Here is a 419,761-nt window from a genome sequence, read left to right as displayed (position 1 = left end):
GTTGTCCTGCTGCAGAACCCAAGTACAACTGAGCTTTAGGTCACGAACAGATGGCTGGATATTCTCCTTCAGGATTGTCTGGTAAAAACAGCAACGCAGATCCAGACCATCAAACTACTACCATGTTTTACGTTCAGTATGAGGTTCTTTTCCTGAAATTATGTGTTGGGAATGGTGAACACGCCTTATATTTAGCCAATATTTATAAAAAGTCCTGCAGAACATCAGTGTTTTTTGCCAATTATTTGAATTCCATTAAACTGCCACTTACGCCTGAAAAGAAAAAGAAATATAACCATGTAAACAGACACTATTTTAATGAGGCACTCACTAATTAATCAACAAATACTTGAAATGAATCATAGTATAAAATTTTATCCCAGATTAGTTTTGGTTGTAGAATGAATGTTATGTATTAATTACAATTTCAGAAACCTTTATCATTGAGAGTATTAACAGTAATATGAGTAATATCTGATCCTGAGGTCCTCAGAGCTGGATTGCTGGTCAGCTACATGCCAAAATGCTTCAGTAACCCAAACTACGACAACAAGGGCATGACAATCTGCGACAGACAAAATTGCTTCTGATTTATTCATGGTGTTTTGTGTTTGTTTCCAGTGATGCTTCATTTGCTCATCAGTGTTTTCCTCATGATCACTTCCTGTGAGGAGCCAGAGGAGCAGACAGACACAGCTGCTGATCTTCTCCCAGACCTTTGCTGTAACCAAACACACAATTAGACAGTGCTTATTAAAACAAAAATAACTGAAACTGGATCATATAGAGTTCATATATGGTTCCTGATGAAGAACTGTTATTACAAGTTAAGTACATTTAAAGTATAACATAAAATACAGTATTTGTGACAGTAATAAACACCGTTAAGCTGTTGGTTGAGTTATGTATGAACTAATTATTAATTGACACTAGTCTAGACATTATTAAATTTGAATGCTTAAGAATGTTTAAAAATTATAAAAAGATGTTAGTTAGTTAAAAAAAATAGTGTCAATACATATTTATTTAAGACGTTGGGCCCTATTCAACAGCACACTGTGCAGCTTGATTTAGGGCGTGACAGCATGTCTTTGCTATCGTAACAATGGGAAAAGTACACCTTGCCCAGCTTAAAACGCGCAAAAGGCTTGTACCAATTCTCTTAAAGAGCCATTAAACCCTAAACCATATATTTTCTCCCATTAATATCTGAAATGTGTTCCTATAAAGTAATGTAACATACTAGGCCTGCTTAAACATTTTATAATTATTTCCTAACCATATTAAAAAACCTTTTATTGCGGTCATTTCTGCCTCTGCAGCGCCCTCTTAGATTCAACTGTGCTATAGTCGAGGATGATGTGTCCATGTACTTTGGTACGCAGAAACATCACAATATGCAAATCAGACATACAATAATACCACCCCCCTGCTGACGTCCAACCACCGCCATCAGAGGCACACTGCTGCTGCTGTAGCTCAGCCAATCAGCTCTCCCTCCAGCCCTGCCTCTAAACCCATACATCATCCAATGCCGCGCCCAAACCACCCCTCCCATTTTTTAGCCTCTATCAAATTTGAGCTCTCATAAGCGTGTCACTTGCCATTCCCTTTAAGAGTCAGGTGCACGCTGACTTTGGCAGATTGCTATTTTTACGGACCAGCAACCTGGACATGTGCAACACTTCTTCAGGGAGTAAGATAGGACCCACTCTGTGATAATTATTGTTAAGTAATTTACCCTCATTGTAAAGTACTACCAAATGCTACTAAAATGTTCAATCTTCAAGCTATTCACACACTCAGCTAACGAAAAAGAAGATACACACACAGCTGATATCATCACATCACACACTCAGAGTGTTTCAGGCTGGATCTGTTACATGATTGATTCAGATTGATTCTGCTCTCTCTCTGATACTCGATGCAGCAGTTTCTGCTGATCTCATCCCAATAGTCGTCAATACCCCACTGCAGCTCATCGGTACCAGACTGCAGATCTCTCTGATTCTGAAATCTTTAATAGAGTGTTGTTTCTTCTGTGATGTAGAAAAATAACTTACTATGATAACTTATTCAGAGTTAAGACCATACGGTGCGAATTGCAATATTACACCCCACCAACAGTCTATTTTCATGTCTTTAAATAGCAAGACCGCCTGTGAATATATCTACAACGATGGGTGCATTAATTAATCCTAAGTGTGTTTTGGGCGTGACGTAAAATAAAGTTGTGCCAGTTGTCATTCCCTTTAAGAGGCCGATTTCACTTCCAGACCACCACGCCTATCAGTGTACATTTATTCCTAAATTTTGATGGTACTTTAAAAGAGAGCTTTGCAACAATAGAGCCGTTGGCCTCATTTTGCCACTCTAGAGGGCACTTTAGTGAGGCTTTTTCAACCATGGGGACACCAAGTGGGGCTGTCGCCCCCCTGAACACCATAAAGGTGAATAAATTCCCTAAGCCTCACCCCCGATCTGACTTACTAAAGTTACTGCTTTATTGCTCTACTCCACATGGTGGCACTAATCTAAAGAATAGGGTAAACCAGCAGTAAAGAATATTGATTGTTAAATTCTGTGCAATTGAAACCAATATACAGGGGTTGAACAATGAAACTGAAACACCTGGTTTTAGACAACAATAATTTATTGTCCCGACAGACAGTTCTTGTGGAAACAGGAGAGTTCAGCTGCACATTGAATTCTGCCGTGATTTGATCAGCCGTGGTTTTATGTTTTTTGGATACAATCCGGGTTAGCACCCGAACATCCCTTTCAGACAGCTTCCTCTTACAGCGTCCACAGTTAATCCTGTTGGATGTGGTTGGTCCTACTTGGTGGTATGCTGATATTACCCTGTATACAATGGCTCTTGATGCATCACAAAGACTTGCTGTCTTGGTCACAGATGCGCCAGCAAGACGTGCACCAACAATTTGTCCTCTTTTGAACTCTGGTATGTCACCCATAATGTTGTGTGCATTGCAATATGTTGAGTATTTAAACTGTGCTCTTACCCTGCTGATTGAACCTTCACACTCTGCTCCAATTTAGCCATGAAACCTCCCACAGTAAAATTACATGTGTTTCAGTTTCATTGTCCAACCCCTGTATGGATAATTTGTGGTATTTAAAAAATTAGCAGTACTTTATCTTTTTCAGCAAGTAGAGAATTGTCTTATATATATCGAGTTTTGCAGAATCACAGTATTGTGATACCATCGTTATAGTGAGACGCCCTGTGACTCCCATTCCAGCTCTGCAGTGTGATAATAAGAGATGGTGCCTTCCCACAGCCAGAACACGTAATGCGTAAGATTCCATCTGCTTCCCCCGCGGCTCCGGCGTCCTGAGAATCAGCAGGAGAGGATAATAAACGCGGAGAGAGCGTGAGAGACAGAGCTCTTACGCAGCGCTTTCTCGCTTTCTGACACCGTGTCAGAAGTTCTCCTGACCTCCCTCTGTTCAAGGTCCGTCCCCCGGCCTCCGAGTGTCAGAATAGGCCTGATGTGGGCAGGATTTGTGGTCAATCACCGCAACAAAAAAAGAAAGAGGTCTCAAGCCGGACGCGTCCTGAGGGGAGAGAGGGAGAGCGCAGCGCTGCACGCACAAGAGAGAGAGAAAGAGAGAGACGAACGACTGCAAAAACTCCCATCAAAGAGCCTAAAAAACAGCCTGAGCAGCAGAACTGCAGAACCGAGGTACTGACACATCAGTCAGCACACGCGCTCTGAAACGCATCAACAGCACGACAAATACACAAACAACTACAGAAAGACTTCAATTGTTTAAAATGAAACAAGCATAAGCCACTCAAGTGTTCCACATCCCATAATATTAATTACAGAAAACAAGCACCAATTAGAAACCAATTACTGCTCTTACTGTAACTCACGCTGTAGAATTACTATTTTATTGCTCGCCGTCGGGCTGTAAAATTTCTCACACCACGGAAGATTAATAATTCATTACAATCAGCAACCCGTTCACGAGGGCCGCAAATAAAGTGATTATCAACAGTGCAGATAAGAGCACTTGTGCACTTGTGCACTTTCCACCTGTGCACTACTCTTACCTATTTAATGTCCTCACCAAGAAAAAAAAGCTATGATTTTTTTTTTTCTTTTTAAGTTCAACCCCAATTCCAAAAAGCCTTAGATGCAAACAAGTTGGATTAAAAAATATATAGTAATGAAGAACAATTGTACTTACGTACTAAAATGCTGTATCTTTATCTACTGGAGTGTTATTTTTAACTACTTCACTACTGTACTTAAGTAATAAAATGCTGTATTTGTATCTACTGGAGTATTATTTTTAACTACTTCACTACTGTACTTAAGTAATAAAATGCTGTATCTGTATCTACTGGAGAATTATATTTACTTCACTACTGTACTTAACCACTAAAATACTGTATCTGTATCTACTGGAGTATTATTTTTACTTCACTACTGTACTAAAGTACTAAAATATTGTATCTGTATCTATTGGAGTATTATTTTTAACTACTTCACTACTGTACTTAAGTACTAAAATGTTGTATCTGTATCTATTGGAGTATTTTTTTTTACTTCACTACTGCACTTAAGTACTAAAATACTGTATCTGTATCTACTGGAGTATTATTTTTAATTCACTACTGTACTTAACTACTAAAATGCTGTATCTGTACTTTTCTGGAGTATTATTTTTAACTACACTACTGTACTTAAGTACTCAAACGGTGTATCTGTATTTACTGGAGTATTATTTTTGACTACTTCACTACTGTACTTAAGTACTAAAATGCTGTATCTGTATCTACTGGAGTATTTTTTTAACTACTTTACCGCTGTACTTAAGTAGTAAAATACTGTATCTGTATCTACTGGAGTATTTTATTTTCTCCTACTTCCACTTTTACTTCATTACATATTTTGGATGAATTTAATACCTCTACTCTGATATATTGTTTGTGTGTTTCATCGTTACTCCTTACAATTATACAAATGTTAGGAATAATTCTGAACCCACATTATCACCAAAGCCAGAGCGGTAGATGCTCTGCACTGATCAACATCACCCCAGCTGTGATGAGGGGCCAGAGAGAGTAAGGCCAATTGTGCTCTCTCAGTGCTCTGGCAGCTAATGACAAACAGGATTCGAACCAGCAATCTCCCAATCAAAGTGGCAGTGCTTTAGACCGTTGGAGCACTCTGTGCCCCTCAAAACTTTTCTTAACATTCTTATAACACTCTCTGTTGGGATGACACTGTGGTTCAAGGAATATTAATGGGGCCTAGCACTTGGTACCCACAGGAATCGCTTATCATTTCTTGAGGTAACACTTTATGATCAATTTCCTACATATTACATTACATTACATTACATTTGGCAGACGCTTTTGTCCAAAGCGACTTACAATAGTCAAGTACAATGTAAAATAAGTTTAAAGGAAAAACATCTTTGGATAGGGATAAAAGGAGGTCAAAGGGGAATAATAGGATAGAGGAGTGAAGGAGAGGAAGAAGGAAATGAGGTTAGAAGTAGTTAGTGTGTTAGAGGTGTTAAGAGAGTAAGTGCTCTTTGAAGAGCCTCTGTCTTCAGGAGTTTCTTAAAGATAGCGAGAGATTCTCCTGATCTGGTAGTAGAAGGTAGTTAGTTAGAGGTGTTAGGAGAGTAGGTGCTCTTTGAAGAGCTCTGTCTTCAGGAGTTTCTTAAAGATAGCGAGAGATTCTCCTGATCTGGTAGTGGAAGGTAGTTTGTTCCACCATTGGGGAACTCTGTATGAGAACAGTCTGGATTGCTTTGTGTGAATGTTTGGCAAAGCGAGGCGATGTTCATTGGAGGAGCGCAGCGGCCGGGAGGTAGCGTAAGCCTTCAGGAGCGAGTGCAGGTAGGAAGGAGCCTGTTCTGACAACACCTTGTAGGCGATTGTAAGAGTTTTGAATTTGATGCGAGCATCAACTGGTAGCCAATGGACAGGGCCGCTGCTAAGGTTTTGGAGGCCCTAAGCATAACTGGTCAGGGAGGCCCCCCCCCCCCAAAAAAAAAAAAAAAAAAAAAAAAAAAACACACACACACAAACACAAAAGGTTTACGCAAAATTTTACTATTTATTAAAATTACACATGTAACTGTGAATATTTACAACGTTATAAGTAAGGCCAATAACAGTGAAGAACAGCACAAGAGTACTATTTATAATGTATAAATAATAAATGAAACGATGCATGTCTATTTTAAGCAGTGGACACGTCATTTACACAAGCCAGCCTTAAAGGTTATGAAATTATCGTTTATATTCGTGGTGTATTTATATCAGCCTGTCAAAATCTATAGAGCTGTCTGATCCTGCTGTCATACAGACCATTTGGATAGTGCACTGACGGCATTAGTCAATAGGTAGGCTACTCTGTTTATTAATTTTTTATTAAAGTCACTAAAAATCTTCAAACTACACTACTACTATTTGCAAACGTGCCACGTGCCTTGCAATACCCAGATTAGTTTCTAGTTAAGCGTTTAAAGCTACCAAATCAGCAAAGCCAACGTAACTAGCTCAGGCAACACCACTGAACATGAAGTAATCAAAACTATTTAAACCTTTATCATCGAAGTTACTCACCAGAGAGGGATGCATGGGCCTCATCTTTCTGCTTCTTTTTCTTCTTCTCAGCTCCAGACTCAAACCGTCGCTTCATAGTTGAATTACCATTTAGTAGCAACTTCGCGCGGTGAACTTGTCTCCTGCCAAACTCAAGTAGCGTTGCTACTTTAGTTAGGACTAAGGTTGCCAGATAAGTTACGATTTTTCATCCTATTTGTTTATTTTATTTTAAGTTTTTAACTTACACAAATATTGCACTGGACGGGTTTTTGTATAGAATGGCCACATACACTTTAAAAATGGTTAAACATGCGCAAGATTTAGCGCCTCCATGCATTTTTTGATTATTTATTTGACTGGAAAATGTCACATCTGGCAACAACCAACAGAGCAAACCGAGCCGTGCCATTTCAGGCAATAGGGGTGGGGGCATTATATTATGCACAAAAATAATAACGTGCCGCTTTTAAGTAGTAGAGTAGGTGCCCCATGCAATGTTTAAAGACAAAAAAGATGAGCGTATCATAAATAATTCACATTGGGTTTTAAATTTAATAATGTCATAATTTCAACACATTTCATTCTCAGTCAATTTGGCTCCCTGCAACTGCAAAATGGTTGAGGCCTAACGCTGGCTGCATTGTCTGCGTATGCAGAGCGGCGGCCCTGCCAATGGAGCTCAATGAGCAGCGGGGTGACATGTGCCCGTTTTGGCTGGTTGAAGACCAGACGTGCTGCTGCGTTCTGGATCATCTGGAGTGGTTTTACTATGCAGGCCGGGAGGCCAGTTAGCAGGGCATTGCAGTAGTCGAGGCGTGAGATGACGACCGCTTGCACCAGGAGTTGGGTGGCCTGTTGCGTCAGGAACGGTCTAATTTTTCGGATGTTATAGAGCGCAAAGCGGCAGGACCGAGCAACCGAGGCCACATGGTGCGTGAAGGAGAGTTGGTCATCAACCATAACACCCAGGTTCCTAGCAACCTTTGTCGGTGAGAGAGAGAGAGAGTCGATACTTATAGAGAATTTGTGTTGAAAAGATGGTTTTGCTGGTATAACCAGAAGTTCAGTCTTTGAGAGATTTAATTGAAGGTGATGCTCCTTCATCCATGAGGATATGTCAGAGAGACACTGCGATATCCGTGCAGAGATTGAGTGATCTTCAGGTGAGAACCATGACTTTTTCTATGTCAGTATATTATGTACAGCATCTCATTTAACAAAAAATGGTCTTCACTTAAAGAAGTATTTGAGGTACTTTTATATGTAAGAGTGTAATTTGTGAGTGTACTGGTTTGCTTGGTTTGATTCTCTTTGCAGTAAAACCCAACAGAGGCGAGAAACGCTCCCTGATAACATCTGCCCTGCATTCCACAGATCTGCTATCAGCCGCTCGCTAATACTCGCTAATCTGGTGATAGCCCATCTTTGCCTTTCAGATACTCAGCCTTTGTGAGTTAGTTGCTGTTTTTATTAGTATCACTTACTTTTCAGATACTAATTTTTGCTGTAATTAAGTTTTAAATGAGTCAATGTTTTAAATAAATAGTGAAAGGTCTTTTTTAACATTGTCTTAACATCTGGCCAGGCTTGTATAAAGTACTAAAGACACAGATTTTAGTAAAAGTATGAGTAGAAAGTAGAAGTAAAGTAGTAAAGTAAAAATAATACTCCAGTAGATACAGATACAGCATTTTAGTACTTAAGTACAGTAGTGAAGTAAAAATAATACTCCAGTAAATACAGATACAGTATTTTAGTACTTAAGTACAGTAGTGAAGTAGATAAAAATGATACTCCAGTAGATACAGATACAGTATTTTAGTAATTAAGTACAGTAGTAAAGTAGTTAAAAATAATACTCCAGTAGATACAGATGCAGTATTTTAGTACTTATGTACAGTAGTGAAGTAAAAATAATACTCCAGTAAATACAGATACAGCATTTTAGTACTTCAGTACAGTAGTGAAGTAGTTCAAAAAAAGAATCCAGTAAATACAGATTAAGCATTTTAGTACTTAAGTACAGTAGTGAAGTAGTTAAAAATAATACTCCAGTAGATACAGATACAACATTTTACAGGTTAAGTACAGTAGTGAAGTAGATAAAAATAATACTCCAGTAGATACAGATACAGTATTTTAGAGCTTAAGTATAGTAGTGAAGTAATTAAAAATAATACTCCAGTAGATACAGATACAGTATTTCAGTACATAAGTACAGTAGTGAAGTAAAAATAATACTCCATTAGATACAGATACAGTATTTTAGTACTTAAATACAGTAGTGAAGTAAAAATAATACTCCAGTAGATACAGATACAGCATTTTAGTACTTATGTGTAAGTACAGTAGTACTTTTGAAATATGTTTTGTTTACTGCAGTATAAGGTAGGCATTTACGAGGCATTATACAGGTTTGTCAAAACCTAACAAAAATTAAAAAAAAAAAAAAAAAAAAAAACACATCTGAGTCCAACTTTTAGCCGTTTCTTTGTTTGGCTCAGTACAACTTGTGCTGTTGTGCGAGGGCCCTACGTCCCCCTGTGACAGGTACTGGTATAGTTTTTTGTGAGTGTACTGGTTTGCCTGGTGGCCTTGTTTGATTCTCTTTGCAGTAAATCCCAACAGAGTTGAGAAACTCTCCCCAATAGCATCTGCCCTGCATTCCACAGATCTGCTATCAGCCGCTCGCTAATACAGATTGCTTGAATCTGCAATAAGCTCCAGGCTGCAGGTCCAACCAATAGCATCGCTCTTGTGGAGCGCTCACTCGGCGCAGGGCAGCTTCCTCTCCCCACAATTACTCATACTCCCCTCACAACCCTCAGAGGCGGCCTGCCGACAGCAACCATTCATTCTGGCAGCAGAAAACAAGAAGTGTGCAGTTTTGCCATGTGCAGATGCTAAGCAGCGAAGCTCCTCTCGGGCTGCGGCAGGAACGGGTCCTGATCTCCAGCACAGACGAGCGCTGTGTTCACCGCCACTGTGCTCTAAAGACGCAGATGCTTCTAAAAGAAGCTGGTTAATGTTTACACTGGGCGATATTATCTGCAGTCTAAGAGAAAGAGAGAGAGAGAGAGAGAGAGAGAGAGAGAGAGAGAAAGAGCACAGCAGCAGCAGATGAACAGAACTCCTCATTACAGAAGATTAGAACCGCTCGGAGAGCAGAGATCCGTATAATCTCAGAGCCAACAAACCAAAAAAAACAACACAAAAGGAGCCAAACAGAAAATGTCAGTGGTGTGGGATGTCTGAAGAGCTCCATTGTCTGTTTAAGTGGGCCGTGCTCTCCTGTGCCATAACCTTGAATTTAAATTTGAAGTCCTCCAAACGGCCGACGCCTCTGCCCTTTTCACCGCTAACGCTAACGCTAACGTTCCTCAGGAACACAACACGACAGAGCAGCCAGAAATAACCTCGCCTTCATGCTCTTTGTGTGACGCCGGGCTCAGCGTGCCCGACATGATTAAAGCACCCGAGTCATTAGTGCAATAACAATGAGCATCGCATTAAAAAACATGCAGATTAATTATGGATTTAATGTCGTCTAAAGGGGCTCTGTGGAGTGCGGGGTGGAGCAGGGCTTGATGTTTCTACTCGCTTTAACATTGAGACGCCCATCAAGGATTCACTACACTACAGGATGTGCGCATGTACAGAAACATGTACAGTCACATGACATGGGCTTATCCCAGATAGCAAAAATCACATACGCTGCTAACCCATATCCCATAAGTTGTTTAAACTCAAATGAGTTAAGTCTGTTTTACATTATACTGTTTTATATAAAATATAAGTAATATTTCAAAACTAAATTATTAGCCAACTAGTTTGAGTGAGCTGAACATTTGTGGGCACTTATACAGCTCTGGAAAAAAAATAAAATAAGAGATTTGGATTTAAGCAAATTGAAAACCTCAAGAGGAAGATGGATGATCACAAGCCATCAACCCAAACTGAACTGCTTGATTTCATGCACCAGGAGTAAAGGCATAAAGTTATCCAAAAGCAGTGTGTAAGACTGGTGGAGGAGAACATGATGCCAAGATGCATGAAAACGGTGATTAAAATGCAAGAGGAAATAATTCAGAAACTGAAGTGGTCTCTAAATTTTTTCCAGAGCTATACATTGAAACTGAGATTTTTGAGTTGAACCAACTTATTATAACTGAGTTTAGTGTGTTGCCATCAGCAGCTTCTTTTCCATTGGCTTTTGTCACAATCTATTTCTTTATTTCCATGCTGGTTGTATCCCCCATTTACTGAAACTCATCATCAGTATGTAGTGATTTCCCCCCCAGGCTTCCTTAGGTAAACTTGTAGCTCATATACTATGAGTAACTGCCTGGTCTCTGTGTTGTAGGCTGTAAGAACAAGCATCATTTTCTGAGCTGCAGTTGCTTTTTATATAGGTGTCACATTTCAATTGCTGTGCGGTTGGTTTGGATTTCACAGTTTGACATCAGTACAACACGTAAAACAAAAATCATAACACTGACCCAGGTTTCTTTTTATTTATTTTGAACAGACAGTTGAGCGAGTTGGTTGAGAACAGTAGAGAGATAAAGAATAGAGAGAAATAAAAGTGATGGGCCACTTTCACTACAAACAGGAACTGTGAAGTCCAGACTGCATTGCAAATGGAATGTGACATCCATCAAAGAAGAAATGTGTGCAATTCATTCAGTGCCGTTTTTACACTTACCGTACTGCATAGGGGTGTGACAAGATTCTCATCTCACGAGATGAGACGAAACATGATATGGAGTTCACAAGAAGGAGACATGATAAGATTTTAACAATATATATATTTTTTTACTTCACAGGTGAAATATATACTTGAGAGGGAGTGCTATACTGTATTATGGCTCTTTATTGAACGATTTTGAGTTAGAGAGGACGAGAAAATATATTCTGTTTGGTTATAAAAACTCAGTGAGTTAAAATAGTTCCATTGTAAGCGCTGCATTGTTGCTAGGTTACCTGTATGTGGCGGAGAAATACATGGAGAGCTTCGGTTAAAGTGCATTACCGGCTGATAACGTCACTCACAGAACGCGTCTCAGCCAATCACATTGCAGGGTTGGAACTAACTGTGGTATAATTGAAAACATTTAATTGTGCTGAAATTCACAAAATGCAATTTATTTATAATTTGTAAGTAATTATCTTGTAATGGATGTCAATCAAGTTTTACTCTGATTATACTGTATATTAGGTGTGATTTATCATATGCAGTAAAACGCAGAACAGCATGAAAGTACTGGAGCCAGATTTACCTTAAACTCAACAAGTTCTCTCCTGTATGATCTCTCATGAATCTCTTTCAAACTTAGAACTATCCTCACAATATTTAACTGGCAACTTCCCTTGATCTCTATTTAGACCTGGCAACCTATGACCGAATCTCGGTTGCAGTAACTCCTCATTTAAAGCTTTAAAAACTTTAAAGAAGCACTAGCAGACAAACCAAGTCTCCCTGAAGCTTGGGGAGTCTCCCGCATTTCAGTAGTAGCTCCCTGATGCCCGTGAGTCACATATAATCTCCCGGAATTCAGAACGAGTGCCCCAAACGCCACACAGGCCACAGACTTTTTTTCTCTAATCGCATGAGGGAAGGAGAGAGAAAACAGAGAGGGTTCTGATTGGCCTGTTCTCTGCAAAGAGTCTGTGAGACAGCCAATCAGTTTTTAGTGTGGCAGTGTTTTTCCCCCCTCCCGGACGGGATTTGTTCAGTGAGTGAGAGAAAGCAGATCATGGCGGAGGCAATATTAATAATTATTGTAATATGATATGAAATGTTTTCGATGTTGTGCAATTTTTTGTGATATTGTAACTGTCAATTTTTGTCAAATAAAGACTTTAAAAAAAAAAAAAAAAAAAAAAAGGAAAGCAGAGGCAGGGCCTTCCTCATTTCACCTCTAAATTTAATTTTAAAAAAAGTTAAATTAATTAATATAAAAGTAAAGTTTCGTTATCCTTTGGTGTGTGTGCATTTTTTTGTTTTGTTTTGTTTTTTTGGCGGGGGGGGGGGGGGGTAACCTCACTGAAATCAACTTTTGCAACTTGGGATTTCTGCACTAGTGACTCAAATGCAGGGTTCATCCCACTGTATTCTTCTGTCCTAGTTCTAAATGAGATTACTTATACATTGCACTGTATTTGTGTGCATTTAGTCTAACCTTACACTATAGTATTATTATGTGTTTTATGTGAAAACACTTTAATTCCCTACCGATTTAAAGTGCCAGCATGATATGAAACTATGCCGGGCTTTAAAAGAGAAGCTGTGTTATTTAATATATGGTTGTTTGACCTGTAAAAACACAGCTCTAAACTCAAAGAGAAGCACAGAGTGAGTCACCGTGAGACAGTGTGAGAAATGCAACAGAATGGACGACACACTGGGAGATGCTGCTTCTGCTGAGGATGCTTCCAGTATGAATTTCCCCTGTGAGTGCTTCTCTTGTTCTGCCTCTCCAGTGCTTTTTACACTAAATGCTTTTTTGCAACATTTGCAAAAAAAAAAAAGCCTTTTTTCTCTTTTTTTTTTTCACCTACCCTTTGTATGCGCTGTAGGTCATCCAGTCCTCTAAGAACTGAACATTTCCCATTTTAAGATGATTTGCGATTAAAGCTCATTAGGATTAGCCTACACGGGTGCAGAACCAGCACCAGGGAGAGGGCAGGGATTGGCTTATTCTGCCCTGAGAAGAAGACCCTCCCCCCTTACACACATCAAAGGGCTGCCGGAGAGAGGTGTGGAAAAAACATCGTTTAATTGATTAAAACATACAGAAAGCTGGTAGGCTACATTAAAATATTTTAATTATAAAGTATGTTTTTTTCTACTAGATCAGTGAAATTGGGTCTGAACATGCATGACGTGAATTGACTGTAAGCACCATCTTATTTCTAGCCTTCCTATCACTGTTTAGCATGGATGCTTTTCACCACCATTACCACCATTACCACCATTACCTCAGTCTAGATTTTTCATTTTTCTGAAATGTCCTGTGAATATTCGAATTTAAAAGCTCAAGGTGCAAAAATACATCAGTAAACTATATGATGCTCAGAAATGACAGGAAATGACACACAGTTGTTCATTTAATTTGCCATTTATTTTCACCATTTAATAAATGAAATATCGAGAATGTATTTTGTTGTGTTTTTTAAAGAAAAATGCAATTATAAAATGACAATTTATATAAATGTTTATTGAACAATGTATTGATCCCAGCAGACAAATTAACAATGCACAAAATGTTTACCTCAGTAGTGCTATTCTAGACACACATTTAGCTAGCTAACTACAGTATGTCACGTCCTTGCCCCGTTTCCCTGTGTTTCCTGTCTGTGCTCACGTTTCTGTGTTTATTTACCTCTTCTGTGCCTGTCTTTCTTCTGCATGTGCCTGTGAGTGTATTTCCCACGTGACCCGTGTACCTTAGTGTTTCATTGCCCTCACCTGTGTTTGTTTGTAGCTCCGCCCCCTTTCCCCAGGTGTTTCCTCTTCCCGTGTGTAATTATAGCCTGTGTATTTCCTGTTCCTGTGTCGGTCCTGTTTCTTTTGTTTTTTTTCCATGTTTATTTTGTGTTTATTTTTGTTAATAATTTTTTCTGTAGTTTGCGTTTGCGTCCGCCTCCTCGTCCTTCCTGCACCCCATCTGACAGATCTGACAAAGCGAAAACACGGCGCACTGACAGACGTGGAACGTACAAGGATTGACACAGAAACAGGAAATGCACAGGCTATAATTACACACGGGAAGAGGAAACACCTGGGGTTAGGGGGCGGAGCTGCAAATGAACACAGGTGAGGGCAATGACACACTAAGGAACACGGGTCACGTGGGAGACACACTCACAGGCACACGCAGAAGAAAGACAGGCACAGAAGAGGTAAATAAACACAGAAACATGAGCACAGATGGGAAACACCGGGAAACAGAGCAAGGATGTGACATTAGTCTGCGTTTTTCAGTTTCTACAGGACGCACAGTATCTGACTGACAGGGGTACTAACCAATCAAAACTGCTTTTTAAAATGACTTCTGGTTCTGCACCTGTGTGTCTCTTCTTCTGATTTTTTGAAGAGTGTATTAATGAGTCTATTAAGTCTATTAGCACAACTCTAGGAAAATCTAACCAATCAGGTTGAAATATTTCTTCTCACATTCTGGTGTCCAGAGTTGTTCTGGTAGAGATGTATAAAATATGGATTGTATTCTATTCCTGAGTAAGACTGCTGCGCTGCTTGAACCACCTCCATGACCTTTCACAGAGGAGCTCTGAGGTAAACATCACGTTCCTCCCGGTGGCCTCTCGCTCTGCCGCCGTCCCCGAGTCTCTGAGCGCTGACCTTTCGCGAGCTTTCCAAAAATGTGAGAGTTCAGCCTGGGCTGGGGAGTTTACCTGAAGAGTGGTCAGTCAGAGCCGAGTCCCTCACTGAATTCACCATCTGCCACTTGGGAAGGAGGTCCTCAACAAGGTCCTGGAACAAGGTCACTCAGGCAGGGTCCAGAGCGAGACTCATCACTGTTACTGTCCCTCGCTGAGAGGAGCGCCGCTGTGCTTCCGTCTCTTTCTGTTTTCTGTCCTTCGATAGAAAGAACCTTGTCGTGGAGCTGCTGCGAGATGGATGGTGATGTTTATGCTGCTTCGTTTCCACTTCAAGTAAATGGCTTTATCAGGAGGATGAATGCACATACTTTTGAGCGCTAAAGTGCTGCCTTGTTGTATCTTTCTTATTTGTGCAGTCTGCAGTCACTGACGGATACGGCAGCGTGCGACGGATTCCGTCCCAACACATACATCAACACCACCGCACGGCTCGACCCAGACACCCGCAGAAATGAAAACAATCCATTCCCTACAAACGGCTCGGGCTCGGGCTGCAGTCGGAGCGAGGTGTCAGCCCTGCTGCTGGGTGGGATTTGAGTCGCCGTGCTCGTCGGCCCTCTTTCATGTCACAGAGACAACAGTACGACAATGGCAAGCCATCGCTGCGTCGAGACTATAAAAAAGAAGAGCCAAATTACAGGTAATTGTCGGAGGCAAACGTGTGCTCACCACAGCGGGGTGGGATTGTGGGGGTGAGGGGAGGAGAGGGGTGGGATATTATGTGCCGCAAATCCTCTGTCTGTCTGATCGGCACAGGTAGCATATGTTTCCCCCCTGCAGAGGAACGCTCTTTTATAGTCAGGGAGAAAGCTGGATCTACTCAATCCATTAATGACACAAAGAGGCTGCTTTTCCACTGCAGGGCTGAACACGCATGGAGTTTCTGATTCAGTTTCTCTGATTTTGCTATTTATAGGTTCATGTTTGAGTAAAATGAACATTTCAGCAAGTGAATGCATATGGGCCATTCCACCAAATGGGTGCCATTTGCTTGTTGTAATGTTGTAACTCTTCTTTCAAATGAAACTTTATTTATTTATTTTTTTTACTCTGAATCACGTAATAACATACATTTAACTATTCATAATATGTAATGGTCAAACTCAGGCAGCTTGACTTAATTTTGTAAGAAGTTTTTAAGAAAAAAGATGGTTACAAAACTTGTGACATTTAAAATGCAATGTTTGTTTTATTCTATAAACTACGGACAACATTTCTCCCAAATTCCAAATAAAATTACTGTCATTCTAAATGCAATTATTTGCAGAAAATGAGAAATGAGAAACCTTCAGACATCAACTAATGCAAAGAAAACAAGTTCAAATTCAATATTTGGTGGAATAACCCTGGTGCACGGTGCAATCACATTGGTTATAAAAGTGACTGATGTGCCATAGAAGTATTAATATGTATATGTAACAAATATATACCCAATCATGAGTAACTGTACTTAAATGTGAGTGAGGTTGGGGAAGTGTTAGTGTAAAGAATTAAGTGGTTGGATATTGTCCATGTGGTGTGACTGGGTTAAACTCAGTCAGCAGCAGCATCCCGTTCCCAATTAGCTGGCATGCTAAGGCTATGGTAGGGATCTTGGATGAGGCCAATAGCCACCGTGCCAATGCCATGCTAGTTCTGTCAGCAACGGTCTGTAGCCGGCATGTTAACACTGCTGTAGCGATGTGGGATGAGGCACATAGCCTTTCATTTAAACACTACTGTAGATCCAGCATCCTAGTGCTTCAGTAGCGATGTGGGATGATGCCAAAATCTGGAGTGATATCTTACACTTGTCTCTTTTGTATTTAGTTAGTATTCTCTGTTTCTTTGGGGTCTCCGTTAGTAAGCATGTGGAAATGAAACACTGTGCACTATGGTACCATTGACCCTGCACTGGAAACAAGGTCAGAGAGAGAGAGAGAGAGAGAGAGAGCTGCAAACCCACAGCAGAAGACATTTAGCTATAGCGTGAATGGGAGCTATTAAAACATGTTCTCTGACAGGTTTGTTTCATATCAGTTCATTTCATTACAGCAGAAATAGATTAGCCGCATGAAAGAGGAGAAGAATGTTTGATCAATTTCTTTTCATGTGGAATGAAATTCGGCTGTAATGAAACGGAAGAATATTCATATCTATGTCTGCTGCTCCGTCGTCGCCCTGACTGGCACGCAGCTAATGTCAGTAAACGGCCCGGGTTCTATTGGGCTGCTTAGCGGGACGGTGAATAAAGGTTGGTGTTTATGAACGCCGCTGTATTAAACCAGGCCTACTTTATGGAGCTCACACTGAAAAGAGGACAAAGTGGATTGAATGTTATATTTAAAGCCAGCTCTGATGCACCAGGCCACATTTTTCATTTCTCATCTGAGGGAAAGATGAGATCCCCTGACATTAATACGGCCCCAAAAGTGATGAGGGCTATAATCTGTGGTGACAGATTGGTTTACTGTAAATCTGGGCACAGATCTAAAATTACTTAGAAGCTGTTATTTTAGCATCGGGGTCGCAAAAGGCTGAAAAATGTACAGCCTTCTGGGCGAGGCTGAGGTCTCGCTGGTCTAACTCAACATCTTAATGCAGTGCCGAGACGCCGGAGTCATTTTCCCTCTTTAAGTGCTCTGTCATAATCCATAAGTAACACCAGTGGTGGAACTCCATTACCCCAGTCCTCCAGCATCCAAGCCAACCCAGCCAACCCAGCCAAGAGACTCATGTGGGGCTCACAGGGGTGGATCATGGAGTTAGAAGGATCCAAGAGGGCTTTAGATGGGCTCCATGGGCTCTGAGTAACCGTACTCTGCTGTTACTGGGCTTCCTTGGTAAAATTAAGCTTCTCAAATGGGCTCCACCATTACAGCCCACCTTAATACCACATGGGTCCTATCTAGGCCCCATGTACAGTGTAGAACCCAGATAGGAACATCAATGATAAGGGTATATAATCTCATAGATACTGTATGTCATTGTGAACCATTTTCAACACAGCAGTGGTAGTTATAAGATAGTATAAGCTATCAAGCACAGCAATGTTGCAGATATACAGCTCTGGAAAAAAATGAGACCACTTAAAAATGATGTGTTTCTTTTATTTCACCAAATAAAACGTAATCCAAAAGCAGTGTGTAAGACTGGTAGAGGAGAGCATGCCGAGATGAATGAAAAGTGTGATTAAAAACAAGGAGTTATTCCATCAAATATTGATTTTTTTAACTCTAAAAACTTTATGATCACAAGCTTGTTTTCTTTGTATTGTTTGAGGTTTGAAAGTTCGGCATCTTTTCCTGAAAAAAAAAAACACCAACAAACTACAAAAATAGTTTTATGCTAGTACTGCAGGAAAAAAGGTTGGAAAAAAAGGCAAAATGTGAAAACATGTGATGTAATAATGTTGTCATACATGTAGCCAGGTGGTGAATTGAGAATACACCTTTAAAATGTGTGTCTGTCTCTATGAACATACTCATAACTCGTTTTAATGGGTTCATAAGGCAAAACAAACATGGCTTTACATATTTATAGCAATTTATAACACATTATATACATGAAATTTAAATTATAATGTATCATCAGCTGTGGGTGTAATATGTTGGTTAACATATCACATACATGCTGCTAATAGTATGTTGCCAAGATGGACATTTGTCACTTTACTTAGAGTGTACTACGACACATTATAATACATTATAAATGCAAATAATACATTTAACATAAGTATAATTAATGGGTGATTAAAAGTAATTAAAGCATGCTCAGTTAAGACAGCTTTTAAATGTTCTTAGTATTGACATATAACATCTTATAAACACAGCTGATGATGCATTATAATTACAGTTCATGATGCATAATAAACATGCCAATACATTGTTTTACAAAGTTTATAAGGCTTTATGAATGTGTTATAATGGAGGATGTTTATAGATTCTAACAAATAAGCCATTCATAGCAAGTTTTAACGATAATTCTGCTAAATGCAGTCCAAGTCCAAGCAGTCCAAGTGTTTTTCTGCCAAATATGTATCATTTTGTATTTTGTAAAACCTTTGTGTAAGGTTGGAATAAAATCCAGCTAATAGAATTGTTGGGTTGAGACACATTGGTCATTAGAGGTCAAAATGGTTTAAGATACATACGTACAGCTCTGGAAATAAAATAAGAGACCACTTAAAAATGATGATTTTCTTTGATTTTACCAAATAGAAAACCTCTGGAATATAATCAAGAGGAAGATGGATGATCACAAGCCATCAAACCAAACTGAACTGCTTGATTTCTTACAGCAGGAGTAAAGGCATAAAGTTATCCAAAAGCAGTGTGTAAGCCTGGTGGAGGAAAACATCCCAAGACGCATGAAAATGGTGATTAAAAACTAGGGTTATTCTACCAAATATTGATTTCTGAACTCTTTGCATTATTTGAGGTCTGAAAACTCTAGCTGCATCTTTTTTCAGCTATTTATTATAATTTCCTACAGATAAATGCTCTAAATTACAATATTTATTTGGAATTTAGGAGAAATGTCTGTATTTTATAGAATAAAACGGCAATGTTAATTTTACTCAAACATAAACCTATAAATATCAAAATCAGAGAATCTGATACAGAAACTGAAGTGATCTTTTATTTTTTTCCAGAGCTGTATATTTTGGGGCTCTGTGCAGCATATGGGCTTCCTCCCATACATTAATAAATCACCCAAAGACTGATACAGCTACAAGACACAAGCCGAGTGCACCTAATAATAATTGTCACTTAATGTTGTTGTTGTGCTTCAGGTCTGTTAAAGCAGGCCTCCCCCGAGAACCACATGCTGCATCAAGCTGGCGTACGAGCATCAGCAAGCCTCTGATGTCCCCAACCTTTCATTTGCACAATGATGACTAATGAATCATTAAGCTAATCTGTCACCTTGCCGTATAGACATATTTCTTCTTTTGTCCCCCTCCACCCTCCACCTCCGCCCCCAGCCCAAACAGCAAGCTCGTGTCATTGGCTGTCTCTGCAGGGAGAGTTGAGGCAGCAGAATGCTAAGCACTGAGTCGGGGCAGCTGAGCGAGGAAGATGAGGATGTCCCTGAGAGATAGAGAGAGAGAGAGAGAGGTGAAAGAGGAGCGAGGAGGAGAACCCACAAACAGCTCCAGCTACTCACTGAATCACACGGCGTGAGGAGATGTTTCACAATGAAGACGATGCCAGAAATGTCAGCTTGAGTCAACTGAAAACAACAAGACACACCAGACAAATCCAGGTTTCCTGGGCCACCGTCGCCTGCAGAGCTCCTGTCTCACACATGAAAGCATCCACAGTGGAGGACATTAAGATCCTACATAGCTACTGTGGATAAGATTAGATAAATCACTAATGATGAGGATTACAATCGTGAACTAGGGCATTTTTACACCTGTATTTGGTTTCTATTAGGGATGCAACGGTACAGTTTGGCCATGGTTCGGTTCATATCACAGTTCTTGGGCCACGATATCGGTTCAGTTTTGATATATCAATATAAGAGCTTAAATACTCTGCCCAGTCGGGCTCCAGAAAATAGACTGTGACATAGGCATCTGTTTTTAATGCCATTTTTATTTTATATAAAGCTCTGGCGTCATAATCACAATATAACCAAGTAACCAAGTATTATTATTAACGAAAACGAACGAAATAACGAAAACTGAAAGTTAAAAAAAAAAACATTTTCGTTAACTGAAACTAATTAAAAACGGTAATTAAAAGAAAAAATGTAACTGACAAACTGTATTGAGAGTTTATAAAACTAACTAAAACGAATTGAAATTACTGATAGAATACCCTTCGTTTTTGTGTTTGTTAATTTATTTATAAGCGCTGTTTCCACTCCAGCAGTTTTACAACGGGCAGTGTGGTGCCAAATCTGCTCGCGAAGCAGAGCCGAATTCTGCGGGGAGTTGGAAAATTAAACTGTAATGAAACATTGAAAACTATTATAACCTTAAGTAACAAATCATCTGTTTAAAAAAATGACCAGTTAGAATGTTATAATCAGCAGCTCTGGGCATGGGCGAGCTTCTCCACTTGTCTGCGTTTGATGTGCAGGGCTGTGTTTAGATGTTCTTACACATTTTTTTATTAAATAATAGGTCTGTGCTCCGTCAGTGTTTCAGTGTTCATTAACATTACTCTGAACAGATTTCGCTCATTCAAACGGCCCGAAAACAGTTTATGGTGGTATGGAGAAGGAGAAGCACTCCATTCAACCACCAACTGCTGCCCCTCCCCCATCAGCACACACTCAGCAGCCCCTCCCCCTGGTCATTCAGTACTAGAGCATTCGTTCGCTCTGTTAGTGCTCTCACCGAAATACCGCGGTCCATCCGGGTGTATCGAACTGAAAAGGCAGAACCGAGCGGTTCAATAAAATACAGAGAACCGTTGCATCCCTAGTTTCTATGGTCTGAGAAGTTGATTAGTTAGTTTACTTGGAGCGTTTCTCCCTCTGTTTGGTTTGGTTTCACACAGGCATAAACCTAAACGCACCAAAATGCTCACCAATAAACCACAAAAGCACATTGTCTCCTCTGATTGGCCAGAGCTATCTGACGCAAGAGCAAGAAAATATATAGAGCGTGAAGAATCTGTGTTCCAGCTCGTACAGTATATCTGCTCTTTTAAACACAGTGTTTAAAAGTATATCTGCTGTGCTTTTAAACACAGTATTTTCAATGGGGCACGCAGAGCAGATGTATACGAAGTAAACGGGGTTGTGCGACTGTGAGCAGTGAACGCTGCACATGTGTAAACAGTATGAAGCAGCAGAGACAGTGTTTGTTCATAGCTGTGGTAATTAGCGTTTTCTGTCTGTTTTTTTTTTTTTGTTGCGTCGAATTGAGGCCAGATCACGTTTTCACCACAAGGAAACTGCTCCAGAGCTTATTTAGGACCGGACCAAGGCCACCTCCTCTAGCTGTCTACTAGTCTGGTTGTTTTGATCCACATCCGAGTGTGATTACTGTTTTCACACCTGCTCAATCGAACTGCACTAAGGGTACAAATGAACCAGAGTCTGTTTTAACTGAATCAAACAGTGCTGGTGTGAAAACGCCCTTAGTTCAAATTTAGTCTTTTAGTCATTCCCCCAACATGGGCAGTGCAGGCAAGCAGGGGTAGTGCTTTTTACATTTTTTTGTTAGCTAGGAAGCTGCAGTATAACGATGCACTACGAAAGAAAGAGGTTGAGTGCTACAGAGCACTCTGATAGGTCTACTGAACACCTAGACAGATCAATCAAGACGTAAACCCAGCCACAAAGAACAGTTCTAGGTCTACTGAGCATAGAGTCAGACCAATCATAATACTGTGCTGATTTGTGGAAGATACAGTACATATAGTCCATACAATTTGTGGTCGTAATGGAGCCAATATCAATATCTATGAAAATCCCGGGAGCTGCAGAAGAAGTGAGATGTCTGCTGTACCAGACTCTCTAGGCCACCGTACATTGTAATTACATCTACAGTATTTTTCGCACTAAAAGTCTGCACACTTAAAATCCTTTAATTTTCCCAAAAATCTACAGTGTGCCTTATGTATGAATTCTTCCAGTCAGGTATTAAGAATCAGTAAAGCCACTCCTCTGAAGTACAGCATTTTTGAAAGGAGTTTTGGTCAAGTTTCTCCAGCACTAAGGCTGGAGCAGTATTAGCATTAGCTGCTAACTGCAGCGCTAGCTCTTTCATCGTCCAGAGGTGAGTATATCGGACTGTAGTCTGCGTGTTTACCGTGTTAAAACAAGCTACATGCGATGAACCGCTAGCTTGTAGCACCCTGGCTTACCAGAGCACTCAGGGTTCCTCAGTGTAGCGCTGCCGGGCAGCATTTACTACTACTACTTTTGTTTACTTGCTGAATTAGATAGGAAATATGGACATATGTTCCTTACTATTGTTGCTTAAAATGTTCGGTAACACTTTCTATGAATGTCATCTTTATTAGACGCTATAATCACATTCATAACATATTATAATGCATTCATAAGGCATTATAAACATGGCTATAAATGTTTATAAAAATGCATAACCCATTATAGCCATGTTTGTTAAGCATCATGACCTGTGATCATAATACATTATAAGCTGTGCTTATAATATATATGTTAAAATAGTATATATCTATCAATAATAATCTAGTCCTACAATGAAAGTCTGGCACTTTACAGTGCACAAAGACCTGTTATAATACATTATAATTGACTATAATTCATATTATATTTAAGACAAGAATAATTTATGAGTGGTTGAAAATATATTTATAGGACTATTAAAGGTGTGTTTATAAGTCGGAAGCTTTTTTAGTCATGATAAAGTCTGCAAGCTGGGACTGAGTTTCTTGGTATTGATGTATAACATGTTATAAACACAGCTATTAATGCATTATAATCACAGTTCATGATGCATAATAAACATGGCTATAATGAACTATACATTTTTATAAATATGTATAGCCATGTTTATAATGCCTTATGAATGCATTATAATGTGTTATGAGTATGTTTATAGAGTCTTATAGAGATGACATTCAAAGAAAGTGTTACCAAATGTTCCTTATGATACAAGGCACCTTATAGTTTGTAGAATATGGTAATAGAATAAATAATATTAACTTCATTACAGAATCATGATGATGATGTTCGTTCATTGGCTCAGACAGTGAAGCAGTGGATTTGCTCCTGTCAGCTTTATAACAAGCTCAGTTTTTATCGATCACGTTTGTGAATCAGATGCCAAAAATGACTCAGACTCTAATCAGCATGTTCTGATTGTAAGTGTGCACATGCACAGTAACAACAAAAAAACACCGCTTATTAATTTACTGAACAATAAACAGTTATTCTTGGGCTTTTAGTCATGCTGACTCTTCAGCCTTAGTCATATATGCATAATTACTGTAGTCAGTTATTTACACACACAGAAAGCCTGTTTTATCTATTCTTATCTCCAATATTTTGTACCATCTTATTGTAATAATTCCACCTAATCTAAATAAATACCACATCAGAGCATCACCATAGAAACCAAAGCAGCTCATATAGGCATTTTCTGAATTATGAATAATCTTGCAGGAGGAATGAAATTCAACGCGTGCACACACACACACACACACACACACACATAGAAAACAACTAAATAAAGCACATATATGTTTTCTTTTAGATATGATCCCTCAACCAGAAGAACAAATAGCAGCACTCAGAAAATATATACTATATATATTGTTATTATGCAGAATAAACACGTTAATAAACAGAATAAATGCACAATATATAGGCAGTGTATAAACAGTTTATGGAAAGTATATAAACAGTATATGGGCAGTGTATGAACAGTACGTAGGCAGTATATGAACAACATATGAGCAGTATATAAACCATATATGGGCAGTGTATAAACAGTACATAGGCAGTATATGAATAGAATATGGGCAGTATATAAACCATATATGGGCAGTATATGAACAGTATATGGGAAGTATATAAACAGTATATGGGCGGTATATACACAGTATGGGCGGTATATGGGCACTATATGAGCAGTTTATAAACAGTATATGGGCAGTATGTAAACAGCATATGGGCAGTATATGAACAGAATATGGGCAGTAAATGTACAATATATAGGCAGTGTATGAACAGTTTATGGGCAGTATATAAACAGTATATTGGCAGTAAATGAACAGTATATGGGCAGTGTATAAACCATTTATGGGCAGTGTAAAAACAGTGCATAGGCAGTATACGAACAGAATATGGGCAGTATATAAACCATATATGGGCAGTATATGAACAGTATATGGGAAGTATATAAACAGTCTATGGGCAGTATATACACAGTATGTGAGCAGTATATTGAACAGTCTATTTGCAGTATATGGGCAGTACATGGACAGTATATGGCCAGTATGTGAGCAGTATATTGAATGGTCCATCTGCAGTTTATAGGCAGTGTATGGTCAGTATATTGAACAGTCTATGTTCAGTATGTGGGCAGTATAGTTGCAGTACATAAACAGTAAAAGTGCAGTATATAAACAATATTTGACCAGTATATAGGCAGTGCTTGGGCATTATATAGGTAGTATATGGGCAGTATATTGGGGTATATAGGCAGCATATTGGGCTGTATCGTTTACACCACTGTAAAGAATTCTGATTTCGTTATTATGTTCAGACTGTTCAATTAACTTAACTTTTTAATTATGCGGAAAATTCCAAAACCAAACATTTCGACACCATCCAAAATATGACGAACAAAACTGAAAGTAAATTTGAGACTCGCTGCTGTTCCTCAGTGTAATCTGGAGATGTGCTGTTATAATTATATCATAATTACTCGTCATTAATCGTCACAATTAATGCATTAGCCCAGTTTGCTCTGAAGCAATCCTACTGTGTCCAAATCAAGCGTTTCAGTGTTCAGGAAATACACTCTACAGGAATTCAGCAGACGCTTTATTTCTGATAGAGCTGTTTGCGCTGAGCATTCTGCGGCTGATTGTACACGTCCCACACGACGTTCACGCAGCCTAGCAAATCACAGCTACTCCCTAGGAGTGCAGCATGAATATGCATCGAAATCTACGATCTGCACTGCTCTTAATTAATGATCATCTGCAAAATAATCAAAAGCATCATTGACATAATCAGAGTTACAAGAGTGGGTCACCGAGCTGAAGTGCTTTCTTGAAGAGAGCATACTGTACATCTTTACCCTCTCAAGGGTGTTAGGGTGTTTATAAGGGATGGGCATTCTTTTAAAAATGAATCCCCAGGTTTACAAAGACATTTTACAGGAAAACTTAAGACCATCCGTCTGCCAACTGAAGCTCAACAGAGGATGGATGATGCAACAGGACGACGACCCAAAACATAGAAGTAAATCAACAACCGAATAAATGGCTTCAACAGAAGAGTCCTGACCTCCACCCAATTGAGATGCTGTGGCATCATGACCTCAAGAGAGCGATTCTCACCAGATATCCCAAGAATATTATAGCTGAACTGAAACAGTTTAGTGAAGAGCAGGTCTTTGGTTGAGGTTTTTGCTGCCAAAGGAGGATCAACCAGTTATTAAATCCAAAGGTTCATATACTTTTTCCTCCCTCATTGTGAATGTTATCATGTTTTGTCCAATAAAACCATGCGAACATATATATATATATATATATATATATATATATATATATATATATATATATATATATATATATATATATATATATTTGTGTGGTATTAATCTAAGCAGACTGTGTTTGTCTATTGTTGTGACCTAGATGAAGATCAGAACAATTTAATGACCAATTTATGCAGAAATCCAAGTAATCCCAAAGGGTTCACATATATTTTCTTGCAACTGTATGTGGAGCTGGGTCATGAAGGCAGTAAGTATTTGAGATAGGTAAAGTGATCCAGACTAGTGCTGGATAATCCTGTCATTCTACAGCAGCATACTTATGTAAACTGCTTTCAGTTAGGTACGCATCATGCCACCAGTAGTGACAAGAACTAGTAAAAGCCAAAATTAGAGATGAATCAGTGAGAAAGGATGAGGAGAGGGTATTTTTCTGTGGCCACCACATGCAGAACCACCTGAATTTGAAATAAACTGTGATGTGTGTGTTGCCTTAATTTTTATTTGGGAAGTGTATAATAATATAGCAATTCTATACATTATTTTAAGTTTTTACTCGTGGGCACACATTCAGCACTGACTACACCCTGCACAGGGCACAGAGTTGCAATTCTCATTGCTATCTTATACCTCGCCAACAGTTTATCTATTTTCCTGACTTGTGCCTGTCTTGTTTAAATATCAACAGTGCTTGTGAAATGGGCATGGTGGTTTTGAAGTGAGGTGTGTTTAGATAAATTTCTGGCATATTGCTGGCATATCTTGGCAACAGAAAACACAGGTGCTTCACTGATTGAAAACAATCTAGACAGACATTAACAGTCATATGTTCATTGCTATTTTGGCAGTGAATTGTTGCATCAGAGGCACATCACTTAGGCACATACACCCCGACAAGGACAGGCAGCAGTGCACAAACCCAACGGTAACACTTTCTATGAATGTCATCTCTATTAGACTCTTTAATCACATTCATAACATATTATAATGCATTCATAAGGAATTAAACATGGCTATACATATTTATAAAAATGCATAACCCATTATAGCCAAGTTTATTAAGCATTATGACCTGTGATCATAATACCTTATAAGATGTGTGTTACAACCCAAGTTGGCTCGTTTTTAAAAATGGTTGCAACAAAGGGAACAGAAGGGAAGTGAGGAGACCAGACCAGTATTAGATGTTTCACAATCAGTGATTTATTTTAAAACTGCCAAACATCAACTTTAAACAATACCAAGGCCTAAGAGGAGCCAACGGTGACGGTGCCAAAGGAAAGAAAGAAACAAAACATAAACTTAATCTAAACTATTTATCCTAAACAAAAGAACAAAAATGAAAACTACTACTTAAACTAACAACATAAGTACAAAAGAAGCACCCGCCTGCTAACCTAATGTATCTATACACAAAGACAGCTACATGATGGAAATGTATAAGGCGCCTTAACCTTACCTGTTGGACTCCTCAAATTGGTATAAGTTTGTATGGCACAAACAGGACTGAGAGATATTCCCTAAGGAATGACTACAAGAGCAAACACTCAGAATAAAGCACATGGCAGTGATGGTGGTAGTGAAGGTAGCAGGGGAACTAGAAGCACACACAGTAGGCCCCACTTCCTGTGTGAGCTCTAGCCGCCATCTTGGTGGTGACTGCAGGTTTTATAGCCCATGGCTCCTCCCATGAAGGTCAGGTGGACTGCAACCTGCAGAGAAACATGCAAAAACACACACACACAGAGGGAGAGCACACAGAACATATCCAGCACCTTAGGGCTAGACTTGCACGTAACAATGTGCTAATAATATACATGCTAAAATAGTATATATCTATCGTTAATAATCCACAATAAAAGTCTGGAACTTTACTTGGAGCACACAAAGACCTGTTATAATACATTATAATTGACTATAACTATTATTATATTCAAGACAAGTATAATTCATGAGTGGTTCAAAGTATATTTATGGGATTATTTAGGGTGTGTTTATTAGTTTATAAATTGGAAGCTGTTTTAGTCATAATACAGTCTGCAAGCTGGGACTTAGTTTCTTGGTATTGATGTATAACATTTTATAAACACGGGTATTATTGTATTATAATCACAGTTCATGATGCATAATAACCATGGCTATGATGAATTATACATTTTTATAAATATGTATAGCCATGTTTATAATGCCTTACGAATGAAATATAATGTGTTATGAGTATGTTTATAGAGTCTTATAGAGATGACATTCATAGAAAGTGTTACCAACCCAACTTTTACATCAACAGTAAACAGAGTATATAGAATACTAAATATAATAACATGGCTGTTCCCGGAAATTATCTGTTCGCGTACCTTCACTGCGTGAACGAGCAGGTCAGTTTCCTCTGATGAGAAGTGAAGAAATGCTGCACCATTAAAATAGCAATCCCCCAATGTCAGAGTGCACCTGGTTATTAACCCCTTAACATGCCAGCTATTTTGTCAAATTTCTGCTGATATTACACAGCTATATCTTGAGGATTTCTCTTTAAGCATTACATATAAAGGTTTCATGTTTGATAAAAAAAAAAAACATTACTGAAAATCTTAGCTGTAATTGTAATAGAAAATATTGGTAACACTTTCTATGAACCCTGCATTCATAATGCCTTATGAATGCATTCATAGTGCATTATTTTACATGCATAATACCTTATAATGACTGTAATGAGCCTGTATAATAACTCATTAGTACTTACAGCGACATTCATAACACATTATAAACTACAAGTATAAGGGTTTATAAAGAAATTGATTATAATGCCTTATAATATCTGTTCATAAGAACATTGTACAATCTAGTGTTGTAATGCATTATAACACAGATTTGGTATATTTTGGTATAATGCATTATAATATGCAGCAATGATTTCTCAAATTAAGCTTTTAAGTAAGTGTGTAAAACATTATAAAGCCTTAAATACAGTCATTACTGACTTTAAGTGAAGTGAATTTTTATATGCTTTCTAAACATTAAGTAAATTTTATAATGCCTCACTATAATGTATTATTATAGTAATGTAATGACTGTACATAGGGCTTTAAAATGTGTTGTGCACTTATATAAAAGCTTAATATGAGAAATCATTGCTGCACATTATAATGCATTATACCAAAATATACCAAATCTGTGTCATAGTGCATTACAACACTACATTGTACAATGTTCTTATGAACAGATATTATAAGGCATTACAAGCCCTTTCTTTATAAACCCTTATACTTGTAGTTTATAATGTGTTTATAATGAACGTCACTGTAAGTATTTATGAGTTATTACACAGGCTTATTACAGTCATTATAAGGTATTATGCATGTCACATTATGCATTATAAATGCATTTATAATACATTATGAATACAGGGCTCATAGGAAGTGTTACCAAAATATTAATAGTAGATCTCCAACTGTCAAAACATAGTGAATAAAGATCATAAAATTGGCATTTTCAATTAATCATTTCATGTCCTCCAAACTTTTCATTTTGTTACGATTGTCTAGTTTCTATGTCTATTTTCAATCATGCAGAATTTGGGGTTGAATCCTCTTATCTAAAACTGATCTAAAATTATTATGAGTATAGAGTGAACATGTTGCTTCTCCAACTGTTCTGCAGGAGAATCTCTCCAAAGCTTTAAAAGTTTCAGAATATAAATAACTTATTTTACTGCAGAGATAAAGGGTGTTGTACGTATATACACCTGTGGCCAAGGTCCGTTAAGGGGTTAAAGGGAATACTTATCTTGCGCATACATTCTTTTACGCTGCACAAGGTGTACTTTTCCCGTCGTTACGATAGCAAAGACGCACTGACAAGCTCTAAATCAATGTTACCTCCATTTTTTTGTAGCAGTTTCTTTAAGTTATAAGTTATTTGGAGTTTACTGGAGTTCACATTTTAAAGAAGGAGCCTTGTGTAAACTCATTCAGCACTGACTAAGACATCACTCTGGGACGAGAGTGGGAGTTAACACTAATGTTAGTGTTGTAACACTTACTGCCCACTTTATTCTGTGGCTCGGACAGCAGCCGGTCACCTGCAGGGTAATAAACAATAAGCTGGAGTGTAGGAGGATGAAAAAGTGGTCAGTGCTTCGGAGAGCAGAAGAAGAGGAGGAGGAGATGGAGGAGAAGGAGGAGGAAGAAGATGAAGAAGAGGAGGAAGAGGAGGGCCTGGTCAGACCAAGACTAATGTCTGGTGGTGGAGAGAGGAGGCGTGTCAGTGATTTAATGAAGTCCTCTCTTTACCGCCTCTGGAGAGCAGCTTTAATCTGAAGTCTCGGCTGCAGCGCTCCTCTCTGACAAACGCAGGAAATGCAATCAGCGCTGCACGCCACCCCCGAGAGCTTTCAGCAGAGTAAACACGCGAATTAAAGCAGCTTCCAGTCTTCCCAGCTACAGCCTCCCTCCGTCTCTCTGACCGAGCGCGCGCTGTCATGTTCTCGCGCACGACATGGAGAACATGGCGCCTCATAAATTCCATTACAGCCTGTTGTTCTCAGTGTTCGGAAAAAAAAAAATGTGTTCTCGATTCATATCTTGACGTTCCTCACAGACACTTTCAACCACAATCCACTGTGTGAGTCCAGAGAATGCGTCAATGCGTCAGTTAAAATAAGGAACCCGATTTTAGCGATATTTTCAAGTTAGCCATCAACCGTGCACCGTGCATCTCGATTTAGGGCATATCATTGTGTCTTCACTATCATAACATCGGGACAAGTACACACTGCCCAGTTCCTTTTAGGAGTCAGGTCCACTCTGACTTTGGCACTTTGCTATTTTAAGGGTGCAGCTGCCTGGCCGTGTCCAACGCTTTTTAATAGAGGTAATAGAAGGCGCCGAATTCCTAGTTCGAACCCCAGCTAGTAACCTTCGCTCGCAACTTTGCCATCAGCTGCCAGCGCTCAGAGGGATTGGCCTTGCACCCTCCGGGAGGGTAGATGGAGCTCTCTCTCCACACAGGGCACAAGGCATCTGTGAGCTGATGTATCAGAACCGAGTCGCTGCGCTTTCCTCCGAGTGCACTGTGATGCTACTTGGCAATGCTGCATCAGCAGCAGTTGAAAAAAGAGGCGGAGTCTGACTTCACATGTATCGGAGAAGACCTGTGTTAGTCTTCACCCTCCCGGTGTGCTTTATGTATCTGCCTGTTGACATCTGTATAGGTTTATTTCCGTTAGTGGCGCACCTGTGTTTTCCATTGCCAAGATAGTAATACACTATTGCTATTTAAGCATTGCAGGCAGAAGTTGTGAAAATAGATTGTGTTGTTGATTCAAATTTTGACGTTCCTCACAGACAATTCTGGATCCAACCACAAGCGGCCCTATTTTAGGGATATTTAGGGAGTGCGTATCTTTGCTGTTGCAACGTCGGGAAAAGTACACATTGCGTGCTGGCTTGAACCACATTGAGTCATTGGCCATTCCCTTTTAAGATTGAGGTGCACTCTGACTTTGGCGCTTTGCTACTTTAGGGGTGCAGCTACCTGGATGTGCCCAACGCCTTTCAATAGAGGAAACTGACCTGCTTGTTGAAAAGTACCTATATTACACATTTTGCAAGGTGCGTCACAACGCTCATTGCTGTCTTACACCCAAAACTGTGTATCAGATCCAGCTGTAAATACCTAGAAATAATCCTCGAAATAAAAGCTGACATGTTAACCTAGGTTAACTTTCCAGGAACCTTTTCAAAACTTATTGTACCTATTGTAGTGCTTGACAGGGATTTGCCAAATTAGTCTCTTTCCCATGGGCTATTAGCTTCTGTTTCCAGTTTTCTGAATAAGAAGAGAACCGAAGGGTGTGGGTATATGTTGAGAGTAGGATTCAGATGTTGGTAAATGTTCCCTACAGGCTGTTTGGAATTCCATCCTGTATGAGGAAGTGTTCGCCATCAGATTCTGTTGTTTTTATCTTTATTTGCTTTAGAAAAACAGAACAAGCAGACTTTCCTCCTCAGCTTAAACAAACAACACAAATGCTAAAAATCTGCTAAAAAATACATACTGTGTACATAATCTGCTGAAAGCAAAGCAGTGTAACTCTCACACCTCTGTGTTTTCTGTTTGCTAGAATATTCAAGAGTCGGTGAGATTTCAGTCAGTGAGCCCATCCGCGACATTGTTTCTCTATTACACTATATTACATTACATTACATTATATTACATTACACTACATTAGCATCTCCAGCCTCTCTTCATTCAGAGCTGTTACTGTGCCTTTAGAAAGACTTACTATATTTAAAAGGCTTCTGCTCTCAGCTTAAATGAGCCACTAAAAACTGCTATAGATTAATTATGTGGTAAATACAACTCGTAGCCACATTTACTTGGTAATACTTGTTAATATGGGTTTCCATCTTTTGGTGAAGCCACTGTACTTTTGTTTCTGAAGACTTTCTTTACAGCACTCACAATGTTTCTGTCATCAATTGTAGTTTTTTTTTCCCTTTATCTACCTATTCAGTTGTTACTTAATACACCAGTGATGACTTTCTTCTTCAGGACATTTCAAACAATTGTACTGGAGATGGCCAATATTTTGTGCAATTTTTCTGATAGATTTTCCATCTCCTCTCTGCTTCACAGTTTTTCCTGGTTGGTTTCTCCTATTTTATATTTATTTATCAGGACACACATGTGCAACAAAGCACACCTGACATGTACTTTCCAGTACTTTTGCTTATAATAAAAAATGGATGGGTTCAGACAGAAGGTGCTGAATCTTCTGAACTGTGTATCAGATCCAAATGTAAATACACGGAAATAAAAGCTGAAATGTTGATCTCTTGTCTCATATTCGTATTTTAATGTCAAACTCAAATGCCTACATTTCTGTCTACAGCAGAATTTATAGAATTTGCCCATACCGTTCCAATACTTTTAGAGGGAACTGTAGAACAACATTGGTGGAGTTACAGAAAACCACAAATACGTAACCAAAAACTTTTTTGGTTAAATACATTTAATTTGACAAACTATACATGTTACTTCATATTGCATGGTACAGATTTCTGGGTCAGAAATGTTTGAAAAGAAATTATCAGTGCAATATCTTGTTTATTCTCATATATAACATAAAAACAGTATAAAGTGTATAAAAGTATATATAAAGTATGAAATTATATAAAAGCAAGTTTTTGCTTTTAGTTTTCTGTCTAGGTAAGATCCATGATCTACTCTAGAAAATCTACACTATGCAAAAAAATGAGCTCAAATGAGTGAATCGGTGATTAAACACAGTGTTCAAAAACTCCAGCAGCACTGCTGCAGTGTCTAATATACTCATAACACAAAAATGACCCACCAGACAAAAATACTGAAAGAACTTTTATCCTGTATGTATAAAAGAAATGTGTATGACAGCTGATCCAGCATTTACCTCAACAATAAACAGAATAAAGAATGAAATCACAGCGTGAACGTGCAGATCAGTTTCCTCTGCTGAGACGCACAAAAGCGCTGCACTGTTAAGATACGAACGCGCCAAAGTCAGAGCTCACTTATAGTTATACTAATAAGTGAGCATAAAAGGGAGCACAATATTCTAGGTAAGTTTAGTATCTGAAGAATCAGCAGTTGTTGGCTTGCTTACAGGCTCAAAATGGCCAGAAAGAAAATCAGAAAAAGGAGTGGGAGGCCCCGATTCACAACTGTGCAAGAAGATAAATATCTTAGAGTGTGCAGTTTGAGAGAAACAGCTGACACCTTACATGTGGTCAACTGACACCAGTGTTTGGACAGCGTTTGTTGTGGGAGATGCTACAGGAAGGGTAAAATCACAATAGATCACCTCGGAAAGTTGAGAGCTAAAATGCCTAGAGTCTGCCAGGCTGTAATTGCTGCAAAATTTGGCTTCTTCTTGATAAGGGCAAAATTAAACAGTCGTAATTTTCATTAAAATCAATATTTCTTACTCTGACGATGTCTGCATGTCCAGTTTATTTGCTTTATTTCAGAATCTTAAGTGTGTTTCCATTGAAAACAAGAAAATTTCATTCTGATCCCAAACTTTTGAGCAGTAGTGTTTAATTAATGCCCAATTCTGTCCATATTTATATAAAGGAAACAGAAATCTTTCCTCTCTAAGCAGTGCTCTTGAACTCAGCAGCTGCATGACTGTAGAGTGCCTGAGAAGAATTCAGAGCGGTGTTTGGTGCTGGAGCTGCAGAGCCAGTGGCCCACATCCTAACCTGATCGCTGAGCTTAGACCAGATTCCACACGAGTTCTCCGCCGCTTTAACTGCTCTGATATGCGTGAAATCAGGTCTGCGTGAACTCGCTTTCACTTTCACATGAACTGTATCTATCAAGGCCACCTGAAAGCCAGGCCCACTCGATTGAGCCGTGCTGAGGAGATGAAGAGGAGGATAAAAGATTGTGGAGCTTCTGCACAATCGCTTATAAAGGAAGAGCACTTCCGCCAAAAAAATCACTAAACCTGTAATTTATCCGGGCAAGGTGCTTCAGCCACACTTAATAAACCTTTTACTCCTTTAATGCCTGAGCTTCAAGCTAGCTTGGGTTTAAAGAGAAGAGGAGAGGAGAGGGAGAGATACGCCACCTCAGATCAGCCAGTCCGCCTCCTGATCAGAACATCAGTGCAGCACAGTTCAGAGAGAAGCTTTCATCCCCTAGAATTATATCAATATACACAGCTATCACACACAGCTGATACTGATGTATCTGCTACTAAACAAACCATCTGCTAAAGTACAATACACACAGAGAAGCCAAAACATTAAATCCAGCTGGTACCACTTAACCAGCTAAATAATGCTCCTTTACAAAGGGTTAAAGTGATAAACAGTCTATGAGGGAGTTTATAAATGGTTAATAAGTAGTTATAACATTTTAAACATTTTATAAACCAATAATAAGTACTTACAACACATTAAACATATCGCTTTCAACACTTTCTATGAATGTCATCTTTATTAGACGCTATAACCACATTCATAACATTTTATAATGCATTCATAAGGCATTATAAATATACATGGCTATACATATTTATAAAAATTCAGAACCCATTATAGCCATGTTTGTTAAGCATTGTGACCTGTAATCATAATACATTATAAGCTGTGCTCATATTATATATGTTAAAATAGTATATCTCTATCTTTAATAATCTAGTCCTACAATGAAAGTCTGGCACTTTACTTAGAGCGCACAAAGACCTGTTATAATACATTATGATTGACTGTAATTATATTATTTTCAAGACAAGAATAATTTATGAGTGGTTAAAAATATATATTTATAGGATTATTGAGGGTGTGTTTATAAATTGGAAGCTTTTTTAGTCATGATACAAGTCTACAAGCTGGGACTGAGTTTTTTGGTATTGATGTATAACATGTTATAAACACAGCTATTAATGCATTATAATCACAGTTCATGATGCATAATAAACATGGCTATGATAATGTATACATTTTTATAAATAGGTATAGCCATGTTTATAATGCCTTATGAATGCATTATAATGTGTTATGAGTATGTTTATAGAGTCTTATAGAGATGACATTCAAAGAAAGTGTTACCAACATATCCTACATTGTTTTTGGTAACACTTTCTATGAATCAGGTATCTGTAAACCATTGCAAATGCATTCATAAAGCTTCATAAACCAATTTATAATGCATTTATAACCTTTCTAACTATACATAAATATTATAGTCTTAAACCTAAAAATGTTATGACACCACAGTATAAAGCTTTATAAGGGATATAATGCACTATAATATATGAGTAGTTGCTGTTCTTAACATTTCATTGGTGAGACCTGTTTCATAAAGCTTAATAGATGTTGAGTTCACTTACATAAGACTTTAACAAGATCCATGCAGGAGTGTACACCCCTACTTGTTCCAAACACAAATAAACACACTGCAGTATTTATTAATTAAATTAAATTATTAATTAATAAATTATTGTGGTTTCAGTTTCATTGTCAAACCCCTGTTTTGCTCGTTTCAAGCCTTAGAAGGCGCATTTTTTGTGCCCTCACGATACCAAAGAAACATTGACACGCCCTAAATCCAGCTGTGCAATCCACAATTACTTAGAATAACTTCATGTAACCCAGAGTTATCTCGAGTTATCTTTACTGTAAAATAATTGTAACACGGAAGAGGAGGCTGGATGCAAATGCAAGTCGGTTTTATTTGACATAATAAGACAAACCAAAAACTAGTACAAGAAAATAAACACTAAGACTGTAAAACAAAGACTATAAAACAAATGACTGAACCAGTTCAAAACAAACAAAGAAGTGAAATAAACTAACAAAGAATCAAACAATATAAAGAAAACAAACCAGAACTCCGTAGACAAGACGTAGATTAACATACAGACATGGTTGAACAGGACAGCATCAAACAAAAGGCACGACAGAGAACAAAGGAGCACATGGGGTATTTATACATAGGCACACACTAAGGACACCTGGGGAGGTAATGAGGGGGCGGAGTTACAAATGAGACAGGAGGAGATACAGATGACAGGGTGGGGCTAAGGCAGAGACAAGACCAAAACAAAAAGCCATGTGAAGCACATGACAAGAGAACAGAGGACAGGAGCAGGAAGGAAACAAAAAAAAAAGGAAAGACACTAGACAGACACAGGCTAAGGTGTGACAATAATATGCTTCAGGATCTAATAAATCTGAGAAGGCTTTAAAGGTTTAAAAAACTTTTTCTTAAGCTTTAATACACTATTCAATAAAACTGTACATTCTTTAATTTAATCCATGTATTAAACATGAGGTGCATTAGCATGAAAAATCACATTCAGTCCTCGGGATGTTTGCTTTTTGTTAGGGTAAAGTTTCAGACGAGTGTTTTGAGGAGGAGGAACTCTGTAAGTGAGGAATCGGTGAGGGTCAGAGTTGGAACGGTCATTTCAGTGTCGAGGGTTGAGCCGCAGCCCGGCGCAGCGCTGCACTGTTTGTGCCGTGTCAGCTTTGAGGTGGAGGTTTAATTACGCCCCTGAGGAATACGGTGGCACCTGCAACACTGCGGGGAACGGCGCCGTGCTTTGAAGGTTCCACTCTACGTGTTCTGCCACAGCAGGAATAAAGGATTTCTATTAGCCACCTCTCGGCTAACCTAACGGAATCTGTTTATTTCTACACTGTAAAAAGTGTAGCCCTGCTCAAATTAAAAAAATTGATGTCCATTTGTTGCATCTAAACTATTTGACTTCACTCAATCTAAATAAAGTCAATTGTTACAACCTGATTATTTTATTTTGACATAAACCCTATTACTTCACTCGACCCAATATTAATTATTCACCTTGATCCAAGTTAAATTCTTTACATTTCAGTTTCGGAACCAAACTAATACATTTAAATTGAACCGAACTTAAAAAAAAAAAACATGGCAGCATATTCAGAAGTTCCAGAAGTTACTGTGGCGTGGAAGAGGACGGATTACCAGCGAGATTCGTTTCAGTGCTCTCTTGCTCTTTTTATTTTGCTCTGAGGAGGACACTAAGAGCTGGATTTACATGGGATTCCACTTTTGAAAGTAAAACTAATTACAGCTCCAACGCAGCTAACCCCACTCCCACACACAGAAAACACACAAAGGGTGAGGCACAAAACAACCACATAACTGATAACTACATGAATAATACTAGAACAGTGATAATAAAACATGACATGAAACTCTGGGATAAACAGTAACATAAACACGCAGAAAAACACCCACTTCCCCCAACAGGGTGAGCTCCCATAATTCCTTGCGCCCCCCCTCCAGTCCCGACGCCACAATACCATAAGCATGCGTTGCTATCTCGCGAGCGCGTTCAGGCACTTTCTCCCTCTCTCATTCTCTCTCTCGCGAGCGCGTTCAGGCACTTTCTCCCTCTCTCCCTCAGTGCTCTGAAGCACTTCTCTACAACTTCTCCCGTGCTCCACAGTGCGCATGCGCAATTCATGTTTGATTCAAATTAAAAATATTACATCCTTATCTCTTTTCTTCGAGTGTGATTTCAGTGGAACCAAAACATTTGGTTTATTTCCTTCAGAATTGTAATTAATTTAGTCTGAATCAAAATTGACACATCAAAATTCAAAAAGGTTGAGTTTCACAATAAAGTCAATAATTGTACTATGTGTTCAATCATATTTATTAGCTTGAATGAACAGCTCCATGCTTCACTTTTTACAGTGTACAGTAATGTTATATAGGAGGCAGCGGGCAGAGTGGGCAGTTGTTTGTTGACTGGACTGAACTGACTGTGATCTACTAAACTACTCAAACGTTCAGTACTTTTATTTAAACCTCAGGGCAAATCCAAGGAATCCAAGGAAAACATTTGTTTATTTATTTATGCCAACAAATGCTTTATTAAAGGGCGCTAAGCTGTAAAATAGTCCGACTGACCCTGATCTCCACCACTCACCAGGACCTCAGCGTCCCCGGTTTAAAATATACATTATATAATATTTCTGTGGCGTTCTCACAGGTGAGTTTAGAAGCATGAATGTACCAACCCACAGAAACGGGTTGTATAATCTGTAAACTCTGGATCTCCCGGACCTCGAATAACATCTAAACTTTATCCTGTTTCTAAGAACAGCAGAAAAACATATAGGCAGTGATACCAGCCATTGAGCAATGAAGAAGCTGAAAGAAAATAAATATACTGTATACATAACTGTATAATTATGCTAAACGTATGCTGTTGTATACTTATTTTAGTTTACTTTAGTATTCATTTATTTAATTGTTTTAATGCTTTTACCATCACTAATATTTCAAATTTAACCTACTTTACCTCAACCTAAACTTTTTTTAGAAGCTTACAGAGAAACAGAGAAAAGCAGGATGATTGTAGCTGCAGTGACACTGTTTTCTCAATTCTTTTTCGTGTCATTTTACAACTGGCTACTAATATTTTATGTTATTTCAAACTTAACATGCACCTCAAACTCAAGCTAAACTTAACCCACTACACCTCAACCAAAACCTAAACTTAACCCACTACATCTCAACCTAAACCTAAATGTAACCTACTACACCTTAGTCTAAAGTAAAACTTAACCCACATCTTAACTTAAACCTAAGCGTAACCTACTACACTTCAACTTAACCCTAAACTTAACACACTACACCTCAACCTAAACCTAAACTTAACTTCTTACACCTCAAACCTAAACTTAACCCACACCTCAACCTAAATTTAACCTAATACACCTCAACCTAAAACAAAACTTAACCCATAACTCAACCTAAACCTAACCTACTACACTTCAACCTAAACCTAAACTTAACTTCTTACACCTCAAACCTAAACTTAACCTACACCTCAACCTAAACTTAACCTACTACACCTTAACCTAAACCCAAGCTTAACTGCTTAACCTACTACACCTCAACCTAAAGCTAAACTTAACCTACTAAACCTTAACCTAAAACAAAAATTTACCTACACCTCAACCTAAAGCTAAACTTAACCTACTAAACCTTAACCTAAAACAAAAATTTACCTACACCTCAACCTAAACCTAACCTACTACACCTTAACCTAAACCCAAGCTTAACTGATTAAACTACCACACCTCAACCTAAAGCTAAACTTAACCTACTAAACCTTAACCTAAACTTTACCTACACCTTAACCTAAACTTAAACTTATCCTACTACCTAACCTACTAAAACTCAACCTAAACCTAAACTTAATCTACTAAACCTCAACCTAAAACATACACTTCAACCTAAACCTAAACTTAATCTACACCTCAGCCTAAACCTAAACTTAACATACTACACATAAACCTTAACTAAACCTGCTATATCTAAACCTAACTTATTATACCTCAATTTAAACCTGAACCTAATCCATTATATCACAATCTTAATTTGAGATTAACCCCAAACCCCTATCCTAACTATAAAAGAATATAAAAAAATCTTACTGTTTTCATTCATTATATTTTTTAGAAGTTGTGTAACAGAGAAAATCAGGATGACTGTAGCTACAGTGAAACTGTTTTCTCTATTCTTTTTCAAGTACATGAAAAACACGTTGTGTGTATTTGGCACCCCCAGTGGATGGGAGATTTAGTGTCAATTGTAAAATATGTATGTATGAAGCATAATACTGTAATAATCAGATCTGTGCTCTTCTAATACTGCACGCTATCACACTATAATAAAGCATGCACTACTAGAAGGTCATTTCAGTGTCCAGATCTGATTCTATCAGTTCAATCTCTATTTTCTATCCGTACTCTGAGAAGATACATGGTCGGCCAGCTCCCACGCATTAGTTAGAGAAGTGTTGCTTATCTGAAGTCACGGATCTGAGGGAATATCTAGCCTGAGGTAATCAAACAGCCTGAGAGGCAGAGACTCTGTGACACGCAGACACAGACCTGTCATCCATCAAAGCCCGAGTCCCCCTCGCTCTGTTCTTCAAAAGGATTCCTGACTACTGCTCATCATCTGCTCAGGAACACTGCAGAGGAGAACGCATCCACAGAACCAAGATCACGGAAGAGACTGAGGCTCATTTCACTGAGTTTAATTAGCAGCATCAGCACCAGCCAGTCAGCACTTATACAACTAATACAACTATAGAACAACCAAACCAATCAAACAACATCTACATCCGATTCAAACCCAGCATGAATTACTCAACATGAATTCAAATAAATAAATAACTTATTAACCTGGACAACCTATATCTAACAGCATTAAATCATCTACAGATACTTGAATAATAAAGATCTTCAGAGTACATTAATTGATAGACAAAAATACTATATAATAAGCACACCAAGGGGTTTTAAATGTTGGAATGGAATAAAACTAATTATTAATATATTAATTGCACATTGCACCAGTAAGAGCAGAGTGTGAAGGTTCAATTAGCAGGGTAAGAGCACAGTTTTGCTCAAAATATTGCAATGCACACAACATTATGGGTGACATACCAGAGTTCAAAAGAGGACAAATTGTTGGTGCACGTCTTGCTGGAGCATCTGTGACCAAGACAGCAAGTCTTTGTGATGTATCAAGAGCCACGGTATCCAGGGTAATGTCAGCATACCAGCAAGAAGGACCAACCACATCCAACAGGATTAACTGTGGACGCTGTAAGAGGAAGCTGTCTGAAAGGGATGTTCAGGTGCTAACCCGGATTGTATCCAAAAAACATAAAACCACGGCTGATCAAATTACGACAGAATTCAATGTGCACCTCAACTTTCCACCAGAACTGTCCGTCACCACAATAAATTATTGTGGTCTAAAACCAGGTGTTTTGGTTTCAATGTCCAGCCCCTGTATATATATATATATATATATATATATATATATATATATATATATATATATATATATGTGTGTGTGTGTGTGTGTGTGTGTGTGTGTGTGTGCGTGCGTGTGTGTGTGAATTTAATGGCAATATATGTAGTGATTATACATACAATTGTACAATTATTGGCTTAATTGTCAATTAATCTGGAGACTGACAGGCCAAGGAAGTGTTGAAATCTGCAGTCTGGTGGAGACATACTACCTTGTATCTTAAATAATCTTTGGCTTTTTCCTTTTTTGGTCATTTGATTTCATTACTGCTGTGCCATTTTCATCTACCTTCAGTATACCAAGATTTAACAGCAGTGAATTCTGGAAAAGGGGACATGTGACCTCACAATAAGGAAATGTGCGTGCACCCTAAACCACCCAGACACCACCCCTCACTTGTCAACACCACCCGACCCCCACCTAGTACACACCAGGATTAGGCAGCAGACTTTGTCTGAGGGAGGGATCTGTACCTACTGTCTGTGGCAGAGACTGTAAAAAAGACGGAGGCTTTTTCATTGTCGCCGTTCTCATTCATTCAATGAAAATGAAGCCAAGATCTTCCTCCATGTTGGCGATCTTAAGCCTGCTCATTTAAATAACTCCGCCCCTGAGGGCTGCCTCCACAGAGCTCACACAGTCTATGGTCCCACCCATACAGTCATTGGTCCCACCCCGGCTAGGTGTAACCCAGCCCTTTTACAATAACCACACCTTTTTGAATAGAGCTCAATAACGTTTTAAAAAACTAATTCTGTGGGGATATGAAAAATTGACAATATAAGCAGAGGCTACACTAGCTGTTACATTTAAATAGTAAAGGTAGAATTACAGTATATTAGAAAAAAATGATCTGTTTTGCTATTAAAACCTATGGGGATGGGTGGGGTTACACAGCTTTCTGCAACCAAACAGCAGGGTGCACCCGACCTGTGGTGGCTTCACTTTTGAGAGACGATGCCCTGTCCAGCTATAGACAGTCTATGGTCTGTGGCAAATCAGCAGATGAGAGAAATGTAAGTATTTTAAAACAAGGAGTTTTGTGCTTCATCATAGTTAAGCATGAACTAACTTGTTTGTGCCAGCAACGGTTTATTTGCATAAAAGTGACAGGGCCTTTAAACATCTAATTCTGAAAGGGACTGGCAAGAATAAAATAGAATTTTTGTATGTTTTGGATATTCCATAGACCTATTCTAACTTGTGTAAAAAGAGGTATACAATGTCTCCTTTAATGTTTGGGTCTATCAAAGTGTACGAAACACTGAATTAATCAGAATAACTTGAATAACTGACCCTGACACCAATAAATAACCCGCCCACCACTGCTCTGCTTTGTGAAAACACTATTCTATACCTCCATATTGTAGAGTATATGTCAGAATGTCTTTTACAAGTAAATTAAGAGGCACTGCAGCCCAGAAGAACCAGGTGGAAGGATGTGAAGAATGCGGATCTGAAGGTCCTTTGAGAACATCAGCACAAACTTGTTGTTTTTTAATGTTTCAAAGTCCAAAATCCCAGAGCAAACCTCTGACAAAATAAAGCAAACTGCATTATTTGGCTTTGGGCTGTGGTCTCGGCTCAGCTCGTCTCGGCTCTGGGCTCAGGTCTCGGCTCGGCTCCGGGTTTGGCTCTGGCTCTGGCTCTCTCTCTCGCTCCCAGAGCTGCCTCTCGCTCAGGAGATCCCGCTATTCCCCACGCTTCCCCAAACAGATGGTGAGAACCAGAGATGGATACTTTCATGCAGATTGACTCATCATGGATGAAATTCATCTTAATTGTCCAATTAGTAGGCTAAGTGGAGGCTCAGTGAAAAGTTAACTAATATTAATTTCCCTGAGAATTCCAGGGAATTTGCGCCGGGTTGAGCCTCTGATTCCACGAACACAGGACTCAGCACAGGCTCGGCGAGGGAGATGGGGTTATTGATTAAGCGCTCTCTGCCGCCGTGCCACGAGCAGATATTTATATCCCCCTTTGGCGAACCCTTCACTGTGTGAGTGCTCTTGTATTTTCAGGTCGCCTCTACTGCCAGTTTTGGTCCCATCTCGTCCTGCCTGACTGCCCGCGGGGGGTAAACTCCTGCTGCCATCCACACGCCTGCCACTTCTGCTGTTTCTCACATCCAGAAATGGCAATCACTCAGAGGCCGAGCTTCTGCCAGAATTGAGATGCATTTTAGCACAACGGTGCCAAAGCGTTATTGTAGACAACAATGTCTTATTACATATATCACTGTATTAAATTAACATTACATAATATTGTATTAGTATAGACATAACTGCACACAGATTCCATTATACGTATTGTTCTTTTCATACAATGATAAGATCAAAATCAGCATTCATTAGAAAACTAATGAAGGCATGATTAATCAATGTAATCTCATTGTGACAGTTGTTGAGTTGATTATTCTGTAAAGATCAAAGTAGATAAGTAGATGTTACCATATGTCTAAATGTTAAAAGTTTGGGCACACCTTCGTATAATTTTTTTCCTACATTGTAAACGGATAATGAAGTGATCCAGACTATGAAGGAACACATAAGGAATCATGTTGTAACTTAAAACTGTTAAAGAAATCTAAATTTAAGTGGTTCTTATCTGGGGAGATGTTAACTTGCCGTTTCTGAGGCTGGTAATTCTAATGAACTTATCCTGTACAACTTTCCTGTGGCGGCACTGAAGGGCCAGTTCCATCATAACATTTTAAATGGTCTTTGTGACTGCACTCGAGGATACTTTCAAAGTTCTTGCAATGTTTCAGATTGACTGACCTTCATTTCTCAAAGTATTCATTTCTTTACTTCAGTAGTTGAGTAATTCTTACCATAATATGTATTAGAACATTACTCAGATAGAGCTATTCACTGTATACCAACTCTACCTCTTCACAAATTTACAACTGATGCTCTCAAACACAGAGGCAAGAATTTCAAGTAATTAATTCTTGACAAGTTCAGCACAGCAAGAAGAACAAGAAACACTGTAAATTATACATTTTTATTTTCTTTTATCTAACTTTATAATAAGTGTATTTAATAACTGTCACTGTAATAACTGTTGTGTAATAAGTTACACATTAACAATCCATGTAATAATGCACTAAACTACTGGTGAAGTACAATTTATTACAAATTGAGCACATAAATCAGTGTCAGTTTAACATAGTACAATAGTTTGTCCCTTTTTCCATGATGAAATCTGTAAATTATGATTCTTAGAATTCAAAAAACAATCACAGCCCTTAATACATATCAGCTATTAGAGAATAAATACTTTTATACATTTATATTCCACACACACTATCACACGTGATCTCACACAAGTCAAAATTGATGGTGCCAAATATCAATTACAATTACACAACCTGTACAACTCTACAACAAATAAATCTGTAACAATATATACACCATGTATGTACTTCACCAGTAGTTACACTGTTATTACATAATAATTGTTAATGTGTAACTACACACAGTTATTAGAGACTTGCATTATATAAATTAGGACCTTTTCTTTTCTAATTTATTAATTTAGTCAAGAATTTATCTTATCTTTTTATCTTATTTTTAATTTAAAAATTAAATTTAATTTAATTTAACAGGCTTGCAGGTCGAATTTCCTTTGAGATGACTTCACTCCTGACTCACGTCTGCACTCTGTATTCTGTACTCTATACTTGTACAGTTAAAATTATAATAGTACCATAAAAACAATCAAACAAGAATTAATAAATAAATAAATAAATAAATAAATAAATAAAGTGAACTGATGGACTGATTACGCCGCCCGCCAAGCTACATCTCCCAGATGCTCTGATTGCGTGTCTCCACTCAAAGCCTGTGTGAATGGTCAGTAGGAGAGCCAGAACCTCACAGCTGAGCTTTGCTTGGCCCTGCTGGCCATGTGTGTGTGTGTGTGTGTGTGTATGGTGGAGGGGAATCCAGAACATGGCCCTCCATTTATGAAGCCTGACCCTGTTTTGTAAGCTATCTGCCCGGCTGGGTTTCAGGGACTGATAGGAGGTCAGCGGCGTTTTTCCGTGTGGAATAATAATGGGAAGCGTGATCGGCACCGCTGCCCCGGAATCTGTTTTGCAGCACCGGGCGAAGGGTTCAAAGGGACAGCGCATAATTCCCTATTTCTGAGGCAGAACCCAATATTTCAATCACGCTGACCCGCCCGGCACACAGCCTCCGCCCCGGCACACACCGCAGGTCAGCGCCTCCAGTGTGTGGAATAATCGCAACTCAGACTGTGACAGACCGCGGCCGGCAGGTACCGCTGCTCCAGATGGACAAAACATCTAAACACATAAATATAAAAACCCTGCAGCCGGCCTATACCACCTCCATCTCCTCTACCCACCCTACCTCCACCGGCAGCAGCAGCGGCAGCACCAGCGTGAGGCACTTTACCGAGCAACGGATTGTTTCCCACCAGTTACCGCAATTACACTTCACTTCCCTGCAAAACAGCCTCTCAGGAACCCAAATTTATCTCAAATTGGATTACAGACTTAAAGTCAGTCGCTCAGTCGTGTGCAGCTTTAATTATTCTCAAAGAAATTGCCTTCATTTCTCTCCTCCTGACTCCCGCCAGTGACCTGCGTGATCAAAATCACACCAGCTTTCAGATCTCAGAGATTTCAGAACGTGCTCCAGCAGGGGTTTCATTGGTTGCAATAATGATAATTCAGTTATTCATATATCATAATATCTGATCCTTAATCTGATGCAGAAAACTGTATTTTTCTTTTCTGTATTAAACTTGAAGTCAAAAAGCTGTACAGAGCCAGGATACACCAACAGAAGTGTTTTTTTTTTTTAAATATTGGGATCTTGCAGTTCCTGTAAATTTCAGAAAATTCAGGGATGGGTTTCCCAAAAAAAAGCTTTGTAACTTTGTTAACTCATACTTAAGATTGTTCATTGATAATAGTGTTCCCCAAACTCTTAAAAAAAAGTACTACGTGAACTCGCTCACAAATTGACAAGTGACCTGACTGAGTCATTATTCTGAAAGTATTTCTTTAAGTGGATTAACACCTTGAACACCAGAGGGAGAAAAATTGTATGTATTTCCTTGGTTGATTCTGTATCATATTATGTTATGTTATAATGCCAGTATATACAGCTCTTAAAAGAAATAAGAGACCACTTAAAAATAATGAGTTTCTGGAATATAATCAAGAGGAAGATGGAAGATCACAAGCCATCAAACTGAACTGCTTGCAATGTTTGCACCAGGAGTAGAGGCATAAAGTTATCCAAAAGCAGTGTGTAAGACTGGTGCAGGAGAACATGCCAAGATACATGAAAACTGTAATTAAAAAACAGGGTTATTCCTCCAAATATTGATTCTGAACTCTTAAATCGTTATGAATATGAAATTGATTTTTTTTATTATTTAAGGTCTGAAAGCTCTGCATCTTTTTTGTTATTTCAATTTTTTTGTAATTTCTCATTTTCAGAAACTGAAGTGGTCTCTTATTTTATATATGTATATATGTATTTCCAGAGCTGTATATATGTATTTCCAGAGCTGTATATATGTATTTCCAGAGCTGTATATATGTATTTCCAGAGCTGTATATAAGTATACACCTCTCTATATATAATGTTTAATGTTTAAATGTTTTAAAATAGATTCCTTTTTTATTCATTTGTTATTTTTGCCTTGTAAAGCTCTTTGGGAAACAATTGCAGAATTGTCTCATTCTTTTCTTACACCAGGAGTTCCTTAGTTCAAGATTGATCGTTTTCGGGAAACCCACCCCAGATTAGTACTGCTTTGGACAACTCGATTGGTAGCTTGCTAGCTAGCCAGCATGCTATCTGTCCACAACAATAAACATCTATATGCAACAACCGTGGACACACAAACAATAAAAAAAATTGGGGCTTTTCTTCAAACTTTTCGTCTACTACTGTACTACTTGGTTCAATTTCTATGGGACCCCCCTGCCCCCCCCCCCCCACCCACTTTCTCCTCTCTCTCTCTCTCTCTCTCTCTCTCTCTCTCTCTCTCTCTGTCTCTCGTCCTGCTTTCTGCCCGGTGCTGACAGTGCTGTGTCTAATGTAGCATGAGTCAAACTTTACAGGGCTCCAGGGCAGAGCAGAACCAGCCCACTGAGTCACCAGAGACACACACACACACACACACAAATCAGTGTGAGGGGGGTACAGGAGTAATAGGCAGCGGACGTTCTGTCAGAGGCTTCGTAATAAACAATAAATAAGCAGCAACAACACTCCGGGGGTTTACCTTCAAATCAGCAGCACAGCTTTACTGGGAGGATTTGGGGAGCTCAAACGCCCACACTGTAACGCAGTGGTAAAAAACAGCTTTATCATGCCAGAGAGATATACCACACACACACACACACACACACACAGTAATTATCCACAGACGGGTTCTCAGTGTTCCCTGCTCTGGTGCTCTGGAGTTTAATAGTAAAGAAGGTCTCGGCTCAGATGGAGCTCCTGCAGTGGCCTGATTCCACTCATTTACTCTAATTAGACAGTCTGGACAGCAATTAGCTCCAGTGGGCTAAAACAATGGCTGTGAACTTACCCAAAGTTAATGTGTTTACAAGCCATCAAATAAACAATACCAATTTCACATCACACCCATTTTCTTTTCAGCCTGACTCTGAAGAACACTGAGCCCAGACTCGTTAAACACACTGATATCTGTACTGATAACATTAGAAGCCTAAAGCCTTTTTATTGTATATTACATAACATTTATTTATAATGTTAGCACGTTTACGCCGCATTTACACTGCACTGTTGCGACAACACATAGCGATGTGATACACAGTGCATCCAACAATACGGCAGTGAAGATCATTTATTATAGAAAACATAGAAAATTCATTTAAACACTGACACATGAGTGGTTGGGTGGATGGATGGATGGATGGATGGATGGATGGATGGATGGATGGATGGATGGATGGATGGATGGATGAATTGATTAGGGGATGCATGGATGGGAGATGGAATGGATGGATGAGAGATGGAATAGATGGATAGATGGACAGAACATAGATAGGTGGATAGATGAGTGGATTAAGGGGTGAAGGGGTTAAAAAAGGATAAACCTGTAAATGGTTGCGATGTGATACACAGTGCATCCAACAGTACGGCAGTGAAGATCATTTATTATAGAAAACATAGAAAATGTATTTAAACACTGACACATGAGTGGTTGGGTGGGTGGATGGATGGATGGATGGATGGATTGTTTGATGGAAGGAGGAATAGATGGATGTATGGATAGAACTGTGAATTGATGTATAAATGGACGGACACATGGATGGTAGATGGGTGGGTGATTGGATGGATAGACTGTTGGATGGATTAGTAAATGCATGAATGAGAGAATGAAAAGATGGATGGATGGACAGCTGATGAATAGGTGGATGGGTGATGGGTGATAGATGGATTGATGAACTGAAGGAAATGAATAGAGTAGTGAATGATTGGATGGGGAGAGAGTGGGTAGATGAGTAGATTTATGGATGGATGTTTAGACTCCGCCCTCTGCCAGCGACTCTGGCTTGGGGCGTGGCTTCCTGAGGCTGGGAAGGAGTGTGAGTGTGTGTGTGTGTGTGTGTCTAGTCCAGAGAGCTGATGCTGTAATTAATAGTTCAATGAAGAAAACAAGGATACCAGGAAAAACAACTACACACACACACACACACACACACACACACACAGAAACTTAGACACATAAACAACCTCCCACTGTCAGCCTCCCACACAGCACTGCACACCCACACACACACACACACACACACACAGGCACACGCACACACACACCCACACACACTCATGGCCGTTCTTTTCATCTCAGTGGGGAACATTCAGACAAGAAAATGCTCAAGTTCGTGGAAATCAAGTCTGAATCCATAAATCTCCCTCACTTACACACAGACACATCACTTACACACACACACACACACACACATACCACTTATACACACACACACACACACACACACACACACACACACACACATACACACACACACACGCCAAAGGTGCTTCTGCACAGACCCATAAATAAAGCATAAGCGCTTCTGATTGGAATGAATATCTACATGTGCGGTGTGTTTGTGTGTGTGTATGTGTGTGTGTGTGTGTGTGTGTGTGTGTGTGTGTGTGTGTGTGTGTGTGTGTGTGTGTTTGTGTGTGTTTGTGTGTGTGTGTTTTCTGAGTAGTATGGGTGGGGGGTGAGAAATGCTGACAGGGCGAGGAGGCCGAGAGCCTTTGCACTATGATGTATAGATGCTGAAAGGAGACTGCATGTATATATATGTGTGTGTGTGTGTGTGTGTGTGTGTGTGTGTGTGTGTCTGTTGGTGGTAAATTGCTACAGCTCTGACATGCCGGGCCGCCAGTTTATGGAAATGAGGTGTGATGCCCTCACCTCTGAGCGTGTGCAGTAGTGCAGTATCCGCCCCCTATATAGCATAATGTATTTAATGTGCCATTACTGTTCCACACACTGTGATTAACTGTAAAATCATTAAATTAACAGTAATTGTGTATTAAAATGTGCAGAATGGTGTCTCGTGACTTATTTACACTCCCAAAATCAACTTTACAACTAGAACTAAAGTGATCTGACCAGAGTGCACAAACGTTATTGTTGATGTGAATGACATCTGTATTAATTACATGAGATGTATCTAATATCCAAATTAATCCCATGCACCTCACACTGATATCATTCACTTGCTACATCACAATCACCAGAATACTGATCCCACCTGTTAAACTCACTATATAATACCCCTTCACTGCACACACTTCTTGCCAAGTATTAGATCATGTTCTGTCTGTCATTTACAAAACCTTTGCCTTCCCCCTGTATGGTTTTCCCTGTCTATGACCTTCTTTGATGTCTCTTTTACGGTTTGTTGCCTTGCCCTCTGATACAGCCTTGCAGTGTTTTTTTTTTTTACCCTGCCTGTTGTTCACCATATTTTTGGACCGTTCCTTTCCAAAAAAAAAAAGACTCTTAATTTAATCCACGCTTGTCTTATCCATGCCTGGCCCTGACACAGACCTACAGTTCTGGTTTCTATAATATGTTATGGAGGTGAACAAGTTTGACAGTCCTATAAAAAATACAATATCTACACAGATTACAGATAACACTAGATTTCAGATTTTCACATACAAATAACTGTAATTACTGTTTTACTAAAATCTATAATCTTTTGTTTATCACGCTCTCACAGCTTCCTCTAGACAAACATGCAGAACATATAGATCTTAACAGAACACAGAACACACCATTACCCAGTCTGAGGTTCCCTGAGAAGGTTCTGGCTCTCTGTTCCCCACTGTGCTGAATGCTGGATTCAAACTTTTACTGGACAGTTAACCACTAATAAAATACTGGATTAGTGGATGGATGGATTAAAATTTGAATGGATAAATGTATAGGTTGATTGATTATTGGATGTGTGGAAGGATGGATTGGTGGATGGATTATTAGACAGGTTTGTGAATGGTTGGATGGGAAGATAAATAGATTGGTGGATAGATGTGTGAATAGATGAATGGGTGAATGAAATAGTGCATGGTAAGATGTATAGACAGGTGAATGGATAGATGGACGGATGGACGGATAGGCAGATTAGTCGATGGTTGGATTACTGGATGGATAAATGGATTAATGATAAGATGGATGGATGGATGATAGTTAAATGTATAAATTGATGGATGGATGGATGCATGGATGGATGGATGGATTAATGAATGGTTGGATGAACAGATATATAGATTGGTGGATAGATGTGCAAATGAATGGCTGGATGGATTAGTGGATGGTTAGCTGTAGAGACGGATGGATAGATTAGTGGATGGATGAATGAATAAGTGATTGGATAAATGGGCGGATGGAGGAGTGGATGGTTAGATGTATAGACAGATGGATGGATGGATGAATAGACAGATTAGTCAATGGATGGATTACTGGATGGATGAATGTATTAGTGATTAGATGAATGGGCGGCTGGAGGAGTGAATGGTTAGATGTATAGACAGATTGATGGATGGATGGATGAATATACAGGTTAGTCAATGAATGAATTAGTGGATGGATGAATGGATTAATGATTAGATGAATAGGTGTATAGAGGAATGAATGGTTAGATGTATAGACAGATAGATGGATGAATAGTCAGATTAGTGAATGGTTGAATTAGTGGATAGATAAATGGATTAAAGATTTAATAGATGAATAGATGATGGATGGATGAATGGATTAGTTATTAAATGAATGGGTGGATCGAGGAGTTGACGATTAGATGTATAGACGTACGGATGGCTGGAGGGACGGACGGATGGATTAGTGGATGGATGAATGGTTTAGTGAATAAATGGATGGATGATGGATGGATGGATGGATGAATAGATGGATGAATAGACAGATTAGTAAATGTTGGATGGGTAGATAGATTGGTAAATGGATGGATGTAGATGGATTAATGAATGGATGGATGGATGGGCAGTTAGTGAATGTTGGATGGGTAGATTGGTGGATGGATGTGTATATAGATGAATAGATGGATGAATAGATGAATAGTTGGATGAATGGATGAGATGGGGTTCAGTACAGATGATGCTGGGTGCAGTCTGACACTCTTCCCGCAGTGTCTCTCGCCCTCAGCAGCCTCTCTCTCTCAGGACGTGTAACTGTGACCCTGAGTGACCCGGTTCTGCTGATTCGAGCAGGAGATCTGGAGTGTTTAGACTGGATTTAATTGTTTTTGATCAGAGCTGAGCTCAGTCCTGACCTCGCTGAGAGCAGAGACACCTGAACGCTGTGTGTGAAGCACGTCAATAACACTTCAGTGTGTATCGATGTGTTGTTCCTCAGTAATGTGGCACCAAAGGCCTCGTCCAGACCTTCACACACCACTGCTGATCCTCCTCTCTGACTCCAACCAACGTCACCTAATAAATTAATCATTAACTCCAAAATAAAGTAAATAAAGTCCTGTATAACAGTGGAATACAGTAAATACACACAGTACCAGTCGAATGTTTGCACACATCTCTTCTCATTCAATGTGTTTTCTTCCTTTTTATGACTTTTTTTACCTTGTACATTTAATATTGAAGACTATATTAAAGCTATACAGGAACACATGCATTATTCTGTAAACAAAAAAGTGTTAAACAGACCAGAATATGTTTTATACTTTATATGTGTTCCTTAATTGTTTTCGTGTCTTTAATATTAATCTACAGTGTAGAAAATAAATAAAATAAAGAAATAAAAGAAAACATTGAATAAGAAGAGTATTGTACAAACTTTTGACTGATACTCAATGTGAGACCAAATACATCTCTTTTCCATATATATATATATATATTCTATATATCTATTCTTTATATATGTATATATGTATATATATATATATATATATATATATATATATATATATATATATATATATATATATATATATATATATATATATATATATATATATAAATGTTAAATGCCCTTGCACTGTGTTTATAATGTAAGTAATACACAAACCTTACATTACAGACAACATTTGATTTTTTTTTTATTATTATTATTATTTGTAAAAAATATATTTTTGTTATTTATTAATTGAACTAGCAAATACTAGTACTGTGTATTGGTAAGATATGGAAGAAAACTTTATTTTTAATATGTTTTTACAGTAATAACAGACATCTTGAACTGTAATTATGGATGTTTTTAATGTAAGGTGTATATCTATATTTTACAGTAATTTGTTGTGTGTATGGTTGCCATAAAAGCATGCTATACTGTCTTATACACTGTGACTATATATTTTATATATAGGAGGAATGTTAATGTAGATCAGATCAAATGTACTGTACTATCTGTACTATAAATAGATGATTCAGTTTAACAGCTGGGTTGAAAATGTATTTTGTTTGCTGCCCTGGTGAATAACCTGTACAGCTGAGCTGCTTTGGGTGTGTGTGTGTGTGTGTGTGTGTACAGAGAGCTGCAGAAGATTCTTCACTGGGTAGAAAAACACAGGTGGAAGTCCAGCTCCATCCTGTGGCTCAGTGTGTAAAGTACAGCAGTCTGTTATGATTCAGATGAACTGTGGTGATTGATGTGGTATAGAGGGTATACTGGATGATACATTACTACTCTCTCCTTTCATCCAGGGTTCTATGTGATTCAGTATCAACTATTTATATATAAAATATATAATTTATTATTCTGGTTATTGGTATCTCTATAAATTACCTAATACATTTATTCACTAACAGTAGGCTTTTTTAGCTATATTTATATTTAATGTAAATCTAGTTTAGGTCAGTCCCCTTTATAGGTTTTTGGAAAGCTGCCTAAAAATGGGCTCAAGCTTTAGTTATAGGATTATTAATAAGCTTGTGATCAAACATTTTAATCTATATTTTATGCCACTTGCATATAATACTATAATACATTATTTCTTTTTATAGAACAACAAGTTTTATAGACAACAAGATAGATAGATAGACAGACAGACCATCAGAGAAACAGGCAGACAGATAGACAGGCAGACAGTGTGTCCATTTTTTTTTTTCAATTTTGTGTCCAGTTTTGGTGTCTTTAATATTGATCTACAATGTAGAAAATAAATTACATTAAGAAACAAAGAAAAACATTAAATGAGAAGGTGTGTACACATTTTTAATAGTTACTGTACATAAATGAATAAATGTTAGAAAAGAGAGAAACATGCTTAGTTAAAATAAGTACAGCTCTGGAAAAAAAGAGACCACTTAAAAATGATGAATTTCTTTGATTTTACCTAATTGAAAACCTCTGGAATATGAAAAAGAGGACGATGGCTGATCACAAGCCATCAAACCAAACTGAACTACTTGAATTTTTGCACCAGGAGTGACATAAAGTTATCCAAAAGCAGTGTGGAGGAGAACATGATGCCAAGATGCATGAAAACTGATGATTAAAAAGCCAGGGTTATTCCACCAAATATTGATTTCTGAACTTAAAACTTTATGAATATTAACTTGTTTTCTTTGCATTATTTGAAGTTTGAAAGCTCGGCATCTTTTTTTGTTATTTGAGACATTTCAAATTTTCTGCAAATAAATGCTCTAAATGACAATATTTTTATCTCTATATTTCTCTGGTATTGCTATTTTTCCAGATTTGGGGGTACCTCAATAAAATTCATTTTTGCAACTTGGGATGTCTGAAGTAAACAAACTCATTAACTAATCCGGACCATAGAAACCAAATACAGATGCGAATTTGCCCTCAGTTGATCCGGTTTGGACCAGGGGATTGTGGAGAACAACCTCTTTTATGTTTTATTGTTTACTGCGTATGTCCAACAATTAATGTGTCCCTAAATTGTTTTGGTGTCTTTAATATTAATCTACAATGTAGAAAATAAATTAAATAAAGAAATAAAGAATAACACTGAATGGGGAGGTGTGTACAAGCTTTTGACAGATACTGTTTATTTTAAATCAATCAATCAATCAACCTTTATTTTAACTTTGGAGTACATTGAGGGTGACTCTCATTTACACTGCAGCTGAGTATTTACGAATTTAAACGGGATTGAGGACATCAGATAAGAAATCAAAATATTTTTGAAAAAAAAACAATAGGAAAAATTATAAATACAAGAAAAACACATTTAAATAAATACATGTATTATATTAAATAGGAAAATCTAAATAAAATATATATTACTGAATAAATGTTAATAAAGAGAGAAAAATACTATATTAAAATAAGTATATTTCTACTAATTTTCTGTAATAATAAACTACATGAACAGTCTGTAATAAAGGCATAAATCCTCCCGGACTGCAGGCGGCGCCGCGCTGCTGATCTGCTGCTGCTGTTGTTTTCTATCTGCTGGGTCCTGCGTGCACCCATGGTCCTGCACAGCGGATAGACTGAATCAGATTATTATTCATATCTGGATTATTATTTCTGATTGGGGTTCTCGCGCTGAATCTGAACGCCATGTCCTACAACTACGTGGTGACGGCGCAGAAGCCCACGGCGGTGAACGCCTGCATCACCGGTGAGAGAGCGCGGGGACTGGGCTGCGTGTGGCTGCGCTTCCCGCCGCCGTCAGGCTGCAGACCCGGGCCTGCTGCTGTGGTTCTATCCGCAGCGATGATTTAGTGATTTAATGATTTAATGATTTTGACGCCTGTTTACTGTGTTTTCCAGCGTTTAGAGAGAATATGTGTCTAATGCGCTGCAGAATGTGGGATATTAGGACATGTGTACGCGCTTATATAAGCTGAGTGTAGCTATTTTAGTTAGCTTAGCTTAGCATTCGTTAATAACAAACGGTAACGTTAAGCTAGTTAACTAGTGCTAGGTTGTAGCAGCTTTTTCGGCAATTTAGAGGATTATTAAGCAGTTATTTTATTTTAAAAAAAAGCTGTGTGTTCACTTAGACTTAAAGGATTGTGTAACTTCAACCTTGAAGACGTTGAAGTTAGCGCTGATTCTAATAGTCCGTTCCACCTTAAATGGTGCACATATACATTAGGGCCCGTCAAACTTTACTGTTGTTACTGCAGCACTTTTAAGGTGGAACGGACAGTTCGTTGGAGTAGCTAACTAGTTATTTAGATTTAAATATTTAACTATTTAATTCAGTATTCTATGTATTTATACCCCGATAAATGATATAATCAGTTAAATCTTCCTCATTATAGTTACATGTTGTTAATGACAATTATATTATTGATTTACATTAGGCTTTTTTAAATCTATAATTTTTTAAAATGAAATATAATCTGGGCCAGTCCACTTTATAACTAGGTTTTTGTAAAGCTGCCAAAAAATAGACTCGGGCCTTAATTATAGGTTTATTAATGAGCTGGTGATCAAATATTGTAATCTATTTTTTATACCACTTGCATATGATACAATAATACATTTATCTAGAATATTACACAACACCAATTGGTACTTTTTGTTGGAAAATGAAGCAGCTTGGACTTTGTGTGATTTCCAAAGGAAATGTAAAATTTACTGATGATCAGTGATGGTTTGGAGAGACATGTCATCTGCTGGTGTTGATCCACTGTGTTTTATTATCAAGTCTAAAGTCAGTGCAGTTTTGTTTTTCCAGAAAATCTTACAGCACTTCATGCTTCCCTCTGCTGACAACTTTTATGGAGATGCAGATTTCATTTTCCAGCAGGACTTGGCACACTGCCCACACTGCCAAAAGTACCAGTTGGTCTTATATAATATTTTTTTTATATAATACTGATTTTTGGGGTTTCATTAGCTGCAATCTATAATAATCAACAATAAAATAAATAAATGTTTAAAATAGATCACTCTGTGTAATACATCTATATAATATGAGTTTCATATTTTGAACTGAATTACTGAAATAAAGTAACTTTTCAATGACATTACATTTTTTAAGATCCAATAGTATCCTTGGCGATTTGAAAAAAAAAAAACACTAAAAATAGGTGTACACTGTATGTTCGGTTTAAAAATTCTGTAGAAACAAGAAAACGTAAAATATCTGTTTTGTAAACAATAGTATCTTACCAATACTCACATTTTATAATAATAATAAAACAAATAAAGTAATAATAATAATAAAGTAAAAAAAAAAAACTACCAAAATACTAAAGTGCAGAATATTTAGCACATTCATAGAGTTTTACTGCAGGAAAAAAAAGCCTCACAGTAAATAATAGGTTTCAAGACAGAATACTGCTATTATCAAAATATGGATATGGCACACTCATAACACAATACCAGTATATAATTAGTATACTACGTACTATGTATACTAGAATACTTAACTGCATGAAGTGTGAAAGTGAGAGTTCATCTCCTGTACTACACAGTGCAGTTACAATGTACAATCCTGTACCATCCAATCCACACTGCTTCTGATACACTATTTAGGGCAGACTCCTGAGAGCACTATCACTTTTATTTTCTCGTCGTAATGCACTATATGTAGCTAATATTCCACTCCTGTTCATACAGGCCACTTTACCTCTGCTGACGATCTGAACCTGCTGATAGCGAAGAACACGCGACTGGAGATCTATGTGGTCACTGCTGAGGGTTTACGGCCTGTCAAGGAGGTCGGGATGTACGGCAAGATTGCTGTTATGGAACTCTTCAGACCCAAAGTAAGTAGAGGCTAGATCGGGCCCAAAAAATCTGACCCGACCGAGCCCGAGCCCGTGCACGTTCTGCCTGAGCCCAACCCAACCCAAACCATAAACTGGCTGTTTTCAGGCTGTTTGAATGAGCGAAAAATGATCAGAACTATGTTAATTAACACTGTAACATAGAAGCATTGAACTATTATTTCGTTAAAATGATTTTTAAGAACAGCTACACACAGTGTTGCAAGATTTGCGTGTTCTGGTGTATGAGCTACTCACAGGTAAAGGTTCTCACATAATGTATCTCCTGTTTCTCTTTTATCTCCTCGTGCTCATATTCTAGTCCCGTACATAATTCTGCAGCTCCCTCAGTGTTTTCTGTCGTATTTTGCGGCTAGCGCGAGCGCTTACAACTAACACCGCCGCGCTGCCGCTGTTGTGCCGAATCTGACTCCTTGCTGAATCCGACTCCCTCTTCGCGGACAGAATCGGCACAACACCCCCCGCTGTACAACTGCGGGAGTGAAAACAGCGCTTATAAATACATTTTCACTTTCAGTTTTCGTTATTTGGTTCGTTTTCTTTAACAATAATAATTGGTTACTTAGCAACATTGTGATTATCACACCAGAGCTTTGTTTAAAAATAAAAATATAATTAAAAAAACGGATGCCTACATCTCAGACTATTTCGGGTCGGGCCTCGGGTCGGGTTCGGGCAGGCAATCTAAGCTCTAAAAGTAAGTTAACTCAAGTATGTTTGTGTAGCAAACAAGCTGTAGCATGACTTATTTGATATAATTTGACGTTACAAGTCGCATTGTTTAGCAATTGTGAAAAGGATTATTATATTGTGCAGTCCTGGTTTGGAATGATCATTTAAAAGAAGATTTGTTTATTTATTTGAACTGTAACTCGTTATAAACTTATGCAGGATTATTATGCAATGTTGTGAAATTAACAATTTGTGAATGTATTTTTAGGGAGAGAGTAAGGACCTTCTGTTCATTTTGACTGCAAAGTACAACGCCTGCATTCTGGAGTATAAGCAGAATGGAGACAGCATTGACATCATCACTCGCGCCCATGGGAATGTACAGGTATGCTCACCAGGCTCAGTGTTGAAGGATGTTCTATCTGCAAATACTGATAGTATCGTAATTGTAATTCTATACTTCTGTTTTATACACAGGACCGGATTGGGCGTCCCTCAGAAACCGGCATTATTGGCATTGTGGACCCTGAGTGTCGTATGATTGGTTTGCGGCTTTATGACGGTCTCTTTAAAGTGATCCCTCTGGATCGTGATAATCGTGAACTGAAGGCCTTTAATATTCGTCTGGAGGAGCTGCAGGTTATAGATGTGCACTTCCTGTACGGCTGTCAGGCGCCTACTGTGTGTTTCATATATCAGGTACATTTTTCATTCATTTTCATTTATTCTTTCATTTTTAATGTGTTCTTTACGAACATACTCTTATACAAGATCTGTAATCTAAATTCAGATAGTATACAATAGGATTATTTCATTTTATAATTTAGAGCTGCAGCAGATAAGCCAATGGCTGCTGTTCTGAAGCAGGTAGTAAGAAAGTCCAATAGTCAAACTTGAGTGACATATCGGACAATTGGGAAACCATTATTTAGGAAAAGGTGGAATTAGTTTAATTAGACATATGGAGAGCAGAAGATATGAACATCAGAGTGCAGCTAAAGACTGATCAAAACAGCCTTACTGAAAGTAGGCTGCCAGAAGTTAACATAGACATGAGCAGACCATAATACACTGTCAACTCTGGGTCACTGTCACGCTCCACCATCCACAATTTGCACTTCACATGCAAGCAGCAAGACAACAGCACCAGCAGTGCAGTTCACCACATTTCCCTTTGTCCATGAACCAGCCTTTATCTTATTTTTTGTAAAACGGGTCAAAGGTTATTATAATTGTAATATAGATAGGCGCATAAGGCACATTTTAAGCAACAATAGTAAGGAGCAAGGGTGTCTCCATGTTTTCCTTTTAATATCTTTAATTCCTTTTAGTCTTGCCGTTGGGGAGGGGTTACGAAACTGTAATTCTTAAAAAAAAAAAAAAAAAAAAAAGAGAAGCGTTAATAAAACTCCTGTAAAATTATGTACTTTAGCAGAGTGGCTTTACTGCTCCTTACAAGTTGGGAAGATTTAAGGATTTCAGCTTCAAATCCCCTAGTTTTATTGAAAAATGGCACTGTTCTCATGTCTTCAGCTCACTGTCTGTGTATCTCCTGAACAGGACCCTCAGGGCCGCCACGTGAAAACGTATGAAGTCTCTCTGAAGGAGAAGGAGTTTAATAAAGGCCCCTGGAAACAAGAAAACGTGGAGGCTGAGGCCTCAATGGTCATCCCAGGTAAATACAAGAACAAAAGAAAGGAACCTGTAGAATCAACAGTGTTAAGATGAGTGTTTTTGATAATTATACAGATTGTGATCATATCTCTGTGTCTGTGTTTTAGTTCCTGAGCCATTTGGTGGAGCCATAATCATCGGCCAGGAATCCATTACTTACCACAATGGAGACAAATACCTGGCCATCGCACCTCCAACTATCAAAGTAATGTTTCTGTAATATTTGTGACCTTATTGTCGTGTTTGTCTCACATATTTTGAGACTGGTGGGTTAAATAATTTAAATATATTGTATATGCTTTCCTCAAATTAATATTTGTAGCAAAGCACTATTGTGTGTCATAACCGCGTGGATCCGAATGGTTCTCGGTATCTGCTGGGTGACATGGATGGAAGACTGTTCATGCTGCTGCTGGAGAAAGAGGAGCTGATGGACGGATCCATGGTGCTGAAAGACCTGAGAGTGGAGTTACTGGGAGAGGTGGGTGTTATTTTAATTATGGTGATAGTCAATAGATCAAAACCCTTATAACTTAAGTATCAAGACCTGAATTTTTATTTTTTATGTTTAACCTTCATTAACTAGGACAAAACTCAAGAAAGCAAAACAAAACATTAATTTTGTCTTTCTTTTTCTTTATTAAATTAAATAAATACCCTAAGTGTATTTTTGTCTTGCTTTAAAATAGACAAAAAGCAGCAGATAAACCAACAAAGCTCAACATATTTACCCCAGCACTGCTATTCTAATCATACATTTACTTCAGCTACTAAAACTCACTTTTTACCTTAAAGTAGTGCTGGTCGGTACACTCCAGTATACTAGAGGGGAAATTAAAGCCAGTTTGTGTCAGCACCGCCAAAGAAACAGATACAGCTCGCTAACTAATGCTAGCTAGCTAACTAATGTTAGCAAGCATAACAAATTAATACACTAAAGTGACGGTAGCTCAGCTCAATGGAGTCAAATGCTTTGTCCAGTCTGGAGAGAAATGGAGAGATTAACAATTTATCTGAGAAGCTCTTGCTGCTGTTCCTCACTGTATGAGTGTTTATTTCAAGTAAAATAGAAAAACAACAGCAAACAGCAGTTTTTCTCTCAGAAAAGAGAGGAATGGAATTGTGCAATAAATCCAAAGCTCTGAGAAAAGTTCCTCTCAGACAAACCCAGAATTGGTGCTGGATACAGAATTATTTATTCAGCACAAGTGATAAAACTCCATAAAACACTGGATATGAAGAGCAGGAACTACAGCCATTTGAAATATATAAATACTGTAGGCAAAAGGATAATTTTAATGCACACTTAATTGAATGTATTTGTTAACTGGAGAAAGAAAGGAAGTGTGGCTGATTTTAGTACTTTAATGCCTCTAATGGCTTCAATAATAAGAGTGTAAATTAATATTAAACTTGTATCTTAACTTGTGCAATAGAACTTGTGAGAAATGTTATTATTACCATTTATAGTGTTTATGGAACTATTTAAAATATTTAGTTTTGTAAAGAAAGCCATGTTAATATTTTGGTGTGTCTCTTATTAAGGTCTATTATTTGCATTTTTCAGCTATTTTTTGTATATATTGTGTGATAGGCCTTAATTTAAAGCATTAATGCTTTATATATTATGTCCTCCTAACAGTAGAGTAAGTCACAAACTTGTATTAAAGCCCAGTCATGCAAAAAATATATAAATTAATAATAATAAAATAAAAATATTGTGATATACCATGAAACCACCATAATCTTAATAAAATACTGTGTTATACATTTTTGATCATACCGCCCAGCACTACCTTAAAGTTAAGAACTTCCTTTTGGTTTTTCAGTTAAGTTATGGGTTAAGGACTATAAGATTTTGTTGTGGTAGTGAAGACAGATTCATTTATCATACTGAAATATGAGTATTTTAATTTGAATCTCTGCCTCTGCATTTCTCTGCTCATTACAGACTTCCATTGCTGAGTGTCTCACATACCTGGATAACGGAGTTGTGTTTGTTGGGTCTCGGCTCGGAGATTCCCAGCTAGTCAAGGTCAGTCATTTGCTATATTCCCACAGCCTCTTCTGCCATGTTGTGTAAAGCTGATCGTTAGACTAATAGTCTCTCTCTCTCTCTCTCTCTCTATCTATCTCTCTCTATCTATCTCTCTCTCTCTCTCTCTCTCTTTCTCTCTCTCTCTCTCTCTCTCTCTCTCTCTCTGTAGCTGAATGTGGACAGTAATGATCAGGGCTCTTATGTAGCAGTTATGGAAACATTCACCAACCTGGGCCCCATAGTGGACATGTGTGTAGTGGACCTGGAGAGACAAGGTCAAGGCCAGGTGAGAGACACATGAAGACCGCATGACAATTAAAATGACTGAATCCAGTTAAACTAGGGCTGAACAGTGCTGACAATATATATACAGGTGCTGGTCAACGAATTAGAATAATTTGAAATAGTGCAATCATGAAATTCTTTGAATGCATTTTTTGTGCAGAAAGCAACTCAGGTGTTCACCGCACCTGTCCTACTCGTTAGACTAATCACAGAACTCGTTACCTGGAAAACATTTTTGCTCAGCTGAGCTTTCCAAAAGGCCCATTTAGGCCATTTAACTGTGACACTGTTGTTTTATTGAATTAGAATAATGGAGAAACCGTTTCATTGAATTAGAATAAATGCTCGAATTTTTGTTTTCTGTGAAGAGTGTTCACTGTGCAGTATAAAGTCAGGGTTGAGTAGAATTTCTAAGTTGTAAAATCAATCATGGGTAAGCAGCGCAACCTCTCAACCGGAATAGTGGCTCAAATTCAAGCCCTTCGCCAACAAGGCTTGACCCAAACTAAAATTGCTGAGCAGCTCGGCATCAGCCAGTCTTCCGTCTGCAAAGCTCTCAAGAAAAACTTCAGCAAGCGTACCAACTGTTCCGGCGTCCGAAAAACTTCTGCTCGCGACAACAAGCAGCTGAGAAAGATCGCAGTCAGCAACCGGTTCAAGTCCACTTCCGAGCTCACCGACTTGTGGAACAAGCAGACCGGCGCTGACGTCTCCAGATCAACCACTTACCGTCGTCTGCGCGAACTCAGCTTCAAATCTCGCGTTCCAGCAGTAAAACCGATGCTGAACAAGAAACAAATGGAGAAACGGCTGAAGTGGGCCAAAGAACACGGCGAGTGGACTGCTGAAGACTGGCAGAAAGTGGTCTTCAGTGACGAATCACGCTTCTGCATCTCCTTCGGTGACCAAAGTCCTCGTGTCTGGCGTCGTGGTGGCGAAACCTACAACCACGAGTGCGTGAAAAGATCCGTCAAGTTTCCCCAGAGCGTTATGGTCTGGGGATGCATGTCCGCTCGAGGTGTAGGGAAACTCTGCTTCCTCAAGAAGACTGTCAATGCTGCCGTATATCAAGATGTTCTGGAAACGTTCCTGATTCCGACTGTTGAGGAACAGTTCGGCGAAGAAGACTTCATATTTCAACAGGATCTTGCACCGGCTCATGCGGCAAAGTCGACCAAAGATTGGTTCACTAAAAAACAGCTTGAAGTTTTGGCATGGCCGGCCAACTCGCCTGACCTCAATGTCATTGAAAACCTTTGGGCCATCGTCAAGCGGAAAATTCGCGACAGAAAGCCTACTACGCTGGACCAACTGAAGCAGAACATCGCCACTGCCTGGGAAGCTGTGAGTGCGGAAACTTGCGACAAGCTGGTCAAATCGATGCCGCGGAGACTTCAGGCAGTCATACAAGCCAAGGGGGCAGCCACAAAATACTGAGAAAGTGATGATTGTAATTATAATAAAAATTATTCTAATTCAATGAAACGGTTTCTCCATTATTCTAATTCAATAAAACAACAGTGTCACAGTTAAATGGCCTAAATGGGCCTTTTGGAAAGCTCAGCTGAGCAAATTTTTTTCCAGGTAACGAGTTCTGTGATTAGTCTAACGAGTAGGACAGGTGCGGTGAACACCTGATTTGCTTTCTGCACAAAAAATGCATTCAAATAATTTCATGATTGCACTATTTCAAATTATTCTAATTCGTTGACCAGCACCTGTATATATATATATATATATATATATATATATATATATATATATATATATATATATATATATATATATATATATATATATATATATAGGGTTGTCACGATACCAAAATTTTGACTTCGATACCGATACCAACTGTAGTATCACGATTCTCGATACCAAAACGATACTTGGAAGAAAAAAAAAACAATAAAAATATCTGAACATAAAATGTTTATTTTTGACTGAACTGGATTGAACACTGAACAATCGGTGCAAACGTTTTTATTCTAAAATGAAACATTTGTACAAAAAACAAGTTTCGTTATTATAACCTTAACTATAACATAATTATCTAAACACTTCCTAAAAACTAAAACTAAAACCAGAGGTAATGGTAGCCTGACTATGTGAACCTGACGGGCGGGCAGAAGTTAAGTTCTGAACAAGGAAAATAAAGAGACAGAAGAACATTACAATGTTATGTTCATTTTAACACTCACTGCTCCGTTTTATTAATCAACCGTTTACCGTTTTTAATAAGCCCATGTTCAGTGTAACGAGCAAGCAGGCTACGTGCCTGACCACAGATTTGCGATGGAAACGCGAAAACGTGAACATCTTGAGTTCATGTTTCACAGCCAATGGGATAATGGAGAAATAGAGAAAACCACGGGTCCAAAACAAAACTCCTGCACACTCCTCTCCATGTTAACGTGATTTACTAGCAGTCGCTAGTAAATCTTAGTAAAGCTACAGACAGAGTGTATCTTGACTAACTCCACTAACCTGTCGACTTCTCAGCTCTTGGTAGAGATCAGGGTGCTTGTCTGCTAAATGAGCGAAATATGATCAGAATTATGTTAAATAACACTGTAACATAGAAGCATAGAACTATTATTTAATTAAAATGATTTTTAAGAACAGCTAAACACAGTGCTGCAGGTCAAACGCGGAGGCGTTCACGTGCGAGAGAGAGAGACACAGAGAAAGAGTGAGAGAGTGAGAGAGCGAGAGTGAGAGAGAGAGAGATTTGCGTGTTCTGATGTGAGCTACTCACAGGTAAAGGTTCTCTTTGATCTCCTCGTGCTCATATTCTAGTCCCATACATAATTCTGCAGCTCCCTCAGTGTTTTCTGTCGTATTTTGCGGCTAGCGCGAGCGCTTACAACTAACACCGCGGAGCGCGAGGTGCCGCCGCCCTTGTGCCGAATCCGCTACTGAATCCGACAGAATCGGCACAACATCCCCCGCTGTACAACTGCGGGAGTGAAAACAGCGCTAATAAAGTAGTTTAGTTTCACTTTCAGTTTTCGTTATTTTATTTAAAAATAAAAATATCAATAAAAAACAGATGCCTACATCTCAGACTATTTTCCCACACTTCACTCCTCGCGCCCGTTTTGTCCACAAGTCGCGGACGAGAGACATCTGTTATTTTAGCCGTCGCCATTCTACACTCGCTGCTGCTCTGCTGGCTTGCGCGTGAATCGATTCATTTGTTCAGAACACTAAGTTTATCTGAATCCTGCCACACCGACTGCTGCGGTGTGAATCAGTTTTCTTATGAACTGAATCAAATCGCGCCTACTAATTTGACTCATTTGAAGCTAGTGACTGGGCTATACACAGTATCGAAAGCATCGAACGCTAAAGAACCGAATCGTTTGTGATGACGTAGTATCGAAAAAGAATCGAACCTTCGGTACACCGTGCAACTCTATATATATATATATATATATATATATATATATATATATATATATATATATATATATATATATATATATAATTTTTTTTTTTTTTTTTTTTTTTTTTTTTAATTTGTTGTTCTGCTATGTATTTTGAAATAAATAGTACAGGAATTTCCACCAGATTTTTCCACATGTCAGAAAGCCAACATGCCATGACTCAGTGACATGCAATTATTCCCAATGTGTGTTCAATATTGTAATAAAGTAAACTATGTGGGGGGCAGATAAGCTCTGCATTTTGCATAAAAAGTATTTCATTAAAAAACAACTCGTAGGGATGCACTGAAAAGATATGTAAAAACTGCACAAAATGAAACATTTTACCTAACGATAAAAAATATATATTGTATAATTTTATCTTTATTTTTACATATAAAAATGCATATATTAAAGTATAAACAATATATACTTTTGTATAGTTTTTTATTATCTTTATTTTTACATATAAAAAATGCACATATTGACGTATAAATAATATATATTTTTGTATAATTTTTTATTATCTATATTTTTGAATAAATGGTCTAAATATATTTTTTATAAAACTAAATAACTGCTAATTAAAATGTTAACATAATTAACATTAGATGCATTCTAAAAATATTGCATTTGTAAGGCAAGCTGCAGCATGACCTGTAGGACATAATTTGTGTAATGTTACATTGCACATCTAGCAAGGTGTCTGTGTTTTAGACAGGGATTGTGGACTGGTTGTGCACTTATGAGTAAAAAAATACAACTAGGATACTTTATATTTAGGCGTAATTAACTAGTAAAAGATCAGTAAAAGCATTAACCATAAATCTAAATTGACCTTACATTAGGCGTTTGCAATATGATTGTTTTATCTTAAATTGATTTCAATTTGTTATTGCAATACACAGTTCAGTTTTCGGATCATATTCTAGATATATCCAGTAATTAAAGGACACTAATTGACATGATCACACGGTTTATTATATAAATAGTGTAATTAAACATATTTAACTGGAAGGAATGCAGCAGGTTGTTAATTCAAAACACTAAGTATGGAGAAGTTTTCAAATACCAGACGTTGCATTAAATATCGTCATAATGTCTTTAATGTTATGATCGTTATTTTTTCTATATTGCCCACCTCTACCGTTAATGTGCTATATTTTAAACACTCTTGACTGTTTCTTTGTTGTTTCTAGCTGGTGACGTGTTCAGGTGCGTTTAAGGAGGGTTCTCTGAGAATTATTCGTAATGGAATAGGAATCCACGAGCACGCCAGTATTGACCTGCCTGGCATTAAAGGTTAGTTTCATCCACGTTTTCTATACATTGTTTAGCACTACATTTGTCTGCGTTATGTTATTGGGGGACCTATTTCAGAGATCATTTTGCTATCGTAACAATAGGAAAAGTACGCTTTGTGCAGCTTGAAACTTGCATAAGATATAAATTAATTCTCAAATTAATTGATCATGGGTGTGTGTTAGGCATAACAAATTAAATAAATAAATCAGTATGTCATTTGTCATTCCCTTTAAGAGCCAGGTGCTCTCTGACTTGGACGTGGATTGCTATTTCAGGGGCACAGTTACCTGGACGTTTCCAACACTTTTATTGATGTAAAAGTTTGCATAGCTGCCAACAGGCACACGCTATGGGTTTTTGCACTGCTGCACATCCATGTGTGCATAATAAGTGGGCATGTACACATTTTTGCCACTGCCAAGATAGCAATGAACATCTGGCTGTTTACATCCGTCTACGATGTATTCAGTCAATGACTCACCACGACCATCGGTGTAGATATATTTACAAGCACCATTCGAAAAAAAATAATGTTGGCGAGGTGTGAGATAGCAATGAGTATTGCAACATGCCTTGTGTGTAAAATAGAGCCTTTGTCTTAATCATACAGTCTACAAGTCTACATTCATGGAAATAAACCATAATTTCCATACTTTTTCATTATTCTCTTACACTACAGTGGTTTTATAAAATGTGTTCTATATTATAAGAGCTTATTTTGTTCTTTCACAGATTGAATCCTTCCTCACTAACAGGCTGTAGTAGTTTTTTTTTTTTTTTTTTATCTATTTTAAAGGAGTCATAATCCTAACACTCCCACACGTTTGGTCAGTCTAGTGTATTTGAAACTCCTATTCAGAGCTTATGAGCATTAAAGCTTCAGAACTGACAGGGGATAACAGTACTGGCTTGATTTATTTCTCTATTTAACTTCCATTTTCCTCTCTTCTCTTTTCTGTGTGTGTATTTTAGGACTATGGCCTCTTCGCTCTGAGGCCGGCAGAGAGACTGACGACATGCTTGTGCTCTCCTTCGTTGGCCAGACCAGGTTAGACCTGCCTTTTAAAGTAATTCTAAGTAGACTACACTATATGAACAAAAGTATTGGGACTCCTGATAATTTATTGTTTCTCCTGAAATAAAGAGTATTAAAATAATGGACACTTATCCAGCTTTGGCTGGAGTAACAGTTTCTACTGTTCAGTAAAGGCTCTACTAGTTTTGAAGCATTGCTGTGAGGATCTGATTGCATTCACACACAATAACCACTCCACCATATCCTCAACTCTCCCATATGTATTAAGTAGAGCACCATCATTTCAAATAACACAGTTCTTTCACTGCTCCACAGCTCAATGCTGGGGTGCTTTATACCCCTCTAAACCATGCCGGGCATCAGCTGATGCCATGTTTCCTCCTTTTAGCTGTTGAATGTGGAATACGGAGCTACACTAGTGTTTGTTTTCTCAATTAAATCTTTCCGTCAAACTCAGTAACTCATGATATTACAATATCCTAATTTAAAAAGCATCAGATGTATCCTGAGATCAGGGTTTATTTATTCAGGGTTCGTATGGGTGCTTGAAATCCCTGAAAATGCTGGAATTTCGGAGAAAGTGCTTAAAAATGCTTGAAATTGTTACTGCATTTACTTTACAACAAATAACTATCTGACTAAATAAGTTCTCTTATAGAGAAAATTGCATGACGTAAAATAAAAAATTCCGGTTGTTTCTCGTAATCTAAGAGAAGTTGGGTCATGAGAAGCCGGCTTTTTTTGCCCCCAGATGCAACATAGTTTTACCACTTTTGTGATTTTTTTTAAACATGGACAGCAGTAGAGTTAGCTAGCTATGGTAAAAGCAAAGCTTTGGATTTGTCTAAATAATAATAGTAATAATCCGGGGTTACACGTACAATATGCTATTAGGCTAAGCTGAGCCCGGCACTGTGAACTCGTTGTCCTCGTCCTCAACGAGACGCTGTTGTCCCGGCTTCAGCGCCGTGGAACGAGCCAATCTCCGGCTAGAGATAGCTATGAGCCGAGTTAACAGTTTTGGCGAGCAGGTTGCTCTAGGCACTAAAGCCACAGAGCCCTAGAGCCCCAGAGATCGGCTCATTCCATGCACTGAATCCTGGCAAACAGCCCCGGAGATTGGAGGATGCTGACTGTGCCGGGCTCGGCTTAGCCTAATAATATATATTATACGTGTAACCCCATATTATTACTATTATTATTTAGATAAATCCAAAGCTTGGCTTTTAGCAAACTCTCCTGCTGTCTTTCTTTCTGAAGGCTGCTGGAAGTAGGCGATCAGTCACAAAGCCTGGAGATAACAGCCAATATAATTCGCTGAGAGAGGTGATCCTGACTCCGCCCCCAAACTGTCAAAACCACTGATAATTTTATTTACATTTAAATGCCCATTGTCAAAAGCTTAGTCTTAAGGACGAAAAAGTGTGATTGATTGTGATTAATCACAAAATTCTATTGTGATTAATGTTTTTTAATCAATTGACACCACTAGTTTATATTCTATTAGCAGTTTCTTTTTACAGGGACCTAGATAACAGTGCACACATTTCTGCATCTGTCAGCAATGGGTGCAGCTTAAAGTAGCTGAGTACATTCATTAGGAGGGATGTCAACAAAAAAATAAATTGGACACACAGTGCATTGTTTGTGATGTATAATGTATATTGTGTGTATAATGAGCATTCTGTGTCTGGTGCTGTTCAGGGTGCTGATGCTGAGTGGGGAGGAAGTGGAAGAGACTGAGCTTCCAGGGTTTGTGGATAATCAGCAGACGTTCTTCTGTGGAAATGTGGCTCACCAGCAGCTCATTCAGGTACTCTGTTACTTAGTGTGCACTTGTACATGGACTGTGATTTTCAAGCATAGTTAGATACTGTCTAATTCTAAATGTGAGTTTTCAGTGTGAGAACTCAAATCTTAGTATTTGAACATGAAGTGCTGTTAATTAGTAGGAATGTGTGCTTTCTAATTTGAAAAGTCATATTAATCCTTGTGTTAAAACGTGTGCACAGATCACGTCAGGTTCAGTGCGGCTGGTCACGCAGGACAGTAAGGCTCTGGTCAGTGAGTGGAAGGAGCCTCAGGGTAGGAACATCAGCGTGGCTGCCTGCAACTCTACTCAGGTGGTGCTGGCTGTGGGCAGAGTGCTGTACTACCTGCAGATCCTCGGTGGAGAGCTCAAACAGATCAGGTATGCTCCGATACACACGGGTGATTACTTAGCTGCTTAAATACGTTATTTTTTAACTAGTATTTTGGAATTAGAAAGGCATGTGCATTGTTTGTGTATTGTTTTAATTAACTGAATCATTCTCAGAATCATTGGTTGTTTGTATATTAAATATCTTGTATAGGGAAATGCATTCCCTGAAGGGAACACAGAATAGTTATGCAACTAAAAGTGTGTAACGAGGGATAAAAAAATACAGATAAGTGTGTGTTAGAATGGCTGTGGATTAGCGATAATTAGGATAATGTGTTTATTACAATGATTTCTGGAACCCTGCTAGTGCATCTCAAAAAATTAGAATGTCATTATTTCTTTATTTCAGATCAAAATGTGAAACTCATATAGATGTATTACACATCCATTTTAGACATTTATTTATTTTATTGTTGATGATTATGGCCAGAAACCCAGAAAATTTGTCTCAGAATATTAAAATATTATTAAAGACCAATTGGTACTTTTGGCAGTGTGCCAAGTCCTGCTGGAAAATGAAATCCAAGTCTCAATAAAAGTTGCGGATTTCATTTTCCAGCAGGACTTGGCAAACTGCCCACACTGCCAAAAGTGTCAATTGATCTTATATAATATTCAAATTTTCTGAGACACCGATTTTTGGGTTTTCATTGTCTGTAAACCATAATCATCCACAAAATAGCTTATTGTGATGGGCCTAAGTCTAATTATTAAGGACAGTCCTGTTTGATTACAGTGAAAACAATAATAATAGTTAAAATAAATTGTATTTTTTTGACACCCTTTACATTTAAAACAAATCATAAAGTGCCAGCAATGAAACAAGTAGAATGAACTGGTTAACTTGGTTTTGTGTACAGAATGATGATTAATCAGTAGTAGGGGGCAATATGTCTCATATCACTAATTTTATTGAAACAAAGGAGCTCTAAACTCCCGGAGACTACTCAGGTGTCTCAATTAAACTTACTAAAGTTACTTTTTCATTGCTTCACATGGTGACGCTATAATCAAATTCATAGGGTAAATCCACGCTAAAGAATGTAGGTTGTTAAATTCTGTGAAACTGCCACCAATAAATCCATAATTTCTACTATTTTCTTATTTAGGAGTATTTTATCCTCTTCAGTAACACAGATCATTCGCAGCTGTGAATTTTTGTAGAGAATTGTCCCTCCACTAATCAGATTACACAAGTCTTATTACTTTATGATATTTTCCACTAATGCAGTTTTATCCCTGTGTGCTAATCCCTCTCTCTCTCTCTCTCTCTCTCTCTCTCTCTCTCTCTCTCTCTCTCTCTCTCTCTCTCTGTGTTTGTCCAGCTCCACAGAGATGGAGCACGAGGTGGCGTGTCTGGACATCACTCCGCTGGGGGAGAGTAACGGAGAGTCCAGCCTGTGTGCTGTAGGCCTGTGGACGGACATCTCCGCCCGAGTCCTGCGACTGCCCTGCTTCAGTCCTCTGCATAAGGAGATGCTGGGAGGAGGTGAGAGTAGCAGAGCTCAATATCTCAGAACTTGGTTCCTGAGTTTTTATATCACGATAACTTAATATATCACGATATACCACATTTGAGTATGCTTTCAGTTATTCTTCGAAAAGTATGACAAAATAATATCATTGCTTTTTTTTTCCCAACTTTATTTCAAAGTGACATTAGACCAAACATTCACAAATAGGAATTACTACCTTGTAGTGCAGCTATATAAATATATATATATATATATATATATATATATATATATATATATATATATATATATATATATATATATATATACATATATATATATATATATATATATATATATATATATATGTATATATACATATATATATATATATGTATATGTGTGTATCAGATGAAAACAGATGAGGTAGATGCAGTAGCTATTTTTTTTTTTTTTTTTTCCAAAATTATACAGGTATTTAAATTGAGTTATCAAAATAAAGTGTCCGTCAAATAACGAAAAGCAGCGTCATGTCGCAAAACCACATTATGAGACTTTTTTTTGCGGCGATTACTTTATCACTTATGTAAACCGAGTTTATGCAAAGTGACCACGCCAATACATTTCATCATAGCCTACTTTATATATTTGCATGAACAATTGATGAAATTACTGTAGAAAAGATAGGGATACTTTTCTATCGTCCCCACAATATTTATCATCATATCGCACAGCACTAGTGTTGCCACAGTAATTGGCATCTCTGTGGTGCTGCTCATAAGATGCGTGGACCTGTTTTTTTTTTTTTCTGTAAAGCTGCTTTGTGACAACTCTTTTTGTAAAAAGCGCTATATAAATAAAATTGAATGGAATTGAATTGAATCTGAGGAGGACAAAATGAAAATAAGGGTGGAAAAGGATGGACGATTACAGGGATAATTAATACAGTGTGTAATTATACACACTTCTATTGTTCAGAAGCAGAGAAATTCATCATACTGTTGTTGTGTTTCTCCCTTGTTTCCTGTTTTTGCTCTCGGTGGTAAATCTGCTGTTGGTTTAGCGTGTAATTAATGAGTTTTATTTACGTGGGAAACAGATGATGTGTCAGTATGAAGTTGTTTTTGTAAGAACTTTGCTGAGATACAATTTTTTTTAAATTAACATCAGTTATGGAGAATGTGCCGTCTAAAACTTTGAGTAAAGACCAGAAAAAAAGTGTATTTAGTGATTTCTCTGTTAAAAAACGGTTTTATTTTCGTGTCTGTGAGTCAAATAATTTAATAGGCTCAACACAGATGCTTTGATAAGCAATATTCTGGGTATCATTCAATGAGCAACTGAAACCTTCTTTGCAAAGGAGCTAAAACAAAAAATCAGTGCTTCAGAAAATTACTAACTGGTACTTTTGGCAGTGTGCCAGATCCTGCTGGAAAATGAGATCTGGTGTTGGTCCACTGTCTTATATCTAGTCTAAAGTCAGGGCAGTGTTTTCCCACAAAATCTTACAGCACCTCATGCTTTCCTTGCTGACAACTTTTATGGAGATGTGGATTTCATTTTCCAGCAGGATTTGGTACACTGCCAAAAGTACCAGTTGGTCTTATGTAATATTTTAATTTTCAGAGACCCTTATTTTTAGGCTTTTGTTGGCTGTAAGCCATAATCAAAAATTAAATAAATGTAAAAAATGCATCACTGAGAAATACATCCTGCATCTCTATAATGAGTTTCACGTTTTAAACTGAATTAATGAAATAAAGTATAGTAGTATATGACATTATTTGAGAATAACCAAGTAGACCTGTTTTAATAATTACGATATTGACTTATTAGAACATTGCCCCCTCAGTTTACTTGGTCGCAGTTGTGTACAGTTTTACTGCTGCTGTAGTCTTCAACACCATTAATCAACATCCGCAACTTCTACTCAAAGGTTAGATAAATCAAAACCACTTTTGTTTTCCCATGTAAAGCCTAGAAAGCATGTTCTGATTGATATATGTGGTAAGTTAGGCAGCGATTATTTTTATTTATTTATTTATTTATTTATTTTATCTGACTCAAACTCAACCAGAACTTCCACAGACTTAACAACTTTTTTTGATTTCTGAGGAGATCCTGTTAATGAAATTGAGTTGGTCGACTTTATTCAAAAACACTATTCATTTTATTTATTGAATATTGAATGTTGAATATTTAAGGGTGTAATTGCGTTATTTTGCTGTTCTATTAAAATATATATTAAAAAAAAAAAGAGTAAATGAGAATATAATATGCAGTCATACTTCCACAACCTATATTGCTGGCTCAATTTTTTTTTTGTCTAATTGAAAGCCTTCATGAAAATATGAAAAACATTTAAAAAAAAAATACTTTTATCAAATATTACAAAAAAAAAATTGCCAGCAGTTCAGCATTACAAAACAGTGGCGTAATAAGTCACACATGAAGGTTATCTCCACTTATCTCCCTCTTGTTCTCTTCCTCCCTCAGAGATCATTCCTCGCTCAATCCTGATGACGACTTTTGAAGGCAGCCATTATTTGCTGTGTGCTCTGGGAGACGGTGCTCTCTTCTACTTTGGCCTCGACTTACAGACAGGTGGGAGAAAGATGCACACAGTTCACACTACAACTACAGAGTGTATCATTTCAGTTTCAGTACTATACCTTCATGTGTAGTGTCACATCACAGGATATGCAGCATATATATTTTTTCCTGCAAAAAATGTTTTGCACCAGAGGTGAATACTACATCTGCCCTATATAATTAATTCTACTCCTGGCTTTGATTTCTTAATCATTGACTGCTGGCGAGGTCTAGGGAAAAGTCCTGTATTTTCCTTTATAATACTGGTATATACAGTATGCATATGGTTGTTATTTATACATCGCTACAGACCTATACTGTCTGTCTGTCTGTCTGTCTGACTAGTTTCTACTTATTTGAATAATGACAGAGACAATGATTTTTTTTTTTATTCTTTTTATTTTGCAATGATTAAAAATACAAATGGTTGAGATGTATTCGGTGTTCAGGTGTTTAGATGTTCTCTGTTCCAAAGAAGCTGACAGAGTCAGAACTAGTCACAGTGATGGAGACAGGACCCATATGTCTGAAGGGTGGACTGCCTCTAAAATAGTGGCTGGGGGCAGGAGTACTGTAGAGAAAGATAGCAACAGTTAGTGGATTTAGTTATGGTTCCCTTCGTCAGATTGGTTGATTTAAAGCAGGCAGTTGCTTACCTCACTTCCTGGGCTGCGTCGAACTCCAGTGTGCTGATGGCAGGAAGGATTTTGCTGGTAAATGTCCTGCCCTTCAGCACACGGGATGCCCGCATCACATGCACTAGCCTATTTAGGCATACTGCAGTGGCTGCCCTGGTGGCAGGGTTTCTGTGTCTGGACAGAAGAGAGTGTACGAGCTCAGTTATCAGATACACATGATCACATGAGTATTAGCGTTATTTCACCCTCCTAACGTTACCATCTTCACTTATTCCATATTTTACTTTCAAGCTAACGTTTGTGGTGTTAGTCTATGTACCATACACCGTTTTGTAGTAAAGTTTCAGTTCTGTTACAGTTGTTGTGGAACTACTTTTTGGCGGAAGGCACAGTCCATATTAAAGCATATTCATTCTTAATTTCTTAAAGCAATAGAACACTCGAGGTCGTGTGTTATCACGACGAATCACAGCCGTGATGTTATATCCCTCTCGTGTTCTATTGCTTAAATAGCGCCACCACATGAATTTAAAAAAGCATTAACATCAAGTCAAATTGGGTGGAGCAAGTCTAAAGGAGTTTAGAGCCCCCATGTTTAAATAAAATATTTTTTCACTCCCCGTATCGATAATGTATCATCAACGGGAACTATGCAATATATTGCAATATAGATGTTTCGTCCCACCCCTACTTCAGAGCAGGCTTGCTGTTTTAGAAGCAGGTTGTTTGGCAGAGTCCAGACTCTAAATAGAGACCAGCAGTGTTGGGTTGGGGTAAGGGTTGCGGTGATGATGGGCTTTAAAATGGAATTGGAAGGAAAATAAAGTCCAGTACGGCCGAATGAATCTGTAATTAAACTGGTGATTAAAGCAGGTGGGCAGAGGCTGAAGACGTTGGTAAATATTTATTAATATAAGTGTGAGTGATGCAAACAGACGTGCTATTTACACAGTGCTGCTGAAGCTGGCAGATGTGTGAAGCCTTGCTCAAGCAAGAAAAAAATACCTTATTGTGTGTGTGTGTGTGTGTGTGTGTGTGTGTGTGTGTGTGTGTGTGTGTGTGTGTGTGTGTGTGTGTGTGTGTGTGTGTGTGTGTGTGTGTGTGTGTGTGTGTGTGTGTGTGTGTGTGTGTGTGTGTGTGTGTGTGTGTGTGTGTGTGTGTGTGTGTGTGTGTGTGTGTGTGTGTGGTGCAGGTGTTCTGAATGAGAGGAAGAAGGTAACGCTGGGCACTCAGCCCACAGTGCTGCGGACGTTCCGCTCCCTCTCCACCTCCAACGTGTTCGCCTGCTCAGACAGACCCACAGTCATCTACTCCAGCAACCACAAGCTCGTTTTCTCCAACGTCAACCTCAAAGAGGTCAACTACATGTGTCCTCTCAACTCTGAGGGATATCCTGACAGGTGTGTGAATTTATGTCAGAGAAAAGATGTGGTGATGCTACAGATAGGGATGTTATATCACAATATAATAGATATTTGTTGCAAATAACAATACAGTTGAGTTAAATGTACTAGTGCATCTCAAACAATTATCAGCACCAGCAGATGACCTGTCTCTCCAAACCATCACTGATTGGTGGAAACTTCACACTAGACCTCAAGCAGTTTGGACTGTGTGTCTCTCCACTCTTCCTCCAGACTCTGCTCCCTCGATTTACAAATGAAATGTTAAATTTACTGATGATCAGTGATGGTTTGGAGAGTCATGTCATCTGCTGGTGTTGATCCACTGTGTTTTATTATCAAGTTTAAAGTCAGTGCAGTTTTGTTTTCCCACAAAATCTTACAGCACTTCATGCTTCTTCCCTCTTCTGATAACTTTTATGGAGATGCAGATTTCATTTTCCAGCAGGACTTGGCGCACTGCCCACACTGCCAAAAGTACCAATTGGTCTTAAATAATATTCAAATTTTCTGAGACACTGATTTTTGGGTTTTTATTGGCTGTGAGTCATAGTCATCAACTGTAAAAGAAATAAACACTTAAAGTAGATCACTCTATTTGTAATACAGCTATATAATGAGTTTTTGAACATTTGAACTGAATTAATAAAAAATAGGTAACTTCACTAATTCTTATTTTTTGAGATTTTTTAGACTTTTATTTGTAGTGAAACTAGTGTGGAATTGACCATTTTTATTTACAGTTAAAAATAATAACTTCAATATCTTGATATGCATGAATTATCTACACTGTAGCTTCCTGTCTTCCTTTTTGTCTTCCTACATCTGGTCTTATTATATAGTCAGTTATTGATGTCACTTCTAAAGAAATCACACCCTTGCACATAATAAAAATAAAATAAGTTGTGGATGATGTATCTTCCCAAAAATTGTGATTAAACTAATTGTTGTAATTTTAGGACCATTTTAAGACCATTGGAGTTGAAATTGTGATGATAGAATTGCATACCAAAGCAATCATGCAACAGCAATTTTAGTTAATCATAATTTGGGAAATATATACTTTTTTCTTCACATACTGCAGTTCACACTGTGAATATAGTCAGTTATTGAAGCATTGATCATGACTGTGACTGATTTTGTTCTAACAGTGATTTTTAGACATGCTGGTGGTTTGGTTTCTACCATAGTTCTGTGCATAATTGTGTATTCAGAAGTAAAGGTCTTGGTACGTTAATAGCAGATACTCCTAAATAAGCAAATACAAGAAATCATGGATTCATTGGTCAGTTCTTCCAGGGCTTCATGTTTTGTCTCTTTCTCACAGCTTGGCTTTAGCCAATAACAGCACTCTGACCATCGGCACTATCGACGAGATCCAGAAACTCCATATTCGCACTGTACCTCTTTATGAATCACCCAAGTAAGTCTACTTTACCAGTTTAAAAATATATATTTTAATTTATTTGACTTTAAACCCAATATTTCGATTATTCCCAAGGGTCACACTTTACTCACTTAGCATCAGTACATTCAGTGTTCTTCATATATAGAAGTTTCTGTGGCAGCGCTTAAAACTTCTGCAGCGATTCCTGATTGACGCTTCAATCATCAAATATTAAAAAGAAACTAAGGGCTGAAAGTAAACAGCTTTCCACAGCTTGATTTAAAGTAAACTTTTCTCTCTCTGATCACTCTGAGAGCTGCACTTGATTGATTACAGCCTGAAGTTGAAACACTCTCATGCTCTCACTGTCTCCCCCAAGGAGGATCTGCTATCAGGAGGTGTCTCAGTGCTTTGGGGTTCTGTCCAGCAGAGTGGAGATGCAAGATGCCAGCGGCACCACGGCTCCCGTACGCCCCAGTGCCAGCACTCAGGTATTACTGCACTGTACACTGCTTTCTTATTGGTTAAAATCTGGTGGGGAGTGTCTAAACACTTGAAGTAAGGGATAAGATTGACAGACTGAGTTTAATCAAAGATTAAATAAATACAGGTGCTTCTCAACATGTTAGAGGACCATTGAAAAGTTATTTTATTTCAGTAATTCAGTTCAAAATCTGAAACTCATACATAGATAAACAGCTCTGGAAAAAAAAGAAATCACGTAAAATAATGAGTTTCTTTGATTTTACTAAATTGAAAACCTCTGGATTATAATCAAGAGGAAGATGGATGATCAAAAGCCATCAAACCACCAAACTGAACTGCTTGAATTTTTACACCAGGAGTGACACAAAGTTATCCAAAAGCAGTGTGTAAGACTGGTGGAGGAGAACATGCCAACATGCATAAAAACTGCGATAAAAAAAACAGGGTTATTCCACCAAATATTGATTTCTGAACTCTTAAAACTTTATGAATATGAAATTGTTTTTGTTGCCTTCTTTGAGGCCTGAAAGCTCTGCATCTTTTGTCATTTCAGACATTTCTCATTTTCTGCAAATAAATGTTGTAATTGACAATATTTTTATTTGGAATTTAGGAGAAATGTTGTCTGTAGTTTATAAAATAAAACAACAATGTTCATTTTACTCAAACATATACCTATAAATAGCAAAATCAGGGAAACTAATTCAGAAAATTGAGTGGTCTCTTAATTTTTTCCAGAGCTGTATTACACACAGAGTGATCTATTTAAGCGTTTATTTTTTTTTTATTGTCTCTCCAAACCATCACTGATTGGTGGAAACTTCACACTAGACCTCAAGCAGTTTGGACTGTGTGTCTCTCCACTCTTCCTCCAGACTCTGCTCCCTTGATTTACAAATGAAATGCAAAATTTACTGATGGTCAGTGGGCTGTTCAAGTTACTGTAATGAAGATCAAAGATGATCTGCCATTTTATGACTTTCCACCAAATTTTATTTATTTATGTTGGTTTAGTTCTTTCTGGGTGCACCTATTTTTTGACACATACTTTATAAAACATTGCTGTAATCCGTGATCAATTCCTGCGTTCTGAAACGAATGCAGTTGAGTTTCCTCCTCCAGGGCCGTGCATCACGATGTGTCAGCTCTCACACCCACAGCAGTAGGTGTGAAAAGCTCTCGTTGCAGTCGTGAATTGAAATGAAACCGTCCTGTTGAGGCTTCTTTTCTTTTCTCTCTCCTCTCTCCAGGCTCTGTCCAGCAGCGTGAGCTCCAGTAAGCTCTTCCCCAGCAGCACCTCTCCTCATGAGACCTCCTTCGGGGAGGAGGTGGAGGTGCACAGCCTGCTCGTGGTCGATCAGCACACTTTCGAAGGTGTTATTCTCGCACACTCCCTCATCTTCACACTCAGACAGCAGGCTTAAAAGAACTGGCTAATAAATAATCTTCCCCTGCGTTCCCCCCTCCAGTGCTTCACGCCCATCAGTTCTTGCCCAGTGAGTATGCTCTGAGCCTGGTGTCCTGCAAGCTGGGCAAAGATCCTGCCATCTATTTCATCGTTGGCACCGCCATGGTCTACCCTGAGGAGGCTGAACCTAAGCAGGGCCGTATTATTGTCTTCCACTACACAGATGGTAAGTGTTCTCAGGCGTGTTCGTGTCTTTTACTCAGTCAGGTCAGCATATTATGACCAACTCCTTGTTTCTACACTCTCATTCCATCTTATCAGCTTTACTGATCATATAGGAGCACTTTATATTTCTATAATAATTATAATCTGTAGTCCTGTATCTGTTTCTCTGTATACTTTATTATTATCATCCTCCTTTCACCTGTTCTTCAGTGGTCAGGACCCCACAGAACAGACACAACAGAGCAGCTATTATTTGGGTCATTCTCAGTACTGCAGTGACACTGATTGACATGGTGGTGGTTTGTGGAACGTTTTGATACAGGGTTTGTACGATCATAAAAAACTCAGTCATGGAATTTGAAAAATAGCAATTTCCAGACCTTTATAAGTTTTGAAAAAATAAAAATATCTAGTAAGTTTTTATGGAAAGTAATGAAAATTAAGTCTACAAGTCTTTGTTTCAATTTATTGATGGAGAAAATCTATTTTGAGCAACAAAAAAAAAATACGTCAGCTTACCACGGCTCCTGTACGACCCAGTGCCAGCACTCAGGTATAACAGCACTGTACTCTGCATTCTTATTGGTTAAAACCTTGTGGGTAGTGTCTAAGCACTTGAAGCAAGGGAGACGATTGACTGAGACGATTGAATCAAAGTGATTAAATATATACAGGTGTATCTCAAAAGATTTAATATCACTGATAAGTTACTTTATTTCAGTTCAATTTTTTATCAAAATGTAAAACTCATATATAGATGTACAGCTCTAGAAAATAAGAGGCCGCTTAAAAATTATGAATTATGTAGTAGGAAATCATTCTCAGTACTGCAGTAACACTGATTGACATGGTGGTGGTTGGTGAAGCATTTTGGTAGTGTTTGTACGATCAAGAAAAACCTGGAAAAGTCATGGAATTTGAAAAATAGCATTTTCCAGACCTGTATAAGTTTTGCAAAAATAAAAATACCCAGAAAGGTTTTGGAAAAGTCATGAAAATTAGGTCTACAAATCTTTGTTACAATTTATTGATGGAGAAAATCTATTTTGAGCTCAAAAAAATACGTCAGCTCAGAGTTAATTCAGTAATTTAAGATAAGATAAGATAATCCTTTATTAAGGATGGAATTATTAATGGGGAAAATTAACCATGTTACAGCAGTGCAGAGTAAAGGACAGAGAAACAGGTCAGGAAAAGGTAAATACAAATAATGATAAATCTATATATACAGAAAACCTATTGTAGGAAAATATATAAAGAGTTTAAAAAATTATATATAGTAAAAGGAAAAAATATATATACATCTAGTGCATAGAGATATGATTATGGTAGGGTGGACCAGTATTATTGCACAAGAGTAACAGTGAATAAATATCAAATAAATAATAGATGAAAACAAAAGTGAGAAAAAAAATATTGCACATTTAGCTCTACACAGCGGAGCGCTCAGGATCAGACGCAAATTTTATTATTAAAGTTTGTGTGTCAGCGTTCTTATCAGATTCGTTTTAGGCCTGCTGTAATCAATTTCGATGATGGTTTTAGTTGATTTTTGGTTTTATTGTCCATATCTGCACTGATGTTTTAAAAATCGTATGGTCATGAAAATTTGCCTTAAAGGCATTGAAATCAAAAATCATGGAAATGTATTGGTTAAAAAGTGTAAAAATGAACCCTGTTGGTAGTGACGGATGCTCCTGTGCTGGCTCTTTAAAGACCAACCTCTTCAAAGAGCACTTACTCTCCTAACACCTCTAACAAACTAACTACCATATTTTTCGCACTATAATGCACACTTAAAATCTTTTAATTTTGCCAGTGCGCCTTATGTATGAATTCTACCTGTAAAAGAGCAGTAAAGCCACTTACTCTGCTGAAGAATAGCTTTATTACAGGAGTTTCAGTTTAGTTCTCCAGCACCAGGGCTGTATTAGCATTAGCCGCTAACGCTATTTCTATTTTTTTTGTTTAGAGGTGAGTATTATCGGCCTGTAGCCAGCCACTAACCCTGGTAGCTAGCACTGCTGGAGCGGTTAGCAGCCAATGCTAATGCTCCAGCCTTAGTGCTGGAGAAATGTGGGAATCTAAGCTTACTGTAAATAAACGAAAGTGCTTTATTCAACCAAATAAACAGTTTTCAGGAGAGGAATCTGTGTAGATTAACATCCAGTGCTTGTTTGACTTTAAAAGAAAGCTTTTTTTTTTTTTTTTTTAACCCAGTCAAAATACAAGCAATTAAACTCTCACATAAAAGATCTTGGTGAAAACATGGAGTAGATCAAGATAAAACGGGCAACCAACAGCAAAATCAACTCAAGACTCAAATACTTAAGAGAATACATAGGTTTGTAAGTAGTTTTTTAATCTTATACTGTGACTGAAATTAGGGGTGGACAATATTATATCGTATCCATTATATCGTGACACAGAAATATCATGACATTAAAAATCCATATCGTGATAAGAGATGTTTTGTCTTAAAGCTTCACAGTAAATAATGGACTACTTTTAAGTGTATTTATTGTATAATTGTTTTAGTTTGCAGTTTATATGCATGAACATATTCTGCAATATTTTTGCTGCATTATATTATTTTATGCTATATTATTTATTTTGCCACATAATGATTATACTGTTATACTATTATACCATATTTTTCTGTTATCCTATATCGCCAAGTATATCGTTATCGCAAAAATACCCTGAAATATTGTGATATTATTTTAGAGCCATATCGCCCACCCCTAACTGAAATACAGAAAAGGTTAGATCACATTTGAATTTCACCCGAGAGCGAGGGATATATAATATTAAACTTGTTAGAGGAGCTTAGAACATGAAAGGTCGAGCAAACACTGAGGTGTTTAAAAACTTCAGCAGCACTGCTGCAATGTATGATTCTCTTACTCACATCAGCAACACACACACACACTATTAAAACACTCACAATGCAGTACGTCCTACATATAACCATATAAGAAAATCTTATTACCAAGAAAAGAACATAAAAGACCTTTTTGGAAAAAACCCACCAGGGAAGATCTTCAAGTTCTTATCGCATTTTAAGCTCAAACACCTAATTTAATACGTATGCAGCGAAATACATTTCCCTTATCGAGCTAGAACCTTTGAAAAACTTTGTTTATCTCTGGATATATGGATATATAAAACCAAGTGTATGCCACAAATAGCCAAATATGTGCTGAAGTTGCAATAAAACCTGAACTACCAGCCAACCTACAGCCTGTAATTATTATAGAATGACAAATTGTATGATATGATCATTGGAGCTGATGAGAGAGACAGCGATTGGTCATAATAATAAGTGTGAATTTAGTTGTGCATATTTTGTGTATAAATGGTATGTATAACTGTTTTAAATGATTTTTGTCTCTCTAAAGGGAAACTGCAGACAGTAGCTGAGAAGGAGGTGAAAGGGGCTGTTTACTCCATGGTGGAGTTCAACGGCAAGTTATTGGCCAGCATCAACAGCACTGTGAGTGACCTGTTTTCCTGTGTGTTTCTATATCTAAGTGTTAATAATTGGAGAATTCAGACTGTTTAAAAACACAGTTTGTCCTCCTGACAGTGCGCTCAGTTCTAAACACCCGTCCTTGTCCTCGTGTCCTCGTGTGCAGGTGCGTCTTTATGAGTGGACCGCAGAGAAAGAGCTGAGGACGGAGTGTAATCACTATAACAACATTATGGCCTTGTATCTGAAAACCAAAGGAGATTTTATACTGGTGGGAGACCTGATGAGGTCAGTGCTGCTGCTGGCGTACAAACCCATGGAGGGCAATTTTGAAGAGGTGAGGAATTCTTTATATAAAGCTGCACTGTAAAAAACAAAAGCATAAAAACAGCTGTGGTTGCCAGAATTTTACCGTAAAATAAACGGTTGCCATGTAGAAGATATTACAGGATAATTCTTGGCAACTGTTTATTTACGGTGAAATTCTGGCAACCACAGCTGCCAGTATTTTACCGTAAATTTTACGTTTTTTTTTTTTTTTTTTTTATACAGTGTATGTACATTGTATTACAATGTAGTACAAATATTACAATCTATTACCATTGCCATGTCAGTTTTTCACTCTGCCATGACAGTATTTTACATCTTAAAATGGTAAAGAATATCATTGACAGCATGTATTTTTATTTAAGGTATTTACACTGTGAATAATACAGTAATGTGCTATTTATAATATGACTGTTCAATGCTGTCACAATTTCAGCTTTTCACCATATATTTCACATGTTAAAACAATTAAAAATAACATTTTTGACAGTGTTTTAATTTATGGTAATTCAATGTTTATTCTACAACAATAAGCTTCCTCTTGCTTTACAGTTTATTTCTGTTGCCATTTCACAGTTTTTCACTGTAATTTACACAGAAATTTTTTACAGTGTGGGCTCTGGGATGAGGTCCCTTATATCATCAGATGGACACAGCACAGTTCACTGTTCTTCTCTCCAACACCTTCATTTGCATATTTTTTTAGCATGTTCATTCAGAGGGGTTTCTTTAAGAGAAGACTTTTTAGATTTTTCAGTTAGTGGTATATTAAAAGATTTGGGATTAGGGATATCCACGATTTTATCACGTGATTGGAAGGCGTGGCTGATCATGTAATTTATAAAGAATGTGATTTGGGTAGAAAGATCCGAATCACTGATTTAGCAAAGAATATGTAACGTTACGATTTTATTTCCTCGAGTTCTCTGTAGACTCTGCTGCATGCATGCATTCAGAATGCTCATGTTATTGCAATGATTAAGGCTCTAAGTCTCTCTCTCTCTCTCACTCATTCATTCACATGTTTCCTTTTCCCAAAAAAAAAAGAAAAGCAATATATGCAATTACACTAGTGCTTCTTCTCTATTAAAGCTCAGCAACTGAGTAACTCATTAAAAAAAAATGTAAAAAATCATTAAAATATTTTCATTTTAAAAGCATCAAGACTACCGTACTCTTTTATAAATATAGTTAAAAAAAAAGCTCTAGTCTATATCTAGTGTGCCTGGCCTAAACCACTCTACACAATTATTACTCTCCCTTCCAAAAAAATACAGAACTATCAGCATTTAAAGAAATTAATAATGATCCTAATTATGATCATTTACAGAATTGTTGCTGTGACATTTTTAGTTACCGTATTTTTCGGACTATAAGGCGCACTTAAAAACTTTTAATTTTCACAAAAATTGACAGTGCGTCTTATAATACGGTGCGCCTTTTGTATGGATTTTACTCGTCAGGTTGTAAGGAGCAGTAAACACACACTCCGTGCAGCGTTATAGAGAGTTTCAGTGCTATACAGAGTCCAGAGCCGTGCAGCTCCGAGGCTGAGCAGCAATAGCATTAGCTAGATGCTAACCGCTAAGCTAGCTAGCTTATTCACTGAGATCAGTATTATCTAAATTTTACTCGTCAGGTTGTATGTAGCAGTAAACACACACTCCGTGCAGCGTTATACAGAGTTTCAGTGCTATACAGAGTCCAGAGCCGTGCAGCTCCGAGGCTGGAGCAGCAAATAGCATTAGCTAGCTTACTCACTGTTCAGAGGTCAGTATTATCTAAATTTTACCCGTCAGGTGTAAGGAGCAGTAAACACACACTCCGTGCAGAGCCGTGCCGCTCCGAGGCTGGAGCAGCAATAAATAGCATTAGCTAGATGCTAACCGCTTAGCTAGCTAGCTTTTTCACTGTTCAGAGATCAGTATTTTCTAAATTTAGCACTTTTAATACTGCTGGAGCAGTATTATTAGAGTTAGATGCTAATCGCTAAGCGTTCACCGTTCAGAGGTGAGTTATCGGCCTGTACGTCTGTGCTGCTTTGCCTGGCTAGCATTAGCTAGATGCTAAGCGCTAACTCTCTCAGAGGTGAGTTTTATCAGCCTGTAATCTGCTTGTTTACCGTGTTAAAACAAGCTACGGGGGACGAATCGCTAGCTAATATCTCACTGTCTTACCAGAACACGCAGGATTACTCAGTGTAACGCTGTCGTTTAAGTTTGGGTTAACTTTACTAGTTTAGGTGACTAGCTAGCGTGCTAGCGGATAGCTATGCTAACGCTGGTGCAGCAAGCCTTAGTGGACATCTGGAAATCTAAGCTTACTGTAAATAAACTGAAGCACGTTACTCACCCAAATAAACAGTTTTCAGGAGAGGAATCTGTGTAGATTAATATCCAGCACTCGTTTGACTTTGAAAGAGCTAACGTTAGATTTGTATACTGAGACGCTCCACCGGCAAGCGACCACCCCCGGTGGGGGAAGGGAAACATGGCGCCACCCCTGTTCACTTTGATATAGGCACCCTTTCTAGTGTCACTTAACGCGCCTTATAATGCGATGCGCCCTATGTATGGAAAAATAGCAGAAAATAGGCGTTCTTTGATAGTGCGTCTTATAATACGGTGCGCCTTATAGTCCGAAAAATACGGTAGTTTATTTAAGAAAAAATGCATAACTATATAGTTAACCATTTTATGGTCATTTAGTGCTTGTTTATTTTGTGCTAAAAATTATATATATAAAAAAAATAATAATAATAAAAAAAAAACGATAACTTGGATGTGTAGTATCAGGACTCGCTATTGGCAGATACTCAAAGGCAAGGCAGGTTTATTCATATATCACCTTTCATACACAACGATCATTCAAAGTGCTTTAGAAATTAGAAAATACAAAGAGAAGTCAAATTACAAAAACATGTAAAAGAATAACAGTAAAATTGGAAATAAAAACTAAAATAAGAATAAAAGCAATTTAATCGGGTTCAGGAGCAAAAAAATGGATTAGGACATCTCTATTTTTAGGAACAAATGGGGTGCACACATTAGTGTACTTTACCTTAATGCTGATCATACAAATTAACTAGAAACACTAGAAAGCAATTACTTAAAAACACCTAAGCAACCAAGTTGAAGCACCTAAGTTGCAGAATTGTTCTATTTTCCTTCAGGAAATAAAACAAAACTTTTTTTCTAGCCTATTAGTGTATTTAAATGTGTCAGCAGTCCAGCTTTTTTGTCAATTTGTCAGTTTTCTGCTTGATATTACATGTTCAATTCTTCTTCTTCATGCTCAGTTTACACACTGCTGTGCCCTACATTTTTCATGTTATTTATTCTTATGGATATTTAAATGGCTGTAATAGGCAGATCATTTATGACTGAGTGCTAACACTAGAAAACTGGTGAGCGATGACTGAGCTAGGGCTGGGGCGACGCGTCGACATAATCGACGTCATCGATTACGAAAATACATCGATTTGCATAACGTGCGTCGGCGCGTCGTAAACATGGCGGCGCCTGTGGAGAGCATTAGAGGTTAGATCGGGCCCAAAAATTCCGAACCGACCCAGCCCGAGCACGTTCTGCTCTAGCCCGACCCGACCTGAACCATAAACTGGCTGTTTTCGGGCTGTTTGAATGAGCGAAATATGATCAGAATTATGTTAATTAACACGGTAACATAGAAGCATAGAACTATTATTTAATTAAAATGATTTTTAAGAACAGCTAAACACAGTTCTGCAAGTCAAACGCGGAGGAGTTCACGTGCAAGAGAGAGAGAGAGAGAGAGACACACACACACAAACAGAGAGAGAGAGATTTGCGTGTTCTGGTGAGAGCTACTCACAGGTGAAGGTTTTCTTTTATCTCCTCGTGTTCATATTCTAGTCCCATTCATAATTCTGCAGCTCCCTCAGTGTTTTCTGTCGTATTTTGCGGCTAGCGCGAGCGCTTACAACTGACACCGCGGACCGCGGTGTGCCTCCGCGCTTGTGCCGAATCCGACTCCCTGCTGAATCCGACTCCCGCTTCGCGGACAGAATCGGCACAACACCCCCGCTGTAGAACTGCGGTAGTGAAAACAGCGCTTATAAATAAATTAGTTTAGTTTCACTTTCAGTTTTCATTATTTTCGGTTTTTTTTTAAATAAAAATATAATTAAAAAACAGACGCCTACATCTCTGACTATTTTCGGGAGCCCGGGTCATGTCTGGTTCGGGCAGAGAATCTAAGCTCTAGAGAGCTTGGACTCCGGAGAGCAATCTCCAGCTACAAAAAAACGCCAGCGGGCATCTAAAGTTTGGGAGCATTTCACGCAAAAGGGCAACAATGTGGTCCTCTGCCATACGTGCAAAAGGAGCACTTGAAGCGCAAACATCCAGGAGCACTATGTCAACAGGGTCACACAGTAAGTTACCGTTTACATCAGGGTCTCCGCGGGTGTCCTTAAAAAGACTTAAGGCTGTCTACCAAAGGTTTTAAACCTGCCACAGGCAGAAATTATACAGTTTTGGTTTATATTTGTGCATGGCATTTCGCAGTTTCCAGAAACAGTAGCATCATTCATAAGTTCAGGTGTTTAGCTAAGCTAGCTGCCTTAAGTTATTTTAGCTAGCGCCGTCGGCGCTGCGGTGTTACACCGTTTTCTGTCACCGTCGGAATTTTGTGACCAGTGCTCACGGTTATGAGCGTTCATTGGCAAAACAGAAGCTTTCTATACCTACACCTTACCCTCAGCCCTAAACTGAACCGTTTTGGCCAGTCGGGGTAAACATTAGAAACGAACACGTTTCGAATCGGCCAGTGCACCGGTCTGCTGAGAACTACTTGCCCGTGGTCACAAAATCTAGCGGTCACAGAAAACAGTGCAACACACGGTTGTGGTGTATGGGAGCTTATCCATTTTTAGCGTTATAGATCTAAACGTGTTGTACATGTAAGTGATTATAAGTGTGGGGTTTGGTTTAGTAGGCTTGTGTTGTTGTTGTTGTTATTATATATAAATATAGTAATTTATCGTTTGCTTTAAAACGTAAAATAATAATTATTTAAATATGTTTCTCAATAAATAGATTAGTCGACTAATCGAAAAAAATAATCGTTAGAATAATCGTTTAAAAAATAATCGTTAGGGACAGCCCTAGACTGAGCACATGATTCTGTATTCCTCCTGAATCTTCAGATTGCTCGTGACTTCAATCCGAACTGGATGAGTGCCGTGGAGATTTTGGACGATGATAACTTCCTTGGAGCAGAAAACGCTTTTAATCTGTTTGTCTGCCAGAAAGACAGGTGAGGAAAGACGTCCTGCAGACATCTTAATTATCAGCTGTCATTCACATCACTGCACACTTTATTGCTCCACTCTGTTTCTGGATCGCTCCCAGATTAGCTGAGGGTTTGTCCTGATCACGATAAATTGGTGATTTTAGTTGTTTTTTTTCCCCTATATGCTTTATTTCTAATCTTCTGCACACAAAACCATCACTATATAACAAAAACAATCGTTACATAATATTATACAACATACCATATATCATAAATGATAGTTTGTGGTGGTGTTTACTTTGATTTTTTTAAGGGTATTTTTTTTATAATTATTTAAATTTGCAGTTTATATACATAAAAAAAAATTTTCTGCACTTTATTTTGGTAGATTTACGTTATTAATCATATTGTTAGTTACTGTTTTAACAAAACAGACAGAAGTATAAAGATTTCTATTAAAAACTATAAAACTATGTGAAAATAACTTTTGTTACAGTAGTATAGTCTTGAAATGAATTAAATGGTTTTCAAAGTTTTTTATCATATTGCTAAAAAATATCATCACAAACAGCCTGCAGTATTCTAATGATATTTTAGGGCTATATTACCTACAGTAAATTTGCCAGTGTTAAATGAATGCTCTTGGTGTTTGATTAAAATTTTAATACTAATACTGTTCATTTAACATGTTTGGCATTTATTTAACTCTGGCAAATGACTGTATACTCAACTATTCTATAATACTTTCATTATATTATCGAGTTATCGTACAATATATGGACATACCCCATTGATTTTACTTACCAAAGAGAGCATGATAACATGACAACATAAAGGAGTTGTATATAGATTTTAGTATTACACACAGTGAGATCTATTTTAAGCAATTATTTATTTTATTGTTGATGATTATGGTTTACAGCCAATGAAAGCCCAGAAATGAGTGTCTCAGAAAAATATAATATTATATAACACCAACTGGTGCTTTTGGCAGTGTGGGCAGTGTGCCAAGTCCTGCTGGAAAATGAAATTCTCCAAAAAAGTTGTCAGCAGAGGGAAGCATCAAGTGCTGTAAGATTTTTCGGGAAAACAAAACTGCACTGACTTTAGACTTGATATTTGAACATGCTTTGGACATGCTTCCCTCTACTGACCACTTCTATGGAGATGTGGATTTCATTTTCCAGCAGGACTTTGCACACTGCCCACACTGCCAAAAGTACCAATAGGGCTTATATAATATTCTACTTTATCTGAGAAACTGATTTCTGGGCTTACATTGGCTGTAAGCCATAATCACCAACAATAAAATAAATAAACGCTTAAACTCTGTGTGTAATACATCTATATAATATGATATAATATGAACTGTATTCCTGAAACAAAATAACTTAAATGATATTTAAATTTTTTGAGATTCACCTGTACAGTCATCATCAAAGATACATTTCCAGAAAGAAAAGTTGCACCCAGAATGAATTGTCTGATTGCAATGCTGTTTTAAACGGAGATAATGGTTACCAGAAACAACAAATCGTTCTAAATATCGACTGATATTGTCTATTTTTAGGCTACCTTCACACAGCAGGTAAAAGTACACACATTTCTTTTAATGTGACCCATATCAGACATTGGTTGATCTGAATAGTTCACGCTTTGTACGTGGCACGCATGCCCGATAGAGCAAAGCTTCACGTTAAGTTTCACTTTAATCCTTATTTTAATCAGAGCTATGATTTGCTGTAAGCTATAATCATCAACAATAAAAGAAATAAGCGCATAAAATAGATCACTCTGTGTGCAATACATTTATAAAATGAGTTTCACATTTTGAACTGAATTACTGAAAGTAACTTTTTTTCAATGATATTCTCAATTTTTGAGATGCACTGTTATGTTTGTTATATAGTAAATTAAAAATAAACACTCTTATACTTCAGTTCCAATGACTTCCCATGGCATAAAATGATGTAGGACCATTTATTTCCACAAAAAGGCCTGCTCTCATATTCTGAACACTGTCTTACACCACTAGAAAAGGGCTGTTTGTACAGAACTCTCTTCTCTGTTCTGATGGATAACTCGTTGCAGCACTGGGCCAGACGACCTTGTAGGAGAATATGCTAATAAGCAGCTCTTTGAGCGGTGAAGCCTCGGTGGTAGGGAGAACAAATGGAGCAGATCAGAAGTAAAGGTTAGAGCAGGGCTGTGGAGAAGTTGGGGCAGTGTGAGGAACACTGTGAAGTATTGCAGGAGATTACTGCAGAGTTTCCTCCTGCTGTAAGGTCAGACAGTCCAGTCTGAGTAAACAGATCATCGTTTGACTGAAGGCCAGATAAAGTGTGTCTGACAGCAGGGGGATATATGAGACAAGATGCGTGGAGAGGTCTTCATACATAAATATAACAGATGGTCTGATTCTCTTCTCGCTCTCTTAAGTATATACTAGTACATGGCATCAGCTGTGGGTTTAGAATTTACTCTTTTTACAGAATTTCTCCACTTATTCTCAGGACATATGAAAGGAAATGACATCTAAGCTAGTTTTTTTGTGCAACATAAAGTTCACATATAGATGGAGCCATCTGTCCTAGTGTAGACTAGGGGTGGGACAAAATATCAATATCATAATACATTATTTCTATGTGGCATTAAATATAGATACAGGTGCGTCTCAAACAATTGATTATCATTAAAAAGCTACTTCACTTCAGTAATGTCATCTGCTGGTGTTGATCCACTGTGTTTTATTATCAAGTCTAAAGTCAGTGCAGTGTTTTAACACAAAATCTTACAGCAGTTTATGCTTCCCTCTGCTACTGACAACTTTTATAGAGATGTGGATTTCATTTTCCAGCAGGACTTGGCTCACTTCCAGAAGTACCCATTATTCTTATATAATATTATATAAATATATAAATTATATAAATTTCCTGCAACACTAACGTTTGAGTTTTTATTGGATGCCATAATCAACAATAGAAGAAATAATACATCTAATATGAGTTTCACAGTTTCAACTGAATTACTGAAATAAAGTAACTTTTCGAGTTCTGTGAAACTGTCAGCAATATATTCATAATTCCAACCTGAACTTGGGCCATGTCGGGATTTTACACAACTTTACGGGGACCTGGCAGGTCAGGCTTAAGAAAATGGTCTGTAATGTAGGCCAATGGTCTTTGATATATTGTGACATTGTGATTATTAAAGTAACAAAGAACACTGTGACCATAAATGTTATAATCAAGCAACACTGGTCTGTGCAGTGCGCACCTACAGCTCCTCCAGTTGTCCACAGCATAAAATTAAATTCTCGTCACGTTGCTTAACCTCAGCACACCTCAACATTGTTCTTACTTTGTGGGGTGCATATTTGGCAACCTTCGCAAGACAATAGTAACTTTTGGGAAGAAAAATCAGTAAGTACAGGAACCTACAACTCGGAAATGGCGTTAACATAGTTTGTAATTATATCATCAGTATATGTGCACATTATTGGAAAGTTTACCAGCACAGATGGAAAAAAGCAGGACCACTGAAAATCCATTTAGTTCAAGAAAAACATGAGAACTGTTTATATAAAACACAAACGAACGGAAGCATAAAAACGCATTTCTGATATTAAGGCACATGGAAGATGCATGGACAGATATGTCAGTGTATGTGTATTTACCCTACCTCCTCGTTCTGATTGGGTGAGGAAGCTCTGGTCTGATGATCTTAAGGCAGAGGAACATGATCCACTTTCTTGCTCTGTGTTTTTCAGCGCTGCCACCACAGATGAGGAGAGGCAGCATTTGCAGGAGGTGGGCGTGTTCCACTTGGGCGAGTTTGTGAACGTGTTCTGTCACGGTTCTCTAGTCCTGCAGAACCTCGGGGAGAGTTCCACACCTACCCAGGGTTCTGTGCTCTTCGGCACAGTTAACGGCATGATCGGTAAGGAGACTCTACCCCGCAGCACAGCAACTTATCTCACTGTTAACATGTTTTAATAAAGTCTTACATTCAGATTTAATTTCATTCAGTATCGGCAGCAGGTTCAGATCTGCATTTGTGGATTTTTTTCATTTTGTTAAACTTTGTTAAAGTTCTCTAAAAGCTTACAGATACAGGCAGATTGCGGCAGTATGATTAATTCATTGTGGGGGCAGTGTAGCTAATAATTCATGCAAAACATGACCATTACCATATGTAGTGCCTGATTTCTGAGATACAGAGAATGGAATAACAGTCACAGAATTGATTCATAAAAACGTGTTTCAAATATAAAGACAAACATGAGACAATGGAGTGTTAAGATTACCATATTTTTGCATTATAAGGAGCACTTAAAATGCTTTAATTTCCCTAAAAATCATCAGTGTTATCCTTATATATGAATTTCATCAGTCAGATATTAAGGAGCAGTAAAGCCACTCTGCTTACAGATTTATACAGGGGTTTCAGTGAAGTTTCTCCGGTACCGAGGCTGCAGCTGTATTAGCATTAGCATTAGCTAAGCCTTAGCTTTTTCGCCTTTCAGAGTTGAGTGTTATCAGCCTGTAGTCTGCTGCTAACCCCGGCTAGCACTGCTGGAGCAGCATTAGCATTAGCCACTAAGCTCTACCTCTTTCATCGTTCAGAGGTGAATATATATTTTTATTGTGTTAAAACAAGCTTCATAGGATGTACCGATAGCTAATATCGCCCTGGCTTACTGGAACACTCAGGGTTCCTCAGTGTAGCACATTTACTGGGGGCATTTACTAGTGCTAACCGCAGCTAGAGATTAGCCACTAATGCTAATGCTGCTGCACCCAGCCTTATTGGAAATTTGGAAATCTAAGCTTACTGTAAATAAATGGAAGCGCTTTACTGAGAAATCTGTGTAGATTATCATCCAGCGCTCATTTGACTTTAAAGTTCAGTTTTTATTTAATGCATAAAGAAGATCCAAACACAAACGGCACAAACACAAAAAGGGGGAAGGTAATCAAAGGAGGTTCACAGTCAGCATGGTCTCGCTCCTCGTCTTCTTCTGAGACCTTTAATTATCTCTCACCAGTAGTAACAGGCTCACACCCCATTAGTGAATGAGGTGTGTGATTGGCAAAGTACTGTGAGTTCATCTAAATCCCTAACAGGGATTTAAAAAAATGAACATGTAGCTCTATTTGTGACAAAATAACGTGCCCTATATATGGACACCTGAAAAGAGAAACTTGCAAAAAGTCATGGCAGGATTTTATTACATCATTTACAACTGTAATATTATATAGTTTGAAAGACTAAATAATCAAAATAATTAAAATAAAAACTCAAGGGAGTATATATAAGCTGTAAAGGTTTTAAGGTGTTCTTTGTTTTGGGATTAATCTCCATTCTAATAAAGATGCTTAATTCAATATTAAACTCAGACTGATGACCATGAGAATCATATTCAGGCTTTTTATAAATGTTGACTGATTTTATGTTTGTATGTTTTCAGGATTAGTGACGTCTCTGTCAGAAGGCTGGTACAGTTTACTCATGGATTTACAGAACAGGCTCAACAAGGTCATTAAGAGCGTGGGCAAGATCGAGCACAACTTATATCCTTCTGTTAAAGTGTGTGTTTGCTGATATTGCATTGAAACACATCAGACCGTGTTGGTTTTTATGTTAATCTGTTTCGAGTTTCTGTTCTGGACTTGTTAATTCTTTGACTCTGAGCACCTGGAGGTCGTTCAATACGGAGCGGAAGACTGAACAGGCTACAGGCTTCATCGACGGCGATCTGATCGAGAGCTTTTTAGATCTGGGCCGAGCCAAGATGCAGGAGGTTGTCAGCACGCTACAGGTATCACTGTAATATCACCGTAATCTGTAATAGATTTTTTTTTTTTTTTCTTTCAAAATTTAGATCATGATCAGGTTACAAATGAAGATTTGAACAATTTATTTAGCCATAGGCCTTACTAATGAGAAGACAGGCCACTGACCGAGGTATAAATAGGATTTGTTGTAATGCTAATTATCATGGCACCTGTTTATGGATAAAGTCCCACCCTTCATTAAAATCAGCCGAGGAGAGTCAGCATGCTGGAGGGGACCCCTCCCCCAACCCCCTTCCCCTTCTGTTAAAAAGCCCCCCAAAAAATCAAGTTTTTCTGCATTTATGAGCCAAACGTATAAAGGATGATATAAAAACCCTTATGAACAATGATTTTAAATACGTTGTTTAGATGTCTTTAGTCTTGCATGAGATTATATAAGCACCCAGCCACATTGTCAAGATGGCTGCACAGTGCCTTACCTATGAAGACTTTGATTAAGCTCAGAAAACAGTTAGCATCGAGGCTAACACACTCCAAGCGTTCTGAAATACAGTGATTTTAGCTAATGCTCCCAATAAGCTTACAATGCTAGTGATGGGGCATAGTGTTGCTTATTTAAAGAAATTACTATTTTTACACCATTAACAAACTCAAATACCTTCACACTTTACCAGAAGATTTCTGAGGGCCCTGACATTTAAAACGAGGCACTGAACCTGAAAACGTGAAAGCGAACAGGTAGTTTATTTAAAAATACTGTTTATACACACAGTACCTTCAACTAGTTCTCCAGTGCCACGGTCTTGAAATGAAGTCACAGTAATTTGGCTGACCAACACAAACAAATAGGTAGGATAGGGGAACAGATTACAGAACTAATTCTGTGGACATGCTAAAATATTATAGATATTCTCAGCAACACCTGGAATTTATGCAATAAATATGCATATTTATGCTGAAATTACAGTTTGGAACAGTTTGTGTGTTTATTTGTTTTTTTCTTTCTTCTTGGGTTCAACAACCCTATGGGCTGGAGAGCTACTAGTCTGTAGCACTCCCATTACTCCATTACACTTCATTTTTCAGAACAGATTTTTTTTTTTTTTTGGGCCGCGGCCAACCCCTGCTTTACAGTGAAGAGTTTTTTTTTTTTTTTTTTTTTTATTGATCCATTTATTCATTCATAATACATTTGCTCCTCTGCTAACATCAATTTGAATTGTAGAGAAATTGTAGAGAAATTATTTGCTTATTTTTTGGATGTGTGTGTTACAGATTGATGATGGCAGTGGAATGAAGCGGGAGGCCACGGTGGATGAAGTGATTAAAATCGTGGAGGAGCTCACCAGGATCCACTAACCCTGTTGGTCTGAACAACTGCTGTACATAGATATAAATAATCCAACAGGTGTGGGCGAGCAGGAGCGCGAGTGTGTGTGTGTGAGAGAGAGAGAGAGCGCGAGACGGAGAGTGTGTGTGTGTGTGTGTGTTTTGTCTTCATGTTTTGTATGTTTCACTCCTTAAGTCTGAGCTCCTTCTTCTTCCCCTCTACAGAGCCTCCTGCCCTAAAATCCATACACACACACACACAGATACACACCTTCACAGAACAGAATCTGTGAGAACCTATCAGTAATGTATTCTGTACAGTAGGGCCTGAGGGTCAGCTGTGTGGTTTGAATTTTGAGGTGTTAAACTGAGCCGTAGTTCTGCTGTGGTCTTCACTGCACTGCTAGGACGTGTGGTTAGGATGCTCTGACAGCACTGAGGGACAGGTGGAAAGAGCTTCAGTAGACTTTTATCAGTGACGTTTTTGTCTGCGTGATGTTTCTTCAAGTTTTTATTTTAATAAAGCTTGCTTCAGAACCTTCTCCTGCCTCCGGTCTGAGCTTTATTTGACTCTTTAGAGGAATCGGATTTACAGACCACATGTTTAAGGCCCAATCCCATTTCACCTCTTGGCCCTACCACTTACAGGAGTTGGACAATGAAACTGAAACACCTGTCATTTTAGTGTGGGAGGTTTCATGGCTAAATTGGAGCAGCCTGGTGGCCAGTCTTCATTAATTACACATTGCACCAGTAAAAGCAGAGTGTGAAGGTTCAATTAGCAGGGTAAGAGCACAGTTTTACTCAAAATATTGCAATGCGCACAACAATATGGGTGACATACCAGAGTTCAAAAGAGGACAAATTGTTAGTGCATCTGTGACCAAGACAGCAAGTCTTTGTGATGTATCAAGAGCCACAGTATCCAGGGTAATGTCAGCATACCACCAAGAAGAACCAACCACATCCAACAGGATTAACTGTGGACGCTGTAAGAGGAAGCTGTCTGAAAGGGATGTTCGGGTGCTAACCCGGATTGTATCCAAAAAACATAAAACCACGGCTGATCAAATCACGGCAGAATTCAATGTGCACCTCAACTCTCCTGTTTCCACCAGAACTGCTCGTCCAGACAATAAATTATTGTGGTCTAAAACCAGGTGTTTCAGTTTCATTGTCCAACCCCTGTACTTCTACCCCTCTGTTTTCGAGTGTACGTCTTCCTCTTGGAACAGAGTTAAGAGGGGAAGGAGTGAAATCCTCCACCTAAGAAATCGGACAACCCTTCAAGCACCTGATACGTCATCAGGAGCGCTAACGTTCAGTAACCGAGCTGCTGCTGGTTAACTAGTTAACTTTAGGGCATCGTATGTCTTCAGAAAGGAGGGAGATGGTGCAGAAATGAATTATTATTGTCCGTTCCTTAATTCTTCTGTGAAGGGGAGCTGAAATTAGCTTTAATTTTATTTCATTTTCTGTCCGTTCATCCTTAAATGCTGCAGCCCCTGCTGTCTGTTGCACCATTTAAGGTGGAACGGGAAAGCTAGCTAGCTAGCTAGCTTACCTTCTGAGACAAACTACTAGTGATCTTTTTATAAAGGCTTGTTATAGAGAATTTGGCCATAAAACATTGCAACTACACATTAAACCATGGTAATATGGTGCTAATTGTTACTTTTAACAAGGAACATGTTTACAATTTTGTGTTTCTTACCAGTGATTCTCATACCCCTCGGTTTGAAGTGTGAATCAGAAAAATCTCAGTTTAAAGGGCAAACAAGCCGTATCCCTTGCCCTAATCTACCCCTCCAGCCCGACAAGAATCAGGACAGCCCTACCCCTTGGTGTGCACATGAAAAACAGAGGGGTAGGGCCAAGGGGTGAAATGGGACTGGGCCTAATAGTGACAACACAAGACTTGCAATCTCACTAAAGACCTATTCATTTATACACGTCATGCTACAACTTTCTTGTTACAAAAGGAAAATTTCCATTTTTCTAATTTAGGGCTGTACGATATTGGAAAAAATTACATTGCAAATGCTCTTTTAAACAATGCAGGGCCCATGATGTCACCAGCCCCGCCCTCACCCGAGCGCTGTCTCGTAAGAGTTAAGTCAGATTAAGTTAAGTTAAGTTAGCACCGAGCACTCAAAACCCGAGGAAAACAGCAAAACAACAGTAATCGGCCCTTTAATCAGGCATTAAATTGCTTTTTAAAAGGTAAATAAGAGCTTTTTTCTGGAATTAAAAGCGTCAATTCAGCTGTAACTGTAAATATCTGCACTGCAAAAGTGTGCTGGACTGAGCTGCACAGCTTTCCACACGTGTGTTTACAAGCACGTGCCCAACCATGTGGATGGAGGCCATGCGGTTACCTCGTGTTTACTCCTGCCCCCCTCTCCCTCACGCTTCTCAGGCAGCAGCGACAGTCACAGAGACACAGAGACAGCGCTGTGTATCTACTTTGTGTCAAGAATCAAGATGTTGCAACATGATGTGTTTGATATAACTGCCTTAAGTGACAACACACGACTATTGTGCATGCGCACATCGCAATGACTATGCTTAAAATATATATATATATCTATATATTATGCAGCCCTATTTTAAATACATAACAACTGCATTAGATACACATAATTTAAAGTGTCAAAACACTGACTTCTGAGGAAATATACTCAGTATAAATACAGGAACAGTCAAAAGTTTGGAGATACCTCTTCTCATTTAAGATTTTTTTTCGTTTTTATGACTTTCCACATTGTGAATTTAAAATTGAAGACTATATAGAAACTATACAGGAACACATACAGAATTATTTTATGAATAAAAAGTGTAAGAAACCAGAATATGTTTTATACTGTAGATTCTTCTAAGTCTCACATTTATCTTTGAGGACAGATCTGCACACTCTTGGTATTTTAATCTCAATGTCTTTATGAGGAAGATTCACCTGGAATAGTTTTCCCAGCATCTTGAAGGAGTGTCAAGATGGCTGATTGGCTGAATCTGGAGTGATGAATCTTTATATATATATATATATATATATATATATATATATATATATATATATATATATATATATATATATATAAATTCATTTTATTTGTTTTATTTATTTTTTTTTTTACCAAAGAAATTCTTTGAGACACTGTGATAGGGTTAGCGGGTCTACCCATCACCAGGACTGTGTAAAGACACTGGGACTTGTAAAGTTGTGTAAAAGCCTAGGAACAGAGGTATTGGTAATTGGTGTATATGTGTACTTACCTGTGGGTGTGATCTTTGTGCTGATTCTATGGGGAGTGCGGGCGCCTTCCAGGGCTTCTTCTTATACTGGCCGGTAGAGCCCACGGCTTTGTGTAGAAGGGGGGGAGGTAAAGTCCCGGAACCTGTGGAGGGGAGACAAAGAAAAGGGTTAGAGGTGGAAAAACAAATTGTATATACTTACCGGTAAATGAACTAGTGTATTGTATGTGTTATGTGTTTATTGTCTATCGAGTTAATGTTTTGTTTGTTTGTTTGGTTCTTATGTAGCCCTACCCGCCAGAAGATTAGTCTGGTCTGACTGATTGGGGCGGGGCTTGGTGTATAAATCTGCAGGGGGGATTCATTGAGGGGTCTCTCATTGAATGTGGGTGGTGTCTATGCGGCCCTGCGGCCTCAGACACTCGCTGGCAGATGCAATGCCAGAATAGGGACTGAGTAATCTGGGCAGAGAATGTATGTTAGTCCCTAAATATTTTCATTGCGTTTATTTTTTTCTTTTTACAGTTTTTCTTTTCTCTTTTTCTATTCACTTGTATAATACGAAATAAACAATCACTTAAAGTGTGCAACTTACATCTGGAGTCAGACCTGATCCATGCGGGGAAAAATCTACCGCTCTTTCCGTTTTCCAAACCTGAGCACTTTGTCACATCTTCACAGACACTTTTAACTTTTACTTCACTGGGTCACGTTTCTTTCGTTGCCAGCAGAGGGTGGCACTGCTTCTGTAATGAATGTGTGATGTACGTGCTGAAAGATGTGATTTTTTTGTGATGATTTATTTTTTATTTTTTCATATATATTTTTTCCGCAATCAGTATGATAGTATAGCTTTTAAATTGGTGGTTTAATTTAAAGGAAACCGATGCTCAAATTAGGATTTTAAGGCTGAGTTTTAATTATGTTTCTTGTGTAATTGTGAAATACTTAAAATTATTACTTTCATTTTATCATTCTTCACTCTGAAGCACCTGAGTGTTACTAAAATAAACTTGACCCCTCTTTATTTCTCTAACACCTTTGGACACAACACTCAGTCTGACCTGTCCACAGTATATCACAGTAGAGAATATAAAAAAATCCTGTATTTTATGAGGAGTGATGCTGCAGGGTGTGATGCTGTGAGGAGTGATGTTTTGGAGTGATGCTGCAGGGAGTGATACAGTGAGGAGTGATGTTTTGGAGTGATGCTGCAGGGAGTGATGCTGCAGGGAGTGAAGTTTTAGAGTGATGCTGCAGGGTGTGATGCTGTGAGGAGTGAAGTTTTAGAGTGATGCTGCAGGGTGTGATGTTTTAGAGTGATGCAGCAGGGTCTGATGCTGCAGGGAGTGATGTTTTGGAGTGATGCTGCAGGGAGTGATGTTTTGGAGTGATGCAGCAGGGTCTGATGCTGTGAGGAGTGATGTTTTGGAGTGATGCTGCAGGGAGTGAAGTTTTAGAGTGATGCAGCAGGGTCTGATGCTGTGAGGAGTGATGTTTTGGAGTGATGCTGTGAGGAGTGAAGTTTTAGAGTGATGCTGCAGGGTGTGATGCTGTGAGGAGTGAAGTTTTAGAGTGATGCTGCAGGGTGTGATGCTGTGAGGAGTGAAGTTTTAGAGTGATGCTGCAGGGTGTGATGTTTTAGAGTGATGCTGCAGGGTCTGATGCTGCAGGGAGTGATGTTTTAGAGTGATGCTGTGAGGAGTGAAGTTTTAGAGTGATGCTGCAGGGTGTGATGTTTTAGAGTGATGCTGCAGGGTCTGATGCTGCAGGGAGTGATGTTTTGGAGTGATGCAGCAGGGTCTGATGCTGTGAGGAGTGATGTTTTGGAGTGATGCTGCAGGGAGTGATGTTTTGGAGTGATGCAGCAGGGTCTGATGCTGTGAGGAGTGATGTTTTGGAGTGATGCTGCAGGGAGTGAAGTTTTAGAGTGATGCTGCAGGGTGTGAAGTTTTAGAGTGATGCTGCAGGGTGTGATGCTGTGAGGACTGAAGTTTTAGAGTGATGCTGCAGGGTGTGATGTTTTAGAGTGATGCTGCAGGGTGTGATGTTTTAGAGTGATGCTGCAGGGTCTGATGCTGCAGGGAGTGATGTTTTGGAGTGATGCTGCAGGGAGTGATGTTTTGGAGTGATGCAGCAGGGTCTGATGCTGTGAGGAGTGATGTTTTGGAGTGATGCTGCAGGGAGTGAAGTTTTAGAGTGATGCAGCAGGGTCTGATGCTGTGAGGAGTGATGTTTTGGAGTGATGCTGTGAGGAGTGAAGTTTTAGAGTGATGCTGCAGGGTGTGATGCTGTGAGGAGTGAAGTTTTAGAGTGATGCTGCAGGGTGTGATGCTGTGAGGAGTGAAGTTTTAGAGTGATGCTGCAGGGTGTGATGTTTTAGAGTGATGCTGCAGGTTCTGATGCTGCAGGGAGTGATGTTTTAGAGTGATGCTGTGAGGAGTGAAGTTTTAGAGTGATGCTGCAGGGTGTGATGCTGCAGGGAGTGATGTTTTGGAGTGATGCAGCAGGGTCTGATGCTGTGAGGAGTGATGTTTTGGAGTGATGCTGCAGGGAGTGATGTTTTAGAGTGATGCTGCAGGGTGTGATGCTGTGAGGAGTGATGTTTTGGAGTGATGCTGCAGGGTGTGATGCTGTGAGGAGTGATGTTTTGGAGTGATGCTGCAGGGAGTGATGTTTTGGAGTGATGCAGCAGGGTCTGATGCTGTGAGGAGTGATGTTTTGGAGTGATGCTGCAGGGAGTGATGTTTTAGAGTGATGCTGCAGGGTGTGATGCTGTGAGGAGTGATGTTTTGGAGTGATGCTGCAGGGAGTGATGTTTTGGAGTGATGCTGCAGGGTGTGATGCTGTGAGGAGTGATGTTTTGGAGTGATGCTGTGAGGAGTGATGTTTTGGAGTGATGCTGCAGGGAGTGATGTTTTGGAGTGATGCAGCAGGGTTTGATGCTGTGAGGAGTGATGCTGCAGGGAGTGATGTTTTAGAGTGATGCTGCAGGGTCTGATGCTGCAGGGAGTGATGTTTTGGAGTGATGCTGTGAGGAGTGATGTTTTGGAGTTATGCTGCAGGGTGTGATGTTTTAGAGTGATGCTGCAGGGTCTGATAATGTGAGGAGTGATGTTTTAGAGTGATGCTGCAGGGAGTGATGTTTTAGAGTGATGCTGCAGGGTCTGATGCTGCAGGGAGTGATGTTTTGGAGTGATGCTGTGAGGAGTGATGTTTTGGAGTGATGCTGCAGGGTGTGATGCTGTGAGGAGTGAAGTTTTAGAGTGATGCTGCAGGGTGTGATGTTTTAGAGTGATGCTGCAGGGTCTGATGCTGCAGGGAGTGATGTTTTAGAGTGATGCTGTGAGGAGTGAAGTTTTAGAGTGATGCTGCAGGGTGTGATGTTTTAGAGTGATGCTGCAGGGTCTGATGCTGCAGGGAGTGATGTTTTGGAGTGATGCTGCAGGGAGTGATGTTTTGGAGTGATGCAGCAGGGTCTGATGCTGTGAGGAGTGATGTTTTGGAGTGATGCTGCAGGGAGTGATGTTTTGGAGTGATGCTGCAGGGTGTGATGCTGTGAGGAGTGATGTTTTGGAGTGATGCTGTGAGGAGTGATGTTTTGGAGTGATGCTGCAGGGAGTGATGTTTTGGAGTGATGCAGCAGGGTTTGATGCTGTGAGGAGTGATGCTGCAGGGAGTGATGTTTTAGAGTGATGCTGCAGGGTCTGATGCTGCAGGGAGTGATGTTTTGGAGTGATGCTGTGAGGAGTGATGTTTTGGAGTTATGCTGCAGGGTGTGATGTTTTAGAGTGATGCTGCAGGGTCTGATAATGTGAGGAGTGATGTTTTAGAGTGATGCTGCAGGGAGTGATGTTTTAGAGTGATGCTGCAGGGTCTGATGCTGCAGGGAGTGATGTTTTGGAGTGATGCTGTGAGGAGTGATGTTTTGGAGTGATGCTGCAGGGTGTGATGCTGTGAGGAGTGAAGTTTTAGAGTGATGCTGCAGGGTGTGATGTTTTAGAGTGATGCTGCAGGGTCTGATGCTGCAGGGAGTGATGTTTTAGAGTGATGCTGTGAGGAGTGAAGTTTTAGAGTGATGCTGCAGGGTGTGATGTTTTAGAGTGATGCTGCAGGGTCTGATGCTGCAGGGAGTGATGTTTTGGAGTGATGCTGCAGGGAGTGATGTTTTGGAGTGATGCAGCAGGGTCTGATGCTGTGAGGAGTGATGTTTTGGAGTGATGCTGCAGGGAGTGATGTTTTAGAGTGATGCTGCAGGGTGTGATGCTGTGAGGAGTGATGTTTTGGAGTGATCCTGCAGGGTGTGATGCTGTGAGGAGTGATGTTTTGGAGTGATGCTGTGAGGAGTGATGTTTTGGAGTGATGCTGCAGGGAGTGATGTTTTGGAGTGATGCAGCAGGGTTTGATGCTGTGAGGAGTGATGCTGCAGGGAGTGATGTTTTAGAGTGATGCTGCAGGGTCTGATGCTGCAGGGAGTGATGTTTTGGAGTGATGCTGTGAGGAGTGATGTTTTGGAGTTATGCTGCAGGGTGTGATGTTTTAGAGTGATGCTGCAGGGTCTGATAATGTGAGGAGTGATGTTTTAGAGTGATGCTGCAGGGAGTGATGTTTTAGAGTGATGCTGCAGGGTCTGATGCTGCAGGGAGTGATGTTTTGGAGTGATGCTGTGAGGAGTGATGTTTTGGAGTGATGCTGCAGTGTGTGATGCTGTGAGGAGTGATGTTTTAGAGTGATGCTGCAGGGAGTGATGTTTTAGAGTGATGCTGCAGGGTCTGATGCTGCAGGGAGTGATGTTTTGGAGTGATGCTGTGAGGAGTGATGTTTTGGAGTGATGCTGCAGGGAGTGATGTTTTAGAGTGATGCTGCAGGGTCTGATGCTGCAGGGAGTGATGTTTTAGAGTGATGCTGCAGGGTCTGATGCTGTGAGTAGTGATGTTTTGGAGTGATGCTGTGAGGAGTGATGTTTTGGAGTGATGCTGCAGGGTCTGATGCTGCAGGGAGTGATGTTTTGGAGTGATGCTGTGAGGAGTGATGTTTTGGAGTGATGCTGTGAGGAGTGATGTTTTGGAGTGATGCTGCAGGGTGTGATACTGCAGGGAGAGAGATTTTGAGGAGTGGTGCTGCTGGGTGTGATACTGTGTGGTGTGATGTTTTGGAGTGATGTTTTGGAGTGATACTTTCGGGAGTGATGCTGTGAGGAGTGATGTTTTGGAGTGATGCTGCAGGGAGTGAAGTTTTAGAGTGATGCTGCAGGGTGTGAAGTTTTAGAGTGATGCTGCAGGGTGTGATGCTGTGAGGACTGAAGTTTTAGAGTGATGCTGCCGGGTGTGATGTTTTAGAGTGATGCTGCAGGGTGTGATGTTTTAGAGTGATGCTGCAGGGTCTGATGCTGCAGGGAGTGATGTTTTGGAGTGATGCTGTGAGGAGTGATGTTTTGGAGTGATGCTGCAGGGAGTGATGTTTTGGAGTGATGCTGTGAGGAGTGATGTTTTGGAGTGATGCTGCAGGGTGTGATGTTTTAGAGTGATGCTGCAGGGTGTGATGCTGTGAGGAGTGATGTTTTAGAGTGATGCTGCAGGGAGTGATGTTTTAGAGTGATGCTGCAGGGTCTGATGCTGCAGGGAGTGATGTTTTGGAGTGATGCTGTGAGGAGTGATGTTTTGGAGTGATGCTGCAGGGAGTGATGTTTTAGATTGATGCTGCAGGGTCTGATAATGTGAGGAGTGATGGTTTGGAGTGATGCTGTGAGTAGTGATGTTTTGGAGTGATGCTGCAGGGTGTGATGTTTTAGATTGATGCTGCAGGGTCTGATGCTGCAGGGAGTGATGTTTTGGAGTGATGCTGCAGGGTCTGATGCTGTGAGGAGTGATGCTGTGAGGAGTGATGTTTTGGAGTGATGCTGCAGGGTCTGATGCTGTGAGGAGTGATGTTTTGGAGTGATGCTGTGAGGAGTGATGTTTTGGAGTGATGCTGCAGGGAGTGATGTTTTGGAGTGATGCTGTGAGGAGTGATGTTTTGGAGTGATGCTGTGAGGAGTGATGTTTTGGAGTGATGCTGCAGGGAGTGATGTTTTAGAGTGATGCAGCAGGGTCTGATGCTGTGAGGAGTGATGTTTTGGAGTGATGCTGTGAGGAGTGAAGTTTTAGAGTGATGCTGCAGGGTGTGATGCTGTGAGGAGTGAAGTTTTAGAGTGATGCTGCAGGGTGTGATGCTGTGAGGAGTGAAGTTTTAGAGTGATGCTGCAGGGTGTGATGTTTTAGAGTGATGCTGCAGGGTCTGATGCTGCAGGGAGTGATGTTTTAGAGTGATGCTGTGAGGAGTGAAGTTTTAGAGTGATGCTGCAGGGTGTGATGTTTTAGAGTGATGCTGCAGGGTCTGATGCTGCAGGGAGTGATGTTTTGGAGTGATGCAGCAGGGTCTGATGCTGTGAGGAGTGATGTTTTGGAGTGATGCTGCAGGGAGTGATGTTTTAGAGTGATGCTGCAGGGTGTGATGCTGTGAGGAGTGATGTTTTGGAGTGATGCTGCAGGGTGTGATGCTGTGAGGAGTGATGTTTTGGAGTGATGCTGCAGGGAGTGATGTTTTGGAGTGATGCAGCAGGGTCTGATGCTGTGAGGAGTGATGTTTTGGAGTGATGCTGCAGGGAGTGAAGTTTTAGAGTGATGCTGCAGGGTGTGAAGTTTTAGAGTGATGCTGCAGGGTGTGATGCTGTGAGGACTGAAGTTTTAGAGTGATGCTGCAGGGTGTGATGTTTTAGAGTGATGCTGCAGGGTGTGATGTTTTAGAGTGATGCTGCAGGGTGTGATGCTGTGAGGAGTGAAGTTTTAGAGTGATGCTACAGGGTGTGATGGTTTAGAGTGATGCTGCAGGGTCTGATGCTGCAGGGAGTGATGTTTTGGAGTGATGCTGCAGGGAGTGATGTTTTGGAGTGATGCAGCAGGGTCTGATGCTGTGAGGAGTGATGTTTTGGAGTGATGCTGCAGGGAGTGAAGTTTTAGAGTGATGCAGCAGGGTCTGATGCTGTGAGGAGTGATGTTTTGGAGTGATGCTGTGAGGAGTGAAGTTTTAGAGTGATGCTGCAGGGTGTGATGCTGTGAGGAGTGAAGTTTTAGAGTGATGCTGCAGGGTGTGATGCTGTGAGGAGTGAAGTTTTAGAGTGATGCTGCAGGGTGTGATGTTTTAGAGTGATGCTGCAGGGTCTGATGCTGCAGGGAGTGATGTTTTAGAGTGATGCTGTGAGGAGTGAAGTTTTAGAGTGATGCTGCAGGGTGTGATGCTGCAGGGAGTGATGTTTTGGAGTGATGCAGCAGGGTCTGATGCTGTGAGGAGTGATGTTTTGGAGTGATGCTGCAGGGAGTGATGTTTTAGAGTGATGCTGCAGGGTGTGATGCTGTGAGGAGTGATGTTTTGGAGTGATGCTGCAGGGTGTGATGCTGTGAGGAGTGATGTTTTGGAGTGATGCTGCAGGGAGTGATGTTTTGGAGTGATGCAGCAGGGTCTGATGCTGTGACGAGTGATGTTTTGGAGTGATGCTGCAGGGAGTGATGTTTTAGAGTGATGCTGCAGGGTGTGATGCTGTGAGGAGTGATGTTTTGGAGTGATGCTGCAGGGAGTGATGTTTTGGAGTGATGCTGCAGGGTGTGATGCTGTGAGGAGTGATGTTTTGGAGTGATGCTGTGAGGAGTGATGTTTTGGAGTGATGCTGCAGGGAGTGATGTTTTGGAGTGATGCTGCAGGGAGTGATGTTTTAGAGTGATGCTGCAGGGTGTGATGCTGTGAGGAGTGATGTTTTGGAGTGATGCTGCAGGGTGTGATGCTGTGAGGAGTGATGTTTTGGAGTGATGCTGCAGGGAGTGATGTTTTGGAGTGATGCAGCAGGGTCTGATGCTGTGAGGAGTGATGTTTTGGAGTGATGCTGCAGGGAGTGATGTTTTAGAGTGATGCTGCAGGGTGTGATGCTGTGAGGAGTGATGTTTTGGAGTGATGCTGCAGGGAGTGATGTTTTGGAGTGATGCTGCAGGGTGTGATGCTGTGAGGAGTGATGTTTTGGAGTGATGCTGTGAGGAGTGATGTTTTGGAGTGATGCTGCAGGGAGTGATGTTTTGGAGTGATGCAGCAGGGTTTGATGCTGTGAGGAGTGATGCTGCAGGGAGTGATGTTTTAGAGTGATGCTGCAGGGTCTGATGCTGCAGGGAGTGATGCTGTGAGGAGTGATGTTTTGGAGTTATGCTGCAGGGTGTGATGTTTTAGAGTGATGCTGCAGGGTCTGATAATGTGAGGAGTGATGTTTTAGAGTGATGCTGTGAGGAGTGATGTTTTGGAGTGATGCTGCAGGGTGTGATGCTGTGAGGAGTGAAGTTTTAGAGTGATGCTGCAGGGTGTGATGTTTTAGAGTGATGCTGCAGGGTCTGATGCTGCAGGGAGTGATGTTTTAGAGTGATGCTGTGAGGAGTGAAGTTTTAGAGTGATGCTGCAGGGTGTGATGTTTTAGAGTGATGCTGCAGGGTCTGATGCTGCAGGGAGTGATGTTTTGGAGTGATGCTGCAGGGAGTGATGTTTTGGAGTGATGCAGCAGGGTCTGATGCTGTGAGGAGTGATGTTTTGGAGTGATGCTGCAGGGAGTGATGTTTTAGAGTGATGCTGCAGGGTGTGATGCTGTGAGGAGTGATGTTTTGGAGTGATGCTGCAGGGTGTGATAATGTGAGGAGTGATGTTTTAGAGTGATGCTGCAGGGAGTGATGTTTTAGAGTGATGCTGCAGGGTCTGATGCTGCAGGGAGTGATGTTTTGGAGTGATGCTGTGAGGAGTGATGTTTTGGAGTGATGCTGTGAGGAGTGATGTTTTGGAGTGATGCTGCAGGGAGTGATGTTTTGGAGTGATGCAGCAGGGTTTGATGCTGTGAGGAGTGATGCTGCAGGGAGTGATGTTTTAGAGTGATGCTGCAGGGTCTGATGCTGCAGGGAGTGATGTTTTGGAGTGATGCTGTGAGGAGTGATGTTTTGGAGTTATGCTGCAGGGTGTGATGTTTTAGAGTGATGCTGCAGGGTCTGATAATGTGAGGAGTGATGTTTTAGAGTGATGCTGCAGGGAGTGATGTTTTAGAGTGATGCTGCAGGGTCTGATGCTGCAGGGAGTGATGTTTTGGAGTGATGCTGTGAGGAGTGATGTTTTGGAGTGATGCTGCAGGGAGTGATGTTTTAGAGTGATGCTGCAGGGTCTGATGCTGCAGGGAGTGATGTTTTAGAGTGATGCTGCAGGGTCTGATGCTGTGAGTAGTGATGTTTTGGAGTGATGCTGTGAGGAGTGATGTTTTGGAGTGATGCTGCAGGGAGTGATGTTTTAGAGTGATGCTGCAGGGTCTGATGCTGCAGGGAGTGATGTTTTGGAGTGATGCTGTGAGGAGTGATGTTTTGGAGTGATGCTGTGAGGAGTGATGTTTTGGAGTGATGCTGCAGGGTGTGATACTGCAGGGAGAGAGATTTTGAGGAGTGGTGCTGCTGGGTGTGATACTGTGTGGTGTGATGTTTTGGAGTGATGTTTTGGAGTGATACTTTCGGGAGTGATGCTGTGAGGAGTGATGTTTTGGAGTGATGCTGCAGGGAGTGAAGTTTTAGAGTGATGCTGCAGGGTGTGAAGTTTTAGAGTGATGCTGCAGGGTGTGATGTTTTAGAGTGATGCTGCAGGGTGTGATGTTTTAGAGTGATGCTGCAGGGTCTGATGCTGCAGGGAGTGATGTTTTGGAGTGATGCTGTGAGGAGTGATGTTTTGGAGTGATGCTGCAGGGAGTGATGTTTTGGAGTGATGCTGTGAGGAGTGATGTTTTGGAGTGATGCTGCAGGGTGTGATGTTTTAGAGTGATGCTGCAGGGTGTGATGCTGTGAGGAGTGATGTTTTAGAGTGATGCTGCAGGGAGTGATGTTTTAGAGTGATGCTGCAGGGTCTGATGCTGCAGGGAGTGATGTTTTGGAGTGATGCTGTGAGGAGTGATGTTTTGGAGTGATGCTGCAGGGAGTGATGTTTTAGATTGATGCTGCAGGGTCTGATAATGTGAGGAGTGATGGTTTGGAGTGATGCTGTGAGTAGTGATGTTTTGGAGTGATGCTGCAGGGTGTGATGTTTTAGATTGATGCTGCAGGGTCTGATGCTGCAGGGAGTGATGTTTTGGAGTGATGCTGCAGGGTCTGATGCTGTGAGGAGTGATGCTGTGAGGAGTGATGTTTTGGAGTGATGCTGCAGGGAGTGATGTTTTAGAGTGATGCTGCAGGGTCTGATGCTGTGAGGAGTGATGTTTTGGAGTGATGCTGCAGGGTCTGATGCTGTGAGGAGTGATGTTTTGGAGTGATGCTGTGAGGAGTGATGTTTTGGAGTGATGCTGCAGGGAGTGATGTTTTGGAGTGATGCTGTGAGGAGTGATGTTTTGGAGTGATGCTGTGAGGAGTGATGTTTTGGAGTGATGCTGCAGGGAGTGATGTTTTGGAGTGATGCTGCAGGGTGTGATACTGCAGGGAGAGAGATTTTGAGGAGTGGTGCTGCTGGGTGGTGTGATGTGTGGTGTGATGTTTTGGAGTGATGTTTTGGAGTGATACTTTTGGGAGTGATGCTGTGAGGAGTGATGTTTTGGAGTGATGCTGCAGGGAGTGATGTTTTGGAGTGATGCTTTCGGGAGTGATGTTTTGGAGTGATACTTTCGGGAGTGATGCTGCGAGGAGTGATGTTTTGGAGTGATGCTGCAGGGAGTGATACTGTGGGCTGCATTCAGCCCTTTGAGTAAGAGCACGGCTCACTGGAGGGCGATGCAATTAGTTTTCATCTTCAGCTCCACGGTGGAGGCGAGAGCCTAATTCCATCTCCAATATCTACATATTCCTGTAAAGCCTCCAATTAGTGTCTGAGAGAGTGTAGAGCTGAGGTTGGGAACGAGGCAGTTTTCACTGCAGAACTGAAAGTATTGACCTTAAAAAAAAAAAATGGCGTTCTGTGTCTGTAGACTAGTCCACACCAACCAGCACGACCTGGGAAACGAAAGGGTTAAACAGACGTCCCACTTCTCCTGTGATTACCGTGATTCTTACACACATTGGTAACGGCTCCCTGGCACTGCAGTACCTGTTTTTTACCTCCTATATTATTAATAGACATTGAACCGTATTTTAGCAATCTGTAGCACACCAGTCAATCATAAAGCTTGATTCCTGGTGAGTCTTTGGTATCGTGAGGGCACCAAAAATACTTATTGCACAGCTTGAAACACACAAACTGGTGTGTGTAAACTGAAATAAACCAGTCAGTTTGCCAGTTGTCAGTTTAAGGGTGCTTTCACACCTGCCTCGTTTGGTCTGGACTTTCTGACTTTTCAGTTTGGTCCGAACCAAAGTAGCAGGTGTGAAAGGGGCCGCGAACCACGGTCCGGACCAAAGGACCAGATTTTGGTTCGACCAAGAGAGGTGGTCTCGGCAGTGTGAAAGTGCTTTTCTGGATGGTTCGAACTTTTGGACCAATTACAGGAAGCTGAGCATGCGTTCCTCAGCAACGGCAGCAGAAGAAGAAAAATAACCAGAAAAGCAGGAAAAATGAGCTGTGGATACAGTTGCTTCAGGACAAGCATGTTCATTTGGTGAATTTGAACTAACCTGTGTCTGAAGTTGCTGCTGCTGCTGGTATAAAAACCACTACTATGGAGACGAAATGAATCTGTTCATTCATTTTATCCTGATCCTGGAAAGGCTTCCTGCCGAAACAACAACCCACTGAATTGTCAACACGCCAAAGTCAGACGCATGTCCTTCTAAAACCAATCAGCATCAAGTTAGGGAAAACGCATCGATACGTAAGTGATGATGAAAGGATGTAGGAGTATCACACAAAGGTCTTTGGTGTGCTCCCTACACTGCAGTGTGAAAACAAAAATAAGCGGACCAAATATATACAATGTAGCAACACATGAACCTTGGTTCGGATCACGGTCTGGACTTTCAGGTGTGAAAGCACCCTACGAGACAGGTGAGCTCTGACTTTGGTGCGTTTGTATCTTAACAGCGCAACACTTTTGCACGTTTCAGCAGGGGATACTGGCCTGCACATTCGCACTGTGAAGGTACACCAACAACTAATTTAAGGGAACAGCAATGTTATTTTTTTCTGTTTATTGTTGAGTTAAAAGTCAGGTTTGCGTGGTGCAATGTCTCCTGCATGGCTAAGATAGGATTGGGTGGCTGACTGTTGACTGTTGTTAGGATTTTAATCAGTCAGTGGCGCATCTGTATTTTCTGCTGGCAACATAGAAACATGCCACAAATTTATGTCCCAACTTTTTTAGAATCACGAATAGTGCTGTTGGGTAAAGCTAATCCAAAAACAACTGCAGATTAAAGCATGTGTAATCTGTAATCAAAAGTCTCCACCTGGATTTAACTAAGTAAATGAGTCCAGACCTTAACCCCATTGAGAATCTTTGGGGTGTGCTGGATGGAGAAGAGCTGCTTTTGTGCAGTGGTCAGACTCTACCATCATCAATGCTGCTGAAAGATCTCGGTGAAAAATTAATGCAGCAACACTGGATTGAAATAAATCTTGTGACATTGCAGAAGCTTATTAAAACAATGCCTCAGAGAATGGTTTGGTTTTGAGTGCAGTGTGAGTCAGTGGAGATTCTCTGTGGTGGTGGTGGTTTTGGTGGTGATTGGAGTCTGGTGGTCTGCAGTGGTGGGTTGTAGCTGAGTGGCTTCAGTGCTGGATTAAAAATCCCGGCTGGTCTTCTCTCCTGATGATGGGGATTATATTGGGGCTGCTCTCTGGCTGCTGGACTGTGACGGCTGTGACTTTCAGAGCGGTCTGTCCCTGGTGATAAGACTTTCCATTTCTAAACTCGACGGCTTTCTGAGCTTTGAGAGCCAACAATCATTATTGAGCCATAAATACAGTATCTGCTGTTTTTAGAGGCCCAAATACTGCCATTAAAGTCTGTTTATCAACAGAATACCTCACTGTGGGGATCAGTGTGGGGGTTCTGAAAGCACACCTGGAGTATCTGCTCACATTAGTGATCAGAATTCACAATCATTTCTCACAACAAACTTTCTTTGACAGATCTCGGATATGAATGCTGAATTTTTTTCTGCTTAGCATTTATTCGATCGATAATGAGGCGTCATTCATTGCAGAAGCAGTTTTGGAACATATTGATTTTTCTTTTTGACGGAAAGTTGGCAACACCTGAGCAATTACTTTGCATGGCATTGCCTTAAATTATTGCCTGCTCTACATTAATAAGAGGAAAAGCTGAGTAAAATTGTCTGTGGAAAGGATTGGCAGTCATTGATCACTCCAGAGTTAAGAGTTTTTTGATTAATTTATGTTTTTACGTTTTTTTACGAAACATTATAATGTAGAAAAAAACGTTTTGATTTAATTGAAATGCATACTATTTGGAGAAATGAAAACCTTATCCCATCTGTGAAACATGGTGGTGTTAGTATCATGGTTTGAGCCAGTTTTGCTGCACCTGGGCCAGGAATCCTTTCCCTTCAATGATGGATTCTGAACTATATTTGGTATATTTGAACATTTGGTAACACTTTACATTAAGCGTTGACTAACTAACATGAATTAATGCATTAGTTACCATGAATAAGACATGAGGTAATACATTAACAATGCTTAAGTAATGTGAATTAAACACGGAATGACGGCATTAATTAATGTTAAAGTGAATTAATTAATTAATTAACTAATTAAAGTGAATCATTTGTTAAGAAGAACAATAAACCATACAATTTATTATTAATGCACCTTATAATTCGGTACGCAGTATGTATGAAAATAGACAATAACAGATGTTCATGGAAAGTGTGCCTTACAATCCTGTGCTCCGAAAAATAATGCATCGCTTTTCTTATTCTGAAAACAGACACAAAATTTGAGTATTTATAATACAGGCCAAACTAAACCCTCCTGTTTCCTGCACACGTTTTAGAACACTTCCATAGGCATGCCCAGCTAACAGCACCTCCACTGATCATCCACACATGGTGTGCCATTTTGTACAAATGTTTTGTCTTGACTTGAAAATCCGTTTGGCATTACAGGATCCACGTCCTCCTGATTTTAAAGATATCTCACAGTCAGCTGCAGTTAATCTCTATTGGTGGATTTACTGTAGGTCTGACTCCTCTTGTCTGGTCTGTGGTGTCCCCCAAAGATCAGTTGTTGGTCCTCTGCTGTTTGTTATGTAAAGCTTCCTCTTTGGTGGGATTATTAGACATCATGGTATGCAGTTATAATTGCTACTTTAAAGAGACTTTTATCTATACAGATGTACACAGATTGCTCCACTATTTTATTTAACATTCTCTAATGTTAAATAAGGAAGACTGATGCTCTACTTTTTAACCCAAACTCTACTATTAACACTTTGAACTCTAGGCTGTTTTGGTGTGATGTAAACTATTTAGTCTAAATAAATAAAAATGTTTAGTGCAAAATAACTACTTAGTAAAAATGTGCAAGTAAAATAAAAACTATATAAAGTAGTGCGCACACCATACCTAGCTTTAGTTTGAGTAAAGCAGGTAGTTTCACACTTTTTCTGTGGACACTTTTGAGTCTTTATTTACTGATATTATTTGGTTTGAAACATCATATAAATATGTTTGAAGCACTAGAGGTAAATAATATTGGCTGGGGAAGAAGATAGCACTTTTTAGGTGTTTTTCTCAATGGGTTTCTTGTAGATGCTTTACCACACTGGGATGTCATCACTATTTTTAAAAAGAGTAAGTTCTGCCCTTTATAACCATATATGGATTATGATTATGTGTGAAGGGATTCCTGAGTAATTAAGCTGAGAACACAAGGTGCGATTTTGGACTGAAAATCCGTCTGTAGGGTTCTAAGAGTTAAGAAAATCAGTATTCTCCTTTTTTCTGTCTGGGTGTTACATCCTTTTCAGGTCAGGTTCAAAATCTGAGAGTCATTTTCAACTCTGTCATTTGATCCACCCATTAAAAGCAGAACCAAGACAGCCCTTTTTCACCTCGAGAAGATTACAAAGACCTACTCTTTCATCTCTCACGCTCTCCAGAGTTGTATTCCTGCTCCTCTGACCTGTAGAACTGATTACTGTCCTGCAGTTCAATGTTCTGGTGTTCTTACTCAAGGTTTTTTAGAAAGTTATAGGGTATAGGGCATAGGTCGGCAATAGGCGGCCCGCGGGCCAGATGCGGCCCGCAAGCAAGAAACATCTGGCCCGTGAGGTTGAACTATAATGAAAAAAAAAATCGGACTGTCCGTCTCAAAAATGCTCTTTATTTAGAAACTTAATTTTCCAAAACAGAAAAATTTATTAAAGATTTTTTGATAGAGCCACGGGCTGTTAGATAACTGCTAGCTTCTTTATTCTGTTTTTTTTTTTTATTCGTTTGTTTTTTTTTATTTAACAAACAGGTATATCATTAATAGCGCCCCCAATGGTCAGTCCACAGATTTCACCCACATCAGCCCACTTGAATGTCTGCTTGTCATTTTAAGAGCGCCCTCCCGCCACCGCGCCCAAGTGCTTGTGGCCCGCCATGTAATGGCTTGGAAAAAATCTGGCCCGCGGCCAAACTTAATTGCCGACCCCTGGTATAGGGTGTGCAGAACTCAGAAACTCAGAAGGGCTTTACCTGTGCTATAAAAATGAAATTTTATATAATCTTTTTGTTGCTGTCCAATAATCAATATGTAGCTCCTCTACTCCTTACTGCAACTTTACAGGAGAGAGATAAAACTTTAACGTTCAGTAACGTAGATGACATTCATAAAGTGTTACCAAAGTGACAGACTTTCATTGTGGAACTAGATTATTAACGGTAGATATATACTATTTTAACATATATATTATAAACAGCTTATAATGTATTATGATCACAAGTCATAATGCTTAATAAACATGGCTATAATGGGTTATGCATTTTTATAAATATTTATAGCCATGTTTATAATGCCTTATGAATGCATTGTAATATCTTATAAATGTGGTTATAGAGTCTTATAGAGATGACATTCATAGAAAGTGTTACTGGAAATGTTTATTAAAATTTTAAGCAGGACTGGTATGTTTTAGTTTAGGCCTAATTGACTCTTTAAACCTGAAAGTCTGCATTGTTTCACCACATTTGATTCATTTTAAATACATTGTGGTGGTGTGCAGAGCCCAAATCTGTCTTTTATATATGTTGGGCCTAATGTCTGGAAAAGTTATGGCTTGCTGTAGAAGTGTGAAAGGAACCCGGATTGGTTGACCTTCTCTAGAGTCTCCCAACAGTTATGCAACATATAGCACACACGCCAGCCAACATTTACGTTCTTTATACACGTTGGAGAACATTCGATGGATTTAGTCCAGGGATGGGCAACTTCCATGATGGAGAGGGCCACATTTTTTTCAGCATGACCATTGGAGGGCCACATGACCTCGCACTTCAAATAATTGAATATGAAAAACGCTACAAATGATTTTCAATAAGAACAAATTTTATATGAATTTATATCTGTATGTTTACAGCACCAACATTTATCAACAACTATTTTCTGCATATTAATGCATTTTAATACGGCAAAAGACAAACCGTTTGCTTAAAAAAAGTGCAAAAAGGAAGTCCTTCATATCAAAGAACAAAAAGTTTGCTTAAAAAACTGATTGCAAATACAGTAGTTCCTCTGTGTAAAATAAGTTCATTATAACAAGTCCTTCATAAGCAACAAGGACAAAACATTTGCTTATAAAAGTGCAAAAGGCATTTGAACTCATTTATAACAAAGAACAAAAAAGATTTAAAAACTGATTGCAAATAGCTCATTCAATAATAGCAGAAAACTAGACCACAGAGGCCCAACATTTATTGAAGCTAATGAGAGAGCTGTGGTTTGGCCTGCTGGCTCACAATGGACTGGATGTCAATGTCAATTTTCGTGGTTGTTTGGCAGCGCCCTCTAGCGGTCAAAAGTAGAATTACGTTTTTTTTAGTTTTTTTTTTTGTTTAGTTTTTTTTTTGTTTAGTTTTTTTTTTTATTATGAAATTATGAAATTATTTTTGATCTATTCGCGCTGAGTGATGACGAGGGCCGTGTGCGGCCCCCGGGCCGCCAGTTGCCCATCCCTGATTTAGTCGATGGAGTCCAGCCTGTACACTAGCTACTGTACTCTACTTTCACTGCTTTAGCTCTGCAGAGTCTTCTGTTCCACTGGGTAAACAGACTCCAAGCTGAGGGTTAATGAGAACATGTGGATTTTCAAGCCTGACCAGAGTCTGCCCTCATGTTTCTTCTCTCACTGGTTCGCCCGGCGGATTGATCCCAGACCTGCTCAGGTGGGAAGTGGGTTCATTAGCGTAGTGTTCAGGGGAGGAAGTGACCTGTGCTTGCTTTCTTTCTTCACGCCCTCACGGACAACCTCTCGCTCTCACACTCTCGCGCATTCACACTTTTTCACTTTCCCGCAGATGGGAAGCACAGGTAGTGTATGTTTTATTGATTGAGTGAGGAAAGAAGGAGGGAACAGGGGAGCAGTTGGGATGCATTACTGATTGAACGAGCGGAGGAAGCGAGCAGCGGTCGAGACAGCAGGGGAGGAGAAACACAGGAGCGGAAAGAGGGAGCGAGAACGATGGAAAAAGTGAATGACGAATAGATGTTTGAGAAATGGAGTCCATCCATCCATCTATCCGTCCTTCCTCTCCATCAAATCAGTATTCGCTCGATACGGCTGCTCCATGCCGGTCGCCGCCACCATCATGAATTTTTCAGATTGAAATGTCAGTCCTAGCTTTGACAGTACGGACCTGAACGATTCCCCATCGTGCTCTCTCTCTCTCTCTCTCTCTCTTTCCCTCCCTCCCTCTCTCTCTCTCTTTCTCTCTTTTTCTTTTTCCTAACAAGAATGAGAAGGGATCAATCAGGTTCATTTGTCTTTATGTAAATCCACGTGCCGTAAAGCATGTGTGTGTGTTCAGTATCCCGCAGCACATAATTGCTGTAACTGCTGAACGTCACTCTCTGCCCACGTTCAGATTCAGCAGCTCAGAACAAAAAGCTGAAATCCTGAAATGAATCACAGTCCAGTACTGAGTTCCTACAGTGAAGCCCTGCTGAGCTTCCTTCATTAAACTAGCCCCGATGGCAGCTGCCCTCCAGATCACTGACCTCCTCATTGACTGGTTCACCGACTACCTCATTTACTGACTTACTGACCCACTAATTAACTGACTCACTGACCAACAGACTTACTGACTCCTTTAGCATAACCACTCCTCCTTCCTCCTCAGCAATCCCCCTCCAGTATTCCCAGTTCCCATCCAGCACCTCGTTTAGCAAGTCAATCCTTCAATACTGTAAAGCACCCAAATCTATATTCTTCCAGTTCTGCTCTTTTAACATGTGCTATTGTAACCTGTGTTTCTCCAACCGGCATCTTTCTGTTCTTTAACTGTGTTCTCATAACCTGTGCTTGTGCTCTTACAAACTGTGTTCTTTCAACTAGTAGTCTTTTTTTTAAATCTGGGCTCATCTTCCGGGTGCGCCTCAAACCTGCACTCTTTTGCCTGTGCTCTTCAAACCTTTACTTTTCAAAACTCTGCTCTTCAAACCTTTGCTCTTTAAAACTGTGCACTTCAAACCTTCATTCTTCAAACATGTGCTCTTCAAACCTTTAGTGTTCTAACCTGTGCTCTTCCAACCTTTGATTGTCATATCTGTGTTCTTCAAACCTGTGTTTTTATCCCTGCACTCTTCAAACCTGTGCTCTTCTAACTTGTGCTCTTAAATCCTGTACTCTTCAATCCTGTGTCATTTTAACCTGTGCACCTCAAACATGTGGTCTTATTACCGGTGCTCTACAGACTTGTACTCTTCTTACATGTGTTCTTCAAACCTGTGCTCTTTTTACCTGTGATTTTCAAACCTGTGCTCTTCTAACCTGTGCTCTTCAAACATTTACCCTTATTTACCCCTAGCTCTTTTCACTTATGATTTTTGTGCCTGTGTTTTTCAAACCTGCACTCTTCAAAACTGTGCTCAAACCTGTGCTCTCCTGTCTTGAATTTACAAACCTACACTAATTTAACCTGTGTTCTTCCAACCTGTGCTTTTTTAACGTGTGCTCTTCAAACATTTACACTTGTAACTGTAGCTCTTTTCACTTATGATTTTGTGCCTGTGTTCTTCAAACCTGAACTCTGCAAACCTATGCTCTCCTGTCTTGAATTTCCAAACCTACACATGTGTTCTTCAACCTGTGCTCTTCTAACCATGCTCTTCAAACCTGTGTGTTTTGAACCCTGTGCTCTTCTAACTTGTGCTCTTATATGCTGTGCTCCTCAAACCTGTTCTTCTAACCTGTGCACCTCAAACATGTGGTCTTATTACGTGTTCTCTTTAAACCTGTGCTCTTCTAACGCGTTCTTCCTACATGTAATTATAACCTGTGCTCTTCAATCCTGTGCTTTTCACATCTGTACTCTTCAACCCTGTGCTCCTTTATCCTGCACTCTTCTCACCTGTTCTCTTCAATCCTGTGCTCTTCATATCTGTACTCTTCAATATTGTGCTTCTTTAACCTGTGCTCTTCTCACCTGTTCTGTTCAAATCTGTACACTTGTAACCTGTATTCTTCAATCCTATGCGTCTTTAACCTGTGCTCTTCTCACTTGTTCTGTTCAATCCTGTGCTCCTTTACCCTGTGCTCTTCTCACCAGTTCTCTTCAAACCTGTGTTCCTTTAACCTGTGCTCTTCACATCTGTACTTTTCAATCCCTGTGCTCCTCTAAACTGTGCTTTCCAAAATTGAGCTATTCCATCCTGTGCTCCTTTAACATGTGCTCTTTAAACATGTACACTTACAACTTTTGCTCTATTCACTTATAATTTTCGTGCCTGTGTTCTACAAACCTGCACTCTTCAAACCTGTGCTCTCCTGTATTGATTTTTTAAACCTACACTATTTAAACCTGTGTTCTTCCAACCTGTGCTCTTCTAAAAAAAAAAATATTTTCAAACCTATGTTTTTCATGCCTGTGTTTTTTTTTTTTTTTATTGTGCGTGTGTGTATGAGTTGTTTATAAACGTGATTGAAGACCGCCCACAAACACTTACTGTAAAATCTTTATTCATGGTTTATGTTTAGGTGTGTTGTCTGGCACATGTACAGAGATATATACACAAGTTAATTAGCATAAAACAGAGATGAAGGGAGATCTCTTCCTCTCTCTCTCTCTCTCTCTCTCTCTTTCTCTCTCTCTCTTTCTCTCTATACCAGTTCTGTCATCAGTCCAGTTTTTTTTGTCTCTTTGTCTGACCTTTAAAAACTTTTTATTACTTCAACTTCAACATTTCATGCTTTATTTCTCTCTTTCTCTTCACCAGTTAAACCATGCAATCCATCACTTCCAGCCTAGAATAGAAACAGTTCTCAGCTTTTTTTCGTCTGGGATGTTGTGCTTTTATCTAACTGTGCTTTTCTTCTTCTTCTCCTTCTTTCTCTCGCTGGAGCAGGTTGGTATAAATGTTGGACACAGGACACAGTTGTGTGTTTTCTTTTTACAATGTCTACAATATGAGCATGTGCTAAACATGTAAATGTCAATGTAAATATAAATGTAAAGGTAAATTCTGTGCTGTAAGTCTGTTCTTCTGGCAGCAGTGGTCAGTGTTGAGCAGATTGCGGTCTCTCCTCACAATGCTGCTCTATGTGCTGTAAGAGTAATATCCATTATGAAAGAATAGTATATATATATATTTATATATATATTTATAGGTTGCTGTAATAAATATCTTAGTTTTAAACAAAATAATAGGCATTTAAAACCACAGGAAACTGGTTACTGGTGTCTCGTCGCTGGAACAAAGGAGGCGGGGCTCCTCTGCAGCTTTTTGGCTCGTTGATTGGCTCAGTGGAGTGGCAGGTCTGAAGGAGGACGTCTCGTAGAATCGTAGAGTCACGACAGATTGTTTTTTCTTCTTTTTTTTGTTCTTCGTATGAATAAAAAGTCCGGTCTAGCTAGTAGTTATAAAAAGATCAGTTCCTGTGTTATGCAAGCTTTCATTTCTCGTCAGTTTCTCGTCAAACTTTCAATTACTTCAGAAAACACTGAAAAGATCCGTCTGAAGGAACGTCTGAAGGAACGTCTGGAGGAACGTCCAGCACAGTGAGAGATATTATATAAAAAAAAAGAAGTAGAAGAAGAAGAAGAGGAGGGAAGTGGTGAAGGAGGAAAAGTGGACGAGGATGAGCAGAAACAAGAAGGAAGAGAGAGAGAAAACAAGGAGCACTCCAGTTTTCCCTTGTTCCATTGTCTGTGATGTTAAGATCATTCAGTTCATTGTCCTTCAGGTTCTCTAAGGAGAACCGTTCTCTAGGCGTAGAACGTGTCCACTTTCACCGTCTGACAGAACATAGTCATGGAGAACACCAGCCCTAAAATCTGAGCACACACACACACACACACACACAATAGAGGCCATTTAGTCTGGTGTTAACAGTAGAGTATTGATCAGTGTATTGATCTGCATTATTAGGTAATCAGTGTGGGCTTCTCTGGCTTCTGATGGAGACAGATGGATTACCTGCGTCAGAGCTGCACACAGAGCGAAGATCCACAGAGCCACCAGATTCTCCTGCAGCCAACCCTTCACTCTCTCGTAGCACGGCTGTAGAAACACACAAAAAAACAACAACTAATTATTCATATTATTCTTATTATTAAGATCTGTTTTTGTGAGTGCATTTACAGGGGTCGAACAATGAAACTGAAACACCTGTCATTTTAGTGTGGGAGGTTTCATTGCTAAATTGCCGCAGCCTGGTGGCCAATCTTCATTAATCGCACATTGCACCAATTAGCAGGGTAAGAGCACAGTTTTGCTCAAAATATTGCAATGCACACAACATTATGGGTGACATACCAGAGTTCAAAAGAGGACAAATTGTTAGTGCACGTCTTGCTGGCACATCTGTGACCAAGACAGCAAGTCTTTGTGATGTATCAAGAGCCACGGTATCCAGGGTAATGTCAGCAAACCACCAAGAAGGACCGACCACATCCAACAGGATTAACTGTGGACGCTGTAAGAGGAAGCTGTCTGAAAGGGATGTTCGGGTGCTAACCCGGATTGTATCCAAAAAACATAAAACCACGGCTGATCAAATCACGGCAGAATTTAATGTGCACGATAAATTATTGTGGTCTAAAACCAGGTGTTTCAGTTTCATTGTTCAAGATGTGGGCAATATGTGATTTTAGATTTTAACTTTAAGTTCAACAGCCAAATAAACTGTCAAACTATCAAAAATGTCAAAAATCAAAATTAAATAATTTCTTCCACCACAGGATTTGGAGAAGGTTGTTCATGCCCTGATTTCATCTCGCCTAGACCACTGTAATTCACTTTATAAGGGCATTAGCAAAATATCTCTGGTACAACTACAGCTTGTACAAAATGCAGCTGTTAGACTGCTCAAGAGCACTAAGAACTAAGACCATATCACACCAGTTTTGGCCTCCCTCTACTTAAAAAAGTACTTTAATTTAATTTAATTTATTTGTTTTTAAGTCACTGCATGGGTGAGCACCATTATACATTAACGAATTACTAGAACTTCTCTCCCAATTCAGATTTTCGAGGTTTTCAGACCAGTTGCTCCTGGCTGTTTCTCGGTCTCGGCTAAAGCTCAGGGGTGTTTCAGTTTTTAAAACAAGGCTGAAAAGGTTTTTTTTTTGTTTTTTTTTTCATAATGTAATTTTTGATTTTTTCCCATTTTCTCCCAATTTGGTTATCCAAGTGATTCATCAGTTGTCCCACCCCTTTGTGCATCCCCAGTGGTGCCTGCGACCCTAGGAGGGTGAGGACGAGCACACGCCTTCTTCGACACGTGTGAAGTCAGTCATCTATTTTTTAGAGCTGCTGCTGGTGAATCATTGCCTGAGCAGCTAGCACAGTCGGAGGAAAGCGCAGCGACTCGGTTCTGATACATCAGCTCACAGACGCCTCGTGCCGCCCGGCCCCACCTTTTTTTTTTAAGCGTGATGTGGAGAGAGCGCCATCAACCCAATGCAAATGCAAATTGTGCTCCCTCTGGGTGCCGGAGGCCGCATGAGCGGGGGTTCGAACCTGTGACCACTTATTATTCATACTTGTTTTTTTTTTTGTGAGTTTTTTAAGTGAGTGCATTTGTATTAGGGGTATTTCAGGGTATCTAATCTGAAAATGAAATGCTAAACATCTTTTACATCTCAACAGAGTCAAGAGTTCAGTATAAGATAGAAAAAAGCAGCACAGCTTGCAATAAAAGGTCAACTAAAGCCTGAGGTGTAACAGTCAGCACTCAGAGCTGTAACTAATGATTATTTCAATAATCGATCAATCTGTTGACTCGTAATTTGTAACATTTCCAAACAAACTAAATCTACAGAAATGTCAGACTGCAGCAGTATCAACAGTATCTCCTAATCCAGCTTCACATGCTTCAAAAATCAAATGCTTTTCTATCGTTATAGAAGCAGGGTGGCTGTCTCTGGAAACTGTGAAGTGTTTATATTTCTATCATTTAATAAAAACGCCGTCTCCGCTGCTCCATGCTAAACTGTTTTCACACTGAACGTGTTGTGTTTACTGACGCCTATTGAAAGCTTTGGGTTTGAAAGAGCAGGGGCAAATTCTCTGTGTTCAGTGTGAAAGCAGCCTCACACTGCACAACTATACGTGCAGGTCTGGAACACAGGACCATCTCACTGTATTTACTTTCTAGCTCTGCCCCAGACAGACTATTGTGATGCATTTTCTTGTACTTGTAGTTTTTTTTGTGTGTAAGTCCAAACCAAGGGGGAAATGCTTAAAAAGAAAAAAAAAACAACTACTGGTGTAATTGAGACTGGTGTAATTGTGACTGGCGTAATTGAGACTGGTGTAATTGAGACTGGCGTAATTGAGACTGGCGTAATTGACACTAGTGTAATTGTGACTTGTGTAATCAAGACTGGTGTAATTGGGACTGGTGTAATTGTGACTTGTAGGAGTGAGACCCATGTGATTTAGACCCATGTGATAGTGTAATTTGGACTGTGTGATTGAGACTTGTGTGATTATGACCAGTGTGATTGGGACCAGTGTAACTGGGACTGGCATAATTGGGACTAGTGTGATTGGGACTGGTTTAGACCAGAGTGAGTGGGACTAGTGTGATTGGAACTAGTCTGATTGAGACCAGTGTCACTGTGACTGCTGTATTTGTGGGACTAATGTGATTGTGACTGGTGAAAATGGGCCTGGTGTGATTGGGACCGGTGTAATTAGGACTGGTGTGATTGAAACCAGTGTAATTGGGATTAGTTTGACTGGGACTGGTGTAATTAGGACTGGTATAATTGAGACTGGTGTAATTAGGACTGGTATAATTGAGACTGGTGTTATCGTGGCTGGCGTAATTAGGACTGGTGTGATTGAGACTGGCATAATTGGGACTAGTGCGATTTGCACCAGTGTGAATGGGACTTTCTATTCTCTGCCTAATGGAACTGGTGTTAATGGGAATAATTATTTAAAGTCTACAGCAGAACTGTTGGAAAGAGTCAGCTGCTTGTGTGTAGGGGTCAAGAGTTTAGTATAATACAGCAACAACTGAAAATCAAAGACCTTGGTGTGCTGGTCAGCACTATTGATTATTTCATTATTCTATTAAATTCAACAACTCCATCAAAATATGTACAGCGGGTTTTGTAGGTGTGTCTGAAGAGTTTGTGTTTGGGAGGGATTTGTTTTTCCTGCAGGCTCTGTATGAGACATACTCAGACAGATCACATTACTGATGATTACAGATCATTACAGTCGTTATGGGATGAGCTTGTTTAAGTGAGGTAGTTTGCTGGTCTGCAGCAGCTCAGTTGTGATGAGTAGAGTAATGCACATCAATAAGAAATGAAGTGAATAGAGAAACGCTGGTCAGATTGCTGTAAATAAAACCCTGTGCTTCTCTCTGGTCAAGGCTGCTGCTGAGGCTTTACTGAAGGCAGAATGAGAATCAGGACATCCTGTATTCTCAAAGGCACAGCTGAGGATTACAGAGCCACCATCAGTGCAGTGATTTGGGACAAAGCTACAGAGCCTGGTCACATTGCTGCAACAATGAGAGGGATTCGTAGCAATCCTTGAGGTCTGTAGGTCTGAGAGAAAGAGCAAGGATTGTGTGGGGAAACAGAAAATATCTAATTTATTGTTAACTTGTGTAAAGACTGTCTATACTATGTAGTATTGTATTTATTTACTGTATAAGAAGTGCATTATTACAGTGCATTACAGTACAAGCCTATAAACTACATTTCCATAATTCTCTGAATTTTCATTGCCTGATGGATCAGATATCAAATGATAGAAATATAAGCACATCACAGCTTTGTTTAGTACCCTTGTCTGTTTGCTTTTTCTAGTTTTGTGTTAATAAATCACTTGCAATTACATTCACTTCCTTGTCCCTTGCTGCAACCACAAACAAATCAAACAGAAGGTGCAAATTAATGCAATGAGTACAATATACAGCTCTGGAAAAATTTAAGAGAACACTTCAGTTTCTGAATCAGTTTCTCTGATTTTGCTATTTATAGGTTTATGTTTGATTAAAATAAACATTGTTGTTTTATTCTATAAACTACAGACAATTTTCAATCACAGTTTTAAACATGCATCTTGGCATGTTCTCCTCCACCAGTCTTACACACTACTTTTGTATAACTTTATTCTTTACACTCCTGGTGCAAAAATTCAAGCAGTTCAGTTTGGTTTGATGGCTTGTGATCGTCAATCTTCCTCTTGATTCCAGAGGTTTTCAGATTGGTAAAATCAATGCTGATGTGAAAACGCCGCAACCTGACGCACATTTCCGTGACATAGACAACCTTTAATATCCTTTAATAATTGATATAATCCCAGTTCTATTCACACTGATCCTAATCGCACCAGTCCCATCGTGCATCATTCCCAATTACACCAGTCTTGATCACACCACCAGTGGGAATATCTATCTATTTCTCTAAACATTAGCGACTGTTCTTCCCCCAGTTTGCTGGGCTGTGTGATGAGCTGATTTCAGATCAGCACAGTTTTGTTACTGGTTTGTTCTGCTGGCTGTCGGGTAGGGCTGTACAGATGCTGCTGCTGCTGTCGCCGCGGGAACACCGGAGGGGTGAGGGGATGATGCAAGGCAACACTCACTTAACTGAACAGCAACTTTAACACTTTCCTTCACACTGACCTGAACACAGGCAGTGATATCGCCCCCTGTGCTCCATGAGCTGAACTGCAGTCTGTCAGGATCTTAATATCATCGTGTTCTAAACCAAATTCTACAGCCTCATTGTTAAAGATACGCACAAATGACCGTTCTCATGTCCTCTGAGTTCAGTATCATTGCAGCCGCCTATTAAACTCTCTGTGCTGTTCACTGAATCATCTTTGACCACTATGTTGCCAGGCAACAACAGCTGAGTTACACCACACAAACCACTACAGGATGGCTTTCAGGGATTAATAATAAATTAGCTGTTGAACAAAATCATATTTTGGGATGTTTGTTTCTGAGCGGCCGGGGCTGTTGTGTTTTATTAACAGTTATACTGTACACTTTAACATTTAACTGTTTTACAGCATCCCTTACAGCTGGATCACAACTAATATACAGCCTCATTCACTCCAGTCTAATTTACACCATTCTTCTGTACACTAGTGCCAGCCACACTTGTTCCAATTACACCAGGTTCATTCATTCAGTCCCAATTATACCACCAGTCCCTGTCACGCCTGTCGAGTTCATGCCAGTTCCATTATGCAGATAACAGAGATCATAGTCCTGTTCATATGTGATGAGTGCAGCATATACCACATTCAATGTGAAAGCATCAGTAAAGATGGCATATGTTCTTAGCTGTAGTATTTATATGGGCAATAAATCAAGTTAAACTGCACCTGAACAGCCATTTAGCTTGGATTAGGTTTTTACAATGGTTCCAATTACACCAGTCCCAATCACATCAGGCCCTAATTACACCAATACTATTATGCAGAGAACAGAGATAAGTATCCCATTCACATCAGTGGAGATCACTCCAGTGCCAATCACACCAGTCTCCAATACACCAGTCTCAATTACACCACTGCCAAATATGCTAAGTCCTAAGTCCTATTCACACTAGTCTTGATTACACTTGCCACAGGCAAACTGATCCCATTCACACCCTTCTCAATCAAATCAGACAGATTCATAACAGTCCCAATCACACTGTTTCCATTTACATCTGTTCCAAACCACACTGGTTCCATTTACACCAATCCCAATTACCTACCACCAGTCCCAATCATACCAGTAACATTAATACATAAAATACATAACATTAAACACGCAAAAGTCACATTTATAACACTCCTATTAAACCAGTCTAAATTACACTGGTCCCAATTACCATTAGTCCTAGTTACACCATTGTCATTCGCAATGGCACTTTAAAACCTGTGTATCAGTGAATTTAGCAGTAATATATACTAGGTATACTATTGTTTGTGATACAAAATTATATATATATATATATATATATATATATATATATATATATATATATGTGTGTGGTATGTGGCTTTAAATATGGTTATATATCACCCCTGCCCTCAATTTGACTTACTAAAGTTACTACTGCATTACTTTACATAGTGACGCTAATCAAATGAATTGGGTAAACCTGTGGTGAAGAATATTGGTTGTGAAATTGTGTGAAACTGACACCAATAAATTCTATATTTATTCTATACAGGGGTTGGACAATGAAACTAAAACACCTGGTTTTAGAGCACAATAATGTATTGACTCGACGGACAGTTCTGGTGGAAACAGGAGAGTTCAGCTGCACATTGAATTCTGCCGTGATTTGATCAGCCGTGGTTTTATGTTTTTTGGATACAATCTGGGTTAGCACCCGAACATCCCTTTCAGACAGCTTCCTCTTACAGCGTCCACAGTTAATCCTGTTGGATGTGGTCGTTCCTTCTTGGTGGTATGCTGACATTACCCTGGATACCGTGGCTCTTGATGCATCACAAAGACTTGCTGTCTTGGTCACAGATGTGCCAGCAAGACGTGCTCCAACAATTTGTCCTCTTTTGAACTCTGGTATGTCACCCATAATGTTATGTGCATTGCAATATTTTGAGTAAAACTGTGCTCTTACCCTGCCAATGGAATCTTCACACTCTGCTCTTACTGGTGCAATAATGTGCAATTAATGAAGATTGGCCACCAGGCTGCTCCAATTTAGCCATGAAACCTCCCACACTAAAATGACAGGTGTTTCAGTTTCATTGTCCAACCCCTGTAATTCCTGCTATTTGCTTATTTAGAAGTGTTTAATCCTCTTCAGTAACGCAGATGCTGTGAAGTATTGTTGGGTGATATATCGAGTATCGCAGGATCACAGTATCGTGATCTGATCGTTATCGCAATATAGTATCATCAGATTTTTTCAGCCTTGTGAGTTTCTCCCCTAATGTATACAGTCCAAAATGTCCCCTAGAGTTGTATTACAGAATATAGCCTAGCGTCCTGAGTGTTTAAATGTATGGCAAGTTTACTTATTTGTTAAATATTAATAACTAATTTATTTATGTTGACTAAACCAGACACTGCAGTCTCATCTGTGAGAACACACTGCTTTGCATAAGCAAACACACACACACACACACACATAAACACACACACTCCATACCATGACGAGAGGAAAGTGTATTTCCAGCTCAGAGCAGCACTGGGACACACTGCGGGACACCAGGCACTAACACGCTCCAGCTTTTATGGCACCATTTACACGGCCAATCTGAATTATTGAAGACGCTCTGATTTAATGTCCTGAAATGGTGAACATGCCACCATCACATGCATGTGTTTTGTGGGAGCAGTGTCTCTGAGGAATTGTGAGGAATTGTGAGGAACCGTGAGGAACGTGCTTCAGGCCTCCTCTCTACAGCGCTGTCATCCAGTGCCATCAATGCAGCACTGCTAAAAACAGAAAAAACCCACAAAGATCATCCATCTCTCTCCCTCTATCTCTCCCTCGGGTCGCTCTCTCTCCATCCCTTGGAAGTGGCTGGATGCATCTGCAGCCAAAGCCAGAAGTGTGAGGCTCCTGCAGAAGAGGCCTGAGGCAGAGCCAGAGCCAGAGCTGGAGTGCGAGAGCTCAGTTTCAGCACCAGGTTAAAGCCTGACAGAGATTTTAAACACATTAGACCATTGAGTAGCAGTGGTCTGTATAGAAGTCAGCAGTAATTAGTTATATTAAATAAGTTACATTTACTCAGGGCTGGGAAATCCAGGACCAGAAAGTAAAAGTCCAGCCCAGGATGTTGATCAAACTGCTTGAATGGCTCATCTGAGTGAATGTAGAGGAAGAACAGGCAGCTAACTCAATAACCATGTATTGTAAGTAGGAGGGTCTACACTTAGGAATTAAATGATTGACAGGCAGCCTTGGCTGGAAAGGACAGTCTGTATAACACAGAGTAGCTGAGTTGTAGTCAATTTGTCAGGTATCAACTGTAGCCAGTTAATCATACTCTTTTTGATCGCTTGGTGTGATTGTGTGCTGTTGGTCGCATTAACAGACACTCTGTACCTTTGTATCTTTGGTAAGTCTGATGTTTTGACGATCTAACAAGTAGTCTAATAATCTAACATTAGTGTAGCTAGATGTGCTGGACAGCACCCTCATCAAACTAATTGTCTGGTCCAAATTACACTGAAAATATGCAGCTTGGAAGGTTGAACTGGACCGCAGTAACTTTGGTTCATATTAGCCGCAAACAGAGTTGAGCTAATTTGGTGGAAAAGCAGCATGAGCGGGGGTTCGAACCTGCGACCTCCCGCTCATAGTGGCAGCGCATTAGACCGCTGGACCACTCGGCGCCCCCCTTCCACATTTCTTTTGTTCTTTTTGTCATATTAATATTTATCTAATGATCAAACAAACTTTAATATTAGACAAAGATAACCTGAGTAAATATAAAAAAACTTTTTTAATGATAATTTTACTTATTAAACAAAAAAAAAAACTATTCAAACCAATCTAGCTCTGTGTGAAAAAGTGTTTGCCCCCTAAACCTAATAACTTGTTTTTTTCCACTCTTGGCGGCAAAAACTGCATTTGATCTTACTGATACATGGCAATGAGTCTTTCACATCTCTGAGGAGGAATTTTGTTCCACTCTTCTTTACAGAATTGTTTTAATTCAGACACATTGGAGAGTTTTTTATCATAATCTGCCTGTTTATGATCATTATGCCACAGCATCTCAATCAGACTTTGGCTAGGTCACTCCAAAACCTTCATTTTTATTATTATTATTTTTTAAGCCATTCAGAGGTGGACATTTTTGTTTGTGTGTTTCGGATCATTGTCCTGCTGCAGAACCCAAGTACACCTGAGCTTGAGCTAATGAACAGATGGCCGGGCATTCTCCTTCAGGATTGTCTGGTCTATTACAGCAAGTTGTCCAGCAGCCCCAGACCATCACACTACCACCACCATGTTTTAGGTTCAGTATGATGTTCTTTTTATGAAACAATGTGTTAGTTTTATGTCAGATATAACAGGACACACATCTTCCACTTTTTTATCACGTCAGTCCAAAGAATATTTCTCTAAAGTCCTGAGGATCATCAAGATGTTTTTTTTTTTGGTGAATTGTGAGACAGGTCATTGTGTTCTTTTTTTGGTCAGCAGTGTTTTTTGCCTTGGAACTCTCCTATTGAGACCATTTTTGACCAGTCTCTATCTAATTATTAAATCATTACCACTGACCTTAACTGAGGCAAGTGACCTTCTGAAATATGTAGGGGGCAAACATTTTTTCACGCCACTGTTTGTACCATATTTTTGCTGTGGAAACATTACAATGGGTACAAAACTGGATATCCAGTGGAAAACTCTGTTTTTCTTCTGGATATTTAAGCTGGTGGTCTGTAAGACACTTGGTTTTACCAAATGAGCAGGTGAGTCTGTTTCTGGTCTCTACTGCAGAGACACTGTGTACATTCTTATATACAGTCATTGGTTGAGAGTTATTGAGTCATAACTCTACATTGTGGATTAAAGTGATGGAGAAATGCTGTCAATCTTAATGTAAAGTAAGCAGAAATAATCCATCAATGAGAATAAGTAGATTTTCTATATACACTGTAGTTGTATATAGTTTTACATCGGTAACACTTTACATCTAGTTACCATGAATAAACAATTCTTAGGTAATGTTAATTAAATACGGAACTGCTGCATTAATTAATGTTACTTTCACATTACAAGTAAAACATTTGTTAAGATGAACAATAAATCATTTACTTTATCATCAAATACTTTACTAATGTTACTAACTGCATTAGTTCATCTTCTTGTCATTTGCTTGTGTACTGCAGTTATGCATATGGTAATTGTTGTATATTTATTAAGCAAATATTAGTTTGGATGGTGCTTATGCTTCATTTTTATCATATATATATATATATATATATGTGTGTGTGTGTGTGTGTGTGTGTGTGTGTGTGTGTGTGTGAGTGTTCATTGGAACTCAACTTACATGTACAAATTGTAAATATAAACCATGATTAACCAGTAATGCCTTTTTAAAGCATTATTAACATCTGTTAAACATTACTAAACACTTATAAAGCTCTGTTCAGTGAAATAAATATACCTGATGTAAAGTGAAATTAAACAATTCTAATCCATGTAGAGATGTATTTCCAATACTCAAAAAGTCAAAATGTAAATAAAATAAGTAACTAGCTACCACTGCATAAGTCACAAATATAGACAAATATATTTATAACTAATATTTAATGAATAAATATATAACAATGACTGTATGCATAGCATTAGTTATCATTATTAATGAAGTGTATGATTTATTGTTTATTAGATTTACTTCTAACGTTAGTTAATGTGAACATAACATTAATTAATGCTGTAGTTCCGTGTTTAATTAACATTACCTAAGCATTGTTAATGTATTACCTCATGTCTTATTCATGGTAACTAATGCAATAATGTTAGTAATGTCATGTTAGTTAGTCAACACTTAATGTAAAGTGTCTTCTTTACATCAAAATGATTCAATGCCAAAAAACAGCATCCAGCTATCTTCTCCTGAATACTGAGATATTGGTTCCACTGCAGTTCTAGAAGTTCCTCAGTTATGAGAAGTTTTTTGGGGGACGAGGAGGGAGTTTTTGTTTACTTGTTTATTGGAGTTCCTTCACTTTACCTGAGGTGTTCTTTCATTGACGGAACAGCTCACGCTCTTCTGACTGTGGGTTTGAAATACTCTACTGGTAGCTCTCAGCATTTCTCAGCATCTCTCAGCATCTCAGCTTTCTCAAACCTGGCAGAAGCTGGTTTGAGGTGGGTGAGAGGAAGGCACAGAGAGAGCTGTCAGAATGTCCTCAGGTATCTGTGTGGGTTAATAGCTGCTTGTGTTTCAGTGATCATACTGTTCCTCTAAACACAGCAGATCCTCTATTTACTGACCCACTGCTGTTCCACACCTTCACCAATAACAAAACAGCTCCTAACTCTCACTCGCTCACTGTGTGTGTGTGTGTGTGTGTGTGTTTATTGAAGCAGGTGGAGTGACGGGCTGATGCTGTGAGTGTGAAGTCAATAAGAGCTGGAGCAGCAGGACCCTAAAGCTGCTCTGGTTACTGTGTTAAATAGATTGAAACCAGTCCAATCAATATGAGATCTTTGACCTGTGTGTGTCTTTGTGTGCAAATACACCAATCAAGAAGAACAGTTGCAAGAAAAAGTATGTGAACCCTTTGGATTCACTTGGATTTCTGCATAAATTGGTCATTAAATGTGTTCCGATCTTCACAACAAGTCACAACAATAGACAAACACAGTCTGTTTAAACTAATAAACTAATACCAAATAAAAAACCTATGTTAACGCTTTATAATACAGGGTAAATACTGTGTATTTACAGAGTAAGAACGGTAAAACACTGTACACTACATCAGGGTTTCTCAACCAGTTGGCCACGAAGCACCCTCTAGGGGTCCGCAGGCTCATCCTCAGAGGAAAACAGTAGTCTGTAGTGAGCACTTTAAATCAGGGGTCTCAAACTTGCGGGCCGCAAACAATATTTTGTGTCCCCCGACTTGAAATAAAATTTTAGTGTTAGTGCGGCGTGCCTACATGAAAGACGCATCCTCTCCCCGTCCACCAGCACAGCGCATCCTATTCATTTAAATAGAGAGAGCGGCCGCATGAGCGCAGCCCCGCCTTCCGACAAAAAAAGTTCCGCTGTGTGTGAGAGAGGCACATACGAGCCTCACACACACAGAACAGCTGCCTTTCAACCACGGACGAGAAGCTGAAAACGGATTTATAGAACTATAGATCACAGCCCGACGCTCCCTGTTGTTTCTGAGTAATTACTGAGAACAGTAAAAATCATTATTTCTTTTTTTCAGTGCAGCCATTATCCTTTATTCAGCCCCACTGATCATATAGAAGCACTTTGAAGTTCTATAATGATTACAGACTGTAGTCCTGTATCTGTTTCTCTAAATACTTTATTATTATTACTATTATCCTTCTTTCACCCTGTTCTTCAATACTCAGGACCCCACAGGAGAGAAACCCACCACAGAGCAGCTATTTTATTTGGGTTTTATTCTTAGCACTCAGTGACACTGAATAGTCCAACACAAACTGTGCAGCTTCATTCAGATTTTTTCCTTTTCTACACATTAAGCAAGGGATAAACACTCTAAGAAGCGTAGTGATCACCCTATCACATTCAGAAGTCAGCAGATATTATTCATAAATCTTTACTTACCGCTGTCCACCATGTTCCAGGGTTCTCCAGGCCGCAGTTATCACTGTACTCCAAACAGCAGGAGTCCGGAACACGAGAGGCGTTATACACCTCAAACCAGTCCGTGTGATTAGTCACTCCACAGCAGCGGAACTGAAAGAGAGAAAAAGAGGAGTACAGAATTATTATGATGATGCCACTGAATTAGACTCAGAATCATCTCAGCTCAGATTATTTCATCTCCTCTCATCTTATCTCTTATCATCTCATTTTATATCAGGTCCTCACTTCAGGTCCTGCATCCCAACATTTATTATCTCATTTAGTATCACCTCATCCTATCTCACTTCATCTCACTTTGTTTCATCTCATCTCCTCTCATCCCTTCCAACCTCATCTCATCTCATCCTCTCCTATCTCATCTCATCTCCTGTCATCTCTTCCAACCTCATCTCATCTCATCCTCTTCTATCTCATCTCATCTCCTGTAATCTCGTCCAACCTCATCTCATCTCATCCTCTCCTATCTCATCTCATCTCCTGTCATCTGTTCCAACCTCATCTCATCTCATCCTTTTCTATCTCATCTCATCTCATCTCCTGTAATCTCGTCCAACCTCATCTCATCTCATCCTCTCCTATCTCATCTCATCTCCTGTCATCTGTTCCAACCTCATCTCATCTCATCCTTTTCTATCTCATCTCATCTCATCTCCTGTAATCTCGTCCAACCTCATCTCATCCTCTCCTATCTCATCTCTTCTCCTGTTATCTCTTCCAACTTCATCTCATCTCATCCTCTTCTATCTCATCTCATCTCCTGTTATCTCTTCCAATCTCAACTCATCTCATCCTCTCCTATCTCATCCCATATCTTTTTATATCACCTAATCTCATCTCCTCTCATCACACCTCATCTTACTTTATCTCATCTAACTTCATCTCTTCTCCTCTTCTCCTCTCCTGTCATCTCTTCTAAATTAATCTTCATCTCATCTAACTTCATCTCAACCTTGTCTCATCTCACCTCATCTCCTTTCCTCTCTTCATCTCCTTGTCTCATATCATCTTATTTCACCCCATCTCATCTCATCTCATCACTTCTCATCCAACTATGTATCATCTTACCTCATCTTCTTTACTCTCATCGTCTCCTGTCATCTTTTCTAAGTTTATCTCATCTCATCTCTTATCATCTTATATCACCCCATCTCATCTCCTCTCATCACATCTCATCCCACTTTTTTCATCTCACCTCATCTTCTTTCCTCTCATCATCTCCTGTCATCTTTTCTAACTTTATCTCATAGCATCTCTTATCATCTTATATCACCCCTTCTCATCACATCTCATCACATCTCATCTCACTGTATTTCATCTCACCTCATCTCCTCTATCATCTTATATCACCCCATCTCATCTCACCTCATCTCCTCTCATCACTTCATATCCACATTTCTCATCTCACTTCATCTCCTTTCCTCTTATCATGTCCTGTCATCTTTTCTAACTTTACCCCATCTCATCTCCTCTCATCACATCTCATCTCACTTTTTTCATCTCAACTCATCTCATCTATTATCTTATATCACCCCATCTCATCTCATCACATCTCATCTCACTTTTTTCATTTTACCTCATCTCATCTATCATCTTATATCACCCCATCTAATCTCATCTCATCACATCTCATCCCACTTTATTCCATCTCACCTCATCTCATCTATCATCTTATATCACCATATCTCATCTCCTCTCATCACATCTCATCCCACTGTATTTCATCTCATCTCATCTATCATCTTATATCACCCCATCTCCTCTCATCTCATCTCCTCTCATCACATCTCATCCCACTTTATTTCATCTCATCTCATCTATCATCTTATATCACCCCATCTCATCTCATCTCATCTCATCTCATCTCATCTGTTTCCAGTTGAACTGTAGAGCACTCTGTTTTCTAAAGAACTCCTTAAAAGCCATAATCCATCATTTATAAACACCAATCACCCACACACTCACACGCTCACACTCCTCTCCAACACATCTTTAATTCAGCAGCCTGTTCTTCAAACATCTCCCTGCACCTGTCTGCCTCTTCCTCTCCTTATCTGCTCCTCCTCCTCTGTTCCTCTCCTCTTCCTCGCTCAGTCTGACTCCTGGAGGAGCGTTCACACTCTTTAACGCTGCTGTTGTTCTGCTCCTTGTTTCTGGGGTCTTCAGAAGAGTCAGGCTAAAAGGCCAGTTAGAGAACCTTCCTCAAACCCCAGAGAGACGTGTCATCATCTTCTCTCCCTCCCTTTCTCTCTCTCTCTCTCTCTCTCTCTCTTTCTCTCATCCCCACTGGCAAAGATTTAAAAGTTGTCAGTTGAGACGCTCGTACACACACATCACCAAACAACAGACCGTCAAACACACACACACACACACACACAAACACAAACACACACACACACGCACACACACACATTCATCCATAAACACAGCAGCCCTTCAGCTAACCATTAGCCATGTTTTATTCTGCTGTACATCACACAAGCATGAATAGAACAGCCCCACATTCACTCACAGCCACACACACACACACACACACACACGCAGGCAGGCTGGTGCGTTTGCTGATCCCTTCCATTTTTCTCACCTCTTTTCTTCGGGAAAAACTGAGGAATTAACAGAACAATACGATGAAAGGCAGATCAAAGAGCCCCCGAACAAACAGCCCGTCCGCCAGGGACTCTATCTCTCTCTCTCTCTTACATACACACACACACACTCTCTCTCTCCCTATCTCTCTCTCTCTCTTACATACACACACACTCTCTCTCTCCCTATCTCTCTCTCTTTCTCCAACACACACTCTATCTCTCTCTTTCTCTCCCACAGACACCCTCTCATTTTCTATCTCTCTCTCTTTCTCTAACACAATCTCTCTCTCTCTCTCTCTCTCTCTCTCTCTTTCTCTCTCATTCTCTATATCTCTCTCTTTCTCAAACACTCTCTCTATCTCTAGCTTTCTCTTGCTTTAACACACATTATCTCTCCCATTCTGTATCTCTCTCGTCTCTATCATATCATTTCTCTTTCTCTCACATACACACTTCAATACTCACATCTCTCCATCTCTATCTCTTTATCTATGGCTCTCTCTTTCTTTAACGCACACACTCTCTTATTCTTCATCTCTCTCTCACACACTCTCACTATCTTTCTCTCTTTCTTCAACACACATTTTCTATTACATTTTGTCTGTCTGTCTGTCTCTCACTCTCTCCACATTTTCTATCACATTCTCTCTCTCTCTCCCTCTCTCTCTTCTTCATATTTTCTATCACAATCTGTCCGTCCCTCTTTCTTTGTCTCTCTCCATATTACTCCACAAGTGGATTGAGGTTCAGATAAAGGTAAAGAGTAGCACAACTAAAACAGTGTGAGGAATAAGAATCCCAGTGTTTCTGCTGTTTCAGTTTAGTGTATGAGGTGTTTTGGTGTTTTTAGTGTATCAGGTGTTTTTTAGGTGTTTTTCAGGTGTTTTAAAGTATGAGGTGATGTTAGAGGTGTGTTAAAAGCTGTGTGATCAGGTAGAGGGGCGGGGGAGGGAGGGAGGTGTGGTGTTAAGTGGAGCAGTCAGTGTTCGTCTGTCGACGTCGCGGTGAGGAAGCTTTTCTCTGAAATGTGCAGCCCTGTCATCGCCTGCTCCTCCTTTCAGCACGATCAAAGATCAGGAAGCTGCAGCAGGAGCTTCTGCTTCAGCCGTATTAGTGCTGTAGTTTAGTCATATTTACTGTGGTGTGTTGTGACAGCGGCGGTTCCGCTGGTTACTCTCCAGAGTAAAGAACAGCACAGACACTCGTTTAACCACCAGAGACATCATTCTGTTTTCATACTGTACCATACGTTATACACTATACACTATACCCTATAAAATATACACTATACACAATAACCTACACTTTATACACTATACACGATACCCTATACAATATACACGTTACACTATAACCTTTACACTAAACCTTTATACACTAAATCGTACACACTCTACAACATACCATATACACTATACCGTATACAGTATATAATATATACTATACCCTATACAACATACGCTATACACGATAACCTATACAACATACGCTATACACGATAACCTATACAACATACACTATACACGATAACCTATACAACATACACTATACACGATAACCTATACAACATACGCTATACACGAAAACCTATACAACATACGCTATACACGAAAACCTATACAACATACGCTATACACGAAAACCTATACAACATACGCTATACACGATAACCTATACAACATAAGCTATACACGATAACCTATACAACATAAGCTATACACGATAACCTATACAACATACGCTATACACGATAACCTATACAACATACACTATACACGATAACCTATACAACATACACTATACAGGATAACCTATACAACATACACTATACACGATAACCTATACAACATACACTATACAGGATAACCTATACAACATACGCTATACACGATAACCTATACAACATACGCTATACACGATAACCTATACAACATACACTATACACGATAACCTATACAACATACGCTATACACAATAACCTATACAACATACACTATACACAATAACCTACACTTTATACACTATACACGATACCCTATACAATATACACGTTACACTATAACCTTTACACTAAACCTTTATACACTAAATCGTACACACTCTACAACATACCATATACACTATACCGTATACAGTATATAATATATACTATACCCTATACAACATACGCTATACACGATAACCTATACAACATACGCTATACACGATAACCTATACAACATACGCTATACACGATAACCTATACAACATACACTATACATGATAACCTATACAACATACACTATACATGATAACCTATACAACATACACTATACATGATAACCTATACAACATACACTATACACGATAACCTATACAACATACACTATACACGATAACCTATACAACATACACTATACACGATAACCTATACAACATACACTATACATGATAACCTATACAACATACACTATACACGATAACCTATACAAACATACACTATACACGATAACCTATACAACATACACTATACACGATAACCTATACAACATACACTATAAACAATAACCTATACAACATACACTATACACGATAACCTATACAACATACACTATACACGATAACCTATACAACATACACTATACACGATAACCTATACAACATACACTATACACGATAACCTATACAACATACACTATACACGATAACCTATACAACATACGCTATACACGATAACCTATACAACATACACTATACACGATAACCTATACAACATACACTATACACGATAACCTATACAACATACACTATACACGATAACCTATACAACATACACTATACACGATAACCTATACAAACATACACTATACACGATAACCTATACAACATACACTATACACGATAACCTATACAACATACACTATAAACAATAACCTATACAACATACACTATACACGATAACCTATACAACATACACTATACACGATAACCTATACAACATACACTATACACGATAACCTATACAACATACACTATACACGATAACCTATACAACATACACTATACACGATAACCTATACAACATACGCTATACACGATAACCTATACAACATACACTATACACGATAACCTATACAACATACGCTATACACGATAACCTATACAACATACACTATACACGAAAACCTATAGACTATACACAATAACCTATACACTATACATTAGGCCCTATACAGTATACATGTTACACTATAACTACTACTAAATACACTAAATCCTATACACTATACAACATACCATATACACTATACCATATACAGGTTATAATATACAGTATACCCTATACAACATACACTATACACAATAACCTATACAATATACACCATACACTATAACCTTTACACTAAATCCTATACACCCTACACTATACCCTATACACTTTAACCTATACAATATACACAATACAAGATACCCTATACAATATACACTATACAAAATACCCTATACACTATACCCTATGCACCATACACTATACACTATAACCTATACAATATACACTATACACAATAAACTATACAATATACCCTATACACTATACTCTATACACCATACACTATACCCTATACACTATACACTCTAACCTATAACCTATACAATATACACTATAAACTATACCCTATACACTAAATCCTATACACTGTATCTTATACACTATACCCTATACAATATACACTATACCCTATACAATCTAACCTCTACACTATACCCGATACACTATACACAATAACCTATACAATATACACTATACCCCATATACTATACCCTATACACTAATTCCTGTTCAATATACACTATATACTAAAACTTATACTATACATAACCTTATCAACTATACATTAATCCCTGTACTATATACACACTGTTTGGCCAAAAAAGAAATTCACCACCTGAATAGAAAGCAAAAATAGAGACTCCCATTGGAAAATTACTGCATGGGTTTTTATGTTAATTTAACCCTAACTGATGCAGTGAGTAGCTTCTCATTTGTTGAACAACCATGTGAAACGACAAATCCTGTGGTTGGAAAATATGTTAATCTGTTTCAGAAGGGCCACATTATTGGCATGAGAAAACATCTAAGGAGATTGCCTATGCTAAAAATTCTAAAATCTAGTTAAAAACTGTTATTATTACATTATTACATTATTAAAAAGTGTAAGTAGAGTGGTGAAACAGCATCTTCGAGGAAGGAATGTAATCGTGAATGTCAATCACTTAAACGTTTGGTGAAATCAAATGGTAGAAAAACAACACTAGAACTCTAGGGAGATATGTTTAATAGTGAAAGTAAGAGCATTTCCACATGCATAGTGCAGTGCAAAGGAAATTTAAGATATGGGGACTAAGCAGCTGTGCAGCCTGAATGAGGTCAGCTGACTACCTGAATATACTGAATATAGAGCAGATTATTCCATCAACGTATTTTTTCTACCCTGATGACACGGCTTTATTCCAAGATGACAATGTCAGGATTCATGGAGCTGGAATTGTGAAAGAGTTCAGGGTTCAGGGAGCATGAGATCATCATTTTCACACATGGATTGAGAGAGAGTTCACCACAGAGTCCAGACCTTAACCCCATTGAAAATCTTTGGGATGTGCTGGAGAAGACTTTGTGCAGCGGTCAGACTCTACCATCATCAATGCTAGAGATTGGGGAAATGATATATAGCTATTTTACCACATAATGCCTCTAATTTCCACTCTGTCTGTAATGTGTACTCTATGTACTCTATGTACTCTAATTTCCACGCCAAGTATTTACTTAGAAATCCTAGTTTTTAGACCTGTTATTTTGTACTCACACACCCTTTATAAATGAGGCCCCAGGTCTGAAAAGTGCACTGCAATGTTGATTTATTTACAGAGTTCCTACCATATTGTACTACCTGTCTGCTTCTGCTGTCAGAACAGAACCTCATTAGAGCTCATTCAGGAGTCCTTGGGGGTTCTGAGATGCTGAGATGAGCTCATATGTTCTGGGGTGTTCTGGGGTGTAGGTATAGAGTAAAGCAGCTGGGGTGCTTACATCAGTCTGCACGATGCTCCAGGCGTTGGTCAGGCCGATGTTTCCCTCTGTGCCGAAGAGCTGCAGACCTTTCTTCAGGTCATTTTGAGCATACTGGTCAATCTGCACAGACAGAAAGAGAGAGAGAGAGACAGAGAGAGAGAGAGACAGAGAGAGATAGAGAGAAAGAGAGAGAGACAGAGGGGTTTAGTGGAGGACTGCAGAGTCTTCTCTGCTCAGTCGGGAGCACTCTGACCTTCTATCATGAAGAACAGACAGCACTGATCTGCTCTAGGCCTCTCAGCTCTGCTCTACAACACTGAACAGAGGTGTCTGATCCTTAGATAAATCCAGGTCATAACATGCAATTATGTGTGTGTGGGGGGGGGGGTGTGGGGGTTGGGGGGGATGTATGTGTGTGTGTGTGTGCACGCACATTTTCCTGCCCTGGTGAGGACCAGATTCCTAGTGAAAAAAAAAAATACATTATTACACTACAGTGCACTAAAGTGTACATGTAGCCACATTATTAATCCGTATATTTAAAGAGTGCTAAGTGCTAAGTGTACTTAACTGTACTAAAATGGAACTATTTTAAATATACTTGAGGAACATTTAAACATACTGCTTCATGTATGTATCCCCATATTTTTAATATTTATCCTTACAGTAACTTTATAATACATTTAAAGAGTATGACAACTGTATCACTATTATACAGCAGGTACAGTATATTAGGAATGTAATAAAATTGTAAGTAGCACACTTCTAGTATACTTTTTTCAGTATATTTTTTTAATACAATGTCCTACAATTTAGTTGCTACAAATTTACTTAAATTTGTAATTGATGTAGTAATTTAATGTACTTTCTAAAAAGTTACTTGATACACTGTGCTTTAAATGAACTACTGTAACAGTTGCTTTTAACCCTTGTGTGGTGTTCATATTTTTGTTACTCGTTTACTTTGTTACTTGTATTTAATTCAGCAAAATTAAGCAATTTTACACTAAAATGCTTTACACATGCTTGCTTCACCTAAATTGCAAGCAATATAAACAGCTTACATGGTTAATATTTGCCCTTTACCTTTCTTATGTTACATTTCTTTTAAAAAGTGCTACTCTTTTTTTATTCTTTTTTAATAAAATGTAAAAGAAAATGAATTAAACTCAAGATATGAGTGGAAAATTTGTTTAGTTTCAAATTTACAAATGAAGCAATGTTTATTAGCCCTTGGCCAAACATACTGTATGTAATATAAATGTGTGTGTGAGTGGGGGGGGGGGGGGTGGGGGGGGGGTGTACAGTGTGTGTTTATCGAAAATGTGTTTTGATATATGTTTCTCACAATAAATGAGCCAATGCCAATGAGTTTGAGTTAGAAAAAATATTTTTTTAGTATCATTTGATGAAAAATGAAAACGGGTCCCACAGACCCGAACACCACACAAGGGTTAATACACTTTGCTAAAAATGTACGCAATCATTTCGCCAACATCTTTGAATATCATGAACGGTATTATACCCTGAAATATCGTGTCATATAACCCACCACTAATTATAAGATGTTTAGCAAAAAAAAAAAAAACACACTGTTTTCATTTCCAATTATATATCTACTAGAGACAGATTATATCTGTACAGTATCATTTATTGTTTATTTAATCCTGGATGTAAAGAGATATTTGGAGTGCATTATTATTAGTATCATCATATTCTGGATAATTGACTTCTGTTACAAATCTGATAAAATTCTTGTATTTTTTTATATCTCAGTTAGGGGTGTAGCATATTATATCATATGTAATAAAAAATTTAATTTTCATTTTGTTGCAGTAGTATATTCTTGATTTTTTTTTTTGGTTAGTTTTTTTATATTGCCAACAGTATCGTTTTCACCAAAATACCACTAAAATAATATTGTGATATTATATTAGTGCCATATCGCCCATACCTACTAACCGCACAAAACAGGGAATTAACTGCTACTAATTATTTCTTACTACCAATGGCCACAACATCATAAATGCTAGGTGCCGACAGCTGATGGCAAGCTACATGAACGGGATTCGAACCTGCGACCTCCCATTCAAAGTGGCAGAGCATTAGACTGCTGGACAACTCAGCGTCCATATTAATCTATTTTAATTGCTCTTGGGTGTAAACTGGACCGTGAGATAACAATTTCATTCCACCTCATGTACCACATGTGATTTGAATGACAATAAAATCTCTTTGAATCATTAAATTCTTGAATCCCTGAATCCCACCTATCTGGCGCCCAATTTTAACCTTATTTACAAGATAACACCTCACAACTCATACAGTGCAGGTTGACTTTTTGACTTTTGCCATGTCAGTGTACTTTTCAGTTCCTATTTGTTTGTTATGTTGATTTTCCACACAGGAGGATCGTATTAAACACATCTTTGATATTTAATTTCTGCTCTGGCTGTTAGAAATGAATTCCTGAACATCCTTCTTCCTGGCTTTGGTGCTGAACTTCAGAGTGTCGCAGAGTGGGTGTGTGTAATTGATTGGTACAGCTTTCCGAATAAGCCATCTGAGGTAAGTCTCTTCATCTGCACACCCTTCACACGCAAACTGTCTCCCGAGTCTCTCAAGTCTACAAGCTTCAGTAATGGTTCTGTAGGTTGTGTTAAGCTGAGCAGCGGGAGGCTGGTGACTAGAAATAAAAAAGTACGTTATTGGCTGACATTTCTCTATTTGCCGATCTCAAGAGCTGATCAGATCATATTTAGAAGTTAAGTATTATAACAACTCCTCGACCACAGGAAAATGCAGTTCCTTGTTCTGCCATTGGATACCGTAGATCTACAGAGTGACTAGATAGTGGCTGGACAGTGCATCCAAGTAAGTGAGCATCAGAAATCTATTTTCATACATCTTTTAAAAGTAGATCACTCAGCCCAGTACAATAAGTAACATGAATACTAACCAGATACCCCCTTTAAGAGTGCATCCAGGTGAGCATCAGAACTCTAATTTCATACCTCTCTCAAGAGTACATTGCTTGACCCAGTACAATAAGTAACATGAATACTAACCAGATACCCCCTTTAGGAATGCATCCAAGTGAGCATCAGAATTCTAATTTCATACCTCTCTCAAGAGTACATCACACAACCCAGTACAATAAGTAACACGAACACTAACCAGATTCCCCCTTTAAGAGTGCATACAAGTATCTGAGAATCAGAACTCTACCTTCATATCTCTCTCAAGATTCTACTGCTCAGCCACGTACAGTGAGTTTTAGAATGTTTTTTGCATACCACTCTTGATACTGCGTCCCTCGGGCTAATACGCTGAGTATCACAACACTAACAGGATAACCCTCTCGAGAGTCTATAACCCAGCTTAGGACAGAGTATTAGAACAGTAACAGGATATCCCTCTCAAAAATATAGAACTCAGCTTAGAACACAGTATTAGAACAGTAACATGATACCCCTCTAAAGAGTCTACAACTCAACTTAGTAGAGTAAGTATCAGAACTCAGTCCATTGCAGTGAACATCACAACACTAACTGAATACCCCTCTCCAGAGTACATCACTCAGCCTATTTCCCTCTCAATACCCCTCTCAAGTGTCTACTACTCAGCCCAGTGCAGTGGTATCAGAATACTAACAAGATACCCCTCTCAGGAGTTTATTAGTTGGCCCAGTGCAGTGATTATCAAAACTATCATAGCAGAGCTAACAAAAAAAAACACCACTAACCACACAAAACAGCAAACAATGCTTTTTTTCTGGGCTGTATACAGTATAGAAATGCATGGCTCTCTCAGCTGGTGCTCAGAGTTCCATAGAATTTTCAACATGGTAGATTCCAAAAAATAAAGTAAATTTTAACTTGTGAAACAAGGCAACACATTAGAGAAGCCATACTGAGTCTGTGTGGAAAGATCAATATCGTTAATTTGGCTCCACCCTTGATATTCAGACCTACAGGTGCATTTTAAAAAATAGAATATTATTGAAAGGTTACTTTTTTCAGTAATTCAATTCAAAATGTGAAACACTGATATTTTATATAGATGTATCACACGTGGAGAGCCATGTCATCTGCTGGTGTTGATCCACCGTGTTTTATCCAAAGTCCTAAGTCAGTGCAGTTTTGTTTTCCCACAAAATCTTACAGCACTTTATGCTTCCCTCTGCTGATAACTTTTATGGAAATGCAGATTTCATTTTCAAGCTGGCCTTGGCACACTGCCCACGCTGCCAAAAAAGTACCAATTGGTTTTATATGATATTTAAAATTTCTGAGACACTGACGTTTGAGGTTTTCGTTGGATGTAAGCCATAATCATCATAAATTACTGACATAAATGCATCTGTATTATCTGTAATCCAAAGTCTAGCCCCACCCACAATCTGTATTTGTAGTCGACCAATTGTTGTAAATGAAATTTGCCTCAAAACACTGAATGATCCATCTATACTCATTACCGATACTAATTGGTACATCTTTACCAATGGCCGCAACACCACAAATGGCTTTTCTAAATAAGAGCTCCACCCTTGATCAGAATTAATAATCAAATAATCAATCACAAGCAGTCAAGCAGTGGTCATCTCACGACTCGATTACTGCAATGCCCTGCTAACTGGCCTCCAGGCCTGTGTAGTAAAACCTCTCCAAATGATCCAGAATGCAGCAGCACGTCTGGTCTTCAACCAGCCAAAACGGCCACATGTCACCCCGCTGCTCATTGAGCTCCATTGGCTACCAGTTGATGCTCGCATCAAATTCAAAGCTCTTACAATCGCCTACAAGGTGATGACAGAACAGCTCCTTCCTACCTGCACTCGCTCCTGAAGGCTTACACTACCTCCCGGCCGCTGCGCTCCTCCAATGAACGTTGCCTCGCTTTACCAAACAAACATTCACACAAAGCAATCCAGACTGTTCTCATACAGAGTTCCCCAATGGTGGAACAAACTACCTTCCACTACCAGATCAGGAGAATCTCTCGCTATCTTTAAGAGACTCCTGAAGACAGAGCTCTTCAAAGAGCACTTACTCTCCTAACACCTCTAACTAACTACCTTCTACTACCAGATCAGGAGAATCTCTCGCTATCTTTAATAAACTCCTGAAGACAGAGCTCTTCAAAGAGCACTTACTCTCCTAACACCTCTAACTAACTACCTTCTACTACCAGATCAGGAGAATCTCTCGCTATCTTTAAGAAACTCCTGAAGACAGAGCTCTTCAAAGAGCACTTACTCTCCTAACACCTCTAACTAACTACCTTCTACTACCAGATCAGGAGAATCTCTCGCTATCTTTAATAAACTCCTGAAGACAGAGCTCTTCAAAGAGCACTTACTCTCCTAACACCTCTAACTAACTAACTAACTAACTACTTCTAACCTCATTTCCTTCTTCCCCTCCTTTTACTCCTCTATCCTATTATTTCCCTTTGACCTCCTTTAAGCCCTATCTAAAGATGTTTTTACCTTTAACTTCTATTACTTATGTACTTCACTATTGTAAGTCGATTTGGACAAAAGCGTCTGCCAAATGTAATGTAATGTAATGTAATGTAATGTAATCGTGCGTAAATATACATTTGGTGATTGGTATCCATCTATACCAATGACCTCAGACCTCAGCTTTTGGTTTAACTGGTAAAAGAGCAACACCACTGTCTTTACCTTGTGTAATTAATAATCTGATCGGATTTGCACTTAAACATCTCCGTTATTGAACGCTCCATCATGAATCGTGTCCTCGTGATCATCACCTGCAATTTTCCCATTACCTAAAATCCCACTGATTCATGCAACACATTTATTCCCATTGATTGGAATCCCGCAGTGAGTGACGAGCCCATCAGCCTGTTACAATAGTGGAGACGTGGCTCGTATTACTCACAGCACTCAACCTGAATGTCAAACGGTGGGAGGACGTGTGGGAGAGTGTGTGGAAGAAGAAGAAGAGTGTGTGGGAGTGAGAGAAAGAGAGGGAGGGGGAGGGGACATTTCCATAAACAGATGAGTAAGTCATCAATCAGAGTGATTAGAAGAGAGCAGAGGCTGCTGGACGTGAAAGCAGTGCGTCGACTGAGAACACGGACCACGGAACCACACAATCCGACACACCGGCCACCTGACATCTGCACCGCCTGCCAGGACAGATTGCTGTTCTACCTCAATGACTCTCTTTCCCTCGCTCTCTTTCTCTTTCTCTCTCTCTTTGTCTTTGTCATGCTCTCTCATACATTTCATTTCATATCTCTCTCTCTATCTCTCTCTCTCTCTCTCTCTCTCTCTCTCTCTCTCTCTTTCTCTCTGTTGTGACCTGAATTATAGAGCAGCTCACAGTGACTCACATCATTCCCAGTCCTCCCTCTATCTAGAGCTCCCCCTGTCTCACACAGTGCTCCCAGTTCTGAGAGGATGTGGCATCAGCAGGAATTGAACCAGGGGTTAATGTACTGAGTGTGTGCAGGTCTACAGGGCAGTCATCACTGTGCTTTAGTTACTGAAAGCACTGGAATACACTTACATTTTTCAGATTATCAAACAAACTTAAATATCAGTCAAATATAACCAGAGTAAATATAAAAAGCAGTTTTTAAATTATGATTTCATTTATTAAGTGAAAAAAGCAACCCAAACCAACCTGGCTCTACAGTATGTGAAAAATAAATTTACACCCATTAATAAACTTTGATTAACCCAACAACCACAATCAGGCCTGATTACTGCCAGACCAGTAGAATCAAGAATTCACATATACTTATTAGAACCTCCCTGACAACATGAAGCAGCATAAATATCTCAAAAATCATTACATTATGGCGCAGTCTGAAGAAATTCAAGAACAGATGAGAAGACAAAGTCGCTGATATCTCCCAGTCTGAAAAGGTTTACAAATCCTCCAATAAAAAAAAAATAAACAGTGGAGAACCTTCCCAGGAGGGACCGGTCTACCAAAATTACTCCAAAAGGGCATGGACTACTCATCCAGGAGGTCACAAAAGAACCCCGAAAAACACCAGCAGATGACATGTCTCTCCAAACCATCACTGATTGTAGAAACTTCACACTAGACCTCAAGCAGTTTGGACTGTGTGTCTCTCCACTCTTCCTCCAGACTCTGGTCTCTTGATTTACAAATGAAATGTAAAATTTACTGATGATCAGTGATGGTTGAGAGTGTTGATCCACTGTGTGATATCAAGTCTAAAGTCAGCACTTCTCTGCTGACAACTTTTTGGATTTCATGCGGATTTCATTTTCCAGCAGGACTTGGCACACTGCCCACACTGCCAAAAGCACCAATAAGTCTTATATAATATTCTAATTTTCTAAAACACAGATTTTTGGGTTTTCATTGGCTGTAAGCCATGATCATCAACACCCTGTGTTTCCCATTTTTAACTGAATTACTGAAATAAAATAACTTTTCAATGATATTCTAATTTTTTGAGATGCTCTAGAATATATTATTAAATAATTCCTCTTGAGAACAGGCTGGAGTGTTGCCCAGCACACAGATGATCTGTCTGGTGTTGTGGGTCTTGTTTTAGAGCGTATTACACCGTGAATAACGTTCTGATTAAACTGAGTCACTGGGCTTGTTTAGGAAAGGGTATTGATTACTCCACTGCAGTGATCCGTCAACCTGAATGCAAATGCGAGGCTGCAGTGGTCACCAGAGTCCATTGTTTTCCTGTGAGCTTATTTAGCTAACTTTCCACAAGGGATTCCACCCATCGGATCCGACTGGGCTCCGCTGTTGTGCCGACAGACTGAGTGATGCAAACAGCTCAATGAGGAAAAAAACACAGAGCGCTGCGAAATTCACTAAGTGACATTTGTAAGCAACGCTCCTGCACCGCTGAATGCAGCCCATTTACATTATAAAGCTCAGTGCTCTTCTATTGTTGTTTTGCTATTGTAAGCACGCAATTCTGGACCGTTCCTGTTGGATGATTTCCATTTTTTAGTACAATGGGTTGGTTCTGAACTCCCTTAATTGCTCTTATGGAAAGGTTTAGCATTGTTAGCATGCCAGCTAAAGTTTTAAATGCTGTGGGAATCAAATCCCCTCTGAAATCTCTATCTCGCTGAGGGCGATCATAACGTGAAAACCCTCTTCATCTCTTTACATTAAACACCCAGCTAACATAGAACATTGTAATGATGTTTAGCAATGTTTTGAGAAGATTACAGGAAGACTAGCCTGTAACATTACCAGTGTTGGGCACATTACTTTGAAAAAGTAATTAGTTATAGTTACTAGTTACTTCTCCAAAAAAGTAACTGAGTTACTAACGGAGTTACTCCACTATAAAAGTAACTAATTACCAGTAAAAGTAACTATTGCGTTACTTTAGTGTTACTCGTCCCCGTAAACCCCACCCCCCCACCCCCGGCCTCCACCTTCTCAGAGCTTGTTTCATAAGCCAGATGGATAGAGTGCACGACAGCAAAGACAGGTACCTGCATAGAGGTTTGTCCAGGACAAATTTTTCGTTCCGGGACATAATGTGACTCAACGTGCACATTTTTACCTTTGACCTCAGTGAGTTTGAAATAGTGTCGGTATTTCCATCTGGAAAAGGCTGTTTTACCACTGGAGTCCTTCTCACTCGCCATCTCTCGCTATGCGCTGTAAACACCCACCACTATGCATGCACTCTAAACACCCACCCACCTAATTTCTCCGATTGGCTGAAGACGTAATCTTAATATACCTTAGCCAATCATTGCTTAGGCGGTTATCTCATCCTCACCTCCCTTGTGACTCACACACACAATGCACACACACACACACTTGCGCCTTTGTCTGTATGTGTGAAGTTAATTCATCTGCTAAAGTAACGCGCAGTAACGGGGTGTCGGAAATGGTAACGCCGTTATAGTTACAGTCAGTAACTATATTATGAAAAAAGTAATCGCGTTAGTAACGCCGTTTATTTTAACGCCGTTATTCCCATCACTGTATATTACAAAAAAATAGTGTTCTGAAAACGTAATAACGGTTCCCAACACAAAGTTATTAGAACATTTCTCACATAACATTCCCATCTGCCAGAATACTAACATTATGGAAATGTTAAAAGTAACATTCACAAAATCAAAAATTAAACTTTTTTGCAGCAGCATTACCAGAACGTTTAAATATGTTAAATAAAAGTGTTTTAAGAGCATTCAGAAAACCTGGCCAATTAAATGTTCTAAGAACATTAAGTGTCACATTCAGAAAAAAAATATATATATATATAAAAAAAAAAAAACATGGCACAAAACTTTACCATTACTGGTTTTAGCCTCCTTGCTTAGCCTCCACCTAGTAACACCTTTGCAACCACTTTAGAGACAATATAGCAGCCATCACAGATACCATAGCAACAACTTAGCAACACCTTAGAAACAATATAGCGATCACCACAGATACCATAGCAAAACCTTAGCAACCACCGAGCAACAACATAGCAGCCACTACATATACCATAGCATCACCTTAGCAACCACATAGCAACAGATTATTAACAGCTTTGCAATCAACACAGACACCATAGCAACCACCTACCAACCACTTAGCAACCACTATAGTGAAAGGTGGAAGCCCTTTTGGCTGCGCAAGCATCCTGCTTTTCCTTCAGTAAATGCACTTTTCTAGTTATTATTATTAAACACAGTCTAGTTAGAATATTCAGAACACCTCTTTGTAACTACCCTCATTGTCCATCTTATCAGATCCACTCATCATATAGATACTTATATAAATATAGATATAGCACTTTTTAGGTTTTTTAACATTTTTAGACTTTAGATATGTATCTGTTTCTCTGCATACTTTATTCTTCTTCTTTCAACCTTTATTATTCAATGGTCAGGACCCCACAGAATAGACCACCACCACAGATCAGCTATTATTTGGGTGGTGGGTCATTATTGTCAGCTCTGCTGTAACAATGATTAACATGGTGATAATGTGTTAGTAGCGTGTGTTGAGTGTATGAGTGATTAGATCAGATACTGCAGTGCTGCTGGAGTTTTTAAACACCTCAGTGTCACTGCTGGATTGAGAATTGTCCACCAACCAGGAATATCCTGCTAACAGCATCCTTTGTGCTCTTTTTGGTAAGCATTTTTCCTTTTTTCGCCTTGGAGCGCTCTTATGGATACCAATTTTGCCCCATCTCTTTCTTATTATTGAATCATTCACACTGACCTTAACTGAGACAAGTGAGACCTGCAGTTCTTTAGATGTTGTTCTGGGTTCGTTTGTGACCTCCTGGATGAGTTGTTCATGCCCTTTTGGAGTAATGTAGGTAGGCCGGTCATTCCTGGGAAGGTTTACCAGTGTTCCGTGTTTCTCCATTTGTCATCTATTACTGTTTTCTCATTTCTTCAGACTGGAGAAGATTTTATTCTGCTTCATGTTGTCGGATTGGTTTTTGTTTAAGTGTTATTTTAAGTTATTTAAGTGATTCTACAGGTCTGGAAATAATCAGGTCTGAATGTGGATAGTTTTGTATTTACTCAGGTTTTCTTTGTCTGATATTAAAGTAGGTTTGATAATCTGAAAAAACGTATGATAAAAAAGCATAGGTAAATATAGTTAATATAGTAAATATAGTTAGCAACCCTAATGCCCAGAGCTGTACAGGTTTAATTAATCAAACAGAACAAAGTTCTTACTCTTTCTCCAACACATTCACTACATTTCCCTACACAGTACATATTTACCACCCCCCCCCCCCCCTTATGTTCCTGTTGTTGGTACAAATGAGGGTTGAGAGAGCACATAAACCCCTACAGCACACTAGAGGAAGAGGAACGCTAAGCACTGAAGTGCGCTTCACTGGCAGGTTGTTTCAGATCTCCCTACAGCTATTTCCCCACTGAACGACTTCAGCACAGCCAAGTTCACCTGGAGGCTTCAGAAAACAATTAGCTCAGGTTTTCTTCCGCTGCACACTCCTGGCCACTCGCCTATGAGATGATAAAGCATACAGAGTGTTTCATAACTCATCCAGAAGGCTATCTGCTTTCAAAGTCATTCTCGCTTGTGTAACTCAAGCGTTTTATCTAATCATCATCCAGGGCGGCCTATTTACAGCTGCAGACCACGCTTTATTGGGCGTGGGGAGGACAGTGCTGAGCAGAAACAGCTGCAGCCGCACATCCAACACTACTTTAGTATATTATTGAGGTCATAAAAATCTCGTAGGGTCTGTTCAAACCTGCCATTAATTGGTGAAATGTTAAATCGGATTGTACTTGGACTTCGCTAGCCAGATGTAAACATCCTCGAGACATAATGTGATTGGATTATGATCAGAAAACCAAATTCAGAGGTGGTCAGAAATTTTTTTTATTTTTTTTTTGTGGTAGAGCTGTTGCAAAAATGCAAGAACGATTTACCGCTTCCAGCTTTAGCTTTAGCTTTTCAGGTTTAGCTTTAGATCTCCAAGTTTAGCTTTAGATCTCCAGGTTTAGCTTTAGATTACCAGGTTTAGCTTTAGGTCTCCAGGTTTACCTTTAGCTCTCCAAGTTTAGCTTTAGGTCTCCAAGTTTAGCTTTAGATCTCCAGGTTTAGCTTTAGATTACCAGGTTTGGCTTTAGTTCTCCAGGTTTAGCTTTAGATCATTAAGTTCAGCTTTAGGTCACCAAGTTTAGCTTTAGTTCTCCACGTTTAGCTTTAGCTCTACAGGTTTAGCTTAAGATCACCAAGTTCAGCATTAGGTCCCCAGGTTTAGCGTTATAATGTCAGGTTTATCTTCAGTTTCTTTAGGTTTAGCTTTAGATAACCCGGTTTAGATTTAAAACAACAAGTTTAGCTTTAGCTCTACAGGTTTAGCTTAAGATCAACAAGTTCAGCTTTAGTTCCCCAGGTTTAGCTTTATAATGTAAGGTTTATCTTTAGTTTCTTTAGGTTAAGCTTTATATAAGCAGATTTAGATTTAAAACAACAAGTTTAGCTTTAGATCTCCAGGTTTAGCTTTAGATTACCAGGTTTAGCTTTAGGTCTCCAGGTTTACCTTTAGCTCTCCAAGTTTAGCTTTAGGTCTCCAAGTTTAGCTTTAGATCTCCAGGTTAAGCTTTAGATTACCAGGTTTGGCTTTAGTTCTCCAGGTTTAGCTTTAGATAATTAAGTTCAGCTTTAGGTCACCAAGTTTAGCTTTAGTTCTCCACGTTTAGCTTTAGCTCTACAGGTTTAGCTTAAGATCACTAAGTTCAGCATTAGGTCCCCAGGTTTAGCGTTATAATGTCAGGTTTATCTTCAGTTTCTTTAGGTTTAGCTTTAGATAACCCGGTTTAGATTTAAAACAACAAGTTTAGCTTTAGCTCTACAGGTTTAGCTTAAGATCAACAAGTTCAGCTTTAGTTCCCCAGGTTTAGCTTTATAATGTAAGGTTTATCTTTAGTTTCTTTAGGTTAAGCTTTATATAACCAGATTTAGATTTAAAACAACAGGTTTAGCTTTAGATCACCAGGTTTAGCTTTAGGTCTCCAGGATTAGCTGTAGATCACTAAGTTAGCTTTAGATCTCTAGGTTTAGCTTTACTTCTCCAGGTTTAGCTTTAATTTTCCAGGTTTAGTTTTAGATCACCATGTTTAGCTTGAGCTCTACAGGTTTAGCTTTAGATCACCAAGTTTAGCATTAGAAATTCATGCTTTACTCTCCTAGTTTACCTTTAGATCTTTTGGTCTAGTTTTAGATCTCCAGGTTTAGCTTTAACTTTAGCTCTCCAGTTGGCTCAGATTTGTAGAGAGTGCAGAATAATGTTAGCACTATGATTGGTCAGGGGTATGCTGGTGCTGATTAACACTCACAAAACATATTTGGATCAGATCATGTCAGGAAAACCACATTTGGAGGTGGTCAGTGGTCAGTTTGGACTGTTCTTCAAACTGTGCTCAGTCTTCAGGATCAGGACAAATTTAACGTAAATGTCATTCTTGTGCAGGAAAGTAAAATTGGATCTTATCTGGTCTTGCAGTGTAAACCGAATGCAATCAAAGTAGATCCAGCTATTATCCAGATACAAAATGAATGGTAAATCCAAGTCTAAACAGGCCCCTATATGTACTATTTTCTGAGATTTACCACTGATTTAGTCAATGCTAGTTCCACCCACTAACTAGCTAGTCTCCACTAGCTAGCTCGCCGGGTTGCTCAGACTCGAAGTGAGGGCTAATCCATGTTAGCACCATGTTGTGCTGTCAGAAACCTGACCCCCTTGAGGCAGACCCATTCTACATCAAGAGAAAACTATTTAAGAGTCCCGAATTATAGTAGACATTTATTACAGCAGACTTTAGGAAGCTCTCTTTGAAAAGGTTTCAGAAAGGTTAGACTCTAACGTTACAGAAATAATCTTTCAGGAACATTCACAAAAGGTGTGACAAAATGATGGGTTGTATTACAACATTTTTAGAATGTTTCTCATATAATATTCACAGCTAGAGGAATAATACCATTATGGAAACTTTAAAAGTAACATTCCCAACCCTAAAAAATGTCAAAAACTTTGACACAGGTGACGCTTGAGCGATAAAATGTTAAACAAAAAATATACCACTCTAAGAACATCCAGACAGTGTAACAAATTGAGCTTTCTAAAAACATTAACTGTAATGTTAAGAAAACTGTTCTACTAAACAAAAAATCATTAGCTGGGTTATTCATATTCAACATTTTCTTATTTTTTGTGCATTTGCATGAGGTGTGGGTGCTGAGAGCCAGAAAATCTCCAAGTTTAGGTTTAGCTCTCCAGGTTTAGCCTGAGCTCTACACGATTACCTTGGGATCTCAAGGGTTAGCTTCAGTTCTCCATGTTTAACATTGGTTCTCCTGGTTTAGCTTTAGCTCTTTTTAGGTTTAGCTCTGCTCTCCATTTTTAGCTTTATATCTTCAGTTTTAGCTTTAGGTTTCCAGGTTTAGCTTTAGATCATTAAGCTTAGCTAAACCATGTTTAGCTTTAGTTCTCCACATTTACCTTTAGCTCTACAGGTTTAGCTTAAGATCAACAAGTTCAGCTTTAGTTCCCCAGGTTTAGCTTTATAATGTCAGGTTTATCTATAGTTTCTTTAGGTTTAGCTTTAGATAACCAGATTTAGATTTAAAACAACAGGTTTAGCTTTAGATCACCAGGTTTAGCTTTAGGTCTCCAGGATTAGCTGTAAATCACTAAGTTAGCTTTAGATCTCTAGGTTTAGCTTTACTTCTCCAGGTTTAGCTTTACTTTTGTAAAGCTTAAATGTAACAGATTGAGTTTTCTAAGAACGTAATGTTAAGAAAACTGTTCTACTAACCAAAAATAAATTAGCTGGGTTATTCATATTCAACATTTTCTTATTTTATGTGCATTTACATGAGGTGTGGGCGCTGGGAGCCAGAAAAGCATAATTATGAAGTAAACTCAGATTTAAATTTCCAGGGATTTTGAACAGTGGAGTGAGCATCAGTCTGAACACTCTCTCTGTACCAGTTAAAATGATCTGAACACTAAGATGCTTTTGGGAAACTGGGCCTGGTTTTATCTGATATTGACAATCTGGTAAAAGCTGCACATATTCACTGTCTGACACACCATCGCCTCAACTCCACCCAGTCAGCGGGCTACACAGTCCCGAAACATTATTTCAGTAAATAACACATCGAATATGAGCCAGCGTTCACTGCATTATCTCAGAGCGGAGCTGCCGGATCCTCCAAACAGACCTCCATCATTAATAATTCAACAGGAGAGAAGGAACGGGGCAGCGCAGGAGAGAAGCAGAGAAACAGAGAGATCTATATCTGTTAAACCTACAAATAACAGCTTTTCCCCAAAGGATCTTCTCCGAGTTTTCTACCAAGAACACCAGGAACGCGGATCACAGTACGACTGTGCTGTATACAGTTTAAATAGGTAAATTAACATCTTGGTACAATGTGAAGCTCCGCACCATCTCACATTATTTCACACTGGAGTCTGGAACAGAGCCAAGCCCAACTTTTCCTACCTAGCTCTGATGCTTCACGTCGCATCTAATCATCTAGCTACCATCCAGCACCACTGCAGTTCCCTGCAGACTGAAGCACAGTGACTACACTGCAACCCACTGAGGCTGAGAGGGAACTTCAACCAAACCCCTAGTCATCTAGACTGCTAGACTGCTCAGGAACTCAGTGAACTCCACAGTCCAGCACTGTGGTACTGTGATAAGATGCAGCACCTGTGCAACAAGTCCAGTTGCTACTAAATATTCCATAGCCAACTGTCAGTGATATTATAACACAATGGAAGAGACTAAAAAACGATGACACGTCTCTCCAAACCATCACTGATCATCAGTAAATTTTACATTTCATTCGTAAATCAAGGGAGCAGAGTCTGGAGGAAGAGTGGAGAGACACACAGTCCAAACTGATTGAGGTCTAGTGTGAAGTTTCCACCAATCAGTGATGGTTTGGAGAGACATGTCATCTGCTGGTGATCATCCACTGTGTTATATAAGTTCTAATATAAGTCCAAAGTCAGTGCAGTGTTTTCCCACAAAATCTTACAGCACCTCATGTTTCACTCTGCTGATAACTTTTATGGAGATGTGGATTTCATTTTCCAGCAGGATTGTGTACACTGCCCACACTGATAAAAGTACCAATTGGTCTTATATAATATTCTAATTTTCTGAGACACTAACTTTTGGGTTTTTATTGGTTGTAAGCCATAATCATCAACAATAAAATAAAGAAAGAGTTTTAATAGATAATATATAATATATATATATATATATATATGAGTATAATATAATATATGAGTTTCACATTTTAACTGAATTACTGAAATAAAGCAATGATATTTTCAATGATATTCTATTTTGTTTTTTAATGCAGCAGTAAATTCCAGCTACGCTCTTTATTTATACTTAATAATGATTCTTTACTCCAGCTCTCTTGTCCAGAGTGCAGATTCCTTCTTGCTGCTCTTATAACTAAAAAATATTTTCCAGTTTTGGTAAAACCCCACTCTTCCACTATTCTGTATTTGGATTTCCAATAATCTGTCAAATGCAATTTATGAACGATCATGCTCTAAACTCGAGGGAGATATTTTCATCCATATCAGAACATTTGGTGTAACAGGCTTCTTCTTTTTTTATCATCATAATTATTTATTTTATTTTATTTTATTTACCCCTATAATCAGTTTTGGTTTAACATAATTACGTCTATTATTTTCCTGTTGCTAGAACAATGTGCATATTGAGTATATTTGTGTTTTACGTGTCCCGCTGCTCATCCTCTCAATAAACAAAACTCTGTTAACAAAAAATTATGCAATCCAGATACTATTAACATAAAGTGATCAGGTGTAAACAGAGACCCAGTGTGGAGCAACATAACCTCCCTTCATATCCATAAACTCCCACACTGGAGTCAGAGAGAGAAAGAGAGAGAGACAGAGGGGAAAAGAAAGAGAGAGAGAAAGAGAACATTCAAGAGGCTTTCTAAACATTCTTCAGCTCGACTCTCGGCTCCCTCTGGATCTGACCCTGAGCTCGTCCTCACTGACACCAGTTTGTGTTTCATGTGGAGAGACAGAGTAAGAGAACGAGTCAGAGATAGGAAGAGAGAGAGAGAGAGTGAGAGAGAGGGAGAGAGAGAGAGAGGGCATGAGAGAGTGAGAGAAAGAAAGAATCAGAGAGAGAGAGAGAGAGAGTGAGTGAGAGAGACAGAGAGATGGAGAGTGAAAGAGAGTGAGAGACAAAGAGTAAGGGAGAGAGAGGGAGAGATGGAGAGTGAGAGAGTGGGAGAGAGAGAGTAAGAGAGAGGGAGAGAAGGCCTGTCACGATAACAATTTTTTGCGAACGATATGTTGTCCCTGTATTTATTGCGATAAACGATACTGCTGACATTTTAAGACCATTAAATGGCATTAATATAATGATATCATAATATCTTAAGAAAGGAATTACACCCTTTTAAAGACAATGAACTTTCCATTGCTGTTCACACACCTAATTTTGGAAACGATAAAGTTTCCAGCTTGAACCAAAGTAGGTATATATAAATATGATGTGCAGCCCCGGTCTGTCCCAGCTGGCCCACATTGGACCGGCATAAAGTCCCTGCATCAGCCTTCACTAAAGAGATACACTGATGGTGAGAGGAAGGCTGAGGCAACACGAAGCTAAGAGACACTAAAGTAAAGTGAATAGAGCTGCACTGGGCCGTTGCTATGTTTCTTTAAATTTGTTTTGGGTGTTAATGTTGGGGATTTTTCCTAATAAAGGTAGGTTTTGAATTCATTCACTCCCTGTGTCTGTGATACTCTGTGCTTTTGTACTACAGGGTCACGGTGGCTACGCCCACAGTCACAATGTATGTAAGTGCATTTTTTAAGTGCAAACACAATGAATGATATCACAATTATTAAAATGAGAGTGAGAGAGAGAGGGAGGTAGGGAGTGAGAGAGAGAGTGTAAGAGAGAGAGAAAGAGAGGGAGAAAGAGAAAGAGAGATTAAGCAAGAGAAAGAGAGTAAGACTTTGACTTTTGACATGCTTTATTTTACTATTAAAAACCTACATTACACAGCAAAAAATGATTACATAAACTTTTAAAAAGGCTCAAATTAAATAAGGTAGGTTTTCTATTTTTCTGTGTGCGTATTTTTAAAACAAGAAAAAACAAATCATCTTTATAAATCGAAAATAAAACATCTCCTTGCGCCCACACATGACAAAATTCCTCAATTCTATGAGTTATCTTAAAAAAAAATAAACCAAATTAATTTTAAATCTAATCTTTATAAAGAGTTTTATGCATGACTCCATCATCCTGAGAGCCACACCCCCTCCAGCTTGTTCTTCCTAGACAAAAACACAGCTAGCTAAGCCTGGCTCAATATAACATTTAATAAAACAAGTATTTTCCTCTGTAAAGCTTTATACCTCATTGGTCTTAGGAAAAACTATTTATAACATTTAACACACACACGCATTCACATACACGGGTAACAATACTTAACATAGCAGGAAAGAATAAACAGTATCTGATTATAGATGAGCACACAGAGAGTGAAATATCTCTATATTTGCTGCTACTCCCAAAAAACTATAAACTCTCTACCTCAGTAACTGCTGTGATTATATATGTTCTATATGTTACAGTATGTTACACATCTCTGCACCTTATCCTCACTTTACACATTATTATACTGTATCTGTACTGCACTGTCCTGTCCTGTCTTTTAAATTGTCTCGTCTTTTGTATTTATTGCATTTATTGTTATTTAGTGTTATATTTTTATGTTGCACTGTCGTCACTCCTGCACTTTATGTTGTCTATTGCTTGTTGTCCCATGTTTCACCATGGTTCACTACACTGTGTACCTGTACTCAGATGTAATAATCATAAAAGCCTCTTGACTTGACTTGAAGTTAAAAACGAATAATTAAATGCTTTTCAGTTTTTCTGTTCTCACAGGGAGAATCTGTGCCAACAGTAAACCTTTTATATTTATATTCTTTAATAAATGGCGTTTAGGAAAATATCTGTCTTTTAGGAAAAGCTGGAGATAAATCTTGGCTATTGAGCACACTAAAATTCTACCGGCTCTACAGGTGAGTAACAGGTGAGCACTAAATCAGTTAATTATAGGGTTTATGATATTCTTCTCTACAAATATTATTCAGAGCATAATCACACTGCCAGCATCTGATCTGATTACAGAGTTCAGATTTCTGAATATTCATGCGGAACAATAAACATCATATGTATCATTTTCTCATTTAAGCTCCAGTATACAGACCACCCACATCAGCCCCTCAGTGCTGAACTCAGGTCAGTGTGTTTAAACTGCAGTGAGATTACATCAGCTGAGAGGCAGTTACAGCTTATTTTATCTCTCTAAAGAACAAATAATACACCGGCACATATTTACTGAATCATACCAGAACCTCACACTGAGTGTGTGTGTGTGTGTGTGTGTGTGTGTGTGTACATGCACTCAATAATCTGATTACTGCAGAAAAATCAGATTTTGTCAGTAATCCAATCAGTGAATGAGATTTGTATTCTTCGCTATGTGGATTTACAGCATAATCACACTGCCAGCATCCAATCTGATCCAGTTACCTCTGCAACATCTTGAATATTCATGTGATACAACATACATAATATATTTAGTGATGTCCCATTCTTAATCCATAAGGGTTTAACTTCTTAACAGGCCAGCATTTTGTCAATTTTCTGCCTGATATTAAACACCTAAATCTTGAAGATATCTAGTCAAGCATTACATAAAAAAATTCATATTTAAAAATAACTTTACTGTTACTACAAATTCTTCTTGTAATTGTAATAGAAATTATTTTAAAAATGTAGTTATACCACATTAGTTCTGACCCTGCAATGTGATTGGCTGAGAAGAGTTTTATGAGTGACATTATTAGCTGATAATGCATCATAACCAAAGCTCTCCATGTATGACTCTGCCTCATACAGGTAACCTAGCAGTGATGCAGCACTTACAAACCAAATACAAGCCAAATGCGATGTCATTATACACCACGGGGGGCGCTGGATCCCATAGGCACAGTGCAGAAATGCCATGTCTCCAATAGGCGGCGCAGGCGAGGACGCGGTCCCACAAATAAATAAATTAGCCCAGCGATTCAAAAATATGCATTATTACACACATTATCAGCCACCAATATCATGTTAAGAGTTGTTTTTTTTAAAAAGCTTAATTGTATATATTTTTCTGTTAATATAGGGTATTTTAAGCTGAATGTATAAGGTGGACTCTTGTAATTCCACAGGTCTTGCCCCTGGGGGCCTCGAAATAAACTAAACCTCAATTCTTAACAACCCTGCACCATAATCCCCCCTCCACCAAACTTTACACTTGGCACAGTGCAGTCAGAAAACTTCCGTTCTCCTGGTAACCAGCAAACCTAGACTCGTTCATCAGATTTCCAGACAGAAAAGTGAGATTCATCAATCCAGAGAGAACGTCTCCACTGTTATAACATACGGTATCTGACATTTTTTTTTGTTTGGCATTCATAGTTTATAATCTCTGCTGCTTTGTTTATAGTATTTAATATTCATACAAGTGGTTCGGGCGACAAAGGCGCTGCCAATATGATCTGAAGATCGCTGATTCAAATCCTGGTCATGCAGCTCGCCATCATCTGTCAGAGCCCTGAGAGAGCACAATTGGCCTTGCTCTCTCTGGGTGGGTAGATGGCACTCTCTCCCCTCATCACTCCAAAGGGTGATGTCGATCAGCACAAGGCATCTGTGAGCTGATGTATCGGAAGAGAGTTGCTGCGTTTTTCCCAAACACTATGTGTGACGCTTCTCGGCAATGCTGCATCAGCAGCAGTTTCAAAAAAGAGTAAGTAAGTAAGTATTTATTTATTTATTTATATAGCACTTTTCTAAGCGAAGTGCTTTACATACAATATAATACCCCATAAAATCATTAAAGTAACCCCATCCATGAACAGAAGAAGAACATAAAACATCAGTAATGTCCAAACTCAAATGCTAATGTGTACAGGTGTGTTTTAAGTCTCTTTTTAAAGATCTCCTTTGACCCAGCAGGTCTTATAGAAGAGGCGGAGAGTTCCACAGTTTTGGAGCAAACACATCCTCTTTTTTAAAAAAGAGGCGGTGGCTGAATTCACATGTATCGGAGGAGGCATGTGCTAGTCTCCAGCTTCACTCTCCTGGTGTTGGGGCATCACTAGTGATAGAGGAAGTCCTAATGAGTGGGTTGGGTAATTGGCCCTAAAATTGGGTAAAAAAAAAGCATTAAAACCGGCACTAACGATGTAGAGATGTGAGATGAGGCTGGTAGATAGCAATACCTTATAGTACTATTTGGCTCTGTAGTGAAAAAGAGGCATCATGTTCTCGCAATTGAGGAATTGTACTGTATATTGCCTACAAATTGCTGCAGCAGGGTTATTATGTTGCTTATTCCTGGCAGCATCAGAGCTCAAACTTTTTTTTCACACCAGCTTTAGAAGAGTACTCTTTCTGAATGACTAAGCACTTTTTATAAGTCACTCTGGATAAGAACATCTGCTTGATGCCATAAATGTAAATGCATAAATATAAAATGCGTAATATCAGCAGATTTGAGTTAATAGTAATCAGCAGCAGGAGCTTCTTCGGTCTCATGGGTTGCTTTGATACAAGGTGGGCAGGAAGAAAAGTTAGACTGACGTCTCTGTGAGGTAAACATGAGACGACATTATGAGTCACGTCAGGGGAGTCCTCGCTCCTCTCGGCTGCTGTCGGAATGCGAATGTTCTCTCCTCTCCTCTCCTCCGGCCTCGGAGGATGCTCCTCGTGTTCAGGCGACGGTTCCAGTGTTTACCGGATGGAGGGCACGCCCCTGAGGTATTCCCTCGCAGTACTCACCGCAGCCAGACGCCGCTAATTAGCTTCTGGTTTAAGCCCGCAGCTACAGCAGATGGCACGGTTTAGAGCCAGAGCTGAGAGGATGGAGAAGAGGAACACTTTAAAAGCGGACAGAGCTCTGGCAGGTGTCGAGAGACAGAAAGAAAGAGGGAGGAAGAGAAGCAGACTGTGATGGACCAGGCAGTTTCGGTCCGGGTCGCTCGGGTCGCGTCGGCCACGCTGACTAACCGCACCACCTCCCGGCTGCTCAGGTTTGCTGAGCAAGGCTGACTTTTACAGATGCCACAGCTGAATCTGGCAACTCAAGCTTGGCAAAAAATGGCTTCAGCTGACATTTCCTGTTGGCCCGAGAACGATGGACTTGCTCTGTTTTCTAAATGACGCCTGACATTTGGAACCAGCCCCGAAAACTTCCCACACTCTGGAACCCGTTTAAAGTCTTTATCAGGACGTAATTATGCTGCATTACATTCACCTTGGATGTCAGATGTTGGAGCTGGGACCAAATTGCATTGGTTACCCTGTTTTATATTTCTGAATTTTTGACTTTCTGCCTAGCTCCCAGATCACCGTGCCCATTGGTGTAGATATATGTTTGTAAACTCCCTCAGTATTCAATTGACACAGGTGCAAGGTGTGAACATAGACTGTTGGCAGTATACTACGAATATATTAGTACTATAGTGCAATGACAGAGTTCTTTTTCCATTATATGATATTTTGTGCATCCAAACACCATGAAACCCAAGTGTTACACCAATAACTGTATAATACTACTGCCTCTACTTCTACTACTGCAGATGCTCCATGCCGCCATCTTGGATTCTGAACTGAACATTATGATTATGTTATGAAACAAGACAAACTGTATTAAATAGTACTACATTTACTACTTCTCATGTCATCACTGTCCAATGAAAATCTCCAATTTTCTATATCTCCATTGTCGATTTTTAGTTTACTACATGACTTGAACACACAAAATTTTCTATACACCGTGTCAGAATTTCTTGATGAATGGACCAATAGAAATTCTCCATAATTACCTGAAATAAACTCTTTTTACGTTGACTTCCATTGAAAGTTACAAAGTTTCTATCATTCTCCTGTAAAGTTTCTGTTTTGGAGATACATGTTTTTTATTGGACAGTGACGATGTGCAATACAGCCATCTTGGATTCTGAACTCAGGGTTGGTTAAGGGTTGGTAAAACTTTCCCAACTTTCCAAGTACAAAATCTGACCATTTGGAAGTAGGAAATACCAACTTCCGAATTCAAATATTGTGGCACAGATGTTTCAGGTTTAACTCTCAGCTCAGTGCTGCACAGTCTCAGTCTCACTGCTCCCTTTATTAAGTTCATATACAGCTGGTCCACACTTTACTGCTGATCAGAATCCTCTCGACCATAAAAGTGGAAATAACACTTCAATAAAAGCACACTTATCTGCTGGGCTCGGCCCGAGCCTGCTTGGGTACAGTTTAGAAGAGTAATATCTCCATAATACCAATTGTGACAGCGCCAAAATCACAGATTTCAGCTCCACCCGCGGTCTCTGAAGAGTGGCTCTTGGTGCGTGGTTCGCGTGAAGGTCTTTATGGCTTGATAAACAATAAAAAGATCTAGTTTGTGAAGTTTGCAGAGAAGTTATTTAGCAAAAAAAAGGGATAAGCGCCTCTGATTTCTCGTAAAACCGTCACTCGTCGACTTTTATCACCAAACGCGTCAAAGCGAAGCGATGTGCTGCTCAGCTCGGCGATGTCGGAGATAAATAAATACGGCTCCCTCAGCCTCAAACATAAAGATGATAAGAGAGCGCGGGCAGCCTTCTGACCTTGGGCTTGTTAACAGTGGCTATAGAGGAACTCATGCATTAAAGATGACTCCAGCAGATCAGAGGAGTCCAGCCCGGCGAGGAGAACCAAAGCCCAGCTGGATTCTGTTCCACTGCAGCTGAACTGATCAGACAGTCGCTCAGATTGGCATATCTTTAATAAAACTGATGCGTTTGAATGTTGTCATATGTTTCTTAGGAGGTGGAGACTTTATAAGTAAATACAGTAGATAGATACCTTTAGACTGAACTGCTTTTTTATTCATTTATTAAAATTCTTCCTACCTAGCCAGGCTAATTGTCTCACCCATTCAGCTGCTACTAGTGATGCCACAACACAAGATAGGGTAAAGACCAGCACATGCCTCCTCTGATACATGTGAAGTCAGCCACCGCCTCTTTCCGAACTGCTGTTGATGCAGCATTGCTGAGTAGCATCAAAGTATGCTCGGAGGAAAGCACAGCGACTCGGTCCCAATTCATCAGCTCACAGACGCAGCCTTGTGCTGATCAACATCATCCTAGGAGTGACGAGGGCAAAGAGAGCCATCTACCCACCCAGAGAGAGAGCAAGGGGTCAATTGTGCTCTTTAAGGGCTCCGGCAGCTGCATGACCGGGATTTGAACCAACAAATCAGGAGCCCCTGACCTATTTTTAACCCCTTTGGGGTCCATGAATTTATCTGTGTATCACTTTTGTTGTTTCTGTACGTTTCTATACATTTTAATAGTAATAACAGTACTGGTAGTGTAAAACAACAACAATAACAGTAGTGATAATACAGCTCAGTTGAGAAATTTGCTTCTGCCTCTTGCTGTGTCTAAACAGTGAATTCCGGTGTTTGTCATTAGCCCTATCCAGATGGGATTAGTTTCTCAGGGGGATGTCTGAGAAAAATATTTCACACTTCTACTCAGTGACAAAACTCTTGCATCCGGACTGCAACTGAAAAAACAAGAGGACCAGTGAGGTTTTTAGGCTTTCTCGGTCACATGACATCGTTCAGCGTTCAGTAGCTCCTCCATTTCCACTCACTGTTGTGTTTACGTGGATCTCCGTGGAAACACGCACCCAAAGTGTAATTACGGTGCGTGGCAGTGGACAAAAAGCTATTTTATTAAACGTGAGGAGACGAAACTCAGAGATGTCCGTCTGGACGGGACTAAAATTACCAGAAGACAATGGAGCTCAGCAAAAAACTGTAGATAATTGAGCCTGTAATTTTTTCGTTGTTCCGAAAAGGAATAAAATCACAGAGGACCCCCATAAAAGAGAAAATTACCCCAGAACCCCCTGAGAAACGAATCTTGTCTGGATAGGGCTTCTGTATGTTCTGATTTCTGTTTGAATGGTTTTGATCAAAATCAACACTCTGAAAAAATGCCCTTCCCTATTCATGTTTTTTGGTTTCTAACAGAGAGAAAACATGACCAGAAGAGTGAATTTGCACAGCTAAAATGGAATGAGGGATTAAAAAAAGGACAAACAGATGAGTTAAAGTTTTTTTTTTTGGTGGCTGTCGGAATGGCTTGTGTGTGTGCAAGTAAATGGACTTGAATTGGAGGAACTAAGGATGAAAGAAAAAAACAAATAGATAAGCGCTTGTCAAAATTAATGTGCATTAGAGATTGAGTGCCTTTAAGGTAGTAAGTAAACTGGGATTTGGTATGAAAATCAATGGAAATCTCAACTTTTATTCATCGCCTGATAACTTTGAAAATGAGCCTTAATCTATCTGGAAATAAAATGCATTAAAATTAAATGAAACTGCTGGCGAGTTTGTGGACCGCAGAGGGTAAAAACTAATCAAGCCATTTTGCCATTTTTGATTGGGGGGGCATGGTTAGGATTTCCACTGAAGTAGCTGTACATCTGATGTTAGCTTTTGCATCGGCAGATTAACAGATTAATCTATTTACACTGACAGGCTTTGCATAAACACAGCCTGTTTAATTCTGAGCAAATGCACCATGTGTCAGATCAGCCTGCTCTCAAGAAGAATTCCTACATATGTGACTGAAAAAAGGCCATTACAGGATTAGTATAATAGGTCTTGTTCCTAAACAGGGATTAAGGCCTAGTCTTAGAATGTATTTTCAAGGGAAAGGCTGAATTTAAAATGCTGTTTAGGCTTAAACACAGGTTGGGGGACTGCCACAATGTGTAGTAAATATAGGTTGTTCCAAACTAGCAATTGATGATTGATTGAGAGGCGTTATAAGAGTGTAAATATTCCATGATAATGACTGTCTGAAACTGAGTAAAGGTAGCTGACTTGATGCATTGCTGTCTATGTTGCCTCATGTGTGAGTGGTTTAAAAGATATAGATATAGGTTAAGTTAGAGGTCAGTAATTTGTGTATACGAGGGTCTAACTTGCGTGTCTTAATAACAACAAATTAATCACACAAAGCAAAATATAATCAATGAGTGTGTACATACTGTACACATTAAAATCAGATTGCTGTACAAAAAAAATAAAACATGTTAGTAGTGTAAACTCTTCCCTAACTCCAGTCTGAACTAACTCTATCAGCAGCCAATGAAAACAGACCTTTGCTGAAGTGATCGTTTATCTGTTACAAAAGAAAAAAAAACACACAGTAGGTCACAGGTTCTGCCACTGCTGCACAATTTTTAGCTATTGAATGTTTTGCTTTCCTACAGCTCTTTATGTAACACAGACAAACCAAGTCTCCCTGAAGCTTGGGGAGTCTCCCGCATTTCAGTAGTGGCTTCTTGATGCCCGCGAGTCACATATAATCTCCCAGAATTCAGAACGAGCGCCCCAAACGCGCTCACAGGCCACAGACTTTTATTCTCTAATCGCGTGTGGGAAGGAGAGAGAGAAAACAGAGAGGGTTCTGATTGGCCTGTTCTCTGCAAAGAGTCTGTGAGACAGCCAATCAGTTTTTAGTGTGGGCGGGCAGTGTTTTTCCCCCCTCCCGGACGGGATTTGTTCAGTGAGTGAGAGAAAGCAGATCATGGCGGAGGCATTATTAATAATTATTGTAATATGATATTGTCAGGGCGGGGTGCAGGGTAGACGAGGAGGCGGACGCAATTGCAAACCAAAAACGGGATTTATTGAAAACAAACACAAAATACACAGGGATAAACTCAAAACAAGACTGAGGAAACTCGGGACAACAATGGAACACTGACAGACGAAAAACGTACAAGGATCGACACCGGGGAAATGGAACACGGACCTTAAAAAGAGGTGCACACACACAGGGAACAGGAAACACCTGGGACGAAGGGGCGGAGCTAGAAAAGGAACACAGGTGAGTGGAAAAACACTGGAGAGAAACACAGACCTAAGAATAACACAGACATACGAAGCAGACAGACCAAGGACCTGACCCCCCCTTTAACGCGCAACTCCCGGGGCGCGCAAAAACAGACCTCCGGGAGCCGGGCAAGAGGGGGTGGAAAACACAACAGGACACCAAACAAGACTAAGAACAGAAGAGAGAGGACGGGACAGGAAACTGAAACGTAGACTGGACAGGGAAGAAAAGCTGGGACTGGAGACTAGACACAAACGGAGAAATTGACGGAACTGAAGACAGAGACTGGACGGGGGACTGGACAGGGAACGGAGACTGGACATGTGGCACAAAAGGAGACTGGGACCGGACTGGGGACAGGACACATGGCTGAACAGGGGACTTGAAAGGAGATTGGACATTGGACTGGGCTGGGGACGTAAACGGAGACAAGACAGGGAACGGAGACTGGGACTGGACAGGGGACCGAACAGGAGACGGAGACTGGACAGGGAACGGAGACTGGGACTGGACAGGGGACAGGACACAGGGCTGGACAGGAGGCTGGACACGGGGCTGAGACTGGACAGGGGGCTGGACAAAACTGGACAGGGGAACTGGAACAAATACATTAACAGGAACTGACACGAACACAGTAACAGGGACAGGAACAGAAAAACCACTGGGGACAGGAACCGGAACATGGACAGACACGGGAACCATGACAGGGAGAGACAGGGGCACAAAAAACACAAGAGGGTGCCCAGGACCAGCATTACTGGGGGCAAATTCAGGAGGTCTAGCTGGCCTAGGGACACGGGGCCTAGGGCCAAACATTGTTCTTGGAGTTGGCTTGGGGGTGTACAAAGTTCTAGGAGTGGGCACAGGATCAGAGGCGGCCGGAGCCGCGGGCACAGAGTCAGAGGCGGCCGTAGCCGTGGGAACAAGGTCAGAGGCGGCCGGAGCCGCGGGCACAGAGTCAGAGGCGGCCGGAGCCGCGGGCAAAGGGTCAGAGGCGGCCGGAGCCGCGGGCACAGAGTCAGAGGCGGCCGGAGCCGCGGGCACAGAGTCAGAGGCGGCCGGAGCCGCAGGCAGCGCTGATACAGAGGCGGCGGGAGCCGCGGGCAGCGCTGGTACAGAGGCGGCGGGGGCCGCGGGCAGCGCTGATCCAGAGGCGGCGGGAGCAGAGGCGGCGGGAGCCGCGGGCAGCGCTGATCCAGAGGCGGCGGGAGCCGCGGGCAGCGCTGATCCAGAGGCGGCGGGAGCCGCGGGCAGCGCTGTTACAGAGGCGGCGGGTCCTGCAGATCTGGAAGCGGCTGGCACCGCTGGCGAAGAAGCCGCTGTAGCAGGAGCTGAGAGTGCGGCTGCCGCCAAGACCCGGACTGGAGCCGCAGATTCAGCAGTGGGCGTGGTTGTAAACACCGGACCGGAGCTTGCTTCCGGAGCCGGAGTCGAGGATCTGGAAGCCGGCCGGGCTGGTGAGCTGGAAGCCTGCCGAGCTGGAGATTTGGAAGTCGGCCAGGCTGGAGAGCTGGAAGCCGGCCGCGCTGGAGTGCTGGAAGTCGGCCGGGCTGGAGAGCTGGAAGCCGGTCGAGCTGGAGTGCTGGAAGTCGGCCGGGCTGGAGAGCTGGAAGCCGGCCGAGCTGGAGAGCTGGAAGCCGGCCAAGCTGGAGAGTGCGGTGGAGCTAGCAGGCTAGCTAGCTTAGCTGGAGCTTCAGAGAGCGGCGCTGCCGCCGCCGCTGTCTCGGGGAGCGGCGCGGCCGCCGCTGAAGTCTCGGGGAGCGGCTGAGCCAGCAGGCTAGCTAGCTTAGCTGGAGCTTCAGAGAGCGGCGCTGCCGCTGCCGCTGTAGTCTCGGGGAGCGACGCGGCCGCCGCTGAAGTCTCGGGGAGCGGCTGAGCCACGGGAGTCACGGGGCGTGGAGCCTCAGCCGCGTGCTTCTTGGAGTGCGGATGAGTTGCGGGGGTCTCATGGCGTGGAAACGCAGCCGCGGGCAACACAGGAGTCTGGGCGGCCTCTCGAGCTGTGCGTCCGAGAGCCGTGTAGAGCACCGCCCCTGTGGGGTACGGTAAGGGGGTTCTGGCCGGTGCGGTGTAGAACTCCTCTTCGTCCTCGCTGGACGCAGGTGTGAGGAGATCGGAGTAGTCCCAGAGAAAGGACTCCTCACAGCCTGCATCCACGTCACCCCCGTCCTCCTCGGAGCTGCTGGGAGCGCAACCGAGGAAGTCCCACGGCTTCCGCTCCACGAGCCTCGGGTACTCGTAGGTTTCACCCAACCTGAGACGAGTCCCGAGGCTCCCCGCACACACCTGCAGCGCCCCCCCAAGCAAATCCTCCCCGGAAAAGGGATCCTCCTTCGGCTGGTGGGACCCCTTAGAACGTCTACCCCGAGGCCTGTGGCGTCCTTTAGGCCTCGGGGATTCCAACGCCGGGGTCCCGCATGGAGCGTGGCGAATCGCCAACCTAGAGCCGGTCCACGGGTTCGCTGCGTCCATTTTTCGGTCGATCCTTCTGTCAGGGCGGGGTGCAGGGTAGACGAGGAGGCGGACGCAATTGCAAACCAAAAACGGGATTTATTGAAAACAAACACAAAATACACAGGGATAAACTCAAAACAAGACTGAGGAAACTCGGGACAACAATGGAACACTGACAGACGGAAAACGTACAAGGATCGACACCGGGGAAATGGAACACGGACCTTAAATAGAGGTGCACACACACAGGGAACAGGAAACACCTGGGACGAAGGGGCGGAGCTACAAAGGAACACAGGTGAGTGGAAAAACACTGGAGAGAAACACAGACCTAAGAATAACACAGACATACGAAGCAGACAGACCAAGGACCTGACAGATATGAAATGTTTTTGATGTTGTGCAATTTTTTGTGATATTGTAACTGTCAATTTTTGTCAAATAAGGGCTTTCCCCCCCCCAAAAAAAAAAGGAAAGCAAAAGGAAGACCATACAGACCACGTCTCCCAACCCACCACTTTACCCAACAACATTTTTACCTTTTTATTTTGTTTGCTTCTGCAAAAATAGCAGCAAAATCAACAACTGCAGCAAGCTAACGCACTTCCATGCATGCATCTGTATCTCCTAGGTAACGTGAGCTAGTCACAAGCATTTTTGCGTGTGTGATCAGGAATCTGGTGGTGGTGTAGTGTATCATGCTCAGTCATGTAATGTACATGTATATTGGTTCAGATTCTATAAAAATCTACACAAAGCAGTGGTGTAGTGTAATATGTTCGGTCTGCTTATATAATGCTCCGACTTTAAAAGCTGTGAACTATATTTTTCGAACTATTAGGTGCTCTTAAAATCCTTTCATTTTTACAAAAATCGACAGTGTGCCTTATATTCTGGTGCACCGCATGTATGAATTTTACCAGTCAGATATAAAGGAGCAGTAAAGCCATTTCGCTGAAGTACAGCGTTATAAGGGTGAGTTTTCAGTGTCAAGTTTCTCCAGCACTAAGGCTGGGTGCAGCAGCATTAGCATTAGCGACTAACCGCAATGCTATCTCTTTTGCCGTTCAGAAGCGAGTATATCAGACTGTAGTCTGCATGTTTACCATTCTAAAACAAGCTATGTGGGATGAACTGCTAGCGCTGCTAATGCTGCTGCACCTAGCCTTAGTGCTTGAGCAACATCACTGAAAACTCACCCTAATACAAAATATTGGAAGTCTAAGCTTACTGTAAATAAATAGAAGTGCTTTACTCACCCAAATAAACAGTTTTCAGGAGAGAAATCTGTGTAGATTAACATCCAGCGCTCGTTTGACTTTGAAATAAAATGTTTTTTTTTAAGAATTACCGTTTTTTTTACTTAGGCGCTTCCCTCAGTTTTACCATTAGAAAGGAAACATGACGACACCCTTGCTCACATTAATGTAGGCATCCTTACTAGTGTTGCTTAACCCTCCTGTTATGTTACAGGTCAAATTGATCCATCTTAAATGAAAAATACTTAAAAGTACTTCATGCTTAAAATACAAATCAACATACAATATGAAAATGGTTCATCTCACATATTTTCAACCACCCCCTGCAAAAACTAAAACTAAATTGCAATGTTATGTTTCAATGTCATGTAAAACTATTGTTTTATATGTTGGTCTTTCAAAAGTAATAAAGTAGTGAAACATTAAAAAAGGCTTAAACATGTATTTTTTCATGAAAAACAAAAATTTACTATATTGATAATAATTAGCAATGAAGCAATAAAATATTCACATTGTTTGTTAGGATTTTTTCAGACATCTTTGAATAATTAAACATGCACCAGGTCAAACTGACCGTGGAACACCACTGCTGTTCCTGACAAATGAACATAATAGGAGGGTTAATGCATTATGTTTATGTGCGCCTTATGTATGAAAATAGACCAGAAAATAGACATTTATTAATATTGCACTTTAAAATCCATAAAATACGGTAATGTATCCAAGACTTCATCTTGAATTACTGAACTGGAAAACAAGAAGATTCAAGATATTGATTATATTCAGCTCTGTGCAGATCTCATTTATACTTATAAGCAAAAAAACTAACACTGCCATCATACCACAGTTATTTCAATGCTTCAATGTGATTGGCTGAAAGAGCTTACTGGAGTGCTAATATTGCACAATAATAGCTGTGTCTGAACCTGAAGGTTGCACGCCAAGAATTTCGTTCAGCCAATCACAGCTGCAGAGCAATGATAGTTTTCGCTTTTCTTAATAATGAAGAGCTTAAAGCTGCACAGAGCAGAACATCGGGTCCCACTTTATAATAAGTGTCCCTAAGTACTATGTAGTTACAGAGTAACAATCTATGTAACTACAGTGTAACTACTGATGAAGTACACATTGTTACAGATTAACTACAGAGGTACAGGTTATGTAATTACACATGTGTATTAAGGTTAATTTTGACTTGTGTAAGTACACATGTGTACCAGGATGAGTGTACTTACACATGTGTAACAACGTTTCCTAATTACATACTAGACAATAGCTGTTGGATAAGTTTATACTCAACTTATCACACACACACACACACACACACACACTATTACACATGTGTAAGTACACACATATTGTTACACACGTGTAAGTACACTTGCTCTATCACATGTGTAAGTACACTCACCCTGGTACACATGTGTACTCACACAAGTCAAAATGAACCTTAATACACATGTGTAATTACATAACCTGTAGCTATGTAGTTAATCTGTAACAATGTGTACTTCATCAGTAGTTACACTGTAGTTACATAGATTGTTACTGTGTAACTACATAGTACTTAGGGACACTTATTATAAAGTGGGACCGAATATCGTCAGTGCTGCTTTCTTTTACAAGTATTTCATACAGTATTTCAGTGAACTGCGAGTGATACAAAACATACATGTGCAGATCAGATCTATACACACTGAACCATTCCAACCCCCGTCTCTTTTAAAAATCTTCAAGGTCTGGAGCTGAATGATCGCTATCTGTGTAAGATTAGTCAAATAAAGAAAAAAAGAAAGGAGACACTGAGTATATAAAGCATCAAAGGGGGAAAAAAAGGATATAGATAAACATTTATCTCCACAATCTTGACCTTCGATTCACAGCAGACCGTAGACCATGCTGAGAGCGGGCAGATGAGCGGCTCTGATTGGCAGGTTTGCTCTAAGGGCGGCATGTGAAGGATTATAAGTGTTTATAGCCTTCGACTCGCTCGCAGTGCTGAGTGGTGGAATTCTAGAGTCGGTGGGCCTGTCAGTGATGGACTTAGTGTTACTTAAGTGATCTTACTAAAGTGATGCAGACCTGCGAGGTCTACAGCTTCATGACTCTGACTGTGAGGTGCTTTTAGTACCACTGCTTTCAGTCTTCTACAATGTTCTGCTCTACACTATATGAACAAAATTATTGGGACACTCCTGATTCATTCACTGGGCCCAGTTCTCACCCTACACTCTGCACAAGGCGTGTTACGATGCTCATTGCTATCTTAAACCACACCAAAACAGTCTATTCTCATGCTTTGTGAACATATATACACTGATAGGAGTGGCGGTCTGGAAGTGAGTCTGGGCATGTTGCTATCTTGACAGGAGAAAACACAGGTGCACCATATGTGCAGCATATGTACACCACCGATCGTTTTACACACACACACACAAGGACATGCAGTAGTGCACAAACCCAACATTTACATTAACAATAAACAGAATACAAAATAAAATAGCATTACTGTTCCTGTAAATGACCTGCTCGCAATCCTTCACAGTGTGAAGTTTCCTCTGCTGAGAAGCGCAGAAGCGCTGCACCATTACAATAGCAATATGCCAAAATCACCAAATCAGAGGGAATGGTACATGATATGCTGATTGGTTTATTTCACATTATTTTATCCAATATGTTTTTTTTTTTAAATGTGTTTTAGATGTGACCAAATGTAATTGTAACATGTAGGACAATACTATTATGATATTACACTGAAAACAATTATCCTTTTAATATTATAAAAAAAATTTGGGAGAGTTAAAAAGCAGTTACGAAGAAAATAAAAGCTCAACAGGTAATAGTGGAATACCTCCGCGAAGCACCACGCGCTCAGCCAACCCAGGATGCAGGAAGCTGTAACACCTTAGCCCATGTCCGTCTTCTGTTTCTCCCTCATTTGGTCTCTTGTGTTCCTGCCCCTCTGTTTACCTGTCATGTTTCCCAGCCATGTGCTATTGTTGTATTTAGTATCTGTCTCCACCCTAGCTCCGCCCCAGCCCAGATGCTCACGCCAGCAGGACCCACCGCCTCTGTATCAGCGCTGCCCGCGGCTCCGGCCGCCTCTGGATCAGCGCTGCCCGCGGCTCCGGCCGCCTCTGACTCTGTGCCCGCGGCTCCGGCCGCCTCTGACTCTGTGCCCGCGGCTCCGGCCGCCTCTGACTCTGTGCCTGCTGCCACCCCAGTTCATGTGCCTGGGCCACCCACCTCTGCTCCTGTGCCTACTCCCAGGTCACGAGCTCCTAGACCCACCGCGCCTGCTCAAGCTGCACCCGCCGCGCCTGCTCAAGCTGCACCCGCCGCGCCTGCTCAAGCTGCACCCGCCGCGCCTGCTCAAGCTGCAACCGCCGCGCCTGCTCAAGCTGCACCCGCCGCGCCTGATGCACCAGCAGCTCCCGCTGCTACAGCCTCAGCTCCAGCAGCTCCCGCTGCTACAGCCTCAGCTCCAGCACCAGCAGCTCCCGCTGCTACAGCCTCAGCTACAGCACCAGCAGCTCCCGCTGCTACAGCCTCAGCTCCAGCACCAGCAGCTCCCGCTGCTACAGCCTCAGCTCCAGCACCAGCAGCTCCCGCTGCTACAGCCTCAGCTCCAGCAGCTCCCGCTGCTACAGCCTCAGCTCCAGCACCAGCAGCTCCCGCTGCTACAGCCTCAGCTCCAGCACCAGCAGCTCCCGCTGCTACAGCCTCAGCTCCAGCACCAGCAGCTCCCGCTGCTACAGCTCCAGCACCAGCAGCTCCCGCTGCTACAGCCTCAGCTCCAGCACCAGCAGTGCCTGCCACCCATGTGGTACCCACTGCTCCTGACCCTGTGCCTGCTCCTAGAACTTTGTGTGCCCCCAGGCCTGCTCCCAAGTCACGGGCTCCTAGGCCCCCGGACTGTACCCCTAGCACTGTGCCCAGGCTGGCTCCCCTGACTTTGCCACAGACATTTCCTTGGACATTTGCCAGTCCTGGGCACCCTCCTGTGTATCTGGTCCCCGTGTCTTTCCCTGTTTTGGTCCCTGTCTCAGTTTGTGTCCCTGTACCCATCTCAGTCTCTGTTTCTGTTCCTGTCCCCGTTACCATGTTCGTGTCTGTCCCTGTCAATGTATTTGTCCCAGTTCCCCTGTCCAGTTTCGTCCAGTCCCCATCTTCATGTTCGGTCTGCTGCCCAGTCTCCGTCCCTGTCTAGTGTCCAGCCCCCTGTCCAGTCTCAGCCCCGTGTCCAGTCTCTTGTCCAGTCTAAGCCCACTGTCCAGTCTGTGTTTCAACCCCCTGTCCAGTCTCAGCCCCCTGTCCAGTCTTTTGTCCAGTCCGTGCCCCATGTCCAGTCTAGGTCCCCTGTCCAGTCCCAGTCTCCATTCCCTGTCCAGTCTCTGTCTCCTGTCAAGTCTCCGGTCAGTCCCTGTGTCCAGTCCCCTGTTCAGTCATGTGTCCTGTCCCCATCCCAGTCTGCATTCCAGTCTCCGTCCCATGTCAAGTTCCCTGCCCGGTCTCCGTCTCCTGTCCAGTTTCCATTCCCTGTCCAGTCCTCTGTCCAGTCTCCGTTCGTGTCCCCTGTCCAGTCCCTGTTCCCTCTCTCTCTGCGCCTCTGGTAGTGGCGCCGTTGAGGGGGGGTAATGTAACACCTTAGCCCATGTCTGTCTTGTGTTTCTCCCTCATTTGGTCTCTTGTGCTCCTGCCCCTCTGTTTACCTGTCATGTTTCCCAGCCATGTGCTATTGTTGTATTTAGTATCTGTCTCCACCCTAGCTCCGCCCCAGCCCTTCCCTATAGCATTAATGTTCTCACCTGTGTCCTGTCTGTAACCCCGCCCCCTCGTCATCCAAGCCCAGGTGTTTCTCACTCTCCTCTTGTATTTAAGCCCCTCTGTTTGAATGTTCAGTGTCGAGTCTTTTGTATCCTTGTATCCTTGCTGTCCGTTCGTATCCTTGCTGTCCGTATGTATCCTAGTCTTAGTTTAGTAGTCTGTGTTTCTTAGTCTTTGTTCTAGTTTTATATTCTCCTTGCCTTGTTTTTTTGTAAGTTTTTTGCGTTACCCGTGTTTTGTTTACTGTTTTATTTTATCTTGTTTGTTTAAATAAAATATATTTGCACTTACGTCCATCCCTCCCTCCTCCATAACAGAAGCTCAGAGCACCAGTTTAAATGCATGATTCACACTGATGTCAAATATCTGCAGATACTTCATTGTCCTGGCGAGCCCTGGATTAATCTACACATATATCCCCTCTGAAAACAGTTTATTTAGGTGAGTAAAGCACTTTTAGCCTTTACGCTTGTTAGCTCTTAAACATATATTATGTTTAGGTAAAAACATATATTAGTCGCACCGTTACATAAGCCGCAGTGTTCAAAGCATGCAAGAAAAGGTAGTGGCTTATAGCCGATAAAATTAAAATATGCTGTTCGGTAGTAGACAAAAAGAACGTTTGGTCTTCACAAACACCAGTTAACGTAAATCAAGCAATTAACAAGAGCTTAGCACCTCTAGAACCCTCCTTAAAGCCAGTTGGAGAACCATTCCAGGTTCTCCCTCATAAAGCCACCTACTGAGATAATCAGCCAAGAGTGGCAAAAGATGGTACTTGGAAGAATCTTAATTATAAAACATATTTTGTCTTGTTTAAAACTTTTTTTTTCACATATTTGAACATGTGTTCCTTCAAAGTTTTGATGTCTTCAAAATAATAATCAATAATAATAATAATAATAATAATAATAATAATAATAAAAAGTATAATAAAAAAATAAGTATAATTAAAAATTAAGAAAAATGAGAAGGGGTGTGTCCAAAATTTTGACCGCTATTGTATGTACTGTATATTGCAGAACAAGATACACAATCCCAATGTCTGTTTTTTTTCCAATACACTGCTAAAATGAAGCTGAATTAAATGGTTATTTAATCAAAGCCATAGAAGAGCCATGATTGGTTGCATAAAAAGAAAAAAACATTTAGAGGTAATAGATGCAGGAGTGTAAAAGATTCACTTTAAAAAAGTTATTTTAACTTATATACCTTTATTACAAAAATAGGGCTTTGTTCACAAAATGTTCTTAAGAAGACTTTTTAATTAAATAAATAAATAAAATTCTGACATTCTCTATTGTGTTATTATGTAGTGTACAAGAACTGCCGGATGCCTCATTATAAGAGGAGAGCTGTGTTTACACCATGCCATAAATATCACATAGATATTTACTAGGACTTGTCTCAGAAACAAATTTAAGAAAATGATTTCAAAGAAACTGATGAATAAGGTCCATTATTCTTTTATGCAATTATTTGTGGCATCCCTCAAAGAACCATTTTAAGCCCACTGCAGTGAAGCTAAGCCAGCATCTACGCACCCGTTTAAAGCATGCTTGAACTAATACAGAAGTAGAAATGGAGCACTACTGAAGGACTACTTCAGGACTGCACTGAAGCTGCTCAGGACCTTCAGCTTCTTCAGCAGAGGAGCTGAAGTACGCTAGAAGATGCTCATGCCTTTTTGATGAACTCTTCATCTAAAATGAAAAAAGTAGTAATAACTCAAAGGTCAGAAGGGTGACCAATCACAAAGCAGGCTCTGTCACTGATGTCACAGAATAAGACTGGATAAGACAGGACAAGACTGAATAATGAGTACAAATGAATTATCTCGTGTATAAACTTGAGTTTATAGTGAGTAGGAATAAGGGCCACAGATTAAATGGTTAATATAGTCTTCCAATCTATGGTTTATTAGCGTGTAACAGTAAACACCTTCTTTACTTGTTACTTTCAGTTCTCCGCCATTGCACACTGCTGATTTCACTCACTACAATTCCCATACGGCTCCTCTTCTAGAAGGACATCATGAACATCATGAACAGTTCTAATGCTCATCATCTCCTGAGTACTGGATCAATCTCACCTCTTTGTATTTACTGCTTGTGTACAGTATATACCCTGTCTGCTCCTTTGTGACTTTGCAAAGTATTGCCAACTTTCACTGATAAGCAAAGCAGGCATTATTCCTGTCTGCATATCTCTCCATTTATTTATCTTTTTGTACCTTTTGGATTGTTTGATCTTCTGGTTTTGGCTCTGATTTGGTTTCTGGTTTATGATTCTGCTTCATTTATGTCTGTTTTGGCCACTGGTTACACCATTAAACTTGATTTTAACTTTATGTTTTGTAATCATCAGACCAGTCATTCTAGCTTTGCAACTGTACAGTAAAATAAGAGGATTAAAAGTTAAATTGGTTATTTATCAAAAAACTGAACACAGAAGGTTTCTTACCTGATCCTGATAAGCAAAGAAGAGGATGATGAACAGGATCTCCAGAAAGAAAATCAAGAGGAGCAGAACAAAGAACTGTGGAACAGAAGAGAAGGACTGATTAGACAATGATGACTGATGGCGCATCAATCAATCAATCAATTAATCAATCAACTAATTAGTAGAAAAAGGCAGAGATCAGGTCACTTTCAAAACACATAGGAGAGTAGTATATTTTTTTTACTTTTTAAAGAAAGAGAAGAAAGACTAGCAGTGACAGAACAAGAGTAAGAAAAATAGAGAGAGTAGAGAATAGGAAAAAAGGTAGAGAAAGGCAGAAAATATAGTAGAGATAGAAAGAGACAGAGGAGGATAGAGAGAAAGTAGAGATAGCATAGAGTATAATAGAGAGAGAGCATAGTAGAGATGGAAAGAGAGACAGAGAGAAGGTTAGAGAGAGAGTAGAGATAAAATATTAGAAAGAAAGAAAGAAATATAGAGAGAATGTTAGAGAGAGAGTATAATAGATAGAAAGAAAGAGTATAGAAGAGAAAAGACAGAAAGAGAGAGAGAAGGTTAGAGAGACAGTATAGATAAAATAAGAGAACTAGAGAGAGTATAAGAGATTGATAGAAAAAAAGAGTATAGCAAAGATAGAGAGAGAGAGAGAGTATAGTAGAGACAGAAAGAGAGACAGAGAGACAGTATAGATAAAATAAGTGAAATAGAGAGAGTATAATAGAGATTGACACAAAAACAGAGAGTATAGTATAGATAGAAAGAGAGAGAAAGAAGGTTAAAGAAAGAGTAGAGATGAACAAGGAGAGAGAAAGAGAGAAAAATATTAGCGAAAAAGAGAGAGAAAGAAAGAGAGAAATGGGTGAGTAAAGATAAAGACAGCAGTTGGGAGCCGCTGATTTAAACCCTGTCTTTTTGTCATGGATGTGTGTGTGTGTGTGTGTGAGTTCTGAGCCAATAACCTTTAAAACAGCCTGTTCCAATAGCAGGGTTGCCAGAGTCAAACAGAAATCCACACAAAGCAGATTTCTGGCAGTGAATCAGGTGGAGGAGGAGGGATTTGTGGTGTGTAACCTGTCTCTGAATGAGGAGCGTCTGAATGCAGCTCACACTCTGCTCCAGGGTCTGATCTGAGGGCCACATTTATCTATATATGTGTGTGTGTGTGTGTGTGTGTGTGTGTGTGTGTGTGTGTGTGTGTGTGTGTGTGTGTGTGTGTGTGGATTAGTCTTTTTTTTTCATTAAAATAATTCTGAGGAGACTGAACAACATATTGCCACAATTCTTCTAACATTAGGATTTTTTTTTTCAGCAGTGGTGCACGCCCACACTCCTCCTCCTCCTCCTCCTCCAGTGCATTAATATACAGTCTAAGCTTTCTGTTATTATTTGATAGGCTGTTGCAAAAGTCTTCAATTCCCTCAAACCTCAGTGACCTCTGCTGGGAGCAGAAAAAACATTCTGATATGATGTTTTTAACCTGTTAAAAGGTCACACAAAGCCTATTTTTAAAAGTAGCATCAACAGGTCACCACTAGACCACTAAATATAGCTAGTTTTGTGACAGAAACACTGTATTGTGCTTTGTTGGTGTGTTTACTGGGACTTAAAAAAATTTCTGTATTTGTAAACTGTAGTTTTGCAATTGTTTTTTAGTGGTGAAATGGCAAAACGGCAAAAAAAAATGCCCTGTAAAAAATCCAGTATTTTTTTTTTTTTTAAACACTGGCAGCATGTTTTACAGCGTTTACTGTCACTTTTACAGCATTTACTGTCTCCACGGTAACATTAGGTTGGCAAGCTCAACGCTAACATTAGCTAGCTCTCTGCTAACCTTAGTTCTCATTCCGGTAACGTTAGATAGCTTGCTGCTAATGTTAGCTAGTGCACTGTCGTTTACTGCTGTCTCTTTGCTGTGAAGATGCTTGAAGATGAGGAAGAAGACACCGCAGACATTGCCTTAGGTGTAATACAATGATTTATTACCAAAAGACTAAGACAATATCTTATCAAGGATCCCTAGGCCAGACTCTTGGGGACCTGTTTATATATGGTGTTAAGGTATACATCTGAAAGCACTTAAGCCATACATAGCCATAGACAGTCATAGGTGGAGTCTACCTAAAGTACATACATTAGTGAAAGAGTGTGAAGAGAAATATAAAGACAATATATGACAATACATATGCTGAAAATATACTTCAGCTCTCCGCTAACCTTAGTTCTCTCCCGGGTAATGTTAGCTAGCTTGCTGCTAATGTTAGCTAGCCCACCGCTAATGTTAGCTAGCTCTCTGCTAACCTTAGTTCTCTCTCTGGTAATGTTAGCTAGCTTGCTGCTAATGTTAATATATGCTTTCTCACCGGCATTAAACAGTCCGCCTGAAAATGTAATAGCTTCAGCATATTCATAGTAAATGTAAGACTGTCTCAGCGTGCTTCCTTTTTCGGCAATGCTGTTCTACACAGTGCTCCGCAGCGCCTCTAGTGGTATGGTGGTATGATAAAAATGCATAACGGTTTTAAATTCCCCTCTGGTAAACTATATGAACCGGTATACCGGCCAGCACTATTTCTGTGCATCACTAATTTTCACGTGTGTGTTCATAGTGAGGTATTGGTGTACAGTAATAGAGCAGCGTGGTGCTGTTGGTTATGTAATGATGATGAGCATCTGAGCCCAAACCAGAGGAGCTTTGAGAGTCTGGAGGGTTTTTACTGCTGCTCTGTTTACATTCATTTTCATCTCCCTCCCTCTTCTCCTAATCTTCATCTCTCTCTCTCTCTCTCTCTCTCTCTCTCTCTCATCAGTCTTGATCAGAGATGGTAAATTTTAATGGGACGGGGGTCTCAGTGTAATCACTGCCCGCCTGCAGAGGATAATGACACACAGGAAAGGCGAGTCGGCCGTTAAAGCGAGTCGGTGACGTAAGGAGCTGCTTTAGGAGTAAACATCTCGCTGTCCCTCGTGAACAGGAGAATATTTTAACATAAATCTCTGCTGCACCTCGGCTCCGCTGCAGGCCATAAAACCACCTCGGAGGCGTTCCTGCTGCCCTGTTCCTCCGGCTGCAGAGAGGAGCCATTACTACACTACACTAACCAGAGATCAATACACCATCCAGTCCTACTCTCACACTGCACCACTCAGCCAACAGGAGAACGCTCAGACCCGGGAAATAAAAACCAGTGCAATGTTTCATATAATCTCATATAATCTCGTTCTAATCTCATAGAGATCTCATATAATCTCAATTTGACTTTACTGTGATATACAGCATAAAAAATTTATGATGATGTTTTTCCTTGATTTTACCAAATTGAAAACCTCTAATGGATGATCACAAGCCATCAAACCAAGCTGAACTGCTTGAATGTTTGCACCAGGAGTGACATAAAGTTATCCAAAAGCAGTGTGTAAGACTGGTGAAGGAGAACATGATGCCAAGATGCATGAAAACTGTGATTGAAAACCAGGATCATTCCACCAAATATTGATTTCTTGAACTCTTTAAACTTTATGAAAATAAACTTGTTTTCTTTGCATAATTTCAGGTCTGAAAGCTCTGCATCTTTTTTGTTATTTCAGCCATTTCTTAATTTCTGCAAATAAGACATGCTCTAAATAACATTTTTTTTATTTGGAATTTGGGAAAAATGTTGTCCATAGTTTATAGAATAAAACAACAATGTTCATTTTACTCAAACATATACATATAAATAGCAAAACCAGAGAAACTGATTCAGAAACTAAAGGGGTCTCTTAATTTTTTTCCAGTACCTGTTGGTACTTTTGGCAGTGTGGGCAGTGTACCAGGTCCTGCTGGAAAATGAAATCTGTATCTTCATAAAAGTTTTCAGCAGAGGGAAGCATGAAGTGCTGTAAGATTTTGTGGGAAAATAAAACTGCACTGACTTTAGACTTGATAATAAAACACAGTGGATCAACACCAGCAGATGACATGTCTCTCCAAACCATCACTGATCATCAGTAAATTTTACATTTCATTTGTAAATCAAGGGAGCAGAGTCTGGAGGAAGAGTGGAGAGACACACAGTCCAAACTGCTTGAGGTCTAGTGCGAAGTTTCTACAATCAGTGATGGTTTGGAGAGACATGTCTGTCATCTGCTGGTGTTGATCCACTGTGTTCTATCAAGTCCAGGTGACTCCAGTACTACAACACTACAATATGTGTTTGTGTTTTACTGCTATATATTTAATTCTAATCTCTCTGCTCTTAAAGTAGAGGGAGAAAACAAAACACTAAGACAAAATTAACACAAAATCATGAGCTATAGGAAGCATTAGCATGAGTGTGAACCAAACTGCTACATTTCACAATTAGCCACTGAGCAACTGAGAGTGAACTGGAGAAGCAAAGGAAGCTAAATTGAGATTTGAGACTTCTTCAGGAACTGCAGTGTAATTGTTCTTTATCAAACAGAGCATTAAACCCCGGCTGGTGTCAGAGCTGGTAGAACAGCACTATGAAGATGTATGAGTTCCTCAACTCCTTCATCATGCTCCTGCTTCTTTCAGCAGAGAGAGCTACAGCTTCAAGAAGAAGACCCAACAGATACAAGACGAGGAAGACCTGCAGAAAGACCTGCAGGATGTCCAGGTTCTGTATGTAGATAATAGAGAGGTGTGGAGAGAAGTGGAATGACAGTGACTGGTGTCCAAGATGACACGTGTGCTGCTGGATTCAGTCTTTTGGTGAGATCAAAGAACATGCCCATCAAAAAAATAGACATAAATAGACAAAGAAGAAAAAAACTGGTGTATCTTCACCAGAGGTGGAAAGTAATGAATTACATTCACTCACGTTACTTTAATTAAGTAGATTTTATGAGTAATTTGTAATTTTTTAAGTAGTTTTTAAAATAGGTAATTTTACTTTTACTCAAGTTCATTTTGACACAAGTAATTTACTTCACTACATTGGAAAACTCCCCGTTACTGAGTAAAAAATACAATTGCGCTGGCGTACAGATGCTCATGTGTGAAATAACGAGGCAATAGCGTCCTCATACAATACAAAATGTGCCCCGCCGGACAGAGCTGCTTTCAAAACTTCCACATCAAACCTGTGAAAGCATGTGGTGCTAAATATTTTTATCATTAAACAAGCTGCTTAAATGTTAATAAAACATGTAAATAGCAGTTAAAGCACAACAATGGCAAGTTTAAAAATAACAATGACCTATAAACTGTAAAAATACGGTTTGTAGTCACATATATGACCATAACTTTTTAACATTAAAGAAAAAAAAAGGATCATCACTTGTTCTTGAAAATGTTTTATGGGGTGGTTTGAACAAATACTGCCTTAAAGGTCTAAATTATTATGTGGAATAATATTTTATTAAAAATGATTTATGATTTTTTTTTACATCAAATTAATAAAAGTAACTATGTAACTTTTACTCAAAGTACATTTTAAATTGAGTACTTTTTTACTTTTACTCAAGTAGATTTTTAGATGGGTACTTTTACTTTTACTTGAGTAAAGTAAAGGTACTTTTACTTAATTACAATTTTTCAGCACTTTTTCCACCTCTGTTCTTCAGGTATGAATGCGCAGGTCAGTATTCTCTGCTGAGGTGCACAAATCGCTGCACTGTAAAGATACGAACATGCAAATACTTTTTCATGCAGCTGTATGTAAATACAGTTAATTCTTTAAAGAGGCAGCAAAAAACATCTACAATATGATAACTAAATTCTAAATTTCTTTAGAAACTTTAAAATACATTAATGTACATCCTGAAATCAGAAAAGTTTGGGATGCTAAATGATTTTTACAAAAAATACTGTGCTTCGTACATTTACTTTGTCAAAGTGATTTGTATTTAATTGTGGACAGTATGAACCCAGATGTTTTATGTTTCATTTCAGCAAGTAGGGATGAGGCAATTTAGGGCTGGTAATGATGGAAAATGCGGCTAAATAAGGATATAATTTAGAATAGGTGATGTGTGAAATGTTTTAAAACAATTCAAGATAGAACTAAATGAAACTGAAGCCGGAAACTAAAATCACAGCAACTCCAGAGTGAAAACACCCAGCTCCTGCATTAGACCCACTATATGCATGTTTTATTACTACAAGTAACTAGATATAAGATGTTATAGATGTTAGATATTTTTTCTTACCATTTACAACCTTCCACTGAAGTTAATCAGAATAATCACACAATATACTACAAATTATATTAGATCTTCACTTCTTTTCTGCAAACCAATAGATAGATAATCCAAAGTTCTATCTATCACATTTAAAATATATATCATTACTGGATTTTCCTATATTGTTAATTTAAGTTCCCATCTTCTATACGCTGCAAGAAATAAAGCCTAAACTTTCATATTTGTCATATCCTGGGGCGAGGTGGCATGTGCATGATTGGCTAATGGCTGTGCACGTTGGACCAATGCACAACTCAATATTAGAATATTAGTGTACTGCCTGTGATTGCGTGATAACGTCCATGCACTGTAAAACCCTCAAACGCAGGAATGGATGTATAGCTCTGGAAAAAAATAAGAGACCACTTAAAAATAATGAGTTTGTTTGATTTTACCAAATTGAAAACCTCTGAAATATAATCAAGAGGAAGATGGATGATCACAAGCCATCAAACTGCTTACATTTTTGCACCAGGAGTGGCATAAAGTTATCAAAAGCAGTGTGTAAGACTGGTGGAGGACAACATGCCAAGATGCATGAAGTTTTTTAGTTGGTTTTTTTTTTTTTGCATTATTGGAGGACAATATTTTTATTTGGAATTTGGGAGAAATGTTGTCTGTAGTTTATAGAATAAAACAACAATGTTCATTTTACTCAAACATAAACTTATAAATAGCAAAATCAGAGAAGCTGATTCAGAAAGTGAAGTGGTCTTTTATTTAGTTATTTACTTTAGACTTTAGTTATTCAGTTTAACATTTAATTTATCCTTTTCCATACTGTCTTAACTTTTTCTGATTTGGGGTTGAGCATACAACAGATACTCATTGAGCTCTTTAGAGTAAAAACATATTTAAAATGTAAAAGTATTCTAAAAATCTCTTACAGGTTTAAATTAAAGCTGTCAATGTTCAAGCATTAATGCATATGATTCATTCAGAATCAGTAATGAGCTATTTTTTTTAATGCACGTTAATCCTGCCACCAACTTTGGAGTGATTCGCTTGTGGTGAGAACGTGATCTAGTCTCGATTCAACCCATCTATCCAATATACTTCTTTTTATTGAGCTAGACTGATGATAAGATGCAGTTTAATCTGATATATTAGCCAGATAATTTACAGCCAGGAACAAACTGTGTCTCTGCTGGTGCTCCATGCTGTTTACACACACTAAGAGTGCAGCATGATATAAAAGCTGGAACACTGACTCTTTTCACTATTCTGGAGGGTGAAAGTTTAATTTTTGCAGAGTGGGACGGCTGGAGTGAAGAATGTGAGAAGAATAGTATCTGTGGGATCCAGACCAGGCAGGAGGGAAACCAGGGGCTGGGCGATGATACGGCTCTCAATGATGTGATTTTTTTTGTTTCTGCTCTAGGGATTCAGCTGAAGCCAAATAAAAATCTAACCCACACTCTGAGAATCAAATCATCATCAAATCTAAATTGTGTTCTGCTTATCGTATCGATTAGCTGCTAGCTTTAAATTGATCAGAAGCAGAAGTGATGATAAACCAGGATAAACCCAGTTTCGTCTCTTTAGTCGCTTTGTAAAACTGCTCCTGCTGTTGAGCTTGATGTTGTTTAGGAGTCTCCTGGGGCAGTGCCAAACACAAGCCCTTCACATGCAATGATTTCCAATAGTAGCAGTGCTTTATGCCTGTTTGGTCAGGCTATATTGGATCTAACAAACATCTGGAGGCGGCGAGCAGCACCTTCTGTACTGTATGTGCAACAATTTTTTTCCATTTATAACACAGGCCCTGTGCCTATAGCCGCTGTTCTCTGCACAGGGTTTTACAGCGAGAGAGGTCACTCTGCTTAGAAACGAATTCACATCCACTTCAAATCCAGCTCAGAAATAAAATAAGCATTTTAAAGCATGGCTACTGTGTGTCATACATCTGATGAAGGGTTTGCTGTGAGAGCTATTGTCCTAAACCACTTTTATATGTGGGCAATTGAAGGCTCCTGGAAATAAAAAGCACTAAATCTAATGTAATCACTGAAAAAACTGGAAATATGATGCTGCGTGTGACAAATTCAGGGTAAGTGGTTAGATAGAGTATCTGAGAACTGCAATAAATTACAGCTTAATGCAATCTGGCTCACTTACATTATAACACCACCAAATACTGAGTAGAGGTGTTTTCATTATGGTTAAATAGCTATATTGTTATTAGGGCTGTGTATTGGCAAGAACTTGGCGATACAATACATATCATGAAGTATTATTAAGTATTATTATTTTTTAACGCAAGTTAATTATGCCACCTAGTTTGACCCCAACTTCTGCTGTAATTTGCCCCATTTCTGGAGTGGTTTGCTTGTGGTGAGAGCATGATCTGGTCTTGATCTGACCAGCTATCAAATATACTTCTTTATAATCAGTGTTGGGAGTAACGGCGTTAAAACTAACGGCGTTACTAACGCCGTTACTTTTTTTCAGTAACGAGTAATCTAACTAATTACTATGACTGTAACTATAACGCCGTTACCATTTCCGACACCCCGTTACTGCACGTTACTTTAGCAGCTCTATGAACTTTTTTTTTTACTTTGCTTTGCCCTGGTTAACCCTTCCTCTGTCCGGTGAACTTGAGCTTCTGGCCGCTGTGCCTGTGGTTTGGCGGGGTGAAGTGAGGCACAATTGTGACGATTTGCGTGCTCTAATCAATTCAGTGATTGCCGTGGACAACCCAAGTTCCGAATTAAGGACGTTAAGCTCTTTTTAGCTGCTCCGGTTTTTGTGGTGCTGCTGCTTTCTATTTTAGAGCTTAGATTCTCTGCCCGAATCCCACCTGACCTGAGGACCGACCCGAAATCAGGCTCCTATTTTTATTTTATATAAAGCTCTGGTGTGATAATCACAATGTTGCTAAGTAACCAATTATTATTGTTCACTAAAGCGAACGAAATAGCGAAAATTGAAAGTGAAAAACATTTGTGTTAACTGAATCTAATAAAAACGGTAATTAAAAGGAAAAACATAACTATCTCGAACTGTATTTTGTGTTTATAAAACTAACTAAAACGAACTGAAATTACTGATAGAATACCCTCATTTTTGTGTTTAATTTATTTATAAGCGCTGTTGTACAGCGGAGTTGTACAGCGGGAGTTGTTGTGCCGAGCGCGCGGCACTCGTGGTCCGTTAGTTCTTGTGTAAAGCGCTCGCGCTAGGAAGCCCACCCTAAAATGAACAGAAAAAATAAAAACAAAATAAAATTAAACTATAATAAAAATGAAAACTGTAATCACGTAGCTCTGGGCGCACGTGAACGCCTCCGCGTTTGACTTGCAGCATTGTGTGTAGCTGTTCTTAAAAATCATTTAAATTAAATAATAGTTCTATGCTTCTATGTTACAGTGTTAATTAACATAATTCTGATTATATTTCGCTCATTCAATCAGCCCGAAAACAGACAGTTTATGGGGCGGATCGGGTCAGGCTCATAATGACAGTTTATGGTTCGGGCTTGGGCAGAATGTGCACGGGCTCCGGCTGGGTCGGATTTTTTGGGCACGATCTAAGCTCTATTCTCTTTTGGTGAAGCTGTTATATTAATACCATTTTAACGGGCATTAAATTGTTGTTTTTGTCCATTATTTTGTTTTATATATACATATTTCTTTTGAGTGTGGCTTGGTTTGTTAAATTTCATCCCCAGACGCGTTTTTCCGCTTTTTTCAGTATTACAAGTTTTAGTAATTTTCTTTGGTTGTGTGGAGAATTTCGTTTTATTTTTTTGAAATTCGTTAGATTATATTTTTGTCAACATTTTGGGTTTATTTTCGTTTGTTATTTTTTGTTATTTTTCTAATAATAATAGTAAATGCATAATTGATTTCCTTTTTTTGACGGGCGAATAATAAAAAGTAACGCGATAGTTACTTTTACTGGTAACTAATTACTTTTATAGTGGAGTAACTCCGTTAGTAACTCAGTTACTTTTTTGGAGAAGTAACGAGTAACTATAACTAATTACTTTTTCAAAGTAACGTGCCCAACACTGTTTATAATTGAGCTAAACTGCTGATAAGGCTCAGTTTAAGCTGATATATTAGCCAGATAATACTTTACTGCTATGAACAAACACTGTCTTTACTGCTGCTCCACGCTGTTTACACAAACTATGTTCAGCGCTCACTGTTCCTAGCTGCGCAGATATCCAGATATTTTTAACAACTGAGGTTTTTGTCTCCGTTTTGGTCTTCTGTCCACAGAAAAACAGCATTTTCGATCACTACCAGCAGAGCCGTGTGGACGAAAAAAAAAACGAAGCTTGCGCATGCCTGCTTTTTGTTTACTTTAGCTTAGCATTACTGCAAACGCAGTTTCTGGACAAGGCCTGGACGAACAACGATATTTTTTAAAACGCTGCTTGTGTGGACAAAGATATTTTTATAAATAGAGACAAAAACCTCAGTTTTTAAAAATATCTGGATTCGTGTGGACGGGACCCATGATTCAATATATTGCAATACTGTATGCAAGAATCATAGATTACTGTAGTAAAGAATCAAATAGAATAAATACACATATTCGTAGTATAAAGTCTTAGTATAGTCATAGTATAAAAACTAACTTTTATAAAATCTGAATATATATTTTTTTACTTGTTATCCAATCAGAACAGAGAAATACTTCTAACACTGTGTGCCACCAATCTTTACTTAATCTAAACTAATTATAAAAAAAATCGTTACAGTATTGCTAAACAAAATATCACAATGTGGTTTAATAAAAATATTTCCTTACACCTCTAATTGATGCCTGATTTATGTGTTTCTTATTTTTTCTGTTTGAATTTTACTGAATATCTCGTCCCAGTTTTTGCAATATCAACACTCTCAACACCATTAGAATGATTTTTTGTTTTTCATACAAATGAATGGGGTCTCACTGTAATGATTGGCACCCTTCAAAATATAGTAATGTAACAATATAGAAATACCCTTGAAAAAAATCAAGCATCAACAAATAATATGACAGAAATCACGCGACAACACCTGAGGAACCACCTGCAACACCATAGCAACTGCTTGCAACCACCGAGCAACACCCATGTAAGCACTAAGCAACATATTGACAACACAATAGCTTTGCCACACCATACATGGCACCTATTTAGCTTCCACTTGGCAACATCATAGTCATCACCCAGGATACCATAGCAACCACCTAGAAATCACCGAGCAGCCGTTTAGCAATCACCTAGGATATCGTAGCAACCTCTTAGCAATACAATTTAGCAATGCCACAGCAACCATATTAGAAACCATAGCAACAACTTAGAAACAATGAAACAATACCAGATCAACCATCTAGGATACCACAGGATTTGTTATTAAAAAAACATGTTTCAAGAGGGGGAAGATGCCTGAAACACTTCCCCCTTCCAATCAAACCCTGACTACAGGAAAGGGGGGATTCACTTCAGAAGCTTCCCGTATTTCATCCTGGAGTTATCTTAGTTCTCGCCCTCTCATCTTAACTTCTCAAATAATTATAAGCTGATGTCGTGTTTAAAACAACCAAACATCCATTTAGCATCTTCATAGCAGCACCATCGTAACACCAGAGCCACCACTTTTCTGTAATTGGCATTTCTCCTTCAGGGAATGCCCGTTTAACTGCAGTGTAATCTCAGTCTTTGTCTGTGGAGCCCATAGAGAGCTCTGATATAAACAGATGAGTGACAAATTAACGGAAACATAACAGATGCAGATGTTTTCACACAGGTGTGTGGTGTGATAGAATTATCCGTCCTCTGTGGCTTTGTGCAAAAAAAAAAACACATTTCAAAGGGAATGTTTTTTTTTAAAGAATGGTGCTCCACCCATCCTGTACAGTTCTACAGATTTAGTAGTAGAATCTGTGTACACTGAAAAGGTCTAGAAAATAAAACTTGTTTTTTTTTATTATGTTTACTTAAGTTCACTATTTAAACGTACTTAATACACAGTTTTATTCACTCCATTTAGTTAAATAGCATGGCAAGTGTTGACAAATAATATTACCAAAGTTAAAGAGCCATTAAACCCTAAACCATATTTTTTCTATTAATAGCTCTCCTTCTTGCCCCGCCTCTAAACCTATACTTCATCCAGTGCCCCTCCCAAACTACTCCTCCCACTTTTTTAGCCTTTTACAAATTTGAGCTGAGGGTGGAGTCAACTAAAATCAAAGGGTTTAGTGTCCCTTTGATATAACGTTTGGTTCCCCCACAACTGGTTCACCTTCCCTTGGGTATTTAGGTTATAAACAACAAACATAATAAGATGATTGCCAGTGTAATTTTTATTAGTCCCTAAATATGACTTACTATTGCTTATTCGGGCAGAGTTCGCTCATGTTTTTGTTTTTTTTTCCAGACTATTTTCTCATTATATTGCAGTTTTCTCAGTTGTATTGCATAGCCAGCATGAAAACACACTTTACAGTAAAAGACAAATTGCTTTCATGTCTTAAAAAACTGTGGCCAGGCAACACTAGATAACATATAACTTATTACCCAAGTGAAGGTACACCTAGTGGGCAAGACTACACACTGATGGCAAATTATGGGTAAGGGACATGAGCCAATAGATGGCAGATGCATAGGCTAATATACAGCGCTGGGAAAAAAAATCAGTTTCTGAATCAGGTTCTCTGATTTTGCTATTTATAGGTTTATGTTTGAGTAAAATGAACATTGTTGTTTTATTCTATAAACTACAGACAACATTTCTCCCAAATTCCAAATAAAAATATTGTCATTTAGAGCATTTATTTGCAGAAAATGAAAAATGGCTGAAATAATAAAAAAGATGCAGAGCTTTCAGACCTCAAATAATACAAAGAAAACAAGTTCATATTCATAAAGTTTTAAGAGTTTAGAAATAAATATTTGGTGGAATAACCCTGTTTTTTAATCACAGTTTTCATGCATCTTGGCATCATGTTCTCCTCCACCAGTCTTACACACTGCTTTTGGAAAACTTTATTTCACTTCTCGTGCAAAAAATCAAGCAGTTCAGTTTGGTTTGATGGCTTGTGATAATCCATCTTCCTCTTGATTATATTCCAGAGGTTTTTAATTTGGTAAAATCAAAGAAACTCAATATTTAAGTGGTCCCTTATTTTTTTCCAGAGCTGTGTACTTTTAAAGTTAAAGTTCAATGTCTTTCATACAAAATTACAACTTTACTAGAATTGCATGAGTAAAATCATTGGGTTATTATGAAATAAGTCAACGTAACTTGTGTTATTTAAGAAAGTCATATGTAGCCTAGTAGTCTGTTGTCTGTATCACATTAAATTACATTAGCTGTAATTAAATACAGGCCTGGAAGTGATCTGAACTCTGAATTCTACACAAGCCTAATGGACAGCAGCTGATTCTAGCTTAGGCAACACTGCCAACAGGGCAACTGATACACTTACCCTCTCCATTAATCTTACTGTAACAGCCTCCACCTCCTAATATGATTAAAAGACTTACCTGGATTAATTAAAGCTAGCATGCTTCCTGGGAATCCTTTCAAATAGCTGCACAAAAACAGTGAAGTTATCTTAATAAACGGAGGGAATTCCACTGATATATCACACCAAAAAAACTCATCTCAACAATCTCCAACTGCATTAAATATGCATGGAATTCTCCCCAGAAAGCACAACTTGAGAAATGTGCAGCTGCGTCCTTAAAGAGATCTATACTGGTACTATATGAAACTAGCAGATTACGACACTGATATGCCATAAGTCATGGTATAGCAGTAGGTAAATGGATTGGGAATGCCCACACGCTGTGCAAGTTGTGAGGTGTTATTTTGTGAGTGAGGCTGAACACGGGTTAGTATGATCATGGCAAGGCGATGTGAATTATTGAGTGAAGTTATTAAAGGTCTCCTTCTGCTAATAAAATCCACTTTTTCTTGTTCTTTGTGAAATACTATGGGTCTCTCTGAAGTTTATATACATGCTGCATATGAAACTGTTCCTCAGCCTCCACTGTCTGCAGTAGCTAGTAAAATAAGATCCTCAGAAATACGAGTTGATCAGAGAGAGGTTAGGGTGTCGACATCAACCAGTGAGTTCATGGCCTTATCCTACTTGGCTCAGGACCGCCCACAGGTGGAGCTGAACCCGGGCTACAGCATTAGGAGTTACAGCTAAGAAGGAGCTATTAGCTTTGTTTACACAGCTAGTTAGCGTTAGCTATGTTGTGTAAGTAACTATAGGTTTAAATTGGATCTCCGGTTGATTCTGCGTTTTACCGGTACCTTAAATAAACACTAGGGAAGCACAACTTGACAAAATAGTGGTCAAATCGAGTGCCGTTCGTGACGGATTTTATGATGTAGTGCGGACTCCGAGGCTTTGAAGTGGTGAAACTTTAGGTTCAATTCAATTTTAGGTTTAGGTTTCTTATTATGGCCTTGTAGATGGTGGACAGTTCTTTGAAACGATCATCCTGCTTCACTTAGTCCACTGATGTACCCTCTCTCAGAGTCTGTCAACTAGATAAGATGTCTTTAACCCTTGTGTGGTGTTCATATTTTTGTTAGTCGTTTACTTTGTTTACTTGTATTTAATTCAGCAAAATTGAGCAATTTTACATTAAAATGCTTTACACATGCTTGCTTCACCTAAATTGCAAGCAATATAAACAGCTTACATGGTTAATATTTGCCCTTTACCTTTCTTATGTTACATTTCTTTTAAAAAGTGCTACTCTTTTTTTATTAGTTTTTTAAATAAAATGTAAAAGAAAATGAATTAAACTCAAGATATGAGTGGAAAATTTGTTTAGTTTCAAATTTACAAATGAAGCAATGTTTATTAGCCCTTGGCCAAACATACTGTATGTAATATAAATGTGTGTGTGTGGGGGGGGGGGGGGTGTACAGTGTGTGTTTATCGAAAATGTGTTTTGATATATGTTTTTCACAAAAAATGAGCCAACGCCAATGAGTTTGAGTTAGTAATTTTTATTTTTTTTGTATCATTTGATGAAAAATGAAAACGGGTCCCACAGACCCGAACACCACACAAGGGTTACGTACATCGTAGAGGCATGTCTAGCAGTCAATGATCTCTCACCAAGAGGGTACACTACCCACTTTGTCCCTTTCAGTTTCTTTCCCCATTGTCCTCATCCAGGTTCTTCCTCTTTATCTCCATCTTCTCCATGTCCCCCTGTAGCTACTTATAAATCTTTTCCCTATGTTTTTACCCAATTAGAAAATTCTAAAACCGTTCTCTAGTCTCTTCTGCAAATCCACCACCTTTGCTATGTTTTTCATCTTTAACCTGTCCTCCTCCATTCCCTTCTTCATTGTCTTTTCTCTGTCCACCTCCAGCTCCGTATTAATTTGTTCCACCTTGTCTCTCTCCTTCTGCAGGTCCTTCTTCACCCTTTTCAACCCTTTTCATCCCTTTATCTCCTCTTCTGTTGGACTCCTCTGGCGATACTCCGCTGTCTGCTCAGACACTGAAACGTGGTGAAGGTTGTCCTGGTTCTTTGCTTCCAGGATGGAAGTACCTCTCACCCCTTCTTTACCACTCTCACTAGCCTGACTTTCCTGAGGTAAAGGTGCAACATCTCCTTGTAAAGATCTGATATTCTCAGACAAGCGCAGATGCAGTACAAAGGAAATATTATTTATTAAACAGAATAGAAATAAATACAATGACGGGATAGTCAGACTGAAAAATAAGATCAGCGGGAGCAAACAACCACCAGAGAGGAATAGCACAAACCAGAGTGAGGGACAGTCCAGAGTTCATACACAGGGAGGCATGAAACAGAGGTAATCCAAAAATCAGAAACAGTCCAAGTAATACACAGAGATCCAAACAGCGGAGAGAAGGCAAAAATCAGAGACGAGGAATAACAGTCCAGAGAGTCAAAAGACAGAAGATCAAAGACAGGAAATATAGGAATACACTTTGTAATGAGGGCTAACCAATTACCAATTACCAATTACTCGGCACAGAGTGTAGGTCAGGGGTGTCAAACTCATTTTGGCCGAGGGCCACATTGGCATATTGGCTGTCCTCTGAGGGCCAGATGTAACTTATAAATGTAATAAAATGTAACCAGATGTAATATAAAATTAATGTAATTACTATGTTAAATAACTCTCAATATATTATTTATTCAATCAAATATTACAGTTGCATGGAAAAAAATGTTTGCTTGTTGCTCTATTAACATAAATCCTTTTAATTTGTCATGTTATGAAATCCAAAAACTCCACCAATCAAGAACCAAACTATTCAAGTGAATAGAAATGACATAAAATACAAGTTATATTAACTTTGATCAAAACGTTTAATACTGAAATAAGGCTTAATAAATATAAAATTAAAAATTGTGAGCTGTTAAGAACATGACAGATTTAGCATTTCCTCAGATTTAGCAGTTCCTCATCCAACCACTAGTGGGAGCTGCAGCAGCACAAGCCTGCAGTCTTTACTGAGTCAGAGCTACAGCCCAGCCACGGGCTACAGGGCTCAGCTGAGCCAGTCTGGAGCGTTTTTACAGTTTTTAAAGTTCTTCTGTATAGGAAATAAAGGTTTTAACCGCACTAACCGGATAATACAGCTCTCTACAGTTCATCTTTCAGCCCAAGCAGCTAACAGCAGCAGGTTAGAACAGCCATCCCGGACATACCTGTCAAGTTTTAGATTTAAGAATAAGGGATATTTTCCTCTGTACTCCTAAAGCCGTCCCACCAGCCCAACGAAGGTTCAGTATCCCTTACATTTTAAGACGGGTTTACAAAAAATCTAAAATAACCACAAGTGAACCACTTACACACTACAATTAGATTATCAGAATCTGAAATGTTGTGGACATTCCTACATATGTCATTCTTTTAATACAGCCAAATTAAATACCCTTTTCTATATATTAAAAAAAAAAATAAGATTTCATGTCTTTTTGTAATAAATGCACTCTTTTATATGATATATTTTTTATTTATTTAATGGATATAAAATTGAACAAAGGGTGCACAAATTCTGCAAAATGACTGTAGGTGAACTAAAAATAGTATCATGAGCTTTTACTAAAAGGACATGGACCAGATATGTTCCATCAGTAAAAATTAGTCCTAAGGGGCCTACACAATTAATAATTTTTAATTAATACTTCTTTCTTTTGATCACTCCACCCCTGATCAGTTCAGTTCATTTCGGTCCTCTCCACATTTCTAGTTCTAGAGTCACAAGCTGTATTTTTTTCTAAAGTCACAAGCTGTATTTTTAAGCAGCTATCAGAAAAATCTCATCACAGTTTACATGATTAGCCTACCGTTACCTTTCTTTTAGAAAAATTGCTGTATATCCATGTATGTTTTAACATCAGCTGCTCTAACTAGCTGCCTGAACTCACAGCGACGGGGGGCTTTCCCACACTGACCCTCCTTTGCAAGCTGATTGGCTGTTTCTCCTGAAAGGCGGGACTTTCTCCTTGAATCAGCTCCACGATTGGTTAAGAGATCGGTCAGTGCCCTGTCTCCTCAATAATATATATATTTTTTATTGTAGTATAATACGGGAAATTTACGGGAAAATACTAATACGGGAGGACGGCGGGAAAGAGGAGTAAAATACGGTAGTTTCCCGGCCAAAACGGGAGACTTGACAGGTATGATCCCGGAGTCACTGCTCGGATTACATTATAAACAGGTCAGTTAGCGCGCTGCTAACCTCATGATGTTTATAACTACGGAGTTTAGAACACACCACGGCTGCAAGGTTAGACTATAGAAGGCTCCTGAAGACTATTAAAGGCTATTGGAGGTTATTGAAAGGGTATTGGGGGCAGAAATCAGTAAAGGCTGGTTAGATAAGTGATTCACGTCCTCGTACTTTGCTGGGTCACAGTGATGTTTATTAACATCATTAAAACAGATTGTCAGGTATTGTCTTATAAATATTTACACATAACTTATCTCTCTCCTAAAAAGCGTTTATTTTGGTCAGTAACACTCTTCGTAACACAAAAGGCATACCGGTCTTTCACCTTGAAGCACAGCCGTCCGTCTGCATCAACTTTTCTTTTTCTGGACATTATGGGATAAACATTTATATGTCTCAATTCCACCCGCGAAGTTACACCTTCCCTCCGGCAGGGTTTCCACATCAATGACTACACTGCCGTGTAGTGGCAGTAAGCCGTAACTTTGCGGGTAATACAATCGACAAGCATTGTGGGAAATGTAGTTTTTGGTCAAAGAACGCTTCTGACCTATTTATTATAGACACTAAGATTTTACAAGCTCTCGCGGGCCACATAAAAGGACGTGGCGGGCCACTTTTGGCCCGCGGGCCTTGTGTTTGACACATGTGGTGTAGGTGAAGGGGGTTTTTATAGTGTGTGTAATCAATATTCAGGGCAGGTGATCAGGGGGGTGCGTGATGTCAGAGTGTGGTGTGTTCTGGGAAGTGTAGTTGGGAGACTGGCGATCGTCTGCAGCGCTGAATGTGGGAGAGACAGGAGTGCTTTCAGCACCAGACCTGACACGCATCTAAAATATAACATAATGTTTCCCTAATTTAAAGTGATGCGTTTTTGATCTTGAATTAATGTAGGTCTGACAAAGGAATCTTTAAGCAAAACCATAGAAAAACTCGTTTAGTTCTATAAAAAAATCCGTTTTATAAAAGAGACTTTTATTACCTATTTTTCATAAACCTAACTTAAACTTATCCAACTATTTTCAACCTAATTTTAACAATAACCGACCTGATTGACAATTTTACCTTCCCAAAAATTGACAGTGCGCCTACCAGTCAGGTATTAAGAAGCAGTAAACCATTCTGCTGAAGGGCAGTGTTGTAAAAGAGTTTCAGTGTAGTTTCTCCAGCACTAAGGCTGAAGCATTGTTAGCATTAGCCACTCAGAGGGGTTGAAGTATATTGAACTGTATTCTAACTGTATTTTCCGTGTTAAAACAAGTTATGTGGGACTAACTGCTAGCGCTATCGGTTGGCATTTACTAGCTGCTAAGTGCTGCTAACCATGGCTAGTGCTGCTGCTAACCACGCTAAAATATTGGAAATCTAAGATAACTGCAAATAAATGGAAGCACTTTACAGTTTTCAGAAGAGAAATCTGTGTAGATTAACATCCAGTGCTCATTTGACTTTGAAAGAAAATGTGAAATAGGCGTTTCCCCCACACACCCAAACAGTGAAACCTGCTGCTACACACCAGTTCCTTACTATTGTTGCTTAAAATGCACCTTATAATGCGCCATATGTATGAAAATAGACCAGAAAATGGAAGCTTATTGATAGTGGGTCTTATAACTTGTAAAATACTCTATTTGTAAATAGGACAATTCCAAAAAAAAAAAAGAAATCATATGTTTAATCACAACCTGGTTTGACGCATTATAATGCACCGTCAGTCTCTCTAATGGCCTTTAGTTAACAGTATTGAATCTGTGATGCCCTTTGTGAGATGAAGTGACCTTTAGGGGATGTGTGTGTGGTTCATAACACAAGCTACAGCCCAAAGGAAGCGAGGTAATAAATGCAATAACGGCTCGTCCAAACGAACTGAATGTCACAGCTCGCGCCGTAAATATGTCAGACAGTGCCACAGGTTAGTTATGTTTCCAACATTTTAATCTTTCTCTGATTAGACTGTGGGGAGAATCCAGTTGACATTTCAATGCAGTTCAGAAGAAAAGGCTGTTTTTTCCACTAATGTAATCCCGTCAAAACAAATCGCTGTGACACTAAAAACAGATTTCTTTCCCCATCGATTGGTTAGGGATATAGACTATTACGAGAGAGTGTGCTCTCAATAGGAAAATATTGATTGTGGCAATAAGATTTTCAACACCGTAATTCAGGTGTCGCAGAGTGAGGGCTCATGACTGTGTATTCACAGCGTGGATAAACAATTCAGGCCAATCACAGAGGACTCTTTCTTATCTCTCTATAGCCACGGCGCAGCACAAAAACCAACAAATGAAATTATTCTCAGTGAGAGAAATGCACATTATTGTTCTTTTCCGGCTCAGCAGTGCAGTGGTGCACTGTGCTGGTACTGAAGTAGCTCTGATAAAGAATACGGCAGAGAATGAAGGTTTGCATAGTGTATATATATATATATATATATATATATATATATATATATATATATATATATATATATATATATATATATACAGCTCTGGTAACAAAAAATAAATAAATAAGAGATCAATTAAAAATTTGTGTTGAGTTTCTTTGATTTTACCAAATTAAAAACCTCTGGAATATAATCAAGAGGAAGATGGATGATCACAAGCCATCAAACCAAACTGAACTGCTTGAATTTTTGCACCAGGAGTGACATAAAGTTATCCAAAAGCAGTGTGTAAGACTGGTGGAGGAGAACATGATGCCAAGATGCATGAAAACTGTGATTAAAAACCAGGGTTATTCCACCAAATATTGGTTTCTGAACTCTTAAAACTTTATGAATATTAACTTGTTTTCTTTGCATTATTTAAGGTCTAAAAGCTCTGCATCTTTTTGTTATTTCAGCCATTTCTCATTTTGTGCAAATAAATGCTCTAAATGACAATATTTTTATAGTTTATAGTTTATAGAATAAAACACCAATATTCATTTTACTTAAACATATACCTATAAATAGCAAAATTAGAGAAACTGATTCAGAAACTGAAGCAGTCTCTTAATTTTTTCCAGGGCTGTATATATGGTACTTAAGGCAAAAAAAAAAACATGAAACAAGAATAATTTGTTGGAATCAAATGAGAATGTATTTGTGTAAATGTCATGATGATAGATTATAATGTTAAAGCAATATCCCCCAATATTTTCTACAAATGAAAGGAGGTTCTAGTATCCTGTTGGAACCATTAGCCTCGATACAAGAAGAGATACAGTTGGGCATGGAGGCATTAAGGTCCTATATGGCATCCTGCAGCACCTTTATACATAGATGTTGCTACAGCTGGACCTGTAGATCCTGCTCTACACTTGTAGAATCCTAAAGCTGGCATCCCAGCTGCTCCCATTAATGCTTGACTGGTCATAACTGAGGCACAGACATCCCTGGAAACCCCTTGCTGTATTTGGGTGAGCATAATCCTGCTGAAAAATGAAAGTTGGAAGTCCTTCCACAATGTTTGCTGTGTTGTATGTTGTTTGCAATGGGGCAGTTTATCCATCCACAGCAAAGGCAGGACTTAAGTGCTCACCATTAGGTCTCCTTACTCAAAACCATCCATCTGTCATTGGTTACCAAACAGAACCTGGATTTGTTTCTAAGCATGATACACTTCCAGTCTGTACAGTCAAGATTTCTCTTGATATCACATGACCACTGCGAACAAAAGAGACAGTGGCTGACTGAGAGATGGCCTAGATTACTCAAAATCTGGCAACACAAACCCTCCTGTTTCTCTCAGTTCAGTGATGTGAATCCTCTTGAAGTCTTTCAACTGGGCCACATGTCTTTGAGTGCACCAAAGAGACAAGTCTACTGTAGCAGACAACAATCTCTCACCAAGATGTAGACTGAAAAAAAAGCCTCTGAGGAAAAGTATATTTTTTATACGGAAGCAGGAAAAGTATGTTTTATGTCCTCCATTGGCAAGACCCAGGGCCCTACCTTTCACTACCTACCTTACTAATCCAGGAGATCACAATAGCTCTCTACCCGAAAATCCTAAAGTAGCATGCCAGACCATCAGTTTGTGACCTTAAGCTCAGGCATACTTGGGTTCTGCAGCAGGACAATGACCCGAAGCACACCTTAGAATGGCTTAAACAGTCCGATCATGCTGGAAATCGCATCTTCAAAGAGTGGAGAGTGGAGCAAAATTACATTACAGAGATGTGAACAACTCATTGCCAGTAATTGCAAAATGCTTGATTGCAGATGTTTACACAACTAAGTTTTAAGGTTTAGGGATAAATAATTTCTTTTCCTTTAATAAATGAAATTATTGTATAAAAAATACTTTTTATATTTACTCATGTTATCTTTGTCACAAAAAAAGGAAGTATGATTTAAAAAATCAAAAACAAAAGAAATACTTTTTCACAACACTGCAGATATACAGGGGTTGGACAACGAAACTGAAACACCTGTCATTTTAGTGTGGGAGGTTTCATGGCTAAATTGGAGCAGCCTGGTGGCCAATCTTCATTAATTGCACATTATTGCACCAGTAAGAGCAGAGTGTGAAGGTTCAATTAGCAGGGTAAGAGCACAGTTCTGCTCTAAATATTGCAATGCACACAACATTGTGTGTGACATACCAGAGTTCAAAAAAGGAAATATGGTTGGTGCACAACTTGCTGGTGCATCTGTGACCAAGACAGCAAGTCTTTGTGATGCATCAAGAGCCACGGTATCCAGGGTAATGTCAGCATACCACCAAGAAGGACCAACCACATCCAACAGGATTAACTGTGGACGCTGTAAGAGGAAGCTGTCTGAAAGGGATGTTCGTGTGCTAACCCGGACTGTATCCAAAAAACATAAAACCACGGCTGATCAAATCACGACAGAATTCAATGTGCACCTCAACTCTCCTGTTTCCAGCAGAACAATAAATTAATGTGGTCTAAAACCAGGGGCCTCATGTACTAAAGGTGCGTACGCACAAAAACATTGCGTACGCCATATTTCACGCTCACGGTCTGATGTACTAAATTTGACTTGAACGTGTGAAAGTGCGTTCCCCCACGGAAGTTTTGTTTTGGGCGTACGCCTTTTTTTTGTGCGTATGTATTGTGTTTTTGTCATTCGGCGACACTTAGAGGCGATGCATTGAAATTACAACTATTAAGATATCCTTTATGCACACATTGAAGTAAGCATTATTGGGTAAAATAAAGTAAATTAATCAGACAGTTTCATTGTCTTACAGAAATAATCGTTTAACGTGTTTCCACTTAGCCTAGATCAGGTTTGCGCTGGAGTTGTTGGAGATGCAGCGTTGGCATTACTGGAAAATACTGCTAATGGCCGAATTCATTGAGCGCGCATTTTCCGTGACCATTATGTTTTTTTGGCCCATGATGATGACTGGCTTATAAGCAGTTTTAGATTTCCAAGAGCATAAGAAAACAAGCTAAGTGTGTGACGTGTGTCTTTTTGGTAGGCAACTCATTTAAAGCATTAAAATGAAAGCATTTATCTTAGAATAATAAAACTTAAAACATTGGTAATTATATGCTATGCGTATATAATATTATTATTATTATTATTATTATTATTAATAATAATAATAATAATAATAATAATAATATAACATTATACTCTGCGTAATTGAGGGAGGAGTCGTGGCAAGTGTGATGCTTTCGTGCATTTGCGCTTGATTTCAAGTTGATTGTGATGTACTAAGAGAAAGTACGTGGAATTCTGCCTACGCACGGTTTGATAAATCCGGATTTTTTTGTGCGTACGAAACTTCAGATCTGAGCGTACGGAACATTTTAGTAGGAAGTCCACGCAAGTCTTAGTACATGAGGCCCCAGGTGTTTCAGTTTCATTGTCCAACCCCTGTATATAAATATACAGACCAAATATTCACAGTCTGTATTTCAATTCGCTTCTCCTGCATATTCAATATTCAAGGCAGCCCATGAAAAAAGAACTACAGTTTTGTGAGAAAGTCAGACGAGGGCAAATGGTTTTTTTTTTACAGCACTGTTGCTCTTGAAGATAAGACTGTGCAGTACGATGTTGGCCTTTCGGGTCACGCCGCTGTCACTCAGCTCATTGCTTTTTACTCAGCCTATAAGCCCACGATCACCCGGCCCTGAAATAACACCACCTGCAGTGACCCTTCATCATCGGTTGGGTCCAGGCAGCGGAGGGAGAGAAGTGCGAGTCCCTGGTTAGAATAAACCTCGATGTGCTCCAGCAGAACCGCCCCATCACCCCTCTCTCACAGTGGGCTGCAGCGCTGGAGCCGAGGAATCGTGAGCAGCATTGATTTAGTGAGTCTGTAGCAGCGTGGAATGTCCTTGTACACAATAGTCTGGCGTGTTGGTTTACAGTCGGAATGGAAATCAAAGGAGATAAATAGCCTCCCAAATCGATGTGCAGGACTTTGATTATACTCCAGCTCATCACTTCTACTGCTGGGAGGGCCATTGACTCCTACTACAGTCGAGGGTCAGAGAAAAACTGGTGGATTGTTAGAAATATATAAACCCAAACTAAACTCCAAAGCTTAGATTTTACCATATTAATCATATTGTTTTATACATGGGTTCGGACAATGAAACTGAAACACCTGGTTTCAGACCACAATAATTAATTGTCTCAACGGACAGTTCTGGTGGAAACAGGAGAGTTGAGGTGAACATTGAATTCTGCCGTGATTTGAGCAGCCGTGGTTTTATGTTTTTTGGATACAATCAGGGTTAGCACCTGAACATCCCTTTCAGACAGCTTCCTCTTACAACGTCCACAGTTAATCCTGTTGGATGTGGTTGGTCCTTCTTGGTGGTATGCAGACATTACCCTGGATACCGTGGCTCTTGATGCATCACAAAGACTTGCTGTCTTGGTCACAGATGCACCAGCAAGACGTGCACCAACAATTTGTCCTCTTTTGAACTCTGATATGTCACCCATAATGTTGTGTGCTTTGCAATAATTTGAGCAAAACTGAGCAAAGCTCTTACCCTGCTAATTGAACCTTGACACTCTGCTCTTACTGGTGCAATGTGCAATTAATGAAGATTGAACAGCAGGCTGCTCCAATTTAGCCATGAAACCTCCCACACTAAAATGACAGGTGTTTTAGTTTCATTGTCCAACCCCTGTAAAAAATTATATATCATTGAAAAGTTACTTTATTTCAGTAATTCAGTTTGAAACACAGAGTGATCTTTGTATTGTTGATTATTATGGCTCACAGCCAATGAAAACCCAAAAATCAGTGTCTCAGAAAATTTGAATATTATATAAGACCAATCGATACTTTTGGCAGTGTGCCAGTTTCACATTTTGAGCTGAATTACTGAAGTAAAGTAACTTTTTAATGATATTCTATTTTTTTAGATGTACCTGTATTACTGAGCTGTCAGTGTCCGATGATGAAGGGTCACTGCAACTGTCTGAGTAAAAAGTATTGAGTTGAGTGACAGTGATGTGGCCCGAAAGGCCATCTCCGTCCTGCACATCCTTATCTTCAAAAAACACTTGCCCCTGTCTGACTTTCTCATTTCTTACACTGAACATGCCGAGTTCTTTTTATGTGCAGCCTTAAATATATTGAATATTCAGGACATGTGTTGCAGTGGGATGAATTTCAGTAACAGAGTATGTGCTTTCCATTTCCCACTTTTCATTTCCGTTTCAGGTGGATAAAGGTGTATCCTCGCGTGTGAGGGATATCCAGTTGGCCTTAATGGTCTGTCCCGGTTCCATCCTCTCCCTGGAGTTTTATTTGAGTCATTATCTGCACCTGCTTGTGATTATTAGCTCATCCGTCCTCGCGTGTAGGGCGTCTTGCTATATAGTAGTTCTGTCTCTTGTGGTCCTGAACCATATTTCCAGTTTCCCGCATTTCTGTTTAGAACATTTCCCCACAGAAAATCTCTTTTTGACCCTGGACTGTAATCACTGTGACTTTCAGAGCCCCACTCATCTACACTTCCACCCCTCCAATTCATCTCTACTGTTACAGGAAGTCATTATCCGTTTATTAAGATGCGGTACTGTGTAAAAGTCACACGTCATTTACTTAATTTCTAATCAAATCCTCCATTAAGTACGAGTCTTTCATTTTTCAGCAGAAAATATATATATTTAACAGGAGATTACACACAGTCTTAATCAACTACATCTAATACCAGATGTTTGAGTGTTTAAAGATCCACATTCATCTTCATTACAGCTTAATTTTTTACAGATAACTCACTTTTAGTGTTTGTGCAGGAGATTTCTGCCCCAAAATATATATTTTACATACATATATATATATATATATATATATATATATATATATATATATATATATATATATATATATATATATATATATTAGAGATTATATATATATATATATATATAACGGCTTTCATTATATATATATATATATATATATACATATATATATATATATATATATCGCTTTCATTATATATATATCAGCTTTTATTATATATTTCCTGTTTGGCTTGCCATAACTAACATATATATATATATATATATATATATATATATATATATATATATATATATATATATATATATATATATATATATATATATACACGTATATATATATATATATATATATATACGTGTATATATATATATACATATATATATATACACGTATATATATATATATATATATATATACACGTATATATATATATATATATATATATATATATATATATATATATATATGAATAAAGGTGTGAAACAAAAAGCATTGAAAAGCAAAAAGCAAGGTGTGATACAAAGATTCTGTATATATTATATGATTCACAAAGGGACCTGTTTTGCAGATATTGCAGATATTTATGCATATTGTATTATACATACTATACGTACTCCCATTCACTGGTGGTGCTGTTCTGCCAAATACACAAGTTGTCTGCCACATACTTAAAGAAGAACTGAGAAAACAGTATCACCACTAATGTTGGTGCAACCTAACCAATGTTCATTTCTTTGCACATACTGTGTTTAGTTAACCTTTATGTGTAATAGTGACTGTTAGCATAAGGCATTGTCAATTGGCACTGACAGTAACTCTAAGAATTTCACATTCTGCCACGGTTTGCGTACAGATTAGGTTGAGTTTAGGTTAGATTTTGGTTAGACTGAGGTTTAGAGACAGTAGATTAGGTTGAGGTGTATGTTGAGGTTAGGTGTAGGTTTAGGGTGAGGTGTAGGTTAAGTTTACTTCAGTTATAACCAATTTGTAGACAAGAGTAAAACGTTAATTAAGTGATACAACTGGTCATCTATTTTTTACACAGTGTGTAGTCTACAGTGTAAAATTAAAGTTCTGCATTGTTGTAAGAAGCCCGATTGTTCACTGTCTCTGAATCTCAAATCTTATCTTTGGTGGAATAACCCTGGTTTTTAATCACAGTTTTCATGCATCTTGGCATGTTCTCCTCCACCAGTCTTACACACTGCTTTTGGATAACTTTATGCCTTTACTCCTGGTGCAGAAATTTGAGCAGTTCAGTTTGGTTTGATGGCTTGTGATCATCCATCTTCCTCATGATTATATTCCAGAGGTTTTCAATATTGTAAACTCATAATTGTTACTGTAAGTGGTCTCTTATTTTATCCAGAGCTGTATGTATGTATATATATATATATTAATAATATTAAATATAAAAAAATAAAGTAGTTACCCGATATTTTTTAACTTAAATTAACAAGATTAAAATATAAAATATTTAAGTTATTTAAGCACTGAACAAACTAAAAAAACATGACTTGAGTCTGCTACTGTATTTACAAAGATGCAACAAAGAACTGCTTCTTTCTTCTTGATGAAACACACCTAGAGCTCGATGAGATTTTGTAGTAACGCCACAGATTCTCACACAGAATGACCAATAAATTGTAAACTCCAAGGAAAAAACACAGAACACAGAAACTGAGCTAAACACGATCAGATACTCTGGTCTCCTGAGTCCGGCTGATAACGTACACATATATCGCCAGAACCTTAAAACGTCGAAAATGCAGAAAAGTGGAAAATTAGACTGGGGACCTCATTCACAGCACTGTGTGTTTATCAGTCACCGTGCTAACAGTTAGCACAGCTCAGGAACCTCAACACGGGAAACTTTAATCAGACAGTGTGAGCGTCGCATAAATCGATATTTCATTTAAAAAGTTCCAAAACTGGTTGAAACATCGGTGGAAGAGGACGGAGTTACGTCACGATCATGACACCTAATTCCTGACAGCAATTACAAATCTGCCTTCACTGCAGGAGCTCCGACTCACGGCCGAGGCAGCTTTGAAATCTACGTGACAGCCCAGTCCCTCATTAAGCCCGTCTTCAGGGAAAGTCGGCGCAAATTGACCCGCTGACCTGTTGCTTCCCGGACTGAAGGCGGGGTGTAAATGTCAGCGCTAATGCTAATGACCCTCCCTCGCTCTCACCCTCGTCTGAACGCCGCCACCTGGGGGCAGTAATTGGAAGCCCTGCTGCTGCACACCCTTTAGCTACCTAATCAGAGTCGCCGGCGGGGAAGGGCGTGCAGTTTGTTAGAAACTCCGGCGCTCAGGCTGGAACGAGGAGGACGAGGCCGGGCTTGTTTGCTCTAATTGGGGACGCTTGCCGAAAGGTGTCATTGATCTCGTTGGCCTTAATGAAAATGTGAGGAAACAATTTATCCTTAAAGCCCATAATGGTGTTCTGCTTCTACAACTCCCACCCAATTCCAAAAACACACTAATCCAAACTCACCCTTTAATAAATCTGAGCATTAAAACTTTTCTTTCCCAGCCAGCAAATAATTCAAAGCTTAATTAGTCTTTCATACAGTATAAATATATATATATAATTCAGCAAGTTCTGCTACTTTTTTCTCACTTCATATACAGTATTATAAAATGTAGCACTTTCAAATGTAATATAATGTATTCAGAAGCTACAGTTGGATAACAAACGCCTATTCTAATTTTATTAGTAAAGGGTTCATACATTTTTAACCAATAAATGATCATTATTTTTGCATACGATTTTTAAAACATCAGTGCAGACATGCACCATAAAACTGTGTGTGAGTGCCATAGATCAGCACAGCAGTGCCAATATTACATGTTATAGCACGACCCTCGAGTGTATTATTGTGATTATACCACAGTTCCATTACTGCTGTTTATTGAGAGATTTTGAGTGAAATAGGATGAGAAAATGTGATCCGTTTGGTTATAAAACTCTGTGAATTAAAATAGTTTCATAGCTGCTCTGCTTGTAGCTGCGCTGTAAGCTCTGCATAATCGTCCATTTCAGTCAAAATTGTGGAAATCTAAGCTTAGTGTAAATAAACAGATTTTTAAGAATTTTTAAGAATAATTTTTTTTTTTACTTCTGCGCCCCCCCAGAGGCAAGACCTGCTGAATTACAAGAGTCCACCTCAAAATATACTATATTAACTGAAAAATATATACACTTAAGCTTTTATTTTAATAATAACAATCAGCAATTCAGGAAGTATTTAATGAGATTTGAGCATTTAGTTGCACTAACATAAACCTAGCTTCTTTTTTTTTTCCATTTTCTTCCCAATTTAGCACAGCCAATTACCCAACCCACTCATTAGGACTCCCCCTGTCACTAGTAATGCCCCAACACACCAGGAGGGTGAAGACTAGCACATGCTTCCTCCAATACATGTGAAGTCAGTCACTGCTTCTTTTCGAGCTGCTGCTGATGAAGCATTACCGAGCAGCATGACAGCGCGCTTGGAGGAAAGCGCAGCGACTCGGTTCTGATACATCAGCTCACAGACGCCCTGTGCTGCAGACATCACCCTATTAGTGATGTGGGGAGAGAGCGCCATCTACCCACCTGGAGAGAGCAGGGCCAATTTTGCTCCCTCTGAGCGCCGGCAGCTTGATGGCAAAGCTGCACGAGCGGGGGTTCGAACCTGTGACCTCCCGCTCATAGAATCTAGCTTTTTAAGATTTTTACTAATGCTGGTAAATGAATAGATTGTGTTTTAATTGGCTTTTCTCATTCCGTATATTCATTTCATTAATACTTGGAATCTGCAGTAAGATACTCACTTTTTTTTTGTTGCACTGACTGCAACACCCTCACAGTTTCATTTTCTGACTCTGATGAATGAATAGCTGATACTGATGTCTGTTTTGTAAATGAAATTAATGAAGGGTGTGAGGGGTTCTGACTTTTATATTTAGGAATGAAAACAGATCTAATAGCTCCTGACTCTGACAGTATGAGAGGAGATTGCTTTCAATTGATTTCTCTTTCTCTCTCTCTCTCATCTTTATATCTCTCTCTCTTACTAATTACCCATCTCTCTATCTCTCTTTCTCTCTGTACCCTCTACTACTACTATCTCTCTTTATCTCTCTCTCTTCTTTTATATCTCTCTACCCTCTGCAACTCTCTTTCTCTTCTTTCCATATCTTTCTCTCTTTCTCTCTCCGTATATCCCTTTATCTCTCTGTCTCTCCCTCTCTTCCTTCCCTATCTTTCTCCCTTTCTCTCCCTCATTCTATCTCTCTAATGTTCTCTCTATATCTATTCCTTTATCTCTCTTTTTCATAATCGCACCTCCTCTCCCTCTCTATTTCTCTCTTTCCCTCTCCCTTTCTGTCCCTACCCTCTACTACTACTTTCTCTTCATATCTCTCTTCCTTTATCTTTCTTTCTGTATCTCCTCTACTTTTACTCTATCTATCCCTCTCCCTTTCACTTATTACCTCTCTCTCTCCATCTCCTTTCTCTCATTCTACCCTGTACTATTCTCTCTTTCTCTCCCCTCCCTATCTTTCTCTCTTTCTCTCTATGTATATCCCTTTAAATCTCTCTTTCTCTCCCCTCCCTATCTTTCTCTCTTTCTCTTTCTGTATATCCCTTTATCGCTCTCTTTCTCTCCCTCATTACCTCACTCTCTCCTTTTCTATCTCTCTACCCTCTACAACACTCTCTGGCCATACCTTTATCCCTCTCTCTCTCTTTCTCTCTCTCTCTTTCTTTTTCTAATTTTCTCTCTATATCTATTTATTTATCTCTCTCACCTCCTTCTATCTCTCTCTCAGTATCTCTCTTATTTCTTTCTCTATCTCTCTCTTTTTTTCTGTCTCTCTCTTTCTTTTTCTAAATTTCTCTCTCTATATCTATCCCTTTATCTCTCTCTTTCATTATCTCACCTCTCTCCCTCTCTCTCTTCCTCTCTCTCATTATCTTTCTTATTTTCTTTCTCTATCTCTCTCTTTATTTCACTCTTTCTCTCTCTCTACCCTCTACTATGACTCTCTTTACTATTTTTCTCTTCATTTATCTCTCTCTCTTGTTGTATCTCCTCTACTCTTACTTTTTGTGTCTCCCTTTCACTAGTTAGCCCTTTCTCTCTATCTCCTTTTCTCTCATTCTTCTACTACTCTTTCTTTCCCTCCCTCTCTATCTCTTTTGCACTGTCTATCCCTTTATTTCTCTTTTTCCCACCTCTCTCTCTTATTTTCTCTCTATATATATATATATATATATTATTTTCTCTTTCTCTCTCATTATCTCTCTCTCTCTCTTTTTCTGTCTCTCTCTTTCTTTTTTAAAGTTCTCTCTCTATATCTATCCCTTTAACTCTCTCTTTCATTATCTCACCTCTCTCCCTCTCTCTCTCATTACCTCTCTTATTTTCTTTCTCTATCTCTCTCTTTATTTCTCCCTTTCTCTCTCTACCCTCTACTATGACTCTCTTTACTATTTTTCTCTTCATTTATCTCTCTCTCTTGTTGTATCTCCTCTACTCTTACTTTTTGTGTCTCCCTTTCACTAGTTACCCCTTTCTCTCTATCTCCTTTCCTCTCATTCTACTACTACTCCCTCTCTATCTATTTCGCACTGTCTATTCCTTTATTTCTCTTTTTCCCACCTCTCTCTCTCTTATTTTCTCTCTATATATCCTTTTCTGTTTCTCTCTCATTATCTCTCTCTCTCTCTCTTTCTCTCTCTTTTTGTCTGCAGGGCTCAGAAATGACATGTAGCCCCGGACGCTCCCCGCCGGCTCCTCTCCTGCATCACAGGCTGACAGATGGGAGAGAGCCCCTCCGCGGCTGCGTCCGGATGGAGGGCTGCAGCAGGGATGGGTTCAGGAGACCCACGGTGATTCTGAAGTCTGGCGTTATGGATGTTACTGATTATTACAGTTTCTCGATGCGCTGCGCCGTATGTTCACCAAATAGCTGCTGGTTATGAATTTTTCATCGTCTGTGTTGAAAGATCATGTTTTTTTCATCGGTTCAGTTTCACTGCAGAGCGGAGCTGGAATCCACTACGCCCGGGCCGTACGCTCACTGATGGAGGAGGAGGATGGAGTAATGTAGTCTCCCCTTTAGAACCGTATTTAAGCAGAATTTTAAAACAGTATTTATCATAGAAATGGATCGGCCAGCGCTCCCTCACTGATGTTCTGTATCTGACTTCCATCAGCTTTAGAGAACCGACTGTATCTGAGGCCTGATCGCTGATCTATCTATCTATCTATCTATCTATCTATCTATCTATCTATCTATCTATCTATCTATGCAAAGTTTTAATAACTGGTCTTTCTCATTTTGCTTCACATTTTAAGGCAGAATGGCACTAGCCTTTTTAAGTTGAAACTATTTTTTTTTTACAGTGCGCATTAGTAGCTTGTAACACATGTTGTAGAGGTTCCTAATGGTGTCCTGCAAAAATCCACCCCATACAGTTTGAATATTCTCACACAGTTCCTAACAATTTTGTTGTAGAGGTCTTGAGGGGGGTTAATACCATGTCCAACAGCATCCCAGACCGATTGGTCTGGTGATGTGGTTCCCATGGCATAGCAAAGCAAACAGCTCTGGAAAAAAATTAGAGACCACTTAAAAATGATGAGTTTCTTTGATTTTACAAAATTAAAAACCTCTGGAATATAATCAAGAGGAAGATGGATGATTATAAGCCATCAAACCAAGCTGAACTGCTTGAATTTTTGCACCAGGAGTAAAGGCATAAAGTTATCCAAAAGCAGTGTGTAAGACTGGTGGAGGAGAACATGCCAAGATGCATGAAAACTGTGATTAAAAACAGGGTTATTCCACCAAATATTGATTTCTGAACTCTTAAAACCTTTTGAACATAAAATTGTTTTCTTTGCATTATTTGAGGTCTTAAAGCTCTGCATCTTTTTTTGTTTGTTATTTCAGCCATTTCTCATTTTGTGCAAATGAATGCTCTAAATGACAATATTTTATTTGGAATTTGGGATAAATGTTGTTCGTAGTTTATAGAATAAAACAACAATGTTCATTTTACTCAAACATGAACCTATAAATAGCAAAATCAGAGAAACTGATTCAGAAACTGAAGTGGTCTCTTAATTTTTTTCCAGAGCTGTATGTCAGACAAGCTCTTGAGGCAGCAGCAGTATGTGGATGAACATTGTCCTGTTGGAACTGGAGTGTGTGTTCAGAAAAGGTAGGACCACTGGTTGAAGGACCTCATCTATATAACTTTGGGCTGTAAAAATGGGTCATCTCCGCCAAGACAAAAAAAAAGAATTAATTACTGAAGATGAGCCACTGCCATTCTGAGTGAATCCATGACAGTCTGGCCCAACTACCCACCAAGTTTCATTCTTGTATCTTGATCCCTTTAGGTTACAATACTAAAGTTTTGTTAACGGAAGATAAGCAATCATCGCTAAACACAGTATTTTTCATTCAGCGCCACATTTCTCATTTTTCACACTTCATCTGCTTTCAGGTAGACAGCTTTCTTGAGGCTTCAGACCTGCTCACACTGGGTTTGTTTGCATGCAGCTGTTCACTGGTGCCAGCGGATGTAATCACGTATGCACCATGCGTGCATTCTTTATGATTCTGTTCATTTTTAATCATTCTTTCATAATCATTCATAAAAAAAGGAAAAAGAAACAGCAGATCATTTGGATTTGATTGGTGTTAATGTCACTAGCTATAGGTCAATGAGTTCATTACTTCTGGCCCTTATTTGTGACTGTTGGCAATGATAGATTTAGCAGGCAAATTAAAGAGGGAAATGCAGAATGAATTTTAAATATGTAAAAATGCTGTTTATAGTTTTTAATCTACACAGTTTAATGGTTGTTTAATCTTCACATTTGGACAGTTTAGATGATCAGAACTTAAAAATGGTGCAGTAATATTTCTTCAAAAGGTGGCTCAGAGTGGTCCAGCATGTCTAAAGTGCCGCCACTATGATCGGGAGCTCGATGGAACAAATCCTGGTCATGCAGCTTGCCATCATCTGCCAGAGCCCTGAGAGAGCACAATTGGCACTTGCTCTCTCTGAGTGGGTACAGTAGATGGCGCTCTTTCCCCTCATCAGTCCTAGGGTGATGTGGATCAGTACAAGGCGTCTGTGAGCTGTTGTATCTGAACCTATTCGCTGTGCTTTCCTCCTAACATTTTTATTAAACGTATTGAAACGTTCTGTTAACGATGCTGTAACGTCACTTATGTGTTTTATTTCTAGTTTTGGGAATGCTGCTTTTAACGTGAAGCTGGGAACGTTATAATAAATGTCAGATGTTTTCAGAATGTTCCCGGAGCATTATTTCTGTAACATTACAGCCTACATACTGTGTGTTTCCTGTGTCTACTGTTATTAATTCTAGCAGCACCACCACAGCAATTTATTTCCTCTACTCCCTTTTTGACCATTCAGTGGGTCCAGCTCGGGGCTGCTTGGTCAGCAGATGGACGGTTCAGTAGTTTGATGATGTTACTCGGGGAGAGATTCTCCTGACGGCTCAGGGAGGATTTTTTAAGACACCGTTAGACTCTTGTGCGCCATGAAGAGGAACATGAAGCTTTGTCAAACTCAGCTCCAGAACTCATCGTGCCTGTCGTGCCGTGGTGTCAGGAGACTGTCTTTGCTGATGTTTTCACTCGACTACTGCGTGATGTAGTGCAGCTCACACTTCTAATAAATGCAGTTTCTCTGTGTTCCAGCCTCGCCATATACACGCATCTTTGAATATGATGCTCTTTGCCTTGTTCATGCTCCATTTTGGACTGTCTCTGCGAGCCAAATCTTCATGAGATTTTAAGAGTATGATATGAGAATAGACTAGCCAGAGCTACATGTGCAATACCCCGGTTGCAGAGAATAATATGGTATTCAGTCTGAGCAGCAGTTGCAAACACCCCGGTTGCAGAGTATAATATGGGAATCAGCCAGAGCCACATGTGCCAACACCACAGTTGCAGAGTATAATATAGCAATTGAATAGAGCTACATGTGCCAACACCCCAGTTGCAGCGTATAATATGGGAATAAGCCAGAGCTACAGTACAAGTGCCAACACCCCGGTTGCAGAGTATAATATGGAAATCAGCCAGAGCCACATGTGCCAACACCACAGTTGAAGAGTATAATATAGGAATTGAATAGAGCTACATGTGCCAATACCCCGGTTGCAGAGTATAATATGGGAATCAACAAGAGTCACATGTGCCAACACCCCGGTTGCAAACTATTATATGTGAATTGTCCAGAGTCACATGTGCCAGCACCCCGGTTGCAGAGTATAATATAGGAATTGAATAGAGCTACATGTGCCAACACCCCGGTTGTAGAGTATAATATGGAAATCTACAAGAGTCACATGTGCCAACACTTTGGGTGCAGAGTATAACATGGGAATCCGCCAAAGCCACATGTGCCAACACTCTGGTTTCAGAGTATAATATGGAAATCAGCCAGAGTCACATGTGCCAACACCCTGGTTGCATAGTATAATATGGGAATCAACAAGAGCTACGTGTTCCAACACCTCGGTTGCAGAGTATAATATGGGAATCAGCTAGAGCCGAATGTGCCAGCACCCCGGTTGCAGAGTATAATATAGAAATTTGCCAGAGCTGTGTGTTCCAACACCTCGGTTGCAGAGTATTATATGGGAATCAGCCAGAGCCACATCTGCCAACACTCCAGTTGCACAGTATAAAAAGGGAATCAGCTAAAGCCGAATGTGCCAGCACCCCGGTTGCAGAGTATAATATGGGAATCACCCATTAACCTACTCAAAGGCCACAAATGGTCACCACCTGGATTTAACTAAGCAAATAGGTAAGAGCCTCCCATTGGATAATCACTGCATGGGTGATTATGCTTCAGCTGGCAACCAAAAACTGGCAACCCAAACTGATGCTGTGAGTAGCTTCACTATATCCACATCCTGTGGTTTCAGAAAATATATTAATCCCCTTACACAGATCCAAAGCTTATGCTCATTTTTAAATCTACTTGACACATAAATGTTTCACCACAGTGTCATCCCATTGGACATTAGTGCATGACATCACCATAAAGTCTTCACAGTCTAGACAGTTTCAAATGTGTGACTAATAGGCTACAATGAAGGAAACTTTATAAAACAGTCCTACCACTGTCCTACCTTCACTGCAGCCTTGGGTTTGGAACACAGCTATTGTCTCCCATTGCTGTTTTATCAATTCTTCTTCATTACAGTACATAACAGACTTGTTGAGTGTGTGTTTATGTGTATTCCAATGCAACCAGTAGACGGAAGAAAAAAATGGGCCAAGTGGATGCAACCTATTTAAATAGGTCATATTTTTGGACTAAAACAGTGAGATTACAGCAAACAGTAGAAGCAGTTCCAACTGAACTGAATCTCTATAAGTTGGACTCAAAATGATGGCTCTGAAATTACAGGCCGCAGGTTTGTACTCACACTCAGCAGCAGGGGGCGACTCTCTTTGACCGCTCCCACGCAGCCCAGACAACCGATCACCATGATGATGGTTCCCATAGCGATGAGGAGATTGGCGGCGGATAGGGACGGTAAGGAGGACGAGAGTGTGGCGAAGTTACCCTGGGTGACTGACAGCCACACCCCCACTCCCAGTATCCCACATCCCCCCAGCTGAGAGAGAGAGAGAGAGAGAGGTAGAGAGAGAGAGAGAGAGAAAGAGAGAGAGAGAGAGAGAGAGAGAGAGAGAGAGAGAGAGAGAGAGAGAGAGAGGAAAAATAAACCATGAAATATTTATGAAATAAGATGCAACCTTTGCAGTCAATAAGAAAAACATTCACACACACATACACACACACACACACACACACATACACACACACACACACATGCCCACACTTTCACCCAGGGCAAGGAACACTATATGAAAAGATACAAAAGATACATTCAATTCGTTGCTACTACAAGAATTACAAAGATTTAGCAGCTCAGCACTGAACCCCTCTTAACATCAGTGAATAGAAGAAATCCCTAAAATAACCCTTTAGAAACTTAGAAAAGTTAGAAAACACAAAATTCTTATAAAAAAAACTCTTGTAAAAGTTTGTTTAGCTGAAAGTTCAACCTCCTCAAATCCAATCTCCTCAAACTCCATGTCTGAGCAGACCATGTGACTCAGAGAGGAATAAAAAATGCTCTCTATCTCTCTATGTGTGTGTGTGTGTGTGTGTGTGTGTGTGTAGGAAAGCTAGTTTGAGTCTTTATGTGACTCTACAGAAGAATTCAATCTGAGCCGTGTTCTTACACACAGCCTGAGTCTCGTATAATACCAGAAAGCTATGAAATAAAAGAGGTTATTATCTAGATCAGTTCACACTGGAACATAAAAGAACCGGTTCTGTCTGTACGCTTTACTGATACCACAGGTATGAAAGCTGTCCACACTCTAGGCATCATCAATCTGGATACAATCTAGATATACCACCAATCTTATTTCAATTCTGTCTGTCAAGTCTTATAAAAATTATTTCTGGTTACAATCTAGATGTGGCACAATTTCAAATTTCCTGCAGATTTTCGCTGTCCAGGCTATCAAAAATCAATCCGTATATAAATCAAATCAGATTTTTTGTGGTTTCTGGCCTTTCAGACCATACCAAAATCTATAAAAAATCAATCTGTATACAATTTAAATATATAAAAATAGCCTTTCACACTACACGGAAATCAATGTGGATACAATCTAGAAATGGCGGAAATCTGATTTCATGTGGTTTCTGACTGTCAACTAGGGGTGGGCGATATGGCCCTAAAATAATATCACAATATTCATGGTATTTTCGGGATAACTATACTTTAGGTTATATGACAAAACACTAAATAAAAAAAATAAAAAATACATTACTGCAACAAAATGAAAATTTAATTTCATTATTTTATTTGATATGGCATACCCCTAACTAAGATATTAAAAAAATACAAGAATTTGATCAGATTTGTAACAGAAGTCAATGATCCAGAATGTCATGATACTAATAATGCACTCCAAATATCTCCATATATCCAGGATTGAAGTAAAATAAATGATACTGGACAAATATAATCTGTCTCTAGTAGATATATAATGGGAAATAAGAACAGTGTGAATTTTTCTTTTTCAAAAAAATAGAGGTGGGTTATTATGGCACGTTATTTCAGGGTATAAAATCGTTTACAATATTCAAAAATGTTGGCGATGTTATTGCATACGATACTATATGCCCCTCTCTCCCCCTACTGTCAAGTTTACTATTGTAACAATTCTTGATACAACTTAGATATGGTGGAAATCTGATTTAATGTGGTTTCTGGCTGTGCAGACTTTTAAAAATTAATCTGTAAACAATCTAGGCATAATAACAATCAGATTCTATGTAATATCTGAATGTACACACTGACAAAAATGTATCAGGACAAAATAAAATCGTATTTTATGTCCACACTATAACACAATTAATCTAGATAAAGGTTAGATTCAGAATGTGATTTATGACTGTTTAGACTATCAGAAATCTTCATAGAATTTACAAATGGACAAATCTGATTGCATTTGTTTTCTGGCTGTCCAGACTATCAAAAATCAATATGTGTACAATCTAGATATGGACAAATCTGATTTCATGTGTAAAAACAAACAATATGGATACAATCTAGACAAAATAACAAAACAGATTTCATGTGGTTTCTAGCTGTCCGGTCTATCAAAAATCAATCTAGATATGGAACAAACTGATTCCAGGTTTTTTTTTTTTTAGACTAACCCAATAAATCTGAATATAATGTGAATATGGCTAAATGTTCATGTGGTTTCTGGCTGTCTAGATTAACACAATCAATCTGTACACAATCTATATATGGAAAAAAATGACTGATTTCATGTGGTTTCTGTACAGCTGATACAGTCTACACAGTGTAAAAACTGGATTTGGGCTGGTAATGTGAACACAGCCAAACACACCGCTATTTTTTGCTGACAGATGATTAGATAAGCAGCAGTGTTAATGCTGGTCCCTCAGCGGCTCCTCCTGTAGCTCCTCTCAGAGTCAGAACAGGGCAGGAGCTGAGGAGCACTGCTGAAGCCCTCTGCAGTGTGTGTGTGTGTGTGTGTGTAGAGATACTGCTGCAGCTTTGAAACACTTCTGACAGGTCTTGCAGCGTTGTGTGAGCTGTTCCTCTGTCAGGGGGAAAGACGAGAACGTCACAGATCCAATCTCCTCAAACTCTGCAGATCATGTGACTCAGAGAGGAATAAAGAATTCTCTCTCTCTCTCTCTATGTGTGTGTGTGTGTGTGTGTGTGTGTGTGTGTAGGAAAGCTAGCTTGGGTCTCGTATAATACCCAGAGTGTGTGTGTGTGTGTGTGTGTGTGTGTGTGTGTGTGTGTGTGTGAGAGAGAGAGAGAGAGAGAGAGAGAGTCCTGTCATTTTTTAAGCTATGAAATAAAAGAGGTTATTATCTAGATCAGTTCACACTGGAACATAAAAGAACCGGTTCACTCTGTACGCTTTACTGATACCACAGGGTAAGAAAGCTCCTTCAGCACTGCACTACACACACACACACACACCCACACACACACACACACACACACACACACAGCCCTCCAGTGGTGTGTGTTTGAAGGCAGGGTGTGGGAGCACACACTGTGAAGAAGATCAAAAGGTGTGTGTGAGTTCAGAGCGAGCAGCTTTGATGTTTAACACGTGTTAATTTATGATAATCACCACGAAGAAGACCAGCGACATCTTCATCTTCTTCAACTGCTCCCTTCATCTTTATCTCTTCCCCTTCTTAGTCACTTCACTCATCTTCTAGATCTGTTCTTTTTCTTCATCATTTGTTCTTCTTCGTCTTGTACATCATCTTCATTTTCTTCACCATCAACCTCCTCAGTGCTTTTAGGTTACCATCATTATCTTCTTGTTTTTCTGCATCATCTTCATTATCATTATCAGTATCATGAAATTTTCATGATTCATCTTCTTCACCAATATTATCTCCTTCTTCTTGTGCTTCATTATTCTCTTCACTTTATGCTCCATTATCTTCATCTTCTTGTGCTCTACCATCATCTTGATCATTATCATCATCATTGTAGTCTTCTTCATCATCTTCACCATCATCATCATCATCATCTTTTTGTCGTCTATCATTATTATCATCATCATCATCATCATCTTTTTGAACTTCATTACTGTCTTCTGCTTGCTTCATCACTATCATCATCAATATCTTCTTCTTCTTCTTCTTCATTGTAGTTTTCTCCTTCACCTTCAATAATCTTCTTTGTCTTGTCCTCTATCATCATCTTCATCATCATCATCTTCATCATCATCATCATCATATTTTTGTGGTCCATCATTTTCATCATCATCATCATCATCATCATCATCATCTTTTTGCACTTCATTATTGTCTTCTGTTTGCTTGATCACTATCATCATAATCGTCATCATCACATTTTTGTGCTCCATCTTCTTCATCATTATCTTCTTCTTCTTCTACTTCTTTTTCTTTTTCACCTTCTTCATTGTCATCATCTACTTGTTCATTTTCTTATTCATTATCTTCTTCGTCTTGTCCTCTATCATCATCCCTATCATCATCATCATCATCACTTTTTTGTGCTTCATCTTCATTATCATCTTCTTCACTTTCTTCTTCTTCTTCGTCTTTATCATTGTAATTGTCTTTTTCATCTTCATCTTGTCCATCATCATCATCATCATCACATTTTTGTTCTCCATCTTCATCATTATCATCTTCGTTGTTCTCTTCTTTTTTCTTCAGTCATCATCATCTTATTTAATTTCTTCTTCATCATCATTATCATTGTCATCTTCTTTACCATTGTCATTTTCTGTTTCCTTTTCAATCATCTTCATCTTCTTCATCTTCTTTGTTTTGTCCTCTATCATCATCATCATCATCATCATCACCACACGTTTGTGCTCCATCTTCTTCTTCCTCATTATCATCATCATCATCTTTTTTTTACTTAATTATTCTCTTCTGCTTGCTTTACGATCATTTTTAACCCCATCATCATCATCATCATCATCATCATCATCTTCTTCTTTTTCTCCTTCTTGTGCTCCATGAGCATCTTCTTCTTCATGACTGTCATCTTCTTCTTCTTCTTGTGCTCCACCATCTTCTGCTTCTTCCTCTGTATAAATCAGAGTGTGTGTGTGTGCTCCTCTGTTTGGTTGGGAAGTTGATGTTGTGCTTCAGGAGGAGGTTGAGTTGCTGTTCTGTACAGAGCTGAACTGAAGCAGCATCACTGAATATGAAATAATAATAATCACACGTTCTCTCTTCTGCTGCTTCTCATAGATAATAGAAGAGCTTTCTGAGTCAAAGCTTCTCTAAATCCATTAGAAGAAACACCGGCTTATCTGTTCAGAGTCAGGCAGAGCTTACACTCATTAAAACTGTGAAACGTGCTACTGTATCATCTGTCCATCACTCCTGAATCCTGCTCTGGCAGATGTTCTGACGCGAAGTGAAAACTGTGTGTTTGAAGGGTGTAAAGGCTTTTAGAGGTTCATGGATACAGTAAATTTCAGAGCATTCCTGATCTCTGAAGTTCAGCAGCTAATAAAATCTATTGAAGTCAGGCTCGTCTGCAAACCAGGGAAGTGGTACATCCAATCTGAGATTCCAATCTGAGAATCTGTAGCCCTTTTAATCCTGACCCACAATCAGAGCTGGGTAGATTTGGTTGATGTGATTATCATTAATGTGAAACTCAAAGCGTCTCAATGTGTCCCAGACAGCTAAGCTCCACCCACATGATCTGCTTCACTCATAGACTGTGTATACAGTAGCTGGACAGAGCATCGTCTCTCAAAAGTGAAGCCACCACAGATCGGGCGGAAAGCTGTGTAACCCCACCCATCCCCATAGGTTTCAATGGCAAAACAGACAACTTTCAATCACGTTTTTTTTTCTAATAGACTGTAATTCTACCTCCATTATTTAAATGCAACAGCAAATGTAACCTCTGCTTATATTGTTAATTTTTATATCCCCACAGAATTCGTTTTTTAAAACGTTATTCAGCTCTATTCAAAAAGGTGTGGTTATTGTAAAAGGGCTGGGTTACACCTAGCCAGGGTGGGACCAATGACTGTATGGGTGGGAGCAAAGACTGTGTGAGCTCTGTGGAGGCGGACCTCAGGGGCGGGGTTATTTAAATGAGTAGGCTGTCTCTCCACAATCTTTCTCCCTCCTCTGGTCTCTACTGCGCAGACTCGGGTTTCAGGATCGCCAACATGACGCAAGATTTTGGCTTCATTTTCATTAAATGAATGGGAACGGCGACACGGCGTCCATCTTTTTACAGTCTCTTGCTTCACTGATAGAGCAGCTAAACCACCAAACTCAAAAGAATGAAACCATATGTGTCACTGGTGCAAAATACAGAGAGAAACGTGCGGATACAAAACTTGATATACTCAATTTATTAAATAAAGATTCAGGTTTAGAAGAACATTCAGGGACAGGCAGGGTCAAAAACCAAATGGCAGCATAAACAAACAACATACAAGAGTGAGCAGGCAAAAGCCCCTAGCGAAAAAAAAGTAGATTAAAGTATATTAAGCATTATTATGCTACAGTGCACTAAAGTGTTCTTATAACCACATTATTAATCAGTATATTTAAAGAGTGATACAATAGAACAACTTTTTTTTATACTTATTATACTTTAATTGTATAAAAATAGTACAACTTTAGTAGTACTATATAATAGTCTTACTTTTTTTAATTGTGCTAAGTGTACTAAACTAAACACAAAGTTCAGCGAAAAAAGCAGATAAATCTTAACTGGCTCCTCCTTCAGCAGATAAATCCAATCACAGGTGCTCACATGTGAAACGACAGGTGTGAACATCTACTGCATGTATTTAACAATCATTTGGGATTAGATCATCCAGGACACATGTTAATAATGCCAGATGTGAGCAGGTTCAGCGTTCAGTGTCTCCAGGGGGCCGTCGTCAACTTCCGGGGGCAGATGTGTGAATTCTCACAAAGAGGAGAGTGTTTTTACACCACAGAGTGATTAATGAAGCCGTCAGCGCTGAAGCTCCACCGGAGAGTGATGTGGGCCACATGTCGCTGTTGGTCCTCTGCTGCGGCTCGTTACGGTTCTGCCGCTGTTTGGTTTCTGCTTTGTTTGGATTGGGCCTCTCCGGTCGCTGTGGGCGGGTAATTCATGCAGAGGCAGTTTAGAGGCACATTTGCTCCTGCTGTGGCTGCTGAGGTCGTTTATGGTGACTCTCATCAATAAGAGATGCTGGAGAACCTCTCGGAGGATCCGTCACCACCGCACAGATAGATTCCACATTACGGTTCTAATGTTCTCTCAGAGCAGCTCTTAGAGACCAGACACGCCTCTATACTAAAGCAGTACTGTGTTTGAACACACACACACACAGATGTATTAACTTTAGCAAATTCGGTACCACTTTAAAATAAAAATAAGTGTTTATAAATGGTTTACAATTACTTTATTAATGGTTACTAACTAGGTTGTAAATGCAATCATTAATAATGAGTTATAACACATACGTAGAAAGGGCAACAATACAGATGGCTGTGGGTTCACTATTTGGCAAACAACAGGTCATTGTTGCCCTTTTTATGTCTGTGGTGGTCTCTGTGGGGTCCTGAGCATTAAATAACAGGGCGAAAGAAATATAATATTAATAAAGTATACAGAGAAACAAATTTAGGATTATTAAGGTTTGCAATAATCAGACAACATTATTTTTAAAAATGCAAAAGATATTTTTAAAAAATGCAAATATTAAAAAAACTGTACTTACATATTGATTAATTTTGACATTTATGTTTCCACTATGTGATTTATTGCAGGCCTAAATTGTAAGAATGGGTGTATATTAATAAATAAAATTACGTTCACCATATAAAACATTTATTTTGGGTTCACACTGTCTGCAATAAAATATAAATCAAAGTAAATGTAAGAAACACTTTGCTTTTTATTGCATCGTCCACACTGTCCCAACCTTCACTGATTTGGGGCTGTACATCACTGTTCCCGATCTATAAATAACAATAAACTGCAGCTTCAGTACGAGAGAGAGAGAGAGAGAGAGAGAGAGAGAGAGAGAGTGGAGAGCACAAATCTGAGAGAACAAAAAGAACAATACAGCAAAGATGAGGTCTATCAGTGGGTACATAAAAACGAAGTGCTGAAGAAGCAGATCAGCAGAGAAAGATAGAGAGAGAGATACACTCATCATAAACGAAATGGTCGCAACAAAAACTGCAGCCAATAGAAAATATTAAATTGCAATGCCATTCAGAAAGAAGAAAAAAAAATAATGAGAAGCAATACATAATTTAAAAAGTACACTGATATGTGAACTCCTGGTCATATTCATTGAGCTGCACATACAGAATTAGTGTGTAACGCATGTGAAACGCTGTATACACACAACGAATGCAACACAGCGGCCGGAAACTATTTGTTTTCAATGAGTTAGCGACACCCAGCAGCATTGGGTAACTTTATGCAAATAAACAGTGATGCACATCAGCGACTACCAATCAGAATGCAGGTTTGCACATTCCCCCAAAACTGTACCTCTGACTTTGGTTCCTACTGTAGATTTGTTCCCTTTACTTCATATATTATATATTCTATTCTATATTCTATTTCTTATTTGATTGTATTTATATGTATCTTTATATTTTATATTTTTTAACTTTGTGTATTGTGTAACCTGCTGCTGGATGCCAAGAATTTCCCCCCGGGGATCAATAAAGTATCTATCTATCTATCTATCTATCTATCTATCTATCTATCTATCTATCTATCTATCTATCTATCTATCCATCTATCCATCTATCCATCCATCCATCCATCCATCCATCCATCCATCCATCCATCCATCTATCTATCTATCTATCTATCATGGCGGAGTTCACTGCTACCAAAGCACACAGACAGCTTTCTCAATCTCTCTCATATCTAAAGTGCAGTAATACCTTTATTATTCAGTTCCCTATTTTTATTTTTACATGATGTTATCCTCTCAGAAATATTGCTCATTTGCTAAAACATTAGCAGTTTCTGGGTAAATTAACAGGTGGGTGTATATATATATTTCTTTATATATATTTGTTTTCTAATTATCTAAAAGCTTTTGGCTGGGTTGTGAACCTTTAAAGAACAAATACAGTCCTATATTAAATAAATAAAGCCCTATATTAAAAAAAAATTAAACTCTATTTCGATTAAATAAAACTATATAAAGAATAAAAAAAAATATGTATTGAAAAAATAAAACTCTATACGTATAAATAAAACTTTAAATTGCATAAATAAAACTCTATAAAGAAAAAATAAAACTCTATTAAAAAATAAAACTCTATATTGCATAAATAAAACTCTAGATCTGATAAATAAAGCCCTATATAGAATAAATCAAACCCTATATTTATATATTGTATATAAAAAGCCCTATATTTAATAAATAAAACTCTAGATCTGATAAATAAAGCCCTATATAGAATAAATTAAACCCTATATTTATATATTGAATAAATAAAGCCCTATATCGAATAAATAAAACTCTAGATCTAATAAATAAATATTGTTTATACTGGTTTCTTTGATGACCCAGTTTAGTCCAGTGTATATTGGCTGCTGCAAGAGTGACGAAGAGCGAGTTTATTGCTTGTGCTGTGCGTGCAGGGTAACGCAACAGGCCAGACATTTCAGCACAGAGTTGTAGAGGTTCCTAATGGTGTCCTGCGATAATTCATTCCAGTAGTGTGTGGATGAGCATTGTCCTTTTGGAATAGTGCACCTGTTTGCGGTGTGCATTCAGAAATGTATAGGCCCTTGGTAGCAAGACCTCATTAACGTAACTCGTAAAGTAAGAACGCGACTATCCACCGAGTTTCATCACACTTATTTTTGGCCAATAAGTGTACAATGAAAAGAGACATAGCAGAGAAAGATAGCAAAGAGAGAGGGAGAGAGAGAGAGTAATCAATCATGTATTAATCTCCATGGGGTTCACTTTTCTTATTCCCGTGCTCTCATCTGCAGAAAAACATGATGAACAAGAAACACACATATGGTGATACACACACACACACTCACACACACACACCACCCACTAGCTGTAAGATAGCTCCACTGTAAACAAAGGGAAATCAAACTGCAGATCCTGTGAGGAGGAAGATCTGCTGATCCTCGCTGAGCTGCCGAATCATATTTACATACATCTGCTAACGAGACACACACACACACACACACACACACAATAAGACCTATCAGATATGACTGGCCGGATCATCTGAACACAGTCTGGTGTTTTATTACAGTCTGCTGAGCTGCTGCTGTTTGCTGATGATGAAGTGTAGCGTCTGGGGTTGTGTGGTGGCGGTTTGTCAGCCGCTATGAGAGTATACGTCTTCACCAGTGCTGAGCTGCTCCTGCAGTGGGCAGGGAAAAAGTCATGCCCAGTCGCTTCCAATGACACGCAGCTGAATTGGATCCAATGAGAGTGATAAAATATCTCCTTCAGGGCAGACCAGCCAACCCCTGCCTCTCGGCTCGGCGGAGACTCCAGCACAAACTGCGGAGACAGCTGAGGGACACGCGCTGTCAGAGGACGGCCATTATGTTGTCAGGTGAGGCTTAGAGAGATGTGGAGATGGGGAAGGAAGGAATAGATGAGAAAGAGAGACAGAAAGAGCTCATGTGGTGTTCAGAAGGGTGGAATATGGCCTACTGTAGGTGGGTTTCAGGTGACCATGGATGGAGTGCTTTAATAGTGCTTTTCTACTGTAGTGGAACTGGCAATGATCTGGTTTGAAAACCTAATTTTGAACTGTTAGCTGCATTTCCACCAACAAAAGTAGGTATTGGAACAAGAACATTCATTCGCAGCAGGAACTAAACAATACTAGGTTCTTCAACACAAACCATGACAACATCTGTGGGCATGTCTGTTCACCACCACTGTACAACACTCTCTGTTAATGACATATGAGATGATGTTTTATTGTTTATTATTTCTAATTTTCTATCGTAGGAGGGTGAAGCTTCCTTAGATACATGTGAAGTCAGGCATGAACTCTTTTCAAACAGCTGCTGATGTAGCATTGCTGAGCAGCATCACAGCGCGCTCGGAGGAAAGCGCAGCGACTCGGTTCTAATACACCAGCTCACAGAAGCCTCATGCTGATTGACATCACCCTTTAAAGTGATAAAGGGAAAGAGCTCTCTCATGGCTCCAGCAGCTGATGGCAAGCTGCATGACCAGGATTCATACCAGCAATCTCCTGATTATAGTGGCAGCGCTTTAGTCTGCTAAACCACTCAGATCCTTAATGGCATTTGATGTTTTGATGGTTCGACTAAAACTGGTGGGAACTCACGCTGGCTCACTGGCTCTGGGAGTTTTTTTTGGTGGAAAAGCTCTCTGAGTGGATTTGTACTGTTGGGCTTCCCAAATGAGCCCCATCTTTACAGCCCACTTTAATCTTACATGAAACCAATCCAGGCCCCATGTACAGTGTACAAAAACAATATTCAAACCCTCCTGGTCTAAACACTGACCCTGACAGGTTCCACCCATATACTGAAAGCCTCATATGATCATGTTGTCTGGGTCGATGTTGTTGGGTTGAAAACACTACTGTAGGTTTTCTGCTATTTTTCTAACACACTTCCTGGCCAAAAAAAAAGTCTCAACCTGGATTTAAGTAAGTAAATAATGTGGGGTTGATGCTGCAGTTGGTCTGCAGGTTTAGGTTCAGCAACAGTATGTGCTGAAAGAATGAGGTCAGCTGACTACCTGAATATACTGAATATAGAACAGGTTATTATATCAATGGATTTTTTATTTCCTGATGACATGGTCATATTCCAAGATGACAATGTCAGGATTTATGGGGCTGGAATTGTGAAAGAGTTCAGGGTTCAGGGAGCATGAGATCATCATTTTCACACATGGATTGAGAGAGTTCACCACAGAGTCCAGACCTTAACCTCATTGAGAATCTTTGGGATGTGCTGGATTGAGAAGAGCTGCTTTGTGCAGTGGTCAGACTCTACCATCATCAATGCTGCTGCAAGATCTTGGTGAAAAATGAATAAATTAATGCAACAATAAAAATAATCAAATAAAAATAAATCTAAAGGCAGTCCAACGAAACATTAGAGTGTGTGACCTTTTTCCTAGGGGGCAACTTTTTTTTTTGGCCAGGCAGTGTATTATAATAATAATAATACAGACTGAAACACAATCCTAGAGAGCATGTTGATCATATACACTTGCAATAGATTCTCAATTCAACTGAAATATGAAATAAATGTAATAATATGTCTCTAAATATATTGGACTGGGCTTTAAATGTTCTGTGAAGCTCGTCCATGCTGGCAACCATTGCTGTGAAAGCGTGGATTTGTGGTCAGAGCATGGAGACGTCCAATGAACTGAGCTGAATTAATAGAGAGAGAGAGATAGAGAGAGAGAGATTATGAGTCACTGAGTCTAAAATTTGTGGGTTTAGTGATATTAGGACAGAGAATGGGCTGAGGCGGCTCTTGTCTTTAGATTCACCGTAAAAACGTTACGATGCCCTGGAGAACTTTTTCCTGACGCTATTAATTTAATCTCCACACCTCTCTAATGAAACTCTAAAGGAAATTAGTTCTGACTCGCAATGCTGAGGGCTCTTCCAGCCGTGTGTTTTTGCAGGTGTGTGTGTGTGTGTGTGTGTGTACATCATTACGCTGGTGCGAGGTAGGTCACCTGACAGACCCTGCTTCCTATCGTTAGTCCTGACTGCTGAACACATTCCATACACTACGATTTTACGCTTGCTCTACCGCTCGTTCTTCCTCTCTCTCTCTCTCTCTCTCTCCCCCTCTCCCTTTTTCTCTCTCTCTTACTTTCTCTACCAGTAGCTCTCCCAGCCCATAATAACCTGGGTTTGCTCTGGGCTTCAGACTGGTATAGATTCTTTCTGGGTAAACAGCTCATTCTGCTCATGTTCCTTCAGCACACAGGAACATGCTGGAGCATCAGGGTTGGGGGGGGAGGGCGGAGGGGGGGATAGGGATTAGACCATTGGAGCTGGACCACTGCAGGAGAGAGAGAGGGAGAGAGAGAGAGAGAGAGGTAGAGCGAGATGGCAAGAGGTAGAAAAAAAGAGAAAGAGAGAGAGAGAGAGAGGAACTACAGTGTTAAAAAACATGCACTGTATTTTTCACAGCCTTTCCCCATTAAGATGTCTCTGAAAAATCCCATTAAAATGACAAGAATAGACTGTTAAACCTTATATGTCGTGATTTTATGGGAAAAATATATATATATAATAGCTGTTATAAAGTGGAATTCATTCATTTCTGTTTTTTAAACAGTATAGAGTGAAAATACTATTAAAATAAATTTTACGAGTGAAAATCTCTACACACCTTAAGATTGGGTTCGATTACGATTCAGAATTCTTTTTCCTAATTGCATGACTACTCAGTATTTTTACAGTAAAGTATCTGTAAGATCCATTATGGATCCTCATATTTAAAAGGCTCTCCAACATTATTTATATTAACTTGAAAAATGCATAGTTATTTCAATTAATCAAATAATTAATACACTAATCTAGGATCAGGATATTAATGTTGTAGGGTAATATTAAAACCAGCTACAAGAAAAGCAGAAATAAGAAGATGACTATAATGTTATGACTGGCCAGTATAATGTATATACAGTGTTGGTTTTAATGTTGTGGATGATCTGTGTATGATCTGTGTATAATTAAAGTATTATGCACAATATATGGATATAGAGTTTTAATGCTTTTCAAATGGGAATATTGTAATGTAATGAGTTGCAGAGTTTAACTGGAAGCTTTTAATAAACTTAATTAATGGCTTTTCTGGCATTGGTCAATCAATTTAGAACCATAAGCTTCAAAATAGAGATGCATCTATGAATCAAAAATCTACATACTAAATAAAAAGTATTTTTTTGTTTCTATAAAAGTGGCAACGTTTTTTTGCAATTTTACAAAAAAATATTGTTGTTCAGATATATAACTGACATTTTACATATTTACAGACATACAGATTTTCTCTGTCAAAAGAACTGAGGCATCCCTTTCACACCTTGCATGGTTGTGTTTAATATCATGTATTTTTAATTGATTTTTTGAGAAAAGTGCGTGTAAAAAGTGTTTGTTTTTTTTTTGCTGCAGGGGGGAAGAAAATGTTTTTACAAAAAAAGAAGACTTACTTTTTAATTTGTTTTAAATTATGCTATATTAACCTACCTGCTTCCAGAAAAATATACAGATATTTACAAGTCCTGTTACGTTTATTTATATATATTTATATTTTATTTTTTAGGTGTACAGAGCAACAACAAAAAAAAAGTTCAAAGGAAGCAGAAAAATAAGAAGAGTGTAAGAACAGACAGTAGGTGAGAGGAACTCTGGGATGATGGGATGGTGGGATGGTGGATAGGGTGGGGTATTATAGAAATAAGTCCTGAGCCTGGTGTTGAATATTTCAGCTGCTCTGGAAGTCTGCTGAGCTCACAGTGGATTCACAGAACAGAGACTCTGACTTCTTTAAGGAGGATCAAAGCAGATGAGCTGAATACAACAGCAGTCCACAGATCCTCCACCTGCCGGAGACACGGCCGGTCCTGCAGACCACCGCTCCACTTCCAGCCACCTGGATCACGCCGCTTCACTGAAGCACATGGGATGAAGCCATATGGCAGACCTCGCCGTTGGCCCGAGAACCGGCAGGAACCAGGAGATCGGCTTCAGCTCCTCCTCCTCTCCGAGCACCGAGCTCAGAACACTCACTCATGCACTTTTAATGCGGATGATTAAATAATGAGAGTTTTTAATGATTCTTTTATGAATTCCTCATCCCGTCACATGTTCTTTCCTTTACATCACAATCCAGATATTCAACAATGCAGATACACAACAAGCTCAATTATTAACTATTCATTTATCCTACAGCACTTCTAGCCTACCACAATTTGGTACCACTTTAAAATAAAACTACCCCTATAGAGGGTTTATAAATGCTTTATAAACGAGTTTATTAATTCTAATTATCGATTAGGTTGTAAATGCTTTAAAAATCATTAATTAATTAACAGTTACAACACATCAATTAAAAATGGAACAGTGATACATTATTTGCTTAGTCATTTAATTCAACTTAGTCATTTAATTCAACTTAGTCATTTAATTGGTAACACTTATAATAACTTTCCTTAATATATTTTTAACTAATAATCAAAAGATGTGAATAAAGCAGTAGTTCATCAGAATTTGAATATTAACAAATGCTCACACATGACACTTATTTATCAGCATGGATATTCAAATAAAAATGTTAGCAAATCATCAGCTCATCAGAATTTGAACATAATAATAATAAATCACTAGTAAATATAAATTTTAAACCAGGCAAATGTTTATCAAATTATCAATGTTGCCAATGCATTCATTAGTATTTACAAATGTTTCAAAAAAATTGAAAAATAACAGTTATTAATTATTAATTAATAGTATATTAATGAAAGTTATTATAAAGTGGTACAATTCAATTAATAGAAAAAAAGTTAAGCATACTTACACATATATTAAATAAACACGAAGTAAGATCAGTATTTAGGAAGATCTGAGGTTTGACAGTATAAATAAGTGTGGAATCAAATTAGCAAATTTTCAGCTCACTGTTGACATTTCTATTTATGTGTTGTTATATATTCAATAACTGCTTTGATTAATGTATTTTCACCCATTAATAACCATTAATAAACTCATTAATAAATCATTCATACATTTGTTAAAATAACGTCAACTCCAACATTCTATTACACACTCTATTCACACTGTGAGAGTGACAACCAATTACTAGACTATAACTTACGAGCTAAACAAAGCTAGACTAACGCAGGCCTATAAACCAAACTGAAGGACTAACAACACATAAAAACTGGTGTTTAAACTTGTTTTCTGCAGTATATAAAAGCAGTATATTCTGCGTAAAGTTGAGTGTAGGACTGTGGATGATGCTGGGAGGTAAATGTGCTTACCACTAAGATAATGCTGATATTTTTTTGAAATGCATAAATTAATATGCATAGGAAAAATATTTGTAGTTTAAGTACAAGGAATGATTTTTGCTCTTCATAAAGCGCTACAAACATACTCACTGTTTGTTCCAACAAGACCCAGAAAGATGGAGTCTCTCATGATGACAGTATGAGAATGAGATTACTCTTTTTTTTTTTGGGGTACAATTTAGAAAAAGGTACCGGAAAAAGTATTGTTTAGGTATCAGAACCGGATTCAAAGTATCGTATCGGTACCATTACAGACAATTTTAAAACAATACCCAGCCCTGGTATTTAATGTGGATTTGATTTTGCATGGAAAATTCATCATCATCACCACCCACTATGATTGCTGCCCACTGTTTGCCCATTGCTTATGCCTGCTATGATGTATTCAGTATTCTGGTGACAGTGCGAATCGAGAAATGTTAAATGGAAAAATGGGATACCCAAAATCCCATTCATCTGGCACCAACTATGAGGCCTCGCTTGGAAATTGAAGTTGGAAAGCTTTTCCGACCTCAGAAAAACCAACAGTACTGTCTAAATAATTCCTTAAAGATCCTCTGCGGGCATTCAGAAGTAGTGATGGTGGTGTATGTGTGTGTGTGCAGTGGATAGAAGAGCTGCCTTGCTGTGGTAGTGACTGGGGGTTGGAGGGTGGTGGTGGTGAGGGAATTAGCAACCCTCCTCCGATGAATGATGGAGCCTCTTAGGAGCTGCTCACTGAAGGTGCTGTGTGATTCAGCCAATCTGGCACTATTCATAGCCTCCCTCTCTCCCCCTCTGTCTCTCGCCGGCCTCATGTTGTTCACACACCTGTTCTACAGTCCACCCCTCACCACCCCTCCTCTTCTTTATTCTCCTCATCATCACCGTCATCATCATCATCATCATCATCTCCTTCTCTACTATTCCAATCACACCACATGCCATTCGGACTCTGCAACGCTCCAGGTCGCCATTAGCGGCTCACTAACTTGTTTATATGATCACACTGCGTGCCAGTGTTCCTGATTCGGGTCACCTCTCCCTCTCTCTCTCTCTCTTTCAGTCTCTCTCTCTCTCTCTGTCTCTCTGTTTCTCTCTCTGGAGGCTGAGGAGCAGCTGTGTGAGGTGGGAAACAGTGTAGGTGTCACCAATACCCTCAACAAAAGTAGGCCGCATGCAGCGCTAACCGTCACCTCCTAGAGAGACTATTCCTCCAATAGATCCACACAAGCTGTCCTGTATTTCTCCTCTTTTTTTCCATCCTCCTCTTTACCCCCTCTCCCCCTTTCCCTCCCTCGTCTCTATTTTTCTCTCCCATTACCTCCTTTTGTCAGAGAACAACCAGCCTCTCGTTTTTCCTGCACTTGTAATATCCCCCCGGCCCACTCCCTCACCGCCATCAGCGGGATGAAGGGACTCGTGTAGCCGCTAATAAAGCCTCCATTTTTATATCTGGGCTAGAAAGCGAGTCTCTTGTGAGCCAGAGAGAAAATGAGAGAGGGAGGGAGGGAGGGAAGGAGAGAGGGAGGAAGCGGGTGAGAGACTGAGAGAGAGAGAAAGAAGAGAGAGAGGGCCCTAGTTACTCATTTCCCATCACCCATCAGCAGCCTAGTGTTCTCTATTTCACAGAAGTGTGTTCATCTACTATGCAATCTTACCATTGTCCACAGCACGACAGTAACCTCTCGCATCCCACTCACCAGACCAGCATCATTTACAATATCGAAACACAAACAGAAACTAGAAAAGAAACTTCCATAACGAACTTTGGCTTGGAAAAGCTTGTTAATAACATTAAAAAACAGTTTGTAAACAGCTAGAAAATTGTAAAAGCAAAAGCAAAATAAAACTAAAGACATTAAATAAACGGCCATATTAAATCCAGTGCTTAAATAAAATCGAAAACAGTAATATTTTGTATATTTACAAATAGTTATTAAAGTGATGTAGAGTCCAAAAATATTTAGCTAAATAGTGCAATGCAAATTAGTTTGGATAAAAAGAGCACTTTCTTTCATTTATCAGGGCAAGTTTTGCCCTTTGTGAACCAGTCTGAAGGGTGTTTTGGACAAACCAAATTTCTGGATCTGGGAATGCTGTGGGAGAACGAAGGTGTGCTATTCATCAAAGGTAAGTACTTTTTATCATGTTTTACTACACCAAAAGTCCATTTTACACTGGAGTTCTCCTTTCAAAAAAAAACAACAAAGCTTTGGGTAGAGCCACAGCAGCAGCTGAATATGGATCCTGCTTTCAGGTTTTCAATTAGCCACCGATTAATACGCTAAACAGACTGTCAATGACGGCGAACATTTAACGACCGAGCAAAACGAAAAACAAATACTCTACATGGCCATCCTGTTCCAAAGCACAGAAATAGATTTTTTATTTTTTTTACTAAATGTCTCAACACCACACAGCACAACAAGGCTGTACTTTGGTTATCTATCAAAAAAGCTATTTTTAATCAGTATTGATCCTCTCTTGTGTGCTAAGTTGAGAGACTCCTGTGGTGAGGGTCCCTGAGGAGCGAATCCATGAAGCTCACAGTGTGCCAGCTTCACCATGCTCAGATCTCATCAATGACACACACACACACACACACACATATATATATATATATAGATACACACACACTCTCTTATCACACACTCACACACACACAAGCGCAGACTCCTTTCCGTCAGTACTCTGGCTCGGCTGATAGCTTAGGCTATCGAGCGTCGGCTCAACAGGATCCGGTTTACCACAGGACGCTAAAGCGGGGGGGGAGGTGCTCCATTACAGATCTCAGAAATCTCGAGCGAAACTAATCAGAGCGAGCGAGCGAGTGAGCGAGCAGCTACACGCCGCCTGAATCCTGAAGTGTCAGGTCCTTCTGCTGCAGAGCTTCCGTCCAGAGATCAGTAAAACGTCGCAACTCAACTGATTTTTAAGGCTTTTATGGTGTTTTCACACTTATTTCACACTCACAAAATATGAACCATTTGTTTGTATTTGTTGTATATGGTACATTTGGTCTGGTCAATTGACATAATGGCCTGTCCTTATTACCTATCAAATCAAATCAAATTTATTTGTATAGCACTTTTTACAAACATTGTCACAAAGCAGCTTTACAGAAATGTCAAGTACAGGGGGGTGTAATCAACTCATGATGAAAATGATTCATTTTAGACCTACTGCAAGTGGGTATTCTTCTCTCTGGAGATTCTCTGGCTCGGCATCACAAGTTGTCACGTACGTTCAGTTCTGCCGTGTTCTCGTGACAAAATGTGTTTTTGGAGAGCAGCTAGATGAGTCTGTGATTTCCCATAGTGAAAAAATTGTGTAATATGTGACCCCGTGTCGCTGATCAGTTGTGTAGTGTAAACAGCACAACAACTGACCACTCAAAAACTTGTGTAGTGTGAACCAGGCAGTACAGACAGTTGAGGCACACTACAGTGAACCATTAAACAATAGAGAAAGAAAAAGAACTGGTGTTGTTCAAAAATTCGTCTGGACTATTATATATAAATAATGATTAATCTACAGTTACAGTAGATATATATTCCCACTGTAATCCACTGCACATGACGGTCAGATTTCAGCACTTGTTTAACACTTGTTCTTATTCTTCTACTTTTAAACAGGTGATCCTAGGAGACTATTCCGACTATTGAACTGAAAATCCAAACTTTTGTTTTTTTTTGTTTTTACACTGCAAAACAAAACCAGACCATGATTCAGACCACCTCTTTTGGTCATGCTGTCCAGACTGAATCAGTTAAGACCAAAAAAGTAGGTGTGGAGGGCTGCAGTAGAGCTGTCCAGGAGTTTAAAACAAGTCCTGGGGCTGATTTTAATTTTATGCACCTGACTTTTCCTTCTGTGTGCAGAAGTACTTTTCCCTAGACATAAACAGCTCTTATTTAATATACATTGTCTGGCCAAAAAAAGTCTCCACCTGGATTTAAGTAAGTAAATGATGTGGGGTTGATGCAGCAGTTGGTCTGCAGGTTTAGGTTCAGCAACAGTATGTGCTGAAAGAATGAGGTCAGCTGACTACCTGATTATACTGAATATAGACCAGGTTATTCCATCAATAGATTTTTTCTTCCCTGATGACACGGCCATATTCCAAGATAAGACAATGTCAGGATTCATGGGGCTGGAATTGTGAAAGAGTTCAGGGTTCAGGGAGCATGAGATCATCATTTTCACACATGGATTGAGAGAGAGAGTTCACCACAGAGTCCAGATCTTAACCTCATTGAGAATCTTTGGGATGTGCTGGATGGAGAAGAGCTGCTTTGTGCAGTGGTCAGACTCTACCATCATCAATGCTGCTGCAAGATCTTGGTGAAAAATAAATAAATGAATGCAACACTGGATTGAAACAAATCTTGTGACGTTACAGAAACTTATTGAAACAATGCTACAGTAAATGCGTGCTGCAATCAAAGCTAAAAACGGTCCAACCAAACATTAAGAGTGTGTGACCTTTTATTTTTTGGTGGCGACTTTTTTTTTTTAACACGATACTGAGCTGAACTGGAAATTCATCAGGTCAGAAAACATCTAGGAGAAATAAAATATTACATTATTCAGGTAAAGTCGCCCTTTACCTTGTTCTTAAATGATTCAATTAAGATTTTTTATTGATAACTGCAATATCTCATGTTTTTATCGAATCTTTTCAGGTGTAAAAGGACAGAAAAGTGACACAGAACTGGTATACAGCGAGTTCAGATTGGCGTTGAAGTGAATGAGCAGTATAAGGTCAGGGTGAGGTGTCTGTACAGACGGATCATTAATAGGAGGTTATTATCGATGCAGCGCTCTGATACTGAAGGCTGTTTTGAAGCACATGTTGAGCTTTTCACTTCAAGGCAGCGCTTTCATTTACAGCATAGCTTTAATTCAGCTCTCATTGCCATGTTGTTCAGCTGAGCTTCTTAATGGCAGCAGCAGCAGCCGGAGCTCTGCGCAGATCTACGCCGCGTCTGTGGATTTCATGGCATCAGAAGAATGGTTATCTGATAAATAAGAATGCATTCTATTGTAGCAGATACTCATTCCGTAGATGCTGATGGAGAAAGTGCTTCTGTAAGCCTTAAACGACTCTGCTCTTCACTGGATAAGAATTTTTAAAGTATTTCCTGGATACAAAGACATGGCTCTATTGATTAACCTTGCTTCTCTTTTTGTTTAAGAAACGGCGAATCACCTTTAAATCAACTGAACTAGACATGCTTCTGAAACAAGATGCTCAAATTTATTCCACAATATTTCTATTTCGTAGTTTAGGAATGAGTTAAAAAAAAAAGCAGCAGTCTTTTATTTTATCTTTTAAAATAAAAGTAATAGTTTTCCTGAGTTAGAAGGGGACAAAATGTAATCACAATTCATAACGCACTATTAACATACAGGTGTTGGACAATTAAACTGAAACACCTGGTTTTAGACCACAATAATTTATTGTGGTGACGGACAGTTCTGGTGGAAACAGGAGAGTTGAGGTGCACATTGAATTCTGCCGTGATTTGATCAGCCGTGGTTTTATGTTTTTTTGGATACAATCCGGGTTAGCACCCGAACATCCCTTTCAGACAGCTTCCTCTTACAGCGTCCACAGTTAATCCTGTTGGATGTGGTTGGTCCTTCTTGGTGGTGTGCTGACATTACCCTGGATACCGTGGCTCTTGATACATCACAAAGACTTGCTGTCTTGGTCACAGATGCGCCAGCAAGACGTGCACCAACAATTTGTCCTCTTTTGAACTCCGATATGTCACCCATAATGTTGCAAAACTGTGCTCTTACCCTGCTAATTGAACCTTCACACTCTGCTCTTACTGGTGCAGTGTGCAATTAATGAAGATTGGTCACCAGGCTGCTCTGATTTAGCTATAAAAACCTCCCACACTAAAATGACAGGTGGTTCAGTTTCATTGTCCAACTCCTGTAGCTATAACGTGTTGTACATTTTATATTTATTTATTTATTTATTTGTAAATACAACTAGAGTCATGGTGGCTTAGTGGTTAGCAAGTTCGCCTCACAGCACTGGGGTATTGGGTTCAAGTGCCTACCTGTGTGGAGTTTCCATGCTGTCTATATGTCTGTGTGGGTTTCCTACCACAGTCTAAAAACATGGAGATAATTAAATTAAATACTCAAAAATTACCCAGAACAATTTCATAGTCTAAATTGATCTGGTGTGCATGTGTGTGGTATGTATGTATGTTGCGATATAAGTGTAACTTAATTAATTCAAACTGTTTGAAGCCATGTTTATGATGCCTTATGAATACATTATAATGCAGTTATAAAGACTAATGACATGATATGACATGACATTCAAACAAAGTGTTACTGGGAAATCTATGCAAGTTAATTTTGTACCACAATTTTATGAATGAAATGAATGGAAAAGTGTATGTTGCAAATCCATAACAGAAAAAAAGAATCAAATAAATATTTTTAAATATACTTGATTACTTTATTATTCTTTGCTTTTATTCAAAAAATATTTCCGTATGGATTTTGCAAGACTTTGCTTAGATTTTTGTGTTTTTGTTGATTCTTTGAGGATTTTTCTGCTTCTGAATTCCCTCTTTTGCTCTCAATTGCAGATTTCATATTATTTTAACACAAAATTAACTTTTTGGCTTTATTTATTTTATTTTTTATTTTATTTTTTTGTTTATTTATTATTACTTTTATTTTTTATTTCATTTTAATGTTTTGTATTTTCATTCTTGTTCTTAGTTCTATTACTCATTTAATCACTTATCATTTTTAATATTTTACTTTACTTCTACTATTATCTATTTACATATTTCATATTTTTACATTTTTTATTTGTATGTCAAATTTTTTTATGGTATTTTAGCATTTTCTGTTTTACATATATATTTTTATTAAATGTTGATTTAAAATGCGTACTTTTATTTTTTCATTTATTTATTTATTTTTTTACTATTTTATTTCTTATTATTTCCAAATTATCATTAAATGTGTTCAATCCCTTTGATGTTGTAAAGGCTTGGCAACATTGTAAATGAGGGCCGCCCTCAATGTTTCTTCCCGAGTGAAAATTAAGGTTGATTGATTGATTGATTGATTGATTGATTGATTGATTGATTGATTGATTGATTGATTGATTGATAATTAAAGTTGACACACCAATTTAAAAAAATTATACAATACATATTTATATTCCACTTTACAGCAACTGTTAATGAATGATCGGTCCACAGACTGCCAGAGACCTCTTTTAGTCAAACTGATCCGACTGTTATTGATTCCTAACTTCATGTATGTGAAATTTTACACTGTTACACTGAAGTACACTGTTCAGATTTTTTATCAGATAATGGAGTTAATGTTAGAGTGGGATTAAATTCCATGTTATTGCTGTGTCCAGGTATCTTGCGTGTCTAAAGTAGCCGAGTTCGGCTCAGATGGAAACTCATTCACATTCACAAAAGAACAGATGTCAGCATTTAGTAAAAGCCTGGTGACAATGGCTGTAAAACGTAAGAGTCCGGATCGGTCAATGCTGCAGCGTGTCCTTGTAAAACTCTAGTGTCCAATACTCAGCATTTCTGCAAGCATCCAACACTTTGCCATTATCTAATAGTGCATTAAAAAATTATATCATATAATTGAAAATGTGAAACTTATATATTATTTAGATGTATTAAACACAGAGGGATATATTTCTAAGTCCTGTGGAAATGTGCCAGATCCTGCTGGAAAATAAAATCCACATCTCCATAAAAGTTGTCAGCAAAGGGAAGCATGAAGTGCTGTAAGATTTTGTGGGAAAACAAAACTGCACTGACTTTAGACTTGATAATAAAACACAGTGGATCAACACCAGCAGATGACATGTCTCTCCAAACCATCACTGATTGGTGGAAACTTCACACTAGACCTCAAGCAGTTTGGACTGTGTGTCTCTCCACTCTTCCTCCAGACTCTGCTCCCTTGATTCCTTTCTATAATAAAATGCAAAATTGACTGATGATCAGTGATCGTTTGGAGAGACAGGTCATCTGCTGGTGTTGATCCACTGTGTTTTGTTTTCCCACAAAATCTTACAGCACTTCATGCTTTACTCTGCTGACAACTTTTATGGAGATTAGGATTTCATTTTTCAGCAGGATTTTTGCACACTTCCCACACTGCCAAAAGTACCCCAATTGGTCTTATATAATCTAATCTTATCTAATTTTCTGAGATGCTGATTTTTGGGTTTTTATTGGCTGTAAGCCATAATCATCAACAATAAAATAAATAAACGCTTAAAATACATCATTCTGTGTTTAATACATCTATATAATAATATATGAGTTTCACAATTTGAACTGAATTGCTAAAATAAAGTAACTTTTCAATGATATTCAATTTTAAGAGGTGCACTAGTACATATAATTCCAAATCAGAAAAAAAGTTGGGACAGTATGGAAAATGCAAATAGAAAACACAGTATTTTATATATTTACTTTGACTTTTTTCACTGAAGACAGAATTAATGGAAGATATTTTATGTTTTGTCTGATAAACTTCATTTTAATTTGTAAATACGCTTCCATATCCACATTTTAGGCCTGCAACACATTCCAAAAATAGTTGCTAGAAAAAGGTCTAGAAATGGGCTACAAAAACAGTGATAATCTTTTTTGTTTCCAAATATAGAACGTGTGGAGGACTTTCAAACAATTAATGAGACAGTGGCAGCTTCATACTGTTGATACAAATTAACACCTAAAACACTTCATCGCTTGCTTTGTCTTAGTGCCTAAACGTGCCTAAACATCTGTTAAGTGCTGTGGGAGGAGATGCAAGACATATTGTGCTTTCTTGCAGTCTGGAATTAAATAAAACAATCCCAACTTTGTTTGATTTAGGGCCCAAAACTTTTAATTTCATGGACAAATAAATTCATTGATATATTTTCATGCATGAACAAACTGGACCTGTAGATCAGACACACTTTATTTATTTAAATCCGCTTCATAATTAACAAGATATTTTTGGCAGCAATCAAGCGTGCAAATAAATTTCTCAGGTTCTATTGTGTGTTCTATCGGAGTTTGACACCAATTAAACTGTTGAAGGTGTTGTAAGAGGGGGATAAATGCCACAGTGTTTGCCCACCAAGACCCTCTGGCTATTCATGCAGCTCAACAGACAGGTTATGATTATATGCAGTGTGGAGTGCTAATTACTTACTCTTGATGCAGGACTGCCAACACAGGCTTAGTGGATACTTTAGCATCGATACAGAACTGTAGACTAAACTGAATTACCCACAAACACTGCTCTGAATCTTATCATAATTAACACCTGCTGCTGCTGCCGCTGCTGCTGATATTACGCAATAATTACACACACACACACACAGTCTGGACCCATAAATACACAATACAGCATCAGTTTAACAACAATCACACACACACTACACTAAACTAAACTACACTACACACACACACACACACACACACACTACACATACACCACACACTACATACAAACACACACACTCTACACACACAATCCAGACACAATTTGGACTCATACATACACAACACAGCATCAGTTTAACAACAATCACACACTCACACGCACACACACACACTACACATACACCACACACTACATACACACACACTCTACACACACAATCCAGACACATAAATAGCACAATACACAATACAGCATCAATTTAACAACAATCACACACACACTACACTAAACTAAACTACACTACACACACACACTACACATACACCACACACTACATACAAACACAAACACTCTACACACACAATCCAGACACATACATAGCACAATACACAATACAACATCAGTTTAACAACAATCACACACTACACACACACAGACTCATAAATACACAACACAGCTTCAGTTTAACAACAATCACACACTACACACACACAGACTCATAAATACACAACACAGCTTCAGTTTAACAACAATCACACACTACACACACACAGACTCATAAATACACAACACAGCTTCAGTTTAACAACAATCACACACATACACTACACCTACACCACACACTACATACACACACACTCTACACACACAATCCAGACACATAAATAGCACAATACACAATACAACATCAGTTTAACAACAGTCACACACACACACACACACAGTCTGGACTCATAAATACACAACACAGCTTCAGTTTAACAACAATCACACACTACACACACACACACACACACACACATACACATACACCACACACTACATACACACACACACACTCTACACACACAATCCAGACACATAAATAGCACAATACACAATACAACATCAGTTTAACAACAATCACACACACACATACACTACGCTACAGTACACACACACACACAAACACACACATACATACACTACACACACACACACTACACACACACATACATTACGCTACAGTACACACATACACACACACACACCACACAGTCTGGACTCATAAATACACAATACAGTTTCAGTTTAATCTCACACGCACACACTACACACATTACACACACATTATACACACCACATAATGCACATAACACACACTCCTCAGTCTGGACACATAAAGACACAATCCGGCATCAACAGAAGATCACATAAACACACCAAACAAACATACTACTGACTCACTACACACACACATACACTACGCTACAGTACACACATACACACACCACACAGTCTGCACTCATAAATACACAAGTTTCAGTTTAACAACAATCACACACACTCACAAACTCACTACACTACACACACTACACACATTACACACACATTACACACACCACACAATACATAACACACACTCCTATGTCTGGACACATAAAAACACAATCCCGCATGCGGCAAACACCCCCAACAAACAAACTACTGACTCATTATATACACACACCTATTACACACACCACACACACACAAGACACACTTCACACAGAGCTGCAGGTCTGCAGGTAGTGTACTCAGAGCTCGGGAAGAAACCGATGTGAATGAAAGTCGTGTGCAGTTTAAAGGATTGTGTGGATGATTTGGGCTCAGTGTGGTTCAGGTTATTGATGCCGTGCTGTCCTGCTGTTTGATGGAAAGCCCGAGCAAAAGTAGAAAATATCCACATCAGTCAAACGGAAATGATTGTCTCTGATGAGCAGCAGAGTTGGTCCAATACTGTCTCTGGTGAGGGACAGTCTATATCGGCACTTTATGGTTAATGGGTCCTTTCGTACAGCATGCGCAAGAAGCATCACAATGCTCTTTGCCAGTGGACGTTGTGGTCTGGAAGTGAGTTGTGTGTTCAGGTACATTTCTGGCGTATTGCTATCTTGACAACAGAAAACACAGGTGCTCCCCTGACTTAATTCAACCTAGACAGAGGTCAACAGTCAAATGTTCTGTCACACCTTAGCGTGTGTCTGTCCTGTGTTTTTCTCTCTTTTGGTTCTATGTGTTTTTCCCCTTTGTTTTCCTGTCTGTGTTCCCAGCCATGTGTTTTTCTTAAGCACGTGGCATTGTTTTGTAATTGTCCTGTCTCCGCCTTGGCCCCGCCCTGTCCTCTGTAATCCCTCCTGTCTCATTTGTAACCCCACCCCCTTGTTAATTCTACAGGTGTCCCTTGTATGTGCCTGTGTATAAATACCCCATGTGCTCCTTCGTTTTCTGTCGTGCTTTTTGTTTGACCTCGTCCTGTTACTGTCTGGATCTCATTTATCTGTGTTTTGTTTTGCCTCAGACCGGCTGTGTTTTCTGTCTTCAGTTTTCCAGGTTTGCTCTATGTAGTTTGTTTCATTGTTTGTTATTTTTGCTTGTTTGTTTCAGTCTTTTAGTTTATCATCTGTTTCTTAGTGTTTTATTTTGTTACCTTTTCTTTATTATTCCAGTGTTTTGTTCTTTGTTTATTTTACTTAAATGGAAAATAAAGAGGATTTGCATTTGCATCCTGCCTCCTCATCGTAACATGTTCATTGCTAGAAACTGTATTCATAAATACACAGAAACCACAAGGTTGTATATTAATGGTTAATAAACCCACTCCTCACCTGATTTTTACTGTTCTTACTCTATACGTAAACAGTTCTTACTCAGTAAGGACTCAGAAACAACAGGAAGCATCGAGCTGTATTATGTAGTGTACAGTGTTTTACCATTCTTACTCTATAAGTACTAAGTACTTACCCTCTAAAACACAGGCTGTGTTATTAAGCGTTACCAACATGTGTTGCGTCTAAGAACTAGTTTGGCTGCTCATCCAGGCCCCACATGGGCGTGTTATCTGGGATGTTTGATATGGAATCATGACCAGGGCTCAGCTGCTGATACTCGACCCACAACATCATCAGCAGCAGCAGCATCTCCAGCGTTCGGCGGAGTCTGCAGCGAGAGAACGGAAGTGCTTTGTGACCCAGATTAGCGGGAAAGTAAAAATAACTTCTAAGCACACTTTTGCTCCATCTCTCGAATCCTCTTCCTCTCTTCATCTGTCTATTATATTCAAACCGCCTCACACACACACTCATACACACATATATATATATATATACTCTCACAGTTAAAATCTCTCTCCCTGGCTCCGTCCCCCTCCCTCCCTCTCTCTCTCTCTTTCTATCTCCAATTCCCCTGCAGGTCCTCTCCATATAAAAAAGCCAAATCCAGCTCTAACAAGATGAATTAGTGGCTGATGGTAATTGAGTGTGGAGTGATGTTTCTCTGTAGGACCGGGTGAGGAGCTGCTCTGAGCTGTGTGTGATTAGCAGACGTCTATTCCAGCCTGTTTGGAGACGGCAGAGGAGAGGAGGGGTTTGTAATTCTCCTGTAAAGTCATTTATGCTGCAATTGAGGCTCATCAGAGCTCTCGCCCGGAGAGAAAGCCTGTGTTCTCCTCTCCACAGAGCCGCCGCCGCCATCGCTCATCTGCACAAGACTGATACCCACACGTCCAGCTCAGCAGGGACACTCCGCCTCCAGGGCAGTGTGTGTCTCTCAGTGTGTGTCTCTCTGTGTGTGTGTGTGTGTGTGTGTGTGTGTGTGTGTGTGTGTGTGTGTGTGTGTGTGTGTGTGTGTGTGTGTGTGTGTGTGTGTGAATGTGTCAGAGAAAGTGAGAAAGAGACAGAGAGAGAGAAAGGACCAGATGTACCTACATGTACAAGAAATGTGCAACAAAAAGAGCCAGAAATTAGCTCTCACTTTCCCAAGGCTGCAGCTGATCACACAAAAAAACTGATCTGGGCTGTTCACAAGACATTTAATAAACCCATCACACAAGCTGGCCACGAGAGCTGATCACATAAAAACTGATCTTCAGAGCGGTTTAGACAAAACATTAAAGCTGATCACATAAAAACTGATCTTCAGAGCGGTTTAGACAAAACATTAAAGCTGATCACATAAATATTGATCATAAGGGCTGATCACACAAATCATGAGAGCTGATCACAGAAACTGATCATTAACGCTGATCACATACAAAATGATCACACATACAGTATCTTAAGACATGATCACACCAACAAATCAAAAGAGATTATTACATAAAAAAATTAACACAAACTGATCATAACAGCTGATTATGAGAACTGATCATATAAACTGATCATAAAAGCTGATCATATAAACTGATCATAAAAACTGATCATATAAACTGATCATAAAAACTGATCATATAAACTGATCATAAGAGCTAATCATGAGAGCTGATCAAAAAAACTCATCATCAGAGCTGATCATAAAAGCTGATCATCAGAACTGATCATAAAAACTGATCATCAGAGCTGATCATAAAAACTGATCATCAGAGCTGATCATAAAAGCTGATCATAATATCTGATTATAATAGCTGGTCACAAAAACTGTTAACATAAACTGATCATAAGAGCTGATCACCAGAAATGATCACATAAACTGATCATAAGAGCTGATCATATAAACTGATCATCAGACCTGATCACATAAACTGATCATAAGAGCTGATCATACAAACTGATCTTATGAGTTGATCAAATAAACTGATCATAAGAGCTGATTATAAACACTGATCCAAAAACTGTTGACACTGACAGTAAGTCAGAGCTGATTGGCTGAGATGTGCTGATCATATACACTGATTCTAAAAGCCATAAAAGAAGCCTAAAATCCATACGAGCTGATCATATAAACTGATCATCAGAGCTGATCATAAAAACTGATCATCAGAGCTGATTATAAGAACTGATCACACAAACTGACCATCAGAGCTGATCAAAAAAACTGATCGTAAGAGCTGATCAAATAAACTGATCATAAGAGCTGATCAAATAAACTGATCATAAGAGCTGATCAAATAAACTGATCATAAGAGCTGATCAAATAAACCGATCATAAGAGCTGATTATAAACACCGATCAAAAAACTGTTCACACAGACTCAGTAAGTCGGAGCTAATTGGCTGAGATGTGCTAATCATATACACTGATCTTAAGAGCTGATCACATAAAAACTGATTGTAAGAGCTGATCGCATAAAAACTGATCGTAAGAGCTGATCACATAAAAACTAATCATAAGAGCTGATCACATAAAAACTAATCATAAGAGCTGATCACACAGACTCAGTAAGTGAGAGCTGATATTGCTGATTGGCTGAGAGGAGCTGAACTGTGATTGGACTATCCTGCAGTAGTGAGTACAGTGAAGAGTATCTCTCGGGATCAGAGTTTATTCCCAGATCAATGTTTACTGTACGTGTTTATGCCGAGAGGAGTGTGTGTGTGTGAGAGAGAGAGAGAGAGAGTGTGTGTGTGTGTGCTTATGCCTGTGCACACATCAAATCACAAAATGTAATATTAGGGCTGCTGACCCACCCCTCCTCATTAGTGCCCTAATTTGAATAATGGAGGGTTTTGGGGGCGAGCTTGGGTCCGCTGGCAGGCGGTAATAGCGGACGCCTGCAGAGCGCGCTATTGTTTCTGTGTTTTGATCCGTTGCTGTTGTTAATCACAGAGGAACTGGCCCATTTCTGACAGCCCTGTAGCTCCACCACTCACCCCCCACCACCACCACCAAGCCCCCCTCGGCCCCCTGCCCCAAAATGAGCTGTCTTCCCGCTGACGAGCTGTGATTTAAGCGGCGCTCAGGTCACTTCATCTCCGCAGGGGGGGTGCGGACACCAGCTGAATTACAATCGCCGGTGTCAGAGGAGTGCACTTTATTACCAACAGGAGCCTCACCCATTCTACCTCACCCCCCCCCCCCCACACACACACACACACTCCTACCTCAGCATATAAAGACCCCCGCAGTGAGGTGCCTCACTCCTGCAGCATGACCCTGAACCAGTGCTGCTTTTTCACTGCAGGACTGAACGGTTCTGAGTATGAAGGGTATGAGATATAAACTGCACTGGGTCTGGTTTTAACAGCACGTTCAGATAACCTTACTCTCCAGACCTCCTGCATTCTAACGGCATATTAGCAAAGGTGTCAAAAGTATTGACATTTACTCAGGCAGAAGAATAGATACCTCTGTTACTTCTAACAAATACATGTACAAGAACCGACAAAGGAAACAGAAAACAAAGGGCTACAATTACACACACAAGGTGGGAAAGGAAACAGGGAATACCTGGGGAAAGGTAACGAGAAGGCGGAGCTATGGATGAAACACAGGTGAAGGCAGTAGACGGGGACAGAGACGCAGAAACACACAGCAGAGCACATAGAGGAGATAAACAAACAGGAGGCAGAAAAAACACATTCTAACACCATGTTGGCGATGTTGGATGGGATCCGGCCACCAGCATTCTAAAAACATGTTATCGTTGTTGGATGAGCCTGGCCACCAGCATTCTAACACCATGTTATCGTTGTTGGATGAACCTGGTCGCTGGCATTCTAACACTTTTATATCATTGTTGGATGAGCCTGGCCACCAACATTCTAATGCCATGTTATCATTGTTGGATGAGCCTGGTCGCTGGCATTTTAACGCCATGTTATCATTGTTGGATGAGCCCGGCCACCAACAATCTAATGGCAGTTTATCATTGTTGGATGAGACTGACCACCAGCATTTTTATGGCATGATACCATTGTTGTATGAGCCTGGTAACCAGCATTCTAACACCATGTTATCATTGTTGGATGAGCCTGATCCCCAACATTCTAACACCATGTTATCATTGTTGGATGAGCCTGGCCACCAACATTCTAATGGCATGTTATCATTGTTAGATGAGCCTGGCCACCAACATTCTAATGGCATGTTATCATTGTTGGACGAGCCTGGTCGCTGGCATTATAACATTATTATATCATTGTTGGATGAGCCTGATCACCAGCATTCTATCACCATGTTATCATTGTTGCATGAGCCTGGCCACCAGCATTCTATTGCCATGTTATCATTGTTGAATGAACCTATCGTTGTTAGATTAACATTCTAATGGCATGTTACCATTGTTGGATGAGCCAATCTTTGTTAGATTAACATTCTAACAACATTTTATCATTATTGGCTGAGCCTATCTTTGTTGGGTGAACATTCTAACACCATTTTATCATTGTTGGATGAGCCTGGCCACCAGCATTCTAATGCCATGTTATCGTTGTTGGATGAACCCGGTCGCTGGCATTCTAACACTATTATATCATTGTTGTATGAGCCTGATCACCAGCATTCTAACACCATGTTATCATTGTTGGATGAGCTCAGTGCAACAGCATTCTAATGCCATGTTATCATTGTTGGATGAACCTGGTTGCTGGCATTCTAACACTATTATATCATTGTTGCATAAGCCTGGCCACCAGCATTCTAACACCATGTTAGCATTGTTGGATGAGCCTATCATTGTTGGATTAACATTCTAACGGCATGTTATTGTTGCTGGATGAGCCCGGTCACTGGCATTCCAACGGCATGTTATCGTTGTTGGATGAAATAAGTCCTCCAGCATTCTAATGGCATGTTAGCATTGTTGGAAAAGCCTGATTGCTGGAATTCTAACACTGAGATATTGCCTGGTCACCAGCATGCAACAAAATAGTGAAGCTTTTGCTTTGTTGCATGATCCTGGCATGAGAACACAGCAGTAGCGATGTTAGTTGAGCCTTGTCAATGGCATGCTAATGCTGCTTTAGCAATATTGGACAGTGCCAGAAGTAATGTTGGATGAGGCTACTACCTGGTGTACAAGACACAGTTGTGCATTTTGCGTTTAATGCAAAAATAATACAATGTACACTTCTTGGTTCTAATTAAACAATACAGCAAATGGAAAAAGAAACCGTAGCCCATTAGCCTGGCTACGGTTTCTTTTCCATTTGCTGTATTGTTTGAAAAGAAACCGTAGCCAGGCTAATGGGCTACAGCTAATGGCCTGGTAACCATTTGGCCAAGCATTGGAAAACCTGCTGCACACGGCTGATACATACAGCAAATATATGCATTAATTATGTGGGAGAAGAACACTGAACATACACACACTGCAGAATGCCAACCACCCACACACACACACACACACACACATACTGCGCTTGGTGCAGGAAGAGAATGTGTGTGAGCGAACTAATCTGACTAATCTGACACTCCATCTGAAGGAGGGTCTACAGAGACAGGCACACCACTGCACCTTATACTCACTATTACTACTGCTACTGCTGCTGCTGCTGTCACAGGGACTGACACATACACACACACACACACACAAGCATACACACATGCACGCATGCGTAAACTCACACACACACACACACACACACACACACATAGCGGTGAGGAAAAGCATTTACGTTGGATAGTTCTGGATGAGCCACTGAGTGACAAGTGAAAATCAAACACCTGAACAAAAGAAAATCTGACACTTTAATCACTGTCCCGTTCTCAGGGTGGTGAGGCATCTGTCACACCCGTGGAGATGTTCACGTAAGTGTGAACAGAACAGCACACTATATCTTCTGTTGAAGGCAACAATAGCTTTCCCATTTTCAGAAAAAAAGCGCATCCATCAAAAGATATGAGATTGAAAAGACATCTACATCCGAATGCCAAAAGTTACAGAACAGGAACTAGTATTGTGTCCAGTGTTTTTGCCATGTGCCATGAAGGCTAATTGATGTTTTTTAAGGCCTCCTGCACTCCTGAGTGGTTGCTCTGGTATCTCAGGCAGTTGCTTTGGTGTTGGGCACTACTTTGTGCTATTGTATTTCAGTATTTCAGGCAGTTTTCAGGTTAGCGTTTTCGGTGGTTTGGCTATGTGGTTCCTACAGTTGTTGTTACAATATCCCAGGTAGGTTTTTGTAGCACTTCAAGTGGTTGCTCAGGTGTTGCTAATTGGTTTCTACGGAATATAAAGGTATCAATACGAAATATGATGAATAAAGATCATGAATTAATTTCTATATTAATTTCAGCATTCGGCTTGGTTGCACTCATTTTCCTAGGCTAAAATCTAGTTTGGTGTGTGTTGCTAGGGTGTTGCTATGTGGTTGTTAGACCATTGCTACAGTATACTAGGTTTGTTTCTATAGTGCCTCAGGTGGTTGCTCAGGTGTTGCTATGTAATGTTCCCATGTTGATTTTCACCACTTGACTTGTTTGTACTCATTTTTCTAGGCTAAGAATTAGTAGTTTGGTGTCTGTTGCTAGGGTGTTGCTATGTTGTTGTTAGACCATTGCTACAGTATACTAGGTTTGTTTCTAAAGTGCCTCAGGTGGTTGCTATGTGATGTTTTCATGTTGATTTTCAATAGAAAAGAAGAAATAGTTTATTGAGTGTTGCTAGGGTGTTGCTATGTGGTTGTTAGGCCATTGCTACAGTATCCTAGGTTTGTTTCTATAGTGCCTCAGGTGGTTGCTCAGGTGTTGCTATTTGATGTTCCCATATTGATTTTCAGCACTTGGCTTGGCTGCACTCATTTTTCTAGGCTAAGAAATAGTTTGTTGTGTGTTGCTAGGGTGTTATGTGGCTGTTAGGCCATTGCTACAGTATCCTAGGTTTGTATCTGTAGTGCCATAGGTGGTTGCTCAGGTGTTGCTATGTGATATTTCCATGTTGGTTTTCAGCAATGGGCTTAGTTGCACTCATTTTTCCAGGCTAAGAAATAGTAGTTTGGTGTGTGTTGCTAGGGTGTTGCTATGTGGCTGTTAGGCCATTGCTACAGTATACTAGGTTTGTTTCTATAATGCCTCAGGTGGTTGCTCAGGTGTTGCTATGTGATGTTCCCATGTTAATTTTTAGCACTTGGCTTGATTGCACTCATTTTTGTAGGCTAAGAAATAGTTTAGTGAGTGTTGCTAGGGTGTTGCTATGTGGCTGTTAGGCCATTGCTACATTATTCTAGGTTTGTTTCTATAGTGCCTCAGATGGTTGCTCAGGTGTTGCTATGTGATGTCCCCATGTTGATTTTCAGCACTTGGCTTGGTTGTACAAATTATTCTAGGCTAAGAAATAGTAGTTTGGTGAGTGTTGCTAGGGTGTTGCTATGTGGCTGTTAGGCCTTTGCTACAGCATCCTAAATTTGTTTCTATAGTACATCAGGTGGTTGTTCAGGTGTTTCTATTTGATGTTCTCATGTTGATTTTCAGCACTTGGCTTGGTTGCACTCATTTGTCTAGGCTAAGAAATAGTTTGGTGAATGTTGCTAGGGTGTTGCTAGGGTGTTGCTATGTGGTTGTTAGGCCATTGCTACAATATACTAGGTTTGTTTCTATAGTGCCTCAGGTGGTTGCTCAGGTGTTGCTATGTGATGTTTTCATGTTGATTTTCAGCACTTGGCTAGGTTTCACTTATTTTTCTAGGCTAAGACATAGTTTATTGAGTGTTGCTAGGGTGTTGCTATGTGGCTGTTAGGCCATTGCTATAGTATCCTAGGTTTGTTTCTATATTGCCTCAGGTGGTTGTTCAGGTGTTGCTATGTGATGCTCCCATATTGATTTTCAGCACTTGGCTTGGTTGCACTCATTTTTCTAGGCTAAGAAATAGTAGTTTGGTGTGTGTTGCTAGGGTGTTGCTATGTGGCTGTTACACCATTGCTACAGTATTCTAGGTTTGTTTCTATAGTGCCTTAGGTGGTTGCTCAGGTGTTGCTATGCAGTTTCTGTGGTATCCCATGTTGGTTGTTGGTTGTAGGTGTTCCTAGTGCATTTGTATGATTGAATCAAAACATTTGTACCAAACAATTTCGATCAAGTAATACTAAGTATCTACACATCTTTATAAATTACTAGCAGGTCTTTTAATAATAATAAACTGACTTTCTGGCCCTCAGTATGGTCACGACAGCAGGGTTGCATCAAGCTGGGATAGAGATGCTAAAGTTAGAAAGTGTGGAAAACTCCAGACATCTTTTGCTGAGGCTTCAGAAACCCTCTACAATCGTCCACAAGCACAAATTCAGCTTTGCAGTTTTTTTGAACATCCAAAAATAACAAGAAACTGAAAACTGAAAACAGAAACTAGGACCAGGACTGAAGGAGCAGTATATGGAAAAATTACATCTTCAAATATATTTTCTTTCTTCATTTACCTTGCCATTTATTTCATTGCAGACAGTATGATATGACAGAAAGATATTGTATGTTTTGTCTGAACAACTCAATTTAATTTGTTAAAATGCATTAATTTATGCATTTCAGGCCTTCAACACACTCTAAGAAGGTTGGAATGGATCAATTTATGGCTAGTAATAAGGTAAAAACAAGCAAAGATGGGCAGAGAATCTCCAGTTTGCAACAAATGCATGAGAAAATAATTGAAATCATTGAAAGATTGTAAGGCATTTGATTATTTCTCCCTCTACAGCCCATAATATCATTAAACCATTCCAAGAATCAGGAGGAATTTCAGTGTGTACTTTCAGTGTAAGGGAACAAGCCTACGCTAAATCCCTGTATATCTGTATCTCACTTCTCTACTACAATACAGAGTTACTATATTCACTAATACCACTCACAACTTTACTACTGCACACAACACAAGCCTTATGTTCACCATGTCCATCCAGAAGCTCCGCCCACTTCTCTACTACAATACAGAGTTACTATATTCACTAATACCACTCACAACTTTACTCTACACAACACAAGCCTTATGTTCACTAGTCCAGAAGCTCCACCCACTTCTCTACTACAATACAGAGTTACTATATTCACTAATACCACTCACAATTTTACTACTGCACACAACACAAGCCTTATGTTCACCATGTCCATCCAGAAGCTCCGCCCACTTCTCTACTACAATACAGAGTTACTATATACACTAATACCACTCACAACTTTACTCTACACAACACAAGCCTTATGTTCACTAGTCCAGAAGCTCCACCCACTTCTCTACTACAATACAGAGTTACTATATTCACTAATACCACTCACAACTTTACTACTGTACACAACACAAGCCTTATGTTCACCATGACCAGAAGCTCCGCCCACTTCTCTACTACAATACAGAGTTACTATATTCACTAATACCACAACACAAGCCTTATGTTCACCATGCCCAGAAGCTCCGCCCACTTCTCTACTACAATACAGAGTTACTATATTCACTAATACCACTCACAACTTTACTACTGTACACAACACAAGCCTTATGTTCACCATGACCAGAAGCTCCGCCCACTTCTCTACTACAATACAGAGTTACTATATTCACTAATACCACAACACAAGCCTTATGTTCACCATGTCCAGAAGAAGCTCCGCCCACTTCTCTACTACAATACAGAGTTACTATATTCACTAATACCACTTACAACTTTACTGAACACAACACAAGCCTTATGTTCACCGTGTCCAGAAGCTCCGCCCACTTCTCTACTACAATACAGAGTTACTATATTCACTAATATCACTTGCAAATTTACTGTACACAACACAAGCCTCATGTTCACCATGTCCAGACATGCTGTCAACTTCTCTGGGCAATTCTCAGAGGCCTCTGGGACGAACCACCATACATTAAAATGTGTAAAATCATTTTTTAGTTTTTTTTTTGGAAGAAGATGAAGAAGAAATGAATGCCATGTGCTCTGGAAGAAAATCTAAAAAGGACTATCTAGACTAGTTTCAGGACTAAGGGCTGGGTCTAGAAGCCAGGGACTGGCATGATATGGAATTGAGTTTACTTTTAAAGTGTTTAAGATTTTATTACATGTTTTTAGAGACATCAATGCTTTTTTCAACAAGTCAATGCAAAACCACAGGCTGCACACATTACACAGGCATGGCAGCAGGGAAAGGTATTGAACTGGCTTGACTGCAGTCTTAAACTGTCCCAACTTTTTTCTGATTTGATCCATATCTGAACACTAAGCTACAAAACAGCCTATTTTGAATACTACGTTTTCGTGATGCTTAAAACAGCTCAGACCATTCAATCTGTCTCAGGCTGGACTGTTTACTAAATGAGCCACAATACTGGCAGCCAGTCAGAAGGGAGCTCATTTACATATGTAAAGAGTCCTAGTGGCACATTAACAAAAGAAAAACATCCTGTTTAATACTAAGGGATAAAGAGAGATTTTAATATAGTTTCATCACAAAAACGCACACAGGTGTTATCTGATTTAAAAATAAGAAAAGATAACAAGAAAAAGAAGAGCCTGTATACTCTCCCTCTCTCTCTCTCTCTCTCTCTCTCTCTCTCTCTCTCTGTATCTGATAGTGTCTTGTCCAGATCCAGGTTCTTTTCTTCACAGGAACTTTAATAAAACAGAGGCACTGCTGCAGAGATTCTCATTCAAAACCAGCAGACAAAGACATTCAGAGATGTTCAGATAATAACACCACACACACACAGAGACACACACTTGAGAACATGAGATATGGGTAGATATACACACAATAATGTCAAGATATCTCTTTCATCCTCTCTCTCTCACACACTCTCTCTTTCTCTCGCTCAGTAAAAGTAATGGATTTTTTCACTCACCCAGAAGAGCAGGTTGAAGAAGACCATGGCGTATCGCAGGGCCCTCATGCAGCCCTCGGCCATCCTGCAGCGCCGCAGCTCTAGGAGAAAGATGAAGGAGAGGTCCAGGTAAAACACCACGTACTTCCTGCCCTGCGCTGTGGCATATCCCGCTTTGGCCGTCTGCGAGCCCGGCGCCGTGCGGAAGCCGAACCCGAAGGGCGCGCTACGGTACTCGTACTCGCCGCTGTAGCGCAGCGGGGGCGAGCCCGGCTTGCTGTCTAGAGATGGACTGCGCCGGTACGGAGTCTCGTCCGTACTCGAGCGGCGCATCTTGGGGTTGGGGGCCGGTGCGGGCACCGGGGCCCCCAGGGGCCAAATGATCCCCACTTCGGCAAAGTTTTAGCACCAATTTAAGAGAAAAGAAGCTGATGCAGAAGAAAATCAGAGAGAAAAGACTCTGTAGTTTGGTGTGTAGTCAGTTGAGAATGAGAGAGTGTCTTATTTAGTAATGAAAAGTTCACATTCTTTTAAAACACTTGCAGAGATTTTGCACCAACTCTAGAGCATCAGTCTAAAATCCATACTTTAATCGACGTGATGAATTAGTTGTTTTTTCCTCAGTTGTTCCAATTACAAATGTTTTTAGTTTCTGTACTGCATAGATGCCCCTACCACCCAAGCTTACAGTCTCAGATTCACACCTCAAGACGTAAAATGTCCCAGCTATCCTGTAAAAAGGTACAAGTTTGTTTTATTCGATATGATTCCAAGAGCTTCCAATAAGCCGAAAAGGTCAGAATTCAAGGTAAGTTCACTCCAGAGTCACATCACATTCTTCAGCACCAGCAGAATCCTCAGCAAATCCATGTGAAGTCCTATCACCCCTCTCAAATTTCAAAATCCAAGCAAGCTCCAATCCATTATTCACAATCGCTTTCTACTCCCTCGCTATCTAATGCCTACATGCTCCTCCAATGGGATTAAGTGGTCCTAAAGCTTCAATCCGACAGCAGCTTAAACAGTCCAACAGTCGTTAATCTCGTCAGTTGGCACTTTGACTGCTTTCTGAAAGGAGCCTTGCCATGCGGATGGGGAGACAGGTGGGCAGACAGGTGTGCAGATGGGAAAGTGTGGAGACGGGCAGGTGCACAAACGGAAAGAGCCCATGCACTCATGTACATATACTGTCACAAATTCTATGCCGCTGCTTCGGCTTTGAAGAAACTATTATGCATGTACTGACACCAGCGGCTTTGCCAAGGTCTTCTTCTCATAACGACTGAAGCTGAGAGACAGACAGCATGAACGGACAGCTGGACAGATCAGATGGATGGACGGATGGACAGACAGATGGACAGATGGACAGATAAGCTAGTACAATAATTCAGAAATGATGGGAAGCATCCAAGCCAAGAAACTCGTTGCAGAGTGCAGCAGCCAAATTCAGCTTTCTAGTCTAGAGGATCAGCAACGTCTTGAGCGTCATGTGGACTAGCTTCTTTTCCCTGTGCTCTTTCTATTCTTTTCTTTGCTGTCTTTCTTTTACCTGTCTCTTTACTCTGCTCCTTTTTTTCTGAACACCTCTTTTTGTCCTTTCTTACTTTCTGGACTTCCCTTCCCTGTTTCTGTTTCGTTTGTCTTTTTATTTCTACTGTCTGTCTTGACCTTCCTTCCTTCCTTCCTTCCTTTCCTCTCTTTGCTCTTGCCTGTTCCCTATCTTTCTTCTCTTCCTCTCCCTCTCTCCCACTCTCTTCTCTCTCTTCCGCTTGTTCTCTTTTTCCCTCCAGGCAAAAAAAGGTGCGCATCCAGATGTCCCAGCAGTGGAATTGAGCGCCAAGTTATTCCCTGGCTCTGTTGCTCTTCTTCTCCCCTCCGTTTCTCCTGGTGCGGTTATTCCCGCATTCAGGTATTGAAAGGATGGAGAGGCTGCGGAAGCGGAAAGCTGGACCGTATTCCTCCGAGGAAGCTGGAAAGACTGCAGAAGCAGAGCTGGAGCCGGAGTCCAGTCAGAGTGCCTGGAGCTCCCTCATTCTCCCTCTCTCTCGTTCTCTCTCTCTTTCCATTGCTCTCTCGCTCTTAGTCTCTCGCCTCCCTCTCCGTCAATGTCTTACTCCCTCCTTTGCTCCTTCTCCTTCCTCTCTCTCTCTCTCTCTCTCTCTCTTTTTCTCTCTCAGTCTCTCGCTCTCTGGTACACCCACTCAAACACTCGCTTCGTGCACACAACCTCCGCCTCCCCTTTCCTCCCTGCACCTGCCCCTCCCCCTCCCCTATTGGAAACTGTCCCCAAATCCTTGTAGGGTGGGGTGTCCCACAAATCATTCAAAAAAAGGCCACTCCCCCTTCAAGGTTAGCCAATCAAACCACTCAGCTCAAACATGGTCTCTCTCTCTCTCTCTCTCTCTCTTTCTCTCCAAGCTGGCTTGTTAGTTGCTGCAGCATCATCACAGATGCCTCCTGTCTCCCTCTTCCATCTCTAGCAAAGAGCCAGAGTGAGCTAGATTACACAGCGACAAGCGCCTGCGACCTTAACGCTGTGATCTGCGTTTAGCATCAGATTCCCCAGCCTCGGGAAAGCTCCGGGAACAGGAGCGAGAGCAGGAGCAGGAGAGAGAGCAGAATTCCTGGAAGAGCCTTTTGAGAAACAATGGCTTCAAACTGCAGAGAAACAGGGGACAGTCCTTCAGTCCTTCAGCCCCTAGAACAGGTTGCACTTCAGTGGTGATGAGGAGATGGCTAGGTTTTTTGTAGCATCTGTAGCATTATGTGTGTGTGTGTGTGTGTGTGTGTGCGTGTGCGTGTGTATGAGAGCGCCTCATCATTGCATTTCTGCAATCAAGACACTTAAAGGGACAGAAAACTGATAAGCAGCAAATCAAGCAAAACATGTGTGTATATAGTGTGTGTGTTTGTGTGTGTGTGTGATTAATAATAATTTAAAATATGCAATAAAACAATCAAACCTGTATGATTCAGAGAGGGGGTGTGGGAGTGTATTACAGACAGCTCAGGGGCTTAGGTTCGAAACTTCAAACAAAATCAAGTGTTTTAATGTGTGTGAGTGTATGTGTGTGTGTGTGTGTGTGTGTGTGTGAGAGAGAGAAATAGAGTGTGTGTGTGTGTGTGGTGGGGGAAGTGGGATGAGGTTGACGTGTCAGTCCACTTAAAATTCCATTTCAATCCTGAACACCTGGGATTTTAAAAACGGGGGAAATGAAATCGCATCTGCATCTTAATGGTGAATATAAAAATACCAGTTATGCCCCCCAGTCCAATCCCCCACCCCCCTACCCCCCTATCCTGACACACACACACACACATACAGACACATACACACATTCCCTTGGTACATTTACTGTATCAAATCTGCCTCCGGATTCCAGATCTGCACAAAAAGCCTCAAGCCCTTGATTAACAGGGAACAGGGAAGTGGAAAACTGATATGAACTTGTTAAACCTTAAACCTTGTTAACCATAGTCAAGGCTTATGCTCACCATACACATACATAGCTGTGTAATCTACATCAGAGGAATCCAGCTCACCAGGAAGCCAATGAGCTCGGAGGAAAGCGCAGCAACCCAGCTCTGATACCTCAGCAAACAGATGCCTGTGCTGACCAACAATACATTAGGATGCACTGTGTGGAAAGAGCGCAATCTACCCACCCAAAGAAAGTATGAACATAGCATAGTGCTTTCTCTGACTCTGGCTGCTGATGCAAGCAGCATGACCCGGGATTCTTCCTGTCGCTGTAAACACTCCTGTCTCTTCCACACTCAGCTCTTCCTACGATCTGCAGCCTCTGGACTCCATTGCCCAGGATGCACCTCACACTTTAACCACACTCACTCATAATCACATGACACATCATATGTCTCGACCAGGAAGTCAGTCACCAGAATACTAGGCCTCTTGGCCAATAAAAGGGACTCATTTTGCACCTGTGCTCTGCCAAATATTGATGTATTGTCGCCTTTTTTTTGCCTGTTTTTGTTTCTATCGTTTTTGACCTTACTTGGTTTACCGACCCTGATTTTTGCCTGCCCTCTGATATTGCCTGCCTGTGTTTGACCTCTGGACTGTTTACTACTCTGGTATGTTGTATCCCTCCTGCTGTTAATATATTTTTGTCTGATTATCCCTTGTCTATCAATGCGTGTCCGAGTCCTGTACAGCCATGACACTTCCCTTGTATGCAATCACTCCTATCATATGGATGCTAATGTTTCAATGCACCCTCATGTCTATGTTACCTTCTGGCTCTCTCCTTTTAGTTAGGCTGTTATGTTTTATAGTCAGATCTGCACAAGTCACTAGACATACTCTAATAATGATTCACATGTCGCATCCTATGCTGCAACCTGACATGCACCTTCTCAAAAATGTAGCAACATGTCATGGCAAAGCAAACAGCAGCAACTGTGATCGGTCAAGTATAAATGCTCACAAAAGAAGCATTAATCTGCTTTAGCCTGGGGACCCAAGTAACCAAATCTTATATGGTAGCAGTTATTAAACATTTGATAAAGACATCTATGTTTATCCTAGTCTACTAATAACTGATCTATTTCTTATTTATTACTAAGATCTTAAGAAAACAACTGTGACCCAACAACGCAACAACTTATACCTGCATAAAAATCACATATACTAAAAATTCTGGATGCAGGCCCCATCATAGCATTGAGACAGCTCTAGTTAGGATAACAAATGATCTATTTCTTGCCTCAGATCAATGCTGCATATCCCTATTGGCATTACTCAATTTTAGTGCAGCTTTTGAGACAACAGACCACATTATTCTCCTAGAAACATTAGAAAACATGGATGAAATCCTACATAACCCATCGTTATCTTTTCAAAAAGATAAACAATTTACCTTCCAATTATACAAAGTGAGATATGCAGTCCTGCAAGGCTCTATCTTAGGACCGCTATTATTAACAAACATGTCATGAACTTTTACTGCTATGCAAATGATAAACCACTTTACAGCCAAAACTAATGATGAACTGCTTCCTTCCTGGTTACTTTAACAGCTTTTCTACATCTTCGGAACGGTGCCAAGCTAAGAAATGCCTTTTGCCAGCATAACACTGGAAAATCAATACACGCCTGTATTGCTTCAAGGCTAGAGTCGTTGTTAGGATGTTCCAGCAGGACCATATATAAACATCAAGTAGTTCAAAACACAGCCAAGGTCTTTACTAAAGCTAGAACATTTGATTATATCAGTTTAGTTCTACCAACTGGCAGAAAACTAAAATGTAAAACTCAAAACTTAGCTTTTATAATGTTCCCTTTACACAAACACTGCAGACCATGAATATAGGGAAACTGTGGTATTGGTAAACTGAGATGTTGGTGCAGGAATTCTGCAGCTTGGACATTTTTACTCAGGTTTGTGGATGGTGAGGGCTCCAACTGGTCTAGCAGACTAATGAGCTGGTTCAAATACTCGGCCATGCTGCTTGGCATCAGCAGCTGGAGTCAGAGAGAGCACAATTGCTCATGCTCTCTTTGGTTGGATAGATAGTTTTCTCTCCTTTCCTCACATTTAATGTAATGTTTGTCAGCACAGGCATTTGCAAGCTGACGTGTCAGAGCCAGGATACTGTGCTGGCCACCTGATGATGCTGCATTACTACTTCACATGTATTGGAGCTCCAGTGAGTGGGTTGGTAATTGGTCTTCCAAAATTGGGGAGAAAAAGGAACAAATCTGGACGGTTGAGTGGATGGATGCTGGTGTTTCAGAGTGCCCTCATGTCTATGTTACCTCCTGGCTCTCTCCTTTTTTATAGGCTGATAAGTACATTTTTTGTACTCCAAATATCCATAAAGATCTCCCAAAAGATTCCACCTCTACCTTTTTCTAAGGTGAAGACTAGGGTGGTCCTTAATTCTATGCAAAAAATTTAAATGGTCACTTTCTCAAGAAGCCTTCTGATAAAAATGTTCATAATGAAAAAAAACATATTTTGTGCAAATTTTTATTTCACTGGGACTATTTTATCCACTGCCACACTTAAGCTTAATATTACAGCAGCCTGTAGGGCCAATTCATGCTGCTGTCTTTCAGATGATATTTCAGCCTTTTGAGGAGCTCTCATCTCCTTTCCTTTCAGTACTTTGTTAACACCAACCATAAAACCACACTGCCCTGTCTATTGCTACGCTATGAGGAATTCACAATGTTCTTCGATCATAATACTCTGCATTGCCTGGACATGCGCGATGTCAGACCAATTTAAGGACTTAAATTGGCCTTGAATTCTTTTTCTTTCTTCTTCTGAGCTGCAGATTGCTTGTTTTTTTCCCTTTGCTAGTGTTCGGTCCTCTCGTCTGCAGTTGCATGACGGGCCAGATGACCAGGACTTCATGCATAACTTGAACTACTGCTCTCCTAATTTGTAGTTTCTCTTTACGGTGTAGCTTGAAGTATCTATTCCATTTTATTCCATTGTCAATACCTACTGGAGGGGCTGTGAAGGCCTGGGGCTGGAGCCTATACCAGCCGGCATAGTGTCATCACAGGGAAGACAGACACAGACCTAGACCTAATTTTATCTGGTCCCAATTAGCCTGAACGTCTTTGGACTTTGGGACAAAACCCACGCAGACACAGGGAGAACATGCAAACTCCATACAGAAACACCTGGGAGACGACAGCGCTAAGACTAGGCCTGTCACAATAGTTACATTACCGACTTATCGTTCAATAAATGGCCATGACTTCAATCATTTCAATAACCATGATATCATCAATTGTGTTTGCACTTACAAAATGCACTTACATATATTGTGACTCATATTGTGAATGAACTCAAAATGTACCTTTATTAGGAAAAATGCCCTCTATCAACACCCAAAACTAACTTAAAGAAACATAGTAACGGCCCAGTGCAGCTCTATTCACTTAACTTTAGTGTCTCTTAGGTTTGTGTTGCCTCAGACTTCCTCTCACCATCAGTGTATCTCTCTAGTGAAGGCTGATACAAAGTCTTTATGCTGGTCCAATGCGGGTCAGCTGGGACAGACCGGGGCTGCATGTCATGGTGTGGGGCAGACCCACGGTTCCCCTGCCTCCGCACCTATATACAGTATACATTTATATATAATATATGAAGATAACCTACTTTGGGTCAAGCTGGAACTTTTCAGTTTCCACAATTAGGTGCGTGAACAGGAATGGAATGTTTATTGCCTTTAAAAGGGTGTAATTATTTTGTTATTATGTTACATTATCATTAAATTAGTGCAATTAATGATCTTAAAATGCCAATAATATCGTTTATCGCAATAATTTCTGGGACAACATATTGTTTGCAAAAAATTGTTATCGTGACAGGCCTACCCAAGACGGCAACCAATTTCTAGTTGCACATGCCATAATAACTGACAGAAAATGCTTAAGTAAGTGCTGCTATAAAAATAAAAATGCTGATTTTTCTTGCTTAGTTGTTTGTTTTTTCTTTTGCTTGAAAAAAAGGGTTGTACACCTAATCCAATAAAAGAATATTGCACTTGCATGGCACAAGGCAACAACTTACCTACCCAATTTATTTTTTTATCAAAGTGAACCAAAAAAATAAATTATATTATACTTTAACTGTATAAAATAGTACAAACATCTTACTTAAACTGTGCTAAGTTTACTTAACTGTACTAAAATAAAACTATTTTTAATCAACTTAAGTAACATTTAAACATACTACTGTAACCCCATATTTTAAATATGCTTACAGTGAAATCATAATACATTTAATGAGTATTACAACAGTTTCACTATTATACACTGAGTGTATTAGGAATGTACTAAGAATTGATGTTAAATATATATTTACATTAGAGTACAAACATGCTTCTTTTGTAGGTAGCACACTTCTAATATACTTTGTTGGGTATGAAAATATATTTTAATATACTGTACTAGGCAAGGGTCTGTTGGCAGTGGTGAATAAAGTCCAAATTTCTTGAAACTTTACCCAATTTATTTTTTTATCAAAGTGAAGCCCAAAAACAAATAATACGAACTTAGGAAAACTTAAAGTTTTCCAGGTATTTCATGTTTTTTAAAGTATTTCAGGATCACCCTAGTGAAGATTTTACCTAACTCTCAGATTTAACACTGATGGAAGTTTGACTGTCAAACTCTCATGTAACCTGCCTCAGATAACTCCTCAATTTCTCAGTCTACTCTCGTTCTCTTTCCTTCCTTTCCTTCTTCTTGATCCTGCTTTTATAAAATAAGTTTGAACGCCGAACCTGAAACTCAAAGTCACTTCACTGCTAAACGTCTGTGGTTTAACAGTTCTCTGGGATCTTTCCCAGCTCTGATCCTTTTACCGTGCAGCACTGCAGACAACAGCGCACGGATTGAAGTCCTACGCACACCTCAGGATTTACACATCCTCTAAATATCAGCCCTTCAGAGAGCTTCTTCTAAATTCCTGTCGTTTTCTCCACTTAGCTCGTTTTTCGGCCTTCAGCTGGAGCTTCGGCTCTGATGGGTTTGCTGAGATCTGTTGAAATGCAGACGATAAACAGCGGAATTATGAGGATTACTTATGAATGAATGATGAACGTACACACACACACACACACACACACACATATGCACACACACATATGCCCACACTCTGCTTGCCCTCCTTTCTTTTCTTCTCTATCGTTTGGAGCTAACCTCGTTAAAGCCGTCGCTAATCCAGGCCTCTTCATTAGCAGGAGAGGCTCTTTGTCTCTCAGCACGTTCTCTCTCTTTCTCTCTTTGCTCACTTTCCTCTCTTTTCTGCTCTTCCTCCTCACCCCAGTGCTTCAGTCTTATTACAGCTGAGTAATTCTCTCCGGCAGCTACAGTATGCAGTTAGCGGCTAACTGGAGTTATTGGTTAGAAGAGAGTAGTTTTGAGCTCTGGAAAGAGAAGGACATTTCTGTATAAAACAGTAAAAGGCCTTTTCAAACAAACTACACATGTTTTTATTCATGTAGTGGAACCATCACAACACATCCGACATTTATTCTGCCTTCTGTGCTCTTTAAACAGGGCTAGATACTCTACAGCGCGTCCACTCTTTCTTTTTCTCTGCACCCCTGTCTGCTTTCGCCCTCATTCATTTTCCTCCATATAAGTGAGGCAAACTATTCCACTCAGCACTATGTTGTAAAAAAAAAAAAGACATTAAAAAAGTTACAGTAGGGGTGCTGAGTGGACCAGCAGTCTAAAATGCTGCTATTATGATCAAGAGATCGCAGATTCGAATCCTGGTCATGCAGCTTACCATCAGCTGTCAGAGCCCTGAGAGAGCACAATTGGCCTTGCTCCTTCTGGAGAGAGAGAGAGAGCTTGGGGTCTGTGTATGTGTGTGAGTGTGTGTATGTTCTGCCTCAGTGCTAGTTTTAGCTTGTTAGCTTGCTAGCATGTTGCTAGTTTGCCATGTTTGCGGCCGACAGCAACCATTGTAAGTTCGAGCAATAAAGCGATGATACTTATGTATCTTTTTATTAAGGAAAATGACAAAATAGCTATTTATTCACTGCTATGCACCGTAATTACACTTTGGGTGAGTGTTTCCACGGAGATCCATGTAAACACAACAGCAAGTGGAAGTGGAGGAGCTACTGAATGCGATGCCGCGTGAACGAGAAAGCCGACAAAAAAACTCTCTGGTCCTCCTGTTTTTTCAACTGTATTCCAGATACAAGAGTTTAATCACTGAGTAGAAGTGTGAAATATTTTTCACAGACGTCCCCCTGAGAAACGAATCCCGTCTGGATTGGGCTTTAGTTACGTTCTGCAATCAGAACAACAGAACTTGACTTGACTAACTTAATTGGTTAGCCTGATTTTAGTGTGTCCTTTTAACGTTCTGATTGAAACATGTACACATTCTGTCATTTTTAGACTCTGAAAGACCTCAATGATATAAAACTATACTTGGTGTGAACAGGCCAAACATTGAGATCATATTGCATCATATACAGGTCACATTCTCAGACCTGGAGGTCCAGACAGAAAAAGACTGACAAATCAAACCAAACATCTGATTAAATTCAGGGAACTGGTTGCATCACAGCACAATACAAACACAGTGTCAGGGTTTGAGGATATGGCCAAAAAAATAGTGTATCATATATAAAGATATATTTATTATATGCGGTGCTTATCACAAAAGGTTTGACAGTTTGACATGAAGACAAAATGCATCAGTAACATCATACTTTTAAAAACTGCTACTTAATCCTTCTGTTATGTTTTGGGCCAAATTGACCTGTTTTAAAGTTTGAAGATCTTGAAAAAATAGTTAAAAGTACTTTTCAAAGTATGAAACTTCTTCTGCTTGCCTTAATTAGTTTAATTAACATATAATATAAAAATGGTTTATCTCACATATTTGCAACCACCCCCTGCAAAATTAAAAATTAAAACAAATTTGAAAAAATACCAAATGTTATGTAAAACTATTGTGTTTTATATGTTGATTTTTCAAAAGTAATAAAGTAGTGAAACATAAAAAAAAAGTTAGATTTTTTTTTTTACAGTATTTTATTATGAAAAATGAGTGAATTATCATAATTGAACCATCACCTGTTAGAGGTAAGGAACAACATTGCACTAAATATTGATAGAATAATTAGTAATGGAGTTAGTAATGCAATATTCCCACTGCTTGTTAGGATTTTGTTTTATTTCACACATCTTTTGAATAATTAAACATGCACCAGGTCAAACTGACCCAAAAACACCATTGCTTTTCCTGACAAATGAACATAACAGGAGGGATAAATACTATCTCATACTAATGTTGTGTAAAGGTGCGGTGAAATAAAGACGTTTTACTCAGAAATAAGGGGAGAACAGTTCAGCTACCAGAACATGAGGATATTAATAACTGAAATAAACTGATCAGTAAAATAAACAGAGCCCGCTCCAAGGAAGGAATAACAAACAGCAGCCGTAACGATGCTAGGTCACATAAAAATGCAGCTAATGCATATTAATGACCAGCACTCAGCATCTGTTCAGGAGCAGAATAAGACTGATAAGAAGCAGCGGCACTGTTTACTAAAATACAGCAACACATTAACAACAAATTAACAATGGAGAACACTAACAAAGAATAGTGTAAGCAATACAAAGTCAACAGGGGAGTAATTTCAAATCTTGTTGTACACAAAAAGCACATTTATATTTGGACCTCATAGTTTAGTAGAGTACAGTATAAGATCACATATAACCAAAGGTGTGGAAAGTATTGCTATTCATTACTCTTTAGGTAGAAGTATAGGTAATAGGGTTTAAAATACTTCTGTAGAAGCTTAAGTATCAACTGAAGCTTTTTACTCTTTAAGTGAAAGTGTAAAAGTCCTGGTTTCAAAACTACTTAAAATATAAAAGTAAACGTAACGTAAGGGGAACAAATAATATTAACACTCCTATTCAGTGTTTAAAGTCTCAGAAAAAATGCTTGACATTAGTTTTGAAATTCATATTTATTGCCTTTTCTTAAATGGACGAAGACAGTAAGTAAATAAATAAAATATTTTAAATGTTTTAACTTCAATGTCTGTTTTATTAAAGCTGTTTTATTGGTGTAAATCATAAGAAATCTCAATATTTTACACACATTTGTGTGGTAATAATTTTGAGGTCACTGTGACATTCAGTTTTATAATCTTCCTCTAAATGTCTTTTTACTTTAGGCCCTGATGTCACAGCTTAGCCCATGTCTGTCTTGTGTCTCTCCCTCATTTGGTCTCTTGTGCTCCTGCCCCTCTGTTTTCCTGTCATGTGTTTCCCAGCCATGTGCTTCTGTTGTGTTTTTGTACCTGTCTCCGCCTTAGCTCCGCCCCAGCCCTGCCCTAGCAATTAGTGTTCTCACCTTGTGTCTTGTTTGTAACCCTGCCCCTTCATTATCCAAGCCCAGGCAGCTCCTCGTGTATTTAAGCCCCTCTGTTTGAGTGTTCAGTGTCGAGTCTTTTGTATCCTTGTCTCCCGTACGGCAGTTTTGTATTTTGTGTGCTACCTTGCTGTGTATTTGTCAGGTTGTTTTTTGGTTCTTAGTCTTTGTTTCTTAGTCTTTGTTTAAGTCTAATAATATATCCTAGTCTTGTTTTTTTGTGTTTTGTTTTGTTTGTTTTCAGTTTTGGCTTTATTTATCCTGTTTGTTTAATAAATATTTTTGATATATATCTGCACTTATGTCCACCCTCCTCATTCGTAACACCTGACTTAACAACACAATACTTATAATGCTATTATATTACTAATAAAACACTTATTATAATGCCAGAACCACTGATAATTTGTCAAATAAATGTAAAGAAACTGGCGAGAAAACTTTGCTAACATGTTTAATTATCTTTCATCACAATCATTTTCTTGAGGTTTAAATTGCTGTGATCATATTGACCTAGAGAATAAAGGGTGTTGCTAAATTTAAGGGGAGCAGGAGGGTTAAGAACAAAAGCTTAAACTACACCACAGTGTAGTGCACTACCCCTTACCTGCCTCTCCAAAACACATTTTTCTAAAAGCCATAATGACTATAATGTTAAAATATTAAAATGTTAATGTTGATACATTTGGGATGCACTAGGCTCCTCATTATTTCAGCTGCATATATTCCTATTAAAAATGAAATGAATGTATTTTAGTAGAATGTAAATATATTAAAGCTATTAAAGCTTAGTTGGACTGGAGTTTGTCTGGAGTTCTCTTGAGTCTCTGCACAGATCATCTTCATACTAGGATACATACGTCTGCTGCGTTCTTGCTGGGGTGTGGGTGTGTGGGGGGGTATATCTTTATTCTCTATTTTCTATATTTATATCTCTATCTGGATGGAGAGATTTATCTGGATAGGGGTTTTATTAAAAGTTGAAAAGCCGGAATGAAAACAAGCTGAAATGAAATAGGAGTACTGAGGCTATTTTTTAAATGTAAGGAGTAGAAAGTTTAGATAATTGTGTGAAAATTTAAAAAGTAGAAGTAAAAACTGTCTAAAAAAATAATAATTACTCCAGTAAAGTAGAGATAACCAACATTTCTACTTAAGTAATCTTAATGAACAAAAGTTAAATAAATTGTGTATTTAGCTGAGAACAAAATTACATAACACATAACAGTGCCTAAACCCACTCCCAGTAATGTCTGGGCATGCTCCTAAAGATATGGCACATGGTGTCCTGGGGGATGTCCTCCCAGTCCTAGATCAGGGATACAGTGAGCTTGTGGAAAGTCTGTGGTGTGACTTGGCGGCATCGGATGCACTGATACATAAAGTCCCAGAGGTTCTCAATTGGATTGAGTTCTGGGAAATATGAGGGCCAGACAATGGCTTCAATGCCCTTATCCTCCAGGAAGTGTCTACACAGACCTTAGAGAGCTGCAGGTACCAACTCCTGCTCCCAGTAGTGACAAGGACACTAGCAAAACTACTAACTACTAGAGAAGAGTCAGTCAGGAAGTATACTTTTGGCAGTGTGGGCAGTGTGCCAAGTCCTGCTAGAAAATGAAATCCGCATCTCCATAAAAGTTGTCAGTATTAGAGGGAAGCATGAAGAGCTGTGAGATTTTGTGGGAAAACAAAACTGCACTGACTTTAGACTTGATAATAAAACACAGTGGATCAACACCAGCAGATGACATGTCTCTCCAAACCACCACTGATCATCAGTCAATTTTACATTTCATTTGTAAATCAAGGGATAAATCAGAGTCTGGAGGAAGAATGGAGAGACACACAGTACAAGCTGCTTGAGGTCTAGTGTGAAGTTTTCACAATGAGTGATGGTTTGGAGAGACATGTCATCTGCTGGTGTTGGTCCATTGATTTCATTTTCCAGCAGGACTTGGCACACTGCCCACACTGCCAAAAGTACCACTTGGCCTTATATAATATTCTAATTTCCTGAGACACTGATTTTTGGGTTTCCATTGGCTGTAAGCCATAATAATTTTCAACAATAAAATAAAACACTTAAAATAGATCACTCTGGGTGTAATATATCTATATAATATATGAGTTTTATATTTTGAACTAAATAACTGAAATAAAGTAACTTTTCAATGGTATTCTAATTTTTTAGATGCACCTGTATATTTAAGGCAATACTCACTTTATTCCAGTGACATAAAACTGAGCAGCATTATAGTAAATTATCATGTAGCTTTCTGGAAAATATAAATGAGAGTAAAAGACCTGCCCTGCAGGAAGCTGCTCTACCCTCACCTCAGATAAACACTGGGTTAGAGCATGCCTCGAGGGGGTCTGCTGGGGATATTTATTTCATTCGCACAAAAGAGTAAACAGAACAAATGTAATATACAGTGCCCTCTAGAAGTGTGGGAACAGTGAGGCCTATCTCTTTATTACTTTTTTCTTGTGAGCAAAAGTATTGGAATATGTGACTGTTGGGTGTGTTTTGTTGTCCAGGTGTGTCCTGATACATTAATTATTCAAATTATTCAATAAATAGTGCTGAATATCTACACTCAGGCCTGTCCAGGGTGTATCCTGCCTTCCGCCCGATGCCTGCTGGGATAGGCTCCAGCCCCCCCCCCGCGACCCTTCACGGATAAAGCGGTTGACGATGAGATGAGATGAGATATCTACACTCAGTTTCAGATTTAGGTTCTATTTGTTAAGTTAGATGAGTAACCAACTTCTGCACTGCAAAAAATGAAATCTTAGCAAGTGAAATAATCTAGTTTCAAAGCAATAAATCTTATTTTTTGCTCTGATAAGAATTTTTAGTATTACTAAACATTGTTAACGTATGAATGTTTTGCATATTTTAGAAATAATTATCTTATTCAGTCTTACTTAGAATTTTCACCTTATTTTAAGTAATTTGAACTCAAAATATACACAAAAAGTCACCAGTAAAGTTATTCTGATACAAGTGTAGAAATTTAAGCTAGAAAATAAAATATTTTGGCTTGATTTGAGTCTTACTTCACTCATTTTGAGGCTTTGTCATTGCTTATTTTAAGAATACTTTATAAGAAAATTTAGCTTACCCCATTGGCAGATTTTTTTTTGCTTAATTTAAGCATTTATGTCTCAATTTAAATAAATTTAATTTATCTTGTTTTTGCCAATGAATTTTTGCAGTGCGGCACCATACAGAGTGGCAGCCTTTCCAGTAGCTCCGTCTTTTGTGTACTGCTTTTAGGCTTTTTTCTTACTTTTACTTTCTTTTAGATGCTTTTATCCCTAGTTTAGTGATTACTTGTATATCCTATGGATATAGAATACGTTTCTGTGCTTCTATGGTCTTATATTTCTTACTGTGCTTTCTTACTCCCCTATTATTGTTGTTTGTTTTCCTCTGTGTTGTGTTGTGTAACTGCTACTGGCTGCTAAATTTCTATCTAGATCAATAAAGTATATGTCTATCCATCCATCCCTCCATCCATCCATCCATCCATCATCTAAACAACATAAAAACTAGAGAGCTGTCTATGGGTGCAAAACAAGCAACTGTGAAGCTGAGAGATGATGGAAAATCAATCAGAGCCATTGCACAAATATTGGCCATCTCCAGTACAACCGTTTGGAATGAAGAGCATTTTTCAGCCAATTAAGTGAGTAGCTTTTAGCACAGCAACACAGTGGAGCTAAAAAACACCCCTAACCACACAAAACCACAAAAGTTTCAGACCACATCCAACTACACAAAAGGGTGTTTTCACACCTGTACCTTGCTTTTCTGGTCCAAACCAGTTCCTCCCTTGGTTTGGTTTGTTTTCACACAGGCACCAACCTAAATGCACCAAAATGCACACCAACAAACCTCTGATTGGTCAGAGCTATCTGGCGCTGAAGCAAGACAGTAAAGCGTGAAGCTGCATTAACTCCCTTTCAAATTTTTTGCAATTTTTAATGGGATGTGCAGCACAGATTTTCACATAGTAAATAGAGTCACGCGGCCGCAAGCAGTGAACGGTGCAGATACAACATTCAATGTGAAAACAGCTTAGCATGGAGCAGCTGTGGAAATACCCTGGGTAAAACATCAGGTTAAACTGCACCTGAACAGCCATTCAGCTCGTATAAAAGAAGTACATCTGATAATTGATTCGGATCAAGACTGGATCACATTCTCACCACAATCTAACTGCTCTTGCGGGTCTCGTTACGGTTGTTTTGGTTCACATGTGATTACGATTTCTGAGTTTAAATCTGGTTAAATTAACTGCATCAAGGGTACAATCAAATCAGAGTCTGTTTTGGCTGGACTAAATAGTGCTGATGTGAACATCAGTACAAAAAGTACAGCAGCAATCCGTAGAAACCTAAAGTTTTTCATTGCGTTTTCATTTTTCATTCCACAGTGTTTCACTTAGTTCAGCAGTGGTCTCACAGTGTAGGGGCTGATTACAAAAAGTAAAGTAAAGTATATAAAGCTTAATACAGAGGCCCCGCATGATGACACATTAGGTTGGCAGCCAGTCCGTCCTCAATCACTATCGCTGATTGGCCATTTGAGCTGAAAGACAATTTTTTCCTCTGATAAGAATTGTTGTCTTACTAAGCATTGTAATTGGAAAATTGGTTTAATTATTTCAGGAATAAATATCATGTTAAGTCTTATTCACCTTATTTTAAATAATTTGAACTGAAAATAAGCACAAAAAGTTACCTGTCAAGTTATTCTGATTCTTAGCGGTCTTAAGCACTGCCACTATAATTGGGAGATCGCTGGTTTGAGTGCCAATCATGCAGCTTGCCATCAGCTGCCAGAGCCCTGTGAGAGCCCAATAGACCTTGCTCTCTCTGAGTGGGTACAGTAGATGGCACTCTTTCCCCTCATCACTCCTAGGGTGACGAGGATCAGCACAAGGCTGTCTGTGAGCCACTGCGTTTTCCTCCGAGTGCGCTGTAATGCTACTCGGCAACTTCACTGACTTCACATATATCAGAAGAGGCATGTGCTAGTCTTCACCCTCCTTGTGTTGTAGCATCATTAGGTGATGGGAGAGTCATAATGATTGGGTTGGGTAATTGGTCTTGTAAATTGGGGAGAAAATGGAATAAAAATTAGAACTAAATACATAAAAAGTTATTCTGATTCTGATCTAGTTTTTGCAGTAGAGTTTTTGGATTTTTTGCAGTGTTGTTGCAGTGTGTTCTTGTGAAGTTAAATAAACAGGAATAGGAATAGGAATCTCAGACTAAATAATATCTGACATTCTGCTGCTTCTGTTTTTGTTTAGTTGAATTCAGAACCCGCAGCAGATCATTCCCCAACTCCAGCCTGTAAATCTGTCTGAGAGAATCAGATCAGACAGGCAGAGAACACGGCTCTGGGAATCAGTCCCGTTAATGAATTATACATATAAAATCACATTATACACACACACACACACGCTCACACACACACACACACTCTTACACACACACACACACACACACACTCTTACACACACACACGCTCACACACTCAAACAGACAATAAATAATACATCCATTAAGCTGCAGCTCTGTAAGTGAAAACAACTGACCCCTATTTAAAAAAAGAGGCGCAAATAATTTAAAGTAAAATAAAAACATAATAAATAATAAATAAATTTGACCCGGTGAGTCGGGCAGTATCGTCTGGCACAGGTCCAGCATCAGCATCAAAAATTCATCTTTGAAGTTTAGTGTGTTATTTGTAAGGCGGTGTGTAGAACCGAGATATATATATATATCCCGCGACCGAGACACCACGCCCCGTGACTCCCGTGGCTCAGCCGCTCCCCGAGACTACAGCGGCGGCGGCAGCGCCGCTCTCTGAAGCTTCAGCTAAGCTAGCTAGCCTGCTGGCTTCACCGCGCTCCGAGAAGCACGCGGCTGAGGTTCCACGCCCCGTGACTCCCGTGGCTCAGCCGCTCCCCGAGACTTCAGCGGTGGCAGCGCCGCTCTCTGAAGCTCCAGCTAAGCTAGCTAGCCTGCTAGCTCCACCACGCTGTCCAGCTCAGCCGGCTTCCAGCTCTCCAGCCCGGCCGGCTTCCAGCTCTCCAGTCCGGCCGGCTTCCAGGTCTGAAACGCTGCACCCCATGATACAAGCAGCGGCCGCGCCGCTCTCCGAGACTTCAGCGGCGGCCGCGCCGCTCTCCCAGACTGCAGCGGCGGCAGCGCCGCTCTCCGAGACTTCAGCGGCGGCCGCGCCGCGCTCACAGACTGCAGCGGCGGCAGCGCCGCTCTCCGAGATTTCAGCGGCGGCCGCGCCGCGCTCACAGACTGCAGCGGCGGCAGCGCCGCTCTCCGAGATTTCAGCGGCGGCTGCGCCGCTCTCCCAAGCACAAGCAGTTCCAGCTGCTCCGGCTCCAGCTCAAACACCTGCAGCTCCCAGAACTATGTTTGGGCCCAGGCCCCGTATATCCAGGCCTGCTCCAAGGCCTCCTGACTTTGCCCCCAGTCATGTGCCCAGGCTGTCCACACAGACTTTTGCCAGTCCTGGGCACCCACCTATGTTTTTGGTCCCCCTGTCTCTCCCTGTCCTGGTCCCTGTATCTGTGTTCGTTCCTGTTCCTGTCCCCTGTGGTTTTTCTGTTCCCGTCCCAGTCACTGTATTTGTTTCTGTCCCCGTCACTGTTATGGTCCCTGTTCCCCTGTCCAGTCCTGTCCTGTCTACTCTCCCATACTTGTCCCCTGTCCGCTCCTCTGTCCAGTCTCAGCCCCCTGCCCAGACCCCTGTCCAGTCTACGTCTCTGTCCACTGTCCAGCCCCCTGTCCAGTCTTTTGTCCAGTCCTTGTCCCCTCTCCAGTCTTTTGTCCTGTCCAATGTCCAGACCCCTGTCCAGTGTACGTCTCTGTCCACTGTCCAGCCCTCTGTCCAGTCTTTCGTCCAGTCTCCATTTACATCCCCAGTTCAGTCCCTGTTCCAGTGTCCATCCCTGTCTCCTGTCCAGTCTACTGTCCAGTTTCCGTTCCCTGCCCAGCCCCACGTCCAGTGTCCGTTCCCGGTCCTGCCCCCGTTTCATGTCCGGTCTCCTGTCCAGTTCCCTGTCCGGTCTCCGTCCTAGTTCTGTCTTGTCTTGTTCTTTGTTTTCCGCCCTCTCCTGACCTGCTCCTGGGGTTTCGTTTTTCGCGCCCCGGGAGTTGCGCGTTAAGGGGGGGGTTATGTAAGGTCCTGGCCCTGTTTCCTGTCTGTCCTCGTGCCTGTGTTGTCCCACGTGACCCGTGCCCCTGTGTTCTGCCTGTGTTTTTCCACTCACCTGTGTTCTTTTGTAACTCCTAATAAAGTCCTGTACTAATAAAGTCCTGCACTAATAAATTCATGTATTAATAAAGTCCTGCACTAATAAAGTCCTGTACTAATAAAGTCCTGCACTAATAAAGTCCTGTACTAATAAAGTCTTGCACTAATAAAGTCCTGTACTAATAAAGTCATGCACTAATAAAGTCCTGTACTAATAAAGTCCTGCACTAATAAATTCATGTATTAATAAAGTCCTGCACTAATAAAGTCCTGTACTAATAAAGTCCTGCACTAATAAAGTCCTGTACTAATAAAGTCCTGCACTAATAAATTCATGTATTAATAAAGTCCTGCACTAATAAAGTCCTGTACTAATAAAGTCCTGCACTAACAAAGTCCTGCACTAATAAATTCATGTATTAATAAAGTCCTGCACTAATAAAGTCCTGCACTAATAAAGTCCTGTACTAATAAAGTCCTGCACTAATAAAGTCCTGTACTAATAAAGTCCTGCACTAATAAATTCATGTATTAATAAAGTCCTGTACTAATAAAGTCCTGCACTAATAAAGTCCTGTACTAATAAAGTCCTGCACTAATAAAGTCCTGTACTAATAAAGTCCTGCACTAATAAAGTCCTGTACTAATAAAGTCCTGCACGAATAAATTCATGTATTAATAAAGTCCTGCACTAATAAAGTCCTGTACTAATAAAGTCCTGCACTAATAAAGTCCTGTACTAATAAAGTCCTGCACTAATAAAGTCCTGTACTAATAAAGTCCTGCACTAATAAAGTCCTGCACTAATAAATTCATGTACTAATAAAATCCTGCACTAATAAAGTCCTGCACTAATAAATTCATGTACTAATAAAGTCCTGCACTAATAAAGTCCTGCACTAATAAATTCATGTACTAATAAAGTCCTGCACTAATAAAGTCCTGCACTAATAAAGTTCTGCACTAATAAAGTCCTGTACTAATAAAGTCCTGTACTAATAAAGTTCTGCACTAATAAAGTCCTGCACTAATAAATTCATGTACTAATAAAGTTCTGCACTAATAAAGTCCTGCACTAATAAAGTTCTGCACTAATAAAGTCCTGTACTAATAAAGTCCTGCACTAATAAAGTCCTGCACTAATAAAGTCCTGCACTAATAAAGTCCTGCACTAATAAAGTTCTGCACTAATAAAGTCCTGTACTAATAAAGTCCTGCACTAATAAAGTCCTGCACTAATAAAGTCCTGCACTAATAAAGTCCTGCACTAATAAAGTTCTGCACTAATAAAGTCCTGTACTAATAAAGTCCTGTACTAATAAAGTTCTGCACTAATAAAGTCCTGCACTAATAAAGTTCTGCACTAATAAAGTCCTGTACTAATAAAGTCCTGTACTAATAAAGTTCTGCACTAATAAAGTCCTGCACTAATAAAGTTCTGCACTAATAAAGTCCTGTACTAATAAAGTCCTGTACTAATAAAGTCCTGCACTAATAAATTCATGTATTAATAAAGTCCTGCACTAATAAAGTTCTGCACTAATAAAGTCCTGTACTAATAAAGTCCTGCACTAATAAATTCATGTATTAATAAAGTCCTGCACTAATAAAGTCCTGCACTAATAAATTCATGTATTAATAAAGTCCTGCACTAATAAAGTTCTGCACTAATAAAGTCCTGCACTAATAAATTCATGTATTAATAAAGTCCTGCACTAATAAAGTTCTGCACTAATAAAGTCCTGTACTAATAAAGTCCTGTACTATAACGGTACCGGGTCAGCGCTGCTCTAACAGACGGCTGGATTTGCGTATTTAACTCTGACTCATTTCATTTGCATGCCGAGTCTGACACACATTCTTTCATCAGAAATGACGAATCTAGTCCCGAGCCAGGGTTCTAGATCACGCCACGGCTCCTCCATTTTTTATTCTGATACACTCTGTCTGAATAAACTCGCCCTCAGAATATGATTGATCTATTTCTTTCCAGCACACTGCTCTCTCTCTCTCTCTCTCTCTCTCTCTCTCTTACTCACTCTCTCTATCTCTCTCTTTCTGTCTCTTTCTCTCTCTCTCTCCTGTTCTCCCTCCCTCACTCTCTTTCTTTCCCTATCTCTCTCTCTCACTCACACACTCACTCTGTCACTTTCTCTCCCTATCCCTCTCTCACTGTCTCTATTTCCCTCCATCTCTCTCTCCCTCACTCTCTCTATTTCCCTTTCTCTCTCTCACTTCCTCTCTCTCTCACTCTCTTTCCCTCCCTCTCTCCCTCTCTTACTCTCTTTCCCTCTATTTCTCCCTCACTCACTCTCTTTCCCTCCCTCTCCTTCCTTCCTCTCTCTTACTCCCTCTCTCTCTCTCCCTCTCTCTCCCTCACTTTCTCCCTTTCCCTCCCTCTCACTCACTCTCTCACTCTCTTTCTTTCCCTCCCTCTCTCCCTCCCTCAGTCTTTCACTTCTTCTCTCTATCCCTCACTCTCACACTCCCTCTCTCTCCCTCACTCTTTCACTTCTTTTCTCTATCTATCTATCTATCTATCTATCTATCTATCTATCTATCTCCCTCTCTTTCCCTCTCTCTCCCTCACTCTTTCACTTCTTCTTTCTATCCATTACTCTTTCCCTCCCTCTCTCTCCCTCTCTCTCCCTCACTCGTTCACTTCTTCTCTCTATCCCTCATTCTTTCTCTCCCTATCTCTCTTCCTCACTCTCTCTCCCTCATTCTCTCTATTTCCCTTTCTTTATATTTCTCTCTCTCTGTCACTCACTCCCTCACTCTCTCTTCCTCCCTCTCTCTCCCTCACCCTCTCTCTCTTCCTCTCTCTCCCTCACTCTTTCACTTCTCTCTATCTCTTATCTTTCCCTCCCTCGCTCCCTCTCCCTCACTCTCTCTATTGCCCTTTCTCTCTCGTTCCCTCTCTCTCTCCCTCTCTCTCTCTCATCTCACACTTCTTCCTCTTCTCATTATCACCGTAGCGTTGATTGATCGCGACTGCAGAGCAAATTATTCAATAATTGCAAAAATATCAAACTCATACAGATGAAGTGAGGAAATTGGTTCTGCGGATCTGACAGGAACACGGGTACTAATATCCCCAGAGAACCGGCTCTCAGGGTTCTCTTTGTTCTTTCAGAATCTGATTAAGGCTGTATGATGCAGTGGTGACGGTGTGTGTGTGTGTGTGCGTGTGTGTGTGTGTGTGTGTTTGGTTATCGTTTCTGTATGTATTGTGGCGTGAGGAGGCGGGGGAACCGTGGGTCCGCCCCACGCCGGAACTCACAGCCATGTCTGTCCCAGCCGGTGTGCATTCAGGACTGATTAAGCAGCCGGCTGGGACAGGTATAAAACTCAGCCTCAGCTCACTGAAGGGTCTCTTGAATGGGGAGCTGAGGGCTGAGGCTGCACGGACCTTTAACTTAAACTAAAGTTCATTCTACAGACTCTAGAGCCCCATTGGGCTGAGTATGTTTATTTAAGTTTATTCTGGGTGTGGTGGAGGGCGTTAAAAGCAAATTAAAGGTACGTTTTGAGTTCATTTACTCCCCGTGTCTGTGTTCTCTGTGTGCTTCCTCCTTCTGGGTCACTGTGGTCACGCCCCTTACCCCAGGGGCCTACCACAGTATACATACTTCGTTTGGAACAGGGAACAGGACTGTATGTATTATTTAATATGTTACATTTTTTATGATGTATCTGAGCACGCACAAATGGTGTAACACAATCCACAATTATCCGTATCTGTATTAGGATTTAATCTGAAAAAATCAGCGAATGTTTAAGGAGAATTTGTAGTTTTTTTATCCTTCAATCAGTGTTTTTTTTATTAATAAAGATTTTAACATTTTTGGGTCAGTTTGTATAGAACACGGCTTTATCATGGAACTTAGTGATGCAGCGTTTAGGTTAGCCTACTGTAGGTATTCATTGATTTGCTGGCTGTGTGTATTCGGATCTATTCTACCAATTAATTTAAATGAAACTAAGAATAAGCATCATATTCTTGACTGTATTTGTTAAAAATATTTTATCTGTTCATTCTGAACATTGTGTTTGATTTCTTAGTTAACATTGGTACCTACAAACCCTGGAGGACCAACTTTGGACCAATTCCTACTATAATACCAGAGAAAAGCAACAGATCTCCATAACTTACCATCACACACAGACTCAGAACCCAATTTATACCAGACAAAACTTTAACATTGCCATTGTGTTTGCCAATAAATCAGTAAAACAACAAATTCCACCATAAACAAGACAAAAACAGCAATTACCTGCTCAACAGCATCACTCTGCAGGCTACAGGTTACACTACTTTTCCAAATCTCCACTGATGTTCACAACAGTATACAGTATTATCTTTACGTCTTCTTCTGTCTGTTGTATTGTACTGTATACTGTGTACTGTACTGTACACAGATATTACTTCTAAAATTACAAACATTTTTAACGCATGTATTTTAAACAACTGTGTTTCAGAAAAGCAGGCCTGCATAAGCCTCTATAAGCAGCTGCATAACAGATACAAACCTAGAATAAAAGAGCATTTTTTCTGTATTCATAAAAAAAAAGTCGTGCAAAACTTCACTAATCTGAAAGTAAAGCTGGAGAGACGGTAAAGACAGTTTCTGTGGTAACAGTCTCCATTAGCCTTGAGATGAAAGCCTGCGCTAAAACGAGAAGCTGCTCTGCAGTTTTCCCAGCTCTTTCATCAACAACAGCCTTTAATGCAGATAAAACAAACATCTTCACCATGTGCTTCTGCACAACTATCATTTTCCACCATTTTCTGTATGATAAAAGCAATGTAATTGTTGTTTGTTGAAGTTATATTTGCATATGTTTCACAAATACCTCAGAACTTTCAGTAGTTTGGGGAACGTTTGTAGTAAAAAACATAGTAAAATAAAATAGTTGCACTCAGAAACAAGTGTTGGGTTGCAGGGCCATTTGGAAAATAGGGTTACAAATTAAAATCATTCATTAGACTGATACAGAAACTCATATTGGAGGTCATATTTATAGAGCTACACATGCAGTAGCATAAGCAGTGTAGCCTACAGTGCATGTGCAATACCACATACCTAATGTGTCAGCATGGAGTTGTAGAGGTTCCTAATGGAGTCCTGCAATAATCCATCCCATGCAACTCCAGTATTCACACAGTTCCTGGAGAGTTTGCGGTAGGGATTGAGTGTTAAAAGCCCATCCAAAAGGTTTGCATCAGAATGTATGTGTCATGTCCTGGCCCTGTTTCCTGTCTGTCCTCGTGCCTGTATGTGTCCCACGTGACCTGTGCCCCTGTGTTCTGTCCCAGTACTTCTCCACCTGTGTCTATTTGTAGCTCCGCCTCCCCCCCCCCCCCTAGCCCCAGGTGTTTTCGCTTCCTGTGTTTTTATATATAGTTACCCTGTGCCACTTTGTTCTCGTCGGTCTTGTTGTTTGTTTTTCTCAGCGTTTCTCGTGTTCTTTATATTTGCCCTCGTTTTTCTTAGCCTTAGCCCTTGTCCTTGTTCTTTGTTCATCTTCTTGTTTAATTCTTGTTTTTTTTTTCTAGTTTATCCTTTCTTGTTTATTTCTTATTGATCTTTTGTTATTTTCCAGTCCCTCGTTTATTTCCTTGTTTTGTTTACCTAGTTCAGTTATTAGTCTGTTTCCCTCTGTTAGCCTCCCTGTTTGTTTATTTATTATCTCTTGTTTGTTTAGGTTTATGTTCTCCTCTGTTCTGGTTTGTTTCTTTCTTCTTTGTTTACTCGTTTATTTGTTTATTTGTTATTTATTTAATACATTTTCACCTCCACGACTCCCTGCCTGCACTCCTGACAGTATAATTAGAAGGTTTCTAAAAACTAAAAATGAACACATTAACACAAGTGACATTACAGCAATGTTTCCAGGATGTTTAAAAATATTTAATCAAATCTTCTAAATACATCAAGAAAACGAATAACTGTAAAATAACTGTAGGTAGAAACAGTCTACTAACCAAAAATGGTTAGCCGGGTGGTCATGGCATAGTATAGCCATGGCAGCAGTAAATGGATGAGTATTGTCCTGTTGGAATAGTGCATGGGAGTGAGGGTTTAGAAAAAGCAAGCCACTGGTTGCAGGACCTTATTAAAGTTGGTAGAGCTGGGCGATATGGGCTAAAATGGGCTTCGATTATTTCACAAAAAATCTGATTTTTGATTTTGATTTTTGATTCTTTCCCCCTATCAAAAATAAAACTACAAATGACAAAGAATGGTAAAAAATTTGGTTTACCTTTATTTTGGTTTACACCTCTGCTTAGGGAGGTGACTGTGACTCCGCCCCCAAACTGTCAAAACCACCCCTTTCAAAACTCTACTAGTGCGAGAAGAACTGTGAATTCGAGAGGGAAAAAAACACTCAAAAGGAGCGATATTCTGTTCTGCGTGCACACAATATTAATTTATTTTTGCTCACGAGTTTCACATTTGTTCTCGCGAGAAGTTAATTTACACACGCAAAATTGTGTTAAAACACGCTGGTTAATTTCTTTCACGTGGTATTTTTGCATCCCTGACTTTTCTAACATTGATGTGACGCCATAAAAGTGCCTGTAATGAAAACCAAAGGCGTTACGGTATCGAACGCTTCCATTCAGAGACTGTCTCACACCACGAGAGTCTTCCACGACTACCCACCAAGTTTAATTCCTTTCGGTTGATTATTTTTGGGGGAAAACTAGTTTTTTGATGATGAGTGTAAATAAGGAACACAGTGAATCATCATTTCACAGCTTCCTGAGGAACTGAACGCTTCTGATTCTGGCCTGCTGAAGCGGACAATCCTCTGAAAGGTGAGAATGTGTGAGCCATTTATATATCCAAAGACGTCACTCGCCATTGGCACAGAGCGAAACACTGATCTCTTCTTTCTGTGTGTGTGTGTGTGTGTGTGTGTGTGTGAGAGAGAGAGAGAAAGAGACAGAGTGTCCTCAGCCTCATTAAGACTGCCCTTCTGAAAGGCCTTATTATCCGAGAGTGTGTGCGCCGCTTCATCACACACTTTGTTAGGCTGCTTTATTAATTAGTCTGTGGCTGTAAATTTGTCACACATTTGTGAAAGTGTTTAGCCAGACTGGTGGGGGGGTCTCGGGGCTTCCCGCTGACTCGTCTGAGGCAGGTTTAACCCCGGTCCTGTGAGGGATTTTTGGGGTGAGGCCTGAAGGAGACAGAGCCGGGTGTGTGAGGTTTGGGTTCTTCCGGCTAATCTGCCCCATAATCCCACTTCTATTGTTTCCATCTGAATTAGACAAGATTAGGTGAGGGACAATCCGCCCAGAGAGCCCAGCTCTCAGATCCAGCCAGTAATCCTTCTATCAAGAACACAAACACACTCCCATTTTCCTCAAACGCAGATCACCACGTTCACAATCGAGAAAGAATGGGCCACTATTGTTCAGCGATGCTACAACACCCTTAGACAAACACTCCCTGCTAATTAGCACTGCAGCTAATGACTGTTTCTATTATTATTTAGTCTGTACCACTTTAAAATAAGACTACCTTTATAAAGGGTTTATAAATGGTTTACAACTAGTTTATGGTTAAGGTTGTAAATGCCTTAAAATCATTAATAATCAGTTATAACACATACATAGAAAGGGCAACAATGACCTGTTGTTTGCCAAATAGTGAACCCACAGCCATCTATACTGTTGCCCTTTCTATGTATGTGTTATAACTGATTATTAATAATTTTTAAGGCATTTACAACCTAATTGGTAACCATTAATAAACTAATTGCAAACAATTTATAATCCCTTTGTAAAGGTAGTCTTATTTTAAAGTGGTACCAATTTGTCTATTAATAAATACTACTGTTTAATAAATGCTCTAGCTTGTCTTTTACCCTGCATTCACACTAAAAGGTGACTTACCATATATGAAAAATGACCTCAATAACAGTTCCTTAACAAAATCTTTTTCAAAAACATTTTTTTATCCTTAACTTTTGTATTTACCTCACAGATGCACTGGCCCATTGTTCTCAAACCCTATGAAAAATCAAAAGGGTGTAATTGCACTATTACGATATTATATGATTAATATAGTTGAAGAGTTGCATAAAACAATCATGAATTGACGATAAACAGGTGCATCTCGTAAAAATCCCGTAAGAATATCATTGAAGTTTCTTTATTTCAGTAATTCAGTTTGAAATGTGATACTCATATATTGTACAGATGTATCAGAATTATCTATTTTAAGCGTTTGTTTCTTTCATTGTTCATGATTATAGCTTACAGCCAATGAAAACCCAAATTGGAATATTATACTGTATAAGACCAATTGGTACTTTTGGCAGTGTGGGCAGTGTGCCAAGTCCTGCTGGAAAATGAAATCTGCATCTACATAAAAGTTGTGAGCAGAGGGAAGCATGAAGTGCTGTAAGATTTTCTGGGAAAACACCATGTGTAGGCACAGAAGAAATCAAGCTGAGATTTGTAAAATCTTTTTCTAAATCTTTTGAAATAAACCTGCATTATTTAACCACTTAAAATAATTATTCTAATGAAGCAGACAGGACTGCAGACATGGCACAAGAGATTGCCCTCCACTGGTCTGTGAAATAGGAGTCTGTTTTTTCAATGCTATTTTTATTTTATATAAGGCTATCGTGTGATAACTACAATATAGCAAAGTAACAAATCACACAGTTTTTTTTTTAAGTTGCACAAGTAAGTATGTTATAATCACGCAGCTCTGGAACTGCACAGTGAGCACTGTGCACGCACTAATTTATCGATGTTCAGGCCTGTGGATCATTGTTTGTATTTTTTGTGTTTTAATCTTTCGGTGATCTGTTTATGCTTCTTCAGTGTTGAAATGTTAAATAACATAATTCTGAACAGATTTCACTCATTCACACAGCCGAAATTATATTAAAAGGTTAAGTTTTAGCACTCTACTTACTAAAAAATGGTCGGGTTTATTTCACACTCAGGGTCAAAATGAGAGTTTATGGGTCGGGTCAGGCTCAGGCAGAATGTGCGTTGGCTCGGGGTGGGATGTTTTTTTTTTTGGCCCGACCTAAGCTCTAATAATTTCAGGCAGGTTAAACCAAGCCACACTGCCAAGTCGACTGTAACCACAACTTCTAATAATATATTTATTTACAGAGCTGTACTTATCACACCATGTTGTCTACAATACTGAACCTCCACAGTCTGATTATTCCACCTCAACCCAAACCACACTGCACATTTCTAGAGCTGGATAATCTGACAAATGTGTGAAAGTGTTTGAGTTTGTTTGAGTTTATTCTCTAGCTTAGACTACAACCTGAGTTTAGGGGAACTCTTTGACTCTTTAGCAGTGTGGTATTTCAGAATTTATTCATAAGGTGTTGAGGAGAATGATTCAACCCTCCTGGTGCTTTCTTGAAATTTGTTTAATTGTATAACATTTGTATATCAAATCGTTGTAGGTCATAAGAGCAAGTTACCATTTTCTATACAGCAAAGTGTGGCTTTATGCTGTTCAGGAACAGAAACTATGTAGCAATGCAATTACTACTATTATCCGTGCTTATTATGCAAATTACTGATAAAATATTTAACAAAAAGCTGTAATTTTTGCATGATGTTCAGATCGCACAAAAAGACCAACTCCTAGGAGAGTATTATACACTGAAAATCAGTTAATTATACTCACAGGGGGGTTATTTATTACAAAAGGCAGTATCTGTTGTGCATAACAGCAGCTGTCTTTGACTAATAGAAGTGGATGTGGAGAGTTCTTGGATAAAGAACAGACTAAAGAGAAGAGAAAGATGAGCAGGGAGGTGAAGGAGAGATCAAGGAGAGAGATAAAGATGAAGAAAGCAGGGCAGAGCTGCTATAATCAAGAGGTGTACTATAATCATCACTTGCTCTCTCTTTAAGAAAGTTTCTGTCCCACATCAGTCTCAGCGTGTCCCCCGGGGGCTTGTTCATCCAGGCCACACCAGGCTGCGGGAATCGCTCCGCTGGACTGTGCCGTCCATGAAATACAAGCCTGAGGCGGCCTATAAATCCCATTAATCACAACCACAGCTATAGCAGTACAGTGTGGCGGGAGTCTGAAACACACTCAGCTCATTAAAAAGATTACAACTCCACAACATTTCATTCTGTGGAGTTTTTAAAGCACGACGAATCGAGCCTGTAATGGATCAGCCATCCCACTGCATTAAATAAGCTCTGATTTTCACTGGAGGATAATTGAATTTTTAATGGACTGGTCCAAAAATAACAGTTAACATTGCTTTAAACAGCATCGCATATAATCTCATTGCATATATTAATATTGCTTATAAAAAACTGTCTTCTAGTCTTCAGCAGTAAAAACAACAAAAAACAACATTTAAAGCCATTAAAAGACATAAACAATAAAAAGAGTTTTAGTTTCTTATTTTATCTGTCCACAAACTGTAAACCCACAATTAGTTAGTGACTATTCTAAGTTAGGTGAACATTTGTGGCCACATAAACATTTAAACAGAGATCATTTAGTTGAATTAAACGGATTTATTAAAACTATCTTACTTAAAACTAATTACTTAAACTAAATAGAAAGAAGACTAAATACATTACTTATAGATATTACTTTAAAAAAACTTACTTTGACATACTGTTAAATGTGTCATAACTCAGCTGTAAAAATTAGTTCTGTCAACATTAACTCTGATTAATTTGGAAATTTTATGTTTATGTTTTTTACACATATTAATTACAGGGGTTGGACAATGAAACTGAAACACCTGGTTTTAGACCACAATAATTTATTGTGGTGACGGACAGTTCTGGTGGAAACAGGAGAGTTGAGGTGCACATTGAATTCTGCCGTGATTTGATCAGCCGTGGTTTTATGTTTTTTGGATACAATCCGGGTTAGCACCCGAACATCCCTTTCAGACAGCTTCCTCTTACAGCGTCCACAGTTAATCCTGTTGGATGTGGTTGGTCCTTCTTGGTGGTATGCTGACATTACTCTGGATACCGTGGCTCTTGATGCATCACAAAGACTTGTCTTGGTCACAGATGCACCAGCAAGACGTGCACCAACAATTTGTCCTCTTTTGAACTCTGGTATGTCACCCATAATGTTGTGTGCATTGCAATATTTTGAGCAGAACTGTGCTCTTACCCTGCTAACTGAACCTTCACACTCTGCTCTTACTGGTGCAATGTGCAATTAATGAAGATTGGCCACCAGGCTGCTCCAATGTAGCCATGAAACCTCCCACACTAAAATGATAGGTGTTTCAGTTTCATTGTCCAACTCCTGTACATCTCACACACAGACCCACACAGATACACACACAGCTGCTGGTATGTTTCCTTTCTATGTTAATAAAGGTGGAATATGGAGCTAGTGTAAAGGAAGTACCTGCATTTATTACTTTTATATTGCTGTGATAATGTCATAGTTTGTTCATGTTTTCTGTCCTTCAGGTTCTATGTTCATGTCCCTAGCACATGGCTCTATATTGTTCTCCATTTCTCCACCCTTGTCTTCAGTGCTTCCACCTGTGTTTCATTGTAGCGCCGCCCCCTCATTACCTTCCCCAGGTGTTTCCCGTTTACTGTTTCAGTGTTTATTTATAGCTCCTGTGTTTCTGTGTTCCGGTGTTTGTTCTTGTGTGCATGTTCATGTCTGTTTGGTTGCTCCTTGTCTTTGTCTTTAGTCCTAGTGTATTCTTTGTTCTTATCACCAAGTCCTGTTTTGTGTTTATTTTTGTTTTCCTCTTTATTTTTCTTTTTAATAAATATAACTAGCGTTTACGTATGCCTCCTCATCTCCCTGACAGATTAATTCTTTTTTAATCAAATGACACCACTAATAAAATGTAATTTAAATTTTGCCAATCCAACATTGATTCTTTTATTTGCCTTTATTTGCCTTTATCGTGTTATTAACACCATAAATGTTTTTAATTGATTGACACGATTGGTGCAAAACGCTTCACAGTATTTTAGTAAAATGTTTTCCAATAACTAAAGCAGCATTCTCCATTTATCCTGATTAAAACCAGCGCTCATCCCTCAGTACCCCGAGTTTACTGATGAGTGAAGATGCATCTTCAGTGTGAATCAGCGCATCCCTGATTCTCTGACCTTTAATATAGAACTGTTTTATTGCCGGCTGCAGACGAGCCGCTGCAGATGTCGCCTCTAATCGTAAACAGACGTCTGTTTTCTCTGGGCTTTAGAGTTTTGTCGGCTTGTGTTTAGGATTAAGCTTTGTAGGTTAGAGCAGTATTAAGCCTGGAATTTGGGATGGGCAGGGGATGGCTGGCTGTGTGAGATGCGAGCCGGCTTTACGGGTTCTCCCGCAGATCTGGATTTTTCTGCATGAATACATAAACAAACTGCGCTGAATGGAGGTCAGAGATGGAAGAAAGAATGCTCCTACGTGATTTCGGTTAACACTTTAGACAAGATAACTATATTCACCAAATGATTTCATGAAGTTCTTTGATGATAAAATTAATAGCATTAGACAAAAAATTCAGTATCACCCCCAAAATTTACTTATAGATATCGATGAATGCTGCTCCAGCTCTGAGACACACCTAGAGTGTTTCAGCCCGGTTACAGAAAAAGATTTACTTAGTGTAATTAACTCATTAAAATCAACATCATGTATATTAGATCCAGTACCCACACAATTATTGAAACAGGCACTGCCAAAGGTGGGAAAATCATTACTAGAAATAGTAAATTCATCCCTTAGCATGGGCTACGTACCCAATTCTCTTAAATTGGCGGTCATTAAGCCCATTATCAAAAAGCCAAATCTGGACCCCCGCGAGCTTGCTAATTATAGACCAATTTCTAATCTTTCCTTTATAGCCAAAATCCTAGAAAAAATTGTGTTTAACCAGCTGCGCTTGTATCTACAAAGTAATAGTATGCATGAGGTTTTTCAATCTGGATTTAGACAAAACCATAGTACTGAAACAGCTCTACTTAGAGTAACTAATGATTTACTTTCAGCTCTTGATAGGGGCAGTAATGCCATCCTTGTACTGCTAGATCTAAGTGCTGCCTTTGACACCATAGATCACGCTATTCTACTTGATAGGTTAGAAAATCTTATAGGAATTAAAGGATCAGCCCTCACCTGGTTCAGATCTTATCTGAGAGATCGATTCCAGTGTGTTTACTTAAATAACGAATGCTCTTATCAGTCTAGAGTAAAATATGGTGTCCCTCAAGGATCAATACTGGGTCCATTACTCTTTACACTTTATATGCTACCACTGGGTAAAATTATCCGTAGGCATGGTATTAACTTTCACTGCTATGCTGATGACACGCAACTTTACATATCTGCTAAACCCAACGAGGAGCTCTGTATAAATCAAATAACAGACTGCATTAAAGACATTAAAAATTGGATGACACACAACTTTCTCTTACTTAATTCTGATAAAACTGAGGTCCTTCTATTAGGTCCTAATATTGATAAAAACATAAATGTTAATACTGTAGACATAGACGGTCACTTAATTATACCTGGTAAAACTGTGAGAAACCTTGGGGTCATCTTTGACCCAATTCTTTCGTTTGATGCTCACATATGTAGCATAGTCAAAACTGCATTCTTCCACTTAAGAAATATAGCTAAAATCCGCAGTATACTCTCTCTCGAAGATGCTGAGAAGCTGGTACATGCATTCATAACCTCCAGGCTGGACTACTGCAACGCGCTGTTGGCTGGAAGTCCACATAAATTACTCCATAAACTCCAGCTAGTTCAGAATGCAGCCGCAAGAGTGCTTACCAGAGCTAGAAAGTTCGATCACATTACACCTATTCTTTCATCCCTACACTGGCTACCTGTTAGATTTCGTATAGATTATAAAATACTTCTCCTGACGTATAAATCCCTTAATGGTCTGGCCCCGCAATATCTACAGGAACTCCTTACTCCTTACAATCCGCCGCGTTCACTCCGCTCCCAAGACGCTGGCCTGTTATTAGTCCCGCGCATTAGAAAAAACTATGCAGGAGGAAGAGCGTTCTTTTATAAAGCTCCCCAACTTTGGAATAACCTCCCTATTAATATACGGGACTCAGACACACTCTCAATCTTTAAATCTAGACTCAAAACATTTCTATTTGCTCAAGCTTTTGAGTAATGTCTCATTACAATTTTCTTCCTCTTACAGCTTATCCAGCAAATATAAACCCTGTCCTAATCATCTGCTTTCTCTTTCTCTCCCCATGTCCTGAGCTGCTGCTACCAGTGCCCATCCCACTCCAGCAGAGTTTTATAAAACCATTCTAACCCCTTTCTCTTCCCTCCCCTCTCTGTTCTCTCTCTCTATCTTTCTCACATGTGCTGAGACGCCTGGCCGGCCGGTCTTCCTGGATGCGTCCGTCTGTGGTTCCAGCTTTCAGGAATCAGCCCTGTCCTTCTACTCAGAATTATTACACAGCCCTTCTAACTTCTGCTTTTTTTTTTTTTCTCTTCCTTTCCTTTCTGTTTTCTCTATCTATCTCTTTTACATGTATGGAGATGCCCTGTTCCTGATGTTCCCAGCCTGGCTCTCCACTGCCCGCTGTGTCGTTCTCCGGCTCTGCAACCCTGCACTGATTAACATTAACACACTCAGTATCTGTTTCTGTATTAGCCATAGCTCTATAGTTTGTGCCCATCACATTCTTATATTCATAAATTAGTACCTGTTATATTAGCCATAGTTCACATTAATTCTCTGTACTGTTTTTGTTCTGTTATTTGTTTGTTGTTTGTTTATACTGAGCGGGTCAACCCGAGTAGGATGGGTTCCTCGGACTGAGTCTTGGTTCCTTCCAAGGTTTCTTCCTCTTAAAGGGAGTTTTTCCTTGCCACTGTGTCACCATAAAATTGGCATCTCTGTGGTGCTGCTCATAAGAGGCGTGGACCTGTTTTTCCTGTAAAGCTGCTTTGTGACAACTTCTGTTGTAAAAAGCGCTATATGAATAAAATTGAATTGAATTGAATTGAATGCCTGTTGCACACAGATGGCACGCAGCCTCCGCCTTTAACCCATTTGTGCAGTTTGGGTTTTCACTATGACAACTGTGTTGTGTGAAAATCGCTAATAATTACATTGGAATTAAAACCACTTTGTTACCAAACCTACCTACAGCTTATCAGCAGCACTGCAAGACCTTGGAAACTGCATAGCAACACCTTAGCAACCAACCTGTTACAAAAGTAACTGTGTGGAAATCAGTGATGGCACAGTTACTTTATACTTTGTAAGTAATCTGATTACTGGTTACCCTCTTTAAAAAGTAACTAAGATACTTTATATATTGCTTGATTTTAAAAGTAACTAAGTTGATTTTAAGTTACTGCTGCCTCAACATAACAGTCTTGCCAAAACTCACTTCATTGGAAGCTTTTCTCCGATTTTCAGGTCAATCTAAAATAGAAACAAAGTTCATGCAGCTGCTCAGAATTACAATAAAAGCTTTAGAAACAAGTATTTAATTATAGCAGCAGCGACAATTACAGGGCCCAAGCACTACTATACTATACTATACTATACTATACTATACTATACTATAGCAGTAGTGTTTCTCCAGCTTTTAACTGTGATTGAAACTAAAATATATTGTGTGTTGTACAGATTACTCATTACTTATTGTACTACTCGTACTAATGCTACTAATATTACTACTACAGGTACTACTACTACTGCTACTACTACTACTATTAATCCTAACACTAATACTGCTACTACTACTACTTAGTACTACTATTGCTTCTACTACTACTGATAGTATTACTCGTACTACTACTGCTACTATTACTACTATTATTAATACTATTACTAATACTACTACTGGTTATTACTACTACTGATAATAATTGCTAAATTTCCTTCGGGATCAATAAAGTATCTATCTATCTATCTATCTAATACTAATAATACTAGTATTACTATTTTTACTATTTTTATTTTTGCTTCTACTACTAATAATAATACTACTCATACTACTGCTACTACTAGTACTACTGCTACTACTACTACTTACTACTACTAATAATAATAATAATACTAGTATAACTATTTTTACTACTATTGTTTCTACTACTACTCATACTATTGCTACTACTGCTATAACTACTACTAATAATACTATTAATAATACTTATACTACTTAGCACTACTACTGCTACTACTTATAATACTAGTATAACTATTTTTACTTCTATTGTTTCTACTACTACTAATATTACTACTCATACTAATGCTGCTACAACTAATACTAATATTACTTCTACTACTGCTGCTACTACTACTATTAATACTATCACTAATACTAAAACTACTACTTTGCTTCTACTACTACTACTAATGGTACAACTTGTACTACTGCTACTACTAGTACTACTGCTGCTACTACTATTAACTCCTATTATTATTACTACTACTACTACTTAGTACTACTACTGCTACTACTTATAATACTAGTATAACTATTTTTACTACTATTGCTTCTACTACTAATAGTACTACTTGTATTACTGCTACTAATACTACTACTGCTACTACTACTAGTATTAAAACTACTACTGCTACTACTAATGATACTAGTATTACTATTTTACTACTATTTCTTCTACTACTACTAATATTACTACTCATACTACTGCTACTACTAGTACTACTGCTACTACTACAACTATTAATACTATTACTTCTACTACTACTACATAGTACTACTACTGCTACAACTAATAGCACTAGTATTACTAATTTTACTACTATTGCTTCTACTACTACTAATAGTACTACTTTTACTACTGCTACTACTAGTACTTCTGCTATTACTACTACTATTAATACTATTACTACTACTATTACTACTACTGATACTACTACTAATACTATGAAGTGTGCCGCTGCGATTTCAAATGTTTCTTTAGATTTGATGTTGTGTTTTTGGAGATAGGTAGCACCTTGTCTCCAGCACAGAGTGAACAACCAACCTTAATATTGATCATATTAATATTTGTATCTGATACAAACTCAGAGTAGTGTCTGTATTTCCAGTTAGAAACAGCATCTATTTCCTCCCTCCAGAGCTTGTGTCTCTGCATGGTGTTCTGTGTTTACTGACTGTTAAAAAATGCACTGTTGTGATTAGAGTATGAGACAAGCGTGTGATTTTTCTCCAACTGCCCAACTCACTGCCAATATTTACTCTCATTTTACTCTATCTCTGATCATATAGCTTTTTAGACAGATGCCAAGGCTTTTTTAGGCTGTGTAGTATCTAATGCTGCTTCTGCTAAAAAAAAAGGTTTACTCACTAATTTCACAGTTCAAATAAGAACATATTGGCTGAAACTCTGCTGACAAGAGATAACAATGCTTAAAAGTAATATCTTTCTTTAATATCTGATAGTACACACTGATCCTGAGTCCCTAAAGAACATACAGTCCCCTACAAAAGTACTGGAACAGTGAGTTCCATCCTTTTATTTTCTGCTGTAGACTAAAAAAACATTTGGGTTTGTTATTAAAAGATGAATATGACACAAAATATGAACATTTCAACTTTTATTTCCTGGTATTTCCATCTGGATCTGATACACCGTTCAGAAGATTCAGCACCTTCTGTCTGAACCCACCTATTTTTCTAGTGAGCAAAAGTACTGGAAAAGATAAACTTAAAGTAAAATAAAGTTTTAAAGAATTCTTCTTCTGTAATGTTTTTTCCAGGCTATAGTGGGTTTAATATTATAATAATATTGCATGATGAAGGATCTCCTGATGAGTTTGGTTTAATCTTTCTTTAAATTCACAGACAAAATGTTTCCATAGACTTCAGAGTTCATTAAACATCAATTAGGATTAATGAACCGGTCCCAGAATAAGCCATGCAAGCTTAAGCCATGACACTACCTCCACTGTGTTTCACAGATGAGCTGGTATGTTTGGGATCATGAGCAGATTCTTTCTTTCTCCAAACTTTAGCCTTTCCATCACATTGGTAAATGTTAATCTTTGTCCTCAGTCCAATCTCAGTCCATAATCAGTCCTCAGGCTTTAGTCTCTGTAATTCTTGGAACATTTCAGCCTGGTCTTCCTATTCTTCTCGCTAATTAGTGGATTCATCTTCTGGTGAAGCCTCTGTACTTTTGCTCATGAAGTCTTCTGTGAACAATAAATTGTGATAACTTCACTCCTGTCCTCTGGAGGTCGTTGCTGATGTCAATAACAGTTGTTTTAGGGTTTGTCTTTGTAGCATTCACCCTCTGTTTCTGCCATTAACTGGTGTGGTTTTCCTTGGTCTACCTATTAAACATCTGTTATTTAGTACACCAGTGACGACTTTCTTCTTCAGGACATTTAAACAGTTGTTCTATCTATGGCCAATATTTGGGCAATTGTTCTAATTGATTTTTCATCTTCTCTCAGCTTCACAGTTGCTTGATTTTCACCTATAGACTCATAGCTCTCCGTTTTTTTTTTTTTTTGTTGGTTACTTCTTTAACTATACTAAATGCACAGTTTGCACAGAAAAAAACTAATCTGAAACTGAGCACTGTTTATTGTTTGAATAAATAATGCAACAGGACATACCTGGACAACAAAACACACCTGACAGTCACATGTTCCAGTACTTTTGCTCATAAGAAAAAATGGTGGGTCCAGACAGAAGGTGCTGAATCTTCTGAACTGTGTATCAGATCCAGATATAAATACCTGGAAATAAAAGCTGAATTGTTGATATTTTGTCTCATATTGACTTTTGATTGAACTGGTGTGTATGTATGTAGGTTTGTCTGTGTGAAAACGTATGTATGTGTGACTCTGCCCAAGTATTAATTGGCACTCTGTCCTGGGTAAAGGCTGTAGTGCCCGAAGCAGTCCTCCTGGTGTGCGGTTGTTTCTGGTTGAGAGTATGCTGTGCTCTATTGGCTGCTGCTTCTCACCGGTGTGTGGATGAGTGCTGAGTATGCATAGTTGTGTGTAAAAACGTGTATATTGTTAAGCGTCCTTGGGTTTCTAAAAATGCAAATGAAGTTGAAAATAATTTATTAATTCATATTAATCTTGTAATATCCAATTAAAATGTTTTCAGTCTACATAATAATGATTTAAAGGGATTGACCTTTGAGCCAAGTTCCATCTGTGTTCAAAAACACAAGTATTGTGATTATGGTGGTCTTGTCTTGTCTTGTCTTGACTAAAGAACCCGACTTGCAACCAACTCAATCTTTTATTTGAGTGATTATTATGAAGACTGATTTCTGCACACATAAACAGCAATCAATAAATAAACTCTGAATAAATGAGTTTTACCGGTGAACATAATTTACAAATCTGCCCAGTTGATCGAGAGGCCTGGACAAACAATTTCCTCTAACCCCCAATAAGTGCTCTCTGCTGCACTTGGCGAGAGTCGACCGGGGATCCCGGGGAGCCGGCAAATCATTTCCATTCTCAAGCACTAATTAGCTGCGAGAGCGGCGAGCAGGTAGCGACAAAAAGGAAAAAAAGAAAAGAAGACCTAGAAACAGGAACTGTGAGGAGAAAATCTGAGAGAGAAAGAGTAAAGAGGAAAGACTTATCTGAAAAATGGGTCAGAGAACATGTAGAGTGCACTGCCTCCTTTAAATAAAGGAATGTAGATCAGTGTGGATCTAAGAGAAGAGGAGATATAGAGAAGAGAACTGCAGTAAAGGAAGTGTGGAAGTGTGAGGTACTCTGTCCTGATCAACTATTCAAACCCCAGAGCTCTGTGGCCTCCTGCTGTTCAAACACCATACTGCAGGAGCAGCACAGGCTTTAAAAAATAAAGCTGCCACAGATGGTTCTTTGAGCAATGCTATAGAAACAGGGTGAAACATCAAAGGCCACAGTCTGCTACTTTCTCCACTGTGAAACAACAACTCAAACAGCCCTCAAACTCTTCAGAAATTTGGCCCTCTTTTGGAAGTTGTTCGTATTAAAAATAAAGAAAGAATAACTGATTAGTCATTGGAAAGGCTCAAATGATGAGGTAGTGTCATCAGATTTTACTGACCAGTATGATCTTCTCTAAATGGTCTGCTATGAACTAGGGGTGGACGATATGGCTCTAAAATAATATTGGTTATACTTTTATACTCTTATACCATATTTCTGAAATTAACGAATTATTTTTCTGTTTCCCTTATGTGCCAGGTATATCGTTATCGCAAAAATACCCTGAAATATCGTGATAATATTTTAGAGCCATATCGCCCACCCCTAGTCTCTAGTAGATATATAATGGGAAAAGAGAACAGTGTGAATTTTTCTTTTGCTGAAAATGGCAATAAAGTAGTACCCTGATGTGATAATTAGGGGTGGCTGATATGTCACGATATTTCAGGTTATAATATCCTTCACGATATTCAAAATGTTTGCGATATTATCGCGTACAATACGATATGGCACACCCCTACTATGAACCATAAATCTCTGTCTAGATCCTGCCCAGTGCCCATTCCCTAGTCCTATTTCCACACCCCAGGTTGCCAGGTAAATAACAGCAATAGCAAGCAAACAAAGTGCTGCAGCCTCAGCATCCTTCTAAAAGCTCCATGACCAGAGACAAAGTAAAATGGCAGTAAATATTGGCAGCTATCAGTGGATTAATCTAGGTAACAGGGGAGGTAATTTCACATACTAGCTGTCATTTAGTAAATACTGTTCTTTTAAAGAACCTGACATTAAAGAACAATGTGTGAAAAGAAGATGAGTGAGTGAGAAATACATAATGTAAAACTTAATTGTTCAGAAAAAAATATTGCCAGAACCCATATGCATTTGTTTTGAAGGTTCTTAACAGTCTACATACACTGTATTTACAAAATATGGATCCCCAAAGAATATTCTACTGATTTTTCAGTGGAAGCAGTTGTGGTTCTCCTATGTTATTCTGCACCCAACCAATATTTTCAAATGGTGCTGAGTTGGGTGGAACATGGGCTACAGTAGGTGATTGGTGAGTTCCAGGTGGGTTTGTTCTGTCTTATGTTGTTCCTTTATTAGTCATTCCTGTCCTGCTTTCCTGCCTGTTTCTCTATTTTGTTTTTCTTTTTTGTTGTCTGTCACCAGCAGCTCATTTAAGAAAACAGCAATGTTATTTCATTCTGTTTATTGTTGAGATAAAGTTCGATTTGTGCTCTGCAATGCGTCCGTGTGTGTGTGTGTGTGTGTTTAATGAGCGAATGGATTCTGATGATTGATTGTTGTCAGGGTTTTAATCAGTCAGTAGCGCACCTGTGTTTTCTGCTGCCAAAATAGAAAAACACCAGAAATTTACCAGAACACACATCTCACTTCCAGACCACCACACCCATCAGTGTAGATTATCTCAACACGCCTTGTGCAGAGTGTACACAAGGGTATGTGGTTGATCCGAAGTCTTTATGTTTGACACTGTCGTTTGTCTGATCCATAGTCAGTGTTTGTTCAAGCAAGTTTCTGATTAGTTTTCTTTAGTTAGATTATACAGGGGTTGGACAATGAAACTGAAACACCTGTCATTTTAGTGTGGGAGGTTTCATGGCTAAATTGGAGCAGCCTGGTGGCCAATCTTCATTAATTGCACATTGCACCAGTAAAAGCAGAGTGTGGAGGTTCAATTAGCAGGGTAAGAGCACAGTTTTGCTTAAAATATTGCAATGCACACAACATTATGGGCGACATACCAGAGTTCAAAAGAGGACAAATTGTTGATGCACGTCTTGCTGGAGCATCTGTGATCAAGACAGCAAGTCTTTGTGATGCATCAAGAGCCACGGTATTCAGGGTAATGTCAGCATACCACCAAGAAGGACCGACCACATCCAACAGGATTAACTGTGGACGCTGTAAGAGGAAGCTGTCTGAAAGGGATGTTCGGGTGCTAACCCGGATTGTATCCAAAAAACATAAAACCACGGCTGAACAAATCACGGCAGAATTCAATGTGCACCTCAACTCTCCTGTTTCCACCAGAACTGTCCGTCACCACAATAAATTACTGTGGTCTAAAACCAGGTGTATCAGTTTCATCGTCCAACCCCTGTATGTTTGTTTGTTTATTTGACGTCTTGTTTGTTAATCATTGTTTATCATTTGCTGTTTTATAGTCATTGTGTTTTGTTTGTTTCTTTGTTTTATATAAAATCTCATGGATAACAATAAAACTGACCTGCATTTGCATTCTGCCTAAGAAGTGCCAAATATATGTTGTTACTGGGATCTGTTTTGCATTCAGGTGCATTCATTCTGGCGCTGTTTGCATGCAGCTTTATTTTAAAAAAGCAGTTTCAAGCAGTTCCACAACAAATTTACACCAAATCCAGGAGTTGTTGTGAAACTCACGACAGCTGGAACTGAGACTCAACTTTGTGTAAAAAAATCTGCTGATGCTTCCAAAACTTTTAGCTGCATTAAATCAAGCTGTCAGAAATGTGCCGGCAGGGGTGGCTAACAGTGCCAAAATATGCCCAAATGTGTTGTGTGGCGAGCAGAAATAGCTCCCGATGTGGCGCAGTCAGAGCGTTCTGAGATAATTACTGCTGTCACATTTTCACTTTTCCAGCCAATAATACAGACCAGCAAATATGAACAGACCTGCTGTTGTGGTAAACACTCCTTTACTACTCATGAAAGAGAAAACTGAGTTTAGACCAAACTTTAACTTTAAATGAAAGGTTCTTTAGGAAACTAGGAGTACTAGTAATGGGCCCCATCAGGTCTTTCATTGATAGGAGGTTAAATAGGGCCACATCTGGGTTGTACTGTTAATACTGGGTCTTAGATGGAACCAGTGTGAGATTAGGGTGGGTTGTAATAATGGGACTCATTTAGGATACTCAGCTGGGTCCCATTATCAATGCATACAGTACAGTAAAAAAAAAACACCACAGAAAGAGCAGAGTGAGTAAGTGAATAGTGTGAAAGAGTGAGCAGAGTTAATAAGAGAGTAAGAGAGTGAACAGAGTGAGCAGAGTGTGAGAAATCCGGTTTGAAATGAACTTGGGTTGTAGTGAAATATGATAATGAGTATGAACATTTTCCACCTCCGTTCACCCCCAGCATTCCCAAATACAGAGCTTTTATCCAATGCTCCCAACAGGCTTACAATACTAGTGATAGGGGCATAGCGTTGCCCATGCAAAGAAATCACTTTTTTTACACCATTAACAAACTCAAAGTAGCTTTAAATTAAAGTCACAGTAAGTCGACAGATGAACCTGAATAAATAGGTAGGATAGCACAATTTAATCAGTGGAAATACATAAATATTATAGAGATATTTCCGGCAACAGCTGGAATTCATGCGTTTCCATGGAAATAATTGGTTGCTGATGCTCTCTCACCTTTCAGAGAAGGAAACTGCAAGACTTGTGTGCGCATTCCAATTAAAATTTCATACTTGGAACTGGAATTTTGAGTTCAAATAGAATAATGCAACATTTGATCCTCACATGGAAATATACGTATTTATTAATATAATTTATTTAATGCAGAAACAGGTGAGAAAATTATAGCACAATTCACACTCTAAAACTGAGGAGGAAGTGAATGAATAACTAAAATTAAAAAAATAGAGAAAATAGGTTTGAATGGATGCACTTCTGAGATTTGGTGCTTTTAAAAAGCAGCAAAGACATATTTAATATAACTAATAGAAGATGGTTCAGCAGGGTTTTTTTTTCTCTGTGCAATTAGCTAACTGCGAATGGCTGTGATTAAACTAATGGACTGGATGCGGAAACACACCTGCTGCATCATAATCACGCTTTCCAAACTATAAACAGCATCATTCATTTATCTCAACAGAAACACTTCAGACAAACAGCTGGAAATCGAAACGAATGAAGATCTGAAGTTCAGAAAATCAGCAGAGCAGTAAATCTTGGTCAGATCTGAGGTCAGTTTTTTGTAACTAATTCTGTTACACATTTGTGCAACGAAATATTATTAAGCTGTATATCTATCATTTGTGTGTTGGGGCAAATAGAATGGTTCTAATGTTCGGATAATCGGAGCAAGAGTAAACACAGTAGGATGCATTTAAAACAGATTAGTCTGATCACTTAAACCACTTTAGAATGTGAATCTGAGACACACTTGAGCCACATGTAGCAGTCAAGACACATATAACCACCCAAACTTCTCCCAGTGCAAACAAAACACTAATAATAATTAGTGTTTTGGTTGTACAAATACAGTTAAATGTTAGTGTGTAAATCCCACCCACAAAGAGTACTGATAGCTCTACCAAGCACAAGAAGAGACATTATTGAAAGGAGAACTCTGGTGTAAAATGGACTTTTGTTGTAGTAAAATATGATAAAAAGTACTTACCTCTGTTCTCCCACAGCGTTCTGAGATCCAGAACTTTGAACAGTTTATCCAAACACCCTTCAGACTGGGTGACACGGGACATAATTTGCCCCAATAAATCGCTTATCACTTTTTTCATATAATGCTAGCTTTAGCTCCGAGCGCCGCCATCACTGAAATGAAAATAACATAGACATATATATATATATATATATGTCTATGTTATTTTCAGTTCAGTGATGGTGGCGCTCGGAGCTGAAGCTAGTATTATGGGATGTAAACATTGGTTTTTAATAAGCTTCTTGTGCACTTTTATTATTTATTACTGTTATTAATGCCTCATTTTGAATGTCAGTGCTCTTCGGATTCTAGCAAGGAGGTGTGGAGCTACTTTGAGCTGGATAACGCGGGAAAAAGTAATTTATCGGGGCAAATTATGCCCCGTGTCACCCAGTCTGAAGGGTGTTTAAACAAACTGTTAAAATTTCTGGATCTTGGAACGCTGTGGGAGAACAGAGGTGTGCTATTCATCAAAGGCAAGTACCTTTTATCATGTTTTACTACACCAAAAGTGAATTTTACACCAGAGTTCTCCTTTAATCACTTACAAATGGTGTGCTAACAAAATCATGATTTCCAGGAAACTGTATGTAATTTGGGGATGTCAGGGAGCCTTAATCAATATGCAGGAAAAACCTGTCACAGGAGAAGTGGGATATCTGTGGTCTACATATAAATCAGACATATGTTTTCAGGATACAATCCAGATACTAATCACAGGAAAATATCAAGTGTAAATGGCGTCAATGTACTGGTATAAATAAATTGGTATGATAATAAACCAATTTTACAATATCAAGCAGGCTCTAATGATGTTAATGTTTTGAGTGAACAGACAGATCTCATCCCTGATGGAGCTCATCCTCACACTGAGCCTATCACAGGAAGCTCATCCTTCCCCTGTTCCATCAGACTGCTGACCACAGCGGCAAACTTCGTTAGGCTAAATCGTTAACGACCGCGTGCTTCCTGAGGGCTGTTTTATTGCTGAGGCGAGCGGCTGTGTCTGAATACACCCTCACCACCTGATCTAACCGGCGCTCCGTCTCCACACTTTCCTCTCTGATCTGGAGCTATGGGACCATGAGAGAGAGAGAGAGAGATGGAGAGAGCAGAGTGTGAGAGAGACAGAGAAAAAGAAAGTGAGAGAAAGAGAGCAGTGTGTAAGAGAGAGAGCACAGTGTGAGAGAGAGAGAGCAGAGTATGAGAGAGAGAGAACAGAGTATGAGAGAGAGAGAACTAATAAACAATAAACTAATAAACAACTGTTAATATTATTATACTTGATCATTATAATCACTATAATTTTTTTATTATTACTATTGTTATTATTATTGTTGTTTTTACTATTATCATCATTGTTGTTATTATTATTATTGTGATTTGTTTATTATTATTATTATTATTATTATTTCTTTAATTAATTGATGTTTATGTTTCATCGTTGTTTCACTATACGTTCGGTTTTGATATTTGTGTGCTTTGGCAACATTGTTTTTTTTTTTAAACAGTCATGCTAATAAAGCCAATTTGAATTGAATTGAATTGAGAACAGAGTGTGAGAGAGAGCAGAGTATGAGAGAGAGAACAGAGTATGAGAGAGAGAGAACAGAGTGTGAGAGAGAGAGAGCAGAGTATGAGAGAGAGAACAGAGTATGAGAGAGAGAGAACAGAGTGTGAGAGAGAGAGAGCAGAGTATGAGAGAGAGAACAGAGTATGAGAGAGAGAGAACAGAGTGTGAGAGAGAGAGAACAGAGTGTGAGAGAGAGCAGAGTATGAGAGAGAGAACAGAGTATGAGAGAGAGAGAAAAGAGTGTGAGAGAGAGAGCAGAGTATGAGAGAGAGAGAAAAGAGTGTGAGAGAGAGAGCAGAGTATGAGAGAGAGAAAGAGAGAGAGAAAGAGATAGTAAGCAAACTTTGTGTGAGAGTGAGAAAAAGAGATAGAAAGAGAGCAGAATTAGAGAGTGGACAGAGTGAGAGAGTGGGTAGAGGGAGGGTAAGCAAAATGAAAGAGTTGGTAGAGTAAGTAAGTGAGCAAAGTGAGTAGAATGAGTGAGCAAAGTAAAAGAGTGAGCAGTGTGAGAGGGTGAGCAAAGTGAGAATAAGCAGAGTGAGAAAGTCAGTAGAAAGAGGGTGAGAAAGTGAGCAGATTAGACAGAGTGTGAGCTGAGTAAGTGAGCAAAGTGAGAGTGAGTAAAAAGAGAGAGTGAGCAAAGTGAGCAGCAAGAGAGATTGAGCAGAGTAAGAGAAATAAACGAGTGAGACAGTCAATAGAATGAGGGTAAGAAAGTGAGCTGAGTGAACAGAGTGTGAGCTGAGAAAGTCAGACGGGTTAGAGTGAGCAGAGAGAGTAAGAAAAGTGAGAAATTGAGAGAGTGAACAAGGTGAGAGAGTGAGCAGACTTAATGAGAAAAAAAAGTGATCCGATTTAGTAGGCCTACATTTACACAGGTTACAAAAAAGTGGCCCAAATATTAATCTGATCTTTTTTTTTCACATATAACAAAGATATTTAATTTGTGTGGCATTCTGAACAGCCAAAAAAATACAATAAATCTTTGTAGTATTGAAATCTGATACATTTACAATCTGAACAGACAGATTGCAATTTGTGCAACCTTTGCATCAATGAGAAGAGAAATGGATGAAACCAGTGAGTGAGAGTTTCAGTGACAGAATAAGGACCTTCTATTAGACCTCATCAATTAAGTTAAAAGGTTTGTGTCTTAACTGCTCTGTGTTTCTAATAAAATGGCCAAATGTAGCCAGAGGACATTTCTGTGAGCCAAATAACATGATATTTTTACAATTAGTGTGAACTCAATCTCAGTAAAAATGCCAGCTGTAGCCACTGGAACTCCTTGATAGCTCCTTGCGATGCTGGAAAAGATGAAACGAAAACTTCACACTGGTCGTACAGATCTTTAGCCAATCATTTCAGAAGTGCAGACTGTTCAAACCCTAGATACATATATATATAGTAGGAGAACTGTAAATAGAACATATACAGAACACTGTAAAAATATACAAACAGTCTAATATAAAGGTTATTGTTGTATGCGCTATGAATGTAGCCTATTATAAAGTGAGCTGTGTGTAAACAGAGTACTAGTATAAGTGTGACTGGATTAGGAGAGGGAGGGGTTGGTGAGGGGATGTTTGGGTGGGGTGCGTTGGGTGGTGTTAAATTAAATGGCTGTAGGTGTGGTGGGCCTGTTATTACATAGGACAGAGTGACCATTGAGAATGTTGGGGAGTGAGGTAAACACCACAGTGGGTGCCGTTTATGTCTTTGTCGCTAATATTACATCATTACATCCCTTATATTCCTTCAGTATGACCTAGGCTGTGTCCCAAAGTCTAGCCTGCAGCTGAATTGAGCCCTATGTCATAAGCTACGTTCACATTACACGCCACATTGCTCAAATCTGATTTTTTGTTCAGATTGGATTTGGCTATCTTGATGGTTCACATTCACAAATGTAAGTGAGCTCTATCTATGTTTAATGTGAACGAATCTGTCCCTGAATCGCCTCACATGCGCACATTGTTTTGTGTATAAATGTCACCTTCTTTACCAACAACAAAAAAACGTAATATTTGAGGGACAACTCACATATAAGCTTTAGCAGCTTATATGTGGAGCATCTTTTGCTGGAGTGGAGAAACAGTAAACAGCTGGTCTGAAGTTCATGCTCAGGTCGAAGAGGTAAAAAAAGGCCAGGTGGTTTGCTTTTGCTGTTTTTGCAGCTATAGCTGCACATCTGCACCAAGAGATGTGTTTAAGGGTACGAGAGAGAAGGACGTAGCACATGTGTAAAAGCAAAAACATGCATGAATTCAGATTCAACCATTCACATTCATGTCGCATGTCCATCAAATACATATCCAATTTAGGACCACATATGAAAGTGACTCAAATCTGATTTGAAAAAAAAAAAACATTAACATTTGGCACGTTCACACAGCCATAAAAAAATCAGATTTGAGCCACATTGACCAAAAAATTGTTTTGAGCCTCTTTAGCCTGGTAATGTGAACTTAGCCATATAATTCTGTTCTAAAATAAATAAAACTTCATATACAGATGAAAAAAACAGCTGACATTCAGAGCAAGGACGCAGCTGATGTATCCTTCCTGGCCAACAGTTATCTGCAGAATTCTCTGCACCTATACAACATGAAGGGTAATAAAACAATAAAAAAGGCAGAAAACAATGCTTTAGAAGTGTACACATTCATTTACTGATTATTGTTTTGAATGCATTAGCACTAATTTAGGATAACTGAGCTGCAATCAATGGAAAGCTGATTCCAGTGGCATTGACTTGATTACATTACATTACATTTGACAGACGCTTTTGTCCAAAACAATAGTGAAGTACAAAAGTAATAGAAATTAAGGTATTTGCTAAGGTATTTGCTGATATTTATATAGAAGTGAAAATGAACAGCAGTGAGTAAGGGCTTCAGTACTGGTATTTCAGTAGTCAAAGAATTTATTTAATTTTTATTTAAGAAAGTTTTCAGCCTGTAATTTCCTCAGAGGTCGATGGAGAAAAACAGACATGGTTAATTCAGCCCCAATGAAAGAGAGAGTTACCCCAGGACTCCATGTAAAATTTTAAATGTGTTCTCATTGTTTGGTTTCATGTGAATACAGAAAACGCTGTGTTGTACTGAAACACAGAAGACTATCCTCGAGTGTTTTATGTTTTTCTGAACAAATTTAACTTCAACTAAATTAACCTTCATTATTCTCTTGGAAATGTAATATTATTTTGGTCTAATTAAACACAATGTGCTTGACTTGCTGCTTTGTTAAACTTTAATTCACTGATAAATCACTTCATTCTAATAGAGAAAACTCCATATTGACTCTATTCCTCCCAAACCCACCCCCAACCTCACACACAGCAGTGTAACACAGATGAAAAGGTGCAAACCCACAGAGACGGCAGGCTTCGCACTTAATTATGACAGTAGGAGAAATTGCAGGAACAGGCTAATGATTCGTGATGGAGACAGGGAGGCTAATTGAGTGTGTAATTAGATTAACGAAGGAAGACAGGAGGAAATGTGACATATATTCTATAATAACCCATAATATTCAAACCCTGATGCTGCAGACTCTAAAAAGGCCATGAGGGGAAGGTGCTGGTCAGAGGGAGCGTTGTGAATTAGTCCTGTCACAATTACCTATTTTAACTGGATGATATATAGTCCCAGAAATAACTGAGGTAAATGATATTTTTGTCATTTTAAGAGCCACAAAAATGATAATACAAATTCTGTGAAGGTTTAAATGTGTTTAAGTGTGTCTGCAGTAGGGGTGTGCCATATTGTATTATACACAATAATATCGCCAACATTTTTGAATATCGTGAACAATATTATAACCTAAAATATTGCTTCATATTACGCACCTCTAATTATCACATCAGGGTACTACTTTTTTTTTACTGTTTTTAGCAAAAGAAAAATTAACACTGTTCTCATTTCCCATTATATATCTACTAGAGGCAGATTATATCTGTTCATCATATCATATCATTTATTTTACTTTAATCCTGGATATATGGAGATATATATATATATATATATATATATATATATATAGTGCATTATTATTAGTATCATGACATTCTGGATGATTGACTTCTGTTACAAATCTTTCAGTTAGTTGTGTGCCATATTATATGGTATGCAAAAGTAAAATGTAATTTTGTTCAATTTATTTTTGTTGCAGTAGTGTATTTTTAAAATATATATATTTTTTAATTCAGTGTTTTGTCATATCGTCAAAAGTATCATTATCATGACAATAACATAAAATATTGTGATATTATTTTAGGGCCATATCGCCCATACCTAGTCTGCAGATACTTAAAATGTCTTAAAATGCCCTAAATTTATTTAGCTTAGAAAAATCATGATTTGTCTCAAATGTCTTAAAAGTCACACAGATTAGTTTAAAAGGTTTTATAAAAGTTTAAAAGTTTGCTGAAGGAATTAAGACAATACTGTAAGCATGTGGAAGTGAAAATTTAATGTAATTCCAATTGGATAATCCAAGTTTTGAACCAAACCCTCTTTTCAGGGAAATAATTCTTTTTTTGTTTGTGCAAAGCAGTTCATTTATGTTTGCTGAAAGTATTGATTAGGATTGGACTTATAAAAACTACTGTATGTGATACTGGTATAATGTAAGCTCCGGAGACTGACTGTAGAAATGTATAGGTCTGCGATGGGTAATGGAAGCAGTTGATGTGTGGCCTTTGTAAGTTATTTTCTTGTCATCATTATTATTACTATTACTATTATTATTTTCTTTTTTATATATGTGTATGTGTATGTGTATGTATGTATGTATGTATGTATGTATATATGTACTGTATATGTATTGCATTTGCTTTCCCCATGTGTGCAGATACTGGTGGCATTAAAATAGTTTATATTAAATTATTTAGTGCTCAAATATAAAATAAAACTTTTTTTTTGTTTTAGACAAAAAATAATTAAACATATTGTTTAATTCACATTAATTTACATAGACTTTCCTTACTAACTAAACCATTCTGAGCAATACTAAACAATCCTTTCTTAATATTGCAAATTATATTGCTAATAGAAAATCTATAGCAATAGCTTTTTTTCCCAGTATTGTGCAGCCCTAGTAGACCGGTGTGTTCTCAAGTTATGGATAAGATAAGGCTTCAGTTATAGATGGACTTACGGATGGACGGACAGACAGAAATGATTGTGATTTAATCTATAATAACAGTAATAACAGATAGTCAATGGTTCAGTCCAAAACTTATAATAAATAACAGGGGCGGTACAAATTATTCATATCATGATATATCGTTTCACTTTCATTTGTGATACATTATTGATACATTGTGTATGGATGAGTATATATTTACATAGGATGACTGGGTTTAACTCATTCTACAACAGCTTATATATGTATATATGTACAATTATAAATCTATATTTAAATCTTTGTGGTATATTTTGTTTTTATTTCAACTTTGCTGCTCGGTATTTTGTATAAACTGTGAATCTGTATCTTCTGTAACTCAGACACACAGACAGATAGAGGGAGGGAGGGAGGGAGGGAACGGCCACACTGAGCAGCGTATAATCATAACCCCGCTTCCCACGCTGCGTTCAGGAATACGGCTGAGACGGGACTGGATGTGCCACATAATTACGGGTTCTGTGAGTTAAAGAGTTCGAGTTTTGTTCTGAGCTTCTCTGGAATTGTTACTCAGCGATACATGACTGAGTGTCTGTAAGAGTCAGTCCTCAGCACAGGATATGATGAGCTGACAGGTCATTCTACAGAAATGTCCACTTATGTTATAACCAAATGTGTCAAAAGTAAAAATAGATACTAGAGTTTAAAATACTTCTGTAGAAGTTGAAGTATCAACTCAAGCTTTTTACTATTTAAGTAAAAGTACTGATTTAAAGTATAAACTGCTTAATGTATACAATTAAAGTCATGTAAAATGGGGGGAAAAAATTACATTAGGAACAAAAAGCTTAGTCCTATAGTACACTACCCCCCAAAAAAACACATTTTTCTAAAAGCCATAATGACTATAATGTTATAATAAAATGTTAATGTTGATAAATTTAAGATTTTGCACTACGCTCCCTTTAAAAATAAACATACAGCTCTGGAAAAAATTAAGAGACCACTCCAGTTTGAGTAAAATGAACATTGTTGTTTTATTCTATAAACTACAATAATTTCTCCCAATTTCCAAATAAAAACATTTTCATTTAGAGCATTTATTATTTGCAGAAAATGAGAAATGTCTGAAATAACAAAAAAGATGCAGAGCTTTCAGACCTCAAATAATGCAAAGAAAACAAGTTCATAAGTTTTAAGAGTTCAGAAATCAATATTTGGTGGAATAACCCTGTTTTTTAATCACAGTTTTCATGCATCTTGGCATCATGTTCTCCTCCACCAGTCTTACACACTGCTTTTGGATAACTTTATGCTACTCACTGCTGGTGCAAAAATTCAAACAGTTCAGTTTGGTTTGATGGCTTGTGATCATCCATCTTCCTCTTGATTATATTATAGAGATTTTTAATTTGGTAAAATCAAAGAAACTCATAATTTTTAAGTGTTCTCAAAATTTTTAGAGCTGTATTTTAAAGCTTAAAGCTTAGTTGGACTGGAGTTTGTCTGGAGTTCTCTTGAGTCTCTGCACAGATCATCTTCATACTAGACTACATACGTCTGCTATGTTCTTGCTGGAGAGTGGGGGGGGGGGGTTGGGGACGTGTCCAGGTGTGATGGATCACAGTATAAACCAATAGGGAGTCGGAATGGTATATGTTTATACTTCTCTACATCCAATCACAATCAGATTCACTCTATCTGGATGGAAAGGTTTATCTGGATAGGGTTTTTTTTAACAATGAGAAACCCAAATAAAAACAAGTTGAAATAAAACAGGAGTAAGGAGGCTATTTTTAAAATTTAAGGAGTAGAATTTTCAGATAATTGTGTGAAAATGTAAGAAGTAGAAGTAAAAAGTAATCTGAAAAATAATAATTACTCAAGTAAAGTATAGATAATCAATATTTCTACTTAAGTAAAGTAATAAAGCATTTTGACACCTCTGGCTATGGCAAAATATATAGATATGTATTTTTTTCTAACTTTTAAACTTTCACATAAATTACCAGATACCAGTTTACATGAAATGTGCATTTACACATAATATAATATAGATATGTATAAAATGGCTGCAACTAACCATCAAACCACATGTTGTCAATCATCATATATCTGCTAAAATATGTTATTTGATCTAATTTAATTTTTTTTTCCACTATTCCCTAAGAATAAATTAGGTCACACCAGTGAGTTTATGTTAAATAACAGTGCTTTCTCACAACAGAATGTCTCAACTAAATGTTTTAACTAAGGTTTCAATTCATTATTATTTATAACATCCTTAAGCAATAAAATTTAGTAATGTTTAATAATGCCTTACTTAATGTTAATAAATAATGAATGTTAACATTTAGTATAAACATTTAACAATGTTTATTACTGTTGTAAGAGCTGTTATTTGTGTAATGTATTGTAAAGCATTACCAGAGATGTTATGAAATATTAAATGAAATAAGTATTCAAATTAATATTAAATAAGATCTCTATTGGTATTATATAAAACCATGTCCTCACAGTGTAGTATAATTTATCTTAAGCAGATTTGTTTTATTTATACTTGTGAGTTTTGTGTTTGAGAGGAGCGGAGTGAACTTGATGCTCAGAAACGTCTGAGTTTTAAAGATATATGAGCTCCGTTATCCTCAGCACATTAACATCAAATGTCTTTAATATCAGAGCCATTAGAGCTGAGTTGTGTGTGATTAGCTGAACATTAGAGATTCTGAAAGCAGTTCTCCTGTCTGTCTGACAGTGAGTGAAATCCTACGGGAGGTTATTGTGTAAAATATCCCACTTTAGAAGCTGCATTTCAATAAAATTACAAAGGAAAAAAGTCAATCATTGAAACTGTGAGAACTGTGAGAAGAGTGTTTCGGTGGGGGGGGGGTGGGGGTGGGGGTGTTTTAAGGACTTTTCTAAAACCTGAAAGATTTACACTCTGATATACTCTGATACACTCTGATACACTCTGATACACTCTGATTCACTCTTACAAATATTGATTATCTATAAAACTGGAGTCAAAGGTCAGTCATTCAAATTGTATTCAGAATTTACCAAAAAAACACCTTCCCCAAAAAGACAAAACCACATATACCAAACACATCTGTTGAGCACATAGACAAAATGTACTGGTGGGCGTGACACTACGTTTTGCTTCTTTGTGGGCAGTCTGCTGCTCTTTGTGGGTGGGCAGTTATTTTTGTTTTATTTGGGCGGTGTGCTGTTCTTTGTGGGTAGTGTACTGTTCTTTATGGGCGGTGTGCTGTTCTTTGTGAACGATGTGCTGTTTTTTGTGGGTGTGGCACTACTTTTCATTTGTGGGTGGGGTGCTGTTCTTTGTGGGTGTTGGACTACATTTTGTTATTTGTGGGTAGTGTACTGTTCTTTATTGGCGGTGTGCTGTTCTTTATGGATAGTGTGCTGTTCTTTGTGGGTGTGGCACTACTTTTTGCTGTTTATGGGTGGTGTGCTGTTCTTTGTGGGTGTGGCACTACTTTTCATTTGTGGGTGGGGCGCTCTTCTTTGTGGGCAGGGAGCTGTTGTTTATGGGTGGGCAGTGCTGTTCTTTGTGGGTGTGGCACTACTTTTTGCCCTTCGTGGGTGGTGTGCTGTTCTTTGTAGACAGTGTGCTTTTCTTTCTGGGTTGTGTGCTGTTCTTTGTGGGCAGCGTGCTGTTCTTTCTGGGCAGGGCACTACTTTTCACATTTTGTGGGAGGGGTACTGTTCTTTGTGGGTGTGGCACTACTTTTTGCTGTTTATGGGTGGTGTGCTGTTCTTTATGGGCAGTGTGCTGTTCTTTGTGGGCGGTTTGATGTCCTTTTTGGTTGGTGTACTGTTCATTGTGGGTGAGGGACTTCTTTTTGGTCTCTGTGGGCGGTGTACTGTTCTTTTTGTACTGACTCCTTTTTGGTCTTTGTGTAAGGTGTGCTGGGTTTTTTTGGGTGGTGTACTGTACTTTATGGGTGGTATACTGTACTTTATGGGCGGTGTGCTGTTCTTTTTGGGTGGTGCACTGTTCTTTGTGGGTGAAGCACTACTTTTTGCTCATTGTGGGCAGGGGAGGCACCTGGGGAGTTTTAGTTAAAAATAACAAATACATATCTAACTGACATACAGCTTGTGTATGCATGTGTGTGTATATGAGTGTGTCTAAGTGTGTGTGTGTGTGTGCGAATGTGTGCGAATGTGTGTGAATGTGTGTGTGTGGTCAGTGTGTAAAAAGCAGAGCTGTAGATCACTGCTCTCCCCCTCCGCTCTCCTCTTTTCTTTATAAGTTGATGTTTATTCACGTCACGCCTCGCTGCGCTTCTCACTCTCAGCTCTATTTTAGCCCCGTTTTTGTTCGGTTCTAAAGGTTCCACTTAGGAGAAAATTGTCCTCTGAAAGGAAATAATGGGAGGTACGTTCACCCCAAACAAAACACTCTAACACATTCTGTTATGTTATTTGGCTCTCTCATATTCTCTTTCTTTTCATCTCTCTCTCTCTCTCTCTCTGTATCTCTCTCTGTATCTCTCTCACTCTCTTTTTCTCTCTGTATATCTCTCACTCTCTCTCTCTCTCTGTATCTCTCTCTATCCTTCTCTCTATCTCTTTCTGTACCTCTCTTCACTCCACCACAAAACACCTCTTCTCTCTCTTTCAATAAACTAAATCTAAAAGTAGTAAAATCTATTTGTTTTGGTCTGTATTTGAAGTGAAGGTGAACTCCAGCTACAGGAGGCAGTGAAGAGCTGAGCACAGGGTAAGCTAAACCAGGCCCAATATCAAACACCACAGCACCCAACCGTTTCCTCACTAACATGGAGTCTCACTGCAGAGAAAATGAGCTACAGAAGTGTTGGGATTGGAAAAGGCAGCAGGGAACAGTTCTGTGATTTCAGACGTTTCACTGTGGCTCAATCTCATCCCTGGAGACCCAGGCTAAGCTCTACTGCAGCCAATCATACACACACACATACATACTGATGATGCAGCCCATCCACTAGTGTTTTAGTAAAGATCACCTGGGCCTGGTCAGAGTCAAGACCAAGAACAGGACATGTTGAGTCTTAGTCAAGACCAAGAGAAGGACACATAGTTCAGAATCAGTGGCAGCACGACTCTTCTTCAATCTTCCGAAGTTCAGTCATGTGACTCCTTTGCTGCGTTCCCTCCACTGGCTTCCTGTTGCCGCTAGCATCAAATTTAAAACCCTGACTCTGGTCTACAAAACCAAAAATGAACCAGCTCCTTCCTACTTGATGGAACTGATGGTCAAAGCCAGATCATCAGCACCACCGAACCACCATCCCTCAAAAGCAACAGTTGAGTCTGAGTCAAGACCAAGACCAGGGCATGTTGAGTCTGACTCAAGACCAAGACCAGGGCATGTAGAGTCAGAGTCAAGACCAAGACCAGGATATGTTTGATTCCAAGTCAAGACCAAGACCAGGGAATGTTGAGTCCGAGTCAAGACCAAGACCAGGGCATGTCGAGTCAGAGTCAAAACCAAGACCAGGGCATGTCGAGTACGAGTCAAGACCAAGACCAGGGCATGCCACGTGCCAGTAGAGAAAAGGAAATGTTGAGTGCCAGTCAAGACAAAGACCAGGATATGTTGAGTCAAAGTCAAGACCTATACCGAGATATGTCGAATGCCAGTCAATATCAGAACATGTTGAGTGCCAGTAAAGACCAAGACCAGTATATGTTAAGTCTGAGTCAAGACCAAGACCAGGATATGTTGAGTGCCAGTTAAGACAAAGAACAGGACGTGTCAGGATAATGAGGATAGAAGAATAGAGAAGACTAGAGGAAGAATAGAAAAGAGAAGAGTAGAAGACTGTATGTATAAGAAGATCATCAAATGAAATGTGTGGTAATAACCGTGCCCTATTCACTAAATGGTGGCCTATATGGGGTTTCAATTTGTTGTTGTGAGTGAAAACACATTGCTTGATGTTGGATGATACTGGTAGCCAGCAGGCTAACATTGTGGTAGCAGTGTAGCGTGCAGCCAGTAGCTCTTGTGAAAGCTCACAATTTTCCATCAAGTAGTTAGTTAGCATGTGTCATTTTGGAATTTAGCAAGCTTGTGAAATCAGGGAAGGAATGTGATACCGAAAACATGTTCAACAAAAGCAATTGTTTCATAATTATTACTCATATACTTCCAGGTCCCGGTTTAGCAACACAGCATCCAACAGGTACAATTTGACATGGAATGGCCTTAGTATTCATTTGGCCCAGCAGTGAAAAATTGTCCCTAGATCCAGACAGACCTGATCCAGAGTGACCAAAATCTCAGTAATTGGTCTCTTAAAATGCTGATCACTCATCTGTCACATGATCACACATTATAGATCCAGAACCACATTAGCTGCAACCTCCATTAGCTTTCCTGTGCAATGATAGAGCCTGGGCCACACGGAAAATTGGGTCATTTGAAGAAGAAAAGTGTGAGTGTGAAGACAAGAAGTGTGTTTCAGACATTTAATTTTCTTCAAATAGCCACTGTAGCATAATGAGACAGAGCGCACTGTGAGATCTTCTGTCGCTCATGCTGAGCAGAACTAATCCTAACTGCACTGTAGAACTCGTGACAGCTGGAACCGCCAAGACGCCGCAGTGAAAAGCCTTGAAGAGAAGAACATGAAGGTGTTTCTTGCAGCTGGACCTGAAGCGCTACCCGAAACTCAAAACTCTCATGAAACATGAAGGGCGAGCTGTCAGAGGAAACACAAAAGGCTTTTATCCAGTTTTAAAACATCCTGACGTTCCTGTCTTCCACAGCCTTCATCACAGACAGCTTCAGCTCCTGGCAGCAGAAGGACAAGACATCAGCATAATTTCAGCTGAAAAGTTCAGAAGACCTTGAGTTTGGAATAAGAGGGGTGAGACTCTGTGTTCTTGAGTAACCCTGAAAACAGACACCAGCAGATGGGCGGTAGCTAGTGGTACAGTACATACAGATGTGTGTATGAATGTAGGGATGAATATAGGGATAAAATAAATATTACATGGGGTGTTAGAGTAATGTAAGTTAATGTAAAATATATGTACGATTCTCACAGGATAAGAAATCTCGATTATAAATGATTGAGTTGGGAGTAGCTACTCAATTTACACACTGCCATCATCACCAAAATAACGAAAAATCATAATCAAATTCTATAACTCACTTAGCTATAGTATAAATTATTTTTTTGTTAGAAAATTAGCAGCTACATGTTCATAACACATATGTAGGCCATAGGCTGCACTATCATCATGCCCTTTTAGGAGGCCTCTGCCTTGTTTTCTGGTTTTGAGTGTTATATAGATGATTGTATAAAACATGAGGTTTACAGCGGCGTGAGTGACCCAAGGTAAACGTGCAACTCCTCAAGCGTCCACAAACTTGAGAAAAACAGCAACAAGAAACATTTTGGCCCACATGTCGGTTTGTACAGGAATAATATAACCTGAGACATCAATTTCTTTACTGACACTGGAGCGCACAGTCCATGATAATGATAAATGTTAATAATCACATTACTCCGCCTTTCTAGTTAAAACTAATTAAATCTGAACAGAGCTTTTGAATAATACATTTTCTTCAACTTCAACAGGTATCATGATAGCATAAAATGCTGTAATTTTTCTCTGGGAAAACACTGCACTGACTTTAGACTTGATATAACACAATTGGATCAACACCAGCAGATGACATGACTCTCCAAACCATCACTGATTGGTGGAAACTTCACATTAGACCTCAAGCAGTTTGGACTGTGTGTCTCTCCACTCTTCCTCCAGACTCTGCTCCCTTGATTTACACATGAAAAGTAAAAGTTACTAATGGTCCGTCATACCAAAAGTACTTATTGGTCTTACTGCTCCCATCACTGCCATCCATATGTGAGGCCAACATGGAACAAGAGGACAAAACATTCTGGTTCCCAGTTTGGCTGCTCATACAGGCCCCACATGAGCATATTATCTAGTTTCATTTTGCTGACTTTTTAAAGACTACAAGATCAGCATCTTGTAAGCTGTTGTTGTTCCAACTCGCAGTGGAGAAACTGGGTATATTAATTTCACAAACAGTGGCTTCTTGCCAAAACCATGCAACACAGCGCCAGTTTAGATAAAGCAGTCCTGGATAGCAGTCCAGGAACAACTTTGGAGGTTCTGGAATAATACAATTCATCTGTAGGGCTGCATCCATAAGAGATTTTGTTTATTTGAGTGTTTCTGTAGTGCTTTGGTTGTTCTTCTGCAAGGTTTACAGAAGAAAAACAAATTTCAGTTTCCATGAGGAACAAAGAATGTTTTGTTTTTTTTTTTCATTTCTATTTTTAGTGAGTTTGGGTTTAGGCCACACTGCCCACCTCTGGACCCAGATGGACGTCACTTCTGAGAAGCCTAGCCCTACCACCAGCTGGTTTGTCTTTCACCAGACAAGCCACTCCAAACCCAAATATATCCTAGAGTAGTGTTTACTGCCCTACACACACACAGAGAAACACACACACACACACTTATTGCTGGGTTGTTGTGAGGTTGGCCTGTGTGGTGGACGCCGGGTGGGACTTCCAGTTGGAATCTGAGGAATGCTGAAGTTTTATTCCTCATCAGGATCCAGAACAGAGACTTAAATTCACTTTCAGGCTGAAAGTTCTGCTCTCGCTCTTCTGCTCTCTGAGAGGTCAGAATCAGGAGGAGAGGAAATGGTCAGCTCCTGATTATTAGTGCTGATTGCCAGGGTTCATTAAACCTTAATGAGAACCACTGAATCATCTGCTTCAACGGTTCCTTCAGTCCATGATGAACTTAAGCAGCAGCACCAGACTCTACAGCACAGGAGTCTGAATTACATAGAACACAGGTTCCATTGTGGAGCTTAAATAACTGTAAATTGCAGAGACTGTCTTACTCTGTCCATCTCTCTCTCTCACACACACACACACACACTTAAACACAACCAATTCTGAAGCAGGGCACATATCCCACCTTATCCACTCAGACTCCCAGCATCTCATAGAGCACCATAAAGCTCAAAAACAGCAGATAAACAAGCTTACCTTCACTGTTCTGAAGGAGAACCGAGGCCTGTGGAACTTCTACAGGTCCTATAAAAGAGAAGTGGCATGAACAAGGTGCTGTAAACCTCTCTCTCCCCCTCTCTCTCTCTCTTTTTCACTCTTCCACTCAGTAGAAACTTGCTCACCACCTACAACAGACCACTGTTCTCAGTGCTGGGGGTTTAAAAGGCAGCACAGATACAACACTCCCCTCTAGTGCTGAGAAAAGAACTGGAAAAGTGGAAATTTACAGCAACATACTGAGATTTCTACCCTGTGTTCAAAATGATGTATTATGCTAGTATGGTGTAGTATCTGTGTGTGATACTGCAGCAGAATGTGGACGAGCATTGTCCTGTTGGAATAGCGCACAGGAGTGTGTGTTCAGAAAAGGTAGGGCCACTGGTTGAAGGACCTCATTAATATGACATTAGGCTGTATACTGGGCCGTATATGTATAAATAAATATATATAACAGCTCTAGAAAACAAATAGGAGACCACCAAAAAATGATGAGTTTCTTTGATTTTACCAAATTGAAAAACTCTGGAATATAATCAAGAGAAAGATTAATGATCATAAGCCATCAAACCAAACTGAACTGCTTGAATGTTTGCACCAGGAGTGATTAGCATAAAGTTATCCAAAAGCAGTGTGTAAGGCTGGTGGAGGAAAACATGCCAAGGTGCATGAAAACTGTGATTAAAAACCAGGGTTATTCTACCAAATACTGATTTTCTGAAAAAATGTTTTGCATTATTTGAGGTCTGAAAGCTCTGCATTATTTTTGTTATTTCAGCCATCAAGCCATTTCTCCTTTTTCGCAAATAAATGCTCTAAATAACAACATTTTATTTTGGAATTTGGGAGAAATGTTGTCTGTAGTTTATAGAATAAAACAACAATGTTCATTTTACTCAAACATATACCCTTAACAGCAAAATCAGAGAAACTAATTCAGAAACTGAAGGGATCTCTAATTTTTTTTCCAGCGCCGTATATATAAAGAACACGATTAATTTGGAATTGGTAACACATTATTATTTTATAGTAAAGCTTAAAGAGCTTGTGCTACCTTGTGCTGTAAAGGTGATATCAGTGCTGAGAAGTGGTGCAGACTGAATTTGTGGTGATGTTGAGGCCAAGGTCCAACTGTATGCAGTATCTGCCATGTCTTCTTCTTCCTCATGATTGTGAGATGAAGTTGATGGTGCACCTGGAAAAATAATTAAGTCTATGTATATCACATTTTTCATGTACAGAGTGCATCATGTAGATATTAGGAAATATCTAGTGAAAATGTCCATACTACCTTAATCAGTAGAGGCGTCGTTAGGAAGAGGGCTTTGAAATGAAGCAGAGCACCTTGAGGGAGAAACAACACAAATGGTGAGAGTTAGCATTACCATATTTGTTAATGATTTTGATATTCAGAAGGAATCCAGCTCCTTTCACAATTACTAGTGCTTAACACGGAATTACTACTTGTAGTTTACCATAGTAGATTTAAGCATTCTGTTGTTTATATATTGTCGCTAGACTATCTACTGCTTAATTACATTACTAGTAAAAGTCACTTGTCCAATAAAAAGTGTTGTTGTACTTCCCTGCATTGACTGTCACAGAATTTAAAGGAGCGATCACACAGTCTGCCGTTCCATTTAATTTATTTCCAGTTTTTGTCTGGTGGCTCCAGGCCAGCAAGTTGATTGATAGACACTTTGCCTTGTTGCAACAGGCCTGGGTGTAAGGAAATATTGATATTATATCTCACTGCAATATTTTGTTTTGCAAAAGTGTATCGATGTTCAGAAAACATCATAGTACTGATTTTTTTTATTTTATTTTATCATTAGTTTACATGTAAAGACTGGTGTCAAAAGTGGTTCAGGGTTTAAACAAATGTACCCTTGTGAACAAGCTGTGTATTTAAATGTAATGATAGTGTATCTGAACTTGAAAAAGTATACTAATACTTACGATTTTATTTATTTAATCTGTATTTCAGTATACTTTGTAAAAGTAATCTTTTTTGGCTGTGCCAATTTTGTACTGGTGACATACTTAATAACAATATATGCTTAGTATTATTTTATAAAACATTGCTTTTTATGATAAAACTATAATTTTACGAAAAAGTGTCTTAGGAGCTGATATTTCTTCATTAAAACATTACTTCTGTGAAATTTGCTACCAAAACATTATTTTGTGCTGACTAATTAAAACTGTGATGATGAACTTTTATGTGTTAAAATTATACTTAAACATTTTACTTTAGTTAGTTTCGTGCAGGTCAAATAACTTTAACAGCTGATCCTTGCAGCAATAAGATATCTTGCTTTTGTTTGTACCAGTTTATATACACTCCTCTAAATGAATGTGATGTTAAATCTGCATTTTAATCACATTTTTAACATGTTTTTAATGTTCAGTTGGACGGCTCACAAATATAATTAAATTGTACTAAATAGTGTTGAAAATAACATATGATTTGTATACTCTTAATAATAAACTTAATGCAAGTTTATATTATTTTGATTACAAACAAGTAGTAGTTAAGTACAAATTAGTGGTTCTAAAATAACATAACATAAGTACAGTCCTACTTCAGCATAATTTAAGGATACTTTTTTTCGCAAGGATATTGTTGTGTTTAAACCCTGTCAAGTAAACAGCAGTGTTGTTCTCTGTGGTTAGAGTCCACTGTTCTGATTGGATAAGAAATACACTTTTCTTTTACTCAGATTTTATAAATATGATGTTTTATACTATGACAGATTCTTCTAAAATTGTAATAAAATAATTGCAATATATGGTCTTGCTTACATATCGTAGGCCCTCTATCATGATATGTATCATAGTTCTTGCCAAAACACAGCCCTAATATATATAGGGAGAATACTATGATATATCAGTTAAACTACACAGATGTAGTTGAAGTGAAGTAAATAACATTGATGATCTATATATTAGATAGCAAGTCAACAGTCAGTACTGGAAAGTGATATTTTGAAGCAGAATAAATATGGTAAAAATCAAATGTAGTAGATACTTTTAAAAAAATCACATTGTGATGGTAAGACAACTGGGTCACAACATCTCAAAAACATCAGGCAGATCTCCCAGTATGCAGTGTTTTCAGAGTGCTTTCAATAGAGCTCCAAGGATGGAAGGTGAACTGGTGTCAGGGTCATGGGTGCTGAAAGCTTACAGATGCCAGATACAATAAATACAATAAATACATAAATAAATACTGAAGTCATTCAAACTATGAAGGAACACATAAGGAATCATGTAGTAACTTAAAAGTGTTCTCTGTAAAGCAATTAGGTGGTCTTATCTAAGGTGCTGTTAACTTGTGGTTTCTGAGGCTGGTAACCAGGGCTGGACTGGTAATCTGGCGGACCGGCCGTTTGCCCGGTGGGCCGACAGTCCTCAGGGGTCAATGCTGTTGGATTTTTTTTCTTTCTTTTTTTTTTATCTAAGACAGCGACCCACAATATAGACAGTGGACTGAACCAATCAGGATATAGGACAAAGCAAATGTATATTTTAGGCTACATCATTTTATTTTAGATATTTGGGTTAAAGGTGTGTTAAAAGGCTGCATAGTTTGAGTTTGTAGCCTCTATGCTGTGGTTCAACATTTTTTTAAAAGCACTAAAACAAGTGAAATAACAGATTTGTTATTTTTGTTATTTGTTAAAACTGATAAATGATCAGTTAACTTAAAAAGTAAGTGAAAATATAAAATATAAAATAAATATAAAAGTAAATATAAAAGCAATATTAGCAAATAATTAGAATTGAGCTGTTATATCAGAAAAAAACAGAAACTACATATTAGACATGAATTCAATAAAAACAATAAAGAATCAATTAAATTATGCAGAGCAGACAAAAATGGTGGAGTTAACAATAGACAAAACAAAAGACTAAACTTCTTATATTTAATATGTTGATGATACATTATGCTTCTATATAACCCCACATACATAAATTACAAGTCGATTGTGCTCCGCTAATTATGAGAGGCCGGTCTAAACCAAAAATCCCGGTCCAGCCCTGCTGGTAACTCTAATGAACTTATCCTGTGCAACAGAGGAAACTCTTGTTCTTCCTTTCTTGTCCCGATGAGAGCCTGTTTCATCATAATGGTTTTGATGGACTTTGAAACACTTCCAGGCCATTCCAGGTGACTAACTCATAAATCTTACTGAGAAAATGCTAAGATGTGCAGCAAAGCCATCATCTAAGTAAGAGGTGCTAAACATATTCTGGTTTGTTTAACTCTTTTTGTTTACTAAATAATTCCGTTTGTATTCAAAGTTTAGATGACATATATATGAGCTGCTGAGTAACGATGAATACTCTATTGAAACAGATGAATAATAGAGTTACTGTCTACATCGAGTCCCTCCTCTTTAATCTCATTGGCTGATCTCTAAAGCAGGACAGGGGCGTGTAGTTTACAGCAGATATTTCATTCGATAAACAAGCAACACGCTTTAGCGGATCAGCCCCCTCCCCAACCACACACGATTCACTTCAACTAACCGACTCTTTAGAACTGTCAGTGAGTGAATGAGTCGAACATCTGATTCAATGATTCATTGATTCACAAGTCAAGTAACCTTTACCTACACCTTCCCTGTTCACAATAAGATTTGGTTCAGTAAATGAGTCATATACAAACACCTGAAAAAGGGCGGAAAGATTTGTAGGTGTAAACAGAAAAACGTAATAAAAATAATAATAATAATAAACGGTTATTCTAATAAGTTAAAATAAGGTTATATTTTATAAAAAAATATATTTATTGTTACAAGTGTATAAATACAGTATCCAGTAAATAATTAATTACAAGGAATTAATATACAGATGAACATACTATCATTTAAGGCTGTAAGGCTGATTGAAGTTTTAATGCGATTTTTTGAATGGGATAATGTAGATTGTACCTCTTTACATATAAAAGCTGCCAGAAGGTATCACATAGACATTTGCTTCTGGTGGTGATTTATATATTTAAAAATTCCCTATAGTAATAATAATAATAATAATAATAATAATAATAACAATAATAATAATAATAATAATAATAATAATAATAATGTTTGAGCTGTGTTTATTATAAAAGCTGCATTTAATTTTGAATAAATAAATAAAAGAAGTCTCTTTTGAAGCTTAAAATGTTTATAAGAAAACATTAGAGGGGACCTTGTTATTTGTGGGGAAAAAATATATTGCTAAAATTATTTAACAATATTAACATTTATTACCAAAAAGACTTTTATACATTATAAAATGCAAAATATAAAACATCTCTATTGGGGAAAGGTGAAATTAAAAAGTCACCATTCTATTGTTTTTTTTTAATGTACGAGAGGGAAGGTACAAAGATTAATACAGATAAAGAAAATACTGTGTAATTATTTTCTTTATTCAAAGCTGTAATTTAATCATAACTAATCAAACTCAAATCGATTCATTTGAAGCTTGTGAGTCGGTTTGGCCGATGCGATAAAGCGAATTGGTTCACTAGAACGATTCCCTCGCGAGCCGAACGTCGCCAGCGCCAAAGCTCGTGCTCTTTCCCAGCTCACGCGCTTCAGCAGCGGTATAAAAGCGGGTCTGTACGGGGAGAGATGTCTGAGTCTCCGGAGAAGCGGCGCAGGATGGAGTCCGCGCTGGACCAGCTGAAAAAGTTTACCGTGGTGGTGGCGGACACCGGCGACTTTAACGGTAACCGGATAAATATCTGAATACGGAGAGAGGCTGATAAGGACCGCCTGTTACAGTAAACGGCGGAGATACGGTGTACATAACTACTTAACCAGCGGTTTACCTTCATATTCTAACCGTTTAATTCGGATTTACAGAGATTTTGATCTGGTTCTGGTGTTAGGCAGCGAGAGCTGAAGCGGCGCGTGCTCCGGGTTCGGCTGGGTTAGCCTGTTAGCTTTAGCATTAAACAGGTTTCTAATTAGCTTAGCCAGTTTATCATTAACGTTAGCTGAGTTGGCTTAGCCAGGTTAAAGTGGGCTCAGCTAAACCGGATCATTTTGTAACATTCGCTTCTTGTTATTAATTAGGTTAGATAACTTAACTAAGCTATATTTCTGGGCCTCAGCTGAATATTTTGGATGAATTAGCTTAGCCTGCTAACTTTAGCTAACTCAACAGTGTGTAGTCCAAAAGTTCATCCTGAGTTTTGTTGCTCTATATATCTATCTAACGTTATCTGTCTATCTCTCTCTGTCTGCCTGCATGTATGTTTATCTCTATCTATCTATCTATCTATCTATCTATCTATCTATCTATCTATCTATCTGTCTGTCTGTCTATCTATCTGTCTGTCTATCTATCTGTCTGTCTATCTATCTGTCTATCTATCTGTCTATCTATCTGTCTACCTATCTGTCTACATCTATCTATCTATCTATGTTGTATCTCTGTCTGTCTGTCTGTCTGTCTGTCTGTCATGCTAGCTGGTCCTCAGCACGTTTCTCAGGGGGTCTTGTTTAGATAGGCTCTAAAAAGTAAAGAATAATTCGGTTTAACTGGGCACTCAGTGTTGGAGGCTGCTTGTCGTGGATCTGCAATTCTATCAAGATAAAGCAAGCTGGGTGTGTCCAGAGTAAATAAATGTAGTTACCATTCTTCCATTATCGTTACCTTTAATCCAGAAAGCTCTACCAGGTTGCAGTGATTTTATAGTGATTAATTTCCAAATGTATATTCTCTAATACAGGCCTTTAAAATGGCTTGTTGTTACGAGCTCTATGTAATGTAAATATATGTGCACCCGTCTGTGTTTCTCAAATACTTACACGCAGCGTCAAAGTCAGAATACCTTGAAAAAGACTTTAAATGTATTATTAAAATGTTTGTAATGATTTTTTACTTTTATTCTGAATATAACTGCATTGCAATTGAAGTATAATGAAAAAAATGCTTAATGATTTATATAAATGTACTTTTAGACATCTTGTTTAACTACTCTATCAGGCTTTAGGAACATTAAGTGGGGAGGAAAAAAAATAGAATGAAATTACTTCAAACGTACAGTGATCCTTCTTCAACCATGAATCCAACATGCATCCATGCTTTGGTTGGCTTACTGCCACACATAAGGGTTAGAAACTGTACTTCTGTGTGTAGTAACAACATAATACCAACTAATCAATTACAAGTTATTTTTCAACTGATTTAGCAATCAAATCAACATCCTCATTATTGGGGAATTGAGGAGGAAGTTTACAGCAACTCAGTCTTTCTTCATTTTCTGTGAAGCAAAGCAAACATTTCCTCATTTCTGCAGAGTCAGACTGACCAAAGAGAATCAGACCTGGCTGTGGGTGGAGGAAAACAGGACCAGCAGTGTTGATGCATCTCAGGTCACATCTGGCTGTAGTTCCTCCAGATCAAGTGTCCTGGTCCATTTCCAACAAACACACCTGAGGACAGTTGAATTAAATTTTAATACACAGCTGAATTAATCAACTAATCAGAATTCTTAATTTATTGATTGTCTTTGCTTCTGTTTTTGCAGAGTCATTTTTAGTTTGTTGTATTTTAATGCTCGTCTGCAGTCAGGATGAGCAGTGGCCCATTTAATGAGGATGTCCACCATTCATATGGGAGTGCAAACACACAAGACAGTTTGGACAGGGCAGTGTAAAATCATTTTTGAGCATTGTTGAGCTTTGGATTCTGCATTCTCATCAGTAGTGACAGTTGTTTCGTGTCCCAATCTCCCAATACCAACGGATGAGATAATTGCCAGTGTTGTATACAATTGTGTGTTGATGGCTTGAAGCATTATCATTTATTAATTATTTCATCATTCTGCATAAAAAAAAAAATCTTCACTGTGTCCAAAACATTTTTTCCAACATTTGGGTGTGGGTTTTTCCCATCCTTCAGTTTTCAACACTGAATAACTGACTGATTGAAATAAATACAAATAATCATTTGTTTTCCGAGTTTTGGAAAGCCTGTGCCAGCTTCCTGCTCCGGCTGGCAGTTGCTGTTTCTGGCAACTCCCTCATTGATAGCAGTGGTTTGTTTGTTTCTGATATGCAGACAATGCAATGCTATCTGAACTGATAGAGCATTGATTTGTGCTGTAACATTCACATGTTAATTTTGTCACAGTGGTTAAAGTCTCTGGACTTTTCAGGCTGTTGAAATATCTGCTGTACAGGTTATGAAATGCTGAGGTTGAGATTGTGTAAAAGTGAGGTTAGACACGGCTGTTGTAAGCTGCCGTTGTAGGATGACTTCTCAAAACTGGTTTGCTCTCAGAGATAATCCATCTTTTTGTTACAGATCCTCTTCGATCATCATGTTTTGTAGTGCATTGTTTGCTTGCAGACGGTGTATTACTGGCTCTGTATGACAGGGGTTTAATATTTAGTTCTAAAGCATATATTATATGACTAATCAATGATTGTTAAAACATTCAAATAAAACATGTCCAGTCCTGTTTGAGCCTCCTTTATCTGTGTAAAAAGTTAATCGTCTTTTAAACCACCAGGAAGGATTTTTATTTTTATTATTATTTTTTTTTTGATAGAGCAAAATTAAATCGGAGAATACAACTGTTACCTGTAAAGTAGTGATCAATGCCAGTTAATAGTACTTTCAGCTGTTTTAGCTCTGCAGACGCATTGCACATAAGGTTGTGTGTGTGTTTTGAAAGATAAGCTTAAGACTTATCAAATGAATCAGAGCAAACTGTGATAAAACTGATTTACTCAGATCGCCTGCAATGCGAAGGGTGTCACAATAGTAGGGCTGCAATGATTAGTTGATATAATCGACAATGTCGATTTGTTTAAATTTGTTGACTACAAACTTCTTTGTCGACTAATTGTTAATTCGTAACAGTTAATTCGTTAATTCGTTCAGGCTAGTTAAGGAAAAGTAAATGTAACACAGAGGAGGTTGAAACTCTTATTTTTATGTCCACAGCCATTGAGGAGTACAAGCCCCAGGATGCTACAACAAACCCCTCCCTCATTCTGGCAGCAGCCAAGATGTCGGCCTATCAGCAACTGGTGGACCAAGCAATTAAATTTGGCATTGCCAATGGCGGGTAAGGAGCCATACTTAATACTTATTAATTAAGGGGTTATAATTAAAATATTAAAATTACTTTTGTGTGTGTGCTTGTTGCTAACATGCTTTTATAATACAGGACTGAGGAAGAGCAGTTGATCAACACTGTTGACAAGCTGTTTGTCAACTTTGGACTGGAGATCCTGAAGAAGATCCCTGGTAGAGTCTCCACAGAGGTGGATGCAAGGTAAAGTGGGATGTCTTGTGTATTATAAGGGTATTATCTTAGTGTTTGTGATATCTGCATTTAAGTAAAAGTAGTGTAAATTTAAATGTGTGGGTTTATTCTCTCTGTTGGGTCTCAGGCTTTCCTTTGATAAAGATGCGATGGTGACTCGTGCACGGAGGCTCATTTCTCTGTATGAAGAGGCTGGAATTAGTAAAGACCGTGTGCTAATCAAGCTGTCCTCTACGTGGGAGGGCATTCAGGCTGGAAGGTAAGTTTGTACAGTTTAGTAGAGTTATGAAATGACTAAAGTTTGGGAGAAGTAGCACACCCTATCATTACCATATACTGTATAAAACCCTTCGTTACCTTCATCTTCTCATGGTGAAATCTGCACCCCACCTCCTCCTTCTGTTGCATCTCACGCTCTGCCTTCCTAGGCATCGTAATCGACCATGTTGACTATAAAAAGAGAGAGAGAGAAAGTGGGAGAGCCGTGCATACAGTGTAATATCAGTGCCGTGTCCATTAAACACAAACCAACACGTTTTACTGCACAATACTCTACAGTCTGTCTTCACTAGTGCTATTTGTACAGTTATACAGTTTGAACAATCACTTTTATATTACCTGTGGCGAGTTAAATTACTGCAGAGAGCTGCTTAAGTGAGTTTAAACAGTCTTCACCCCATCATTAACATTTCTAACATTAGTTAAACCAACATTAGCTGGATAAGTGTACTGTGCTCTACCCACTCTATTGAAATTGTTATAGTAAGTACAGATTTTTTAAATAAAAAATAAATAAATTCTTAGACAATAATTTAGTGAGTTTAAAAAAAGTATCAGAGAATCTTCTGACAACCAGCCTGTGTGAATGTTTTCCATAATATACTTGACTTTTTATATAATGTACTTTTGTAATTTTTACTTTAACATGGGTACGTCAAACTATCAAAATGTACTGCAAAACTGGTCTTGGGGCCTAAATGTTTAGTTCTCCTCACCAGTAGGAAGTGCAAATAGAGGGCATGACAAAATAATCGTGACTAAAAAATTAATTAAACAAATAATCGGCAGATTAGTTGACTACTAAAATATTCATTAGTTGCATCCCCCCCAGAACTGCAGCCCAAGTTTCTCAGGTCAGCCCAAGGTTGTCTGTGATCTAGATGCCACAAACCCTCTATCGCAATTTTTTGATAATTACGTCATACTTTACACTGCCTTATTTTTTATTATTATTATTAATATTAATATTTTTTATATTATGTTACAATGCATAAATGCTTCCAGTAATAAGATATTTTGAATTGTAGCCAGAAAAATACTAAATACAAAAAAATTCTGATGTGTGGGCAAGGCCTGAGTTTCATGTAGTTTGTGCATCTGTTTACATCTATTTTCAGGGAGTTGGAGGAAAAGTATGGGATACACTGCAACATGACCCTGCTGTTCTCCTTCGCCCAGGCAGTGGCTTGTGCCGAGGCCCGGGTCACTCTTATCTCACCCTTCGTGGGCCGCATTCTCGACTGGTACAAAGAGAACACCGACCGCAAGAGCTATGAGCCACATGAAGACCCAGGTATGTGGATGGATGCCAGAATGGGGAAGAGATTTACCCTACCACTTGCCTGGTCACGCCTAAGGGTGTAGCAAGTTCCTATTCTTGTTGGGATATTTTTTTTTAGTTATTTTTTTTGTGGTTTCTACTAGAGATGGGACCGATCCGATACAATATCGGTATCGGGGCCGATATTGACGTAATCCGACGAATCGGATATCGGGCGGGCGCTGCCGATCCACTTACCGATCCATATTCCAGTCCAAAGCTTGAGCTGAACAATAAATCCGCCATAACGTTAACACAAAACGCATCCCTGATCAGGATTCCAGTTTAACAGTTTACCCTGAACCCCCAGCAGCTTCAGTCTGCGGCTGACTGAGTAACTTTAGCTGTTTATCTACAAAAAAAGTCCATTATCTGGAGAGTTTTCACTTTGGAAACGCTGTACAGCAGAACGGTACACGTAAAGTCAGCGTCTGAGAGGTAAACAGATTAACACCAGCAGTCTGTTAGCCTAGCTAGCACTGAACTGACAGCAGCTGCATTCCGGTGTTGTGAAGGTATGAACTACAGACTGGAGTAAACTATATTCATAATCCACATATCCTATAAAACCACAGCATCTAAAAACACTAACCAGCACAAACACACCCATCTGTTATTAAAAAAACAGTCATTAATTTAGTTCGGAAATACAGTTAGCATTGCCACTTAGCCGTTAGCCATCTCCATTAAGATCTGCAGTCTGTTAGCCTAGCTAGCAAAATCATTCCGGCATTGTGAATGTAATAAATAACTATCTTAAGTGAACTACAGCCATAATCCACATCTAATAACAAACCACAGATCCTACCAACCCTAACCAGCACTAAGAAATCAATCTGTTATTAAAAAACAGTGATTAATTTAGCTCGGAAATACAGTTAGCATCGCCAGTTAGCCGTTAGCTATTGCAGCTAATCCTCTACGCTACCTGTCAAAATAAAAGTCTCCTGCACAACCGTTGCAAAAAATGCCCTGAATTTAATATTTGACGTATTTAATATTTTACTTTTTTTATATTTAATAAAAATTCAAACATTTTATTTGAAAGGAAACTATTGTGTAATTGCGTATGAAGTGTGTCAAATAAATGACTTTTGAATGCATTTACATTAAATGCACCTGTGGATACTCTTAAAAGGGCTGTGTGGTCTGTTTCAGCCTCATTATTTAACCTTAATCATAGTACTATTAATAAACTAAAAGTATCGGTATTTGTATCGGTATTTGTATCAGTATCGGCAATCTTATATCAGTTTTATATCGGTATCGGATCAGAGCTGAAAAAAGTGTATCGTCCCTTCACTAGTTTCTACATTAATCTTTGGTGTTTTCTTAGTTTAACATAGTTTTAATGTATTATGGTCTTTTTTTTTTTTTTCCCCCCAAGTTCATCTAAAGAAAGAATCTATTTTGAGAATCTATCTACTCAGACACAATGGAGCTCTCAGCATCTGACACATATTTTATTATTAAAGATTGTTTTTCAGATTCATTTTAGGCCTACTATAATACATTTCAATTAAAGTTTTGGTTAATTTTATTTATTTATTTATTTATTTTATTTTATGGTCCATGTCCACTGATGTTTTAAAAATCGTATGGTCATGAAAATTTGCCTTGAAGGCATGGAAAAGTAATGAAAAAAATAATGGAAATTTTTTGGTCAAAAAGTGGATGAACCCTAAACGTTACAAATTGCAAGTAGTAGCATCATTTAAGGTGGAAGTGGGAAATTTGAAGACTCTAGTGAATTGCAAACTTCAGCTCACTATCAAATTTTAGGAAATGGGAGTGGACCCTAATAAATAATGTAAATATATAAAGAGAAGAAATGATGCCCCAAAGTTAACTAGCAGAATGTGTTGTCTGTTTTGAAAGGGGCGGTCTCATTTCTTAATATTACAGCATTAACCACTTCCCCTTCTAACTCTGGTCATCTGAAGGATGGTGCTTGAAAACTAGGGTTAGGGGTACAATAAGAAATGGTATTGGGCATGCATGAAAATCTACTAAATTAATTAAATCTATTGATTAAATTTTATTAAATCTACTGTTTCTCCACAGGTGTGCTGAGTGTGACCAAGATCTACAACTACTACAAGAAATTTGGCTACCAAACTGTGGTGATGGGCGCCTCCTTTAGGAACATTGGAGAGGTGAAGGCTCTGGCTGGCTGTGACCTGCTCACAATCTCACCTGGTCTGCTGGGAGAGCTCAGCAAGGATCACAGCGCCATATCCTGCGCTCTCACTCCACAGTCAGGTGAGCACCAGCGTGTCATCTCACAAACCACTTCAACACTGAAGCTCTGGCTTTTCACCGTGTTGTGAATCTGATGTGAAACAGTTTATTTTTCTCCTTTGTAGCAAAGGAATGTGATCTGGACAAGGTGCACCTGGACGAGAAGGCTTTCCGCTGGCTTCACAACGAGGACCGCATGGCCGTGGAGAAGCTCTCTGATGGAATCCGTAAATTTGCTGCTGATGCAGTGAAACTCGAGACGATGATAAAGGTATAACTAATAGACAGCAGGTATTGTACTGTCTTGCTGTACTGTGAGGAAATTTCACTGACATGCCAAAAGTCATGGGATAGCTGTAGGTACATTTTATTGAAAAGTGTTCTCTCAGAGGTCGGCACAAGAATGTCCACTTTTGTATATGTTGTGAGGTGTTATCTTCTGAGTGAGGACACAACCATGGCAAGACATAGTGTTCATAAAAGTATTATATTGCCTGTGCTTCTTAAAAGAGGATAATTCAGAATTTGTCTTTGTATGAGAAACCTGGAAATGTTGTGGAATGGTTTAGGAATTTGCCTAAACCATGTCACCTCCCACTTTTTACCTTCTTATGCATTTATTAAAGGGTATTTAAATATAAATAAAAGAATCAGCATTAGATGGACTAAATTACAAAGTGATAAATTGTTAAATCATGATATATATATATATATATATAATGATATATATAAATATATAATTTTTCTTTTTTTTTTTTTAATTCTGTTTTTTCCCTGTGTTATTGTGAGGTATTCATAATAATATTGTATTGTGGTTTAGGTCTGGCAGTATAGATCTTTTTTTACTCTGTTATAAAATCACAGTGGCTGTGTGTCGACAATTTGGAGGAAAACAAAGTGTGGATGAAAGTAGCGAATGGCTCTATAGGTAGCGCTGCTGGATTAGCGTGTTTGCTAACTGGCCAGCACGAGCAGCCGCAAACACACACTCACCAGACCAACTTGGGACATGGAGTAAACACTAGGTAACCGCATGTGATAATTTTCTCTTGACTTTTTTCAGGAGAAGATGTTCAATGAGAAGAATGGACAGTGAAGAAGAGCTGCAGACCCTGATGTGGCAGAGGGGCTACACCTCCTCCCTCCTGATCCTCCTCTCCTGATTGGCCCCTTGAGCTGCACTTTGCCACTATTGGCAGCAAATCGTGACTGACTGCTGATTTGGTTCTGATGTTGAACATTCCTTAGTCTTAAAATTGTGACCAAAAACCACATGCTTTTGCTTAATATGTAGTTTTGATGTATTAAGTGCACCTTAAGAAGTAATCTAGGACCAGAAATGTCTATTTTAAGACTTAAAATTTGTTATTAGGGAGAAAAAGAAAATCTGTATCTTAAATCGTCCATCAGAGCTACACTTGTACCTGATTCTCCTGGCTGAGATGTGGTTGGGAACAGGAGTAGCCTGGAGTAAAGTGGAAGCCAGCTGTGCAGCTTGGTACGTTTGAGATGAGTGAGGCCTTTCTAAAAGGTCAGGAATCAGTCAGATCCACTCCTGCTTCACATTTCCAATAAACCCTTGAAGGGAACGGCCCAAATGTTTCACAAAGAGACACTTTCAGGACATGACGATCTAAAAACCCAATTATTAAAGACCTATTTCCTCAACAGAGTGTGTGTGTGCCTGCTGTCTGCTTGTAGATCAGTGTTAGACCATGACTTTCAGGAAGTTGAGCTTTAAAAAGCTTCCTCAGATTACTACTTTCTTTCTTTTTTTATGAAATCGCACAAAGTTACAGACAATACTGTTAAACCTGGTCAAACCAGTGATGCAGCTTTTATTCAGGAACTGTGGATGAAGGCGGAAGAATGGAGCATTTTCTATTGGTAAGATGTAATTGTCATTAGTGGTACTGCAGTAGACAATAACACAATTATTTTTCTTTTTTTATTATACAACACACAGTATAACCAAATGGAATAATGGATTCCATATAACATATAATTATTTCTTTCTTTACTCCATTTGGAAATTGTGTGTTTTGTAAACAGCTTTTGGTAAAGTGTTTTAACAAAACTAATGTATCCAAAACTGTCATAGGGGAGGGGGGGCGTAACTAGAGTTAAGCTATGTAAACAAAACTAATTCTAAAATCTACACACATTTCTCTCCTAAAGAAACTGTTTATTTGGGTGAGTAAAGCGCTTCCATTTACTTACAGTAAGCTTAGATTTCCAGATTTCCACTAAGGCTGGGTGCAGCAGCATTAGCGTTATCAGCTCAACACAAATAGAGCTAGTAAATGCCGCCCGACAGCATTACTCTGAGGAACTCTGAGTGTTCCGGTAACCCAGGGCGTTATTAGCTAGCTGTTTATCCTATGTATCTTATTTTAACACGGCAAGCACACAGGCTACAGTCTCATATAGTCTCCAACTATAGCAACTAATGCTGCTCCAATAGTGCTAGCTGGGGTAACCAGCAGGCTACAGACCAATATACTCACCTCTGACTGGCGGGAAAGTAAGTGCAGTTAGCAGCTAATGCTGCTCCAGCAGTGCTAGCCGGGTTAGCAGGAGGCTACAGGCAGATAACACCTCTGAATGGAAAATGAGTTAGCACAGTTAGCAGCTAGTGCTGATCCAGGCTGATGATACCTTTGAACAGTGAAAGCTCACACTTAGCACGGTTAGCAACTAATGCTAATACTGCTCCAGTCTCAGTGCTGGAGAAATGTACAAAAAAATGAAAAAAAAAAAAAAAAACTGAAACTCATGTACAAAGCTGTACTTTAGCAGAGTGGCTTTACTGTTCCTCACAACCTGACTGTTAAAATTCATACATAAAGCGCACCGGATTAAAAGGCACACTGGTGATTTTTGGGAAAATTAAAAGGTTTTAAGTGCACCTTGTAGTGTGGAAAAAAGTGATTTACTCTTCACAAAGTACCCTGGAGGAACAGATGGTGGAGCTTTTGGGCAAAAGCTTATGGATTCAACACTTGTTAGCAAAACATTTGAATTTTTCTAACTATCCAAATCTTTTTGGACTTGAACTTCTAGCTAAAAGATTGTGCATTCTTTGCAAACAACACCTATAGCACAGGTCAACAAATCTAAGCAGCAATCCTGCTCACAGTTTCCACAGGAACTGCACTCTGGTTACATTTTGGAAGCCAAAATGAAGAGCAGAGATAGCTGTGCAATCTTTTAGTTCTCCAAATATGAATGTGTAGGTATAAGTAGCTTTACAATTTTGCACTTCTTAGTGTGGTCCTTTATTTTCCTAGATTTAAAACCAAACAATATGTGTCTGATGCTGAAGTACAGAGTAAAGATTATCTGCTTTTCATTTTAGTTGCACTCATGAGTACAGACACATGATATGGTGAAAATGCAGGATGATCAGGTTTCTGTTCAGGAACATCTGGGTTATTAAGGCAGTTTATTCAATACTAATTCTTTTAGACAGTGGTCACCAACCCTGCTCCAGACATCCACTCTAACCAAATCAGCTCCACGTGATCTATTTTTGGCCTTCAGTCTCTGATTAGGTTTGGTTAGAAGTGGGCCTGTAGGACAGTAGATCTTAATGAAGGAGGGGAAAGGATGGTGGCCGGTGCTTTAAAAGAACTTTAAATATTTTTTTTTATTTTATTTCACTGTAGTTTTTTGATTAGTGCCACTACTGTATATACCTGTACATCTAAAAAAAATAATATAATTAAAAAGTTACTTTATTTCAGTAATTCAGTTTAAAATGTAAAACTCATATTATGTAGATGTATTAAACACACAGAGTGATCTATTTTAAATGTTTATTTTTTATTGTTGATGATTATGGCTTACAGCCAATTAAAACCCAGTTAAATTTGAGTGTTTAATAAGACCAATTGGTATTTTTGGCAATGTGTCAGGTCCTGCTCGAAAATGAAATCCACATCTCCATAAAAGTTGTGAGCAGAGAGAAGCATGAAGTGCTGTAAGATTTTGTGGGAAAACAAAACTGCACTGACTTTAGACTTGATAATAAAACACAGTGGATCAACACCAGCAGATGACATGTCTCTCCAAACCATCGCTGATTGGTGGAAACTTCACACTAGACCTCGAGCAGTTTGGACTGTGTGTCTCTCCACTCTTCCTCCAGACTCTGCTCCCTTGATTTACAAATGAAATGCAAAATTTACTGATGATCAGTAGAAATAAACACTTAAAATAGATCACTCTGTGTGTAATGCATTTAAATAATATATGAGTTTCACATTTTCAACTGAATTACTGAAATAAACTTTTCAATGATATTCTGTTTTTTTTTTAGATGCACTAGTATTGTTATTAGACTTTGTTTTACTTTGTTTAGAACATTCTATCTGGTACATGATGTGCTGTACAGCACTGCAGGGATGTCTTAGGGATGAGGCAGAGGTGTTTTTGTGAGCAAAACTCTGCATAACCATCATTTCCTCAGTGTATAACAAATAGGGGTTGCAATTTGAAATATTGCAGTATATTGGCTTGCGAAAGTATTCATACCCCTTGACCTTTTAAAATATTTGTCACCCTACAACCCCAAATTAAATGTATAGATTATAAGTGATAGACCAACACAAAGTAGCACATACAACCCCTGGCAAAAAGTATGGAATCACCAGTCTTGGATGAGCACTCCTTCAGACATTTCATTCTGTAAAACAAACTCTGATCAAAAACATGATACAATAATAAGGTCATTCCAAAGTGCAACTTGTTGGCTTTCAGGAACACTCAAAGAAATGAAGGAAAAACATTGTGGAAGTCAGTGAATGTTACTTTTATTGACCAACCACAGGGAAAAAAATATGGAATCACTCAATTCTGAGAAAAAAAGTATGGAATCACTCAAATTGAAGGTAGAAAATAAGGACACACCCAGTCAATTTCCTTTCCCTAAATGGACACCTGCCTCAGATTAGATCTGCTCATTAGTCTGCAGTTAAAAACACCTGCAGTCATGACACCTTGGAGGGCTGCTGGACGAATTAGAGTGGCAAGAACCATGGCTCCAACAAGAGAAATGTCTCTTGAAACAAAAGAGAGGATTGTGAAACTTCTTGAAGAAGGTAACTCTTCACGCATGGTTGCTAAAGATGTGGGCTGTTCACAGTCAGCTGTATCCAAGATATGGACCAAATACAAACAGCATGGAATGGTTGTTAAAGCCAAGCGTACTGGTAGACCGAGAAAGACATCAAAGCGTCAAGACAAGCAACTTAAGGCCATTTGTCTTGAAAACCGAAAAAGTACAAGTAAACAGATGAAGCATAAATGGGAAGAAGCTGGAGCCAATGTATGTGACCGAACCGTAAGAAATCGCCTAAAGGAAATGGGATTTCAATACAGGAAAGCTAAAAGAAAACCATCATTGACACCTAAACATAAAAGAACAAGACTGCAGTGGGCTAAGGAGAGGCAATCATGGACTGTGGATGACTGGATGAAAGTTATCTTCAGTGATGAGTCAAGAATCTGCATTGGACAAGGTGATGATGCTGGAACTTTTGTTTGGTGCCGTTCCAGTGAGATTTATGAAGAGGCCTGCCTGAAGAAAACAACCAAATTTCCACAGTCCTTGATGATATGGGGCTGCATGTCAGGCAAAGGCACTGGGGAGATGACTGTGGTTAATTCTTCTATCAATGCACAAGTTTACATTGACATTTTGGACAGTTTTCTCATCCCTTCAATTGAACAGATGTTTGGAGATAATGAAATAATTTTCCAAGATGCATCGTGCCATAGGGCAAAAACAGTGAAGGCATTCCTTGGAGAAAGACACATTCAGTCGATGTCGTGGCCTGCAAATAGTCCAGATCTCAACCCAATTGAAAACCTGTGGTGGAAATTGAAAAAAATGGTCCACAAGAAGGCTCTGACCTGCAAAGCTGATCTGGCAACTGCTATCAAAGAGAGTTGGCACCAAATTGATGCAGAATACTGTTTGTCACTCATCAAGTCCATGCCTCAGAGACTGAAAGCCGTTATAAAAGCCAAAGGTGGTGCAACTAAATACTAGTGATGTATTTTGAATCATCTTTTGTTTATCTGTTTTTCATGATTCCATACTTTTTTCCTCAGAATTGAGTGATTCCATATTTTTTTCCCTGTGGTTGGTCAATAAAAGTAACATTCACTGACTTCCACAATGTTTTTTCTTCATTTCTTTAAGTGTTCCTGAAAGCCAACAAGTTGCACTTTGGAATGACCTTATTATTGTATCATGTTTTTGATCAGAGTTTGTTTTACAGAATGAAATGTCTGAAGGAGTGCTCATCCAAGACTGGTGATTCCATACTTTTTGCCAGGGGTTGTAGTTGTGAAGTGAAATGAAAATGATACAGGATTTTTGAATCAAATAAAAATCTGACACCTACAGCCAGAGCTACAATGGAATTAGATCAAAGAATATTCATGTGTTAGTGAGCTTCTGTGGCAGGACGTGAAAATTGCTGTTCACAGACGCTCTCCATCCAAACCTGGCTGATCTTGAGCCGTTTTATAAAGAAGAATGAGCAAAAATCTCAGTCTCTAAATGCACAAAGCTGGTAGAGATATACCCCAAAAGACTTGCAGCTGTATTTGCAGCAAAAGGTGTCTTTTATATAAGGGGGTCTGAATAATTTTGAAACACATCAGAGTTCTCAGATTTTTTTGTGGTTAAAGATATAAAAAGCATATATCATTTTTGTTTTATTTCACAATTATGTGCTAGTTTGTGTTGACCTTCACCCTCCTGGTGTTGTGGCATCACTAGGGATGACTAGCAGCTAAATGGGTGCATAGTGTATAGTGTGTGTAATATAGTGTATAGTATGATTTTCAAAATAGATACAGCATTGCAAAACTAAAATCAAAATACTTCCAATATCACAATTTTCTCACACCCCTATTAGTGTATGTTGCATTTGATTTGAATATTATTTTTTTCTTTGACAACTGATGTGATTTAACAACATTTAGATCACATTCACTGTGTACACCTTAAAAAAACTAACACTGATCTGATACACTAGGTGTCGCTACTGAGCTGATTATGACCTATCATCTATATATCAGGTAGGATGGGGAAGAGTTGAAAAAGTATCTGCATGCATACCTAATAAAATGGCAAATGAGTTTAAAACTCACTAAAATGAATTGGGACAGTTTGGAAAATATAACCAATGAAAAACAGTGTCTTTCATTTACTTTGGAGTTTATTTCTTTGCAGAAGTTTCTTTGCAGAGTTTATTTCTTTACAGTATGAATACATTTCATGCTTTATTTAATTACTTAATAAACATCCATTCCTGCATTTTAAGCCTGCAACACATTCCAAAACAAGCTGAAACACAGGCAACACTTCATTACTTGGTATCCTTACAAGCAAACAGTACAACTTTGATACATTTAGACACAGAAAATAAAATTAGTCTGGTTTATATTGTATATCGTGATTTAAATAGCATCATGGAAATTACACATAGAAACAACAGAACATACAAGATGCTGTAGCTAATTTTACAGTTATATAGTAAACAGTAAATAGTAAACAGACACTTCTAGTTCTTCATTTGGAGCTACTTGTCAATGATTACATTGTATATAATCATACAGATTCACAGGTGCATCTACAAAAATTAGAAGATCATAGAAAAGTTACTTTATTTCAGTAATTCAGTTCAAAATGTAAAACTCATTATATAAATGTATTACTACACACAGTGATCTATTCTTCGCCCAGACTCTGTTCCCTTGATTTCCAAATGAAATGAAAATTTACTGACAGCCAGGAGAAATAATCGCTTAAAATAGATATTTGCAAGAGTTGCACATTTTGAACTGAATTACTGAAATAAAAGTTACTATTCAATGATATTCATTTTTTATGCATCTGTATATAAGACAATACATGATACAGTTACGTAATATTTTTGTACATGTGAAACCCACTCAACCAATGTTTAATATAGGTCTTGGTTTGTTAAGACAAAGTCCAGTTAATGCTAAACATAGTCAGTGTTTCTTATAAAAACACTTAGTCAAGCTTTGTCTCTCCACCACACTGTTTGTTCGCTATAAGAGGCTCATGCCTCATATCTGAGCAAGTCTGTCAACAATGACAAAACAAAACATTTTGTGATGCTTTGTACTGATTATATAACATCATAAATTATGCACACATATCAGAAAAACACAGATGATACTTCAGAGCTGGGAAATATGACAATATTTTATTGTATTAGCAATATGCTTAAATAGGCATATCAATAATATCAATGCTTAAAGAAAACACTGACCCAGCTCTAATATTTCTGTATATATAGAAAGTCCAATAGAAAAATGCAGCAAAAACCGAATAAAAATCTGTTTTTATGAATCTACTACTGATGATACATTTTGTCTGCATCTCAAGCATTGCAATAAATATTGCGTATCATGAAAATATTTTTTATCATATTGCCCAGCTCTATGATACTCATGCATCTGGATAAATGCGAAAGTTACATCAATTTTTTTTTTCAAAACTACAAAATAGATACTTAAGTATTGGTGGACACTATTAAAAAAGAAGAACTCCTAGCATTGTAAGCCTGTTGAAATCAATGGCTAAAAGTGTTGTATTCGGGAATGCTTGGAGAGAATGGAGGTGGACAATTCAACAAAAGTTCACTCATAATTTTTTACTAAACCCCAAATCTATTTCACACCAGATTTCTCCTTTAATCATTACATTTTCATTTAATTTAAGTAATTTAAATGAAGTGTTCAAATCAGTCCTATTGCCACAGATGAATAAAATCAAGCACCTGACCAGCTTTTGCTCTGAAAAAGAACAGTGTGGTAACAGATATTCCACCATCAGCTGTGAGTGGACATTATTAAAAAGTTACAGAGCAGAGTGTCTTAAGTACTGAAGAACATACCTACTGCTGCAAAACAGTAATGTAATATACAAGTCAAAACATTAGATTCTAAATCTCAACTGTTACATATTTTTAACCTAATCCTTTTTGTGCATATGCTGTTCATCAACATCTTTTTAAGAATCCCAGCCCTGATCATAACCAAACCATTACTTTATTACAACCAGCTAAAAAGGGATTCTAGGTGTCAGTATTGAACGCTTTGACTGCAACACATACAGTCTGATTCTCGCTCTGGAGAACGCACTGAGGAGAACATTTACCCCAACCTCATTTTGAAACGAATGAACAGTGGGGTCCACCAAAATCACAATGTTCCTTTCAAGGCCTGAAAATCTACGAATGGTGTCCAGCACAACCACGCCCTGGTGTATGTTCTCTACACTGCCAAACTGGACAGGCAACTTCTCTTTTTTAACACCATACTCCCTTTTACAAAGCTCTTCTTTAGTGGAATAGAGGACGGCAATGTCATTGGCAGAGTGCCCTTGTTGCAGAAGATTTCTGATTATTTTAACTACTTCTGTCTCCACTGATGGAAGATTAGTGCGTCTGATGAGCTTTCCTCTGAAAGAGTGGCTCAGTGTTACATTCTTCACCATATCCTGGAAGTGTGCTGTTTCTTCAGGTTTTGAATTATCAGCAATTTGGTGAATTAGATCTAACATGGCATCAAACACCTCTTTTGAATTTCGTACAACCTCACGGAGAAAAGCTTCATTTTGAGAATTCAGAGGTGGCAGACCACTACTGCTTGTGTGACTTCTCTGAAAGTAGTCCACAAAGATCCAGAAAATTCCACCATTTTTCTTTACCAGTCTATTTGCCTTCTTGTACCAGTCACCATGCTCCAGGCGAAAGTTCTGACCTTCATCCACAATTATGTGCTTAACCCTGGAAAACGTCTCCTCAGGACTCTTCATGAAGCTGGCTCTTGTCTCACACAAGCAAATGAACTGCTTCCTGTACACAATGAGAAATTAGATTTTTTTAAAAAATATATATTAATTGATTTAAAAACGTCAAAACAATTTCCATAGAACAGCCTCATCACAAAATGGATACAATAATTTCCCCCCTCAAAATACTAAACACAATACCCCATGAGGACAAAATAAAGTTTGTTTAGAAATCTTTGCAAATGTATTAAAAATAAGATATGTAACCAAGTGTTCACAACCTTTACTCAATACTTTTGGCAGCAATTAGTCTCAAGTCTATTTGAGTACAATGCCACTTCTTTAATATCCTGTAGAAGGATTACGCTTCATCCCCAGGGTGCTCTGGTCCAGGTTACCATCAAGGATATCTCTATAAATTGTTGCAGGCATCTTTCTCCTGACCCTGACGAGTCTCCCAGTGCCTGCTGCTGCTAAAAAACATCCCCTCAGCATGATGCTGCCACCACCATGCTTCACTGCAGGAATGAAATGTGTGCTGAGCGATGCATCGTTTTCTCCAGACAAATGTTTGACATTGAGGGCAAAGAGTTCAATCTTTGTTTCATAAGACCAGAAATATTTATTTATCAGGGTCTGAATGTTTTTCAATTGCCTTTTGTCAAACTCCAAACAAGATTTACTGAATAGTGGCTTACATTATACCACTCAATCATACAGGCATTATTGGTGGAGTGCTGCAGAGCAGAGCTGTGATTGGTCCTGGTGGTTTCAAACTTCTTCCATTTACTGGGATTTTAATGTTGAAAACTATTTTTTGTAGTCTTTGCAAGATCTGTCTCGATACAATCCTGTTTCTGGGCCTACAGCTGATTCCCTAAACTTCATTGCTTGGTTTGTGCACTGACATGCACTGTATACTTGGGACGGGACCTTATATAGAGAGGTGTGTGCCTTTCCAAATCATGTCCAATCACAAGAATTCACCACAGCTAGACTCCAATCGAGTTGTAGAAACATCTTAAGGATGATCAGTGGAAACAGGATACACTTGCTCAATTTTGAGTGTAATGTCAAAGGCTGTGAATACGCATGTGGATGATAAAATGTATGTTTAATAAATTTGCAAAGATTCCAAACAAACATTTTTCACTTTGTCATGAAAGGTGTGATACTGTGTGTAGAAAAAAAAATAATTAATCTGTATGCACTGTAGCTACTCACCTTACAAAGTCTCGTAATCCCACATTTTCACAGAGATACAGGATGTCCGTATCCTCACAGTTGTCTGAATTTTTTATCCTCCGTATTTTTTCCATGGCAATCAGGGTCTTTCCTGAACCAGGAGGCCCGTAGATCAATAGACTTCTAATACCATTGTAACTACTTAGAATGGCATACTGCACCTCAGTTAACAGGTTGAAGAACTCGCAGCCGAGTGTGTCACTCAGAGGTGAAGAGATGCTCATCACAACTATAGTTAAGGACTGTAGTAAAGCCAGTACTTCTTCAATATGGCCCAGAGTATAACTGTCTGGATAAGGAGGAGCACCGTCAGTCTCATTCTGGATCACTTCTCCTGTCTGGCAGTTAACCAGACAAGGGATCACACAAAGCCTTCCTCTGTATCCGCCAAGATTCACCAACTTCTGCTTCAGACTGAAAGCAGTGTCATTAACGTACTGCCAAAGTTCTGGAGTGCCTCCTTCAGCCCAGCAGAACAGTGTGGGGTAGCAGTCTGTACTGATCAGCAGGGCTTCACAGATGACAGCCTTGTTTCGTGGTAGGTTCACATCAATGGCCCAGCTGGTAGACATGATTGAAATTCCAGGTCCACTCCTCGACTGAATGGGAGGAATGTTTAAAAGTTTTTCGTATTTCTGAAGCTCCTGTGGTATGTACCTGGACAACACATTTTCCTCCCGAACTAAATGGAGGAAAACAAAATAAGCAAAGGAATTTGATATACTAGCATGCTATCCTAAACAAACCAAGGATAAATGTGTTATCACTTACCAGAGAATATTCTTTCTTGGAGTTTTGTGATGTCTTGGGTGCTGTAGACCGCTCTGCACTGAGGTGGGGAGTCTTTTAGACTTAAGACCTTATTAAAACGGCTGCTCAACTCATCACCTGTGAAATGTCATGTCCAGACATGAAAAATCAATCAATCAATCAATCAATCATCATCATCATCATCATCATCATCATCATCATGGCTACAATAATTAATTAAACCTACCAGGATCACAGAGCTGAATTTTCTCTAACCAGCTTCTTGGGTCCAGTAGAGTAATGGCATCATTCTCAATATGCCAGCATTTTGGATTGTCCTCAAAAACAGCACAGCAGAAGGCTGGAACTTTAAATCCAACAATATATCGAGGTTCCTCGCCACTGTTTTCCATAACTTCGAAAACTTCGCAATCCACGGACCATTCCTCTTTTCGTGCACAGTCCAGGAGATGAAAAGCCCGGGTCTTTGCTCTGTTACAGATTTCCTGGATCATCTGCTCCATCGTCTGGGCATCCATTCCCCGACCACAGCCAATGACTGTTTTGCTTCGGTCATCAACGCCGATGATTAGGAACCCCCCTTTAGTGTTTCCAAAAGCTGAAAGGTATTTGGGAAGGTTCTCCTTAAGTCTCTTCTCCAGATTCTTCTCACTGTCAAAGCTTTTAAACTCAACATTTACACTTTCTCCAAAATCTAAAATCTGACCAAGACGTGCCTCTCGTTTTTCATAGAATTGTTCAGCTTTCTGATAGATCAGTTCATCACCTTGTGTCCACTTTCTTTTTTTTGCAGGAGGACCCGAATAAAGAGTCTGACGTTTCTTTTTTATAAAGTCCAAAACCCCACTAGGGGGTATGAAGAGCGTGGATGTCCCTGATCTCTCCTTTAAGCCGCTGTCAACACTACAGAGTCTTGCTCTGTTATCATGTGAACACCAAGACTTCACATACATTTGTAATGCATTACCAGATGGTACAAATTCAATGAAATCCTCAATATTGGCAGGACTCAGTAAACTCTTCAAATACATCTGCATGTCTTCCCCAAGACTCATGGTACAATAATCATAGTCCTCATTTTCAACCCCTGCTGAGATAACTCCACCTCCAGAATTCAACAGAGCACAGGCACACTGCAAAATAACATCTCTTTGTTGATCACGCTTTGCTTTGTCCATTTTGTTTCTGGCCTGCTCTCCAAACGTGCATTTATTAATGTGGATATGTTGATCAGATGACCTCCAGTATCTTGCTGATGAAATAGCTTTGGAAAGAGCCATTCTGTTGACCTTTTGGATAAAAACAAAGAAAATGGTTCACAGTATACATTAAAGCTCAGACAGCAGCAGTTATCACAGAGCTTATTTTATATATATATATTAGCCCATTTTATTGGAAAAGTTTAAACAGTGTCACAAAACAACCAGTGTCAAGATAATGTAGTATGTAGTATACGTAGTTACAGGATTTTCCAACTAGGGGTACTTGGACTTATTTAGTAAATTTCTTGAAATCTGTCCATGTATACATGCAGATTTTATATTAAGCATGATGCAAACATAACCTCCCTGTTAGGAAAAAAGTATATATACCCATATATATATATGGGTGACCAAACGTCCGTATTTTCCGGGACATGTCCGTATTTCACGTGCTGTCCCGGGCGCCTCGGGTTTTTTTTTTTTTCCCAAAAAGTGAGGAAATGTCCTGTTTTTTTAAATTACCTTCATTGGACCATTAAATTAGCAAGCACTAGGGCACTGCGCGAGGTGCTGCGTGTGACATAATCCCTGAGTCGCGTCAGTGAGAGCAGCCCTGTTCATAATCAGAATGTAGACAGTGTGACTGTCAGTCAGTGCTGCCAATTTTTTGTAAAAAAAAAAAAAAAAGCGACTACCGACAAATCTAGCGAGTTTTTGTGGTGTTATTAGAGACTTTTGGCGACTCTGAGATGAACACACGCTCTCTTCAGCCGCGCTGCCGTGAGCCCCGCCCACAACACTAAGTGCAGTCTCTGGTCAAAGCTCACACACCGCTCCACCAACACCGTGCCCACAGCCGCCGTTGACTGACCCCGCCCCGTAGTTACAGATCAGGATGTAAATATAACTGTCTTCAGTGTGACACGAAACAATTATTGAATTTAACTCACAGTCTCAGTCAGTCTCTCACCACATTCACCTTACCTTGTATAGTCAGGTTTTTATAGCCTTATATATTTTCTATTCTTTTGTGTTTTGATTTGTCTGAGTATGTTTCTTATTGTATTGTGCTGTTGCTGCTGGATGCCTAAATTTCCTTCGGGATAAATAAATAAAGTATCTATCTATCTATCTATCTATCTATCTATCTATCTCTCTCTATCTCTCTCTCTCTCTCTCTCTCTCTCTCTCTCTCTCTCTCTCTCTCTCTCGTCCTCCACAGTGTCTGCCTCTTTGTAAAAAGCTAAATATCTATTGAACCATTGAACAATTTGTCTATGATAGCTTTAAAAATAAAGAAAACGTAAAAAAATTAAATAAAATAAAACAAACAAAAACTCTAAAAACTTCTAAAACACTTCTCGTTAACTGCTGCTCTTATAATAACATTTAAGAACACGGCAAAAAAAAAACGCATTTATGTAATTCAAGTAAAAATGAAGTTACTGTAAAAAAAAGTGACGGCCTATTTAAAAAAAACAGATGTTGTCCATTTGTAACATTAACATATTTACACACTTTTTTCACTCCCACAACCTTAATCCTTTACAGCTTCAAAAACATGTATTATGTCCTGGTTTACCCAAATGAAAATATGGTCACCCTAATATATATAACCTAAAGTCAAATAACCAGCTGAACTAATGCCAGCTAACCTAAAAATAGCTAACCCACTGCTAGCTAACCTAATGCTAACTGATCTAATGCGAACAGATTAAACGGGTCTTACCTCTGTTTCTCCGCAGATTCTTGGTTAATATCTGTAGACATGGAGCGTTAGTATTCAGTACAGCCGGTCACCGCCCGCTCCAACAGGTCTAAAGACTTCTGCAGCTAAACGGTACCCGCTTTTGCTGAACTGCGGATAAATCTGACTAGTTCTCAGACTTGGCGCCAATTTTTTCTGCAACCGTCCTTGGTTGGCACGTCTGCCGCGCACAGCGCCCCCTGCTGGCGGGGAGCCACAGCAAGAGAAACAAACTCAGCCAGCTCTCTTTATTATTATTATTTAACTAAAGATCTCTGTAATGCTGTTTTACCAGTACACATTTTCATATAAATTTATTAGATTATTTAACTACTAATAGTAATAAAATCATATCCGTATTACATTAATTCTGATTAATTATATTAACAGGACGACCTATTCTTAATGTAGTTTAACTAGTCATGTTACTATTGGATACCAGCAGATGACACGACTCTCCAAACCATCACTGATCATCAGTAAAATTTTACATTTCATTTGTAAATCAAGGGAGCAGAGTCTGGAGGAAGAGTGGAGAGACACACAGTCCAAACTGCTCGAGGTCTAGTGTGAAGTTTCCACCAATCAGTGATGGTTTGGAGAGGCATTTCATCTGCTGGTGTTGATCCACTGTGTTTTATTATCAAGTCTAAAGTCAGTGCAGTTTTGTTTTCCCACAAAATCTTACAGCACTTCATGCTTCCCTCTGCTACTGACAACTTTTATGGAGATGTGGATTTCATTTTCCAGCAGGACTTGACACACTGCCCACACTGCCAAAAGTATAATTTGGTCTTATATAGTATTCTTATTTTATGTAAGCCAATGAAAAAAACATTTACAATAGATCACTCTGAATTACTGAAATTAAGTAACTTTTTAACAATTTTTCATTCATTTTTTGGAATGCACGAGTATAAGAGTGGTTGACATATTTGGCTGAAAAAATGTTTAAACAAAAATCTCAGCATTAAGTCACAGAAATCACAGGGTTATATTCTACCAACTCTTATATTTACAAATATATATATATATATACAGTGCCCTCCATAATTATTGGCACCCCTGGTTAAGATGTGTTCTTTAGCTTCTCATAAATTGAGTTTTGTTCAAAATAATATAGGACCACGATGGGAAAAAAAAGTAAAGTCCAACCTTTAACTCAAGTAAATTTTAAGGGGGAAATAAAATCCCTGACTAAGAAATAATTATTCTTCATAAAATCACCTGTTCCACAATTATTGGCAACCGTAACAATTCTTAGGAAATAAATTTAATAAAAGTATTTCTGTCACTTCTACAGTAGTTTACGAAGTTGATCAGAGTATGTAGGAACATTTAATTAGTAATTCACAACTTCCTGTTTCCCTGGGGTATAAATATGACGTGACACAGAGGCCATTTATCTTCAACATGGGAAAGACAAAGGAACATACCATTCAAGTGAGGCAGATGTGTGTTGACCTTCACAAGTCAGGCAATGGCTACAAGAAAATCGCTACTCGCCTACACCTGTCCATATCTACTGTCAGAGGAATTATTAAGAAGTTTAAAACAACTGGAACAGTGGTAAACAAGCCTGGACGAGGACGCAAGTTTATTTTGCCACCACGCACAGTGAGGAGGATGATAAGAGAAATAAAAAGTTCTCCAAAGCTCACTGTTACAGAATTGCAACAAATGGTAGCTTCTTGGGGTCACAAAGTCTCCAAAACAACCATCAGGCGCTATCTACATGCCAACAAGCTGTTTGGGAGGCATGCACGGAAGAAACCATTTCTCACTCACAATCATAAACGCAAACGTTTGGAGTTTGCTAAGCGGTACTATGACTTCAACTGGGACCGTGTGCTTTGGTCAGATGAAACAAAGATAGAGCTTTTTGGCAACAAATGCTCTAAGTGGGTCTGGCGTAACACAAGAGCTGAGTATGCAGAAAAGCACCTCATGCCCACTGTGAAATACGGCGGGGGATCAGTGATGCTGTGGGCCTGTTTCTCTTCTAAAGGCCCTGGGAACCTTGTTAGGGTGCATGGCATCATGAATGCTCTAAAATACCAGGACATTTTAAAACAAAATCTGCTGGCTTCTGCCTGAAAGCTGAAGATGGGTCGTCACTGGGTCTTTCAGCAAGATAATGACCCTAAACATGTGGCCAAATCTACACAGAAATGGTTCACCGCACACAGAATCAAGCTCCTCCCATGGCCATCTCAGTCCCCAGACCTCAACCCCATTGAAAACCTGTGGGGTGAGCTGAAGAGGAGAGTGCAGAGGAGAGGACCCAGGTCGTTGGATGATTTAGAGAGAATGTGCAAAGAGGAATGGTCAAAGATCCCTCTTTCTGTATTCTCCCATCTTGTGAAACATTACAGGAGAAGATTAGGTGCTGTTTTGTTGGCAAAAGGGGGTTGTACAAAGTATTAACATCAGGGGTGCTAATAATTGTGGCACACATGATTTGATGTTAAATAATTATTTCTTAATGTGGGATTTTTTTCCTACTGAATAAATTCACTTGAGTTAAAGGTTGTATTTTACTCTTTTTTTCAATCATGGTCCTATATTATTTTGAACAAAACTCAATTTATGAGAAGCTAAAGAACACATCTTAACCAGGGGTGCCAATAATTATGGAGGGCACTGTATATATATATATATATATATATATATATATATATCTTGTAGATATGTACATTTATTCACTAGTTTACGATCTTAACCTTTTCTGGCACTATTCCCCATTTGTCACATTGAAGAGTTTATGATAATTTATGATGATCCTTTTTTTTTCCTGAATGTCACACCATATGACATGGTGTCACAACACATGACGAATCACACCACACAACAATCTGTATTCAAAAATCTGTGTTAGCTGCATTTAGCGAACAAACAAACTTGGTTTGGCAAGTGACTGAAATCCTTTTCAGTTACAGCAGAATCACAAAATTGTTGAAGAACAAGTGAATTCTACTCAATGTAGTGAAGAATGTTTATAAGACATTAACTAATCCACTTACTCTATTCATTAGATGTTGCATTTTTTATTTTAATCCATGCGTTTACAAAGTGGATGTTCAGTTGTGCTACAGTGAACTGCAACTGGGTCAGGTTGATCTTTTTCATTTTGCATTCAGGAGTAACTGCATGTATGTCTGAGTAAGTGAATCTGCATGAATGAGTGAGTATATATTACATACATTAGTATTATATACTGTATATATATTACATTTGTGAATAATATACTATAAAAAATGTGTTAAATGGATGACGTACTTAAAAAAAATCAACTATTAGCTATAACATATGTATCTAATAGCATTATTTATGTATTTACATTACATTACATTACATTACATTTGGCAGATGCTTTTGTCTAAAGCGACTTACAATAGTGAAGTACAAAAGTAATAGGAATTAAGATAACCCATTTTAGACAGGTAAGCCCTCCTTTAAATGCAGTTCATATCATATAGTGTGACAAAATAGTCATACATACCTAACAAAATGACAAATGAGTGTAAAACCCCAAAAGAGGAAAAAATGAGATAGCATGGGAAATATAACTAATGAAAAACAGTGTCTTACATTTATTTTGGAGTTTATTTAATTGCAGACAGTATGAATACAATACAGCTCAAGTGTCGTAAGAAGGAATGGCAACATTACATAGTGGTAAATGATTTACCATTCCACCTTTTTTGAATAATTCCACAATCCTGAAATACAGGACTGATGCGTAATGCACTCTGTCAACAGGCCAATAAAATACAGTCTATAAAACATGATTTAGAACCAGAACAACTGTGACACATTTATATGCAGGAAATAAAATGGGACTGGTTTATATTTTATGATTTAATAGAATCATGGCATAATGAAATTATACATAGCAACAACAGAAAATACATGATGCTGTGGCAAATTTTACAGTTATAATAAATATATAATATATAATAAACAGACTCTTCCCAGAGAATGTTGGGATTCAAACACCGCTTTTTATTGTAAATGATCATACAGATTGATATGAAAGAATAGTTACAGAATAGATTTGTACATGTGAAACTAACTGTAATAAAATGTTAAATATATGTTCTGGTTTGTTAATACAAACTTCAGTGTGTCAACAATGACGAGATAAGACATCTTGTGATCCTATGTACAGAGACACTTAGACAAATACAGATGTGATACTCAAGAGCTGGGAAATATGACTATTTTATCATATTGCCAATATGCTTCAACAAGCACACAATAAAATGTTTTTTCAAAGTTAGGAAATGTTTATAAAAAATTTAAGCTAATAATAGGAGAAAATATGGTTTAGGGTTTAGTACCTCTTTAAGAATCTACTATTCATTAAAATGTTGTTAAATTAAAAAAAAAGAATATTTTACCATATTGCTCAGCTCTGATACTCATTCATATGGATACATGCATGTGAAAGTTACACCAAATTGTAAACAAAGACAAGCCAAGCAAATTAGAGTTTTACAAAACTAAACAAAAGTATTGGCGGACACTCCTTGAATGAGAAATCTGGTGTAAAAAGAACTTGTGGTTGTAGTGAAACATGAGAACGAGTCAAATATCCCAACTACATTCACCTCCAGCATTCTGAAATACAGTGTTTTTAGCTGATGCTCCCAATAGGTTTATAATTCTATTGATAGAGGTATACCATTACCCATGCAAAGTTATCTCTACTTTTACATTATTAACAAGTTCAAATTAGCCTAAAATGAAGTCACAATAATAGGTAGGATGGGGAAACAGATTGAAAAAAATAATTCTATAGAAATGCTGGAATATTAGATAGATATTTCCAGCAACAGCTGGAATTCGTACACCTCAAGATACTGTATGTATAAACAGTGTTCTAATCAATTACGTGTGCACTTTCAAATCTCCGTTACTCATTTCTACCAATAAATTGTAAAGCTACTTTGTGCTTGTTAATGGTGTAAAAATAGCGATTTCTGTTCATGTAGTTTGCCATTGGCTACCGAAGCCCTGAGAGAGCACAATTGGCCTTGCTCTCTCTGGGTGGGTAGATGGTGCTCTATCCCCACATCACTCCTAGGGTGATGTCGATCAGCACAAGGCATCTGTGAGCTGATATATCAGAAATGAGTCGCTGCGCTAGTCTTCACCCTCCTGGTGTTGGGGAATCACTAGTGATATGGGGACTCCTAATGAGTGGGTTGCTCCTATCACTAGCATGGTAAGCCTGTTGGGAGCATCAGCTAAAAGTGTTTTATTTCTGAATGCTGCAGGTAAATGCAGGTGGAAAATTTGACAAAGTGTGAAGTCACTTTTATGTTTCACTACATCCCAAATCCATTTTCACACTAGATTTCTCCTTTATTAATCATCAAATTTAGATGTTTCATCAGTCCTATTGCCATGATGAGTGAAAACAAGCTCCTTATCAGCTTTTGCACACTATGTGAAAGAATGGGAGGTTATAAAGAGCTCACAGAACAGTGTGGTACACTGTAATAGGATGGCACCGCTACACCCTTCCATCCTACATATTCCATCATCAGCTGTGAGTAAGTGCGTGAGTGAGTGGACATTACTAGAAAAGTGTCCAATCACGTTAAGTTACAGAGCAGGGTGTCCAAGTTCTAAATTACATACCTGCTGTTACAAAATAGTACTGTGCTATAAAACTGTGCTATACAACTAAAAAAAATGACAGATTCTAAATCTCAACAGTGTTATTAACAGAACTATATTTACATTTATTCATATATAAAATTTAATCTAGTACCGTGTGTGTGGACTGGTGTCCAAACACTTTTGTATTTGTATATTATTCTGTATTATTACCCAGCCCTGATCATAACCAAGGGATTCTAGGTGTCAGTTTTGAACGCTTTGACTGCAACACATACAGTCTGATTCTCGCTCTGGAGAACGCACTGAGATGCACATTTACTTCAACTTCGTTCTGAACCGGATGAACAGAGGGGTCCACCAAAATCACAATGTTCCTTTCAAGGCCTGAAAATCTACGAATGGTGTCCAGCACAACCACGTCCTCGTCTATGTTCTCTACACTTCCAAACTGGACAAGGGACATCTGTTTTTTAACACTGTACACCCTGTTATCAAGCTCTTCTAAAGTGGAATAGAGGACGGCAATGTCCTTGGCGGAGTGCCCTCTCTTCAGAAGATTTCTGATTATTGTGACTACGTTGGTCTCCACTGATGGAAGATTAGTGCGTCTGATGAGCTGTCCTCTGAAAGAGTGGCTCAGTGTTACATTCTTCACCATATCCTGGAAGTGTGCAGTTTCTTCAGGTTTTAAATTTTCAGCAATTTGGTGAATTAGATCTAACATGGCATCAAATACCTTCTCTGAATTTCGTACAACCTCATAGAGGAAAGCCTTACTTTGAGAATTCAGAGGTGGCAGACCACTACTGCTCGTGTGACTCCTCTGAAAGTAGTCCACAAAGATCCAGAAAATTCCATCATTTTCCTGTACCAAGCTGTTGGCCTTCTGGTACCAGTCACCATGCTCCAGTCGAAAGTTTTGTCCTTCATCCACAATTATGTGCTTAACCCTGAAGAAGTTGTCATCATTTCTCCTCATGAAGCCGGCTCTTGTCTCACATAAGCACTTGGACTGCTTCCTGTAAAATAAAAGATGTTGTAGATTTTTTTACAGCATAAATGAAGACAAAATAACTTCCCTAGAAGTGAACTTAGGGGGTTTCAAACCTGTAGTTAATTTCTCTGGTCCGATTCAGTTGATTAGTTTGTTTATTTGCAGTGTTTTCTCCCTTTTGTTGGTTTGGTTTCACACAGGCATAAATCTAAACGCACCAATAAATATAGCAGTGAACGCAGCACAAACCACGTGTGCATGCACATAGCTGTGGCAATTAGCGTAATCTGGCTAATATATCAGTTTAAACTGCGTCTTATCAGCAGTTTAGCTCATTTAAATGGACTATATTTCATAGCTGGGTCAGATCAAGACCGGATTACATTCTCACCACAAGCGAACCACTTCAGAGTTCATTTGGGACCGGGCCGAGACCAACTCCTCTAGCTGGTCTTGGTCCAGTTCTTTTGATTCACACCTGAGTGTGATCACTGTTTTCACACCTGCTCATTTAAACCGCACTAAAGTTACAAACTGACCAGAGTTCGTTTAAACCAGACCAAACAGTACTGGTGTGAAAACACCCTTAAACTAATCCTTATAGCTACTCACCTTACAAAGTCTCGTAATCCCACATTTTCACAGAGATACAGGATGTCCGTATCCTCACAGTTGTCTGAATTTTTAATCATCCGTATTTTCTCCATGGCAATCAAGGTCTTTCCTGAACCAGGAGGCCCGTGGATGAATAGATGTTTAATGCCATTGTACTTGTGAAGGATATCATACTGCTCCTCAGTTAACAGGTTGAAGAACTCGCAGCCGAGTGTGTCACTCAGAGGTGAAGAGATGCTCATCACAACTGTAGTTAAGGACCGTAGTAAGGCCTGTACTGTAACATGGTTCAAAGTATAACTGTCTGGATAAGGAGGAGCACCATCAGTCTCATTCTGGATCACTTCTCCTGTCTGGCAATTAACCAGACGAGGGATCACACAAAGCCTTCCTGTGTATCCGCCAAGATTCACCAACTTCTGCTTCAGACTGAAAGCAGTGTCATTAACGTACTGCCAGAGTTCTGGACTGTCTCCTTCAGCCCAGCAGAACAGTGTGGGGTAGCAGTCTGTACTGATCAGCAGGGCTTCACAGATGACAGACTTGTTTCGTGGTAAGTTCACATCAATGGCCCAGCTGGTAGACATGATTAAAATTCCAGGTCCACTTTTTGTCTGAATGCAGGTTAACAAATTTGGGTAGTTCACAAGGAGCTCCTGTGGTATGTACTTGCACATTATGTTAAGGCTTTCCCCCTGAACTAAAAAAAAAAAATAGACAAAAAAAAAAGCAAAGGAACATATCAGCATGCTATCCTAAACAACCCAAAAATAACAGTGTTATCACTTACCAGAGAACACTCTTTCCTGGAGTGTTGCGATGTCTTTGATGCTGTAGACAGCTCTGCACTGAGGTGGGGAGTCTTTAAGACTTAAGACCTTGTTAAAACGGCTGCTCAAATCATCATCTGTGAAATGTTAAAATGTCCCAATATTAAATTAGAACAAAATAACATCATTAATAAAAAAAAAAAAACATTAAAAAAAGTAATAATAAATAGGCCTAAAATTCTTGGGTCATCGGAATACTGTGCCTTTTGTCGACTCGTAATTTAAAAAAATAATTAGGATTTAAACATTTTTTGACTGTTTTTGCAAAAACGCAAAACATTTATATTCACACTTTAATGGACATGTAAAAGTAAAAGAATAACTTAAGCTAGCATTACAACCTGTATATATGGTTATTGTAATCAAGCACCCACAAAAAAAACTTGAAAATTTAATTGAATTTAATTAATAACTTATAGATGTAAAAAAAAAAATAATAATAATTTCAAATGTATGTGAATGAAACATACCCGGATCACCAGGATCACAGCCCTGCATTTTCTTCAACCAGCTTTCTGGGTCTAGCTGAGTGAGTGTATCATTCTCAATATGCCAGCATTTTGGATCGTCCTCAAAAACAGCACAGCAGAAGGCTTGAACTTTTACTGCAAAAATATATCGAGGTTCCTCGCCACTGTTTTCCATAACTTCGAAAACTTCGTAATCCACAGACCATTCCTCTTTTCGTGCACAGTTTAGGAAATGAAAAGCCCGGCTCTGTGCTCTGTTACAGATTTCCTGGATCATCTGCTCCATCGTCTGGGCATCCATTCCCCGACCACAGCCAATGACTGTTTTGCTTCTGTCATCAACACCGATGAATAGGAACCCCCCTTTAGTGTTTCCAAAAGCTGAAAGGTATTTGGGAACTTTCTCATTAAGTCTCGTCTTCAGATTTTTTTCATGGGCAAAGCTTTTAAGTTCAACATTTACACTTTCTCCAAAATCTAATATCTGACCAAGGCGTGCCTCTCGTTTTTCATAGAACTCTTGAGCTTTATTGTAAATCTCATCACCATGTATCCATTTTGTTCTTTTTGCAGGAGGACCCAAATAAAGAGTCTGACGTTTCTTCTTTATAAAGTCCAGAACCCCACTCGGGTGTATGAGGGGAGTTTTTGTCCCTGCTCTCTTCCTTAAGCCGCTGTGAACACTACAGAGTCTTGCTCTGTTATCATGTGAACACCAAGACTTCACATACATGTGTAATGCATTACCAGATTGAACGAATTCAATGAAATCCTCAGGAACATCCAGTAATTTGAGCAAATGCTCCTCCAAGTCCTGCCCAAGACTCATGGTACAATAACAGTAGTCCTCATTTTCAACCCCTGCTGAGATAACTCCACCTCCAGAATTCAACAGAGCACAGACACACTGCAAAATAACATCACTTTGTTGTGTACGCTTTGCTTTGTCTATTTTGTTTCTGGCCTGTTCTCCAAACGTGCATTTATTAATGTTAAAATATTGATCAGATGACCTCCAGTATCTTGCTGATGAATCAGGTTTGGAAAGAGCCATTCTGTTGACCTTTAGGATAGAAACAAAAGGAACAGTTTAATTTACAATATACATTACAGCCCAAACACAAACACACAAGCAGAAGCTTCTTCATTAGGGCAATTTGGCGATGCCCCACCAAAGGGTGAGAAGGAGGAAAATGTTTCCAGCACTCTCATCCAGCAGCAGAAATAAAATACTGTCTGACGCAAACTAAAATTAATGGTTAGTGTGAAGGCTTTGTTTTATTTTTATGATTTTACTTAATATATATTAATATATTCTAATATATATAATACAAAAATGTATATATTGGGTATAATTGAAAATTATATTGCTAAAAATTATAATACATGGATAAATATCAGTGTCAAATAAAGTTTAAAATAAAATGTGAATGCACACATTTGATGATACAGAAACAAATATCTCCCAGGCCGTATCCTAAAAAGTAAACTTATGTGCACAATAACGTGTGGATCAGTGTCTCTTACAGTGTCTCTATTGTAATTAAAAACTCACTGACTGTAGTTTAGTCAAACTCATTTATTTATATTTGCATTTTTAAAAATAAGATGTTTAAAATGAATGATCGTACATCTAATCATTGAACTGTATTTGTGGTGTCTGATGTAGTATATTAGACATTGGACTATGGGGCAACGTTGTTCCTGAATATTGTTTCTCCATTGCGAGTCACACCATACAACACACCAGTTAACCCAGTAAATACTCCAAATGGCAAGATATGCTTCTCCTCTGAACTAAAAAATAATAAGAAATTAATTCAAGCTTTATTTCAGAAAGATGCCGTCTCAGTTCCTAATGTTACTTTTTATTGGAACCAATACACTAATAAAGTAAAGGAAACTACATTTAAAACTACTACATAGATGCTCAAAAAGTAAAAAAAAAAAAGATCCTAATTCAAACTGCTCATTCTATGATGTACATCCAGAAACCCTTGTTTTGGAAAAGCTTGAGAAGATTTGTTATTGATCATATTGATGTTGCATTTTATTTGTGCATGGAACCTGTTTTAGTTGGTTTTAATAATGTTAAACATAAGATATATCAAGTAATTAATCTAATTATAATTGATAATCCTACAGTTATTGGTTTTTAAAATTGAAATCACTATGTATATGAAAACTATACCTGGATCAACAAATAGAAAGGCTGCAAAAACTGTAATTATTTGCAAATTCTCAGATTTATTCTCAAATGCCAGCCACCACCCCACCCCCACCCCCCTTTCCCCTTCTTGGATTGTTCATGTGAATTTTTAATTCAATAAAACATTTAAAACAAATAAAAAAAAGTGCTGCTTTGTTTGTGGAACTGAATTTAAACAAAATGAACCAGGCTTGTCTTAAAAAGCTATTGAAGTAGCTTAATTCGTGAAATACCCCCCAGGTCATCATCACCATTATCCTAACATTTGCCCATTCCCCCTGAGAAATTGATAAGGGTCTGCAGAGCCGCGAGTATACGCCAGCAGAGTCAGGCCAGTGGCATTCTGCGCATGCGTTGACACTTGCTTCGGGTTTCCTAGCGATTGTTACACTAGTGAACAAATAGTTTTAGAAAGGCGTCCCGATCATTTAGGACATTTTTTAGCTTGGACACCGGGTAAATATTATTAGGCTTATGTGTCTTAATAGACTAATGATCTATGCAGACATATCGATCAATTACTCTTGAATACATGTACATACCAGAATTACCTATTCACTCCAAATAGGCAATATGAATGATGTATATTATATTATAACTTATATTTATTATGGTTTCCATGCCAATAAGAATTGTAAACTTTATGGACACTTATATTCTTTTGTTCTGAGCTGTGACTTAAAATGTCCCAAACGTGTGATTAATAAAGGATTGACATATCTTGAGTTAATCTAAGCATATTTTTATAAACAAACACTGGGCTAAAACTAACACATATCGACATTAACATGGTAACGTTAAATATCGCGCACAAGATTGAACCTACGGTTATTAAATTAAATATAAATAAATGTAAAAAATATTATCACATACACTACCTTATAGCTATCCTGATACACTGATTTTGCCATCCAAATATCATTCCTATACTTCTTTTATCTTATCAGAATATTCTACCTAGTGTTTACTGTCCCATGGTATTAGTCTATGGTGACAGCCAGAGTTTTTTTTTTATATTCTGATTTACTTATTGTTGTGAGCTAGTACATTACAAACAAACATTTATTTTTACTTTAGGCACTAAAATTCACACCAAATATCTCCAGGACTAAATGAACTCATAGCTACAGATGTACCTAATCTAAAACACTGAACTAACTGATTAAAACGTTTACGTCCATCTGAAAACAAAGGAACTCTGGAGAGTTCGTGCCTTAGTCATAGACTATATTTTCTATTTAAAAGAAAATCTCCAATCAAAATGTTATTCAGTCGGAAACTCGGCTCAATCCATCCTTTTGCCCGTATTTTTGTATGATTGCCCGTAAAGTAACATAATAAAAGTAAAGTAAAATAATTCTTACCGTTTTGTCAGCGAGTTATCAGCGACACGGCTGATAACTGCGGATATTAAATCTGAATTATTAACTCACAACCGACAGCGAGATAATAATGCACCAACTGAATCAAGAATCGTCACAAAATTTCCGCGCATGCGCCTCTTTGGTGCGTTTTTGAAAAATAATTAAGTATTTATATATTTTTGGCGTGACCGTTTTTGGCATGCGTATCCTAACCTTGATAGTTTGGAATAGGAGGAAATTACACAAAGCACTGTTTCTGTTTATATGCATATTATTAGAAATAAAATAAAAGATCAGAATTGATTTACAATTTAGCCTACATTTAAGATAACAGCTGATAAAAATAAAACAATGAAATTTTAACAATAAGATTTATAAATCAGATTTATAAAGAATGTATTCTTTTTCAGAATACATTCTAACCATTTAGCCATATTACCAGAATGACATATATTTAATTTAATTTCACTCTCTTATCTATAATTACTTTTTACCAGTATAATTGTAATTCCAGATGTCTGTACTGTAATTCTGACTAGAAGAAAACGTTTCAATATCAATATTATCATTACTATTTGAAACTCCAAAACTGCACATATCCCAAATGCACCTACTCAACATAACTTTACAAATTACAATTACATTAAATGTTGCTACAATGTTAAATAACTTAAAAAAAAAAAGTAATTTAACACAGTATATTTTCTGTAATTACAGAGAAATTCCACGTATATTAATACTAATATGACTTGTCAAAATTACATTAAGAATGTTCATGGAAATATGACTAGTCAAAATGGATTTTTATACTGTTTTTTTAATTATACAAAATGTCTTTGAGAAAACTGCTTTTTTTTGCTCACGAGAGGGAGACATCGGGTAATTTGTTGGAAAATAAAGCTTTTTTTATTGTAGCTGACCATCCAGAAGCTAATTTGTGGTGGATATGTGGGTGGAGTTAATAACAGTTTTTTTTGGATATTTTAACATGATAAATAAAATACTGACAAAAAAACAGTATTTTGGATAAAATGTCAAAGAAAAACAACAACCAGTGAATTACTGTGTGAATGAGTAAGAGAGTAACTGGGTAAAATAGTTACTGGGTGAATTAGTGAGTAAGTTACTGGATGAATGAGTTACTGGGTGAATGAGTGAGTAAGTTAACGGATGAATGGGTGAGAGGGTTATTGAGTGAATGAGTGAGTAAGTTAACGGATGAATGAGTGAGAGAGTTATTGAGTGAATGAGTGAGTGAGTTACTGGATGAATGAGTGAGTGAGTTACTGGGTAAATGAGTGAGTGAGTTACTGGGTAAATGAGTGAGTGAGTTACTGGGTGAATGAATGAGTGAGTTATTGAGTGAATGAGTGAGTGAGTTACTGGATAAATGAATGAGTGAGTTACTGGGTGAATGAGTGAGTGAGTTACTGGGTAAATGAGTGAGTGAGTTACTGGGTGAATGATTGAGTGAGTTACTGGGTGAATAAGAGATCTACAGGGTGAATGGGCGAGTGAGTTACTGTGTGAATGAGTGAGTGAGTTATTGTTTGAATAAGTGAGTTACTGGGTGAGTGAGTGAGTTACTGTGTGAATGGGTGAGTGAGGGGAGTTAATGAGTGAATGAGTGAGTGAGTTACTGGGGAGGAAAGACTGCGGGTGTGAATGGGTGGGAGACAGGGTGGGGACTTGGGTTGCCACCTGGAGCTCCACACAGGAAGTTGCTGGTGTTGAAAGCGCAGGCAGAGGAGGAGCAGTGGGACTGAGAAGGAGAGTAACTGACTTTAAATCGTAGAATCTCCATAAACTAAACACTTTAACGGCCCAGATCAGTGGAGATTCAGCTGAAGAAGATCATCTGTAGAGGATCAGCGAGAAGATCTGGTTCTGAAGCTCCACAAACACACACAGGTGAATGACAGCCGCTAACCGCTAACCTACAGCTAACCCCGGGTCACTGCTTCTCTCCGGTATAAAAAACTACATTAATATTAACCAGAAACCGGTTTATATGCTACTCCAGCGGACAGACAGCCGGTCATCCAGCTTGCTCTTATATTTAGTATATTTGTGAGTGGGTAATATCCTGGAATACAGCTGAACAAGTGTCTAAAAACGCTGAGTGTGTTTGGGTTAGCATTTATTAGTTAGCTTAGCTAAAAACCTCCAGCAGTTCCAGAAACACGATGCTGAGTAAATAACTTGGATTTTTCATAGTTTGTCACAAACTAATGGAGAAATCCAGCTGGATAAACCTTTAAAACACTGTTACTGACTAAAAACTGAACCTTTTATTTCTTTTTCAGATTTTAAATCAGTTTAGTAGCTAGTTTTAACAGAGAGCTGTAAACACAAGAGAAGGAGTAACTTAGTGTGCACAGTCTGGCGTGTCTGATGTGTTTTTTCTTTTATACATGCATTCCAACATTCAGACAAACGGTTTTGGACTCCAACCATATATCCAAACCTTTCTAAAACAGCTCTTGTAGCCAAACGTAACCTGTTTGCAATTCTCTAATTCAGCCGAACCTTTTTTTTACTCTAAACTCTAGTCTCTGGACACTAGCCAACATCAAATAAACGTTTAAATAAAGAGTTATGGTTGCATTACCTTTTTAATGTTGATGATAGAAACAAAGATTAACCTTAAAAACTATTGGATATTTAACATTCACTTAATGCCATATAGTGGTGTAATTCTGACATTGAATCAACGTTTGTTCCCAGGCTTTAAAGAGTTATTGTTATTTAAATGTATATTTCTACACTCTGCAAGAGCACAGTACTATATAAGCTATACGTATATAATCAAAAGAGAGAGAAATATTTAATGTAATCATGGTTTAATACGAACAGTACATGTAAACTTGTCACTTTAAATCAATGTTGAATCAACCTAAAATTGATGTGCATGAATTAATCTGTTCTGACATCAGATCATGGAGATTCAAATTCTTGACATTTTTTAAATAGGATATTCCACTAGTTTTTGGGCTCCAACATTTAGCCAAACATTTCTGGACACTGATCACAGGTCTACAAGCCAGACTCCATATAACACAGAACATTGAATAAATATTGAATGTTTGGTTGCATTACATCTTTTAATGTTGATGAAAAAACAATATTTAAACGTTTAAACAACAATTATTTTACATTGTCTCATGGGCATCGGTTAGTGTTGGAATTTTGACATTTATTCAACATTTATTTAGTGGCCTTTTAAAGGTTGGATATCTAAAATATCATTGGAAGTGTAATAGTTATTATTCTTAGTAGTAGTAATAGTGGTTATAGCAGTAGCAGTAGTACAAGTATATAATACAAACCAAGATATACAAGTAAAGTGTAATACCAACATGACATATAAACACATAATGATGAATCAATGTTGATTCAATCTAAAATCAATTTGCATGTGTAAATCAATTCTGACCACAATTATAATTTATTTTTCTATTTAAATTTACATTTTTATTAGTGGATAATGGAACGATGAATGTTAATTCATTTATCCTTTTGCTGTCTGAGACGTTTTTATAGGTAAGATATTTGCATTCCACAATTTAAGCTAAGTATTTGAGCTCCAACCTTAGGCCAATATCTTGTGCACAACACAAAATACCTTAGCAACACCTTAGCAACCAACACCTACAGTATACCACAGCAACATCTTAGTAATCGCTTAAAAGCACCTTGACAACAAACACTGCTGAGCTTTTCGGTCAGTCGCCACCCTGATTACAAATCCTGATGCAACAGTGTCTGATACATCTGTCTGAACACCAGCGTATCAAGCATCATTCAAAATAAACATGCCTTTAGGCCTCTTATTTCAAACGACTGGAATACCCACCAGAAAACAATCCAAATTTCATAATGATAAGAACTGCATAAGGGTGATTTTTTTTTACTTATACATGTATCTGCTTTGCTGTTTCTACTTTTTAATTTGTAGTTGTTGTATTCCCTCTTCCTCAAGTGGCTTCTGCTGCTTGCCAGGCCACTGTTGTAAAAAGAGTTTAATTTCTTCTTTATGATTTGCTTAAAAAAAATAATATATATATATATATATATATATATATATATATATATATATATATATATATATATATATATATATATTATAAATTATGTATAAGTATAGATTAGGCCTGTAAGATACAGAAAGCAAACTCAAACTGCATTACCCACGTGCATCACCAGAGAACTCCTCACACCGCAGACTGTCATCACATTGCAGGGCTATGTTGAGAATTATTTTTAGGAGCTTAAACTGCTGTAGGATCTTTATAAGAGTGTAATTGCCAACTGCTATATATTTTTTTTGCTCTTATAAATTCAACACTAGGTGTGTGCCATAACATATTATACACATATTGTACATATTGGTGTTGCCAACAAATTCTTCACAGTAAAATAAAGACAACATTGTGATCTGCAATATTGTTAAGAGCATTCTATTTTGTATTTCTTTAATTTCCTTTGTTTGCAATTTATATAAATGCACTATATATGCAGCACTGTTGTTTTGTTGTTACATTACTTTATTTTTAAGTTACTGTTTAAGAAATAAATGGTTTGTTTCATCTGAGTGTATGAAACTCTGATATTTATTATACTGATATTTATTATACTGATATTCTTAAAATAAGTTGTAAAAAATTCAATGTTATATCATATCACCAAGAATATTGTTTATATTGTGATATTAGTTTTATGGTTGTATCGCCCACCCCTGTTCATCACACACAGAGGTAGGTATGAGCGGGCACCTTGTCCAGACTCTGTATGTGTTGAGGCGAGTCTGAGGTTACTCGTATTACTCATATTACTGTGGGCAGTCTTTTTTCACAAGGTCTGTTATTTATCACGTGTCTCTCTTGCTCTCTCTCTCTCTCTCTCTCTCTCACACATACACACACACTCATCTCTAATCTCGCCTCTCAGTCTAGACTAACATTTACTTCATTGTTTTGTCTATGTGCTACTCCTCCTCCTCCCGCTTTAATGAGAAACTGGTTGTTAGGAGGTTTGTTTGCTTTAAATTAGCAGACAAACTCAAAGTGATAGAGGCGACTGTGACAAGTAGATGATGAGACCTGCTCTTATGGTCAGCTGTTTTATCCTTAAATTCCACCAGTCATACACTTCTTCCAGTAAAAACTCATTTACAGATCTGTGTAATGCAGTTTATACTAGTAGAAACTCTTATTTTAGATATCCACTATGGAATATGTACTAGTAATTAGTTCTGTCAGTGTTGACACATTAAGGCATGCAGTTAATGAAAATAAAAAAAATAATAATGCATTAATCTTGTTTGGTTTGGTCACAGTCTGCTCCTGTGATTGACTCTTTTTACAGAACCTGGTGACATACAGTACCAATCAAAGGTTTGGACACACCTAAAATTCAGTGTTTCTTCATTATTTAAAGGTGTTCTGTATTGTAGATAGTTAATACTAAATTCATACAAACTGTTTGGAGTAGTTCAGTGAACTACTCCGAAAAACAAAGTAAAACAAACCAAATTATGTTTTCAGATTGTAGGTTTTAGATTTTAAAAGTAGACACAAAGTTGGCATTTTGAGGTAGTCACTTGGAATGGCTTTTAGTAAACAGCTGTGCTAACTTTAGTTTAATTACTTGAATTCCTTGTCTTTATAATGTGTTTGAGAGCATCTGTTGTAAAGTTGTGAAGAGGTAGAGTTGGTATACAGTAAATAGCTCTTTTTGAGTAATATTTTAATCCATATTATGACAAGAACTGCTCAACTAAGTAAAGAAAAAAATACTTCAAATGAAGATCAGTTGATCCGAAACATTTCAAGAACTCTGATAGTGAAAATGTTGGGATGAAACTGGCTCTCATCAGGACCGCCCAGCAAAAGCAAGAGTTACCTCTGTTGTACAGGATAAGTTCATCGGCCTCAGAAACCACAAGTTAACAGCTCCCCAGATAAGAGACACCTACATGCATTTTGCTAATGAGTATTTTGGTTTGTTTAACACTTAAGTTACTACATGATTCCTTATGTGTTCCTTCATAGTCTGGATGACTTCAGTATTCATTTACAATGTAGGAAAAAAGAAAAACTTTGAATAAGAAGGTGTGTCCAGACTTTTGACTGGTACTGTAATAGTGACATTAGTAAAAACATTACTACTACTGTTGAGAAGGTAGATTGTTTAGAAAATGGTTTAATGGATTAAATCTCATAAATACCTCTTTTTTCCTCCCTCTTTCTCTCTCTCATTTTCTCTTGTAAGAAGAGGAAAAAGTGCATATTATCATCATTAATCACAGAACATTGTTGTGATTTCTGATTTTATCGATTAACACAATTGGTAATAAAATCCAAACTACTGGTCTATAAAGCAGTTCTGATTGGTCATATTACTAGGATGACGGTTTAGACGGGCTTCTCTTACCATTGATGGATTTTACATAGTTTTGCTCTCTCTTATATAGAATTGCAAGATAGTTCTTGAAGTAAAAACTTCATTATAATTTGTTTCATTAACTACTTGTAGTGATGCACCGATGTGGAAATTCTGGGCTGATATCTGATTATATACATGTACATGTCTGCCGATATACACATTTAAAACTTACAGAGAGATTAGACACCCTGGTACACTTTTATAACTTTAGAACTAATGAAAATACATTTAAAATGGTCAATTGTAGTATTGTGACTAGCATCACTTGGTCCTTTTCCAGCATAAAATAAATACAAACAAGTATCTGTTTGAAATATCGTCCATATTGCATGATACCGACGATTCTCAAAAAAGCTACATACTATCAGCCGATGTCGATATAATCCAGATATCACTGGGCATTTCGAATTTTTAGTAAAGGCTGAGTTAAAGCTTGTTTTGCTGATGTAATTTTAGGCTAAAGCAGATTGCAATATGCTTTTATGGCCTTATTGCTGTGTAGATAAATGCTTCGTATATCCTCCACCACTCAGCCAGGCTATTCTAAGACTGTTCTCTGTCTGCAGAGCGAGGAGCAGGTTTGGACTTGCGTGGGTGGGAAAGGTGGAGGTTAGGTCTGTGAGTTTGCTTCTGTGGTGTGAAGAGTTCCACCTCATTTGAGAATGTTCTGCTCAATGCAGTTTAGAGCCCAGCAGAGTGAGGATGATTTATTGGTCATTTATTACAAGGTGAACTGCTGTAATTCTGAACTGTATCCCACTGAATTTTGGCCTTAAGGTAAAAATATTGTATACTGATATTTAAAGACATTTATCAATGTTCTGACCCACAGACTAAATGCATCAGTAGTGGAAGATTCTTGAAACTGCTATTCATATACTCTCTCATGCAGAGTACAGTGATGTATATTTATTTCTATATTATATTTTTTGCTGCACATCAGTTCAGTTAAACAGGATTTTTACACTCTGTAATTATATGTAGAGGTGGGTCAGTGGTTTAAAGCACTAATTATGTTGTTGATATGCTTGATATCAATACAATAAATAATTAGATTAGATTACTCAGCTGTAGTATATCATACACAATACTATTGTCATCATTTTTAAACAAAACAACACATACAGAGATGGTGCTATTCTGTTCTGTTCTAAAAACTTGCTATTTACTGTGAAGATTTATGTATATTTTGTGAATGTTATATGTTTGCAGTTTATATGGGTGTACTAAATATTCTGCACTTTGGTATTGTGATAGATTTATTGTAGCATTATTTATTTTGCTACATTGATATTACAATTAAATAGGATATGTTGCTGTTTTCTTCAAAATAGACAAGTGAACAGTTTTTGTATATAATTTTTTCACTTATATTTTGTTTTATTGATACTAAATAAACTTCTCTCTTTCTGTCTCTCTATCTCTCTTTCTCTCTCTCAGTCAGAATGGGGGCGTACGAAGGAAAGAAAGGGACATGTGGAACTGTCTGTCTGAAATACCTGCTGTTCACTTTTAACTTCCTGTTTTGGGTAGGTGATTTTAAAATAAATATTAATAGTAATTCAAACCGGTACAAACTTGTTTAATTTTTATAAATATTTATAATAGCTGGGGCATGTATTAGTTTGTATAGATGTGACCCTGTATTTGGTATGAGTGTTAAAGTGCAGATTGTGATTATTGTGTTAAATGTGATGTTTGTTTCTGTTATTTTAAAAAGGCACCATCACTCACCAGATAAAGCGGCTCATTTGTAAGCAATTTTTCAGTGCACTGATGTATATGTACCAATTTAGCCACATTTAGCCTGCTTTATTTGAAGGTGAAGGGCAGCCAGTTAGAACAAGCAACATCGACATGCATTAATCTTATGGATGGCTTAAATATAGCACAAGGTTTGAAATTGAACATGTGGGTGAACCTTGAATTATGACTGCTTTTGGCACTAAAGCCTATATGCAAGTCATAATCATAAATCATACATCTGGGATAAAATGAATCTCATACATTTTGTATATAACCTTAAACATTGACTCTAAAGATGTCCCTCCCTCCTCAGCTGGCAGGAGGCGCTGTGATGGCCGTAGGGATATGGACAATAGCAGCGAAGAGTGACTACATCAGCCTGCTCTCCTCCAGGATCTACGCTGTGTCTGCGTATATCCTGATTCTGGCGGGGGTGATCGTCATGATTACAGGGGTCCTAGGATGCTGCGCCACCTTCAAAGAGCAGAGAAGACTCCTGAGAGTGGTGAGGGGCTCATGGACTCATAACTTACTGTTTAGAGTGGTGCATGACAGAGGACAGATTTATTCAACATGTAATTAAAAATTACATGTTGAATATATAATACCTTGTGACAAAAGTTCATTTAAAACTTAGTGATGAAAGTGAGTCAAATTTAAATCATATTCTCTACATTAAAGGGACACTAAACCCCCTGATTTTTGCTGACTCCATGTTCAGCTCAAGTTTGAGAAAGTAAAAAAAAAAAAGTGGGAGGAGTAGTTTGGGAGGGGCATTGGCTGATGTATGGGTTTAGAGGCAAGACAGGAGGAAGAGCTGATTAGCTGAGCTGCAACAGCAGCAGCAGTGTTTCTCTGATAGCGGTGAGATGCAGATGGTTGGAAGTCAGCAGGTGGGCGGGATTATTAATTAACTACATATTGTGATGTGTCTGCGTACCAAAGTATCATTCACGTCTATAGCACAGTTGAACCATAGAGGTGAAGGCAGAAATGACCACAATAAAAGCAATTTTTAAAGGTTAGAAAATGTTTTTAAAAAACGTCAGCAGTACTGGTATATTTCATTACTTAAAAAAAAAAACACATTCAGCTATTAATGGGAAACAGTAACTGTATTTTTGAAGTTTTCTCTCTAATTAATTTTAACACTGTTAAAATTAACCTACACTTAAAATTATAGTCTGTTCATATGATTGTTTGTGAGCAAACTTACAAAATCAGCAATTGGATCAAACAATTATTTCCTTCACTGTAAGCAGAGCATCTGCTTTCCCAAGTGAAAAAAGAACATCTTTTCATATTCAGTTAAACTAGACAAAGCAGGGTAGAGTTTCAGAGCCTAGCTGAGGAGTACTGCACGCTGCACACACAGACTCTTTGTTCTGCTGCATATTTGTAATTCATGCTGAAATGATTAGGTGGATGTGGAAGGGGGGATGATAAAGGGGTGGAACTGTAGAACAGTAAAAGAGAGAGGGTAGATGGAGGTCAGGAATAGCTGCATAACCTGACAAATCTACTTAAATACATGCAGAAAGTTACAGCCTAGATAAGAATCTTCAGATCTTTATAGATCTTCATACTGTAGTTTTATTTCTTATTAATATGGTGGCTATATGTGAATACTTTAGTTTGCGTGTTTTATTTAGTAGGCTGAACAGATGGAGTTCAGGCTTGAGGATGCAATAATTCCTCCATATCATTAAGAATATCCTCCTCTAGCATTAAGTAGAGAGGGATTTGGAGGAGGGCAAGTCCAGGCAGCTCCAAATATGTGTGCTTTCCCCTGTAGGAGGATTCACTCAGCTCAGACAGAGCTACTTTCCTCACTGTGAGGGAAAGAGTCCTGTAGCAAAGACAAATGAGGACAGTCTACTGTTCACTTTCATGTAATACAGTACCAGTCAAAAGTTTGGACACACCTCTCATTTTATGTGTTTTTTTTTCTTTTTATGTTAGTTAAATTGTAAATTTAATATAGAAGACTATATTAAAGCTATACAGGAACCCTTTCAGAATTGCTCTGTAAAAAAAAAAAAGTATCACATTTATCTTTGAGGACAGATCTGCACACTCTTGGTATTTTAATCTCAGTGTCTTCATGAGGGAGGGTCACCTGGAATAGTTTTCTCAGAATCTTGAAGTAGTTCCTGCAGGTGCTGAACAATAGTCGCTGCTTTTCCTTCACGCTGTGATCCCAATTAAATCACCTCAAATCATCATATCAGTTCATCAGCTTTAAATCATATTTTTCTTACTGTTTACAACATAATTCCATATACATCCCTTAATTGTTTTTATGTCATTAATATTAATCTACAATATAGAAAATAAATTAAACTTAACTATTAGTGTGTGCAGTTAAACAGCTAATCACTCTACCAAGTTAGGGGTTTTGGGAACCTTACTCTACTACTGTTCAGCCTAATTCTCTCTGCCTTGTTCCGGATATTTATCTTCTCAGGCAAACAAGAGAGCAAGAGGAGTTTGCTTGTTAAACACAGGCAGGTCTGCTGGAGTTCAGTTCAACAAATCACTTGCTTTGAGTCACTGATCAAACAAATCACTGAAGATTGTTTGTTTTCTTAGACTGAATCTTTTGACACTGCTTTTTTACAGAGCTTTAGTTTCCCATTATATTTACATTATACACAATATAATATATACAGTATTTCTGTTTATATTAAAGTGCCAGTCCATATTATTTTGTTTCTAAACTGAAAGCAGAAGCATTTCTGAGTGGAGAAGAGATAAAATATTGTGTTTAATGGTACCAGAGTGCTGGAACGACCATCCCTGCTAAGCCTGATGTATTTATTCTAAAAGCTGGGGTGTCTGGTCGCTTTTCGCGGGAGTTCTTCTGGCCACGTCACGCATCTTTACATACATACGCCACACATACAGCCTCTGAAAGAGTTGGCTTAGTTTTACTGACTGTGAGTGGCTGGTGGAGCAATGGAGACTTCAGAAGAGGAAACTCAGAGCTCAGTAGCTCATTCACCCTTAGTAAAAAGAAAGTGTGTAGTTGAAGTGAAACTTCTGACTAAGTGCGCTCTTTCTCTCTCTCTCTGAGTAAACATGCCCTGGAATCGGATTCATCTGCTCTGAAAGGAGACCGCATCACACCCGTTCAGTTTAAAATACTAATTCTTCTGCATGCTCTGTGCAATTACCCATTCTCACCAGAGAGGGCCCTAAATCCCAAAACTTACAGACATCAGCTTTAATCAGGAACATGACAAATAAAAGAATATGATTTGTTTATTCTCATTTTTGACTGTTTTGTCTACTTCTGTGTTCTCTTTCAGTATTTTGTCCTCCTGCTGTGCATTTTTCTGCTGGAGGTCCTGGCGGGAGTGTTGGCCTACATCTATTATCAGCAGGTAGAGTCTGATTGCTATTTTTTAGCTCTCTTTTCAACTTTATGTTAAGTTATGTTGCAGTATAGCTGCATAATACATCATTTCAGAAATGCATTTAGATGATTGACTTGATTCAGTGGTGGAAATTGGCACATTTGAATGAAAACTTACAAAATAAATCAAGAAAAATCTGATAAAGAGAGGCATATTTAAGCTGAGTAATGTTATTTCTCAGTGCATACAGTAATGTCTGAAAGTTTCCAGAACATGAAGTATTTCTGCCAGAAAATTGCAATTATACAATTTGTGTGTATCAGAACTACAAAAACACAAAGAAGACAAAATTGGTATAATTTCACAAAAAAACCCTCCTAAAATGGTCCGGGCAAAAGTATTGGGACCCTCAACTTATAATAACTAATATTTGGTTGCACAGCCTTTGGAGAAAGTATGCTACGGTCATTATTGTATGTACTCCTTTGACCGAATAAGTCTGTGCATGAGTGAAAACAGACCATAGTACTGGAAAAGTTGCAGTTTGGGTAATTATGGTAGTAAACTATATAAATAAGCATGCGTGTAGACTTTTGATGAATTGAAAAACTGGCAGATTAAAATAATAATAATAAAATAATAAATTTTTTTGTAAACAGGTGTTTTGATTTTTTTAATTACCTAAATTGTTTGGTGCATTTATAATGAAATCTTATAATCTGTTCCAGTTGAATGAGGAGTTGAAGGATAATCTGAAAGAGACCATGGTGCAAAAGTATCATCAGCCTGATCAGGACCACATCACCAAGGCTGTGGATAAACTACAGCAGGAGGTAAAACGCTTCTGTAAAATGAGCTCTCTGAGCATGAATAAGATGCTGTACTGTAATACACTGTATTTAAACAGTGATGATAAACATTTGCTGTATTGTATTTAGAATTGTACATGTATGTCGTGTTTAGTCCTTGTTTTCTCTCTCTGTCGTTAGTTTAAGTGCTGTGGCAGTAACAAATCCTCAGACTGGGCTGAGAGCGTTTGGATCCGCTCCAATGAAGCCCGTGGCAGGAAGGTTCCAGACAGCTGCTGTAAGAGCCAATCAGAACTCTGTGGTACCAGAGACCACCCTTCCAACATTTACAAAGTAGAGGTGAGACCTGTGTGTGATTTTACACCTCGGTTTTATTATGGCGCAAAAGCTCAGTCCGGGTTTACACAGGATTTATGCAGTGCTCATACAGTTTTTTATTTCCAATGCTTATACAAGGCTCATACAGTACTTATATATGGCTAATACAGTGCATATGCAATCCTTATACATGGTTCATACTGTGCTGTGCTCATACAGGGATCATACAGTGCTTATACATATGGCTGCAACAAGTAGTTTCCGTAACGGACAACGTCCATTATTAAAAATGGACACGTCATTAATGTGTGATGAAGCGAGAGAGAGAGAGAGCACACACGAGAGGAAAAAGGGCTGGAGAGGAAAGACAAAAGCACATAGTGAGAGAGTGACAAATCCTGAGCATCCTGATTGGCCTCTCCACATGCTTAGTTGGCCAATTGAGGTTTCAGCATGAAAGATACAGTGTAATAGCAACACAGTGTTCATTAAACACAAACACACACATCTGACTCCACAATACTCTAAAGTCGCTCTTTGCTAGTTCTTTACAGTTGAAACACTGACTTTTATATTACCCCTGATAAGTTAAATTTAAGTTTAAACTGGATTCCCTTCTTCATTAACATTAATTACATTACATTACATTACATTACATTTGGCAGACGCTTTTGTCCAAAGCGACTTACAATAGTCAAGTACAATGTGAAATAAGTTTAAAGGAAAAACATCTTTGGATAGGGATAAAAGGAGGACAAAGGGGAATAATAGGATAGAGGAGTGAAGGAGAGGAAGAAGGAAATGGGGTTAGAAGTAGTTAGTGTGTTAGAGGTGTTAAGAGAGTAAGTGCTCTTTGAAGAGCTCTGTCTTCAGGAGTTTATTAAAGATAGCGAGAGATTCTCCTGATCTGGTAGTGGAAGGTAGTTAGTTAGAGGTGTTAGGAGAGTAAGTGCTCTTTGAAGAGCTCTGTCTTCAGAGTTTATTAAAGATAGTGAGAGATTCTCCTGATCTGGTAGTAGAAGGTAGTTAGTTAGAGGTGTTAGGAGAGTAAGAGCTCTTTGAAGAGCTCTGTCTTCAGGAGTTTCTTAAAGATAGTGAGAGATTCTCCTGATCTGGTAGTGGAGGGTAGTTTGTTCCACCATTGGGGAACTCTGTATGAGAACAGTCTGGATTGCTTTGTGTGAATGTTTGGCAAAGCGAGGCGACGTTCATTGGAGGAGCGCAGCGGCCGGGAGGTAGCGTAAGCCTTCAGGAGTGAGTGCAGGTAGGAAGGAGCCTGTTCTGACATCACCTTGTAGGCGATTGTAAGAGTTTTGAATTTGATGCGAGCATCAACTGGTAGCCAATGGAGCTCAATGAGCAGCGGGGTGACATGTGCCCAGCAGCGGGGTGACATAACATTAGTTAAACTAACGTTAGATGGCTACATGTTGGGGAGATACTGTGCTCTGTCCACTCCATTAAAATACTACAGACTTTAATAAAAAAACTTTTTTTCTTTGACAAACAATAATTTCATGGAGGAATCTCCTTGGAAAAAAGTAAAAAACACATAGAAGTATCGTAGAATCTCCTGAAAGTAACATCCAGCCTGTAATATACTTGGACGTTTTAAGTTTAATATAGTTACGAACTATGAAAATGTACTGCAAAATTGGTCTTGAGGCCTAAATGTTTAACTGTCCTCACCAGTAGGAAGTACAATAGGAGAGCACGACATAAAATAGTCACGACTAATTGATTAACCCTTGTGTGGTGTTCATATTTTTGTTACTCGTTTACTTTGTTACTTGTATTTAATTCAGCAAAATTAATCAATTCTACATTAAAATGCTTTACACATGCTTGCTTCACCTAAATTGCAAGCAATATAAACAGCTTACATGGTGAATATTTTTTGCCCTTTACCTTTCTTATGTTACATTTCTTTCAAAAAGTGCTACTCTTTTTTTATTAGTTTTTTAATAAAATGTAAAAGAAAATGAATTAAACTCAAGATATGAGTAGAAAATTTGTTTAGTTTCAAATTTACAAATGAAGCAATGTTTATTAGCCCTTGGCCAAACATACTGTATGTAATATAAATGTGTAGGGGGGGGGGGGTACAGTGTGTGTGATTATGTGTTTTGATATATGTTTTTCACAAAAAATGAGCCAATGCCAATGAGTTAGAAAAAATATTTTTTTGTATCATTTGATGTAAAATGAAAACGGGTCCCACAGACCCGAACCCCACACAAGGGTTAATCAAACAAATAACCGGCAGAGTAGTCGACTACTAAAATAGTCATTAATTTTGGCCCTACCTGTATGGCTCATACAGGGCTCATACAGAGATCATACAGTGCTTATAAATGGCTCATACATGGCTTGTAACTGGTTCACACAGTGCCCACACAGTGTTTTGTCCAGCAGAGGTCAGCAGAGTTATTTATTAGCGTGGTGCTCTTTTTAATAATACAGTGTGTTAGAGAATCATCTTATGGTTTTATATTTTCTCCTGATAGGGTGGCTGCATCACCAAGCTGGAGAACTTCATTATGGAGCACTTAAAGATCATCGGTGCTGTAGGTGTGGGCATCGCCTCTGTGCAGGTGAGAGATGAAGACATTTGCACTGTTCTTTGTGGGGAAAAAAGTGCTCCTCTTCAGGCATCTCTTCATGACGTTTTGAATTAATTTTGTTAGAAGTTGGTGTTTGATGTATAAATAGTGTGACTTCAGTGAAAAATGTCTATTCACAACTCACTCAAAATATCCTGATCAGCTCTAGCCATTTTTTTCCACCCCAATGGCTTACAGCAGTGTTCCTGTAGGTTGTGCTGGTTAAAGAGTGAGTGGATCAGATACAGCTGTGATGCTGCAGCTATGAGAATAATGACCAGCCAAATATTGTGCTGCTCTTTGGTGGTCTCTCCTGTGGGGTCCTGCCATTGAACAACTGTGTGAAATGAGAATAATAAAATATGCAGAGAAACAAATACAGAACTACAGTCTGTAATTATTATAGAACTACAAAGTGCTCCTATATGTTCAGTGGAGCTGATAAGAAGGACCGTAAGTGTAGAAACAAGGAGGTGGAATCATGACTGTCCTGTATGTATGTGTATATTCTTTCTCCCTCATGTTTAACTCTTTCTTTTATCATCCTCTTTCAGGTCATAGGCATGATATTCACCTGCTGTCTCTACAGGAGTTTGAAATCAGAGCCGTACTGAATCACCAGTACTGAACTGTAGCTTTCAGGCTTCAAACCAAACACTACTTCAAACTTCAATACAAGACTGACGCTACTGAAAGACTGTGGTGAGGACTGAGGCTGGTACTAAGGCTGGTGGCATTTATGGATTGGTGTCTGGGTTGTTTGTAATTATTGTATTAAATTGGGAACAAACGTGCCTATAATGAAGTGAATCACTGCAGGCAATGATCCTGCTGGTCCTGGAGATCTACCGCTCTGTAGATTTCTCTGTAGATCTAATGCCAGGTTCACACTACACAATTTTACCCAGTGTTCCAGTCACAGACAAAAACTCTGCTCAGCCTCCATCCACATTGTTGGGCACGTGCTTGTAAAAGCTTTTGTCGAAAGCTGTGCACCTCAGTCCACCACTATTTTGCGCAGGTATTTCCAGTTACAGCTGAATTCGCGTTTTAATCCCAGAAAAACAAATGCTCTTCTTTACCTTTTAAAAAGCAATTTAAATGCCTAATTAAAAGGCAGATTACTGTTGTTTTCTGTTTTGAGCGCCCTACGCTGACTTGGCTCTTGATTGGTCAGGACACAAGACAACGCACGGGTGGGGGCGGGGCTGGTGACGTCATGGCCCTTCATTGTTTAATATCGCAATATATATCATTGAAAAAAAAAGAAACATTTTTAATGTAAAACTTTTCCAATATCGTACAGCACACTATGTGAACAAGCCGCAGATACCCCACAAATGCTTGCCATGCTAGAGGTCTGACTCAGTCAGTGACTCAGGAGCATAGGCTATCCTACAGCAAATGGGATCAAAGAGCCTTGAGTGAGTCCTCTATGAATGGGGTGAATAAAAATAAAAGCTTAAAACTTAAATTAAAAATATGAATGTTTTTTTTTTTTTTTAGTATTTCTTTAATTTTAGAAAATAGACCGATGTATTTTACTAAAAAGCAAAGAAAGCGTGCCTGTATGTTTAAATTTTTCTACAGTAAACTGTAGGTAATGCTGGAGATACAGGCAGAACACTAAGTTCTAAAAACCTTAAAACCTCATGGATCTGGTATTGAAACATTTGATTCCAGTATAAAATGATCAGAAATTAATAAACTCTGATTTTACTCAGTTGCTTTGTATGAACCTATTCATTTTGAACTCACTTTAAGTGTGTATTCAACTTTATAGAGTTTTTCTCTCATGGCATCGCTAGTTCTCTTGTGCATTTAGTTCAAGTGTGTTCTCGTGATAAACTTGTTTCTGGAGAGCTGTGAGATGAGTCTGTGATTTCCGACGATAAGAATTTGTGTAATTTGTGACCCAGTGTTGCTGATCAGTCATGTAGTGTGAAAATGAAGCACTCAAAAAGTTGTGTAGTGTGAACCTGGCATAACACACCTAAAAACTGGAAAACTTCTCATATCCCTGAAGGCCTTAATTACCTGGTTCAGGTGTGTGAGGTTAAAGGGTGGGCTGCATAAAAGTCTGCAGGGTGGTATTTCTCCAGGACAGTAAATCAGTGACTTGAACTCCAATTAAATGCTGTTAATTTTAAAATACCATAAATAATAGACTTTGCCTCAGTGGTTCTGTCAGTGACCTCTTCTAATTCATCTTAAAATGTATCGACTACTGTAACTCTTTTTACTGCCTTAAATATTACTTCTTTTTTTTTTTTTAAATAAGGCTTTTTTTTTACTCTAATCCCAATGTTTGGGGAGCTGACTGATGATAAATATTTTATATATGGTTTTACTGTTGTATTTTATTGTGTATTATTTTTTTAATCCTGATTTTAGTAAGAAAATTAATCACAAAGTTATGTGACCCGTTTACACCTGATTCTTTTTATGTGGCTGGTACCTGGATTGTATCCTGATTAGCCAAGCAAATCCAATGGTTACAAGACAACCAGTTTATGTATCTGTTCAGTCTCTTTGTATTTAATTTTACATGTGGTCTTGCATTTCATAAGGAAGGAAATCACTTCAGATGATCATAGTGAAGAGAAAATCACTGTTTAGACCAGGACTCACCAATCCGGCTCCTGGAGAGCTGCTGTCCTACAGGTTTCACCTTCATCCTACATCTTAGTCCATGTTCAGACTGAATATAAATCCCCAATTTGACTTACTAAACTACTGCTTCATTACTCCACATGGTGGCACTAATCAAATAGAATGAAGAAAACTGCAGTGAGAATATTGATTGTTAAATTCTCAATCTACAATAAATCCATAATTCCTGCTATTTGATTGATTATTTAAGATTGGATTATTCAGTGTCACAGATGCTGTAAAGTATCATGGAGATTTTTTGTGATATATTGAGTATCACAGAATCACAATATGTGATGTCATCATTATCATGGGCAACTCTTCACCTCCTGAAGTGCTTTAATTTATCAGTTTTTAATTTTCTTTTTTGTATATTTTATATTAGTATTTTTATGTGATTTGGCCTTATCCAGATATAATCCTGATTCCCAAAACTCATGAATTGACCAGGTGTAAACAGGGTCTAAGGGTTCATTTCCATAGAGAAAAGTCAGAGTAATGTGTAATCTAATACTTAGTTATGTTTAATCCAGGGTTTCTTAACCTCTTTTACTCTAAAACCCCCTTTTTTAGGGTTTAAAATATTTCTCAACCCCTTACCCAAACCCCTCCCACAAAAAAATGAAATGATTGACAGTACTGCTTTCTAAAACATAAGAGAATATTAATTATATGAGTTTGCTTATTAAGGGTTATGCGACATTCCTGTAAATGAACATGGCGGTGTTGTGCCAAAATCAGCACCCCCACCAGGAAAAGCACCCCCTCTTCGGAGCATGTGCTGTGTTGCTATGCATGTAACTGTGACTTTTGGCTCATATTTCTAAGTTAGTTAAAGCGTATTATCTCAGTTTTTTTATCAAGAAGACGCGCTTCCGAGAGAGGGTGCTTTTCATGGTGGGGATGCTGAATTCAGCACTACACCGACAAGACCACTGAGCAGTGAGTGATGGCGTAAGTGTGCTCGGGCACGGATTGTTTAAAAGCAGTGTTGAGTGCAGGCAAGTGGGGGAGGGGGCAAATTCGTGCCTAGTGTGAGTGCACATTTACCTGCTGTGTGAACGTAGCCTATGTCATGTGATGCAGGCAAACCTAGGAAGAAGTCACCAAGTTAGAAATAACAAGTCAAGTCCCAAGTCAATACGGACACGTCTCAAGGCAAGTTCCTAGTCTTTAACCTTGTCTAAGTCAAGTTACAAATTGTAATATAAAATTTTTTTTAACGAAAAAAGTAATAACCTCGGAGTTTATACCAGGGAAATTAGATATGCAGTTCATGGGTACTGTATAAGCCAGAATCTCTACCGCAAAGAAGCTCGTTTTATCTGCATTTTGTCTGCATATCTGAGTGTGCTCAAAGTTATCTGTAGAAGAGTTTTTTTTTTTTTTTAAATGCATAAATCTTGGTATGCGATCTAAGTCATGTGACTCGAGTCCACATGCCTGGACACTGGTGTGTCATTTGTGTGGAATTGTGTTATATTGTATTGTATTGTGTTTGTATTCTCGCTTACAGTAAAAAGCACTCCATTTTTAGCAAACCTGGAAACATGTGCAGACACACAACACGCACAAGTGAATCTGAATCAATTTAAAGAGTCAAAGAGTCTAGTAGAATGGCGAATCAGTCAGTCTTATTCAAGTAAAGGACAGCTCCAAATCTGGAGCCGATTCTCCCTAAACACCCTTAATTAGCTTTATTCTCACAACCCCCCCTGAAATATGTCAGGACCCCCTTGTTATGAGGTTAAGAACCCCTGGTTTAGTCAGTTTTAATCATTTCTTTCTTTTTCAGTGAAATCACCAATTAACAAGTCACTTTTCTCATGATATTTAATGTAGAATAGTATGATTATGGAGTAGGAAGTGAAAATGAACAGTGTCTGCACTGCTGTGTTCTACTTGCCTACCTTTTCTGTACATGTATAAAATCCATATTAAACACAATCACGTTACCAGCGTTTTGTGTTGGTTTTGTTATTATATCAAAAAGCTCAATCAGATTAAACAACTCCTGGGGAAAAAAAAGTCCTGATTAGTTTGCAGTCACTAATCGGTGATCAGTGTTTTTGCAGGAAGAAAAAATGCCAGAAATGTTTCTCATAGGTTGTAGGTTTGGATTTGGCAGTATGTGGATTTTATGCTGATAAAATTTGAACTACATGCTTTTCACATCAGTTACCCCCTGAGAAAATCTGATTGGTTTCACTTATGACAAAAAACAGATTTGCACTATGATCAGCACAAGCCGCCTGGTAGCTGATGGCGATATCAAACGCTCTGTGTGATGCTACTCAGCAATGCTGCATCAGCAGCAGTTCAAAAAGAGTCTGACTTCACATGTATCGGAAGAGGCATGTGCTAGTCTTCACCCTCCTGGTGTTGGGGCATCACTAGTGATAGGGGGAGTACAGCAAAAACATGTGGGTGTGATTATCGGCATAGCTACATTGGGGAGAAAGTGGGGTAAAAAAAAAAAAACATGAGTTGAGTCACTTTTTGCCTGGTAAAGTGAACATACCCCTATATTTTTTTATCCAAAAACCATTGCACTTTAAAGTTAACTGTATCACTAAGAGGAAAAAAGAGCTGTGTTTGGAGATCCCACTGATCATACACATTGTATAATACTGTATCTATCTATCTATCTATCTATCTATCTATCTATCTATCTATCTATCTATCTATCTATCTATATGGGTAATCTATGCAAATGGCCTTAGTTTTGATTGGCTGCCTTGTAATGTGTAGGCAGTCCAGGTTAAAACGCATCTCTCTCTTTGTGTGAATTCAACTGCTGAAGGTGTATGTATGTAAATTGTTGTTTTTTAACATTACAAAAGCTTTACATTCAAAACAGGCTAATTTGCAGCCTAATTTACATGCGCAGGTCATTCGGGTTACATGTCCTTTCTTTTTACACTCTGTTTTCCTTTTCATTTTAGTGAAAGGAAGGTTAATTTGTTTTCCCAGGATGCATATATTTTGTTTTAATGTAATGTTTTTGGGTGTGGACATTACGTTTTAATTCAGTTTGATTTGTGGTTTAATTCAGTTATTAACACCTATAACAGCTCATTGTGTTACAGACCCGATGAGATAAGGTAATCCTTTATTAGGGGTGCATTTTTACACAATTACAGATTACCCTCAGTCTTCTTTACATGACCAGTGTTCCATTAAGATCCTGCAACCAGTGGCTTGTCTTTTCTAAATGCACAATCACAAGCTCTATTCTATCAAGACAATGCTCGTCCACATACTGCTGCCATCTCAAGAGCTTGCCTTGAAGACACAAATACTATGCAATGGCAAATGCATCAACAGACCTATCCCTGACTGCACTATCATACTCACTTTTTATTTCCCCCTACAACTGTAACCTTCAAATAACTGTATGCACTCGTTCACTTTACCAACCTTAAGCTTTTACACCACTATCTTTGCACTACTGTACTGTACTATACGGGTTCTGTTTATACTGGGACTGTTATTCCCTCTTTAATCTCCCCATTATACCTGACCGGTACACTCTCACTCTTATATTGCACTATTGTCTTGTGTCTCTTGTCTCATGTATGTCTATATCTGTAACTTTGTTGTATTGTACATTTAGTGTCTCAGATTCTTTTATAATTTAATATTTAATTTTGCTGCACTTTAGTCAACTATCGCCTTATGTTTTTTGCTGTAGCTTTGGGAAGGAGATTAACGCAATTTCAATTGTTCAATAAAAAACAAACCTCTCCAAAATAGCAACTTTACAGGAGAGAAAAAAAGACTTATAAACTTTCAATGGAAGTCAACATAAAAAGAGTTTATTTCAGGGCATTATTAAAGCTGACGTCTGTAAGTTTTGCGATTTGGGGGATTTAGGGCCCTCTCTGGTGAAAATGGGTAATTACACCGAGCATGCGGAAGAATCATTTTAATCTGGTCGGGTGTGATGTGGTCTCCTTTTAAAACGCATTACACCCGCCCAGCTCTGAGCTCTGAGTTTCCCCTTCTGAAGTCTCCATTGCTCCACCAGCCGCTTGCGTTCAGTAACACTAATCCGGATCCTCTTTTAGAGGCTGTACGTGTGACATAAGTATGTAAAGACACGTGACGTGGCCAGAAGAACTCCCGCGAAAAGTGACCCGACACCCCAGTTTTTAGAATTAATATATTTATAGGCTTAGCAGGGATGGTTGTTCCACCACACCGCTACCATTAAACACAATATTTTATCTCTTTCTCCTCTCAGAAATAGTACTGCTTTCAGTTTAGAAACCAAAAAAATATTGGTTTGTTTATCAAGAAATGCTGGCACAGTATAATAGACTGTTTGTTCAAAATATGTAGTAAACTAAACATTCACAAAAATGGAGATACTTGCTGTCCATTGGACAGTGATAATATGCAGTGATGGAAATATAACTACTTGACTTGACTTTCCTTGACGTGACATTAAGTGAAAGCGTGTGACTGTCAGTCTCCCAGTCTCTCCATTTTCCTCACAGTTGTTTTAGCATGATGGATTTTGTTTTCTTAGTTTTGCATGTGTTGTAAATTAGTTGGTACCTGAACCCAACTGACTCAAGACCCATGTACTGTAGAGACGGATCTCAGCAGAGATGAAAACCTCGCTGGTTTTTGCTCTGGCTGTCGTCCTGTGTGGATTTACTGTAGGGGTTGATGAATATATATTCGTGAATAAGAAAATGACATGGGAAGATGCGCAAAGTTACTGCAGACAGTACTATACTGATCTCGCCACCATCGCTTCAGCAGAAGACAATCAGATGGTTACCGAGGCCGGAGGAAAGAAGCTCTCAGACAGCTGGATTGGGCTCCACAGAAGCTCCTCGAACCTGAAAGACGTGCAGTGGTCCAATAACCAGATAACCTCCTTCTGGTACTGGAAATCCACACCTATCGATATTACTAAGAATTGTTTTCAGATAACAGATAAAGGCTGGGAGGAGAAATACTGTTCAGAGAAGAAACCCTTCTTCTGCTCCAGCTCTGTGGTCCTGGTGAAAGAGAACAAGACGTGGGAGGAAGCGTTGGAGTACTGTCGGTCCAACTACACCAACCTGGCCGTCCTGACGTCCGATAACTTACTGAAATACTCAACTCAAACCCAGACGGTCAGTGTGTGGACGGGGCTGCGCTTCATGGCTGGAGAATGGCTCTGGGTAAACGGGGAGCCTCTGGAGGACCTGGTATCTCTGGCCTCCTGCCCAGCCCCTCTGTACCGCTGTGCCGCCCGCAACTCTAAAACTAATGTGTGGGAGAACAGAGACTGTGAGGAGAAGCTTAATTTCCTCTGCTACTGAAGGTGAGTAAAAAAAGGTTTCATTGAATGTGAATTGTGAAACTCATATATTATATAGATGTATTACACACAGAGTGATATATTTTAAGTGTTTATTTCTTTTATTGTTGATGATTATGGTTTACAGCCAATGAAAGACCAATTGGTACTTTTGGCAGTGTGGGCAGTGTGCCAAGTCCTGCTGGAAAATGAAACCCGCATCTCCATAAAAGTTGATAGAACACAGTGGATCAACACCAGCAGATGACATGTCTCTCAAAACCATCACTGATTGTAGAAACTTCACACTAGACCTCAAGCAGTTTGGACTGTGTGTCTCTCCACTCTTCCTCCAGACTCTGCTCCCTTGATTTACAAATGAAATGTAAAATTTACTGATGATCAGTGATGGTTTGTAGAGACATGCTGATCATCTGCTGGTGTTGATCCACTGTGTTTTATTATCAGGTCTAAAGTCAGTGTAGTTTTGTTTTCCCACAAAATCTTACAGCACTTCATGCTTCCCTCTGCTGAAAACTTTTATGGATATGTGGATTTCATTTTCCAGCAGGACTTGGCACACTGCCCAAATGTAACAGTGCATCATAGTTTCTTTTTTCTCTTTGAACAGATTTTGTACCACAGCTGCCAGAAGAAGAGGAGGAGCAGAGTGTATTTCATCTTTTCCTCCAGAACAAAGCATGTAAATACTGTGTGAATGTTGTGTTGGTCTGCTTTATTAATAAATTATTGATTTGTAAATGTTATGAGTTTTGACTCCATTTACTTCTTTTCTCATAGGTAGGTGTTTAAACATTATTGATGATTGATGTATGTTTCTGACTCTAGTTTCTATAAACTAGCTCTAGATATTTTCCAACTAAACTATAACACACTTTTTTTTTTCACTCCGGATAAGGGCGTAGTCGTAGGACAATTTAACCAATCAGATTCATGATTTCACTATGGGGGCGGGGCCATGACTAACCCACTGTCTAACACCTTCTTAGCACTCTGATGAAGGGGCTACGCTTCATCGGTTAGTCATAAAATGGTGCACATTCTGGATTAGTTCAATAGTTAGCTCACTATCATGGAATTGCGACTGCAAATGAGACAGATATTATGTCATATTTAATTAAAAAGCATACAAATGAGTGATCTTTGTTGAACGACTGTACTTGTAGGAAAATTAAGCATTGATTTTTGTGGTCTGTTGTACATGGTACTTTTGTAGCTGTATTTGTGAGCTGGTAATGTGTATTAAATTCATGTAACTAAGTCAAGATAGAGAATATGTAGTTACTGTAATATTCATACATGTGTAGGTCGGCGGGGGTGGAATTTGTTATATCCTTTGCTTCAAAAATGCATTAAAATGTTGAGAGTGAGCTTTATACACACATTTCAGTGCTGTGACTATTGCCCCTCAACAGACTGACATTTTAATATTATCCATGGGTAAACATTCATTAACAGAATACTGGGCCTATTGGTCCGTACAGCTATAAAACACTATATTTGTAAGACCTTTATTCCACTTTTTCTTTTTTTTTACTGTCATGCACGCGTCAGTGCAGTTTTGTTTTCACGGAAGATCTTACAGCACTTCATGCTTCCCTCTGCTGACAACTATGGAGTTGCGGATTCCATTTTCCAGCAGGACTTGGCACTCTGCCAAAATACCATTTGGTCATGCCACTTTAATCTGGATAGGGATAGGGCCTGTGCGATAGGCCAGCTTCAAGCTGGTGTTCTGCAAAACCAAGTTGCGGCATTATTTGGAGTCCTGGTGGTACCAATATCTCCAAACTGAAGACCCAGTTCCAAATAACTGTGAAGGTCAGAGACAGGCCACGAAGAGGTCATCCTCTTCCAAGTAGATGACACTTCAAGAAGTTTGTCCAACATCAAATGAGTTAAAATATATTAAGAATATTAAGCTGTTTAGCAATAAGAGAGGATTTGGTCATTTTAAAGGGGCACAACCTCAGCACAGACTCAGCACTGCTGCTCATTCTACAAATGCGTGTTTCGTATGAAGATCTTTATGACTGCAATTTCAAAACACTTTTAGAGCGTACTAAACAAGATTTGCTAAGATGGTCACGGCTTCCCATTACCCTGGCAGGCTAAGTAAATATAGTTAAAATTACGCCATTTTTGTATTTATTCCATATGATTCCTGGTATGAAGTCCTGGTTCAACACTTTGAACAGCTACATCACTACATTTATAAATGCGTGTTTCTTACAAATATTTTACCATTTTAAAAAAGAAATTAACAGTCTTTCTATCGGCATAAGATGTATTCTCAAGAAGCATCCATACAAAAAAAGAAATATTCTTCGAAAACAGCTTTCCTCACTTCCTGTGTTCTGTTTATGTATGAGACTATTTCACTATTTCACAAATTGTCTAGTGTGCAAAAATTCTGAATATATAGTTAATTTCCAAGATGTATTTCTTGCAAACATCCTGTAATCCAGGCAGGTGTTTGTGTACTACGGCTGGTAAATTTTAGGGTAGAACTTTAATGCAGACATACAAAGAAGAAGATTTGTTTATGTTTGTTGTTGGAAAGGGAACCAGTCCATTTACTCTCACTCATCTTTGCATATACTGAATAAACTAAACAGGTTAGGATTAGTTCAAACCAATTTTTAAATTTGGGTTAAAAAGAAATGAGATTTTTCTAGATAGAGTTATCAAAATCTGTTATTATGGTTAGAGGAGCTTTGATTTGCTGCTGGTTAATGTGGGATTACTTTTTGCTACTTTGATCGTTTGAAAGTGACTGCTAAAATAAAGAAGCCAAAATGAACAAAAACTAAACCCAAACAGAAATCGAATAAAATTGTTTCTAAACACATTACCCATTTCTGAACTAAATATAAAACCCAGTGTTTTAATTGCTTAATAAGTTCAAATGTCTGCATGTCGTACAGCAGCATGATCATAGCAGATTACCCTCAATTCCTTTTTTTTTGTTTATAATTAAGAATGAATCTACAGTTACAGTAGATACAGGAATCACCAGCATAATGTTGTACCCATACTGCTCATTGACATGCTTTCACATTAAGTGAAGCCAGATTTTGGCTCAACACCAGCTCTTTTTCTAGTTTTGTTGTATAATGAGTAAATGGATCTTGCTTTACCTTTCTGTAATTTATCTAAAAGTATTTTTGCACTGCAAACAGATCAGACTACGATTTAGCTGATCCAGACCAAGACCACCTTTTTAGGCGAGATCAAATAAAGCTCTGTAAAAAAAAAAATAAGAGACCGCTTAAAAATGATATGAGTTTCTTTGATTTTAAAATAAAATTGAAAACCTCTGGAATATAATCAAAAGGAAGATAGATGATCACAAGCCATCAAACCAAACTGAACTGCTTGAATTTTTGATCCAGGAGTGAAGGCATAGTTATCCAAAAGCAGTGTGTAAGACTGGTGGAGGAGAACATGCCCAGATGCATAAAAACTCTGATTAAAAACAGGGTTATTCCACCAAATATTGATTTCTGAACTCTTAAAGCTTTAGGAATATGAACTTGTTTTCTTTGCATTATTTGAGGTCGGAAAGCTCTGCATCTTTTTTGTTATTTCAGACATTTCTCATTTTCTGAAAATAAATGCTCTAATGGCAGTATTTTTATTTGGAATTTGGGAGAATTTTTGTCCATAGTTTATAGAATAAAACAATGTTCATTTTACTCAAATATATACCTATAAATAACAAAATCATTTCTTCCAGATCTGTATTCAACTAGAGACCAAGCGTATGTCTCAGCCTGCCTTCATTGAGTTTACAGTGCAGCCTAAAGGTTCAGAAGCAGAGCGGTTTTATTATTTTTCCATTAGATACTGAGTTTGTCCAGCAAGTGTGATGTTAATGTTTTAACAGTAAAAGTGCAGCTGCTGTATCTTATAATGAAACCACTTATATTTCCACCAAATTACAGAACCGGAGCTCAGCTTAGTTCTACCGTCGAGACAAACCAACGTTCCTAATGTAAATTTCAACCTCCAAGCTGCACCAGTGTCAAAATGAAAAATGAAAAAGTATAATGTTTTAAAGTGCATTTGGACCCCGTCCAGCCTGGATGCTAACAGCTACCACCACCTACAAAGAACTTCAGAGTGTCTGCTAATCCGACCAACAGCACAACCAACACCACATTATCATTACTAGTTATGATTAATTAGTAATAGTGTGATTAACTAGCTTAATGATGGACATCTAAACTACAACTCAGCTACTCCATGTAATGCAGCCTTGTCTATCACTTAATTCCTAAGTTTAACTCCACTGTCTTATAATACATCAAGACATGGTTTAAAAACCTGAAATAATTGTCATTATTATTATTAGCACAGGGAAACTAATCGTTGGAATTATTTAACACAGGAGATGGAAAGACGTGTCCAACAAGACAAAGTACACTGCCGGGCCAAAAACAAAAGTCTCCAGCTGGATTTTAGTAAGTAAATGATGTGGGGTTGATGCTGCAGTTGGTCTGCAGGTTTAGGTTCAGCAACAGTATGTGCTGAAAGAATGAGGTCAGCTGACTACCTGAATATACTGAATATAGCCCAGGTTATTCCATCAATGGATTTTTTCTTCCCTGATGACACGGCCATATTCCAAGATGACAATGTCAGGATTCATGGGGCTGGAATTGTGAAAGAGTTCAGGGTTCAGGGAGCATGAGATCATCATTTTCACACATGGATTGAGAGAGTTCACCACAGAGTCCAGATCTTAACCTCATTGAGAATCTTTGGGATGTGCTGGATGGAGAAGAGCTGCTTTGTGCAGCGGTCAGACTCTACCATCATCAATGCTGCTGCAAGATCTTGGTGAAAAATTAATCCAGCAACACTAGATTGAAATAAATCTTGTGACATTCAGAAGCTTATTGAAACAATGCCACAGTGATGTGTGCCACAATCAAAGCTAAAGGCGGTCCAATGAAATATTAGTGTGAGAACTTTTTTTTTCTTTTTTTCTGGCCAGGTAGTGTATTTAAAAACCAAAGTTAAAGAACAAAATGAAACAATCGACTATCTGGGTTCATCAGAGCAGAGCAGACAGACATTAAAGTAAACAGCACCCCCTCGAGGGCCGTGGAAGAAAACGTGCAGACCGAGTCAAACAGTTACTTTATTTATGTCCAGGTAAAAACAAGAACCTGATGCAGTAAATTATTGCAGATTTTAGAAACCAGCACATGAACGTTTGGGGGTCAGGAGAGTGAAGGACAGCATCCCCCCCCCCTGCCCTGCCCACAACACACTGCAGTGCACACACCACGGTCTGATCCAAGCCAGCAGTGCAAAAAATAAACTACAGCAAGAAAAAAAAAATAATAGAAAATTAAAAATAACAAGCAGAAACTCCCACCTGGAACCGGGTGAGAAACTGCATATAAACTTTATTCATAAATGAGTTTCTGTTCTGAAATGTTTATCTGGCCATGAAACGATAAAAGGAGACCAGCCAATTCTTTTCCTTTCAGTTTAATTAACTTTGTGCTCGGCTACATGACGGGATGGGAGCGGCCACTTTCGCTGCAGTTTCTTTGCGCGTCCAGCAGAGGCACTACACTAAACCACATAAGAGTCGGAAAAAAAAGGAAAAACTAAAGAAAAGAAAAAAGAAAAGAAGTCTCTCTATCCAGCGTAGTGGATACAACACGGAGCGACACTGAGGAGAAAATGTCGGCCAGAAAACCATTTCAACTCTGATAAAAAAAGAAAAAAGCCAAAACAAAACATAATTATAATAATATTAATAATAATAATTATAATAATAATAATAATACAATAATAGATACTACACTTCCATCACTACCCGCATCCAACTGCAACTTTCTTACACTTTTTTTTTTTTTTTTTGAAAAATGCTCGCAAACAAAAAGGGAAAAACAGGAGGAGAGAAACGGAAAGCAGGACGTGAGGGAGATACAGAACGGAGAGTAGGACGATGTTGGGGGAGGATCTGGGGGTTGACAGGAAGCCACAAGGCTATTCTATCAAATGTGTAGAATGAGCAAAATCTGCAAATGTTGGTCTGTACAAATGATCTTTGGAGCTGTAAGAGAGCGCCGCCTGCTGGATGGACCCCCCCCCCCCTCCCTCCCTCCCTCTCCCCGAAAGCACACAGTGATGACGTCGTTCACCACTCCAGAAAAAAAAAATCCCTTTTAAATCTCAGACAGAACGCAGGCCCCAACGCCCCCGACCTCTTCTTTACACTAATCAGCTACTAATAAACGCTGTAATTTACGCTGCTTCTTTTTTTCTGTTGTTTGGGAGATCCTGGAGTCTCGCAGCGCCTCCTCTTCTCCGCTCTCAGTGGACAGGGAGGAGGGCAGCAAAGAGAACGTCAGTCTTTTCTTCAACTTTTATTTCCAGAAGCTGCTTTTTCCCTAAACAGCGAGGCAGCGGTTACACTCCGCCTCAGAGGAGCTTAAAAAACAAAACAAAAAAGAAAAAACAAAAGGAGGAAAAAGAGGAAAACAATAGAAAAGTGTGGAGGAAGGGAGGAAGTGGCGATGTGTGTGGGTTTGGGTTCTGAAGGCATTTCTGCGTGAGTGCGGGCGATCAGGACAGATGAAAGGACTGCTGTCCTTCGCGAGCTGCGATCAACAGTTTCTCGCGCATGATCTCGATGCTCGAGTAATCCGGCAGCTTCAGGTAGTTCACGCACGTCATCACCGACGGCAGAAAGTCGTCCGGGTTCTCCGTCGACTCGAACGTTTTGCGTACGATGGTCAGGGGAGGGTTCAAACTCCGGAAACCTGAAAGAGGAGGAGCTTACACAGTTAGTCCCTGATTCACGGCAAGCTCCGCCTAGACTATATCTAGACTATTAATGATAAAGTCTAAGTGTTTCTCTCACCTCCCACCGGTAGTCTGGGGCTCCCAGTAACAAACTGGAGGAAGAGTCTCTGCTGCTCAGCATCAAAACTGCTTAGGACCTCAAAGAGGAACCGCACTGCCCGGCTACACAAACACAGACAAGAAAAATACATGCTTATACATTTTATATATATATAAAAAAAAAAAACATGGTGTATATCTCTGCTGTCCAAGGAAAAACAAGTAGTCCCAAAACAGAAACTTAACAGAAGAGAGAAAATCTTCATAACTTTCAATGGAATAAAGAGTTTATTTCAAAGTTATTTTGGAAAATTTCTGTTGGCTTATTCGACAAAAGATATTTACACTGGTTAAGGGACAGTTTGTGTGTTCCAATTATATAAAAAATTAAAAAACAGTTTTCAGAAGTGATTCCAGCTAGAGGTGGGCGACAGAGCTCTAAAGTTATATTACAATATTTTAGAATATTTTTGCAATAATATTCTCAGCAATGTCAAAAAAACTGATTTTCTATAAAAAAAAAAAACTCAAGATGACAACACTGCAACAAAAATAATATTTAATTCAGTATAAATATGAGTTTCCTATATTTAGTAGCTTTGCCAAACATTCACACAAAGCAATCCAGACTGTTTCTCATACAGAGTTCCCCAATGGTGGAACAAACTACCTTCTACTACCAGATCAGGAGAATCTCTCACTATCTTTAAGAAACTCCTGAAGACAGAGCTCTTCAAAGAGCACTTACTCTCCTAACACCTCTAACTAACTACCTTCTACTACCAGATCAGGAGAATCTCTCACTATCTTTAATAAACTCCTGAAGACAGAGCTCTTCAAAGAGCTCTTACTCTCCTAACACCTCTAACTAACTAAATACTACTAACCGTGTTTCCTTCCTCCCCTCATTTCCTCCTCTATCCAACTATTCCCCTTTAGGCCCTGTCAAAAAAACTTTGTGCCTTGCATTTCTACTTCCTCCATTGCTAAATAAACTTAATTATTTTAAGTTAATCGATTTCGATAAAAGCCTCCGCTAAATGTAATGTAACAAAAAACATTAATTCCTTCATTTTCAGACAAAAGTAGTGAGTTCTAACTTCTAGTAACCACCTCACACACAATCAGATTCAGCAGTCAAAAAAAACACAAGCACTATTATGGGTGTAAACACCACCGTACCTGTCGTGTGTGTATCCATGGTCGGGTCTGCAGCACTCCATCAGAGTTTTCACATCCCACGTCTCAGACTTACTGCCGCACAGCAGCTGATCAAGCTGAAACAGACCATACACACACACACACACACACACACACACACACACACACACACACACACACACACACACACACACACACACACACACACACACACACACACACACACACACACACACACACACACACACACACACACACACACACACAATCAACCAACTGAACCTGTACAGCCACATTATTCTTATTAGGGCTGTGTAAGAATCTGTGATGAGATACTTCACAATTCAATACACTGAAATTTAACACAGAGCTCTAGGCAAATATTTGTACAAATGTACTGTGTCTTCACTTTTAAAGAAAAATGAACTACAAAACTTGGGCTATTTAACTGATTCAGTAGTAAAAAGTGGAGAAAATGTATTTTCTGAATAATTCTGTTATGCAGTATTCGCCCCACAGCCACATTTTGTACAATACTATTAAGCACAACACAAATGAAACACCAATTTTACATTGGAACTAAATAATAATAATAATAAAATAATAAAATAATAAAAAAACTAAACAATATTCTGATGTTTCAATATTTTTTCTATGCTTGTAATTCTTTTAGAGATATATTATTATTATAAATCTTATTATTATTATTATTATTATCAACCACAGAGACAGGCACTCACCTCCTCGGGGTAGAAGTACTGCAGATGGTGGAGGGGAAAGACAGATTCAAATCCTTCCCTGAACGACTCAAACTGCCGTGAAACTCCCTCATTTAGAGTCCAGTAGACCACCAACTACACACACACGTACACACACACAGAAAGAAAAATGCAGCAAAGGTCAGTGTCTGTTAATTTACAGATTTACGAGTTACAGCTCAACTAAAGTGACCATCAGAGCTGTAACCCCAGCTGTGAAACTACATAGTAATGAGAACTGTGTTATTTGCACACACCTCAATCTAAACCACCAGATCATAATTCATCCTACATACACTATCACACCGATTTACACAATCCATACACACAACTCACCCTCAAATACTCCTCCAGGTTGTGTATGGTCACAGGAACGTCCTTCCCGCCCTTCTTCAGCTCGATGTTTGGGAATCCAGGCAGCGTGAAGTCGAGTCCCAGATCCTCCACCGAGCAGCCGTTCATATTCAGACTCTCCAGAGCGAGCTGCAGCGTCTCCCTCGTCTAAGAGCCCAAACACACACAACCATTTAATCCAAAAGAGCCCATGGTGATGTGTTACACTTTTTAAAGGGTTTGTGAGTCAAGTTCCTTACAGAATTCTGCCCTTAACTTTAACTGATGAAGTCCCATAAGTGACACATACATACTAAACATCCTCATTTTATTTATTTATTTATTTCCCCCCCCCCAATTTAGCTAGGCCAATTGTCCCAGCTGCTACTAAGCTGAATATATCCTCTATTACAAGTGATCAACACCAGGAGGGTGAAAACTAGCAAATCTGAAGCGAATCTCCAGCTCTTTGATTGAGCAAAGCCAATTATGCTCTCTCAGGGCTCCGGCAGCTGACGGCAAGCTGCATGACTGGGATTCAAACCAGCGATCTCCCAATCATAGTGGCAGTGCTTTAGCTCCCATCATATAATTTAGAATAGAATATAGGTGTGCTGGGTTAAAATTGGGGAAAAAACTAGGTCATTTTAAAAGTGTATTTTTGGCTTCTACAGCGCTACACCATTTTAAATAAAACACTTTAATGAAATGTTTTTTGTTCAATACATCCAACTAGTTCTGATCATTTCTAGAACAAAATTCTAATGTTATTAAAAAATAAAATAAAAACATTAAATTGTTGTAGTGTCATTTTGTTGCATAGTGACTAACCTTAAACTATTAATCTTATCTATTATTATCGTATTTTTATTCGTATATTTTAGTTTGTCTTTATATTTATCTATTATTAAATTGCTCTTTGGGTGTAAACTGGACTGTGGTAATACAATTTCTTTCCACTTCATGTACCACGTGTGATGTGAAATGATGACAAAATCTCAAGAAATACTTGAATCCTTGAAATAAAGTGTTTAACCCAGTGATCCTAAGAATGGCCTCATGCCCCGAGTGGGCCAACCTTTACTACATGTGTGTGCTAGCTGTGGTTGTGATACAAACAAAATGAACCTGTGAGAGACTGCATGTTTAACTTATTCATATAATCCTTACATGTGATTGGTCCTGCTCCAGTCTCCTCTTCTGTCTGATGATGTCCTCCAGGTGCTGGATAGATTTGGCCACTCCAGGGTCGATGTTAACGAGGTCGAAAGAGCTGATGGACGACTCGTGCCTCAACATCCACTTATAGAATGGCAGGCCCAGCGGCAGGTCCAGCTGTAGAGAGGAGCAGGGATAGGGCGTGGGGTTTACATTTTACCCATCTAAGCATCTAACAGAATTATACTGATTACACTGATATACTGATTGATGGAGGACCTGAAAGTAACCTTTGGTGTACATCTAATTTCAGAGAAGTAAATAATCTTTTGCTAATGTTGACCAAATGTTTGCTTTTTACTAGTTTATACTTACACTGACCTATTAAAAGGTGAGCTCTAGACACTAATGGTAAACTGTACTGACTGTGTGAGTGTGAATGAGTGTGTGTGGGTACTTATGTGTGTGTTACCAGTCTGAAGTCCATGATGGCTTTGGCCATGAGTTTCCCAAGGAAGCGGAACTTCATTTTGATCTTGGCGATGTGTGCAGGTTTGGTGCTGCGGCCGAACGGCACGGCGAACAGCCCTCTGGAACTAAACATGTACTTCGTGCCCTCCTGACTCCCTGCAGACAAGGGGGAGACAAAGCAATCCAGTCAGATACATCCCACCCCCTCAAACATCATCTGCAAAAGACTGAGTAGCTGTAGGTTTTTATCCGGAATGATCAAAAGCACACTCCATTCTACTAAAGACTGAGCAATTGAATAAATAAATAAATAAATAAAATAAACAACCATTGCTGATAATATTGTTCTCATACATAGCTTCCCAAAAGTGGAACAAACTAATTTTCACAACCAGAGCAGAAGCTACATTTAAGAAACTCCTGAAGACAGAGCTCTTCAAAGAGCACCTACTCTCGTAACACCTCTAACTAACTAACTACTTGTAACCTCATTTCCTTCTTCCCCTCCTTTCCTCCTCTATTCCACTCTTCCCTTTGGTCTCCTTTAGGCCCTGTCTAATAATGTTTTTGCCTTGAACTTCTTTGCCTCTATTGCTAATGTACATCTATATTGGTAAGTCGCTTTAAATAAAAGCGTCTGCTAAACGTAATGTAACACCTGCTAAATGTAACACCTGTTTACATGTTACCCATTTAAAGGTCTCATTTCATGTTTTTTTTTTCATTAACTTTGCAACAGTTTCTAATATGAATAAATGCAGGGAAGAACGGCAGGATTTTAACTCTTACTTATGAGTATTCATGACATGCAAACGTCTCGCCTCTGATTGGCTAACACTTTGACACTTCCTCTGAGACCCTGAAGTGGGCAGGGCCATAAATCCTAATTTACAGGTTGACCACAGTCTATTTTCTTTTGTTGGCTAATGCAGGCAATGGAGGTAGAAGAACAGTTTCACCTGCAGCATGCTTATGCAACTCTAAACGCTTTCTAGTCAAATGACAAAATTTAAAACAAAGCAATTAGAATAAATCAGCAAGTGGGTGGCCTTTAACATGTGACACCTATAAATCTAATCTGTATGTGTGTGTGTGGGTTTGTGAGTACGCTGACCTTTTGGGTTAGCAAGTGTGACCTCTTCTCCTCTCCACAGACCCAGATCAGCTCTCTGCAGCTCCTGAGACACCAAAGCATAAAACTCCAGTGTTGGGCCCAGACCCGTTCCCACCTGTGGTAGAGAGAGAGAATAATTCATTTATTACTAGAACTGTCACATGCATAGTATTAGTATGTGCATCAGTTTAATAATAATTATAAAAAAAAAAGAAAAAAAAAAAAAAGTTTACCTCGTTTTCGTACTGAATCTCCAGCATGGCTCTGGAGCTGCCCAGGTCCTGCATCACTGACTCCGCCTGCTTCAGCAGCTCCTCTCGGTTTATCGTCCTCTGCAGAAGAACACAGAACATTAGAGAGAACATTAGAGAACAAGAACTCTTAATGGAAAGAACATAACTTCTCCACTTAGAGAAAATTAGCCCTGTATAATAGACAAACCTCAGTTGAGTCAGTTTACCTTCGAATCTGAAGCTGGGAATGCTGCAACACACGAGCTGACACTGTACTGTACTTGTACCAGAACTTGGTGTACTGGCCTGACAATCCTTTACTAGTGTTTCATGGTAAATTCATTCACAATCTGTCCCAGATTATTATTGGGAAAACTGTGATAGATTTGTATTGTTAATGATGGAAGCTTATTAAACACTATACAATATTTTGCACATTCAAACACCATGGAACCACATCCACAAAGAGAGAGGTTGGGACAGTACTGTGTGTTTGACTTAACGACTTCATGACACAAATAAATAGAAGCCCTAATAAACTGTACAACACTATTGCTTTTACTTTTTACTATTCCTACTACTATAGCAGGAAATCTGACTTGTTGAGGCATTCTAGTAGAATTTTCCACTTTAAAAATACGCTTTAATTCAGTGACGCCTTAACAGCAGCTAAAAAGACTATAATATTTATTTGTTTTAATCCCAAAACAAGACTCTCAAAGCAATGGCTGTTATTCTTTTATGACATTGTCTCTCTTGAACAGACTACTGCAATGATAAACAAAGCTAAAGCTTAGTGGGATACTATTAAATCAACCCTTAAGGACTTGCTTTTATCTCATTAGCTAATATTAGACACTCCCCTTGTACATTTACTTTTCTACTTATTTTGTGTGACAGTGACTGAGATGGTTCACCATTTATATTTGTATCTATTTATGTTGTATTTTCTTTATATATTTTTGCTGAGTTGTAAATTCTATATTTTGTTAAAAAACATTTACAAAACTGATCACAAAAACAGTAATGTTTCTTTCTGTCTCACCTTCTTCCTGTCAAGTCGCGGGGCCACTCGGCTATCCTGCGAATCTGATTGGTTAATTTCAGGGTTGGTGTCCAGCAGCCGCTGCATAGCTCGGTCCCGGTCAAACGCAGTGACGTAAAACAGCATCTGCCGCGTGTCGAACGGGAAGAAGAACGGACTGAAAAGGAAAAGAATCTGGGTTTAGTGCTGATGACCAAAAAAAGTGCACAGATTACCAAAACCTCAAATCATTCCTGCCTCTGTCCAGTAGAGGGCAGCTTTTATCTTTATCGTGAATGTGAGCTGTTTAGAGGAGTGGGTTCATTTACAGAACTTTTATTCCACCACAAAGACACACACACAATAACTGTGTGTGTGTGTGTGTGTGTACACCACACAGTGTATGTGACAGATGGTGTGTGTTTATAAGTGTGAAAGAAAGTAATAAGTGTGTGTGTTTACCAGGTCTTTCCCAGTTCGGTGAGCCAGGTGGGGATGTTTCCTGTCATGATGACGAGCGGGTCCTGCAGCTGCCGGTTGGCCTTCGCTGTCAGTTTACTGTTAATGAACTCACTAGTGGGGATGATCTCCTTACACACAGCATTCTGCAGCAAACACACAAATACACACAGTATAGTGGTGATTAAGTGTTCACAAACAGTGTGAGAAATAAGTGAGTGCGTCTGTGGGAAAGTGTGTACACTCACTTCATAGAGGTAGAACCAGTATCTGCTAATAGAGTGCAGAACCCTCAGCAGCAGAATGACCTCCAGGGAGGGATCATCAAAAGTGATTCCCTCTGGAGGATCAGATATGAGGTACGCCTCCAACGGGTTTGAGACGCTTGGACATACACCATCTGCAACGCAACACAACACACAGAGACAGTGTTCTATCAGAACTAAGGGACGAAAATTAAAACTGCTTCCATTTTCTTACAACTTTCATTAGGAAATTAGGATTGATGATAATACTTCTCATAAGTTTTAAACTAACTATTCTAGAGCAAAAGACTTAAATTGTTATCCATTACAACACAGTTAGTTCCAACCCTGCAATGAGATTAGCTGAGAGGCGTTTTATGAGTGCCGTTATCAGCTGGTAATGAACTGTAACCGAAACTCTCCATGTACTACTCCGCCACATACAGATAACCTAGCAACGATGCAGCGCTTACAGGCCAAACAGTGGCACTGCTGAGCTGACCTACCACCGCAGTATAGCAGTGCCAATATTGCACGTTATAGCACGAACCTCAAGTGTATTATTGTTTAATTATATCACAATTAGTACCAAACCTGCAATGTGATTGGCTAAGAGGCGTTCTATAAATGCCATTATCAGCCGGTAATGCACTGTAACCAAAGCGCTCCCTGCTTTACTCCACCACATACAGGTAGCCTAGCAACAGCGCAGCTACAAACAGAGCAGCACTAGAATGGAACTATTTTGACTCCTGAGTTTTTAATAACCAAACAGATCATATTTTATTTTCGTACTCTTTAAATCAAAATCTTTGAATAAATAGCAATAATGGAACTGTGGAATAATTGCAATAATACATTTGAGGTTTGTGCTATAAAGTGTAATATTACACATTATAGCACTCCCTCTCGTGTTTTATTGCTTAAATAAACATTGACATAGCACCCCCTAGTGCACACTTAATAAAGCCTTTATCAGCTGACTGCAGAATGACATGATGGGAGACTCAGACCCAGTCAGTCTTCAAGAACTGCAGCAAAACGTATTGAGGTCTTTAATGGTTTTTTGTTTACCGTGCCACAACTCGTCCTGCTTCTTTGCATTGCGTGGGGAGGTCTTGGTGGGAGCAGTCTGAGCTCTGCCCCTTTTCCCTCCAACAGCGTCTTTACAACCATCCTCATCCTCCCTCACCGGCTTATACCTACACACACACACAAAACATCCATATACAAGCCATATAAACCACATTCAAAAATAAAAACACAGCCTGTTATTGAAATATACAGTGTGCGTGTGGGTTTGTGTTTCTCTCTCTATTTGTACCATATAGTGTGCGTTTTGGTCCATATTCCTGCACGTCCGAGTGGGTTAGCCTCGTCGTCAGTGCTCTCTCGCTCCTCCTCTGGCTGAAGGCTAAACTGTCTCACTGCCTGGTAGACAGTCATGTTGTAGGGCAGCAGTTGCTCTCCGATGTAAAACTGCAGCCGGTGCCGAACGCTGCCTGAGTTCAGGAACTGAGCAGCCTGCAGCAGAGGGGTCAACAGACAGTAAAGATACACACTCAACACTGGCACTAACAATAAACACCATTATTTTACACTATACATTATATTTATTTTCTAAACTATTTTTTATAATATAATCCAAAAACACACAAGAGCTATTAGAGACTGTATAACATTACAATCACTTGGGTAGCAGATGGGTGATTAGATGTGTGTAATATGTGAAGCTGGTATCTGCTGAAATATTTATTGAACTCCAGACGAGTGTTTAGGTGGCACCAGGCAACATTAACTGTATTTTATTAATTTCCCTTCATTACATTTGCAGACCTGCCAACCCTGAAAGAATTATAGAAGTACAAATCATTACGTTCACTTATGTGTGAACCATGTGACATACCAGATTTTCTTAAGCTTTAAATAATTGCTATTTGAAGGTAAATGTAAATAAAAGAATCAGTGTTGGATTGGCTAAATAAAGTTGTATTTATATTATCGGTGACAGTCACTTAAATTTAATTTTATGTTAAAATCATGATTTTTTTTTTTATGCTGGTAAGTGCCTGTATATTTGGAAGGGAGACAGAAATAATACTGTAATGTGGTTTAGGTGTGGCAGACTAGAGCTTTTTTTTTTTTTTTACTGTATTATAATATATCTAAGGCTATATTTTCTTAACTGAATCTTACTGAAGAAAATAAACGCTAGTGTAGCCTTATTTTCCGCCGTGCCATCAGCTCGTGTGTGCGAGAGACAGAGAGAGGTAGAGAAGTGAGTCCGAGAGGAAAAGAGAGAGAGAAAGAGCCTGAGAAGAGTCTTCAGCAGAATGACAGTGTGTTAACAATTTGGAGGAAAAAGAAGCGTGGACGAAAGGAGGAAAGTAGAAGATGGCTCAACAGATAGCTTGCTGTAATAGCGTCTGTGCTAACTGGTCATAAACCAGTGTTAAGCGTACCCACAACAGACAAACTCAGGCCGACATGGTGAAATAAATAACATTACAATAATAGCAACAATATAATAATTGCTATTAGATATAAAAGACCAGGATGACTGTAATAAGTCTAGACTTCAGCATAGAATTAAAAAAATATATATAAAAAATCATTATACCAATGATTCGTCAATTTCGTCATCTGAACCATCGTCATCACTGTCTTCATCCTCTTCTCTGATTCTGCCGTAACCTGCAGAGAGAGACGTCGGGTTAAAACATCTTAACTGTTTTTTTTTTTTTTTTTTTTTAAAGTTTCCCGAAAAGACTCACTTTCTCACCACACACGCACACCTACCTCTAACAACAAGATATCTCTCGATGGCCTGTACCAACGCCAGGGGGTCGATTTTAACAGGCCCTCCCTTCCACTGCTTGACGTTGGTGCAGTCTGGGTGTCTCTGCAGCTGGCACTTCAGCTGGTGTGTGTTAAAGAACTTCAGGGCTTGTGAACCTCTGAAAAAACAAAGAAGAAAGGAGGAAGTGTAAACCGAAAGAAACTACAAGAGACACACACACACTTGCACATTCAGTGTTTGGATGTGTATCTGCAATTCTCCAACTGAAAAGAACAAAACAGGACACCACAGACTCAGTATGTGTAAAAAGTACCTGCTGCCGTTTCCGTTGCCACTGGGAAAGTCGTGAACTTTAACGGGAAACTGCTCCATCTGACTCAGACAGCTGTTCATTTTGTGCACCAGTGCCAGCAGTGGACCGTTCTCTGTCGGCTCCAAGCGGAACAACGTCTCCTGCCCCGGCATCTGTGCAAGAAAACGCTGGCTTTAATGGCTTTCTATATCTGTGGTCCACATTTCCATCTAGCGACTAAAGGAAGAACTGCAAGGTCATGTGACTCAGAAGCCTCTGTCCATATACAAATCATATAATATACTGTATTAATAAACACTATCCACCCTTATAAAATACCCTATATATACATAACCATATCACAACACCAGCCTCACCCAGAGCATACCCAGCCCTCCCCATTCATAATTACACCTATACCAACATCCATACCATACATACCTCACACTCACCACCCTTACAAAACCTGTCATCCAACGCACTCTATCCATACCCTTACCATATCTACCCCATCCTCACCCATACCACACCCAACTCTCAGCTATGAATACGCATATGGCAGTTCCAAATTAATGTTAAAATACTGAACACACGATGGTGAGTTAAGATGCAGAGAAGGAATTTTATTCAGTCAGATGGGTTTTTTTTTTATACAAAGTTTAAAAAAAATGGTTTTCATCAGGCGTTTATTAAAATAGAACAAACAATATATAAAATATATTTTAAAAAAATAGACTGTCTGCACTATATTTCAGTTAAACATACCCTTTGATCTTGTTTTGCTTTATCTGAGGCATCTCTTTGGACACGTGTCCAAATTATAAAAAAAATTCTGAGTACTGTGGGCCCTAAATTGGTGATCAATATATGCTATATTACCTTTATAATAGTATATTTGGATGAAAAGTCTAGAGTTCACTAAGTTCTGTTAAAACAGGTGTCTGACCCTTTTTCTGAGGCCTGTACAGTCTGTACCAAGGCGCGAGGTGCTGGTCGAGGCGACCTTGGTTTTGTCTGACTTGTGCCAAAAGCCCCCACCGTTGTTCACCCAGACGTTGCTGACTCAGCTTTCTCTCACGAGAAGAGTGCCCAAGTGAAGAACAGGTGTGCCAAAAGCCCCCACCCAAATACTGTATAAAAGTGTGTGTATTCCTCTGTATTATCAGAAGACTGAAGCTTCCTGACCCTATCTGGCTGACTTCAAGAACAATAAAAGATCAACTTAGAACTTCGGAACGACTAGTCTTCTCCTTTCTTTAAACTTAAGGCACTCGTCTGTTTTTACCTTCTTTCTTTTGAACTTAGAACTTTTGTAGTGATGCATGACTAGATAAGTTTTAGAGCTCATTTTAGCTAGCCCAGGCTTCCCTTTCTGGGAGGCCTAGAAGAGTCGTGAAATTACGCACGACAGTACCCTGCTTGCTGCAAGTAAAAAGGTGATCACTCAGAAGTGGTTATATATTACACCTCAAATTCATGTGTGTTATGATGTTTATGAAATTTTTATAATGGAAACACTTATTCATTAAGAATTCAAAAATTTATAAATTTAAATGGCTAGTTTCTATAAGACGCCAATGACCAGATTTTTTGTAGACCTTGTGACCTTTGACTTAGATCTTTCCTTTGAAATTCCCCGCTTTTATTGTAATAAGTTCTTTGCATTTAAATAATTAAGTAAATAGATAATACAAAAATGGGGAAGCCAGAAATTAGACTTAAATTGTAAAGGAAATTTTCTCTCAATATCGTATCCAACCTGAAACAAAAATGGTACCATCATTGTTATTTTAGTTTATATAACATTATTGAGACAATTGTTTGAGATGTATGGAAATTGTGAGCATAATGAAAGTTTTTGTAGTATCTGTTTCTCTTTGATGGACTTCACTAATAAAATAAACATACTAAATACAAACAGCTAGAAGGTATTTTACCACCACAATTGCTTAGTAATTGCTATTAATGCAATGTAGTTCCACGTCCGGAAAACAGCCAGAGCTTAAACTCACAGGGCAGCCGTAGAAGATGTGCAGGAACCTCTTGATCCTCTGGTCTCTGCTGACCGTGTCTCTCTCGCTGTTCGAGGTCAGATAGAGCAGCAGCTGCTTCACTAGTCCACTGTGCTGGATCTCAAACGACGACACGTCCGACTCAGACACGATACTGCAGATCTCTACCAGACACTCCACACCCCGGTCAACCTGACCACGCACACACAGTTCATACCTCAGTTTGCATCAGATTAAAACATACACAAACACAATACACATTTAAAAAGAATCAGTCTGTCTGTGTGTGTGTGTGTGTGTGTGCGTGTACCTGCAGATGTAGTTGCTCTGTAGCAGTACAGAGTCTCTGCAGGACGTTGAGTGCTGGGTTGCTGCCGTCCACGTTCTCAGAGTTAAAATATCGTTCTACAAATTTACTGGCCTGCTCCTTAATCCACGCTTTAATCTTATCTCTGTAAAACAGAACAGCACAGCTTTAAAACAACAATTCTGACAAAGACAAATTAGACAAATTAATGTCCTTACCGTTCACAGATATCCATATGATTAAATTTCTAGTTAGTGGGGTTATCTTTTATGGCAATGCCATTTTGGTAAACTCAATGTTTGGCCATTTAAAATGTCTGGTAAATGGTTTTAATTCTGTTTTTTAGCGTCTTTGTAACTAACCTCATTTCTGTCCCTGTAGAAATCAGCTGTTAAACATGTTTACAGATGCCCTATGGTAAAACTACACTACCCAGTAAAACAAACCCTGTCACATCTAAAACATCACAACCCTTCTATAAACATGGAAACAAATGCAAACAGAAATAAGGCTTCAGACTTTGTTCAGACCTGCTGCGCACTTTAATCTACCTAAAGCCACTAATACATTTCAGTAAAAAAAAATCTGCACTTTTAAAAATCACACCTGCTGGAGGATGTGTGTTTGTGTACCTGTTATTAGAGACAGAGTCTTTGGGCGTGGCTCTGGCGAGGCCGCTGACCCCGGCCGTGCGGGATGGCTCGGAGTTGGCGCTGTTGGTCTGGGTTCCCAGCTTGCCCCAGGTTTTAGGGTTTAGACTGGCCAGGAAGGAGGATTTAGGGGACGCTGTAGTGGTTGGACTCTTAGCTGGAGAAAAACAAAATTTATACAGAAACATTAAAATAAATTTTTAATACAAATATATATTTTTTACTATTTTAATTGATCCTTAAAAAATAGCCACTGTCTGAATGCTCGAAAAGTGAGGGTCACAGATTTAATGCTCTGAACTTTGAATAAAGACATGAATAAAGAGCCCTCGATTTAGAACACCTAAGCTTTAAATGGTCCTGGCTGCTCCAGGCAGGATTGAACGGTACACACAAGTTTATATATATATATATATATATATATATATATATATATATATATATATATATATATATATATATATATAAATATTATATATATATATATATTTAATTTACCTAGCCAATGAGCTACCATTAATGCCCCCAATGTAACTATGATAATTTACGTTTAACAAACAAAACCTGTTCTAAAATGATCAAATGTATCTTTTCTGAATAAACCTCAGATAATGTATAACTATGAATCATGCATCCGAAGTAACATCACATTTACTTTGCACTTCAACATCAACTATAAATTTCTCACCAAGGGTGCACAAATGTTTGCTTAACACTCTATACACCCAATATACGTAAAATTTAAACCATCCTCATTATCACAGATTAACTAAATATGGTGAACTATGTTGTGATAGCTGTACAGGTTAAAGACATTTCAATGGTGGTTATGATAACTTGTAATAATAATAATCAGTGTGATTAAGGAAGACAGTTTACAGAACACCGATGGTAACCTATGAATGTGTAGAAAACAAAAGGTGTGGAGCAAAAATATGGAGACCAACAGTATTGAGAGTCACTAAACTATGTTAGAGCTCATACCCTGATTGTCCACTTTATCGTCGTCTCTGGGGGGAGAGTATTTGGGGCGGCGTGGTCCTCGCTTCGGCAGCCGCTTCCTCTTCAAAACATCACTCAGACGACTGAAACACAAACAGGAACACACTTAGGTTAATGGTGCAGTTATGCAGGGTTTTAAGGATTAGCTGAGAGATTGATTATTAAAAAACTTTCATAAATCTATGGGTCATTTTTATAAATGAATAATAACTACAGTCTGACAGTAGAGGAACTGTTGAGTGTGTGTGTGTGCGCGCGCGCGCGAGTGTGTGTGCGTACCCTTGCGGGCTGAGGTCCAGGGAGTCATCCATGCTATGCTGGAAGCTTGGAGAGCCGAGGTCCGGAGTGACGTTGGACGCGGCAGTGGTGGTTGCCGTTGTGATGGTTGTGGTGCAAAGGCTGGTGGTCCCACTTGTGCAAGCCTTGGGGGGGCTGGTGAAAAACGTCTCTGACTCAGCCAGGTTCTTCACCTGGTGCATCACACCTGGATAGACAAAGACAAAACTTTAGCGCACTTAATCTACATTTATTTACCCTGCATTTAATTCCCCTGAGACCCACTTACAGTGTCTAAGTTTATAAATCAAACATTCTTTATTTATTTAACGTTATACAAGCATGTTTGTGTATGTATGTTTTTGTTTTTTCACCTTCTCTTCTGAAATAGACGCTGAACACGTCAGGAAGTTTCTGCATGAGGATCTCTGCCATCTGCAGTGAGCCTACTACAATCTTCAGGTCCTGACTGGAGAGCATGGAGGCTATGTGACTGTAAAACATACCAAAACACAGATTCAGCACAACCATACACACATGGTGCCAGGTGCCACACCAAATCACACAAAAAAACTGATTTAAAAAAAGTTGAACTTTAACTGATAAAAAAGAAAAACGTTGAACATTTATTTGCCTTACATTTTAGCTTTCAACCAACTGTATACGGAAAATAAAATGAAAGGTTTCTCCAAAAAAAAAATCTCCTCATTCTTTGGTTTTACATTTATTTACCTAACAGGTGACACCGTACCTAATATGAATGTCACATTTTTTTTAAGTAACAGATTAAATAAAACAGCTCTATTAAGACTAATAAAAAATAACTAAAAACGAGCTTCAAGCAATGGATTCTAAAGTAGCACGGTCAGTATCTGCTAACTGAAGTAGTGTTAGTCCTTTTCTAGCATACAATAAATACAGTTTGAAATATCGGCAAAATCTAGGCATTCCTAGATTTGTCAGATGATTTAAATACTACTGATACTGATATATTTCTGATATCATTGTGCATACTTGCTAAATATAGAACGAGCTGTGTCTTAGATTCTGGTGAGATGCCAGTGCTAATACTGGCGCTGTCACCCTGCCACTTACATGCAATCATTTATATTTGTGGACGGTGAAGCGACAGCGATTTCAGAGTGAACTCGTGCCTGTGTTAGATTCTGGCTCTCTCTTCTTTACTAGTCGTTTACTATGCTGGTCAGATCTGTACTTCAGAGTCACTAGCCATACACTGATTATATGTTTCTGTTCTCTGTGCTCCATGAATCAAAAGAGAAACAATGCCATTTCTTTACCTTTTCTGAGATATACCCTTATATGAAGCGGTAACTTGAAATTATTATTTTTGAGCACTTATGTTACAATTAATCATAATGCCATGTATTGATAAAGTATTACAAACAAAAATGATATATCCCCGCCACAGACCTCTCTGGAGACTCACCTGGACACAGCGTGGTTGCGCAGGACGTCCTTCAGCAGCTCAGCATCTGCAAAGTAGATGATGCGGAGGATAGCTCTAAGGCACTTGTGTCTGACGGCAGGTCCGGCAGAGGAGCTGTAAACTTCATACAGCACACCGAACAGCGTCTTTATAAAACACTTTGCCAGCTCAGGGTCCTCCTTCATCAGCTGAGCGCGAGCGTCCTCACCACGCACCTCCAGATGACCTCCTGACAGACAGAAAGAAAGACAGGTTGAGAGAGAGAAAGAGGATTATAATTCAGCACACAGTTTGTTACTGTACCTTCAATACTGATATGTAACTGGGTTTAGCTGCTTCAGCAGTTACTAAAATGTGTGTGCAGGGTGTGTGTGTGTGTGTGTGTGTGTGTGTGAGCGTGCTCGCTCTTTGGTGTCTTACCAGTGTTGGGATTGGCCAGTGGGTTTGGTTTTCTCTGGATGCCTCTGGCTGTACCGGTGTCCTCGTTAATCTGCTGCATAGAGTTAAAGTCAATGGTATAAACACGGCCCAGCGTAGACAGACTGATCTCATCTTCACCGTTCTGGTGGGCCGTCTGAGAGAGAAAGAGAAAGAGGGACAGACGCCTAAGTTCGGCAGTGCTCCTTCTGACCTCTGCTGCTTCAGACTCAGAAGCCCACTGGAGTTAAACACAGGGACCAGTGTTCAGCTAAGTAGGGCTGCAACTAACATGTATCTTAATAATCAATTAAATGACTTTTTTTTTTTTTTTTTTGATTAATCGATTACTAATTGGAAGGATTTCTAGCATTTTATGTTGTAATGTTTAAAAGGAACACACATTATACCATATTTAAAAATATAAGACAACGGACCTTGTCCCTCACATTAGCTTTGCTGGTCAAATTGACACATTTATGGTGAAATTTATGGTAGAAAAGAACCCTACAGGGGAAAATGCTAGTGCTAACCAGTTCACCAAAATTGAGTGCGATATGCATTTACTAACAATGAGAAACATCGTGTTTAACTACTCTAGCAGGCTCTGGGAAAATTGAGTAAGGGGGAGGGAAAAATTAAATTAACGTTGACAACTAATTTAATAATCAATATTAACCGCATTGTTGTTGCAGCCCTACAGCTTAGCCTTATTTAACTCTGTCCCTCACACACACACACACACACACACACACACACACACACACACACACACACACATACGTACCTCAATGATGCGGCTGTCGATGCGGTTGTAGGGATGCCAAAGGCCACGGTCATCCCTCCACTGCCAAACAGCACCTTCTGCAGTGTGGGCACTGCCCTTTTTGAGCATGGCATCAACCGCAAAGATGCCCTCTCTAGGGAGGCACGGCATCAGCTCACTAAAACACACACACAGAGACACACAAGTAAGTGAAGAGCTGAATCTAGAAAATTGTTGATGATAACTAAATATAAATATAGAATAGTAAAAACTGAAGAAATATAAAAAGGCTAAAACATTTACAATCATTAAATGTTATATTTCAAAAGTAAAATTGTTTTATTATTTTTATTTTTCCCTCCATTTTCTGCCCAAGTTATGTGAAGTCAGCCACCGCCTCTTTTCGAACTGCTGAGTTCGAAAATTGCCGAGTAGCATCACAGCACGCACGGAGGAAAGAGCAGCGACTCCGTTCTGATACATCAGCTCACAGACGCCTCGTGCTGCGAACATCACCCTTTGGAGTGATGTGGGGAGAGAATGCAATCTACCCACCCAGAGAGAGCAAGGTCAATTGTGCTCTCTCAGGGCTCCATTAGCCGATGGCAAGCTTTATGAACAGGATTCGAACATGCGATTTCCTGATTATAGTGGCAGCGCTTAGCCTGCTGGATCACTTGGAGCCCCATGACTAAGTTTAGGAGTCTGAAACAGTCTAAAATAGTGTAAAATTGTCAAAAAAATGTAAAGGTTGGCAGCACGTTTCATAAAATGAACTACAAATAGAACCACACGCATGAAATGAGGTGAGCAGAAAGTTACCATATAAGCGATGTGAGCTCGTAAAGTTCCTGGGGGCTTCTGGGTACCAGATCAATCTGCTCCTGACAGCTCCCGTTAGATGCTCCACAAAGCAGAAAGCGCAGAGTTTCTGCAATATCTAAAACACACAAACTCACTTTATTAAAATGTGCAGAGTCACATGTTAGTACCATCAAGACTGGAGTTATATCGGTGAGGGTTAAATTTGATCTCACTAACAAAACAACATGACATGACAACCCTAATGCTGAGAACAACTCAACCTGAACAACCTATAAGATGAAGGTTTTAAATCAAACGTGTTTCTTACTCTGCTTCATCAGCTGGACTGCAAGGGATGGGCAGTTGGAGCACATGAGGGAGAACATGCGGACCACCATAATGAACATCCCGGAGCTCAGTATGGGTGGAGTGACCACCAACAGCTGCTGGATGTTGGTCAGCAGGTCCCGGGATGCGACCTGCTGCAGCAGATTCTATAAAGGGCAAGAGATCAAAAATAGCCACATTAGGGACAGACCCATCTCTATATTTAAAATTCAGGAGTGCTGGAATTTCACATTAGATAGTTAGTAGTGATTTAAAACACACTGTGTAAAAAAAAAAACTGATGATTAAGTTTAAGGGTGTGCAAAGCTTTACTGACGATAAAGTGACTGCGTGTAAAGAATCAGTGCAGTTAAACAGGCTGTGCGTAAAGGTTCAGAGACAGTAAAGGGGCTGTTGGTAAAGGTTCAGTGACAGTAAAGGGGCTGTTGGTAAAGATTCAGTGACAGTAAAGGGGCTGTTGGTAAAGATTCAGTGACAGTAAAGGGGCTGTTGGTAAAGATTCAGTGACAGTAAAGGGGCTGTCGGTAAAGATTCAGTGACAGTAAAGGGGCTGTTGGTAAAGATTCAGTGACAGTAAAGGGGCTGTTGGTAAAGGTTCAGAGACAGTAAAGGGGCTGTTGGTAAAGATTCAGTGACAGTAAAGTGGCTGTTAGTAAAGATTCAGTGACAGTAAAGGGGCTGTTGGTAAAGATTCAGTGACAGTAAAGGGGCTGTTGGTAAAGATTCAGTGACAGTAAAGGGGATGTGGCGTAATGATTCAGTGACAGTAAAGGGGCTGTTGGTAAAGATTCAGTGACAGTAAAAGGGCTGTGTGTAAAGATTCAGTGACAGTAAAGTGGCTGTTGGTAAAGATTCAGTGACAGTAAAAGGGCTGTGTGTAAAGATTCAGTGACAGTAAAGGGGCTGTTGGTAAAGATTCAGTGACAGTAAAGGGGCTGTTGGTAAAGATTCAGTGACAGTAAAGGGGCTGTGTGTAAAGATTCAGTGACAGTAAAGTGGCTGTTGGTAAAGATTCAGTGACAGTAAAGGGGCTGTGCGTTACAATTAATTGAAGTTTAAGGGGCTGTGCATAAAAACGTTCAGTGACAGTAAAGATTCTGTGACGTGTGTAAGGAAAGGAAATGTGTAAAGGTGTTCCATAATGATATAAGGATAAAGAATAAGAATAATCTTTCACAGAAAGTGTATTTTAGGGCTCACCTCTTCATGCTGAAAGTTGTCCACCAGCCGGGCAAAACACAGACATGTGCTTTCCACAGATTTCTTATCCTTCAGGAGAAAATAGAAGAGTGAGCTCACACATTAGAGATAAAAATACCACTAACACCAATTTCATGCCCATAATCTTAACCGTAAACAGTTTTATATAAGAAAATGACAAAAGCATAAAGCCTTATTAATGCAGAGTAAAGTGTGAATGTTATGTAATTGCATGTAAGTCTAACCTGGTGTGTAAGTCTCTGGGTGAGCAGAGGCAGAGAGTCGGCCACGAAGTGGAACTCATCTGGAGTTATACTCTGACAGCAGTTAGCGGCTATAGCTAACGCATTCCTCTGAGCGTTAATGCTGAAAAACTCCAGATACAGCAAACAGTCCGCTAACCCGCCCTGAAGGGAGAGGGGGAGACATTGCAACATCATAGTTATTAGTCCATTGAGATTATGAGCTCATTCATACTGGTAACTCTTTCACACACACACACACACACACACAACAGGGAGTGTGTTATGTACTCACAGCCTGCAGGATGGCCTTGCTGTGCCGCCGTGACAGCATCTCCAGAGCGGTCAGAGCCTGCTCCGCCACATCAATAAACTGGATCACCTGAAGCTGCAGGCACACAGTTGCACACACAAACTTGATTGAAACATTTTACATAACATTTTCATATAATTAACATTAACTAATTTATTTACAGAATTGTTTTGTTGTCAAAATGTACAAAACCATAACCAACAGTTTAAAAATTGAGTACTTTAACTCTTACCTTTTCCAGGAAGACTGGGATTGCATCCACCACAACAGCGGAGGAGCGAGGCAGGGCCTCCATCATATAGGTCAGAGCACGAGAGGCATGGTTCATCTGACAGTGAAACATAGACAGACACAGCATTTAGAAAAACATCCAAGTTAGGACCACTGTGAGGAAAGTTTAAAACATGCAAATGTTCTAACTAGGGGTGGCACGAAACCACTATTTTCAGGTCTACTGATACTATGGCCCTGTAGAATATCACTGAGTTGAAATTGTGAAACTCATATTTTGGGATAACGATATAAATGAATAGCAGACCTTAATAAGTTAAGAAACGTTGGCATGTACACTAGAACACATGTAGGCTTGGGTTCTTCAGATAAGCACTTATATATTGGTGTAAACTAAAGGAGCACATCAGATTCATTAGACTTTTTCCACTTCTGATATTCAACCCATTGATTTCAGCCATCATCTGACAAATACAGGTTCTTCGTTTCAGATCGGCACACCCCACTAGTTTTGACTCATGAAAAAGTGAAGCTGCGTACTCACAATATCAAAATTATGCTCCATCTGTAACAGTGTGATCTGTGGAGAGAGAACATGAGGGAACACTAAAACAAAAACATTAAACAAAGCTGCTAACACAATTACATTACCTGCTGCCTGTAATAAGTAAAAAATGTAATTAGGACATTAAATGACGTTAAATCAAGAAGCAAATGATAACTAATAATAATGATAACAGTATAAGCCCACTTGTAGTTTTTTTCTGCAAATATATATGGGCCAAATATATTTTTTTAAACATAAATCTTAATCTAATTTAAACCTGGAGATCCAGATCCAGCCATTATAAATAAACTTTCCTCCAGCTTATATAACATCAACCTACTATTCTCTTAAGGGCAAGAAGCAGTGCATATAGCATATAGCAATCTTTTGACAAATATCACAGCTAAATATTTACTGCAGCAGGTAAATGTCTTCCAATTAAGGATTTTTACCAATTTGTACTGATAAAAAAAATATATACATATATATATTTGTCATAGCTTGACCAGAGTGCAAGGAGCCCATGCCTACTGAATGTTGGGACAATCTTAATAAGACAATTAAGGTCAGTGAATGTGTCACTTCAACATACTGCTATTTTCACAATAAAACACTAAACTTAAGCATAAAGTAAAAAAAAAAGTTCATATTTAATTTCAGGTTCATATTTAATCTTGAATTTCTTTCGAGATCAATTAATATTCTCTTCATATAACTGTTCACAATAACAGCCCAAAAGCACCCAACCCTTCTTCAGAGAAAAAGCAGCAGACTGACCAGGGCAGGGACAACACTCTTCACGGGGAAGCCGCCCAGTGTCTCCTCGTTACCCATCACCAGCAGCTGGCACATCTCTATAGCCGCTTGAAGCTGCTGAGACTCATCACCTGTAGCCTGCAATCCCTGCAGCAGCTGCTGAGCTTTTGAACCTAGAGAGAGGGAGAAGAGGAACAAAAAGAAAGAACCATCAGGAACCAGCATTCACAGTAATTCTGAGGTATTAGGTTAATTATTCTTGCTTTATAACAAACAGTATATATATGAAAATGAAAAGGCAAGTCTTCAATCAGAAGTCACAAATGTAATTTTATTTATTTATTTATTTATTTAGCAGAATGCAATAAAGAGTAAAATGGCACCACTGGTGTCGTAAAGTGTAAGGTATCTATATTGTACTCACTGGCACCGCTGCCAATGGTGCGGTGAAACAGTTGGGACATTCGAGGTCCAAGGGGCCCAAACAGGTGAGGGGGGAGACCACGGGCCTCCAGTAGGGCTGTAGTGCAAAAAAAGAGATAAAATCTTCAGAATTTACAATGCCACAGATTTCAGCTTTGTACTTATACAGCGTCAGACCCACACAACAGAATTAAGTCTATTAGAGAGTCTCCTCCTATTTCCTCAATTACAAAAAACATCCCAGAAACCAGTTACACAATACAGATGATCATTGGCAGTGCATTTCATCTAGCTGAGAAAAGCAGAGAGAAAAATAGTGAATTAAGGAAGAATTTGTACTGTACCTTGTAATCGGCCCATTTCAGAGTCATCCGACTCGCTCTCTCCAGATGTGGTCATACCCACAGCTCCGGCCACTGAGCTAGAGGCTTGAGAGGGATAAATATGTTCAGTGTCTACGCTTTTCTTATGGCGTAATAACAAAAACGACAAAAATACATTATAGACAAACAATGTTGGGCTACAGTCGTTGTTCAGCTACAGTCGTGTCCAGAGAAGCCAGTCTCGGGGTACAGCCGTTGCTCTGCTACAGCCGTTTTCAGACAAGTCAGTCTTGGGCTACAGTCGTTTTCAGCTAGTCATTTTCAGACAATCCAATCTTGGGCTACAGTCGTTTTCAGCTACAGTTGTTTTCAGCTACAGTCGTTCAGGCAAGCCAGTCTAGGGCTGCAGTCGTTGTTCAGCTACAGTCGTTTTTTCAGACAAGCCAGTCTTTAGCTACAGTCGTGTTCAGACAAGGCAGTCTTTAGCTACAGACATGTTGTTAATTTTTGGGGGGTTTTGGGCTAATTCCAGGTTTTAGACAAACTGTGTTGGGTTATACACTTGTTCTGACAAACCTGCATCAGTCTACAGTCTGGTTCAGATAAACCTGCATCAGTCTACAGTCTGCTTTAGATAAACCTGTATCAGTCTACAGTCAGGGCTATGTGACCCTTTCTGAGATATCTTTCTGCCACTCCAGACAGTCTCTGGTGTACCTGAAGCTCCCTGGGGCGTCTCCTCTGTTCTTGCTGCCGACGAGTTTGCTCCATCCTGGTTGTTGTCGGAGTCGGCCATTTTGTCCTGTCGGCGAGTATCGGCTGCCCCGCGCTTTCCCAGGCCAGAGCCTCGCCGACTAAGAGAAAAAGAGAGAGAGGGAGAGACGGAGGGAGAGGGTAAGAGGACATTCATTTCCATTAATACACAAAAAAAAAAATACAAAAACCTTTGACACCAAATTCCTCACAGCTCAGAACATCTCTCTCTACACACAAAAAAACACTGCTGCGACCAAACCCTGATCAGAGCAACTGAACCACTTTTTAGAATTGTCAGTATTAACTTCTGTGCAACAAGCAAATCTGCATAGTTATTTACACTTGGCTATGGGATTTCAGTGCGACTGTGCTAGCAATTAAACAAAGACGCATTGAATGTAAGCATAAATAGATATAGCTAAAACCGAAAGTAATATTCACAAAGTGAAAAAACATGTAAAAAATATTCTCCACAGGCTTACTAGAGTCTTTAAACAGGAAGCAATGTTTCCTGTCTAACATTCACTGCTTGATCACTTACACGCAGGACATAGTTCATTTTATTCCCAGGGTTAAAAACTAACGACAGTATGCTGCTGTGCATTACATCATCTATCCCAGTAACACTACCCACCTCTCTCCAGCCTCACCTCCCTCTACAGCGACAGTGTGAAATAGGAGATTTATTCATTTACAGAGTGTGGTTTAATCAATAATTGATAACTAACCGCAGAGCCCAACAATACAGTGCACCATTAAATACACATCACTGTTTCTACACAACTGCAGATTTTAAGATTATTTTGAACCTCTATGGCATGAAATAGATTATTAGATTGTTGGGGGGAATTGTTTTCTTCTGGATTTTTTTTTCAGACCAGGACAAGCTGGTTATTTGAATCACCATCCTTTATCATGATGACCCTAACAAAAGTAAATCTACAAAATGTCGCCCAAAGCAGCAAATGAAAGGAAAACTTGCTTTAGTAAGTTTAAAACAAGAGTGTAAGGATATAAAACAGCCAACTTTTTAGTCCCCACACGGGCTGTATTCGGAATGGCATACCAGATACTACTCGCGTACTAAATCTGCCTAAAGCCAGTATGCAGTACACAGTATGTGACCAAACTGAGGATCTGTAGTGCACTACAGGTACCCGGATGGTGTACTACTCCGCTCCGATTCCGCAGTGTGCATGGAGAGCTATCTTCGCGGTGTACTGCATCCCAACATGCATTGCGACTGGCTTCTCCAGCTCGCTTCAGAAAAAAACAAGATGGAGGCGAGTGCGAGAGATTTTAAAATTTTATTAATAAATATATTTTTAAATTAAGGGAATTATTTTGGAAAGTATTGGCTCACCGCTGTCGAGCCCCCTCCGCTGCCGCGGCCGAGCGCTGTCCGCCGCCGGGACTCTCCGCTGCCGTGCGTTCTCCGCGGGTGGGGACCCTCCGCTGCCGCGGCCGCGCGTTCTCCGCGGCGGGGACCCACCGCTGCCGCGACCGAGCGCTTTCTGCGGGCGGGACCCTCCGCTGCCGCGACCGAGCGCTTTCCGCGGCGGGGACAGCGGAGGGTCTCGACAGCGGTGAGCCATTACTTTCCTTGATGCAGTAAATTATTCCCTCAGTTTTAATAAATTATTCTGTTATTTTAATAAATGATTCCCTCAGTTTTAATAAATGATTCCCTCAGTTTTTATAAATTATTCTGTTACTTTAATAAAAAATTCCCTCAGTTTTAATAAATCGTTCTCTTTATTTAATAAATAATTACCTTTGTTTAATAAATCATTCTGTTGATTTTATAAATAATTCCCTGTGTTTAAATACATATTTTTCTTTTAAATAAGGGAATTAATTGAATACAAATTAATAAAATTGTTTGATTTGTGTTGAGATTGTGTAAATATGAATGAAAGTTTGTTTAAATGTTTTCTTCTTGTTGGTACTTACATAGATGAAAATAGTAATCTACTAAAATAAATAGAAAAACATATTTAAATATAACTGGAACATACTTGGGTTGTGGGGGCTGCTGCTAATTGGTTGTTAGAATTGGGTTAGCTGCTAAACTCTAAAATAAAAGCAGCAATTGCTGTTCTGGACAGTATGCAGATCTCATTAGTTTTAATAATGAAAAGGTAGGACATTTTTCATGTTCTTTCTGTTTACTCACTCTGAGGAATTCGGAGCACTACAGAGCACTGACTGGTGTGTCACAGGAGGACCGTGTAGGGTACTACAATCAAAAGTGTTACAGTACCGAATACTACATACTGGGCAGCGTGTAGTATGCAGTACATACTAGTGCAGTATGCAGTACGCAGTATAGTAGTATGCCGTTCCGAATACAGCCATATTCTTGCACATATGCATATTTTTATTTATGACCCACTTATACGCCTCTTGGTAGTATTGGACAAAGAGATACCTTACATTAAATTAAAAATCAAATAAATAATTACATACAAAATAAGTTTAGTATGGAATAGTGTAATAACCAAACGATGGTTTGTTGCCTTAGGGCAACATCATGCCATAGAGGGTTAAACAATGCAAGAACAAAGTATTGGTGGAGGTCACATTAGCAAAATGTGGAAAAACCTCAATTGGAAACTGTTTCAGATGGTCACAAACAACCCAAGAACCACCAAGGCACGGTGGTGGCAGCAGCATCATGCTCTGAAGACGTTTTGCTGCCAGTGAAACTGGCACTCTGCACAATATGGATATTATAATGAAGGAGAGGTACCTCAGAAAATTTCAGATAACTTCATCCAAATCTCCTTAATGGTAATGAAACACAACACACAAAAGGTTCTTAGGAACTGAATAAAAACTGCCATCATTATGAATTTGGAACAACTTTTCCAAACTCCTGACTTCAACCATTTTAGAAATATGTGGACAAATTTAATAAAAGACTACAGATCTGGCGAGAAAAAACAAATATCCAACTAGAACTTCAACAGCTTGTTAATAGGTAACAAAAGCATCTGGTCAAGGTGCAGCCTGCTAAAGAACATTTCTTTTTTTGTCCTGGGCAGAATAAGTGACATTGTGTCAATATAAAGATAAGAATAAACCTTTAATTAGGATATTAGTTCAAATAAAAAAAACTATGAAAAATACTGTCATGACCTTTGCGCCCATGACTGTGTTGAGAATTTAAAGGTTAAAACATTGTCTTATAAATCATGGAAACTATCAATTAAGGGTTAAAACATTGTTGTCCTATAATCATACAAAATACTTAATGAAAAACCAATCAGGATAATCCATTAGTGATTTTAATAAGGTTTACTCAATATGTTAATCAATCAATATGTTACCTGTATTCAAAAGGGAATTATTTAGCACTTTGTAATCTTTATTCATGTTGGTGATCATATGTTAACAGACACAGTACTCTTTAGAATCATATAACAAATGTAGTTTAATTGAGTTTGCACAAGAATGTTTCACAACACATGTGTAGCCATCTGTGGTTAGTTAGACCTTGAGAGTGAGGGAGGTTGACCCGTCCCCTCAAACCAAAGATAAGGAGGGAACTTCTACTGAAATTGTGTTGCCAGAACCAGGCGGGAGGACAATAGATTTATTATACCGAAGACGTAGGTGGCAGGCAGGCACGGGGTCATATCACGATAGGATACAGTTTATGGGACCAAACCTTCTTCACTCACACCATAGTGGGATGATCTATATAATCTTGTGTATGTCATTTGGTTTTAGAACATTCTCCTTGACTCTCTGAGCGGAGCATTGTTCCCGGAAGATCTTCTGAAATAAACTGTTAAATTTGCTGAAAACTTGGTATCCTGACTCCTCTTGACTTCTCTACTCATCTCAACCATTTAAAAGAATTCAGGGGGAACGGACTGGAAATGGCGCTGTTAAGGGTAGTGCGGATTTTCCCAACAACTGTTTCAAAATTTCCAACTTAAACCAAGTCACAAAATTCCCTTTTATTTCAGAAACAAAAGTGAAACAGAACAAAAGAAAAAAAAAAGAAAAAACGTCATATCTGAATACCCCAGCAATTCATGGGTAAGGTGATTCAGAATATGGCCACTAGTGCTGGACGACTTGTTTTTCAGATGAGCACAGAATTGGTCCTTGGTACGGAATCATTTAAAACTCCCAGAAACCCTGGATATGAGGTGTGAAAATAATTCCAGAGCAATTCAGCACTTTTCAATACTTTAATACTGTAGCTTAACAGATAATATTAACGCACATTGAAATTAACAATTTATTTGTTAACTGGAGACCCAAAGAAACTGTGTTTCAATCAGCCACTTTAATACTTCAGTTCTGTGGCTTCCAGGACAAATTGTAAATTGATATTAAACGTTTTAGAGATCTCTTTGAATACTTTGAGTATTTTAGGTTTGTTTATAGGTCTTTAAAAAGCCTAGCTTTGCAAACTATAGAAAAAGTAATAATAAAAACGCTGATACACTGTAAAAGTCAGAATTTAGTGCTTATTTTTTAAGTGATTAAAATTTCCCGTCGTATGCAGAGTCCATGCTTTAAGAAGGTAGTGGAAAAGGCAGGAGGCCTGGAGTCATGAACATGTACTTTGTTACAGTTACCAGTCGGTGATGGGTTTACCTGGTGCTGGCGCAGGAGCCCGTGGTCTTCTGGCGTGTGCTCCTCCTAAAGCTGGGGAGCTCTGCTGGGGGAGACTCACTACGCTTCTTACTGGACTTCCTCAAACCTAAAAACACATACAAACAACACAATATTAGAAAAATCTGAGCTGTTTCAGTTTCTATGATCCAATACCTTGGCATCTCTCATTTATTGAGCCCACAGTCCACAAGCCATTCAAACCAAGCCTGTAAGTGTACGCTGAAAATCAAACTTTAAAACTGCCAACAGCACTGTGACACCAGACCGTTTGACTTCCACAGCACTGCATCGTTATCCAGCCAGGACAACCTATTTAATATCACCTCACATGTATTTAATGCTCTATGGCATGATGTTGCCCTCAAGCAACAATCCATATTTTGCTTATTACACCATTCAGTACAATACTTTATTTTTACTTATGTATTTTTATGTATTTATTTTTCATACAAATGTGTCATAAATAAAAATATGTATATTTGCAAATATGTGAAGAAGTATGATGGCTGTTTATATTCGTACTATGTTCTTACATTTTTGTTGTAAACTTAAAATTATTTATTTTTTCCATTTGTTGCCTTTTGTTAGGGCGGTTATCATCAAGCAGTGGTGATTCTAATAAACAGCTTGTGATATAAAAATATATTTAATGCCATAGAGGGTTAACATTTTTGAGATAAAAATAAAGAGCATGAACTATTAATAACAAACCAATTACCAATAATAATAATCTACTAAGCTAATTATTGACCATCGGTATCGACATTATCAAATTAAAAGTATGGTAAATGGACATGCCCCTAATTTTTTGCTTACCTTGACACTGTTCATTGTGTCCATTTGCATGTTTTTTTAATAAATAAAATTAATGTCCAGTCCAGTTAATTTGCTCCCTCATCTGCTGTCTGTCAGTGCAAGTCAAGTATAGTGAGCAATTTTGTTTCTTTTTGTTTGTTTCTTTTTAAATCCTAACAATGCAAAAACAGCCTGAGGTTCCTTGGGAACTCGGAATACATGTGCTAGCCCACTGTCACAACAAACTTGCCAAGTGTTTGTGGTGTTTGCTGGTGACTCAGGGTCAAACTGACACCCATCTCCATGCTGTACAGGGCACGACATTAAGGTAAATCTGCCATCAGGGTCACGAACTGTCCAAAGCTACACACCTGCTGCTTCTATATATAACCCTTTAACATCCACACCTGTTACAGTCACACTCCTCCATACCCTGCTGTACAGACCCTGTAGGCATGGGCAAAGAACAGACAAAAACACAGACAAACTCATCATCTTCAATCCCATTTCACTTCACCCCTACCACTTAGCCCTAGTGCTCTGTCTGCTCGTTCACGTCTAGAGGGTAGGGTGTCCAGATAGATTCTTGTTAGTCTGGAGGGGTGGCTGGAAGTATTAGGGCTACGTGACTGTTCAACAGATTTTTCAGAAGCACATTTCAAACAAAGGACTATGAGTATTCACTGGAAAAAATCAACAACTAATTTGATTATTTTCCTTGTTTAAAACGACAATAACCACTATCACATCTATGAAACACCGCTAGTAGACAGCTAATAAAGCAGGGTTATATATTTATTTATTGCTCATTGGCAATTGTCAACCTAGAAGAGTTGTCCCAATTCTTAGGGAGAGGATTTACACACGAAAACAAGGGGTAGGGGTACAAAAAAAAAAAGAAATGGGATTGGATCAAAAACTATCCTACAAATCCTTTATAAACTGAGGGGTCCAATGCGACCTCCCTTCAAAAGTCCAGCCCCTAATACGTAGCCAACATTTTTCTCCAAAACCCTCCTCATTTGTGGTTAGTTGGGATGCCCTAAACTGAGGTAACAATGATATTAACAGTCCCCTCAGGCTGATGGGACTAGCCCCACCCATACAGCTTTAACTAATCCACCAGGAGTTCACGAGAGAGGCAGCGTGTAGACACTATACAGTGGTTTAGGTGTGAGAGAGGTGGGACACTTCCCACTTTACTCTCTCAGACAGCGCACACAAGTGTCTTACTCACACCAGTGAAAATACTGGTTTCACTAAACTGGAGCTAAATTAATCTGCTTCAGAGAGTTCTGCAAGTTATGAGGTTTTGTTCAGTGTCTTCCTCACACCAGAGACAACTAAGCGCACACACAAGACATGTCGTTCTATCACCAGCACCCCTGAACCATCTGTGCCACACACACGCACACACATCTTGGAAAGTTCACCTCCAATCACATTCCAAGTTCTGTAGTCCAGCACTTCAGCACAGACTCTGTTTCCCACAAGTCTTTGCATGTCCACATTCTGAAACCTCTCACAATTTTGGTAATGTAAGCTCACCTGTCCAGCAGAGAAGCAGCAGTAAAACTCCTTCTTACTCTCAACTGCACCGAGACGTTTGCTACTGTAGCTTTAGCGTTAGCGGGTATTTTTAGCATGGGCCACTGGCACAGTGTAGCTGAAACCCGAGCCGTGTCCAGTCGCGGCCAGACCCCACCAACTCCACCAGCAGGAGCAGAACCCACTCATTACTGCTTACTAATAGGGGATTAGTGGAGCTCTGTGAGACACTGGCACCATCTGACCTCAAACTACTCATATTTATCATCAAAAACATGATTTACACAAAAACACACTTTAACCTTTAACAGACTCTCCATCACACCACATTATATCTCCCTTTTCTATGAACATAGTCTCAAGCTCAAGGCCAATCCAGAAATATTTAATATATCGGGTAACAGCTATTTTAATCCCAATCCAGTTTAGAGACTTAATGTGATGTTTAATTACAGTGTTCTGAGCACCATCTGGTGGTCTTAAGGCACCAATCATGGACATGATTGTCCAGACAGCAGCACTGAGGAGTGTTTTCAGAGGGTTAGTTGGTTAGACTGTGCAGTGTGGAACTATTTAATATAATATCTGATGAGGAAATGTAGGATTTACTTAGAACTGTTCTATTTTGAAATGTAGAACCATCCATTTCCTTTATCCCTGAATATATTTCTAATAAGAAGGAATGGCAATTAACAGTCCATTTATAAAACACTGTATGACAATCTAAAGAAACAATCAGTAAACCTTTATCTGCTTCACTATCTTTACATATACAGAGACTTCCGGACCAAAAAACCTCTGATAATGTATTTGAAATAAAATGTCACTAATACTTCTCTCACTTTCGCCCGGGACTTACTTGCAAGTTTGGCCTGCAGTCCGGACGGTCCGGGTTTGGACGAGCTCTCCGGCTTGGATGACCCGGGCAGGGACAGTCTGGGCTTTGGCAGGTTGACTTTGGGGTTGAAACGAGACGTCCACTCAAACTTGGAGGATCCCGCGGCTTTGGGCTGCTCCTTATCGCGGCTGCTCCTGCGGGGCGAGGGGGAGGAGGCCGAGCGAGATCTGCGTGATTTACTCTGGTCCTTACCCTGCTTCAGCCGGGCACCCTGTAGACACAAAGAGAGGAAAAAATATTAGGGGTTTCTCAATACTGGAAGTGAAGTGGGTTTTAAATTTACTACAGAGAAGAAAAATGCGGGCAAGTCACAATTTTCAGTGTATATTTTAGTCCTTATATTATTAAGATCGTTTATTATAATGTTTAAAGCTGTGATATCACAGGGTCAAGACTGGCTTGACTGAGTTTAACTATTATACATGGCCTGTGGTAGAGTCCTGTACCTGCGGAGGGGCGCAGCTGTTCACGCCTGTGGCCGCCGAGGAGGAAGAAGAGGAGGATGCGGAGGAAGAAGAGGCAGAGGAGGAGGAGGAGTCGGTGACGGCGCTGCACCCGGCTTTGGCTGATGCGGCCGGTTTGGACGCCAGCTTGGAGGGTTTGGCTGGCCGGCCGGTGTCGCTGCGGGGGGGCGGTGGGCCCCCGAGAGACGAGGAAGAGGACGAGGAGGACGAAGAGGAAGAGGACGAGGAGGAAGCGTCGGCTTTCTTTCGTTTGTGAGAGGCAGAGGAGGCGCTGGAGGCCCCGCTAGGCCCGGGACCCGGGCTGCTCTTTCGACTGGCGGCCTTGGGGGGCAGCTCCGACGCTAACCGGCGCTTCTTGGACTTGGATTTGGGCTCAGAGGCTCCGGGTGGGTCCGAGGGCCCGGCGACTGAGCCTTCGGAATGGGCTTTGGGCCGCTTGGCTGGACTCGGGGAATAGGAGCCGGTGCTGTTGTGCTCAGGGGCAGAGTTTCTTTTGAGAGAGCGACTGGAACTAACGTTGCTAACGCTAGAGCTGCCGCCTTCACGCTGCTCCTGCTGGCCTGAACTTCCTGCTGCTTCTGAATCTGGATCTGATACTGAGTGAGAGAGACTGTTTCTACAAAAAGAGAGAGACAGTGACCAAGATTAGCACTATGAGAGATCAGAGTAACTTTCCAGTTTCTCCCAAATTTCTGGTTACCACTCTCGTGAACCATGCGCCCCAACAGAAAAGGCAACCAGATGCCACTTAGTGTGGGAATCTGTTAAAGAGCTGGAAAACTGTAAACAGCAGAACTCAGCCCACCCAGACTGATAACACCCACACCACACAGACCAGCTATACATGTAAAACACTGCAGAAAACAGCCTATAGCCAACATACACAGATACGTTAGAGGAGGGAATCCTTTGCCATCCACTCTGAGGATGCCCTGATTTATAGTTTATTGTATCTATGATGAGCTCTGTATAAGAGGACTGTAGGGATGAGCAATAGAGCAGACATTACAACCTAGTAAGCTTACTTAAAATTTTGCAGAAATTTACTACTTCACATTCAGGACATCCTCGCCATCTCACATTCGCACACAAAACACACACACACACAGGTGGAATACCTGCGGGAGGTGTGGCCACGGGCGGAGCCAGCGGCTGTGGTGGGCGGGGCTTTGGAAGCTTTAGAATATGATCTTCTACTTTCAGGTGGGGAAATTGCTTTTTGTTTGGCGTGCTCTGACTGCAACCTGGAGAGGTTGGAAATTACAGAGCAGACACCAGAGTGTAACACTTCATTTACACGCGCACACACACCAACAGAACTACCGAGCAGTTACAGAACATTCCTGATGTTCCTGTACAGAGTGGGTTGTTAAAATTTCACTGAAGAGTAGAGTTAAAGCTACACAAGCTGTTTAGCTCAAATGACCCAATATGTATACTCCTGAAAGTTGTACTACAGTAAAAACAAAACAAAAACACACATATAGGCCTAAACACCATTAGCAGCTGGTTTTTAAAACAATGTATTGATGACGTTTTAAAGCTACATTGGATTAAAACAGAGAACGAAATTTGCTTTGCTTTATTAAGAAACACTGAAATCTGACCGAAATCTTCTGTTAAAACAAGTTCAGATCAAAGTTCAGTTCAGCACATGCAGAGTAACACATTCACACACACTCCTGCGGGTGAGAGATTGTGTGATGTGTACTCACCTTCCAGCAAGTGTGTGGTCGTGTGGCTGGGCCGCGGCTGTGTTCCTCTGTGAACGGCGCAGTGACCCCCCTGGATTGGAATTAGGCCGGTTGGACATTGGCACCTCTCTCCAGAAGGGACATACCCTTACTATACACTACCATTCACTGTGAGGGAGAGAGAGAGGGAGAGAGTCAGTCATTTAAATACATTTTCTAAACATATAGCAAGAAATAAATCAAATAAAATAATGTGAATAATGTGAATAAGGAAGTCAAATTGTATTATATGAAGAACTAGGTGGTATTTTTCACATCGTTATACTACCTCACACAGCATTACTGGTAGTGGAGACTGGCACAAGCTGTGCAAGTAGGGCAGATAGTCCTGTTTTTAGATATCTTAAATTGGTTTTTCAAAACAAAAAACATCCAATACAGAGTTCTTTCTCACAGGATCACAAACTAATTGAACACAATCCACATTCATACACATGAATAATTTAATAAATGTTATTCAGTGTGACTACCACAATTGCTACTGCATATCAACTGCAGCACTAGCTCTTTCGCCATTCAGAGGTGATTTACCTTGTTAAAACAAGATACGTGGGGCGATCCGCTTGCTGATTGGGATTCCTCAGTGTAGCACTTTCGGGCTGCATTTACTAGCGCTAAGCAGTGCTTACCACGGCTAGCGCTGCTGCTAACCGCATCGCTTGTGGCGAGACCATCTTGGATTAGAAGGGAAACATGGAGACACCCCTGTTCCTTACTATTGTCGCTTAAAATGCACCTTATAATCTGGTCTGCCTTATGTATGAAAATAGACCAGAAAATAGACGTTCATTGATAGTGCGCCTTACAGTTTGTAAAATATGGTAAATGAGAAGGCTAGGCAGACAGCCAATCAGGCATGAGCGGGTGGGTACAGCACAGGATGACCATATACAGAACAGATGCCTTTCAGATTTTGTGGAAAAGCTTAAACTGGCAGCATCTGGATTTCTGGTATTAGATTAAAGTTGAATTAATTCAGAAACACAACAACACAGACAAACCTGTTCTTTTGCTTTATTTGCCTTAAAAACTGCACACACACCCACACATGACAAGTGATGAGATCTGGCACAAGGGAAATGCACTGTAGAAAATAGCAAGTGGACACATACCATTACAGCTCACTGTACAACTCTGTTTTTTGATTGGTTAATGCAGGGAACATCACAGAATCGCAGTTGAATGCAGCCAATGTACTTTACAAACGCGTAATCTGATGTCTCCATTTGACAAATGAAAAGAAACAGAAACCCTCCCACAGACTTGCGCACCACACAGGCCCGCACAAACAAGAGGTTTGAGGGTGCAACTTCTTTGCTTAGATTCTGAGATCAGTTCAGTCGGTCATCAAATAACAATCAACACTAGTATGGACTAATCAATATAATTAGCCAGACAGACATGATCAGCAATCCTTATTAAACAATGAGCTGATCTAAGAGAAGCCAGATGAACCAAAATAAAACAGTGACCACCAAGATCTGACCATTACTCAGACCTCACCCCTCAGAGTGATGAAATCACTCTGATCAAAACACAGACACACACACCTCTTTACAGTTTTCATCACAGTGACCTGATCAAGGACAGGCATTCAAAAAACACACTAATCAGTACTCTTGAAAGACCTGCTTATGATACTCAAGCACTCACACTCTGACCTCTATGAAACTTAATGGTTATGAAGTATCTGACGATACTTTAGCACACCACACTGCCCATAATTGTGACATCCCGATACTGTGACTCTGTAATACTCAATATATCAAGACAATTCTCTACGAATCTGCATTGTGATACAGGATAAAACACTCCTAAATAAGCAAATACCAGGAATTGTGGATTTATTGGTGTCAGTTTCACAGAATTTCAAAACCAATGTTCTTCACCGCAGGTTTACCCTATTAATTTGATTATATAACATGGAGCAATAAAGCAGTAATTTTACTACATCAAACTAGAGGGCAAATCTAGAGTTTATAACACCTGTTTCAATTTAAATATTGGTATCAATGCAAAACGTGAAATATAATGATCCTAAATTAATTTAAGTTTCTATAGGGATTTTTTCATTACTTGGACTGCACTCAATTTTCTCTCATTGGCTAAGAAGTAGTTTGGTGTGAGCTTTCACTCTGGACTTATACCTTGCTCTGCCTCACTCTACCTCCAGCCACATTAAGTCACGTGATCACAATCTGCAATGTGAAAAGCTAAATCTTGGTGCACACTGATAATGAAGTTCAATTTGCAGTTATTTACTCTGTTATTGCAGCTCTTTCAGTGTGTTATTATGAAAATCACTTAATGGTTTAAAAAAAAAAAAAAAAAAAAAAAAAAGAAATTACACAGCCCTACTTACAAATACCAAGTAACATACACATGGTGTCAGCTATAAATGAAGATCAGGAAAATACAAAAAGTAAAAATTTTGGAACATAAATTTGGCCATATTCCGATTCATATTCTGACTACTCAGAAGACATGTATAGGTTCAATGGTGGGTTTGAAGAGTAACTGAAATAAATGGCTGTATTTGTTTTGTGATAAGCCTGGTTCCTTCCACAACTACTGTAAATACAGGTTTCTACACAATGAGCTACAAAATTTCACACCTAACTCACTGTGAATGACGATATAAATAACAGTCAGCTTTTTTGAATGTGTGAAAGACAGAGTCAGTAGTTACAGAACTTAAAATTAGCTGAACTAGATTTAGTGCAGTGAGTAACACTGAATATAAAGCATCTATACAGGCAGACTGTAATTCCTGTGTTAATGTGACTTTGAATGTCCTTTTCTAGTGGTTATTCTAATCTGCAGAGAATTTCATCTATAGAGAATTCCAAGCTCTCAGATCAGCAACAGGAAACCACTAATGTAACTAATGTAGGAATAAGTCCTACTGATTAATCTTAAAATATATGGATATAATCTCAATCATTTGGGCCGAACTCAACATTGCATGCTGTGTTTATTTGTACCTATTCTTACAGAGATAATTTTAGCCAGTCATTCTGTTCTGTTTTGTGATCTGTTCTGTGAGCAGACAGTGACATCTATTGTGTAGGAGAAAGAGTGCAGTGCAGTGCAGTGCAGCACTCAATGACAAAAGCCTCAATAACATCCTTTCACTGAAAACAGGTGCAGATCAGGTACGCATGCACAACAGGGATTTGAGCAAAGTTTATCCATGATAATGTGGGGAAAAGGGTTTTACTGCTGCTGCAGTCTTTCACTCTATTTAATCAAGTCATACACAAAAATGTGTATCTCGAATTCCAATGCAGGAGGAACTCCTTTCAGCACCCAAGATAGAACATCTCTCAGCATAGTACAGGGAGTATTAGAACACCAAACTGCACAAAAGGTGACTGGTCATCTCTAATATAACAATAGTTATGCATTTAGCATGGGCACG

General features: G+C 39.0%; 7 protein-coding genes across 16 annotated transcripts in view; 3 read left to right on the top strand and 4 right to left on the bottom strand.

The window, feature by feature from the left end:
- Positions 1 to 55,444: 55,444 nt before the first annotated feature.
- Positions 55,445 to 96,738, top strand: ddb1 (damage-specific DNA binding protein 1). 2 transcript variants are annotated; one of them, XM_049483244.1, is made up of 27 exons: positions 55,445 to 55,641; positions 57,597 to 57,745; positions 58,707 to 58,823; positions 58,916 to 59,137; positions 59,999 to 60,113; positions 60,220 to 60,317; positions 60,435 to 60,593; positions 62,064 to 62,147; positions 62,320 to 62,436; positions 67,060 to 67,162; positions 68,138 to 68,213; positions 69,906 to 70,014; positions 70,214 to 70,392; positions 71,730 to 71,893; positions 74,355 to 74,462; positions 76,281 to 76,488; positions 77,819 to 77,914; positions 78,258 to 78,369; positions 79,615 to 79,738; positions 79,834 to 79,998; positions 83,399 to 83,493; positions 83,636 to 83,806; positions 88,985 to 89,094; positions 92,840 to 93,009; positions 94,541 to 94,643; positions 94,768 to 94,891; positions 96,144 to 96,738. In XM_049483244.1, the coding sequence occupies exons 1-27, from the start codon at positions 55,581 to 55,583 to the stop codon at positions 96,225 to 96,227; spliced, it is 3,423 nt and encodes a 1,140-aa protein (XP_049339201.1). In that variant the 5' UTR covers positions 55,445 to 55,580; the 3' UTR covers positions 96,228 to 96,738. The 2 variants fall into 2 exon arrangements, with proteins under 2 accessions (XP_049339201.1, XP_049339202.1); XM_049483245.1 differs by lacking the exon at positions 55,445 to 55,641 and adding an exon at positions 55,827 to 55,849.
- Positions 96,739 to 119,572: 22,834 nt separating this feature from the next.
- Positions 119,573 to 314,384, bottom strand: tspan4a (tetraspanin 4a). 3 transcript variants are annotated; one of them, XM_022679476.2, is made up of 9 exons: positions 314,257 to 314,384; positions 313,182 to 313,229; positions 253,854 to 253,933; positions 215,204 to 215,395; positions 178,583 to 178,657; positions 141,042 to 141,143; positions 133,347 to 133,478; positions 121,047 to 121,130; positions 119,573 to 120,904 (listed from the first exon to the last, which is right to left on the bottom strand). In XM_022679476.2, the coding sequence occupies exons 1-9, from the start codon at positions 314,351 to 314,353 to the stop codon at positions 120,836 to 120,838; spliced, it is 879 nt and encodes a 292-aa protein (XP_022535197.1). In that variant the 5' UTR covers positions 314,354 to 314,384; the 3' UTR covers positions 119,573 to 120,835. The 3 variants fall into 3 exon arrangements, with proteins under 3 accessions (XP_022535197.1, XP_022535198.1, XP_022535196.1); XM_022679477.2 differs by lacking the exon at positions 314,257 to 314,384 and having other exon boundaries at positions 313,182 to 313,317; XM_022679475.2 differs by lacking the exons at positions 313,182 to 313,229; positions 314,257 to 314,384 and having other exon boundaries at positions 253,854 to 256,038.
- A 4,337-nt stretch (positions 314,385 to 318,721) lies between these two features.
- On the top strand, positions 318,722 to 327,994 carry taldo1 (transaldolase 1). The gene is made up of 8 exons (XM_007251626.4): positions 318,722 to 318,926; positions 322,161 to 322,284; positions 322,387 to 322,494; positions 322,613 to 322,744; positions 323,883 to 324,058; positions 326,150 to 326,347; positions 326,452 to 326,597; positions 327,390 to 327,994. Exons 1-8 carry the CDS (start codon positions 318,830 to 318,832, stop codon positions 327,420 to 327,422), a joined length of 1,014 nt encoding a protein of 337 aa, XP_007251688.1. The 5' UTR covers positions 318,722 to 318,829; the 3' UTR covers positions 327,423 to 327,994.
- Positions 327,995 to 333,543: 5,549 nt separating this feature from the next.
- Positions 333,544 to 341,298, bottom strand: LOC103036983 (schlafen family member 13-like). The gene is made up of 5 exons (XM_022679474.2): positions 341,118 to 341,298; positions 338,413 to 339,475; positions 338,187 to 338,303; positions 337,395 to 338,097; positions 333,544 to 336,234 (listed from the first exon to the last, which is right to left on the bottom strand). Exons 2-5 carry the CDS (start codon positions 339,464 to 339,466, stop codon positions 335,439 to 335,441), a joined length of 2,670 nt encoding a protein of 889 aa, XP_022535195.2. The 5' UTR covers positions 339,467 to 339,475; positions 341,118 to 341,298; the 3' UTR covers positions 333,544 to 335,438.
- Positions 341,299 to 345,119: 3,821 nt separating this feature from the next.
- On the bottom strand, positions 345,120 to 353,384 carry LOC103036673 (schlafen family member 13). Its single transcript, XM_022679961.2, has 5 exons — positions 353,249 to 353,384; positions 349,676 to 350,738; positions 349,166 to 349,282; positions 348,373 to 349,075; positions 345,120 to 347,785 (listed from the first exon to the last, which is right to left on the bottom strand). Exons 2-5 carry the CDS (start codon positions 350,727 to 350,729, stop codon positions 346,987 to 346,989), a joined length of 2,673 nt encoding a protein of 890 aa, XP_022535682.2. The 5' UTR covers positions 350,730 to 350,738; positions 353,249 to 353,384; the 3' UTR covers positions 345,120 to 346,986.
- A 1,560-nt stretch (positions 353,385 to 354,944) lies between these two features.
- Positions 354,945 to 373,137, top strand: LOC103028881 (CD151 antigen). 2 transcript variants are annotated; one of them, XM_049483260.1, is made up of 8 exons: positions 354,945 to 355,159; positions 361,140 to 361,224; positions 361,755 to 361,946; positions 364,753 to 364,827; positions 365,529 to 365,633; positions 365,790 to 365,948; positions 368,435 to 368,521; positions 369,085 to 373,137. In XM_049483260.1, exons 2-8 carry the CDS (start codon positions 361,141 to 361,143, stop codon positions 369,142 to 369,144), a joined length of 762 nt encoding a protein of 253 aa, XP_049339217.1. In that variant the 5' UTR covers positions 354,945 to 355,159; position 361,140; the 3' UTR covers positions 369,145 to 373,137. The 2 variants fall into 2 exon arrangements, with proteins under 2 accessions (XP_049339217.1, XP_049339216.1); XM_049483259.1 differs by having other exon boundaries at positions 354,946 to 355,159; positions 361,136 to 361,224.
- A 9,741-nt stretch (positions 373,138 to 382,878) lies between these two features.
- trip12 (thyroid hormone receptor interactor 12) overlaps positions 382,879 to 419,761 on the bottom strand; it is a 46,377-nt gene continuing 9,494 nt past the window's right edge. For 3 of the 6 annotated variants that reach the window (XM_049483230.1, XM_049483231.1, XM_049483229.1), the window contains exons 3-44: positions 416,302 to 416,448; positions 415,705 to 415,830; positions 414,569 to 415,202; positions 414,084 to 414,333; positions 410,861 to 410,966; positions 406,205 to 406,341; positions 405,509 to 405,592; positions 405,166 to 405,261; positions 404,763 to 404,914; positions 403,983 to 404,018; positions 403,440 to 403,535; positions 403,190 to 403,282; positions 402,898 to 403,059; positions 402,653 to 402,721; positions 401,433 to 401,598; positions 401,123 to 401,240; positions 400,322 to 400,478; positions 399,538 to 399,691; positions 399,118 to 399,346; positions 398,042 to 398,160; positions 397,671 to 397,875; positions 397,374 to 397,474; positions 396,372 to 396,546; positions 395,743 to 395,884; positions 395,433 to 395,624; positions 393,442 to 393,593; positions 393,128 to 393,285; positions 392,949 to 393,022; positions 391,653 to 391,852; positions 391,403 to 391,530; positions 390,332 to 390,483; positions 390,087 to 390,229; positions 389,646 to 389,802; positions 388,601 to 388,699; positions 388,368 to 388,482; positions 387,255 to 387,409; positions 386,795 to 386,959; positions 385,628 to 385,792; positions 385,274 to 385,387; positions 384,555 to 384,649; positions 383,392 to 383,495; positions 382,879 to 383,290 (exon numbers count right to left, since the gene is read on the bottom strand). In XM_049483230.1, the coding sequence (XP_049339187.1) occupies positions 383,094 to 383,290; positions 383,392 to 383,495; positions 384,555 to 384,649; positions 385,274 to 385,387; positions 385,628 to 385,792; positions 386,795 to 386,959; positions 387,255 to 387,409; positions 388,368 to 388,482; positions 388,601 to 388,699; positions 389,646 to 389,802; positions 390,087 to 390,229; positions 390,332 to 390,483; positions 391,403 to 391,530; positions 391,653 to 391,852; positions 392,949 to 393,022; positions 393,128 to 393,285; positions 393,442 to 393,593; positions 395,433 to 395,624; positions 395,743 to 395,884; positions 396,372 to 396,546; positions 397,374 to 397,474; positions 397,671 to 397,875; positions 398,042 to 398,160; positions 399,118 to 399,346; positions 399,538 to 399,691; positions 400,322 to 400,478; positions 401,123 to 401,240; positions 401,433 to 401,598; positions 402,653 to 402,721; positions 402,898 to 403,059; positions 403,190 to 403,282; positions 403,440 to 403,535; positions 403,983 to 404,018; positions 404,763 to 404,914; positions 405,166 to 405,261; positions 405,509 to 405,592; positions 406,205 to 406,341; positions 410,861 to 410,966; positions 414,084 to 414,333; positions 414,569 to 415,202; positions 415,705 to 415,830; positions 416,302 to 416,399 (6,270 nt within the window). In that variant the 5' untranslated portion in view covers positions 416,400 to 416,448 and the 3' untranslated portion in view covers positions 382,879 to 383,093. The remainder of the gene's footprint in view (positions 383,291 to 383,391; positions 383,496 to 384,554; positions 384,650 to 385,273; positions 385,388 to 385,627; positions 385,793 to 386,794; positions 386,960 to 387,254; positions 387,410 to 388,367; positions 388,483 to 388,600; positions 388,700 to 389,645; positions 389,803 to 390,086; positions 390,230 to 390,331; positions 390,484 to 391,402; positions 391,531 to 391,652; positions 391,853 to 392,948; positions 393,023 to 393,127; positions 393,286 to 393,441; positions 393,594 to 395,432; positions 395,625 to 395,742; positions 395,885 to 396,371; positions 396,547 to 397,373; positions 397,475 to 397,670; positions 397,876 to 398,041; positions 398,161 to 399,117; positions 399,347 to 399,537; positions 399,692 to 400,321; positions 400,479 to 401,122; positions 401,241 to 401,432; positions 401,599 to 402,652; positions 402,722 to 402,897; positions 403,060 to 403,189; positions 403,283 to 403,439; positions 403,536 to 403,982; positions 404,019 to 404,762; positions 404,915 to 405,165; positions 405,262 to 405,508; positions 405,593 to 406,204; positions 406,342 to 410,860; positions 410,967 to 414,083; positions 414,334 to 414,568; positions 415,203 to 415,704; positions 415,831 to 416,301; positions 416,449 to 419,761) is intronic. The other 3 variants (XM_049483232.1, XM_049483233.1, XM_049483234.1) reach the window with 3 other exon arrangements.

The sequence above is a fragment of the Astyanax mexicanus genome, chromosome 9 (assembly GCF_023375975.1).
Source record: "Astyanax mexicanus isolate ESR-SI-001 chromosome 9, AstMex3_surface, whole genome shotgun sequence".
In the NCBI taxonomy this organism is placed as follows: Eukaryota; Metazoa; Chordata; class Actinopteri; order Characiformes; family Acestrorhamphidae; genus Astyanax; species Astyanax mexicanus.
This window is presented reverse-complemented; position numbering and strand designations above follow the sequence as displayed.

Excerpts from the sequence above, each read along its gene's own strand:
- ddb1 (XM_049483244.1), top strand. The coding sequence starts at position 55,581 with ATGTCCTACAACTACGTGGTGACGGCGCAGAAGCCCACGGCGGTGAAC. Across the intron at positions 67,163-68,137 it reads TGACCTGCCTGGCATTAAAG|GACTATGGCCTCTTCGCTCT; the intron begins GTTAGTTTCATC and ends TGTGTATTTTAG. Across the intron at positions 79,999-83,398 it reads TGTCTTCCACTACACAGATG|GGAAACTGCAGACAGTAGCT; the intron begins GTAAGTGTTCTC and ends GTCTCTCTAAAG.
- tspan4a (XM_022679475.2), bottom strand. The coding sequence starts at position 254,165 with ATGCGCCGCTCGAGTACGGACGAGACTCCGTACCGGCGCAGTCCATCT. Across the intron at positions 178,658-215,203 it reads GTCGCCCCCTGCTGCTGAGT|TTCTTTGTTCTGCTCCTCTT; the intron begins GTGAGTACAAAC and ends TCTGTTCCACAG. Across the intron at positions 133,479-141,041 it reads GGAGCATCGTGCAGACTGAT|TTCCGCTGCTGTGGAGTGAC; the intron begins GTAAGCACCCCA and ends TCTCTCTTTCAG.
- taldo1 (XM_007251626.4), top strand. The coding sequence starts at position 318,830 with ATGTCTGAGTCTCCGGAGAAGCGGCGCAGGATGGAGTCCGCGCTGGAC. Across the intron at positions 322,495-322,612 it reads TCCACAGAGGTGGATGCAAG|GCTTTCCTTTGATAAAGATG; the intron begins GTAAAGTGGGAT and ends GTTGGGTCTCAG. Across the intron at positions 324,059-326,149 it reads TGAGCCACATGAAGACCCAG|GTGTGCTGAGTGTGACCAAG; the intron begins GTATGTGGATGG and ends GTTTCTCCACAG.
- LOC103036983 (XM_022679474.2), bottom strand. The coding sequence starts at position 339,466 with ATGGCTCTTTCCAAAGCTATTTCATCAGCAAGATACTGGAGGTCATCT. Across the intron at positions 338,304-338,412 it reads AATTCAGCTCTGTGATCCTG|GTGATGAGTTGAGCAGCCGT; the intron begins GTAGGTTTAATT and ends GACATTTCACAG. Across the intron at positions 338,098-338,186 it reads CCAAGAAAGAATATTCTCTG|TTCGGGAGGAAAATGTGTTG; the intron begins GTAAGTGATAAC and ends TCCTCCATTTAG.
- LOC103036673 (XM_022679961.2), bottom strand. The coding sequence starts at position 350,729 with ATGGCTCTTTCCAAACCTGATTCATCAGCAAGATACTGGAGGTCATCT. Across the intron at positions 349,076-349,165 it reads CCAGGAAAGAGTGTTCTCTG|TTCAGGGGGAAAGCCTTAAC; the intron begins GTAAGTGATAAC and ends TTTTTTTTTTAG. Across the intron at positions 347,786-348,372 it reads GGATTACGAGACTTTGTAAG|GAAGCAGTCCAAGTGCTTAT; the intron begins GTGAGTAGCTAT and ends TTTATTTTACAG.
- LOC103028881 (XM_049483260.1), top strand. The coding sequence starts at position 361,141 with ATGGGGGCGTACGAAGGAAAGAAAGGGACATGTGGAACTGTCTGTCTG. Across the intron at positions 365,634-365,789 it reads TGGATAAACTACAGCAGGAG|TTTAAGTGCTGTGGCAGTAA; the intron begins GTAAAACGCTTC and ends CTCTGTCGTTAG. Across the intron at positions 368,522-369,084 it reads TGGGCATCGCCTCTGTGCAG|GTCATAGGCATGATATTCAC; the intron begins GTGAGAGATGAA and ends ATCCTCTTTCAG.